A 514155-nucleotide genomic window follows, 5' to 3' on the forward strand; every position below is an offset into this window, starting at 1 on the left:
GTGTGAAGCCATATGAAAAAATACAAGTGGCCAATCTAAATTAAAAAATGCAAAAATAAAAATGCTGCCCAAAGCTGGCCATGGACTTTTATGGGTATTGTGGTATTATGTGATCAATTTTTATTAACAATATATATAACCCAAGCTAGGATATGCTTGCTTTTATTCTTGGTTTGAAGGATCAATCCCTTTTCTCTGACATTTATAAAAATTGGAGAAGATCTGCATTATCCAGGATTTCTGCATCAACAGCTTAATTGTCAGAATCTTGTGGAAAGCTCTGTAGAAGGACTTTTGGGTGCTACCTGTACATTTTCCTTTATGATTTAGAAAGGGGTTTGCACAATTCTTAATGTGTTGCCAGTCACTGAGTGATATTTAGTGATATTGATGTCAGTAGATAAACATTTTCTAAGCTGCAACTCTCTCAGATGCAGGGATAACAGGGGTTTGGCCATATTAGACAGATATTGGTGCTCCAGTGTAGAAACAGCAATTATCTTTCTTTTTTTATTCGTGTATAGTTATTTTACAGTGTTGTGTTAGTTTCTACTGTACAGTGAAGTGGAGTTCCCTGTGCTATACAGCAGATTCTTATTAGTTGTCTATTTTATACATATTAGTGTTTATATGTCAATCCCAATCTCCCAATTCATCCCACCCCCCGCTTTCCACGCTTTGTGTCCATACATTTGTTCTCTACATCTGTGTCTCTATTTCTGCCTTGCAAACCAGTTCATGTGTACCATTTTTCTAGATTCCACAAATATGTGTTAATACACGATATTTGTTTTTCTCTTTTTGACTTACTTTACTCTGTATGACAGTCTCTAGGTCCATCTACATCTCTACAAGTGACCCAATTTCGTTCCTTTTTATGGCTGAGTAATATTCCATTGTATATATGTACCACATCTTCTTTATCCATTCGTCTGTTGATGGACATTTAAGTTGCTTCCATGACCTGGCTATTGTAAATAGTGCTGCAGTGAACCTTGGGGTGCATGTGTCTTTTTGAATTATAGTTTTCTCTGGGTATATATGCCCAGTAGTGGGATTGCTGGGTCATATGGTAATTCTATTTTTCGTTTTTTAAAATAGAAAAAGGAACCTCCATACTGTTCTCCACAGTGGCTGTATCAATTTACATTCCCACCAACAGTGCAAGAGTGTTCCCTTTTCTCCACACTCTCTCCAGCATTTATTGTTTGTAGATTTTCTGATGATGCCCATTCTAACCAGTGTGAGGTGATACCTCATTGTAGTTTTGATTTGCATTTCTCTAATAATTAGTGATGTTGGGCATCTTTTCATGTGCTTCTTGGCCATCTGTATGTCTTCTTTAGAGAAATGTCTATTTAGGTCTTCTGCCCATTTTTTGATTGAGTTGTTTGTGTTTTTTTGATGTTGAGCTGCATGAGCTGTTTATATATTTTGGAGATTAATCCTTTGTCTGTTGATTCATTTGCAAATATTTTTTCCCATTCTAGCAATTCTCTCTTAACTGGTTGTTATCAGATAATTTTCAAGGCTTCAGTTATAGACCATCACCAAAAATAGTAATGCTATTCTGTTCCATTTGGGAAACATGTATGAGAATACTGTATTAATTGTGTAAGTCTTAAAAGATTTGGTGAAAAAACATAATGCTTTTATAGATACTAGAGAATGCTTCTAGTACCAATCACCTCTTTAACTTAAAGCATCAGAACATACTGTAAAACCAAAAACTTAATGGCAGTTAAAAAATTCATTGCATCAAAAGAGAATAGTTATAAAAAAATGAATAGGTAAGTGATGATTTTTAAAAAGTATATTTTCCAACATTGCATAAATTATGTAAAAAAGCAAAAAGAGTAGCATTAAAAAAAAGCCTCCTGGCTCATCTATTTGCATTATTGTGAAAATATGAAGTTTCAAAATTTACTTGGGAAAGAACTGCTCAGTAAGGTTCTAATTCATTTTTTAAAAATCTGGATCAACAAATAGGATTTCTTCAAATGTATGTAAAAGTTGTTCTTGGAGGAGATCTTGTTAAGATGTAGAATAGGAATAAATATCATATATTTCAAACTGACTTTTATCAGATCTGCAGTACAGACATTCTGAGATTCAAAATGTGAAGCTTCTTTCTACATAGGAGTGTGAAATATAAGCTATTTGTGTTTTGAAGTAATGTCTTGCTTCTATATTTATTTTGTATCCCTTATTACATCAGATACAGCATTTGCAAGTAAAAAAATTCCATCTTCTGCTGTCCATTCTCACCGCCACTTCTCTTGTTCTGAACCACATTAACATGAAAAAACTCCATTTTTTTTCCATATAATATACATACAGAAAAGTGTAAAATCATGAGTGTGAATCAAGAGTGAACATACTCATATAACCATCACTCAGATTGAAGAAATGGAATATTACCAACATTTTAGAAGCACATCGTTTTGCTCTCCCAGTCCTTACCCACCTCATTCTTCTCTAAATGTAACCACTATTCTGATATCTAGCAGAATAGATATTGACCTTTCTTTAAATGGAATCCAACAATATGTATTGTTTCGTAGCTTTTGGTGTGTTTTGACTCTTTTAGCTTCACTGTATGTTTGCGAGATTGACTTATGTTACATGTAACAGTAGTTTGTTCACTTTTATTGCTGAATATACAGCAATTTACTTTTACACCCTGTTGTTAGATATTTGGATTGTTTCTAGGTCTTAGTTATTATGAATAATGATACTATGATCATTCTTGGGTAATTCTTTCTTTTGTTCACATATGTGACACACTTCCTCCCATGCATACTATTAGGTTTTGTTTTTTTTGGCTGCTTTGGGTCTTCGTTGCTGAGCGTGGGCTTTCTCTAGTTGTGGTGAGTGGGGGCTACTCTTTGTTGCGGTGCACGGGCTTTTCATTGCAGTGGCTTCTCTTGTTGCAGAGCACGGGCTCTAGGTGCGTGGGCTTCAGTAGTTGTGGTGTGTGAGCTTTGGTAGTTGTGGCTCGCAAGCTCTAGAGCGCAGGCTCAGTAGTTGTGGCACACGGACTTAGTTGCTCTGCAGCATGTGGGATCTCCCCGGACCAGGGCTCAAACCCGTGTCCCCTGCATTGCCAGGCAGATTCTTAACCACTGCGCCACCCTTTAATCCATTCTGAGTTATTTTTGTATATGGTGTAAGGTAAGTGTTCAGCTTCATTCTTTTGCATGTGGATATACAGTTTTTCCACCACCGTTTGTTGAAGAGACTGTCTTTTCCCACTTTTGTGGTCTTGACACCTCTGTCAAAGATCATTTGGTTATATTCATGAGGGTTTATTCCTGGTCTCTCTGTTTTGTTTCATTTGTCTATGTGTTTGTTTTTATGCTTTACTTCACTGTTTTGATTACTATAGCTTTGCAATATGTTTTGAAATCAGGAAATGTGGGGCCTCTTTTTTTTTTTTCAAGATTATTTTGGCAATTAGTAGCCCCTTAAGATTCTATTGGAATTTTAGGATTTTTTTTTTCTATTTCTGCAAAGGATGCTATTGGGATTTTGATAGAAATTGCATGGAATCTGTAGATTCCTTTGGTAGTATGGACATTTAAACAATATTAGGTCTTCCAGTCCATGAACACAGGATGTCTCTCCATTTATTTGTGCCATGTTACATTTCTTTCAGCAATGTTTTGTAGTTTTCATTATATAGATCTTTTGCCTTCTTGGTTAAATTTACCTAGTTAAATGGGCTTGTTTTCTTAAGTTCATTTGCAGATTCTTCATTGTTAGTTGATTTTTATATGTTGATTTTGTATCCTGCAACTTTGCCGAATTCATCTATTAGTTCTAAAATTTGTTTGTTTATGGAATCTTTAGGGTTTTCTACGTGTAAGATTATATCATCTATGAACAGAGATAATTTTACTTCTTCCTTTCCAATTTGAATGCCTTTTATTTCTTTTTCTTGCCTCATTGCTCTGGCTAGGACCTAAAGTTCCATGTTGAATAGAAGTGGTAAGAGTGGGCGACCTTGCCTTGTTTTTGATCTTAAGGGAAAACTTTTAATTTTTCACCACTGAATATGATGTTAGTTGTGGGCTTTTCATATATAGACTTCATTATGTTGAGGTAGTTTCCTTCTGTTCCTAATTTGTTGAGTGTTTTTATCATGAAAAGGTGTTGAATTTTGTCAAATGCTTTTTCTGCATCACTTGAGATGATCATGTGGTTTTTGTCCTACATTCTGTTAATGTGTTTTATTACATTGAATAATTTTATATGATGAACCATGCTTGCATTCCAGGGTCATGGTGTATAATTCTTTTAATGTGCTGTTGAATTTAGTTTGCAAGTAATTTGTTGAGTATTTTTGCATCAATTGGTGTGTAGTTTTATTTTCTTCTAGTATCTTTGTCTGGCTTTGGTATAGGGGTAATGCTGGCCTCATAAAATGAGTTTGGAAGTGTTCTCTTCAATTTTTGAGAGGAGTTGGAGGAGGACTGCTGTTAGATCTTATTTAAATGTTTGTTAGAATTCTTTAGTGAAGTTTTTGTTTGTTGGGAGGTTTTTGATTGCCAGTTCAATCTCCTTACTAGTTATAGTTCTGTTCAGATTTTTTATTTCTTTGTGATTCAGTATTAGTAGGTTGTATGTTTCTAGGAATGTATCCATTTTTCTAGGTTATCCAATTTGTTGACATATAACTGTTTGTAGTAGTCTCTTATAATCTTTTTATTTCTGTTGCATCAGGTGTAGTGTCTCCTGTTTCATTTCTGATTTTTGTTATTTGAGTCTTCTTTTTTTCTTAGTCTATGTAAAGGTTTTTCAGTTTTGTTGATATTTTCAAAAATCCAGCTCTTAGTTGTGTTGAATTTTTCTGTTGTTTTTCTTTTCTCTGTTTCATTTATTTCTGATCTAATCTTTATTATTTCCTTCCTTCTTTGGGTTTAATTTGTTCATCTTTTTCTAGTTCCTTGAGATGTAAATTAGGGTTTTTTTTGTGTGTGTGGTATGCGGACCTCTCACTGCTGTGGCCTCTCCCGTTGTGGAGCACAGGCTCCGGACGTGCAGGCTCAGTGGCCATGGCTCACGGGCCCAGCTGCTCTGCGGCATGTGGGATCTTCCCAAACCGGGGCACAAACCCATGTCCCCTGCATTGGCAGGTGGACTCTCAACCACTGAGCCACCAGGGAAGCCCTTAAATTAGGTTTTTATCTGAAATATTTCTTCTTTTTAAATTTATTTATTACTACAAACTTCCCTCTTAGCATTGCTTTCACTACATCCCATGAGTTTTGGTATGTTGTATTTTCATTTTTGTTTGTCTTAAGATATTTTCTAATCTTCCTTGTGATTTGTCCTTTGACCCATTGCCATTCTTTTTAATTGTATCTATTCTTTTGAATGTGTAATGGTATCTTATTGTGTTTTTTTGTTTGTTTGTTTGTTTTTTTGCGGTACGTGGGCCTCTCACTGTTGTGGCCTCTCCTGTTGCGGAGCACAGGTTCCGGACGCGCAGGCTCAGCGGCCATGGCTCACGGGCCCAGCCGCTCCGCGGCATGTGGGATCTTCCCAGACTGGGGCACGAACCCGTGTCCCCTGCATCGGCAGGCGGACTCTCAACTACTGCGCCACCAGGGAAGCCCCTCTTACTGTGTTTTTAAACTTCCATTTCCCTGATGAATTTGTAGTGTTATATATCTTTTTCTGTGGTTATTGGCCATTAGTATATCTATTTTTGTAAAATATCTGTTCAGATTTTTTGCCCAATTTTTAATTGGGTTGCTTCCTTATTATTATTGAGATTTAAAAAATTCATGCTAGATACAAGTCCTTCATCAGGCATATGCATGAGAATGTTTTCTCCTAGTCTGTAGCTTGCCTTTTGATTTTTGATGGCATCTTTCAAAGAACAAGTTTTAAATTTGGTAAAGTCAGGTTTATCATGTATTTCTTTTATGATTCATGCTTTTTGTGTTATGTCTAGGAAATCTTTGTGTACTCAAAGACTGTGAATATTTTCTACTAGATGTTTTATAGTTCTAGATTTTACATCTGGTCCATGATCAACTTTGGGTTAACTTTTATGTATGGTGTGAGCTAAGGTTTAAGGTGCATTTTTTCCTTGTTTTTGGTATATCTAGTGCCTAATACAATGCTTGGCATGTAGTAGGTGCTGTACAAATATTTAGTGAGTTTTTGCAAAAGCTCTAGAAATAGATGGAAGAATATTTTCCAAAATGTTCAAATTTCATGCTAGTAAGAAATATTCCTCTGGCCTCTGAAATTTAGTCAAATAAGATACCCAATTTTTCATGTTGCAAGCAAATGAAAGGCAAGTATAACAGAGTATTATATGTCTTTTTTATTCCAACCACAGAGTGTAGTGCCTCAAGTGATCTGTTCTAGTCTCTCTTCCTCCTGTCTCATTTTGTGAAGTTGTTAACTAAATCTTTATTCTTCGTACAGCTTTATGAAACTCACGTTATCAGGAATAATGCAGAAGATTGTTAATGCTAACAAATAGACATTTTTACTGCTAATGAAAGTTATGGGATTACTGTGATAAGGAATTGTCTATTGTAAATGTTGAGGTTTCTGCATATTGTAGACTTTAATGTAATTAGCTGTGTCCTAGCAAGATTTTATATTATTCAAAAAGATAAAACTAATCTGAATATTAAGGATAAATTGGACCTACATTAGACTACTTCTGTTGTTACCATTTGGTAATTATTTTCTCTTTGTAATAATGGATCCTTCTATAAGAAAAATAGTTTTGAAAGGTTATTACATGTATCTGACATCACCTTTGAATTCTTCCTACTTTGTGAGCAAGCTTGATAAAGCCATATGGACATAATGATTAAAATAAATGACCTTAAAGGCACTGACAGTGGAATTCTAACAGCAGAACATGTGAATGGATGATATTAGACACATGTTGTAGATGCCAGACAGCTCATGGCAGTCTTTTAGGTTTAGGTGGTGATGGTTCCTTCCTGGAGACTTCTCTCACTTTTGCAGGCTCTCCAAAGGGTTAGCACATCAATTGAACAAATATTTATTCAATACATCCTATTTGTATTGTTTGGAAAGGTGTTAGAAGTAAGATATATTATTATTTTTCAGCTTTATCAAGATACTGAAAAATAAATTTCTAAGATATTTAAAGTACATGGTGGTGATTTGACATATGTATACATTGTGAAAGGATTCTCCCCACCTAGTTAATTAACATATCCATCACCTCACATATTTATTTATTTAGTTTTGGTGAGAACACTTAAGTTCTACTCTCTTAGCAAATTTTAATTATATAATACAGTGTTATTGACTGTAGTCAGTATGTTTTACATGAGCTCCTCAGACCTTATTCATCTTATAGCTGAAAATTTGCATGCATTGCTGAAAATGTCTTTATTTTACTCTCACAGGAGATGAATAGTTTGACTGGTTATGGTATTCTAGGTTGGGAATTATTTTCCCCTCTGAATTTTGAAGAAATTGATTTAGCCATTGTCCTCTTCTCTTTTTGATGTTGAGAATCCTGAGGCAATTTAAAACCTTTATCGTTTATATGGAAACTTTCTTAGTAAGTGTATAGAATCTTAATTGTTGTCTAGGAAGAATTGGTTTTCATCAACTGTGCAGGACACTTGATGGATAACTCCCAATCTAAAAACCCATGTACTTTAATTCTGGCAAATTTCCTTGAATGATTTTGTTAATGATTTCATTTTTATGGTTTTCTTTTTTTAACTACTTTTATTCAGATATCAAATCTCATTAGCTAATCTTCTGATATTTGTCTCTCTCATTTTCCATCTCTCTTGTTCCTTAATCTGTTTTCTGCAGTATTTCTTCAATTTTATCATCCAACCCTTCTGTTTAGTTTTTTCATTTCTATCTTATTTTTTATAAGACCTTTGTTCTCTGGTTAGTCTCTCTTTTCTTTTTAGCATCCATTCTTGTTTTTTAAATGTAATATTTTCTCATCTCTCAAAGGGTAGTTTTGAAACTTTCTCCCTCAGTTTGTTTCTTCCAAGTCATCACCACAGAGTGAGTGACTGGGCTGTTTCCCTGGGAGGAACTCATGATGTCAGTGTCTTTAGGTCTCTTATGTTGGGCTTGTGAGGTTCTATAGTGAAGACTATTTCAATTTCTGGCCCAAAGGGTATTTTTCTGCCTTCCAATGCTTTTGAAGTCAAGTAGGAGAAGGAGGTTAGAGAAGAATCTCAACATTCACCAAGTAAACTTTCAAGTAATTCTTATTTCATGCAGTATCCTACACCTAACTGTTCCTGGTGTCCTTTATATCAGAGACCCAAGTGTTTTAACCTCTCCAGAGGATAAATCTGTGCTATCTTCTGCTGGTATAGGGGGAGGAGTTATGACATAGTTTGAAAATAGGTATCTGGGTAGGGGAGTATCTAACTGCTTTTTAAACTTTTCACTGTGAATATTTCAAGCATATACAAGAAGAGAGAGAACAGTTCGCATGTATAGTTACTAACTCATGTCCAATCATTTTTTATCTGTTATTTTGAAGCAGTCCTAGACATCATTGTTTAATTCATAAATATTTCTATATATATCTCTAAAGGAAAAAGGCATTTTTAAAAACAAGGAGCATAATTACAATATCATCATCACACATAAATAATAAACAGTCATTTCTCTTTACAGATAGTTTAATCAGTGTTCAGATTTCCCTCATTGTTTCAGTAATGGTCCTATTTCCACCGCATAGTATGTTTGTTTGACTCATGATGTAAATTAATATCCATATATTGCTCTTAAGTCTCTTAATTTCTCTCTCTCTCACTTTCACTCTCTCTTTTTCTCTTGTATGTGCCCTTGCTCTCAATCACTCTGGCTCTCTTGCTCTCTTGTTTTCCCTTCCCCTGGCAAATACTTGTTGAAGAAACAGAGTCAATTGTCATATAGTTTTTCAATCTGGACTTTGCTGATTGTATCCCTGTGGTTATGGTGTCTCTTCTGTCTCCTAAAAACTGAGAGTTGGGGCTTCCCTGGTGGCGCAGTGGTTGAGAGTCAGCCTGCCAATGCAGGGGATGTGGGTTCGTGCCCTGGTCCGGGAGGATCCCACATGCCGCGGAGCGGCTGGGCCCATGGGCCATGACCGCTTAGCCTGCGTGTCAGGAGCCTGTGCTCCGCAACGGGAGAGGCCACAGCAGTGAGAGGCCCGCCTACTGCAAACAACAACAACAACAACAACAAAAACAAAAAAAAACCCCTGAGAGTTGGATTTAGATGCTTTGTCAGACTCTTTATTGCAATTTGGGGGGTGGGGAGACTACCTCAGAAGTGTTGTTGCATAAGTCTATCATGAGGCACTAATGCCTTGTTTTCTCTTTTTGTGTTAGCAGCCACTGATGATCATTGCCTAGATCCTTAAATGAATTTGGGGTTGCAGAATGAAGATACTCTAAATAATTTTATTCCATCTGCGTTTATTAGCTAGAAAACTTCTATAAAGCAGTCTTCCACTTATCAGTTATTTGGTTACCTGTGATGTGGTTCCTATAGAAAAGCAGGATGAATGTTTCTTTCTCTTTTTTTCCTATTTTCACAGTTATGAATTGGTTCCTTCATGTCCTCCAAAGGAGACTAGTGAATTTTTTTTCTTTTTTCAAGTATTATCATGGACCCTTGTACTTAAGTGGACTCAATGTGTGTCAGTCTGTTACCATTATTATCCTTGTCAGTGACCAATCTTTGGGCCTTGAAGCCTCTTCAAGTTGGCTTCTGAGTCCTTTGACATGACTCCAATGATCTTTGAAAGCTATCTTGTATTTTGGAATGACAAGATGTTTCGGGCACATTTTGTACATTTTCTGTCTCAGACCTGGAATCAGCCATTTCGCTAGGGAATTCTGTTCCTTTTTGGGGACATGATATTTAGAGACCACAGTCTATATTCCAGAGCTTCTTACACAGATTTTCAGCCAGTCCTTCCTTTTCCTTTTTTTTTTTTTCTTTTTTGGCCATGCTGCGCAGCTTGTGGGATCTTAGTTCCCCAGGCCCTTGGCAGTGAAAGCACGGAGTCCTAACCACTGGACCGCCAGGGAATTCCCCAGTCCTATTTTTAAACCAACTGCCACATCTTTTTTTTCAGAAGTACCTGGTGCTATTGCTTCCCAACCCTTTGGGAGATTCATTGTTGTAAATTGGTTATTTCTTAGCTTTCTCTACTGTTGGCTTAACTTTCTTGGATATGCTTAGTCTGTTACAACTAGTTCTTTGACTTTACAGCTTCCAAGTTATTGTTGCTCTGTTTTTCTTTCTGTTCCAGGTTGGTTCTTTTTTTTTTTTCCTTGTGGATTTATGACAAACTCTCTCATTTTAGTTTTACAGTCTTTTTTTTTTGCACTAACTACTTATATTTAATCTGTTAATTTAACTAGAAGCCACCCATTAACTTCACTTTTTTTTTTACAGCTTTATTGGAGTATAATTGCTTTACAATGGTGTGTTAGTTTCTGCTTTATAACAAAGTGAATTCATATGGGAACATATGAATACATATACATATGTTCCCATATCTCTTCCCTCTTGTGTCTCCCTCCCTCCCACCCTCCCTATCCCACCCCTCTAGGTGGTCACAAAGCACCGAGCTGATCTCCCTGTGCTATGCGGCTGCTTCCCACTAACTATCTATTTTACGTTTGGTAGTGTATATATGTCCATGCCACTCTCTCTTTTTGTCACAGCTTACCCTTCCCCTTCCCCATGTCCTCAAGTCCATTCTCTAGTAGGTCTGTGTCTTTATTCCTGTCTTACCCCTAGGTTCTTCATGACCTTTTTTCCCCTTATATTCCATATATATGTGTTAGCATACAGTATTTGTTTTTCTCTTTCTGACTTACTTCACTCTGTATGACAGACTTTAGATCCATCCACCTCATTACAAATAGCTCAATTTCGTTTCTTTTTATGGCTGAGTAATATTCCATTGTATATATGTGCCACATCTTCTTTATCCATTCATTCGATGATGGACACTTAGATTGTTTCCATCTCCTGGCTATTGTAAATTGAGCTTCAATGAACATTTTGGTACATGACTCTTTTTGAATTATGGTTTTCTCACGGTATATGCCCAGTAGTGGGATTGCTGGGTCATATGGTAGTTCTATTTGTAGTTTTTTAAGGAACCTCCATACTGTTTTCCATAGTGGCTGTGTCAATTTACATTCCCACCAACAGTGCAAGAGTGTTCCCTTTTCTCCACACCCTCTACAGCATTTATTGTTTCTAGATTTTTTGATCATGGCCATTCTGACTGGTATGAGATGATATCTCATTGTCATTTTGATTTGCATTTCTCTAACGATTAATGATGTTGAACATTCTTTCATGTGTTTGTTGGCAGTCTGTATATCTTCTTTGGAGAAATGTCTATTTAGGTCTTCTACCAGTTTTGGATTGGGTTGTTTGTTTTTTTGTTATTGAGCTGCATGAGCTGCTTGTAAAATTTGGAGATTAATCATTTGTCAGTTGCTTCATTTTCAAATATTTTCTCCCATTCTGAGGGTTGTCTTTTGGTCTTGTTTATGGTTTCCTTTGCTGTGCAAAAGCTTTGAAGTTTCATTAGGTCCCATTTGTTTATTTTAGTTTTTATTTCCATTTCTCTAGGAGGTGGGTCAAAAAGAATCTTGCTGTGATTTATGTCATAGAGTGTTCTGCCTATGTTTTCCTCTAAGAGTTTGATAGTTTCTGGCCTTACATTTAGGTCTTTAATCCATTTTGAGCTTATTTTTGTGTATGGTGTTAGGGAGTGTTCTAATCTCATACTTTTACATGTACCTGTCAGTCTTCCCACCACCACTTATTGAAGAGGCTGTCCTTTCTCCACTGTACATTCCTACCTCCTTTATCAAAGATAAGGTGACCATATATGCGTGGGTTTATCTCTGGGCTTTCTATCCTGTTCCATTGATCTATATTTCTGTTTTTGCCAGTACCATACTGTCTTGATTACTGTAGCTTTGTAGTATAGTCTGAAGTCAGGGAGCCTGATTCCTCCAGCTCCGTTTTTCGTTCTCAAGATTGCTTTGGCTATTCGGGGTCTTTTGTGTTTCCATACAAATTGTGAAAATTTTTGTTCTAGTTCTGTGAAAAATGCCAGTGGTAGTTTGATAGGGATTGCATTGAATCTGTAGATTGCTTTGGGTAGTAGAGTCATTTTCACAATGTTGATTCTTCCAATCCAAGAACATGGTATATCTCTGCATCTATTTGTACCATCTTTAATTTCTTTCATCAGTGTCTTATAATTTTCTGCATAGAGGTCTTTTGTCTCCTTAGGTAGGTTTATTCCTAGATATTTTATTCTTTTTGTTGCAGTGGTAAATGGGAGTGTTTTCTTCATTTCACTTTGAGATTTTTCATCATTAGTGTATAGGAATGCCAGAGATTTCTGTGCATTAATTTTGCATCCTGCTACTTAACCAAATTCATTGATTAGCTCTAGTAGTTATCTGGTAGCATCTTCAGGATTCTCTATGTGTATAGTATCATGTCATCTGCAGACAGTGACAGCTTTACTTCTTCTTTTCTGATTTGGATTCCTTTTATTTCCTTTTCTTCTCTGATTGCTGTGGCTAAAACTTCCAAAACTATGTTGAATAAGAGTGGTGAGAGTGGGCAACCTTGTCTTGTTCCTGATCGTAGTGGAAATGCTTTCAGTTTTTCACCTTTGAGGACGATGTTGGCTGTGGGTTTGTCATATATGGCCTTTATTATGTTGAGGAAAGTTCTCTCTATACCTACTTTCTGCAGGGTTTTTATCATAAATGGGTGTTGCATTTTGTCGAAAGCTTTCTCTGCATCTATTGAGATGACCATATGGTTTCTATCCTTCAATTTGTTAATATGGTGTATCACGTTGATTGATTTGCGTATATTGAAGAATCCTTGCATTCCTGGAATAAACCCCACTTGATCATTGTGTATGATCCTTTTAATGTGCTGTTGGATTCTGTTTGCTAGTATTTTGTTGAGGATCTTTGCATCTATGTTCATCAGTGATATTGGCCTGTAGTTTTCTTTCTTTGTGACATCCTTGTCTGGTTTTGGTATCAGGGTGATGGTGGTCTCGCAGAATGAGTTTGGGAGTGTTCCTCTGTCTGCTATATTCTGGAAGAGTTTGAGAAGGATAGGTGTTAGCTCTTCTCTAAATGTTTGATAGAATTCGCCTGTGAAGCCATCTGGTCCTGGGCTTTTGTTTGTTGGAAGATTTTTAATCACAGTTTCAATTTCAGTGCTTGTGATTGGTCTGTTCATATTTTCTATTTCTTCCTGATACAGTCTTGGCAGGTTGTGCATTTCTAAGAATTTGTCCATTTCTTCCAGGTTGTCCATTTTATTGGCATAGAGTTGCTTGTAGTAATCTCTCATGATCTTTTGTATTTCTGCAGTGTCAGTTGTTACTTCTCCTTTTTCATTTCTAATTCTATTGATTTGAGTCTTCTCCCTTTTTTTCTTGATGAGTCTGGCTAATGGTTTATCAATTTTGTTTATCTTCTCAAAGAACCAGCTTTTAGTTTTATTGATCTTTGCTATCGTTTCCTTCATTTCTTTTTCATTTATTTCTGATCTGATCTTTATGATTTCTTTCCTTCTGCTAACTTTGGGATTTTTTTGTTCTTCTTTCTTGAATTCCTTTAGGTACAAGGTTAGGTTGTTTATTCGAGATGTTTCCTGTTTCTTAAGGTAGGATTGTATTGCTATAAACTTCCCCCTTAGAACTGCTTTTGCTGCATCCCATAGGTTTTGGGTCGTCGTGTCTCCATTGTCATTTGTTTCTAGGTATTTTTTGGTTTCCTCTTTGATTTCTTGAGTGATCACTTCGTTATTAAGTAGTGTATTGTTTAGCCTCCATGTGTTTGTATTTTCTACAGATCTTTTCCTGTAATTGATATCTAGTCTCATAGCGTTGTGGTCAGAAAAGATACTTGATACGATTTCAATTTTCTTAAATTTACCAAGGCTTGATTTGTGACCCAAGATATGATCTATCATGGAGAATGTTCCATGAGCACTTGAGAAAAATGTGTATTCTGTTGTTTTTGGATGGAATGTCCTATAAATATCAATTAAGTCCATCTTGTTTAATGTATCATTTAAAGCTTGTGTTTCCTTATTTATTTTCATTTTGGATGAGCTGTCCATTGGTGAAAGTGGGGTGTTAAAGTCCCCTACTATGAGTGTGTTACTGTCAATTTCCCTTTTTATGGCTGTTAGTATTTGCCTTACGTATTGAGGTGCTCCTATGTTGGGTGCATAAATATTTACAATTGTTGTATCTTCTTCTTGGATCGATCTCTTGATCATTATGTAGTGTCCTTCTTTGTCTCTTCTAATAGTCTTTATTTTAAAGTCTATTTTGTCTGATATGAGAATTGCTACTCCAGCTTTCTTTTGGTTTCCATTTGCATGGAATATCTTTTTCCATCCCATTACTTTCAGTCTGTATGTGTCTCTAGGTCTGAAGTGGGTCTCTTGTAGACAGCATATATATGGGTCTTGTTTTTGTATCCATTCAGGCAGTCTATGTCTTTTGGTGGGAGCATTTAATCTATTTACATTTAAGGTAATTATCGATATGTATGTTACTATTCCCATTTTCTTAATTGTTTTGGGTTTGTTATTGTAGGTCTTTTCCTTCTCTTGTGTTTCTTGCCTGGAGAAGATCCTTTAGCATTTGTTGTGAAGCTAGTTTGGTGGTGCTGAACTCTCTCAGCTTTTGCTTGTCTGTAAAGGTTTTAATTTCTCCATCAAATCTGAATGAGATCCTTGCTGGGTAGGGTAATCTTGGTTGTAGGTTTTTCTCCTTCATCACTTTAAATATGTCCTGCCAGTCCCTTCTGGCTTGCAGAGTTTCTGCTGAAAGATCAGCTGTTAACCTTATGGGGATTCCCTTGTGTGTTATTTGTTGTTTTTCCCTTGCTGCTTTTAATATGTTTTCTTTGTATTTAATTTTTGACAGTTTGATTAATATGTGTCTTGGCATATTTCTCCTTGGATTTATCCTGTATGGGACTCTCTGTGCTTCCTGGACTTGATTAACTATTTCCTTTCCCATATTAGGGAAGTTTTCAACTATAATCTCTTCAAATATTTTCTCAGCCCCTTTCTTTTTCTCTTCTTCTTCTGGAACCCATATAATTCGAATATTAGTGCATTTAATGTTGTCCCAGAGGTCTCTGAGACTGTCCTCAGTTCTTTTCATTCTTTTTTCTTTATTCTGCTCTGCAGTAGTTATTTCCACTATTTTATCTTCCAGGTCACTTATCCGTTCTTCTGCCTCAGTTATTCTGCTATTGTTCCCATCTGGAGTATTTTTAATTTCATTTATTGTGTTGTTCATCATTGCTTGTTTCATCTTTAGTTATTCTAGGTCCTTGTTAAATGTTTCTTGCATTTTGTCTATTCTGTTTCCAAGATTTTGGATAATCTTTACTATCATTATTCTGAATTCTTTTTCAGGTAGACTGCCTATTTCCTCTTCATTTGTTAGGTCTGGTGGGTTTTTATCTTGCTTCTTCATCTGCTGTGTGTTTTTCTGTCTTCTCATTTTGCTTATCTTACTGTGTTTGCGGTCTCCTTTTTGCAGCCTGCAGGTTCGTAGTTCCCGTTGTTTTTGGTGTTTGTCCCCAGTGGCTAAAGTTGGTTCAATGGGTTGTGTAGGCTTCCTGGTGGAGGGGACTAGGGCCTGTGTTCTGGTGGATGAGGCTGGATCTTGTCTTTCTGGTGGGCAGGTCCACGTCTGGTGGTGTGTTTTGGGGTGTCTGTGGACTTACTATTATTTTAGGCAGCCTCTCTGCTAATGGGTGTGGTTGTGTTCCTGTCTTGTTAGTTGTTTGGCATAGGGTGTCCAGCACTGTAGCTTGCTGGTCATTGAGTGAAGCTGGGTGTTGTTGTTGAGATGGAGATCTCTGGGAGATTTTCGCCTTTTGATATTATGTGGAGCTGGGAGGTCTCTTGTGGACCAGTGTCCTGAAGTTGGCTCTCTCACCTCAGAGGCACAGTACTGACTCCTGGCTGCAGCACCAAGAGCCTTTCATCCACACGGCTCAGAATAAAAGGGAGATAAAGTAAAAAGCAAGAAAGAGGATAAAATAAAATAAAATAAAGTAAGGTAAAATAAAATAAAGTTATTAAAGTAAAAAAAAATTAAGAAAAAAAATTTTAATTAAAAATAAACAAAAACGGACGGATAGAACCCTAGGAGAAATGGTGAAAGCAAAGCTATACAGACAAAATCTCACACAGAAGCATACACATACACACTCACAAAAATAGGAAAAGGGGAAAAAATAATAAATCTTGCTCTCAAAGTCCACCTCCTCAATTTGGGATGATTCGTTGTCTATTCAGGTATTCCACAGATGCAGGGTTCATCAAGTTGATTGTGGAGATTTAATCCGATGCTCCTGAGGCTGCTGGGAGAGATTTCCCCTTCTCTTCTTTGTTCGCACAGCTCGTGGGGTTCAGCTTTGGATTTGGCCCCGCCGCTGCGTGTAGGTCGCTGGAGGGCGTCTGTTCTTTGCTCAGACAGGACGCGGTTAAAGGAGCCATGGATTTGGGGGCTCCGGCTCACTTAGGCTGGGGGGGAGGGAGGGGTACGGAGTGCAGGGCGAGCCTGCGGCGGCAGAGGCTGGCGTGACGTTGCACCAGCCTGAGGCGCGCAGTGCGTTCTCCCGGGGAAGTTGTCCCTGGATTCCGGGACCCTGGCAGTGGCGGGCTGCACAGGCTCCCCGGAAGGGAGGTGTGGAGAGTGTGACCTATGCTCCCACACAGGCTTCTTGGTGGCGGCAGCAGCAGCCTTAGCGTCTCATGCCCGTCTCTGGGGTCCGCGCTGTTAGCCGCGGCTCGCGCCCATCTGTGGAGCTCCTTTAAACACCGCTCTTAATCCCCTCTCCTAGAGTACCAGGAAACAAAGAGGGAAAAAAAAGTCTCTTGCCTCTTCGGCAGGTCCCGACTTTTTCCCGGACTCCCTCCTGGCTAGCCGTGGTGCACTAACCCCTTTAGTCTGTGTTCACACCGCCAGCCCTCTCCCTGCGCTCCAACCGAAGCCCAGGCCTCATCTCCCAGCCCCGCCCGCCCCGGCGGGTGAGCAGACAAGCCTCTCGGGCTGGTGAGTGCTGATCAGCACCGATCCTCTGTGCGGGAATCTCTCCGCTTTGCCCCCGGCACCACTGTTGCTGTGCTCTCCTCCGCGGCTTCGAAGCTCCCCCTCTCCGCCACACGCAGTCTCCGCCCGCGAAGGGGCTTCTAGTGTGTGGAAAGTTTTCCTCCTTCACAGCTCCCTCCCAGACGTGCAGGTTCCGTCCCTATTCTTTTGTCTCTGTTTATTCTTTTGCCCTACCCAGGTACATGGGGAGTTTCTTGCCTTTTGGGAGGTCCGAGGTCTTCTGCCAGCGTTCAGTAGGTGTTCTGTAGGAGCTGTTCCACATGTAGATGTATTTCTGATGTATCTGTGGGGAGGAAGGTGATCTCCGTGTCTTACTTTTCCGCCATCTTCCCCTAGATCCCATTAACTTCTTATGAGCAACAGTTTGGCTATCTTGACTTTACCCTCTTCAAACCATCTACATATTAGGATATTTTCTTAAACCAAGACAGTGCTCTCCTTAAGAGAAACTCTTAAAAATATCTTTTATCATTTACCTTCAATGAGGAGAAAAAGAGAGGCAAAGAGATAGGAGGGAGAGAAGCAAGGGGGCAGGAAGAAATGACAAGGCTGAGGATTTCAAAGATCATTCCTAAAGTTTAAAAGCTTGACAGTTTTATTGCCCATGTCTTTAAAAAAACCTTCTAGACTAAAAGGGGCTTAAACTACTATATGATTGACTTTTATGTTTTAGGCAAAAAGGCATTGCTAGTGATATCAGAGGAATTTCTTTTAAGTACACAGTATATAATGGTGATTTTTATTTGACTTCTGTCTATTGTGGTATGTCAACCATTTTCTTCTCTGATTAGAGAAACATTAAGTAAGAGGGGTAAATTACTTGGAAGAGTAGAGCCCCGGATAACTGCTGCATTTACTCAATTGATAAGGGAGCCTAGTGTCTTGAAACAGTGAACGCCTGAGGCTGTTGTCAAGCCCACACTTCTCTGAGACCACCTTGTAGTTCTCCACGGAAACCTAGCAGTGGAATTATTACATAAACTTTCAACTGCATTCAGTTCAGCATTTCTTTGTTTATATTGCTAATGGAGGTGAGTTGAAATAACTGTATGTGGTGTCCCTTAGTGCTGTTCAGTATTTCTGGTTCTCCTCATTCTAGGCACGCGGTAGGCTGGTACTTCCCTACCCCTTGAATTTAGGCATGGTCATATGACTTGCTCTGACCAAGTAAATGTCAAGGGATAGGCTCACAATTTGCCATGTGCCATGTTCTCTTCTATCTTGTGATCTGTCTTGTTCTACACGATAGAAGCTCTTGCAGCCTGTATTCCTGTGTGAGGACTAAAGAGCAGAGCAGTGGACCTGCAGGGAGGGCAGGAAAAAAACCTTCTTACTTAAAGCCTCAGTGATTTGGAGGTTGTGTTGCTGTGGTGTAACTTAGCCTTTCTTTACTAACCATACTGTAACGTAGACTTAATTACTCAAAAAAAAAAAAAAAAGGGCTGTTGTTTCCCTTGATCCCTGCTTAGACAGTTAAGAACAAAAAGATAGAGATGAATGTTTTTGTTTGTTTGTTTGTTTTTAATTTCATGGCTATTTTAAAAATCAAGCTTCAATTTATGAAGGATGAAATTTCAGGGTGAGATTTCAGTGCTTTCAAGGTGAGATTTTGGAGGAATATGTTCTTCAGATCCTTGATAGTTATGGTTGTGTCATAGGACACAAATAAAACATTTGAATTCTGACCTTGTGGAAAGGTAAATATCTTTTAATGTAGTGATAAAATATAGCTTTCTTTTATAAAAAACAATAATACACTGAAAGTTTAAATCTGTCATATTGTTTTTACTCTCACTCATGGTGGCTTATTTCCTTGAGTGGTTTAGTGATTTTTAAAAACAAATTCTTAGTGCATATTTGAACTTAATCTGTGAGAATCCTTAGGGCCTAAATTGGGGATTGTTTATTTCAGGGAGAATTTGCATTTATTTCTGTCTGAAGCTAAGGATTCTATAGATCTGGGACCATATAGATCTTTAGCAGCATTCAAGAGTCTGGGCTGAATTTTGAGGCAAGAGATTCTCATTCTGTTCATCCAAGTTTAGTTCCTCTGTGCCCCCTATTCTATTTCAGCTCCTTCTTCCTTTCTCCCCCTTAGAGCTTTCCCTTACTTGCTTGCAAACCCAGAAATATATTAAAATGTATTTTTTATAAGATATCCTGATCTATTTTTAGAATAGAGGAAGAGTCTTGTTTGCCATGGAAAAAAAAAGTCCTAGAAAATTAATTCCTACAAATATCAAGAGACAGCATATATACTTGAAATGTTCTTTCAGAACCTACTATGTTCGACTGATAGTAATGATATGTTACATTCATATAATCCAGGTTTACCAAGAGTTTTCACCTCCCATTGCATTTAATCTCCATAGCAACAAAGTACAAAACCTTAAAAAATAAAGCTAGGTATGTTTGTTATTAAAACGATCATTTCCAAGAATGAGGAATTGGCTTTATAAATCACAATCAGGAAGGATACTTTGATATTAGTTCTTATGACAAAGTATCTCATTTGTTGTATTCTACTTAAGTTTTTTCATGTAGCAACATAGAACATGCTTACAATGGATAAAGAAAGAATATAAAATTGTGTCTTTTATGATTATAATTATGTCAGTTTCATATTTATATGGACAAGCATTAGAAATGGAAGTGGCAAAAATAGAAACATTTAAGGTGTTGGGATTGTGGCAGTTTTATTTATTTCAGTGTTTTTCTTATGATTTTGTACAGTTAATAAAAGACACCCAGGGAATTCCCTGGCAGTCCAGTGGTTAGGACTCCGAGCTTCCACTGCACGGGACCTGGGTTCCATCCCTGGTTGGGGAACTAAGATCTCACAAGCTGTGCGGTATGGCCAGAAAAAAAAAAAAAAAGACATCCAAAACCTATTCAAAGGGTATTACTGTCTTAGTTTTTATTAAAACCTATATATACATTTATACAGAGAAAGAAGTCTAAGATGGGGGTATGTGTGTATGTTTAGAAGTCATAATCTTAATCACTATTATCTCTAGGTGAAAGGATTTCAAATGATCTCAAAAATTTATTCTTTCTGATATTTTTGTAATATCCAGTTTTTAAAAATCAGGATAATTTAGTAATTTTATAATGATAAAAATGATAAAGCTATTTTCATTTTGGAAAAAATGCCCCGTGTACTGTTAAATCTAGGCTTTGATTTAAAACTTTATCTTTTAGTGGGGCTGAGGAAAAAAAAGTTATGTCTAAAGGAAAAAGAAATTTACAACAAATCTTTCCATAAGTTTATACCTCTGTATGAAAGTATCAATACATAAAAATTGAAGACTAAATTTCTCAACTAAATGTCGAGTGAAAGTCATTTGGCTTCAGAAGATCACACAGTATACTCAAAACTTTGATCATTTAAAAGTATATCCCAATGTTTAAATAAATATTTGCCTGACTTGTGTACTTTATTGGAGGAATTGACATTTACTAAGGAAAGAGCTAGGTACTTTATGTATATGATATTTAAATCACAGCCATCTTTAATCTCACAGCATTCCTGCAGAACTGATGTATCCTTCATTTTGTACATTTGTGGAAATTGAGACTTGAGAGATTAAACAAATGACATAGTCGTTTAATTAGGAAGTGGAAGAGTCAGAATTTAAACCCAGTTCTAAGGGATTTGAAAGGCTTTGCTCTGTCCAGTTTGGCCTCCCATGAAGAGTATACCCTTCCTGCTGTTTATCTTATTTGGTTTTGCTCTGTTTTTATACCATTTCCATTTGGTACATGGTTATTTCATCAAAGGAAGATACTGAAAATTACACGTAAAAAAGTTGATTGGTCGTAATTCTCATGAGATTTGAAGGATTCTCCCTACCCCACTTTGGCAGTCTTCAAATGGTTAAACTTGATGAAGAATTATAGAGTTATTTGTTTGACTTTGCCACTTGGGACACTTGGCAAAATGAGACAATTCATCTCAGTGTGCAGCTAGTCTCATTTCTTAAAGAAAATTAATTAATGCAGTTTGTCTTCCTCCCATATCTCTGATTATAGTCCTTTTATTACACCTTCACTTTCCTGCTTTACTTTTCTTCCCTGGAAATATCTGTTTTTCCAAGGCTTCCTTGTTTCTTTCAACCTGATAAGTAAAAGCAATTTTCCTCAGTATTAGAGTGTATTTGTAATTTTAGTACACTTTAGACAAGACAAAGACATTTGTACAATATCCCATAGGAAGAAAATTCCATACTAAAGAATTTTGAAAGCATCAACCCCTCTTTTAAAGTGATTTAATCAATTTTCTTTTATACTTGTTTTTATTACTCTGTGTCTTTTTTTGGCAAGATGGGTTAGTATTGTGTATATCTTACCACAGTTGTCTTCCAGCATAACAGCTCACTACTTAAATTTATTAATAACATGATTTTGCTCTTAAAACCTTTACATTTTAAAACTAATAATACTTATGATTTTGGAGCCATATTTTAGTGCTTTTTGAAGAACAGGGAGTTGTTTTCTATAATTTTGATAGTTATAATCACAAATGTAATTTCTTTGCAGGAAATGGCTAGAGCAGTTTGTTACTCAGTCTCTTTGTATTTTTCTTTATTTTCACAGTGTGGACTTCTCATTTTAAAGATAAATGACTACATGCTCATTTTCTTTCTCTTTTGATATTCATCTGAAAAAGTAGGATTTCAGAAAAACTAGCTTTTAAATCACTTTTAACATTTTTACCACCCCACAGACCCAGCAAGGAATCAGTCTGAAAAAAATAAGATTGTTATCAATCATTTCCCATACCAATGTTGTATAAAAAATTTTTAATCATGCTGGTGAGACATGGAGAATTGGCACGAGTATATTTAAAGCTAACCAAACGAGAAAAGATATGGGAAAGAATGGATGGAAATGAAGTTAATTAAGAATTAAGCAGATACGTCATGTTAAGATAGCAGTTTGTATTTTAATATTAAAATTAAATAAAGGCAATATAAAAGTCCCTTGTATAGATTATTTTGGTTTTCAGATTATTTTATAATATATGTAGTATATTGACTTCCATATAACTAAAAATGAAATATAACAAAATGGCTTGATTCAGTCATGATACGATACTAGTTTAACAATGGAAGGATTTTATTTTTCCTAAGATTTGGTAGTCTTTTCTAATTTTCTCATCAGACTGGGTTTTAGAATTGTTTGATCATTTCATTCACTCACAACCTTTAAAAAAATGTTGACTCTATGTAGATTACAGAAATACTACTCCATTATTTGCTCCTGTGATAGCTGATATCTGGCAGTTGAAGGAATGGTAACCTTTAAAATGAAATAACCCTGTCATAATATCATGGCAGAAAACTGACAGGGTAGTAAAAATATACTGGACTTTGAGGAGCATTCTAGGGGGAGCAGTTTACAGATATTTTTATTAAGGAGATTTACAGATGTGATGCTATTCGGTGTACTTAGTGTCAAGCTGAGGAGACAGATCAGACACATAAATCATGTTTGAGGATTCTAAGATAACCCAGAAGAGTATTCAGATTTCTGAGAATAGTTGTGAGGTTTATCTGCTATTCTTTTCTCTTTACCTTTTGCTTACTTACTCTTCTTACTATATACTTTCATTGAATTATTTCGGTACAAATCTATATAATTTTGTCATTCGAGGTTCTTTTGGGCTTAGACTTATGGAGGGTTTTCCTCTCTGGCCCCAGTCTATCATGAGTTTAATATCCATAGGGTAGATCTTTGGTAGAGGACCTGGGGAGCCGGGGAAGAGAATAATCGTAGAGTCAGACATGAGGCGTGTGTATAGGGAACATTGCTGAGGTTGTCTACCCCTTAGGCTTCCAGGGAAGGATCGGAGGAGCTCCAGATATTAAAAATGACCAACTACGGGGTTTGCCTGTTTTTATGAAAAAGTTTGATATTCTCAAGTGCTAGAATCATAAAACTTTCAATAAAATTTTGGGGGTGATGCATAATGACTATAGCAGCTTTGGAAGAGCAAGGACAAAAGGATATTGCTTATCAGTCTTCACAAAGTTGAATTATATATTATGAAAAAACATAACCTTATACTAACTCATACTAACCTCATAACCTTCACAATTCCTGTTGTGAAGTAGTATATTTCATATCACTTTTTTATATTAGCCAAACATTTAAGAATTTTTTACACTTCTTCAGTATGCTGTTGAATTTCATACTGGATCATGTACTTAATAGTAAGCTATAAACCCAATTTCTTCCTCCAGTGATTATGAATTAAGTTTATGCTGTAGAGTTCTTTCATTGCTCAAAGATTCTTCTGGCATTGCTCTGGACCTCATAGCAGAGAAAACTATTCTGGAAGGTTACTCTGTTCTAATATCAAGTAATGATTATGTCACAACTATGACCTAAATAAACTTTTGGCTTACTTAAGTTTAGTAGAACCTCAAATTCTCTGAAGAGTCATGAGTTCAAACAGATAAAATGGCAAGCTTTTTCTGAGAATCCTCAATTAGCTGATACTAATATTTGTCTTGGGGAGGAATGTCTAGGTTCAGATTTCAGCTCTGCTACTTAGTAGTTGTGTTACATTGGGCAAGTTACTTAAGCTCTTTTTGTTTAGATCCTACATCTGTAAAATGTGAATAATGGTATTTCTTATCTCACAGAGTTGTTACGCATATCAAATCAAATGTGAATAATGGTATTTCTTATCTCACAGAGTTGGTAGGCGTTCATAAATCATTTAGAACAAGGCCTGGTATGTACTAAATGCTCAATAAATATCAATATAAGTATATATAATTAAGTATAAGTATATAATTAAGTATATTTAAACACTTTAGAACAAAGTTTCCTTCATTAATTTTAATCTTTTTTTGAGAACCTACAATAATACAAGGTGCTGTATAAGTTCTCTGGAAATGGAAAGATGAATTAGACATAGATTCTACCTTCAAGTTGATAGGGTAGTATAGCAATAATTTTGACTTGTAAAAAATATTGATACTATGTCTGTTGTGTCAATATTGTTCATTTATTCATTTCTTTATTAAATATTTATCAAGTGCATGCTATGCAATAGGGATTTTTTGTTTTTGAGGTACTTGGGATACAACAATAAGCAGAACAAACCAGATTTCTGCTCTCAAAGAACTTATAATTTTGTGGGAGGAAGCTAGATAAATACACTAGAAAAATAATCCTAGATAGTGATAATGCTCTAAAGAAATAAATTATTTGATGAGGTAGTGATTTGGTCTCACTGTGGAGGTAACATTTAAACTGAGACCTGAATAACAAGATGGAGTTAGCTTCATAAAGATTTGGGGACAAAGTTTCCTGATAGGGGAAAACCACAAATACAAAGACCCTGAGACAGAAATGAACTTGGTGTACTGGAGGTACAGAAAGAGCAGCATGCTGGAGCACAGAGACTGAAGAGTTACGATGGGAAATGATGTAAGGGAGTGTGGTAAGAGACCAGGTCATGAGGTTTTGTAGTAGGACATGGCAAGACATTTGGGTTTTACTGAAGTGCAGTAGAAAGCCATTGAAGAGTTTTAAGCCTGGCAGTGCCATCATCTGATCAGTGATTTGGAAAGATCACTGTGGCTACTGTGCGGATTATAGGGGGTCAGAAAGGGAGAACAGGTAGGAGGTGATTCTTGTTGCATAGTTTGAGTGAGTGATGGTGGTGAGTGATGGTGGTGACTTGTTGCGTAGTTTGAGTGAGTGATGGTGGTGAGCAGTAGAGAAGAAGAGACAAGGACAGATTCTACGGACTTCCCTGGTGGTCCAGTGGTTAAGATTCTGCGCTTCCACTGCAGGGGGCGTGGATTTGGTCCCTGGTCAGGGAACTAAGATCCCACATGACACGCAGTATGGCCAAAAAAAAAAGTAATAAAAAAGAGTGGATATATGTATATGTATAACAGATTCACTTCGCTATACACCTGAAATTAACACAACGTTGTAAATCATTTATACCCCAATAAAAATTTTTTTAAAAACCTTAAAAAGTGCTGATTAGTAAAAAAAAAAAAAATAGAGGACAGATTCTAAATATATTTTGGTGGTAGAGCTGATAGGGCTAGGTGATAGGATGGATATGGGGAGGAGGGAAAGTTAAGAATCAAGGATGAATCCTAAGTTTTAGCCTTGAGTGATCGGTTGGATAGAGGTGCTATTTATTGCAATAGGAAGATTAGAAAACGAACAGATATGGCAAGGAAAAGATAAAATTATGTCTTGTCTTTATTCAAGTTGAGATGCTCTGAAACATCTAACTGGAAACATTTTGGAGGCCATTGGATATGAGAGTCTGCACCTCAATGGAGAGGTTAAGGCTCAACATATAATTTGGGAGTCATAGCATGTAGATGATAGGACTGAATGAAATCACCTGGGGAGAGAGTGTAGGTAGAAAATATGTTATGGAGAATTTTGTTCTAAAAGATATGTTGTCTGTGAAAAAAAGAAAAGTCAATTAAGTAGTTGAAAGATAGTTTTGAATTTAGAATGTAGGAATAACGGAAGCAACTTTTAGATAAAGAAACTTAAGAAAGTTGATTTGATTTTAGCTAGGATTTTGGGTTTTGTTTACATCCTAGGTTTATTAATATAAATAAAATATTAAGAACTTAAGTGAAGAATGGTATCTTCAGTCATATTGTTAAGATCTTTCACTGTGATAGCGCACTTTGAGTCATTCAGTCCTGTCTGGATCAGAATCCCACTTTTTTTTTACTACGTCTGTCTGTGTGATCGTTAACATTTACTTGATCTAAGTCTTAGTTTCTCATGTGTAAAATGGGAGTGAGGATGCTTATGCATATTAGATATGTATTTCTATATATGTTCATATACATGTGTATGATGATATATATTATATATATTTTGCCTAACTATACCAGGCATGTACTAGGCATTCAGAAGACAGCTTTATGATAGTCTGTGCTGAATATAATTCTTTCTGTATAGTACTATACAGAAGCTTATAATTCTTTCTGTATATTACTTATAATTCTTTCTGTATATTACTACCCTTCAGTATATATTATGTTGATCCTAGAATTCCTTAGCAATTTGGACGGTGATCCTTGTTTTGGGCTGTAAACTTCTGATTTCTCAATTCATCTGTTTAAACTGGGGCTATTCTCTAGGTCCGATATGGATGGATAGCCATTTTTTCACTCAACTAAATTGACTAAAGACAGCCAAGGCACAGCTGTGTTTGCGATCCTTTAGCTCCCTCTTAGAGGCTTCCAGATATACTACTCAAATGTATTTCTTAAACTTTAGACTGGAAGGGACCTTAGACATCATCTCTTGTCCCCCCACTCCCACTGCACTTTTTGAAAATTGAGATACAGAGGAGGTAACTGACTTAGCCAAGGTAGTAAAGCAGGAAGTAGAACTGGGGTTCCTAATCCTTAGCGAAGTGTATTTTCCCCACATTTTGGATTTAGTACTTTATCTGAGTTATTCATAATTTGCTAGTTACATCCTTTTGGGAAATTAATGGTTTGAAATTACTATAGAGTTCTGACATTCCACAGCATTTTATTTGGTGATTACCTCTAACTGTGATGATATCAGAAATGTAGGTTTGTCACCGTAGGGCATACTGGTGATCAACAAAATTCACCAGGTGGGTTTTATTTTGTGTTGTACGAAATAAATAGCAAGAATCTTTACATAAATATACTAGTCTGAATTAACATTCAGAAAAAATTCACAAAGGGAAGGAACGTTATTCAAGCCAAAAAGAGGAAAGTATTACTTTGGAAAAATGTAATATAAGAAATAATGTTTCTTAAAAAATAAATAATGTTTCACTGACTATTGAGATATTCTAAAAATGCTTAATGATCTCATTTCATGTTGTTTACATCAGAGAGGCTTTTCCTGACCATCCTATATAAAACAGTACCCTCCCACAACTCTCTGTACCCTACTCTGCTTAATTTTTTCATATCACTTACCACCATCTGACATGACACTTATATGTATATATATTTACCTATATAATAAAATTAGTGATTAACTTGTTTATTTATTTTTTTCTTACTAGAATGTAAACTTCATGAGATCAGGGACTTTAATGCACAGTTGGTGCTCAGAAATGCTTGCTTGGCTGTGGGAAACAGTTTGGCAGTTTTTCAAAAAGTTAAACATAGAATTACCGTATGATCTTGCAATTTAATTCCTAGGTATATACCCAAAAGAATTTAAAACAAGCACTCAAATAAATACAGGTACACACATATTCATAGCACTATTCATATTAGCCAATAGGTGGAAGTGTCTGTCAATGAGTGAATGGATAAACACATTGTGGTATATATGTACAATAAAATATTATTCAATCATAAAAAGAAATGAATATGTGATACATACTGCAACATGGATGAACCTTAAAAGCATATGCTAAGTGAAAAAAGCTAGACACAAATGTCATATATTGCATGATTCCACTTAGTGAAACGTCCAGAACAGATAAATCCATAGAGACAGAATACAGATGGATGGTTTCCAGGGGCTGAAGGAGAGGGGGAAATGGGGAGAAACTGCTTAATGGGGATGGAGTTTTACTATGGAGTGATGGAAGTGTTTTGGAGCAGTGGTGGGGTTGCACAGCATTGTGAACGTACTAAATGCCACTGAATTATTCACTTTAAATGGTTAATTTTATGTTATGTGAATTTCACCTCAGTAGATTAATTTTTTTTTTTTTTTTTTTTGCGGTACGCGGGCCTCTCACTGTTGTGGCCTCTCCCATTGCGGAGCACAGGCTCCGGACGCGCAGGCCCAGCGGCCACGGCTCACGGGCCCAGCCGCTCCGCGGCACGTGGGATCCTCCCGGACCGGGGCACGAACCTGCGTCCCCTGCACCGGCAGGCGGACTCCCAACCACTGCGCCACCAGGGAAGCCCTCAGTAGATTAATTTTAAAAATGCTTGCTTGCTTGCTGAATAATGAAAGTGGTCAGTTTGTTTTGAGTGCCTGCTGTGTAGGGTATTGTGAATAAGACTGCCAATCACTAGCCCTGTGACGTGAGCAAAATGGGAGAGTGGGAACAAGCAACGATTAGGCTAAAAATCTACAGAAGTTTTTGGTTCATATGGGAGAAGGAAAATCCTTGGTTGACATGGAGCACACCTAGAAATAGTTCCTAAAACCTGATGTAATATAAGGGACAGAGCAGAATACTATTGCTGGTGCATATAGAGTCTCTGTGACTGTGACGTTCACTTGTCAAGTTCAGAAATGCTAATTCTTTGGCTCTTTCCTTCCCATGAGACTGACTGCCTGTGTGAAAGAGCTCATTTTACCTACTCTTCCTTACTTTACCGTTGTTGTGGATCCTATATTACAGCTGAAATCTTTCCAGCTTGGAGGTGCAACCCAAACCCATTCTTTAATTGGCTGGAAGTATCACTGTTGAGTGACATGATCTTTCGTCCTAGGGGAATGAAGGAGAACAGCACCAAGAAATTAATCCAAATTCTGTCTCAACATTTGAATTCAGTCATTTTACCCCAGCAGTGAGAAAATCTTGCCCTTCTTCAAAATAGAACAAATTTCCTATTCACATCTTTTCACCTGGTTTCATTCTGTAGCTTTGTTGGGGTCCAGAGTGATTGTCACATGTACATGTCTGCATTTTGCTAATCAGAATCTAGATTAATTTGGATTATTGTAAATTATAACCAAGTGTCCAGACTTGGTGTTTTCCATACTAAAGTATAGCCTTTTATGTATGTTCTATAATCATAAAGTGCTGTTTTTTCTTAATTTACTTGTGTTCTCTTTTTTGTTTCGTATTTCCATGTTTAATTATTAGCAATAGTTTCTCTATTATAGGCATCTCTCAAAATGGGGGACTATCCTAGCAATAAGCCCAGGATTATTATTAAATGTAGATTGTAACTGCATTTCTATGGAAATTAATAATGAACAACCAAAATTTCTGTGCATGTCACCTGTCATATAAGTGACAGAAATAAAATTAGAAACATTTCATTCTTGCAAAAGTACGTGTCTTGATATAGCTAGATTTTTATGTTGAGTAAATTTTACAGATGTAATGCAATATATAACAAAGAATAAAGTAAGAGTAGCATAGTGGTTAAGAGTATAGGATTTTAGAATCAGACCTGAACGTGCATCCCTCCTCTGCTATTTGCTGACTGTGTGACCTTGGAGAAACCATTTAACCTTAATAATACTCATTTTATCCATTTATAGAATGAGGATGATCAACCTATCTCTTTGGTATGTAAATCCCTTAAAAAAATAGGATCTGACATGTGGTCAGGGGTGATTATTCTTTTAAATTAGTTATTTTGAAAATACAATAAGAAAATTTGCAAGGTAACTTCTCTTTTTTGCAGCTGTGAACACTTGACTGCACTTTCTTGTTCTTGGTTTGCTTTCTTACTGTTGTCTGATTCGATAGGAAACAGTCTTAAAAGCATAAAAAAGCATTAAAGGATGCTAATCTATAAATGAAATGCCCTTTCCTCATCTAGAACCTCAGCTTTTGACTTGGCTCTTACGTATGTATGCAAATGCAACACTGAAGAACTGTAGAAAGGACCTAAATAAAACATTGGTTTACCAATCATCAGATTGTTAGTATTGTAGAGAAATGTGCCAGACTGCTTTTGATAGAACCAGAATGAAAGGCTTTTTAAACGGCATGCCAAATACTAATTAATTTTCTGAACATATCAAGATTCCTACTGAGTGTATATTTCTGTCTTTCTGTAGAGTCTGTGACCTGATATTATTGCCAGAAAGTTGATGGTGAGGTCACAAGTGTAAAACTAGTTTTATGGCAAGATTGCTGGCATAAAACTTTAGGATCTATGTATAGTTTAGTTACAAGAGAGACAAGTATCTGAAAAACAAGAGAAAGAAAATTGTTGGATATGTTTGCAAAAATTTCCCCAACTCATTAAACAAATGCTTTTAGAATGAATGCTTATAGCAGCACTCTTGTTTCTCATATGTAGCTTTTGTGAGATTGCTGTGGTAATCATTGTGACTGACAATTCACATCTGGAGACTTGTAAAATCTGCATATTGATAACCCCCATTTGGCTTTGCCTCATCTTCTGTAATGTGAGCTTGATGTTTGCCTTTTTCTCTCCCTCAGGAAGGAGATGCTCAGTCTGATAGGTAAAAATGATACCTTTTTATAGTTTTATTTTTCATTTCTTATATATTATTTAATAAATATTTTAAAAATGTGAATGAGTTCATTTTAATGGAAGCTTGGAGGGGAAGGGAAGAAAGAGGGGATAAGAAAGGGATTGAAATGGGTGTGGAGGAAAAAAGAAAGGGAATGAAAGAGATAAATTGAGAATGGATGGCAGAATGGCAAAGATGAAGAGACTGGGGTGTTGGATGTAGGGGTGGGGAGAATGGGGAGAGAGAACAAAGATGATTATTTTGTGGTTGGTGTCTGAGAATTTACACACTTCTCATTTTAAGCTTTGAGGTTCTGATTATCATCTGTTACCTATTGTCCTTTGAAAATGTTTATTTAATTATGATTAATCAGCTCTAATACTTAAGTCATTAGAGGTTTTATTCCAAATGGGTAAATCAGAGCAGCCCACTAGAATAGAAATTGTCTTAGGTGCAACAGCAGTGACTAGTGTAAGATCATATTAAGGTCAGATTTTTCATTGTCTTGTGATTAGATAAGTCTTTATGGTCCCAAAGAAAAATACTTATTACCTTTTGAATGAGAATTTATTTTGAGGATATATGTGCATACCACTGAAAGTTACTGTAATGGGGTTGTACTCACACCTGATGCAAACAGTGGAAATGCAAGGGTTGTTATGGAGAAACCAGCCTGCTAGTAGTTAACAACCTAAGCCAAAGTGGCTCTCCTCATTCTGACTATACCGTTCGTGTATTTTCAGGACAGACAGTTTGTTTGGGTCAGCTTGCCACTCTGCATTGAGTACCCCTTTTGGTTGTAGTTCTGTGAGGATATCTGAGAGGTGTTTCTTCTCCCTTGTACTTAGTCTATATTCATTGCCTTAACTTGTGCATTTGAAACTTGGTTCAGTCAGCTGTGGTTTGATTTCTTTCTTTAAGCACCTACAGTGAGCCAGCTGTGTTCTAGTGGCTGGGAAATCAGAACTGAGCAAGATAGGCCTTCCCATCCCACCTCACCTTCATATTATTTTGACATATTATTTTATCTAAGAATATTTCAGTGTGTGTATAAAATATAAGGACTCTTTTAAACAATATGGCCAGAATATTATTATCATAACTAGAAAAAAATTAACAGTGGTTCCTTAATATCATCAAATACCTAGTCAGTGTTGAACTTCCAGTTGTCTGAACATGCTTTATCAGTTTTCTCTTGTAACAATTATGCAGTATTCCAAACAACCACAAAACCTCAGAAGTTACAAGAGCAAACATGGAGTCTGTGGAACAGCTGAACAACAGCTGTTGTGCTAAGCTGGGCGTGGAGGGACTCACTCATGTACCTGTGGTTAGCTGTGGGTGATGTAGTTGATTTTGTTGATCTTGGTTGGGCTTTTTCACATATTTAGGGCCTGGACTGGACCATCTTGATTCTGCTCCACATGTTTTTTCCTCCAGTAAGCAATCTTGGGCATGTTTTCATGGTGAAAGCAGAGAAGTAAGAGCAAACCCCAATTGTGCAAGAGAGCAGGTGAGAATGAGTGAGTGCTTTTCAAGCTTCTGCTTGCCTCACCTTTGCTACCATTCCATTGGTCAAAGCAAGTCAGAGTGGGAGGGGACTACAAAGATTCAGGACAAAGTGGAGTGAATTCAGGAAAGCCATTCATCGAGTTTATTGATGCAATCAATCTAACGCAAATGCTGTAAATGATTTTCTCTTGCATTTTGTTTGAATTAGAATCCAAATAAAGTTCACACATTATGATTATTACTGTTTCTAGATTCTTCTTCCTTTACTTTTTTACCTTGTATTTTATTTTTTTAAAGAAATTTGGGAATTTCTAATAAATATTGAGAAGGCCAATGTGACTGGAATGTAGTAATGAGGGATTGAATGATAGGCAAGGTTTGGAGGGTATAGGCTAATTCATTCAGTGTCTTGGGCAGCCATGTTGGGTTTGGAGCTGGGGAATGACATGATCGATTTATGTTTTATTTTGTTTTTGGTAAGTCCAAGGTACATTTACATGCAGTAAAATACACAGATGAGTTTTGACAAATGTGTACACTCATATAACCACTACCCCAATCAAGGTATCAAACATTTCCATTACTGCAACAAGTGCCCTCTTGCAGCTTTGCTGTCGATCTCTTTTCCATTCTAGCGACCACTGATCTGATTTCTAGTATCATAGATTAGTTGTACCTGTTCCAGAACTTCATATCAATGGAATCATACTAATATCATATCTGTATTTGTATCTGTCTCCTTTCAGTCAGCGTAATGTCTGTACTGTGCAATCATCTATGTTGTTTCAAGCATTAGCAAATTCATTTATTTTTATTGCTATGTGATATGTAATGGTTTGACTATACCACAGTTTATTTATTTACCAGTTGATGGACATTTGGGTTGTTTCCAGCTTTCTGATTATTATGAATAAAGTTGCTATGAACATTTGTATACAAACAAGTCTTTTTGTGAACATGTTTTCATTTTTCTTGAACAAATACTTAAAAGTGGAATTGCTGAATCATATGGTTTAGTATATTTCAATTTTAAAAGAAACTGTCAAACTGCTTTTCAACATTGTACCACCTCATTACAATCAAGGAAATGCAAATTAAGACCACAGTGAGATACTATGTTCACCTACTAGATTTATAGAAGTGCCATTTAACACAGTTTTGCAGGGGATGATTATCATGAGGAACTGTTATAACTTGCTAGTGGGAATATTAACAGGTATAACTGATTTTTAAAACCATTTGGCAATATTTTGAAAGTTTAAACTTTATACTCTACAGCTCCTAGGTAGAGAAACTCTTATACAAGTGTACTAGGAGCTGTGCATTAGAATTTTGTGAGTAACACTGTTTACAATAGCAGAGAGACAGGAAACTACCCAAGTGTCCATTGACAGGATAAAGGATAAATTGTGCATAGTCACACATTACAGTATTATACATTAGGGAAAATGAATGAACTACAATTATATACATCATTGGTAAAGTTAATAAACAAGCAAAACTAAATAATATTTTGTTCAGGCATGATGTGATAAAACTGTGTCAAAAAAGGCAAGGAAATGATAAATACAGCAGTAAGATATTTCCTCAGGCAGGAGGGAGGTGGACGGAGGTAGATGGAATGGTGGAGGTAGGTGCAAATTATTGGCAATGTTCTGGTCTTGGATTGCTTTATAACTAAAATATAGCTCTTGGTATATCAAACATTTAAGTGATCATACAAATTAAACAAGTACTCTGGCTTTTGTGTAGTAGAATAGATTATAATGAGGCAAAGGAAGAACTGATTTCATTCAAATCAGAATTTGTTGCCAACTATTGCAGGAAAAAAACTAGTTCATACCTTTTACTTGGAAGGGGATACTGTATTTGACAGGAGTAGACAGGCTTGGCAACCAATCCTGAACACTATGGTTCTTGGGTTAGTGATTCCCCATTCATACTTCAGTGTGTAGGTCCAAATTTCCATTAAATCGGCATTTAGAAATGTGGAAACAGTTTATTTAAAATACATTTATAGCATTAATTCATAATTTATTAATTCATTTAGTGTCTGAGTGGCATCTCCTTAATTACAGCATTTATGTTATCACTTGGAATATAAATAAGAATAAACCTTTATTGATGGATTGATTAACTAAGCCTGATTCTACACATGTATAAGAGCTAACCCCCCAAAATAGTATTTTACTTTGCAATTTAAGCCCCTGTCTCCTGCTCTCTCCTCCCTTTCTTATTTTATCTCTGCTGCATAGCTGTTGTCAGAGGATTTCCGTTTATCATCATTTGGGGAATCTATTTGCTTCTTACCTTTTTGGATCTTCTTTTCCCTGGATCCCATCATCTTTTTTGGTTTATTCTCTCATTTTGGTAGAGAATGCTCTTCAGTACCTTCCTAAGAAAGAGAGCACAAGAGATATTTTACTCTCACAATTAATTTAGTTCTAGTTTAGAAATTATTTTCCCTCAGAATTCTTAAGGCATTGATTCTTTGCTATCTAGTTGTTGCAACTGCAAAGTCCAGTACTATTCTGATTCCTGATTCTTTGTTTGAAAGCTTTTTTTTTTTCCCCTCTCTCCTTAGAAGCTTGTAAGATCTTTTCTTTATCCCCAGCATTCTGCGATTTTACAACAAAATGCCTTAATGTGGATCTGTTTTCATTCTCTGTGTTCAGGTAAATTTTTACAGAACTTACAGACATATAGTTTGACAGTTTACCTCTTTCTAGTTTTTTCTATTCTCTCTTCCTAGAATTTCTGTTACTGGGATTTTGAAACCTCATGGGCCTGCCATTTAATTTTCTTACTTTTTTTTCCCTCCTAATTTCATTATTTTTTCATTTTGCTGTACTTTCTAGGACATCTCGTCTACCTTACCTTTCAAATCTTATATTGAGTATTTCATTTCTGTTATCATATTTTTAATTTCAAAAATTCATTTTTAAAAAATTGAGATATAATTCACATACCATAAAATCCACCATTAAAAAAAATGTATAATGCAGTGGTTTTTAGTTTACTCACTAGGTTGTGCAACCATTGTCACTTTCTAATTTCAGAACATTTTCATTATTCCAAAAGAATCCCCTACCCATGAGTCAGTCTCTATTCCCCTTACTCCCCAGCCCCTGGCAACCACTAATCTGCTTTCTGCTTCTATGGATTTGCCTATTCTGGACATTATCATGTAAGTGGAATCATATAACATGTGAATTTTTATTTCCCGTATTTTTCACTTAGCATAATCTTTTCAGGGTCAGTTCATGTTGTAGTGGGTATATATGTCCTTTTTCTCCTGAATGTTCTTTTTTTAGTACATCCTATTCTTGTTTCATTCAAGCAATATTTTCTCTTATTATCTTTAAGGGTATTAATGGTAACTTTTTGGAAATTTTATCTATGTGCATATTCTTTAATTTCTCCAAGTTACTTTCTGTTTGTTTTGGTGTCTGCTTTTTATATGAGATGATTTTCTCAAAAATGTCTACCATCCTTATTTTTCTGCTTAGATTTAAGCCTGAGGTACAATAAAACTTAATGGAAGCTCTCAAAGCAAGGGTGAGACTGACTGTGCTTTTCATCACATGGTGATCTGACTAGATAGAATTCCTTTGGGTCTTTTTCCCCCTTCTTGCGTGTAGTCAGATTCTCCAGCACTGGCTCTTCCATTTTTCTGTCTGAGGATTTATGTTTGACTGCCTGTCAGTGTTCTGAGAGCCAAACATATAAGCCTATAATTCAGCCATATATTTTTAGTATGGAACCCTCCAACCATGCCTGTTATCTCTCAGCCCAGAGATCTCTGTTTTCCTTTATCCAGGCTTCTGCCAGAAGAGAGAGGAACAGTCATCTGGAAATGTAACTGCTTCTTAAATAGACTTTCAACCTATCTTTCACTTTCTAGCTTGTCTTCATCTCAGCTTCCAGAGGTACATGGTTCTGCTACTTCCTGAGCCTGATAGAGATTCTGCAGTATAAATTGGCTTTTCTCAGTGGCTTAAGTTTCGGTTCTCTCCAGTCAGTTACCACTTGTCCATCTGCTTTCTAGCTTTTAAAACTTTGCTGTTTTTGCCTCATCTTCTGATCTTTTATTTCCATTGTGAGTTTATGCCATTTATAAAATCCTTTTAATGTCATTTTAGTGGAATTTTAGGAGAGAGGAGACCTAAATGCTTATGTTTAATCCACCATGTTTAACTAGTAGTAATTATTTTAGCAGAGTATTAGGAGTATTAGCTAGCTAGGGCTGCCATAACAAAGTATCATAGACTGAATGGCTTAAACAACAGAAATTTATTTTCTCACTGTTCTGGAGGTAGAAATCCAAGATCAAGGTGTCAGTAGGATTGATTTCTTCTGAGACCTCTCTCCTTGTCTTGTAAATGGCAGTCTTCTCCTTCTATCTTCACATGGCTTTTACTCTGTGGGTATCTGGTATCTGTGTTCTAATCTACTCTTATAAGAACACTAGTCATGGACTTCCCTGGTGGCAGTGGTTAAGAATCCAGCTGCCAATGCAGGGGACGTGGGTTCGAGCCCTGGTCCGGGAAGATCCCACATGCCGTGGAGCAACTAAGCCCGTGTGCCACAACTACTGAGCCTGCGCTCTAGAGCCCGCAAGCCGCAACTACTGAATCCTGTGTGCCTAGAGCCCATGCTCTGCAACAGGAGAAGCCACTGCAGTGAAAACCTTGCGCACTGGTCACTGCAGCTAGGGAAAGCCCGCATGCAGCAATGCAGACCCAACGCAAGCAAAAAATAAATAAATTAATTAATTAAAAAAAAGAACACTAGTCATTGGATTAGGGCCTACCCATATGACCTCATTTTACCTTAATTACCTCTTTAAAGATTCTGTCTCCAAATACAGTCACATTCTGAAACGTTGGGAGTTAGGACTTCAATATATGAATTCAGTCCATAGTAAGAATATATATATATATATTTTTTAGTAAGAATATTTTTGACATTTATTAAGTGAATTGATTTTAGTACTTTCAGCCTGTATTCCTTTTCATTAAAAAAAATTTTTATTTATTTGTTTGGCTGTGCCGGGTCTTAGTTGCAGCATGCGCCCTTAGTTGTGGCATGTGGGGTCTGGTTCCCTGATCAGGGATCGAACCTGGACCCCCTACATTGGGAGCACGGAGTCTTAGCCACTGGACCACCAGGGAAGTCCCACCTTTTCATTTTTATTTCATTATAATGTAAAGAAATGTTTTATGTTTATAGGAATAATTATGGGTCACTTTCTCTTTTTATTTTTTGATTATGCTTTCCCCAAGCACAATGAGATTAGTAATGTTTTAGCTAAGGCTCTTTTGCCATTCTTTTGCAGGGATTAGACACTCACCTAAGCTAGCTTAAATAGGGTGTTTCTGTTGAGAAGTCTAAAGCCATTCTGATTCTAAATCCTTTCTTCTTGACTCTTTAATATCTTCCTTTCTCTCAAAGCTTGTAAGATATTGAGTGTTCTGAAATTTCTGATGTGATGCCTTGATGTGAGTGTATTTTCATCCATTGCATTGGGTATTTGGTGGGCTTTGACAGTCTCCAAATGAATATCCTTTGTAATTTTCTTGAATCATTTCTTTGATGATTTCCTCCCCCTGTTTTCTTTACTCTCCTTTGCTGGAATGTTTGTTATGCAGATATTGGCACTTCTGGACTGGTAATTTTTTCCCTTATCTTTTCTCTCCTGCTTTCAAATTTTTTTCCTTTTCATTATACTTCTGGAGAGACTTTCCTAGGTTTTATCATATTACTGTCCTAGTGAGTCCTTAATTTTTATTATATATTTAATTTCTAAGAGTTCTTTTTGATCCTCTGTAGTGTGTGTGTGTCTTTTAAGTAACCTGTTCTTATTTCGTGGTTGCAGTTTCTCTTTTTATATATTTGGGGATACACACACACACATTTTCTTTTCGTTAAAATGTGGTAGTCTACAAACACAAAGTGTACAAAACAAGATGTATAATTTATCACCAAGCAAACACCTGTGAAACAACCACCCAAGATAAGTAATAGAATGCAGTTTTTCTATCCTCTTCTTTTGACCTCCTATCCCCTGTAAGAATTATTTCTTCACTGCTTGAGGCTCATAACCCCCACTGATAAAAGAATAAACTATACAAGTCAGTCTTTACCATTATTCTATATAAAGGGAATAGTAACCATTTAACCTAAGAAATGTCATTGCACTAAAAAAAAAAAGAGTGATAGGGACATCAGGAAGGAAATAATCCAGGGTAGAGAATTGGAACATGAATTGTAGATATGATGTTGATATAAATTAATAAAGGAATGATAGATATAAATGTTTCTTAGTTGGTTAGAGTATGGTATTGTATTTGGGGCTTTAATTATGTATATAGGAAAAGCAGAATCTTTGAAGAAAGGTTTTAGATATTAACTTGTGTTATTCATTTATCAAACATATCAATTATTAAGCACTGAAGACTCAAAGATGCTTTGAGCACAGTCACTGCCCTCCAGAGGCTCAAAGAGGCTCTCTGACTTCAAATGGACCTTTCTTTAAAAGGTAGATCCTAATAGAAATCAGAACACGAAGCATTAAGTTTTTACCCTAGCAAAAGAGTTGTATCTGAGACTAGCCTGGCAAGAGATTGGAATATTATGTTAATGTTCCCGGTGTGCTTTCTCAGAACACAGAAATCACACTTCACTGATTTGTAAGGTTCAGTGGATTAGAGGAAAATCTTAAACCCAGGAAGATTAATTCAAATCCTGTATTAACCTATTTGATCATTTCACAGTATTACTAGGTAATTTGTAATTAGTGACAAGCATTTAGAGTTCATGAATAATCCTGTTTGGGTGATTGCTCCCCTGTTCTGACCTTCCATGCTCCCTGTTGTTTCCAAGAGATAAATGAGCACGTTAGTTATCTGTTGTTCAGGAATTCTGCTTTTTCTTCACTAAATGATACAATATCTTCCAAATTTATGTTAAGCATGTATTTTCTCCCCCAGGTCTTTTCTTTTGTCAGCGACTCCTTTCTAGGTAAGTATATCTTTATTTCCCATGATTTTTAGCTGTAGCATTTCAACCTAGATTAGGTTTCTGTTATGTTAGGATTTTGTTTTTATGCATCAGTAATCAAACAGTTTCTAATGACATCTTTCTTTTCATGTGAATTGAAGATTTAATACTAGGAATTTCAGCACTACAAAGACCTATCCCATAAAGGTACTGCAAGGAAAGATAACACTTTTAGGAGAAAGAGCTATTCACACATACCATTAAAAAGGTAAATAACAGACTGATAGACTAATAATTATTCACAGAAGTACAACTTTCCAAGCTTTGAAAAATGAAAGGATTGTTTCTCATTGTTGAAAATGGAAAACTGCTTCTCTCATTCTACTGAAATGTAGTGATTCATGTTGGGATAGTATAATTTCTGTACTGAGCTTTTAAAATAGGTTTCATTTTTGAAGCACATTTTGGTTTCTCTGTTGATCTTCTAAATCTGTAGGCCTTAGAAGCTGAAATGTGGGGAAAATCTGCTCATATCGTCTCCAGGCTTTGCGTCTAACCTTCTCTAGGTACCCACTTCTCTTACACTGTTCTCTACTTGCTAAAACCTTTGTCATTGCTAGTGTGTAAGTTTTTCCGACACCAACAACCAGTTCTCTGATTATCCAGACACCAACTGAGGCTCCAACAATTTATTTCATTTCTGAACTAACTGCCTGGAGTTAGTGTAGACCCCACAAGGTTAAGGGCTCAGTTTCACAAAAGTCACCTCAGATACCACTTGCAAGTCCTGGTTTGCCGCCTGTACTTCTGACCAACTGACTATAAATAAGGGATTCCATGACCCTTCCTCAAGTTTGATAATTTGCTATAAAGCTCACACAACTTGGGCAAGATATGGTGGGAGGGGCACAGTGCTTCCCAGGGGCACTCTCTGGGTGTGCCACCCTTACAGTACCTCAGTGTATTCACCAACCCAGAAGCTCTCAGAAGCTTACCATTTAGGGTTTTTATGGAGGTTTCATTATGTAGGCATGATTGATTAAATCATCTGCCCCTCGTGATTAACTCAACCTCCAGTGCTTTTCCCCTCCCTAGAGGTCAGAGGGTGGGGCTGAAAGTTCTAACCCTCTAATCACACCTTGGTCTTTCTGAAGACCAGGGCCCAGCGAACAGTCATCTCATTAGCATACAAAAGACACTCTTTGGGAGGCATTGCAGGTTCATTGGTAGAATTTTTGCCTCCCAAAGACACTCTCACCACTGCAGAGATACCAAGGGTTTTAGGCACTTTGTGCCAGGGACCAAAGACAAAGACCAAATAAATATTTCTTATTGTATCACAGCCACCTTACTAAATTTTGCCTTTTTAGATGCTGTTTTATTTTCCAGCCTCTTACAAGTTCCTTCTTGCAAACGTAACTTTTCTTTGTCCTATTTCTTTACGGCCAAATATAAACTTCGTTACATTATTTTGTTGACAAATCCATGTTGATGTGTTCCGTTGATGCAATTATATTGGGGAATTCCACTTTCAGGTAAAAAGAGAGTTTCATTTTAAAGCAAGGCCTTTTGGAGATAGAGCTACAAGAGTGACTACTGGGGTGGAGATTTGGGACACTGTTTTCCACCTTGTGGCAAATACATTTTTATCTGGAAACCATGCATTATGGTTCTTTTCAAATTATACTGCATAGCTCCTTATACTTTATTGGCCCTCTTTACATCTTAACTAAGCCTCTGGTTGGCTTTAGCAAAATGTTGTTTCATTGTAGTGAAACACTGGTTTCATTGTAGTGGAACACTGGTTTCATTGTAGTGGAACACTGGTGTTTTGTGGAACCTAATGGCAAGATGTGCCAGCTAGGCCACTTGAAGGAATAAAATAGGAAGCAGTTAGAACTCAGGCATCCATTTTCCCAGACTCTCTGTCTAGGGCCACATGGTCTCTGTATTAATTTCCTGTGGCTGCTGTAACAAATTACCACACACTTAGTGGCTTAAGCAATAAATTTATTCTCTTAAGAGTGTGGGAGCTCAAAGGGAACCCTCTTGCACTGTTGGTGGGAATGTAAAATGATACAGCCACTATGGAGAACAGTATGGAGGTTCCTTAAAAAACTAAAAATAGAACTACCATATGACCCAGCGATCCCACTACTGGGCAGATACCCAGAGAAAACCATAATTCAGAAAGATACATGCACCCCAGTGTTCATTGCAGCACTATTTACAATAACCAGGTCATGGAAGCAACCTAAATGCCCATCGACAGACGAATGGATAAAGAAGATGTGGTACATATATACAATGGAATATTACTCAGCCATAAAAAGGAACAAAATTGGGTCATTTGTAGAGACGTAGATGGACCTAGAGACTGTCATACAGAGTGAAGTAAGTCAGAAAGAGGAAAACAAATATCATATATTAACGCATATTTGTGGAATCTAGAAAAATGGTACAGATGAACCAGTTTGCAAGGAGAAATAGAGACACAGATGTAGAGAACAAACATATGGACAACAAGGGGGGAAAGAGGGGGTGGGATGAATTGGGAGATTGGGATTTACATATATACACTAATATGTATAAAATAGATAACTAATAAGAACCTGCTGTAGGGCTTCCCTGGTGGTGCAGTGGTTGAGAGTCCGCCTGCTGATGCAGGGGACACGGGTTCGTGCCCCAGTCCGGGAAGATCCCACATGCCGCGGAGAGGCTGGGCCCGTGAGCCATGGCTGCTGAGCTTGCGCATCCGGAGCCTGTGCTCCACAACAGTGAGAGGCCCGCCTACAGCAAAAAAAAAAAAAAAAGAACCTGCTGTATAGCACAGGGAATGCTACTTCACTTCACTGTACAGTAGAAACTAACACAACATTGTAAACAACTATACCCAAACTAAAAAAAAAAAAAGTGTGGAGGCTCAGAAGTCCAAAAACACTTTCACTGGGCTCAAATCAAGGTGTTGTCAGGGCCGTGTTCCCTCTGGAGGCTTAGGGGAGAATCTGTTTCCTTGCCTTTTCCATCTTCTAGAGCTATATTCCTTTTTTTTTTTTTTTTTTTTTGCGGTGCGCGGGCCTCTCACTGTTGTGGCCTCTCCCGTTGCGGAGCACAGGCTCCAGACGCGCAGGCCCAGCAGCCATGGCCCACGGGTGCAGCCGTTCTGCGGCATGTGGGATCCTCCCAGACTGCGGCACGAACCTGCATCTCCTGCATCGGCAGGCGGACTCTCAACCACCGTGCCACCAGGGAAGCCCTAGAGCTATATTTCTTGTATTGCTGGCTCACATCCCTTTCCTCCATCTTCAAAACAGCATGACATCTTTCTTCAGTTGTCACATGGCCTTCTTCTTCTGTAGAAAAATCTCCCTCTGCCTCTGTCTTATAAGGGCACTTGTAATTATATTTAGGGCCTACCTGGATAAACCAGGGTACTCTCTCCCGCTCAAGATCCTTAACTTGATCACATCTGCAAAGTGCTTTTTGCCATATAACATAATTTTCACAAGTTCCATGGATTAGGCCCTGGATATCTTTGGGAGCTATTATTTAGTTTACCAGTCTCTAATCACTCCTGCTCTATCTGCAGCTGTTCATGCTGCTCTGTTTTTTCTGAAGACCACCTTTCTCTGTTTTGGCCTGCCAGATACCAAGCATATGTAACCCACAATGGCAGCCTTAGGTCCTGAGTTCACAGGAGAATCGTCCAGACTAATAGGATAGTAGGTAGTAGAATTGAGTATTGATTCCAGATTCCTACAAGGTAGTTTGAAACCCTAACTTGGTCAGATGTCCAACACTGGTCCAGCTTCCTATGGCCAGAGGGTGCAGAACAAACACAGCTTCAGACTCTCAATCCTATTGATCAGGTGCAGTTCTCAGAGAAAGAAGGATAAGTAGGGTACCTAAACTGAGGTTGTTAATTTAGTTATAACTAAAGACAGAATAATTGCATGTTCTTGAAAATCATAATTGGAGTGCTTTGTACCAAGAAGGATGAATTCTAACAAGAAATAATAGATTTCTTAGTGAGTTTTATCCCTTTGCTCTCAAAACCAAATGAGAGACAATCCTGCAATTGTGACCCTCAACATAGCATAAGAGGTAAACTCTTATATGTATAAAAGAAGTAGAGGAAGAAAGAAATGATAATCCAAAGTTGGAGGAGAGATAGGACCCACAGACAGAGATTTAGATAGTTGTGTGTCTTTACTATTTATATTTCTGTGAGATTGCTGATTTCAAATAGCTTTTCCCATTACTCAAATAGGTAGATCCTGTGGGTCTTGAGATTGCACCCTGGGCCTCTCCTTGTTTCATTGTGAACCTGAAGATACCCCCCTTAACTGCTCCCACCATTTGTAGAGCAGCTGCAGATTTGCCATGGGGATTCAGCTTCTTCTCTGAGAGGATTATGTCTGTTGCCCCCCACCCTGCCCCACCCCCCGATCATACTCACATCTTTGAGGATATTTTCCTTTTGGACACACCATCATATTTTCCTAACATTCTTACTTTGTACCTTATTTCTTTAAAATAAACAGGTCTTTTCTGAGCTCTTTCAGATTTCTTTCATTTTGGGATATAACGAAAATTCTAAGCTTGTGAATGCTTAAGGCGCATCTTTATTTTATATCCGCTTGTCATGTATAGTTCCTAACACGACAGTTCCATACTGAAAACTAATTGAGGATCCATTAATTGCTGGCACTTGAGGTATAAGAAAATGACCATATTCAACAGTATATTGTTAGTCTAGAAACAAATTGCTACCACAGCTGCCTTACTGAATAGGCTCACATGATGTGTCTGGTTGGAACTAGATGCCAACAGATCAATAAGTATAGAGTTATTATAATACTTGAAAATCAGTACTAGAATTTAACAAATAAAAGCCTTGGTTTTGTCATTTTTATTGAATTTTTGACAATATCAGATATTAGTGTGGATTTTTCTTTAAAAGATGGAATAGGATTTATACTAGTAAAATATGTAACTCTCATTTTTGGTAGGGGGTGTTAATTTTTCAGAAACAGAATAAAATGCCCATTTTCAAAATTGTCTTCCTAATGTGTTCTAAGTTAAAGTAATAGTTGCCTCTTCACATCCTCCTAATATGTTACTTAGCAAGGTTACAGCAGATGTTGGCATAGGTGGACATTGGATGTGAGAATGCTGATTATGGGAAGTGGGGAAAAATAAGCATAAAGGGGTTATGCTAGGAAACTAATGAAGGGTGAGGGGTGGGTCCTGCCAAAGCCTGGGCACCTGTAAAGTACAGAAGATGTGGGTGCTGACCCACGAGTATATGCAGAGTGCTAGTCTCTAAAACCATCTGGCTTAATGCATTTATATGAGCAAATTAGAGATGTAAATGTGGCCATGCAGGATTAATCACACACTGTGCTGCTCTTTGCTAGTCTTAGTGCCAAATCACATTTCACATTCTTGGTACTCTGTATGATTTCTTTAGATTTTTTACTTTTGTTTGGTGTGCCATCTTTTATATACCATTGATGCTTTACAGTGGAATTTTTTGATGTCTGTACCTGCAACATGGCGGAAAGATCTCAAGGGGAAAGAAGAAACAGAGAGCATCAAATCAGCATTGTTTTATTTCCTTCCATTGCTCAAATGCTATTTAAAGTCCTTGGGAAATTTACTGCTGTGTCTAAGTTAAGAATCTCTTGGCATTCTCAATATAACCCTGTACATTCTGGTATTTTTATTTCTTTTTTCCCCCCAGCTTTATTGAGGTATAATTGACATATAACATTGTGTAAACACATATACTGCAAAATGATTACCACCATAGGTCACATGATTACCGTTCTTTTTTCTTGTGATGAGAACATTTAAGATTTACTCTCTTAGCAACCTTCAATTATATAATACAGTATTATTAACTATAATCACCATGATGTACATTAGATCCCAGAACTTACTCATATTATAACTGAAAGTTTGTATGCTTTATATTTTTCTAGTTGATATTCTTCATGCCAAGAGTTGGGAGACTTTTTTTTTTTTTTTTTGGTGGTACGCGGGCCTCTCACTGTTGTGGCCTCTCCCGCTGCGGAGCACAGGCTCTGGACGCGCAGGCTCAGCGGCCATGGCTCACGGGCCCAGCCTTTCCGCGGCATGTGGGATCTTCCTGGACCAGGGCACGAACCCATGTCCCCTGCACTGGCAGGCGGACTCTCAACCACTGCGCCACCAGGGAAGCCCGTTGGGAGACTTTTGATTGAGAAAATGAAATTGACTTGCCTGAGGTCTTAAGTCCTGGTGCTCGGAAACAACAAAATGTGATCATCACTGAGGCAGAAATTGCTAGCTCTTCCCCAGTATTCACTTCCTTTTTTTTTTTTTCCGTTATTAAGTGGAATAAACTCTGCCGTTATTAACTGGACCTTTGGCCACCCAGAATAAAGACTACTCAACCTCATAGCTAGTGTGTATTCATGAAACTAAATTCTGGCCAGTGGGATGTAATCAGAAGTGTCTAGTACAATTGCTAGGAAATCTTTATAGGGAGAGATGTGCTTTTCTTGCTTTCTCCTTCCTGATGGCTGGGATGTAGATATGATGGCTGGTGCTTAAGCAGCTATTTGAACTGTAGTGAAAGCCATGTATTAAAGATTGGGGGAGGCAAGATAGGGGAATGGATTCTTGATGATAGTGGACATAATATATCAGCCTTGAACTTCTGATCTCTGGACTTTGTTTATATAGGAGAAGATTAAACTTCTCTCTTAGGTAAGCCACTGTTATTTTGAGTTATCTACTACGTGGAGCTAAATCTAACCCTGGCTAACATAATCATCCCAAGAGAACACTTATTTTGTGCCTATTATAAACTTGGATAATTGACCATTTCTAGAATTTAGATATATATTTTTGAAAATTAAAAGTTAGCTTCTGGTTTTCTTCTCATTATTTATCTCTGACCTGTTGTATTCCTGTAATTTTCCTACATGTAGAGTTCACCCTAATGATTGTGTTTCAGTAAGACAGCTGAAGAAAAATTTTTCTCCCAAATGAGAGAAACCAAAGTTTGTAAACCTAAGTGAGTAACCAGAAATGTAAATCTATGATGTTTTATGGTTCTGCTGATAATATATGATCATTGGACACAGAGGCACAGAGTAACAGTAAGAAATTTGGGGGAGTCTATAAAATGGAAAGCATCTGGTGTGAAGTCTATAAAATACTACAATATCAGGTCATTTCAAATTCTTTTGTGAGTTGAAATTTGGCTTAATATAAATGGCTTCCAAGTGGTATTGCTTCGTTCTGTTCTGGAAGAGGATATTAAAGCAGTGAAGAATGCTGTAGTTCAGTTACGTAGATGTAAAAATCCTGGGAGGGATCACCAGGTAAGTATCATCTCTTCCAGTGTTGAATATGAAGTGATAACAGGAGGAACTTAGAGATAGTAGAAAAAGTAGAGATAAAGAATAAGTCCTGATACTGAAAGAGAAAGAGGATGTTTCATCTTAAATTTTGTTCTAAGGAGTATACAAGCCTGAGGATTTTTTTCCCTTTTGAAGTGAGCAAATGAAGACCAATAAAATCTTATCATACACAAATTTAGTCTTTTTTCATAGATAGGAAAGATCTTTCCTAAAGAAAATTGAAAGGTTAGCATCATCAACAGATTATGAAAGATATGCACATAATCAGGAAAATAAAGGTGCTGATATGGTAAATTAGCATCTGGCTTATGGGGCTACAACCATGACATGGCTTTATTTTCCTATAATCACTTTCTTCATCCACGTCCTGTCAAATCCCCCTTTCTGGGCAGATTCCCAGTTCCATAACTTTCTGTGTACTTTGGGGTATTTTAAAAATTTCAATTTAAAACTCCAGTAGTATTTCCAGTTTAAAGTTCTTCCCTTCCCCTTTCTCCAGAGCCAGTGGCCCATCATGAAATTTTTTTCCCCATCTCTTCTGGATATCTAGCTCTTCCAGTGTATTAGAAGGAAGGAAATGGAAAGAGTTTAATGTCTCTCACTTTACTGGTGCACTTGTAGCTCACTCACTGTTGATTGTTGCAGTTTCTCTGGTCACCATTGGCAGGTGTACAAATGCTAGTTCTCTTATGGAAGCACATGTATGAGTATTTTGAAGGACACTTTAGGAACTTCTCCATCGCAGTATCTTAATATGAGAGACTAAGTTCCAGTTCTGTCTCTTCCAACCTCTCTCAATGTCTATCTCTAGAGATATAATCTAAAGCCTCCTGCTACCGGAATCCCCTCGCCTCCAGGCAGTCCTCTTGGGTAGGGTATCCCAAGATACCTAACATATCTTGGCAAGATATCCCAAGCCACCTTCTCTGATACCTAATTTTGGAAGTTCTTGCATCTTTGCCATGCCAAACAATGGAAGTTTAAGCTTTATATTTTTCTAGTTGATATTCTTCATGCCAAGAGTTGGGAGACTTTTTTTTTTTTTTTTTTGTGGTACGCGGGCCTCTCACTGTTGTGGCCTCTCCCGCTGCGGAGCACAGGCTCTGGACGCGCAGGCTCAGCGGCCATGGCTCACGGGCTCAGCTGCTCCGCGGCATGTGGGATCCTCCCGGACCGGGGCACGAACCCATGTCCCCTGCATCGGCAGGCGGACTCTCAACCACTGCGCCACCAGGGAAGCCCAGCCATTTTTCTTTGGATAAGTCAATGGTCATTCATTCATTCATTCAACAAAGTAAGTATTTAATATTACTGTGTACTAGGCACCATTACAGGTACTGGAGGTATAAAGTTGAAATGATAGAGATCCTATCTTTAACAAAGTTTTAGGCAGTTGGAAGGTAACTGTAGAAAATGAAATAATGACAATAGGCAAGGAGGCCACAATGAAGAACAAGCACGGTAGTGTGCCAGATACTCCTGGAAAGGCAGACCATAGATAAACATATCCTACCAATGGGTCAATTAAATTATTGTATTTTGAATATGATGTAGCCATTTTATTTTATTTATTTTTTTGGCCATGCCACATGGTATGTGGGATCTTAGTTCCCTGACCAGGGATTGAACCTGCACCCCCTGCATTGGAAGCACAGAGCCTTAACCACTGGACCGCCAGGGAAGTCCCTAATTGTAGCTATTTTAAATTAGTGGAGGTAGCTCATGAGATGTCATAGATATTCTTTTGGGTGGAAAAGCAAGCTGTAGGTCCATATGTAAAGTATTATCTCATGTGAGTTGGAAAAAATGTTTGTATATGCATACAAGAGTTCAGGGATGGGGAGGACGAGTTAAAATTTTTATTTTATACTCTTCTATCTGTTCACATTTTACCATAATATATTTTAACTTTATAACTACAACTAGTTAAACAAAAAAGTATCTCACCATAATCAACCTTTACCCATGACTTTATCTCTGGACTCAAACATCCTAATCCTAAAACCTTCATGTTGGGCTTTCCTGGTGGCGCAGTGGTTGAGAGTCCGCCTGCCGATGCAGGGGACACGGGTTCGTGCCCCAGTCCGGGAGGATCCCACATGCCGCGGAGCGGCTGGGCCCTTGGGCCATGGCCGCTGAACCTGCGCAACGGGAGAGGCCACAACAGTGAGAGGCCCGCGTACCGCAAAAAAATAAATAAATAAAATAAAACCTTCATGTTAACATACTTCAACTCTGACCTGGCTTCTTTCATTTATTCAACTTCTATCCTGATAATCCTAGTTGTATCTCCTTTTAGGGTCTCATCAAAGAGCTACTCTTTTCCTATATATTCTGAGGTTCACTTCTGTTATTTGTTTTGTTTTATTTTTGATTTTTTTTATTGTGGTAAAACATATGTAACATAAAATTTGTTGGTATTTAACCCTTTTTCTCAATGAACGTATTCTTCCACCTCCCTATACTTCCTCCACAGGACAAGAAACATTTCCTGAAAGGACAGCCTTGAAACTGATAGTTACAACCAAGTCTGGGCTATTTGAGAGCAGAGGACAATCCAAAATAGTAGATACATACAAAAGATCAGAGTCAGATAGTATATAAGTCAGGTATCAAGTTGTTCGTGAGAGCAAGAGCCAGGCTTTGGTTCAGGTTTCTGGGTATTTGGAGACAAGGAAGAAAAAACTTGGATAAGGAATAGGTACCAAGGCATCAGTTTAGGAGATTGAACACAAGATAATTGCCTCGTTAATATGGAACAACAGCAGTAACAAGAAAAAGAGCTTGCTAATATATACTTTTTTTGCAAAAAGCAGAAGCTTATCTTGGAGTATGGGTGGACCGACCTGACCTGGAAGAGGGAAGCAGGTGGCCCTTTGAGAGAAAGGTTGGAGGGCAAGGCAGTTTGTGTCAGGTTCCACTCACCTTCTTTAGCCTTTCTATTAGAAAAAAAAGAATAAGGTCTTCCGAGTAGGAATATAAAAACTCCCAAGCCATTCCTAGCTCATGCGCGCACACACACACACACAACACACACACACACACACAACACACACACACACATACACACACACACACGCTTACAGGTAGGAGATCTTTTTTACTGGAATGCATGATATGCTAATGATCTGGTAAAACAAGACTACACTTATTATTAGGGTAAATATTTCAATACTACCTTTCAGAAACTGACTTTTAAAAAAAGATTAAGCCTCTTGTTTAGGAACATATCTTTTGATGTTTCTGTCTTTACCAAATCCTGGTTTGTATTAGAACTTCTATTTTTGGGGAGATTATTGAGAAAGTTATTGAAAACCAGGCTTAGACACATCTGGAATTTTTCAAATTGTCTCACCCATTTCAGAGTGGTTTTTAGATATAAGTTTGAATGAAGTCCATACTACCTTCAAACTAAACTCTACTAGGTTTTGTATTTCTTTCTGGATGAATTTGTTACCTTTCTTCCCTCCCTCCCTCCCTCCCTCTCTTCCTTCCTTTCATCCTTCCTCTCTCTTTCTGTGTCTCAATCCTCAGACCCAGGTTCTTTATCCATTTAAATGCATTTTATTATTATTTTGAGTTGTACTCTAAGCTTTTTGAGGTAAAACGTTTAAACAGGGTTTCATATAAAATTAAGACAAAAATACTTACAGGAAACATATTTTATACCTAGAAAGTCCAAGTAAGTTGACTAAGATACAGAAAAAATGAGGGTTTAATAAAATAAATAGCATTACACTTAGCAGGTATGAAAATTGTGACTGTTACTTGTCATTACGATCTGACTGCTTCAGGAAGCAGAGGTTTTTGTTTTTGTTTTTTTTAAGATTTCTTTTTCTTAAGTTGGAACTGATTCTGACACAGAATAGTCACTGTGTTTTAGGATTGAAATTTAAAAATTTTATGTTTGAAATGGTGGTGCTAAAGTTGGTGAGAATTATAAGAAACAACCTTTCCACCTACTTTTTGGGGGCAGTTGAGAAAGGTTTGTGCAGTTTTTTTTTTTCTTTTTTAAGAGTTTGTAGTCATAGATGAACCATATTAGGCTAGAATATGTTGTTATAAAGATACAGATTAGGGCTTTCCTGGTGGCGCAGTGGTTGAGAGTCCGCCTGCTGATGCAGGGGACATGGGTTTGTGCCCCGGTCCAGGAAGATCCCACATGCCGCAGAGCGGCTGGGCCCGTGAGCCATGGCCGCTGAACCTGCGCGTCCGGAGCCTGTGCTCTGCAGCGGGAGAGGCCACAACAGTGAGAGGCCCGCGTACCGCAAAAAAAAAAAAAAAAAAAAAAGATACAGATTAGTTTCATCTTTATTTGGCCTTACTAGCTTTGTTCTGTTTCATTGGTTCTAATGTGTCTAAACCAGACACCATATAGAGCTATGGTGTTCTTAGTGGAATGCTATAAAATATTGACATTTTATTATATCTTTCAAATGCTCTATAGATGATAATTACAGAAAATGGTTTTGTGGTACATACTTAAAATAAATTAATATCATCAGCACATGTCCATGAATAAAATAATCCATTTAACCAAGAATGTTGTTGATCTGTTTTCTCAACTTTTCATACTGACATTAGTTTGCTAATTTTTAATTTTTGTTGTCTGGTGCTAGAAGGTGAGTGATAGCTCATGCCAAAGATTTAAAAATTTATGAGAGAAAAAGTTTTAAGTAGAGAGAATTATGTATTAACTTAATTTTTCTGTGAATTGGGGAAAGCTGATCACCTTTTAAAAAAATAACAGCTTTATTGTGATATTTTTCACATATAAAATTTACCCTGTTAAAGTGTCAATTCAGTGGTTTTTCATTTATTCACTAAATTGTGCAACCACTATCTAATTCCAAATCATTTTAATCTCTCGCCAAAGAAACCCTGTACCCATTAGCAGCCACTCTTCCTTTCTCCTACTGCCCAGACCCTGGCAACCACTCACTAATCGACTTTCTGTCTCTAATCAACTTTTTGCCGGTTCTGACATTTCATATAAATGGAATCATACAGTATGTGTCACTTTCTTTTTTAGCAGCAGAACATCTGAATCCAAGTTTGGAAACACCAGCATTCTTTTTTTTTTTAACGTTATTTTATTTATTTATACAGCAGGTTCTTATTAGTTATCCATTTTATACATATTAGTGTATATATGTCAATCCCAATCTCCCAGTTCATCCCACCACCACTCCCCCCACTCCCCGCCACTTTGAAACACCAACATTCTTAACAAAGCAAATTTGAGCAAAACTTCAGTAATATTGCTAGACTGGATTCCTCATCCCAGCAGGTGGGATGATACACGAAAGTGTTGATTTGATGATAGATTCATCACCCCAGTAAACAGAACATTTCAAGGAGATGCTCTTTTGTTTAGAATTATTAGTGTTGCAAGAGGGAGGAATACCTAGTGGAAATGTGAACATGAAAATCCTTTAAGATACTAAATCAAAAAGGAAAATAATTTAAAATAGTATTTGTATATTTTGGTTAAAGTAGTATTCGTATATTTTGGTAGTTATTTGCTATTCAACTTTTGTAATTTACAGTATATAGCTAACCCCAGCTATAGTCATCCTTTGCACCGTATTCTACGTGCAGAAGACTGCCAATAATTGTGTTAGATGGTATAATTTTTTTTTTAAAAGTGTCCACTGAACTTCAGATTTATTGAGTGTGAAGGATTGGCAATATATCATTTTTATTTATTTATTTATTTTTTTTGCAATACGTGGGCCTCTCACAGCTGTGGCCTCTCCCATTGCGGAGCACAGGCTCCGGACGCGCAGGCTCAGCGGCCGTGGCTCACGGGCCCAGCCGCTCCGTGGCATGTGGGATCTTCCCAGACCGGGGCACGAACCCGTGTCCCCTGCATCGGCAGGCGGACTCTCAACCAGTGCGCCACCAGGGAAACCCTAGATGGTATAATTGATAAAGAGTGTTTCTGTGGGGGTTGGATCTTCTGAATTACCTTCCATGCAAGTTAGTTTTTGTCTTATATGTGCATTCAGAATAAACAGAAAATTCTTTATGATCTTAATTGCTATTGCTTAATTTGTAATCAGAGTGTCCACTATATGACCCATTCATATACTTTTGAAATAGGAAGAAAAAGCCCTCTCTTGTTTTTATATGGATGGCCAGATAGACAGCACTTTAAAAATTAGCATATGAATGTTTTGACTATCTCACTTAAGACAGCCTGTCAGTTTGGCAGCTCTGAGCCTGTTATTTCTGTGTCTTCTCTTTTCTCATTTTCATGTTTTGACAAATGAGATTGTACTTTTGACAAGTGATTTGTACTTCATCTAAGGTTTTCAAAGTGTTTTTAATTTATTTATTAAACTATCTTAAAGATCATTTTATCTACCCATTTTTGGGTAATATAAGAGTCTCTTTAATACAAATGAAAATAGAAAGTGATAGCACTGGAGTTCTTAAATAAAAAACATTATTGGGCAATAATTATTTTTCAGAATAATTATTGCTTATTTTTCAGAAGGTTATATTTTTTTCTATTAAGCATGTTCAGACTGATTTAACGGGAAAAGCCCCTTCTGGCGTTACCTGGGAGAGTGTATCTTTTAGAACTGAATGTATTTACAAGTATCCTTTGGTAAATGAATAAATACCATGCTGAAAATTTTATTGCAAAAGGAAATTCTATGTATTCTTATCATATAACCAACATTAATTTCACTGATTCATTGAATGAATATTTAATGAGTACTTAATATGTGCTGGGACCTGTTCTAAATACTGGACTTACAGTGGTGAACAATACAGATACCACTCCCTAGACCTTACATTCTGTTGGGTGACATAGTGATCAAATGAGTAAATAATGCAATTTCAAATTGTAATATGTGGCTTGAAGAAAACAAAGCGAAGTAAGAGAGATGTAGTCAATTTGGGGAGGGTAGTTGATTTTGTTCAGGAGGATTTCCCTGAGGACTTATTATTTGAAAAGAGACTTGAATATTGAGAAGGAATATCTATTCTGGAAGAATAGATTTCCAGGCAGACATAACTGCAACTACCAAGGTCATAAAGGAAACATAAGAAGGCAGGTCTAGCCACAGCACAGTTAAGGAAAAGTATTGGGGGGGGTGGAAGGGGAAGCTGGGACAAAGTGAGAGAGTAGCATTGACATGTATACACTACCAAATGTAAAACAGATAGCTAGTGGGAAGCAGCTGCATAGCACAGGGAGATCAGCTCAGTGCTTTGTGACCACCTAGCGGGGTGGAATAGGGAGGGTGGGAGGGAGGCTTAAGAGGGAGGGGATATGGGGATATATGTATACATATAGCTGCTTCACTTTGTTATGCAGCAGAAATTAACACAACATTGTAAAGCAATTATACTCCAATAAAGATGTAAAAAAAAAAAGTATGGTAAGAGATGAGGGTGAAAGGTAGAGGCTAGATGATGTAGGGAGGGCCTTGTGGGACGTGGTAAAGGCTTCGTTTTTCTATTCTTTGTGCAAAGGGAAGCCTTAAGCAGGTTTCAGACAGGGAACTGCATGATCTGATTCACATTATTGAAAGATCATCCTGGCTACACAGAGAGACTGGATCACAGGAAGCAAATTGAAGCTACTGTAGTAGTCCAGTTGATATTAATGACAACTGTGGCTAAAGAAGAAGGGGTAGAGGTGATGTGAAATTGTAGGATATGAATTAGAATTTGTAGGTAGAGAGCTGAGGACTTGGTATTGGATTAGATGTTGAGGGCGAGGAAAGGAGCGGAATCAGAGGTAACTGTTTAAAGTTTTTGGCCTGAGCTGCTGGAGGAATAGAGATGCCATTAATTGAGATAAAATAAGACTGAAGAATGACCAGATTCTTGGGGGAAAATCAAGAATTTTGTTGAGATGTCTTAGTGAAGATGTTGAATAGGCAGTTATTTATACAAGTCTGGAGCTCAGAGAGGTAGGAATTTGAGGTATAAATATGGGTGTCATCAATTAAGAGATGGTATTTAGACGCTTGGGACTAGCTGAGATCTGAGGGAGTAATTATAGGCAGAAAAGAGAGCAGAAGACTGTGCCTTGGAGCTCTCCAGCATACATACATATCTGTTCATGCGTATATATTCATGCAAGAAGAACTTGTGTCCCAATATAAACAAAATCAAATGTGTCTGTGTGAGTCAGCCACGGTTCTTAGTTGCAAGTAACAGAAAACAACTGTGACTTCTAATCAAAAGGTACCTGGATTTCAGCCATAATGGGCCCACAGTAACTGCTGTATCCTGGTTGCCAGAGCTGGAACCACCACTGCGGCTGGATGTTGTATATGGTGATGAGCTCCATGGCACTGATGACCGTAGCAACCGGATGTTTCTGTGGGTCCTGCTAGAGTAAATTCTCTCTGTCATTATTCTTTGAGTCACTTGCTTCACTTTCAAACTTCTGGCAAAAAACTTTGCCAGAGGTATTATGTTTTTATCCCAGCTATCGGGTGGTGGATATCAAGTAATTATCTGACCTCTTTGGTTACTATCATGAGAGATATTTCCTACATTCCACCAAGACTCGGATAATGGGGAATTCCCCCAAAACAGAGGATGAGAGTTAAGATACCAGGCAGTTCAACAACCATAAACAGGTGTCTATTTGGTGAGTGTGATCCATTTGGTTGCTTATAAATTCATAGCAACAAGTCAGTATAGTGCCTCCAAATGGACCTCAAGAATAATATTTTTTTTCTACTGACTCTTTTCTCAAAGCCTGTTTCCTGCCATAGGATTGAAAAGAGATCTACTTTCCCTGTGTTCCTTTTAAGCATAGCCAGAGAAATATAGCCTCTTTTGGTTAAAAACACACAAGTAAATAAGCCCCCAGTTCAACCATCTTTATTAAGTAAACCTTAATGTATTAAAACACACATGTAATTACTACCCTTGCACATTCAGGATTCCTTTAAGAAGGTTCATAAACCCAAAGCTGTATATTCTGCCCCAAATATCTGACCACTGAATTTACTCCAGATAAATTCTCTAAATTTTAACTAAAGATAACATATGCTGAAGTTTCACCCAGATTGATAAATTATATAACAGAAAAATTACACATGCCCTATAGCTATGGCTACCTGGTAGAGAGAAGTAACAAGATTGTAGCCCAGAATATTATAGTCCATTGATCTGATCTATATGAGAAAATTGTAACACAGTCATAGTATTCTTAAGATGGAAGATTAGGACTTCCCTGGTGGTGCAGTGGTTAAGAATCTGCCTGCCAATGCAGGGGGCACGGGTTCGAGCCCTGGTCCGGGAAGATACCATATGCCACGGAGCAACTAAGCCTGTTTGCCACAACTACTGAGCCTGTGCTCTAGAGCCTGCGAGCCACAACTGCTGAGCCCATATGCTTAGAGCCTGAGCTCTGCAACAAGAGGAGCCACCGCAATGAGAAGCCTGCGCACTGCAACGAAGAGTAGCCCCTGCTTGCTGCAACTAGAGAAAGCCCACACGCAGCAATGAAGATGCAACACAGCCAAAATAAATAAATAAATACATAAAATAAAATTTAAGAAAAAAGATTAATTGCTTACCAAAGAGATAACAAAGTATTTCCAGGCTAGTGCCCATGTCCTTTAATAAGCTTCATTGGAAAATGACTGAATGCTGGACTTCTTCAGTGAGTGCTAGATTTTGTTGTCTTCCTTCAAAGAGTATTGAACTTTGTTCTGCCAGATAGTTAAGTTACTTGTAGATTAAATGTGCTTTTTTCAAGATTTGTTTTTAAGCTTTGTTAGGGTGAGTTTACAGTATATTTTAGTTAACCTCTTCTGTTAAGAAATGACTTTTCTGAGGTCTCTACTGAATGTCCCAGGTATTCCCTCCACTCTGGCTATTGGAACTTGAAAGACTTGCAGCCCTAGAGAGTTCTGATAGTTGTTGTGCTTACAGCTTCCCTTCACTTAGCCTTGTGGAGTTTTGCCCTACATTGGGCAACGTTGTATTCAACCAGAACTCAAGAAGCCCCTGTGTTGATCTCTGGAGCACCTGTCCACGTAGCCCCCTTAGAGTTCATTTTCTCCGTTTCTCTACCCGGAATGTTCCAGCTTCGTTGGCTTCCTCAAACTGAACTCTGTCTCCTCACGACCATTGTGCTCTGCTTGGGATCCCCTTCCTGCTCTGTGGTCCGGAAAGTGCCTCCAGGCAGAAATCCAGGGTGATCATAGGGGTTACCTCATTTGTTTTGCTTCTCTCAAGGTTTGTAGTACTGTGTGCATGTTGTTGTCTGAAACAGTACGAAAACAGTGTTTTTCCTGTATTTTATCCAGTTTTCTAGTTACGCCAGGAGAGTAAGCCTGGTCCCAGTTGCTCTGTTATGAACAGAAATCCCATTAGAAAAATGATTTTACCACTGAAACACATAAAGATTAGTTCTGGCAGCTTGTGGCCCTTAATATATAATCAACACAAAATCCATGGTATGATGAAGAAAGAGAAAAAAATTAGGGTTAGCATAGTAAAACAACCACAATAACAACAATGCTAAACATATAGCATTATATACAGGTTATATTATATATGTGTATAATTACATATATAGTTTCATACTCCCAACAACCATACTTAGATAGTTGCTATTATTATCTCCATTTTACAGAGTTGGAAATTGAGGTACAGAAAAATGAATTAATCCAGGGTCACACAGCTAGTATATGGTGGATCTAAGGTTTGAACCAGGCATTATTAGTCAAATAAAAATTGCTGCCTCAGGAAACTGGGTAGGTCTCCCACCCATCCCAACTGAGCAGTGAATTATGTTGTATTTTTTTCTTTTTACACCAAAGCTTTATACATGTCACCATTATGTGAATGACCCACAAATCTCTTTATAGCTATAGCTGTAGACATAGATATATATCCTTACCTCCAGACAATCCTTCCACCTACCTACTTTACATTCCTGTGTATCTCTTACCACTACCTCGGACCTATAAGTCTCAAACTAAATTTAGTACCTACCTGTTCTTTCTGTGATCCATATTTTAGTTAGTAGGGTATCTCTTTTTCTAAAAGATGACGAAAAATTTGGGGATCATCTTTAAATACTTCCTTCTCTGTCTCTTTCATGTAACAAGTTCTTAGGACCTGTTCTACTTGTGAAATGCCTCTCAAGAAGGGCCCTTTTCCGCTTATGCTGCCCTAATTCAAGACCTCTTCATCCCTTATTGATCTTTTGTAATAGAAACTTATTTGGCCTTCCTGTCTTTATTGTTCTCATATTCTTCCTGTCCTTCACAGTACTTCCAGAGTTAGCATAAAACTCAAATAGATTTGCTAATGCCTTGATTAAAACCCTGTGCTGCTCATCATTGTATTCTAAGTCAGGGATTAATAACAAGGCTTTGGAGTTTGACTCCAATTTCCTTTCTTCTAGCCATGATTCTTCGGGAATTTACTTAACCCTTTAGCCTTAATTTCCTCTCCTGTAAAATGGGCATAATGATAGTTCCTCCTCATAAAGGTGTTAGGAAGAATCAATGAATAAAAAAATATATATAAAAGACTTCAATGCTTAGCACATACTCAACAGATGATAGTTATTATTATTATTGTTAAGGTAATAGCATTCACAGCCCTCTAACCTTAAGTCCACTATGCCTTCCTTGCCTTGTGTTATATGTGTCAGATCTGTGAGATGACTTGCTAATGTGGCCCATTTTTTCATACGTCCATGTTTTGGCTCATGCTCTTTTCCTTCAGTCTGGCACATTCCTCCCCAAACATTGTCTCAGCTTGTTGAAAGGATACTATGCCACCTCTTCTGTAAAACCTGTCTCTGTTACCACAGTCAGAATTAATTACTCTTTAGGGCTCCCATAGTCTTTTTTTTTTTTTTGCGGTACGCGGGCCTCTCACTGTTGTGGCCTCTCCCGTTGCGGAGCACAGGCTCCGGACGCGCAGGCTCAGCGGCCATGGCTCACGGGCCCAGCCGCTCCGCGGCATGTGAGATCTTCCCGGACCGGGGCTCAAACCCGTGTCCCTTGCATCGGCAGGCGGACTCTCAACCACTGCGCCACCAGGGAAGCCCAATTATTTCATTCTTTTAGCACTTAGCTTGTGCTAAGAACTTGGGTTCTCAAAGTCAGATGAATGGCAAGATCAGTAGGGTTAGCTGCTATTGTTATTGTTATTTTTATTAGTTGTGTACCTGTCTTCTCCTTCAACCTCACAAGACTGCTCTGTCCTTAAGGGCAAAAATCATCTGATTTATTTTTGTCTCCTTTCACAGTACCTAGGAGAGTCCCTTGTATAGAATGAGTACTCAGTCAATATGTGTTGAATTTACAGGATTGGGCTTCAGCCTGTCTGACACTGTCTGATAGAGTGGAAGGAAGTGAGGTGGATAAAGTTAGAGGTGATTTTTCCTGGATGTTGTAGAACAGTTTACTTCCCAAGGAATGGGAGCATGGTTCTACATCTACTTTGCTGTGTGGCAGAATTCTTATGCAACAGGTTATTTTAGTTTTCTTTTTTTAGCAAAGCAAGACCTTTAATATTCTGAAAGCACCCAATTGTGTGAAATATCACTAATGAGGCCAAATTTTTTGGTCTCAAATATGCTTCCACTTTTGTCCCTTTATTTCCTAATATCTCTTTAAATACTTGAAAATAATTTAGAGGTCTTTGGGAAAATTAATGTATTTTCCAAATACTGTTTTACATTGAGTTTAATATTCTAAAACCCAATAAATGTAAATAACTATGAAACTAGCTTTTCTGGGCATTTACCCTGTGATCAATGTCAGACATATCACTCCTTAGGAAATCTTGAAGAAATTCACAACAATGAAAAAAGGTGTGTTTTCTCCATTCATTTCCTCTTTCTTGCTTTTGTTCAGATTTGAATAGACAAGAAGTTATTGAGGAAAATACTGCTTTAATAGACTGTTTTACAGTATCTCCCTTTAGGGAAGTGATTTGCAAAGTGCTATGTTTAAAAATGGAGTGGTACAAACGCCTTTTAGTAGCTGCATATCTGAGAAACTGTGTTCTTACTGTTGACATTGTATCTTTGAAACAATAAGCTAAATTACAGCATTTTGAGCTGTGTTAGCTTGGTGCCTCTATATAAATAATTTCTAAGGGAGAAAGTATACTGGTATAATAGTAATTCTATAAACATTTCAGATATAATTACCAAGTCAGTTTGGCATAAGCAAGATAAATAAACAAAGGCACAAAGAAAAAAGCAAGATGATTTAATATAGTATTCATATTTACAGGCTTCTAGGTAATGGTCTTCTTTCAAGTGGTACCTACTAAATGAAAGCTGAAACACTCACCAGTCAGCAGGGAAAGAAATGCCATATAAATAAGTGACCCAAAGGAAATATACCTAAAAAATTGAAAACCAGTTTAAAACTTCACTTTGAAGTCTTAGATTATGTCGAAACATAAATATATTTCCTCTGTTTCCTTTGTTACAGTCCACTGTTCTCAGAATCCCTCTCCCCCAATTTAAGTAACTTTGTCTTTTATTAAGTCCAACAACATCTGAGCATGGGAGATTGCTCTTCAGTCCACAGACCATGCGTGGTATGCATATGGATTCACAGATGCCCTCAAAAAACCACCCCATAGATTAGGAACCGTGTAGGTCTCTTAATTTACATATGGGAAAGTGAAGCCTTGAGTGGTTAAATCAACAGTCACAAATTATGACTTGCAGATGGAATTTAGACCTACAGGCATGTTTTGTTTGGCCTGTTAGGATGCTTTAAAACTTTTGAGCAAACAATTAAAATCAGGAAAATTTTAGCTTCTCATGAAAATTTAGAGGATCTGGCACCGTTGGACTGATATTCCTGTATGACATCAATTGACTAGCATTATGTAGCATGTAGCAATTCCCTCTTTTACATGATTTATCTTTCTCCAGATTTACAATCCTTACAATTCCCTTTTATCTTACACCTGACTCTGTTTCATTTATTCATGTCATCTGCCTTGCCCTTCTGATAATTTTTGTTGTATAGCAAGTTAGAGGCAGAGTAAAAAATAGAAACTTTTATCTTGACCTCTAAGCAATTGTAGGTTCCTGCCCCCATCACTCAGGCGTTGGTTTTTAAGCCTTGGGTTCTAGTCCTTCCATTACCATTGACTTGCTGGGTGGCATTGAAGGGGTCAGTTAACTCCTGTGAATTTCAGTTTTGATATCTATCATATCTGTCAAATTGTCATTATAAGCATTTTAATTATGCACATAATTTAAAAATCCAAAGGTTTATATACAAAACAGCCTCATAAAATCATGGTTAATATTTTGTTATATTAGATTGCTTAAAAATGCTGCTTCAGTCATGCCTCTTGACTACTCTTAGTACCTTTAATGCCCTGCATCCTACAGGATAAAGTCCAAATTTCTTTGCCTTACAGTGTTCCCTACCATTTGGTTCCAACATACCTTGCCAAAGTATCTTTTACTTTATATGGAATGGAATGGAATGGAATTTCCCTCATTCATCATTCAATCTCTACCCTCCCTTCATTCTTTTATCCCATAAATATTGAACACGTCTGCTGTGCCAGGCACTATGCTGGGCACTGAGGATTACAAAGCTGAACAAGACAGAGTTTCTGCCTCTAATGTTCTCATTCTTAAGCCTTATATTTTAGGCAGGTCAATATATTTTGTATCTTGAATACATCTTGTATGGGCTTGCCTCCTTTGCTCACACTATTCTCCCTTTTCTTTTTCTTTCATTATTTCACTCAACAAATATTTAATGATTGCTTATTGTATCAGGCACTGTTCACTGGGTGTTGATATTATACAGAGTAAAGTCCCTGCTCCCTTGGAATTTATATTAGATATAAATATATCTATATTTATATATGGGGATATAAGACATTAAATAAATAAGATATATGTCATAAAGGCTATGAAGTAAATGTAGCAGGGTAAGGAAGATAGAAGGTAACAGTCATAGTGCTATTATTTTAGAAGGAATGATGAGAGACAGCCTTTCTAATATGATATTTGAACTGAAGGAACTAAGGGAGGGATCCAAGAGGGTATCTGGAGGAAGGGTGATTCAGGCAGAGGGTGCAACACATATATGCTTGATATATTTAAGGGACAGTGAGGTGGCCAGTATGGCAGGGGCTGAGAAAGGGAGTGGAAGAGGGGTAAGAAATGAGTTCTGAGAGGTAGACGGGTCCAGATCCTGAAGAACGTTACTGCCTGTGGTAAGGACCTTGGCTTTTGGCTCTAGAATGAGTTGTATCTCCTCTGTATAGCTCAGTGGTAGAGCATTTGACTGAATTTCTACTTCAGATTCCTTTGTGACACCTTCCTTGACCATCCCTGTTTACAATGGTTTCTCCTTCCATCTCCTGGAATGCTACTTACCACGTAATTCATTTGTTCAACTGACCAACGCAACGTCTGATTGTCCTCTTATAGGTCTTCAGCTCTGTCCTAACTTCTTTGTAACTTCCTCTAGTGTAGGGACTTAGTTTTATACCTTTCTATCCTACATGATGTTTTGCACCTAGTTGGGACTTAATATATGTTTGTTTTGTGAGGCTCCAGCCTCAGATAGCAGCAGTAAGAATTTGAAAGCAATGTTTAAGAAAGAAGTGAAAGGACTTCGTGATAGATTAGACATAGGAATGATGTTAATTAAGGTTTTAGTTTGTGATCCTGGAAGAATGACAGTGCTATGGACAGATATAGGAAAGCTGGGAAGAGAAACTGATTTGGGGGTAGATTGATGAATTTAGTTTGGAATTTATTGAACTTCCATGTTAGTAGGATATCCAAGTTAAGCTGTGCAGAATGATTTGGATATGTTAGGACATATACAGAGTATTGGTGTTATTTGTGACTGCTGCCTGCAGTATGTAATTTCAAGAGCAGGGATAGCCTCTTACTCATATTTCTAGCATCTGGAACAGGGGCTGGCAAATAATAGGTGCTTGAATCAAAGGCACTTAATAGTTTTATTGAGCAGAGAGGTAAGGTTGGTGTGTAGCTATTATGCATATCATGGCTTAACTATATTTGTTAATATTATTATTTTTTAAAAGACAATGATTTCACCATTGAATTTCAGATTCTCAGTCTTAGAAAAAAATCTCAAAAGTAATTTGTTTTAGTTAACTGTTTTGGGTATTTTAATGACATTTACAATATATCTGATATAGTTAGTGTCCAATCTGCTTATAATCATCCACATCAGCCAGTCCTGCCAATGCATTATAGAACTCTGACATTAATAAGTTAAATATTGTTGAAACAATGGAGTGATGGTACATCAGTTGCTATTATTATGTTCATCAGTTAGTATTCTAGTAGCTTACACTACCCATCAATTCCCAGCTATCAAAGTAGCCTCATGGTGAGAGAAGAATTACTAAACATGTTGGATGACAAATAATAGAATTACATTGTATTTGGAGATGTGTCTCCTTAAATAGGATGGAATCATTTTTATAGAAGCTGAATGAAATTCAATCTTGATAGCAATATTTTTATAATAATAAAATTAGTGCTAAATTTAGAGAAGCAGAGTCTATTCTTGATTAAAATTTTTATTTTGTCAGATATCTTAAATCTTTTTCCTTCAAGTCACACTTTTAGATTATATAGCTTTTTGTCTAGAAACCTTTTCTATTCCTTTTTTCTCTCGATATAACTCACAAATCTAGATCTTTTGGAATGGTTTCCTTATTCCGTAGGTCTATTCTGGCTCTGATTCCTTGGGAGCTGTTAGGTGCCTCTGAAACTGTGTGCTTACTTTTTGGTTTGGAACAGATGTCGTGGCACTAAGACCCAGAAACCATTTGCTCTGTGTGGCTGGAGCTGGGCAGGCTGTGCTCACACTGAAGGGAAGGAAGTCATTAGTGCAGACTGAGCTGTGGAGTTGGGTTCTTGCAGGATTTCCTTCCAGCCTTTCCCCACTAAGGTTCTTGGGAATTAAAAAAAAAAAAAAAATCTAAACACACAAACTAAGTTTTCCTATTTACAGTGTTCAGGGAAGGTAGGCATTTCGGGAAGGGCAGATCCTTTCCCCAAGCTATCCAAGAAAGAAGAGAAAACAGCGTAAAGAAGCTCTGATTACAGATCTTTGGAATTTTCTTTGCTAAATTTTACAAACGAGAAATACACCCAGAATTTTGGGAATTGCTCCAGGCTGCGCGTGAGGGTTTGATTGCTTGTCTAATCTTTTTTTGAGAAGAGGAGAATTCGCCAAAAGGGGTTTGGATGGCAGGAGCCCGGCTGGGTTCGTGCAGCAGCTTGCGTTCTCCCTCTTTTCTCTGAGGGAGGGTCTTTGCAGCCGGCTTGGAGACCCCCTGCCGCAGGCTCTTTTTGCTGGCGCTGGCCTGAGGGGAAAATGCTCCGCTCTGGCAGGAGTACGCTGGTTGCTGCTGGGACTTCTTAGCCCCGTGGGAAGTGTGTTCGTGGTTTGGGGATACTTTTCATTGAACTGAAGGCGAAAAGACTGGACTCTCCTGGGCTCTTTCCCTTCGCAGTGAATATGGGAAAGAATTAGGGGGTGGGAGGGAGGCAGCATGACTTGCAGTCGCCGCTGCCCTGCATCTGTCCCCAGCCCCCAGCCAGCATCTTGATGTTCCACGTATCGGCTGTACAAATATGATGAAATGGCAGCCCCGGAAGAAGGTAAGTGTCCCGGAGTGGGGACGGGGCCCTGATGCCCGACCCAGGGAGGGGTGACAGGGGGCGGTTGCCCTCGGGTCCCTCCACTCCTTCCGTAGTTTGCTGGACGGGCAGGTCCAAGTAGCTCTGTCCCTGTAGGGACTTACACCAGTCCCTTAGGGACGGGTTACCAAGTCTGATCTGCATCCATTGCCCTCTTAAGTTTTTCCTTCTTGGTATGCCCAGACTCTTCAGGGGTGACAGCTCAGAAACATCCCTTTGCCTTAGAAGCCCGGTGGAGCCAGCCACACGATTAGCTTTGCAGGAGCCAGCCAAGAGCTGCCAGGGTCTAAGGACTCGGTGGCGCCTCGTCTACGGGGAGCCATTTGGGGTTGTATTCCCGACACATTCCAGTGTCCCCGCAGGTGGGTGTTGTAGCACCTACTTCCCCAAGGGGTTAATAGGCTCTGAGCCGCTGGCAGCCGCTTCCCCAGGGCCCCGCTGGGGGGCGAGCATCCCTAGCACAACCGCCCAGCAGCTGGTTCCTGGGCAGCGGGGGCCGCGGGGCCTCCAGCCTGAGCTCCTGGGGCCGGGCCGGCCGGGCCTTCTGCCCGCGGGGCTCCCGGGCGGCTGCGTGGGCCCGCGCGAGTGCACGCGCCGGCCATTGTCACGGGTGTGTGTCTGTGCGTGGCAGCGTGCACGGGCGTGTGTGCATCGATCGTGGGGAAGAGGGGGAGGGGGCACTTTGCTTTTTGCGAGATTATTTCCTAATATGGCTCCTTTGTTGAGAACTCAAGAAAAAAAAAATCCAGTGGTTCTATCAAAATAAATTGCTATTGGTCCCAGAAATAACGTTTCTAAATGTGGGACTGGTCGCTACCCCAGGACGTTCAGGGAGAAAGACAGCTTTCTTCAAGTTGTTGGCGGCTGTAGCTTTGGCTAGGGCTCCCTTTTGCTAACTTGTCTGACTGGCGCTGTTAGGTGAACCCAGTGGTTCACTGCGTAGCAGGACTTTTCCCCCCACTTCAAATACCTCATTTGGCCGTGTTTTTTATTGACATTCTTTTGAAGGAAAACAGCGAACTGAACGTGCTGTGCCTCTCCCCAGCCATGACCTGTCTCTGTCAGCAGCTGCCTGGTGTTTTACTTGAACTAGCTAAACTGACTCTTTCTTTGTGGCATGATGTGTGATACCATGTTTTACATCAGAGCTGAAATAGAAATCATGTGTGAAATGCATGAGAAGATATTGTGCATTTGTTTTATTGCTAGAAAATCTAACAAACCCTGCTTCAGTACAGCCTGGTGAATTGAAAGGTTTTCTTTGATATCTAATTTGCTATTTGAAACGAAGTCATTTCTACTGCATTCTGAAGTCAGAATCTCTCATATATTAGTTCTCATAGAGCTTCTTTCAGTGATATTGGTTTCATGTGTTTTAGTTAAGAGATCCATGCATCTCTCCCTACCACCCATAAAAATCAGAGTTAGGATGAGGAAAACCCATAGAAGAAACCATATAATTAAGAAATTTAAACAGATTCTGTGTATTCCTGGAGCCCTCCCCCCAATTTCTTCTATATTTGTAAATTGCATATTTGTGAGTACTTTTAAGATGTCTGCAAACTATACATTCATAAATGTCTGTTTTTTCTATTTTACCCAATATGCAGTAACTCATGTGGTTATGTCTGTGGAAACCCCTCTGGGTACTGGTATTGCTTGAACCACGGAAGTATTATTCTTGGCAGTCAGGTGGATTTCTGGACTCTGGAAGATTCTATTTCAAGTGTTAGGATTCACTCTGCAGTATTTACTCTGTGATGCTTAAATTGCTATACCAGAAGGTTGTGTTTATTCACTGCATTCATAATCCCAAATCATCATGTTATCAGATATAATTCTGCAAAGTTCATAGAAGATTAAAAATTAAGCTGAGCCATTAAGTACTGTGTGATTATTTGGTGGTGGCTTGAGAACAATTCTTCCTTCTACATTGGAAACGGAAGCTTCCTTGGAAGAATATTCAACTCCTGTAGGGCACCAATAAGTGTTTACAAAGATTAGGTTTATTTTTTTACTCTTGCAAGAATACTCACATGATCAGATCATTGCTGTGGTTTCTGGCTGGGTCTGCTAACACATTTGTAGTGGTACAGTCACATGCTATGTGTTTTGTCAAACTGTTTCATAAAAACCATTTATACCACAGATGAAAAGTGATACTACATTGATGTGATTTTAACAAAGCTAAGAAGATCATCCATAGAATGCTGCCCCAAGCAGCATTTGCTATAACTGGGCTTCATGGCTAGGATTGATGGTAACTTGCTATCATGGTGCCCTGTCAGCCACTACCAGTGCTGGCTTTTGTAAATTCTGGGCTCACTATGAGAGAATGACCATAGGTTCTAGGTTTCTTTGTTTCTAACTGAGCATGCAGCTGGGGTACATGATTGAAGGGGAGTCCTTTACTCTTCTTTCCTCTGCTTATTTGCTGGGTTTAACTAAATACTAAAATTCAAGATGTGGGCTCTGGAGTATTCAATTAGGGTCTGCTACCTTTTTCACAAAGAAACCACCAGAACACGATTAATCATGTTCCACTCTTAGGACCAGTGAGGAGCTTAGTTAGCCATAGCTTTGCTCCCTCATTTCTGGATACTACCACCAAGATGCTCTTCTTCCTTCCCCTTCCTGAAGAAACAGTGATTTTTTATCTACCTCTGAATTCCTGGAGCATTTAGAATCTATGCCCTTTTAGGCTGATTGTCCTTTACTGATAGTAAACTTTTTTAATCTTAGCCTCTCAATTATTCTTCAAGCTCCTTAAGTTCAGGAACCACGTTTCACACCTCTTTTTTGGTGGCAGGGATAATATAGTTACTCAGTAAATATTTATTTGATGTAAAAGTAAATAAGAACTATTGCTTTGTAAAACTTGTATTTATTTTTAGGGTGGTATGATCTTTAAATGTAAAAAGGTTCAGAATGTTTCAGTTGACTCATAGGTATTAGACTGTAGTGGATTATTAAAGAAAACCAGAATATTTTGGCACTCACTTCTAATCTTTTGTAGACAACTTCAGGGAGGGGACAGCTACACTTTCCACACAGGCTCCTGTGGCAGTCATTGTTAAGACACACTATCAGTCTCCGGATCCAGTATCATGATCCTTTTATTAACATAACCTTATTGGCCTGGCAAAATATACTTTCCCATGTTCTCACGTTAATAGGCTATCATGCAGCACGTTATTTTTATCTTGTATTTGCAGAAATGATAGTAATTAAAATGCTCATCTCAGGAACATGTTTGTTTACAATTCTGAAGTGATTTTTGCTCTTTAAAATCCACGGATTAGTATCAGATAACACTGTGTAAATAAGACTGTAGTAAAAACCTTCAGGAAAACTGCTGCTGATTGGATTTTTTCATTCCTTATCTAATGTTATTTTACTGTTCACACATAATAAAAGATCATTAATAGGAATATGTCATATAAGCTACATTAATTATGTCATTTGAGAATCATATGATGTATTTATCTTGTTCTACTTGTCACATTAATATAATGTGAATCTGGCTTCTTAAATGACTTCTCTGATAGAGCTTCATTTATTTCAAAGCTCACTAATAAGGATTGTGTCCTGTAAATTTGTGTCTCGGAATAGCTTATTGCTTTTACAAAAGAGTGTATTCAAATCCCTGAACTTTTTCTATGATAAAGCATTTTGTTTCTGGATTAGAAAGCTAAGTCTCAAATTTTAATACAGCTATACCAAATTACTTAGTTACCTGCCTAAATGCTGTGCTAGTTGATATTATTATATAATTCATTTTGGACCACAGTTTGTTTATAGTATAAAATTAGACTTAAAAATAAGCATTGTGGACAAAAGAAGTTTTAAAGAGAAGTCTTAGAAATTTCATGATAAAGGTCTTTCTGCAGATCCGTCTATATACCATTCCCAGATCAGTGCAATCTAGAGACCCAGGTTTTGGTTCTGGCAGTTCCCATGACTTGTGTCCTTGGGCATGTCATTTAATCTTTCACATCTGACTCCCCACTGTTATAGTTTAGCACCTCATTGTCATTTGCTGGATCTATTGCAAATGGCATCCTAATGATTTTTCTTTTTCTTGTCTCTTTTTTCCTCTAATTTTCCCTTCTTATTCCTTCTAGAGTAATTGTTTAAAGAAACACATGTATTTATTCACCTTCTTAAAACTCTGCCATGTCTCTCCATTGTCTAGTAGATGTCTCCAAAGTGGGGTGAACACACCTGGGACTAGGGAGTGTGCAAGAAAATGACTGGGTTATGGGGAAATATGAGGACTTCTGTTTTTGTGGTTTTTTTTTTTTTTTTTTGCAGTACGCGGGCCTCTCAGTGTTGTGGCCTCTCCTGTTGCAGAGCACAGGCTCCGGACGCACAGGCTCAGCGGCCGTGGCTCACGGGCCTAGCTGCTCCGTGGCATGTGGGATCTTCCCGGACCGGGGCACAAACCCATGTCCCCTGCATCGACAGGCGGACTCTCAACCACTGCGCCACCAGGGAAGCCCATATTTTTGTGTATTTTTTAATCTAAAAGAATAAGAAATAAATTAAGCTGTACTCTCAATACAGTTTGCCACTCTTCCCTTGTTTGTTTGGGAGCCACAAGGGGTTCTTAGTGGTGCCCTCTCATTGTTCATGCCAGTCATTCATTCACCTTCAGTGTGCTGTGGTGTACTTAGTTTCTATCATAAAAGATCTTGCCTTAAGTGATTAATTTTATTAAAGAGGAGAAGAAAACAGAAGAATGTAGTGTAGGTTATATAGTATAGTGATGAAGAGGATGGGCTCTGAAGCTAGACTGCCTGGGTTTGAATTCCAGTACAGCCTCTTAGTAGCTGCATAGCCAAGTTATTTAGCCTCTCTGTACTTCAGATGTCTCATCTGTTTAATACTAGTGGCCACCTAGCTCTTGGTGTGACTTTGAAGATATAATGTAAAATGCTTACAAGGAGTGTCTGGCACATAAAATGTGCTTACTACACTTTTCCTGTTAGTATGATGGTACCCTGTAATCTAGCTGGACACAGCTTACCGGGCTTCTGTGCATTTGTACATACTTCTTCCTTTGCATAGAATGTCTTCTTATACTCTTCTTAACTTGCTTCCTTTTGTCACTGGTCATACCTTAAGAACTAATTCAATCTTCTCCTCCTTAGTGAATCTTTCTACATAATGGCTGGGTATAGTTGGCCACACCCTCCTTTGACCATACTTGTATGAGCCATAGTCATAGCTCTGTACTGTAACTGTCAGTATGTCTGCCTCTATCAGTGTAAGGTTGAGGGCACAGGCACAGAGTAGGAACTGAAAGAGTGAATATTTGAAAAAATGCAACGTTTATGGAATATGATGGTCAGTGATCTTCAACCAGCTGGCAAGATTCTCTGACTTGCCAGTTATAGGAAATGCCTAACTTGCAAGTTTATCTCTTTTTCTTACCCTCTCAGAACACCATATTGACTATGAGTCAGGGTGATTCATTAAAGGGATAATCTTAACTCCTTACCTATTAAAAATAAAGTCCCAGTTATGAGGTGATGGCTGCACAACATTGTGTGTGTGCTGAATGCAACTGAATTGTACACTTCAAAATGGTTAATTTTATGTTATATGAACTTTACCTCAAATGAAAAAAAGGGGGGAAAAGTTACAGTTATTTGTGATACATCTCACAGCTGGATCACAAGATACAAGTGCAGCAATGCCATGGTTGTAAACCACTGGAGTAAATCTTTATTCCCTTCAGCCCGAAATATTTTGGATCTTGTAAAACTGGTAGGGAATGGTCATCTATAGAAAACTACTTCCAGGGACATTTGAGAAGCTGGGAATAGTTGATAGACTTGATACGAAGTGAAAGAAGTCAATGATGAGGAAATCTGATTTGGCACGTTTACTGTTCAGGAGCTAGCCAGTAAACATTGCCATTGTGAGAGGCTACAGAGTTGAACTGGCCCAACTTCAAGAAAAGGCGCCAGCAGCCACCTTCATTTTGCTGGTCAGTCACAGTGGTGACATGCTGTGGAAAACACAGCGGAAGCAAGAGAAAACCTGAAATCCCAGCCGGCCTTGTCAGCTTTAACTTCCACAGCGAATTCATTATATCATTAATAACAATGTATGTCTCAGCTTTAAGACTTTGCTTTTTATTGATGTGCTAAAACCATGCAGTTTCATTGAAAGCTATAAAAATTATATCATTCAACTGACATTTTTAGGATATATATGACGGTTTTGTCCTGTACTTTCTTGTTAGTGCCCCCTTTTAGATTTCTGTAGCTAAGAGGCGTATTCTCACATGATTGAGCCCTTTAACTATATTCCTTTTTTCAGCACACTTTGTTATTTATTCTGTTAGAGCGTTTTGTCTTCGTTATTTTGAGTATTCTATTCTTTTAGCATATATCGTAAGGAAAAACATAAAATTGTATCCTTTGGCTTACACCTTCTGTGTAATAAACAACATTTCTGGAAAAAGTACCTGAAATAAACTTGATGTCAGCTGTCAAAGCTGTACATAAGCTTTCTGCTGGTAGACGTCTCTCAGTTTGGACTATCAAAGGACTGAAATTTCTATAGCTTACGTCTGGTTATGTAAGCCAGTGTCCATTCATGAATGCACTTATATTTCCAGCATTATTTACTTTGTGGGAGGTAATATTTCGGATTTACATCAAGTTGGAAGACAGGCTCGTGGAAACACAGATTTTTGAGGTAGTTCTGAGTTAGAGAGCAGTTACCATTTGGAATAGGGACAAAGTGGAGTTGGGAGCCAGGAGCTTATTGCAGGAACTCATTGTGTTTGGATATATACTCTCCTAAACACACAATATTCGTAGACTTGAACCTAGAAAGATAATAGTGGGAGTAGAGAAAGAAGAAACCTTCAAGGAAACTTTGTTGTACATCCTGGGATAACTTATGTCCTATATTGACAAAACAACATTTATTATCAATAGATAAGAAATTGGGATTTTAAAATTGATAAATGATTCCTTATTTTGACATGTCCAATGTAGGCGTTCCTTGTTTTAAGGAAGATCAAAATACAATATTTGAATCTGAAAACAAACTGAATGCCAACTTGTTTTATATAACTAAAAACTTTGAATGTCCATTATATTTATCTGGTTCATTACGTAATTGCTCTGACAATTGTTAAGCGTATTTTATATTTTAAATATTTATAAATGAACATAATGGAAATGCACACACTCATTTTCAGGATTATGTTAAATTGTGGTTATCTGTGAAAAGCTGAAATGCTTAAGCCCAGATCTGTCAGATATTTTTGGAAACGTGTTTGCAGAGTTGAGATTCTCAGGCATAAATAAATAAGATTATTATGTTTCTGAGAAGTAGAAAGAAAATGTCATAGTGAGTGATGGTGGACCCATGATCATTTTGGTGGACTTTGGGTCTTTATTACTTAATAATTAGTTTTTTCCAACAGAGGGTGGGCTAGAGAAATAAAAGATAAATGCAAACTACTTTATTGTTAATAATTTTGGTATTAGGTTGAACCATGTGAAACTGCTGATGTTTCACCATCTTTTACCTACAAAACTAGAAATTTACTTTGGTTCAATTAGTATTGGGGGGTTAGGTTGAACCATGTGAAACTGCTGATGTTTCACCATCTTTTACCTACAAAACTAGAAATTTACTTTGGTTCAATTAGTATTGGGGGGTTAGGAATGGTGGTGATAAATATTGAAATTAAGACTAAAATGTATTTGAGGGATTAGTTATGAATTTTAATATTCTGTAGTCACCATGGTTTTTATGGAAAATCACTATGCTTATATTTATCTGTGGTGTTCTTGTGAATTTCTTGTTAACTCAAAATTCATTAACTGCCAGCCCTTGTTAAATTTCAACCATTTTTTAATGTGAAATTTTCTAAAATATATAACACATTTTCTATCTTCTTAAACAGAAGGCACTAAGCTTCTCCTGATTACTCAGGATTATTATCACAAACATGAATTACTCTACTTTGGCATAATGCAGCACTACTATAAGAGCTTTTAAGGAACGTAGAATTATTTGTTCCTATACTGACTGACCCCAGATTGTTCTTTTGTGTCTTTTAAAATATTTTTGGGACTTCCCTGGTGGTGCAGTGGTTAAGAATCCACCTGCCAGTGCAGGGGACATGGGTTTGATCCCTGGTCTGGGAAGATCCCACATGCCGCGGGGCAACTAAGCCCATGCGCCACAACTAAGCCCGTGCTCTAGAGCCTGCGAGCCACAACTACTGAGCCCGCACGCCTATTGGAGCCTGCGTGCCTAGGGCCCGTGCTCTGCAGTAAGAGAAGCCACCGCAATGAGAAGCCCACACACTGCAATAAAGACTAACCCCCGCTCACCGCAACTAGAGAAAGCTTGCGCACAGCAACAAAGAACCAATGCAGCCAAAAATAAATAAATAAATAACTTTATTTAAAAAGAAATACTTTTATGATGTCTTTGTGTGGTTTTTACCTTTCTTTCCATGTTGCCCAAAGTAATGCTGCTGTCATGTGCCTACTTCCTGCAATTCTGTTTTATGTATTTGTTTCCTATCTGTGGTGGGTGAGAAGTTCAGCTAACTGAGCCTTAGCTTGTGACTGAGATGAAAATAAGTAGACTCTGAATGAATGAGGGTTTCTCTTATGAGTGTATGAACTTTAGAGTATGAACTGTGACTTTCTATTTTGACTACTTAAAGGGTTTTTGTTATTTTTTTTAATACTTTCTGGTTTTAGGCTATGTTTTAGATGTTTAAGATGGTTAATAAATGACTTTAAAAAAATTATTTTGGAGGGCAGACAGCAGAAGCAAGAAGAACTACAATCCTGCAGCCTGTGGAACAAAAACCACATTCACAGGAAGACAAGATGAAAAGGCAGAGGGCTATGTACCAAATGAAGGAACAAGATAAAACCCCAGAAAAACAACTAAATGAAGTGGAATAGGCAACCTTCCAGAAAAAGAATTCAGAATAATGATAGTGAAGATGATCTAGGACCTCGGAGAAACAATGGAGGCAAAGATCGAGAAGATGAAAGAAATGTTTAACAAAGACCTAGAATAATTAAAGAACAAACAGCGATGAACAATACAATAACTGAAATGAAAACTACACTAGAAGGAATCAATAGCAGAATAACTGAGGCAGAAGAACGGATAAGTGACCTGGAAGACAGAGTGGTAGAATTCACTGCTGCAGAACAGAAAAAAGAAAAAAGAATGAAAAGAAATTAAGACAGCCTAAGAGACCTCTGGGACAACATTAAATGCAACAGCATTCGCATTGTAGGGGTCCCAGAAGGAGAAGAGAGAGAGAAAGGACCAGAGAAAATATTAGAAGAGATTATAGTCAAAAACTTCCCTAACGTGGGAAAGGAAATAGCCACCCAGATCCACGAAGCGCAGTGACTCCCATACAGGATAAACCCAAGGAGAAACACGCTGAGACACATAGTAATCAAATTGGCAAAAATTAAAGACAAAGAAAAATTATTGAAAGCAGCAAGGGAAAAACAACAAATAACATATAAGGGAACACCCATAAGGTTAACAGCTGATTTCTCAGCAGAAACTCTACAAGCCATAAGGGAGTGGCATGATATACTTAAAGTGATGAAAGGAAAGAACCTACAACCAAGATTACTCTACCTGGCAAGGATCTCATTCAGATTTGACAGAGAAATAAAAAGCTTTACAGACAAGCAAAAGGTAAGAGAATTTAGCACCACCAAACCAGCTCTACAACAAATGCTAAAGGAACTTCTCTAAGTGGGAAATGCAAGAGAAGAAAAGGACCTACAAAAACAAATGCAAAACAATTAAGAAAATGGTCATAAGAACATACATATCGATAATTACCTTAAACGTGAATGGATTAAATGCTCCAATGAAAAGACACAGGCTTGCTGAATGGATACAAAAACAAGACCCATGGGCTTCCCTGGTGGCGCAGTGGTTGAGAGTCCGCCTGCCGATGCAGGGGACATGGGTTTGTGCCCCAGTCCGGGAAGATCTCACATGCTGCGGAGCGGCTGGGCCTGTGAGCCATGGCCGCTGAGCCTGAGCGTCTGGAGCCTGTGCTCCGCAACGGGAGAGGCCACAACAGTAAGAGGCCTGCGTACTTCCAAAACAATAAAACCAAAAAAAAACCAAGACCCATATATATGCTGCCTACAAGAGACCTACTTCAGACCTAGGGACACATACAGACTGAAAGTGAGGGGATGGAAAAAGATATTCCATGCAAATGGAAATCAAAAGAAAGCTGGAGTAGCAATACTCATATCAGATAAAATAGACTTTAAAATAAAAATGTTACAAGAGATAAGGAAGGACACTACATAATGATCACGGGATCAATCCAAGAAGAAGATATAACAATTATAAATATATTTGCACCCAACATAGGAGCACCTCAATACATAAGGCAACTGCTAACAGCTATAAAAGAGGAAATAGACAGTAACACAATAATAGTGGGGGACTTTAACACCTCACTTACACCAATGGACAGATCATCCAAACAGAAAATTAGTAAGGAAACAGAAGCTTTAAATGACACAATAGACCAGATAGATTTAATTGATATTTATAGGACATCCCATTCAAAAACAGTAGATAACACTTTCTTCTCAAGTGCTCATGGAACATTCTCCAGGATAGATCACATCTTGGGTCACAAATCAAGCCTCAGTAAATTTAAGAAAATTGAAATCATATCAAGCAACTTTTCTGACCACAATGCTATGAGATTAGAAATGAATTACAGGGAAAAGAACGTAAAAAACACAAACACATGAGGGCTAAGCAATACGTTAGTAAATAACAAAGAGATCAGTGAAGAAATCAAAGAGGAAATCAAGAAACACCTAGAGGCAAATGACAACAAAAACACGAGAATCCAAAACCTATGGGATGCAGCAAAAGCAGTTAGCTATACAAGCCAACCTTAAGAAACAAGAAAAATCTCAAATAAACAATCTAACCTTACACCTAAAGGAACTAGAGAAGGAAGAACACACAAAACCCAAAGTTAGCAGAAGGAAAGAAACCATAATGATCAGAGCAGAAATAAATGAAATAGAAACAAAGAAAACAACAGCAAAGAATAATAAAACTAACAGCTGGTTCTTGGAGAAGATAAAGAAAATTGATAAACCATTAGCCAGACTCATCAAGAAAAAGAGGGAGAGGACTCAAATCAATAAAATTATAAATGAAAAAGGAGAAGTTACAACAGACACCGCAGAAATATAAAGCATCCTAAGAGACTACTACTAGCAACTCTATGCCAATAAAGTGGACAACCTGGAAGAAACAGACAAATTCTTAGAAAGGTATAACCTTCCAAGACTGAACCAGGAAGAAATAGAAAATATGAACAGACCAGTCAGCAGTAATGAAATTGAAATTGTGATTAAAAATCTTCCAACAAACAAAAGCCCAGGACCAGATGGCTTCACAGGTGAATTCTATCAAACATTTAGAGAAGAACTAACACCCATCCTTTTCAAACTCTTCCAAAAAATTGCAGAGGAAGGAACACTCCCAAACTCATTTTATGAGGCCACCATCACCCTGATACCAAAACCAGACAAAGATAATACAAAAAAAGAAAATTACAGACCAATATCACTGATTAATATAGATGCAAAAATCCTCAACAAAATACTAGCAAACAGAATCCAACAACACGTTAAAAGGATCATACACCATGATGAAGTGGGATTTATCCCAGGGATGCAAGGATTCTTCAATATACGCAAATCAATCAATGTGTTACACCATATTAACAAATTGAAAAAGAAAAACCATATGATCATCTCAATAGATGCAGAAAATGCTTTTGACAAAATTCAACACCCATTTATGATAAAAACTCCGGAAATTGGGCATAGAGGGAACCTACCTCAACATAATAAAGGCCATTTACGAGAAACCCACAGCAAAGATCATTCTCAATGGTGAAAAACTGAACGCATTTCCTGTAAGATCAGGAACAAGACAAGAATGTCCACTCTCGCCACTATTCAACATAGTTTTGGAAGTCCTAGCCACGGCAATCAGAGAAGAAAAAGAAATTAAAGGAATACAAATTGGAAAAGAAGAAGTAAAACTGTCACTGTTTGCAGATGACATGATACTATACATAGAGAATCCTAAAAATGCCACCAGAAAACTACTAGAGCTAATCAATGAATTTGGTAAAGTTGCAGGATACTAAATTAATGCACAGAAATCTCTTGCATTCCTATACACTAATGATGAAAAATCTGAAAGAGAAATTAAGGAAACACTCCCATTTACCATTGCAACAGAAAGAATAAAATACCTAGGAATAAACCTACCTAGGGAGACAAAAGACCTGTATGCAGAAAACTATAAGACACTGGTGAAAAAAATTAAAGATGATACCAACAGATGGAGAGATATACCATGTTCTTGGATTGGAAGGATCAATATTGTGAAAATGACTATACTACCCAAAGCAATCTACAGATTGAATGCAATCCCTATCAAATTACCAATGGCATTTTTTACAGAACTAGAACAAAAAATCTTAAAATTTGTTTGGAGACACAAAAGACCCCGAATAGCCAAAGCAGTCTTGAGGGAAAAAAATGGAGCTGGAGGAATCAGACTCCCTGGCTTCAGACTATACTACAAAGCTATAGTAATGAAGACAATATGGTACTGGCACAAAAACAGAAACATAGATCAATGGAACAAGATAGAAAACTCAGAGATAAACCCACACACCTGTGGTCAACTAATCTATGACAAAGGAAGCAAGGATATACAATGGAGAAAAGACAGTCTCTTCAGTAAGTGGTGCTGGGAAAACTGGACAACGACATGTAAAAGAATGAAATTAGAACACTCCCTAACACCATACACAAAGATAAACTCAAAATAAATTAGAGACCTAAATGTAAGACCACACACTATAAAACTCTTAGAGGAAAACATAGGCAGAACACTCTATGACATAAATCACAGCAAGATGTTTTTTGATCCACCTCCTAGAGTAATAGAAATAAATACAAAAATAAACAAATGGGACCTAATGAAACTTTAAAGCTTTTGCACAGCACAGGAAACCATAAATAAGACGAAAAGACAACCCTCAGAATGGGAGAAAATATTTGCAAACGAATCAACGGAGAAAGGATTAATCTCCAAAATATATAAACAGCTCATGCAGCTCAATATTAAAAAAGCAAACAACCCAATCCAAAAATGGGCCGAAGACCTAAATAGACATTTCTCCAAAGAAGACATACAGATGGCCAAGAAGCACATGAAAAGCTGCTCAACATCACTAATTATTAGAGAAATGCAGATCAAAACTACAATGAGGTATCACCTCACACCAGTCAGAATGGGCTTCATCAGAAAATCTACAAAGAACAAATGCTGGAGAGGGTGTGGAGAAAAGGGAACCCTCTTGCACTGTTGGTACGAATGTAAACCGATACAGCCACTATGGAGAACAGTATGGAGGTTCCTTAAAAAACTAAAAACAGAATTACCATGTGATCCAGTAATCCCACTACTGGGCATATACCAAGAGAAAACCACAATTCAAAAAGACACATGCACCCCAATGTTCATTGCAGCACTGTTTACAGTAGCCAGGTCATGGAAGCAACCTAAATGCCCATCGACAGACGAATGGATAAAGAAGATGTGGTACATATATACAATGGAGTATTACTCAGCCATAAAAAGGAATAAAATTGGGTCATTTGTTGGGCCATGGATGGTTCTAGAGACTGTCATACAGAGTGAAGTAAGTCAGAAAGAGAAAAACAAATATCGTATATTAACGCATATATGTGGAACCTAGAAAAATGGTACAGATGAACCGGTTTGCAGGGCAGAAATTGAGACACAGTTATAGAGAACAAATGTATGGACACCAAGGGGGGAAAGCAGCGGTGGGGTGGGGTGGTGGTGTGATGAATTGGGCGATTGGGATTGACATGTATACACTGATGTGTATAAAATTGATGACTAATAAGAACCTGCTGTATTAAAAAAATTATTTTATTTATTGATTTTTGGGTGCATTTGGTCTTCATTGCTGGGTGCAGGCTTTCTCTAGTTGTGGGGAGTGGGGGCTACTCTTCGTTGCAGTGCATGGGCTTCTAATTTCGGTGGCTTCTCTTTATGCAGAGGATGGGCTCTAGGCATGTGGGCTTCAGTAGTTGTGGCACCCGGGCTCAGTAGTTATGGCTAGTGGGTTCTAGAGTGCTGGCTCAGTAGTTGTGGCGCTTGGGCTCAGTTGCTCTGCGGCACGTGGGATCTTCCCGGACCAGGGCTTGAACGTGTGTCCCCTGCACTGGCAGGTGGATTCTTAAGCACTGCGCCACCAGAGAAGCCCAATAAATGACCTTTTGATAAGTGAGATATTTATTATGCTATTGATTACTGAATGTTAGTTACATTTGAGGGTGCTTGGTCACAGTGACTGAAAACGTTCTGAATGATTTGATAAATACCACTCCGGTTTTTCCTTGTCTGACTTTGCTTTAGTATGTGACTTGGCATTTTTTTTCAATAACTTGTTCAAATATATACACATAATAATCAACTATTGTAGAGGGAACTAGTATTAGTAGTTTATGTGAAGGGTAGATTTGTATATCTTAGGGATTATAACTGATTGCCTATGAGAAGAAATGACCAAGGAATGTGGGGTTTATTTAAATATTAATTAGTTATATATTGATTAACTAAAACATCTCTTCAGCTACATAAATATTAATTTTAAACAACCCTTTTTGTTTTAGCATAGGCTCTTGCTAGTCAACATTTATAATACTGAGACTAAAACATTTTTTAGAAATGAGAGGAACTTTAAGGAGCATTTAATTTTACAGATTAGGAAGTGGAGTACCAGTAGGGTAAGCTGGCTCCCTCAGAATCATGTAGCTATTCAGAGGCTGGTGATAGACCTGGGTACTCTAAGGAGAGGGCCATATCCACTGGGCTGTACTGCTTCTATCTTTTCTCTAGGAATTCAGAATCTAGGGTGGGGCTTGTTTTGTAAAAAAAAAAAAAAAAAAGTTATATAGATGATATATTCTGAAGACACAAGAAATCTATTTGCTTTCAGACACCTTTTCTGTGACTTATTTTCCTAAGATTCTTTCGTGCCAATGCTTTAAAAATCTGTAGTAAAATGCAAATATGACAGTAGCATTTGTTTGCTGTCTGTTAGCTTTGCTGCTCTGTCACCCAGCAAGACATTCAGAAACAGGATCCTTATAACCTTCTGATATAGCTGGTAGGGAGGGATTCATGAAACATCAGGTCCCTGGTCACTGAGAGGCCTAGTTTGAAGTGGAGGATGGGGTCACTTTGATGGGGACCCTGAGTAGAAAAGAAGTAACATTAATGGGTAGCATTTGGGGGGACAGGAGAAAAAGATAGCCGAGAATAGAAATAGAAGACATTGACCACAAACTCCATGTACTTTGTAATTTTAAGGTAAGACCAGCTCTAGGTGGGAGTAGGTGACACAAAAGGACCAAGAGTAAGGGAAGAAAAATTAATGATCACTATCAATAAAGACAGAATAACTTATCTGAAAAGCAAACAGTTTACGTAGGTTAATGCAAATATGAAATAGACCTCATTGATAATAAATTCATCAGAATATACTTGTCACGGTTCTAATTATTTCTGATGATTGCTGTGGTTCTCAGGAAATTTTAATGAACCATATAAATGCTATCCCATTTATAGTGTTCATGAAACAAACAATTTAGAAGAACTGGGCTATTATGGAACCAGTGTTTCTAGTATAACTATAACTGTGGGTAAATTGTATTAATTTGAACAGAACTCTCTGACTTAATTTTTAAAAGTGAATTCATAATATATTGTTGCCGTCCATCATTCTGGATTAAGAATGAATGAGAATGTAAAATCCCTAAAGCTAATTTTTAAATTATTATAAGTCTACACAATATACTGCTGACATTTAGAAGTTGATTAAAATAGGATAAAATGTGGAGAAAGTGAGTTGATTATCTTTTCGTTTAAAATTTAAATTAAAAATTCTAACTTTAAGAGATACCAGCTAAAGGAAGGACCTTAAATGATAGGTTATTGATAGGGGCAAGATGGGAATAAAGATGCAGACCTACTAGAGAATGGACTTGAGGATATGGGGAGGGGGAAGGGTAGGCTGGGACAAAGTGAGAGAGTGGCATGGACATATATACACTACCAAACGTAAAATAGATAGCTAGTGGGAAGCAGCCACATAGCACAGGGAGATCAGCTCAGTGCTTTGTGACCACCTAGAGGGGTGGGAGAGGGAGGGAGATGCAAGAGGGAAGAGATATGGGGACGTATGTATATGTATAACGGATTCACTTTGTTATAAAGCAGAAACTGACACACCATTGTAAAGCAATTATACTCTAATAAAGATGTTAAAAAAATTATAGGTTATTGACTATATGTAATTACATATGCAAATGTAATTAACATTTATACTGACCAAATAAACTAGGGAAGATTCATAGGCACAGAGGTTATAATATCACCATGGATGAGTTTTAAACACTAATATAAAAATGTATGATTTTTTATTAAATAGAACCAGATATTCAGAGTTTAAAAAATATATGATTTCTTAATGGACACTGTGGCCCTTTTAGAGGCTATTTCAATAATAATATTAAAAATCAAATTTCTTTTAAATGATAAAATTAATAAGCATTTATTAAAGCTGTTGGAGATGTAAATATGAATAAAATACATTTCCTCTAGAAGGGAGGTTAAGACAAGTGCACAAATGTCTGAAATGTGAGGTGACATATGTTAAGTATCACCAGAGAGAGTGACTAAAAGGAGAGGACACAGCTGAGTTGGTGGAAGAAAGGGAGGGTTTTGGAGTTTGGGGTAGGAATTAGTCGACCAAGAGAGTTTGCATGGTGGGGTGGCATTTCAGCTAGACTTGGTGGGCTTACTAGAGGGAGACGAGGAGACCATTCTAGGCAGTGAGAATAATGGAGGGAAAGGCAAGCTCTGAGCATGTTTTTACAACATGGTAAGGAATCCCAGTTTGGCTGGAGAATAAACTTCAAATGCCAGTTGAAATCCAGACAGTAATTGACCCCAAAGATGGTGAATTTGGTTTTCACATGCTTATTCTCCTCCTAATGCTTGGTGAGTAACTGGTCTTTCTCACAATTTCTTATTAAAGAGAAGTGAAGAACTGAGTAGGTTGTAAATGATGGGATTTTATTTGGCTCTGCAAGGACTTTTATAAATACTACAGCAGCTGTTTACATGTTTTTCATCATTGCCCTATGCATATCAGAATGATTCTCCTCATTGTTTCATGCATAAGTCACATTTGACTCAAGTTTATATCTGAATGTTTGCCATTCTCATGTTTGTAATCCTTTGGGTAGTGTTAGTTACCTGATGATAGGAATATCATAAATTTGGAATTTCAAGCCTTTCCAACTACAGAATGTCATCTCTTTACTACACATATTATGTAGAACTGTTAATCATTTTGAGGTCTGTAGCACAATTCACAAAGCAACAATCTCTCCTGTATTTCCAAATAAAGTATTTGAAAGGAATGATATTTGCAGAATGTGCTATAGTGGTAAATTTAGAGAGTACAAGATAATTACTTGTAATTATGGCAATTTCTGTAAGGGAAATCATCTTAATTTGTTCCTACCAAGGAATAAAATTGCTCTACTCATAGCATTTGAATCTTTTTAGGAGATTAATGCTGTGTGCCTTCGTTACTTTGAATGGACATTACAGCTTTTCACTACATCTGAAATTACCCCTTTAATTCACATTTCTGTTTGAATTTCTGTTAAATGCAGTCTTTACTTTTAAAAAATCACATTCCAGAGCCCTTGTTGGAGAGAACTTATATGTCCATCCTAAGCAAGTTGTTAAAGAATAGTACATCTCTACTAGGAGAATAAACTTCCGAAGAAGTCATAGTCTGTATGGTGAAAAGAGTCTTTAACTCATCCTTGGAGCATCGTCCTGTCATGCTTCTCCCTGAAGATTTTAAAATTTAGATGGCCTTTAGGCTGATGGGTAATTGCTGTAGCTTAAAAGAAATGCTGTATCTTTGGACATTTTTGTGAAGACAGAATTCTGACTACTTTTTTATTTTTAAGTATTTAATTATACCATCTGGGAAAGATAACGTGTATGTAGTTAAGACAGGGAGAATATTGGAGTGGGAAGAATGGGTTTACACTAGAATATAATTAATTGGAAAGAATATTGAAAAAGAAGTGACGGACATATGTCTACATAGGTGACAAAGGTGCTAAGTATGGGAAATTAACTCATTGTTAGGCTGTGATTGTCTACAAAAAAAGTGATTTCGGTCTTCAGAGCTGTTGGGGTGGCTTTAAAAATTCTGAGTTTTTCAATTAGCACCTATTTCTTTACCTTGTATAGAAATTTCTTTTGGCTGCAGGGAGTTGAGAATGGTGCCTTAGTGCTGAAATTTCTCTCTCCTATTGCCAGGTGCAGTACTCAGCAGCAGTCAGAAGCCAGGCTTGAGTATAGCAGCTTTTAGGAAGGATCAGGTAGAGCTAGTTCTGAGATGCAAAACTCATGAGCGATTAAAGAGTTGTTCTTAGATTTTGAACTATCCTGCCCCTCTACTAAGACCTAAACTTGTGGTCAAACTTGGGTTAATTGATTGAATGATTATTTCAATATGCATTTATTAAGGGCCTACTATGTGCCAGATGCTGGCTATTTATATCATGAGGAGGAAAAATGAGTAATGCTTAATGGTGACTCCATTATACCAACATTTTGGATATTCAGTTAGTCCTTATGAATGTTTGCTAAGTAAGTTAGTAATTACTGAATTTGAGAGAACCAATTAAGTTACTAACTATGAGCACTCTAATAATTTATGAAGTGTTAGATTCAGGTATAATATCCCCATTCTCAAGGAGCTTACAGTCTAGACAGGAAGTCAGATGAGAAAATTATTTCAATACAATATGTTAACAGTAGTACCACTTATAGGGTGTTATGGGAACATTGAAAAGCAGGAGAAAGAAGGAAGGTGAGGTGATGTGAGCTAAGCATTGAACTATGTTTGGAAGTTGTCTAGGTTAATAACCACCATGTATTTTCTGTAGTATAGATTGTCTCACCACTTATCCTGTCATTTTTATTACACTGATTTTTAAAAGTAACTAAAGTAAACTAATTTTAAAGGAGTTCCGCATTCCTATTTCATTTATTACTTCCATGATGTAATGTTGTTGTTCATAGCTTGATTTCCTCTTAAATACTTTTGGAAGATTAATGCATTTCCTACATATTCACCTCTAATCAGATTAGTTTTCACAGTTGGATCTTAATAAAATGAGTGCTACCTGTAGTCACCACCCCACCTTTTTTTATTGCCTTGTGGCATAATGTCCTCTTTTTTCCCCAAAACTTTAATATACACACCTTTTGAATGTATTATACCCATATTAAATTTTTTCCTTAATTTTTTTTTAATTTAGGAAAACTGTTCTTAAAGTACATTCTACTGGATTCACTGAGGATGAAAAAATTCTATGGTTAAATAAATTTAGAAGAGGTGTACATAGTATCTCCTTTGGCATATTGTGAGGGTTCTGAGTAGTCCTATAATTAAAAAAATAAGAATGGGGCTTCCCTGGTGGCGCAGTGGTTGAGAGTCTGCCTGCCGATGCAGGGTACACAGGTTCGTGCCCCGGTCTGGGAAGATCCCACATGCCACGGAGCGGCTGGGCCCGTGAGCCATGCCGCTGACTCTGCGCGTCCGGAGCCTGTGCACCGCAACGGGAGAGGCCACAGCAGTGAGAGGCCCGCATACCGGAAAAAAAAAAAAGAAAAGAATGGAGGGGAGAAGAGAGACTTCTTTACCTTTATTCAACCAAATATTTCCCAAATATGGCCTCTTTTTTAATAACATGAAAATATATGTGCTGGGAACTGCTTTCTTAACATATCTTTGTTTTGGATTAGGTGTAAGAATTCATATACATAGTCAATATGGAAATATTCTTTTCTTCTTATGGCTGAAATTAATTAGAAGGAAATAGAAGAAAAGGCAAGAGAAGGAAATAAAATGAGACGACTATAGGGATAGAGATGTGAGAAAAATACTCGTAGCAGCAGGAAGGTAAAAAGAAAACTTATCTTTTAAAAGTTAGAAAGTGTCATTAAAATGTGTTGTAGTAAAATCCACTTATCAAGTTCTTGGATTTAACATTTCCCCAGAGATAATGAACATATTGCTAAGTGCCAAACTATTTTTCTCACATTTAATTTTTTACAGTGCTTAAAACATTTCCCTACTTTTTTCTTGAAAAACATTATGAGGGTTTCACTTTATTATTAAAGGACTAAAAATTTTAACAATATAAAGTTAGATAAGAGGGTGTAGTTCCCTTGGTGAATTTAACAACTGGGAAAAAACATTTTCCCTTCCTGACTTTTTAAGGGCCAATAAGTTTGAGGTGGTAGGAAAAGAATCTCTGTGATGCTGCCTGTGATAGTGTGAACTGTAGTAGACTGTCTTTAAGTCATGAATGAAGGTATGAATTGTTCAATTGTTTGGTTACTTTTTTTGATGGAGTGCTATCATTCTTTTGGAGCTCTAATGGGATGAAAGGCCATTCCTGAACTTGGTTAAGGGGAGGTCAGGGAGAGTCATTGAGTCTGTTCACCTTAGTCTTCCCAGATAGCTTAGATAAGAACAGGAGTCTAGTGGGAGGAGTGTGCCCTAAGCCTTGTCAAAATATTCCAGTTAGCTCCTGCATGGTGCATCACCAAGTGGTCCCTTTACATCAAAGCAACCTTAGGAAGTAGGAAGTAAGAAACTTAGAAAGTTGCAGGGAACCTTTGGGGTTAGAATGTAGCTATTTTAGGAGTTAGAATGACCTGATCCAACTCCTGGGGCAAACCACCTAACTATATGAAGATAGATTTGGAAAGCTGACTGTGTAAGTCAGACTTCTTATTTAATTGAATTAGTTAGATAATTAATTAATGATATTCTCTGCTTAGTTTTTTTAACCTTGGCATTTTGAGTCTTTTTGAAAATGTCATCAGCTATAACTGAAGAGAATCAAAGGAAGGTTTTATTATTGTTTTTCTCTACTTCCACTAGTTGGGTCTTTCACTGAACAAATGTTTGCCAAGTGCCTGTTGAAGTTTGATGAGGGAAGCAACACATCTCTTGGTGTCAGTAAGATGGTGACAGCCACTATCAAAGTGAATGGACCCCAGGGGAAAGCGAGACGGAGATATTGTTAGGCTCTGTTGTTTTAGCGAGGAAGAGTTTCCCTTACTCTGTCCCCAGAGTACCCCACCTCATCTCAACTTGCCCAAATGGAACTCATTCTTCAAAACCTAATTCAAGCCTTCCTCTCCATGAGGCTCTCTGAGACCCACTAAGTTGGAATTAGTCCCTTTTTCTTTTCTTTCTTTCTTTCTTTTTTTTTTTTTACTGTTTTACCCTTATTAGAGCAGTTATTACAGTTTGATTGATTGATTAGTTTATTTGTTCAACATGTGTTTGTTGCACACCATATATCAGCCTTACAGCATATCAGGAAGGGACTGATGAGCTATCTTCAGTCATATCTTCAGTGAGCTAATTGTTCATTGCTATTAATAGCTTGTTTATATTGGTTTGTCCCACTAGATCTTAAACCCCTAAAGAGCAGTGATGGCTCTTACTCATCCTCTCCCATGTGCCCAGCATAGTGCTTGACTGTACAAGGCATTCAGCAAGTGCCTTTGAGTATACTGAATTTGTTTTTGTTTCTGACACAGAACTGAAGATTCATGGGTATTGCTTCATTATAGATGAACTGTGTATAATAGACTTATATTGGAGGAAACCAGCGTTCTGACAGCTTGATTTTTTATATAAGTTTATTTATTTTTATTTTTTAAATTATTTTTGGCTGTGTTGGGTCTTCATTGCTGCATGTGGGCTTTCTCTAGTTGCGGCGAGCGGGGGGCTACTCTTCGTTGTGGTGCGCCAGCTTCTCAATGCGGTGACTTCTCTTGTTGCGGATCATGGGCTCTAGGCGTTTGGGCTTCAGTAGTTGAGGCTCGCAGGCTCTAGAGCACAGGCTCAGTAGTTGTGGCGCATGGGCTTAGTTGCTCCGCAGCATGTGGGATCTTCCTTGGACCAGGGCTTGAACCCATGTTCCCTGCATGGGCAGGCGGATTCTTAAGCACTGCGCCACCAGGGAAGCCCTGACAGCTTATATTATGACACATCCAGCTGTATGTAGTCAGTCAGTAACACATGAATTCATATTCTGATACTTTTTATGTTAGTTTGCAAGCCACTGAACTATCGTGCCTTACTTTAGCTTATTTTAAATAAACCAAATAACTGAAGGAACTGTGTTTTAGAAATATAAATGGTAGTAGCAACAAAGGGTTGAATCTTTGTTTATATGCACAATGATTTAGTAAGCAATAGAGTCAGATGTCAAAAGGCTTTTAGGTCACTGGTTGAGTAGCATTGTGGTTTATTATTTACCTTTTGCCTACCACAAATGTTCTTCTAATCCAAGAACCCAGAGTAAATGTTTGCTAAGAGTCTTTGCAATGCCTAAACAATGAAATATTCACATGCTTTAGTGGTAGCAAAATTGAACGGCATACGGCTGCCAGCAGCCATTCCTTACTGATCTAATCCAGGAGGTTTGTGAAAGGGGAACATGTGGATAGGGGCTAACTGGAAATTAGCAAAGATATAAATGTTTGACTAAATGTGGTTATAGTTTGGTATGGTAAAGGCCAGAGGTGAGAAATCACCTCCTATCAAAGCCAAGTGGTAAGAAAGAACTTTACTAGAAACAGCTAAGACACAAACACAGAATTGGGTATGAGATGCTTTTACCTCGGACTATAATAAAAGGAAATTGCTATCAGACTTATACTATGGCTTGGGTAAAGCAATTATACTTCAAAACAGCCTAAAAGAGGCATGATCCTTGCCAGGGTGTAGTTGGGAGGCATGTATTAATATTCAATTATAATACATTGTTCTGAGTATTGTAATGGAAGTATGTACTACGGATCATGAGTTCACTGAGAAAGGAGTGTGAGGGAAATAGAGAAGGTTCCCCACACTTGAGGGAGGTGAGAGGGTTTTGTTTCAGGCAGGCCATCACCACAGGCAAAGGCAGGAAGATGTTGAACAGTAGGACACGTTTATTTATTTACTTATATGTTTATTGTGGGAATGTAAAGTGTGAGGTGCAAGTAATTACTTAGAACCTAATTTTCTTGTGAAAGGACAACCTTTCGTTGCATCTTTTTATGTGCAGTTATTTTATTAGGTATTTTTTCAAGTTATTTCATAAGGTTAATTACACATAAGTATGCCAAAGCACCTGGCATTTCCAGATGTATTAAGATTTAAGATTTAAATTGTTCTAGTGATCCCAGAGTAGAAATTTGTGATCTTGATAAAGCACACAGTGGCCCATGTGCCACCTGTGAGTTGCTTAGCTAGTGAGTGAGCATAGCTGGCTACCCAGCAACCTTGTATTCAGGCACTTTATAAATATACCCACATTTGGATTACTGCTAGTGTAAACTGACTTCTCCCTGCTATACAATATCCACTGCCATCCTTCTCTTTATCATGACGGCCTGTGTGCTATATAGTGGTATAGTAGCCATCATCAGCACTTGGAAGCACTACTCTGGTTTTGTACAGACAGGTAAGGTTAATGTAGCTACTGTAATGATGTAACTTAATGGACTTTAGTTTATTTGCATGGCAGAATTTATTTTAATGGTATCACAAATTACTTTAGTCCATTATTTATAGAACCATCAAGGGTCTGAAAAGGATCACCTAAAAATTTCAGTCATATTTTAGTGAATTTTGTGGGGGAAGGTATATGCTGTAGTATCTTTTGCAAATTTGGGGTGTTAGAATGATCCAGAGATCTTTAGGAATGTCAGGGACCTATAGTAGTTTTTAAGTTTGTGTGTGTGTGTGTGGTGCACGGGCCTCTCACTGTTGTGGCCTCCCTCGTTGCGGAGCACAGGCTCCGGACACGCAGGCTCAGCGGCCATGGCTCACGGGCCCAGCCGCTCCACGGCATGTGGGATCTTCCTGGACTGGGGCACTAACGCATGTCCCCTGCATTAGCAGACGGACTCTCAACCACTGCGCCACCAGGGAAGCCCAGTTTTTAAGTTCTTGACTATTAATCTGGAATCTTTTTCTTATCAGATACATGGTTTGTAATATCTGTATTTCTTCATGAAAAATACTTAACTATGCTTTCAGTATTTTGAGTGAAGAAGTAGGTGACTGGAAATAAGAAAATGGCAATTTGTATTCTCCATTGATAGGAATTGTTAATAATGTTATCAATACATTTAAAAAATATATAATTGATTTTTAAAATAAAAATTTGACTTTTAGTGTTTATGAAATAAGGGCTTTCTCTCTGACTTTTAAAATGCTTCTTACTGAGACCTGAATAAAATATAACTTATTTAATATTATTGAATGGCAAAAGGTGCAGACTACATAGAATTTAGGTATATTTAAGGTTTTAAATCACAAGTGAAAAGATGTGAGGATCAGTGGTTGTAGTGTGAGTTATGTGACTCCAAAAAAGGCTTTTGACCACTAACCTCTGAAACCCATCCATACGTTTGCCCTTTTATATATAGAACCCCTTATTGCTCATCAAAGTCATTTAGCAGGGACATCATTCAGGTATAAAGTGAGAGGTAGACAGCTTGCTCTTCATGTTTTTGAGCATTGCATTATTACTATTGCAGTGTTGAGTATAACATTTTCTGTTTTGCTCACTTAACAGATACTTATATTCATTTACTCCCTTCCTCTTAAAAATAATCATTGGAATTTTTAAGGAGAAATACAACTGAAGACCGTAAAATCCCCATCAAATCTGTTTAAAGCTTATATTAGACAACATTTCTTGCACTTTTTTTCCTTGACTAGGCATTTATTATAACTCATCTTGATTTGAAATAGTAACTGTAGGCATTTTGATAAATGCGTTAAACTATTATATAGTTTCATCATTTCTTGTGTGTTATTTCTTCTTTAAGTAGATAATCAGCCATAAATTAATAATAATTGCTAATATAGATGGAAAAAAACCATTCCTACCTCATTAGTCAATAGAGAAATATGATACAGGGTTATTATTATTTTTTTGCTCCTGTTTCTTTTGATGTTATGCTTATTTGTAATTTTCTTCAAAAAGTCAGTAAATTACCATGTAAAGTAGAATCAAAACAATTCTTTTTAAAGATCTCACTCTACTACTTATATTTTCCTAGACTGAGACAAATTAGTTTTCTAGGGTTGAAGTTTTATTTGTTTAATTTTGAAAGACAATGTATGTTAAGCATGCTTTTGGATGTGTGCATGTAAGGATGGAACAGGATAGGATATGCCAATTCCTTTTCTATAGTTAGTGGATATGGGACAAAAGGAAGGAAGAAAGTAAAAAGAAATACTTTGAAAATACATGGGAGCACAATTTGAGGCCATAGAGCATCTTTATAGATTGCTTTGTCAGGTAAACCAGAAATGTTGTGGGTCTTTCGTGAACATCTGGTTATTGGTTAGCAAAGCACTAGCCTCTACAGGTAACGTGCATCTCAGTAGCAGAGTAAGTCTCTGTACTTACACCATTTTAGTGGTAAAGAATTTTTTCATTAGGTCAGTCACAAATATGATACATAGTTTTTGGATAAAATGTGGCATTATAGATTTGAATATATATCAATTAATATAAAATATAGCAAAAAGAAGGAAGACATCTACTTTCTTTTCCAGGCGTATCTCAGCTAAAATTGTGTTTAAAATGTTGACTTTCTTGGTTTTGTGATTGTAGAAACAGAATTAAAGTTGCTTTCTTTCAGGTGCTTAGGGAGAAAAAAAGAAGTTCAGAGAGTTAAGGCATGTGCACGCTCTCCCTCTCAATCTTTCTATATTTTTACGTGTAATTTTGAGAATTATTGTAACTGCAGAGAAGAGAAACTACCAGGAAAGTACTTAACTTTCACCTGGTTGTTTCTATTTAGTAATTTCTAATTGGTATCAAAGTTAGAAGAAGAAACCTGTTTTTTCAAAGAGATACGCTTGAACTTTTATATTATATCCTTGCATTTTTTTTTTTTTTTTACTGCAGCCCTACTTGATTAGTTAGTAGTGAATTAAAAATAGATATTTAATATGGAGGGAGAGAAATAGGCAAGTTTATTACTCAAGATGAGCAGTTAGTCATCTGGCCAAAAGCTTTCATCTGTCTTCTTTTACAATTAAAACAAAATCTATTAGTCCTGTCAATCAGCAGTCATCTGGGGTGATGACAAGCGCTGTACAAACACCAGTAGCAGCTGCCAAAGAATCAAAGATGTAACTTTTTACAATCAAACTTGCCTAATACAAAATAAATCAGCCTTTCATGATAAGATTGGTAACTTGGTTACTTTACTTCTTATAAATCTTAAATTAATATCCTATAATTGGGATTTGGGGGTATTTCCTTTTACTTATAATCATCTGTAGCCCTTTTTTCTTGAAAATACACTGAGTCTTAGTCTCATTTAGAGCTGCAATTGGGAAAATAGCATTCTAAGCTGTCTGGATATTTCTAATACTTGAAAGAAGTGAAACAGAGAAAAGCTGTACAACCTTACATTTAGAGTATAACTTTGAGATTTTATTTAAAGTGAAATAAACAATTTCTTTGTCATGGTCAGTTTGCTTTTAATTGAGTGCTCTGGTTTAACCAGAATGCTGACATACCATGCCTAGAGGGTGGTGGTTTTCTTATTTAGACTGTTGATTTGCTGTTTAACATCATGTTTTCAACAAGAGTCCTGAATCAGCAGTGTTTCTTAATAATGCCCCCAGACAGAAAGAAAAGACAAGTTCTCTTCTAGTTTATAAGTTTAGTTCAATTAAACAAACATGTATGGAACATGCACTGAGCAAGGAATTAGATGCTGGAATAGATACAGAGATTCAGTAGGTGAGGTTCCATCTGTGAAAGATATTAACTTCTTGTTAGGGTGACCAATGTAAGCAACATATTGTAATGCAGGCAGAATATAAGAAACATATTGTAGGACTTCCCTGGTGGCGCAGTGGTTAAGAATCCGCCTGCCAATGCACGGGACACAGGTTTGAGCCCTGGTCCAGGAAGATCCCACATGCCATGGAGCAGCTAAGCCTGTGTGCCACAACTGCTGAGCCTGCGCTCTAGAGCCCGTGAGCCACAACTACTGAGCCCATGTGCCACAACTAATGAAGCCCGCACATCTGGAGTCCGTGCTCGGCAACAAGAGAAGCCACCGCAGTGAGAAGCCCGATGACCCTAATGAACAGTAGCACCTGCTTGCCGCAACTAGAGAAAGCCACGTGCAGCAACAAAGACCCAGTGCAGCCAAAAATAAATAAATAAATTTATATTAAAAAAAGAAACATATTATAAAGTGCTGTGAAACACAGGGGAGGGAACAATTCCTGCTGAGGGATCAGAGAAGAGTTATTGGAAGAAATTGCATTTTAATTTGTCATGAATAATCTGTAGAATTTCAACAAGTAGATATGGGAAAGTATTTTTTAAAAATATTTATTTTGTTTATTTAGGCTGCGCTGGGTCTTGGTTGTGGCGCATGGGATCTTTGTTGCAGCATGTGGAACCTTTTTTTCAGTTGTGGCATGCGGACTCTTAGTTGCGGCATGCACACTCACTTGTGGCATGCACATTCTTAGTTGCAGCATGCAGACTCTTAGTTGTGGAATGCATGTGGGATCTAGTTCTCCAACCAGGGATCGAACCCGGGCCCCCTACATTGGGAGCATGGAGTCTTACCCACTGGACCTCCAGGGAAGTCCCAGGAAAGTATTTTATTTATCTATCTATCTATCTATTTGTTTATTTATTTATTTATGGCTGCGTTGGGTCTTTGTTGCTGCATGCAGGCTTTCTCTAGTTGCTGCGAGCAGAGGCTACTCTTCGTTGTGGTGCGTGGGCTTCTTATTGTGCTGGCTTCCCTTGCTGCGGAGCACGGACTCCAGACATGTGGGCTTCAGTAGCTGTGGCATGTGCACTCACTAGTTGTGGCTCAAGGGCTAGAGCACAGGCTCAGTAGTTGTGGCGCACGGGCTTAGTTGCTCCGTGGCATGTGGGATCTTCCCGGACCAGGGCTCGAACCCGTGTCCCCTCCATTGGCAGGCGGATTTTTAACCACTGCACCAGCAGGGAAGTCCCCAGGAAAGTATTTTAAAACAATGATATTCTTTTTTTGTCAAGTAGTGAGTTTGAAAGAAGGAGATGGTGATACAATGAGAAATTATGGCTTCAGATAGTTCTATAGGATTCTTGGCTAGGATTCGTGTTTAATAGGGGTTATTTAGATTCTTAAGAGAGACACAGTATTCACTGGTGATTTCTAAACCTGGCCAATCATCATAATTATCTAGGCCTAGGAGTCTTAAAAACTATATGTTTCTGGACTGTGCTTCTAGAGTCTGTCTCAGTAAATGTTGCGTAGGGTTCAAAATTCTGATTTTAAGTTCTCTGTGATTCTGCCCTGCCAGGTTTGGAAGATAAGCTTCTTTATGAGCTTTCATTGCTCACAGAACATACAGCCTTCCTCCTCTCATTCCTGTGTTCCCAAATCAAAATAAAATAAATGGGCATGTTTCAGTCTATGCTTAGTTATTTGATCCTTGAAATTTCAATGTTCAAGTGGGGTTGAAGTTTATTGTTAGCTATAGGCAGTTTGGTGTTCAATAAATATTTGTTGAATATTTGTTGAATAGATGAATGTACTAAAAAATCTTAATGGAGAGTACTCCCAATAAATTCAAGAGACTCACCTTTTTTTTTTTTTTTTTTGGTCTGTTCTGTGTTTGACCACAGTGTATCATGCTCTTAGATTTTTGGAAAATCCCTACAGGTTCCTTGTGGCCCATGTTTTGAGCACCACTGATAGCTGTGTTCCTGTAACATTATGAAGGACAGCTAGATAAAGTGAGTCATATTGCTGAGGAGTTCTATAATTTTAAGCCTCTTTTGTAGCATGTATTTTTGCTTCTTAATCAAAAATCTGTTTTCTGGAGATTCTGAACAGGGAATGTATGCTGATGAGTATTTTGAAGTTCTAAGCAGTTCAACTGCTGTCATTGGGGGTTGAACTGTGCAGTATATTTGATTTGTTATAGCTTCTTTATTCTACTCACTCAGCATTTTCCTGGCAGTTAATTACACAGTGGCTTTAGGGTGCATTCCATAAGATGCTGAAGACACAGCTTTGCTGAAGTCTGACACAGTTTCCTCCTTGGTTACATAGCTAATGGCCACTCTGGGATAATTAGTGAGAAGAGACTCCAATGGCCCAATTACTGTCTTCTCAAGGTTTTCCCTTTTAATTCTACTTTGCTCAAGTCTTGAGAGATTGCCTCCACTGTAGATTATGCTTGTGTGCTGTTTAAAACTGAGTTTTCTTAGTCACAGTCAGACAAAATGTCTGTATAAAGATCTATCTGTATTTTAGTGTGTTGGGAGTACTGTAAGAAGTTGATCGTATTTTAGAGAAACCATGGCGTAGTACCACTCAGAGCAAGAGATAGCTAATATTTTCAAAGCCACAGTAATTCCTGGCTTAAGACTCATACCAACTGTCCACATCTATGTAGTGAGAGGGCTTGAGGTTTCAGGCTCAGAGCTACTAGGGTTTTCATAGCTTGGCCTGATATGTAGACTAGTAATCAAATGTAGTGCCATTTTTCTGTCAGGAAGCTTGACTTGGGGTATTGTAATTTACTAATGTAATGAAAATGCATGTGCATATGCCTCGGTAATAAAACTATGTGAACATGTCTACCACAGTGTTTGGTAGGTAGACAGAATCTAAATCTTGTAAACTCCTGAGTCATCTAAGTCGGCCATATGTTGTCTGCCTTTTTAGAATTTCTTTCCAACATAGAACACAGTGATTTCATTCTTTTTCCTAACGTCCATGTCAACATAAGGCAGTCCTTATTGGAACTGCACAAGTGTCTTTTTCTGAATTTTTTCCATACTGGGGAAAAACATGACTATGTTAAAAGAAACTCCTTTGAAAAATTGCTTTATGGAAAGTTATTAATATTATGCCTGTGCTATGGATGTGCCATTTTCTATGAATGTGTTCTTTATATAGAGAGAGGGTACTCAGTGAATATTTGTTGATTGAATGAATGTAATGAAGTTTTATCATAGGAGTTCTAAATCTTTCCTTTCACTGCAGTCTTCCTGTTTGGTTGAAGTGTCCCCAGCTCCTTTGCAGAGCATGTTACTATCTCTTTTGTTTCAGTGTTGTGTGCTGTGCTTTCCCAAATGGCTCGTGAGCAATGGTAGGGGTAACTTAAAACCTTGGAGTGATGAAACTTGAGCCAAGCCATTCTGGAGCTCACCCTAACTTGTCATGTTTATTGAAGCAGTAAGATTGATGGACATAAGAAAAGAATAGGAATATTACAACAACAACAGCAACAAGTTCCTTTTTACAGCCTGACAAATCTTCCTCTGGTTTGTCTCCAGCAAAGTAAAAGTTCTTTGGGTGTGGAGGTTGGGGGGAATTGTATTCAGTATGTAATGAACACATGATGTTCAAGTAATTTCCATCACTTCAGATTGATACCTGGAGGGGCAGCGCCTGTGAGACTGTTCAGAATTCTATACGGAATGGTGACTGCACCAGTAGGATATTTTCCTCTAGTATCCTCTCAATAAATACTTTTGCTAAGAGGAAATCTTTCAAAGTGCAGAGAAAAAACAACTAATCAATCCATAGAATATTGTGATCTAATACACTGAAATCAATGGAACCAGAGATGGAGAATATATTCTCTATAACCATTGATATTGGCTTCTCCAGTGTATTTTTTTGAGTTCTGTATACTTGCATAAAGAAAAATCAGGCAATTTTTATAGTCTTCTTTCATAGATAGGTAGATATTTAGGAAAATTCAAATTTTAATCTTGAAATGTTGGAACTCTTTAACATTCTTAAACTTTTTTGAAGGTTGCAAAATATAGAAAATATATGCATTTGGTGTTTAAATATTTTTTAAAAATTATTTTGGCCCTTTTAATAAGTTACATCATTATTTGGATTTTGCCCAGTTTAGAGGCTGAAGTGCCTGATAAAGCACTGAAGGAAGATTTACGACTATAGTAGCATAAGCTTTTCTTCCAGTGATGTGATCCCTTTCCTTTCATTGGAATAAAAGTCAGCAAATTGAGGTTTGCTGGCATTTCTTCTGTGTCCTAGCTGTATGATCATAGGCACATTTCATACCCATTCAGAGCCTCAGGCTGCTTATCTGTAAAATTGGATAAGGAACCTTGCCTGTCTCAGAGGGCTGTTATGAGGATCTCACAGCATAATATATGTGAAAGCATTTGGGAAACTGTAAAGCAATACATTATTATCATTTCTATAAAAGGGAGTTTCAAATCTTATTTACTTTTTGGTTGATATGGTCTATTATAAGAAAATCTTTATTTAAACTTCTTTTTATTAATTTCCAAATGTGATTTCACCATAGTTCTAGAGTCACATTGAACATATGTTTCAATTCTGATTCAGTAAAATGATAGATTTTTTCCCTTAATCTGTACCATATATTATTTTTTTCTAATAAAAATTATAATTGCTTATCTGCATGCCTCCAAAGAATAGCCTCCACTTTTCTGTAATTGTTTCTTCAATTAAAATTTCTCTTATTTACCTCAAGGGAATTTCATTTATCTGATATTATCTTATTTTTCTCTTGTCATTTAAGGAATGTGTTAATTAAACTCAGACCCAGTACTAACCCTGGCACATGCAGCAGACCCTCCTCCCGTTTGACATATTTTCCTTTATCATTTTTCTCCATCTCAGAGCCACTTTTCAATCCATCTGGTAGTGCTCATATTAGGCCAATTTTAATTAAGCTTGTGAATTAGACTCTGAGACCCTGTCTCAGATATTTTACTAGAATGCAGTTTTAGATCATTGGTTTTGCCATAATTCAACAAATTATGCAATTAAAATATTAAAAGTAAATTGGTCAAGTCTGTCCAACCTGATTACATGTTTTTTAAAAGTTGTAAGTATTGTATTGATTATTGCTTTTTACTCCATTTATTTCAAAGGAAAATGTTTCTTGAAGTTTCTATACAGAATTGGAAATTGAACTATACAGACTGTGAATTTACTGGACAATTAGCAGAATTTTGCTCCAGTTTTAGTGCTTAGATCATTGCATATTCACTTTCCCTCCCTCAGGGACTGACTTACATCCCCGTCCTGCCCATCCTTCTCTCTCTAATTCTTCCCCCTTCCCACCCACTAATATAAATATTTGGACAGACAATCTTCACTTTTGAGACACTTGTTCCTGTTCCATCCTGATTGTCTACATTGCCCTTGCATCTCTGAAGCACATGCCTCTGGGTGGTTTGTCTTCAGGGAGAATGCTTTTCCCACCATAGGCCAACTCTGCTGCAGTTTTCAACTCGGAACCGACTTCTCAATATCTTCAGATATCTTAGTCTGATAAGAGCCAGCTCCTAAGAACATAACGCATTGGGCTCTCCTCACATTCTCCATCACCTTACATTATTTTAGAGGGTTGCGCTTAGTATCCCAGATGTTTCAAATGTTCCTTCCTGCAGGCACTCCCCAGTGACAGTCTGATCAACTTCAGATTTACTGCTGCTCTCTAGAGAGCTATGCTGCATCTGTGCAGGGTGTTTGTTTCTGAAAGGTCATTTCCTGGTGTGAATTCTAACCACAGGAGATCAAGCCAGAGTACAGCCTTTTTTCTCTTGTGTACTTACTTTACGTGGAAGAGAAATTAAGTTTCCATTCAGATGTGCTGCACAGCAAACAAAATTAGAGGATGTGACATATTAATGATTGACAGACAGAAATAGGTAAAAATAAGAATATTTAAGATCATCTAAGCTTTGACATGTTTCTAGGTTTCATAGTGAGTTAGAGAATTGTTTCTGAGTTTGAATTAGTCAGCAGTTTATCTTTTTCCTCATTGTTTATAATATCCCCTTCAAAGCTTAAAGATAACATAGCTTTCCACCTCTCTGTTGGTTTTTATGTCATTTGGCTGTCATTGTACTTTGCTTTTGAACAACCCAAATCAAATAGTCCTCCTCCTTTTATTATGCTGTCAGTATCATCGTAAGAGATATAGACCACAGCTCATGGGAATGGTGGGGAGAAGCTGCCCAGTTTTTTTTGAACCCTCAATCTTAATTGAAAATTTCTAAAAACGTAGATTTGTTTCTTTAGGATTCTAAATAATTTTGACAAGGTATTTTGAAGTATAACGCACTCCTCCTGCCTTATACCTTTAAAATAAGTTTTCCTATAACAAAATTGATTCTTTTAACCCCTGTGGCTGCCTTCCAGGCTGCTTCTGGTATCAGTATAAGTACCAGAGTTCATTGTAGCATTTAAGCTTTTATCTTTCACTATTTCATGAAAATAAAATCCAATTCACATTGTTTTTCAGTAATACATCAGATGCCTAGAAATAGTCTGATCTTAAAGGAGTCGTTAAGCATGTTGGTTCCCAAATTCTTTATAGAAACCTACCTGAATGTGCTCCCAGGCGTTAGTGATCTAAATAATGCAGCAAGTGAGATGATTTTTTTAAAAGCTGACAACCAAGGGTTTAGATAAATATTTTAAATGGAGAAAGTTTGCCTGCAACTATTTTGCATTCCTGTCTGCTTGCAGCCCACCTGCCCTATTCCCTGCCCATTCTGTCACCAAGCATCACCATTCCCAAATACAGAGAAAGTGTTATAGAGAAACACGGTACGTGCTAAAACTGAAATGAACAGAAGAGCAGTAGAGTAAGAAACTTTAACTCTGAGAGCAGAGTTGGCACTAAAAATGGAGTAAAATTTTGTCAGGTGGCAGAAGGATGGGGGAAGGGTATTCTGGCACAGAATTGTGAAAACACCTGGCAAACCTGGTAGGTGGAGAAGATCACTGTGGCTGGTTCTTCATGAGTTTGGTGGAAAGTTATAAGGAAGCAAGGCAGGAAAGAGAGACTGGGTCATATTGTAAAGGCTTTGTATGCCAAGATGAGGAGCTTTGGTTTTGTTTAGGAGCCAGTGAAAATACAAGAAATGTTTTCCAAACTTTAGAGAACCATGATCACCTTTTCTCTCTCTGTCTCCTTATGGCTGCGTGGTAGAAGATGAACTGGAAAGAAGCAGCTGTGGAAAAGGGGTAGCAGGAAGACCTGCTAACTACTGAGGCACTAATATTTCTAATCAAGGGGTAACAAAGCTGGACTAAGATGTTGAATCTGCCCATCTGGCACAGCCTTCATTCATCTTCTACGTGACAGATCTTCAGATGTCTGAAAGACAGATCTTGTGTCCTTTATCAAGGCATGTATTTGGGGAAACTTTTGAAGTCCTAGCTTCCCTCTCCAGCTCTCCAGCTGGAACAGGGTATAAGGGTCAGTGACTTGTCAACCTGCTTGTAGAACTTGGCCTTACTACCCTCTTCTCATAATTTGTGTGATTGTACTATTCTTATTGCTTTGAAATTACAGTGCTTCAAAACATTTGATTATTTTGAAATAACATTGATGTGGGGTCTTTATTTTAGGAAACTCCAGCAGGGTCTAGAACTTTTGGAAAGCAGAATTCTGGAGACTTGTGTGTTATGATTCTGTTTGCCAGATCTCAGACCGGAAACTTTGGTTTTGGTTGTTTCTCATATCTCTTGTGAGGAAAACAAATGATTCAGGTGTTACATGTGTTTCTACTTGTATACTGCTACCTAGCTCTAGTTGTAGTAGTTGTAGTTCCTACAGTGCTTAGAACTATTCCATTTTTAAAGCACTACTTTCACTGCCTTTGGAACTGAGGAGATCATCAGTAGTGAAGGCCATTAAACTGACATTGTAACTGTTCTTGTGAAAGTAGTATTTTCTTGCAGGCATCACTTAATCCTGTGCTTTTTGGAGCGGTTGTAGTTCTCATTTAGTTGTCAAGGTACATGGTGCTATCTTATAGCACTGCTTTCTGATGAACTCTTGCAGGAAGGACACTGTATTTATTTTTTTTGCAGAACCACTTAAATTTTTTTAAATAATATATTTTATTTAATATTATCAAATATTATCATTTTAATATGTAATCAATACAAAATTTATTAACGTGATGTTTTTCCTTTTTTTTATATTGAGTTCAAAATCTGATGTGTATTTCACACTTAGAGCACATCTCTATTTCTGCCCCAGAACCACTTTTTGAGGTTCTCCAGATGGATAAGAATGATCTTTTGAACCAAAAATCTTTTCCAAAACTATATTTTTGTAATGGACTCTTGGAAGAAGCTTGCTTTTAGATGACTAAATATGATAAACATGGCTGAAATGTGGTGGAGGTGCCTTCTGTTAAGAGTTGAATAACTCTGCAGTTGCTTTTCCTGGCTCCACATAGCTAGGATCTGCAAGTGTGGCTGTCATTGACCCTGCAGCTGGACTTGAGAGAAATTTTTAAGGGTGACAAAACATCATAAAAATATAATACTTTTATCTAAAATCAGCTAGAAGGGTTTGAGCTGGAGTTTTGCTGAATCTGTTAAAAAAAAAAACACAATGTGTTCTGAACAGGTTTTCATTAGAGTTTTAAAAAATTTACCTGTAGACAAGAGAATTTAGTTGATCACTTTTTAAAATAACAAACTTGAAAATAAAGGAATTGAGTAAAAATGAAGTCTTATCCATAGCATACCCAAATTACTGTTTTAGAAACAGTTGTTTGGGTTGTCTTTGTGTTTTCTTTTAATTCCATCCAAGGTAAGGAAAACTGTTAATGAAAAAGTTGTATATTGAAGTTACATCATTAAAAATAGAATTATTTTCTTTTGAAAAGACTGAAAAACAAAGAATTCTACCCTATATATTCACTTTATTTGCTAGTTCACTAAATTACCATTTTTCTCTCTTTCTAGGCATCTTATCTTTTTATCTTCACAAATGTATCCTAAACTCTTCAGTTATGCTTTCTTGTTTGTATCTCAGTAAATACCAGTTGTGTTATCCTCATTCTGCTTTAGCCTCTTGTGGGCTCCTCCCAACCTACTAGACTACTCTCTTTTTCAGTGAACTCTTTCTTTCTGGATCCCAGACCTCATCTATTAATTACTAAGGTCTGGGCTTAGAAGTCACAATTGCCTCTTCTCTCACAGCAATACAATCAATCCATGTTCCTTCTCACAATGAAATGTTTTCTAGAGTTCTGTAATTTATTTTTATTCATTATTTAGCATGTTTATGATAAAGCAGATGTAATTTAAGATGAAGATAAACTGTAGTATGCTCAGTTTAGCCACCACAGACGAGACTGGATGACATTGTGGCTTTTCAGCGATTTCAGATGAGGAATGGTAGAAGGAAATGGATATCTTTAGTAGTAGGAAGGGGCATATAATATTGTCCTCAAGTATTTGAAGGATTATCATGTGGAAGAGGAATTAGCCATGTTCCACACTAGCCATGTTCCACATTCTCAGCTCCTTAATAATATAGGAGTCAGTAGACAATAGGCATGATTATGAGAGTGACCTCTTCTTTAGTTTTAAGTTTAGAACCATATTTTCTAACAATTGTTATTTTTCTTCCCATGATTATCACCAATTTTTCACAGCAGGAGAAGGGTGGAGTGAAACTCCCACATCTTGAAGGCGGATATTGTATAACATTGCAAGGAGGACAAGGAAGCAAGGATAAGAGTCATAAATTGCAGCTGGAAGCTTGGAACTGATTCCTTTACCCTGCGGTAGCTCAGAAAGGATTCGGCTCCAAGTTTAATGAATAATGAAACATGATCTGAAGAAATTCTATGCAAGAAATACTCTGTTGCTTGGTTCTTAAGTGACTAGTAACTGTATGTTCTGCTCTACATGAGCAGCAGTTCTCTTGTTCACCTTCTCTTTCAAGAGTTTGAGGTGATAGTTCAGGAGTCTCTTGCAAAGCTTATTTTAATTGCAGGTTAATTTCCAACACATGTTGGTGGCCTATGGTCATTGCCCGGCAGATGTAGAAAAGTACTGGCTTTAAAACTGAGCTTTTAAAATAAAAGTTGGGACTTTTTCCTCATAGTGTTTGATGATTGTATTCTGAAATGAAACATTATTTTGAGAGTCATGGAATCTTCTAGGTGGAAGGGACCTTAGAAGACACCTGATCCAATCTCCTTGTTCTTCCTGAGGAGCTAAAACAATTCAGTGGAACTGGAAAGTTGTGTGTTTGCCACATGCAATGGTGATATTTTAGAAACTTCCTTTATTTATTATTATTTTCTTCCATTCTTTCAACTTTTATTAAGTCTGCTTCCTAGTATCTTATTAAGTCTATCCTATAAAAATGTGTTTACAAAACAGGGAAAACAGAAACTATAGCTTAGTTTACAGTAATTCTTCCATAATGTAACCAAATTATAAGATAAATTATTAAAATATAAGTGAGATTACTAAGAATTCACAAACATCTTTTCTAGAATACTATTACTAAACAGAATCAGCTGTACCTCTACTTGTCATTTTAAGAGTTAATTGACACCCTATGGCCTTAACTTCTCTATCCAACTCACATCCCTTAGAGAGGATGTTGACTCTGTAGCATTCATTTCCTTGTGTACTTGGCAATGTGCCAGAGTCAAAAGACTGGCCCTTTGGTCATTAAGCACCAATGGAAGTGATTGGCTGTGTGAGAACTAGAAAAATAGAGGAGATAAGACATTTGTCACCAGGGTGATTCAGTCCTTGTATTCATTATATGTGCAAATCACAATGCATATTATACCACAAAAATACCTAGACTAAAAATGTTATTGTTCCTGGTAACAACTGTGAGTTTTTTCTTTCTTGTAAAATAAGATGAGAGCTCTGAAAAACTTAATCAGTGAAGCAGTTAAATGGATTATAAGCCACACCTACCTTGACCCTCAGCCTTATAATCAAAAGACCTTCTGTCTTGTCCAAATAGCAAAACCTTGTATAAAACACTGTGTGTGTGTGTGTGTGTGTGTGTGTGTGTGTGTGTGTGAGAGAGAGAGAGAGAGAGAGAGAGAGAGAGAGAGAGAACACACATAGCAATTCTTCCATATTCCCAGACCTTGGAGCCCAGGGAGCCTGGGCATGCCAGACAGAAAAACCTTCGTTCATCACACCCTTGGAGAAATACAAGGTACAGAGTACCATAAACCTTGGAAATAAGCATTATTATGCTTGTGTTTGCTTTCCTCCCTCTTGCTTTCTCCAGATGTATCTTTGTCCCAGGTCTAGAAAAAGACTAGACTGGCTGGAAGAGGACTCTATTACTTTTCTTCCTACTTAGACCAGAAAATAAGTTAAAGGAATTTAATATGCCATTTTTTGGCGTATTTGCTTTCAGTAGAAAGGCAGAGACTCACCTATGAAGAACCACAAAGGATAGTACTTATCCAACTGCTAAAGCATAAAATATATTCCTTTTTAGTTGTTGCTTTCTAACACATTTCCATCTTGCTTTAGGCAGGCCACATACATACCTCTTTAACATAGAATTTCTAGGGCATGTACCTCCTCAGAGGGTCCTGTATATATTTCTGTAAATTTTGCTAACAGCCTTTTCCAAGGTTTAAAGCATTTCCATGAATTAACAGTAAACTGAAAAGAACCTCATTTCCAACAGAATGTGAAGCATAGAATAGAACTCCATTACGAGTCCTGTTTCTTGTCTGAGGGAAGGGTCTAGTAGAGGTAGAGAGCACACTCATCCAGGTTAACCAGAAGGCTGGGCTTAGACCTTGGACTCCTGATGTTCTTATTAGGTGTTCTTAGACTGAAATTTAGAGACTTGTTTCTGAGATGAAGCATTTCTTCATTATTAGACGTTTGCTAGTACCAGTTTTGAACTTTTAATGTAGCAGATGTTACCAAAGTTTCTGATTGTCTTTCTGGGTGTCTCTAGGCTTGTTTTGCTGAATCCCAGTGGAAAATGCATTTCTAGGCCCACAAGGCTGTTCCTCTGCTACACAGCAGGGACAGGCTCTTCCCCATCTGTCTCAATCATAGATTTCCTTCTGAAATTCAGGAAAACGTTTGCCGTGTTAAGTCATTAACAACTGTTTCAAAACAGTCTGATTTATAACAGTTGGTGCATGTGGAGATAACTAATTAAAATAATTCCAGTGTCGTTAATAAGATAAGTGTGTTCTCTAGTTGCTATGGGATTATTGCTAACAAATACAAAGGGCATGAGGCTTAGCCGAGTGAATTATGTTTGTATTCCAGTCCCTTTACCAGTTTCATTGTAATTTAAGAGTTTAAATCCTTATCTTTTTCTCTTATATTTTCATTTCAATGAATGGAAGAGGTGACTTGGAGAAATGTTATAGATAGGAATACTAACAACAGACGTAATACCAAATCTTGGAGATTTTGCTACCCAGAGAAGTTCACAGAAATTGACATGCTAATATATGGTGAAAGAGCCTCTGTCTGAACTGTCGCACCACCACTGTCTTTTCCATGAGTCCGTTAACTGAAATTGATCACTTCCTTCTCTGAACTCCCGGAGTGCTTTATCTATATTCTTATGGTACTTTCTGCTATAGCTGTTTATATACACACGTTTTACAAATGCTTCTCTTTAAAGTCAGGCTCTATCTGATGACTCTCTTGTCTTCCACGGAGCCTACAGCAATGGCTTGCACATTGTGGTTTACTTGGTAACATTTGTTGAGTGAATGACCAGTAGAAAGAAATAACATTTTCCCATTGACTTTAATCTATTTTACATAATCATATTCCAGGTCTTGCGAAGGAACTTACAACCTGTTCTTAGGTACGTAAGGATGTTTTTATTTTTTTGAATTTAATTTAATTTTTATTTATTTATTTATTTTTCAGTACGCGGGCCTCTCACTGCTGTGGCCTCTCCCGTTGTGGAACACAGGCTCCGGACGCGCGGGCTCAGCGGCCATGGCTCACAGGCCCAGCCGCTCCGCGGCATGTGGGATCTTCCCGGACCGGGTCACGAACCCGTGTCCCCTGCATCAGCAGGCGGACCACTGCACCACCAGGGAAGCCCGGGTGTTTTTATTTTTAAATCTCAAAAACACTAATCAAAATAATTAAGAGGGGCTTCCCTGGTGGCGCAGTGGTCCGCCTGCTGATGCAGGGGACACGGGTTCGTGACCCGGTCCGGGAAGATCCCACATGCCGCGGAGCGGCTGGGCCTGTGAGCCATGGCCGCTGAGCCCGCGCGTCCGGAGCCTGTGTTCCACAACGGGAGAGGCCACAGCAGTGAGAGGCCTGCGTACCGCAAAAAAACAAAAAACAAACAAACAAAAAAAGTCAAGGCACAGTCACATGAAGATGGAAGCTTATTACTTCAGGTTTTGGGGCAGATGCTTCTTTACTTAAAAAAAATTTGTCTATCTCCCCAGCTCTGGTGGACCTCCTCAGACTTACAGTGTGAATGGCTGCAGAAATGGTTTTCATGACAAAATGGGACCCATCACTCTTTTGAACCACACAAAGCTGTTTACCTCTGATGGCAAGAAGCCAACCAAAACCTGTCTAAGGCTCTCCTATAGCCTCTCACAACCTTGTTATATGTGAAGCAGAAGAAATGGGGCCTTTGTGAGGTAGGATGCTATCTAGAGTCAAGAGACAGCTTTGATGGACTTTGATTTAATGCTTCTCCTGAAGCACTTGGGTATGGTAGCTGGAGGAAAGGCAAAATGGGCCTTCATGGAGCTTGCTGACTTGGGATAGTATCTGTACAAAGCGCCTAAAACAGGAGGTAATGTGAACAAATGTTAGTCAGGCTTTGACTTTAGACCCCAAGTCATATTTAACAGGGATCAGGGCAGTTGTCCACTTAATGAGTTGAATTGTGGAATCCATCTGCCCATTCACTTCCATGTCCCCTTTTAGACCTTAGTATCTCTAATATTATAGAGAGGTAACAGCTTTGTTCATAACCTAATAGCCTGTGGCTAAAACAAAATGTTTTGGGCCAGTTTTCTTCCATGTGTCAGCCTAGTAGTAGTCGTGTTGGGGATCTAATCCCAGTAGCAATAGGTGACTGCCGGTAGCAAAGAGCAGTGATTGTATTCCGTGTTGGGTTCCATAAGTTTGTCAAGAGCCTGTTGGTAAACTTCTGTGTATGTCTCTTGGTTTACTTAACGAACAGATTGATGTACAGTTAAAAGATATAAAAGCACAATATCTGTAACATTTGAGCTTGACTACCTCCATAGGTTAAATTTCCTTATGGAGACTGGGAGATTGTATAGATTGTATAGACTCTTACTAGTCTGTGAACACAGAATAATTAGACTTACAGTAAAAAGAAAATCTGAAAATCTTGGTTGTAAGAGCATGATGGAGGTAAAACTTTTGAAATTCTTTTCCAGTTTCTCAGATGGAGGTAAAGCAGAGGCATAGACAAACAGGAGAAAAGTTGTCAACGCTAATGCTAATAATAGCTACTATTTACTTCGAGCCTCCTGTGAGTTCGGCACTGTGCTGACATCATTGCCTCCTTACATCCTAGCAATACTGCAGGAGGGTTTTAGAATGACTGTTTTACAGGGAAGGAGACTGAGTCTAAAACTGGGTCAGTAACTTGCTGACGACCACGAAATTAGTAAGTAGTGATCTGGGATTTGAACCTGGATCTGTCTGACACAGGTGTGGTGCACAATTCCTGTAGTTGGGTGCTTTAAGATGAAAAAAAAAATTACAGACAGGCCTATGAAGAAGTAGTGCCAAAACTTCTAAGGCATTGAAGCCCAGAAAGCAGAGCTTTCAACATGTTTTCAAAGATCACAAGCTAACAACATGTGATGATCAGAATGAATTAGAGAGTGAGTTACTTAACTAACACTCTGTGGTAATTTCAGGTAAAGGAAAGTATTAATAGCTCTTATTTTTGCATGTGCCACCACAGGATTTTTAAGGAACGGATTTTCTGTGCTTTAAATATGACAATGTGGGGCTTCCCTGATGGAGCAGTGGTTAGGAATCTGCCTGCCAGTGCAGGGGACACAGGTTCTATCCCTGGTCTGGGAAGATCCCACATGCTGCAAAGTAACTAAGCCCGAGTGCCACAAGTACTGAGCCTGTGCTCTAGAGCCCGCAAGCCACAACTACTGAGCCTGTGTGCCACAACTACTGAAGCCCGCACACCTAGAGCCCATGCTCTGTAACAAGAGAAGCCACCACAATGAGAGGCCCACACACTGCAACGAAGAGTAGCCCCCGCTCGCCACAACTAGAGAAAGCCTGAGCGCAGCCACAAAGACCCAATACAGCCAAAAATTAAAAAAAAAAAGACAATGCTTGTGAGCCCTGTGTGTCCTGTCACTGCGTTAGGCATTATTCAATGCAGACACCAGGAACTTATTTTTCTCCTTCATCCGTCTACTGCTGCCACTGGAAACAGATGTTCCCCTAAGCCTGTCATGCCAGTGCTTCCTCTGACAAGCTTGCATAAAGTGGTGGTATTGTGTTTGCTGTTCTTACCATTTCAAGGGTTAGAAGACTTCAGTCTCCAGTGTACCAGCATTTATAGATAGATGTACTCTTTGGGAACCCATATATAAGTGTAATTAGTACTGAAATTAGACTTTAAATTTGGACTAAGGGTAGGGGAACTTAACCAGTAAGCAGATGGGTGGGAGATCCTGGCTTTTATCTAAAAAAAAGGGTCAATTAAAAAAATCCTGTGTCTGGAACATAGCAGCTGTGAGTTAAATGCACAGATCTTCTCCATCAAGTTGATATTTAGGTTTGGCATCATGGATCTCTAAATTAGTTGATTATGTCTATGTTCTGTTGTGAGTCTAATGGTTTAATTTGATAATGGATGACTTTGATCTTCATTAGGAGACTTTAGCCCATTGAGAATATTATTTGAGCTGGGTAAAGTGATAAGTTGTTGTCGGTGGTGGTTTGTCATCCTCTTCTTCCTGTTCTTCCTTTTGCTCCTCTTCCTTCTCCCCATCCCTCCACTCTCTCCCCCTCCCCACTCCTTTTCTTGTTCTTCTTCCTCTTAAGTACATTTTATGATTTAAAAATCCTATTGATATGCTGGTATAGAGACAACATTAATTTGGGAATAATTATCTTGACATTAGCGATGTGTGACATGTGCATGCTTATTGCTCAGCATAGTGCTTTCAACAAACAGTTGGGAATGAATGAGGAGTACCCATGTATTTCTGAATCTGACTTCTCTGAATTTCTTTTAAGCACATTTAAAAGCTTTGGTTTTTATTTTTATTTTGGTCTTGGATAATCACTTAGTGAGCAGTAACCCTGTTACTGCTAATCTGAGGAGATACCTGTAATGGAAAGGCCAGTTCAGCCATTGTATATTTGCTTCTCTCTCATTGGTTCCCTGACCGGCTATAATATGCCTTTGAATTTTCCCTTTCTTTCTGGCCCTCTAGCAATGTTTCTTTCTGCTTCATTTTTAGACTGTAAAGTATCCTGTGTTATCTTCTTATCATACTTCCCTGATCCCCCACTTTTCCTGCCCTTACTACTCCTATCTTCTTTCTCAACCCAAATATAAATGAGAATTAAAGAAGCTGAAACATTAATTTGAAATAAGAATTAAAACTTATGCCTTTTCAATGTTTGATGAGTATGTGTATTTTTAAAAATGTTTCAGAGTCTGAGTTGAAGAAACTAAATTGGATCTTGTTGGATTTCTTACGTACACATACTTGTTTAGAATATAGAAGGCTGAAAGAGTAATACTAGAAATATATTAATAAGTGGCCTGAGGAGTTGGCACTACTGCTGTTACCATCTGGTCTGTCCTAAGTATTTTAGCCAATATTTATGTATTAAGTCACAAATTCATTTAGATCTTCTTGATCAGTCTGGGTAATATGGTCTCTAACTGGAAGGTTCTGTTTTTTCCAGGTTGAGGATGAGCTGCTTACTAACTCAAAGGTTTTGCTTTGCATTAAGCTTTTTATGTATATGATAAGGAAATGTTTCCAGGTGAAAGGTGGTGATATTGTTTCTACTGCTGCTGCTGCTACTATTACTACTATATACAACTATACATGTAATGGGGCTTAGAGGAGGAGCACGTTTTGAGATATTGAACAGAAGGGCTTGAGCTGTGCAGATTTGCAAAGGGAAGAAGGCAGGTCATACCAGGCTTGGAAGAGATAGCTTAGAGTAAAAATTTGTTGAAGATGATTCTAGATTTGATACTAATTGAGACAAACCAGCTGGGGTCATCTGGGATATTTGAATTTGGTTTGGATATTAGATAAGATGAAAACTTATTGAAATGGAAAGGCAAAGGCTTTAAAAAGCAGGATGCAGAAGAATGTGTAGAATATAATGTTATTTTGATGAAAACATATATGAATATGTGTGTATGGGGCAAGGGGAAAGACCTAACAGGGTTTAGCTCAAGATGTTAAAAGGGCTGATCTCTGAATGATGGAAATGTGAGATGTTTATTTAGAAAATTTTTGCTCATCTTTATTTTCTAATTTCTGCAATGCATGTGCTTCTACTGTTATAATAGAAGATTGTCTTCAAAAGTGGCTATTGATGAGGAATATCTTGTAGCATCTCATTTTGGTAGTGGATGAAGATGACTATTGGTGTGGGCCCAGGCAAGGCAAGGCAAGGGTTTAAATCTAGTGACTTTGATAATACAAAACATCAGAATAACAAACTTATCTTTTAACTGATAGTATTTAAGATAAATTTATCAACTTGTGCGATTATGAGAAATTTACCTTCCTCATTATGTTTCACAGTGATAATAAAATTAGTTTCTATTCTCAGATTGTACACAGATTGTAGTGGAAAGAGCTCAGAAATGAGCTGGGTGGCTGGGGAAGCCAGCCTGGGATTTAAATTTTACAGAGATAATGCAGAGTTCATGGTATTAAGAGTTTGGCAGAAATCCCCAGGAGTTAAGAAATTTCAAACAAAGACTGACAGGAGACAGTTGGCTGGAAAATGAAAAAGTCTGGTAGAGTTGAAGTGCATCATATATTAGGATCATCAGCAATGCAATGAATTTTCATTGCCAAATCACTAAACTTAGAAATAATAAAAACTCTTTTGTTTTCTTTAGTCCATATTTAAGCTTAAAAGAATCACATTCTATTTGAACCAGTTATTGTAGTCCTATTTTTCTAGGTTGGAGTAGGAAGAAGGATATAGAAATAATAAACTGGAAATTAGAAGAAGGAATAATGGCAAAAAGCTGGGGATACGCAGGGGTAGGGAAGTCATGTTTGCCCTGAGAAAAATATTATGAAGCTACCTACCTACACCTTACTTGGGCAGCAGGTTCCAAGGTCAGTACCTAAAGTGAAAAATGGAATAATCAAAATTACCTTGAAAAATCTCTTTAAAAATTCCATGTTAGAAATTAGTAAGTTTAATACAGCAGATTTTTCCTCCAGTGTTAGAACAAAGCAACATTTCTTTGGTTGAGCTCCAACTCAGCTTGCGTTTATGGGCCATGATGTTTAGGGAAAAGTAATGCTCTACACACTAGAACCACCCTCAGCGTGGCCAAGGGTTCACACTATGAGAGGCTGACTGAAGGGGGAGCACATTTGTAACGTCCATCCCACACTTAAAGTTCTTGTCACCACATTTTCCTTCCCCCTCCCCCATATTTTCTCTCTCTTTGCCTCCTCTCACCATCTCTTCTGAGCACTCATGTGGGGCCAGTGTAACCACTGAACTCCACAGTCCTCAGGGTGACCCTTTTAGGGACTTACCAGATCCTCTTTGGTTTGGAATGGGTTGGGGGCTATTGTTCTGGCCTGACAAGGTTTACACTGCACCTGACAATACCCATGTTTCTGGAACGATTTAGTCTTGGGGCAGCTGGGTCTAAACTGGGCTCTCAGGGTGTCCAGTCTGGTCTAGGTGCCTTTAAGATGTTAAGGCCTGATATATCTGGACAAACCTATAATTAAAAATGTTACATGCATCCCTATGTTCATAGCAACGCTATTCACAATAGCCAAGACAGGGAAACAACCTTAATGTCCATCGACAGATGAATGGATAAAGATGTGGTACATATATACAGTGGAATACTACTCAGCCATAAGAAAGAATGAAATAATGCCATTTGCAGCAACATGGATGCAACTAGAGATTATCATACTAAGTGAAACAAGTCAGAGAAGAACAAATACCATATGAGATCACTTATATTTGGAATCTAAAATATGACGCAAGTGAACCTATCTACAAAACAGAAACAGACTCATAGACATAGAGAACAGACTGGTGGTTGCCAGGGGGGAAGGGGAGGCGGGGAGGGATGGACTGGAAGTTTGGGGTTGGTAGATGCAAACTATTACATTTAGAGTAGATAAACAGCAAGCTTCTACTATATAGCACGGGGAACTATATCCAGTCTCCTGGGATAAACCATAATGGAAAAGAATATAAAAAAGCATGTATATATGTATAACTGAGTCACTTTGCTGTACAGCAGAAATTAACACAACATTGTAAATCAACTGTACTGCAATTTTAAAAAAGATGTTAAGGCCTGGTTTACAAATTCTGAGGATGTGTGGGATCCTAGAGGCGAATTATGAGGCTGAGACTTGGGATGTATGCAGGGATCCTGGACTGAAAGCCTTCTGGATTATTAAAGGAGTCTTTTCCAAGGGGAAATTTGTGTGACCTGGACTTCCTTGGTACTGTCTGAAAATAGTGAAAAGAGCACTGAATGAGAGATCAAAAACTTGATGGTATAAAGTGTATAAACCACCACTTATCCCCTCTGTGTTCTTCGGTCAATGTTCCTCAGCTTTTTAAATTTGTGCAACGTTTTAAAAAAATTTATATATTTGTGACATATTTTTAAATGGCATTTTGTGATATAATTGAAGGGAATAAAATCTCAAAACAGCACTAAACAAATCAGTAGCAGTTCAGTAGAGTTAGAATTAGAGTACCACGTGGTCCTGGCACCTGTAAAAGCATCCTTGGTTGGTATACTACTTACGTCATCACTCTTCCAGTGCTGTTTTGCTGTTGGAGCTGTTCACTGCCAGCTCTCTCATATAATCATGATGCAACAGTATTTGTGGTTTCATTAAATATACTTTCTTTGGCACTAGCCTTGTGGTGTGTTATTCCTCTTGCCTTTTATTCATAGCAATTTTGTACTCTGAATTTGTGCTTTCATCTGTTAAGAGGAGTAGTTAGGACAGTCTTACGTACCTCAGGACTGTTGTAGGGATCAGTGAGCTATAAAGGATGCAAAAGTTTTATACAAACTTTTGTAAAGTTATGACGGGTTATAGAACTGTAAGGGATTTTTTTGTTAGATTTTTGTTTGCTCACTTGTCTCTTTGCCTTACTAGACAGTAAGATTATTGGAACCAGGGACTGGATATTTTTCCTTTACTTTGTTCCCAGCATATAACTCAATGTTTCAGATATTAAAGATAGTCAATAAATATTCATTAAACTGAAATTTAAAATTATTTTTATTCTTAATATTGGATTGGTTTGCTGCACAGCCAATATCCTTTGTGCAAAGTGGTATCAATAATGCAGAGACCCAGCTGCGTACTGGTAGATCTCATCCTGTGTACAGGAACAAGGTGAGTGTTTGGTGCTTCTGGTGGGTATGGATAGGGAGCAGGGACAAAAAGGCAATCAGATTTAGGTGCTTTCTTTTGAGAAGTATTCTACCTAAACATAGTCAGCTGGATTATCTCATGGCTGCTGTGTGCAAGTAGAATGCAGCATTTTTAGTCCGGTTTGAGATGTTCTAAGTGGTTTTTATTATGATAGTATGTCTATTGGAGGCTCTTCCACAGCCTTATAGATTTCATTTTCTTTAATTGGGATGGGGAGGGAGAGAGAGAACAGCATTTACTTGGCATTCTTGCCTTTTAGAGCTGTGGGTTATTGATTCAGGGGCCTAGAATAGTAATGCTTGGAAGTAAAGTTTCCCTTGGGAGCACTGATGTTAAAGGGCAAAGGGAAAATGATTAGAATTTAAATCTCCAGACTCCACTGAATTTGTGGCTTCATTAAAAAAGGGGGGGAGGAGGAAATGATCTGGGCGGCTGCTGTAGGCTTTGTTTAACACTTGCATCCTCAAACTGATAACTCAGAATTACAGCCCTACAAGTTGAGCTACGTGGCCAAGTGGGAACAGCCAGACAGTGGACTGCTTTTACTGTTGGGCCTCAGTTTGGGCCATGTTCAGTTAGGGACAATCAATACTAGCAAAATATCTCTTATTTTCTAAGGGAGAATGTAACCTTTGGCTTTCTTTGAACTAGTGAAATCTCTTCTGCCTGTTTGTGGAACATGTAATCACCAAATTACACACATACTTTTTCTTTGATGTGTAACTCTTTAGAAATTCTACTTCCCCAAAGTCAGATTTTCCTTTTAGACTATTTATCTGATACCTAGCATTGCTACTTTAAATAGTACATTCTCTAGCTTGTGTATTAGCATAGGAGGGCAATGAGGAATGATATTAGACTGTAATGACAAATAGGTTCTACCACCAAACAGCTGTGTGACCTTAGACAAATCACTTAACCTCTCTGAGTATCAGTTTCTTTGTGTTTAAAGTGAAAGAAATTTTATCATTCTATGAAATAATATAGTCTAGTTAATCTTTCAACTTTCAGCTAATCAAAAAAAAAATCTGTTTTCTTTTGAAATGTATGATTTCCTTTTAGAGAGGCCCTGTAAGTATAGTGGTTAAGAGCATGGGCTCAGAAGCTAGAACATCTGTTCTGCAGTTTACTAGTTGATAGTCAATCCTGGCTATTTTATCTCTGTGCTTCAGTTTCTTCATCTATAAAATGGTGATATTAGTAATGCCCACCTCCTAGGGCCGGTAAGGCTAAATTAGGTAATAAATGTAAAGCACTTATTATAGTGCCTGACACTTAAGTGCTTACTAAGTGTTACTATTAATTTGTTGTTTTCCCAATGAATTTGCCTCACTAGTGATTCTACTTCAATAAATATTTAATGTAGCATATATTTTCTGAGCACATCCCAACAGATGGAAAAGGCTGCCAAAATTGTTTGAAGTTGCAGAGGAATGTCATATTGGTGTTAACAGATACGGAACAATTTATAAGAAGAAAATAGAGAGTTAACCAAGTACATTTGCTGAATTAGCATATATATTTCAGAAGCTTGCCAAAGGTTTCTATCAATAATATTTTACCAGTGCTTCAATTTATTTCAAAATCTGTTTTAAAATCATTGTTTTCTGTGAGAAGAGGCATTATGGCACTCAAGAATCAGTGGACCTGGGATTCTAGCCTTGTGACTTTATACTGGTCACTTCCTTGCTATGAGATTTAATTTTCTCACGTGAAAATGAAGTGGTTGGAATATCTGATCTTTAAAGTACCTTCAAGTTGATATTTTAGAATTCCAGGATTTAGGGCCTAAAAGCGTAACTTGAAAGTGGTTTCTTGTTTGTCTGTATTAGCCATAGTTGTGAATATTTTTCAGATTCTGAGAAATATGAAATTTATTAGTGCCTTTCCTGATTTTGCCTGCTTTGATGAAAGATAAGCCACAGTTCATATCCAAATGGTGGTTAGGCCTTGGTTGCATGGTGTTTAAAAATGTTGCTTTTGTTTGAATATATTTTGTAATGTAAATAATATGGTTGAGCAGCATATGTCAGGGATGAAATAGCCCTACAAGGACATGGGGGTTGTTTACACAGTGTTTATATAAATACACAATAACAGTGAACATTGGGATTGTTGCTGTTTTATAAAGGAAAATGTTTTCTGGCACCACACCCGCCTCCCTCAAGAAGAAGAAGGAAAGGAGTGAAGGAAGGAAGGAAGGAAGGAGGGAAGATTGATTTCCTCTCTCTCTCTCTCTCTCTAAATTATGTATGGCAGATATTTGTGTGTGTTAAAAACAAATGACGTTACTGTATCCTTGAAGATATGCACATATATGTGCACATCTCTAAATTGGGTTAAAGGAGCGTCCTCAGGCCTGATTGGGAATATAGTACAATATACTTCTGATCTCCAAGTTTTTTAATTGAAACTCAAGTCTTAAAGATCAAAGTGTGGAGGCTTTCACTTAAAATGATATGTTGATTATTCATCTTGTTGACAATAAGTAGATCATTTAAGCTGGTTCAGTAGGAGTCATAGTTACTGTTACAGCTCCAATGTGTTTCTGACTATTCTGAGGAGGAGAGAGACAAAAAAATCAAGCAACTGGGGACAATATAATATCCTGAAGGCTGCACTATTGAAATGCTGTGTGTTCTACATGCTATCAGTTTTATAAAAACAAAGCAAGAGACCACCCTCATTATGGAGATTGGACAGTAGCCCAAGCAGCTGTGAAAGTGAATAGAAAACGGAGCCTGTTTGTCTCCGCTTTTCCATTCATTGTGTCCAGAAGTTTAGCATCACCAAGCAGAGAGGGCACATTGCTTATTGGGGTTTGAGAGTCATACTGATGGTGTTACAGGTTAGATCTTTTTATAACAATAAGTTGAGTCTTATATTAACAGAAGTGGTTTAATTTCAGTAGTGATTTTCGTGTGATGAATAGATACCTTAGCAGGGAAGGACTCCTTGTTGGGACTGGGGGTTTAGGAATCACAGAAAATGGATTTTAGATTTAAGATCATGTGAACAATGGCAAAATACAGTGTTTTTACTAGTTGTTTTCAGAATTAAATGCAATAACCTTTAAGTGTTATATTCAAGGTAATTGTGCTAATGACTTGGGATAATCATGCATTTTACTATAACATGATATATATGCAGTGTGTTTGTGTATATATATATAAAAATAATAGGGATTATGAGAAAAATAGGGCTAGATGTAGACTACTCAAAATGTATGCAACTTTGAACCATGGAACCAAAAAAACAGTAGCTTGGACAGCCCAGGCAGGTAGCTCAGCATGGGTGGAAGTTGCCATAGATATTAAAAATGCACTAAAAAAATGCTGACTTCCAGAAATGTGAGATAATGCATTTCAAAGTGGAGCCCTGAGCCAATGGGGTTGCCATTAAGGAGCACAGAAGGAAGTAAGACTTGCCCTGAGATGAGAACCAGAAATTATGCCTCTCTTAGCCTGTATACAGGCATTCACTTTTCATTTTCCTTAAGTAGAGCAAAGGGCCTTGTCTGTGTAGCAGACTCTCTGAAGCCATTTTACTTTTCCTTCTGAAGGTTATAATTCTATTCTACTATTCCACCTCTTCTTGCCTAAGAAAAAAATCACATATGAACCAATACGACTTCCATGCTCTATTGACATGAGCTAAGTGGTGTTGTGGAAATGTGTTGTAGCAGAACAGACTCTAAAAGTGCAAGATATGAACTTTACCTCCATGGAATTGATCATCTAGTTGAGAATATGAGAAATAAAGTTAAATGATGAAAGATTTAAAGATGACTCAAGGAAATACTGCAATAGTAACAAAATGCAGGATATGATTATCAGATGATTAATGTGAATATAATTGCTCTAGGAACTTAGAGATGGGAAAAGAGCTCTTCAGAGAGAGATGGTAAGGGACAGTTTATGACAAATTGATTTTAGTTTCTTATTCTAACTAACTTTCTGGCTGAAGCTAAATAAAAGCATTTAACTTCATGCTACTGAGGAGTTATACAATTCTTAAGATTCTATAGCTCTTAGATATTTAGTGTTCTCCTTCCTCGTACTTCTTCCCTTCTTCCTTTTTATTCCAAGGCATTTTAAAAAAAAGTTCTCAAAGTAGAATACTTCATGGAGTCATAGTATAGAAAGAATACTTATACCTGACTCAGTACTCATTCAAAGATAAATATTCTAGGGATGGATCTTTAGTTTTCTCCTCTGATGTTGAGTAACTTGTGATTTTGTAGTCAATATGTTCAATTGAATTCAACAGAGTTTTTCTGAATGCCAAGTATTGCACAGCACTGTGCTAATTGCTGAATAAAATGTGGTCCCTGCTTATCAAGAGAGAGTAGGAAAAGAGGCCTAAACAAAATAACATGAAAGTATAGGAGAAAGAGAAATAAATGCCAACTGGTAAAACTGTGGATGTCTTCTTATAAAAAATGGGATTTGAGCTGAGCTTAGAAGGATCTCAGGTTTTGGCAGACATACTGGAGGAGAAAAAAGTATTTTTGGCAGAGATGGGGCAAAGAACAGATGTAGGAAAATGCTGAATGTGATCAGAAGTAGCGAGTAGACTTGTGGGTGGAGTTAAATTTGCGTGGGGGGCTAGTGGATGGTGGTGTTTAGCAAAAGATAAAGCTGGAAGACTAGGTTGGAGCCAAGTTGTGGAAGTCTTTGGATACCAGACTGAAGAATTTGATTTATCTGTATATAGTGGTAAGCCAGTTAAAGTTTTGAGCCAGGGAATACATGATCAGAGTTTGGAAAGGAAAAAAAACCCTCATAATAGTTGAGTGCCTGCTATGTACATTGCTGCTAACATTGCATGCTTTATATTCTTATTTTATTTACTCCTCATAATAGTTCTGAAAAGTAGGTATTATGTATGGAGGGAGTATGTGGGAACTCTCTGTACCTTCTGCTCAATGTTGGTGTGAACCTAACTGTTTAAAAAAATAAAGTCTGTAAAATTTTTTTAAAGTAGATTTTATTATCTCCATTTACAAATAAGCAAACTGAAACCCTGAAAATTTCAAATGTTTTGTTCAAGGCCACATTGCTGGTAATTGACTGCTCAAGGAAAGTCTATACCTGTCTAATTTTTAAAGTCCGTAATCTTTCCACTTATGAAGTGCATTAGACAAGAGATTGGATGCAGAAAGAGCACTGGTAAGCCTGTTGCAGAAGATAGATGAAGGGGGCTGAACTAGCGTTGGTAGTGGAAATGGAGGGATGTGAAGAAGTGTAATGGACACAGATTTGAAAGAACTTAAAGACTAATGGGATGAGGGTAATAAGGGAGAGAAAGTATTGAAGATACCCATTTAACTGAGAGAATATATTCATATGGTCACCAAATATTTAATGCACATCTACCATATGCCTGATACTGATTTAGGCAGTGGGGATTCAGTACTGAACAAAACAAAGACCCTGCTTTCACAGAGTTTATATTCTAGAGGGAAACAATGCATAAATACGTGGGGATGGGATGCAGTTTTATCTTGAGTGGAATAGAAAGGCATTTCTTAAGAAGTGATGTATGAGCAAAGACTTGGAAGAAGTAAGGGGAAAGGCCATGTGGTTTCTGGGAATAAAAAAAGAGTAGTCCAAGCAGGGGGACCATCAAGGGTAAAGACCCACAGTAGGAAATGTGCTTGCTGTACTCACAGAATAGGAAGGAGAACAATTTGGCTGGAGGGAATGAATAGCATAATGGTAGAAGATGAGGTCAAAGAGGTTGTTGAGGGGAGAGCAGATCATGTAAGATTTGAAGGCCATGGTAAGGAGTCAGGATTTTATTCTAATGGGAGGAAATCAGAGGGTTTTGAGCAAAGTAATGACATGTTCAGACTAATGCTCAAAAGGGTTTTCCTAGGTGCTATGTGGAGAATAGGCTATGTGGGCTTAAGGGCCATGAGACCAATTGGGAGGTCTGGCCCAAGGTGGTAGTGGTAGAGTGGTACATAGTGGGCAGGTTCTGGATCTGTTTTGAAAGTAGAACTAACTGGACTTCCTGAAGGATTGGATCAGGCGTATGAGAGAAAGAATGGAGCAAAGTTATTTGGCTAGAGCCATTTACTGAGAAAGGGGAAGAATATAGATAAAGGAGGTTTGAGGGGAAGGGAGGTTGGAATTAAGATTTCAGTTTTTGACTCCTATTAGACATCTAAGTGGAGATTTGAGTACACGTTTGGAATTCAGTACAGTTATAAATTTGAGAGTTGTAGGTTTTAACTATGGTCAGTTACCCTAAAATCACAAACTGTAAATGGAGGTAGGTAAGGGGATGTGGACAGTTTAGGATAAACACATCACCAATGTGGGCAAAGGAAAGTGTCTCAAACTCAACAATGTCATTTTCATCAAAGGAAGTGCGTAAGTAAAGCAATAGACATAATAGAGAAGGAGGCAAAACCAAGTGCATATTGGGGACTAGAATATTTAGAAAAGAAGATAGAGTCAGAAACCAGGAAAGGAAACCATGAAGAAATGGCCAATGGATGAATGATTACAACTGCTCTTTCTGCATCCAATCTCTTGTCTAATGCATTTCCTAACTGGAAAGATGATAGATTTTAGAAGAATGGAGAGAGAATGGAGCCCTTGTGTCCAAAACAGAAAAATGTTTCAAGGGTGAGGAAGTGGTAGGTTAAGTAAGATAAAATGAGAATTGATCAATGGATTTGACAGCATGGAGATCACTGATCTTGCTTAGAGAAGTTTTGGTGGAGAGGATTCAAGAAAGTGGAAGATGAACTAGTGACAGAAAGAATAGATAGTTTCCTGTGTTTTGAAGTTCTGTTAATTAGGTGCATACACATTTATGATGATACAGTAATGTCTTTCTGCTGAATTTGCCCTTTTGTAATTATGAAATGTACTCTTTATCTCTTTGTTTTGAAGTCTGCTTTATCTGATATTAATGTAGCCATTTGCTATAGCCACTTGTATATCTATTTGGTGTTGTTTAATTCTCATATTACTTTGATTAAGGAATTAAGACTTTAAGTTGGAGGTATTTGCACAGTGATATGGGTTTGGTCTAACGTCATTTATTCTAGCTCTCCTGTTCATTTGCTCATTTACTTGTGTTGGATAGCTGATGAACTTAGGAACAGTTACCAAAGGTCAGGTCCATAGATAATCCTGTCAAAGAATCAAATCTACTCTGTTATCTATACTTTGAAGATGACACAAGGTGAATATCATTTGCTGCGCATCATTTATGTCAGAAACAGCCTTGGGGTTCAGGGAATGCTCAACTGATGATTAAAGCAGCTCAGAGCTCTTGCCAAGTCTAGTAGAGAGTAATAAAATGCCTTGGTGTAGTTGTCATAATTGCTACTCTGATACTGTGGATTAGGATATTCATATTTGTATCTTGAGGGAAATTGCAGAGAATTTACTTTAATCTGACATTTGGTTGATTTGGATGATGGTTTACTTTATTCCTTTTGATAGCTTGGATCGTACCAGCAATCATGTTGCTTCATGACTACTGTGCCCATCCCTTAATAAGGCTCATGTTGCTAGTTACAATAGAATAATTAAGTTCTTGTTGGGTCTGGGCTGCTTCTACAGTGCTTACCTTTTGGCTGTAAATCTGAATGTCAGGCTGGCTATCTACTGGTGTCCATTTTATTCTTTAGCCAAATAACAAATAGACCCTTTCTCTTCCAGTGCCTCCTGCCAGTACATATCAAATATATCTTAGAGTAGCATGGAGATCGAAGGGATACTTAGTTTTTAATCTAATCTGTTAAGGTATCAGAGAGGTGTATGTTTTGAAATATAAATATAATTTTTTAAAGGGAAAAGTAGTCCTTAAATCTTGCAGTTTTCTTTGGCAGAAGAACAGTATTAACATCTGTTACCAAACTGTGGTACCCTTAAGAAAATTGGAGGTGGTCCTATTTCCAATAAAATATTGGATTAAGTGACTTCACTTGAGTTATTATTATTTTTAAGTACATTTTTAAACCTCTGTTCTCTCTGTAATTTGCAGTTTGCATTTACTTGCAAGCAGTGATTTTAGTTTACATGATGAATCACACTCTATACCAACATTTGTAGGATACCACAAAAAAATATCATCACAGTGAAAATGCCAGGTTACTAAAATGCAGCAGACAGGAAGGCACCATCTACTAATAAGGCAGCTCCATCCTTGAATCCTTGTGTTGGAAGGGGGGGAACTGATATCATTGGGCACTGATCTTGTACCAGGAGCTTTACATATTTTATCTCTTTTAGGTTTACAATAAGCCTCTAAGGTAGGCTCATTCATTCCTCATAGCAATATGCTGAATCAGAAAGGTCAAATATTATAGTTTCTATTGCATTGGTTTGGAATCTTAGATAGAGAGAGGTTTGTGAGTTGCCTAAGACCACATAGCCAATCAGTGGTGGAGTTGGGACCAGATCCCAAATTCCTCATCCCGAGTCTATTCCTTCCTCTGATGCTTTTTCTTTGAAGAATGTGATGGCAGAGCTGTAGGAAACTCTAGTGGTTCATTTTTCTAGTTAGTTCAGTCTTCTCACCTAACATTCTTTCTTTCAGCAACTGCAAATCTTGTGCACGTATATGCCTAATACCAAGGTGAATACTGTCCCACCTTGTAGGAATTCAGAGTAGGAGAGGTAAGGCAGGCATGAAACAAATGCTAGCGGCGACATTTAACGGGTGTTGATCTCTGAGGGCCAAGAGAAGTTGTGATTCAAGGTAAACTTTCCCAGTGACATAGTAGAAAAGCCAGGGCTGGAGCACTTATCTGTAAAAATGGGGATAATAGTACATTTTTCTCAGGCTTGTTGTGAGGATTAAATGGATTATCAGGTAATCCATGTGTGAAGTATTTAGAACAGTACCTGGTACAGAGTAGCTGATCAATAAATACTAGTTTCAGTTTCATGCTGTTTCTACTCCGTAAAACTGCCTCTCCAGATTGAAGTGGGTAAGAAGGTTGAGAATTGATACGTGGATCTCATGGACAGGAACAGTTGGGGGAAGACATCTGTCTTCTTATGGAAATTTAACCAATAAATTATTATTCTTTAGCATAAGGGATTGATTATAAGTGATTGGATTTCATACAGCACACAGAATTACGCAAACCAATCCTAAAAGCCTCTTCCTTTCTCTTGGCTCCTCCTACATTTCTTATGAACCTAGATCCCCACATTTGTTGGGTTAATTTTGGAATTTGTTTTACTGTCCCAGGTATCACAACTTTGGTAAGGATGCATTTTTTATTGTTATATATAGACCATGATTTTTATGCTGTTCCAACAGTGTTCGTTGACCTTATTCTCCCCTATGCTCCTGTTTAAAAATAAACAGACAAAACAAAATTGCCTGTCTCTCCTCTAAGTTGATCTAAAATGTGCTCACTTTGGACTTTATTCACCTATATTAACAGGGGAACTTTTAACTCTTGTTGAAGATGGTATGCTAAGCATGTTTTCTTCTTCTTTTTAAAAAGTTTTTTATTTTAAAATAATTTTAGACTTACAGAAAAGTTGCAAAAACAGAAGAGAGAGTTCCTATATATACCCTTCCCATAGCTTTCTTTAATGTTAACATTTTGAATAAGCATAGCATAATTATCAAAACTAATAAATTAACATCGGTACAATACTATTAACTAAACTACAGCCCATACAGATTTTACCAGTTTTTCCCTAATGCCCTTGTTCTGCTCTAGGATATTATCCAGGATCCCACATTGCACTTAACTGTTGTATCTCCGTTAAGTGGCCTCTGATATGTGACTTGTCTTCCTTGTCTTTATCAGTCTTTCCTTTAGCATTTTTTTTTTTTTTTGGTAGTACAGGTCAGCTGCTGATGAATTTTTTCAGCTTAAAAAAACTTTTTATTTTATTATTTTTTATTGTGGTAAAAATACACATAACATAAAATTTACCATCTTAACCATTTTTAACTACAGTTCTGTAGTGTTAAGTGCATTCACATTGTCATGCAACCAATCACCAGCACTCTTTTCATCTTGCAAAAACTGAAACTCTATAGCCATTAAACAACTCTTCATTCCTGCTTTCCCCCCATTCCTTGCCAACTACTATCCTACTTTCTGTCTCTATAATTTGACTACTCTAGGTACCTCATATAAGTAGAATCATACTATATTTATCTTTTTGTGACAGGTTTATTTCACTTAGCAGAATGTCCTCAAGGTTTAACTTTTGTTGTAGCATGAACCTGTGTATTTGTGTATCAGAGTTTCTTCTTAAGGCAAATAATATTCCATTGTTCATATATATCATATTTTGTTTATCTATTCATCTCTTGGTAGAAACTTGGGTTGTTTATACCTTTTGACTATTGTGAATAATGCTGCTATGAACACTGATGTACAAATATCTATTTGAGTCCCTGTTTCAGTTTTTTTGGGTATATACCTAGAAGTGGAATTGCTAGATGCTATGGTAATTCTATTTTTAATTTTTTGAGGAACCACCATACTGTTTTCCATTTCAGCTTTTATATGTCTGAAAATGTTTGATTTTTGCTATGCTATTTGAAAGATATTTTTACTAAGTCTAGAGATTTCTTTCATAGATGTAAAGATGTTGCTTCACTTGTCTCTCCTGTACGATTTCCTGTGAGAAGTCCACTGTCATTCTTAGCTTTGTTCTTGTATAAAATCTTTATTTTCTCTGGATGCTTATAAGGTTTTTTTTCTTTATTAATATGCTTAAGAACATTGATTATGATGTGCCTTGTTGTAGTTTTTATTAAATAGTTTTTTTTTAAAAAAATGGTTTTTAATTAAACCTGGACATATTTTAGTTCTTATTTCCTTAAATAAGGAGATTTTTTCCCTGCCCTTTCCTCTTTCTCTTCTCCTTTAGAGACTCCCATTACACATACATTAGGCTGCTTGAAGTTGTACACAGCTCACTTATGTTCTGTTGAAACACTGTTTCATTTTTAGTTATTTCAGTTGGTATATCTTCAAATTTACTAATCTTTTCTTTAATTTCTAATTTGATGTTAGTCACACTCTCTGCATTTTTAAGTTTGAAACACTATGGTCTTATCTCTATACCTCTGATACATATCTTAAAAAATATATCTTCCAGGTCTCTACTTAACATGACCATGTTTTCCTCTGTTTCCTTGAACATATAGAACATTGTTATAATAACTCTTTTAATATCCTTGTCTACTTATCTGTGTCATTTCTGGTTTGGTTTCTATTGAATTATTCTTCTCCTCATTTTGGATTGTATTTTCCTGCTTATTTGCTTGCCTGATAATTTTTGATTGGATGTCAGACATGGTGAATTTTACTTTGTTGAATGCTAGGCACTCTTGTATTTACAGAATATTTTTGAACTTTGTTGTGGAGCTTTGTTGCTATCAAATTATTTTGGAAATGGTTTGATCTTTCTGAGCTCTCTTTTAACATTTGTTAAGTGGGACAGAGCAGCCTTATCTAGGCAAATTTTGCCCCACTATTGAGGCAGTGCCCTTTAGAATACTTCATGTCCTGTGTATTGTGAGGCTTTTTCACTCTGGCTCATGAGAAGGCTATTCCTGGCCCTGTGTGAGTTCTAAGAGTGTTCTACCTGCTTCTTTTCTGGTGTTTCTTCCCCCAGCCTTGGATAGTTTTCTCACATAGCTGCACTACCCAGTTCTCAGGTGAAGGCTTGGTGTGGGGGCCCCTCTTTTCTCTCTGTGTAGCTCTCTCCTCTCCAATATCCTGCCCTATGAATTCTACCCATCATAGCCTCCTTGAACTTCCCACTCTGTCGACTCAACTAAGGGAGACTTCTGTGCTTTTCTTGGGTTCCCCTTCCCAGAGCTGCAGCTTAAAACTCTCCATGCGGTGAGCTTGGGCACTCATAGGGTTTACCTCTTTTTTAGACCTTTTTCAGGGATCATTGTCCTTTGCTGCCTCTTGCCCAATGTCTGAAAACTGTTATTTCTTGTATATTTCTCCCCAGTTTTTTAGTTGTTTAAGTAATTAGATAAATAAGTCTTGTCCCTGTTACTCCATCTTGCCTCGAGGCCAAGTTATTCAGTCTCCTTATGTTCTAGTTTACTCATCTATAAAATGTAGATAATATTTATAGATTTGTGTGGATTGAATAGATAATACACATAAAGCTCTTATAACAGTTCCTGGCACATAGTAAATGCTCAGTAAATGTTAGTTGTTGTTATTATTGGCACCAAAAAAGGGAGAGAATGGCTTGTGCTAGTCTGGGAAACAAAGATTGCGAGCCAGTCCTTTTTATTCTGACTCACTTTCTCTGACATACAAGTCAGAGTGTTAAAAAGCAAAAGCTGGGACTTCCCTGGTGGCACAGTGGTTAAGAATCCACCTGCCACTACCATACTACCCAGCAATCCCAGTACTGGGCATATACCCTGAGAAAACCATAATTCAAAAAGAGTCATGTACCACAATGTTCATCACAGATCTATTTACAATAGCCAGGACATGGAAGCAACCTAAGTGTCTATCGACAGATGAATGGATAAAGGAGATGTGGCACATATATACAATGGAATATTGCTCAGCCATAAAAAAAACCAAAATTGAGTTATTTGTAGTGAGGTGGATGGACCTAGAGTCTGTCATGCAGAGTGAAGTAAGTCAGAGAAAAACAAATACCGAATGCTAACACATACATATGGAATCTAAAAAAAAAAAAAAGGTTCTGAAGAACCTAGAGACAGGACAGGAATAAAGACACAGACATAGAGAATGGACTTGAGGACACGGGGAGGGGGAAGGGTAAGCTGGGACTAAGTGAGAGAGTGGCATAGACTTATATATACTACCAAATGTAAAATAGGTAGCTAGTGGGAAGCAGCCGCATAGCACGGAGAGATCAGCTCGGTGCTTTGTGACCACCTAGAGGGGTGGGGTAGGGAGGGTGGGAGGGAGACGCAAGAGGGAGGACATATGGGGATATATGTATAGCTGATTTACTTTGTTATGAAGCAGAAACTGACACACGATTGTAAAGCAATTATACTCCAATAAAGATGTTAAAAAAACAAAACAAAACAAAGAATCTGCCTGCAAATGCAGGGGACATGGGTTTGAGCCCTGGTCCCCGAAGATCCCACATGCTGCAGAGCAACTAAGCCCGTGAGCCACAACTACTGAGCCTGTGCTCTAGAGCCTGTGAGCCACAACTACTGAAGTCTGCGTGCCTAGAGCCCGTGCTCCACAGCAGGAGAAGCCACTGCAATGAGAAGCCCGTGCACTGCAACGAAGAGTAGCCCCTGCTCGCTGCAGCTAGAGAAAGCCTGTGTGCAGCAACGAAGACCCAACGCAGCCAAAAATAAATAAATAAATAAATAAATAAATAAATAAATAAATAATGTTAAAGAAAAAAAGAAAGCAAGAGCTATAGTAAAAGTGGTTTTCTCCCTCCTCTTCCCCTGCCCTCCCCTCCTGTTCCCTCCTGTATTTATTTATTTTTACCAGGCCTAAAATATCATTCTTAATACTCTAATCATTATAGAAAGTAGTAACTTTCTCTGAAACCATTTTTTTTTCAAAGTCAGAATAGTATAGTGATTAGGAGCATAGTCTATAGCGTCAGACTTGAATTGAAATCCTTGCTTCTCTTTTTACTAATCTGCAGCAAAGTTATTCTGCCTGCCTGATCCTCAATTGCCTCATTTGTAAAATGGGGCAATATCACATATTTCATATGGTTGTTGGAAGAATTAAATAAGTTAATGTATATAAAGCCCTTTAGCACAGTGCCTGTCACAGAGTTAGGACTTAATAAATGGTGACTATAAACTTTACTAGTAGTAAAGTTCACACCAAAGATCTAAAACTGAAAAAACCCACCTAACTCCAACTTTCTAGGCCATGATTTATTTTTAGTGGCGTACTCTTTTTAATATACAGCTTACTTAATAATATTTGTGTATCACCTTATAGTTAATAGAATGTATTCATGTACATTATCTTATTTGATGCTTGAATCTTTGTCTCTGTTTTCCAAGGAAGAACCTGAGACTCAGAGAAGAAAAGCAGTGAACTTAAGGCCAAACATCTAGTAAATTACAGAACCACGACTATATCAGTGATGGGAGAACAACTGTTTAAGTATTTTTTGCACTATTCATGTCGCTTCCTAGGGAAACATTTTACTTGTGTCTAGATTTACATACTGTCTCATCAACAATGGAGTTTATATTCTTTCAGGGCAAGGATCCTGAGGAGTCTTACTCTTTTTATTTTGCTTAGTGACAGCTTTCAATCTATAGATATTATTTGCATGATATCTATGAAAAGGAAAACATAATTTTTTTACCCATTACTTCCTCAATATGAGAGTGACTATTGAGTAATTAATCCATATTTGTGACACTGTTAAATGGTAATTCTTTCTTTAAAACGTAGGTGTGTAACTGTACTCTTGAAAGATTTTAATTTTGAAGGCAAATATCTTCTATGTAGGTAAATTTATTGCATTTTCTTTTCAGAATCACATCAAATGGAGCTGCTATTTGCCAATTTCATGGAAGTTATGATAATTCCTTTAGTAGATTCCATTTATAGATCAAATGTCTATGACTAAATATAATTACTTACAGCTAAATCTGATCAAAGCAATAAGCTCAAAATAACCGACATGGAATTTAAAACAAAGAAAGGAGGCAGGATGTTTCAAATGATGGACATTTCCAAGTGTTTCTTTTGAAAAATAGTCCTTATTTTGAAAAATGTCTGTGTTCCTTCATGTTTGCTTTCAGAAACAAAACAAAACAAAAAGCACCTTTAACATTTATTTCATGGTTTTTGCCGATACTTTAGTATTCTTACAGGGAGACAGTTAAAATGACCTTGAATAAATAGAGTTAACTGTCGTAGCGCCTGAATTACCTGGGATAGTCTTAAAAATACAGATTCTGATTTAGTGGATCCTGGGACAAGACCTGAGTTCCTGCCTTCTAACCAATTCTCAGGCGGTGCTAAAGCTTCTGTGCCAAGGACAGCATTGTCTAACAAGGGTTTATAGTGTGGCTTCATTATCTCACTCTCCTCCTTTTCTCTGTCTTTCTTGATCTGCATGTTTCTGCATCTCTCTCTCTCTCTCTGCTTCTGTTTCTCACTGTTTCTGTTTTACCTTCTCTGTGTATCTCTGCCTTTCTGTCTCTTTCTCTGCTTCTCTCTGCTTTCTCCTCTGCTTTCCCCTTTTTTATCTCCTCTCTGTGACAGCCTGCTTCTCTGCTTATCTTCTCTTTTAACCTACCCTTTCTCTCACTCTCTTTCTATTTCTCTCTCTGTCACACACACACACACACACACACACACACACACACACACACACACACACACACACACACACACACACACAGGCACACATACCACTCAGAGAGTTATAATTTAGGGAACAGAGATTCTCAGTGAAGAATGTTGACCAGTATTTAATGATGTTGATGATGTATTTCCCACTTTGAGTCTAAGCCAAACCTTTCTCCCTGTTCTCAGAGATAAGGAACAATGCCAAGGGTGCATGAGGAGTCTGAATTTTTATTCAGCATCAAGACTCTGGACTCTGAGACATCCTTCTACGGGTGATCATCGTTCCCTTAAAAGTATTAGAAAATCACATAAATTCCCCAAGCTGGCTTGATCATTACAGAAAGCTTACACTGGTAATTCAGAATCCAGCAATCTTAGCTGATAAGCGGAATTTCTCCCCCTAATTTAAGCACTCCCCTTCAAGGAGTCATACTTCTTATAGCCATATATCTTCTTGCCCCCAAGTTCAAGTCCTGATAGGGTTCAGACCAACTAGTAATTTTGAACTAGTTACTTAAACTTTGGGCATTAAGTTCCTCATCTGTAAAATAAGAGTTTAACTGATGGTCTCCAAGCCTCCTTTTAGCTATTACATTCTGTGATTTTTAAAATCATTAGGTAAAGAACATTTCAAATATTGGCTGTTAGTTTGTTTAAATTCTTGATTGGATCACCTCCACATCATAATATAAATTTCTTTTTCTGTAGAATGGGGCTAGACTTGATATGTTCTGGGTTTAATTTGAAGATTAATCAATATATTGCATTCATCTCTCAATTATCTCTACTAATGTAGGTAAAGGGTAATATAAACCAAAAATCATTTTTATTTATTTTAGAACATATTATCTAATTACAATGGAAACCTACAAACAGTAGGTTTGCCTGGGCTAACATATTGGGTATAGTTTGTATTTTGGAGGTACCTGGAGCTATCAATATACAGATATAAAATTTAACACTAGTTAATCTAAAGTCAAAAAAGCCCAGCTGAGTGCCTTTTACTTTTCAGTGCTCTGGATACTCTGTACTTATTGTCACTGGGCAGAAGTAGAATTAATAACTATCTTAGAAGATACCATGGATTTTGGAAAGACCCATTGTATTTTCTTTTGGTTTTGATGGAGTAGAAATGATGATGTAAAGTAGAATGAGTAGGTCCCTGAAAAGCTGAGTTCCTTATGTATCTGAGCTTTTCTTCTATAAACAGTCTGTATACTTATTAGATGCAGCACTCATATACTAGCACTAGTTTGAATATTCCTCGGATTCAACATCTTACAGTTTCACAGATGATATGTTTTCTGTTAAATTATTTAATTACCAAGAAACCATAGATGATTATTTTCTGAGATAAGATATTTGATTTTTTCCCAGGAAACCTTTGGATAAATATATAATTATAAATGTGATAATGCAGATTGGTGTGTGCAGTCACTTGTATCACAATGAAGGTTCAGATAGGTGGGGAATATAAGATTGGCCAAGATGTAGCATAGTCTTTATGTAAAATGTTCATTTATCCCTCAAAACAGGACTGTCTTGCTTTAAAGACATGCAGTATGTAGAAAGTCAGGGGTTCACTGAAGAGAATTTAATGAGGACACTATTTACATAGGTTTGGGGAGGGTTAAGGAAACTGGCAAATGATAGTGAGATATCTGGGATTAGCACCCCTGGGAAGCTGTCACCACCTCCCCTAGTCCAGAAGTAGAAAAGGAAGGAACAGTGTTATTAAAGCCTGATGAGAGCTGCTATTGTTGAAGAAGAGCTATGAGGTAGAAGCTGTAGCTGCAGAGGGATGAAGCCACTGAAAACAACTGCACTGAGGCAGAGTGAGAAAGCTGAGGGGTTTTGGGAGAGGGGTCAGGAATAAATACTCTGATACCTCTCTTCTCTTGCGTTCTGATTTCTTGCCAGTGCCTCCCACTGGCTGAGCCCAACCCGAAGCCAAGGGGAGAGGGAGCCATAGTTTTCCGTAGAGGTTGGCCTCCTGGGGCAGAGGGACCAGACAAGGGCAGGTATGGTTAAGTGGTGGGGGTAGGAAGACAAACAGAATAATCAGCGCAGAAAGGATACATTTTGATTTACAAATAGAAGCGAGCTTTAATGTAAAATGAAGCACATCTATGATTTCTTTTCATGCTTACTGTATATTCCTGTTAATCTTAGGTATATATATATATATATATATATTAGCATCTATCCTTTAAACTTTTTACAAATAATAATTTTCACTATGCCTTATAAATACTTTAGGAAGAGGGAGTTCTATATAAATCCTAAAAGCCAAAATCAGCTTGTTCTGTAGATTTTGTTTATTTCCGCAAATCTTTATTACACTCAAGAAAAGGATATGTGCTAGTTGGTCAGGCTGACATTTTTTTTAAAGCTGATGAAAGATACTTTAAATTAAGCACGAATCTTTGAAGAGCCTGTATATGGACTGTATGAAGAAAGGATTCTATTTTAGTATTCAATCTTTTGAGTGGTTTGTTGCTAATCTAATTATAGTACTTGTTACAACTGATCACACAGTGGATAACCTTTTTCACATATTTTTGTAGTTGACATACCTTCATGATACACCTTGGATCTTCCTATAACCTATCTTTCTAAAGGTTTACAAGCCCAGTTTTATTTGTGGCCCATCAGAGTCCCATACGGTGCTGTGAGACCTTATCCCTCAAATGAGACAGTTTTGTGGTAAAAACAAAACAACAACAACAAAATCCAACAACTGTTTAATACATTTATAAGCAAGAGCTTCAGTCTGCTGCCCTTATTTGTAGCCCTTTCGTGTTCACAATATGAGAGTTCCCTAGCCTGGTGAGTCTCTCTTGCACTGTCCACTCAGAGAAAGCTACCCCTGAGAACTAATACCCCGGCCCTGATAATGGGGCCGGATATCTTGCCAGTCACCTTGGTTCATTTCTAGTCCCTGATCATCACACTCTATTTAGAGTATAGTACTACTCTCTTATTAGCTTTTCATATCTAAACTTTTGAGAAAAGAGCTGATGTTTTTTGTTTTTGTTTGTCTCAAAAGTGGTTTAAGACAGACAAAAAGCAGTGGATACTCTAACTAGTGACTCTTTGAAAAGCCAGACATCCTTTTAAGTCCTTGATTCAGATCTAAAGTACATTGGCTTACCATACTATTGTAGTTTGAGAAAGTAACTTCAAGTGTATGTACCTTAGCCAGGATATGACCTCATTCTGGACTGCTAGATTTCTTTCCCTTCTAGAATTGTTTAATGGTTATCTTTTTAAGAACTTTTTTTTTTAGGGCACGTAGAGGAAAAAGCCAAAGTATTGAAGGGTATTTATTTTGTTGGTATATTTTTATAAACTCTTGAAATAGATTTTAAAAACGTTTGTCTTCCCATTTTTTAAAATGTTTTTGCACGTTCTTTCAGTACCTACCACTGTTTTATCAGTTTAAACACTCATCTTACTAGACAGAACAGTTACATGTTTTAGTATACACATTCAAATGTGATTTCACAGTAATATTGAAGCCTCCTATTACCATGCCGGGTTGGAAACATTCTTTGTAGTTTTTCATCATTATAGTCAAAAAATTAAAAAATAAGACTATTGTGTATCACTAATTTTTTGCAGTCATGGGAAAAATAAGGAACTAAATAAATTGTTTGGGTAGTTTAAGGGAAATAAAATAAGGAAAAGCAGCTACTTTATAGATACCAGACTTCTTATGGAGGTGCCTAAAAAGTGTGGTCTCTACCAACTTGTGTATTCTATCCTTGTCTACCTTATTCACTTTATCATATGTAACTTTGTCACAAATATGGAAAACTACCAGAAAACGCAAACCTTAGGTAGTGCCTTTGTTGTACTGTCTCACATATTCAGTTCTCTTGCAAAGAAAGTATGAAAGCAGGGTAGAAATGAAATGATTGTTAATGTTTGAATATACTCAATACTTTTTAAAAACAGCTTTACTGAGATATTGACATTCAATAAACTACACATATATAAAGTGTACAATTTGATAGGGTTGACATGTGTATATGTCCATGAAACCATCATCACAATCAAGATAGTGAGCATATTCACCATGTTTGAAAGTTTCCTTCTGTGTGCCCTTTGTAGTTCCTCCTAGCAATGTCTTCCCCAGGCAACAACCAGTATGCTTTCTATAAATTACTTTTCATTTTCTAGATTTTTATATAAATGTAGTCATATAGTGTGTACTCTTTTGTGTCTAGCTTCTGTCACTCAGCATAAGTATTCATAATTATTTTGAATTTTATCCATGTTGTTGCTATATCAGTAGTTCATTACTTTTTATTGTGGAGTGGTATTCCATTGTACGGATATACCACAATGTATTTATTTATTCACATGTTAATGTGAATTTGGATTGTTTCCAGTTTCTGGCTGTTATACATAAGATTGCTATAAGAATTTGTATATAAATCTTTGTATGGATATATATTTTATTTCCTCTTGGGTCAATATCTAGGAGTGGAGTGGCTGAATCATATGGTAGGTGTATGCTTAACTTTTTAAGAAACTGCCAAACTGTTTTAAAAAATAGTTGTATCATTTTACATTCCCACTGTCAGTTTACGAGAATTCTAGTTTCTCCGCATCCTTACCAATACTTGGTATGTATGGTCAATCTTTTTAATTTAGTCATTTTAATAAGTGTGTAGTGGTATCTCATTATGGTTTTAATATGAATTTCTGTAATGACTAATGATGTTGAACATCTTTTCATGTGCTTATTTGCCATTCATATATCTTCTTTGGTCCGGTGTCTAAATCTTCTAGCATTTTTTTCCCATTGGGTTGTTTGTTTTCTTATTGTTGAATTTTGAGAGCTCTTCTTGCCCTGAACATAAGTCCTTTATCACATATATGCTTTGCAAAGATTTCCTCTCAGTCTCTGACTTACATTTTTACTCTCCTAATTGTCTTTTGAGGAGCAGCAGTTTTTAATTTTGATGAAGTGCACTTTTTTATTTTTTAAATTTTATTTTTTATTTTTGGTTGCATTGGGTCTTCGTTGCTGCACACGGGCTTTCTCTAGTTGTGGTGAGTGGGGGCTACTCTTCGTTGCAGTGCACAGGCTTCTCATTGTGGTGGCTTCTCTTGTGGAGCATGGGCTCTAGGCATGCAGGCTCAGCAGTTGTGGCACCCAGGCTTACTTAGTTGCTCCGCAGCATGTGGGATCTTCCCAGACCAGGCCTCGAACCCGTGTCTCCTGCATTGGCAGGTGGATTCTTAACCACTGTGCCACCAGGGAAGCCCTGAAATGCATTTTTAATTTTTTTTATTTTATAGATTGTGTATTTGGTGTCATATATAAGAAATCTTTAGGAGTACCCAAGTCATAAAGATTTCTCCTATGTTTTCTTCTAGATGTTTTTTAGTTTTAGATGTTATATTTTGGGCTATGATTGATTTTTTTTTTTTTTTTTTTTTTTTTTTTTGCTGTACGCGGGCCTCTCACTGCTGTGGCCTCTCCCGTTGCGGAGCACAGGCTCTGGACGCGCAGGCTCTGTGGCCATGGCTCACGGGCCCAGCCACTCCGCGGCATGTGGGATCTTCCCAGACCGGGGCACGAACCCGTGTCCCCTGCATCGGCAGGCGGACTCTAAACCACTGCGCCACCAGGGAAGCCCTATGATTGATTTTTAATTGATTGTTGTATACAGTGTGAGGTATGGATCCACATTCTTTTTTTTTTGCACATGTATATACAGTTGTTCTAGCACCCTCTTTTCTCTACTGCATTGCTTTTGTGCCTTTGTCTAAATCAGTGGATTGTTCCCTTCTGCTTTTCTGCTGTGTTGTTTAGCGCTATGAAAACAAAAGAACAGATAAAGACAAAACTCTTTGGAAAATAAACGAGACTTTTAATAATCATGCCCAATTTATGCTTGTTCATCTCCTGCCATAACTGGTGTCTTCCCATCTACCCCTGTTTTACTGTGTGAAATTGCTCCTTGACTGTGTCATTGGCTTTCTGGTCTCTGTGCTTTTTCACAAGCTCTTCCCTCTGCCTGAGTTATCCTTTCTCTAGTGAAGTATCAACTCCTTTGTTAAATCCATCCAAATGCCACCTCTGAGAAACCTCTTATTTCCTAAGTTAACTGCTCCTTCCTTTGTATCACCAAAGCAATGTAGATAGAGACCTCTACTGAGCAGTTATTACTTTCTATTGTGATTGTCTGCATGCATTTGTCTTTCCTAACAGACTGTGAGCTCCTAAGGAGACAGGGACCAGGATCATGACTAATTCACCTTTGTATCCCAGTGGGTAGAACTCACAAAGTAAGAAAATGTTAAAAAAATGGGTGAGGGCTTCCCTGGTGGCGCAGTGATTGAGAGTCCGCCTGCCGATGCAGCGGACACGGGTTCGTGTCCCGGTCCGGGAGGATCCCACATGCCGCGGAGCAGCTGGGCCCGTGAGCCATGGCCGCTGAGCCTGCGCGTCCGGAGCCTGTGCTCCGCAACGGGAGAGGCCACAACCGTGAGAGGCCCGCATACCGAAAAGAAAAAAAAAAAGAATGGGTGATTGAGCAAGGAGAGAGGAAATTAGGAGTAAATTTATTTTTTATTTTTTTATTTTTATTTATTATTATTATTTTTTTTTTTTGCGGTACGTGGGCCCCTCACTGTCGTGGCCTCTACCGCTGCAGAGCACAGGCTCTGGACACGCAGGCTTCACGGCCATGGCTCACAGGCCCAGCCGCTCCGCGGCATGTGGGATCTTCCCACACCGTGGCACGAACCCGCGTCCCCTGCATCAGCAGGCGGACTCTCAACCACTGCGCCACCAGGGAAGCCCAGGAGTAAATATTTTAAGAGAAAAATTCATTGAGAAGAAAATACATGGTGTTTAGATTTCATTTGCCTTTGTGGGCAGAATGTCAAGTGGGCTATAGGAAATCTTAGAACTGCATATTTTTCATGGGTTTCTTTATTAACAGATAGTTTCTTTATACAGTTAAACGCAGTTAGTAAGTGACAGAAGAAAATAACAGAAGATAAAAATCAGGAAAGGTATGTTGAGAATGGTATTTTCCACATATATATACATAAAGGGAGAGGAAAGAGTTGTTGAATCAGGAGCTGCTTGATTTGGGGCACATGCCTTTCCTTTTGGGTTCAGTTTTATATATTATTTAGCACTTAACCATGTGCAAATTGGTGTTTAATAAACATGATTGATATGTGCCGTGTTTTGTATTATTGCTTTACAGTCACTTGTGGTGAATGACTTTCAATACTACTACTTTTTACACAGTTTTTAAAAATTCTTAATCCTGATGAAAGGGATTTAATTAAAAATGTCCGTGGGATCTAATTTTGGTACTAATTTTACATTATATTACTCAGTAATGTTTGGCAGGATTTCTAATGACTAATAAATTCAAGTTAAAGGGAAAAATGATCAGTAGTAATACACAGACAAATATGCATGTGTACATATGTCGATTTCAACACATAGATTTCATTTTTTTCTTGTTTATGAGAATGGACTTCACCAGAGAGAACAAGATTTGTGTTCTAGCATCTGTAGAAAGAGCCTCTAAACAGAGGCCCTGAGCCCATTAGCACTAATGAAAAGTCACCCAAGGGAATAAGATGGATGTTTTGTGTTTGCACATGGTAATCTCATGTATGTCTTATGCTGAAGTTTCCCAAAGCTTGCTTCTGTGTTGTCAGGTTCATGTGCCTTTTCCTTGGTAGCTTTTAGGAATGACACTTATGTTTCATTACTATCAATCATCTCATGTCTTTATTTCCTAATTTTAAATATCACCTAAATAAATCTATCACATCAGATGGTTGTTCGTGTGTGCTGATGGTATTGAAAGAAAATTAATGTTTCTCAGTTTCAGATTTAATGTCGATGTCTTAAAAAAAAAAACCCAAACGCAAGAAAATAACTGCCACTCCAATGTATTTCAGTGTTTCAGAAAATATTAATTTTATGTAAAAATAACACAATCCTAATTAGTGTTTGAAACTAGCTTTATTGCAAGTTACTAAGGAAGAAGTTTGCCTGATCTCAGGCACATTATTCACAGGGTTCTGCCCAGGATCCCAGAGGAGGCTGCAGGCTCATTTAAGCAAGTAGGATTCTAGCACATACACTCTGTCTCCCTTCTCTGTCTGAATCTAACCAGGCCCTTTTTAATCTGTTTTGTACATTGGACTTCTGATTAAGATTTTGTTTGAAGATATTGGCTGCTTCAAGATGATGATGATAGGGAGAGGAAGGAGGAAGAGAGGAAAAGAGAGTGAGAGAGGGAGGAGGAGAAGGGAGGGAAGAAGAGAAAAGTTTTGGTCTAGGCATCAGATGTTTTAGAATCAGACCTTACTCTGTTATCTCTGTGTCATCTTGGGCAAATGACTTCTGGGCCTTACTTTTCATTTCTGTAAATGGAAGGAGAGAGGGTTTAAAGTAGATGATCTCCAGGTATACCATATAATATTCTGTGTATTGCTCAGAATAGGGGCAACCTGAGCACACACAGATCAGAGCTCTTTGCCCTGGCCTTGTCAGTCTCATACCCCCAGGCTAAATGATTTCATAAAGAGACATTGAAGCCTAACATTAGTAAGAGGGCACTCCAGTGTCTCAGAATTTCCCTCTGTGCTGAATGGTGCCCAGTAGGCTAGCCTATCCTGATCCATGAACAGAGCTTCTCTGATTACCAACGTGCATCTGCTTGACAGTTGGTAGGTGGCACATGGGCCTACCATGAACCAGGTTCTGTTTCTTGGGGTCTGCCCATACCTGTTACTTGACAGACAGGTGAATGCCACTGGGTCCAGAAAGGATTTCCCTCCCAAAAGTCTTAGCCACTACGAAAAACTGTAGCATACGCAGAAGCACTTATTCTCTAACTCCAATAAAATGTGTCTCATATGAGGTAAAATGGATTATTGGATTTTGGCTGGGTAGCTCTTTTACTACACCCAATCACTAAACCAGATTTGCCTCATCAATTCAAAATCTGATTTGAGAGCTACACAAAAGTTGTTTATTTTATTAAAAATTATTTATTTATTTATTTTTAATTCTTATTTATTTTTTGGCTGCATTGTGTCGTCATTGCTGTACGCGGGCTTTCTCTAGTTGTGGCGAGCGGGGGCTACTCTTGCTTGCGGCGCATGGGCTTCTCATGGTGGTGGCTTCTTTTGTGGCTCACGGGCTCTAGGCGTGTGGGCTTCAGTAGTTGTGGCACACAGGCTTAGCGGCTCCGCAGGGCATGTGGGATCTTCCCAGACCAGGACTCGAACCCGTGTCCCCTGCACTGACAGACAGATTCTTAACCACTACGCCACCAGGGAAGTCCACAAAGGTTGTTTAAATGGGTGAGGTACATGACTACAGTCAAACATTTTTTTTCCTGATATTATCCTGATATAACACCTAAGATAGCCACTAGGGATAATGGGAAAGATTTTAAGAAGTCTTTTAGATATATTTCCTTTACTTACTATTTAATTTTAGTCATTCCAATCCATATTCTAGAATTCAGTCCATAGGCTCAAACCTATTAGTAGTTAAAATTATGCCAAAGTGTTTTTACCCTTGAAGCGGGGTGTTCTTATTTATGAAATAATCTGATTGTTAGAGTTATCATTATTCCTCTCTTTGGAATTGATTTTGTTATATAGTTCAGTAGTTTTTCTAAAAGTTTAGAGGAAACAGGGTAATTCTTGGGTAAGATCCCATCCCATTTTACTTAGAGAGCTGAAGACAGGAGATGTGAAGGCCACATAGAAAAGGGCACAGCAGAATAGTAAAAAGGAGGGAGTTAAGAATAAGAACCCACTGGGAACTGAAAAGAAGCCACAAGTGAGAGGAGGGTCAGGAATCACAGTGGTCCTTACTTCCTGCAGCTCCTCCATTATAGGCCCATGGGAACATGTGTACATCAGGCTGGAGGCAGACAATTACTTCAAGATAATAAGTTCCTTGGGATGAAATGTTTCATCTATTGAGTAGTAGAATGAATTTTGTGATACATGAGGATATTATTGGCTTAGGACAAGGCTTTCTTTCCTAATTGGAGGTGCTTTGTGGGCTCACTATTAGCATACCAGCTGATCCCTCTTGTGTTGCACTGCAGATTGCTGATTAACTGCTTTTATGTATGCAGAACTGACAAGTTGCCTCATTTAGAAACAAACAGTAGTGCTCTAAGGAACTAGTCAGAAGTTCAAACTGACATTTAGAAATTGTAAACCCACAGACTTCATGACAAGTAATGCTGTCAGTTTAAATTATAGCTTTTCTACCTAGAGATAGGATAAAAAGAGCTAGTAATATAGCCTGTGACCAGTGTATTAGAGAGAGATTCTGCTCTGGTGAGCTGAGAGATTGTGCTATTTGTATCTAACATTCAGTTGCACTTGTTTTTCCTTGGATATTTTCTGGGTGATCAGCCAGTGTGAAGGGTCCGACAGTGCAAATGGTTGTAACAAATGCATATTAGTTCAACCACAAAAAATGCTCTCTTCTTGTTTTCAGGGGAGAATTTTGAGTAACTGAATTAGGAAATTGAGAGTTCAAGTCTCAAAATAAAGTATTATCCTTTACATTAACATGAGGAAGTTTAGCAACAGTTTCACTATCTGGAAAGATTGAATTATATAAAGTATGTGGAATGTGGGTAAGGAAGAGTCAGGTTGAAGAAACTAGCTCCCTCCTTGATATTGGTATCTCCTAGCTACATGCTTCCCCATTATCTCTGTTGTCACTGTCTGGCATTTTGATGAACTTTCTCCCAATGAAATCAAGGAATCAGCTCTCCTATAGTGAAAGTGTATTGTATCTCAGAGTGACGTGGTCTCAAGGTGCATATTGGATGGGGTACAAGCTAACTTTACACCTGTTGCTTTTACTTTTTTTTTTCTTTTTTAGACTAGATATTTATATAAAGCCATTGAACTCTATAGAATAAAAGATCAAGTTTTTAAAAATCTGACTGGAATTGACAGAAGTTTGGCAGAAATACTTTCCACCTAATGACTAAACCAGTGGCTCATGCACAGAAATGGTCAGTGTTCTAGTCCCTTCCCATCTGCCCTTTGCTTAGGAAGCACGTTGCACTAGAAAGAATCCTGGACTTGGAGTTAGGAGGCCGGTTTAACACCTGCTCTTCCGTGCCTTGGGCAGTGCATTTCACCTTTCTGAGTCACTTTTTCATCTGCCAAATGAGATACTTATCCGTTTCTATTTATAGGTTTATTGTGGGGTTAAAATTAAATTGAAACTATTTGTGGACTATGATGTTTTATGCAGATGTAAGGTGGTATTATTATGATTATTATGTGGTGTAGCCAGGATCAGGGTTTGCAATCATTGTAGTTACCTAAAATATCATGTTCAGAAGGGAGTCCTGTGCTTGGAATTTAATGCTGTGTGGTCATCATATTGACATTCTGCCTAGCTGTATCTTTGAAATTGTATTTTGTGAGTGAAGTCAGATGGGACAATGGCACCTATGCTGGGGGCATGGAGCTTCTACGATCTAGCGTTTTCATACTTCTTAATCACTTCCCTGGGACGAATTCTCAGCTGCCCACTTCCCCTCCCCTGCCCAGAGACTGATGCCACTCTCCACCCTTGGCAGGGCCTTGGGTATGGGCATAGGAGGAGTGGGATTTGGTGTGTATCCTACACACCAAGTTGTGGGTGTTGCCTGGGTGCCTATGAGAATCTGCATTGTCGTACAAACATCCTCATGCCCTAGGGAATACACTATTAAGTAGCAAATAAACATCATAACTTGTATATATAGAGACCACGGGGGGAAAAAAAGGAAAAAGCTCTTTTTCCTGCTTTTAAACAAGGGGTCCCGCATTTTCACTTTGTACTGGCCGCCACAAATTATGTAGCCTCCCTACAAAATGTGTAACCAGACCCAAGTATAGTAGTTTTCAAACTCTGCCCTTCAGAGTCCTTAGGGATTTCTCTGGGCACCTTCCAATCCCCATGGTGTAGGTAAGAGTGACTTTGACAGGAGCAGTTTAGTAGGTGTGGAGTAGGGAGTAGCCAGATAGGAGTGTATGGAGGAGTGAGTCAAAGGTGAGGGTGTTGATAGCAGCTGAAACAGAAACAAAGTTGTCCGAAAGACTGGCTTTGAAGAAAAGGGAAGAGAGTGGTAGCTGGGGTGGGAGATAAAATAGAGGGAAGTGTTCTTTGTTTGTTTTCTGTTTTTTAAGGAGAACTGAGAATATTTAAGTGTTAATAAGATGAAGTTAGTCCAGAGGGTAAAGTTAAATATAATCATTTCTAAAATATTTACTAAAAATTTATTGTATAGTTTTTGCTATATATATATATATATTTCATTTTATTTTTTTTTTTTTTTTTGCGGTACGCAGGCCTCTCACTGTTGTGGCCTCTCCCGTTGCAGAGCACAGGCTCCGGACGTGCAGGCTCAGTGGCCATGGCTCACAGGTCCAGCCGCTCCGCGGCATGTGGGATCCTCCTGGACTGGGGCATGAACCCGTGTCCCCTGCATCGGCAGGTGGACTCTCAACCACTGTGCCACCAGGGAAGCCCCTGCTATACATTTTTGACGTTCAAAACTTTTCATGTTCCAAAGCAACAGAAGGTGCCTTAGATTCTATTCTTTCTACCCAAGTAGGAGAGAGCAGTGTGAGCCCCCTTAATATGGCTCAGCGTCATCCATATTTGGCTGTCTTTTCTGCTGTTGGGCTGGTGCTGGAGCACCAGGCCACACAATCCGTTTTTCTTGACTCAGTAGTACGATAGGGTGATCTTCTGCCCTTGCACACTGTGTTTGGGTGTGAGATCTGTTGGGCTTTTGAATACTCAGTCATGCAGCATGCTAGGGGCAGCTGTCATATTGGCTTCTTCAGGTATCTGGGATAGCTTTTGGCAGTGACCACTATTCTTTGACTTCCTAGGGAACTGGAATTAATTGGCTTCTACTTGAATAAAATATTTATCAGAATTTGAAAGTAGTGAATAGAAGTATTTTGGATTACTATATTTTTGTTTCCTTACCTGTAAAATGGGAATAGTAATCCCTACATCACAAGTTGTTGAGAAGATTAAATGACATAAGATATGCTTAGTACATTGTCTGGCACATGATTTGATGCTTGACAAATATTAGTTTCCTTCCTCATCCCTCTTCATCTCACTGGGACGAAGTGAGAGAGTGACATTGACATATATACACTACCAAATGTAAAATAGCTAGCTAGTGGGAAGCAGCCACATAGCACAGGGAGATCAGCTTGGTGCTTTGTGACTGCCTAGAGGGGTAGGATAGGGAGGGTGAGAGGGAGACGCAAGGGAGAGGAGATATGGGGATATATGTATACATATAGCTGATTTACTTTGTTATACAACAGAAACTAACACAACATTGTAAAGCAATTATACTCCTATAAAGATGTTAAAAAATTATTGGTAAAATGTGCATGGATAAATATAGTAACACCTATATTTTAAAAGAAAATTTAAATAAGAAGAAAATTACTGGTTAAAAAAAGATAAGTGTTGTGTGGCTATACCTTTCTTGATGCAGTAGAGATGGTTGCATAAATTATGTGCAAAATTAATTAAGAATTTTTAGTTAAGTTGGATGAAATTTATGTTAAAAGAAGGTTTTCAGTGATAATTCCTTTTCCAAAGAGGGGGAAGTACTTTTGTAAAGAAAATAACTCCAGTTTATTTTTAAAAATATTTTTCTGTGTAATGGCAAATAGATTTTAGCCTCTGTGGCTCCCCCTTTTCTTATCTGTAAAGTCAGAATAATAATATACAATGTGATATATTATATATGTTGTTATGAAGTTCTTGCAAGAATGGTGGCTAGCACATTGTAAGTGCTCAATAAATATGAGCAATAATTATTATTTTCTTCAACTGCATATTATTTTGAGATTTGGAGATCCAGTATTTTTAAATACTTATACCCATATTTGTGATAGTAAAGGAGTATTCTTTATTCTTAAAGGTGTTTATGATATGTTAGTATATATCAGTAACATTAGGAGGAGGCATACTGTGAGTCACATGCCATTTCTCTTTATTTTTTTGTTGTGGTAAAATATACATATCATAAAATTTATCATTTTGACCATTTTTAAGTATACAATTCAGTGGCATTAAGAACATTCACAGTTGTACAAACAGCACCACTCTCCAGTTCCAGAACTTTTCATCACCCCAAACAGAAACTTAGTACCTGACTTAGTATGAAATACTAACCCCCCCATTCCTCTTAGGTTACCCCAGTCCCCAGTAACCTCTATGCTATTTTCTGTCTTTATGAATTTGCCTATTCCAGGTACATAATATAAGTGAAGTAAGTAAATAAAGTAATAAATTATTCTTTTGCATCTGGCTTATTTCATTCAGCATATTTTCATGGTTCAGCTATGATGTAGCATATATCAGAATTTTGTTCCTCTATGTGACTGAATAATATTCCATTGTATGTATATGCCACATTTTGTTTCTCCATTCATCTGTCGATGGATACTTGGTTACTTCTACCTGTTGAATATTGTGAATAATGCTGTTATGAACATTGACATAAAAGTATCTGTCTGAGTCCCTGCTTTCCAGTTTTTTTGGGTATATACTTAGAAGTGGAATTGGTTGATCATATGGGAATTCTACATTTAACTTTTTGAGGAACTGTGAAACTTCTTTCCACAGTGGCTGCACCATTTTATATTCCCACTTGCAATGCACCAGAGTTCCAATTTCTCCACATCTTTGCCAACATCTATTTTTTTTCTTTCCATTTTTTTAAAATAGCCTTCCTAATGGATATGAAGTGATATCTCATTGAAGTTTTGAGATAGCTCATTGAAGCATCTTCCCACATGCTTGTCAGTCACGTATATATTTTCTTTGAGGAAATGTCTATTCAAGTCCTTGGCCCATTTTTAATATATATTTTTAAATATATTTGTTGTTGCTATATATATATATATATATATATATATATTTGTTGTTGAATTATAGGACTTCTTTATATATTCTGGATATTAATCCCTTATCAGATATATGAATTGCAAATATTTTCTCCCATTCTGTGGGTTGTCTTTTCACTCTCTTGATAGTGTCCTTTGTTACATAAAAGTGTTTGGTTTCGATGAAGTCCCATTTGTCTATTTTTTTTCTTTTGTTGCCTGTGTTTTTAGTGTCATATCCAAGAAAACATTGTCAGATCCAGTGTCCTGAATCTCTTCCCTTACGTTTTCTTTTAAGAATTTTATACTTTAAAAAAACAATAAAGAAGTTTATACTTTTAGCTCTTACGTTTAGGTCTTTGATCCTGTTTGAGTTAATTTTTGTATATTGTATAAGATAAGGATCCAGCTTCATTCTTTTGAATGTGGATATCCAGTTTTCCCAGCACAATTTGTTGAAAAGACTGTCCTTTTCTTATTGAATGATTTTGGCACCCTTGTTGAAAATTAATTGACCATGTATGTGAAGCTTTATTTCTGGGCTTTTGTATTGTATTCCACTGGTCTGTGTTTGTCTTTATGCCAGTATGACACTGTTTTGATTACTGTAGCTTTGTAGTAAGTTTTGAAATCAGGTATGGGTCTTAGAACTTTGTTCTTTTTCAAAATTGTTTTGATTATTTGGGCTTCCTTGAGATTTCCTTATGAATTTTAGGATAGGTTTGTTTTTTAAAAATTAATAAAGTTATTTTAGTTTTGGCTGCATTGGGTCTTTGCTGTGCATGGGCTGTCTTTAGTTGCAGCGAGTGGGGGCTAATCTTCGTTGCGGTGCATGGGCTTCTCGTTGCTGTGGCTTCTCTTGTTGCGGAGCACAGGCTCTAGGTGCACAGGCTTCAGTAGTTGTGGTGTGTGGGCTTTGGTAGTTGTGGCACGCAGGCTCAGTGGCCGTGGCTCGCAGGCTCTAGAGCGCAAGCTCAGTAGTTGTGGTGCACAGGCTTAGTTGCTCTGTGGCATGTGGGATCTTCCTGGACTGGGGCTTGAACCCATGTACCCTGCCTTGGCAGGCGGATTCTTAACCACTGAGCCACCAGGGAAGCCCTAGGATAGGTTTTTGTTCTATCTGCTTTTAATATAGTCATTAATTTAAATGTTAAAAATTACAGATTGAAATAGTTTGTGAGTATTCCAAAAAATAAAATCCTTAAGGCTTCCCATAGTTGTCAACATATAAGGCAATACACAATATATTCAATTGATTCATAGTACAGTCGTCCCTTGGTATCTGGGGGGATTGGTTCTGGGACCCCTCACAGATTACCAGAATCTGAGGATGCTCAAGTCCTTTATATGAAATGGTATAGTATTTGCATATAACTTACACACATCCTCCCATATACTTTAAATCATCTCTAGATTACTTATAATCCTAAATACAATGGAAACGCTATATAAATAGTAGCCAGTGCATGACAAATTCAAATTTTGCTTTTTGGAACTTTCTGGAATTTAAAAAAATATATATTTTTCCCCTTGTAGTTGGTTGAATTTGTAGATAACAAAACCCATGGATATACAGGGCTGATTTTTTAAAGATCATATTCCAAGGGTACAGTGAGACCATGATATAATTAAATTGGTATTTGAATGTAAATTTTAGGGATGCCTTATTATTTTAAAGCTATATCACTATAGAAGCATTGTTATATGGTGATTAAGAGTATGCCTTTTGGGTATATGCACCCCAGTGTTCATAGCAGCACTATTTACAGTAGCCAAGACATGGAAGCAACCTAAATGTCCATCAACAGATGAATGGATAAAGAAGATGTGGTATCTATATACAATGGAATATTACTTAGCCATAAAAAAGAATGAAATAATGCCCTTTGCAGCAACATAGATGGACCTAGAGATTATATGTCAGACAGAGAAAGACAAATATCATATGATATCACTTATATGTGGAATCTAAAATATACAAACAGAAACAGACTCACAGACATAGAAAACAAATTTATGGTTACCAAAGGGGAAAGGGTGTGGGGGAGGGATAAATTAGGAGTTTGGGATTAGCAGATACAAAATACTATATATATAAAATAGATAAACAACAAGGTCCTACTGTATAGCACAGGGTGCTATGTTCAATATCCTGTGATAAACCATAATGGAAAAGAATATGAAAAATAATTTATGTGTATATAAAAATATACACACACACACACACACACGCGCATACACACATATATGTAACTGAATCACTTCTCTGTATACCAGAAACTAACCAACATTATAAATCAACTATACTTCAATTTTTTAAAAAAGTATACTTTTTGGAATCAGACACACATTTATTTGCATCCTGGGTCTGCCATTCACCACCTGTATGATTTGGGGCAAGTTACTCCTCTTTGAGCCTCAGTTTTCTTATCTGTAAAATGAAAATAATAATAGGGTTGTTTTGAAAAACAGTTGTAGTAACATACAAGGATTTTAGCACTGTGATATGCTTAAATACTCAAATAGTTTAATAACTAAAAGAAATTTCAGGCTGATGTATTTTTTTTTTAAATGAGGTTCTCTATTTGGAAAGATGTTTGATAACGAAAGAGTGATCAGCTAGTGATCTGTGGGCTGCCAGCTTTTCTTCTAACATGCTGTAGGATTGAAGACAATTCTGGGCTGTGATTTTCTCATTGCAAAATAAGGTCTGTTCTAGATACTGTTTTTCAATTATGTCTTTCATTTTTCTCTCTATTCTCTTCTGGGTTCCTTCTTAGATGTATTTTGAACTATCTTATTCTATCTTCTTTGTCTCAACCTCTTTTTCCTGTATTTATCTCCTTGTCTGTCCTGAATTTTAGGTTATTTCCTTGAGTTAATATTCCTAGTCTCTAATTATCAGCTGTGTACTGTTCAGACCACCTGTTGAGGTCCTACACCCCCTAAATCAGGTCTACCTCCTCTTTTATTTCTAGAGTTTCTATTTGATTCTTTTTCAGATCTGCCTGATCATTTTCTATACTGTCCTTTTTTAAAAAAACACAAAAACCTTATTACTTCTCTTCCTGTCTTTATCTCTTTTAACATTTTAAAAATAATTGTTTAAAAATTTTTTAGTCTGTTGAATTATGCCTAACTCTTGTGGTGCAGATGGTCCCATCTACATCACCATTCTGGGTGGTAGGTAGAGTTTTTTCCTAGTCTCTATTTCATGCATAGACCTTGGCGATTCTTGATTTTATTCAGGTAGTTCGTGTCCACCAAGCAGCATGCGTGAAGTTGCAACCTGGGCACCTCTCACTGAGGTGGCATCAGGGTGCCCCTCCAGTGGCTGATTCTATTACTTTTCCTGGGAGCTTTATTGGCTTCACCTCCTGCTCATTATTCTGTCTTTATTTCCTCTTTTCTTCTAGCAGTTGAGGGATTTCCTTTCCTTGGATATGAGCTCAGGCGTGTAGCCTAAAACTGTTTTAATATATTCTACCCATTGTGTGTTTTCAGATCAAGAGCTGTCTCTTTCTGCAGAGGCCTAGTACACCATTTTCACAATATTGACTGGAAGCCTCTGCAGATATCTAGACATGTACATGTATATTCCCCTGTTTAATAAATCTTTACAATATTTGGTTAAACATCTCATCTTTTTTTAGTCCTGGCATACTTTGTACAGAGATAGTTCTCAGTAACTAGGTATTGAATGAGTGAATGAATGAAATCTAAGGCATTGGTTTCCAGTTTTGAAGTTTAATAGCCCATTGGTGAAACTTTAAACTTCCCTGTTGCTTAATTTTTCAATTTTCTTCTGCCTTATTCTCTTTTTAAAAAAAGTGAACAGAATTAGAGGTGAGCCATAGAGGGGAGAATACCCAGAAACTAAAACACAGTAGAGAGTTCAAAATTGCATCAAGAATTAGTGATCCAAAGAGGAAGGTAAATATCAATAAGCCACTAAAACAGAATCAGTGAAAAGTCCCCAGGGACCCTTTTGAAAGGAGAGAGCGGTGTTATCAGCTCCCCCTGTTTCAACCATTTGTGTTTTTTCATGAAATTCAGCTCCTTATCTTTCTAAGCAGACTTTGATAAAAGATTGCCAACTAAGTAGTGTGTTTTTTCTTGACTTCCAAAGCTGCTTTAATTTTCTCATAAATACCAAGATAATCTCACTTAAACTAAGTGCCTCCTTCCATCTCAGAGCCTGTTTTCCTGCTTTTTCAGCTTGAGGAGGGTTAATATTGGCTCTGAATGAACATCTGCTGGCCCCATATTGACACAGGAATAAATTATTCAGCATGTAGTATTTGGGAATTTAAAAGCTCCATGATGAATTCTACAAAACTATATTATGTCTCTGACGTTCTAGGGTTTCATTATTTTGTCTTCAATTATTCACAAAGGCTTTTCACCTCTCAAAGCATATATGGAATTCTTCAGATCAAGTGAGCCCAAGGCTGAAACGATGGAAGACTATATTAAGACATGATGTTCTCCTTTCTGTTTTGGTAGTATTTTTCTTTTTAAGTGGACTAAACAATCCTTTCTCTACACATATAAAATGGAATCTGTTTGTTGTGAGAGTGAGCTCTTTTGTTTGCAGAACACAGGTTGTTAGGAGACACTCTCTTTGTGCAGTGTTGCCAGTCCTTTCCTGACACTTCTGGAGAAATATTTCTTGAGGATTTTAACAGTAATTCTCAACCTTTATGGACTATACAGAATTATCTGTTTCCTATATGTGCATAGAGTGGTGCATTAAGATTTAAAATTGAGCAAAGGGGTCTCCTAAATACTCCTTGAATCATTTTCTGTTTCTCCACTATCAGTGCATTAACTCCAGCCCTCTTTGTTTCTGACAGCATTGCTGTGATGGCTTCCCCCTAACTCAGAGATGTGTGTGTGTGTGTGTGTGTGTGTGTGTGTGTGTGTGTGTGTGTGTGTGTGTGTGTGTGTGTGTGTGTGTGTGTGTGTGTTGGATTGCCTTAGCATTCTGGTGGAGCCTGTGATAACAAGAAAGAATGATTGTAGAAATACAGTTCCATCCATGGAGTCCTGTACAGCTCAAAGTGTGAAGTATCTTCTAGTTTAACCTAATCCAGACCTCAAACAATATCCCATCAAAGCTAAAACTTTCCATTCTTGTGATTAACTCCAAAGAAAATTTTTGGAGAGTTTGAGCAAAACACATTAAGCATGGAAAAAAAAACCTCTTTTTTTTTTGATGAACAGATAACTAAAAACTATTAGTACTTTAAAAAGACTAGAAACTGAAATAAAGATTTCCTTACCAGCATTAATCATACACACAATACATTTGAGTCCTAAAATTGCTAGTAAATCTGCTAGATACACAAAATGTATAATAGAAAAATAAGTTGATATAGTTTTGAGAAAATTGTACTTTATCTGGAATGCAGATAATGTTTAAACTTGCCACTTTAGTACTGCTCTTATAGTCTTCTTTAGTTGCTATTTTATATACAAATGTGTGTAGGAAGGGACCAAGAAAGGTGAGAGATAATGGATCTGTTTTTCTCCAGTGCTTAATGTCAGTCTTTGCTAATGAATTAGATATGAAAAGCAATATATTTATTTACTCTTTCCCCTCCTAGGTACATACTAGACAGGTATGTCTGTGTTTTGTACATGAAGACTATTGTCCCATCTTCATTGTAACGTAATGTTGAGTTAATTTTTTTTAGAAGTGTTGAGCACTCTAAGGGGTTAATAGTAATGCACTGAGAATGTGTCATTCATCCACTTTTTTTTTTTTTTTAAACCAACTGGTTAGTGGAAAGTTAATTCAGATCTTTTCTGGGCTACAGTAAGTAATGATTTGTTTTCATATTTTGCCCCAAATACATAATGGCATAAGTTATAATGATTGTTTACATTTGTATCTAACTGTTTACAGAACATTTTTACTTATTTGATCTTATTTTATCCTCACAGTAACTTGTGACGTGAGTATGTCAGGGATTATTTTTCTCTGTTTCACAGACAAGGAAACTGAGGCCCAGGGAGGTTGTGACTGTGGCAGAGCTGAGACTGAACTCGGGCCTCTTGGCTCCTTTCCAGTGCTCTTTTCTGTAACTCCAGTCAGAGAGGGTTTGTTCTTTGGTTTCTCTGTATTATCTTTTTGTACTACTCAGGCAGATGGATGGGCTTTTGTTCAGTCATGGTAATGGACATGGCTTATGTCCCCACCTGCTTGGTATACAAGCAGAGACTATATAGAGCAGTGTCCATTTAAAATATTAAATTGCATCAAAACTTATGACATTTAAAGTACGTTTACAATTCAGTTAAGATAACAATTTCATCTGTTTCTATGTAATTACAGAGCTTTTCAGTCACTTTAATTTAGCAGGCTGGAAAAATATGACCTCTGGCTACATGGCCTTTTCATTTTATGTGCGCACACGTGCGTGTTTGTGTGTGTGTAACTGATGAACTTGGGGAGGTTTCATTACTTTCTGCTCTGCTTTTCCAAGGGCTCTAATTATCTCTACTGCAACCCCCAAGCTCCTCCTGTCTGCTGACAGCAGTCAGGATTTCCATGTGACATAGAGCAGCAGATTATTGATTTTGTTTTTTGTGTCAGTGCACTGTGTGTGTCACCTGAGGTGGTTGTGTGGGCATTTAGTTCATCAGTGATTATGAACAGGCCCCACTTTAGCTTGAGCGAGGAAGGAAATGTCAAACAGGAAAGGACTGGGACGATTCTTTTAAGAGTGAACATCAGGGAATTTATACTAGAAACACTGAGCTGTCACTTCTCCTTCAGCGTTTCACTTTGATTTCCAGTTGGCATGTTTAAAGAGGCTGACATTTCGTTTCTCCATGTTCACTTGAGCAGGGAGTATGGGATCAGAAGCCATTGATTGGTTAGAAGTAGTCTATAACTCTTAAGTAGCATTCGATCGTGAATGAAAGCTCCACATGTTTGGAAGTCAGCTCCCAAACAGCTGGGTATATCTACCGCCTGTGGAGGTCTGTCTGTTCTGATTCAAACATGGAGAAGTTGTTCTAGTTCTTCTAGGCTTCAGGGAAGGCTTACTTCCTCTCAGGTGAGAGCTAATTCCAAGGATTTTAGGAAATCTCTGTGTTCTATCTTGGGCTCAGGTAACCTCTGGAGGCCTGTGAGGCTAGGCCCACACCTGGTACCCTCTGGGAGCCCCAGGGAGTGCTGAATATCATCTCTTTCCCTTGACCCTTCAGCTACATTCCACCTTTCAAGGACAGGAGGCAGATGGGAGGATTTGAGGCCACTGTGCATGTGGGGAAGGGCTAGAGTTTTATCTACTGGTTTCACATTTTTTTTTGACAACCTGAGACCACATCTTTCTACAGTTGTTTCTAGTATCTAAGAGTGTAATGGTTATTTTCTTCCATAGATTTTACCCAAGGGTGAATCTTCTCCTATCACAGCCCTCAAACACTAGGTGGACTGTCTGAAATCAAGGTACAGGTTCTATCTATCTGACTTGGAATCGTGGAAAGGCATGTGTTTGGCTCTTTCCTGCTTGCTTCAGACTCTAGTGGCAAGCCTGCTTTTGGTTTAGATTGGTTGATGCCAATCTGATAGTTCTGAAGGGAGATGTCAAAACCCCGTTGCTTTAAGTCTCTCTCACAATGTGTGAGATTGCATAGGTGCTGTTCTTCCCACTGCCCTTCCTAGTGGGCCTCACCTGCTCCAAATAGGTTAGGAGTAAATTTGATGATCTGGGGCATTAGGTGTTCTATGCATGTATATTGTTGCTGAGTAATGTATTGATGATTGCTTCTCAAGCTGCCTGTGGTGAGACTCTATTACGAAACTCTAGGGATGAAATACGAAATCGAATGGAGTGCATGTAAATGAAGAAGAGTGGTAAGTAGAAGGAGCATGTACTGAGGAGAAAAGTGATTTTCAAGAGCTTTTCCTTTAAAATCTTTAGTTTGTTTCTACCCTGATCACGTCACTGAATGTTTTTTGAATTTTTTGCTTGCTTGTTTTTTGACTTTTAATTTTTTTGTTTTTATTTTTGTGTTTTTTTCCTTTTGATTTAAGTTGATTTCTTTCTTTCTGTGCTATGCAGTATGCTTGTCCAGTGCTCTCCCGCAGCTCCTACCCCATCCCCTGGAACAAGGGGATGGGCACTTATTTTTACCCTATCCTCTCCCTGCTCCCCTTCCTCTATACTATCTGCATTGTTTGTATGTAAAAAGTCCTGTATGTTACAGAGATTGTCGATCTGTGGAGTGTATACCAAGGATGGCTTTTAAGCAGTTTTCATGGATATTTATTTCAACAAGTCCCACTCCTTGTCACTCGCAAGGGCTACTGTCGGCCACCTGCCCTAGCAGGTGGTAGCTTTTGGATCTTTCCCCCATAGTCTGTGGCCCATTTTCAGCCAGCTTGGATCTCTTGTTCTCAAATTCTGTTGAGAGTTTGGAGTTGGTGTGGCCCTCCTGGCTTTTAGAAGTTTCCAATTATCATAAAGTGGACCCAGTGTTTCAAATAAGAGCTGTTGGCCAGCACATGTCTTCATCCCCAGCTATTCAAGTTGCTGTCCGTGATCCAGTCTGACACATTAGAGTGAAAGCAATGCACAACCACTTTGACGAGGTTGGTAATCTCTGGCATAAAGGATGATCAACTATGAACTGACAGGGGGATAGTTGGTTAGGCAAACCTGAGGTAATGTCCCAAATCTGCCACCTATTACCTTCTGGCCTTGGACATTTTATTTACCCTTCTGAACTTTAATATCTGCTAGTAAAATGAGCTAATAGTACCTATTTCACAGATTGTTGTGGAGATGAAATGATACCATATATGAAAGGTAGCCAGGGTAGTGCCTGACATTTAATGTTTGTTTTCCTTTCTTTCACACAAGCCATCCCTACCACCAACTCCCACCCCGAAGATTTAATAAGAACTCAGAAGTTTATAAGGGAAAATGAGTGTTTCACATTAGTTATATGAAATAATTTGCTTGTGAATGGTGACTTTTTTTTCTGAGAGAAGGTTTTAACATTGAATAAATTCCCTGTTATTTAAAATGCTTCAGTAAATTTTGTTTGAAGTAAAGATGATGGTCTGTGTAACTACTTAAGATCCCTTCAAGCCCTGTAATTTTGTAATTCATTGTTATCTTTGAAAAACCAATATAATATGCCTTTCTGGGTTTTAAGTTCTAATATTTATGCAGTAAAATTTTTTGAAAAAAAAAAGAGTGAGCTTCATAAGAAATTTTTCTTGTTTATGTACCCGGAGCATTAATGTTTTTGTGATGATGTTTTCTCTTAAAAATAAAAACAACTAAAATTTAGAGTTTCTTGCCTTGGGCTCTGTGAGCAAACTCAGGCAGGCAGATCCATAAAAGGTCATTGCAGGCACCTCAGCTAATTCAGTGACCGTAGCTCTCTGAGATGAGTGAGGCTGAGGGAAATGGGAGGGAAGGAGGGCTGGGAAAGGAGATGGTTCAGGACTTGAGGACTCAGTAGTCCCACGTGCTGTGTAAGGATCTTCAGAGGGTGATTATTAGCATTTTGGCAGCAGTTATTTTTTTTCCCTACCTGTGAGTTTTTTTTTCAGGGGTCTAGCTTTGGAAGTTCTGTTAAACCAGCACTTTATTGGCTATAATATGACATATCCCTTTGTGGTTCCAAATATTTGTGGTTGTTGTGTTTGTTTGTTTTAATTTCAGTTCCTGTGATATTAAGACCAGCTGATTAAAGTTATTTATTTCAATAGAGAAAGGTATTATGACTAAACTGTGCTGAATAAAACTTCAGTCAGGGCAGCAGCATACTTCCATGGAAAGAGCAGGGCCTTTGAAGTTAGATCTGAGTTTGAATCCCAACTGAATTGCTTGAGTGTGTGTGACATGGGGTAGCTGCTCAGCCTCTCAGAGGCTCCTCTCCCTCACTAGAAAAATGAATTGGTAATTCTTATGGGTTTAGGGTGGTTGAGAGCATTGATTTATGTCAAGTGTCCTATATGTAAGGGTATCCCCATGTTCTTCTACTTCCCCTTCCACTCCTTATTCATAAAAGAATTCAACCTCTGGTTTCACGTGGGGCCAGGGCCTTTCCAGCTCCTTTGGAGATGAAAGGAGAGAAAAAACCCTCCCTTTCTCCTCCTAATTAAGGTCAGAGAGACTCATTTTCTCACCCCTTTGGGAAACTTCCCTATCCCAATGGGCTATATCTTATTTCATGCAGATTATAGAATTAGGATGATTATAAAATAACTTTGAGAATAGGGCATAAGTGGAGTGCCTGTGTGGTTGTTAATTGTAATAATTCTCATCGCTAATAATACCAATCGGAAGAATGGATTTATTATTTTCAGTTATGTTTTCTTTAAACATTCCAAATCTTTAAACATGTTAGAGACTCAGTCCTACAATTTCCTTAACGCTTTCAGATTCTTCAGTTTGACAGGTGGTATCATGATTTAATACTAGCAACAAGGTATTTGTTGTATGTTAATTCTTAAGCCTATTTCAAAAAGACCTTAATATCTGATTATTTTAATCAGAAAGGAAAGCTGAAGAAATTTTGAGTTGAGATTATTTTAAAGGAAGCATGGTTGAATTTGCTGTTCTTTTCTTGGTAATGTTGCTTCAGGTAGTGAATGTTTCATTATTCTCTCTGGTCAGTGGCTGTTCTTTAAGACTCAGCTTGAAGGCACTTGTTTTAAATGTAGTCTAATTTCTGACTTGTGTTGCAAGACACCACACTAAATTTCTGGACCTGTGATGACAGGATTGGTGATGGTTAGCACACTTTTTCGTAGACATAGAGCAGAAGCCAAATGACTAGTAGAATGACTAAGGCTGTTTTAAAATAGTAAATGCTATTTGTTTGTATTGAATTTTATAATACTGCTAAAGGGTAATTGGGGATATATACATATGTGGTTATGTTCATGTATAAGCAATAGCATATACTTAATGTTGAAATAAAGAATTCTTTTCTTTGTCCTTTCTGTATGCTCCCAAGGAAATTAAAAATACCAGAACACTGGGTTAATCCACGTTTTTACTGTTCATGTAATTTTTTAAATAGGTAGAAGCTAGTTTTATATCGGCATTTGAAAGCTATAGAGCAGCTGTACTGGTGTGCAGAATACATAACTCAGTGAAAATGTTGCTGCATACAGACTCCAATAGATGTTTATAGATGGTTGCACATGTTCCAAATTAAATTATATTCATCTCCAGTGCCACGTTCTACAAGTCTCACAAAAAGGACTTACCTGTGCTCGATCAAAGTAATCCTTTGGAATTCTTGAATTAGGTTTAGGACAGTGTTACTCCTCTGTATCACAAACTTTTAAAGACGCATGTGACTTGCCCCATCCAGGATTTTCTGTCTAATCTCTATTGTATTTTAATCTATATTTAAACAACTTTGTGGATTATACATTTTGGAGATGGTTCTTACTATTAAGTAAATCTGTAATTTAATATGCATCATTCATAAGGTGTTGTACTTTTTCATTATGTTTACATGTGTATGTATGTTCCCTTTGCCACCAATTAGAAGTTGTCACAGTGAAAATATTTCTTTTGCTTAACTTTCTTTTTTTTGGTGAGAATTAGCCTGGTTCTCTAGTAGCAGAGGCTGATGTGAATTAAAAGGTTTTTGGAATTTCCTCTCATGGTCTAATAAAATTTGTAGTTTAGGTCTGAGTTTGTATATGTTAATTTCTCACATTCATTTGAAAAATACTTTATACTTTAAGCTATTCTAGTTTCTCTTATCTGGCTAGTTTCCATTATATAGTTATAATACGATCAACAGTTTGTTCTACAAATCAGACATGCTGCATGGATACATTTATCTGATAAAACTGTGGTATGCCTTCAGCTCTGATATACAAATTTGATTGGATCTGTATGAAAGATATGTTTTTAACACATGCTTTTACACATATATGCATGTACATATAATTTTACACATACTTTATTGCATGTATCATACATATATAAAATCTAAGTGTCTTATAAATTAATTTCATCTTGCTTTGTCCGCTTTTATCTGTGACGTTTATATAACCAAATGACTATTTTAAGTCAATTTAAACCAACATAAAAAATTAGAGAAATTCCAAATTTTGTAAAATAATATATGTTTGAATAGAAAAATATTGGCAGTATATAAGCTAAAATGAAAGTGATGATCTCTGGGTAATGAGATTAAAGGATGAGCTAAATTTTTGTTATGCTTTTTATTTTTCCTAAATTTTCTGGAATGAACATATATTCTTTAATTAGAATAATATAAATCATTTAAAAAATAATATTTATCTTTTTATTTTTGGCTGCATTGGGTCTTTGTAGCTGCACATGGGCTTTCTCTAGTTGTGGTAAGTGGGGACTACTCCGTTACGGTGGCTTCTCTTGTTGCGGAGCTCGGGCTCTGGGTGTGTGGGCTTCATTAGTTGTGGCACGTGGGCTCAGTAGTTGTGGCTCACGGACTCTAGAGCACAGGCTCAGTAGTTGTGGTACACAGGCTTAGTTGCTCCACGGCATGTGGGATCTTCACGGACCAGGGCTCGAACCCGTATCCCCTGCATTGGCAGGCGGATTCTTAACCACTGCGCCACCAGGGAAGTCCCTAAATCTTTAAAATAAGATAAATGTAGGGAATTCCCTGGCAGTCCAATGGTTAGGACTCTGCACATTCACTGCCAAGTACGCAGGTTCAGCCCCTGGTTGAGGAACTAAGATCCCACAAGCCCCCCGGTAAGGCCAAAAAACCCAACCAAACAAACAAACAAATAAGATAAATGTAGTTTAAATTTTTTTGAAAGAAACATTTGAAATTTATTCTACCTTTTAGTTGAGAAATGTGTTTTTACTTGATTACTAATGTGATAAATATATTAGCATAAAAATTTTGAGTTTAAATTATGAAATAAACTGTAAAATAATTTTTTAGTAATATTAAGTTTTTATTGCACCATCACATTAGCATGTTAATTATGCTCTGAGAACATAGTTCTCTAACCTAGTCCATATGTAGCAATTAGGGAATTTAACACAAGAAACAATTTTAACTTTTATAAAACAAAGATCAATAACTTTTTTTTTTTTTGGCTGCACCACGCGGCTTGCGGAATCTTAATGCCCCGACCAGGGATCGAACCCGTGTCCACTGCAGTGGAAGCACAGAGTCCTAACCACTGGACCACCAGGGAATTCCTCGGATCAGTAACTTTTTATTACAGAGTTTTGAAGTATGTTCAGAGTACAAATACATACCAAAATTGACTAACATTAAAACGTGTTTATGATATAATCTGAGCTAGTTCAAAATTGCAAAAGCCCCTAAGGAAAGAATTAGTAAGTCTGACAAATTCCAAAAGAAACATGAAATGTACTCATGTTGTTATGACTTTGCAATTAATTGAGCAGCTTTTTTTTCTTCCTCTGTTGTTTTGATGTATTGGTCTCCAAATGCCCACAATTTTTGTTTGCATTTATCTTCAATTCATCTTAATTAGGGAGCTGAACAAAGGCAGTACTCTTTTGACCTTAGAGTTAGATGCTTCTTGGGATCCTCAGGGCATTAGTCATCTTTAGGATTGTTTTAGCCTCTTGAAGATGCTACAGGTTGTACTCTTTGGAGACTTTAAAGTATTTTCTCTTCCTAGTCATCTAATTTAATTCAATATTTCAGGCTATATTTAACGCTGGGAAACGACATCTGGACAATAAAAAAAAAGCGATATTTTCAGAGCATTCATTAAACCTGTAAAATGTTATTTTCTCTACTCTGGTCACTTTATAGAGGACCTTAATTGTAGACCCTATTTATTAGAGACTCTTGAATGCATAAATCAATTTTGTCATTTTCTTTGGTCTAATGATAATGTGACTTGTTAATAATTACTCTAATAACTTCCAATTAATGAGAATTGTGACTTCATATTAGATTCCTTCTAATTAGTACTTTGTCATTTTACATCATCAGAAAATGGTGTTTACTGGTCTGGAAGTAAGGAAAGAGTTCCATTTGGCAGTAGGTGGTTCATTAACACATGGAAAGAAATAGACTGGCTCACACCCTTCTTGCCAATTGCAAGTGTTTTTGTTAAAAGGGAAAGCTTGCCCTGCCTTGGGGGAAGGATGGTGGTGGCAGATATCTTATCCAGGACTCTTATGTTAGGTTTTCTTTTTGGAAAAAAATGTTTGAAAAAGAGACATTGAAATGAAACCAAGTATGATCATCACAAGATTCCAAATGATAGTGAATGTGGAAGTATTAAGGAGAAATTTAGGATGCCTCAGCAGTTAACCACTCTATAAATAATTAAAGAAGATTACATTTCATAGAACAGGATTTTAGGATGTTACACAGTTCTAAAGACCCTTAAGAGATCATTTAACCCAACCCCTCACTTTAGAAATGATGGAATTGAGGCTGGGAGAGGGAAAGTAATTGAAATTCATATAACTGGTCATTTACAGGGCTAGTACCAGCCCAAGGTTTCTTTACTACCTGTCTAGTGTTCTAGTTCACTACCATATATTATCACTGTCTTAATTAGTGTGCGATCAGGAAGATTAGGCTAAATGTGATTATGATTGAACTAGAGGCTAGAAAATACAGTGATTTGTTTTCTTTAGGTTTGTCAGAAGTTTGGTATAAAATTAGGCCAAAGAACTTTAACTTCTTTCACCATAATTGACAAAGTAAGTGATGAATAAGTATAAGGATTTTTAAAAATTTGGCATGTAAATGCTTTTTAAGTTAAATGTCATAGGAATAAGGAGCCCAATTGTGTAATTTAAGAGATTTTCCTGTTAGGCATAAGTGTAGCTACTATAGAAGTGTGGATAGAGGCACAAAATGATCAGGTCAGAATTGAATGCTAGCAGAACAGTGAACATAACCTAGTTCATTTTCATATGGAAGACACCCCCTGGTATAGGACAGAGGGACATTCTTACTTCATCGCTTGAAATGATTTCTCTGCTGTTGCAGTGTGAGACAAACAGCTGAAAAGATCAGGTTTTGAGTGGATACTAATGTCTCCAAACTATTTTATTTCAAGTATACTGATATCTGTATACTGTTATATCTGTTTATGTTGAAATCTAGAAGCCTTCACTCTCAGGGGAGGATGAGTGAGACAGCAGGAAGAGATCAACTTTCTAAGCCTCCCTTTTTGTTTTTATTACAAGGTGTTTGTACAGTTGTTACTTTTGTCCAGTTAAAAAAAAATTATTCAGATTGTTTGAAATAAACAAAAGAAAATTTGAATGATTTTCAAACAGACTAAATTGACCTCTTGTAATTTAAAATCGTTTTATTTTTGTTTGCATTGGCTCTACTTATTGCACTTAAATATTTCTTCTGGAAGGACCTCTTCTGATCTGTGGTCTCACTGGCAAATGAAATCAGTGTAAGCACTTGAATTTCAAATGCATGTCTTTTACATTTAAATTGCTGTTCTCTGCTGTAGGAAGAGCTCATGAAAACCATCTATAGTTCGTAAGACTGGACTCTTGCAGTGAAATTAGAGGCCATTAGAACTATTGGTCTTATTTCCGACTGAATTAGTTAACTGCCTGTTAAGGTTCAGAGCTTATTGACCAATAGGCATTTATTACCCTGGCCATAAGGACACAATGATTTCTATTAAATTCCAGAGTTTATGGGAATAAAAAAGAGGTCTTGCAAAGAAAGTGGTTAGTGACTGCATTTAATTATTAGGATTAATTAGGCATTTAAATGTGGATATAAAGTATGTTTTAAAAACACGTATTTCTGTTTCATTGCTCTGAGCCAATTGCTGAAGGGAATGAAGATTTTGTTGTTCTTTCTTGAAAGTACTTCTGGTTCTCTTGTTTCACAGTGTATATACTGAAATTGCTGAGCCGTGTCATCAGAGAGAACTTATCAATAGTACAGGATATTTGGTAGTTTAACATTTGCCATTAATAATATTCAGGATAATTTTGAAAATAATCAACATGGTTGGTATAGGATATTAAATGTACTCTCTGGGAGCTTAAGAAAATGATTTGTCTTTTTTTTCAAGGACTTTTAACATGAGAACTTCAGAACCTTTATTTCTATCACTTCTATATTTTTATTTAATTATAGTCACAATTGTATAATTAATAAGGATTCTTTACATAAGATACCAATTAAATTAGGGGCTTTGTACATCATTTTTGAACTTGTAGTGGTTAAAAATGTATCTTAGAAGCTAGTTAAAATAACTTCTTAAAAAATTAATGTATCCTGAAAGAAGGTAGAGAGAATGACAGATTATGAAGTGGAACCTAGTTTTTAAGCCTTTGGGATTCTATCCATTTCATTAAATGTTGATGTGGGATCTGAATATTCATCTCTAAGACCATATGAAATGAAAAGCTGTGGAATCAGAGTTACTTCTCTGTAGAAGACTCATTTGCAAGTGTCAGCCAAGATTCCTTTCAAACAACTTGAAATGGGTTTCTTAATTTGCTTAAGAAGTGTACTTTCAGGAACTTGATGCAACTAAGTTCATTTGCATTTCCTCTGGACAAAATAAATCCACTTCATTGATACTGGTTTGGATAATTTCTCCCCAAGGGGCTGTGCATCTTTTTCAAACTCCGAGGTCCAAGAGCATTATGGGTAAAGCTTACTAGGTTAAATTCATATCTGTCCTGGCTAGGGAGCTTGCTGAGCCCGTAAGAGATGTAAATATAGATTTAGTCTTCTGGATTTCAATGTCTAAGGAAAGGAAGGAGGAGAGAACTGAGATTTTGAAAGACATTGAGTTCAAGGAATGAATTTGGAAGCAGTCAGGATTACAAATTTAGGAAAAGCAGAATGAGAGGTGTGCTAGCAGGATGGAATTCTTTACTAATATATTTATTGATGGGTAGATTATATGTCTATGGTAGGCTATATGTATTTAGATATGAATAAAATAAACCCTGCTTTTGAAGAACTCATTTTCTGTTAATTTGTTATTTGTTTGTTTGTTCACTCATTCATTCAGTAATCATTGGGTAACTACTCTGTGTGAAACACCACATTGGAGATACAAAGATGAAAAATCATTGTTTCTGCATTTCAGGAGCTTTCGGGTTGTGAAATGTATTTCTGACATTCCCATTTGGAACACGGAAAAAGTGTTCCCTTATAAATGCTGTTTTAAAGGGAAGCTGCATGTTGTAGGAATGGAGTCCTGGCTTCAGAGCCAGGCAGTTCTGGGTTTGAATCTGTTCTGTCATTTACAAGCTCTTCCCTTGGGCAAGTTATTTAACCTTTATCAGCCTCAGGGTCCTTATCTTTAAAGGAAGACATAATAATCTACCTTGCAGGATTATTCAGACTAAATAGGATTACTTGTGTGGAAGTGCTTGTCACATACTAATGAATATCAGTTCCATTTCTTTTCCTTTCTGTAATACTGCTAGTTTTGTAATCCAGTGGCATTTTCTATGAAGTAGGTCATTGTGAACTGGCTGGATAATATAACTACCCTTTACAGGATAATTTTTTTTTAATGGAAAGATGCTTAAAACATTCTGAACAACTGGCTTGAAAATGAACTTTTAGAAAACAATTCCTCTGTAAATTGGGGAGGATCCATATTCAATTTTATATGCACTTGTTTATATGTTACTTTGAAACAATTCTTTAATTATTTAATGTGCAGCTTTTACATATGTTCCCAAGTTGATTATATGCTTTCTGAAAGCTGAGATTAATTATCTCTTCTTATATATCTCTGTAGCACTGAATACGTGATACATGGTAGTTAGAGAATATGTTACTGATGAAAGGTTAAAGTTACAGAAAAATGCCAAAGATGAATTTAATTAAAAATATGAAATCATTTTGATTCTGCAGTTTAAAACTTGTTAACAAATAATACTAGAAAATAATGTTTCAATTTAAAAGTTTTATAGAAAGAGAGCTTAAAGGATAGAGGGTACGATGTTAGCAATTTGTGATCTTTGGAAGAGGTGCGAATCACACCATTGCTGCACCAAAGGTACCTGTCACATAGCACACCAGAATTATGTGCAAGAAGAATCTAACAGGTCAAAGAACAACATTAATCTGGAACTGTTTAGCCAGTCGAGGCATCAGTTGTCTGTGAATGTTATTCTTTGTGCATAATTACCAAGACATAGATTTATTAGTAGAGTTATGCAGTTGTATTCAGTTGTTGTGCTTGTTTTCACATGATTTTGTAAAATACAGATAATACCACTGAACAGGTAATTTTTTGCACATTGATATTACACCTCAATAAAATTTCTGAATATTTCTCAATCAAAATAATTTATTAAGTTTTCTAGTTATGTAAGAACTGCTGTGCTATTCTGATGACTCTTTTGAAAGATAATTCATTAACCCTATTTCTGCTGTTTCTGGTTTGGAATTGCTGCCATAATTTTATAGGAATGCCTCACCAATAGGACTGTTACACAGATGAATGAAAGCATCCTGTGCTTGTTGGCAGGCACTAAGTAGGCTCTAAGCAAACTGAAATTCGTTGAATCTTAGCAGGGCTATTAAGAAAATAAGTACAAATTGTCAGGAGAAGAGAAATTTTTTCCTTAACATCATCACTTGACTCTTGGGTAAGAAATGTTAGGCAAGAAAGAGACTGTTTCAATTTGTCATCCTCCTGAGACCTCAAGATGTTATCTGCAGTGCTGAAATAAACCATTCCTTTCTATAAGCAGAGAAAATAGAAAATGGTTTATGCCCAGATTGGTCCATTTAGTTAGGAGGACAGTCACATAAATAACTACCTAAGAAAACAAAAACAAAGAAGGAAAATGGGAAACCTGAATCCCTGGCATAGACCCTTTCAGGATTAAATCTCTGTAAATACTATGTGCAAAACAGAACTGCCGGTTTAGGGTAACTGTGATGTGCTAAGAGGAAGACATTATGAACTTTAACCTTTCTTTACCTTAGTTTTTCTATCTATAAAAATAAAAGCCATTTTCTTTTCATGTCTCATAGGGGAAAGCTAGATTAGCTCATGATTGAGAGAAAGCACTGGCATCAAGGGGTTACAGAGATGTAATGAGGATAATAACGTAATTACTGAACATGTGTCAGCAGTAGGATGTGACTATTTAGAAGTGCATAAGGTCCCAGGATGTACACAGACAGAGAAAGAGCATATATCAACTGTACTTGTTGACATCAAGTCCTATTTATTACATTTCTGTGACTTAGTTATTTTTCTTTAAGGTATATAAATATATCTACCTTAGTGAGACAGGAGAATCTTTGGGGGTGAGTCATAGGATAGCAGGAAGAAAGTGGGAGGCAGCATGATGTAAGTGAAAGAGTATGGATTTTGGCATCAATCCATCCTGATTGAATGTTTGCCCACGAGCTGTGCAACTTGAGCAAGTTTCTTTACTTCTCTGAACTCTTCAAGTTTTTCATTTTAAAAATAGAGTTGATAATGCCTACTTTCCAAAGTCATTATGGGAACTAAATGAGTCATCTCATGCCATTCTTTCCCACTGAGGTGGGGTTCTTTGAATTCCATGAACATACTACACTCTTTCTAGTCTCAGGCCTTTGCACCCCTTCCTGCAGTGCTCTTTCCTTGGTTGGCTTCTTACCATTCTTAACTCTCAGCTTAAATGGTACCTTTTCTGGGTATGTTTTAAAATAACGTATGTCTCCCCCACCAGTTATTCTTTATTACTCTACATGTTTTGTTTCTTTATTGTACTTTCACAACTTATTTTATTTTTTCACTGTGTATTTGTTTTCTCTTGCACTAGATATGAGCTTTAGAAGTGCAGAGACACTGTCTATCTTCTCTCCCTTGGGTTTCATTGGCACAGGACGTGGCATGGAGCTAATCATGCAAATATTTGTTTAAAGAATGAGTGAATGAATGTAAAGCACCTGGAAGAGTGTTGGTAAATTAGGAGGCACTTAATGAGTAGTAGCTATTATAGTTATTGTTAGTAATTGTACCACTACGCATAGGTGTAGGTATCCATTCTTTCTCTGCTTCCTGCCCTAGAGCTCCAGGAGAGAGCAAAGAACAGTAGAGCTCTTGCATATTTGCCACTTCACTGGGTGTCACAGCCAAGGGGAAAATGGTTTCCTTTCCTCGAATTAAAATTAACAATCAGTTCTGGTTATTCAAGGTGGTTATTATGTTCTGTTAGTTGAGCAAATACTGAGTGAGCAAATACTGAACCATTGCTCCTATGGGAAATACAGGGTTAGGTTCCTGCAAGTCTCTGGTCACAACATTTTTGTCAACTGATCAACATAAAACTTTGTTTTATGTGTGCTTCTGTTTAAATATACCTGAGTTAATATATATTGTTGATTCATTAACATTGAACTCATGGCCAGCAGCACTGTAAATCATTCCTGAGCAAAGCTTATCTAACACATGTGTTTTCTCTCTAAGGAACATAACAGGTTTGTACTTAGGAACACTCTAGCACTACACTTGGGGACCATTTAAAACTGAAAACACGGGCTTCCCTGGTGGCGCAGTGGTTGGGAGTCCGCCTGCCGATGCAGGGGACACGGGTTTGTGCCCCGGTCCGGGAGGATCCCACATGCCGCGGAGCGCCTGGGCCCGTGAGCCATGGCCGCTGAGCCTGCGCGTCCGGAGCCTGTGCTCCACAACGGGAGAGGCCACAACAGTGAGAGGCCCTCGTACCGCAAAAACAAAAAACAAAAACCAAAAACTGAAAACACCAGTGAAAAGGATACTTGTTTACTTATGACAACTGAAGTAAGAAGACAAAGTGTCAGCTTGTTTTAGGAATATGTGGATTGGGTGACTCAGATTTTTTCTGCTCTGCACTTGTCCTTGAATGAACATGAAAGCACCAGGAGTATTGATTTTAGGGTTACAAATAAGTTTTAGTAAGTAGTTGAATTCACAAATATAGAATCTGTGAATAATGAGATTAACTATACATATTACTATCCATTTTTTATATTTAATCTCATAACTTCATATTTTTGGCTTTACTTTAAATAATAATTTATATAAATATAATGTTTATATAAATAACTCTACTTCCATGGTAGTTTTGTTGTTTGTTTTATACAAAGTGCATTTCATTTTTAAGTATTCTTTTTGTTTCATTATAGGATTTGCAGTGTGTATTGTCTGTGTGTGTTTGTGCATGCTTCTCATTGAGATGCCCAAAGCATCATTTTACTTTTCAAAACACCTTTAAAATTTTTAAATCATTCACATGACTCACAACCCTGAATTGATCTTAATAGATTTATCCCTTGACTTTATTTGGGTTGTACTTTGACCCTGTCTGGAGTAGTTGGCAAATGGGCGAAATGCTAGTAATAAAAATCAGACCTGAAAAATAAAAGAGTTTTCTGTTCATCCGTTTGAAGGATATTTGGATTGTTCCCAGTTTGGGGAAATTATGAATAGAGCAGTGGTAAGCATTCATGTATAGGTTTTGTGTGAACATCTGTTATTTCTCTAGGATAAACACCTAGAAGTATGATTGCTGGATTATATAGTAAATCTGTATTTTACTTTATAAGAAACCGAAAAACTATTTTCCAGACATTTGCATTATACCAACAGTGTATGAGAATTCTAGTTGCTCTGTATCTTCACCAGCACTTGGTATTGTCTTTGTTTTGTTTGTCTGCTGTTCAAATAGGTATATAGTGGTTTACTTTGCATTTTCTTGACTAATGTTGGCTGATGGCTAATGATGTTGAACATCTTTTTCTTGTGCTTATTTGCTATCTGAATATCCTCTCTGCTGAAGTGTCTGTTCAAATCTGTTGCCCATTTTTTATTGGGTTCTTTGTTTTTTATTTTTAAAATTTATTTTTATTTATTTATTTTTGGCTGCATTGGATCTTCGTTACTGTGCACGGGCTTCTCATTGCAGTAGTTTGTCTTGTTGCAGAGCATTGGCTCTAGAACACGGGCTTCAGTGGTTGTGGCACGTGGGCTCAGCCTGGGCTCTATCAGCAGGCTCGGTAGTTGTGGTGCATGGGCTTAGTTGCTCTGCGGCATGTGGAATCTTCGTGGACCAGAGATTGAACCCGTGTCCCCTGCATTGGCAGGTGGATTCTTAACCACTGTGCCACCAGAGAAGCCCCTTTGTTTTTTAACTCTTAAGTTTTCATAGTTCTTTGTATTTCAGCATCATTCTTTTTTTTGCGGTACGCAGGCCTCTCACTGCTGTGGCCTCTCCCGTTGCGGAGCACAGGCTCCGGACGCGCAGGCTCAGTGGCCACGGCTCACGGGCCCAGCCGCTCCGCAGCATGTGGGATCTTCCTGGACCGGGGCACGAACCCATGTCCCCTGCATCAGCAGGCAGACTCTCAACCACTGCGCCACCAGGGAAGCCCTCAGCATCATTCTTGAAGGATGTTTTCCTGAAGTATAGAATTCTAGGTTTACATTTCTTTTCTTTTCAGCCCTTTAAAAAATGTCTTTCCGCTGCTGTTTCTGATGAGAAGTCTGCAGTCATTTGAAATGTTATTTCCCTGCAAATAATATGGTATTTTTCTCGGACTGCTTTCAAGATGTTTCTCTTTGTTTTTAGTTTTCAGTATTTTGATTATGATGCTTCTAGGCATGGATTTCTTTGGGTTAATCCTATTTGGGGTTTGCCGACTTTGAATCTGAAGGTTTGTGTCTCACATATTGTGGGAAATTTAAAATAATTTCTTCAAGTTTTTTTTTTTCCTGTTCCACATTTCTTATCGTCTCCTACTGGGATACCAATGACATGAATATTAAAGCTTTTGTTATTGCCCAACATATTCCTGAGGCTCTGAATATGTTTGGTTTTCAATTATTTTTCTCTCTGTTGTTCAGATTGGGTAATTTCTTTTGGTCTATCTTTAAATTCACTGATTCTTTTCTCTGTAATCAAAGTTGTGCTATTGAGCCCATTCCTAAATATTTCACTTTAGTTATTGTATTTTTACGTTTAAAAATTTTTATTTGGTTTTTCTTTGTATCTTTTATTTCTTTGCTGGGAATGTCTGTCTTTCCATTTTTCACAAGACTACTTGCCCTTCTTGCAGCATGGATATAATAGTTGCCTGATTATTTTAATTTCTGTGTCATTTCAGAGTTGGCATCTGTTTATTGCCTTATTTCCTTGTGAGTAGAGATTTTTTTGGTTCTTCATAGACCAAGTAATTTTGCTTATATCCTGAATGCTTTGGTATTATTCATTGCATCTTGTTTATATTTTAAGAAGAATATAGTTTGTTTTAACAGACAATTTACCTGGTTAGGTTCAGGCTATAAGTCTCAGCCCATATTTTGTGGACTTTGGTTCCAAAGTCTGTTAAGTTTTCAGAGTTTTTGTAGTTCTACTGGGACCTTTCTTTTGTATGCACCACCCAATGGCCAGTTTGAGAACCAGGTGGTAGTCTGTTCTGTAGTTTAGTTCTCAAAGCCTTGGTATGCTATTTAAGGTCAGATCCAAACACCTCTTTATGGGATCTCTCATAAGCTCCCTCCTATGTCTTTTCAAAAATTCCCCAACACTTTCCAGCTCTCTGGCTGCCCTCCTCCCTTCCCATCCTCTAGCCAAAACTAGGGGTTTAGTTTCCCTGCTCTGCCATGCATGTCCTATAACCATGTCTTTATGAGGCATCAAGTAGTGAGAGGGCAGAGAGAGAGAGAGAGAAAAAAAAGCATTAGGACTCATCCTGAGCTCTGGGGACCACAGCTCCTGTGATGAGGGTCCTCTTCCTCAGAATTTTATATGCCTGCCCAGCAGCCACTGCTGTTACTGTCCTTGGCACTGTTGGTTTGCCAGGGGAGTGGACTGGGAAAGAATGGAAAGAGGATTTTAAAAATGGGATTTCTCCACTCTTTCTGACCCTTGGGAGTTCTCTTTCTTGCTTCTCTGACCAGAAGAAGAGGACTTTACTTGGAGAGCTTTCTGTTTGCACCAATGAGTACTTCCTCATTTTAAGCTGCTTTTGAATCCAAGATGGGTGATACCAGATGGGAAGAATAAACAGACCAACAGAAAACCCATTGCTGATTTGGTACTGCTTTGAATTCTGGTCTCCTTCCTCAATTCATCTGCTGCCATTTACAGAGAGCTCTTCCATGAAGTCTTTCCAGGATGTGGTTGTATTCAGTGGGAGAGATCGGATGCTTACTCTACCTTGCCTAGAAATGGAACCCCTTCTCTTTTGAAAAGATATGAAGTGTATTGTTATGTTTTTGTGCTGGTAGGTATTGAGGGGCAGACGTTTTCCTTTTTCTTGTTTTTCATTTTGATGTGTGGCACCTTAACACATGTGCCAGTGTAGAAAGATTACCTAATATAGGACGGGGACAGAGGTAGACTGTGAAGTTTATTGTTTAGAAAAGCATGTGTGAAATATTTGTGTAAGTTTTTGGGGGCATATATTCTTGCCTTTCAGCCCTGCTCTTACCACTTGCTCATGTCACCCTGTCATGTCCCTCTCCCCAATACATATTCTTTTCTGGAGACTCTTTGTGTGAGCTAGCAATTGACAAAGGTAAAGGCTATCAGTGGTTTAGGCAGCACTTCTGAAACTTTGCTTTCCCAAATACCTAAAAAGTCAGAAGAGAGGTACTATTCCAAGGATTGGGGCTATAGATGGAACGGAGATGGGTATTTATTTATGTTTTTAAAAATTATGTGAACTCTTTTATTTTCTTCTATAATTTTCATATAAAAATAATTCTCCATTGATTATAAGAAAGTACCACTGTGGTGCAGGAAGTTATGCATGTGTCAGAACAGTGGTTATATGGGAGTTCTCTGTACTTTTCACTCAGTTTTGTGGTGAATCTAGAACTGCTCTAAAAACAAAGTTTATTAATTAAAAAGATTCTCTCCCAGAAACTTCAAATAGATTTGACGTTTCAGGAGATATGTTATGTTATTGTATGACTTTGACCTTCTGCATGGTTTGGGTAGAGTTACATTATGGTAGGTGAGATGCCAAGTGTTTTTTTCAATAGTTAGTGAATCCTTTAATTCCCACATTGTTGGCGTCAGTGTTTTTCGTAATTCTCTCTGCCCACCATTATTTTTTTTTTCCATTTTGCTTCTGGTTTTAGCACTTTCCCCAGGACCAGTCTATATGTGTGAAGGCACACATGCTCTGTGTTCTGGGGTAGAGGGAGAGTTGGTAGGGCATGGGCACAGAACTCATGCTGAAGCCAGGTGATGTCTTGGCCATTGTTCAGAAAATTCCCTGGTTTTCTTCTTGGCATGACTTTACACTCCTCCTATGCCACACCCATAGAGTGAAGGCACAAGATATGGGCAGTTCAGAACCATTACTCTAGGGGACTTCAAACTTCTTTCATTGTTTACTTTTAAAGTTTAAAAGGGAAACTCCAGATGATGGTAGACACATCTTATAATTTGACATAAACTTTAACACGGGGAATTCCTCCAGTGCTAGAAATTGACACCTACTTAGTTATTTAACTCCTGGTTGTCATTTTATCTTTAACTGCTTATCAGATTTCTGGTTTCTTTTCAAAATATGATTTTCCCATAAACTTGTTACTTTAACACTTTTGATATAATTAGTTTAAAACTAATTTTGGGAAAAAAAGTTGATATGATATGAAACAATTATGATTGAGAGCAGATTTCTTTTAGAAATTGATATTCAATGTACCAAAAGCCATGTTGAAGAGAAAAACAATTCACAGCTGCAGATTTGGTTAGAACATTATGTTTAGGCCATTTGAGCCTCTGACTCTGGGTTGCAAACTAAATAATGGTGTTTTCTAAAATAGCCTTCAATCTCTTGCATGTACTTTCAGCATATGATAAGACAGACTAGTAAAAAATAGAAGCATAGTTTTCTGGAGAGATAGGAATGATTACTCCCAGCTGAGCAGGTAAAACATTGCTACATGAAGAATGTGTTCTTTGCTGATTCTCAAGGTTTTATTTATTTTTATTTTTAATATAAAGTGTCAGCAAATAGAAGCAAAAGAAAATCCACTTGAAAATGTCAGAAAATAAATGAAGCATAGCAAATTGTATTGCAGGTAAAAATCCATTTTAACCAGCAAACAAACAAGTGTTGGGTGAGAAGCTTGCTGATGGCTCCTTTTGTTTCTTTTTGATTTAAAGCCTCATGCTTGTAATCTAATTAACATCGAACTGAGTTGCAAGTACAGTGGTCTGTTTAGTTCAATAATAATACATTTATATGAAAGGTTAATGAAATGAATTTTCCTTCCATTCAATTCATTAAAAATTGTTCTACAATCAACGGTTGCTAATGGAATAGAGATTAAATATTCATGTTCATAAATTTTCTGTGTCATTTCTGATTTTCCTTCATTTCTGCCTCCATAGGTTGGATTTTGCAAGTATAAGAATTCCCAAACAAAAAGCTTGATTTAGAGGTTAATTGCACACCATTAATTCTTTTATCAAAGAGGTAGTGTGGGATAGTGGAAAGGGTTTTTGGCAGCAGGGCCAAGTTTCATAACCACCTCTTTTGTGTAATAGTTGTCATAAGAACTTCTTGCAGAATATTGTGAGCGTTAGTGATAAACTATGGAAAAGAGTTAGTGATAAACTATGGAGAACAGTTAGTGATAAACTATGGAAAACAGTGATAAACTATGGAAAACAGCTAACAGAGTAGAGGTTCAACAAATGATAGCTAGAAAGGGTTTTGGAAAATAAAACATCTGTGCACTAAAAGTTATGATAATTTATAGTGGCAAGACTGATATGATAAGACTGGGCTCTTGTTAATTCTAAAATAGGTGTCAGGCTTGGGCCTCAGAACACCTTGTAGTAATTCTAATAATCAGTGATCAGGGTAAAGTCTCTGAGAGGAAGGACTTTTTCATGTTTCTACAGATAGATTTTTGGTCATCTATTTTTGCCACCTCTTTCTTCTTTTCCACCTAGGCCAAAGGACTTTATTTAACCTGCATATGATGTTTTTCCCAAATAACAAATTTACTAGATAATTGAAGCCTACCAATCAGCTGCCAAAAGTGTAAACATTTTTTTTAAAGATTTTTTTGATGTGGACCATTATTTAAAGTCTTTATTGTATTTGTTACAATATTGCTTCTGTTTTATGTTTTGGTTTTGTTGGCCCTGAGGCATGTGGGATCTTAGCTCCATGACCAGGGATCGAACCCGCACCCCCTGCATTGGAAGGTGAAGTCTTAACCACTGGACTGCCAGGGAAGCCCTCAGAAGTGTAAACATTTTTAAAAGCAATTTTGATGTAAAATTTCCCTTAAACGTATTACCTACTTTATAGGCTTTCGAAGTGGAAGTTGCCAAACATAAGTTAACTATTTCCTTAATGACTGAAGGTTATCATTAAAATCATTAATTTTTGTTTTATACCTAATTTTTGTCAGCCCCTCACCCACTTTACCAAAAGTAATTTCTATTCTGCAAGCTGGTAAAGCAGATGAGCCACCTGATTAAATAGCAAATGCCAAACTGAGAGTGAGTAGTGAGAAATTCACTTCAATTTTTAAAAATGTACCCACTCTTCATATATCATATGTGATATCAGTTAGCAATCATTGTTACAACCCTTTGAGGTCATCCTTATCATCCTCTCTGTAAGTGGAAATGGCACATGAATTTGGGTGAAGTTAAGTGCCTTGGCTAAAGGCACACAGCTAAAAAACAGCTGGGATAGGATTCTAATGTCAGCCTTATGAGTACTTTCTCTTCTGCAACAGCTGCCTTGGGAGTAAGTCACATAGCTTCAGTTCAAAGCTTTCGTAGTAGTTATTTTTATTTGTTTAGTATATACCCTTTCACTTTGTGTTTGGAAGTTTGTTAAAGGAATACCAAACTCTAGAGCTGCACTGTCCAATACAGTAGCTACTAGCCAGTTGTGGCTATTTAAATTTAATTAATTAAAATGAAAGGAAATTTAAAATTTAGTTTCTTAGTCACACTAGCCATATTTCAAGTGCTCAATGGCCACATGTGGCTGGCCAGAGGCTAATGTTATTAGTACAGAGAACAGCTCCATCATTGTAGAAAGTTCTATTAATTTCTCCCTGTTCTAAATGAACATATATAACAAAATATATTGCAAAAATAATTTGTGCTTATGTATCCATATAGGTGCCTATTTCATGCAAAACAATGGAAACCTACTGAGGACATGGGTTCTGTCCCTTCATTTTTATATGTCATATTTTAATGTGACATAATATATAATTTGTAATATGTTATAAATTTTATAGTGGGTAATATGTGTTTATTTACATTTTACTTGTACGATGGATATGTTTTAAGTATGTTTTAAGTATGTTTTAAGTATGTTTAAGTAATACAAGCGGTCTTATTTTCCTGTATAATGCATTCCTGAAAAAGTATATGAAAGTCAAATATGTGGAATATCAAATATACAAATCTTAAACAAGAGATTGACGTGTTCAGTGAGTGGGGAGCGTTAATTCCTAGAGAACTGAAAAATAAAATCTCAAATCATGTCTTTCCTTTTAAGAATCATTTTTTAATATATATGTTCTCTAATTTTATCTTTTCCATAAAAAATGAGCATAGTTAGCTGTTCTTTGTTCATCCAGTGATGTTAAAGCTTTTCTGCTTTTGGCACCTTGTAATCATTTTCATTTTTGACCCAGTTGTGGTTAAATTATAGATTAATGCTGCTGCTTTTTAAAAACTAGAATCAGCATTTCTATTTTCCCAATCTCTACTCATTTTTAAATAAAATAATAAAGGAAAAGTCAGTAAAATAGTTATGTAATTTACAAACATGGTTGACAAAGATGGTGATGATGTGGTAGCAGGTGCTATGATTGGATTGGCTAGCAGGTTATAGTTAGAGATATTTATTCTTCAGAAGATGTAAAAAATTTCAAATTCAAACAGTGAAAGACAGGTTAGGAACATTAAAGTATAACATTTAAAAGTACAGATTAAATCAAAGGCAGAATATTTGGGAGCACTTGAACTAAGTAATAGATTGTATTGTACATATAAGTAAACAATTTTTTGAAAAATTTATTTATTTTTGGCTGCTTTGGGTCTTTGTTGCTGTGCATGAGCTTTCTTTAGTTGTGGCGAGCGGGGGCTACTCTTTGTTGGGGTGCGCAGGCTTCTCATTGCGGTGGCTTCTCTTGTTGCGGAGCACGGGCTCTAGGCATGCAGGCTTCAGTAGTTGTGGCATGCAGGCTCAGTAGTTGTGGCGCACAGGCTTAGTTGCTCCACGGCATGTGGGATCTTCCTGGACCAGGGCTGGAACCCGTGTCCCCTGCATTGACAGACGGATTCTTAACCTCTGTGCCACCAAGGAAGTCTTTAATTTTATATATCATTACATATTATATACATTTGTTCTATATTTTATGTTATAAATATACATGTGTACCTATGAGCATAGGAATTTACCTCATTACTCATTTGAGCCATGGGAGAGTAGGAAGTTTAGGTTATTATTGGGTTCAGTGATGATTTAGAATTGTGAACCCAGTAATAAAATGTTGAAAGAAAAGACTTAAAGGTCCTTCATTGCTTCCAGGGGTACTTGAAGGGTGAATGGCTTACTGTTTCCCATGTTTAGTCTTTGAGTGTTTTTACTTTAACCGTGTCGTAGTCTGTTTGGACTGCAATAACAAAATACCATAGACTGGGTGGCTTAAATAACATTTATTTTTCACAGTTCTGGAGGCTGGGAAGTCCAAGATCAAGGTGATGGCAGACTTGGTGTCTGGTGAGGGCCCATTTCCTGGTTAATAGATGGCTGTCTTCTTGCTGTGCCTGTTCTCATGTGGTAGAAGGGAAGAGGGAGCTCTCTGGGGTCACTTTTATAAGGGCACTAATCCCACTCATGAGGGCTCCACTCTCATTACCTAATCATTTCCCAAAAGCCCTACCTCCAAATACCATCACACTGGGAATTAGGTTTCAACATATTAATTTTGTAGGGACACAGACATTTAGACTATAGCAAACTCTCTGAGATGAGAAGAATGTCCACTTATTAAAGTCGAAATACTAACAGTTTTAACAAAAGGGCATAAATACTTTGGTGATTAGTTACATTTTTATTCCTGCTAAAATGTTACAAACCCTATTAGTAAACAGTTACTGTAGGTAGCAGTCAAGACATTTATAGCTTTTTATGTTCTTCCCCTCTAGACTGTGAGCACTTGAGGGTACAAGCCCTGTGGTACACATCACAGTGACAGGTGCTGTAGATTTTTAGAGAATGTTAATTGAAGGCAGGATGGAAGGAATGAAAACTTATACTTGTAACCTACTTGTATTTCTGTTATTTGTGAGATTAAGTAGCATGTGTAGAATAATCACTGGAAGTTCTTTGTGGTGAACAACAAAAAATATATGAATGACTCTGCAACACTTTAAAATCCAGGCATTCCCCCTTTAGTCCAGTGTATTAACTAGCTCCTCATAAGTCTTTTTTTTTCCTTTGGCTGCCCTGCATGGCATGTGGCATCTTAGTTGCGTGGCATGTGGAATCTTAGTTCCCCAACCAGGGATCGAACCCGTGCCCCTTGCATTGGAAGCGCAGAGTCTTAACCCTAAGTCTTTCTTCTTGGCTAAAGCTTCAGGTTAAAACCATTGTTCTCAGGGTTTAGGTGCTCTCAATAGTCAGTCCATATTGCCTTCCCTTCTCCATCTGCTACATAACCAGTGACCAGAATGTGGGTATATGCGTGGGGAGTGCTTAGGCAGGGGGTATGTTATCTGAGGTTGGCTGGGCACCAAGTGTTCAACGTTTCTTCATAGGCCCCACTTTTCCTTGGTGTGCTGCACATATATTGCCTCTCCTCAGTCCTAAGTGACCCAAATTTGCCCCTTTCTCAGATGACGCTGCTTCCTATGAAACCTGTGATAGTAAGAGAAAAATTAGGTCACATCAATCTTCTTGAAGTTATAGTAAACAGCTGTGAAACTCAGCACTTCTTGACCTTTGCTTTGGAAGAGGCTGGTGGAGAATCCTCTGGGTGGCTGCTACATCTCCCACGACCTGTTAGTACCAATTTCTTTTAGTCAGGTGGTTCAGATTTTGTCTGGGAGCCTTACAGCTGTGAATTTCCCAGTTGCCAGCAGTCTTATATGGAGCAAGGGGGAGGAGTGAATAAAGCAGTGATAGGAATTGGATAATATTATATTAAATAATGAAATATTTTCAATATTTATTAGACTCGCCTTATATTCTCTTAGTCTATAATTATGTTTTCTTGTTATGATTATTTTCTCATTAACTAATAATCAAAATAGCTCACTTTATTAAGTATTTACTCTATGTCAGGCACTGTGCTGATTTATTCTATCACAGTAACCCATAATCTAGGTTTTATCATCATCAGCTTGAGCTCCATAGTGGCATATCTCTCACAGAAGTATAGATAACTAATTTTTATTCAACAGCTATTCATACATGCAATTAATATTGCATGAGAGTAAGTTGGGAGAGCCCCACTTTGTAAATTAGGTACAGGGATATGTCAGAGCTTGACTCATTATGCTATCTTGACAAGAATGCAACTCTAAGCTTTTAACTGAGAAAATCTTATAAAGTTGGGCTGGGGATTCTGGAAGGACATAAGGGAGGATCAAGGGAGACCTTGGAGCCTTCTCACCTATATCTCTTATCAAAATCTTCTGGAGAAAGGAAGCCGAGACTATGAGCAGCATGATCCAGTCATACCTTTTTTCATCTAATTTATGAGTGTCCTAAGAAAACAAAACCTGCATGCCCTTCTTTAACTCCTTTGTGTATTTGACACCATAACTTGCCATTAACGCTGAACTTTGCCTACCTACTAGGGAGTGGATACATGCATGGGGAGTGGATGTCATACTTTTCGGTGATTTCATTTGGCAGATAGGAAAATCAGTTATTTTCTCAGTGAAGTAATGAACAATAATGCTTTGCTTTAAACATGCAAGAAATTATCAAAATTCATTGAGACTAATTTAAATTTTTGTGTTTTTTCTAGTTTTATTGAGATTTAATTGACTTACAGCACTGTATTAGTTTCAGGTGTACAGCATAATGATTTGACTTACATACACTGTGAAATGATTAACACAGTAGATTTTTGTGTTTCTTAAAATATATACCTGAAATCATTACTACAGACACATTTTGTCTCTCTCCATAAATAATAGAGTTTACAGTTTACAGAGTATACACACACACACACACACATATATAAATACATTTTTTAAGTTTAGCTTTAATATAGAATTATGTAAACTATAGTTAATTTTAGTTGGAATGTGGTACATATTGCCTCTTGGATTATAGAAATCACCTAAAATGTGAAATGAAAAGGGTGGTAAAAAATGTGTATAAAGACATTAAAGATTAAAAAATGGCTGAGTCCAGTGAAAGGAAGTGATCTTATCAATTAGTAATGAAAGTGCATTTACAGGTTATTGTCTTACTGGAGTCTGAGTTTTAACAGCTGCTAGTAGTTTAAACTAATAGAAATCTGAATAGCTCATAATAATTTGAGTATTCATTCTGTTTATGGATTGTTTCTTAATAGAAATACTGAATAGTATTGCCTATCTTACGTTACCTCAAAGTTTAGATACAAAAATGAAATAAGTAAATATGTTTTATAAACATAAAAGGTGCTCTCTTTCACTGTATGTGTGCATAATATAAAATTATAAAATTATATATTAAATTAATTGAGTAGTTGTTTTAGGAGTTTTTTGAAACTTCATTTATATTCCATGAATACAATTTGTTACAATTGCAAAGTATACTGGACTGAAAAAGTTACATTTGTGTTACAAACATAGAGTATTGTAAAAGTATTTAAGCTAAATAGGTGGCCAAGTATTTTAGAAGCAGGTGTCGTATAAGCATGAATGCATTAATAATATGTCAGTTTTATGTGTTATTTAATCGGGTACAAGGTCCTTTGCTGGTTAAATACTGGTAACACATTGATCATTTACTTGTTTTTACTCTGTGTTCAAAAACAAACTACACATTCTTAAGATCATTCTGAAGTTTAAATATTTTATTAATTTTCTGGCCCTTTCTGCAATTAGCTGGAAGGAGGGTTGTTTCCTTATATTCACAGTTGATAATACTAGTTTTTTTAACCAATCCAATTAAACAATACAAAGGACAGCAATCTTATTCTGTTTCTAAGCAAAGCAAATGTATTTTTAATAACAGTTTTAAAATATTATGTCTGAAACACCACATAAAATGTAACCATGTTGTGTTACTCATTACAGTTATCTTAATACTAATCACATATTGATTTATCCCTTTAATTAATGAGGAGAAGTATAAAATAAGTGGAATTTGAATATCTCTCATTTGTCTTGCGCTATACCAGATACTTTGGTGACATGTAAAGAAATCTCCAAAACCCTGTCCTTGAGGAGCTTATGCTATTAAAGTTGGGATAAAAGATTTTAAAGATCATCAAAAAAAAAAAGTAAAAGTACTATGTGAATAAATACCAAAGAATGTGATAAAATCAATGTGTTCTAGAAGGGAAAAGAATGAAAGTTTTAAACGTAATTTGTCTGAAAGAAGTATGCTTACATTTTATGATGTTCAGAGAAGTCAGATTTGATTATAAACACTTTACTAGGTTTTTGAACCAGGACCACCTCAAGTTTAGTTCTGCCGACCTGTTGTTCTAATCAAGAATCCTCATCAGCCTTGGTGGAGCATTGTGTATAAGTAAAACATGCATTATCTTTTCTTTATTTCCAGGCATACTTCCGACAGGGTGTTGCCCTCCAGTACCTTGGACGTCATGCCGATGCCCTGGCAGCCTTTGCATCTGGGCTGGCTCAGGACCCCAAGAGTCTCCAGCTTCTGGTGGGGATGGTAGAAGCAGCCATGAAATCTCCCATGAGAGGTAAATATGATGAAAGTATTTGGTCCAACACTAATTTACATTAGAACATTTCTAGCCTTTGAAGACTTTAGACTCAGGCATTGAGAATGGATAGGTTATGAAATTAGCTAAGATTGGATATTTTAGACCAAGAAAGACAAGGAATCACTGTCAATAGGTGACATTAATGAAGAACAGTGGGATGGTGGTAAGGCCACTGGAAGTTTGTGGACCTAGATTATATTTTGAATTTTTTGTTAACTAACTGTATGACTGGGTAAATGAATCAAATTCTCTGGATTTTAGGGTTACATTAGGAATCCCTATGTTTTTTGTAGTTCTAAGATTTTGTACCTCTAAACCAAAACACCTCTACTAGTAAGTTGATCTGCTCAGTTGGACCAATATGCCATCTAGAAATAAACAGATAAGAGAAGACATTAAACATTTCATGAGAGGAAATATGGATCTAACTGTAGGCTATGTCTAACATTTTTCAGAGGAGCATTAAGAGATTATGTTGACTTGAAAGAGAGAGAAACATGGTAGATACATGGTTTTCTCCTATACTACTTCTGTAGTATACCAATTGGTATTCTGGGACAACAGTAGATTGAAAATAGTACTGTGGAGGTTGGAGGAGTTCTAAGGCTCAAATCAGATTGGCTTCCCTTTGAGAAACATTGATTTTTGAGGAAGGAGTTCTTGGGAAGATTGGGTTGAAAGTGTACACCAGTTGTCATCTTTGCAGAGTGATGGAGACACTAAGGCAGGTTGATGGCAAATAGTAGACAGCTAATGACATTCCACACTAATTAGGTACATCAAGCAGAACTCTATTTTTGTTTCTGAAATGGTACATTTTTGAATTAACCTAAAAATTTTGGTGGCAGTATCATTAGGTAATTTATTTAGTTTTGAAAATGTTTGCAGCATTAGATAATTTTAATATACAGGCTAGTATGGTACTTGGCTCAAAATATGTGCTAAGTAAAAGTTTGATTAACTAAATGGTACTCGTATGGCCTCTGAGCAATTCATAGCTATAAAAAAATACTTTCCTGGGCTTCCCTGGTGGCGCAGTGGTTAGGAGTCCGCCTGCTGATGCAGGGGACGCGGGTTCGTGCCCCGGTCCGGGAGGATCCCACATGCCGCGGAGCGGCTGGACCCGTGAGCCATGGCCGCTGGGCCTGCGCGTCCGGAGCCTGTGCTCCGCAACGGGAGAGGCCACAACGGTGAGAGGCCTGCGTACCGGAAAAAAAAAAAAAAAAAAAAAAAATCTTTCCTGAAGGCGAAGATTTCATGTTCTAGAAAAAAAGTGGAAAGGAAGCCTCTCTTCATGCGATTTTATAACCCCATACAAAGCTGAGTCTTTGCTGCAGGAACCTAATGGCTTTTCCCACTGGGGGACCTGCTGTTAATAAACTCTGACTTAAAGCAGATGTACTTTGGAGCTCCATGACTTGGGGGGGGGGGCGGAATGGACAACAAAAAAGATCAATCTGTCTCTCCTTTCCATTTTTCTAGTATTTTCTCATTCTCTCCCTATATCCCTCTGCAAGTAATTTACATGGAACATTTTTTATTTAGTTCGTGAAGATATCCCTTCTTTATTCTGAGGTGTTTCTGCCGCTGCCTTAGTATACTGGAGTGAATGTGTTGAGATCAGCAGAATCATACTTACCGTTTTGCCTTTGAAGCAATTTGTTTAGATAAATATAAGAAAATCTTCTCTACACTGCAAGAAAAAGCTCAGTGCTTCTTTCAGCCTTAGGGTTTTCTGTGCCATGTTCTTTCCCATCTTATACTGAGTGACCTAAGGGCGACCCTGGAAAAAGCTGCATCTTACAGGTGCCTGGAGTGCTTTAATATTTTCTTCTCTTTCCTTAAAGCAATTTAACTTACTTATTTTTGGTATTGCCTTTACCACTGTAGCTATTCCAGGTGGGCTTTTCTCATCAACATTTTATAGAAAGACTGTTGCTTTGCACAGCGTTGTTCTGTGCATCATTTAACATCTTAATGACCTCTCTTTTTGTCATATGGTTATAATTCACAAAATCTGTCATCATTTGCTGCCCATTTTTTACCCACTGTTTATTTTAGCCTCCTGCAGCGTTCTCAGTTTCTGCCATTGTTGCGTAACTCTGCAGTCCAGGACACTTTACATGTAGGTCTGATCTGTTGTGTCAGTTGTTTTTGTTTTGCAATTCTGAGACGCAATAGGGAAGCTCCCTCGTCCAGTGCTTCTGTAAGCAAACAAAGCTCCCACGATGTGCACAGCGTTCCTGTGGTTTGGCCTTTTGGGGACGTTTCAAGATTTTTTTAAAGATAGGGCTAATCTATAGTAATATACTCTTGTTCCCAAATAAATATATTAATCCACTTTGGAACTTACTTGATTTTTAAAATTTTGTTGTTGCCTATATTGCTAACTGCATTAAGTCTTTTTTACTTTACTTTTGTGGTTTCATTCATGCTCAACAACCAGATATCAGATAATCTACTTTTCCTGTAGATATATTTACATCACTATATGTAATGTATTTCCCTTAAATCATTTATGTAAATGTCCAAATAAGTATTAATATAAAATGAGACTCTTTAATGACCCTCAAATTATCCTTTTACTATTTTCCATTTCTCCTTTTTAGATAGTCTTTCAGCAATTTCAGTTCATTGTATCTATAAATGTTTATGTAAATTTGGATGGTGTAGCATAGTACTACTGCCAACGGCAGATTTAATAATGTAATTACAAAGTGAGACTGTGTTTACCTTTATTTGTTCCTCTAAAGACGCTAGGGCTGCTTCTTGCTGAGGGTTCTCTTGTGTATATTTTCTATCCTCTTGTTAATTTGGTAATCTAAAGACTATTACATTTATAGGCTATCACCTGTCGTGGTGTTTCTACCAGCTTCAGAAGATCCAGGAAGCTGATTTTATGAAGTACTGGTAGAAAATGGCTCGAATATATAAGCTTTTCTCTCAGAGTCAAATTGGGGCTCACGTTTTATTTACCTGATAGTCCACCCTTGGTAACTCTTTCCCTCTGATTCTCTTTTAAGTGGCAGTCACTTTGCACAGAGGGCCTGTTTCTGAAATGTTATGTTAAAAAAAACCTGACTTTTCCCCCAAAGGTTGGGCTCTAATTCCAGTACTGCCATTTGCTATCCCCTTGACTGAGCAAGGTTGCTTCCTTTCTCTGCACCTCAGTTCTTATCTGTAAAAGGGGTGTGATAATAAGTACCTCCTAATATTGTTTTTTAAAAATATTTATTTATTTATTTGGCTGCATTGGGTCTTGGTTGTGGCACACGGGATATTCATTGTGGCATGCAGGCTCTTCATTGCAGCATGCAGGCTCCTCTAGTTGTGGCGCGTGGGATTCTCTCTAGTTGTGGTACACGGTCTCCAGAGTGCCCAGGCTCAGTAGTTGTGGCGCATGGGCTTAGTTGCCCTGTGGCATGCGGGGATCTTAGTTCTCCAACCAGGGATTGGACCTGCGTCCCCTGCATTGGAAGGCGGATTCTTAACCACTGGACCACCAGGGAAGTCCCCTAATAATTGTTTTGAGAATCAAGCCTTGGCATGTAAAGGCAGGCCCCTTTAGGACAGTTTCCCTGTGCAGTGTGATGCCCTTCTTCTCTCTGTGGAAAGAAGTAGCAGCAGTGGTAAGCTTGCTCTTGTATTTGTGTTGTGGGTGTGGAACAAACACTGCACAGCACACATGGTCCTTTTGCTGAGCACTTGGTGCCTGGAAAAACTGCGTTTCTCCTGAGCATTGGTGTATTTTTATCTAAAAGGTTTGGGAATTATCTGAAGTGATCCTTTATTTTGCTTTGTCCTCTGTGAAGCGTTAGAGCTTAGTGTCCTGTCCACCTTTAGGAAGTGTGCCAGGGCTTATAGTCTCTAAGCTGAGTTTTCCTTACTTTATTTTCCACTCACTCTGACTTCTGTGTTTTCCACCTTATTTCTATAGAAGGCCTTTGAATCCTTTTGTAATGAAGTAGGATATAAATAAATTCACAAATGAACCCAGAAAAATATGAAGTGGCTTAGACAAAGAGCTAAACATGTCAGTTTTTATTTTCTTTTTTTGGGGGGAGGGTTAAGTTTTCCTTTTAGTGTGAACCAAAAGTTTTTTGTTTTTTTTTTTCCAGTTAAGGTAAAATGTACATAACATTTTTAGTTATGCAATTCAGTGGTATTAAGTATATTTACAGCGTTGTGCACCCATCACTGCCATCTGTCTCCAGAACTTTTTCATCTTCCCAAATTGACACTTTGTACACATGAAACAATAATTCCTCATCTTCCCCTACCGCCCCAGCTCCTGGCAACTACCAGGGTACCTCATATAAGTGGAGTCATACAATATTTGTCCTTTTGTGACAAGCCCAGTGGTTTTTAATTTAGTTTCCCCTCTAAGGAATTAGCCTAAGAAAAGGTAAAAATTAAAAATAATTAGATATTACGAACCTTACCTCTAAATTTTGGTTTTTGGGCTATACTTTACTCTCATTATACTTTGGTTACCTTCTTACCTTGTCAGTGGTTGCTGTTCTCTCTTTGGATCCCTGTTTTGGAGATTCATTCCAGAATTGTTTCTTCCAGTCTTCTGAGTTTGCAGTACAGTATTATATTATATCCAGTAATAATTGGTAGTGGTATCACCAGGTTTTTAGGAAAGTTGAAGCTTTTTAGTCATGTATGCTAATTAAATATTATAAGGATAACTTGGAAGGCTGCAGAATGTCTTCATAGTACCTGAGACAGATTGAAGTCTGTAAAAATTTTAGTTACCTTGAAGGTGATTCATAGGAGACAGTCAGTAGAGTATCATTACTTTGGAATAAGGCATTGTGCCTGTTAATGCATTTATTCCTCAAATTCTGTAAATTTTAAAATTCTAAATATGTCTGAAATTTATCCCTTGCTGTCCATCTGTTTTGTCATTGCAAATACAGGACTTTTTCTCTAACTGGTTTTCCTGGCTATTATCTCTTCCAAACCAGTCCATGCTTTGCTTCCCTTCCAGAATGAACTTTCTAAAGTGTAAGTTTGATCTGTCATTCTCTTATTCATAATTCTGAATTTTCCCCATTGTCTACAAGATAAAGGCCAACTACCTTAGTATAAAAGATCTTACTTCTCTTTTATTCTCATTACCAAGATATTCCCAGCTAAAACTACCTGCAGTTCCTGGAAAACACTAGTTTCTCATAGCTCCGATTTCTATTGAGATGTCATTACCTCTGGAAAGCATTCCTAGACCTACCTGAGTAGGGCTAGCACCTTTCTCCTCTGTGGTCCCATAGCACATCCTACCAATGCTGAGAAATCTGGATTGAAAGTTGTGTCATTATTTTATATATTACTAAGAAAAAATAAAATGCTGATAAGTAAATTTCTTTCTTATCACTTAACTTTTTATTTTATATAAACTGAAAGGATTCTTTTAGCCCCATTTAGACATAGAAATAACCAACCATTGTGAGGCACCATTGGGTTCATGGACATTAAATCTCAAATTCAGAAATGTTAAAATGTGAATGAATATGCAGAACTGATGAAATAAATATAGCATATCTTTTAGTTGAGTGTGATTATTTGTTTATTATTAGCTTCTACTACATTCTTACAAGGTTTTCAAGTGTCAGGAAATGTGACTTTGTTTATCTTAAATTCTTAAAGCCTTTACATTTTGAAAGCACATAACTGGTGTTCAATGATTGTTGCAAAGTGCCTTTACATTCTTATGAAGTTGTTTTGACATTGGATATTTTATATATTATGCATGATTTCTATAAAGGAAAACATCTTTACATCTACAGGCTGCCAAAACTCTGTTCCATCTAGCCTGAGAAAATCACACAATTAGTCCTTTTGCTAACAGCCAAAGTTTACTGTAGAATAGGAATTAGAATCATAGAATAGTATAGTTGGGAAGAATCTTATAGATCACCTAATCCAGCCTATACAGTTTTTTTTCTTTTTTTTTGAATTTTATTTTATTTATTTTTTATACAGCACAGTCTTATTAGTTATCCATTTTATACATATTAGTATATACATGTCAATCCCAATCTCCCAATTCATCACACCACCACCACCCCACCCCTGCCACTCTCCCTTCTCGGTGTCCGTACATTTGTGCTCAACATCTGTGTCTCTATTTCTGCCCTGCAAACCGGTTCATCTGTACCATTTTTCTAGGTTCCACATATATGCGTTAACATACGATATTTGTTTTTCTTTTTCTGACTTACTTCACTCTGCAGCCTATACAGTTTTTATACATTAAAAAAAAACTTATCTTACCACTTTTATTTATCAAATGAGTGTACAACTGCTAACCAGACCTTCTGATTAGTGAGTATGGACAAATGAGACGTAATTACAGCCCAAAGCAGAGAAGTTTGACATTAAAATTTTTTTAATTTACATCAAGTGAAATGGACTTTTTGTGTATATATCTTTACACATGCATAGATGCAAACATAGATACATTTACATGTATATACACATATGTATTTAATATTGACATATACTTATCTATAACGTGTATAGATTTATGTAACCATCACCACAATCATAATTGTGATACATTTGACAAAGTGAGGAAAGTAAGGTTATGTGGCTTTGAAATCCAGGTCTCTTTATCCTTAGCTCAGTATTTTCTGTGTTATTCCACATCAGCTTCCTTCCCCATAAATATTCTCTGGGCCATTCAAGCTGCCCTGTTCATCATTCCTTTTCATTCCATGTACCTATCTTTCATTCCATGCACCTTTGTTTAGGACAAACCTGCCTAAAATACCCTCTACTCACAGAAGAAAGTACAAAGACTTGTCTAAGTCCTACCCTTTCTTTAAGAAATCAGGTTCTGTTTTTATGAAGTTTTCTGATTACCCTTGATAATCATTCCCTTTTCCAAACTCTTATAACGTATACTGTATTTGAGCTTGCATTATAATTTATCTTTTTATATATGTATAGTCTGTTTCCTATATACCACAAATGGAAATTTGATCTTTTACCTCTTAATCCTTCCGTTTCATTTTTATTTAGTAAAAATTTGTACAAATGAAGATTTCCTTTTCTTTTGAAAATCTTCCAAGTATTTCCCTTGGTCCTCTAACTGTGGCAATGTTCTCTCTTCTTTCTACGATTGTGTAGTTTTAGAGGCTCTATTGGATGGCTCTTTTTTTGAACTTAGCCATGGTTGCAATGGTTAAAATAATCACCAGCTGAAAAGTAGAATCTTTGCTGGCCATCAGTCATTTCGTGCCATCTGTGTCTGAACACTCTTCCTGTGTTTTGGGAACTCCCTGTCTTTTACTTCTGCCTCCTTGCCTTCCACTATAAAAGTTGAAAACATCAGATCCTAATTTTCGCATCCTCCTTTCCACCTGGGACTCCACCTTTGAATTAGGAGCTAAAGGCTAAAAGAAGAAAGGATATACAGAATTTGTTCCAGTGGTGGCAGGTGGCAATAGTGACATCCGTTTTCCAAGGGCGGCATTTAGTAGTGGTGGAGGCAGAATTACAAGCTGCAATGTCCTGTGTTTACTTGCAGTGGTGATGTTGCCTTCACCAGGAACTTTTTCACAAAAGTTGACTGTGGGTCTGGAGGCCTGGTTTTCCACCCTTCCCAGTAGCCACTCAGTGCATTTCTTCCCTGCTTAAAATCAGCTGGAATTGACTTCTTGTGTGAACAAGAATTTTGCCCTGTATAGTATCAGAGAGCCTGGACTTAGAGCCCTGCAATAGGTTCTTGCCTTGGCTTTGTCCCAAGCTATCTGACCTTGCGTGAATACTCAATACTTAAATACTCAGATTCTTCATTTCTAAAATAATGGTGTTGGGCTTCCCTGGTGGCACAGTGGTTAAGAATACGCCTGCCAATGCAGGGGACACGGGTTCGAACCCTGGTCCGGGAAGATCCCACATGCTGCGGAGCAACTAAGCCCATGCGCTACAACTACCGAGCCTGCGCTCTAGAGCCCGTGAGCCACAACTACTGAGCCCACGCACCACAACTACTGAAGCCTGCACGCCTAGAGCCTGTGCTCCGCAACAAGAGAAGCCACCGCAGTGAGAAACCCTCACACCACAACAAAGAGTAGCCCCTACTCACCACAACTAGAGAAAGCCCACGCACAGCAACGAAGACCCAACACAGTCAAAAAAATAAATAAAAATAAATTTAGGGCTTCCCTGGTGGCGCAATGGTTGAGAGTCCGCCTGCCGATGCAGGGGACACGGGATCGTGCCCCGGTCCGGGAAGATCCCATATGCCGCGGAGCGGCTGGGCCCGTGAGCCATGGCCGCTGAGCCTACGCTCCGCAATGGGAGAGGCCACAACAGTGAGAGGCCCATGTACTGCAAAAATAAATAAATAAATAAATTTAATAAATAAAATAAGGGTGTTTTCAAGGTCTTTTCAGCTCTAAAATTCTGTTATTTTTGCTTCTGCTAATTGGCCATTGGGATGCTAATGTGTGATCATCACTGGCTGCCAAATCCATCAGTGGATACCACCAAAGTTCTGCTCACAGTTATTTCAGTGTGGCATTGTTCTTTTCCTGTTCTAGCAATTCCTGGGCTCTTGTGCCTGTATTTAACCCTATTGGTTAGCAAATGTTTACTGGTACTGTGTACTGCTTGCATCTTGATAGGTGTAAAAATGTTCTTTGTTCTCTGTTTAGTGATCTGATTGAAGGGAAAAATGCTTTAGGCACCAGTAGGTTTCGAGGTTTCCGTGGTAATGTTGATTCGGATGAGAGCTCCTTAGTGGCAAGTGGAGATTTGAAGTCATAAATTGTAAAAATTACATTTTAATGCAGTACTGTTGGCTGAGAGATTCAGTTTAAAGAGACCAACCTTTCAATAGTTTTTTTTTTTTTTTTCACATAGGCACAGTGGAACAACTAATGTGAAACAGTTTTTCAGGAAAGCTAACAACAAAAGTGTTACAAGTGCTACCTCACTGTAAGGTTATAGTCATTAGCTCTGCAACAGTCTTTTAAAAAAAAAAATAGGGCTTCCCTGGTGGCGCAGTGGTTGAGAGTCCGCCTGCCGATGCAGGGGACAAGGGTTCGTGCCCCGGTCCGGGAAGATCCCACATGCCACGGAGCGGCTGGGCCCGTGAGCCATGGCCGCTGAGCCTGCGCGTCCGGAGCCTGTGCTCCGCAACGGGAGAGGCCACAACAGTGAGAGGCCCGCGTACCACAAAAAAAAAAAAAAAAAAAAAAAAAAGAGGAGGAAGAAGGAGCTTAGAGGTCATCCACTTTGAAACCTAGCTTCAAATGGAAAGAATCTCCCTGTGGCTTCCTGACCCCTAATCTGTGTCCTTTCCACGACATGAAAATAAAATGAGATAAACATTAATTTTGTCTTTCATCTTACCTTAGTAAACTCAGACGATTTCTTTTTTCTTCTTGATATGCACAGAAACCAAAAATTTCATGTGATTTGCTTTATTGTGATATTTCCTCTGTTGCAGTGGTCTGGAAGTAGACCCACAGCATCTCTGAGGTCTGCCTGTATATAGTAGGGGTGGGACTTGAGTGATGTGCCTGTGATATTTTGAGAGGGCAGGAGGTCAGAGAAGGGAGAACCATTCAGGGAAAGTGGTGGGTCCTGATCAAAGAAAGACCAGAAGAGAGGACAAGTGTGGTGTATGCATGTGAAAGTGATGTAAGGAAATTACTGGAAAGACATTGGTGTTACCCAGTCGTATGAATGAGTGGACAGTAAGGGTGGTGCTAGATTGAAAGGTTGAAGAATTTGTACCTGAAACAGGCCATAAAAAGGTATGATAAACATTTGTTTCTAGAGCATATTGGAAAAGATTGTTTTGTGTATAAGCCTATATTCTCTTATTTTCTTTTGTTTTTCTTCAGACTCCCTCGAGCCCACTTATCAACAGCTTCAGAAAATGAAACTGGACAAGAGTCCCTTTGTGGTCGTGTCTGTGGTTGGGCAAGAACTCCTGACAGCTGGCCATCATGGGGCCTCTGTGGTTGTCTTAGAAGCCGCTCTGAAGATTGGCACCTGCAGCCTCAAACTGAGAGGTTCCGTTTTCTCTGCGCTGAGCAGTGCTTACTGGTCTCTCGGAAACACAGAGAAGAGCACTGGATACATGCAGCAGGACTTGGATGTAGCCAAGACCTTAGGTAGAGTTATGCTTTTCTCCTTTATTTCAGTACAGAAAGGAAATGAAGAAAGCTGATTAACCTGATGTGAATGGGAGTAGTATGTGCCATGAAAAGTGATTGTACCTCGGGAACATTCTCTGTTTTAGAGTACTTAGGTCTTTAGGGCTTTTCATTTAACAAGGTATCAAGCTCCCAAAAGGCCAAAAGATATGGATTAACATATTCATTGCCTCCTCAGAGATATGGGCTCACAGATTTAATATCTCAGATGATAGATTTGTGGGTGAATCTTTGACCTTAATTTTCATTTTTGCCTACAACAGAATGCACCATCATTTTGTTGGACGAAATAGTGCAGTGCAGTGGTTAAGAGTGTGGACTATGGAGCCAGACCGCTGAGTTTAGAATCCTGGCTCTGCCACTTAACTAGCTGTGTGACCTTTGGCAAGTTGCCTAATCTCTGTGCTGCTGTTTCCTCATTTTAAAAAAAAATGTGGTTTATGATAATCATCACAGTGATTATTCAAGGACTTGGAGGATTGCAGTAAGAGAAGAGATATGGTGAGTCTACCATCAGCATACTTGTAAAGAAGCAACATATTATGGTAGGTGTGGAGTAAAGTGACTGAACCAACAAGCTGATGGTTGTTCAGAAACAAAGCAATGACCTCTCATTTCCAGAACACTTATGTCCCTGACTGCAGTTGTATGTTATAACATCAATAACAGTTGTCCAGAGATTTAACTTCTAGGACCATAACTTCCTACATAGAGTCTTTTAGAAGAAGAAAAGAAGGCAAGTGAAATCTTAGCTAGTAAATCTGTGGCTGTTGTATTAGGATGGCCATTATATATTATAAATAATGCTGTAACTTAGATAAATTTTATCTTTTTTTTTTTAAACCCAATTCAGGTGACCAGACAGGAGAATGCCGAGCTCATGGGAATCTGGGCTCTGCATTCTTCTCCAAAGGAAATTACCGGGAGGCTCTCACTAACCACAGGCATCAGTTGGTGCTTGCCATGAAACTCAAGGATCGAGAGGTAGGAAGTTTACCTGCAGACCAAAACCAGTTTTTTTGAAACATGGGGTCTTTTTTGGCTGCTCAAAATGTTTTAGGTATCTTAAAATATTACTTTCAGGAGTTGATAATCATTGCTTCTAACTTTCATCAACAACGAGGTGTTGAACATCTATCACATACAGGACTTGGGGATATAGAGGTAAATGAGACATGGTCTCTGACCTCAGGATCTAGCAGCTTGGTCAGATACATTGTTCTTATTCTCTTCAAATGTGCTATGGATATATGTAAAATTAGCAAAAAGCTATATCATTATGATATATTCATTAAATTAAATAAGCACACATTATGCTTTATCTGAGATGGAGTATTATTGCTGTGAATCCTTCACATTGTTTCTTTGGTGGATTTTTAACTCTGGTGGTAGAAACATGTTAAGTCTCACTGAGAGACCTGAATCGTAATGATGGAGAAATATCATCCTAGTCTTTTCTAGATAAATGAAATGAAATATCCTCAGAAACTTGATATCCAGTAGATGCAACATGATGATGCCTGCAGAGTGGAAAGAGGGTGGGGTTTGGTAGGAGACAGACCCAGATTTGAATCCCTGCTTCAGTTATCCTGGCTCGGGGATTTTGGGGAAGTTATTATTTAACTTCTTTTTACCTCTTATTTCTTATTCAGAAAATGATGATTCTGTTTATTCTATACACAGTTGTGATAGGATTATAAATAATACATGTAAAGTACCTAGCATGGTACCTGGAATTCCATAAATGGTAGTAATAATATAATATTATAAATAAGAATGAAGTTAATAGCAGAGGCAACAATAAATTTATGAATTAATCTATGTGTTGGGAAATATGTTTAGTTACATTTACATCTCAGAATGTCACTGTAGGACGTTATGGAGATTAACTATATTATTTAAATGACCCAGCATCTTCATGTCTCTAGAACACAGTCAGGCACTAGAAAGGAATTGGGAAAGAAAAAAACCTTTACTTCAGTGGCATGCTGGAATCTCCCCTTGGGAAAGCTGGACTCCTAGAAAGTCTCTCTCATCCATAGGTATCAGAAAAAAAGCCTTTGAAAGCTCCAAGGGCAGTGAATTTTTGGCAATTTTATTCTCAAGAGAGTTGCCTAAACACTTTTTACCTATTTACTCTTAGTTTACAAACATTTCTTATAAGCCAGATTATCTGATTTCTTGATGTTAAGAGAATGAAAAGAAGTTCAGATTTCTAGAGGCAGATATACTGATGGCATTAAGAAGTGAGAGCCAGGTTTAAGAACTAAAACAGCATCAGTATCTAGATAGAGCCATTTAGTGCAGGGACAGATAGCTGAATTTATACCCCATTTTCCTAACCTTTGAGGTGTATATATTAGCTCGATTACTGGATAAGCTAGAAAGACTTTTAATTAGGGACATAGGGTTGTGATAGGTATTAAAAAGGAGAACACTCAATTGCTGCCAAGATTCTGGAATTCCAGAGGAAACAGAGACTGATATAGACCTGAGGAAGTTTGTGAAACAGGTAGAAATCAAGCTGGCCCCCAAGTGAGATGTAGAAATTGCCATATGAGGTTCTAAAACCTGGTCAGCAGGTAAGTCACGTTTTGCTGAGTGATAAGATAGTTTATTCCTTTAGCAAAGAACAGATATTTTCCACCATCCTATTATATATATTATATATATAGTCACAGATTCTTGGTTTTTTTTTAAATTGAGTTTTGAACTTTATTTATTTTTGCTGCATTGGGTCTTCGTTGCTGCACGCAGGCTTTCTGTAGCTGTGGCAAGTGGGAACTACTCTTCATTGCGGTGCTCAGGCTTCTCATTGCGGTGACTTCTCTTGTTGTGGAGCATGGGCTCTAGGAGCACAGGCTTCAGCATTTGTGGCACGTGGGCTCAGTAGTTGTGGTGCATGGGCCCAGTTGCCCTGCGGCATGTGGGATCTTCCGGGTCCAGGGCTCGAACCCGCGTCACCTGCATTGGCAGGCGGATTCTTAACCACTGTGCCACCAGGGAAGTCCCCATCGTTTTTTTAAAAGGTGATATTTATTAGTTTTATCTAATTACATAAGAAATACATGAAAATAACCAACTGTAAGCTTACCATCCTATTAATATTATTTTGGGTATAATCTTTTGATCATATATGCAGTTATAATTGTTCATATGTATTCACACAAGAATTGAAATCCTATTATATACTGTTTTAACTTGTTTTTTCATTAATATTTTCCACTTTTTTTTTAACATCTTTATTGGAGTATAATTACTTTACAGTGTTGTGTTAGTTTCTGCTGTATAAGAAAGTGAATCAGCTATATGCATATGTATATCCCCATATCCCCTCCCTCTTGCATCTTCCTCCACCCTCCTTATCCCACCCTTCTAGGTGGTCGCAAAGCACCAAGCTGATCTCCCTGTGCCATGCAGCTGCTTCCCACTAGCTATCTATTTTACATTTGGTAGTGTATGTATGTCAGTGCTACTCTCTCACTTCGTTGCAGCTTACCCTTCCCCCTCCCCGTGTCCTCAAGTCCATTCTCTACGTCTGTGTCTTTATTCCTGTCCTGCCCCTAGGTTCACCTTTTTTTTTTTTTAGATTCCATATGTATGTGTTAGCATATAGTATTTGTTTATCTCTTTCTGATTTACTTCACTCTGTATGACAGACTCTAGGTCCATCCACCGCACTAAAAATAACTCAATTTCGTTTCTTTTTATGGCTGAGTAATATTGCATTGTATATATGTGCCACATCTTCTTTATCCATTCATCTGTCGATGGACACTTAGGTTGCTTCCATGTCCTGGCTATTGTGAATAGTGTTGCAGTGAACATTGTGGGACATGACTCTTTTTGAATTATGGTTTTCTCAGGGCATATGCCCAGTAGTGGGATTGCTGGGTCATGTGGTAGTTCTATTTCTAGGTTTTTAAGGAACCTCCACACTATTCTCCATAGTGACTGTATCAATTTACATTCCCACCAACAGTGCAAGAGGGTTCCCTTTTCTCCACACCTTCTCCAGCATTTATTGTTTGTAGATTTTTTGATGATGGCCATTCTGACTGGTGTGAGATGATATCTCATTGTAGTTTTGATTTGCATTTCTCTAATGATTAATGATGTTGAGCATTCTTTCATGTGTTTGTTGGCAATCTGTATATCTTCTTTGGAGAAATGTCTATTTCGGTCATCTGCCCATTTTTGGACTGGGCTGTTTTTTTGATATTGAGCTGCATGAGTTGCTTGTATATTTGGAGATTAATCCTTTGTCAGTTGCTTCATTTGCAAATATTTTCTCCTATTCTGAGGGTTGTCTTTTGGTCTTGTTTATGGTTTCCTTTGCTGTACATAAGCTTTGAAGTTTCATTAGGTCCCATTTGTTTATTTTTGTTTTTGTTTCCATTTCTCTAGGAGGTGGGTCACAAAGGATCTTGCTGTGATTTATGTCATAGAGTGTTCTGCCTATGTTTTCCTCTAAGAGTTTTATAGTGTATGGCCTTACATTTAGGTCTTTAATCCATTTTGAGTTTATTTTTGTGTATGGTGTTAGGGAGTGTTCTAATTTCATTCTTTTACATGTCATTGTCCAGTTTTCCCAGCACCACTTACTGAAGAGGCTGTCTTTTCTCCATTGTATATTCTTGCCTCCTTTATCAAAGATAAGGTAACTATGTGTGCGTGGGTTTATCTCTGGGCTTTCTATCCTGTTCTCTTGATCTATATTTCTGTTTTTGTGCCAGTACCATACCATCTTGATTGTTGTAGCTTTGTAGTATAGTCTGAAGTCCGGGAGCCTGATTCCTCCAGCTCCATTTTTCTTTCTCAAGATTGTTTTGGCTATTCGGGGTCTCTTGTGTTTCCATACAAATTGTGCAATTTTTTGTTCTAGTTCTGTGAAAAATGCCAGTGGTAGTTTGATAGGGATTTCATTGAATCTGTAGATTGCTTTGGGTAGTATAGTCATTTTCACACTGTTGATTCTTGCAACCCAAGAACATAGTATATCTCTACATCTGTTTGTATCATCTTTAATTTCTTTCATCAGTGTCTTACACTTTTCTGCATACAGATCTTTTGTCTCCTTAGGTAGGTTTATTCCTAGATATTTTATTCATTTTGTTGCAATGGTAAATGGGAGTGTTTCCTTAATTTCTCTTTCAGATTTTTCATCATTAGTGTATAGGAATGCAAGAGATTTCTCTGCTTTAATTTTATATCTTGCTACTTTACCAAATTCATTAATTAGCTCTAGTAGTTTCCTGGTAGTATCTTTAGCATTCTGTATGTATAGTATCATGTCATCTGTAACAGTGACAGTTTTACTCCTTTTCTGATTTGTATTCCTTTTATTTCTTTTTTTTCTCTGATTTCTGCGGCTAAAACTTCCAAAACTATGTTGAATAATAGTGGTGAGAGTGGGCAACCTTGTCTTGTTCCTGCTCTTAGAGGAAATGGTTTCAGTTTTTCACCATTGAGAATGATGTTGGCTGTGGGTTTGTCATATATGGCCTTTATTATGTTAAGGTAAGTTCCCTTTATGCCTACTTTATGGAGAGTTTTTATCATAAATGGGTGTTGAATTTTGTCGAAAGCTTTTTCTGCATCTATTGAGATTATCATATGGTTTTTATCTTTCACTTTGTTAATATGGTGTTTCATATTGATTGGTTTGCATATATTGAAGAATCCTTGCATTCCTGGGATAAATCCCACTTGATCATGGTGTATGATCTTTTTAATGTGCTGTTGGATTCTGTTTGCTAGTATTTTGTTGAGGATTTTTGCATCTATGTTCATCAGTGATATTGGCCTGTAGTTTTGTTTTTTTGTGGCATCTTTATCTTCTTTTGGTATCAGAATGATGGTGGCCTTGTAGAATGATTTTGGGAGTATTCCTCCCTCTGCTATAGTTTGGAAGAGTTTGAGAAGGATAGGTGTTAGCTCTTCTCTAAATGTTTGATAGAAATCGCCTGTGAAGCCATCTGGTCCTGGGCTTTTGTTTGTTGGAAGATTTTTAATCACAGTTTCAATTTCAGTGCTTGTAATTGGTCTGTTTATATTTTCTATTTCTTCCTGGTTCAGTGTTGGAAGGTTGTGCTTTTCTAAGAATTTGTCCATTTCTTCCAGGTTGTCCATTTTATTGGCATGTATTTGCTTATAGTAATCTCTCATGATCCTTTGTATTGCTGCAGTGTCAGTTGTTACTTCTTTTTCATTTCTAATTCTATTGATTTGAATCTTCTCCCTTTTTTTCTTGAGGTGTGGGGCTAATGGTCTATCAATTTTGTTTATCTTCTCAAAGAACCAACTTTTAGTTTTATTGATCTTTGCTATTGTTTCCTTCATTTCTTTTTCATTTATTTCTGATCTGATCTTTATGATTTCTTTCCTTCTGCTAACTTTGGGGTTTTTTTGTTCTTCTTTCTCTAATTGCTTTAGGTGTAAGGTTAGGTAGTTTATTTGAGATTTTTCTTGTTTCTTGAGGTAGGATTGTGTTGCTATAAACTTCCCTCTTAGAACTGCTTTTGCTGCATCCCATAGGTTTTGGGCCGTCATGTTTTCATTGTTGTTTGTTTCTAGGTATTTTTTGATTTCCTCAGTGATCTCTTGGTTATTTAGTAGTGTATTGTTTAGCGTCCATGTGTTTGTATTTTTTACAGATTTTTTCCTGTAATTGATATTTAGTCTCATAGCATTGTGGTCAGAAAAGATCCCTGATATGATTTCAGTTTTCTAAAATTCACTAAGGCTTGATTTGTGACCCAAGATATGATCTATCCTGGAGAATGTTCCATGAGTACTGGAGAAGAAAGTGTATTCTGTTGTTTTTGGATGGAATGTCCTATAAATATCAATTAAATCCATCTTGTGGGCTTCCCTGGTGGCGCAGTGGTTGGGAGTCCACCTGCCAATGCAGGGGACACGGGTTCGTGCCCTGGTCCGGGAGGATCCCACATGCCGCAGAGCGGCTGGGCCTGTGGGCCATGGCCGCTGGGCCTGCGCGTCGGGAGCCTGTGCTCCGCAAGTGGAGAGACCACGATGGTGAGAGGACCAAGTACTGAAAAAAAAAATCCATCTTGTCTAATGTGTCATTTAAAGCTTGTGTTTCCTTATTTATTTTCATTTTGCATGATCTGTCCATTGGTGAAAGTGGGGTGTTAAAATCCCCTACTATTGTGTTACTGTCGATTTCCTCTTTTATGGCTGGTAGCATTTACCTTATGTATTGAGGTGCTCCTTTGTGGGGTGCATAAATATTTACAATTGTTTTATCTTCTTCTTGGATTGATCCCTTGATTTTTATGTAGTATCCTTCTTTATCTCTTGTAATAGTCTTTATTTTAAAGTCTATTTTGTCTGATATGAGAATTGCTACTCCAGCTTTCTTCTGGTTTCCATTTGCATGGAATATCTTTTTCCATCCCCTCCCTTTCAGTCTGTATGTGCCCCTAGGTCTGAAGTGTGTCCCTTGTAAATAGCATATATATGAGTCTTGTTTTTGTATCCCTTCAGCCAGTTTGTGTCTTTTGGTTGGAGCATTTAATCCATTTACATTTAAGGTAATTATTGATATGTATGTTCCTATTACCATTTTCTTAATTGTTTTGGGTTTGGTTTTGTAGGTCTTTTCCTTCTGTTGTGTTTCCTGAGTAGAAAAGTTCCTTTAGCATTTGTTGTAAAGCTGGTTTGGTGGTGCTGAATTCTCTTAACTTTTGCTTATCTGTAAAAGTTTTAATTTCTCCATTGAATCTGAATGAGATCCTTGCTGGGTAGAGTAATCTTGCTTGTAGGTTTTTCCCTTTCATCACTTTAAATATGTCCTGCCACTCCCTTCTGGCTTGCAGAGTTTCTGCTGAAGGATCAGCTGTTAACCTTATGGGGATTCCATTGTATGCTATTTGTTGTTTTTCCCTTGCTGCTTTTAATATTTTTTCTTTGTATTTAATTTTTGATAGTTTGATTAATATGTGTCTTGGCATGTTTCTCCTTGTATTTGTCCTGTATGGGACTCTCTGTGCTTTCTGGACTTGATTGACTAGTTCCTTTCCCATATTGGGGAAGTTTTCAACTGTAGTTTCTTCAGATATTTTCTCAGTCCCTTTCTTTTTCTCTTCTTCTTCTGGGACCCCTATAATTCGAATGTTGGTGCGTTTAGTGTTGTCCCAGAGGTCTCTGAGAGTCTCCTCAATTCTTTTCATTCTTTTTTCTTTATTCTGCTCCCTGGCAGTTATTTCCACCATTTTATCTTCCAGCTCGCTTATCTGTTCTTCTGCCTCAGTTATTCCATTATTGATTCCTTCTAGAGTATTTTTAGTTTCAGTAATTGTGTTGTTCATCACAGTTGGTTTGCTCTTTAGTTCCTCTAGATCCTTGTTAAATGATTCTTATATTTTCTCCATTCTGTTCCCGAGATTTTGGATCATCTTTACTGTAATTAGTCTGAATTCCTTTTCAGGTAGTTTGCCTATTTCATCTTCATTTATTTGATCTTGTAGGTTTTTACCTTGCTCCTTCTTCTGTAACATATTTTTTTGTCATTTCTTTTCTTTTCTTTTTGATGGGTGGTGCTGTATTCCTGTCTTACTGGTTGTTTGGCCTGAGACATCCATCACTGGAATTTGCAGGCAGTTGGATAGAGCTGGGTCTTGGTGCTGAGATGAGGACCTCCAAGAGGCCTCACTCTGATTGATATTCCCTGTGGTCTGAGGTTCTCTGTTAGTCCAGGGTTTTGGACTTGGAGCTCCCACTACAGGAGCTCAGGCCCAACCTTCAGCCTGGGAACCAAGATCCTGCAAGCTTTGTGGCACGGTAAAAAAAAAAAAAAAAAAGGAAGAAAGAAAGAAAAAAGGAGCAGTACAATATCAAAGAATAGAAAACAAAATAAAATTAGAAAGATAAAAAATATGTTAGGTAAAATAAAACTATAATTGAAACAATTGCAACAAGGTAAAAGAAAACCACAAAAAAAAAAAGAAAAAAGGGTGGGGGTGGGGGAAACAAGCCAGAAGGAGAGATCACTAACAAAGTATAAAGAATAAAATAAAATTAGAAAAATAAAAGATTAGGAGAAATGAAAATATAAAAGAATCAACAACAGTGAATCAACAAGGTAAAACAGAACCCCAATCTAAAAGAGGAAAAAAGAAAAAAAGCCTTGGCTATGGGGGTGGAGGTTAGGTGAGGGGTGGAACTTAGGCAGGGGTGGGGTTTAGGGTGGGACTGGGCCTAGGTGATGTTCAAGTGTGGGCAGGGCCTCTGCTTAGGACCTGCGCAGAAGGGGAGAGGCAGCATGTGGAAGGGAGGGCTTCTGGAGTGTGGAGTTCAGGAGTTTGGAAGTTGGTCCCTGAGTGAGGGTGTGTGGGTGGGATTTAGGCCCAGCTCATTGGAGGGCGTCTCCGAGTATGGAGGCGCGGGGACCTGGGTGGGGGTGTAGGTGCGGGGCTTGAGTTCTTTGAGGCAGGAGGGATGCTCCGAGGGCAGAGGATTAGGCCCAGGTGCTTCCCGGTGCCTAAGTGAACAGGGAAAGCACTGGCCCGTTCCCTTATGTTCTTTCTCACCCCTCCCTCACCGTCTCCCCCATCACCACTGAACCCCTAACCGTGGGTGGGTCCTGCTGGGTGTAGGGACTTCTTCCCTACCCCAGCCACCCCTCAGTCATGCCAGTCCTGGTCCAGCCTTTACTTTTGCTCCCCCTTCCCTCCTTCCCACTCCCTCAGGACCCATGCGGGCTGGAGGGGGCCTCAGTGGGCAGAGGATCAGGCCCGGGAACTCAGCAGGTTCCTAGGGGTCTAAGTGGGCAGGGGAAACCTGGTCATGGCTCCCTGTTGATCCTCTGCCCTCCCAATGGTTCCCAGTTTCCCCCTTCGGGGGTGGGATCCCTTCCCCTCCCCCAGCTGCCCCTCAGGGGCGCCAGTCCCTTCCCCTCTCCACTTCTCCTCCCGATTCACTCTCCCCACACCCCATGTCCTACCCAGTTGCTGGGGATTCCTCCCATCCCCTTAGGTGTCCGTGGTCCCCCACCAGTGCCCTAGTTGTGAGGAGACGCGAATTCCACGTCTTGATAGTACGCCATCTTGGCCTGTCTTCCAGTTATTTTTAAACATTTCTTCATTTTATTAAATGTTCTACTGAAGGTCTTTTGGCTTTATCATAATTTATTTAATCTTTCCCCCTACTGTTATACATTTAGTTTGTTACAAAATTTTTGGTATTATAAAATCTGGAAAAACATCTTTATGGATAAATCTTTGAACATATCTCTCATCATTTCTTTTGGTTAATGTATTAGAAGTGGGCTTGCTTAGAAAAAAACACATTAAGGCTTCTGATATTTATTGCTAAATTGCTCTCAGAAGGGCTGTATCTGTTTTTAGTTCTATGAGCAGTGTGTAAAAGCTTTCATTTCCTTGCACTAGCTAACACTAGGCATTACTGTTAAAACTAAAAAGTCAGTTTGATATTTAAAAAAATGATATCTTGGGCTTCCCTGGTGGCGCAGTGGTTGAGAGTCCGCCTGCCGATGCAGGGGATGCGGGTTCGTGCCCCGGTCTGGGAAGATCCCACATGCCGCGGAGTGGCTGGGCCCGTGAGCCATGGCCGCTGAGCCTGCGCGTCCGGAGCCTGTGCACCACAACGGGAGAGGCCACGATAGTGAGAGGCCCGTGTACAGCAAAAAAAAAAAGAAAAAAAGATATCTTCTTGTTTTAATTTGCATTTCTTTGGTCACTACTGGGTTTACTATTTTTAAAAATTTCTTTTATAAAGATCTTGAATACTCAAAATATGTTTTTCTATTGCAATATTGGTTATTTTATATTGATCTGATTCTGGGCATTGCTGTATCATTCTACTGAGCAGTTGGGCAATTTGTGTTCTAATGCATAGTTTTAATTATTGTTGCTCTATAATATATTTTACATCTGCTACAAGTCCCATATCATTATTATAATTTTTCATGTCTAGGATATCCTTGTCTCTCTGTCCCCCATCAAATGAATTTTTAAATCATTTTGCCCAATTTTGGAGACTCTCCCATTGTGGTATTTACTGGACGTGTATTAAATTTACTTGTTAATTATGGATAAATTGATGTCGTTTCAATAGTTGATCTTCTATTTAAGAGGCTTGTCTGTTCTTTCATTTACTCTTTATTCCCCTCGCTGATCTACACTTTTGGGGAGGTTTTTCCCTAGATATTTAATATATATTGTTGGAAATGGGATATTTTTTCCATTGTGTCTTTTCTGAAAATTAGTTATTGATGCCAAAGAGGGAAGGTGTTTACTTTGCACGTTTTGTAATTGACTATGTGAAAATTGTCATTATAGCTCAGTATTTTTTATTGATTCCCTTGGATTTTCTTGTAATGCAGACTTTCTGCAAATAATGATAATTTTGTGCATTTCTTTCCTTATGTTATACCCCTACTTTTTTTCTCTTAATTATTGCACTGGTTAGAACTTTGAGAACTCTCCCCCAAAGCAATCATACCCTTTGAGTATAAAAAGTTCAGAGGATGTACTTTTTAATGATTATTCTACTCTTACATTGTATCTGTGACCTCAAATTTTATCTTGGTTTTCCTTTTGCATTATTTTGATATTGAAATAAAATATAGGAAGCTGCCTTTTGAAGCAAAAATTAACCACTATGAATGCTATTATTGGTGAGAAAACCAAGCTGCATCTTTCTGCCTCTTACATCTTTGCTATAATACATTTTAAGATTTTCCCAAGTAGCAAGATAGCAGCCTGAAACCACTTTGGCCACTTACCTTAAAAAGCAAAATGTTTTTCTTTTGTACGATTATTCTCAGATACTTAATAGCAGAGGTGATACCTTCGCCACAGGATTTTTCATTCTAACTAACCTTCTGTCTGCTTTAACAGTTTCAAAATTAATTTCAGATGGCCACAGAGACCTTCCTGTGAGCTAATATTAATTGTCAGAAGAATACACTAATTATATTGTTTTAGAGATTTTATTCTCTATTCAGGGAATCTGATATGCACATATGCTGATGAATCTGAAGTTTTTTTTATCAGTCTGATTTCTCTCCTGAGCTTCATATTTCTTTATCCAGATGCCTCCTGGGCACCCGTCTTCAATTTAGTATGCCTGACTTAGCCCTCAATCTCTGCCTACTTCTGCATTCACCATTTGTCCTGTTGCCCAAGCCACCTCACTAGCATGTTTGATTTGTTACTGGGTTCTCTTCTTTCTATAAAAGAAATCCCTTTTCTGCCTCCTTCCTTCTGCCATATCATCTTTTGTCTGGACTGTTGCAGTAGCCTCCTCTCAGAACTTTCTATACTTTTTAACACTCTCCTGGATCTATGAGCATAGCCTGAAGCCACTGCCATAGGAATATAAATAATTTCTTTCAGGTGTAGGGTAGTGGCTGAGAGTGTGAATTTAGATATTAGACAGCCTTGGGCTTGCACTCTGGCTTGGCCATTTATTACTCTGACCCTGAAAATTACATAACTTTTTTAAGTGTGATGGATATGTGAGTTGTTTCTGATTTTTGGCTGTTATGAAAAAGCTGCTATAAACATATATATCTTTTGGTAAACATCAGCACTTATATCTGTTAAATGTTTGGTCATATATATGTTTAGATTCATTAGATTTTTACCAGTTTTCCAAAGTAGTTGTACCAAGTTTTATCATCAGCAATATAAGGGATTGTTAAGCCTTAATTAAAAAATAAATAAAAAGTAAAAAGGTATATAGAAATTCAAAATGTCTGAGTAAATAACTATATTGTAGTTAGATAGAAGTTACTCTAATAGTACCTTCTTGCTTATTGTTGTGAGAATTAAGTGAGTTAGTTTATATAAAGGGCTTGCTTTAAAGAATGCCTGAGACATAAAGATTCAGAAAAGCATTATTATTGGCATTATCATTGTCATCATCATTTAAATGATGAATGTTGCATATGCCTGTATAACATCAGTGCTTATTGTAGTGTAAAATTGTTTTCCCCCAGATATTCAAGTAAACTGGATACGCTTTGAAAAAGAGCTGTTTGTTAGGAGCTTTGCATACCTCTTGTCACGCTGGAGTATGTAAATATTCTAATTTGTGAAATCTGTCTTAACTCTGCCCTGATTCTAGTTTCTTATGTATCCAGTCCGTCAACTACAGAGCTTTTTGAGTTACCCTTCTAAACTTTAGTCCTGATCGTGTAATTTTCCTGCTTAAAAGCCTTTGACAAATTTTTGTTTCCTTTAAGATAAAGTCCAAACCCCTTCATAACCTTTTCCTATTACTTTTCTTCAGCTGCTTTGCGTGTCAAACACCTTATAATCTGTTCATACAAGTCTACTTGCCATACTTTGTTAAACGTGCCGTATACTTTATCCTCTGTATCTTTATTTATTATGGTCCCTCTGCATAGAAGACCTTATCTTAGACTCCTCAGCAGTGTTTTTCTTATCCAGGTTTGTTTGAATTGTCTCTGCTCACTAAAGCTCTCTTTCTAACGGACTTGAGGACATGGGGAGGGGTAAGGGTAAGCTGGGACGAAGTGGCATGGACATATATACACTACCAAATGTAAAATAGATAGCTAGTGGGAAGCAGCCACATAGCACAGGGAGATCAGCTGGGTGCTTTGTGACCACCTAGAGGGGTGGGGTAGGGAGGATGGGAGGGAGAAGCAAGTGGGAGGAGATATAGGGATATATGTATATGTATAGCTGATTCACTTTGTTATAAAGCAGAAACTAACACACCGTTGTAAGGCAATTATACTCCAATAAGGATGTTAAAAAAAAAAAAAGCTCTCTTTCTCAATTTCTATCTTTTCTACCCAATATCATACCAATGTTGGTGAAGGCCGGTTTACCATTCCTTTCTTTAATGGTTAGTGCCTTTCGTGTCCTGTTTAAGAAAATGTTTATGTATCCCAAGGTCATGAAGATATTTTTCTATGAGGCTCTATTGTTTACCTTTTGCATTTAGCTCTGCTGCCACCTGGAATTTACTTTTGTGTTTGGTTTGGGGCAGGTATCAAAGTTCAGTTTTTCCCTCATGTGAATACCCTGTTGACCCAGCACCATATATTCACAAGATTGCACTGTGTGCCACTTTTGTCAGAAACAAGGTGATGTGTGCTGTTGATCTGTTTGTCTATCTTTATGACAATAGCATATTGCTTAATTACTGTAGCTTTTTAATGACTCTAGAAATTATTGTAGCTTTGTTCTTCTTCAAAATTGTTTTGGCTATTCCAGGTTCTTTACATTCATGTATATGCAAGTATATATTTATATAAATATATAAAACATATATTGTCTTAGAATTAGCTTATAGTCCCCCCTCCCTTCACTCAGACATCCTGCTGGAATTTTGATTGGGATAGCTTTGAATCTATAAATATATTTGAATTTCATAGTCCATGAACATGGTATATTTCTCCATTTATTAGGCCTTGTAAACTCTCTTCCAGCAATGTTTTGTAGTTTTCAATGTAGAACTATTGCATATCTTCCTTTAGTTTTATCCTTAGGTTTTGTGTGTGTGTGTGTGTGTGTACATGTGTGCATGCGCACACATGGGTGTGTTATGGTAAATGATATTGTTAAATTTTATTTTTCCCTGGTCCCCCCTACTCTACCTAGATACTCAGTAACTCTTGGAATAGGTATATTTGCTCAGCCATCTATATTCCCATACTGCTTGGTTTTTTAGTGTTGTGTTTTTACCATTATGTAAGTAATACATGAGTTAGTTATTGATGTAAAAGATTAAACATAATCCTTTCCAGAAGTGACCACTGTTACCAGTTTGAAGTGTATCCTTCTAGACCTACACTGTCCACTTTGGTAGCCACTGCTACATGTGGCTGTTGAGCATTTAAAACATGTGTAGTTTTAATTGAGATGTGCCATAAATGTAAAATCCACACTGGACTTTGAAGACTTAGAATGAAAAAAAGAATGTAAAGTATTTCATTACTTAGTTTACATATTGATGACAACATAGTGATAATATTTTGGATACATTGAGTTAAATAAAATATGTTAATTTCACTTTTCTTTTACATTACTAGAAAGTTTAAATTATTATGTTTGTATTAGACAGCATGGCTCTAGCCCATTTTCTTTCTTTTTTTAAATAAATTTATTTATTTTATTTATTTATTATTTTTGGCGGTGTTGGGTCTTTGTTGCTGCACGTGGGCTTCCTCTAGTTGCGGCAAGTGGGGCCTACTCTTCCTTGTGGTGCATGGGCTTCTCATTGCAGTGGCTTCTCTTGTTGCGGAGCATGGGCTCTAGGCGCGTGGGCTTCAGTAGTTGTGGTGTGTGAGCTTCAGTAGTTGTGGCTTGCGTGCTCTTGAGCGCAGGCTCAGTAGTTGTGACGTGTGGGCTTGGTTGATCCACGGCATGTGGGATCTTCCCAGACCAATGCTTGAACCCGTGTCCCCTGCATTGGCAGGTGGATTCTTAACCACTGTGCCACCAGGGAAGCCCCCAGCCCATTTTCTATTATGGTTTTGTTTTTCATAGGTGGGAATATGGTACGTTTACCAAATGTTTTTTCACTTAATAGTGTTGAACCTCTTTTCATGTTAGCACGTACAGATCAACCATGTTCTTTTGAACTTCTGTGTAGTGATATGTATTATGGATGTACCCTTTGTCTGCTGATGGAATGTTCAGGGAGGTTTTTTTTTTTCCTTTTACAAACATGGTTGCAGGAAAAAAGACCTTTTACAAGTCTGTCTGTATACATTTAGGACGAGTGTAGTGTGTAACAAGTGGAATTGCTGGGTCAACAGGTGTTATGCATATTTTAAATTAAAAGTTTTTCCCAAATTGCTCACCACAAAGGCTGTTCTAAAGCCAGAAGCACTTCTTATTAATCTTTAGATTTTTTTCAAATTGTTTGGCAAATCACAGCCCTTAGGGATACCTCAGTTATGGTGCTTATTGATTATTTGTTTGTAATGGTGGTCTTCTCATTTTTAACTGGCAGCTTCTGGAGGGAAAGGAGAATAGCTTATTTATATTGATAATCTCATTCATTCATTCAACACATGCTTACTGGGCACTTACTTTGTGTCAGGTGCTATAATGCCTTTGGGTATACAGCTAAATATGCCATTGTTCATGCCCTCAAGGAGCTCAAATCTGGCAGGTCTCCTGCGGTGTGCCAGCCCAGTGCTGGTGAGTGCTTGTTGCCTGGAGGAAAAGCACTGAGGGTGTATAATAGGTAAAGAGTGATCTCTCCTTGGCTGTTGTGAAGGGTGGTCTTTGTTTTACTCAGATCTGGAGAGGAAGCGTTTTGAAGTCCAGTAGTAAATACCAACTAAGTTTACTCATTTTTTCTTTGCTTTGCTGTCAGTAACTAAAATCTGAAATTCACATTTAATAAGGATACTTTTTGTATTTTCATAATGCCTCCCACATTAAAGATCTTTTACAATGAAATTTCACTCTTTGTAATTTTGAAGATTTAAGGTAAATAATAATCATTATCAATTTACTACCTGTGGGTTCACAGGAACACTTAGTGTCCCCCCAGAAAGACTACTCGACTGTGAGAAAATTGAGCCTTCTGGATTTCCTTCAGGATGTGGTACAGGAAATTGATTAGTTGATTTTTTATGACATCATCCTGACCACGGCACTTTCTCCAAAAACAATGCTGTTTATCTTGGACCTTTTTGCAGACATTTTTCTACACCATGTATATTAGTATATTAGTAGTGCTAGTATGAAATCAACACAAAGGTTTGTGGGGGGTGTGTGTGTGAAAGACAGAGACAGAGACAGAGAGAAAGAATGTAGTGAGGTAATTATTTTACTTCCAGTAGTATAGGAGAGTGGTTAAAAGGTAAAATGCATTCCATTTTAGCAGAGAGCCGTATCCTCATAGGGAGTATTAAGTTCAGGAGGGGAATGCTTGGCAACCTTTCCAGTGGTGTGTGTCTTACAGGCTTTTGAGAAACAAATAAGTGTTAAGCTGTAACTCTTCAAGTCACTGAAGACTGTAGGACTTGGAAAGTGGACACTTGGTGAACAATGGAGGTAGGACATCAACTTCTTGATTGTGCTCTTTGTACTTTGTATAAATTGAGTCAGACCTTTTGGGCCTGTAATGAGTTATAAATGGCTCTTTTTCTCCTACTAACAAAACAGTTATTACCTTAAAAGAAATGAGCACACCCAGTGAATATGTGTGTATGTATGTGTAATGTATGATATGTTTGCAAATCATTCTGCTCTCAGCTGTTCCATTTTTTCCAGCTATATTTTTTCAAAGTTCTAATTTATCATCACTCACCTATTATATTTTCGGTTGTCCTGTTCCAGCCATAGTATTTTGCATTCTCTTCCTCTACAGAGTAGCAGGAGCTTCAGACTAGGAATTGGGAGATCTAAATTGGAATCCTGGTTTTGCCACTAGCAGCCATGTATCATGGGCAGGCCACTTCTGGAAACTCTTAGTTGCTGTTTCATCATCTGTAAACAGAAAGATCACATCAGATGATCTTTACAGTCATATTGCCCAATGCAGTAGCCATTAGCCTCATGTGGTTATTTTAAATTAATTAGAATTAAATAAAGTAAAAAAAAAATCAGTTCCCCAAACACAATAACCACATTTTAAGTGCCCAGTAGTCTGTGTGCCAAGTGGTTACCATATTGGATAACACAGAAAAAAATCTATTGTCTCAGTAAGTTCTACTGAATAGTGTTATTAGAGTCTCTTGTGGCTCCAGTCTTTAATCAGAAGACGAAAAGTACATCAGTGTGAATCATAGAACACCTTTTTTCCATAGTACTTGCTAATTATAGTAGAATCACCTGTATTCTTTGTAGATACACAGGGAAAGAAGGAAGTTTCAGTTTCTAATAATGGCAAAGTAGCTTATATCAGCTCAGCTACACATAACAATTATGAAGTCTAAGCAAACTGTAAAACAAACAATTATGTGAAGGTACTGGAGAGTGACCAAAAGTGGCAGAAATTGGAGAATATTAGAGATGACAGAGAAAGAGGCATGAGCTTGTAGACAGGTCAATAGAAATTATATAACCTGAAAATCAGAGAAAATAGGTTGAAAAGAATTAACTGAGCCTTAGTGTCTTGTGGGACATTATGTATAATTGTGTTGCAGAAAGACAAGATAAAGAAAATAATGGAAAAAAAGAATATTTGTAGAAATAGTGGCTAAAATCTCCCTAAATTTAGTAAAAATAAATAAATAAATTTTCAGATTCTAAAAATCCAGCTAAGCTCAAGGAAATAAATACAAAGGAAACCATACCTATGCACTTTATAGTCAAACTGCTGTTAAACCAATTATAAAGGGAAAATCTTGAAAGTAACTGGGATAACTGACATATTAGAAAGAGAAGGAGCAACAGTATAAATGATGGCTGATTTCTTATGAGAAGTAATGGAATGGAGAAGACAGTGGAACATAATTTTCAAAATGCTGAAAAAAAAAAAAAAACCTAAAACTGAAAACACTGTCTACCGGGGCTTCCCTGGTAGTGCAGTGGTTAAGAATCCGCCTGCCAATGCAGGGGACATGGGTTCGAGCCCTGGTCCGGGAAGATCCCACTTGCCACGGAGCAAGTAAGCCTGTGCGTCCCAACTACTGAGCCTGCGTTCTAGAGCCCACGAGCCACAACTACTGAGCCTGTGTGCTACAACTACTAAAGCCCATGCGCCTAGAGCCTGGGCTCCACAACAAGAGAAGCCCCCCGCAATGAGAAGCCCACGCACTGCAACGAAGAGTAGCGCCTGCTCACCTCAACTAGAGAAAGCCCGCGTGCAGCAACGAAGACCCAATGCAGCCAAAAATAAATAAATAAATAAAATTTAAAAAAAAAACACTATCTACCCAGAATTCCATAACCAGCAAAAATATGTTTTAAGAATGAAACTAAAATACGTTTTCAGATAAGTGAAAACTGAGAAAATTATCAACAGATCTGTACTATAAGAAATGCTTTGGGAAGATTTTCAGGCTGATGGAAAAATGATATCCAGTGGGAACTCAGATCTTCAGGAAAAGAGGAACAGCACCAGAAATAATACGTATGTTGAGAAGTATAAAAGACTACTTTTAAGTTTTTTCCTCATATGGTTGGCCCTCCTTATCTGTGTGGGTTCTGCATCTGCAGGTTCAACCATCCTGGATTGATTTATGTTTTATATAAGGGACTTGAGCATTGCAGATTTTGGTATCCACAGGCGTCCTGGAACCAATCCCTTGCAGATACCAAGGGATGACTCTATTTCTTTTCTATGTATATATCTATTTAAAGCAAAATTATAACGTTAAATTGTAGGATGCATGCATACATGGATGTATATGTTTGATTCTCACATGTTGTTGGAAATGTGAAACAGTACAACCACTTTAGAAAAATGTCTTGCAGTTTCTTTAGAATGGAAACATACACTGGCCCTGTGGTCCAGCAAGTCCACTCCTAGGAATTTACCTCAGAGAATTGAAAACATAAGTCCACAAAATGATGTGTGTAAGCATGTTTATAGCAGTTTTATTCATAATAGAAAAATCTTGAGAATAGCCCAGGTGTTCTTTCAGTGGAAGAATGGATATATAAACTGCTGTATAGTTGTAAAATACATACAACAAAATGAACGAATCTCAAAAACATAAGATTGTGTGAAAAAAGTCAAACACAGAAGGTATTGATACTTTATGATTCCATTAGCAACAAGCTTTAGGACAGCAAAACTAATCTGTGGTGAAAACAGATCAATGGTTGCCTTTGGGAGGATTGACTGGAAAGGGCTATGAACGGACTTTCTAGGATGATGGGAATGTTTTCTCTCTTAATGTATGTTTGGGTTACCTAGATGTACGCATTTGTCAGACTCATCAGATGGTAACACTTAAAAATTATGCATTTCACTATGTGTAAATTGTTTTTTCTTTTTTAAAGAGTAGCTGACCGTTGAAATTGGAACTCTTTTTAAATTTTTATTTATTTATGGCTGTGTTGGGTCTTCTTTTTTGTGCGAGGGCTTTCTCTAGCTGTGGCAAGCGGGGGCCACTCTTCATCGCGGTGCACGGGCCTCTCACTATCGCGGCCTCTCTTGTTGTGGAGCACAGGCTCCAAATGCGCAGGCTCAGTAGTTGTGGCTCACGGGCTTGGTTGCTCCGCGGCATGTGGGATCTTCCCGGACCAGGGCTTGAACCTGTGTCCCCTGCATTAGCAGGCAGATTCTCAACCACTGCGCCACCAGGGAAGCCCACTATGTGTAAATTTTTAATAGAAAAGTAAATATTGAACTCTAGTTAGTGACATACATGCTGTGGTATTGGGGGAAAGTGTACTAATATTTGAAACTTACTTTAGATTGTATCCAAAAATGGATTGATGAAAAGATGTATAGATACGTGATAAAGCACATTTAGCAAAGTCATATTTAATAAAATATTAGTAATTGCAGAATCCTAATGTGAATATGTAGCTATTCATTGTGTAACTCTTTCAAGTTTTCTGTGTCTTTGTAATTTTTTACCATAAAAATGTTAGAAAAAACAGGGGATTTGGGGATGAAAGAGGGATGAGCAGTAATTCCAGTGATCAGACCTCTTGGTAGGACATGACCCATGTGGAATAAATTTCACTGGATGCCCCTGTCTCTACCCACCCTACCCCCAACGCCAAGAAAAAAAGAATCACACCACACCTCCCCTTTCCTTCCTGGCTATACATGCACAGTGTGTCCTGGAATACCATCACAGCAAAATATTCATATATGAGTGAAACCAGTTTCAACTAAATGTCAGAAACCAATGAATTGCACATTAGCCTTCTAGGGCACTTTGGATGGTCTAAGCGGAAGGAGGGAGTGGCAATCTCATCATCTCTGCCTCAGTGAAGGTGGGAGTGCTCACCTTGATTGCATGGCCAGTGGCCTTTTCTTATAACACTGTCTGTGAGGAGCCACCTCTTCCTTGCAAAAAGCTGATAGGTTGGGGCAGGGAGTAAGATGTAGGTCCCATGGAAAAAGTACTTTATGCAATTTAATAAAAATCACCGGATCTAGCCCTCTCTTTTTATCCTAAGGAATAAGAAGCTTATAGAAATGAAGTGACTTGCCCCAAGATCAACAGTGAGTTCCTTAAAGTTGTTATATTTAGGAATAGTTTTTTTTTCTTGTCATTATGTGGCACTTTATTTCTAAAGATCCTAAATTTGTCAAGTATTTTCTCTATAATGATGCAATTTGTAGAATGTTAACAGAGTCCTAGTCATTTGAAATCATGATTATCAGTGATAACTAATTAATTATTATATGTATGTGGTTAATGTTTACCATTTACAAATACATTTCTTATTTTCTTATACATTACTTCATTGTCACAAAACCCCAGAGCATTTTTTTGGATTTCAAGAATGGATTTTTGTATCGTTTGATATAGTTCAGTAATTTCCCAGAGAGACAGGCTCCCTAGGCTATACAAAAAGCCTTTTGCTTGATTATGCATGTGCTCCCCATGTGAGGGACTGCGAACTGAACCAAGAGTTGAGAGATACGAGCATAAAGAGTCAAAATTAAAAGACTCAGAGACAGGTAGAATGTGACATGTTGGAGACTGCAGCATCATCCAAGGACGGAGAGGAGTGTGAGTGCTACTGTTCCTGAAGGTACTGATGACCATGTGTAAATGCTAAGACGCTGTCATTCCAGTATGATGGTGGTGAGCTGTCCTGACAGAATAGCTGCTGGATTATCTTGCACTTCCTTGATTTTTAACTTTGGATTTATCTATTCTAGGGACCATGGAAACTTCAGAAACTGAAGCAAATTAGTGATATTATTTCTGTTTTTTAGATGAGAAAATGAAGGCTTAAAGAGTATGGGTGCTTTTTCTTTAGGCCACACAGCTGGTAAGAGATAGAATCATGGCTTTGGAAGACAATATGAAATATGTTCTGCTAGCTATTTGGAATAAAATTTTGGTACAAATCATTAATCCTTGCTGAAATGAAATTTATCCTGTGTGTCCAGTTTTTAAAAAGATAATTTCCAAAACAAAAACAACAACAAAAACCATAATTTCCTACAGTCCATTTTAATTTTGTAAGGACATCAGTGAGATTTGTTTAATTTTATGTTATGGTGAGTTAGAACAATTAAAATCTGATGAAAGTAGATTGTAAGTACAATACCCTTCCCATCCATTGCTACAGATGATCCAAATTAGGAATCCTTTCTTATTTTTCAATTTTAGTTCACTGTTGGGGAAAAAAAAAGTTGGTTTTCAAAGCAGTAATCAGAATCTTTTATTCCCCCTGAATAAAAGCACTTTTCTTTAATTACCATAAAATACATATGAATCTCAAAGTTCTCCTTTTCTACAGAGAAATCACATGCCAAAGAAATCACCGTTGAATTGCTTATTGCTTTTATTCCTTAATCCACATTTTTCTGCAGACTAGCCAGGTGCCCACTGGTTTCTGGAGGTGTGTTACAGCACATCTTTGGGCCTTTCCTGGAAGATAGAGGTTGAGAGTGCTAAGAATCCTTTAAATTTTTTACCATTTTAGTCTCTGATAACACTTCACTAATTAGTTAAACTGTTTCTATTTAGAATTTGTAATTGGTTAAGCCTAAATTTTTACTTTTAACTATCTTTTAGGAGGTTTTCTAGGCAAACCAAGAGGTTAAAATATTACAGGATGAATAAATCTTGAAGATCAATAAGCATTCCCAAATTATCCAGAAATGTTAGGCATATAAGGAATTGATTATGCTGATTGGAATTTATGAGCAGAATGTGATTAAGATCAAATAGACTTTGGTTGAGTTCTCACTGACACTTATCTGGTTATGTGACCTTGAGTAAGTAACTTACATTTCTTTAAGCCTCAATCTCCTCATCCCTAAAATAGGGATAATAGGCAATAAAATGTTTAGCACAGTGTTTAGCATAAAGTGTGTGGTCAATTGGTAAGCCGCAGGAGTCGCTGCAACCATCCTCATCATCTTCATCTTCCTCCTCTAGCCGTGAAAGCTATTAGAGAAGTTCTAGTTACTATGTATACTTGACAGTATCATAACTCTACCTATTTATCTAATCAAATGTTATAGCTGGGACTTCCCTGGTGGTGCAGTGGTTAAGAATCCATCTGCCAATCCAGGGGACGTGGATTCGAGCCCTGGTCTGGGAAGATCCCACATGCCACGGAGCAACAAAGCCCGTGCACCACAGCTACTGAGCCTGCAGTCTAGAGCCCCCGAGCCACAACTACTGAGCCCATGTGCCACAACTACTGAAGCCCGCGCGCTCTGGGGCCCATGTACTGGAGCTACTGAGCCTGCATGCTGCAACTACTGAAGCCTGTGCACCTAGAGCCCGTGCTCCGCAACAAGAGAAGCCACCGCAATGAGAAGCCCGCACACCGCAACGAAGAGCAGCCCCTGCTCACTGCAACTAGAGAAAGCCTGCGCGCAGCAACAAAGACCCAACACAGCCAAAGAAAAAAAAAAGAACGACTTGGCCAGCATCTCTAAACCAAACCTACCAGCTCCCCGCTTATACTCCGTCTACTGATTTGATGTTTTCACCATCTCAGCATCATAAGAGAGTGGAGCGGTAGACAAGTTTGAAAAAAAATTTTTTTAAGCTTCCTCTTCTCCCACAATAGGTTAAAAACCTATTACTTTGCTCTACTGCAGAATACCTTTACTCCAGAAAAGCAGCTGGAGTGCTTTCTTTCATAAAAGAGAGGAAGAAAAGAGAATTTCCATGTAAGAACAATTACAAGGTCATGTATGAATATTTCTATCAGTGACCGTTTCCCAAGGTTTAGCAGAGTCTGATAAAGAGTTTCCTTTCTAAATTACTGGAGTGGAAGAATATTCAATACCTGTAAAAAAAAAAAAAAACCCCTGTACTGGGTTTCTGGTTCCTAACATTGTTCAGTTATAAAGCCACTTTTACTGCATATGAGATCCTGTAAGAAAATGACTAGAAAAAAAGAACTGCCAAATCAATAAGATTGCTTTATTAACAGTCTGTCTCACAAAACACATAATGATTTTATTGTTTTAGGCAAACTCATGGTGGTGGCAGGAATTTACTTTAAGGGCCCTCTCTTTGTTCCAAGTGAAATATGCATGAGGTGGGGAAGGGCTTTGCTAAAGCGTTTATACCAGATTGATGGATTTTCTGAAAGTTCCTCTAGAAATGTAGAATTTCTTATAAAACTTACGTAATACAACCTAAATAGTCTATCCTGTTTTAAAGTTCTTGTTCTTCTAGTGATTGATAAATGTTCAAATCTATCACAAATGGACCCCTTACTGTGAAGTTTAAGTTTCTGTATTTATTTTATTGAACCACCTTATCGTATTACTCATTTCCTAATGCTCCTTACTAGAATCTTTTCCTGCAATCCATTCCCTCTCTCTTTTTCTCTGTCTCTTTTGTTACTCTTAATAAACAATTCTTTTCCTCTTCTCTTAAATTCTTTTTGTTTGGCTTATCTTTAAAATTGGTTCCTCATAGAAACAGATGTCTTTTGCAATCAAGTTCCCAGCCTGGCCATTAATACCTTAATCAGTTCATAATCTCTAGATGGATTATAAGCTGAAGCTCCTATTTTTAAGACTGTCTCATTCCTGAGAGTCTTCTGAACCCAAAGAATGGGGTAGTTTGAAGATACATTAAGCAGTGAGTAAAAAGGAGGAAAGGAGGAAAGAAGTTGTATATGAATCATTTGTGAAAAGAATTTGCAATTCAAGGACTGCTGTTATACATTAATGTGTGTATTGTTTAAATAAACTTGTATTGAAGTATAGCATGCACACAGAAAAGTACACAAATCATTTTTTAAATGAATTTTCACAAAGTGAACATACCTATCTAACCTCTACCCAGATGAGGAACTAGAATGTTACCAGCAACCCAGTAGTCTGGTTCTTGTCTCCCACTCCAAAGGATAAGCACTATTCTGACTTATAATAGTGTGGGTTAGTTTTTCTTGTTTTTGAACTTTATACAAATGGATTCATAAAATATATCCTTTGTACTTGGCTTCTGCTGCTGAATATAATGTTTGTTAGATTCATTATTGTTCATACCTGTAGCAGTACTATTATGTATTCTCATTTTTATAGAGTATTCTATTATATGAATATATACACTTCATTTTGGTTATTTCCATTTTTTGTATTGAAAAGTCTGTCTCAGCATTACTGTTGATCCTTTGAAGATGTCTATTTTTCTCCCTCTTCTTACTTTTTCTTTTTGTCTTTGGTTTGTATCACTTTTACTATGAAGTTGCCTAGATGTGGTTTGCTTTGTATTTATCCTGTATGAAGTTTGCAGAGCTTCTTAAATTTGTGGCTTGTTGCTTTTATCAGTGTTGAATCATTCTCAGCTATCATCTCTTCAAGTATTGCTTCCACCCCATTTTTTTCTGTCCTCCTGCTAGGAGTCCAATTGCATGTAACTTACACCTTTTCATAATGTTCCATTTGTCTCTTATGCTTTATACTGTATTTTCCATCTTTGGGAAGTTTTTATCTCTGTGTGTTTCAGCCTAGATATTTTCTACTATGCTATATTCATAATATAGAGAAAATAAATATTTTCTCTTTAGCTATATCTGACTTGCTGTTAAGCCTGTATATTACATTTGTAATTTCAGTTATTTTTCTAGAATATCAATTTGATTATTTTTTATAGATTCCAGTTCTCTTGAAATTCTTCATCTTATCTTTTTCTTGAACATATAAAGCACAATTATTTTAAATTCCATGTCTAATCATTTGTGGGTTTGTTTCTCTTTTTCTGTTTTTTCTCTTGGTCCTATTTATACTGTGCCTGGCTCAGCTTTTTACTGACTGCTCACCATTGTGTATGAAAATATTGAGATCTCAATGTTGTTATGTTCCTCTAGGTAGAATTTTTCTTAATATCTTGTTGGCATCTAGAGCAGGAGTAGATCATTTTAATCTAGGCAAGAATGAGATATTTCCGAGCTGAGGTTTAATCAGATCAATTTCTGGTTCAATTTTCCTCCCAGGCTTTCGTCCTTCCACTGTCCCAACTTTAAGCCTGAGGTACTTACCAGGGCCCAGCTGTTGTGGGCTCCAAACTTCTATTTTTATCTTACCAGTACCATGGGAATGCCATTAACATGGTTTATTGCAATTACTTTTTACTTCTCTTGCTTTGGGGTGTGTGGTAGTTATAAAATAGTGACTATCTTAAGGATAAAGATGGCTCAGACTCTTGGGCTCGCTTTTCTGTAATATTGGCCATATCCTGACTTCCTTGGTAAGTCCTTAACTTTAGGTTTTATCTCCCTAGTCCCATGTGATTGCTGAAAGCTCTGCTACTTTTTTGTGCTTCATAGTGACCACTTTATGCTTGACCTCTCAACTTTCTGCCCATGACTCTTTCAAATTGGAAATTTTCTCCAGAGAATGTCATGTTCACTTCAGTGAGTCTCCTTTTGCCCTGGATTTTGGTCTCAAATCTTGAGTGCCTTGATACCACTCTAGTGCCCTTAAATGGATTTTTTTTTAAATCCATTTTTTTACTAATTGTTCTGGGCAAATGAATTCTTCTGCTACAAACTAGTCTGTCATGACTAGGAGTAGTTTATTATTTGCTTTTTACTAATGAATGTTTAGATTCCTGATGGTTATTTATTTAGAATCACAACTTTTGGATCAAACAAGAATCTTTTTTTTAAACATTTTTATTAGAGTATAATTGCTTTACAATGTGTGTTAGTTTCTGCTTTATAACAAAGTGAATCAGTTATACATATACATATATCCCCATATCTCTTCCCTCTTGCGTCTCCCTCCCTGCCACCCTCCCTATCCCACCCCTCTAGGTGGTCACAAAGCACCAAGCTAATCTCCCTGTGCTATGCGACTGCTTCCCACTAGCTATCATATGTCCATATATACACTACCACTCTCTCACTTTGTCCCAGCTTACCATTCCCCCTCCCCGTGTCCTCAAGTCCATTCTCTAGTAGGTCTGCATCTTTATTCCTATCTTGCCCCCAGGTTCTTCATGACCTTTTTTTTTTTTTTTTTTTTTTAGATTCCATATATATGTGTTAGCATACGGTATTTGTTTTTCTCTTTCTGACTTACTTCACTCTGTATGACAGACTCTAGGTCCATCCACCTCACTACAGATAACGCGATTTCGCTTCTTTTTATGGCTGAGTAATATTCTGTTGTATATATTTGCCACATCTTCTTTATCCATTCATCTGTCGATGGACACTTAGGTTGCTTCCATGTCCTGGCTATTGTAAATAGAGCTGCAGTGAACATTGTGGTACATGACTCTTTTTGAATTATGGTTTTCTCAGGGTGTATGCCCAGTAGTGGCATTGCTGAGTTGTATGGTAGTTCTATTTTTAGTTTCTTAAGGAACCTCCATACTGTTCTCCATAGTGGCTGTGTCAATTTACATTCCCACCAACAGTGTATGAGGGTTCCCTTTTCTCCACACCCTCTCCAGCATTTATTGTTTCTAGATTTTTTTGATGATGGCCATTCTGACTGGTGTGAGATGATATCTCATTGTAGTTTTGATTTGCATTTCTCTAATGATTAATGATGTTGAGCATTCTTTCATGTGTTTGTTGGCAATCTGTATATCTTCTTTGGAGAAATGTATATGTAGGTCTTCTGCCCATTTTTGGACAGGGTTGTTTGTTTTTTTGATATTGAGCTGTATGAGCTGCTTGTATATTTTGGAGATTAATCCTTTGTCAGTTGCTTCATTTGCAAATATTTTCTCCTATTCTGAGGGTTGTCTTTTCGTCTTGTTTATAGTTTCCCTTGCTGTGCAAAAGCTTTTAAGTTTCATTAGGTCTCATTTGTTTATTTTTGTTCTTATTTCCATTTCTCTAGGAGGTGGGTCACAAAGGATCTTGCTGTGATTTATGTCATAGAGTGTTCTGCCTATGTTTTCCTCTAAGAGTTTGATAGTTTCTGGCCTTACATTTAGGTCTTTAATCCATTTTGAGCTTATTTTTGTGTATGGTGTTAGGGAGTGTTCTAATTTCATTCTTTTACATGTAGCTGTCCAGTTTTCTCAGCATCAATTATTGAAGAGGCTGTCTTTTCTCCATTGTATATTCTTGCCTCCTTTATCAAAGATAAGGTGACTATGTGTGCATGGGTTTATCGCTGGGCTTTCTATCCTGTTCCATTGATCTATATTTCTGTTTTTGTGCCAGTACCATACTGTCTTGATTACTGTAGTTTTGTAGTATAGTCTGAAGTCCGGGAGCCTGATTCCTCCAGCTCCGTTTTTCTTTCTCAAGATTGTTTTGGCTTATCGGGGTCTTTTGTGTTTCCATACAAATTGTGCAATTTTTTGTTCTAGTTCTGTGAAAAATGCCATGGGTAGTTTGATAGGGATTGTACTGAATCTATAGATTGTTGAATAAGAGTGGTAAGAGTGGGCAGCCTTGTCTTGTTCCTGATCTTAGTGGAAATGGTTTCAGTTTTTCACCATTGAGGACAATGTTGGCTATGGGTTTGTCATATATGGCCTTTATTACGTTGAGGTAAGTTCCCTCTATGCCTACTTTCTGGAGGGTTTTTATCATAAATGGGTGTTGAATTTTGTCGAAAGCTTTCTCTGCATCTATTGAGATGATCCAAACAAGAATCTTAAAGAGTAACTTGTCCTCATTTTATAGCTGAGATAGTGAGGGCCCTGAGTCAGAGAGACCTAAGGACACACAGCCCATTAGTAGCTGTTCTCATTTCAAGGACTCCCAACTTCTAGTCCATTGAGTTTTACACTGCATCAATGGTAATATAGTATTTGTGTCTTGTACGCACTTACTGAGGTCATAAACCATGTCTAACCAGCATTCTGTAAAATCAACTCAACCTTGATCTGGTTGAGTGATGATAGTGCTCTGATGGACTTCATATTATGAGAAAAGAGCTTACATTTTGAAGTTGTGATAACATTGTCAAACTGCAGGCACATCCATGAAGCCCATCTGGGCTATTTAATACACTCACATTTAAGACTCTAAAGTTATCTTTTCCCCTTTTGTTAGACTCTACATGTAAAATGAATTGTTTTCCAATCTAGAATGGATAATTCATAAAGAACATTACCAGATTATGCCCATCTATCATGCTATAGAGGAGTATTTATTAACTACAATAGCTCAGCTCAGAGGTTATGCCAGAGAAGAATAAGGTATATATGACTATAGAATCATATAGAGTCAAAGGGTGCTAAACCAAAGAATATTGTTTTGGACTTTTGCAGTTTACTTTTAGAATGTTTGAATAATCTTAATCTTATTTATCAGTCAAGTTGCTAGCTTCTCTTACAAAGGATAAACTTGTAAGTTCGGAGGATACACTGTAGAATGAATGGAGTTGACTCTGGCTAGAGTTTGATCTAGTTTATGGATCCCACAGAGGAGCCATTGACAGTGGCTGTATGGCAACATAGCTTGATCACCCACTTTCTCATACTGTACAAGGATATATAAGGTAGCATCTGGGTTGCATATCTGTTTGCCTTTTAGTTTTTATGTTAGAGAAAGTGAAACACAGGTAATGGAAATAGGTAAATAGAAAAGGACATTATGGGGAATAAACTCTGCTTAGCGTTTGACCTCTGTACATATAAAAGCTACTTTAAAGTGTTTTGTTTTTAATGACAGAATGTAATCTGTACTTGATGACAGTCTGAAAAAGAATTCTAGTGTTGCTTTGGACTTTAAGCTTCTCCATATAAAGTACATTTGTTAGGCAATGTCTGATCCAGAGATTATTACTATTTAATAATATTGCCAGAGCCATACTTCTGTGTGCTTATGAGTTTTCTCATCTCTCTTTATTTTGTTTTGGAATAAATGTAACCCTGAAGAGTAACATTTCTAATATTTGCTCTTTTTTTAATGTAGTTTTATGATTCAGATGCTTCCTTAATGTGTCTCTTTTTGTCTTTTGCCTCTTGGTTTTTTTCACAAGAATTAAAGGAATAATGAAGATAGTTCAGGTAAGCAACAGGAAGTAAACCAGTGATTCATTTGTATCTAGGCCTGGGAGGGACCTGTTAGAATTCTAGATACATGGAAATTTATAGGTGGAAAGGACTTAGGGAGATAATCTGTAGCACTCTTCTCATTTTATAGATGAGAACCAAGGTGCATGGGTTGTCTATGGGTCTGATTAGAAGTAGATTTGGAACTAGTCTACAGCCCCTCTGACTCCCAACTCAGTGTTCTTATCATCGATCAGTCCCTGCTCTTCCACCTGTGTTTTCTTTCAACTGAAAGTCAGGGTGCTTTGGTATTTATAAACGTGCAGCTTGGGTTATATCTTGGGCTTTTTTTGATTAAAGAAATTGATTGGGATGATGCAGTTTGGGTTCAGGGCATTTGATAGTCAATTTCCTATGTGAGAGCTCTGCTTATCTCAGTTATTAAAAGTATGTCTCTAAGAAAAACACATGGTTCTCCCCCCCACTGTTTCATAAATATCTTCCTTTTTCCCAGTAAACCATCCTTGAAAACCACTCTACTTCTTCAAACTTTTTTTCTGATTAGCATAAATTCAGAGCCAGTCTTCCTGAAAGCTCGCATCCCAAAGTTACATGTAGAATGACATGAAGTAAATTTGGTATTTCTTCATGTAAGGTCTTGTTTACGTCATATGTTGTTTTGTTGTGTTACAGAAATCACTATTGGTACATTATGCAAAATGTCAAAAACTCATCCCTCAAGACACTGTTGTTAAAAGTAGCTAAATAGGTCTGGCTAGAATGAGCAATGTACAAAAATAACTTTAAAGAACAAAACTGGGAAGAGTGTTGAGAGACCACAAGGACTTGAAAGCAGAAATTAAAAGGAAAATGCAGAGAGCAAAGCAATGTGTTTCTCGTTGGGCAGAGTTCCCATGAGGGACCCTGTGTTCAAATACTCTTTGACATTGCATTTGAATCCTTAGCTTCCAAAGGCCACTGATACCACAGAGGCCTGTGTGTAATGGTTCCTTCATCTCTTGGGCCTCTAGCCGCCTCCTATTACAGCCCCACGTTTAAAAATAGCAGGGAAATGAGGGAAAATCATAAACTAGCTATAATAAAATTAGTGCTTGCGTGAAAGACTATTGCCAGAGAACAGCTTTTAGAAGGCCGAGCGCTGCCAGAAGGCTGCTGGGTGTTGGCAGTTTTCAAGCATTCACTGGCCAGCACGCTGAGACCTGTATTAGGCATTTTATTAAAGATAGCGTGTCTTTTCTTCATGATCATAAGTGTAAACGGTTTTTTTCTGTAAGTAATAGAAAATGGATCAGAAAAAAATAGATTGTCATAATAAATGTGTTACTCTTTTTTGCCAAAATAGAGAAGTAGAAATTAAATAACTTTGACTGAAGAAGTAATATTACTGCTTTTCTCAAAAAGACTGATTCAGTGAAGGGTATCTAAGAGCTAACATCTAAGAAACTAGATGTCTAGTTAAGGAACACCACCACCAACAACAAAAAACTAGCTCTTCATTAATTTGTAAAGGGGAAAAAAAGTAATCTGTAAAGGGGAATTAGACATAAAGGTATGGTGAGGATCATTGCATTTCCCATTAACTGCATATTTATAGAAGATCTGGAATTCTCATTACCACTTGAAAGGAAAACTGAGTCTCTCTTAGCATCACATATTTTCAAACTAGTTATGTCACAGAGCCTGCTCTGGTTCAATGGTTCTTGCTACTAAATATGCATTACCGTGGCAATTGGCTTTCGTTCCCACATATATCATTAACACAGATGAGTCTTGAAGTAAATCTGCCTTCAGAGATGTGTTTCAGTGACCTGGATGAAAAGATTTTCCCCTAACCTCATGAATCATTGTTTTAAAAGGATTTCTGTTGGCATATGCCCCACCCTGTCTCTGCTGTTGAACTTGTAGCACTCCTTTTCTGTACCCACTGCAGGCAGTAATCTGGGTCAGGTTTTTCTGCAATGTTCTTGTTTCTAGCAGCCTTGGAAAGAATAAGCTGGAGGATTTCAGTACTAATACTATTATGGGGGCCATTCGAGTGAGAACCTTTGTTAAATGTAAAAAGTTGGTTCTGCATCCAAAGCTTTCATCTTAAGTAAACTCTCCCCTGGGGCTGCAGGGACCAGACCATTAATCTGGTTCGTATACTCCATTTGCTTTTAAAGATTTTTTTCTTTTTTTATGTGGACCATTTTTTTTAAAGTCTTTATTAAATTTGTTACAGTGTTGCTTCTGTTTTATGTTTTGGTTTTTGGGCCTTGAGGCATGTGGGATCTTAGCTCCCCTACCAGGGATCGAACCCATACCCCCTGCATTGGAAGGCGAAGGCTTAACCACTGGACCTCCATGGAAGTCCCTCCATTTGCTTTTAATCTCTTGAGTGTATAGAGTATGCATCTCCAGTCTGAATGACCAAAAAAGAACCCGTTAGCTCATTCTTGATGGCACACTAGGCTTTGACATGCCCTTTAGGTTTAAATAGGATAAAATATCTGTTATTAAACTTTGAAAATGTCTGTAAAAGGATTTCACTGCAGCTGACCAGCTCTAGTCTCAAAGGACTTGATCTCTGTCCTGTACTATTACCTAGAAATGCGGGAAATGAATCATTTTAGAGAGATTCGAAAAACAGTTACTGAAATCTTGAGCAAAGACATTTGAATTTAGAAAAATTAATTCGTGTTATTGGTTTTATTATGTCAGAAGAATGCCCACTTCTGGTTAAGTTCTGCAGGTTTAACTCCTGTGTGGTCATCGAACAATAGGATTAATAGTACTAGGTTAATTACTATGATGATCTTCTCTGAAGAACTCAAAATATTTTATTTGTCTTAGCACATTCAGTATTATGACTCTCAGACATTCATGTTTTCTTCTTGTTCTACTTTATTTCTCTTGGTTACAGAAGGAATTGGACATAGGTGAAGGATCACAAGAAAGCAATGACTTGGGTCCTTCTCCTACCAAATTTTAGAAACAGATATTTTGGCTTGCTTTGTTCCCGTTTACTAAATGTGATTTGCCCTGGCACCTGGCTGTTTTAGTGTCCTGTGTGGCTATTAAAAGCAATGGATTTCCCAGCTTATAAAGTTTCTTCTAGATTGATATGCGAAGATAAGGCTCTTGAATACTGGAGGAGACTTTCCAGGAAATAGGAATAGAAATCCAGCTGCTTTTTCTTCCCACTAGCAACTAATGTTTCTGTATAGTTAGGCAACTGGGTTCTATCAAGGTATAAAATGAGAAATCACAGAAATTGGAAATAGGAAAGATACTGTAAGCATTTAGCCCAGGGTTTAGTACAGTAACCTGCTACTCCCCTACATGCACCTAGGAAGTCAATTATTAAACAAGATTTTTTTCAAATGGATATAATCTTAGCAACTCAGTATCATTGAAGCCTTCTGATTTTGAGTTTAAAAGTAGTATAATAGGAAAGGTCCCATGTTTGATGAAACTCTGTTAAAATCTAACGGTTTACAAACACCTGAAGAAAAGTGATTTCCCAGACCCTTGTTCAAACACACACAACACATGTCAGTTGAGATGCTGTTATGTAGTCATTCTGGTGGAGTCTGGGCTTTTATAGAGTTAGTGAGTAAACAATTTTCACATGATTAATAATCATGTATATCAGTTTTCTGTTGCTACAGAAATGCCTTATGACAAAACAACCACAAAACCTCAGTGGTTTAAAACAATACACATTTATTTTTGCTTATATATCTCTGATCAGAGCTGGGCTCAGCAGGGCTAACTTATATGTCTGCAATCAGCTGAAATCAGCAGGATGCTGGCAGGCAGCTTACCTGACCTTGCCCTGCCTTTCTCACATATCTGAGACATCCCCTGGGACCACCATATAGGGCAGGCTCTGTTCCATGTGTCTCATTCTCCAGAGGGTCACCCTGGGCATGCTTTTATGATAAAGACAGAGCAGCAAGTTCTTGTCAAGCTTCTGCTTGAATAACATTTGCACATTTTATTGGCCTAAGCAAGCGAACTTGACTGAGCCTTGAATGGTTACCACGACCTCAATGAGAGGAGTGAAGAATTGGGACTATCAGTGTAATCACTCTACCACAGTGTGGTGGCTTAATTATCTGAAAATGATATACCCAGGTTACAAATTCCTTAATATGTATTGTTTTCAATATGATTCCCGTTAACTTACTGTCCATGTCTTAAGAACAGGACAAAAGGTGAATAGAATCAGTTTATCCGGAACTTTCATATTTTTTTCCATTTAATCTGTACAAAAACCTACAAGAAGAACTCTTTTAATAATTCTAATAATTATTGCTATCCCTGAAATACTTGGGCTTTCTCACTCCTATCCGGGTGCTGTTGAAGGAGTGTTGATGAGATAACTTTTAAAGGCCGTTTTCTACTCTAAGATATTTATGATTCAGTGGTTACTGCATGGTTTTTCTGAGTCTTTGTGTCATTTACTATGTTATCTTGGCCAAATGACTTTCAATTTTCCAACATTACTCTCTCTAATATTTGTCTTGTCCCAAGAATTTTAAGTGTATAGGTAAGTTGGTATAGGTCACTCATCAGCAATCTGGCATAGGAGATGATTTTTGAGTAGTACTGCTGGTCATTTCGCAAATCTGTGACATAGTAACAACAGCTACCATTTACTAAGCCTTTCTTATGTCCCATGGGGTACATGCAGTATCTCTTCTAATCCTTACAATAAGCCACAAAATTACAGAATATTATCTTTGCTTTACATATGTGGAAACTGAGGTGCCTTATTTGAGGAAGTATTTCAGCAGGTGATCTGGTACCCACCTCTTCTCATTTCTTCCTTCCACAAAGACTGATTGGGAGGGAGTAAATTAGCTATGCATAGTTACTAGTTCTTCACATAAGCAGAAAAATCACAGGATGGATAACATGGTATGCATGACCCTACAAAACACATTTGCTTGAAATTACAGTTGAGCAATCCATCAGTCTTACAGTTCCATTAATTATGTTTTGTGCAAGTTGCTAATAATAATAATTTCTCAGAGTCACACTTAAACAAACAATGGGCACAGGATACATAGATGTATGTTAATTGCTTCATTTCTTCCAGACTATTTGTGAAACATCTATTACAGATTCTATTTTACAAATACTGTATATTCACATGTTGTCATATTTCCAAAGAGCTCATGGATGAAGTAGATTATCTTATTGAAATTGCCACTTTAGTAGATCAAAAAGAATACTGATAGTTTCATATGATTTAACCTAATATTCAGTACTGTCATCTGTGAAGGAAAATGAGGAATCACTCAGAAATCACTAGAATCACATCTTCATCCTAGACCTTGCTCTTAAGCTTCAAATCCATATTTCAGGCTTCATTCCATGTAACTCTACCAGCGTGTGTTACAGACACCTTCAGCGCAGCGGGTCTCAACCCAAGCTCTTCAGCTTCTCTCCCTCCCACGTGGTCTCTCTGATTCTCCTGGCTCCCCTGATGTCCAGTGCAGGAACCCGGCAGTCATACTAGCCTCTCATATTCTCCACAGCCAAGACAGTCCTCAGGCCCTGTCTAAACTCACACACACACGCCTGTGCGCACGCACGCACACACGTGTTCATATGTATCATATGTGATAAATGAGATATATATGTATCTCTTTTAAATATCTTTTCTTCTCCTTTCCAGGAAACCATCATGCAGACCCCCATTATCTTTCCCTTAATTTATGTTCCGTGTTGTTCCACAAATGATGGAAAGGACAACAATCTCTGAGTTGGTCTTTCTCTCTCCCTTCTCCCTCCTTTTGACCCATCCTCCCAAAGACTTCAGAGCAGAATTTCAAAGTGCAAATCTAAACATAGCATTTCCTTGTATCAAATCCACGAGTGACTCACCATAGGCCACAAATCAAAGTTTAAACTCCTTAACTCTGGCCCTTCCTGGTCCAGCTCCTACTTGCCTTTCCACTGTAATTTACTGCTACTCTGTGTGTAGCCTATCCTCTAGCCTGACTAGTCTCCTACTCTCTTTGTACTGGGATCAAGGCTCATCCTCTCTGGTTAGCCTTCCCTAAATGCTGCGTCAGTGTTATCTCTTGCCAGATAGACTCTGAGGAAGGTTTCATGAAAGAACATTATGCATCCCAGCTTCACTGATCTGTCAACAACACCCCATTAAGAATACACAGCACTACATTCCTTTGTCTGTTTTGCTTCACATGTATATCAGAATTGACATAGGAACCTATTAAATAGTGTAGATATAGGAAAGTAGAATGATTATATGAAATAAAAGGCAGACGGCATCTGTATGTTGTGAAATTGTCCCAATTCAGAACTGAATGTTTATTATTAAAGAAAAAAATAATGTACATATTGCTGATTTTTTTGGTTGCTATTCATTTTTGTGTCACTAGGCATGACATCCTTCTTTTGGACTGTTGTATATAATGTAATATGCAAAGCACAAATGTAATAGAGTTTTATAATTTAAAAAAATTTTATTGAGGTATAATTGACATATTAGTTTCAGGTGTGCAACATGATGATTTGCTAATTCTGTATATTGAGAAATGATCACCACAATAAGTCTAGTCACCATACATAGTTACAAATTTTTTTTCCTGTGATGATAACTTTTAAGACATTCTTTCAGCAATGTTCAAATATTCAATATGGTGTTATTAACTATAATTGCTATGCTGTGCATTACATCCCCATGACTTATTTATTGTATAACTGGAAGTTTGTACCATTTGCCCATCCGCCTGCCACCATCCCTGGCAACCACCAATCTGTTCTCTGTATCTATGAGCTTGGGTTTTTGTTTGTTTTGGTTTGGCTTTTATTTATTTATTTTTGGTTCCACATATAAGTGAGATAAAACGGTATATGCTTTTCATTTTTCTGACTTATTTCCCGTAGCATAATGCCCTCAAGGTCTATCCCTGTTGCAAATAGCAAGATTTCATTCCTTTTTTTTTTTAATCTTTATTGGAGTATAATTGCTTTACAATGGTGTGTTAGTTTCTGCTTTATAACAAAGTGAATCAGTTATACATATACATATGTTCCCATATCTCTTCCCTCCTGTGTCTCCCTCCCTCCCACCCTCCCTATCCCACCCCTCTAGGTGTTCACAAAGCACCAAGCTGACTTCCCTGTGCTATGCGGCTGCTTCCCACTAGCTATCTATTTTACGTTTGGTAGTGTATATATGTCCATGCCACTCTCTCGCTTTGTCACAGCTTACCCTTCCCCCTCCCCATATCCTCAAGTCCATTCTCTAGTAGGTCTGTGTCTTTATTCCTGTCTTACCCCTAGGTTCTTCATGACATTTTTTTTTCTTAAATTCCATATATATGTGTTAGCATATGGTATTTGTCTTTCTCTTTCTGACTTACTTCACTCTGTATGACAGACTCTAGGTCCATCCACCTCACTTACAATAGCTCAATTTCGTTTCCTTTTATGGCTGAGTAATATTCCATTGTATATATGTGCCACATCTTCTTTATCCATTCATCTATCGATGGACACTTAGGTGGTTTCCATCTCCAGGCTGTTGTAAATAGAGCTACAATGAACATTTTGCTACATGACTCTTTTTGAATTATGGTTTTCTCAGGGTATGTGCCCAGTAGTGGGATTCTGGGTCATATGGTGGTTCTACTTGTAGTTTTTTAAGGAACCTCCATACTGTTCTCCATAGTGGTTGTACCACTTCACATTCCCACCAGCAGTGCAAGAGTGTTCCCTTTTCTCCACACCCTCTCCAGCATTTATTGTTTGTAGATTTTTTGATGATGGCCATTCTGACCGGTGTGAGATGATATCTCATTGTAGTTTTGATTTGCATTTCTCTAATGATTAATGATGTTGAGCATTCTTTCATGTGTTTGTTGGCAATCTGTATATCTTCTTTGGAGAAATGTCTATTTAGGTCTTCTGCACATTTTTGGATTGGGTTTTTTGTTTTTTTGTTATTGAGCTGCATAAGCTGCTTATAACTTTTGGAGATTAATCCTTTGTCAGTTGCTTCATTTGCGAATATTTTCTCCCATTCTGAGGATTGTCTTTTGGTCTTGTTTATGGTTTGCTTTGCTGTGCAAAAGCTTTGAAGTTTCATTAGGTCTCATTTGTTTATTTTTGTTTTTATTTCCATTTCTCTAGGAGGTGGGTCACAAAGTATCTTGCTGTGATTTATGTCATAGAGTGTTCTGCCTATGTTTTCCTCTAAGAGTTTGATAGTTTCTGGTCTTACATTTAGGTCTTTAATCCATTTTGACCTTATTTTTGTGTATGGTGTTAGGGAGTGATCTAATCTCATACTTTTACATGTGCCTGTCCAGTTTTCCCAGCACCACTTATTGAAGAGGCTGTCCTTTCTCCACTGTACATTCCTGCCTCCTTTATCGAAGATAAGGTGACCATATGTGCGTGGGTTTATCGCTGGGATTTCTATCCTGTTCCATTGATCTATCTTTCTGTTTTTGTGCCAGTACCATACTGTCTTGATTACTGTAGCTTTGTAGTATAGTCTGAAGTCAGGGAGCCTGATTCCTCCACTCCGTTTTTCGTTCTCAAGATTGCTTTGGCTATTTGGGGTCTTTTGTATTTCCATATAAATTGTGAAATTTTTTGTTCTAGTTCTGTGAAAAATGCCAGTGGTAGTTTGATAGGGATTGCATTGAATCTGTAGATTGCTTTGGGTAGTAGAGTCATTTTCACAATGTTGATTCTTCCAATCCAAGAACATGGTATATCTCTGCATCTATTTGTACCATCTTTAATTTCTTTCATCAGTGTCTTATAATTTTCTGCATACAGGTCTTTTGTCTCCTTAGGTAGGTTTATTCGTAGATATTTTATTCTTTTTGTTGTAGTGGTAAATGGGAGTGTTTTCTTGATTTCACTTTGAGATTTTTCATCATTAGTGTATAGGAATGCCAGAGATTTCTGTGCATTAATTTTGTATCCTGCTACTTTACCAAATTCATTGATTTGCTCTAGTAGTTTTCCGGTAGCATCTTTAGGATTCTCTATGTATAGTATCATGTCATCTGCAAACAGTGACAGCTTTACTTCTTCTTTTCCGATTTGGATTCCTTTGCTTCTCGGATTGCTGTGGCTAAAACTTCCAAAACTATGTTGAATAAGAGTGGTGAGAGTGGGCAACCTTGTCTTGTTCCTGATCTTAGTGGAAATGGTTTCAGTTTTTCACCATTGAGGACGATGTTGGCTGTGGGTTTGTCATATATGGCCTTTATTATGTTGAGGAAAGTTCCCTCTATACCTACTTTCTGCAGGGTTTTTATCATAAATGGGTGTTGAATTTTGTCGAAAGCTTTCTCTGCATCTATTGAGATGATCATATGGTTTTTCTCCTTCAATTTGTTAATATGGTGTATCACGTTGATTGATTTGTGTATATTGAAGAATCCTTACATTCCTGGAATAAACCCCACTTGATCATGGTGTATGATCCGTTTAATGTGCTGTTGGATTCTGTTTGCTAGTATTTTGTTGAGGATTTTTGCATCTATGTTCATCAGTGATATTGGCCTGTAGTTTTCTTTCTTTGTGACATCCTTGTCTGGTTTTGGTATCAGGGTGATGGTGGCCTCATAGAATAAGTTTGGGAGTATTCCTCCCTCTGCTATATTTTGGAGGAGTTTGAGAAGGATAGGTATTAGCTCTTCTCTAAATGTTTGATAGAATTCGCCTGTGAAGCCTTCTGGTCCTGGGCTTTTGTTTGTTGGAAGATTTTTAATCACAGTTTCAAATTCAGTGCTTGTGATTGGTCTGTTCATATTTTCTATTTCTTCCTGATTCAGTCTTGGCAGGTTGTGCATTTCTAAGAATTTGTCCATTTCTTTCAGGTTGTCCATTTTATTGGCATAGAGTTGCTTGTAGTAACCTCTCATGGTCTTTTGTATTTCTGCAGTGTCAGTTGTTACCTCTCCTTTTTCATTTCTAATTCTATTGATTTGAGTCTTCTCCCTTTTTTTCTTGATGAGTCTGGCTAATGGTTTATCAATTTTGTTTATCTTCTCAAAGAACCAACTTTTAGTTTTATTGATCTTTGCTATCGTTTCCTTCATTTCTTTTTCATTTATTTCTGATCTGATCTTTATGATTTCTTTCCTTCTGCTAACTTTGGGGTTTTTTTTCTTCTTCTTTCTCGAATGCTTTAGGTGCAAGGTTAGGTTGTTTATTCGAGATGTTTCCTGTTTCTTAAGGTAGGATTGTATTGCTATAAACTTCCCTCTTAGAACTGCTTTTGCTGCATCCCATAGGTTTTGGGTCGTCGTGTCTCCATTGTCATTTGTTTCTAGGTATTTTTTGATTTCCTCTTTGATTTCTTCAGTGATCACTTCGTTAAGTAGTGTATTGTTTAGCCTCCATGTGTTTGTATTTTTTACAGATCTTTTCCTGTAATTGATATCTAGTCTCATAGCGTTGTGGTCGGAAAAGATACTTGATACAATTTCAATTTTCTTAAATTTACAAAGGCTTGATTTGTGACCCAGGATATGATCTATCCTGGAGAATATTCCATGAGCACTTGAGAAGAATGTGTATTCTGTTGTTTTTGCATGGAATATCCTATAAATATCAATTAAGTCCATGTTGTTTAATGTATCATTTAAAGCTTGTGTTTCCTTATTTATTTTCATTTTGGATGATCTGTCCATTGGTGAAAGTGGGGTGTTAAAGTCCCCTACTATAAATGTGTTACTGTCAATTTCCCCTTTTATGGCTGTTAGTATTTGCCTTATGTATTGAGGTGCTCCTATGTTGGGTGCATAAATATTTACAATTGTTATATCTTCTTCTTGGATCGATCCCTTGATCATTATGTAGTGTCCTTCTTTGTCTCTTCTAATAGTCTTTATTTTAAAGTCTATTTTGTCTGATATGAGAATTGCTACTCCAGCTTTCTTTTGGTTTCCATTTGCATGGAATATCTTTTTCCATCCCATTACTTTCAGTCTGTATGTGTCTCTAGGTCTGAAGTGGGTCTCTTGTAGACAGCATATATATGGGTCTTGTTTTTGTATCCATTCAGCCAATCTGTGTCTTTTGGTGGGAGCATTTAGTCCATTTATATTTAAGGTAATTATCGATATGTATGTTACTATTCCCATTTTCTTAATTGTTTTGGGTTCATTATTGTAGGTCTTTTCCTTCTCTTGTGTTTCTTGCCTAGAGAAGTTCCTTTAGCATTTGTTGTAAAGCTGGTTTGGTGGTGCTGAACTCTCTCAGCTTTTGCTTGTCTGTAAAGGTTTTAATTTCTCCATCAAATCTGAATGAGATCCTTGCTGGGTAAAGTAATCTTGGTTGCAGGTTTTTCTCCTTCATCACTTTAAATATGTCCTGCCAGTCCCTTCTGGCTTGCAGAGTTTCTGCTGAAAGATCAGCTGTTAACCTTATGGGGATTCCCTTGTGTGTTATTTGTTGTTTTTCCCTTGCTGCTTTTAATATGTTTTTTTTGTATTTAATTTTTGACAGTTTGATTAATATGTGTCTTGGCGTATTTCTCCTTGGATTTATCCTGTATGGGACTCTCTGTGCTTCCTGGACTTGATTAACTATTTCCTTTCCCATATTAGGGAAGTTTTCAACTATAATCTCTTCAAATATTTTCTCAGCCCCTTTCTTTTTCTCTTCTTCTTCTGGAACCCATATAATTCGAATATTAGTGCATTTAATGTTGTCCCAGAGGTCTCTGAGACTGTCCTCAGTTCTTTTTTCTTTATTCTGCTCTGCAGTAGTTATTTCCACTATTTTATCTTCCAGGTCACTTATCCGTTCTTCTGCCTCAGTTATTCTGCTATTGATCCCATCTAGAGTATTTTTAATTTCATTTATTGTGTTGCTCATCGTTGCTTGTTTCATCTTTAGTTCTTCTAGGTCCTTGTTAAATGTTTCCTGCATTTTGTCTATTCTGTTTCCAAGATTTTGGATAGTCTTTACTATCATTATTCTGAATTCTTTTTCAGGTAGACTGCCTATTTCCTCTTCATTTGTTAGGTCTGGTGGGTTTTTATCTTGCTTCTTCATCTGCTGTGTGTTTTTCTGTCTTCTCATTTTGCTTATCTTACTTTGTTTGGGGTCTCCTTTTTGCAGGCTGCAGGTTCGTAGTTAGCGTCATTTTTGGTGTCTGTCCCCAGTGACTAAAGTTGGTTCAGTGGGTTGTTTAGGCTTCCTGGTGGAGGGGACTAGTGCCTGTGTTCTGGTGGATGAGGCTGGATCTTGTCTTTCTGGTGGGCAGGTCCACGTCTGGTGGTGTGTTTTGGGGTGTCTGTGGACCTATCATGATTTTAGGCAGCCTCTCTACTAGTGGGTGTGGTTCTGTTCCTGTTTTGCTAGTTGTTTGGCATAGGGTGTCCAGCACTGTAGCTTGCTGGTCATTGAGTGAAGCTGGGTGCTGGTGTTGAGATGGATATCTCTGGGAGATTTTCACCTTTTGATATTATGTGGAGCTGGGAGGTCTCTTGTTGACCAGCGTCCTGAAGTTGGCTCTCCCACCTCAGAGGCACAGCACTGACTCCTGGCTGCAGCACCAAGAGCCTTTCATCCACACGGCTCAGAATAAAAGGGAGATAAAGTAGAAAGAAAGAAAGAGGATAAAAGAAAAGAAAATAAAGCAAGGTAAAATAAAATAAAGTTATTAAAATAAAAGAATAATTATTAAGAAAAAAAATTTTTTTAAGTAAAAATAAAACGGACAGATAGAACCCTAGAACAAATGGTGAAAGGAAAACTATGCAGACAAAATCTCACACAGAAGCATACACATACACACTCACGAAAAGAGGAAAAGGAGAAAAAATAATAAATCTTGCTCTCAAAGTCCACCTCCTCAATTTGGGATGATTCGTTGTCTATTCAGGTATTCCACAGATGCAGGGTACATCAAGTTGACTGTGGAGAGTTAATTCGCTGCTCCTGAGGCTGCTGGGAGAGATTTCCCCTTCTCTTCTTTGTTCGCACAGCTTTGGATTTGGCCTCGCCGCTGCATGTAGGTCGCTGGAGGGCATCTGTTCTTCGCTCAGACAGGATGGGGTTAAAGGAGCTGCTGATTCGGGGGCTCCGGCTCACTCAGGCCGGGTGGAGGGAGGGGTACGGAGTGCGGGGCAAGCCAGAGGCGGCAGAGGCCGGCGTGGCGTTGCACCAGCCTGAGGTGCGCTGTGCGTTCTCCCGGGGAAGTTGTTTCTGGATCCCGCGACCCTGGCAGTGGCGGGCTGCACAGGCTCCCTGGAAGGGAGGTGTGGAGAGTGTGACCTATGCTCCCACACAGGCTTCTTGGTGGCGGCAGCAGCAGCCTTAGCGTCTCATGCCCGTCTCTGGGGTCTGCGCCGTTAGCCGCGGCTCGTGCCCATCTGTGGAGCTCCTTTAAGCAGCGCTCTTAATCCCCTCTCCTAGCGCACCAGGAAACAAAGAGGGAAAAAAAAGTCTCTTGCCTCTTTGGCAGGTCCAGACTTTTTCCTGGACTCCCTCCCGGCTAGCTGTGGTGCACTAACCCCTTGAAGCTGTGTTCACGCCACCGCGAGTCTTGTCCCTGCGCTCCAACCGAAGCCTGAGCCTCAGCTCCCAGCGGGTAAGGAGACAAGCCTCTCGGGCTGGTGAGTGCCAGTCGGCATCGATGCTCTGTGCGGGAATCTCCCCGCTTTGCCCTCTGCACCCTGTGGCTGCGCTCTCCTCCGCGGCTCCGGAGCTTCCCCCCTCCGCCACCCGCAGTCTCCGCCTGCGAAGGGGCTTCCTAGTGTGTGGAAACCTTTCCTCCTTCACAGCTCCCTCCCACTGGTGCAGGTCCCGTCCCTATCCTTTTGTCTGTGTTTATTCTTTTTTCTTTTGCCCTACCCAGGTACGTGTGGACTTTCTTCCCTTTTAGGAGGTCTGAGGTCTTCTGCCAGCATTCAGTAGGTATTCTGTAGGAGTTGTTCCACGTGTAGATGTATTTCTGATGTATCTGTGGGGAGGAAGTTGATCTCCGTGTGTTACTCTTCTGCCATCTTCCTTAATTCCTTTTTAATGGCAGAATAATATTCTAGTGTGTGTGTGTATCACATATTCTTCATCCATTCATCTATTGATGACACTCAGGTTGCTTCCATGTCTTGACTATTGTAATTAATGCTGCAGTAAACATGAATTAGTGTTTTCATTTTCTTTGGATAAATATCCAGCAGTGGAATTGCTGGATCATAAGATCTATTTTTAATTTTTTGAGGAACTTCCATGCTGTTTTCCATAGTGACTGTACCAACTTACATTCCCACCAGTAGTGCACAAGGGTTCCCTTTTCTCCACATCCTCGCCAACACCTGTTGTTTCTTGTCTTTTAGATAACAGGTATTCTAACAGGTGTGAGGTGATATATCATTGAGGTTTCGACTTGTATTTACCTGATGATTAGAGACGTTGAGCATCTTTTCATGTACCTGTTGGCCATCTGTATGTCTTCTTTGGAAAAATGTCTATCTGCATAGACATTTCTGCACATTTTTGAATTAGATTGTTTGGTTTTCTTTGCTATTAAGTGGTATGAGTAGAGCCTTATTATCTTTAAAAAATTCGAGTTAGCTGCTCAACCACTCTCTAAACCTTTGTTTACTCATCTGTAGAATGGGGATAAAAACAGTAAATACTCCATGGGGCTATTAAAGAGATTAAATGCACATAACACATTAACGTCATGCATAGTACATAGTAAGGATGTAATAGATGTTAGCCATTATTATTGTTGTTTATCTCTTGATGCCAGAAACTGTCTGATTTATCTCTTATTCATCTTATTCAACACCCAACATAAAGCTTCGCCATGAAAACCTATCCTGCGGCTTCCTTAGAAACCACTTTGCATATCTTAACCCTTATTCTGGAATTCTTCCAGACCACCTTCTCTGCTTGTCTGCCCTCCTCTTCCTTGTCTTTGCCAGTCCTAATTCCTGACCCATCCTTGCCTCTCACCCCTTATTTAGGTTTTGTAACTTGGCTTGCACCCTGCATCTAATATGCTCACTTGTCAACCATATTGCACCTCTCTTGATCTCATGAGGGGCTGACTTCTGGTAGTCATTCTCAGGTCTTATGAACTACCCTTCACCATGAGAAAAGCCCTGGTTCTTCATTGCCACTGGGGCTTGTGGGATAACATACTTGTCATCTTTGCTTGCCCTTAGGAGAGAAAAGTTAGACCCCTTAGGCTAATATTTGGCTCTCTGCCTTAGAGCTTAACTGAGTTATCTGTGTATAATACGTTACTCCTTGGGATCCTTAGCAAGTAGAAGTCTTATGCCTAGATCTGTCAGTCTAGGTCCCTTCATTAAGACTGATTTTATATATATATAAAGCTCATAGTTAATTGTGTCAGATATGAAGCTATAGAGATAGGCTGTTAGTTTATATTAAGTTTTAGTGACTAAGTGATATTGTGGATATATGAGACGTTTGAGATACTATGATGTGAATAAGAGAAGATCAGAGAAATAAATTGCAAAATGAATGTATTGCTTTGAAAAATGTAACTTTAATTTAGCCTTGCTGCAGTGTGGAAAACTCTATTTTTCTAGTTTAGTGGCTCAGAACTATTGTTTGCATAAAGTCTAATTTACAAAGTCAGTAGTTGAGATAAACATTTGTGTCAGATATAAATGGCTTCAGGGTTGTGTTAGTTGTTAATAGTTCAAGCTGTAAAACTACGTTTATGTGACAGACGAGAGCCACTGAGGGGGTCTCTGCTTGAACTGATGACTTTAACTTTGATTTTGCCTGGTATCACAGTATGTTGAGGGAGATTTTAGCCCTGATTTTGCTTCCGAGTATTCATGATTCCCTTCTCTTTGTTATTATTTCACTGTAGCAAGAGAGAGAGAAAGAATAGACATCTAAAGCCCCAAGTTATTTCATCTGTTTTTCATAACCAATTTTCTTGACCCTGTGTAATATCAATTTAGTTCGGACACTTCATTAAAATATTTCTGATTAAAAAATCTTAGAATATTAGATCTCAAAGGACCTTAAAGATGATCTACCCCAGTATTTCCTGTATTCTTCACTGTATTCTGTAAGATATTTGAATAATCAAAGAATTGTATGGGCATAGTAGGTGTGTGATATACAAGGTTAAAAAGTAAGCTTAGTAGGAGTCTTTCTGTAGGAGCTCTCAGACCTTTAAATGTGCTAACGTACTTTGTTAATCATAAAGGGATTAATTAGAGAGGGTTTATTAAGTAGGGAGTGTGACTCAAATTTATTTGAATTCTTTTTAGTGGAACACCTACTAACAGACAGAGTTCATCTCTTTGATGCTCAAAACCATTGAAATAGGTTCCCATCTCACATGGAATTAAAGCCAGGATTCTTAGAGTGGCCTCCAAGACTCTTCAAGGCCTGATCTTCTGTTCTTCTCGAACCTCCTCTCTTGGCTCTCCCTGACCTGCTCCAGGCATGCTGAACCTCCTCAGGGAGGCCTGCTCAGGTCATCTGGTCCAACGCAGGTATTCCCTACCCACCCTTCCTTCTCTGTTTTTCTCCATAGCACATAATGTCTTCTACTATACTAACTACATCATTGCCTTATTTATTTTTTTATTATGTTTCCTTCTACTAGAACGTTGTTCTACAATGACAGAATTTTTTGTGTATTTTGTTCTCTGTTGTATCCCCAACATCTAAAATACTGCTTCACACAAGGTAGATACTCAATAATTATTTGTTGAATAATTATTTGTTGAAAAATAATTATTTGTTGAATGAGCTAATTGTCCTTGGAAGAAATCGAGCATCTAAATTAGGATGGTATTCCTGAGGCTAGGAAGAAACGTACAGATTTTTACCACCTCCATCCCAAGTGGGCTGAGCAGAGGCACAAGTGGAGCAGAAGGACCCCCTCTACAAAGTCCCTGTATAAGGAAATGAGTCATATTATGATGTTGTACCGTGAATGTGGTGACCATATCCTTCTCAGCACCAAGGATGAGAAGGGGGATAGGAGGAAATAGGAATGATGCTCCTGAAATAGGAGTGATGGTGCTCATCTTAGTATGCTAGGCTCTGCTGTAATTACAGCCAGTGTCACATGAAAGGACAGGCAGCCCTCTGGCGCAGCTTGACGGTGAGCCCTGAGTCTAGAGTGGTCCTGAGTCTGGAAAACACTGGCCTGTCATTCTTTAAGTACATATTTACAGGATGCCAAATCATGCCAAACAAGTTATAGAAAGAACAGATTCATTTGGGGGATACTGTTTTTCCAGTGACTGATTTTGTTGTTGTTGTTTTTGCAAAGCTTGTTCATTTGGTTTCTGGATTTTGATAATTTCACCTTTTTTCCCCAAATTCATATTAAAAATGAATTCCTTTTTGGTCTTTCAAAAAATAATAGAAGGCTAAATTGGGGATTTAGGACTATAATCATAATTCTAGTTCTTGCCCCCAAGAAATAGAACTTTTATTTTTTAGCTGTTGGGATTCCTTTCTGCTATCATATATTTATCAAAGAGATACAAATGAAAAACTTTTAACCTCACTGTTTTCCAGATGGGTAAAATATACCACTTCTGTTTCATTAGCTAAAAAGAATGAATACAATAGTGTCCTCGGGAGTTAGTTTAAAATTTGTCCCCTTTAATGCAACATGTTGTAGTACAAAATCACAACTACTAGTTTTCCAGTTCTTCCACTCCTGCTTCATAAAAGGAGAATTATTTAGAAGTATGTTTATGTCTCATGAGATTATGCTTTGGGACATGTGATTGCCCTGAACAAAGCACAAGCTCTGCTAATTCCTAATAAATTATTACGTCTTCCACATCTGTTCCTGTCTTTTCTCTGAAGCATTCATCCAAGAGAACACAGCATTACCTGAAAATACCAGAATTGTGGGAAGACATTTTTCTAATAAATGCATTGACAGTTGATTTGTTGTGATTGGAAGAAAACCTCAGGAGTAGAGGGTTTGGGGCTGGAAACTGACTTTCTGCCTCTACTACCAGACAGTTGTCTCCTTGTGCCCTTTTCCCCTCTCCTCATGATTTCTTCTGAGAGAAATCATGTGACCCTGTCACCACAGTTTTTGATGCCAAATATCTAAATGTCTTTAAAATGCAGCATAACCCTTTTAAAGGCAAATAGTGAAGTACTTTCATCTGACATTTCCATTATAGCTGCTCTTAGTAGATTCTAGACATCATACATAAAGGTGGCTAGCTGATTCTTTTTTTAAAAAAATCATAATGCAAACCCATTGAGCTGTCTTTTTATATTTGATGCTCCATCCATTGAACATGCAACACATTTTTTCTTAGAAATATGACTTGATCTGAGGATATCTGAAACAGCCTGGACTAGATTTTTCTAGCATTTGTCTTATATCCTAGAGATAGGGCCATTTCTCATAGTTTTGTGACATACCTAAGTATTTTTGAACTAACATCAATTACTTTGTTATCTGTGGTACTCTGAGTCCAAACTGGAAAAAAAAAAAAAAAACCCAAATGTTAAATCACCACCATTATTGCAGTTACTGTCACATTGTTGTTTTATGTAGAAGTGAAAATTGTATTCTGAGACATTGTATACACTGTTTGTTTTTGCATCTTAAAAGTTTTATTAAATCCATTTTTATTCATTCATTAAATATTTAATGAACACCTATTATAGGCTAGGAACAGTGTATGATGACTTCAATACAAAGATGAACAAAATTCAGTCCCTGCCTTTGAAGAGCTCATAGTCCAGAGAAAAAGACAGATAGCTAAACAGAAAAATTACAACAATTACAGCAGTAATAAATTGCTTCTAAAGAGCTATTGCCTATCTGTGATATGTGCACATCCACCACATTTTACCAATTGAGCCTCCCATAATGGACACCAGAATGTCTTCAGCTTCCCACCACCACAACAGTACTTTGAAGATCACCTTTGGATTTGTTCCCTTCTGGACCTGATGAGAATTTCTTTGGAATATATACTCAGTGGTGAAAGTGTGAGGTAGTAGAATATACATATACTAGATTTAACCAAAAACTGCCAGATTCTTCCCTGGAGTGGCTGTATCAGTATTTATCTCTACATATGTATTCCTGTGTCCTACATCTCCATTAGCACTTGGCATTCTTCAACATTCTAATTTTTGTTGGTCTAAAAACTGTAACATGCTTCTTCGTTGTTTTAATTTGCATTTCTTTCATTATTAGCCGATTCGAGCATCTGCTTACATTCTTGTTTGCCTTTAAGTTCCCTCTTCTGTAAGTTGTTAGACATTTTGCTGTCGGCGGTGGCGGTGTTGGGGTTGCTGCCCTGCTGTGCTCTAGAGCTCAGGTCACTTGCCAGTTTTAGACATTGCAAATGCTTTCTCCTATTGCCATCTTTGTTGTGCATGAGTTCGTGTAATTATTTGTATATTTTATTGCATATTGCCCTTATTTTATAAAAATTAGTGGGAAATTTAAATATAAAAGTGCTAATATTAACAAAAAGATATGTAGGTCTCATAAACTAATACAGTTGAGATAAAGATGGAAAACTATTGGCCCTGCTCAAAATAGTATATCTTTATCCTCAGTTTGACTTTCTTTGACGTGTCCTGGTAAAGGAAGGAAAAGATTAAGGCTAAAGAACATATATAAAATGCTGAAAATATAACTGTGAAGATCCTATCTAATAGGTTGGGTGTAATCGTAGAACCAGAACTTCCCTTATAACATCAAATTCCATTGTTTGACCTGTGCACAGTAAACCTTTGTTCATATTTTCAGCCTTTGTTCACATTTGGTGCAAATTATGCACCAAAAGTCTTGAGTTCTGTCTGAGAGACCGGTTACAAGGGCATTGCTAAGTAAAGTCCACCGCTTTAGGGCACTGACTAATTCCAACTATAGTGTGTTAATTTATAGTATGTTGGTTTCTGCTAAAGAAGGTGGAAAATGGGAGGACTAAAATAAGAGTATAGAGGGCAATTATTTTATTCTATGGGGAAAATTTGGGGGCTGAAAAAGTATAAAGAAAGGAAGTAGGATTTCTGTAAGGACAATGGTGGTAAAAAATCAGCTAAGACTTCCTGTAAGATTTGCTTAAAGAGCTTAGGTGAGGTGAATAAACGATATGTAGTTCTTCCTTTCTGTCTTTATCCCTTATGTTAACCTCTTTCTCTTCACCATTTGCCCTATGAATATCTTCAGGTCTCTCCTATCTTAAAAAAATTCCCTTGACCTTGTGTTCTTTTTTAGCTACTATGCTATTTTTTTACCACCAAGGTGAGCCACATTTCTCAAAAACATAATCTACACTTGGTACCAACGCTTCCTGACTTTTTAGTCATTCTTCCTTTTTATGCAACCCTCTTTGATCATGTTAAATTATTTATTTTATTAGCTTTTCTAAATTATTTTCATTTCAGACAGTACAGGCTAGGTTATCCTACAATAACAACCAACCAAAAAATCTCAGTGGTTTACAACAACTCAGGTGCATGTTTTGTTTATGCTGTATGTTCTTTGCAGGTCATTAGAGAGTCTCTGTTCATTATAGTCACTCAGAGACCCAGACTGAGAGATCAGCCACCATCTTGAGCATCTCCAGTTGTCATATCAGAGTGGAAAGAGGGTCTCACACTGGAAGTGACACGTTACTTGCAGGTTGGCCAAGAGGTGCAATCTTATATGTCCTGGAGGCAAAGGGCTGGAAATATTTGGTATCAGCACTAATGACAACCACAGTTATGTTATGTCACTTTTCAGGGGTGCTAATTCTCAGTTTATTGTGTCTTGTGACTCCCTCTTGGTAAATGGCTTTCTTGTGTGATCCGTGCTTTTCTCAAATTGCAAGATCATCTTTATTGGGAGTGATTGCGGAAGTGTTCCTACAGATTGGCTTTGCATTTGCTTCTGCTGAAGAAACTCTGGGGTTTCCCTGGTCTACGACTTGTTCTCAGTGTTGATTTCTTCTTTTGAGATTCTATACAATTTGTGAGATTTAAATTCATACTCCACAGTTGTGTATACCATGGGTCTGGGGTTTTAATTTCTTAGGTTGATACAGTGTTTCTGTATAGAAGACAGATGACTAGGTTCCTTATGTCTTCCAAGGATAGTTTTTTAGTCCCCTTTTCATCGAAGGGAGAAGGCCTTTTCAGAGTCCTTGCTTTATACAAGAGTGTCAGTTCTGGTTCTCTGCCTTCTGTGAACCGAAGACCAGGTTCCTCCAGCCCATTCGGTATTATTCCTCATCAGATGGACCCTGGGCCACCACTGTATTTGCTCCTATACTTGATATTTTGGTTTTGCATTTCCTCTGTTTCTTGCACCTGGGGGACTTTAACATATTATTATATCTGACATTTCTATGTGTTCTAATGGAAGGAGGGCTACACTAGGCTTCAGTCACTCTTCAACTATTCCAGTACATCTTTTCTTTCCCTTATATACTCAACCTTTTTTCAGTGGCTACCGATTGACTTCCATTTTATCAAATCTCAGGTTACTTTTCAGCCTCTTGTCTTACCAGACTTTTTCTGCACATTCAGTATTCCTGAATAAGCAGTCTTTTTGAAATGTTATTCTTCCTTGACTTTTCTGATTCTTTCGGTAGTTGTTGGTATTTCTTCACTTTCCTGGGCTTTTCCCACTCACCAAATGTTGATGTTCTTCAAGTTTATTTTTCACTGTGTTCTTCTCCACATTCTCACTTTGTATGATCCCATATATCTTTATGATAATAACTATTACCAAACTATATTTCCAACCTTACCCTATCCTTCCGTTGTATATTTAGAGGCTCACTGACATGTATTTAGGTGCCCCAAACTAAGCTTATCTAAACCTGGACTCATTACTTACCTCGCAGAACTCATTTTCTCCATGAATTCCTGATGTCACTTACTGACGTCCCCTTTTTCCTGGTCATTCAAACAGGAAATCAGGCCTCCTCTCCTTCAACCACTGTCTAGTTAGATACTAGGAATTGCTCTTATTGTTCCTAAATATTTTAAAAATCAGTATTCTCTCTATCCCTACTACCATACATGGTTAAGGTCCTCATTATTCATTCATTTGTTCATACAACAAGTATGTATTGGATACTTACTATGTGCCCAGTACTGTGTGCTACGTACTGAAGTCACAGTTGTGACTAAGACAGCAAAGTCCTTGTCCCATGGAGTTTTTATTCACATGTGAGAGATAGTGGACAAATAAATATATAACATATAATATGATGTTAGAGAGCAATAAGTCACTGCATTGCAATGACATTCTTTTGTTACTTATTGGTGATTTAGGTAATTTGCAGATTTAGTTTTTTGGAATGTGAATAAAATCTCTCTTGAAGATTCAATCCATAATGAAAATAAGTGCCAGAAAATGCCATACTCTAACTATTTCTCTGAGTTTTAGATATGCAAAACATAAATTTACCTAAAATTGTTTGGAAGTCTAAACAGTTGTTTCCTTTACATCATTGAAATGTATTCCTTTAAATAATCATTTGATTATATAGGTATGTTATTTTATGTGGTGGCCTTTGCTTTATATTTAGAAAATTTCCCAGAAATACATACTCTCTCTCAAGAGTACTTATAATTTTCTTGTAGTATTTTGTTTTTCAGTCCATTTTCTGAAATATGTAAACTTTCTGTAGGTGTCTTTAAAGTGGTGTGACTTTTTCAGAAAACAACAAACTATAGCCGTTGAGTGAGTGAGCACTGGAGTACTCAAATCCTGTCTCAGCATTTAACAAGAAGGGTGTATATTTGGGTATCTTTATGCCCACATTATGCTGTTCTTTGGCTTGCTACAGCTGGTAATGAATCAGTCAACGTGTTTCTAAAACCAGTAGCTGAACCATGTAACTAATAACTCCTGTTGGGGTAGGAGCAGAGGGGCAGAACATTGATCTAGGCTTGCCGGGTGGGTTAACTACCGTCACACCTGTCCCCACAGTCAGTCAGGTTCTGCCAGAGGATGGTGCCAGGTATTTTGTGACCTTTGAACACAAACCTGAGTCTTTCCGCTAATGTCCACACCTTTAAAGACTTCAGCAGTGCCAATGACAATGAACCTGGCAGTGTGAAATGAGAAAAAAAAGATCCGAGCATCCAGCTTATTGCAAATGAATAGTTTCTCTCTGGTTTCAGTTGTTTCAATTAGATAAATGCTGCTAGGAAGATGAGACAACATCATTTGCATTTATGGGCTTAGTCATGGCAGTTAGAGCTTAACTATCTGGCTTCAGTTTTGTAGAAATATATACCATCATCTGCCTCCACCCCTCCTTTTTTTGATCTTGCAGCCATTCTCAACTCAGTACATTTCAATAGTTGAACTACAGAATAGCAGGTGTGGCAGGTTAAAAATGATGATTGGGAGTCTTCATCTCATTTTTCACAGTGAATTCTGCAGTTCTGTTTTTGTAGGGAGTTGTAGCTGATGTTAGCCAATGACTGTCACTACTCCTGGATAATGGGACAGGAGTTGTTGAAAATCTGTTGGAATTGCCTGTCAAATGAGTTGGAGCAAAATACAGAAATGAAATTACTCCATACTGGCCCAGGGCTGTTCTGGAAAGAGAGATGTAGCATGTTACCATGTAGCCCTCTCATGTGCACAAATTATGATACTGAATCATTCTGTGGCTATTTCGGAATTGTGTCCTCACTGCATATAATCCAATTTAATTTCCTCTTCTGAAAAAAGATTAGTAACTGAGTGAAGAACAGCTAGCTGACATGGCTAATAACCAGTTGTGTTGGGGGTCTAGGATAAATGCTCGTGGTCTTGGTGTGTGTTTGTTTTGCTTTTAATCACATGGAATATGGAATACTGAGAGAAAGAAAGAGGGGAGAAATTAATTGATTCAGGTTCAGGATACTTTTTTTTCCATCTAAAAATTTATTTTAAAAACTTTCAATACTAAGGAAAATATACATTATTAAATACACAAAAAAGAAAAGTCAGTTGAACTCAGCTTTAAGTACTTTTCAAGAAGCTAAGCATTTCTTTTTTTAATTTTATTTTTTCATTAATTTTTATTGGAGTATAGTTGCTTTACAATATTGTGTTAGTTTCTGCTGTACAGCAAAGTGAATCAGCTGTACATATACATATATCCCCTCTCAAGATACTTTTTTAATGGATAGTGGAATGGGACTACCCTATTTCATAGCCCTTTTAGTGTTTCAAAGTCTGTATTTTCTCATGTTTTCTTATCATGGATTAGAGTAAATATTACTATTCCTTACATTAGGCTATGAAACACAGCTAAAAACAGGTTAAATAAATTGGTTAAGACTGCTCAATTAATTACTAATTATATGCCACCATATATTTGTGAATCACTTACATTTTATTAGTAATTCATACATATTGTACTTTTGTTTCTCCCAACAGTGTCAGAATTAGGTATGGAGTCCAGCTCTCTCATTTCCAGTTCTGTGGCTATTCCTCTAAACCTGGTGTTGGCAAACTTTTTTGGTAAAGGGCCAAATGGTAAATACTTCAGTTTTTGTTTTGTTTTTTTTTTTTCTCTTGGCCAGACCATTGCAATGCTACTGTGGCATGAAGACAGCCATAGAGAGTAAATAAATGGGTATGGCTATGTTCTGGTAAAACTTTATTTACAAAATTATGTGATAGGCAGGATTTTGCCAACCTTTTTTCTAAACCAGTAGCTGCCAAACTTCTCCGTACTAAAGGGTCTGATATGTTTTCCATCTGTGACTCCTTCTAGTCCCCCATATTTTATTTATTTATTTATTTTGCAGTACGCAGGCCTCTCACTGCTGTGGCCTCTCCCGTTGTGGAGCACAGGCTCCGGACGCGCAGGCCCAGCGGCCACGGCTCACGGGCCCAGCCGCTCCGCGGCACGTGGGATCTTCCCGGACCAGGGCACGAACCCGTGTCCCCTGCATCGGCAGGCGGACTTTCAACCACTGCGCCACCAGGGAAGCCCTAGTCCCCCATATTTTAAAAGTTGGACTTTCAAACAAACTCAATATTAAATAATAATGAGTTCACTCTCTCATTTTAAAATTAATGCCAATCAAAACCTGTCATGGCCATGTTTCTTAAAAGCTGTGACCATTGAGTCACATGTTGTCTTGTGATACCCAGAGTCCATTTTCCTGTCAAGGGCACAGCCACCTAGATGATGACTTGAAAATTAGATAATGATATAACTCAAGCCCTGAGCCCCCGGGGTAGATGACTGCCTCCCTCTTTAGCTTCTGTAACCTGTTATGTGCCAACTGCAAAAAGGGGCCCACCTTCCCATCAGGTTCTGAGAATAATTCCCTGATATCTGTGTCTGTAAACTTGCATCCCAGCCAGTGTCTCAGTTGCCATGCAGCCTTACCTTGCTAACTTAACACCTGAAATTGCTTCCAAAGATAACTCAGTTTTGTTCGTGATGGCATAATCATTTCCTTAGGTATAAGCATCTTTTCAGAATTATATACTGAAATATAGAGGTGATTCAAACCCAAGTATTAATATTTTTGTGTTAGGCAATATGTACTTTAAAGTTTAAGAGAATTTGGCCTATTAGATCAATGGGTCAGCCTTGTGTTCTTAATATATTTAAGTAATTGATTAGACTTATGATCTTGAGTTAGAACTCTAAGTTTATAAACTATATTGGAATATTTTAGAGAGCCCAAGAATTATCATATTTGAACATTTATTTATAAGAATTACCTATACTCTTTGAAAGGGCTTGTTTGTCAGTCAGGTAACTAGAGAACTTAAGAGAACTGAATACATTAAATTTATAAATGTAGTTTAATGCATTTAAGTGAGTATAAGCTAACATTATAAAAGTCTCTCTTTAAAAGTGATGTTATAGAAAACAAAAAAAAATTTTTAAGCGTTGATATAGAGAGAATAATAAGAAAAGTAAACTTGAAATCTTAAGAGTGAAGTAGAGTTTTGAATTTTGAAATATAGCAAAAGGATAAATAAACCAAAGGATGCCTGGAAGTGGTTTTCTGTTTATGTCCTCTAGGGCATTAAAAGGAAAAACCTCACACTGAAGTGATCAGTATGAGTAATATTGTGACTATACTGATGGTATTCCAGGCACAGCGAGGAAACATGACATTTTAGATTACAGTTTACAGTTTCCTAGAGGCTTTTGAAATATTGAAAATGGTTTATGAATTTGCACAACTGTCTTCCAGGACCTCGATTTGTCAGTTACTTACATTAGACACCTCTCTTATGTGTAGAATTAACTTCTTAGTTGAGTATTAATTGAAATGTTATATTTAAGTGGCTGAGAGTCTTTATTTTAATCACAACAAGAGGAGTGAAACCTCAGAGATGCTGCTCGGAGGCACAGTGAATTGGTCTCAACATGAAATAGCAAGTGAGTGGCTGGTCTTCAGGCCTGACCTCTGAGGTAATGTCTCAGAACTGAGTTTTCAATAAAATAGATAAAGAATTTTTATTAAGTTTCCTGAGCTGGAAACACATCCATCCTCTCATTTTGCTGGACAATGTGTTTACCATTAAGGGCCTGCCCGTCTCAGTGAGAGCTCAAGGCAGCCATGGAGGGCATGTAGCCCTGCCACAGGGGACGTGAAGCTTGGCTGAGTCCCAGTGACATTACAAGTCCTGGTGTAGGTGCTACCCTTTACCCTTGTCCTTGGGAAATTTGTCAGTTCCTAGAGCTACTAGAGATTGCAAGACATTATCTCATTCATCCCTCTGACTCCAAGTAGGAATTCACTTAAATTATCTCTGGCAAAGGAGAATGTCTTCATGTACTACTTACATAATTCAAAATTAATTTTAAAGCTGTACTTTAAAAAAAATTACCTGTGGGAGATTTTGTTCTACCTGCTCCTAAGATCTGCAGGGATGCTGAGTCACCTTGCTACCCTTTGAGAAGTAACGATGATAAAGATAATTAGAGCTTACATACATTGAGCATTTTCTGTGTGCCAGATATTGAAGTAAAAACGTTCTATACATTCACTTATTTAATCCTCACAGCTACCCAGTGGGGCAGGTACTGTTCTTGTCCTCATTTTACAAATGAGAAAACTCAGGGTTAGAACTCCCAAGTGGCAGACTTGGGATTTGAAACCTGGGTTTGTCTCACTTCAAAAACTGTACTCTCAACCTCTGTGTTATTCTGCCTTCACCAGTTATGGCACTTAGTTTGTCTTCTTACTGTGTTTTTTTTTTCTGGGAATAAATTATCAGGCTATATAAAGAATTATGTAACAGTGCAAATTGATGAATTTGGGGGATTAAAGAATTAATGTTATTTCTATGAGTCCTACCTATTATTAATTAACATGTTCATTATGGTTGGAAGGACATATTTACTCACGTGGTAAAGCTGGAATAAAAGGAAAAATTTTCGTAGTTCTGCATTTTCTCCCTTTGCTGAATGCCCCATACTGCTTTAAGTTTTAGTTTGTCTTATTATATGGAAAAGTTAGAAAAGCTAAACGAGTGAATAATTAAATTAAGCCCTCATGGAAACAGAAAACAAACCTGCAAGAAAATTTTGATTTGAAATCAGAGTGTGGACCTTTAATTCTTGGCGCCATGGAAGGCCCCTATAGGTTTATAGGGCACTTCAGGTAGCATCCTTTCAATCTTCCCAAGTAAACATCAGTGGAGAGCTAACTCTGGTGTGGCTTCAGTGGGTGTCTACTATGAAGGACAGAGCTGCAACCAGAAAAGTGGGATCATATTCCAAGTCTTTCCTCCTTTTTACTAACTATTGAACTGAAAACAACCCTCTTTATTTGGGTAGTGCATACAGTAGGGTATGTATTGGTTACCTTCACAATATTTTGATGGTTGAGTGTTGAGAACTGTGATCTGTCTTAAATTCTAATGTTCTCCTTAATTAAAGAGCACCTCTGGAATTAACTCTCATTTTTCCATGGCAAATAAGAACCTGAGAAAGTTGAAGAGATTAAAGTAAATTCCACCCCCAGCCTGGCCCCTGGTTTCCAGGCTGGCTACAATGAGAACTGTCAGGGAGATAGATGGGGGCTCTAAGGTTTCCTGGAGTTTTCAGCCATGTGTGGGCACCACATGTGGTGTGTTCAGTGAATACAAATACAAGAACACATGCTGTTTCCATTAGGGACACTTCAGACCCCTCTCTGTCCCCAGCCTTACTGCAGAGTTGAATGGGTCATTTATCATAGGCCACTTACTGATACTGACTGGCACTCAGGCCCTGCTACAAGTAAGCAACAAACAGTGTGACCTAGTTCTTTTAGAATGTTTATCATACAACGATATTATTTCTTAACAATTCACAGATTCATTTGTAAAGAAGCAGCGTTTTACTAGCTGCTTCTTGAGGAGAAGGTATTTAAAATACAAATCTGATTATGTGTCTACCTTGCTTAAATCTTCAGTGACTCATGATAGTCAAAGTCATTCAAGACTGGGCTCTGCCTTCTCTGCAGCCTCGTCCTCTTCCATTACCTCTAGGAGGCAGAATTCTGTTAGCTCTCCACATATATCATACAATTTTTGGCCTTCCCTTGACCTCTGCTTCTTTGTTCCTTTTGTTGAAAAAGTATTTCTCTGCCTTCTTTGTCAACATGAAGCATTCTCATTTTATAAGACTTAGGTCAGATATCACCTCCCCCAGCAAGCCTTCCCTATTTCTCTTCCCCCAGTCTGGGTTTGCACCTGCTCTGTGTGCTCAGAGAATGGTGGGATGCCATCTGTCATGGGTAGCTCTTATCTCACGGTATTGAAATAACGTTTTTGTCTCTGTCTCATGGTGTGGGCAGCCTGAAGTCTGGCTGGTGTTTGTTCTCTTGCCTGCCCGCAGGTGCCCAGCCTGGTGCCTTGAGCAGTGCAGAAGCAGCCACTAGTGATTCTTGAACTGACTTGAACTGCCTGGTAAGCGGCTCTGAGCGTCACTCAGGCAGTCACATATGATTCTCATTATGCTCCTTATCCCAGGGCCTTACACACCCACACGATGAGAAAGTTCACATTGAAGAACTGGCCGGCAGTGTGACTCCCTCAATTTTCCATGATTGAGGAGCCCAGATATACAAACGGTACAATCTTTTTCCTTCGTGGGTATTGTCACTAGAGACACTATTTACTGGGTGTTGTCTCTGGCGGTCCTAGCAGGCACCTAGCAGCCACATCACCTTGTTTACACTTAGGAGGAAAGTAGTATCTTAAAAAGAGTGCCTGGTATCCTGATGTTCTTGTTTCCCCATCGTATTTGGCATGGCTGCCCAGGTTGGAACAGATCTTGTCCTCAGCCAAGGGTCTAGTCGAGTTTCTCATTGCTTCCGTGTGTGCTTGCATGCTGTTTACTTTCAAGAAGTGCATCTTCTTCCTAGCCAGGTGCTGGCAGGTATGCACAACAGTTTAAAAATGGTTTTCACTGAAGGATAGTGCATCCCCACCTTTTATTGTCTTATATTTTTACTAGTTTGCTATATTTGGTCTTCCTTCTACTTGTCATTTTTTCAAGAGGCCACATAGCACAATGGGAATAACAGGAGTTTCAAAGTCCAAGACCTGGGGTGAAAGCAGAACTCCACCACTTACTAGATTGTGATTGGCCTGTGGCTTAACTTCTGTGAGCCTTAGTTTTCTCATTTGAAAGTGGAGATAGTTCCTATGTCATCGGGTTAGTGTGAGGATTCAGTGAGATAATGTATACACATAAAACGCCAAGTACTCGTTCACTGTGATCATTACCATATGCAGCTATGCTAGGGTCTGTGTGGGATATGAAATACTGTCACATGAAACAAGTAAGTAGCAATATAATGTATTATATATGAAGAGTGGCAAGATTAGCTCCTCACAGAATGTTAAAGACTGGAAGAGAGCCTTAGAGACTGTCTAGTCTAATTGCCCTCTAAAAACCAGAGTTTAAGTTTTGACTTTTTTACATTTATTAACTGTCACCTCAGATTCAGCTTCCTTATCTACAAAACAGGGAAAATCATTAATTGTACCCCTTTACTTTGCAAAAGTGGACTAAGGGTGAAATGGAGTCATTACCGTGTGCTAGCAAAAAATCGTATTGGTACTGCTGTTAATAATAGGAGCTACATAATCTTTCTACTGCATTTTGGTTTTGTATTAAATATAGCTGGAAGTCTTTGATTTTTTCCCATCATGAAGCATGGAAAACTGTTAAAATAGTTATTCAGTTCTCATGCTTCTGTTAAAGAAAATTTCTGCTTCTAAATGTTATCAAAACCCCAAAGGGAAGCTACTGTTCCCTGTCATTTGTGAATATAAGCATGACTTCTAAAAAACAGCTTTCCACAATATAAAAATGAAAGGTCTGGCTTGCTTCCTCTCTCTACGTTCTGTTCTAGTGAGCTCTAAGGGCATCTGAATGATAACTGCTTTCTCTCTTAATACATAATGTCTCCACTTGAACTTATCTTGCTTGTAGGCATGACACAAGCAACATCAAGGCTGGGTACTCTCAGTAGACCTCCTCCTAGGTGTATGTGGATGGCCAGCTAGATCACTTTCACTTCACTGAGCTGTGAAATTGACACCAAATTGTGCCATTAGCTTCTTTCTGAAGGGTATGTTGTGCTGGATGTTCTCTTCTTGCTTGCACGGTACATGAAAAAAGATGACAAGATAAAAATGTCCCATAAATGAACATGAGCGAGGAAATTTAGACATAATTTGTCATGAATTAAAAACATTGAATAATGTATCAAGAGCCCCTGGAAGCAGAGGTGTTGAGAATTCAGAGCATGTATTTAGTACTTGGGGAAAAGAAAATGTGGAGCTTTAGGTTTCTCTTTTGAAGCTTTCTCAGATTTTCATTTGCCTTCTTTATACCCTACTAGTAAGAGGACAATCTTGCAATCAGTTAAGTCATTCAGTAGCACTTATCTGTCTGTTCACTGATTTAGGTGTAGTGGTGTGTTTACATGAGCTTTATTCCTCTCTATAGCAAAATCATTCTTTGCCTACCTTTTGATTCGAAAATCAAGGTAAGCTGTTTCTCAGTAAAATCTTTCCCCAGTACTTGAAAGGAGGCAAAGGGTAACTGTAGACCCAGTGGTTGGAAGAGATTTATTTGAGTGGAACCCACATGGTCCCTGTGAAAGCATTCTGCCTGGTAAAGCTGGTCTCCATCTCGCCTCTGTGCTTTCCCTTTGCTCTTCTCCCAGGTACCCACTTAGCTCACTCTTTCACCTCCTCCAGGTTTTTACTCAAACCTATCCCAATCCTGCCTATCTACCTGCCCTGCTTTATTTTCCCCTCAGAACTTAGCACTATCTAACTTATTGCCATGTTTATTGCTTATATATTATATTTCACACTTTAACATCTCTGAAATCTCACCTCTAGAATATAAGCTCCATGAGGGCAAAGATTTCTGTTTATGTTGTACATTCTATATCTCCAGCACCTCTAGAAGTGCCTGTCACGTAATAGGTGCTCAATAAATATTTGTTGAATGAATTGAATAGTTCAAGGGATTTTGGGGAAAAGCTATTCTGCATTTACTCCTCTATCCTTGTCTCACCACCCACCTCCTTACTCCTGTTCACCTTTATCTTAGCTTGCTTGTCTTTTCTGTGCCAGAGGACACTCTCATTTTATCTGGCCCCCTCCCACCCCACAGAGCTTGTGAAGTCACTAAAGCAGTGAGCTGGGTGTACAGTGGATATCTGTTCCCCATTCCCTGTAACTTAAGCCTGAAACTCTTAAGAATTTCCCTGCTGGCTCAGATCTTTCCTTATCTAGCTCTGTAGTCTGCAGTTAGGAGCAAAAAAGCTTACACTGTATTAGGGCAGTACTTTTCAAACTCTCTGTGGGTAAGGATTAGTCTTAAATTTCTAACTTATCACAAATTGACACATTTGTAAAATACAACCCTCCTAAAAAAAAACAAAACAGAAAAATATGAAATAAAATTTTTATAAAAGATACAAGCCCCAATTTTTAAATTATTAGATTAAATAGGCATAATGTTACTCTGTCAAACTGATAAAAATATTTCTGAATACTGACTCTCAATTTCTGTACATGTGTCAGTGCACACCAGTAACAAACAGTTTGCAGATCAGGACTGATGTATAAACCACAGTTTGAGAAGCACTGTGTTAGGGCATGGTTGCTCAATCTGATGTTCGTTCAATTTTAGCATGTTATCTAAAATGAATCTGCTTATTATTACTTCTACCTTTTACAGGCTATTTGTCGTACATGGTAAATAAAGTTGAAACTTATTTACCTCAGTCAGTACCAGTAATTGATTGATTAACGTAAAAAGTCATTTAGAATAGAAATCATAACAAGGATACATATATATCCAGACATATTATTTCAACTAACAAACTTAAAAAGAAGTCTCAAAATAAATTGATCTGGGGCTTCCCTGGTGGCGCAGTGGTTGAGAGTACGCCTGCCGGTGCAGGGGACGCAGGTTCGTGCCCCAGTCTGGGAAGATCCCACATGCCGCGGAGCGGCTGGGCCCGTGAGCCATGGCCGCTGGGCCTGCGTGCCCAGAGCCTGTGCTCTGCAATGGGAAAGGCCACAACAGTGAGAGGCCCGCATACCGGAAAAAAAAAAAAAAATTGATCTGCAAATAAGTGATGCAGATGATGGAATTAACAGACTTTAAAACAGGTGTTGTAAATATTTTCAAGGATTTAAAAGAAAACTTTTGATATAATGAAGAGAAAAGACATCAGAAAGAACCAAATGAAACTTCTAAATTGGAAAAATACAATACTGAGAATGAAGAATTACTGGATGGGCTTAATAACAGATTAGACACAGCTGAAGAAAAGATAAAAAAAAAACTCTAAAGATGGAGCAGTAGAATCCATCCAAACTGAAGAAAAGGAAAAAAGTCTAAGGAAAATGAATAGAGCCTCAGTGGTGTATTGGACATGTCAAGTGGTCTATCATATGTGTAATTGAATTCCCAGAATAAGGCATACAAATATTGAAGAAATAAAGACTAAGGAATTTCCTAATAGTGTGAAAATTATACCAAGAAGCTCAATGAATCCCATCCATACAGGATAAACACAAAGTAAACCACACCAAGGCATACCATAATCAGACTGTTGAAAACAGATGATAAAGAGAGTGACTGAAGAGCAGCCAGAGAAAAAAGACATTACATACAGAGGAACAAAGATAAGAATGATTGCTGACTTTTCGTCAGAAACAATACAAGCCAAAAAAGCAATAGAATGACATCTCTGAAGTGTTAAAAGGAAAAAACAGTATGTAGCAATAATACACTTCAAAAATGAAGATGAAATAAAGACATCTTCAGACAAACAAAAGCTGAGAAAAATTGTTGCCAGCAGACTTGTACTAGAGGAGTGTTAAAGGAAGTTTTTCAGGTGGAAAGAAAATGATACCAGAGAGAAACTCAAATCTGCACAAAGGAAAGAAGAGAGCTTAACATGCAAATATGCAGATAAATAGAAATGACTTTTCCCCATCATTTTTTCATTTACTTAAAAGATAATTGTGTAAAGCAGAAATAATAGGAGTGTATTGTGGGGCTTATAACATGTTGAAGTAAAATGTATTATAATAATAGCTCAAAGGACAAGAAGGGGAAATGAAAGTGTACTCTTGTAGCATTCTCACATTATTCATGAAGCAGTGTAATATTTAAAGGTGGACCCTGATAAGTTAAAGATGTATAGTGTAGACCCAGCAGCCTTTCTCAACTGGAGTTCCTTGTCTCAACATCAGAACACAGAAAATTATTTGAGTGACTGTTACCTCAATTCTCCTAAGGATGAAATGTAGTTAGTACCATTCTACGATGCATAGGAGAAGAGTAAAATCATGACATACAGTGGATGCCTTAGGGCATCTGGGCTTAAATCTGCCGTAGAATCCCAGTCAAAGAGGGCTGTGAGAGCAGCCACTGAGAGAGAGAGAGAGAGAGAGAGAGAGAGAGAGAGAGAGAGAGAGAGAGAAAGGCGGGCGGGGAAGGGAAGGGAAGGGAAGAGGAGAGGAGGGGAGAAGAGGGGAAGGGAGGAGGAAAAAAGAAAGAGAGAAAGTAATAAGCCAATAGAAGAGATTAAATAAAATTCCAAAAACTGCTCACTTGACCCAGAAGAAGGCAAGATAAAAAGGGAAAAAAGGAACAAATGAGAGACGAAAATTTCAGAATTTAGTCTCAATCACATCCAAATTGCTAGACCCACTCCCAGTTGCTTGAGCTCAGTGAACTTCCATGAATAAATTTGTCCTGCGTTATATTCCTTTCATCTTAACACCCTTAGGATCATTTCTTACATGTAGTCCTCAGGTTTCTGTTGATAGGAATTGTAAAATCTTATAATTCTACTGTTGTTTGCTACCTCCACATGTCACACTTTTGTACCTGACCCCCTGGAGCTGCCAGGACTTGAGACGAGTTATTGGCATAGAACAGTTGTTCTCAACTGGGGGCAATTTTGGCCATGTCTGGAGACATTTTTGGTTGTCACAGCTGGGAGTGCGGGCTACTGGAATCTAGTGGATAGAAGCCAGGCATGCTGCTAAGCATCCCACAGTGCATAGGACATTCCTACCCAACAAATGTCAATAGTGCCACAACTGAGAAACCCTAGTCTAGAAGCAATGAGAGGTGATGGTGCTGGGGTCTGGTCTCAAGATTAGCATCTTCTTCAAGGCAATTGCTTCAGGGGAGGATGTTCGCTATAGGTTATCAGGCAAAGGAAGACTAACCCTTGCAATTTGAGGTCCTCAGTTTCATCAGAATTTGCCTATATGTCTTCATTCTATTTTTCAGGGTCGCATTCCTTCTCAGTCTATGTTGTAATTAGTTTTCAGAAATCTTAAACCTGGCTTTAGAAAATAAGGACAGTCATAGAAGCTTTCTGGATCCTTCCCCTGACTTTGGGCTGGAAATTTCAAGTGCTGAGCTCATAATTTTCTTCCTTCAAGTTCTCTACCATCCTTAGGAGCAACCAAACCTACAGTCTTTATACTCTTATTTCCACTAATATCTACCATGGCAGCAGCTTCTTGGTCACCCAAAGTCTTCCCCTTTATTGGCACTTGACATCAGGTGATTCCAGGTAATACTTTTATAATCTATTTTGCCTCTATATGCCATACACTCAGTATCCCATTCAAAACTGGCAAAAAGGTCCCTAATGCCTTTGAGGATAGTTAGATCAGAGAACTAATTCTAGATTCCCTTTCATTCTATTACCTTGGAATTCTACTTCTAAGACTGGTAGTTATATCAGTCATGCAAGCAAATCCACAGTGAGTGTTAGGGGATAAGGGAGTTAATACAGGAATTAGAACTATACAAATGTGGGAGTAGCTAAGGAAATGAAGGTCAAGAAGGGGGTTTGGAGGTTGAGTGGAAAAGTTACACTCTGTCCTCCTGAAGCACTGGCACAGGTGGACTAGTTGGAGCTTGTGGAAGAATCTAAGAAGCTGAGCGTGTCTGGCTACTGACGTTGGACTGTGAAGGGGGAATTCATGGAAGGGTCTGTGGGGAAGCTGTTGCCTCTGTCTACTGCCAGGCCTCTGGGGAAGGACCTGGGACTGCTGTTGGTCAGCAAGACTAGCAGTTAGGAAGAAAATCTGGGTATGGAGCAGAGGAGGAAGACAAGCTTGAACACACTAGGCGCCTCTCTGTTCACCGTCATGTCAGATCATGAAGACTCTCAGAGAGTAGTAGCTACTGCTCACTTTCACCCCCGCAAATTTCCCGTAAGTTCCTCTTTTGGCCTCCTCTAACCTGAAACCACATAAGGAACAGGAATCTAGGAAATATAGTTCCAGACCTAAGCAAGCTAACAATAGAACAATCACATGGTTGCAGTTTTTATATTATTTTTATCTATGATCCATTTTGAGTTTATTTTTGTCTGTGGTCAGAGGTATGGATCTCATTTTATCATTTCCCCAAGGCTATTCAGTTTTCCCCATCAACATTTATTAAAAGTCCATCTCTGTCTCACTGTCTTGAGATGCTACCATTATCCTGTTTCCTTATGTACTGCATTGGTTCTGGACTTTGTACTCTGTTCCATTGTTCATTCTGTTCGTTCAGGTACCAATACCACATTGTTTTATCCTAGAGACTTTTAGTATGTTTTCATATCTGATAGGGCTAGTCTTCCTTTATAAGTTTGAAAGCCCATATTTGAACACTACTCTTATCTTACTTTAGTTAAACTCTCACTTAGATCAGTGTTTCACCTTGAATATTAGGACTTGTTAATGGAAAGGAGAAATTTGAGATTTAGAGGCTGATTAACTTTGCCAGTGATTACTGTGGAGTTTCAGCTGGGGTGAAGCTTCTTTCCTATTCGGAGTTGAGCAAAGACCAGACGTCAAATGCTAGGCCAAATGTTACTTCCTTCCCTGGTCTCTTGGTCTTGCCTATTTTAGAACAGGGAAAAAACCCCACACAATCAAAAAACGAATGAGGATCTAATGAGAGTAACTGGAGAAGCAGTAAAGTCTGGATGAAGAGAAAGTAATATGGGGACTGGGAGTAGCTTTGACTCTGGGAAAGTTGTTTCATCTCTTTGGGCTTTGATTTCCCATCTGCTATATGAGTGGGCTAGATTAAACACTTCAAACAGTCTTTCCTTTTCTAATATTATATGACTAAACCTTATAATACTGTGTATCAAAAAAGCCTTAGAGAGGAAGCACTTGTAATACATAAGAGCACCTTCCTTGGAGATAATGTAAAAGATCACGACTCAAGTTGGGAGGTAATCATTGGCTGATTGTCTATCAGTGAGTATATTTTAAGGACTTATTACCTGTAAGTTCACAACCCCACAGGAAAAATTCAGCATTGCAGTTCTAATTTAGAAGTAAATTATGTATTTTTGGTGTTTTCTTAGCATGTCTCTTAGAGTTCAAGGGTTTTATTCACCCCCTTGTTTCACTATGTATGGATAAACACTTCAAGGGATCTCAGCCTCTAGTTCTATATAGTCTGTAGGTTAGAAGATGAGGCTAGCATAATAGAAAATGGAGTTTGAGATCCTAGTGAATTCCCTTTCCTTAACAATTTTAGCAAATTCTTCCATTGTCATTTAAGTGATGTATGAGGCTGTAGAATGCACATTAGTTATGGCTCCTTGTGCTCTTGTAACAAATAACACACATGGCTTTGAGTGGTGTGATGTATTGCTGGTGAATTTTTAATGTCTGAAGGATACTTGGAATATATACGTTCAACAAGGGAATTAACCCCTGGGTTGTTTTTTGTTATTTTATTTTCCGCTATTTTACTAGTTGTATAATGGGCAAATATTCATGTATTAAATAATATGGTAATATTTTCAAAGAGTGTATAAATAATGCATTAATAAAATGTGCATTTTGTGAGGTGTAGAGAAATCTTATAATGAAGGTAAATTAATTGAAATCTGAGCATAACTATGTGATATATATGTTGTAATTTAAAAGTCATAAAGTATGAGAAAAATTGTCTAAAATTCAAATATAAATTGATGAGGAGCACTTGCAACTGTTCTTTCTACCAGTGTACTTAATTTTCTCCAAAATTATCACTGAAAAAATCCAGAATTTAAATGCTCAAATAATATTGTATTAAATAAATATAAAGCAATGAAAGGAAATACAAATCAAAATGGAAATTTTAAGAAACTAAACAATGTAATGTCATGAAAGGAACCCTGAGTAAAAGAAAGAAAAAACAGCCATAAATTTGCAAAAGATATTAGTCAAATTATTTTATCTGTTTATGCTACTTTTCTGTCCTGAGCCACATACAGGAATCAGTCCTAGCTCTACCACTTAACCAATAATTTAATTACATTAAGTCTCAGTTTCTTCATTTGTAAAATGAAAACTGTACTCGGAATTTTTTCGTTTCAAGACGCAGAAATCTGTGAAAAACACATTAAGTGAAAGGGGATTTATTATGAGGATACATTTACCCTGGAACGGACACTCCAGTTAGGACCACCAGCTTTCTCTATCTGATGGGTCAATTAATGTCTTCTGTGTTCTCTCTAGATCTTTGCTGCTCTTTGAGAATCTGTCATCATTTGGCCTTGCCATGAGCACCCATGCCCCCAAGGCTGCCTCATGAGGCTTCTCTTTTTATGCATTCTCTCAGTTTTAGTTTCACTTTTAACTGCCTAATTCTCTTCATATTTATTAGTTTAATTTCCTGAAAGTGATTGATCTGATTGGTTGGTGCTCTTTTTTTCATTCCAGACCACAAAACAGGTCATTGGTCATCCAACTGATTGGCTGTCTTTCAGTCAGATTCCCACACCTGATTCAATCAGCTATGAGGGGTGGTTGAAATACTCTGGTACTCAACATGGCCAGCTATGGCTCTCAGCAGGGGCTGGGATGAAGAAGCAGTTTACCTTAGAAAGGACTTGTGGGCTGGCATGCCCGGTCATTGTCTTGTCTGATATAAGAAAACCAATATCTGACCTACATGGTTATAGGTTACTTTAAAAAATAATCCATGGCCCCTAATTCTCTGCTGGATACTTCCTCAGACATTATGCACCACTGTAGCCCCTAGGTGTGTAAGTCCGGAATAAGTATTTAAGCCTTATATCCAATCAGAAAGAAAATGTCCCTTACGTTTTCAAGCCATTGATTGATACTTTAAGTTTCATATAAATAAACCATTTTCCATTGTCTCTTTGCTATTATCAAGGCTGGAATTAATGTATGATTAAAGGGGTAAATGACCTGATGTTTGACTTCTTTGAATCCTTGGAATAACAAATATCTTCCTTCCAGACATTTGTTTTCATGGACTTTTCTCATGGCCAGGCCTGGGCTGTTAGAGCTGAGTTCCTGATGGCTCTTGCACAGCCTCTCCCCATCAGACATGTGTAAACTGCTAACATTCCATGACCCCCCATAGGACTTGTAAAACAAACAGAACCCGGAGCTCTTCCCAGCTGTGATCTGCAGACACCAGCCCCTCTTGTACTGGGTTTATCTTGTGATTCTAGGAGGAGTTAGAAGAGTTAGATACAAGCTGTGCATTTTGACTTCTGCAGGGATTTAGAATTAAAATTTAGAGATAGGACTCTAGGCTCATTCTCCTGTCTCCTGTTCAAAACCCAGCCTCAGGTGTTATGATCTTCTCTTTGAGTTTCCTTAGCTCCTGTATTAAAGTGCTTATCATATTATATAGCCATTTGTTTTATTGGGTTGGCCAAAAAGTTCATTTGGGTTTTCCATAAGATTTTAGGAAAACCCGAACGAACTTTTTGGCCAACCCAATATATATCTCCTTCTGTAGACTGTTGGTTCCTCAAGTGCAAAGACCAGGTTTAATTCATCTGCTCGTTCTCCTCCCTGCCCCTCACCCTCCTGCCTCTGTCTGTAGTGCAGTAATATATGTGCTAGGTCTGTAGACAGCATTTGTGGCATGAATAGGTTGTTGAAAGGAAAGCTAGAGATATTAACTTTAGAATATACCTAAATACATGCAAATAGAAGGATCACCAATGTTAATATTTATTATAATTCATACCTGTGAAATACTTGATACATTTGTACCAGTACACACTTCCCATGTAGGCACACATGTCTCTCTTACTTAAACATTTTTGCCTAAAACTCACACAAAGAATTGCATAATTCCACTTAGACTTCGCATTAGGTCATTCCTCTTGGCTAAGGAGGAGTAGAATCCTGGGATTGGAATGAATGAGAGCTCAGTAGTTTACAGTTATGGGAAGCTTCTCCTCCCATAAAGAAAAAATTTTTGTTCAACTCACACTTGACTTAATTTTCAGGCCCTTCCCAGCTGGCACACTATAGGGTATACTTCCAAGGGAAAATATCCTGTTTTCTCTGAACCCCTCCAAGCCTCTCTCTGTAATATAGTAAAAGCTTCCGGATGAATCTGTCATGGCATGTGAAGGAAATGCTGTGGAAGAATCTCCTTTGAAGAATCTCCTGTGGTGTCCAGGTATCACTTGAGAATAAGAGGGTTGTTTTCTTTTCTGGACAATGAAAAGACAAAAAACTTCCCCCTACTGTGAAGGTGCAGTCTTATGTTGCAGTCACCTGTGAATGGATAGTAATAAGTCTTGTCTGGATCTCTTGAGTTAGATTTAATAACCTGCAGAACACTTCAGCAGGATCAATAAGCCTTTTACAGCCAACAGAGCTCTATGAGTACTGCTGCCTATCCACATGAAATTTTGTCTCAGCTTAGCTAGAAGGGGCCTTTCCATGGCTACAGATATTTGCTTTCACTCTTTGACTCTTGTACATCATACTGCCACTTGGGCTGCTGTGGCCATTGCAAGCAGAAAAAGAGCCTGCATTTTTCTTTGTCAGGTTCTTTTACCTTTCACAGTAGAAGTGATGCCAGTCAGAATCTGCTGTTGCAGGATGCAGGCTACTGCCACAATGGCTTTTTCCATTCTTTCCTTTCCAACTGGTGTCTGTCAGCTGGTGACCAGGCTGGAGAGCAGGTTCCCACTATTTGAATATTCCGTCTGGAGCCCAGACACATTGTATGTGTGCATCCTTTTTATTACCATATCATGAGGCAGTCATTAGGAATAGAATTTTTCCTTTAGATTTTTCTTCAAGAAGAATTTAAGCATTTCAAAATGTTTTATGGAACTGTAATTTTCAAAATCCTCTCATTGAGCAGGGAAAACACTGTCATCTATATCTGGTAGAAGAGGACATTTTTGAGATGTTATGCTGTGTCTAACCCAGAGAACTCAGAATGAGGCTTCAGAGTTATTTCTGTCCACCCTGGATGATCAGTCTTAACTCCTGATTCATACGGTTGTAGAATTGAAGGGATTGGTGGCGAATAAACTTTTATGACTAGCAGCCCTTAGGAACCTGCTTATTGCCTAACCACCCTGCTAACCTATAACATTTTTCTGAGGACTGCTTGACTTTAATTATACAATCACAAATAAATGATTAGGGGAAAATGAAAATAGTGAAATTAGTTGAATCTGGAGTATTTAAATAAGCTAGTTGGTCCCATATTTTATATGTCTATATTAGAATAGGGCTACCAGGTTGAATTTAATAGTTTTGGAGTTGGCTTTTGCTGGGAACAGTTGATAATAGTTCTTTATGATAGCTGTTAAAAGTTTTATCTTCTTGATCCACATGGTCCCTCCTTTATTTTAGTTAGCCTGACTTAATTTTTTTGGTTTGTATTTTAAAGCCAAATGGAGAACTTATTTGTTCTTTGTGTGATTTTTAAAGGCAGTAGATATTCTATTCAAGAGATACAAGATTAGCTATGTTTTCCTTTGAAACTAACTTTATTATCTTATAGGGGGTTGTTTTTATTTTTAAACCATCTGGGAAATATTTATATTCCATTTATTGATTTAAATAAAAATTTTAAAATGTCTCCTACCAGTAGAGGGGATCTTCACTGTCTTAGAGTGACTCTCCTCAAATCTGGGGTGTAGTCTGAGCATGTGTACTTTTTAAAATGTATTTTTTATTGTGGTAAAGCATAACATAAAATTGACCAGTTTAACCATTTTTAAGTGTACAGTTCAGTGGCATTAAGTTTCTTCTCATTGTTGTGCAATGCAACCATCACCACCATCCATCTCCAGAACTTTTTCATCTTCTGAACTTAAACTCTGTGCCCTTAAAACACTAACTCCCCATTCCCTTCTCCATCACTCCTCCAGCCCCTGGTGACCATTATTATACTTTCTTTCTCTATGAATTTGGCTCCTCTAGATATCTATTTATAAGGGGATCGTATAATATGTGTCTTTTTGTGTCTAGCTTATTTCACACAGCATACGGTCATCAAGATTCATCTGTGTAGTAGCATGTATCAGAATTTCTGTCCTTTTTAAGTCTGAATAATTTTTCATTGTATGTGTATATATTGCATTTTGTTTATCCATTCATCTGTGATGAACACTTGGGTTGCTTCTGCCTTTTGGCTGTTGTAAATAATGCTGCTATGAACATGGCACAAATATCTGTTCAAGTCCCTGCTTCAGTTCTTTTGGGTATATACCTAGAAGTGGAATTGCTGGATCATATGGTAATTCTGTGTTTACTTTTTGAAGAACTGCCAGACTGGTTTCCACAGCTGCTGCACTATTACATTCCCACCAACAGTACACAAGGGTCCTAATTTCTCCACATCTTCACCAACACTTATTTCCTTCTCTCCTTCCTTCCTCCCTCCCTCCCTCCCTTTCTTACATGTAATAACATCCTAAAGAGTATGAAGTGGTATCTCATCATGATTTTGATTTGCACTTCCCTAATGGCTAGTGATGTTGAGCATCTTTCCATGTGCTTGTTGACCATTTGTATATTTTCTTTGAAGAAACGTCTGTTCAAGTCCTTTAGCTATTTTTGAATTGGGTTCTTTATTTTTTGTTGTTGAGTTAGTTATAGGAGTTCTTTATATCTTCTGATATCAATCCCTCATCAGGTATATGACTTGCAAATATTTTCTCCCATTCTGGGAATTGTCTTTTCACTCTCTTTTTTTTTTTTTTTTGCTGTACGCGGGCCTCTCACTGTTGTGGCCTCTCCCATTGCGGAGCACAGGCTCCGGACACGCAGGCTCAGCGGCCATGGCTCACGAGCCTAGCCGCTCCGCAGCATGTGGGATCTTCCTGGACCGGGGCATGAACCCGTGTCCCCTGCATCGGCAGGCGGACCCTCAACCACTGCGCCACCAGGGAAGCCCTTTTCACTCTCTTGATAGTGTTCTTTGCACAAAAGTTTTAAATTTTGATGAAGTTCAGTTTCTCTATTTTTTTCTTTTATTGCTTGTGCTTTTGGTGTTATACTTAAGAAACAACTGCCAAATCCAGGGTCATGAAGATTTCCCCCTATGTTTTCTTCTAAGAATTTTATAGTTTTAGTTCTTACATTTAGGTCTTTGATCCGTTTTGAGTGAATTTTTATATATGGTGTAACGTAAGGGTCCAAATCATTCTTTTGTGAATGAATTTTTATATATGGTGTAACGTAAGGGTCCAAATTCATTCTTTTTAGATATCCAGTTTCCCAGCACTATTTGTTGAAAAGACTGTCATTTCTCCCATTGAATGGTTTTGGCACTGTGATGGAAAATCAGTTGACCATATATGTGAGGATTTATTCTGGGGCTCTCTGTTGTATCCTATTGGTGTATATATCTGTCTTTATGCCAGTACCACAATATTTTGATTATTGTATCTTTCTAGTAAGTTTTGAAATTAGGAAGCGTTCATTCTCCAACTTTGTTTTTCTTTTTCAAGATTCTTTGGCTATTTAGGGTCCCTTGAGATTCCATATGAATTCTAGGATGAATTTTTCCCTTTCTGCAAAAATGTGCCATTGACGTTTTGATAGGAATTGCATTGAATCTGCAGATCATTTTGGGTGGTATTATCATCTTAACAATATTATGTCTTCCAACCCATGAACATGGGATGTCATTGCATTTATTTATGTCTTCTTTAATTTCCTTCAGTAATATTTTAAAGTTTTCAATGTTTGTGTCTTTTGTCTCTTGGTTAAATTTATTTATTCAATTTATATTTACTATTTTAAAAGTTATTTTTATTCTTTTGATGTTATTGTAAATGGAATTATTTTCTTGATTTCCTTTTTGTATTGTTCATTATTAATACATAGAAATGCAACTGGTTTGAGCATGTGTATTTTTGAAAAGCTTTAGGGAGTTCTAATGCATGTCTTTGGTTAGGTACCGTCCTCCTTGGCCTTTCCAAACTTCCCAGTAGTACTTGGGGCTAGAAAATGTTTAAATCTCACCTCCACCTCTTATCCATTTACCAGTTTATGACCTGGGACATTTCTTCAGAATTAAGATTGAAATTCTACTATTGATCATACAGGGTTGTTGTAAGGATTGAATATGTATATTATCTGGAATTTAGTACCCCTCAACAAATATTAGCATTCATTCTGTTTATTTGTTCATTTTTAAAATTTTTATTTCACTGTTATTCCTAGATAGGTAGTGATTGAAGTGAGTTTGGAAGCCAATTAGAAGTTAGGTAAAGGAAGAGTGTTACGGCAGAAATAGCCCACGTATGAAGATATGGAGGCATGAAAAGGTTTGCCATGTTGGGTAACTACATAGTGATTAAGGACATGGGCTTTGGAATTCGGTAGGTTTGGATTCAAATTCCAGCTGCTCTGCTTCTTCACTCCATGTCCCTGGGTCAGTCATTTATCCTTTCAGACACATGAATCATAAAAAAAACAAAAAGAATTCAAAATGGAAATTACCAAGCTTTTTGAACTGAATGAAAACACAACATATCAAAGTTTGTAGGATGCTGCTGAAGCAGCACTTTTGGGGGACATTCATGACATTAGTGGCTATATTATTAAAAGGAGGGGGTCTCAAATCAATGACTTTAGCTTTCACCTTAAGAAACTAGAAAAAGAAGAGCAAATTAAACTGAAAGTAAGCAGAAGAAAGGAAATAATAAAGATCAGAAATCAATGAAATAGAAAAAAGAAAAAACCCCAGAAAATCAATAAACCTCAAGGCTGGTACTTTGAGAAAATCAGTAAAATTGATACTCTAGCCAGACTAATTAGGGGGGAAAAAAGACACAAATAACTAGTATCAGGAATGAAAGGGTAGATATCACTACAAATATTAAAAAGTTAATAAGGGGATATTATGATTTATGCCAATTTATCCCAGTAATTCTGACAACTTAGATGGAATGGACAAATTTCTTGAAAGATAAAGACTACCAAAGCTCACTTAATAAATAGATGACCTGGATAGCCCTGTATTTACTAAAGAAATAGAATCTATAAATTGGACTTCATCAGAATAAAAACTTCTGCTCTTTGAAAGGCACTGTTGAGAGAATAAAAAGAAACAAATAGCAATTTAAAAATTGGCAAGAGTTGAACAGACACTTGATCAAATAATGGCAACAAATAGCAAAAACAACGTAAAAAGATGTTCAACATTAGTAGTTTTTAGGGAAATGCACATTAAAACCCTCCATACCTATTAGAATGGCTAAAATTTAAAAGTCTGACTATGCCAAGTTTTGATGAGGATGTGGAAGAACTGGAACTTGTATATGCTGCTGCTGAGAATTTAAAATTGTACCACCTCTTTCAAAAGCAGTTTGGCAGTTTCCTAAAAAGTTAAACACATACCTACCATACGACCCAACCATATAACTCTGAGGTATTTCCTCTAGAGAAAAGAAAAGCACATGTTCACACAAAGTCTTATACATGAATATTCATAGCAGCTTTATCTGTAATAGCCAAAAGAACTGGAAACAACCAAGTGTCCATTAACACGTGAATGGATAAACAAATTGTGGTTATATCCAAACAATGGAATGCTTCTCGCTAATAAAAAGCATGCAATAAAAAGCAATGCAACAACATGGATGAGTCTCAATAAGTATGTTGAATGAAAGAACCTCCCCCTATATGATTTCACCTGTATAAAACTCTGGAAATCTTTAGGCATAGAAAGCAAATCAGTAGTTGCCTAGGAATAGGGGCAAGTGCGGAGGGGCAAAAGAATAGGGATTACCAAGGGGCAGGAGGAGACTTTTGGGGATGATGGGATAAGTTCACTATATTGTCTGTGGTGATGGTTTCACAGGTGTTGATATCAAAGCTTATCAAGTTCTACTTCAAATATATGCTATTTATTTTGTCAATTACCTAAGTAAATAAATTGCATGTTATTTTGAATTATCTGTGCAATTCTACCCTTCCTCAGATCATTGTTATCCTTTTCCTTCATATTCGTGTTATTGCCTGTCCATGGCAGAAAAATTAGTTTATCTCAATTTGAAAAGTCAATTGGAGACATTCCTCCAGGTGGAAGCAAGAAGGAGTAACTTGGAATCATGGAATGAACATTTGAGTCACTCTTGTTTTGCTGTGAGATGTGGCATAGTTTCGCGTTTTATTATGGGATCATTAAAGGGCAGACTATGTAGTTTAAGGAGCTGGGGGTTTGGAGGCAAAGAACTTGTGCTTTGCCATTTACTGGTTCTTACTAACACTGGGTAAATTTGTTAACCTCTGAGCCATAGTTAACACTACAGCATTGAGGACAGTCATTGTGAACACACTTTAGTCAGGAATCAATTGTTTTAAGTGAAGACACCTCTTTAAATTAGTTTAAGCAAAAAAAAAGGAATATAATCACAGGATGTAGAGGTATCTAATGAATTCTGGGGCAGGAAGTTCAGCTGGAGCCTCAGGAGGGACTGGAACCAGGGTGAGGTCACTCATATTTGCCTCTCATCAGGCATTCCTTCACTGCCACCCTCCCTTCTTCTTCCTCTCCTGCCTTCCCTCCCTAGTTCAGAACCTTCTGTTTCTCTGTGCACATGGACCAGACACAAAGCCATCCTGAAACCTAGCTCTTCCTTAGTGTCTGGCTCCCAGAATTGATTGCTAGCTCCTAGCTTTCAGCAGAAACTCGCTAGAGTCCCTGAGGCCTGATAGCAAATTCCTAGGTCATCCGACTGCTCAGCTGGGTTCTGGGGTCCGTTGAGGTATAAGAACCACGGCTGGAAGGCTGGAGTCATGTAGCCCACTCACTATGGGCTTTGAGAGCAGGTTCTTGAGAAGGGCTGCATAGGATAGGCACACTGAATACTACATGTGATCTACAGAACCTTGATACTCCTTTGATCAGCCATCAGCATCACCTGGGAGCAGAGAGAAATGCAGAATCTCAGGGCCTGCCGTAGACACTGCATTTTGACATGACCTCAAGAGATACACGTGCACTTTAAAGCTCAGCACTGCTTAGAGCAGGATTTCTCCATCTCTGCATTGACATATGGGGCTGGATCATTATCTGCGGTGGGGGGCTTTCCTGTGCCTTGTGGGATGTTTATCAGCACCCTTGACCTCTGCCCACCCCTACTCCAGTTGTGACAACCAAACATGTTTCCAGACATTGCCAGATGTGCCCTGGGGTTGGGGGGAGCATCACCCTGGTTAAGAACCATTGCAATAGAGGCTTAAAAGAAATAACAGGTAAAGTGTTTTATAAACTATAAATATCTGCATAAACATTAGTTGGTCTGATGGGATTTGCCCTCCAAAAGCCAAAGGCCATGTAAAAGGGTAGGTTTAATATCAGGATTTGGGTGAATTTTTATTTCTTCATAATGTTAACCTTTGTGACATTCTTGTACACTTTACTGCATTAATTTAGAAAGCCATTTCTTTTCATTTTTCTGGTATAGTGGTAAAATGTTTATTCACATAGATATCATGTACACATAAAATCTTGAACTTAGCCACTTGTTTAATTGTATTTGTTTTCTATAAAATACCTCTTGTCATTTAACAGTGAGATCTTTTCAGAGAACTCTCTTTGGGAAGTTCAAGCTCTAATCATTCAGGAAGTTCCACTGCTGTGGCCAACTGTGGAGATGTAAAAACAGATCAAATCCAGTTCAAATAATTAAGTTCTAATGCACAGATGTTTGAAGCTCATGGAAATGGATTATAAAAGCCAGAATCATTTTAATAGCTTTCCTTAAACTTTTAACAATGAACAGTGGAAGTAAATATTTTTCCAATTTCGATTTCTTTTTTTGGAGAAGTAAGCCAAGTATGCTTTCCAAAGGGACTTTGTCACCTTCACCTTATGTGGTTTAAAACTTCCTTTATTACGTCTTTAATTTCTTACTTATGCTACTATATAAATTCTATTCTTGGAGGAAGGAATCTATCGTAGTAATAGCATTGAGCAAGCTTTCAATGAATATTTGTGGAATGGAAGGAAGGACTGAAGAGCAAGCAGACAAGCCACAGTGGTACATGAGATGCTGGCTGTAGCTGACACCCTGCATAGGATTCACCTACTGTGTTCAGTGTTATGCTGAGGGTATCTTGACAGAAGGGCCGTCCAGTTCCTGGACACATTCTCTCCACAAGGCCAACTCTAAGGACATATTAAGCAAATTAGTTCTTTTTTTCTCTGCATATCTAATGCTTGTCCCTCATTATGAATGAAGTTCTTTCATTGTCATAGGCCAAAGGGCCATTTTAAAACATGGATCTGTGCATATTTTAAAATAAAATGATCAGATGTGTGCATAATTTGTTCCCATTTCCAGGGTTTAATGTCTGTATTAAGAGGCCTAAAAGGCATCATGCAAATTAGCTGAGGCCTTGTTTCCAGCCACTCCCTGTTGGGGTCATCTTGAGCATTAACAATCAGATTTGAAAGATTCATTTCAACTTAAAATCTTTCAGCACAGAAAAGAATTGACTGATACTGTTCTGCATGTCTGATGATGATGAATAACCCTTTTCTCTGTTGCCCAGTAGAAGGCAGACAGCTTCTGAACATTATTTAGTGCCGAACTCAATAGCCAGCCTTAGAAATAGTCATGGCTCTGTCTGTGATCCAGCTTTGTGCTTGTACATTAGGTTTAGTCATTAAAGTCTCACATGCAAGGGCAGAAGGAAGCCATTCTCACATGCAGAATGAATTTTGAAGAGGAAATACTTTTACTGAGCTTCAGACACTAAAGATACCAAGTGCCAAGACTTATGTTTTTCTTGTCAGCAGAGGGAGAGGGACTTAGAATCACCTTCAGGTCATGTGGACTTTCTGGGTTGCCCACAGTGGCAGCCGTGAACTACACTTGGGATTTACTCTCTTTTGAAAACATGTGGGTGTTGTGTTCTGCTTTACCTCTCACATCTGGTGATCAGAGCTCAGGGTCAACAAGGGAAATGTCTGACTGTGCATGCAGATTTGCAGTTTGTCCATAAAAGATTTAGTGCTGTTTTTTCAGCCCTCTCTGTCAGGCTTCAACTGCATTAATGCTCATTAAAGAGCAGCAGTTATGTGAACCCAGACATACACAGAGCTCCCGTCAATACTGCAAGAAGTGGGTGTGTAGCAAAGGGATGAGAAGGGTGTCAATGAGGGTGGGGGAACAAAATTAGGCTCCTAAGGCAAGATCAATAAAGAGTGATTTAATTGCTTCCTGGATTTGTTGTTTCAATAATTTTTATTGAGTAACCATGCAAGCCCCACCACTATTCCAGGTGGGAAGGATACAAAGTTGAATGGTTAGATGTAACCTTTTCCCTCTCATACCCATAGCCTTGTAGGGTAAAGACACACTGAGTAAAGAATCAAACTGGGTAAGTGCTGCAAGAGTGGCCTGGACAGTGGTCACATTTCACGGAGAAAGTAACATTTGAACTAGGTCCTGAAAGGCAAGTAGGAATTTTCCAGATGGAGATGGAGGGGATAGGGCATTCCAGGCGGGGTAAACAGAGGATGCGTCTCAGAGGCATGCAGCTTCATGCCAGGTTCACAGCATGGCAGGCCAGTCCAGTAGTTTCAATCTAAGGAGTGTCAACATAGATGGGCAGACTGAGGCTGGATTATGGTGGTGTTCATACTATACTGTGGATTCAGACCCCACCCAGTGTCATAAGTGATGGAGAACCATCAAAGCCAATTCCTGTCTTCTCTTGCTAAGCTCCCAACACCAATACCTTAAACTTCAGCCTCCCTAGTCAGTCCCTAAGTCAGTCTCTGGAGCTAAGGTAGCTTTGGGTTATTAGCCAATGGGATCTACAATTAGTCTTGCTGCCCTAAACTGTGGTGTGCCCAGATGCTCTCTAGCTCCCTAGCTCCCTAGCTCCCTGAGCTCTGTAACTGGAACCACACTGTATTCTTGTTCACCAGGTCCTTGTGACTGGGCTTTTGTTTGGTTTCTTACTCAGCTCTCTGATTCCCAGAGCTAGAGCTTGCTTCACAAGCCTTTGCCTCCTCAACTAGAGCCCAGACACTGCATCTGTCTTAGCAGTCATCCTTCTCAAGCCTAGATTCTTCTTTCCATATTCCCAGATTTCCAACTGACACTTTCCCAGAGCCACACCATTGTCACTTGCTTATTGTGAGCGCCTGTTACTCTTACAGTGGTATCCAACTCACCAACTCAGACCTTCTTGTATATTAGTATTATCTCAGCTCTTGTCTGGATTTGTTGCATCTCTATGGACGTAAATTTATATTGGTAATAAGCCTGTACCCCTCCTTTTCCATAACTGTCAAGCTCGTTAAACTCATTGGTTCTTCTCACCCTAATCTTGGCTCTTCTCAACTTCTTATTCCCCTCTAGCCACATGGTATGCTGCAATATGTCTATGGTAAAAACACTCTTAAGGTGGTCCCCATGATCCCCCTGACCCCTGCTTCCTGATATTCATGCCCTTGTAAGATCCCCACCCCTTGAATGTGGGCGGGGCCTGTGACTTCCTTCTACAATAGAATATTTCAACGGTGCCAGAATATACATGATCATGTGTACATGGTTATGTTATACAAGATTGTAGCATCTGTCATGCTGGAGTCTCTTCCTTGCTGGCTATGTGGAAGCAAATAGCCATGTTGGAGAACTCCATGTGGTAAAGAACTGCAGGTGGCTTGAGGAGCTGAAGGCAGTCTGCACTCCCTACAACCACATGAGGAGAGGGGAAGCAGATTCTTCCCTACCTGAGCCTCCAAATGAGAACCCAGGCCTGGTTGACACCCTTGCAGAAGACCCAGCTAAGCAGTGCCTGGGACTCCTGACTCAAAGAACCATGAAATAATAAATGTGTGTTATTTTTAAGCTACTAAGTCTGTGGTAATTTTGTTACACAGCAATAGATAACTAATACAATGTCTCAGTGGAGCAAAACAAGATACAGCCAATAGAATGTCTGTTCTAGTTAAATACTTGATATCTGGTAATTAGATGTGTAATTGTGCTTTATTAAACATTTTTCTCTCTCCTACTAATGTTCCTAAGGAAATGGGAAATTTTTATTTTCTGCAAGGAAATGGTTCATCACCTTAATTGTCTCATTCCTGAAGCAGGTGTCCTAGATAAAGGACACCAGATGGGATCCAGTAGCTGGGGTAGGAAAACTATAAAATGATGGAGATTATATTGAGTGTAACCTTGTGTGTAGCAGAGAACAAAGAACAAACTGAATTCTTAAAAGATTTTCTTGAGAGTGTTGGGGAAGGTGTCAGTAGTGTCTGAAGCAGTAATAAGTGGTTCAGGGTGAGTACCGTCGCTTGAAATTGAGGCAGTTCACAAATGCTTACTAATAGAAAATATAAACATTTGTCCAAGGCATTTAAAAATCAGTTTCATAACAGTATTAGATTGATCTGTTATTCATGCATCATTCTCATAGTAATTTTTCCATTTATTTTAGTTCTTCTGATCTTCAATCATTTAACCTCCTGGCTTTTGAATATATTTGAAAATAGGCTAATCTCCATTTCATGTAGGGGAAAGAGAATTAAAAAAGAATATTTTGTAGACACCTACTGAGTACTTTGCTACTTGTTTCACATCTCATATGATCTTCACAGGAGGTCTATAAAATGAGGGGTTTTTTTCTTTTTTCTTTTCAATCTTCATTTTGTTAAGTAAGCAAACTAAGGCCAGATAAGTTATGTGCCCAAGAGCACACAGCTAATAAGTCTGAGAGACAGAACTTTAATCCTCGTGCCTTCAGAGCTGTCTTTCCTATACACCAGCAGTTTTCGAAGTTTGGTACATGGACTCCTGGGGTCCCTGAAATCTTTTCAGGGACTTCATGAGGTCAAAATTAGTTTCATATTAATACTAAAATGTTATTTTTGAGTTATTTTATTTTTAAACCATTTTGATGTTTTTTGCACCAGTGGTACAAAAGCAATGGTGGAAAAACTGCTGGCATCTTAGCATGAATCTGGGCAGTAGCACCAAACTACTAGATGTCATTATATTCTTCACTGCCATAAATTTGCAGTTAAAAGGAAAAAAAGCCAGTTTCACTTAAGAATATCCTCAGTGAAGCAATAAAAAACATTAATTTTATTGAGTCTCAACCCTTGAGTACATGTCTTTTTAATATTCTGTGTGACCAAATAGGTGGTATTTTTAAATCAACTCTGCTGCATACCAACCAAAATACTGTGGCTGTCTCAAAGAAAAGTACGTGTGCAGTTGTTTGATTTGTGGGCTGAGTGGCTGTTTGTTTTCATGGAGCACATTTTTTACTTAAAAGAATAACTGACAAAAAAACTGTGGTCACCCAGACTTGAATATATGGAGGGGTTTTATCAAAAATGAATGAGTGGAAAAAAAAAAACTGAATGAGCCTATTGCCTCAAGGAAAACAGTATTTATTTTCAATTCAAGGCTTCAAGGAAAAGTTAGAATTTTGGAAAACTTATATTCACCACTGTAACTGTGAGCGTGACAATTTCCCAATACTTAAAGATTTTTCTGATGAGATTGGTGGTGAGTGTTCAATATTATATAATGAAATGTGTCAACATTTGGAAGATCTGAAGACTGAATGAACAATATTTGCAAATAACCAATGCATGATGGTACAAAGTCATGAGTAGGTGAAAGGTCCATTCAAAGTGCAAGATACACCAATGTATTTTAACAGAACAGAGTACAAAAACTTTGTTGATATAGTCTCAGATTCCACATTGTAGCTAACGTTTAAAAAATATCACTTGTCAAGTTTTGGTACTTTGTCAAGTTTTGGTATTAAAGAGTAATATCTGCAATTATCCCTTTTCCAATTACATATATGTGTGAGGCTGGATTTTATTCAAATATTTCAATCCAAACAACATATTGCCACAGATTAAATACAGAAACAAATATGAAAATCCAGCTGTCTTCCATTAAGCATGTATTAAAGATTTTAAAAAAAATACAGTGATGCCACTCTTTTCATTATTTTGTTGTTGTTTTAGAGGATCTAGTTAGTTTTCATAAAAATGTGTTATTTATATTAAACCTGTAATGGGTTTATACTTATGGTTAGTAAATATTTAAATTTTTTCATAGTTTTAATTTCTCATATAATAAATATTGAAATGTTAAATCCACACACACAAAAGCTCTTTAGTGTTGTACTTGTCAAGAGTACAAAGGGGTCCTGAGACCAAAACGTGTTTTTTTAGAACTGTTGCTTTATACTCTGTTTCCTGTACCTACATGTCTATTCTGAAACTAAAGTGAAATGTTATAGGCACTTTAAAGATGCATAGTCTTGGGCTTCCCTGGTGGCGCAGTGGTTGAGAGTCCGCCTGCCGATGCAGGGGACACGGGTTCGTGCCCCGGTCCGGGAAGATCCCACATGCCGCGGAGCGGCTGTGCCCGTGAGCCATAGCCGCTGAGCCTGCGCATCCAGAGCCTGTGCTCCGCATCGGGAGAGGCCAGAACAGTGAGAGGCTCGCGTACCGGTAAAAAAAAAAAAAAGATGCATAATCCTGTCACTAATGATGTTGAACCTGTTTCACCTTTATTCAAACTATTCACCTTGATAGATTATATACAATTACCACTTTCCTCCATCACCACAATTCCTTTTAATTGAATGGAATTCATAAATTAGACATGACTTGGCTGAACTGATATAAATAGGTATGTGGTAAAACTCGTTTTATACTCATGTGTGAATTTATTGTTAGGTCATTTGTAGATTTTTCTGGCAAGTTACACTCAATTTTAATGGTGCAAAACTGTAGACTGTTTTACTGACCAGTTTATGTAGTTGCATATCAAACTTGCCATTGAAATAATTCCTTAGCCTGGCAATCTTGAAAGTAATATAAATTGGGGTTGTTAATTCCTCCCCTTCCATCTTTCCTGTATCGTAGAGTGATTCTTGGGACCACAGCTTCAGGATGATGTATATCTTGTGTAGTCATTAACATTCAGCTATTAGGAGCAATGAGTTCTCCGACCTGGACCATTTAATGACACCTAATGAATATGCTAGAACTGACTACAGCAAATCTCTTGCCTGTATCTGAGGGTATTTAATATTTTCTCCAAACTTGAATTTTCATCACATGAAGTTTATTCTTGAAAATAATATTTGCTGTCATTAACATCTTTAGTGGACCTCAGGATCAGTAACAACTGTGGTCTTGCTGGACCTTGGTAGAAGCTGCCAATATCTTTTCTTCCTCGGTAACTACCTCTTGCCTTGTTTTTTTTAACTTGTAAACGAGACCATGTAAGGCATATAAATTCAGCACCGTAGGATTACACATAGCAAAGATGATATAAAGACATCTATTCCTTACTGTACCCCACTTCACAACACACAACTTACGTGTTACCACATGTCTCACTCCAAACACCTTGTGGTTAAAGGACAGTTACACTTACGAGTGAGTTTGTATACTGAACGCTCAGTCCAAGCTCACCTCCTCTCCTGAGGCTTTTCTGACTTTCTCTCTACCCCACCCCCACTCAGAGAACCCAGTCCAGCTTGACTGATCACTCCCGCCTTCATGCCCGGACGATGTGAACTTCTCTCTCATCAGCTATGATAATTACTGCTCTTGTTATGTGCCCAGTGTCCAGACTGCACTCTCATCTCTTCAGCAGCTCCTTCACTCTGCCAACGTCGAGTGCCTCTCTCTGTCTCCGTTGCTGCGCTGGGTGCTGAGGATGCAGCAGTGACCCAGGCGTGTGGTTCTCAGCCCACAGGGTCTGCTGTATAGTAAGGGCTAAACAAAGATTGTCTATTGTATGATGCTTTTCATTCACAGTGTTCTCTGGTATTTAACTTTGTAGCCAGTTACAATTTAACAAGCCTGTACTCTGTGCAAGTCTGGCTTTTTTCTCTCTGATTTCAAGGTACCTGTTGTATGTAAGAGTAAGAAAAGTTGATAAAAACATGCCTCATGCTTGCACTATGCCTAACAAATCTTTTTCTGTACTTCTTTCATTTGATTCTTATAGTATCGCTAAGATAAGTGGAGAAGATGGTTTCATCCTCCTTTTGCACATGATCACTAGCGTCCTAGTCTTCTGACCCAACCCCAACATACCCACACCCACAGACCTATCCTCACACAGGTGTGCATGCTTCAAAATCACTTTAGAGATTTGTCAGCTTGAGATGGCCTTGCTTTTATTTCCTTAGAGATAAATTCCAGAGTGAGGCCGCTATTGTGGGGAAGAAAATTAACTGCCAAATTAGGAGACAAGGAACAAAAAGGGCAGGGGAGGCATTATTTTTCACAGTAAAGCCCAATTACTGTGATCCGTCACTGGACCCTCTACCTTCCTTTTGTAGTGTGGAAAATGGTAGCACAGCGGTGGCCCTCATGAGTGAACCAAGTACTGGATTGCAGTGTTAGAAGGCACCACATGACTATCTGATCCAGTCTCCTTTTTTATAGCTAAGGGGACTGAAGTACAGAGAAGTCTCATCTCTAGATCACTTGGTGTGAAAATATGAAACTGTGAGAGCCGTGGTCTCTTGGTGTATATACTAAGCCTGCTTTACAAGGCTGTGTGTCTGAGAAACCTTTTAATTCAACTGATCTGTTTTGAGTCAGTGGCTACAAAGCACGTAATTGTCCTTGGCAGGTCCCAGATGATTCTAATGAGCAATTGCTCTTCTGAATGATTGGAGATTGACCCTCTAGTATGTAGAGGATAAGTATCTTCAGTCTCAAATCTGAGCACACAATTTTCCAACAGACCTTTTCTCAGAGGCTGAAATTGGTTTCAGGTCTGTCAGTTCTTTGAGTTAATTCCAGGTGTTGACTGCAGCCTTTTTGCATCTTTCAAAGTTTGAAATGTATATATTTGGTTAGAGGTCAAAATACCATATTTTAGAAGACCATGGATTGTTGTAACTTGAATTCATAGGATATTAGTTTATGTAGAAAAAGACAAGTTACCTTTGTGTAAGTGTGGACAATAACTGTGCCTGGTAAACTAGGGGAGGTCATAAAGGTCATATGTGGGTGTGTGGCTATTTTTATTCATAGATTTCCAGAATCTTTGAATTCCGTTGTTTTCTGGCTGTGGCACAAAAGCGTTAGAGACTGTTCTGATTAAGCTGAGACTTGAAATTGGTTCTTCTGATTCCTCTAGTGTGGTGCCCTTTTCACTGACCCACCCTGGAAGTGTATGGCAATTCCAGCATCTCTGCCATTTCTTTGTTTTAGTCACATTATTATGTGGATGAAGAACCAAATGTAGTATGGAGTTTTGTGGCCAGGGCTGGTGAAGGAGAATACTTCGAACCACAGAAAAGCACCATTAGGCTTGACTAATGCTAAGTTACTTGGCCTTCACTTACTAAGAAGTTAGGATTCGTGGATATCGGTGGGCGCTTCTTAGGAAGTCCATGTGTCCTTTATTTATTTAAGCACTTGCAGCATTTTAGGCAGGTTACAGAATGAAGGGAAGAGACTCCACATACACACAGCCACATACCTACTGCAAATTCTAGATTTACTGTGTCATGTGTCTAGGACTCGTGAGAGCAAGTAGCTATGCAGAGTAGTCATAGGTGCATCGTAGGGTTCTTGTTGCCCATTGGTTGTCTACAGGGCACACAGCTTCCTAAGACAATCCCTGTGCAAGTCAAGTTCTGCCAGGTTGAGTACCTCCTACTCTACAATCTTTTTTTTTTTTTTTTTTTTTGCGGTATGTGGGCCTCTCACTGTTGTGGCCTCGCCCGTTGCGGAGCACAGGCTCCGGACGCGCAGGCCCGGCAGCCATGGCTCACGGGACCAGCTGCTTCGCGTGGTATGTGGGATCTTCCCAGACCAGGGCACGAACCCGTGTCCCCTGCATCGGCAGGCGGACTCTCAACCACTGCACCACCAGGGAAGCCCCTACAATCTTTTTTTTGAAATATCATATTTTATGTATTTATTTTAAACCACTTTATTAAGGCATGATTGACATACACAAAACTCTACATATTTAATGTATACAACTTGATGACTCACATCTTTTTATTTTGAGGGTTTCATCACTGTTCCAGAAGAGCTTACATGTAGAGTATATGTACTTTAAGTACATATTTACAAAGGTAGTGTTCTCCTGGATCCTCCATCAGGCTTAGTGTAAGCAAGGCCAACTCATTCTTGATGGAGAGAAAATAGAGAACATTCCTATGCGTCCCTGAATCATGTCTCTGCGTTCAGCTTTCCAGTGTCTCTGAAGCCCATACTTTGATGTTGATATTTATGGTTCTAATGCTGAGCTTAGAAAAATCTTTCTCTTCTGGACACCTACTGTGTTCTAGGTGCTCTGCTAGGAGTTTACATTGTCAAGAATCTACAAGGGCAGGTATTATTGACCTTATAGCCTGAATAAACTGAGATCCAGAGGTATAAATAACTTACTGAAGGTCATACATATAAGCAGTAGAGTCTAGATTCATTTCCACATCTATCTGATTGCAAAGGTGTGGCCTTTTGCCCTTTTCAGTGTACCATGTAGTCAAGGATAGTGTTTCAGGGTCAGTGTTTTTGTGTTCCTCTAGTGGAATGCTACAGTGATTTTCAGGATGAATTAACCCATAGTGATTGTACTATGTCACAGCAGTAAACAATTACTTATTGAAGGCCCATATACTGTGCCCCTTTTACAGCTACTTGGCCTCCACAAAATCAAGTGGCATCCTCTTCAAAGGGCTTAGTGACTTGTTATTTGCACTCAGAATTTTCCTCCTAAGGGTACTATATTCAACTTGTAGATAACGTACAGTAATAGATAATCCCAACTTCCCGCCCCCCAGAGTGGAGACTTTCCCCCATTATCTGTAACAACGGGAGTCAGTTGCACTTAAATTACTTTTGAGTGCCTGTTTCTTGCAATAGTGCTGAGTAAAGTACTAATGAGGATGGCAACTAGAATGTAGTGTGGCTCCCAGGGTAGAAATGTGTCAGTTTTCTTTTTTCTGGCTTCCCTGTAGCCAGCATTCAATGATTTTTCAAACCCCTGGTAAGAGGACCCATCTCTTTTGTTTATGAAGCCCTAGTGCTATTTAAGGCAAAATGCAGCTCTCAGGTCTTAAATGATTTAACAGAGAAAATACTAATCAGAGCTTATCTACTGCAAGGGACATGTTAACCAGATTTGTGCTTCAGCAGAGTCGGCTAGATTTTCCCTTTTGGCCTAACCTCTGAGCAATGATAGAATAGGTTGTCTTTACTAGCTCTGGACACTTAACTGCTGCTTGGGCTAGCACAAACACTGTAATTAGCATCTAATGTTATTAACGTTGAAAGATGATTAGAAAATGGACACATTTTGTTAATTCTCCAAAGAATTAAACAACAAAAGATCTGGAGGTGCTGTATGACTATAACTTGAGTCAGAGCCCACAGTGAGCCAATAGTTTATACAAAGAAACGCGAGGGGGCTAGAGCATTTATTAACCAAAATCTTCTTAGGTTTCTCCCATCTTTTGTAAATGCATGCATTTACCGTCACTTACCAGTCCGTGATCATGGGCTTTTGTATTTTAATTAGCAGTTACTGCAGAGTATTCACAGCTGACCCAATGCATAATTAGAAAAATCGGGGGTAGATTTTGCAAGCTGGCTTCCAAGGGACTTAGGTGGAATTTTAAATGTTTTGCTTCAGATCCTTGGACTCTAACCTCTCCCTTTCCCAATTTCTAGTAATGTTCCCCTCTTTTTTGACATCCCATGGCTATTTAGAGGTTTGTGCAGACAGTCTATAGTAACCCTCTTCTACTCATCAGATACTTAAACCTCAGCATGCATCAGTGTGTTGTGGGGTGGGAGGTGGGGTGGAAATAAATCAGTGTTATTTCATGAAAATCAAGGTGCTCCTTCTTCCAAGGGGTTATGTCCATTTAAGCCTGATCTCTAATGGTGAAATAAATGATTTTGTGGCTTGTTAAAGGAATTCATGCATGGGGAAAGGAAGAAGATTTGGGCTTATGTGGGCTCCTTCCCTGATGTAGGAAATCATACCTTCATTTCAGATGTTCTCAAATGTTTAATTTGAATATATTTATCCCACCAAATGTTTTATTCTGTTACTCATTTAACATCTTCATCATTGAAAATTCTCATTTAATTCATATCAGTCAAATAGGTGAATCATTCATCTGTCTGATATTTTCCTATGTTAATCTCATTTCCCTCAGTCCTTAGAAAACCACTAGATGGAAGTTTCATTTTATTAAAATTTAATATCAACTTGACCCTGAAGTGTGGGGCAGCTGGGCAGAATTATCATCAGGTGTAAATTCTAGTCTGGGTTTCAAGGTGCACATGATCTTTTTTGGTCTTGTCACATGTTTTAATTACTGTGCTATACCACCTTGAACAGAAGTTCTGAGAAAAAAATGAGTCTTGAAATTTGAGGATATTTATAAGGAAAAAATATCCAGAGCTACCATGGAGAAATAAATTAGGTTGAATAGAGTCTTTCTCTCTCTCTGTCTCTGTGTGTGTGTGTGGGGGGGTGATTTTAGCATTAACGTAAAAAAGCATCTTTTCATCTTCACTGTATTCATATAAAAGGTTTAAGCCCTTCTTTTCCCTGTTTCAGTCTAAGAAGGAGCAAAGAAACATGAAAACACTGTAGGTAGTATTTTACAAGGACCCTTATGATGGAGATAAGGCTGATAGTTGGTGGTATGCTCTCCACTAAGATCGTGTTTTACTGGAACACATTTTATTTTTTGGCCTTTCATCTGAAATCCAAGAGAATAAATAATATACAGTTTTAAGAGAAGGGTAGGGAAAATGCAAGTAATAAAGTAGTGTTTACTGCTACCAGGAGTCCTCATCATTTAGACACTTAATTTTCTTCAAATAAGAGTGACGATATATAGCAGTGTTTTTCTAGTGGTCCCTGTAGTGTCTAGCATTTATGACTATTTAATAATTTTTTATCATAATTAATATCTTGAATGGATATTGGGATTTTCTCTGGGGGATGGAAGGACCAGAGGCTTAGGAATCTTGGGAAAGATTGTGTTTTTTATGAGTTACTGTTTGGCTGTGTCTGAGGGCTGACTTATTCATTGTTTTCCTTGCCTCAAGCTCAGTTACGTGTGGCAGGGTAGCCGGTTTGCAGAGCCATGAGAGTCAGACTAGTGTTTATAATGTTGGACACTCGAAGTGGGAAGAACATGGGCTTCAGAGTTAGACAGACCTGGATTTCAATTATAGTTCACTGCAGTCTGGAAAATGGGGACAATTCCACTTCTCTTACAGGATTAATATAAGAATAGAATTGATGGGCTTCCCTGGTGGCGCAGTGGTTGAGAGTCCGCCTGCTGATGCAGGGCACATGGGTTCGTGTCCCGGTCCGGGAAGATCCCACATGCCGCGGAGGGGCAGGGCCCGTGAGCCATGGCCGCTGAGCCTGCGCGTCCAGAGCCTGTGCTCCGCAACGGGAGAGGCCACAACAGTGAGAGGCCCGCGTACCGCAAAAAAAAAAAAAAAGAAGAATAGAATTGATGCATATAAAAGACCAGGCATGGCAGAGGTTCCTGATTTTAGCTATTACTAATAACCTTTAGGCAGAGAGATTGAATCCATGTGGACATCAGAATCAGCGGGTTGGCCTGCACTCAGTGGTGGTTATCGTTTGCATATTGGCTGCTGTCCCACCACAGTGTACCAAGTCCTAATAGTTATTGAGTTCCAGTCAGTACCTTCTTAACAAGGTCTTCTAACTCCTGTGAGAGAAGTAGGATGTCTTTCCCTGGAGAAGCTTGCAGTTTAATCAGTGCTACATAGGGCTAAGTACGTGCTGAGCTCTGTGCAACAGGCGCAGGCTCTGGATTCAGAAGAGAGAGAGAGAGATTACCCCTTTGGGGCAGGTGGGGAGTCAGGATGGATTTTGTGAAGGAGTTGGTAGTTGAGAGGAATCATGAAGAATGGGTGAAGTTTTGACCAGCAGAGATTAAGCATAAGTCAGACTGAGATACTAAAAATAAGGCAATGCATAAACGTATTTTTCTTTTTTCTTTAAAAATGGAGCAATAACATAATCAGAAGAGCTTTTGAAGGCACAATATCAATCTCCTTGTGACAGGTGAAGCCGAGATTATATAAGCACCACCATGCTTCTGCTGGTGTCAGTCCTGAGCCCATGTTTAGCATCTTTATTGAAAACACAGATGAATGCTCGTTAAGTTTATGGATAACACAGAATTGTAGTGGGATGGGTTTGTCCACGGGAGAGGTGAAGGGGCTGGGGCTGGGGGGCAGGATTAGGCTTTAAAAGACTTCTGCAAGTTATACACAGTCATATGGAATGGCATTTGGTAGAGATCAAAGAATTAGCAGTTTAATTCTACCATTAAAATAAACAAGCCAAGCCCAGCTGGATAGGGGACTATGTAAAAATTCACAGAGACTTGACCTGGAAATTATCACACCTCCTGTTACACGAGCACAGTCAGACACTGGGGACCTTGGGGCCATTCAAGGCTTAGGATTCTCGAACAAATATAAAGAACTTCTACAGGTTACAATAAAAATAGCTCCTATTTATTGAGTGTATACTATTTTATTGTGGCAAATAATGGCTAACATTTATTGAATATCTGCTTAGTGCCAGGCCTAAAGATAGGTATTATCTTATACCTCCCAATAGCCTTGCAAGGTAGCTCTTTATCTCTGTTTTACAAATCAAGAAGCTGGAGCTCTGGAAGGTTCAGTAACTTCCCTGAGGGCTTAAGTGAAAAAGCCATAGTGTCTACCTGGCTCTCCCAGAGTCCGTGCTTGCCTCACTTTACCATGTTGACTTCTACCAAAAAATACAAATAATGCAAATACATGTAGATAATAAAATCTACAGAATGATGTATGCAGTATGTTACCATTTCTATAAAATTTGAAAACATACAAAAATGCTAACAATTGTTGTGGATTCATAGGACACAGTAATAATATCAAATATGCATGGGAGTGGTAAACACCAGACTCAGGATAATGGTTACTCTGGAAAGGGAAGAAAGGGGTAAACTGCATCTGTAATATTTATTTTCCATAAAAAAGAAAAGAAAAAAACCTGAGGCAAATATGGGAGACCATTAAGATTTATTAAAGTTGAATCATAGGTATTTATGATATTACTTTTCTCTGTTTGAAAATTTCAAAAAAACTAAAAACAGAAAGAAAACCAGTCCTAAATTATGACACAAAGCTTTGGTGGCCCTTGCATTGGAAGGACAGAAGAGCTAGACAATGCAGGCACCTTGGAAGCCCCTCTAGGACAGCTATAAAACTCTATAGTCCTCTGATGACAAAGGTCCCTGCTAGTTTGACATGTTTATAGCTTCATAAATCTAAGGTACAGAATGATGATGCAAAGAAATTTCTTTTTCCTATCCTTGTTTCTTTTGTTTTTAAACTATTGAATAAAAGCAGAAGTTTAAAGTTTCTGAATCTATTCAGATGCAGTATGGTATTTTGTAGAGCTGGGGCTTTATGAAGTCAGACTGACTAAGGTCTGAATTCCAGCCCTGCCACTTGTCAACCATGAGACTGAGGACAAGTTATGAAATCTGTCTGAGCCTCTGCCTCTTCTGTGAATTGAGGAAAACACTACCTCATAGGATTGTCATGGGCTAGAGAGGACATGTTTGAAGAGTTGAACACATAATGTGCACTCAGAGAAGGTTATTTCATTTGGCCTCTGAAGCTCTATACAAATACTAATTCCGTTAAGTTCTATGTTCTGAGTGTTCCTCATGTCTGCTCACTTCTCTAATCCCAGGGCCATCACCCCTGTTCTGACTACATTCATCTCTCATCTGGACTCTATGAACAGCCACTTAACTGATAATTCTATGTCCATGCTGGCTCCCTTCCAAGTTTTTGCTTCCTTATAGTCACATCTTTCAGAAACCCAAATTGGGCCTTGCTTACTTTAGCCTGTTGGGTGCTCCCGGCTGTCCCTGTCATCCTGTCTCATCTTCTTTCTCACAACTCTCAGTCGCACTGCATGACTCAACCATACTGAGTTTTCTTCAGTAACTTGAAAGCTTCATGCTCTCTTTTTGCCTCTTGCTTGTTGTCCTTCTCCCTCTGCACCTTGCCCCACCTCATCTTTCTAATTCTCACACGTCTTTCAGGCTTCTTTTTTTTCCTCCCTTTTAAAAATCAAGGTATAATTGACATATATAACAAATACGTGAATTTCACGTGTACAACATGATGATTTGATATTTTTATACCGTGTGAAATGATCATCACAATAAGTCTAGTTCAGATCTGTCACCATACATAGAAAAATTTTTTTCTAGTGATGCGAACTTTTAAGATCAGTCTTAGCAAACTTCCAAATATGCAATACAGTATTATTAACTACAGTCACCATGCTGTACGTTACATCCCTATGACTTATTCATATTATAACTAGAAGTTTGTACCTTTTGACCCCCCCCTTCACTGTTTTTGTCCCCATCCCTACGCCTACCCCTGCTTCTGGCAACTGCCAGTCTGTTCTCTGTATCTGTGAGCTTGGTTGTGTTTTGTTTTTGTTTTTGTTTTGTTTTAGATTCCATGTGTAACTGAGATCACTTATTTCACTTAGCATAATGCCCCTCAAGGTCCATCCATGTTGTTCCAGATGGCAAGGTTTCATTCTTGTTTATGGCTGAGATATATATGAGTATCTATGTCTATTTCTATATCTATTTCTATATCTATCTTCTTTATTCAGTCATCCATCAGTGGACACTTAGATTGCTTCCATGTCTTGGCCATGTGCTGCAGTGAACATGGCGGGTGTGTATCTTTTCGAGTTAGTGTTTTAATTTTCTTCAGATAAATACTCAGAAGTAGAATTGCTGGATCACATGGTAGTTCTCTTTTTAATTTTTTGAGAAATCTCTATACTGTTTTCCATAGTGGCTGCACCAAATTACATTTCTACCAACAATGCACCAGGTTTCCCTTTTCTCTACATCCTTGACAACACTTGTTGTTTCTTGTCATTTTGATAAAAGCCATTCTAGCAGGTGTGGGTGATATTTCACTGTGGTTTTGAATTATGTTTCCCTAATGATTAGTGATGTTGAGTACTTTTTCATATACCTGTTGGCCCAGGCTTCATTTTAAATCTGCTCCTCTGGGAGGCCTCCGCTGATCACTGCCCGAGGTTGAGTTCTGCTGTTTCACCTCATCTCCTACACTTCCCCAGTCTTCGTCAAACACTGTGTTGTAATTTCTTGTGTGAAGTCTGTGCTGTACACTAGCCTCACACTCTTCATGAAAGCAGAGTTTATCACAGTCATTGTTGTATCCCCGGCCTAGCTAGCAGGTAATAGGTGCTCAAAAATATTGCTTTGGTCGTTTGAATGAATTAATTTTGAGATTGATCAAGGGCTGCTCCTGTACTTTACTCACTGTGTGCTCTTGGTTAAATGACCTGACTGATCCTAAATTTTCCAACCTTTGAAGTGAGATAACACCATCCAACCCTAGTGTGTTGAGTTTCAAGTAAGCCAACATGTGTCAGCTGCCTGGCACATAGTGGATGCTGAGTTAGTACCATTTTTTATTCATAAATAGATAAGTCAGAAGATAGAGATTTTCCAAGAAATATAATTGTGCTTTTTTAAAAATAAAAACAACCAAAAATTATTTGCATAGTAACATACAATATGACTTTATACTTGTAAATCAAGTAGAACAAGTCTCTGAGAACGTATTATCAGCTGCTTATCTCAGCAGAGTTTGCAGTCTTTTTCCTACCAGGCCATTTCCAGCCTTCTAACTAGTCTCTGTTTATATTGCTCCTTAGTTGCTAGCTGGAGATGGCATGTTCGAGACTGCATCACACCCGTTTGTTTGTTCCCCATTCAGGGCCCTAAATGCCTTCCCGTTGTTCTTAAGCTCTCAGAGGAGCTATCTTCCTAGCCTTGCAGTTCTAAACCCAGTTCTAAACCGTTCTTTCCCAACCCTGGTGTCTGATCTTGGAGGCCAGGATTTTGAACAGCCTTGTAAAGAGGAGCCATATACCACACTATCTTTGACCCCATTTGGTCCTAATTTATTCTTTTGGTTTTTTTTTTTTTTTTTTTTTTTTTGCGGTACGCGGGCCTCTCACTGTTGTGGCCTCTCCCGTTGCGGAGCACAGGCTCCGGACGCGCAGGCTCAGCGGCCATGGCTCACGGGCCCAGCCGCTCTGCGGCATATGGGATCTTTCCGGACCGGGGCACAAACCCATGTCCCCTGCATCGGCAGGCGGACTCTCAACCACTGCGCCACCAGGGAAGCCCTAATTTATTCTTTTGGTACTGTTCTTTTTAACTCAGAGCTAATAAGACTAGGATTTTTATTTTATTTATTTATTTTTTGACTCATTTCTTTATTAATGTAGAAAAGGAGCCCAAGGCAGCTGGACCAGTACTACAAAGAACCAGGAGTTAATACTATTCTGGTGAAACGGTTGGCTTTACAAAAGTGAAGGAGTAGGCAAGAGCTGCCCTGGTTCTGGGGCCAGGCCCAGCCTACTAAACAGAACCTCAGAGCAGCACTCTCTCCCCCTGGGAGAAAGTGACAGGTAGGGCAGGGGCAGATGAGCTGGAGGTGGCAGGGATGGAGGCCCAGGCAGTGAGAACCATCCTGTGGCTGATGAGGACAGCGAACTGCTGTCTGGAGGCTCCCCTCTGGACCCTGGGCACAGAGGCTCACATGAGCCTCAGCTCAGGGGGCAGGTAGAAAAATTCTGCAGACAGTAGAGAGGATGGGGATCCAGATGTGGCTCGGGATTGAAGGGGCCTTTCCCTTCACTCCACCAGGGGCCATCTTTCTCAATATTATGGGTGGGGCTTCAGGGCCCAAGGAACAAAGGGAGGCCCAGAGGCCTCCCAGTGGGAGGAAGAGGGGAAAGGAAGGAAGCACTTGAGTGTCCCGGGCTTAGGCAGCCAGGATTGAGACACAGGGCAGGAAAACAGCACCCCCATACAATGAGGCTGGAATATGGGGCTGGGTCGGGCTTATCCTCTGCCAGGACCAGCCCCATGGCATTGGGGACTGCCTCAAACCTTAGCAAACAGAGTCTGCCATGAGCACTGGCTCTCAGCAGACCTGGATGCTAGCCTTAGCTCTCCTGGAACAGAGCTAAGACTAGGATTTTTAAAAAGCAAAACTGTTTTGAATTGTAAATTAGTGCATGCTGTGGTAGAAAATTTAGAAAGCAGTGGTCAAAAAGGCAAACAAAAATGGCATGTCATCTCTTTTCCCATCTGAAAGCACTATTAACATTTTTATATCTTTTTCAGTCTTTGTTCTTTTCTTCAAAAATACGGTTAATGTTATTTAAAAATTTTTTCAATCAGTATTTTTAGATAAATTATACAGAAACAACAAATGTCATCCAGTTTCATGACTCAAAGATAATTACTGTTAATATGTTTGTATATTTTATTTCTGAAATTAAAAAGAAATAAAAGTATATAAATGTACATGGGTAAAAGACCCAGAATAGCAAAAGCAGTCTTGAGGGAAAAAAACAGAGCTGGAGGAATCAGACTCCCTGACTTCAGACTATACTACGAAGCTACAGTAATCAAGACAATATGGTACTGTCACAAAAACAGAAATATAGATCAATGGAACAAGATAGAAAGCTCAGAGATAAACCCACGCACCTATGGTCAACTAATCTATGACAAAGGAGGCAAGGATATACAATGGAGAAAAGACAGTCTCTTCAATAAGTGGTGCTGGGAAAACTGGACAGCTACATGTAAAAGAATAAAATTAGAACACTCCCTGACACCATACACAAAAATAAGCTCAAAATGGATTAGAGACCTAAATGTAAGACCGCACACTATAAAACTCTTACAGGAAAACATAGGAGGAACACTCTTTGACATAAACCACAGCAAGATCCTTTTTGATCCATCTCCTAGAGTAATGGAAATAAAAACAAAAATAAACAAATGGGACCTAATAAAACTTCAAAGCTTTTGCACAGCAGAGGAAGCCATAAACAAGACAAAAGGACAACCCTCAGAATGGGAGAAAATATTTGCAAACGAATCAACAGACAGAGGATTAATCTCCAAAATATATAAACAGCTCATGCAGCTCAATATTAAAAAAACAAACAACCCAATCCAAAAATGGGCAGAAGACCTAGATAGACATTTCTTCAGAGAAGACACACAGGTGGCCAAGAAGCACATGAAAAGCTGCTCAGCATCCTAATTATTAGAGAAATGCAAATCAAAACTACAATGAGGTATCACCAGTTAGAATGGGCATCATCAGAAAATCTACAAAGAACAAATGCTGGAGAGGGTGTGGAGAAAAGGGAACCCTCTTGCACTGTTGGTGGGAATGTAAACTGATAACAGCCATTATGGAGAACAGTATGGAGGTTCCTTAAAAAACTAAAAATAGAATTACCATATGACCCAGCAATCCCACTACTGGGCATATATCCAGAGAAAACCGTAATTCAAAAAGACACATGCACCCCAATGTTCATTGCAGCACTATTTACAATAGCCAGGTCATGGAAGCAACCTAAATGCCCATCAACAGACGAATGGATAAAGAAGATGTGGTACATATATACAATGGAATATTACTCAGCCATAAAAAGGAATGAAATTGGGTCATTTGTAGAGATGTGGATGGATCTAGAGAGTGCTATACAGAGTGAAGTTAAGTCAGAAAGAGAAAAACAAATATCGTATATTAACACATATGTGTGGAACCTAGAAAAATGGTACAGATGAACTGGTTTGCAGGGCAGAAATTGAGACACAGGTGTAGAGAACAAACATATGGACACCAAGCGGGGAAAGCGGCAGCAGGGGTAGTGGTGGTGGTGGTGTGATGAATTAGGCGATTGGTATTGACATGTATACACTGATGTGTATAAAATTGATGACTAATAAGAACCTGCTGTATAAAAAAATAAGAAAATTAAAAAATTTTAAAAAGCAAGTAGACACACAAAAAATATACATGGGTAGATTCTCATAGTAAATTTAAAAAATATTACAGGTAAAATGAATGTACTTTTTATTCCTCCCCCTTTTTCTTCTAAAGTAATACTTTTGTCCAATTGCTGTGTATCCTTCCTAAAGAGTGGAGTGAGAGAGAGTTGTTACGAGTTATCTAATGGGTGGAGGTCCCAGATGCTGCTAAACATCCTCCAGTACACAGGACAGACCCCCACAGCAAAGAATTATGCAGCCCCAAATATCAATAGTGCCAAAGTTGAAAATTCCTGGTCTTGAGTCTGGAAGAAAAATTATTGTGTCAAAGAACATTTTTAGGGCTTTTGATTTGTTCTGTCAGGTTGCTTTTCAGAAAGGCTTCACCAGTTTATATTCCTACAACAGTGCCCTAAAGTACCCGCCTCACTCCATTTTCACCAATACAGTGAGTTTTTTTAAATTATGTTTTTACTCTTTGCTTTTTGAAAATTGAATCTTTTCTTTTGTGTTCCCTTAATTACTAATGAAGATGAATTTTTCATGTTTGATTTTTTTCCACATTCTTTTGGTAAATTGTATGTTCTTTCATCCCTTATTTGTGACATATTTTTTTCAGGATTTTTTTTGCCATTTAATTTCCTTTATGATGTTTGTGACATAAATAAATTTTAAATTTTTATTCAGTCATATCTTTTGATTTTATTCTTTGGGATTTCTATTGTTTCTAGGCTTAGAAAGCCCTTCCCATTCAGAGATTAAGTAATCGCCTATATCTTCTAGTTTTTTGTGTTTTATTTTTTATGTTTAACCTTTTTTAATCTATCTGATTTTTAAAAATTGTATATTTTAACCAATTGTTCCATCTCCATTTACTTGATAATCCTTTATTTCTCCATTGATCTTATAAACCAGGAGTTTTAAAGAAGCCTCTAGCATAATTTGAAAAAATAAACTTGCGCTTAAATATTTCTTATCATTAAAAATTTAACACAAATATGGACCATGGGCTAGAAGCAGGAAATGAGGTGGATGTTTAGAGAGCAACAAATATGCCAGGAGGTCTGGATTGTTAGGAGGGAGATAATAGTAAAAAAGAAGGTTGGCATCATAATTGTGAAAATCATTACTTGCCAACCGTAGGGGTTGGATTAGTAGGCATTGGGAAGTCATCAAAGGTTTTTAAGCAAAGGATGGCATAATCAGAGCTACACTTTAGGGAAATTAATGGAGTAGTAGGTGGAGGGGGTAGAGGCTGGATGACCTGTAAAGAGGCTGTTAAAGCAATACAGGTGTGAGATAAAGAGGCCCAGGGTGCAAAAGGTCTGACGTAAGAACAGGGGTCTCAAAAGGCAGATGCCCAAGGGAGCCAGGCAGTACTGCAAATGAATGCAGTGTGTTTGATGTGGGGAGTGGTGGAATCTATGGAGAACTTGAAAACGCATCCATGCAGTATTTGACAGGGACAGCCATTATTCAGTTAGGTGGTTTTTCCTGTGTGAGAGAGAATATGAGTTGGTGTTGTCAGATCTGGGTTTGTTTTTTTTTTCCCTAGGGAAGTTGAAAACCTGGATTTTTGTATGAGATTTCCTAATTAAAAGAGAAACAAAAAAACACTGCGTGAACCAAATAAAGCATGTTTGCTGGCCACCAGGCCACCATGTGCTACATTAGACATACATACCTCAGTAAGATTTGCCCATCGTTGCCCATTACTGGATCTAGGGAAAGAAGGAGATTTAGAGGAATCAAGGTAACTTCAGAGGTGATATGGTCCAATGGTACAGGAGGCAGCACCCTATAGTGCAGCTCATTCTTAATAAGCTGGAGTGACTGGGCTTGAATCCTAGCACTTACTAATTAGATGGCCTTTGGCAGATCACTTTATCTCTCACCTGTGAAATGGGGATGATACTAGTATCTATCTCATAAGATTGTTCTGAAGATTAAATGTGTTAACACATGTAAAATATTTAGCCCAGTGCCTGACACAGAGTACTCAGGAGGTGATAATTATTATATTAAGTAGTTATTAGAATGAAGCCTGCAGTTAATTATTATATTAAGTAGTTATTAGAATGAACCCTGCAGTTAAGAGACTAGATTGTGGGGGACAGCTGGCTTGGGTTTGAATCCTTTGACACTTTTCAGCTGGGTGACCATGGGTGCATTACTTCACCTCTCCAGGCCTCATTAGTAAAATGGGGAATAACAGTACCTACCTAATCCTCTTGCTTATGAAGGGCCAGCACAGTGGTCTAGTAGTAGCTAGATTTGTTGAGTCCTCCTGAAACTACTTAGGCATCTTAATGAGAAAAGCAATGCTTAGTATTCCACCCAGTTAATTAACTGATTATGATGATGCTCCCTGTTTTTTTTTTTCCTTTTAAAATTCTCTTTTTGCCTTAGCTGTTCATCAGCAAGACTGTGTGGTTAAGGTTACAGATTGAACTTGCATCAGAAGTTACCCTACTAGCTCTCCATTCCCTTAAATTGGCCTCACCTTTATCCCTACTACTGTTGCTCTGGTTCAAGCCCTGTAACTTCTTCCACACTTTGTCACTCAACTCCTAACCTATCTCCCCTGCCTCCAGTCCTGCCCCTGCCACAGTCCATTCTTCACACTGCCCAGTGATCTTTCCCTATTGCAAAATCAGAATTAATTACTACTTTAGTTTTTGTTGTTGCTGTGGTTTTGCTTGCTTTTCTGTGTGCCAGTCACTAACATAAGACTTCCCAACTAAACTAGAAAACTCCTTTCTAGAGTGCCAAACATATCAGATAATCTAAACCTTTTATTTTTTCTGGAGAAATCCTTCTTGCAGGCCTTTCTGTACTGCTCCAAACTTAACCCGTTGCTCTGTAGGCCCCTGCACAGCTGCCCTCCCCTGTGATTCTGAGAATTCCCTTTGCCTCTTTCCTGTCTTGTAGCCTTTGTTTTCTAGATTGCATCTTCTTTTTCGGTTTATACCCATATGTTACTGGAGCACACCCTCATTAGTTCCCTGAGAAAAGATGCATGATAGGTAAAGTTTTTGAGACTTTAAATGTCTGAAAATTCTTTAATTCTGCTCTCAACCTTGACTGATAGTTTGGCTAGGAGTAGAATTCTAGATTAGAATGATATTCTCCCAGAATTTTGACAGTATTTGATCCATTGTCTTTTAGCTTTTAATTGCTGTTGAGAAGCCCAGTGCTACTCTGATTCCTAATTATTTGTTTATTAGCAGATTTTTTTTCTCTGGAATATTTCCTGTTCATAGTGGGCTTTTTTCCTTCCTTTTCATTGTCTAGGCCTCATGTGTAAAATTTCTGGGAAATTTTCTTTCTTTCTTTCTTTTTTAATATTTGTTTGGTTGCACTGAGTCTTAGTTGTGGCAGGAGGGCTCCTTAGTTGCGGCTCATGGGCTCCTTAGTTGCAGCATGCGTGTGGGGTCTAGTTCTTACCCACTGCACCACCAGGGAAGTCCCCTGGGAAATTTTCTTAAAAATTTTGTTTTGACTGTTTATTCCTGTCCTTTTTCTTTGTTCTCCACGGCTAGAGCTTTATTAGTCAGATGTTAGGCTTCTTGGGTTGATTCTCTAATCGGATTATCTCTCCTTCTCCCTCTTTTCTGTTTCTTTGTTATTGTTTCAAATTCTACTTCCTGTGATGTAATATTCTTCTGCAGTTTGTTCTAATTCATACACTTATTTTCTGCTGTCATTTAAAATTTTGAAGCCTTTTCTCTGAATGTTCCTCTGTGTGGTACTTTGTGTTCATGGCTGCAGTATGCTATATCCCTGAAGATATTATTTTGAAAGGTTTTTTTTTCATCCTCTAATTGTATCTCTTCACTCTTAATTTGTTTCTTTGTTTTGGTTGTTGTCTTTCATGTCAGAGATTTCCTCAAGTGTCTGGTAATCTTTGGCCAGCTGCGCACATTAGGAGTGAGGCACTAAGAACTGATGAGAGCCTCCGTATGGTTGGGTGGGTCTTCAATGCAAGTTGAAAAGACAGAGAATTTTTTTTTTAATTTGGGGAATCCCCTCATGTTAGTATGTGCACATCTTTTCTTTGGACCAATTTCCCCAGAAACTTCTAGTCCGCTGCCAGAAGATATACATGTAGCTGCCAGCTTAGCAGAAACTGAGCAGAGCAAAGGGACTTGTAATGTGGAGAGGGGTGCTGGGTGAGGAGAATCTCTCCATTCAGAATGCAGATTTTTACTGATCTCCCCGATTTTTAGTATAGCGTTTCACTTCTATCTTCATCTCTAAACATCTGCAGAAAGTAGGCTTCCATCTTTTGCCAGATTGGGAGAGCAGATTTAGGCTCTCATTGCTTCTTATATAAATTTATATCCCATCCTCTGTTTCAACCCTGCATCCCTTCCCCTGAACTTCAGAAGCCTCTGTGCGCAACTCCTGCTTCTTTCCAGCCTTCTGCAGCTGGACTTGGCGCTCCTCCTTGTAGGCAGTTTAGTTTCTGTTTTCCCTGTCCTACTAAATCAGTTACCACTCATCCATCTGCTTTCCATCCTCCAGAATTTGGTGGATATCTGTCTTCTGCTGGCATCTTTCTCAATTTTTTTGTTTTTATGGGTTTGCAGGGTTTTTTATTCTTTCACTCTTGTTTTACTGAGATTTCTGACAGAAGCTGAGAAACTTGGGGATTTCTATGTGTCCTAGTCACCCAGAGGTCTATTGCATCTACTTTTTCCAGTCTGTTTCCCAGACTGGGAGTGACTTTGCAGCAGATGCCTTGTCTCATTTGTCTTTATCTTCCCAGGGCCTAGGACATAGTAGGCTCTCAAATGTTTGTTGAATGAATGAGTGAATAAATAAATTTTAACTCTTCTTTGTTAATTTTTCAAAACATTCATTTTCTTGATGTCTCTGGAAGCAAAGTGCCTACAATGCCATTCTAGATTCTGCCGTTGGATGAGGCCAGTCTCCTTTGAATGCAGCTGGTATTCACAGTATGCTCAAGTTACTTAGAATTCCTAGCAGGCATTGTTATATGGAGGATTTTATTAAGTATCCAATGATGAATATATCTCCCAGACTCTTATTACCAACCCCCTGAAGCACATCCTTGATGCCCCCAGCTGACTTAATCACCACATTGCTCTCAAGTACCCAACACATGTTTAAAGCACTATTCTGTTTTTTGCCTCTGATGGCACCCATGAGAAGTGTGAAGACCACTATTTATCTTGTTAGAAGATGTTAGAGGAAGCATCCTGGGGGAAATGTAACTCACTTGGGCACATCTGGATGCTGCTGTAAAAGACGGGTAAATCCCTGACTGGAGCCTAGAGTGGTTGTGGATAGTGGCCTTTGCCTTTTATCACCGGTTCAGCAAGTTTAATTTTGTTACACTAAAAATTAGGTTAAAAAAATCCAAGTTCGGTCTTTTTGACAACTCACTGAATGCAAATCAAGGCTTTGTGTTTCTTTTAAATTAAATTCAAGTTGTCGCACTTTCACATTTATGAAAAACTATTTCTGGTAGATTAATGTTTTAGTACTGGCATTTTCCCACTTCTTTCCAATCTTTATTTTGCATCCCTTCTATACACAAGAGGTTAATCTTAACCCTTACTCTCACTTAACGACTCCCTCTATTCCACATTTCTATCTAGTTTTCTTAGATTCCAGGCACATAAGTAAGCACAGAATGAAGTGACTACCAGTAGAGTAACCTTAGAACCTGGAAAGCAAAATTTTATTTATCCTCCTGTTTTCTCCTTCATTTCCTCTTCTTCTGAACTATAAAAATTAGGTAAAATAAGCTTTACGTGTAATAAAATATGATACAACATGTGCTTTATTTTGGGGAAAATGTGCTGCTACTTTCTTGGGCAGAAGCCAGAGCAGGAAAAGGCTGTATTCCACCCCCATCTGGAAGGGGGCATCGACAGAAGTGTCATCACTCACCACTTCATCTTTTCCTTCCCACTGCTTTTTCTCTTTAACGGTGACCGAATCATCACCTCCCCTTTCACCATTTACTATGAGCAAGGTAAACCAATCCATTCTAATCCCAGATTTTTTCAGAAAGATGCTTCTGAGGTTTCCATAAAACTATACAACTTACGGCGGTTTCTATTTAATACCATAATACTTTGAATGGAACCTTCTGGAAATAGACCCTGCCATTCGAAAAGTTGGGCTAATTCTTTTTTCCTGTTCTTTCTTTCTCCCAGCACACATACATTATTACTAAGGCACATTTAAACGGTCCTGCCTGAACTCATAGCCCAATATCACTGTTGAAAACCATCTCTGTCCCTAAATGGAATAAACTTAAACCTGAATCATAACACATCTTTCGAATGCCTGTAATTGCAGACATTTGGGAGCAGCTTTCTGGGATTTTTCAGGCATGCCAGACACATTAACCAGTCCTAGACTTGGCACATTCCTAAACTTTTCATTTCGTATCTCAGCATTTATATATAATCCTGAGGATAATATTAATCAAATAAAATACATCTCTTTTGAGACTCAAAGGTTGGTTGGCAAACTTGAAGCCATCCAGAGGTAGTTTTTATATCTAGGAGGTAGAGAGTAAAACATTATTTTACTCAGAAAACAACAATGTAGGGTAATTGTTGCAGGTTATTTTTTCCTTTGGTTCTGGAAAAATTCTGAGTCTGTATCCAGTTGTGATAGAATTTGACAATAGCCATTTTTATTAAATATTGCAAATTAGAAACACCTGCCTGCTAAGCTGTTCTAAGCACCTAATTGTGAACAGCAATAATAACTAGTCCCTTTCAGAACAAGTGCTCTTGCTGTTTTCCTCATTTATTGTCTGAGATTTCTGGAGGAGGAGGTGCCGTATGATGGAAATATTCAGATTTGCAGTCAGGTAGGCCTACGTTTAAAACCCAACCTTGTCATTTTATTAGTTACCTTGACTTTGGAGCAATTGCTTAATGTGGTCTGTTTCCTCATCTGCAAAATAAAGGTAAAAATTCCTACCTCTGAGAGGTCTTGTGGGGATTTGGGATGATGTAAATAAGGCACCTGATATATCATAATTTATTGACTCTGAAATACACATTTTTTCGTGTTTTAGCATCTCTGAAATCAGGATGATTTAAAAAAATTTTTCTTAAATTTTATTGTGGTATGGTTGATTTACGTTGTTAATTTCTGCTGTATAGCAAAGTGACTCAGTTATACGTATATATATTCTTTTTCATATTCTTTTCCATTATGGTTTATCATAGGATATTGAATATAGTTCCCTGTGCTATACAGTAGGACCTTGTTGTTTATTCATCCTATATATAATAGTTTGCATCTGCTAATCCCAAACTCCCAATCCTTCCCTTCCCCACTCTCCTTGGCAACCACAAGTCTGTTCTCTATCTGTGAGTCTGTTTCTGTTCTGTAGATATGTTCATTTGTGTTGTATTTTAGATTCCACATATAAGTGATATCATGTGGTATTTTTCTTTCTCTTTCTGACTTACTTCGCTTAGTATGATAATCTCTAGGATGATTTTACAATCAATAAGAAAGCGTTCTCTCATTGTTTAATTGTAACGTTTTGGTCCCTTTATTTGTGGTACATATTGTAAAGTGCTTCTTAAATTGATGGCAACTTTGATTTGATGAAATGTGGGATGGCTGGCTCTCAATGAATAATAATCATACTTATTATTGTGATATATTTTTTCTAAGAAATATTTCAATGGCTTCCAGATTAAATTCCTAGACTCCAATTGGGGGTACCATTATAATCATTCTTAGGAAAAATAGTATTATAATAAAAATAATAGTTGCTCCTGTTTAATCATTTCATGTCTCATGTGAACAATTTAAAGGTAAAAGGGAGAAGATTTCATAAGACTTAGCATGAATGTGACTGATTAGATGAGCAGCAGCAGGTAGAAGAACAAGGACAGAGATGAAGGACTGTGAGTTCTAGGTATACAGACACCAAAGTGGCAGCTGAGAAACACCTGTGTCTATGGACCTCCTATTCTTAGAGCTGTAGGAAAGTTTTAGTGCATCAGAATTTTGCTTAAATAGAACTAGAGGTTAAGGTATTGGTACCACTCATTCATTCTGGCATTCTTACCTTGGAGGATGGAGTTTTCTTCTTTTATATCCTTGTGCAGACTGAAAGTCCCATGACTGTCAGTTTGGTTTGTTCTTCAAGTGTTTGCTGTGTGTCTGCTATGTGCCAGGCATTATGATAGACTCTGAAGTTTCAGAGATGAATAAGACAACTCCTGGCTTCAAGAAGGCCCAGTCTGACCTACTGCATGCTGTGTTCCTCTTCCCTTCACCCATATCCTGTATCTTTTCTTATTGCTTTAAATAGAAAATATATGAATCATGTCTTTTTGCTTTAGAACATAGTTCCTTTAACACTTTAGTACATTTTCTGATATTCACTTTTATCCAAACAAGCATACCACTGAAAAACAAATTTAATAACTAATAGGATGAAGAATTTGGTCACAGTTGTAATTAAAAATTTTATCTATCAGTGTAACCTGTATTTAATCCAAACCTATCAGTTTGGATATTTTTATAATAAGCTAGTATTTTAAAATGTAATTTAGGATCTTAATTAAAATTTTAGTTTTTCTTCAGTGAGCTTATTGTGTTCCTTTTTTAGATCTTGGTGTGATGTCTTCTTTCTTTGGGGATTCCCAAAAAGGAATGTTTATGTGCTTGCATGCCCAAATAATTTCTGTGCCAAAGGAACAGTGACAAATGTCACACAAGGGAAATGACATTTTCAGGTTTTTAAATTAATATAATGAGAGAGAGGAAGGCAGGCACTAATTTAGTACATTTAAATTTTAAATAAATGTGCAAAACAGGTTAAATTAATGTAAATATATGACTTTAAAATTAATTTACTCAATTTTATTGGTATTTAGCATCTATAATAACAGCTAGCAGTAATTAAATACTTGTAATGTGCCAGGCACAATTCTAAGCTCTTTAAGTATATGCTTAAAACCATCCCAAGAGATAGATATCATTACCTCTACTTTATAGATAAGGAAACAAGGACAAAGAGTCAGGAAGATGTCCAGCAGAGACAGAATTTAAACCTAGACAGTTCTAGTCGCTGTGTTACCCTGGAATTACTAAGTTCATTATTATTCAGGAGACAGAATCAGTAGCTGTTAGAAAAGTTACTAAAGTTTTACTGAAGTTATTAAAGTTTGCCACTGAATTTGTCACTAAATAGCTGGCTTGGATTTTAGAGGGAAGAGCAGTATGTATTTAAAATATATTACAAACCTCATCTGTTAACATCGTCACATAACTTTAAAGATAATATTTATTATTTAAAATAACACTGTCAGAAATTAATTCTAAGTGGTTCTCTTATATAAATAATTGGCATTAAAGTGAAGATTATTAAATAAAAACTAGTAAAATTATAATTTCACAAGTCTAATAAAGCTGGTCTTGGGTGGCTGCTGAATATGAGGGCCAAAAGGAAGGAAAAAGTCAGTGCTAACACTGAGCTTTTAACTAGTTGTTGGAAGAAGTAGTGATAACGTTCACTTCTTTCCTTAATCATGGAAATCACAAGGCAGACTTAGGAAAGGCAGTGAGGGCTTGAGTTTGAGGTGACTGTGAGATGGTGTGATGGAATGCAGGCAAAGCACAGTGAGGAGGGTAACAGCTGGGGGCCTGAAGATTTGGGCTCTAGTCCTGCCTTTGCTGGTCATTAGCAGGTTGACCTGCTGCCAAAGTACTTGACATCTCTTGGTCTTAGTTTCTATATCTAAAGACATTGGGAAGTAACATTGGTAAGTGGTTTTCAAACCTGCAGGGTGCCATAGATTCTCCCAAGGGTGCTGGGGAGAAAAGTGCATCCTAGTCTAAGTAACCTAAACAACAACACTTTTAATCACGTAAATCACATGTATTTTTAATATATTTTTAAAAATAAATTAATTTTTAAAATTTTTGGCTGTGTTGGGTCTTTGTTGCTGCCCGCAGGCTTTTCTCTAGTTGCCTTGAGTGGAGGCTACTCTTTGTTTTGGTGCGCGGGCTTCTCATTGGGTGGCTTCTCTTGTGGCAGAGCATGGGCTGTAGGCGCCTGGGTTTCAGTAGTTATGGCGCACGGGCTTAGTTGCTCCTCGGCATGTGGGATCTTCCTGGACCAGGGCTCGAACCTGTGTCCCCTGCATTGGCAGGTGGATTCTTAACCACTGCACCACCAGGGAAGCCCTGTATTTTTAATTTGATTTAAACAAAGTTTGAAAACCAATGAAATTAGGTGATCTATAAGGCCTCTTCCAGCTCTAAAATCCTCTGTCTCTTATTCTGAAATCTGAGTTTGGAATCATCCAACAGGGATAGAAGTTGAATCTGCCAGGCTGAGCGAAAGTACAGAGAGCTGAGATTGCGGACCATTTATTCCTGAACAGTTAGAAGCCATGAATTTCAGAAACCCTCAGCCTGCATTAGGGCCTGTTCTTTAAAGTGGGAGGGCCATAATGATATTCCTTCATGGATGGTAGCAGAAGTTCTCAGTTGTTTCTTAATTTGCTAACATCTTTCCAGGATCCTTGAGGACTCCTTTCCATCCAATTAAAAGATTTCTTGTTTAAATTGTTATCTGCTTGTCCTAGCAAATAAGCTGTCCTTTTCTTGGGTTTTCTTCCTTCCAAGAAATGTCTCTTCTGCCTCTTGTATTTGTACTTGAACACATATGTGTTTTCCATCTTTCTTTCTCTCCACATTTCTCCATTATATCCTGCTCAGCCAAAGCCAGATTTTATGATTTGATCTTCAAAGGGTGATTGACTACATTCCAACTCCCTACAAAACGATGTTTTATAGTCTACTAAAATTCAGGTTGGCTGGCAAGTGTGGAATGGAATAGTTTTGACTGGACTAAAACAGCACTATGGTAGAATGTCTCTTAACCCAGGTCAAATTATTACATAAGAAACTTGAGTGAGTTATGTCGTAAAAAACTAATTTGAAACTAAGTTATCTGCCTGTCACTCCCCCAAATAAAACTGAAGATGTAGGTGAAACTGAGAGTGGGAAATAACTTTCCAAAAATCATCTTAATTGATTATTTCAAGTGAGTGAGAGAATTTATCCCCAATCACACTCAACTCCCTAATAGGACTACCAAGACTCTAAGATTATTACTTGGTCATCATCTTGTGGCCAAAGAGCTATGTAGAATGGAATTCTTTATAAAAATCTCTCTAAAGGGATAGCATATGGCTGCAGTGGAAGGTGTTAAGTTGTAAAGGAGGGAGGAGAATCCTTAAGTAACCTGGAAGAGATGTTAGGGAGGAACATCTTCTTTCCTCTGTCGTTCAGCATCAACCTCATCATTTGCAGTTCTTCATGAGGAAGTAGCACACACTCTTGCATTGGCTGCAACTTGGCAGTTACAGCACATAGCACAGATGCCTGTTGTATTGAATCAAGTTTACATGGAGCATCAAGTTAAAAAAAATGAATTCATTATAAATTCTGGCAGTTTTTATGGTATAATTAAAATGTCTAACAGGATACCTTTGGGAAACTAAATGCAGTTTTACTATTTATAGAGCCAGCAGAGGTAGTGTTTCTTGCCAACTTTCATATCTTATGACCTATAAATTGCTCTTAATAGCTAATCTGTCATCCCAGCTTCTCAAACAAGAAAGGCTTGTTTCCTTATTAATCTGTTAATTTGCATCTGCAAAGGACATTTACAAATACTTGGTTTGAAAACGTTGCTATGTTAATGCTGGGCATTATAAGTAATTTATCACCTGTGATAGCAACTCTTAGGTCTAGGTAATAGATCTTTCTGACATTGTATTATTCTTCCAACCCTAATATAGTTCTGATAAAAATAATTATTGTGAAAGCTCCTCTGGCCCCACAGTATTAGGAAAAGCTGACAGGTTACCTATGGAGAAGCTATAACTGTCACTAACTTCTCTCTAAGCTCATAGTAATAGATTCATACCAACTATTCCAACTATGGTATAGTAATATGGTAGAAAGAATTCAGATGTACACAAATCACTGTCTTACTTTTTAGTAACAACTGCAGAATATTCCTCCAACGCTAAGTTTAGGAATTGGGACAAACTGGTTGGACTGATTATCATAAACCCAACAGCAGTTATTGAGCATGTACAGCATGAAATGATTGAAGACTACTAAAGGCCATGTAATTAAAAATTTCCCTGTTTATGTGGTATTTAAATCTCTTCTTCAGGCTGTGGCTGTGAGTTCACAATTCTTAGAGATCCCATTTCAGGAGCTTTCTCCCTACCAAGAGCCTTAACATTTAACTGTTTTTTGTTTTTGTTTTGCTGATTTGTTTTTTCTCTATTGTAATCCAAGAAGGATTTGTGGGAGCAGGAAACAAAACAGCAAAGGGAAGAAATCAGAGTAATGAGAGGATTAGGATCATATCATATGCTGAAGCCAGGGTAGAGTTTGAACATATTATGGGATTCTATCTGGCTGTTAAAAGGAGGCTCTGTATTAAATCATAAGCTTTCTGGTGACTCAAACAAAAAGGTAAACATGACCGCTTATATGATTCACATTTTTCTTAAGATAAAACCATAGCAGCTGCATTGAAATCTGAAAGAAATTTTTCCACTGGTCCTTATAAAGATGACATCAGGTGGAATCATGGACAACGTCCTCAACATTATAGATTATACATTTTTTGATTATTTTTGTACAGTTGTTTTTGTGTGGCTATTGAGTAAGCAACTCTAGACATTCATGACTATCACTTAACTTTTTATACAGAATTACTTTATCAACTCAGTTGCTGACTAAGGGTAGATTTTTCAGGCTATAGTACACTCATTAGATAGGGAATGAATGTTATTTAAGACTGTAGGAAGTGTATAGACCGCACAGAACATGATTCAGTCTTCTGTTTCTACAGGTTTGTGTTTGGGTGGCTATTGATTCCTGCTAAATAGATCTGCAATGTGGGTAAATTACTACCAGGTAGACCCTTGTATCTGGGTTAATACAGATTTTTAAAGATTAGCAAAGTTTCTGGTTTTAGTACCTAACTCTCCTCAAATTTAGTTTTTCTATAAAAATAAAACTTCATCACCCGGAAACCTATGGTAATTCAAATAATTGAACCACTAGATAGTGTTAACTATAACTATAGTGACTGGAACATGAAAATTTATGCTCAGTATTGTACTGGTCAGGCTAGGCCAGGTTATGCTGCAATAATAGTAAATTCCCAAATCTTAGTGGCTTATTTCTTGTGCCTGCTGTGTATTTATTACAGGTCAGCCAGAGCCCACATTGCTGATTGTCACTTAAATTTCAATTTTGATGGAGCAGTGTGTAGCAAAGAGAAGAGAAAATGTGGTGAAGTATGCACTGGTTCTTAAAGCCTTACATGGATGTGATCACATTTATTGGCCAAAGAAGGTCACGTAGCCACTCACACCTGACTTCATGCAGTCAGTGATGTGCAGTCTTACCTGCTTCGAAACAGAGATGCCAGCATGTTTGTGAATATCCCTAAAGCCTACCCTAATATCATTAGTGCTTAACATTGATCTTACTGTATTCTAATTAGTTGTTATTTTAGTTAAGCATTTTGTTGTTGTCGTTACTACCAATCTCCCTCCTTTTCAGCTACTTCATGGATATACATGAAAGTATAAATCAGATCTTGTCAGTCCCCTGCTTAAACCTGTGGCTGTTATTGCTCCCTGGGTGGATTGTAAATTCTTCAATAGAGGATAAACTGTATGTAGTTAAATGAGCACGAGAGCTAGAGTCTGATGTCTGTGGACCTGAACCCTGCCTTTGCTATCAGTGCTATCAATTGTGTATTCTTAGGCATGTCATTTTATCTCTTTGAGTCTAATGTTATCTCACAAATGGCTTTAATAATAACACACAATTAAAAGGATTGTTATTAATGATTAAATGAAACAACATACATGGAAAATGCATTAGATTTTACAAATTGATGGACAGACAGAATTCATCCAAACCCACCTTTCCAGACTCCCCTCCAACCACTATCCCCACTCCCAGGTCTAACCAGCTTCTTGGTCTCTAATCATTACACACTCTGTCATACTTCATGCCTTTGCTTGTGCTGTTTCCATTTCCTAGAATTACCCACTCCCCCAACGAGGAAAAGTCCAATTTATTTATTAATTTTTAACTAACAGACTTCATTTTTAGAGCAGTTTTAGATTTACAGAAAATTGAGCAGCTAGTACAGAGTTCCCACATTTCCTTTCTCTTCCCCATTCAGTTTCCCCTCTTAGTAACATCTTGTATCAGTGTGGTACATTTGTTACAATTGAGAAACCAATATTGATATAATATTGTTAACTAAAGTTCATAGTTTACACTAGGGTTCACTGTTCGTGTTGTACAGCCTATGGGTTTTGACAAATGTATGATGCCCTATATCCATGATTATAGTGTCATGCAGAATAGTTTCACTGCCCTAAAAATCCCCTGTGATCCATCCTTTTCGCCTGCTGAAACCACTGATCTTTTTGCTTTCTCTATAGTTTTGCCTTTTCCAGAGTGTCATGTAGTTGAGATCATACAGTGTGTAGTCTTTTTTTTTTTTTTTTTTTTTGTGATCTCTTCCGTTGCGGAGCACAGGCTCCGGATGCGCAGGCTCAGCGGCCATGGCTCACGGGCCCAGCCGCTCCGCGGCACGTGGGATCTTCCCAGACCGGGGCACGAACCTGTGTCCCTTGCATCGGCAGGCGGACTCTCAACCACTGCGCCACCAGGGAAGCCCTTAAGACTGGATTCTTTCATTAAAGAATATACATTTAAGGTTTCCTTCATATCTCTTTGAGCCTTGGTAGATCATTTCCTTTTAGTGCTGAATAATATTCTATTGTAAGGATGTATCAAATTTTATTTATCCATTCACCTATTGAAAGACATCTTGGTTGCTTCCAGTTTTTAACAATTGTGATAAAGGTGTTACAAACATTCACGTGCAGGTTTTTGTGTGGATGTAAGTGTTCATTTCATTAAGGTAAATAATGCAGGAGCATGATTGCTGGATCATATGGTATAAGTAGGTTTGTAGGAAACTACCCAACCACCTTCCAAAGTGGCTGTCCCATTTTGCATTCCCATTAGCAATGAATGAGAGTTCCTATTGCGCCACATCTTCACCAGGATTTGATATTGTCAGTTGTCTTAGATTTTCACCATTCTGATAGATGTGTAGTGGTATCTCATTGTTGTTTTAACTTGCAATTCCCTGATGACATATCATGTGGAGCATCTTTTCATATGCTTCTTTGCCACCTATATACAGTTGGCCCTCCATATTTATGGGTTCTGCATCCACAGATTCAACAAACCACATATCAAAAATATTTGAAAAAATTCCAGAAAGTTCCAAAAAGCAAAATTTGAATTTGCCATATACCAACAACTACTTACATTGTATTTACATTGCATTAGGCATTATAAGTCATCTAGAGATGATTTAAAGAATATGGGATGATGTGCATAGGTTATATGCAAATACCATGCCATTTTACATAAGGGACTTGAGCATTTGCAGATTTTGGTATCCATGGGGGTTCCTGGAACCAATCCCTTGCAGATACTGAGGGAAAACTGTATCTTCTTTGGTGAGGTATCTGTTCAGGTCTTTTGTCCATTTTAAAGTTGGGTTGTTTTCTTGTTGAGTTTTAATTTTTTTTGTTTTTTGTTTTTGTATATTTTGGATACAAGTCCTTTGTCAGATAGGTATTTTGCAAATATCTTCTCCCAGTCTGTAGCTTGTCTTTTCATTCTGTTCATGGTATCTCTTACAGGGCACAGTTTTTAATTTTAATGAAGTCCAACGTAGCAATTCTTTCTTTCATGGGTCATGCCTTTGGTGTTTTATCTAAAAATTCATTTCCAAACCCTAGGTCCCCTAGAATTTCTCTTATCTTCTAGGAGTTTTATAGTTTTGCATTTTACATTTAGGTCTATGATCCATTTTGAGTCAATTTGTATGAAAAGTGTAAAGTCTGTGTCTAGATTCACTTTCTTTGCATGTGGATGTCCAGTTGTTCTAGCACCATTTTTTGAAAAGGTTGTCCTTTCTCCACTGAATTACCTTTGTTCCTTTGTCAAAAATTAGTTGACTCTGTGTCTAGAGAATTTTCTTGAGTACATGAATGAATGAACAAATGAACCAACCAACAGACCCCAAAACACTCTAATATCTGTGTAAGCTTTGACCACTTACAGTGCTTTTACCAACACTAAGTGTTGGATATACCAATGATTCCAAAATGCCCCGGAGTAAAGGGTGAATTTTCTTATGTCTACACTTGCAGAAGAGTAATACGAGTAATATGCTTTAGCGTATGAAAATAATGACCCTTCCTGCCATCAGTGGGGCACACTTCTTGTGTCGTGTTTTTAGTTGTGGTGACATATAACATCATGTTCTATTTTCTGGTCATCTTCTACCACATCTTTGAAATGAATAAAGCTAAGTTAGGGTAGGAAGAGAAATGAAAATCTAAAATTTTTGAGCATCTTCTGTGAGCCTTGAAATGGGCTCTTTACAAGTTCTATCTTATTTAGTACTCATCAGAGCACTGTGAGATATTAATATTTCCATTTACAGATGAGGAAACTGAGGCTCAGAGATGTTGCAGAACTTGTGTAGTATCACACAGTTTGTCCTTTGGACCCATGCATGCCTGATTCCAGAGTCTGCCCCTATTTTTCTATATCCCTCTGCCTCTTGGGTTGCAGGTGGTTAACCCAGTACCTTGGGTTCGTGGGCACTGAACTGGCAAGGAATACAAGGTGCATGTGGATTTGGACAGTGAAGATGAAAAACTGTATTTCTGGTACTAGCTGTGGGTGCATTTCCCCTTTTCTTAAAACTACATGCAATTAGTCAATGAGCAGTTATATCAGATATTCTCTATATATGCGTTTAGTCATCCCACAAAATATAACTCTTATAAAATACATACAATAAAGGGAAAAACATGCTAGTTGTGAGGAACACGTTTAATTTTGCAAAATAATGTTTAATGGTAGTATCATCAATGTGGTTTTTTGGGTAGTTTAAACTTTCTCTATTTCATGTCTCAAACTGAAAGTCCTTAAAGGTGGTTTGAAAAAATATGAGCAAATTTCCTTCTCTAGCTCCATGTCCCACGAAACTGACTCATCAGGTGCAGTTCTTCCGCAAATATTTGGGGCACAGAGCAAGGGGTAATGACTCCTGTGTGCTAAGTCTGCAGCTGGAAATCATGCTTTGGCAAGAACATGAGTAATTTATATCTTGTAAAAAGAGAAAAGTATTGTCTTATTCCAACCAGAGAGTTTGTTAGCATAACTGTTTGTGTGCATTTTGGTATTCAAATACAGATGTTCCAAAATGTTTCCACTGTGGGAAGCAGCTGCTGCTATTCCAGCACAAAAATCTCAAAGAGATTAATATACAAAGGCAGTGTGAACCTTAGTGGCAAGTGCAGCATCTGCTTGAGGTGGGGCCTGTGTTTCCTTGTAGATAGTGGGTCTTCAGATTCTCCTTAACAGCCTGAAACCATGTTTCAGATCTAAGCTTATTCCACAGGAACAGGAACAAAGACAAATGATTAATTTGTAATTCACTTAGCTGATAAATATGATCACATGTTATTTGCCCAGCAGCTGTAAAACACTGGACTTCATGTCCTGTGGCAACTGATAGAGGAATATAGATGTTTGGTTGTAATGACTGATGTTTTTGGTGCCGTTACTAGCTTCTGCTTGGTAACAGAGCTCAGCCCAGACGGCCTGCAGTCATAAAACATCCATCCACACCTTAGTGATGCATTTACAGAGAACTTTACAGTTTACTCAGGACACTCACTTGCACTGCTTCATATGATCCCATCCTAACCTTGGAAAGTACATATGCTGTCATTATCAGAACGGTTTACATATAAAGAAAATACAGGTGAAGAAGTGACATGACTTATCAGGGTTACACAGCCAGGGCCTCTGACTAAATTCTATTCCATTCTTATACTACATCAAGCTGCCTTTCTAATTTCAGAGGCTATGATGTGTGCTTCATAAACTATATTGACCTTTCTAGAGTTGCCGGTTTCCAGGACACCTGCGTGAAGAGTCCCAGCCTGATAGCGCTGCCTGTAACTGGAAGGTGCCAGGGAAGAGCTAATGCAGTAGTCCTTCCCTCTTTCCTCACAGCCCTAAAGGGGAAATGCCCCAATACTCTCTTTCCTTATGTTTGGGAGAGCTTCAGCAAATGAGCTCCTATGTCTCCCTGGCATTTACAGAAATGAAGAACCAGAAGCAGAAGATCCCTGGGCTGTCATTTGGAGTTGCCACATACCACAAGTTTCTAAGAACAGTGATGCTTGGGATGCTGTGCCTGCCCCAGGCCTTATTAATCTATTCCCTACAGTGTTCAAGGGCTCATTGCCTCCAACCAGATCTACTATTTGGAATTATCTAGTGAATTATTTATGGTTTACACATTTGACAGAGGCTCATGGCTAAGTTTGAAAACACTCAGTTCCTGGGACCTAGAAACCTCTGTCTGGAAAACCAAGGCTCAGAGAAGTTAAGTTTCTGAAGGTCCCAGGGCTAGTAAACATCAGTGCAGTTTTGAACCAAGGGTGTCTGATTCTAAGTCACACTAGCTCCATAGTGAAAGAGCCATGTGTTCTACTTTGAGGGCAGCAAAGATTTGCAGGTGGGAGGGTTTGTGGACTGTGTCCTGCTCTCTAGCCTGGCTTGGGCACAGAAGGACCTCAGAGAGTAAGGAGGGGAGGGCCAATTACAGAAGGAAAGGAAAGAGACTGAGTCCCCCGTCCTGTAACAAAGGAGGAAAGGAGATTGTCGGGTGTGGGGAGGGGAGTTGTGAGCAGTAGAAAGGCCTGTGTGCACTGTGCCAACAAGAAGTCTTAACTTCTGATCCTGAAGAGGTTCCCGAAGTAGGAACCTGAGGCCAGTACACATCCAAGTGGCATGCTCTTGGGTGACATCATTGCTGCATCTGCCAGAATCACATTGCTACAGGATTGTGATTTTCATGGAATTGTTTCTGCTCTCCACCACTCAGAAAAAAAAGACAAACCCCAAAAGTACATTTCTAAGTGTTTATTTCCTCTCTATTTTCCTCAAGCTTTTTGTTGGAACATCTGTGAAATGATAAAAGCAACTGAAAACTATATGGAACCTTTTGCAGATACACAGTTTGCAAGCATTGTAAAGATGGTCAGTCTCAGTCATTTTGATCAAAACTGCTATTTCGCAGGCAAAGAAATAAGGTAGCAAATCACTCAACTATGAAATATTAATAAAAGTGTTCTGAAGTGCATATAGAACACATCTGATAAAGAAATACCCTTACTCCAGGTGGGATGGCCTTCCCTTGTTGTTATTCCCTAGCCTGGAGGCCCTGAAGATCACTTGCCTACTTGTGACAGAGTTTACCCTTTGTTCTGCCAGGATCACGTATTCATGGTACGAAGAGGGAGCATCATGAAGAAAGGGAGCTACGTGGCTCTAGCTGTAGGCACTGTGTGAAGGAAGGGAAGGATAGGCAAGTTGTTGAATGAAAAGAAGCGCAGGAGAGCTCGGTGTAACTTCCCTTTTATGTCTCTGCAAAGGAGTTAGAAACTAAAGACGAGAATCTAAGACTATCTGCACTTGGTAAAATTCTAGAACCCGTGTAACATCTCCTTTGTTATTTTTGTTTCCCTTTGGTTCACTATGCCAATATAGAGTCATTTTCATTAAAACCTTTAAGACAAAAAGGGCTCATGTTCTTTTCTTTAGACAAGAACTATTTGAGTGGCGAGCAGTGTGAGGGGACTAGGAAGATAGCATCTTTCTGCACAGAGGCTGGGGTCAGAAGAGAGAGCCTCTAGGCAAGAAAAGCAAAGCTCGAAGAGCAATGTGAGCCTAAAAAGGGGTGGTGAGGCCCCGTGGGGACTACCACATTCAGAGATGTAGTTGTAACTCCCGTTATTTTCCTCTGCGGCTCATCTAATCTAAGCCTTCCACAGTAACCAGCACTGATGAAGTCACATTGAGTTAACAAAGATAAGAGAACAGGACCCTCCATTGGTCCTGGGTCACAAAATTATCAGTCATCAATCTAAAGATCTCCCTTGCCGTTAATGTATCCATTTGCTTTGGGAGAAGACAAGAATTGAGAAATGCAATTTGAGTGCACTCTTTGAGTGCAAAGAGCCTAGCATGGATTTCTCCTATGAATTTCCTATGCTATATTACATGTAATAATTAATTTTGATTTTCTTCAACATTTTCTTATGCTGCAGAGGTTAATAGCTATTAACAGAGATATAATATCACAATATTAGAAATGTCAAGTCTTTAAGATGAAGGTTATATGGCACACAACCTGTTTCTATGAGATTCGGTATTGAATGTTACTGATTAAATTGCCATTGTCTTTTATTAGGAACTTGCTGTTTGGATGTGCTCTTTTTCAGTTCTGCATAGGTCTGCAGACCAGTGATAGAAACACCATTAGAAATAGGTTTGGATGGTTATGGGCAAACTCTCTAACATTTTATCAGCTGAAACAAACCAAAGCCATTTTCTGATGTGCTTTCTTTTCTCTGCCTTATCCTTTCTCTCCAGGCAGCTTCATCAGCCCTGAGCAGTCTGGGCCACGTGTACACAGCCATTGGAGACTACCCCAATGCACTGGCCAGTCACAAACAGTGTGTTCTTCTCGCCAAGCAATCCAAAGATGAGCTTTCTGAAGCCCGAGAACTCGGTAACATGGGAGCTGTGTATATTGCCATGGGTGATTTTGAGAATGCTGTGCAGTGCCATGAGCAGCATCTGAAGATAGCCAAGGACCTGGGCAACAAGCGAGAAGAGGCCCGCGCCTACAGCAATCTGGGCAGTGCCTACCACTACAGGAGGAACTTTGACAAGGCCATGTCTTACCACAACTACGTGCTGGAGCTGGCTCAGGAGTTGATGGAGAAGGCCATTGAGATGCGGGCCTATGCTGGCCTGGGCCATGCTGCCAGGTGCATGCAGGATTTGGAGAGAGCTAAACAGTACCATGAGCAGCAGCTGGGCATCGCTGAGGATCTCAAGGACCGGGCTGCAGAGGGGCGAGCATCCTCCAATCTGGGTAAGGACAGGATTGCTTGTGGGACCCAGGGTCAGGGCCAAGGGCTAGAAATAGCTGGAGTAACCCACTATCTTTTACAGGAATCTGTGTGTTTATATTCAAAAGTATCTCCTCATTGTGTGTGTTTTATATTTCCTTCAGATATATGTCCTTGGAGCCTGCCTGCTCTAAATCACAGGATCTTTTCTGTCATCACAGTGCTCTGAGGATTAGAACTCTGAAATACTGGAAAAACAAAACACCCCAACCTTTTAATCTGTCTAGAGAGAAGAACGACCAGATTTATCTAATTAGAGAGAAGGGGGATGAAGTGAAGAGACAAAGCTATGTTTGGTTTAAATGAAAGGGAAGCTTGCTAGGAAGTCATCAATGGAAGGGAATTTGAGAGGATTTTTGTTTAGAGGGAGTTCTTTACTTGGTGACTTTAACCCCAAAGGGAATGTATTATTTCCCCTCAATGTATGTGTATTCACAAATGATGTTGATAGTTATAGTATAAATGTAAAATTATTTTTTGAAAAATTTAAATAAGATTTGCAGTCTGTGGTTTGATAGGACTTGGTTACAGTTAAGACATTTATAGATTTGGGGGAATTTATATGGAATGGTAAGAGGTGATAAGTATTAGTAACTGGCTACTTTTTAGAAGATATTGTTATCTTTTCTTGGTACCCAAACAGATGTTGGTACATAATGAATGAAAGGAACAGATGTGTTCAGAAGTATAAGCGGAACTCATCCTTGTGCCTGGAGCCCATGGTTTGTTATGTCCACAGGGACTCAGGGTGGGGAGAGGACAAGAAGATGGTGACCTTATTCGTATTAGTGTATGCTTAGCGGATATTAGTGGCAATGCACTGTAAAAGTCAGTCCCCTTTTCTTTTGTGACCTACAAAACCCTATTTCTCTTTATATAATTTTAGCACTACTTCTCCCTCCCCTCTACCTCCGCTTATTGTAACCATATGTTTCGTGAATATGGTTGTTTGAAAAAGTCTGGCAAATCCCTGGAGGTGATGCTGAAGATGGTATTGAGATCAGAATGAGAATCTAGAGAGCCTGATAAAAACCATAGAAATAAGTTCTTGGTATGATATATTCATTCAACAGATTTCAAGTATTTATTGAATCATACTATGTGCTGAATCCTGGAATAATTGCCTTACGTGATAGAGAAGTTTGAAAAAAAAAATCCTTGCCCTCAAAGAGCTTATAATTTAGTTGGGAAAATAAGATTAATACATAGGACAACAGTGTTAATGATGTTGTGTAGCCATGAAATTCCCAGAAGGGAGGCCCTGAGGGCTGGGAATAGTCTGGAAAGCTTCTTGGAGGAGATGACGCCCAGGTGGACCTTGAAGAATAGCTGAGATTTGGTCAGAAATGGGATGGCATTGATGGCAAGGAGTATGTGAAAGAAGAATTTGATGCAATAGGTTGGCATATCTGAGGGATAGTGGCATGATTAGCCTTCAGGAATGTGCTAGAGGATGGTAGAAGATTATTATGAAAACTAGGCAAGGAATTGTTAGTGAACAGGAACTCCTGAAGGTTTTGAAATGTAGAAGTGAGAACATTGACTAGATATTTAAGGAAGACAAGTCTAGCGGTGGCACATAGGATAGGTTGGAGGGCTTGAAACCTGGAATGTAGAAGGCTGTGCATATTGGACAATTCATATTTCTCTATCATTTTGTGTCAGAAATCTATCATTTTGATTAGTTGTATTTATTTTCCAAAGACTTCATTCATTTCATCTAAATTGTTGAATTTATTGGCATAAAGTTGTTTATAATACTTACTTATTTTCCTTTTAATGCTTGTAAGATATATAGTGATATGTCCTCTTTCATTTCTGTTATTGGTAGTTTGTGTTTTGTACCTGTACTAACCCCCTCCCCCTTTTCTGGGTCATTCTAGCTAGAGATTTATCAAGATGTGATAAATAAAAGATGTGAAATATCTTTTTCCTAAATTAATTCTGGCGATGCAGAGTTTGGGATTCCCCAAGACTACTCTCACTTCTGACATCAACAACAAGCAAGGGTCACCCTCAGGTTCAGTAACTAGGAGGACTCACAGAATTCACTGAAAGTTATTGTTATACTCATGGTTATGGTTTATTACAGTGAAAGCATACAGATTTAAATCAGCCAAGGGAAGAGGCACATGGGTTAGAGTTCAGGAGAATTGTAAGCACAAAGCTTCCAGTTGTGTCATGGATGGTGCTAACTCTTCCAAGCAGCAATATGTGACAGTATGCACAGAGACTCCCTTGAGCTTTCTTTTCCAAAGTTTTTATTGGATCTTGGTCACAGAGATATGGCTGACCACCTGCATGAGTGACCTTAGTTTCCTGCCCCTCTGGAGGTTGAGCTGAGAGCCCCCACTGTAAATCATACTGTTAGCATCGACTCTCTGGCATGGTCAACACCCTCAAAGACTCTTAGGCTGGGCATTCTGAGGGCTTCAAAATTATCTCCCAGAGCCAGGGACAAAGGCTGGACCTCTCTGGGCAAGGTTAATTCTTTACTGCATTGGTGCATTTTAAAATTTAGATATATATTATATTTTTAGCTCTAAAATTTCCATTTGGTTCTTTTAATTAACATTTCAGCTTTCCTGCTAAGATTTATGTGTTTATTCATTACATGTATATTTTCTTTCACATAACTGGCCCTAGTTATTACAAAAGCTTATAAAACCTTGTCTGCTAATTCCATGTGGGTCATCTCAGAGTTAGACCCTATTGATTGCCTGTTGTTGATGTTGTTATTTTTTTAACAGCTTGATTGAGATATAATTCACATAGTATACTATTTATACATTTAAGGTGTGTAATTCAGTGGTTTGTAGTATAGTCACAGAGTTGTGCATTGATTGCCTTTTGTTTTGAGTTGTTAGTCACATTTTAATGTACTCTTTGAAAAGGGATTATATCCAACATTGTCAGTGATACTTTATAGAGACTCTGGATTCTGATATATTTCTCTTAATAGTATTGATTTTTGTTGTAGTTGTTTTACCAGTTAACTTGACTTAATTCAAGCTCCAAATTCTGTCTTCCCTGTGTTGGGTAGCAGCTAAAATCTCTGTTCAGGTCTTTCAGCTTGCTTAGATTTGGCCTTGCGTATGCATATTTCATGAGTTAAACAGAGATCTGTGTAGAATTACAAATCCAAGGCTCTCCACTATGGCTCTCTCTGGGATTTTTCCTTTGGTTCTTCAAGCCAGAAAGACAGTGTGTTTCTACCTGAGTTTTAGCCTCACCACACGGCACTAATGGGGTTTGCCCTCTGGTCCCTGCCCCTGCAAAATGTCCTCTGGCATTTCAAAAATGGGAAACTTACCCAATGCCTTTCCCTTCTGCAAAGAGTCAACTCCAACCTCCCTACAGTTTCTCACTGCTTTTGGTTGCACTCCAGTGTTTTTAGATAAATTCCTCCCCCTGCTTCCTCCATGCTGGCCTCCTGCCCCCTCCATGCCAGCCCTCCTGCCCTGTCCCTTGTCAGACTTTATAGTTGTTATCTATAGGAGGGTGGCTCTGAAAGGAGACACTCCTCCATTACTGGAAGTAGAACTCCTCCTATCCTTGTTTAACCCATTGCAATTTGATTTGCACCTTTTGTCCCCTGAAAAAGATCAGCAGTGATCTCCAGATGGCTCAGTTGAGAGATCTCTTGACAGTTCTAAATTTCCCTAATCAGTATGCAACATTTGGCAGCCTTTACTAAGTTTTCCTTGAAATTCTCTCCTCCTCTAGTTTCTGTGAAGCACCACTGTCCTGATTTTCTTCTTGGCTGCTCTTTCTGTACCATCTTCATTGGCTTTTCTTATCCTTCTTTTTAAAAAATGAACAATTTTAAAAGTTACAAAAACAGTACTTACTTTGGTAAAAAATTCTTATGGTATGAAAGTGTATAAAGCAGAAAAAGGAGGTCCACCCCGGTCCACCCCCTTGCATACCTTCCCATGTCCCACTTTTCAGAGTTAAGTACTGTTAACAACTTGGTTAGACTCTTTCCAGACCTTTTTACTATGCACATAAACACATGGTAGTATAATCATATATGTAAATATACACATGTGTGTACAGATTGTTCCTTTTTTAAAAACTTGGATCATAACATATGTGCTTTTCTGCCACCTGCTTTTTTTATTCCGCCTTCCATCTTAGGCTTCCCTCTGTGTCATTATTCAGTTTCCCTACATTATTTTTAATGGCTCTTTTCCATTGTACTGCCACTTGTTAAATGTGGGAGTTCTTGTATTTTGTTCCTTGATTCTTTCCCGTTCTTTCTTTGTATCTCTCTATCATTTTTACCACCAAATCTTCAACTACTGCTTCAATGTCCATTGTTTCTAAATCTATATTCACCAGCTCTGACCTCCTGCCTGAGATCATTTTCATATGCCTAGTAGATGCTTCTTCTGATTTTCATGCTGATCAGTCCAAGTTTGTGAGTTCAAATGTGAAATATCTTTTTCCTAAATTAACTACTTCTCCTAGCTTTCCTTATTCTGTTGATGACGGGCCCATTCTTGTAGTTTTCTCTGTTAATTCACTATTGCTGCTGTAACAAATTGCCATGAACTTAGTGGCTTCAAATAACACAAATGTTTTCTCTTACAGTTCTGGAGATCAGGAGTCTGAAATCAATTTCACCAGGCTAAGGTCAATGTCAACAAGCCTGGTTTCTTGGCTCTAGGGGAGAATCAGCTTCTAATGGCTGCGTGTATTCCTTGGCTTGTGGCTTCTTCCTGCAATTCCAGAGTGCATCACTCCAATCTCTGCTTCTGAGTCATCACATTGCCTTCTCTTCTGTCCTAACTCCTCTTGTATCCCTCTTTAAAAAAAAAAAAAAGAGTGTTGTGATTACATCAAGCCCACTTGAGTAATCCAGAATAATCTTCCCAAGATCCACAGTTTAATCACACCTCCAAAATCCCTTTTGTCGTGTAAAGTAACATTCACAGGTTCCTGGGATTAGAGTGCAGAGACTGGGGACCGGGGAGCGGGAGGATCATTCAGCCCATTATACAGTCCTGACTTAGAAATCTAAAGTCATCATTGATTTCTTACCCCATCCCCCTTTTTTTCAGTTGACACTCAATCTAACAGTTGTCAAGTAAGTATTCTCATTAAGGTTTTTTCTTTCCCTTGCTCCTTCCTTGTTGCCCAGTCTGTTGCAATAACCAACTAGTTGGGTTTTCCTTGCTACCATTCCCTCCCTCCCATGTCTCCTCCATCCCACGCACCAATAGTAGACTGACCTTCCTAAACTGTACCTTAAAATGGGGACTATCACAATTTCCATTCTTTAATTCTACTACTCCTCTGTACATACTCTTTACCTAAAACTGTGTTTTTCCATCTTCCCTAATTTAGCCACACTGGCTATACTTCTTGCTTTAATGTATTTTCTCAAGCTATTTCTTCTACTTAGAAGAACTTCTCTGTCCCTATCTTGCTTATCTAAAGTTTACCCATCTTTTTAGGATTATCCCAAGTACTATTCAATTTTTTTTTTTTAACTATTCACTTCTTGAAGCCTCTCTTGATAACAAGTTCTTTACCTTGTCTGAGTCCTGTGTCCACTTTTTAAATTTCTCTTATTCTGTTTCTATTCAATCATAAAATATGGTTATTGGTGTACTTGTATAGTTACCTCCACTGGATTAAAACTCAGTAGAAGTATAAACACTATTCTACTCCACAGTCTCTGTATCTCTGAGTATAACCCCTTAGACACAGTGAGTACTCAGTGTTTATATGGTTAGATTGAATGAGTCAAAGCTTATGCCAAGATGTTGTGCCCCAGTGATTGGAAGAACAGTGGTGCCTTTGGAAAGAAACAGGAAAGCTGAGAGGAGGAACTTCCCCAAAGTAGTTCTTTATCAAACTTGGTAAGTTTGTTTTGTACATGCCCAGTATGTATTTCTCTCAATGTAACACAAGCAAATAGAATTGGAAACAAGTATTAAGATGGCATCATCCTATGACATCTATGAGATAAGGGAGGAAAGCCAGTCAGGGAGACTGAGTCAGGATCACAGAGGGTGGAGGTGACCCAGGTAGAGTTCAGGGAGAAGAGAGCTTCAGGATGTGGAGGGCTTAGAGAAGCCAGGGAGAATGAGATTTGAGTCACTAAGAAGGTTTTTTGACATTAGAAGCTTTCTGTGCACATCTGAGGGGTAGTGGATAGAACTTATGGAGATGGAGAAAAAGAGAAGGTAGAGATGATGAGAAATCTTTATCCTTTGGTGGTCAGCATATACTAATATTTACTATCCACCTTTTAGATGCTTTAAAATAAAACAAGTAGGAATGATTTAGACTCTTTAGATTTCTTATGAACAACAAAGAATAGCCTAGACGTTTTCTAAGTATGTCTTACTTGTGAAAATAATGCTAATGTAAATTTTGGCTTGGAAAATGTCCATCTTTTCTTTTATGCTCAAAACAGCTGTAGTTGCATGACAGTGTTTCTGTAGCCTCTGTTTTTTTTGTAGCCTTCTTTATGGTTCTAATTTAGGCAGTTTGGAGTCAAATCTCAGTTAGGCTGCAAAGTAGGTCACTAGAGTAAAGCCTCAGTTAAAGTGCTCTCGCTCTGATCATCCCAGATCTTCTCATTCACTGGGGAGGCAGGCAGAAATGCTTCTCATTTTACTTTGAGATAAACTACAATTAGGAAAATGAGACGGGAGATAATTAGAAGGATAGCTGCTTCCTTCCTTCCTCCCTCCTTCCCTTCCTTCCTCCCTTCCTTCCCCCCTTCCTTCCCTCCCTCTCTCCCTCCTTCTTTATTTCCTACTTGCTCTCTTGCACTCTCTCTCACTTTCTTTCTCCCTTTCTTTCCCTTTCTTCCTCCCTCCCTCCTTCCCTTCCTTTTCTTTCTTTCTCTTTCTGGATGATGGTGACCACTTAGCTTGCCACCATGCCCCTAGAATACATACAAAACTGAACACATTGTAGGAGCCACTTCCCATGTACAGCAGTGTAAGAACTGTTCTGTTTCTAGTATTGGGTCAAACATGAGAGATGGAAAGTGCTTCCCACCAAGGCCTAGGGTGAAATATCTAATAATCTATCTATGGAAAATAATTCACAATTTTAAAATATCTGTACCTTTTTAGTCAAAAAGACATTTGCTGTCTACAAAGTAGCTTTTTTGGGAAAGAAAGGGAAATGGGACTAGTGTTTTTTCAAATTATTTTATTTTATATTGGAGTATAGTTGATTAACAATGTTGTGTTAGTTTCAGGTGTACAGCAAAGAGATTCAGTTATACATATTCATGTATCTATTCTTTTTCAAGTTCTTTTCCCATTTAGGTTATTACAAAATATTTAGCAGAGTTCCCTGTTCTATACAGTAGGTCCTTGTTGGTTATGTATTTTAAATATATCAGTGTGGGACTAGTGTTCATTAATTCATTTGTTCACTTAATCATTCATTTGCTCAACAAATATTTATTGAACATTAGTTATGTGATAGGCACTGTGCTATATTTTATGAATAAAACTGACATAGTTCCCATCCCCATGGAGCTTATGGTTTTTCATTTAACAAGCATATATTGAGACCTGCTCTGTGTCACATATTTATATTCATTTTCATATTTAATCATCTCCACGAACCTATGAGGTCAAGAGTATTAATTAATTTTAAATATGAGAAAATCACAGCCCAGGTAGGTTAAAAAAAATCTTGACCCATTTAATTTCAAGAGACCTGTAGCATAAAACATGTATTAAGATCTCATAAAATGATGCTTGGCTTTTTCTTTTCCATGTTTTCAAACCAACCTGGTAGTCATGTGCTGAAGTAAACGTTCGGTAGCAACTCTGGTGGGTTTACATCATTCCTCTTATTTATAGTGCAGCAAAATGATAGTCACCAGAAATGGTGACTCTCAGCTGTTCTAATTCTAGGATTTAAGAAATATCACCTAAGTAACTTTTATAAAAATTATATTTAAAAATTAAATTCTGGCAATCTAAATCAGAAAAATTTGAATTCCCAAGGAAAGGTGGAACAATATTACATGTTGTATACATAACAAACACACATTGCACCTTAATTATATAGTATTCCTGATTACATTTTATGAATTAAATATTCAATAAATACTGTGAACACATGTAAAACACAGTATCCTGAAAAAATCTTACAATAAATTTCTTTTGTAAGAGAAAAATATTCTATAATATGGCAGTCACTCTCTTTTACCTGTTTTTCACATTTCAATTTTTATATGTTGGGTTTTCTTTAGGTGGAGAAGAGGTCTAGCTTTACGAGTAAAATGTTAATAATAATTGTAGGTAGTATTTAATTTACACTAATTAGGTGTTTTTCTTTGAAAATCCACAGTATGATTATGGAACCATATTCAGAATAACCATTCAAGATGTTGAAGAGTCCATGAGGCCTCACATAGAAATTCTTGCTTCAGCAATGCAGTTCCATTATATTTGTGTCTTACAGTACTTGTTTGCCTTTCTTAATCGCAAACAAGTATGCTATGAGTTAAATTATTATTATTCCTTTTCACTGACGAGGATCCAGAGATTAATGAATGTCTGTAACTCACCCAGGGTTGTAGAGGCAGAGTTGAGGCTAGACTTCAGGTCTCTGATTCCATGTCCACAGATCCTGCCACGAGGAAACATTTCCACTAGAATGGTAGATTCCAGTGGGAGCCGTGCTGAGATCACTCAGCCTAGGGCTAAAAGCCAAAGATGTTTCTTCTGCACCCACCCCCACCCTCCATATACAGGAAAGATGAGAAAGAAGAAACACCACTGGAAGGGCTCTAGGCCACCTTGCAACAGCAGTCCCTGCTTGTGCCCACGTACAAGACAGCCAGTGCTCCCAGAAAAGTACAGGCCCTGTCACCTTGGAACAGCCCTTTCTCTTCTTCTCCTAGAGAATCTATTTTCTGTTGATTACTTGCACTGAGCTAGATACTGTGCATACATTATTTCATTTCATCCCCATTACAAACCTATGTGGTAGGCACAGAAGTAAAGGTACTGGCCCAGAATCATACAGTTTATAAGCAGCGGAGGCAAGATCCAAACCCTGGTCTGTGTGCTGTCTTCTACGACAGCCCACAGGCCCCCTCTGAACCCCACACATTTATTGAACTGTTAGTTCTTCTGCTTGAGAAGCATAGACGAGACTACACAGATTGTCAAAGTCTAATAATGTCCACAATACAGAAAGCCAAACCACACACCTCTGCTTTTCTTTCAAAGCAGTTCCTGTTCGGGTCATGAAAAGGGGAAAAATGTGTCCCAGAGCTTGAAACAGATTTTTCTAGACATCTAAAAGAAAGTAACAAGAATGTACTTTCCCTGTTTGAAAGGAGAAATGAAAAATGGAGAGCATCAACAAAAGCAGGAGATTTTTCTGATCAAGCACTAGAGGACTCACAGAAAATGATTCAGACCCTCATTACGGTTGTGACATGCACATCCTGTGCTGTGCCCCACACCTATCAGTACCTAATAAATATTAATAATATTTATTCTCTCCTTTAGGTCAAGATTTGTCACCCTGCTTGTCTAGACATTGCTATTTAAAAGGAGCTGTGATTTGCTTACAGATACAGCACGTCTGTAAACATGTGAGCAGCGGCAGACGGAGCAGTAAATCTTGGTCAGAGCTGCACTTTGGATGGTTGCAGGAGAGGCTGCAAAACTGTTGTTGGAATAATGAAGTGGATGCTTACTGCCAGGTCCCAGAGTTCTGTCTCCAGCAGGCAGAGTCTAGCAGTAAATTAGCTTATGTTTCAGCTTGGCAGTTGGCACTTGGTTCATTTGTAGATGCTAATTGTAATCTGATGTTATCAGCAGCAGGTAATTGAAATGGGCTTGATGAATTACTTAATTTCTTTTAATAGCTGAGTCTTCAAGAACTGAATAAAGAAGATAAGGTGATCAGGAGGAAAATACAACAGCTCTGTCTTTCTAATTAGTGCTTGGAGGTTTTTTCTTCTTTACACAAATGATTATGAACATGTGAGGCTGAATAGGTGTATGAGTCAAAAGGCCCCCATGGGGGCATTTCCCATTAGGCAGCCCAGTCCTGAGCATTGATAACACTTCTGTTAGGACTTCAGAAGGGAACATTTGAGGGATCACTTTGGAGAATGTTGATTTCTGAACACCATTCTGTTTTCCCAGACTTAGGTGGGCCTTCTGGGGGTATTGCCACTTTGGCATTCACTCTACCTTCAGCCCTTCTTGTGTGGCTGTTTCTTGTGAGCAGTGCTGCCTGGCACCATGCAGTGAGCAGGGGAGCCTCGCAATGATGTTAGTCTTTGGCTCCTGCCACCCATACCTGGCACTGGCACTTCCCACACCTGCCCGTCCCTAAGTCTTTCCATCTGTAGCAGCTCCTGTGTAGCCATTTGCTTTGCCAACAATGGTGGGTGCAGATGTGACCCTGGGTCCTGCCATCTGTGTTGGACACTTCATATTGGACCTATGCCACGTGACTGCAGTGAGCTTTGGGGGGGTCTTTCTTCTGGAATCATTTGGCTGTGCTTTTAGTCTCATGTTCATTCTTTAAGGAAACCATCTGTTTTGAGGTGACTCTGGAGGAATTTACTTTTGACTAATTTTTTGAGAAAATCAAATAACAGTGGAAAAAGTAGAACATTAGAACCAGGTCTCTTAGACATTCAGATCACCTCTGTTGTTGTTCTTCATGGTGAGTTCTGTTTAAAGACAGCTTATTGTTACAGGTGATGATTCCAGGTTTCTAAGCCACCAATACAGTATTGGCAGTAAATGCCTCTGATGGTAAATTCATTGCAGGGATTCTGATAATGTTCTACTTCTTGATCTGGGTGGTAGTTACATGGCTGTGCTCACTTTTGAAAATTTGTTGAATTGTATGCTTAAAATTTTATACCTTTCTGACTATATATTATACTTTAATTAAAGATTTACTTTTTTTTTTTTTTTTTTTTGCGGTATGCGGGCGTCTCACTGTTGTAGCCTCTCCCATTGTGGAGCACAAGCTCCGGACGCGCAGGCTCAGTGGCCGTGGCTCACGGGCCCAGCCGCTCCGCAGCATGTGGGATTTTCCCAGACCGGGGCACGAACCCGTGTCCCCTGCATCGGCAGGCACTCTCAACCACTGCGCCACCAGGGAAGCCCCTAAAGGTTTACTTTTAAAAACACATTGCATCCTGGGGGCGGAGTAGAATTGGAATGGTATGCCTTTCTTGATCCTATCCATGCCCATGGCTTTCACCACCATACACCAATTCCCCAAACCCAGACCTTACTTCCGTCTCTGATGTCTTTCTATTCCTGCTTCCTAGACAGCTCCATCTGCTCCAAATAGGCCTCTCTCTAAGTCTGTGATTTCATGTTGTGTATTCCCTATTTCTGAGAATGGCAGCACAAACTCAGTGCCCCACCTAGAAATCTCAAAGTTAGCCTGGGACCCCTGCCTCCTTCCCTCGTAGCCCAGATCTAGTTGGTCAAAAGTCCTGAGAATTCTGCCTCTCCAAACAAGTTCTGTTGTATCTGCCCAGCTGTGTTTTCAGCCTTCCATCAACTCTTGCCTGGATCATTGCAACAGATCCCGCCAAGCTGGTCTCCCAGCTTCTCCTTCAGTTCATTTTCCACATGGCTTTCAAGGTAACCTTCTCAAAACCCCAAGTGCCCAATCTTATCTATACTCAATCATTTATATGCTTAAAACCCTGCATTGGTTCCCCATTACCTTCAGGATGAAGTCCAAAATCCTTGGCCTGGTGTGAGACAATAGAAAATATGTATATTGGTCTCTGCCCCCAGTTCCTGGCACAGAGTGCCTAAAACCCTTGTAATTTCCTAAGGGATAAGAGCACTAAGAGCATCTTTTGTTCTAATGAGGCAACTCTCTGTGGGCTCCTATGTGGGAGCAGAAAGACCAAGCCATGATTAGAAGCTTGGAATTTTCAGTCCTGCCCTCCCCATCCTCCAGAGATAGGAGAGGGGCTGAAAATGGAGTTAATAATTGATCATGCCTCCATGAAGAAGCCTATAAAATCCCAATAGTAGGGAGTTCAAAGAGCTTTCAGGTTGGGGAACACATCCACACCAGAAGCGTGATGCACCCCAATGCCACAGAGACTCCTATGGAAAAGCTCCTGCACTCAGGATCTCCCAAGCCTCTCCCTATGTATCTCTTCATCTGGCTGTTCATCTATATCCTTTATCATGTCCTTTAATACACTGGTATTTGTAAGTAACTGTTTCCCTGAGTTCTGTGAGCTGCTCTAGCAAGTTAATCAAACCTGAGGAGGAGATTGTGGGAACCTCCAATCTATGGCCAGTTGGTCAGAAGCACAGAGCTTGGGACTGGCATCTGAAGTAGGGGTGGGGGGCTGGTCTTATGAGACTGAGCCCGTACCTGTGGGATCTGATGCCAGCTCTGGGTAGACAGGGTCAGAATTGAGTCGAATTGTAGGACGTCTAGCTGGTGTCTGAGACTCTCTTGTTGTTCTGGGGAAACCCCCTCTCCCATCATACTTGGTAACCAGAAGTGTTGGAAGTGAAGTGTTCTGTGTGAGTAGTAAAGGAGTCTCAGAGTGGGGGACACAGTAGGGAGGAACCGGGTTTTTCCCTACACAGGATGGAAAAAACTGAGGTTTTCCATTTACACCTGGCATATATATTTTTCATCAACGATGAACATTCAAAAAGTATTTATTGAGCGCCTACTATGTGCCAAAAACTATTGCCAGTGGCTGTGTGGAAGACAAATTTAAGTGCTTAAAGGAGAAGAAGTACTTAGTGATTTCAGAAATTATTACATTGGGTGTAATTTTAATTGAGGTGGGGGTGTCAGAAAACTTCTCTAAGGAACTGGTCCCAATTTATGTTACTAACGCCGTTTTCTGCCCCCTCACCCCTCACCCCTCACTCTCACTGTTCTCCAAACCTTTGCGCTCTGTCACTCCTCCGTGCCTTTCCTCATGCCATTTCTTCTGCTCTGAGTAATCTTTCTCCTTCTGTGAAGACTTTGAAATCTTGCTTATTTGTCCATACTTCAGTCAAATGTCACATTACTCTTAAGCTTCTCAGGCTCTTCTAGGAAACTTAGTGTTCATCTGTGTTCCCTAACATTTTGTGTATGGCACTTATTAAGTATCATAATTGTTTACCAACTAGATCATAAATGCCAAGAATGGACAGGGTATATTTCTTTGCTTTTTTGTGGCCTTATTTCCTAGTGGCTGATAAGTGGCCACGCCATACATGTATCTTGAATAGACAAAGGGCGACAAGAGCCAAGCCCTGTGGGAAATGCCAGGAACTAACAACTGGAGTTTCATGGAAAAACGATGTATATGGAAGCTGGAATGTGAGTCCTAAAGGCTTTTAAATGAACCAGAAATGTAATCAGCTTGAGAAATAGTTAAACCAGCAGGTGGTGATTAGGTATTATGACACCATTTTAATTTTACTCCTTACAGCTAGTAGGGATACTGAATTGAGCAGATAGTTCTCTTTCTTTTACATAGTTCTTTGCCCTATAGCTAAATGAGGCAGTCTGAGTAGCAGGCAAACTAAATAATATATTAACCTTTTTGGATCTTTATCTAAGAAGTTTACAAAGCGTGGCTAAAATGGGGCCTTTTGTGCAGGTTTGAAGAACCGTAATATTTATTATTTCTGGACAAGAAAATCACTAAGATATCACACTCTCTTCTTTTAAGTGCATAAACTTAGCAGTTTATTGTCCTCTGCATTTATCATCTAGTCTTAGGAAACTGATACTAGTTTCACTTTTTACGTATTCAAATTACAGTTTCCCTAGAGAATATTGAAAGGCCTTTGTGATCTCTCCAACACACCTTTGAAGTGGCATAAAAGTCATGATAATAATAAAAGTCATTTCACTTTTTGGAATGCCTCCAGTGTGCTAACACTATACTTGGGGTAGCTTCCTCTGCAGTTTCATTGTTTCATTTAAAAATTCAGAAAGATTGAGCTTATTATTCCCATTTAGAAATAACCTAAAGAACAGAGAGGTTAACTTGTCAAAGGTCCCACAGCAAGTGTGTGGGGTTTGAGCCCAGAGCTCTCTGGATCTAAAGTCTGTGTTCTTATACTATGTCATGCTGCCTGCCTCTCTAAAGAGAGTGGCTACAATTATTTAGGAAAGAGCTGAAGCTCTTGCATTTTGAAGTGGCTAGGACAGTTTGACATTGTAACTGGAAAAAAACTGGAAATGAGCATTTTTTACAGCTTCTTTTTTTTAATTAATTTATTTATGGCTGCATTGGGTCTTCATTGCTGTACGCAGGCCTTCTCTAGTTGTGGCGAGCAGGGGCTACTCTTTGTTGCGGGGTGCAGGCTTCTCGTTGCGGTGCGCAGGCTTCTTGTTGCGGTGGCTTCTCTTGTTGTGGAGCATGGGCTCTAGGCGCACGGGCTTCAGTAGTTGTGGTGCACGGGCTCCTTAGTTGTGGCTCGTGGGCTCTAGAGCGCAGGCTCAGTAGTTGTGGCGCACAGGCTTAGTTGCTCCACGGCATGTGGGATCTTCCTGGACCAGGGCTCGAACTTGTGTCCCCTGCATTGGCAGGCGGATTCTTAACTACTGCGCCACCAGGAAAGTCCACTCACAGCTTCATTTCATACTCATTCACTCATCCCCACTTCATGCTGGGCACACACAGGCACACCTTCAGACTGATGCCAGGCAGACATGTGGCTTCTCATAGACCACAACCTGAACTCACCCCTCTTTCCCAGCATGAAATACACAAGAGGCTCAAATGTTTAAGACTCTCTTCAGCATAATTAGTAATTTCATGGTGCCTTCAAAAAGTAGCTTTCATCGAGAACAATTTTCAGCATGTTGTTCCAGAAATTCTTCTTAAGGCTGTCTCTGACACAGCAGAAAATGCATTTGTTGAATTGGATTAAAGCCGAAATGCGACTTTTTAGTTGGTATTGCTGACTCAGCCTGTCCCCACTTGACTTTCAAACAGCTTTGTTAGCTCCTGAGTACAGACAGGCTCTCAGTTTTCAAGGGATTTCAAAAAGTGGTCTTTTCTGCCCTCCTTTGAAGAGTTAAGTTACTCTGGGAAGCAAACACTTTCATTTTCAAGTAAAAATTGCATTGGTGCCATTTAGAATGTTTCCAAGAGCAATTAAAAAGTGAAGTAAATGCTTTGTTGTTATGTGTCCAAGCCCTCATCAGAACAGCCCCAGTGGCAAAAAAGTAACAGATTTGTGTTCTTGAGCCAGAATGTCAGAGTTGGCCACTTACTTGAAACAACAGCAATTCTGTAATTGAGTTTCCCTGATTCAAAAGGAAGGTCCTATCAAATCTGTTATTTAATATCGAATAAAACAAAGACAGCTTATAACATGGCCCAGCTGTTGGAGTGCTCTGGAGGGAGATATAATATGCTCTGTGACTCAGTAAGCAGAAGGTAATGGACTAAAAGTTATCAAGCCCTTCACAACAAGGAGATCTGGAGTTTAACCAGAAATTTCTGACTGTCAACCTTAACAAAACAGATGGTATTTTCCAGTTTGTGGCACCATCCGGTGAGCTGGCATGTCTGCCTTGACAACTCCTGGTACTTCTTAAATGCCTGATGGAGAAAGACATTCTCTTTGTCAGCAGTGAAGAACTCATACTACTTTGTGTGTGACAAAGTGAATAAGAAGCACCTATGCACTAAATCTTTCGGTGAACACTTTTATAATCTTTCTCCTCTACTCCCCTTCTGTCCTTCAGGGCTATGGCGTTCTGCATAAGAATCCTGTTGAACTGTTCTTTTTCTTTATCCTGGTGACATATAAACCACTCAGCTCATAAGCTGATTTCTCTCCATTTTGATCACTAAGAAGCCCCACTCACAAATGGCTCCCCTTCACTGCCAGTATTATGGCTTTTACAGTGTTGTATAGCTAGGGTGACTATAGAATTTATCACTGGGACAGTCCCAAGCACCAGCAGGATATAGGATATAGAGTCACCCTGTATCTGGTGTACTTGTAAAGAGCCTTACTGCTGAAATCAGATGGCCTGGCTTGAGATGCCAGCTATGCCACTTACTGGCTTTGTGACCTTGGACGAGGTGTTTAGTTGCTCTCTGCCTCAGTTTCTTCATCTGTGAAATGGGCATAATTATAGCACCAGTCTCCCAAGATGGCTGTGAGGATTGAGTGAGTTAATATGTGTAAAACCCTTAGAACAATGACTGACACATAGTAAACACTCAAAAATGTTTTCATCTTTTTCATCATCATAGTTTATATCATGTGTGGGAAGATGCTAAGAGAAAGGTGAAAATGCTACTGAAATATGTAGCATTTCTTACCCTTCAGAATATTCTCATCTATTGAAAGTTGAAGGTGGTTATCTGGGGCCAGCAATACATGTTGTTATTTGATCTCTTCATCTCTTTTTTCCCCCAGCTTTATTGAGATATAACTGATATTTAACATTGTGTAGGTTTAAGATGTACAGTGTGATTATTTGATACACATATATATTGCAAAATGTTTTACCCCAGTAAGATTAGTTAACACACCTTCCACCTCACGTAATCACTGTTTTGTTGTTGTTGTAATGAGATCATTAAAGCCCTACTCTCATAGCAATTTTCAAGTATACAATACAGTATTTAACTTTAGTCATCATGCTATGCATTAGATCCCCTGAACTTATTCATCTTATAACTTAAAGTTATGTATGCTTTGACCAACCTCTCCCCATGGCCCCCACTCTTCTGCCACTGGTAGCCATCAGTATGCTGTTTCTGTGAGTCTCAAGTGTTTAGACTGTACCTGTTAGTGAGATTATATAGTATTTGTCTTTTTCTGTACGACATTTCACTTGGCATAATGCCCTCCTGGTCCATCCATGTTGTCACAATGGCAGGATTTCCTTCTTTTTTTAATAGCTGAGTAACATTCCATTGTATGTATGTAAAACACATTTTAAAACTCCATTTATCCACTGGTGGACACTTAGGTTGTTTTCATGTCTTGGCTATTGTAATGCTGCAATGAACATGGGAGCAGATACCTCTCTGAGATAGTGATTTCATCTTCAGATAAATACCCAGAAGTGGGATTGCTGCATTATATGGTAGTTCTACTTCTAATTTTTGAGGAACCTCCATATGTTTTCCATAGTACCTGCACCAATTTGCCTTCCTACCACAGTGCACCAGGGTTCACTTTTCTCCTCATCCTCACCAACACTTGTTACCTCTCTTTTTTTTTTTTTTTTTTTTTGCGGTACGCGGGCCTCTCACTGTTGTGGCCTCTCCCATTGCGGAGCACAGGCTCCGGACGCGCAGGCTCAGTGGCCATGGCTCATGGGCCCAGCCACTCCGTGGCATGTGGGATCTTCCTGGACCAGGGCACGAACCCGTGTCCCCTGCATCGGCAGGCGGACTCTCAACCACTGCGCCACCAGGGAAGCCCCTCATTGTGGTTTTGATTTGCATTTACCTGATGATTAGTGATGTTGAACACCTTTTCATGTACTTGTTGGCCATTTAATTGTCATCTTTGGAAAAATGTCCATTCAGACCCTCTTGATGATTATTATTTTTTTATAAGTTTATTTTATTTATTTTTGGCTGTGTTGGGTGTTCGTTGCTGCTCATGGGCCCTCTCCAGCTGCGGTGAGCGGGGGCCACTCCTTGCCGCGGTGTGTGGACCTCTCACCACATTGGCCTCCCCTGTTGCGGAGCACCAGTGCCAGGCGTGCAGGCTTCAGCAATTGTAGCATGCGGGCTCAGCAGCTGCGGCTCATGGGCTCCAGAGTGCAGGCTCAGCAGCCGTGGTGCACAGGCCCAGCTGCTCGTGGCATGTGGGATCCTCCCGGACCAGGGCTTGAACCCGTGACCCCTGCATTGGCAGGCGGGCCCTCAACCACTGCGCCACCAGGGAAGCCCTCTTGATTATTTTTTAATCAGATTGTTTCTTTGCTATTGAATTATGTGAGTTACTTATACGTTGTGGATATTAACCTCTTGTCAGATATCTGGTTTGCAGATATTTTCTCTCATTCCTTAGGTTGCCTTTTCATTTTGTTGATTATTTCATTTGCTGTGTATAAGCTTTTCAGGTTGAGGTAGTACCACTTGTTGGCTTTTGCTTTTCTTGTTTATGCTTTTGGTGTCATATCCAAGAAATCATTGCCAAGACTGATGTCAAGGAGCTTTTTCTCTATGTTTTCTTCTAGGAGTTTTATGATTTTAGCTCTTATGTTTAAATCCTTAATCCATTTCCACTTAATTTGTTGTGAATAGTGTAAGATAGCAGTCCAATTTTATTCTTCTATGTGCAGATATCCAGTTTTCCCAGCACCATTTATTGAAGAGACTGTCATTATTTCCCCATTGAGTTTTCTTGGTTTCCTTGTCAAATATTAGTTGACCATATATGTGTGGATTTAATTTGTGGCTCTTGATTTTGTTCTGTTGGTGTATATGTCTGCTTTTTATGCCAGTACCATACTGTTTTGATTACTATAGCTTTGTAATATAGTTTGCACTCAGACCATGTGGTGCCTCCAGCTTTGTTCTTTCTCAAAATTTCTTTGCTATTTGGGTTTTTTGGTGTGTGTGTGGTTCCATATGAATTTTAGTGTTGTTTTTTCTATTTCTGTGAAGAATGCCATTTGAATTTTGATAGGGATTACATTGACTCTATAGATGGCTTTGGGTAGTATGGACATTTTAACAATATTAATTCTTCCAACCCATGAGCATGTGATATCTTTCCATTTATTTGTGTTTTCTTCGATTTATTTCATCAGTGTCTCATGGTATTTGTTCATAGTAACTGCTTAAAGTCCTTTGTATTTCTGTCATATCAGTTAGGATGTCTCCTTTTTATTTACAGTTTTATTTATCTGGATCTGCTTCCTTTTTTTTTCCTTGATAAATCTAGCTAAAAGTTTGTCAATTTTCTTTATATTTTTAGAAAACCAACTATTAGTTTCACTGATCTTTTCTGTTGTTTTTCTGTTGTCTATTTATTTTTACTCTGATCTTTGCTATCTCCTTCCTTCTTCATGTTGAGCTTAATTTGTTCTTGTTGTTCTAGTTCCTTAAGGTGTAAAGTTAGCTTGTTTATTTGAGATCTTCCTTTTTTCTTAATGTGGGTGCTTATCACTATAAAGTGATAAGCTATCACTATCACTTCCCTCTTAGAACTGCTTTTGCCATGTTCTATAGGTTTTGGTATATTGTGTTTGCATTTTCATTTGTTTCAATATATTTTTTGATTTCCCTTTTAGTTTCCTCTTTGACCAATTGGTTGGTCAGGAGTGTGTTTTTTAATTTCTACATATTTGTGTATTTTCTAGTTTTCCTCCTGTTATTGATTTCTAGTTTCTTACTGTTGTGGTCAGAAAAGGTTCTTGGTATAATTTCAGTCTTTTAAAATTTGCTGAGACTTTTTTTTTGTGACCTAACACATGATCTATTGTGAAGAATGTTCCATGTGTGCTTGAAAAGAGTGTGTTTTCTGCTGCTATTGGGTGGAATGTTCTATATATGTCTGTTAAGTTCATTTGATCTAAAGTGTTATTTAAGTCCAGTGTTTCCTTATTGATTTCTAGTCTAGATGACCTATCCATTGTTGACAGTGGGGTATTAAGTCTATTACTTTTATTGTATTGTCTTCAGATCTGTTAGTATGTGCTAAATATATTTAGGTGTTCCTATGTTCAGTGCATATATATTTACAATTGTTACATCCTCTTGATGAAGTGACCCCTTTATCATTAAATAATGATCTTCTTTGTCTCTTGTTACAGTTTTTCATGTAAAGTCTGTTTTGTCTAATATAAGCTACCATTTCTCTCTTTTGGTTTCCATTTGCATGGAATATCTTTTTGATTCCTTCACTTTAAGCCTATATGTGTCCTTAAAGCTAAAGTGAGTCTCTTGCAGGCAGCATAGAGTTGGTCTTGTTTTCTCACCCATTCAACCAGTCTGTGCCTTTTGATTGGAAACTTTAATCCATTTACAATTTGGCATGTTCTCTCATGGCTGCACAGTCCTCCCTCTGGTTGTGTGCACAACAGTAGAGGCCGGGGCTGAGGGTTGGGTTGGGGCTGTGCAGATGGATGGCTGGAGGGGCTAGCCCTGAGCATGTGCACGGTGGTGGGTGTCAGCTTCAGGGGTCTAGGCTGGCTTCTTGCACTAGCACAGCTGCAGAGGCCGGGGCTGGCTTCCTGTGCAGTTCCCGGGCTCTGATGAAGAAGTAGAGAGGCACTCAGGTGGCTGGCATCAGCAAACACGAATACCTGTGGGATGACATCCAGTGAAATCCACAGGTGGTCCATGGCAGCTGCGCTGGTCATTGGTCTCTTCAGTGGTAAAAGTGCTGGGGTTGTCTACAGAGCAGGTCACTAGGAAGCGCAGATGCTCCTGCTGCATGGTGGATACTGGTAGCCCCTGCTCTTCTTCCTTGTTTCTAGTCTTCTCTGTACATCGAAGCTTTTGCTGGTCTCTGGGTGGAGTGAAATGGAAACAGATCCTTCATGTGGTGCTGGTGAAGCTAGATGCTCACTCCACTCTTCCTTTCTCAACAAAAGGAACTCTTGCTAGCTGGAGGGTTCCCTTTTGGTACTGAGCAATGCTGGCTTCGGGAATGGGATGATGCAGGCAAGTCGAAGCTGTTCTTCCTTCACTTTTTGTGTGATTATTCTGAAATTTTTTTGTTCCAGTATGTTGCTGAAATTTCTTAAGTGGACTCCAGAGCTCCCCCAGAGCTGTTTCTGTTCATGGATAGCTCTCTATTGATCTTTGTGAGGGACAGAGGCTGGGGTTTCCTACTCTGCCATCTTGGTGACATCACTCCTACTTCTCATCTTTTCATCTCTTGCTGACAAACTCTCCGATATCCCTGCCTGACGTTTTTCTGATAAGAAACATTTCAAATGAAAGAGACCCATTAAAAAAACATCCAAACCAAAACATTGACTACAGAGACCTGACCCCAGATTCTAAATCTGCCACACTGTTCATTGATCTTTGGAGTAAGGCAAGCAGTTTGAGATACCAAGAAAGGAAAAACTCAAGCAGGTATGATAAGCTAAGGTTCTGTGGATTGGAGATTTGCTGGACTGGGAGCTAGACATTCAAGGGCCCCAGACTGAGCTCTGAACCTTAACTTGTGCAAGTTGCTTCCCCTTCCTGGGCCTCAGTTTTCTCACATGCAAAGAAGAGCACCATATAATATCTTTGTTCTTTACAAGATGGTTATTAGGCTCAAAATGTAAATGTGAACATGAAAATGCTTTGATGACTGTTAGGTACTAAATAAGAGTCATGTCAATATGACTCTACTGAGAACCTAGAAGTTAGTGTAGGTTTTTGTTTAGTGTTTGCCCTGTAAGACAAAGGTAATCCTGTGACAGAAGCTTTAAGGAGCATATTTTCCTGCGAGGCCACAGCAGGTGATGCGAAGAGCAAGGCTCTGAAGTGAGGTGAACCTGAGCACAGACCACCTCAGAGCTGTGCCCCTTTGCATTACTTAAACTTTCTGACCCTCAGGTTCCATCCTGAGGTGTTGTGAGGAGACCCTGCCTCTAAGGAGGCTTCCAGGATCCATATGGGTGCTCTTTGGCACCCTTGCAGTGCTCCGTGACTGACAAGCAGGGGGCGCACTTCTCTGCGTGGTTGGCTTCCTGCAAGCTGCGGGCCCCTGGAGAAGCTGCAGGCTCCCCCTCTGATGCATTTGTATTCCTAGGGCTTAGTGCTCTACTTGTTAGTCTTTGATGCTGCATGAATTGATGAGCAATGCTTAGCACATAGCAAGCACTCAGTAAATGATTCTGCTGTTTTTATGCTCCAAAGAGATTTGTCTCTTTTAAAATCAGCTTACAGGTGTCTCCACTCATCTCAATTAGCTGGATGTTAAAATACAGACTTGGGTAAGGAATGACCATAGCACAGCAATTTTTGGCTTTCCAGAAGGTTTTTACCAAAGAAAGACAACAACTGCCAGTTGTTTTGTAATGGTAAACCCGGATTTTTGAAACTCTGACCAGCAATCTCAGATCATAGTCTTGAAAGAACTTGAAGGTGTACCTGGTAGATTTCCAAACCATGTATTAAGCCTGGTAAAGCCATGGCTTTCTGGGATTCTCAGAGGGGAGGGAGACTGTGGCAGCCAGGAGACAGAAAAACCTGAGCCTTGGTGTCAGACCGGACTGGGTTTGAATCATAGCTCTGCCATTTATGAACTGTGTGGCTTTGGGAAAGTTATATAAGCTCTTCAGACTTCAATTTCTTCATCTGAAACATGGAGTTAAGAGTAGATTCTCCAGGGTGGGGGTGGGGGTAGAGTTCTTGTGAAGATTAAATGAGACGATGTATGTGAGCGCTTTGTACTGTGCCTGGCACACAGTACAGGCTCAGAAATCGTGTCTGGTATTGCGCTGAGACTTCCCACGCCTCAGGGCACTAATGGCACCACTAGGCTGTTTTCCTTCTTTCTTCTGTACTCCTTTTCCCTCCTCCTCTGAGTGATGTTAAGGCTCTGGGGAAATTTAAAGCAGTTCTTCTTTGTAGAAAACTTGAAGATTCCTAACCTAGACAGATGATTGGAGCTAGTTTCTTTTGTGCTCTGGGATTTGCTAGAAGAAAAATTTCCTCCTATCCTGGTGAAAAAACAACTTTCTTCCCTTATATGGTTTTAACTTGTACTGAGCCCCCTTTTCCTGTTTTAACATTTTAGACCTTCTATCTTGAAAAGCATTTTGTTTTCTTCTAAATATGTTTGTAATAATTGCAGAAGCAGTACTGTGCTCAAAAAGTACATGCCTGACTTTTCATCCATCTGTGCTGGGACCTTTCCCCCTTCACCTACTCTGTTCTCCCTCGTTTATGGTGCACCTTGAAGAAGGGAGTCATACTAAATATTGCCCAATAATAGCAGTCCTGCTTAAGAAACGTGTTTGCCTATGTTTGTTCTCATGCTCATTACTCCTTTTGGAGTATACACACATATACATACATACGTATGCATACATACATATGTCAGTGCTCTCAAGTTATACTTGAAAAGAAAGAATTCTTGGAGTCACATTGTGAACGGTTGCTAAGCATGATCCAACTGGCTTTTCAGTTCTTTATTTTATTTCTAAAGTATTTCAACGGTATGTTCTCTTTGACATTGACCCATAGAGGATGGTTTTTTATTTCATTCATTCGTCCATTTACCCATCTATTCACCCATTCTTTCATCCACCTGCCCGTCAAATAATTTTTGAACACCTACCATGCTTAAGGCATCATTCTGCAAGATGAAACTCAGTGGGTTGGGAGTCAAGAGATGGGGTTTTAGTTCTGGCTCTGCCGTTACCTCAGTTTCCACAGAGAGGAGAAATGACCTGGCGATTCAGAGCTCTTTCCCTCTGACATTTTATAATATATCTCAACAGAAAATTCGACCATTGCCTGGGTGCTGTGATTGAAGGACATTTCACACCTCTTGAGAATCATGAAAAATGTACAGATGGCTCTGTTGTACGTTTAAGCACTTTAATTTATGTCAATATTCAAGCTTTCTTCACAAAGCTCACTTTATTCTGGGGAATCTCATAGTGGTGGTGGTGTTTATAAATGACAGTATGCCCATCATATCATTTTTGGCTTGTCTGATGGTTTCCCGAATGTTACATTTTCATTTTGTGAAAGCATTAACAATGGCGGACAAGAAATGTCAGAAAAGTCCAACCCTGATTTTTCTTCTTTGCCTTTCTTTTGTTCTGTTTTTATGGCTCCAGTAACAGGAATTTTATTACAGCAGTTTGTGTCCTCAGCTCTTTTGCTGAGGCTCTGCATAATTTATGATCTAGATTCCAAAATGTTAGTGAATTGCTCCACCAGAAATAATGGAATGTGACAGCAATGGATTCCACATTCTTGGCCCAAATATTTGTGTCTGTGGTTTACAAGTCATTTCAGAGCACGATTGCTACATTGCTCAAGCTGTTACTGAGAATGAATTTTGACAAAAGAAGAGAATTTGGGTAATTATAAAAACACCAAATGTGTCTGCTCAGCAGTGTTCTGCTTACAGGTATCAGGAAGAAGAGCATATCTCCCTCCCCCCATGGTTCACCCCTTGATTCTAGGCCACATTGCTGAATATTGGGTATGTGATTTAGATCTCAGGGTATCTCTTATGTGAAAGGTATACATGATTGGTGAATCAACATTTATTGGACACTCATTTTGCCTGAATAAAGTAGGTATGTGCCCTAATGATGTTCCCTTGGAAGCATCACTTCCTTTTTAAAGTCTTACCTTCCCAGGGTGATGACCCAAGAGCTCCATAATCTGCTTAATTCCTTTTTGTTGAAATGTATTTTTATTAGGTATATCTTCCAACTATTTCAAAAAGATCTAGAAATAGAGCCTACATTAAATGCAAAATTATTTAAATGACCAAAAATTGCAGTTACTTCAGAAGTTCTGAAGAGACTGTTTTGGTGTAGTAAATGAATCCCTTGCTCCCATGTTGATGTGGCTTTTGTTGGTGAGTCAGAATAAGTTTAGTGGTTGTGGAATTAACTGTATGAAGGATCTGGGAGGTGTGTTTGGTGTTAAATTGTTCTTCGTATGGAAAAATAAGATAAAAATCATCTTACCAAATTTTTGGACTCTTCATGAAAAGAGTACTGTATATTAATTCTTGTAACAAAGGACATAAATGTAGTGTGGGCAAGAACGTGCTGCTACAGATGTAAGGGTGTCCTCCAACTTCTAGGACACAGCTGCTCTTTTCTCTTGGTAAAAAGATTGATGAGTTTTCTCCACAACCAATTTGAACCTTTACTCTGTGACCATACCACCCAGATCATGGACAGAATTATGAAGTAGAATGTATATGTATGTATGTATGTACATGTCTGCTTTCTTACTATACCCTCCAGTGAGATGTGATGAAAAACACATGCACTTAGGGTACTTTATTCTTTTGTTTATTTAATATTTAGTGAGCACCATGTCTCCAGCACTGTTCTAGGCACTGGAGATAAAGCAGTGAATACAACAAAAAAATCCCTGCTTAGCTTACGTTCCAGTACAGGAGACATATTTTACATAAGTACTGTGCAGGAAAATAAAGCTGGGGAAGGAGGACAGAAAAGGACAGCGAATGGATGGAGAGGAAGGAGGGAATCAGGGTGCTCGCTGGGATATTTTAGGTGGTGAATGAAGCAGAGTGAACTTGAATGAATGAAGCAGAGTGAGCCAAACTTGGGTTTGAATTCCATTATTATAACTTACTCACTGTCGGACCTCTCTGAGTTAGTTTCATCTTCTTGCTTGCATGAATGTATTTGGTGTTTGTTGATATTCTTTATCCTCCTCCTCCTTCTCCTCCTCTTCTTTTGTAGTTAAAAATTGAATACAGCTTTATATTCTCTGACCATGCAGGTTAACCCAGAGCTTACAATATCTACAGTAATCATATTTTCCAAGTAAAAATTCAAGACTCAAGAATCTGATCTGAAAAAATATTTAAATCTGATTTATGAATTTATTTATATGAATAAATATCCAAAGGAGTTAGAAAAATTAATTATACTTAGTTATACATGTAATTAATCTTTGCCTTTATTGAGAAGAAGATTGCATGAAATTGGCCATTTCTGGAAAGTCCAGGCCCATGGGTACTTTAACTACATTAAATGTGCACAGTCCCATAAAATTCATCTGGGGGAATCCAGAAGTCAGTTTTAACAGGATAGAGATCTTAACTTCTTAGAACTCTACATGGTACAGTGGGTGGCATGAATGTTGACCCAAGTGGGAAGTGACAGAAAAGTTCTATAGTTAGAGTTATAATGTGGTATGTTCTGGAGACTATGATAATGGGATTGATGTGGACAGCATTACTGTCAGTTCACAGTAACATTAAAAGCTTCTTTAGAGAAAGAATCCGCTGGGACCTTATTAGTTCTAGAGCCACTAGCTGCTCTGGGGAGAGATTCAGAGGCACATCAGCCTCAAGGCTGTGTCTGTTTTCCATCAGGTTTCCTCTCAGGGAGCAATAAAGCACACAGTTCTGTCCTGGCAAGACTTCCGGCTGGAGGAGCCCCTGAATTCAGAGCATTCAGTCATCATGGTCATCATTGCTTTATGAATCACTTCATTTTGTCCCCATTAACAACCCCCATTAACAGCCCTGCAGAGAGTCAGGGCAGACCCTCTTGCCCTGGTGGGTGGGGAATTCACACGTCCAAGATCACCCAGAAGCCAGGACTACACCCAGATTCAAGCTTATGAGAAAGCTTCCCCTGGGTCACCGTGCAGGGAAGGACGACCCTCCTTAGCATGGGAGCTGCTGCCATGCGGCAGATCCTTCTAAGATTACGGCTGGTGGGAGGTTACGGCTGGTGCTATGATCCTGGTCGTGTGTGGGAGGTAAGTCAGGAGAGGAGAGAAAGGAGGTTCGGCTCAAGGCCTGAAGCCAGTGAGAACCTTGCAGGGGAGATGGCACCTGAGAGGGGAAAGAGGCTTTCCTTGGAACACTAGGATCCCAGATTTTAGAGCTAGAGAGGGGCTGTAGTGATTGTATAGTCCAATCCCCTTAATGTTAGGAAAGCAAAACAAAACCACAGCTCAGAGGAGTTGAGGGATTTACATCACAGAGCTGGTTTGAGGCCAAGCAGTGTGAGTCTGGTGCTTTTAATGCCTGGGCAAACAGGTTTCTGTAGTATTTTCCTTCCTCATACCAGGCTTACTTGCCTTAATCTCCTTCCTGCAACAGAAAGCCCTTTAATTTTTGACAGTTTCATATTTTAAAATTGTTCATCTGGTGCTCATGGTTCCTAAAAGAAGTCCTGGTTAAAATGTCTCTAATTGGAACAAGAGCACTGATTAAGGGCATCCTATCCTTGTTATTGTGGGTTTATTCTCCTTACCATCTCCTCGATTTGTGAATGTACCACAGAAACGGAGCTGGCTGGGGCCTGGAGGCAGTTGCTCATTTCACAGAACCATGTTTTGTTTTCTGGTGTTTCTTGTATTACGGCGTGGTGTTCTTATTTCTTTCCATGTCTGTCCTCCCATGTAGGCTATGAACTCCTTGAAGGCCTGGCACCAGGCCTTTTGAGCCTGTAGATTGTATATATGTGACCCTCAGAAGGCATTCATTAAATGTGCTTGTTTTATTTTTATTTTATTTTATTTTGAACATCTTTATTGGAGTATAATTGCTTTACAATGGTGTGTTAATTTCTGCTTTATAACAAAGTGAATCAGTTATACATATACATATGTTCCCATATCTCTTCCCTCTTGCGTCTCCCACCTTCCCACCCTTCCTATCCCACCCCTCTAGGTGGTCACAAACCACCTAGCTGATCTCCCTGTGCTATGTGGCTACTTCCCATTAGCTATCTGTTTTACGTTTGGTAGTGTATATATGTCCATGCCACTCTCTCACTTTGTGACAGCTTACCCTTCCTCCGCTATTTACAATAGCCAGGACATGGAAGCAACCTAAGTGTCCATCAACAGATGAATGGATAAAGAAGATGTGGCACATATATATGATGGAATATTACTCAGCCATAAAAAGAAACGAAACTGAGTTATTTTTAGTGAGGTGGATGGACCTAGAGTCTGTCATACAGAGTGAAGTTAAGTCAGAAAGAGAAAAACAAATACCGTATGCTAACACATATATATGGAATCTAAGAAAAAAATAAAAATGTGCTTGTTTTAGTAGCAGGTTAACACTGCATCTCCCTCAGTGCCCTCAACTCCACCCCATCCCCTTTGCACCCCACCCCACCCCCCAAACTCAGGACGAAAGCAGTTGTTCTATAGTCCTAATAGTTAACAGACAGGAAACATCGCAGCCTCATGATTCATGCTCATGTTTGTCTTTTTAAGTATCTGTATTTTGAGAAGTAGTGGTCATTGTTATTCTTTGTTCATTTGAACTATTCTCTATTTTTGTTCGTATCTTTGAGTTCAGTTCAACGATATTGATTTCCTTTTAATGGAATAGAAGCCAGCTCAGATCTTTCCTGAATATTGAGTTATGTTTTGGTGTTTAGGAGAGACAATGCCGCCTAGTGATTAAGAGTTCAGGCTGTAGAGTCAGAGGGCCATAGGGTTGCTCATATCCTGTTTGTGGGGTTATCTCTGGGCAAGTTGTTAGGCCTTGATAAGCCTCAGGATTTATCCAGACTATTAAAGCCAGAACTGCTTTGACAAAATCAGTGTCATTACAGTTCTAAATAGCAATGTGTTCCTGGGTTGTTTTCTTCTTTGATCACCCATGCAGATGGAGAGATGGGCTTCTGCCGGAGTAGGCATCTTGATGGTGGTACTAGATAGGAAAGATACAGGATATCATACCTTCAACTCTTTTATTAGTTATTAAAGCTTCCCTTGTGCAAATACTTTATAAACATTTGTTCAGTGTTTTTAAAAATGTGCAGAAAGAGATTTATTGGAGCATTTGAAGTTTTGGATCTCATTTCCTAAGAGTCTAGCAGTACATCCCTCTCCACCTTATTTATAAAAGCAAAGAGTTCTAACAGCTTTTGACAGTATCTTGAGATTGTAATGATTTCTGTGTCAGACATTTGTTTGATTCAGACTCTGGCTGGTTTATACTATAGTTCATTCCACAGACTGAGTTGGAAAGTTTTTAAGGAGAGTGTGGTTTAAAATATGTCCACAAATTCATTAACACTTCTGCATTCAAAAAGTAGAACCTAATTTGCCTTCCCTTGAATGTGGGCCAGACTTAATAACTCCCTTCTAAATAATAGAATATGACAGAAGTGATGCTATAGGACTTCTGAGGCAAAGTTATAAAAAGGATACAACTTCTGCTTGACTCTGTCCCTCTTGGACCACTCACTCTGGGGGAAGTCAGCTGCCATATTGTGAGGATGCTCAAACGTAACCTCCCAGTGGACAGTATTTACCCTCCAAACCAAGAAGGGGCCTCCAAGAAAACTACTCACAGTGCTTGAGGTACATGCAGAAATGGGAGTCACATTCTGCAGACACATGTCTGACTACATAATGAACTTGCTGGTCTGCTCTCTGTACCTTACTGAAAGGGAGAGGAGAAAGATGAAGAGAGGGGCCAGTAGCGGAGAACTGCATTCCCATGTTTGGCAGGTCAAGCACACACTAGTTTCCCATGGACCAAGGAGTAAAGAAGTTGGTTTGAGACAGTTCTCCAGAATCCCTCCCAAGAGGGCTACCTCTGGATGAGCAGACCCTAGCAGCACAAAGCTCTGGAGTGTAACTCTGTGGATGGGATCCAAAAGAGGGTTCCCACATCAGGGAATTGCGCAGTGGGTAGATCTCCCCACAGAGCTCCAGAGAACTTGTACAAGACCCTTACAAATGAGGGCAGCATTTCGATGCCTTCATAAAGGCAGCATCAGTAGCTAGTCTTGGGCAAAAAGCCAGCATAATCAAGAGAATACTGGTTAAGTAAGAGTCACCGTCCCTTTCCAAATCTCTTTGCCCAGTACATTGGAGGAATGAGAGGAAGAGAGAAGTAGTTCTCCACCAGTTGATTTACAGTAGAACTTCAACAGACCTTCCTCTGTGTTGCTTATGGTTAAAGCGGTGTGCTGAAGTTTCCCAGCTTCCTTGACATACGGGTGTTACTACTTCTAGCCAATAAAATGTGAGGCTGTGGAAAGCACACATGGAGTTCTTCAGTGTCTGTTTTTCTGCCGCAGCCACTGGGGTGGTGGGTGTGCAGAATAGAGCCTCCTGCTGACTCACCTTGGATATGCAGAGTGAGCAAGAAACACATGTGGTAAACCTCTGAGACCAGAATGTTCTTTGTGACAGCATAGCCTAGCCTACCCTGATTAACACAAGCAGGGGCACAGAAATGGAATGCCCTCATGTTAGACATTTCCCTGGACATCTGGAGCTTGGCTGAGATGTCAGGTTTTGAATTTGAGGTCTGTGAAGCCTGAGTCCAGCTTTAGAGAGCAGCACTGCTGTAAGCTGAGCCAGTGCCAGTCCGTGAACTATCTATTCCCTGTCCACAAGAAGATAAGGAAAGAAAGCAAGGGTAAGCGTTTTGAAACCTTTATAGCAATTGGACATTGCTGTGATATTTTGTTGCATTTTATAATAGTATTAGTTTGCAATAGATTGTAAAAAGCAAAGAATCCCCAAACTGGCCCTTCACCAAGATAGTTTTAGAATAAGTACTACTTAATAGTCTATTCAGATCAGTCTTTGATATAGTTAAAAGAGTAATCAATTTTGGAATTATTTCTTCTTTGTATTTGTTCCATATGTCCATTCTGTTTTAAGTCTTCTTGATCTTTCTTTGGAAATGACTCTAATATAGTAACAATTACAGTAGTGATATCAGGATGTAAATGTCCGTAGTTCCTCCCCTTCACTTTCAGACTTGGCTTTATCTCTTTATTCCTCTTCCTCTCGGGTTCTTCTTCCTCAACTCCCACTTACTTCTCAACACCCTAAATCTGGCTTCTTCCCCTACCACTGTTTTAAATTTCTTTTGCTAAAGTCTCAGTGATCTTCTAAATGTCAGATCTGTCCACCTTGCCTTGTACTTTGTTTACTTGAGCTCCCCTCCCTGTCTGCACCCCTGACACCCTTTCCCAGATTGCGCTTTCACTTGGCTTCCAGAGCTCCTCTTAGCCCTGGGGTTTTACTTCTCAACAACTCGGCTTAGCAAAAACTGGACATAAACCATTGGGAGGGTAAAATTTTTTGAAATTTAGTTCATTAATGGATTTAATAAACCACTCTGCTTACTTCATAAAGAGTACTTTTATAATGTGAATAAGCATTGTCTTAGTTTTAAATGGTAAGTTTTTTAAAAATTATAGGTTTCTTTTGTTTGGAAATCAAACACACACACATGACCTGATTCACTCTTAGTTTCTCTTCACTCCAAAGCATGAATGAAACTGTGTCTTCATTTTAAGACATTTCAATTTCATTTGAATTACTTTAATCATCGTTTACTGAGTCCTTTCCATTGGTTAAGCACTGGCACATTAATTCCTTATTAGCGAGGTGAAATGACTCACTCAAGATTGCATCACCAACTTCTGCTTTTAAGGGAATGGAGTAGACATACTTTCCCTATTTCTCCTTCTATGTACAACTAAAAACTCTAAACATTATATATAAAACAAACATAAGACTCAGAAAGGTAGAGAGAAAAAAGCAGATGAGCTAGGGAACCTCAGGACGCAAGAAACAACATAATGGTGAGTTCCCTGTCTCATGTTTTGCTTCATATACCCCAGACTGGACATTGGAGAAGCCAGCAACCTGGAACTGCCATGAATGCATTAAAAAATAAGCCCCAAGAAAAGCTTCTCTAGCTGAAGGATCAGTCTACCAAGTTAGAAAACTTTTAGACAATCTGCTCTACTCCAGTAAAACACCATAGAAAGAATTGAGGCTCCTCCCCCACCAGGAAAGGCTGACTGGAGAGCCTAAATTTTCACCCTTGCCAGGCTGTAACAAGGCATCTCAACGCATCTGCTGGGGTAGTGCCAGAGAAGGCCAAGTGAGGAGCCAGAACTTTCATCCCTGCCAGGTGAAACTTTAATCTCCCCCACCTCCCAGCTCTGTAGCAGGAGAAACCATGTGGGGAGCCTAGACCTCCACCTCCACCTGGTAGTAACAATGCACTCCTCCCTCTCCTTCTTGAGGTGGGGTCTGAGGAGACATAGTGGAGAGTCAAGATTTTCATCATCAATCAGTAGTAATAAGGCCACTAACCCCCCACTCCTACTCCATGTCAGTGAGGAACACATGATGAGCCTGGGCTTCTACCAGCAGTAATGAGGTACCTCTCTCATCTCCTCTGTGAAGGCTTATTGGAGAGTCAGGACTTCCACCATCTCTCAGTAGTAACAAGGCCACCCCCTCCATGGTGTCAGTGGGAGGCCATGTGGGGAGCAATAATGAGATGACCCTACCCCTCCCAGCCAGGGTGATATAGGTAGAGGCCTGAACTTTCATCCCATCCTGTAAACAAGAAATGCCTCCTCCATCCCCTCAAGTACAACTAAAAAATCCTGAACCTTATATGTAAAACAAACATAAGAACGCTCAGAAAGGTAGAGAGAAGGTAGACCAGCTAGGGACCTCAGGGTGCAAAGAATGACAAGGTAATAAGTTACCTGGTAGTGAGTTTCCTCAGAAGGCTAAGTGGAGAAAACTGGACTTCTTCCCCCACCTCGTAGTGATAAGGTGGTACCGCCCCCTTCACCCACCAGAGTGATGTCAGAGCGCTAAAACACAAGATTAAAATAAGGGCCAGAATCTTATAATATCTAAAAATACCAGGTTTCAGTTGGAACTCACTCATCATATCAAGAACCAGGAAGATCTCAAACTTAATGAGAAAGGATAATAGACAGTAACATCATGATGGCACAGATGTTAGAATTATCTAACAAAGATTTTTAAAGCAAACATCACAAAAGTGCTTCAGTGAGCAATTATGAACAGTTCTGAAACAAATGGAAAAAATGAAAAGCCTCAGCAAGGAAATAGAAGGTATAAAGAAGAACCAAATAGAAATTTAGAACTGAAAAATACAGTAACTGAAATAAAAATCTCAACAGATGGGCTCAGTAGCAGAATGGAGAGGACAAAGGAAAAAATCAATGAACTTGAAGAGAGAACAATAGAAATGATCCAATCTGAGCAACAGAGAGAAAAGAGACTGGAAAAAAAAAATGAACAGAACCTTGGAGACATGTGGAACTGTAACAAAAGATCCAACATTTATGTCATTTGAGTCCTGGAAAGAGGGGAGAGGGGCTAAAATTGAATATGAAGAAATAATGGCTGAAAATTTCTTGAAACTGACAAGAAATATAAACCTCAGAAGCTGAGCAAACTGTATAGGAAAAACCCAAAGAAATCTACATCAAGACACATCCTAGTCGAACTTTGGAAAACGAAAGACCAAGAAAAAAATCTTGAAAGCAACCAGACCATATGTATCCTGGGCCATAAAACAAACCTCAGCAAATGTAAAACAGTTGATATCACAGTATATTCTCTGACCATAATAGAATCAAACTAGAAATCAATAACAGAAAGATAAGTAGAAGATCTTCAAGCACTTGGAAACTAAACACACTTTTAAATGATAAATGGGTTAAAGAGAAAGTCTTAAGGAAAATGAAAAAGTACATTAAACTGAATGAAAACGAAAATGCAACATATAATTTGTTGGAATCAACTAAAGTAGTGCTGAGAGGGAAATTTATAGCACTAAATATTTATGTTAGACAAGAGGAAAAATCTCAAATCAATAATCTAAGCTCCCCCCTGAAGAAACTGGAAAAAGAAAGGCAAAATAAACCTAAAGCAAGCCAAAGGAAGGAAATAATAAATGTAAGAGCAGAAATCAGTGAAATTGAAAACAGAAAAAACAATAGAGAAATCAATAAAACTAAGCTGGTTCTTTGAAAAGATCAGTAAAATTGGAAAACCTGTAGCAACACTGACAGAGAAAAATAGAAGACACAGATTACTATTATTGGGCATAAAACAGGGAATATCATAATAGATCCTGCAAATATCAAAAGGATAAGGAAATACTATGAGCAACTCCACACCCATAATTTGACAACTTACATAAAATGGACTAATTCCTTCAAAAGTACAAACCAGCACAGCTTACCCAATGTGTACTAGATAATTTGAATAGTCTAACTACTAAGTCCTAACTACTAAGGAAATTGAATTCTTCATTGAAAACCTCCTCTCAAAGAAATCTCCAAGCCTAGATGGTTTCACTGGAGAACTCTACCAAAAATTTAAAGAAGCATTAACATGAATTCTGCAATCTCTTCCAGAAAATGGAAGAGGAGGAAACACTTCCTAACTCATTCTGTGAAGCCAGTATTATCCTGATACCAAAACCAGGCAAAGACATTTAAAAGAATTATATACATATATACATACATGTATAGGTAATTAATACAGATGAAAAATTCTTAACAAAATATCAGCCATTAGAATTCAGCAACATACTAAAAGAATTATATACCATGACAATAGGAGTTTACACGGAGAATGCAAAACTTGCTCAATAGTTGAAAATCAGTCAGTGTAAGCCATCACATTAACAGGCTCAAGAAGAAAAACCACATGATTATATCAATCAATGGAGAATGGGGAAAGTGTAATTATTTCAAAGTAAAAGCTATTAAAAAAAAAAGATCACAGAGTCATTTAAGGTTAGAGCCAGGATTGAGAACAAAGTCTTTTTGCTCTTCTCAAAAGCTTGATTATCGAGAAATTTAACTGAGTTTTGCTTCTGCAATTTCAAAATGCCGAGTCTGGATGCCAGAACTGGTGAACTCTTCTAGTTCTTCAGCCTCCTTGACTTCCAGAAGCACTTGGAGCCATTTTCAAGAGCCACTGGTATATTCTATAGTCTATTGCACTTGTATTTGCTGAAGAGTTTGAGGCATCCTTTGCCCTTGGTGCACTTGGCTTGTGACCTGAATAAAGCTGTCAGTGGGGTGCTGCCAAACATTGTCAGAGTAATGTTAGAAAATCAGAATATTGGTTTATCCTACCATTAAAAGCATCTTAGAACTATGGGATTTTAGAACTGGAAAGGCTTTTTATAAAATATTATTCAGTCTAATTCCTTCACTTTATAAGAAAGTGAATATTTTTCACTGATAAGAGGACTTATGTTTGGGGAGATTTATTGACTAACCTGAGATCACACAACAGATTCATGGCTAAGCCAAGAGAAAACAAGCAAAAAACAAAACCCCAATACCCAGAATCCATAGGGCTGGAGGAACCACTGTAGAGGTGATCACTAATTGAGGTGATTTAATCCACTTATGTGAAAAAATCGAAATCCAGATTTTCCAAAAGACAAAGTAGACTTTCAAGGGTGGTTTTCAGAATGATCTTTCATAGAAACCTTAAATAGCCAGCTACTTTTCTACATCTAAAATATGGTTTGATTCACCTAGAAGTTTCTCATGCTCAATTTTTTGAGGACATATTTATATGTAAAGCTGGATACATATGTATAGAACAAAAATTCCATTATCATTCAGATAGAGCACATGCAGGACTAAGATTATTATGCTCAAATGAAACTGTTGACATTGTGAAATACCACCATCATTATGATAAAGCTAGAGAAGTTTCTGAAACATCAAAGAGTTTATTGTTATTTTACCAAAGTGGTAGAAGAAGCCCAAAGCACCTTGGAGGTTGTAATGAATATTCTGACGCTTCAGGAGCAAGCAAAGGAAGAAATAGGAGGGTAAGTATGTTTTTCACACTTGTGATTCAAATGTGTGTTTAAGTTCAATCAGATGGTGACTAATGGAGGGAATAGAACCATAAGGTGAAAAACAATGAGCTTAAACCTTCAAGTTTTTCATATAGGATCTCTAAGTATACTGGTTCCTTTATAGGCATTAAACTTGCTATAAAGTCTCTCAAAATAAAAACATTTGAAGATTGAAGAGAGTAGGTAATATAGTGATACTTCCCAAAGGTAAGTTAAGGAAGTACTATTAGCGCTCTACTTCAGTGAAGAGCTTTACCATTTATAGTCCAGGTACTCAAACTGTGGCCCATGAATGAGTAGCGTCTCATCTCCTGGGACTTATTAGAAATGAGGACTCTCAGCCCCACCTCAGACATAGGAAATAAGCTTCTGTATGGTAACAAGGTCCCCAGTGATTCTTATGCACATTAAGGTTTGAGAAACCTTGGTCTGCAAAGTACTTTTATGTGCATCATCTCCCCTGCCAGCGTAGCATGAACACAGGAGAAAGTGATACTGACCTGACCACACACAGGAATCATTTCCCTTGAGGTGAGGGAATAATGACAGTGATCGCAACTGTGGTTCCTTAAGCCCCCAGTGCACACCAGTCACTCTGCACAGGTGATCATGTTCATTTCATCCTCATCACACCCACGAGGGAGGTATTATTAGCTCCATTTGACAGCTGAAGAAAATGAAGCTCCTGAGGGTAAGTAAATAACTCTCCCAAGATCACACAGCCAGGGCTTCCCTGGTGGCGCAGTGGTTAGGAATCTGCCTGCCAATTCAGGGGATATGGGTTTGAGCCCTGGTCTGGGAAGATCCCACATGCCGTGGAGGAACTAAGCCCATGCACCACAACTACTGAGGCTGTGCTGTAGAGCCCATGAGCCACAACTACTGAGCCCATGCACCACAATTACTGAGGCCCGTGTGCCTAGAGCCTGTGCTCTGCAACAAGAGAAGCCACTGCAGTAAGCCTGCACAACGCAAGGAAGAGTAGCCCCCCTCCCCGTTCGCTGCAACTAGAGAAAGCCCACGCAGCAATGAAGACCCAATGCAGCCAAAAATAATAAACAAATAAAATAAATAAATAAGTAAAAATAAAACTTAAAAACAAAGAAAGAAAAAAAATCACACAGCCAGGAAATGCTAGAGCCCCCTGATCTCAGAGCCTCTGCCTTTTCCTCATTTAAGAACATGCTAGAATGAGAAAGAGATTATCACAGTGGACTTCAGCCTTGGCTGGTTTTAGAATTGCCCGGGGAGCATCACAAAGTGCTGATGCCCACTGTCTTAGTGTGTTCGGGCTGCTGTAACAAAATACCACAGACTGCATGGCTTATAGACAGCACAAATTTATTGCTCACAGTTCTGGAGTCGGGAAGTCTGAGGTGAGGGTGCCAGCATGCTTGGGTGAGGTTGGGTGACCCTCTTCTGGGTCATGGCAGAAGAGGTTAGGAATCCCTCTGGAGCTTCTTTTAAAAGGGCACTAATCTCATTCATGAGGGTTTCACTTGCATGACCTAATCACCTCCCAAAGGCTCCACCTACCAGTACCATCACCTTTGGGAGTTAGGATTTCAACATAGGAATTTTGTGGGGTTAGAAACATGCAGACCATAGCAACCCCACCTTAGAGATTCTGATTTAATTGGTCTGGGGTCTGGGCTTGACATTGGGATTTTTAAAAGCTCCCTCTAAGAGTCTAACGTGTTCCCCAAAGTTGAGACCCACTAGTTTACAGACTGGCTAAATGTCTCTCTATGTGGCACTGTTGACAGGACCTCCACTGGGAATAGCTCACCTGCCTTGGTTCACTTGTTGCCTGGGTAGACTTTTAGATTGCCAGCACCAAGAATACTGGAGTGGTGGTATAAATACCTAAAGCATTTGATGCATTGTCACGTGCAATAACCTCATTGTGTTCAGGGAGAGAGAGGTTGATTAGGGCCATCTAGATCTTGCTAAATGTCTAAAGGCAGAGTAAGCATCTTTTCCAATCTTTGTGATGATTGCAAAGTTCCCCTTTCTTACTCCTCACACAGCCTGGCCCTCATCTCCGACCACCACTTACTTAAAATCGTGTTTAGGTCTGCAAGTGGATCTCATTATTAGCCACAGAAGTGTTAAATATAGATACCAGAATTCGAATCCAGCTCCATGGTTTGGCAACAGAGGTTGGCTGTTTGCTTTACATAAGTATTTCATTGAATCCTCACCTTACCCTGTTTCTCAGGTGAGCAAACTGAGGTTCAGAGAAAGTAAGCTATTTGCTGGAGCTGCAATTCGAGTTAGTTCAACAAAGACTTTTGGAGTCTCTGATGTGAGCCAAACATTGAGCTAAGTCCCAGGGCTCCAGAAATGAAGAAGGTAGAGTCATTTGCTTCACGGAGCTCACTGTCTTGAAGGGTAGACAAATGGGTCAGGGCAGCACTGTCCACTAGAAAGATAATGTGAGCCACATATGTAATTTAAATTTTTCTAGTGGCCACATTTTAAAAGGTAAAAAAGGTGAAAATAAATTTATTAACATATTTTGCTTAACTCACTACATAAAACATACTATCATTTAACATATAATCAATATGAAAATTAATGACATTAATCAATATGAAAATTGAAATCCTGGGTGTGTTTTACATTACAGCACATCTCAATTTGGACTACCACGTTTCAAGTGCTCAGTAGCCACATGTGGCCACTGTATTGGACAGTGTGCAACTAGAGAAACGTCGAGGAAACATCTTTGTTGTTTTGGGGGGAGCAGGGGTTGGGGAAGTTGGTGGTTTATTGCTACCATTTTCCTACTTTAAAAGGTACCTAAAAGCCCCACCTCGGGCTAATAAGTATAATGCTATATTCCTTATGCTGTATCTTTGCATGCAGTGAAATAATGCAGTATGCATTAGAGACCCTCAGTTGTAAATGCTCTCATATATCAAAATTTTAGCAAAATGCTGATTTCAACCCTTGACAGAGAGTGTTTCCCAAGCTAGCCTAGAGAAGAGTTACCTGTGTCTCCCAGGCCTGGTGACCCACTGGTTCCTCCTGTTGGTAACTAATGTTTTTAATCGGGCTTAACTTTGTAATGATTACAGTTTTATCAAACCTTTTAAGAATCAATCTAAGCAATAGTGTTTCACTTTATTAGAATATTTTAAAAATTGGCAAGATCACAAACTGTTCTATAGAACCTCTCTTCCAGGAGATGTAGATAAGGCTGTCTTTCTGTAATCAAATAATTTGGGATACTAGATCTCTCTCCAGGAAATGTATCCTGCATGTTAGCATATGAAAAGCTTTGAGAAGTCCTGTATGTTTCACACTCACTTGACCACAGAAGACACATGAGTCTCATGACATCTTTTAGTGTCTCATGGGACACAGCTGTTCCCAAAGCAAGGTTCAGAAAACACAAAATTACTCTTGATTACTTTTGTTACTTTGCCATGACCCTATATTTACATAATGGCAGCCTTTCCCACTAGAAGGGTAAGGCATAGAACCTTTCCTTTTTCAGTCTAAATTTACACAGTGTAGACTAGTGAGTGACTCTTGAGGCCAACAGACCTACTTAGTCAATCTGATTGCTGGAGTCACCTGTTTAGGTGAACTGCTGTAGAGTCTGGGACTTGAAGAGGAACGTGGGACATGGATTGACCTCAAATGCCATGAGAGACTGGAAGTGCTGCCCAAAATGGGCTAGAAACAGTGGAAACCCATAGTTCTCCATGTTCAAGCCCAACTATGGTTACATTTGTGATTTTGATGAATCTGAATGGTATGTCCAGGGTCCAGCCCAATAATTAAACAATATCATGATTAGATTGTTTCATTATATTAAAGAAATGCCAGTTCTCTTTTTGGGGAGCCATGCTTGTCCTTCACTGGCAACCTCTGGCACTATGTAGTTAGGAACTGTTATCAGGATGGGATGTTCATTACTTCAGACTGAACGGAGGAACCGCTCCGTGCTGCACTCAGTCACTCCACACCTGCTCGGACAGGGAGCCAAACTCATTCTCTCTCTCCACTCCTCTCCAATCCTCTCTAGGACCAAAGTATTCTCTCTTGTTTCGTCTGTTGCTTTTTACCTCTGGGGTACAATGTCTTTCAGTGATAAAGAATATAGTGACTTTGCTGCTTTCTAATTTCCATTTCCTCAGTTCCTCTAAGGATTGTAGATGGGTATGTGCAGTCTCTAAGCTCCCAGTGTGGCTTTTTTTTTCACCTAATTTATGCAGATGCCTCATAATAGAAAACTTATCCTTTTGTCTCTTACCCAGTTTTTTGTAATGAGCTGTGCAACATTTTTGTAATTTAATGGATGGGTATGTTTAAAGCATGTGTGAATTAATTATGTACATATTTTTATGCTGAATAAATTTCATTAATCATTTTTTTAAAGTCATTGTTAAGCAAATTAACCTGTTTTATTAATGATTGGTGATAATCCTTTTTTTCAAACAGACCTTTAGGAACTATTACAGATAAACACATCATAAAAAGAAATATGAGTCCTCTTGCTGTAAAGCCTACACAGTATTGATCTGTACTGTTTTCTGTTACCAGAGTTCAAGGTGTAAAAGCATTCTTTATTCTCTTTTTCCCCCATGTAGCAGAGCCTTTGGCGGCATCAGTGGTCGTTTGAGCAAGCACCTAGTGGCTAGGGGGCTTTGTGTGTTGTTTGCGGTGCCTCCGTTCCTACACCTGTTACCCCATATTGTGATCGTGCCTCCCCCACCAGGTCCTGAGCAGGAACCCGTGATCATTGTCTCTCATCCCCAATGCCCACTATGGCATTGAGGTAAATGTTTGCTGAACGAGTGATAATGGCATTTTAGCAAATTATGTCCCAGCCAACAGAGATGAATAAATTATTTTTTACTCTGGAGGCCTCACAGGACCTCATCCTAAGGAGATGAGATAGGAACCAGGTTCATACTAACAGTAACCAGCTGTCTGACTTTGGGTAGGTTGCTCCCCTTTGTATTTCAATTTCTCCATCTGGAAAATGAATGGTTAATAACTTTGCATCCCCCCACCCCGAGTAATGCTATAAAGATAAAGGGGAGAGAGAGATGAGAGCACGGTGAGCTTTTTGGAGGCGATATCTGTGTGACACTCAGTCACCGTAATTGCCACTGTTATTATTTCTCTCGGGTGTGCAGTGTATTCAGTTTACTCCTTTGCAGAGCACAGAAGAGAGCTAGCTGGAGTGGAGGGTTCAGACTGGTGAGACATGGAAGATGAGGTTGGTTAAGCAGTTTAGAATTCACCCAGTTTAGAATCCATTTTTTCAATACTGGAGAACCTATGGGACGTTGTCCTAAAGAGTTACCCCCCCACACACTTCCATCCCAAGGTGATGAAGTGAAAGCCTCAGGTAAGTGATCTAGAGATGATTTAAAAGTCACCAGGCATAGATAGTACCTCCCCAAATCCCACCTTCTCTACCTGTATCTTGCTCACAGAAGCCTTGGTTTATTGCCCAGATGCCATTAAATGCTATCAAATATACTGGCTAAGAGCTTGAACTCCAGAATCAGGCTGCCTGGGTTCAAATCCCAGGTTGCTACTTTCTAGTCATATGACCTTGGGCAAGTTCCTTAGCCTCTCTGTGACTCGTCTGGAACGTGAGGATAATTATAGTACTTAAATCATATGCTCTTGTGAGAATCACACTGACACATGTAAAATGTCTAAAATAGTGCCTGGCACATAGTAAGTCCTCAATAATTTTCACTATTAAAATGGATATTATTATACACTGGGAAATGAGCGAGGCATTATGTACATCATCATTCTGTCATCTAATGATAGATCTGGGACCGGGATTTGGCTAGAGCCCAAGCACATGGAGGATGAGGCCAAATCCCACTGGAGCACAAACTCTGTACTTTATTTATGAGTAAGTATTAGATACAGCTTGCTTCGTTTGAAGGTTAAACAGGAAAAAATAGAGATAAATGAAAAATTGCTACAAAATAAGGGAGAGGCAACAGTCATTCTCAGAAGGTAAGCGGACATTTAAATATTGTTTACCATAGGAACTAGGAGAAAAGTTTACATGAGTTTGGCATCCTTGGTAGATGCAAAAAGACATGAGACGGGAGTAGAAAACTAGAAGAAAGCAGGTTAATATGGAAAAAAGGATCAGGTGAAAAAGAAGATGGGTGATAGAAGGAAGAAGCGCAGGGAACCTAAAAATGTAAAATCTGCAAATAAAAGTAGAACTGTGTGGTGGGAAGCTGAATCAGTGGAGTAGAGCGTGAGCTCTATCAGGATATAGAAGAGAAGAACCAAGAAACAAAGACAAGAATTAGGAAGTGTTAGTATAGGGCTCTGTGTACGGCCCCGGGCGTCCCCGGGAGTCCCGACCATCAGGACAAATCCTTGTGAGTCCGAGGAGGAACCTGTGGGGGTTGAAAAAAGGGGGAAGGGCAGGAGACGCGAAAGAATGGAGGCAAGACAGAATCCTGATCAAGCCTCAAACTTTTATTGCTGCGGTAGCTGTATTTATACACTGCAGAGAAAGGGAGGCGGGATTCAGAATGAGGGAAGTACTTGGCTAATCATCATTGGTGCTGCGTGCGCGGGCTTTCATTTTAGGCGCGAACTTCTATCTCATAAATCAGGAAGAGAAGCAGGGTGTCGGCCATCTTCTAATGGCGAAAACTTCTTGGCTCCCAACAGGGCTCTGAGGGGTCTTTTTCTCATCTTGCTCCCACATTTCAGTTGACTGGTGTATTGTGAGGTGGCTTCTGTTGCCAAGAGAAGTTTGAACTTGCCATGTACCTGCCAACTGCCCTTTGGCTCCTGACCAACACCAGAAAATTTGTTTCTTTTGCCACATCCTTTACCCACCATTTCAAATGAAACCTCTTGTCCAGTGTGATACCCCCGAAAGCTATAAGTGATGTAGTTCTGTCCCAGCACTTCCTAAAAATGGCTTATTTTTGCATTGTTAAAACACTATCAGAAGAGTTACCGAACTTAAGAACAGTTTTTATTCTACAAAGCAGAGCTGTAGAGAGCAACATAATAACTATTTTCATTACCAAGAAACTTGAGAAATGGTTGTCTTACATCCTTTAAACCCATATTAAATGACCTAATTTAGAGCATAGACCTAATGGCAGATATCATCATCAAAATTCTTTTATTATTATTTTCCTTTAAGAAGCTGGTTTAGTTTTAATTATGTTTAAAAATCAGTATATATAGTATGATCTCAATAATATAAATGAAACAATCTATACCAACACAAAAACAGATTATCAGAAACTATACTAAAATGTTAGCAATGATTATCTCAGACAGTCATGAAGTGAGATAGATAGGTAGGTAGATAGATACATACATAAATAAATAGTTTTTCTGTTTCATATTTTCTACATTGAATATAGTAACAATAATCCATTGGCTAAAAAAGAGGAAATATGATTTACAGTGGCTTAAACAAATGAGGACTTATTCTTCTCATAAAACAGCAAGTGTGAGGCACCTGATGTTGGTGCAGAGGCTAAGGGTAACAGGGACTGTTACTCTGCAATTCTCACACTAGTCTCTTATGCCTCATGGTTACACGGTGGCTACTAAAGCTCCAAGCCTCATGACCTGTTCAAATCAGGAGAAGCAAAGGATGCCGAGCCAGCTGCTTCTGTACCCGTTTATCAGAAAAGCAAAAACTTCCTCTAAAATGCCAGCAGACTTCTGCTTTTGTCTACTGACCACAGTAGTGTCACTTAACCAACCCTGACTGCAAAGAAGGCTGGCAAAGTGAATATTTAGCTTTCCAGCTCCATATTCAGAGGTAGCAAGGGAGGAGGAAGAAGTGAAAAATGAATGTTGGGTGAGCCAAACTTTGTGGTCTGCTAGAAACATTTTTTTAATATGTATTATTTTTATAATTGAAAAATATTTTTGAGATTATTATGTTCAATTTTGATTATAGAATCTAAATAATGTAAAAATATGCCAAAAGGACAAAAAGAAAGCCATAAAAGCATTAAAGTTGTCTGCTCTGGGTCTCGACAGCAGTAGTATTCTGCATTAGTGTTTCTGTGTGTGATAGAGGGGGAGAGATTGAGTGGTTCCTCTATTTATATGTACATGGAAGAAGTGTTTGGCTGGAGATAGGAGTGTAGACGGACAGGGGACTGGTCTGGCAGGATAGACAGACAAGGACCCACCCCTTCCTGATGTAGCAGGGTTGAGGTGTGTCAAGAACGAACAGATGTTTTGGGAAGCCCAAGTTTAGGTGATTTCTACAGATTTCTCTGATCCTGTGAGTTTACACCTTGAATAAAGGAGGTAAATGGGGTTTTCCATTTAAAGCAGTTCACAAGAGGAATACACGTTTAAATCTTCTGTGATGTGCATGAGTGAGCCAGCCTCAGGAGCCTCTAATTTCCTAAGTAAATTCCTCTCAATTAAACAGAAAGAGGAAAAAAACTGAAAGCAGTAAACGGATTCACAATTTCAATCCCATTCCATGTTTTTGAAATTGCCCTAACCAAAAGCCCATATTCTAATAGAAAAATGAGCAGAATATATGAATCACTTGTTTTGATAGCATTATGCTTAATCTAGCTAGAACACTTCACACAATCATAGAGTTTGAGTTTTCTACCCAGTGTGAATTTTTAAAATGAAGCTTTTCAGACCCGATTGCCTTGGGAAAGCAGATTTCATAATTTGCTCTCCAGCCTTGCTGGAAAATCCATCTGTCTTTGCAATTGAATTTGCAAAGTGAAGTCATTTTGAAGAGCTGTTCTTTTGGCCAGCTCTTCTGCTCCTCCTCCCTTTCCCTGTTCATTTCCAGGGCTTCCTGTTGGTCTGGGCAGACCATGCCATCCTCTCGTCCTCTCTGGGCTGACAGAATGATGTGGCCTCAGGAGAAGGGCTTTGTCCTCACTGCAGACTGTACAGTTGAATTCTGTAGCAGTTGCTGCCTCAGACTTTCAGAGGAACGAAGTAATCCAGGGGAAAAGTGCTGGGTTGGGAGGCTGTGGGCCTGAGCTCAGGTCCTAGCTGTATAACTTAGTGACCACGTGGCCTTTGTGAGTGTCTTCAAAAGCAGGCCCAGCTACCCTGCCTTTGTCCTGGAGTCAAATAAGATAATGGAGGCCTGAAGACTTTGCAAACTGACAAGTGCCGTAAAATGTTAGATTTAATTCTGTCCAATAATTCAGTGAACATTTTTGGAAACAGTGAGTTTTAGGGTATCTGAAGTATATCCATTAGGCAGTTAGATTTATGAGACTAACGTTTAGGAGAGAACTCTAAGCTGGAAGTGCATATTTGGGAGTCACGTAATCGGTTCTTGTTGTCATAGTATTGAATGAGATCACCAAGGAGAATTTTGTATATTATTGTCATTATTACTGCTACTACTATTTTCATTATTTAGGGAAAGGGTCCCCTCTTCCTTGTTAATTATCATAATGAAATTGGGAGGAAGCCCATATATGGTGTCTTTTGATTTATATTCTCAGTGAATTATATTTCACAGGTAAGAAACTGGTAGAGGGAATCAGTCAGTACACCAGATTTTTTTTTTTTTTTTTTTTGCGGTACACGGGCCTCTCACTGTTGTGGGCTCTCCCGTTGCGGAGCACAGGCTCCGGACGCGCAGGCTCAGCGGTCATGGCTCACGGGCCCAGCCGCTCTGCGGCATGTGGGATCTTCCCGGACCGGGGCACGAACCTGTGTCCCCTGCATCGGCAGGCAGATTCTCAACCACTGTGCCACCAGGGAAGCCCAGTACACCAGATTTTAAAATTAGGGTTTCCAGTTTCTTAGTCTTTTGCTTAGATTATTGGATACCAGCCAAAAGACTTCCTAATTTATTATTTTGCTGATTTATTTTAACAGCTTCAACTATATGACAGTACAGAAGTGAAGTTGTTTTTTTTCAGATTATTAATGAGTGCCAGGGTATGAAATCACCTCAGCATCCAGTGTTTCTCAATGTAGTCTCTTGGCATTTGGGGATGCAGTGGTTCTTCATTGTGCAGGACTTACCCACATGGTGCAGGCTGTTTGGTACCCCTGGCCTCACCCACAGCCTGCCATGGTGGGCCCCCAGATATTCTGACAACCCAAATTGCCCCTCTACATTTCTAGATGCCCTTGGGGGGCCTCCTCTCCCACATGCACACACTGAGACCCTTAAGGAAATGGGCTCCATTTCTCTCATCACATGCAGAGCTTGGCTCTAATATTCTCAGAGCCCTTGATTTTGCACTCTCCTTAGATGGTATGACCTGGTGTCAAGTTCCCTTTGGTGTACTCGCTTTGGAAATATGACGGCATCTTAAGGTAAAGTGAATTATATTCTATAGTAAAATAATTTTAGAGGGAGTGGCATATTTTGATTTTGTTATTTATAATATGAAGCGCTATGGTAATTGAGCTGTTTGGAATAATACTGATACCCTAGAAAATGGAGTATCACACCTTGGTATTCACTGGTTTATTTGATCTTCACAATAGCCATCTGAGATAGATGAAAACTTGAGGCCAGGAGAAGTAGTAACTTTCCTAAGAGCATGAAACAGTGAAGTGGTAGAACCAAGAATAGGGAACTTCTAATTCTGGTCGCAGTGTCTTTCCATCATAAAGTACTGTCTCTAAGTAACTGGCATTTCGGGGTTATTAAAGCTGGTAGAACAAGACCAATGAAACAAATTGCAGCAAAGTCAAGAAGTGACAGGCTAGGGGGGTAGGCAGATTACTGAGGTAAAGTCAGCTGAGCATACAGCAGATGTGGAAGAGGTTTTTGATTGCTTCCTTGTTTATAACTTGTTTCATTCCATAAAGGATTTTACTTAACTTATCGAATGATGATACACTAGAAATAGAAAATCAAGAAAATACAAATAAAAGTAGGAAACCAAGATTAAAGAAAAGAGCCTAAACATGCAGCCCATAAAGGCTAAAATATTTAGTTGTTAAACTGTTTCATATTCGAGTCAGAGCTTCCTGGTGACCAAAAGCAAAAACAGAAACACATAATTCTCCTTACCCAAAAGATAGGAGCATAGAATTCCTCAGAGGAAGGAAAACAGAATTCTGGAAGAAGTCTCTCAAGAGAGGTTTTATATAAGGGAATTTGGTAACAAAATTTATACCTGTCAAAAAATTTTAACAGCAAAGATTATAATAGATTTCAGTACGCTTTTTCTACTGTCAAACTTGAATCAAAAACAAATCAACTAATTAGGGCATTAAGATTAAACCTCAATTCACTTAAGCCTATTCTGTGTGAGTCGAAGGTAATTTGGTTCAAGTTTATAGATTTTAGTGGTCTCACTTGATCCAGGGCTAGAATTTAGAACATCCAGAGGTGTGGATGACCCCAAAACCACTCATGAAATAAATGTCTATTAATAGGTATCTCTCTTCTGACACAGAGTTTTTAGGACAGTTTGAAATTGTATGGTTTGACAAGGCTTGGAGTATTGATATTGGAAGGCACATCCATCAGGATGTGTTAGGGTCTGGTGCAGTAACAACAGCCCACAAGTCTTAGTGGCCCAGAACAACAAAGTGGTGTGTTCATGCACAGCCTACCACAGGTTCGTGTAGCCCTCTGGGGCAACTCAGTAATCCAGGCCTGCCATGGCTCCATCTCCCTACAGCAGTGCCATCTGGAACACACAGCTTCCACAGTCAGTGGGGCAGGGGAGGGGAGTGTGGAATATTGTATTCCAGCCCTTCAGTGCTCTGTCTGGAAGTAACATATCACTTCTGCTCACATTTCATGGGGCAAAGCAAGACACTTGGCCATGCCTAACTTCTAATGAGTGGGAAAATAGATACCTGGATGTAGAAGAGAACCAGAGAACAGTGATCATTAGTAAAGTCCATCTCAGAATGGGGAGAAAGGCAGGCCAAGCCAAGTGAGTGGGACGAGAAAGTCAGGCATCCAAGGCAGCGTGGGAGTGAGCAGCAGGGCAAGGGGGCTGCTTCGTGGCTGGCACAGCGCGGGGAGCACGGGGCAGGGATGGCTGGGCTGGACCTGGATCCGGAAAGCTCATAAATGCTGTTTTAATTGGCTTGTTCTTTACACTACAGGCCAGAGGAACCCTCAGAAGGTGCTCCAGGGAGGTGGGACCTGTCCAGTGTCTAGAGGCTCAGCTCAAGGGAGGAGCAGAAGCAGCTATCTCTGCATTTCAGTGATTCTACCCCAGGGCTTGAAACAAAAGAAATGTTTGTTTCATATTGAAACTAACTCCCTGTAACATTCTCAGCATTGTTAACTTATGAGGGTGCCTCCCACCTCTTATTGTGAACCAGAATGAAAACCAGGCATACTTTGCCTTTTCCAAACAGTGACTAATGGCCAGGCTTGGCCAGGCGGGCCCAGCATATTTTTCACTCTGCTCTGGGCTTTGCACCAAGTTCCCTCACAGTGGCCTGGTCACAGCCGTTAAGGATGACTGTGCCTAGCACTTCCTACCTCATCATCCATCTCCAGAGCCCCCTCTGCAGCCACCTTCTTTTTAATAGGTTTAATTATTACTTCCCCTACTTCATGGCACAATTAATCTTCCCCACTGCCTCAGGATTTACAGCCGTACAGGCCCAGGGAATCACTGAGCTGTTCACCTGCAGTCTTGGTTTTTAACTATCCGAGGGAAGGTAGGAAGTGGGGCCATGTATGAAGGCAGTGAAGTATTTGTGAGCTCCAGTGGCTCCAGGCTGGCTTCTTGTCGCCTTCACTCAGCCCAGGCCTTTGGGGCGGTGGCAGGAGGGGACTACAGAGGAGCTGCCTCTGTCTCTGTTCACCCTAAGGGAAGCCTTGAGGGCTGGGGATAGAGTAGCTAGTGCCTCTCTCTTTCTCATTCGACTGCATTTTATTAAGTTTGGTTATAAGATGAATAAGTTCTAGGGATCGAATGTACAGCATGGTGACTATTGTTAATAATGTTGTATTGTAAGAGAGTAGATCTTAAGCATTCTCACCACAAAAAGGTGATGGATGTGTTAATTGACTTGATTGTGGTAATCATTTCACAATGTATATGCATATCAAGTCACATTGTACACATTAAATGTGTATAATTTTATTTGTCAATTATACCTCAGTAAAGCTGGGGGGTGGTAGGACAGGTAGTTTCCAGTGAAATGTGTTTGTGGGAGGGAGAGGTGGCACGTGCAAGGATTTCCTCGGCTTTATTATAGCCACCTCCTCAGGATTGAGACAGAAGGGAAGGGCAGTTGGGATCTGGGACAGAAGTGCCACTGTACTCTCAATGTCACTGAAGACATCCTAAATTGCTGTTGAAGCAAAAGAAGATTACAGGCTCTTAACTTCACTTACCCTTTGGAGGAACAGGAAGAGCCTGGTGGGTTTGGTAGAAAAAGTAGACAGATGTAATTAAGATAAATGAGGGCAGAATAGGCAGATGATGGCCCAAGAGTTCTCTGGAGGTGATGCCCACACCGGCAGTTACATCTGCTTCCTCCCCCTACATTCCAGAGTCTCTTAGGGTTTTCTGGTCTCTAATGTATACCTCTCTGCTCTAGAAAATTTAGCCAGCCCATCGGTCTGTTTTTACATAGCTGCCAGAGGGTTGGTTTGCCATGACAGTATACTAATGTTAATAAAGAAGAAGTAGGTATAAAATCATGGCCACCTTTCACTAGGAGGCATGCCAGCTTCATTACAGAAGGGGAGCAAGTGAAATAGCATGGACTCCTGAGTCAGAAGAACCAGGCTCCTGTATCAGTCCTGCCACTTTGAGCCATATGGGCCTGATTAAGTTCTTGAACCCTATATTGACCTCGCAAGATTGTTTTGAGGAGTGAATGAGATCATCAAGTAGAGAGCCAGGCACAGGTTCTCCGGAAAAGCTTACCTACCAGGAAAATGCTTGTAGCTGAAATCATATGATAAGCAATTTTGGAATGATCTGACATTTAAAAATATCTATACCTTTGCTGTCTTCCACTGGCAAAAATAATGGAGACTCGTCTCCGGGAACATAAATAGTCACCTGAAAATGAGTTAGTTAAGACATCCGGTTGGTTGTATTTATAACAGAGCACTATGCTCTTGTGCCTTTGTAGACATTTGTTTACTAACCAGATCTGTCCCCTCCTCCCCACCCCAAGCTTTGAGATATTTTAAGTACACTGTAGAGAACTCTTATGTGGAAACTTGAGAGGGAGAGAGAGGGTCCAGGGAACCTAGAGATGTCCGGACTTGGAATAATGGGTCCCCAGGAGAAACTGGGGCCCCTTCTGGGGAGGGGGAGGATTGGGAGAAGCAGCTGAGAATATGCAGTGCTGCAGAATATTCTGTGGAGCAGGTTTTCTCAGCTGTTTTTACCATCCCTTCCCACTCTGCCTCTTTGATAGACAAAGTATCACCCTATCTTTTTTTTTTGCGGTACGTGGGCCTCTCACTGTTGTGGCCTCTCCCGTTGCGGAGCACAGGCTCCGGACGCGCAGGCTCAGCGGCCATGGCTCACGGGCCCAGCCGCTGCACGGCATGTGGGATCTTCCCGGACTGGGGCATGAACCCGTGTCCCCTGCATCGGCAGGTGGACTCTCAACCACTGTGCCACCAGGGAAGCCCAATATCACCCTATCTTTAAGATGATTTGAAATTAAAGACAAAACTAAATATCATGACAGTAAACAAATCAGGGCAAAGGGACAAAGCGCTGTGTTGTTCTGTCTACACATGTCCTCCTCCCAGCCTGGAGAAGGATACGTATGGAGTCTGGTATAGCTGTAGAGGCTGGTGACCAGCTGGTTTCTTTTTTTCTACTAAGGTCCCGAAGACGAAAAGTAAACTTAAACGTCCATATTGGGACTTACTTATGAGGGAGTTTCCTGATCCAAAAGGAGCTACAGACCTCTCTGCCTATCTCAATTATTTGATTTAACTTTTTATTATGGAAATTTTCAGACACGTACATATACACACAGAGAAAATAGTATAATGAATCCCCATATGACAACAATCCCCAATTATCAACATTTTGCTAAAATCATTTCATCTATTTTCATAAACACAAACATATACTTACTTTTCCCCTCTGCTGGAGTACTTTTAAAGCAAATAGTAGACACTGTGTTGTTTCATCTGTAAGTAATTCCATAAGTATTCCTAGCAGATGAGAAGTTTTTAAAGTATAGCTACTGTCCTGTGTCACACCTAGTGAGACTAAATACAGTTCCTTTATGTCTTCTGCTTATCTTGAAAGCAGGTGGGCTGGTACAGCTGAAGGTCTGTGGGTCGAGAGTCCTTCTCTCTGCTCTGTCGCTAACTCACTTCCTCTCACTGGGCCAGGGTCATGTCATTTACAAAGTTAGGAGGACTCTTCCAGTTCCCAAAACTTGATATTTCCTTTGAGAATAGCTAGTGATTTGGCTAGAATGTAGCCAAACTCAACCGGTTTAAAAGCAGTGGGAAAGAATAGATGAGCTCTTAAAGCCCCATTTGGATCGTGTACTATTAATAATCAAAATAATAATATTTTAAGTAAATGAGAAGAATGCACGCATCCTTTGTAGAAGTACAAGGAGGCCCTACTTTTAGAGAATTTGCAAGAGAAAAGGCTGCCAGAATTCACTGCTAAGATGCTAACTATTCTAGTTTCAGTAGAGTTCTGTTAGGCTTGTCCTGTTCACACCTGCCTTGATCTTTGCTGGTAATGGTTAACAATAGAGGCAAAATGTATTGAGCACTTACTATGTCCCAGGCACTTGTGCTAGCCTCTCATAAGCATGACTCCTTGGCCCTCACAACAGGTCTTTGCAGTAGCTCTTATTATTCCTATGGCAGTGACCATTCCTGATGCATAGGTGGAGGTTTACTGTGGGGATGGATGTATAAATCCATAAGCATGTGTCATTTCTCTACATGCCCTGTGAGAACTGGGCTTTGTGAGGATCTTCTGCCCCACTAATCTTCATTTAATTCCCCTCCCTGCAGCACGTTGTCACCTAGCATGCCCTCTGACAGGCCCTCTGTAAGTCTTCATCTGAGTGACAGCCCTGGAAAACCAAGCTGTGGTCTCGAAAGGGAAGGAGGATCTGCAGATTATCTCCTCAGCATGTGCAGTCACTCTCCTGGCAGCTCTCAGGGCTGCTTTTATGTTGCTTCAACAAAGAGAAGAGCTGCCAAGAGTGTGTAATGTTCCGTTCAGAATTCTCCAGGCTGGCAGCGGCTGGGACAGAGCAGACACAAGGGCAGAAGAAAAAATTCCCACCTCAGCCGGCCCATCTCCTCTACCCTTGCCTGTGTCTGGAAGTCTTTGTTTTGAGAATCTTCCTATGCTTTAGAGACCCTTGGAAGTGTCAGCTGAGGGGGAAGGTGGGGGCGAAAGGGAGTGTGTGGGCAAACTGGCTGGGGGTCAGATCATTTTGCTGTAACCAGCAGGCAGTTTCTTTCACAAATCATTGAACCCTGGGTAGCCATTATCATCCCAACTGCTCCCTATTAACTAGCCAGACTCTTGAGGCCCTGAGAGCAAGAGAAATGGAATTACTTTTCCTTTGAACGCTCACTCTCTGAATACCGTTCACACTGTGTTTAGGAAGCATGCAATAGTTAGCAAAGCCTATTGATGTACACTACTGTGTTTCTCATACCATTTCTTTGAGATGATTATAACCTGGCCTTATTAATAAGAAAACCAAAAACACCAAAAAGTTTTCAATTAAAAAAGAAAAGAAAACAAAGGCTCTGAGACAGAAACTTAGGGTCTCAAAGATACTCAGCTGAATGAGGTGGGAGCCAGGCTTGTAAAACGGGACTTCTGCCTTAAAGTTCTGTGCCTTTTCCATTATAGTGTGCCTTCCAGATACTTAGCCAGCTTCCTATAGGATGGGGTACAAGTGGGGAGGATGGGGTGCTAGCCAGGTGACCTGTTTCTTTAGCAGTAGGGTGCATACAAAAAACCTGAGCTTCCTCAGTTTCCTTCTCTGAAGGTCCCACACTGCTTGCTTCCTCTTAACACCACCTTAGCAACCAATCAGTGATCATATTGGCTTAAAAATCATTGCAGTGAAATCCGAAAGCTGTGGGAAAAAAAATCAATGTAAAGGCATTGCTAGGGGGGAAAGTGCTCAGAGGGATGTGTGGGCACTCATGCTGCCCTCCCCAGCTCTGGCTCTGTTCATGACTCTGCACTCATGGCGGGTCAGGTATTTTGCCCCTTATTTCTCCTTATGCAGAAGCTGAGGAGAGAGGGAATAAATGATTCATTTCCTCTAAGGATACTTGGAAATTTGAAACCTACAAGTTTTTTCTTTAGATAAAAGCCATTTAGGGATACAGGCCGCATTCAGGTCTTCAGAACTGAAATGTTTCTGTCACTAAGAGGGCTTCCTTCAGGTGATGCTAAGGTAGTGCCTTTTGGCAGCTTAGAGTTTCTAACCTTGAGACAGGCTCTGAAAACCTGACCTTTCCAGCTAGGACGCCAGTGACATCTCCAGTCCTCAGGAATGTTGCTCTAATTAGAGCAGAGTTTCAAAAATTTGAGTAATATTTAACCAGGTGTTGTGCATTCATCATAGAAAAACCATTTAAAACACAGATAAGCAAAATTTCACCGCTCAAAGATCACTACTGTTACCTTTGTAAAAAATGTATGCTGTATGTATAAGTATAAACATGTATGTATATACATACATCCTATTAATGTTTTTATTAAGTGTACTGTTTGTGCCCATATAACCCCTTAATATATGATAATTTTTCCCATGTCAGTATATAAACGTCTATTTCATCGTTTTTTTTTTTACTTCACCATTTTTAATGGCACCATGTTATTCCGTAATATAGAGTACCATGATTTACTTATTTTAAACTATGAAATATTTTACTCATAAAAGAAAATACACAGAAGAATTACCATAGTTTGTTTAATCTCTACCACCTCGAGAATTCCCTTCCCTAGAAGCATATAGTAATTTCAGTAACTAATATTTGAATTTCACGTTATAGTTTACAATGCACTTGCACATACATTATTTCATTTGATCCTCATTACTATCCTCTAAGGTTGGTATCAAGATTATTATTTTCCTCAATTTATAGATGAACTAAAAAAAGCTCAAAGAGGCTAAATGATTTATCCAGTGCCCTAAATCCAGTTAATGTCATACAGATGACCGGACCCAGAGCTCAGCACGACTCCTGGGGCAGGGCAGACCTCCACTGCAGGCAGGGGAGGAAGTCAGGACCGGAGGAGTGGCCCTGGCATGCTCCTCTCTCTCCCACGCCCCGCTCACTTCAGCTTTTATTATGTGTATTGACATTATTTGTTTCATGACCGTCTCCCTTATGACCCTGTGTGCTTTCTGAGGGCAGACACGTGTCTTCATTTCTCTCCCTGTGTGCTGCCCTCCACAAGGCTTAGTACACAATAAATATTCAGTTAATATTTGTTGGGTCAGTGTGTAAGTAAATGAAGGAAGGAAGGAAGGAAGGAAAGGTGTAGAGATAAGCAAATTGCAGAGGCTGGATTTCGATAGCTTGCTTTCTCAGTGCCTCTATTTTCAGTTCAGACATTTTAGCAACCCATCTTGGTGTTTTTGAGTTCTTATACTTCTGCAGGTTTTGGTCACCAGTGCAAAGTTCACACGTTGATGCACAGAAAAGCATGTTCAAAACCAAGGGCGAAGAGAAACCTGTTTGCATACTAGATCCCTCCGCCTTTTCTGTGCCTCCCCATCCCAGCCCCAACTGAAATGAACCAGGCTGTCCTTAAAGGCGCTTCCCAAGTTACTTTTATTATATCCCTCGTTTGGAACTACTTTATATTTATGATATTTATGATATATCCATTTTGAACTGCTTGTAAAAACAACAGCTTAGCTTAGCAGCTATAGCATAGTTTATGAGGGCTGTTTGAAGTGCTGTTATTGTTGCCTGTAAAAGCTAGATAGCAGAATTACAAGAAATTCTGGAACAAAAACCATTCAAATCCTATCACCTAACAAGGCAACTGTTTTTATTTTTGCATAATACCCTCGAGGTCTTGTCCATGTGCACAGATTCATTTTCCTAGTCATTGTGAGGGAGCTTGCAGCATTGTTTTCTGCTTTTTCCACTTAACATTATTGCAAGAACTCTTTTTTCCCCATTTTTCTGCATAGACTTCGTAATTATCTTTTTAATGACTGCATAATCCCCTGATGAGTTGATATACCAAAATGTACTTATAAAATCCCCAAGTTGTTTGCCATTGAAGATTTTCTGATTTTCCACTAATCTATAATGGTGCAGTGAAGATTGTTATGCATACAGCTTTTGCATTTGTTGTATGATTGCCTTAGAAGACATTCCCCTGAGCAGGATTGCAGGGTCTGAGCAGCACGGTGTGTGGTTCTTGCCATGCTGCTCCTCCAAAGGCTGTTCCCGTTTGTGTCCAGCAGTTGATGTGTTTACCAGCTTCAGGGCCACCTCATCAGTATAGGGTATTGTTTAAATTTTTTGTTTGCTAATTTAGTAGAAGTAAAATGGTACTTCAGGGTTGCTTTATTTTGCATTTCTTTGATTATTAAAAGAAATTAACATTTTCCCCTGTGGTTACTCTGTATTTCCTTGGATGTGAGTTGTCTGCTCACTTTTACTATTTTTGCCTATTTCAGTAAATTGGGGTCTTGATTTTTTTTTAATGAAACAAATGAAATCTTTATACACAATAGCTATTGAATTTTTTTGTATAATTCATATATTTTCCAGTATTGTGTTTGCCTTTTAATTTTAGATATATATTTATAGTATAAAACTTATTATTTTTGTAACCAAATCTGTCAGTTTTTTTTTTTATTCCTGTTGCTTTGAAGCTTAGAAAGCTATCCCCCCTCTGGAGAGCTGATAAATATTTAATTCTACCTTCTGTTATTTTAAATTCTTTAATTCATCTGGATTGTATTTGAGTATAAATCGAGTTGCAAATTACATTTTTCTATATTGCTAATCAGTCATTTCAACCCTTTTCTATTGTTTTATTCTCTTTCTCAGGAATCATACACCAGATGAAAGGTGATTATGATACTGCACTGAAACTCCACAAGACCCACCTGTGCATCGCCCAGGAGCTGAGTGATTACGCCGCCCAGGGCCGTGCCTACGGGAATATGGGCAATGCCTACAATGCTCTGGGCATGTACGACCAGGCTGTCAAGTACCACCGGCAGGAGCTGCAGATCTCCATGGAAGTGAATGACCGTGCCTCACAGGCATCCACACACGGGAACCTTGCCGTGGCCTACCAGGCCCTGGGTGCCCACGACCGGGCCCTGCAGCACTATCAGAACCACCTGAACATCGCTCGGGAGCTGCGTGACATCCAGAGCGAGGCCCGGGCCCTCAGCAACCTGGGCAACTTCCACTGCTCTCGAGGGGAGTACGTCCAGGCCGCCCCCTATTATGAACAGTACCTCCGGCTTGCTCCCGAGCTTCAAGACATGGAAGGAGAAGGGAAGGTCTGCCACAATCTTGGCTACGCCCATTACTGCCTTGGAAATTACCAGGAGGCGGTGAAGTACTATGAGCAGGATCTGGCCCTGGCCAAAGACCTTCATGACAAATTGAGCCAAGCAAAAGCCTACTGCAACTTGGGCTTAGCATTCAAGGCTCTGCTGAATTTTAACAAAGCCGAAGAGTGTCAGAAGTACTTACTGTCCCTAGCCCAGTCCCTGAATAACTCCCAGGCTAAATTTCGAGCCCTGGGGAACCTGGGCGATATATTCATCTGTAAAAAAGATATCAGTGGTGCAATAAAATTCTATGAGCAGCAGCTGGGCTTGGCTCACCATGTAAAGGACAGAAGACTGGAGGCCAGTGCATATGCAGCCCTGGGCACCGCATACCGAATGATCCAGAAACACGACAAGGCCTTGGGTTATCACACACAGGAACTGGAGGTATATCAGGAGCTGAGCGACTTGCCGGGAGAGTGCAGAGCTCATGGGCACCTGGCAGCCGTCTACATGGCCCTTGGGAAATACACGATGGCATTCAAGTGTTATGAAGAGCAGCTGGATCTAGGGCAGAAGCTGAAAGATCCGAGTCTAGAAGCTCAGGTCTATGGCAACATGGGCATCACAAAGATGAACATGAATGTGATGGAAGAAGCCATCGGCTACTTCGAGCAGCAGCTGGCCATGCTGCAGCAGCTGAGTGGAAATGAGTCTGTGCTCGACAGGGGCCGGGCCTATGGCAACCTGGGGGATTGCTACGAGGCCCTGGGTGACTATGAGGAAGCTATAAAATACTATGAACAATATTTATCTGTTGCCCAGAGTCTAAATCGCATGCAAGACCAAGCCAAGGCTTACCGGGGCCTGGGAAATGGACACAGGTAAAAATGACAGAGGACAAATGTGGTTGATAAACCTGCGCAAAGAGCAGTTGTGAAAGTAATGGCCACTTAATGTCTGCATGGCAGCTTATTGACTACAAATCATTTCCATGCATACCTCATTTCGTTCCTCCAATAATTCTGTGAAATTAGCAGGGTTTATTTTTACCCTTATGTTATATAGGAAGAAACTAAGGCCCAGAGTTTATGTCCAAGATTACACAGCTTAAAAGGGACAGCTGAGGTTAAACCCAGGGCTCTCTGACTCCAAATGTACTACCTTTTTGACTACATCATAATGAGCAGAATAAAAGAGATAATAGGAATGGGAAAGATGAATGAATAGATCTAACTTATATTTTCTGAACGCCCGTCACATTATATGGATGTGTTCATTAATATAACACCTATACCCACCAATTACCTGGACCCCATTTTGTTGCTTTTAGGGAAAGCCACCTCATAATAGTGGGAGTGAATAAACATATACTGTCATGCTAGCCACCTTGCATAGATATCTTGCTTAATATTTATAGCAATCCCGTATTAGTCTACATTTATTATCATCTGCTATGGGATGTGGGATTTATTAGCATCCAGAAACTGAAGCTCAGGAAAAGGAATTCATGTGTCCTACACAATTGGCTTGGTCTGCCGCCAGAATCCCTGCTCTTCTCACTCTTATCGTGTCATCTCTTAGCAGCACAAAAAGATACACTGTTGGCCAAGGTGGCGCTTTCCTTCTGAACGTGGGCAACCCAAGAAGGTGTCTGTGTCTGCAGAATATACGGCCTCTCCAGATAGGCAGGGGATTAGGGCTCCTGGAGTGGAGGAAGGGCAAGGGTCAGACTAAATCATCACCCACAGAGTGCTCTGAGAAGCTAAGGGTGAAAGATTTATAGCCATTGTAAAGTGATTTCAAAAACATAGTCTAAGCAGTAGTGGAAATTGGGAGGCCCAAAGAACCAAACAGTTCACTTGCTATCATTGTGCCTATTAATATATTTTATGTTTCCTCTGGGGTATATATCCCATTGAATCTCAAGCTCTTGGGAAGGTCACTAAGGGATGACTTTTGAATTGCTTTCCAGATTATGAAATTCCCCTGCATCTCACTCTAAGGGCACATGATAGATTTTAGCTAGAAGAGAAGTTAAGAGCTTCTATAGTAAGTGACAGTGACAAATGCTTTTCATTTTCTCAGGGGCTTTAGCATGTCTGCACCTGCACAAAATAATATCATTGCTTTTCTGTCTACATCCCCCACAGGGCAATGGGGAGCTTGCAGCAAGCCCTTGTGTGCTTTGAAAAGAGGCTCGTGGTTGCCCATGAGCTCGGGGAGGCCTTTAATAAAGCCCAGGCCTATGGAGAGCTGGGAAGTCTGCACAGTCAATTAGGGAATTACGAACAAGCCATTTCCTGCCTTGAACGCCAGCTGAACATTGCTAGAGAGATGAAAGACCGAGCTCTGGAAAGTGATGCTGCCTGTGGCCTGGGGGGCGTTTACCAGCAGATGGGGGAATACGATACAGCCCTGCAGTACCACCAGCTGGATCTGCAGATAGCAGAGGAAACCAACAACCCCACGTGCCAGGGACGGGCCTATGGGAACCTGGGCCTGACCTACGAGTCCCTGGGCACCTTTGAGAGGGCCGTGGTCTATCAAGAACAGCACTTGAGCATCGCTGCACAGATGAACGACTTGGTGGCCAAGACGGTGTCTTATAGTAGCCTTGGAAGGACCCATCATGCTTTGCAGAACTATTCCCAGGCAGTCATGTACTTGCAGGAAGGTAAGTGAAAAGGTCTGTCACGGCTTCTCGGTCTACCCTGAGACGGAGCTCACAGTCTGCTCAGAAGGAGGTGTGCACGGTGTGAGTGGCCACCTCTGCATGGAGTGAGGATCTCAGAGACCACATCATCAGTTCAACTCCAAAACCATGGTGTCCCCCACTGGGTGTTCCTTAGTAGTACAAAGGCTTTCCACTGTCCAGGATGCATTACCCAGCTTGTCTCGCTCTGCTTGCCAGCTGTCCAAGGAGCTGACACCCTCCTTGCTTTTCAGAGCCCTCTACTGAGTAAAAAACACATTCTACACAAGGTCAAGTTAGATCTAATAGTGTACAAGTTAAGGGCCTGAATCAGAGGAAAAATGCGCAGCTGTTCCGGGCCCATTGTCCCTTTAGAAAATAAGCTGTATCAAAGCTGTGTAGAAGTCCATTTCAATGTGGCAGCCGGGGTCTAATCCAGAAGCACCTGTCTGAGGGTCTCTCAAGCCATCAGCCAGGTTTCCTGGTGCTGGTTACCCACCGTGCTGGGCTGGTGCCACGGTAGGCTTATTTCAGGCAGGCCCAGAAAGTGACTGCTTCCCTCCCTCCCCTCTTTTTCACCCCCTCCCCCCACCCCCTCTCCTATCCGGCAGGCTCCATGCAGTTACCTGCGCACAGTCAGGCCTTGGATGCTTCCTTCCTCACCAAGCAGGAGCCCCACAGCAGTGTGTTTGCCCTCCACCCCTTTGGAACCCTCCTCTGGAAAGCACTTCCTCTCACACGGGCACATGGCATCCTGTCATCCTGGGACGGAAAAACAGCAGATACGGTGTTCTTGGCTCACTAGTAAAAGGAAATGGTTGCTGATTTCAAGCAAAAACTGTCATTTATAGTTTCCAAAATTTTTTGGCATACGTAGTTTATCTAATTGGATTTCATTCTCATAGTAACCATGAGAGTTGTATCTTTTTATTCCCATTGGCAGCTAAGTGACCTGAGGCTCAGAGACTCCAGTGGCTTGATCCTGACCATGCAGTCAGTCAGTGTTGGCATGGGGCTCAGCCCAGGTTTCCTGACCTCAGGAACCACACAAGACCTTGTATGCAGTTCTTTCAACCTCCCAAGAACAGAGCAGGGCTGGGGCAGTCATGTCCACGATTACTTCTGATCCCCAGCTGGAAGCTGGGAGAGAGGGAAGCAGCACATGAAGTGGAGAATGGGCCAGGGGCTGATGGTCGCTGTGGTCCTCTGCACAGACCAGGCTTGCTCTGGCCTGCAGGCTGAGAGATTACTGAGAGGCTAGAAGCCACTTCCCAGACATGATTTGGCTCCCACTCAGTGGGAGCTCTGCCTCAATGCATTAAATATGAGAGGTGGCTTTTGGTTTCCTGAAACTAGACTGGTAAAATTCTAACAGACTGGGGGCAATTTTCAATTGAATATGTGAAAACTATTAAATTCAGACCCAGTGTATGACAACCTTTCAACTGTGTTCTTTGGTACTTCCTGAAATGTTATTTTCATGAAGCAGCTGCTTTGCCTGAGATACTGTAACATAATTCTATACTTATGGAAAACTCTATTTTTACTGTTGTAATTTTAAGTCTTGCAGAGATCTAAATTCTTATCGTGCCATCTCCACAGTGTCTTTTTCGTGGATGTGCTCTACCAGAGAGTCTGGTGTACCTCGTGGACCTGACCAGATGCCTCTTCGCATAAGTTGTTTCAGGTGCAGGACACCTGGGAGGCCCTTTCTGAGTGCTCTGAGTTGGGTCTGCAGCCTCTTGAAGTGAGGGGACAGTTCAGTTGGAAACCACTTCGGTACTCTGTCTCCCTCCTGGCTTTCAGACAGGCCTGTGTACTAGCATCCCCCTGCCCACATGCAGTAGAATCTCACAGGCAGGCCTGGTCAGAGCCTTTGGAACAAGCTCTCTACGTGATTTGTATGGTTACCCGTGATAAAAACCACTGGTCTCATCCAGCTTCTTTTCTTTTTGCAACTGAAGAAAGGGAGGCTGGAGCAATTTGGTGACTTACCTGGAGTCATGTAACTAGTTTCTGGCAAACTAGGCTCCAGGAGGGCTGGATAGGTGGGTCAGATTCCTAAGAGGCAGAAGCAGGTAGAAACTGGGGAAGGACAGATACCATGTCTGTCCAGTGGGCTTTTAGCTCTTCATTGTTGAACTTTTGATTATGGGCCAGGGAGTGTCCTACACGCCGGGGATCTAGCAGGGAGCAAAGTCAAGTCCCGCCTTGCACAGAACATACCTTCTGGAGGAGCTGCCTCAATGACTTTGACTTCCAACTCAGAGGCCCAGGCCTAGCAGGGAGAGCTATATTGCTGAATGAATATGGTTAGCTTGTTGAAGGTTAAAACAACTGGTCTCCTCCTGGTTTTCACCCAAGAACCATTTCTTTTATTTCTGTTCCTACTCTATGAAGTATTTTAAAATGTAAATAATTTGCAAATACATATTGTTTTTGTTACCCTGTGACATGATTTAAATTTAAACTGCTGTTTCTAAGTTTTCTGAGTTATGTGCATTTTGAGATGCATGATATTTTATGAGTTTGAACCCGAGTATCACTTTTATTAGCCTCTCAACTGACTCAGTTCCTTTTCGAAAGTCTGAAATTGTGTGGGCCCAGCATGCTCAGAGACAGGTTCCCATGCACCCTGAATTAGATTAGAAAGAAGAAGTCCTTCCTTGGTGTGTGCAGTTGTAGTGTGGGAGCTTTCCTGCTGTCTCTGCACGAGCTAACTCCTATGTACAGAGAGCAGGATAATGAGGGCAAAGTGATGCCGAGAACTGCTTAGTGGCCAATACAATAAATGGTTGCCTTCAGATTTGACTCCCACAAAGCTCTGGAGGTTGCTGATGTCCTGAAATCCAGAAGCTTCCTGTGAGTAAGTGACCCAAACTGCAGGTGCCTATCTGAAGGCCATTAGAATGAGAACAATCTCATTTAAAGCTTTCAACTCATAATAGCTCTTGCTCTGCAACCCCACTGAGGCACATCAAAGGCTCAGCCTTAAAGGAAAGGCAGATTGGATGCGAAATGCCTCAGCGGCCTCAGTAACAGAAGGCAGGGTCAGGCGGTGTGAGCATTCTGCTTCCAGGAGGACATCTGATGTGTCTCTCGTCAACACTGATTGGATGCTGTGCACATGTGATAGGAAAGAGTAGTAGCTGGGCTTCTGTACTTGACTATGGAACTTTCAAGAAAGACTTTTGCCAGCCAGAGAATTGGGTTAGGTAAACTTATAGGCCAGGAGTTTTCATTTGCAAAGCTAGGGATTTCACAGCTGGGAGGGCTGCCAGTTAGGTTCCATTTGTTTCAGTGTTTCTGCCTGCCCTGCAAACCTGTCTCCTGCTGATAGCCATCACCTGAGCTCTTGCTGGGGCAACTTGGAGTGACCTGGAAAGGTCACTACCAACACAGAATTTGAAAAAAATGCTTACTCTGCCCTGGCTGATTCTGCTTTTGTCCTGCATTTTAACTAGCTGCGTTGCTAACACTCTTCATATACACCTGAGCCAGAGTTATGCTCCAGAACTCCTTGGCAGGATGGAATTGTCTTTTATGTGTCCTCAAAATTTCTCTGTCTGAATTCAGGTTTAAGGTTAGCAGAGCAGCTGGGCCGAAGAGAAGATGAAGCCAAAATTCGCCATGGTCTTGGCCTCTCCCTTTGGGCGAGTGGGAACCTGGAGGAAGCCCAACATCAGGTGAGCAGGAGAACCCTGTCCTGAGTGGATTTTGTTTCTAGAAGCATGGAAGACCTTGGGATTACTATCCTAGTAGTGATGACGTTTGCTAGAGGGTGTTGACCTGTGCTCTTGGGTTTGACATACAAGATTTCCAGCCTGTATCAGCCCAGAAGTGTTGAACCATAGTAAAGACTCTTACTCACTTGTATGACAGATTTCTCAATAATTTCTTTGGAATTCTTGTATTATGGGCTATTGTTCCTCATTAAACCTTAATATGAAATTATATACATTTTATGACAGAAGTAAATAATCCAAGAATTCATAATTATTGGATTTATTGTCTTTGTGGGTTTCTAGTTATATCACTAGTTGCTTCTCTCCCCTCTTCCTCTCCCTCCCTTCTCTCTCTCTCTCTCTCTCTCTCTCTCTCTCTCTCTCTCTCTCTCTCTCACACACACACACACACACACACACACACACACAAAGTTCATGTTTCTGCGTGCACACAAATAGTTGAAGAGAAACCTGCTCTGTGCCGGCTCTGCAAATTAGAAAGATCCCTGGAATTATGGGTTCCTCTGTCAGGTTGGAGGAATTGTGAGATGGCATCTAAAATCACACTCTCAACTGCTTAGGCAGCGCTTGCTGTGGAGGGTGCTGTGCTAGCAAAGGGGGCCAGGGATTGGTGAGCCCAGGCTCCCGTCGTAGGTGCTCACAGGGAGTGAGGACATGATATGCTTGAACTTGTGCCACAGCATCCTGGGATGTTATGACGTTTTACAATTTAAAGAATTAATTCTCTAGTTTTCTGGTTTCAAAAATTAAAGTTTGTACTGATATAGTGCTTTATAGTTTTCAAAGTACTTTCACTGACTGGATTTATTCCTTAATAACCCTGTGAGGTAGAGTGATAACCATCCCTTTACAGAGAAAAACTGAGGTTCCGAATCTTACCAAAAGTCACCCAGCAAATTAGTGGCAGGGTTGGGAATACATTCCTCTCTCCTAGTCTAAGTCCCTTAGCCTTAGAATTCTATTCTTTAAATTTGCATGAATTAAAAATTTGATACTGTTTCCACATATAAATATCAGAGAAAGGCCTTGTCCCATTGACCTTGTGGTCCCCTTAGAGCAGCAGGACAGTGTCTCCTTAGGAGTGTCGTGTGTCTGGTCCCAGGGTGTGCCTGTGAGTGGATGTGGCTCCCTGCAGCACTGCTGTGCAGAGCAGCATCTGGTTCAGCTGAACTGCCTGCAAGAAGCCTTCCTCCTGAGAGCGCGGCTGCCGTCAGGGTTTCCCCCCAGCCTCAGGCGTCTCCTGCCTGGCTCCCCCTCACCTGCTCCAGTTCCAGCCCTTCTGTACTGTGAGGCGTTGGGGTGGTGAATTACTTGATGACAAGAGGAGAGGCTTTTCGTTTGTTTTAATCAAAATCAGCACTTGATCGCGTTCATAGCTGATTTTTTTCCACAAGTTTCAGACTATGAGTCTATAACCCCTGTCTTTTAGATCCCCTTGTCTGTCAAAAATTGATTACACAAACTATAATTTACTGAGTAGGATCTAATTGATGCCTTTTCAGGTCCACAAAGACCTACCTGGAAAAAAAGATTCATCCTTTCAAATCTCTTAAAACAATTTTTCTGTTGTGTACCAAGATGTGAGCAAAAATTGTCCCTAGTCGGTGAACGGCTAGACAGTGGTTTCTGGAAAACAGATAACGTTCTTTTCCCCTCCTTGCAGCTCTATAGAGCATCAGCCTTGTTTGAAACGATCCGACACGAGGTGCAGCTGAGCACGGACTACAAGCTCTCCCTCTTTGACCTGCAGACATCCTCCTACCAGGCCTTGCAGCGAGTACTCGTCAGCCTCGGTGAGAGCAGCAGGGGTTCCCACCTTGTGTGCGTGCACCCCTGTGTCTGAGTCGTTTAGTGAGTGCTGTGATGAAATATGATTTGTTGTCACAGCAGACTGAAGCCACAACCACAGCGCAGCCATTGAACATTCGTTCATTCAAGCAACGAATATTTGTGTGTGCCTAGTGCCAGTCAAGAAGTCCCAGTTCCTGACCTCTAGAAGCTCTTAGCCTATCAGGAGACAGAAGTCGGGAGCCCAGGAGGGTGTGATTGGCACTAGAGTAAAAGGGACTCGGGTGCTGTGGGAACGAAGTGGCTTGGCAGACAGACCAGGAGCCAGAGAAGGTGTCCTGGAGACAGGGATGCTTGAAGCAGGTGCTCCCACCAGGTTCCCTCTGAGAACCTGAGAAGACACTGGTCTCTTCCTGTTTTACTGCCACACATCTTTTAATGTTGCTGTCTAATAAATGTTTGTACTGTCTGCCGCCAAGGCTGTGACATAGTCAGTGACAACGCTCCCAGGCCTGTGGGCTGCATTGCACTGGGACAGTATCCACCTTCCCTTACCCGGGCCTTAACTGTTTCAGCCACCCTATTCCAGCAACCCCGTCCTCTCCCTCTCCTCAAGCCTGTCCATCTCTGCAGACCATTTTCCCCAACCCAGAACTTGGGTTAAGGAGGTATTCATTGGAATTAACAATGTCTTTGAAGTTGGATGTTGAGGCCTTATCAATAAACTGTCCTTTGCTTTATGGGTATGAATACTCAAATTTCCCCTTGAAAAATGTATCTATTAACTGTGCTCATTGCCTGCGATTACAGTTTATTATCTACTATAATCACAGTGTTAAGTCTGTCTAGCACTTTGGGGCCAATTTTCCAATGTGTACAGAAATCGTCCCTGCTGTTCCAGTTAATAACTTAATAGGGTAAAAGAAGACATTTGCACATACATACAAATCCCCGCTTTCTACTGATACTCAGACTGTAGGAAGCAGGGCATCCTTGAAGGGCTTTGGGGCTGCAGCATCTGGTCTCCTGCCTCTGCCTGCCCTCTCTTTGGACCTTAGTTCTAGCAACTCTTCCATTTGTATATTTATGATGTAAGCAGATCCTTTGCATTGTGTTCCTTCTAATAATCCTAACTTGAAAGGATGTTGCTTTATCTTTTGTGCTCTCATATTTGAGCATTAGCTTTTAAACTAGATTACAGACTAGTTTCTTAGATGAAGTGGGATTGGAGGTTGGATCCAAAGACTGAGGAAAAGCTTGAAAGAGAGAAGCAGTTTCATAGGATTAGAGACCTCAGAGGTTTGAACCCTTTGCCCATGGGAATGAGAAGAGACGAGAAGCAAGTGTGTGGGAGCCCAGAATGGAATGAGGTATCAGCTCTAGTGATTATAATGTCACTTGTTATATATACTGTGCTTTGAATAATGCCTACCACCCACCTCCACATATAGGGCCTCGTTTAGTCTTTGAGGTAGGCGAGACAGCTATTGGGATTCCTTGTTTTCAGTAAACAGGGGAAAGGCACACTGAGCAGATGGACCAGCATGTGTGAGGGCACAGAGGTATAATTTGGTGGAAAAGTGGAAACAGGGCTGGGCAATGTGATGCACAGAGGGGCTGCATCGAGGAGAAATAGAAAGGTGGTCAAGAGCCATGTCCTAGAGGGCTCATCTGCCAAGGCCAAATCAGAATCCAAGCTGAGCAAGGAAGTGAGAGGGTAACCAGAGCGCAGAACATCAGGTCCAAAGAGCCAAGTGAATGGGGTCAGAAGCCAGGAGGCCGGGGAGTAACTCAGGATGTGGGGGGAGGGTGGGCAGGGCTGAGGATGGCTGCTCTGAACAGTCAGCTTTCCTGTGGTGTGGCTGCCAGACAGGGAAGCCTGGTGGCTTACGGTGGGGTGGAATCTGAAAATGTGGGGTTTGAGTAGAGTGGTCACTGCACCTGTCATCTGAGGCAGGGGGTTGAATTTGAAACAGTCTCATTGAGAGTCTGCCACACGTTGGCGTGGAGAGGCAGTGGGGTTTCTGCCTGCCCGGGGTCTCTGTACCTGATAACCCTCTCTGATAATCATACTCCCCGTGGACTCCCAGCCTATCCCTTTGTCTCCTAGGCCATCATGATGAAGCCCTGGCCGTGGCAGAAAGAGGACGGACAAGGGCGTTTGCAGATCTCCTGGTAGAACGGCAGACAGGACAGCAGGACTCCGACCCCTACTCCCCAGTCACTATTGATCAGATCTTAGAGATGGTTAATGGCCAGAGGGGACTAGTGCTTTACTATTCCCTGGCTGCAGGCTACCTGTACAGCTGGCTGCTTGCTCCTGGGGCAGGTAAGATCTCTTTCTGTGGGAACAGGGCAATTAAGACACTAGGTTGTGAAAGTCTAGTGAATAGAGGTGGGAGAGGTGCATTACCATAGATCAGATCAAGGAGCTAATGTCGGCTTTCAGCAAATCTTCCGCCACGGTGGTAGTCCGTGGTGGGGCATTCAATTAATAAGACAGCCCAGCTTTCTCATTCCCCCAAGAAATCACGGCTCCTCGCTGGTGAATGTGGAAGCATTTATCAAGGACGACTAAGAGCAGGAGGATTAATTTCACCAGCAGCCCTATTTTTAGGCAGCTGTTGTTCATTAGCTAATAAAGTAATAAGTCCGAATGAGTTCTTTCTAGATATGATTTAATAATTGTGACCCTTTGTCATGGTACAGTTAAAGAGACTAAAATGATAATGGCAACTCTGTCACAGTATATAAATGAAGTCTTATGCTTGAAATTTCTGAGTTTAGCAAAACCCATTTTTAACCAGTTCATTTGTAAATCTATTTCAGAAGTAAAAATCCCCTTTGATTAAATCAGGATTAAATGTTCAGGCTTTAACAGTTTCACTAAGTACAGAACCACTAATTAGCTGTTAGGGCCATATTTTTTGCATAACAAAATGCTGATGGTTTTACCATGCTGGAGACACAGCAGATCCAATTAGAGTTTATTGACTGGGGAAGTGGATCTTATAATTGGGAATCTTGAAGAATGGGCTTCTTGAATATGTGTAAGCCAATTTCAAAAAGTTCAACTGCCAAGGAGAACTGACAAGATTTTCTTGATTACGTTTCTGTCCCTTTGATTTAAAAAGAAAATGATGGCTGGATGACAGATCTGAGATGCTTCCTGGGTTCTGATTACATTCTGAGAATGCCTGTATGGTCTATGCTTCAGCCTCACTTTTTTTTTTTTTTTTGTGGTACGCGGGCCTCTCACTGCTGTGGCTTCTCCCGTTGCGGAGCACAGGCTCCGGATGCACAGGCTCAGCGGCCATGGCTCACGGGCCCAGCCGCTCCGCGGCATGTGGGATCCTCCCGGACCAGGGCACGAACCTGTGTCCCCTGCATCAGCAGGCGGACTCTCAACCACTGTGCCACCAGGGAAGCCCCAGCCTCACTTTTTATAATTTTACCCTTAATTCCATGTTTTTTATGGGCTTTCCATAAAGAACATTCTTGCCTCTGACCTTTTTATGCTAAAGGTTTTAAGTTGTGGTGTTCATGATGACTTGGTGAGCGTCGTGCACTGTGGGATGAATCCCTGTGTATCCCAGCCCCCCGGAGGGCCCTGACGCTCAGGAGGACACAGCTGATGATGGAGGCATTGAGCTCTTTCTCTTGGTGGTTGTTATGTTTTGGGAACATGATTTGACAGGTGGTATATCCAAATCCCTGTAACAATGAGCCATGTATAATGAGGTTTCTATTGTTTCTCTTTCCATTTCTCTTTGCTCTTAATGAGACTCTGAAGCTTTCACCAGGGCTTTAATCCAATCAGAGAGGACCAGCATTTTCCAGGGCTGACATACCTCATCACCATTTGAGAATATGTCCTGTGTTTATTGCTAGAAAACCACTACAGATTGCCTCAGTTTCATACAGCTATCATTTTTTGCTCCTTTAATCCATTAATGACCATTGACCAGTTGGTCTTATTTAAAGATGGTTTAAAATTTTTTTATCTGACCTTTACACTACATATTTATTTTGATTTGCTTTTGTGAAACGAAAGGTCTTTGAGTAACACAGTTTCCATTTGGCTAGCTATATTTTTTGTCAGGAGTTCAGTTTCTGAGGAGAATGCACCATGGCATGCTCGTGCACTATTCCTGAAAGGAAACTTTCCCTGTTTGGTGCTTCTGAGAAGCATCTATTTTGAAATACGTGAACTGATGTGAACTAATCATCATTCCAGGAGCTTCTGAATATATGTCGTCAAAATCAAAAGCCCTGTCTTGAATTCCCTGTTTTCAAGCACCAAACCTTCTGGTGAAAGCTGTAAAAAGCGTAGTGACCAGGCTTCTGAAAGCCCTCTTGACACCTTGGATTTCAGGATTTCTTCACATGGTTTGGAGGACAGCATGCTTGTCAAAGAGGTCACATAGCATCGACCTTGCTGCCCACTGTCCTCCGCCTTCCCTTCCCCCACCCCAATCATGTATAATGTTGGCTGTGCCTGTGCCTGTCTTGTTTCAGGGATTCTGAAGTTTCACGAACACTACCTGGGAGACAACACGGTGGAAAACTCCAGTGACTTCCAGGCTGGCAGCAGCACAGCCCTTCCAACAGCCACCAGCTCGGCCCTAGAGCAGCACATCGCCAGCGTCCGGGAGGCCCTGGGTGTGGAATCTTACTACTCAAGGCAAGTAGTGCGGTGCTCCCAATCCCACCTTCAGATATAATCTCAGGGCTTTTCGTTTGTTTTCTCTTTTGTAAACGTCCTACTTGAGCTAATGGAAGAAATCTTCTAGAATTCACACATTGTGCTCAGTCTATTCACAGTTGCTGCAGCAGAAACAAATACATGTCTCTGGAGTGCAAACCCCTCAGCAGGATGTCTGTATTATTTTTGGTAATTTCCTTTCAGACAAGGAAGGGCCTTATCAGACATGCCCATTTTCTAAGATGGGTTTGTAGAATGTTTAAACATAAACACGACTTCGAATTTAACATATTAGCTAATTAAAATTGAGATGCTTTTTTGGTTATAAACAGATTCATGATGAGTTTGTTTGTACTATAGCTGAACGCCTGTTTGAGAATGTATTACCAGTGACAGGAGCTGTGCGTTGAGGGGCTGAGGTGAAGGAAGTTGAACTCCCAATATCGAGGATGGGGAGGAAAATTGCTTTTTTGCAAATATTTTAAAAGTTATATACTCATGGAAATGTCTTATCGTGATTGGCTATTTTATATATAGAAAATAATTTACACAAGGACCCTGCTTCTGGGAAAATGGAAAGAAGAGAGTCCCTTAGAGCTGGGTCATAGCCAGATTTCCCAGGCATCTCAGTCCCCCATCCTGTGATTAACAAATGTTGAGAAGATTCGTGTCAGAAAATCTGCTGTGTGAACTGGTGTCAGGTCCCAAGGACATCTGCTTTTCTCTTGAATGATTTCTTTTGTAATCATGAAAATCCTAAGATATCGCTGTGATTTCTTTAGAGATGCTTAACTCAGACTCCCCGAGTGTGTGGTAGTCATTGCCAGCAGCTGGATTGATCTTTGGGTGTTTATGAAGTCTAAGATAAGCTCTTAGATGAAAAGTAACCATTTGATAATGGAATGTCAAGGCAGGAAGGGGCTCTGGTGGTCATCTAGGCCAACTCCTTATTCGGCACCGAAATGGGACTTGCCGACAGTGAGTGTCAGAGCTGGGATCAAAACAATCTAGATCTCACCCAGACTCCCGGGCCGGTGCTTGTTCTGCTTTTAATTATCAAAATTAATATCATACTTGAGACAATAGCCAAAGCATGTAAGAATGTCATCTCTAGCTTCTGTTTTTATGAAGCATGAACAGGCGTCAGCCACATGCACACACTGTTGTCCTATTTCTCCCACGGCTGCCGTGCGTCCTGGAGCATCCCTATCCTTAACACTGGGTAATGGTGTGGTGTTCACAGGGGCTTCACAGTGTGGGAACCCCACGAACTTGGAAAGTAAGGCTACTCCCTGAGATTTAATTATAAATGACCATAAAATAGGTTAGGCCAGGGGTACACAGAACTGCTTCAGCAGACAGAAAGGCGCTTAGGCTAGTCTGACTAATCTGTAACCCGATCAAAGGTATTGCATATCCAAAGCGAGTGTTAGAGGGGAGGGGATGGCCAGCAGTAGAAACACAAAAAAAGGGAGCAAAAGCAGGGCAGACTGTAGCAGTGCCCATTTCTGACACTGTGAAAAGGGGGAGAGAATCTTGGCTAAGGGACTCCAAGTCCCATTGGAAGGCTGTTCTTGTGGTGGACTTTGCTGTCATTATGCTCTCATCCTTCCTGCCTTCCCTCCCTTATACAAATATTTGAGTGTCTGCTATATGCTGTGTCTACTAGAGATGGGGGAAAGAGTGATGAATGAGGCAGGAATAGCTCCTGCTCTCAGGGAACTGAAAGAAAGTAGACACAGAGCATATACAGTCTTGTAATGAAAATCATTGTAAGTATTTAAATGAAAATGCAGGGCGTAGTGAAAATGTATAAGCAGGGGTGGGGAAACCTATACTGGAAGTTGGGGAGGCTTCCTTGAGGAGGGGGTTTTTGAGCTGAGCTCAGAAGGATGATGAGAAATAAAGTAAATGACGGCCACCCCAGGCAGGATGTGCAAGGTCTGCAGGAGGAGACCTCTCAGGCTATCCCCCTCCCTTCCCTTGTTCAGGCCTCTGCTTTCTGGTTATCATTTGGTTTCTCATGACATATACTTGCAGATATAAAATGTACCTAACAAACTGGCATTCTGGTTTGTACCACTCTGCGACCTTGGTTAATGAAAATGAGCTCCCAAGAGGCAAAGCCTCTTTGAGCACATTAACAACAGCAGGTTTTCAAGCTTGTAAGGCCACAGTCCAGAGCTTGAACTGAGATGACATTGTGAAGGGACCCGGGTGCGCGATACCTGCCATCTGAAACCCTGCCCGTGTAGAGGTGCGCTTCTCCCTTACTGCAGCGTGGTGGCCACAGCCAGGGCATTGCAGTCCACACAAACCACTGCGAGGGCTCAGTCTGTGTGAAAATACAGATTTCTCTTGATCCCAATTTTCATGTACCTAGGTTAAAATTCATCATGAGAAGGAAGGGGGTTACCCTTTGACTCTTCCCAGCACACCTCCTGTTGGACACCATGGTTTAACTCCAAACACTTGTGCCTCAGCAGTTCTTTTTTTTTTGTGGTACGCGGGCCTCTCACTGTCGCAGCCTCTCCCATTGCGGAGCACAGGCTCCGGACGCACAGGCTCAACGACCATGGCTCACGGGCCCAGCCGCTCCGCGGCATGTGGAATCCTCCCGGACCGGGGCACGAACCCGTGTCCCCTGCATCGGCAGGCGGACTCCCAACCACTGGGCCACCAGGGAAGCCCTCAGCAGTTCTTTTATATGATACTGGAGGTTGACTAAGTTTGCTTCCTGGTGCCTTCTGAATTAAAAAATGACTTTTGGGTTATAGTTCAGCTCTTCTTCAATGGCAGGGAGAGAGGAAGCACTGTAACTTGCTTCTGTTTAATCTTTTCCCCTCTACCTTGTACAGAAAGCTCACAAGTTGGGATGAGTCCTCAGAGGTCTCTAGGATGTTGAGTGACTTGATGCTCAGGATGAATTTGGAGGGCTGCCCTCAGTAGCTTCGATCCCCAGTTTGAAAGGCAGAAGTGAGGTCTTTTCTGTTGCTTTGGACTAGTCTTATTAGAAATTGGTTCATCTTTTGTGAACTTAAACTCAAGTTCTTGATTATGATATTAAAACTGAATACTTCAGTGGCATGGTTTGAATTCACTAAAGTGGAGTTTTTTGTGAGACTGGCTTCTGCCTCAGTTTCAAGAAAACATTTCAATGACAGCTAAATTATTTTTCATCTATAAAATTAGTAAATATTTTTAAAGTGTGGATGTAGTGAACAGTTTCATACTCTAGGGATATAAATTGGTTTAGCCTTTCTAAAAATAATTTGCCAATAGTATGAGAAATCTTAAAAATGGGCCTTTTGACCCCAAAATTCTCATTTTAGAAATGGAGTAAAGATGTATACATAGGAATATTTATAATAGTTCTATATATTATAGAAGAAAACAACTGAAATATCCATAATTATTGAATGTCAAATTATTTTATATCAATATAATATTTATATCAATATAATATTATGTTGCAATTAAAAACATGTTTACAGAGAATTTTTAAGCACATAGTCAAATATTTGTGACAAAATAGTAAGTGAAAAAATAAGATTAGAATTATTGTATATAGTAGAATTCAAATTTTGTAATATATACAAAATACTGATATGAAAAGTAAGAAAAAGTCCTTGGAAGGAAATAGCCCATAGTGTTAGGGGCAATTACAGGTGGATGATGGAATTATAGATGCTCGGTATTTTATTCTTTGTACTTTTCCTTATTTTCAGTTTTTTAACAATGAACATGTATTATTTTTAAAGTCAAAAATAAATAGCCTTGTATAAACAACTCTGCAGTTCAAAGAGAAAAAAAGAAGCCTTTCTGTAATTTCAATTTACAGAGAATAAAATCCAAGTTTTGGAGCCTGACACCACGATCTAGTTGTAGGAGGGCAATCTGGGTTTCTTTTCTGTTCTTGCCTCTTCGTGAGCGCCATGCTCCAGCTACCACACCTTCCTCTCTGTTCTCTAAATGTACCCTGTGACTCCCCCCTCCACTCTAGCTCAGGCATGTTTAACCTCTGGATCTGTAGCTGCAGCTGCCCACTAACCAAAGCTGTCTCGGTATCTTCCAGGTATCTCTAGTCTAATATATCTAAAGGCCAACTATTTCTCCCCCAAATCAGTCACTCTAATGCACCACATTAGCAGATCTTGAGTTCTCCTTAGACAGTTTGGACCATGTGTCTTTCTCAAATGCAAACCTCCTGCCCCTGGCTGTGGGGTGACACCACCCTCCATGGCCATACAGCATCTGGCCCCTTCGAACCTCTCCAGCCTGTTTCTAGGGGTTTTGGGGTCAAAGTTCTCCCTGAACCACTGCTGCTACCTCCCCTCTGCCCTTTCTGCTCCCTCTCACGGCCTTCCAGTCCCCTTCAGTCAGAGTGACCTTTCATAGATGTATTGGGACTGTGTTTCCTTTTTTTCCCACCCATCCCAGAGCTCCCCCATCACACTTTATCCCTTCAAAGGTTCTGATGGTCTTCAGACTCCAGCTCACATTCCTCACACTGGCCTGTAAGCCCATGTGACCTGGCTTCTGTCTGCCCCTTGAATGACACCTCTAGTTCTTCAGTTTGGCATCTCCCTGTGGCTGCCCCAGCCTCCATTCACTGCCTAGGGTAAATCAAGGGCTTTCCCATCTTAAAGTTTTGCACATGCCCTTCCTTCTCTCTGTAAAGTTCTGCCCACGGCTCTTGGTATGACTGGTTCCTTCTCATCCTTCAAGTTCCTACTTAAATGATAGCTCCTCAAAAAGGACTTTCAGAAGCTTCACTGTCACGTTTATTCACCTCTTCATACCCAGGCCCTCAGGCAGTCCTGCAACATAGTAGATGTTTATTAAAAGTTTGTGTGAACAGCCAACTGATTCTGTGAATGAAGTACTTCTCCCTTCTCCCAGAACTGTCCTTCTACTTTTCCTGTAGACAGTCTAATCTCCCTTTAGATCCCTGTTCAAATCTCACACTGTTTCTATCAGGACCACCCAATCCCTGTAAGTCTAAATCAGTCTTTGCTGTTCTCTGTGGTCGCTACCAATAGCAATTATTTCATTCTTCCTTGTTTCATAATCACCTGATTTGTGTGTCTTCCCAAGCAGATGATGATGCCATGGAGAGCAGGTGCAGTGTCCTTCTCTCTGAATTCTCACTGTCTAACACAGTGCCTGGCCCACAGTGAGACATCAGTGAATTTGAAATTTAGTCACCAGAAGGTGTGCTGTGAGCAGACTCTGTGCTTATGCTGGGCTGGCTCACTGATTCTCTTTTTCTTGTGGATGTAAAGTACACAGTGTGCCCCTAGAAGTTGAGTCTTGGTGCCTGGGGGAACACCTTCATTCAATTACCCACAGTCTGGCCGTGATATCCTTGTTATTCTGCAGACCATTTTTGCTGTCCTTAACGGCATCTTGCTGCTAAAAGGAAGTACAGTGCTACAAAGGAGTTTCTGAAAATGGATTTAAAATAAAAGAACTGCTTTTATTAAGTGTTTAATAAGAACCTCCAGTCCCTTCTTCCCAGATCAAAAGAGGCATAGATTGAAACCACCGTATAGAATACGAAACTCCCATAAGAGAGATGTTATGAATTTCAGAGCACATCTTCAACTTTTAATTCTGATATTTAGCCAGAGTCTTGCTGCTTCCTGGCCACCTGGGATGGCGCAGTGGCACTTTGGGGAAGCTAAGCTGACTGGTTAGAACACTAGCAGGGCCGTGTTCAGTGGTAGGTCTGGTCTGAAAGGTGTGCTTCCTCGGGGGTTCTAAATAAATTGCAATTGTAGACTGCCCTGATAATAGGGTAAATATTCCTTCATTGTAAATGAATATGAAACCTTGATAAACTATAGCTGTTAACGATTTTTTTCTTTTGGTGCTTTTCTATATTGCTAAATTTTCTACAGTGAAAGTTATTTTTATAATCAAATGTATTTTCTTATTTCAAATCACGTATTAATTTAGATTGCACCAATTCATAAATGCTGATGACTCCAGTTGGTTCTAGCCTGATAACACAGGGCAACTGTTAACAAGTCTGACAATCCCAAGTGTTGGAGGAGATGTGGGTCCACAGGGTATATTATATGTGGCTGGGAAGAAAGTAAATCGGCATGATGCATTGGAAGATGGTTTGGCATCACCTTCTGAGCTGCGTATTTGCATACCCTTTGACCCAGGTACACACCTGAGGTGTAATATCCAAGAGAGGATCTTGTACATGAGCAAGAATTTTCAGAGCTTCACTGTAAACGATAGCAAAGTCCTGGAAACCCCCACATGCCATCAGTGAGAGAATGGATGAGCAGTTAGTCCCCAAATGGAATATTAGGCAGCAGACAAAAGAGATGAGTCATAGTGAACCCCAAAATGTGCCTAAATCTTAGAAGTATAATGTTAAGTGAAAAAGTAGGTCCCAAAATACTACCTATAGGATGAGATCCTTTTGATAGAGTTAAATAAAATAAAAATATACTTTTAGGAATATAGCTAGATGCAATAAAACTTGTGTGGAAAGGACAGGTAGGGAATGATGGCCATGGGATTTGGGATGGCAGTAGCCTTAGTCTGGGAAGGGGAGGATGGGCTCTGGGGGAGGCAACAAATGATTAGATGTCAGTTATTCTCTGTTTTTTGTTTTGGCTGGTGGGTTTGTGAGTACTTATTACATTATTAAAAATTACTCAATAAATACATGAAAACAGGCTGTTCATTGATCAATGATGAACCAAAGATTATGATTAATTCAGTTCCAAAGAGATTTCCCACCCGCCATCTCCACTAAAAGAGGAAAAAAAAAACCGTTTTTTTTTTAAACAAATGAATTGCAAAAGCAAGATTGCAACTAGGACACATTTAGTGGATATAAATGGATACTTGATAAACTGACTTAAATTATTTGTATCTGTTCTTTTAAGCAAGTACCCAAGCACTGGTCATTGCTACATCGTTGGTTTATTTTAAATTACAGTGCGCCTTTGAAAGTTTAAAACTATATTTACGGGACTTCCCTGGTGGCGCAGTGGTTAAGAATCCGCCTGCCAATGCAGGGGACACGGGTTTGAGCCCTGGTCCGGGAAAATCCCACATGCCGTGGAGCAACTAAGTCTGTGCGCCACAACTACTGAGCCTGCGCTTTAGAGCCTGTGAACCAGAACTACTGAAGCCTGCACGTGCTAGAGCCCGTGCTCCGCAACAAGAGAAGCCACTGCAATGAGAAGGAGCCTGTGCACCGCAACAAAGAGTAGCCCCTGCTCGCCGCAACTAGAGAAAGCTCATGTGCAGCAACGAAGACCCAATGCAGCAAAAATAAGTTCATTAAAAAAGAACCCCACTATATTTACAATATTTTCTAATTCTGGCAAATTGCTAATCAAGGCTGACCTCCCAATTAATCCAAACTAGTAAGGTTTTATTTTACAAATCAAATATTTTTACCCCAAGTTTTTTTTCAGAATTCTGTGGAATAAAAGTGGATATAATATTTTGGGGCATTTATTTTGTCCTTCAAAACGAAGAGTTTCCAATTGCATTCTAAATTAGGGCAGTGCCATTCTGAAAATATATTATGAGCATGTGGTCAGTCTGTGCCAGAGCTGGTCCTGAGCCTGGAAATATATGCATGAATAATGGCAGGAATTCTTGGCCTTACAGTAGCTCACAGTGTGGAACATGCAACAGATGTGTAAATTATCAATCCACCATGTGCGAAATGCTATGGTAAAGGTCTAAAAAAGAAGGCCATGCCTCGATCTGCCTATCTGGGGGCAAAGCAGTAGTTCAAGAGGTTTCCTGGGAGGTGACATTTGAGCTGGGCCCTGAAGAGTGAGAGGAGCCATCACAGGCAGAGGCAGTTCCTCACCCAGCAAGGGCACGGAGGAAGGAAAGGGCCAAGGCGTTCAGGTGATGAGTGGTTGTTACAAGAGGAGGGCTCCCATCATTTGCTGCAGGAATTGTAGTCTCTACGTCACAGCTGCTCAGCTGCTGCCTCCAGAGGCCCACCTTTTTCTTGTAAGATACCAAGTCCGGCTCCCTTTCTGATAGGGTGGGTTTGCCTGGCTGAATCTCTTATGTCCTGTCTTCTTGTGACACGGCTCAGTTCCAAGGGGCAGGCCTTATCTCTGAGGTGACTCACTCAGGCTCAGCTCTATCTGTTTGAGGGGAAAAAAAAGATGATGCCAGGTTAGGGATTAGAGCACTTGAAGAGACACAGCTGCAGAAATGAGTGGAATGCTCTGTAGACTCTGGTCTTATGCCCCTGATTCCTGAATTTGGATTCCTTCCAAAGAGCTGAGTACAAAATGAGTATAGAAGGCTCTGGTAAGCTTCTTAGTGTAATTCAGCAGCTTAGCGAGAAGGATAAGTGTAGCTGGTCTTTCTGTATGACCTCTGAAATAGCCTAAGTTGAATCCCCTTTTGTATTTCTCATGCACTTTTTAAAAGCAGAGTTCTTGAAATTGCTAGATATGAGTTTTCCCATTATTCATGGGAGGGATAATCTGGTGAATGGTAGAATCAGCCTGAAGACAAAAAGCAGACAGTGGTGATACAGGGAAAACCGTTTGTGCCTGTCATTGAGCAAGTGTGGGGCCCCCGGGCCTGGAACTGTGAATGGCCTGGGCTTCCCTGGGCCAGGGGCTGACACTTCGGCAACCTGGGCCACAGGGCAGGGGCCCCTCTGGTGGGTGTCATGGAGCCCTGGCAAGGGCACTATTGGACACCAGACACTTTTATGTCTTGCCCCAGATCCTTTGTTCATGGTCCCAAAGCTTGGAACAACATTTCTGTTAGAACAAGGGCTGGGGGAGAAGGGGTGGGGTGAATCCACTGACCAATCCAGTCACTGCTTCCCCTCAGGTCCACATCAACCTTGGCTGGCTGTTGCCGTAACCAATTTTATAAAAATTCTTTGAACTAATCAAATCTCAATATCTCTGACTTTGTACATCCTGCCCTTTGCCCCAGTGAAATTCCCTGGCCTTTTCTTTCTGATTGATTCTGTGTAGCTTTAGCTAACAATCAATATTTAAGACATTTAATATATAACTCTTGACTTATCTTGCTTTGGGAAAATAGCCTCAGTATAGCCACCACGTTCCTCTTTGAACTGGCTAAAATAGGTATTGTTTTCATCCCTTTGTACTTTTATCATTTGAGCACAGTGGTAAGGAGGCCCTGGAGAGGTGCCGTCCTTAAAGGAGCACATTTTACCGTGTCAGACCCACAACTCACACTGTGCTGGTGAGGTTTTCCTCTAGTAATGCCATGTAGCACCTCAAAATTTCAGAGACTTATACCACAAACATGTATTCCTTGCTCTGGGTCTGCAGGTCAGCTGGGGTGGTTCTGCTTTAGGCAGCCTGTTGGGCTTAGGTCCCTGTGTCTCGTCTTTCTGTGACTGGTGGTGACCAGACAACACTCAGAGCAGAAGTCAGGATCACAAGAGACCAAGCAAAACAATCAGGCACATTTAAAGCCCTGCTCACCGCTCACTCCTGTTCCATTGGCTAAAGCAAGTCACGTACCAAGCTGGACAGCGATGGGATGGGAGTCTCTCCCGACGTGACTGTGTGCTGAACAGTGGCCCAGCCCCCCACTCCTACCGCCCCTGGAGACTGGGGAGAGACGGGGATGATGTTCTCTCAGGCTTCATGCTCCTGTTCCCTGCAGCTTCTGATGTGGACCACTTTCTGCTTCTCTCTCTCCCTTCTGAACACAGCGCACACCCAGGTGTGCAAGTGCTCCTCCGTCTCCTCTGATGGCTTCTCATCTTCCTCTTGCTCTGACACTGTGGGCATTTCCCCTCGCTCACACTTGGTTATTGGGCTTTCCCTTGGAAATGTAGTCTTCCTCACGGACACAGATGTGCATGCCTGGCCCAGTGTCTCACTTGATTTCTAGGCTTGACCTTCCCCCTGTATACAAGCAGGTCCCCTGGAAATCACCTCAGGCTCAGCACATCCAAAGTCATACCTTTTCTTAGGTAGCACCCCAATCTGCTTCACCTTTATTTCCAGTTCTTCCTATTTATTTTAAAGTCTCCATCTTTTCCCCCCAAATTCCTTAATTTTGAGGCCTTTGAATCATGTGTCCTTAAATTTCCCTCCCCTTCATTGCTGTTTATGTAATCTGTCACTAGCTCTGATCTTACCCATTTGCTTCTAGAATCCCCCTTTCTTCTCTTCTGCTCTGGGCCAGGCTCTTATAAGAACATGTCCACGCTACCAGCCTGGCTGTCTGCCTCCTGCCTCCGCCTCCTCCTCCTTCAGTTCTCCTGGCCCTCTGCTGATTGAGAAGTTTTCCAAAAGCTCCACTGTCATCTGACTGCTCCTGCACACATCATAGCCTACAGGGAATGCTGGTGGCCAAGGAGTCCCTGAGATGAGTTGGTCATCAGGCCCCATTGTTCCATACGGCTCATCCCACTCCAGCTCCTGGAGTCAACCCTCTGTTCCCACAGGGGCCACGTTTGTCCCCCACCACCTCCACACCATGCACATTCCCCTGAATTTGCAATTACTGTCTTCTTCTGCCAGTGTGGGATCCCCTGGAGTTCTGTCTCCCGGGGCATCGCTTTTCCTGGAGGTCTTAAGCACACATTAAAGGCAGGATTTGCTTGCACAGGTGGGTAGAAGCCAAAGTGGGGGAAAGTATTAAGGGAGAGGACAAGGTAGGGGATACGTGCTGGGGCTTTCCCCTTGTCTCTACTCTCAACCAGGATTTAGAAAAGTCTGGGCACGTAGTACATAGAACTCTGATGTATACTAGTTGGGTAACTAGAATTAAATAGGACAAATGGGTTCAGTCCCAATGGTGATGTCCCTGAATAGTGATCGTGTCTAGTGATCGTGTCTTATCTCTACACTCCAGCTCTTAACAGTGCCTGGTACCTAAGAGGCCCTCAATGAATGTTCCCTGGATGAGTGAATGAGTAAAGGAGGGAGAGAACAAACTGCTGGGGGCTGGGAGGACTGCTTCCCCTGAGCACATGGTCAGTATAGCATCCTTAATGTAAGGTCAGTGTGGCATCATCAATGTAGCAAAGCATGACACAAGTGAGAGCATGTTTCATAGTTACTTCTCATGTTGCTGTAGCCCTTTTCTTCCCACTTCTACCCATGTGAAAGTACAATATTACCCTCAACACTCAAAGAGGTGGACTTACCCAGATCAGATAATTAGTGCAGACTTTGAACTAACATCCACATTACAAAACTTGGCCCCTAGGCCAGCACATGAAACTCATGTGAGTCTCAGTAACACATTAAACTAGTTAAGGCTTCAAAAGTAATGAGATGTTCTTTGCTGGCTTTTGATAGACTTATGCTAATGCAGTGAGGAGTCACCGTTAATAAACAGGGAGTGGCAGAATTGATTTAAGGACCTGCCACTTCCAAAAACATACTGTCTGATGGAGACAAATTTATCATCGTAAACTAGTCTTTTCCTTTATTCCTGTGTGTGCTGCTCATCCCCCTGCTAATTAGAGACATCAGGAAATAACACTTCATTTTCTGGCAGCTCTCATAGAAGCTTCCTGCTTTTCAGAGGGACTGGGTCCCTTCTCATCTCCGGAGTCGGCCCGTAGCTGTCCTGCCCTCGTCCCCTCCCTGCCTCCGCTCCAGGGCCTCCTGCGAGCCTGTCGCTGATATGGGCTTCAGTTCATTTTCTGTGTCCTCATCTCCAGCCTCACAGGTGGATCAAGCAACAGTGGATGCTTCCACCTAAAACTAGAAGTTGGATTGACACATCCCATCCAAGAAATGATAGAGCCATGGAATAACTTTAAGATCTCACTATAAGTTAATATATACATTTACTAATTTAGACTGATGAGGTTGACACTGTGTGTGTCTTGTATTGATTATCACCTCAAGGTTGGAGACGGCCTTTCTTGAGAAGATTAAATGGAAAGACCGAGTGATATACAACATTGATTTCCTAGCCATTGATTTAGCTAGCCACTCCAGACTTGGGTGCCACATCCCTGTAGAGAACTAAGACAGCTTTTTGGGGTTTCCAAAAAAGCTATTTGTTAGGTCTGTGTAGTTTTAGTGTTGTGGGTTTCTACTGTTTCCTTCTATCTCAGCACCTTGTAGGTTTCATTCTTGGCTGCCCTAATCACAGTATTATTTGTTGTATGGAGTTCATTTTGTAATGTCTCTCTCTCTCACCAGACTAGAAGTCCATTGAGTGGAGGGATTGGGTTGTCTGATCCACCATCAGTACAGTACCTGGAACGTGGTCAGCTCTCAGGAAATAGTCATTGAATGACTAAATGAAATGGACCTACCTTTTTTTTCTCCCATATAAACACTGTCAATTCATAGTTATGTTAATGCTGAAGTTAGGAAAGTTTCCCATCAATGCTGGAATTGATCTGGCTACACACGAGAAAAAAAAATTTCCAAAGAAGGACACAGATTGAGCAAACTGGACTTAATACTAGAGTGAAATGAGAAAAAAAAAAAAAGGCAGGGGGGGACTGTATGTGTGTGTGTGTGTGTGTGTGTATACAACCTTTCTTTCAATCAAGCATAAGGGAATTTATTATTATTTATTATTATTTTTTATTATTATTTTATTATTATTTATAAATATATATATTATTTATATATATATTTATATATATTTATATATTATTTATATTATTTTATTTATTATTATTTATTAATATATTAATATTAATATATTAATTAATATAATAATATTAATTAATATAATTAATATATTAATATATTAATAATATTTTATATTTATATATATATAAATATTATAATAATATTTATATTATTTTATATTTATTTATATATATATTATTATATATATAATATATATATAAATATATATATAATAATATATATATTATTATATTATATTATATATTATATAAATATATAATAATATTTATATTATATTATAATAATATTTTATATTTATATATATATATATATTATAATAATATTTATAATAATATTTTAATAAATATAATTATATAATATAATTAATATAATATAATATATAATATAATATAATAATATATTAATATAATTAATATAATTAATTAATATAATAATATTAATATATATTATTTTATTTATTATTATTATTTATTAATATTTATTATTATTATTTTATTATTATTTATTATATTATTTTATTATTATTATTTTTCTTCTTGTCTGCTTCCTCCTCCTTTAGTCCAATGTTGACTTTTAAGTCCTGGAGAGAAAAACTCTACAGAGTTTATAGTGAGTAAGGACTTTGGATTACAGTGTTTTTGAATGTTGGAAATGGCTAAGTTTAGAAGGATAGAGAATTATAGTTGGAAGACATTTACAAGGAGAAAAAAGCTGTTTGTCTAACTTATCTTTGAAAATTAGTCAAATAGGCAAGAGAATCCAGGTTCTGTAAAATACGAATTGTTTCAGTTTCCCATGGCAGGTAGGATTTTTCAGTATATGCATGCAACTTTGATTTCATCTTACACTGCTAAATAATATTGACAAGCCAGGATGCATACAACGCCTTGCTGAGTGCTCTGTTATGCCAAGTTAATGCTCATGTTTTAACTCTGACTCCCTGTTAGAACCACTCAGCTTGCTTCTTTTGGGAAAGAAGAGAGAAATGGCCTCTGTGGCTGATAGCAGCCATGTGCCAGACACAGGCATACATACTTTGCTAGATGTTTGCGACATCCTCTGAGGTGGTGATTGTGGTCCCATTTTACATAGCAGAAAGCCTAAAGAAACTCAGAGCCATTCAAGGAATTGTCGCGGGTTCACAGCTAGTTAAATGGTAGAACTGGAACTCAGATATGGGCCTTAGAAAGGGTTTCTCAGAATCAGAGTGCTATACCTCCTGGGGCTCTAGAATTGCGTTTTCAAATGATTTTGTTTGAGGATGAGAAAAAGACAGACAGAAAATGACCCATTCACTGCCTTTCCAGACTTTTGCTGTCCCTTTGGAGATTTTGGTACACTTGTCTCCTCCCCTTTTGGAAACTTCCATTGAGTCTCCAAGTACTGGGTATTCTCCAGTCTCATTGGTCTCAGCAGTAAAATGGAGCAGAGAGAAATGTAGAAAAATATACAAGATGAAAAAGTAGAGAAATATTCTGTCACAGTGCAATCCAACACAGCATTTAAACAATCTTACTAAGGTGAATTTGAAAGCAAGGAGAATGGTTTCTCGCTGAGAAATAAAAGTCCTTTGGCTTAAAGAATATTTTCAAAAAATAAATCCTTCATTACCCAAGGTATTTCTTAAAATGAAAAGAGTACATATCAAGCCATATCATGAAAGAAGTAATTCAGCAGTCCTTGAGAATTTACCTAGTTTCCATTCAAACATTAAAGTGATTGTTTAATCTTACATACAATTCCCTGAACTCTCCCTAAATAATTGCTTTGGTGATTTTAGCTCAACCTTGAAACAGACTTGCATCTGTTGTATATTTGACTTCATTTGAAAGAAAGAAACAGCTATAAGGAAATAGAGACTTCAGAGGTTTAAACCCTTTGTCCACAGGGACTAGAGGAGAGGAGAGAAGTAAGTGTGTACAAGCCCAGAATGGAATGAGGTATCAGCTCTAACAATAATAATACCACCTGTTCTGTAGGTGGACTTTATATAACATCTACCAGGCATCTTCACATATATTCTTCAGATAATCTTTACAGTAGCCCTTGGAGATAGGAAGGACAGCTATTAGGATACCTCTTTTTGGGACAAGGAAGTTGAGCCTCAAAGACTGACTTATCCAAGGTCACAAAGCTAAAGCATAAAGTCAGAACTTGAACCCAGGCCTCCAGGTTCCAGTCTATTGCTCTTTCCAGCAGAGCCATTTGTCTCTCTCAAGAGGCAAGTATTTACCGTGGATAAGCTTTTGTTAGATTTGCCAAGGTTCATGCAAAGTCTCTGATTGTAATAGAAGTTTTCCTATGTTTGAGACAGATGGGCATTGCCTGGGATTTGTAACAGTATTTATAGAGATGGAATTTGAGCTGTAATAATGAAGTTCTGAATTATTTTCTGTGTAACACTAAGCTTTCAGATGAGCTAAATTTAAGTCAATAGTATATGAATAAACTGATCTACTTAACTTCTACATGGCTTGGGCATGTGGGTTCCAGGATAAATCTGAAGCCGCTTAAATCAAAGTGGGATAAGAGGGACTTCCCTGGCAGTCCAGTGGTTAAGACTCTGTGCTTCCAATGCAGGGGGCGTGGGTTCGTTCCCTGGTTGGGGAACTAAGATCCCACATGCCGTGAGGTGTGGCCAAAACAACAACAACAACAAAAACCAAACAAACAGAAAACAAAGTGGGATAAGAAGCAGGCAGCAGGGAATTCCCCGGCTGTCCAGTGGTTAGGACTCTGTGCTTCCACTGCCGGGGACATGGGTTTGATGCCTGGTCAGAGAACTAAGATACTGCAATCTGCGTGGCATGGCCGGGAGGAAGGGAGGGAGGGAGGGAGGGAAGAAGGAAGGAAGGAAGGAGATGTCACTTAGTGTGATGCAACTCTAGTTAAAAGAACAGCTCTGAAGGGTTTGCAATTAATATAGTGTGGACAGTTTTAGAAGCATTTTTTCTGAGTAATTTAGCCTTTCAAATAGAGTTTGAAATTTTGTATCCGTTTATTTGTTCAACAGCTATTTGCTTAGTATCCCCATAATGCCAGTTACTATATCGGGCCCCAAGAATTCAGAGAAAAGACACGTTTCCTGTCCTTAGGAGTTCACAGGCCAGTAGGTTTGTGGGTGTCATGAATAGAGACACTCGAAAGCACAGATGAAAGTTTCACAAAGGTCATTCATCTTCTGGTGGACACCAAGTTTACCTGCCCCCCAATTTTCAAGTCTTTTATTTTCTTGAAGTTGGAATTTTCAGTATTTCTTATTACAAGAGATAATGCAGTCACTCTAATTTGTGAGAAATCCAATTATTGAGACATTCATTCATTCAGCAAACATTTGTCAAATGTATACTATGTGTCTGGTTGTCTGCTGTGTATTGGGGTTGCAGAGATGAAACCAATAGATTTCCTGCAGTAAGGAGCTCTCAATCTAAAAGGAGAGAGACGATAAGCAAATATGCCCTGTTTGGATTCTGCCACTTATAGTTGCATGATCTTTGGCAAGCAATTTAATCTCATGGAGTTTTTGTAACAATAAAATGAGAATGCCTGAAAAACAGCAGGAGAGAGCTGGGCACATAAGAAGCCTTCATGTAGTTGCCACTGTCACTTATGAGAGAAGTGGGAGAGGCACACAGAGGTCACAGGAGCCACTTGTGTCTCCAGGAGGGCTTAGTCAGGAGAGGCTTCCTGGAGGAGGTGTTGCTTGAGCTGCATTGGCGACGCAGTGAGTTTTTGCCAGGCCGGCAAGGCAGTGTGAAACCCAGGTGGAGTGTGCAGCACAAGCTGAGGTTTGGGATGTGGGACAGCTGCCACATGCAGGGAGAAGCAAGGAGGGCAGCACAGTTGGAATATCAAGTACAGGGAGAACTTTGACCCAAACACCCCTAGAAACAGGCTGGAGAGGTGTGAAGGGGCCAGATGCTGTGTGGCCATGGAGGGTGGTGTCACTCCAAAGCCAGGGCAGGAGGTTTGCGTTTGAGAAAGGCACATGGTCCAAATTGTCCAAGGAGAACTCAAGATCATTTTGCCCTGTTCTCTCTGAGGCTCTTGGGTTAAATATTCTACATGGTCTGTTATTTTAGGGGAAAAGAGAACCATTTGAAAACCTCCTGGACAGTTAAAAGTCATGTTGAGCATCTGCCTTCAAACTATTGTACATACAAGGGAGAAGCCCCACTTTCTAGTTCTAGAGAAAACCAGAAAATTAATATTCTGATTTGGTCCAGCAAATGCCGTAAGAGTAAGTCAAGTATAAAATATGTACATTTCCTGGTAATGTCTTTGATTGTGTTGGCAGAAAATAGCCTATCTTGGGTAAATGTTCAGGGGACAAGCAAGGTTTTAGCTGTGCATAGTCCAAACCAAAATCCCTTCTCTTTAAACCCAGGGCCAGGGCCTGACTCCATGACAGCCTGCAATATGAAATGGTATCAAATGCTCTTTTTACCCTATTCGCTATTAGAATTAAAATTGAATACTTTTGCCATGGTGTCAGTAAAAATAAAAAAAGAAGACAGTAGGAAGAAATGGTCTCCATTTTCTGAAGGGCAGACGAGGCTGTGAGGCTTGAGCTGTCTTTAAACACTGCAGCAGCACAGCTGTCAAAGGAGCTCATTCGTCCTCAGTTTAACCATAGAAAACATGTTTTCTTAAATTATTTTGGCCTTATAGGGTGTTTCTTAAATGAAAAATGATCACAGTTAGCATGCCTGACCCTTGTTGGCCCGATAATTTTATGAAGAATAATAATGTTATATGGCAGAGCAGTCTGGAAAGAATGTCAGCTCGCCTCGGTCACAGATTCTCAGTGACCTCGGAGCATATGCTAAGTCAGTGGAGGGCTAAGTATGTAGACTGTGTACTGCGACAGAGGAACCAGTACTTTCTTCGGCATCCACGGGTTTTCACTTCCTTCTTTGGAAGAATCTCATCTTGGTGGGAAGTATAATTACCCTCGCATATGCCACTTTGGGAAGAGAACGTGTGTCCATAATCACTGAAAGGAAATACCCAGTGTGGTCAGAGTCCGTCCTGGCTGGCCTCGTGAGGTTTAGCAGCTGCTGCCAAGACGCCGTGCAAGGGGGGTGGCCTGGTTGGAATACCAGAGGCGTTGTTGGTTTCTGGATACGATAGGGAAGGCCACACATTCTTGTGTGTAATGTATCAAAATGATGCACTGATGCATTGATAGCTCTCTTAAATGTATCCCCTATTCACCATTTACATTTTTATTTTAGTTTTTGAATAACTAGTACTTGGTACAAAATTCTAGGGTTCAAAAGAGAAAATGGTGAACAGTCTCCCTCCCATCTCTTTTTCTCACGACCTAAGTCTCCTCCTCAGAGTTGCCAGTGTTCCAGTTTCCCGGGTACCTTCCCAGAGAAAATCTCACCCATTTACTTTTGATACGTCTGTCTCTTGCTGTTTCTTTTTTTTCCCTTTAAGCATGAATTAGTTTTATTTATTTATTTATTTTAAATATTTATTTATTTATTTGGCTGCGCCAGGTCTTAGTTGTGGCATGCAGACTCTTAGTTGTGGCATGCATGTGGGCTCTAGTTTCCTGACCAGGGATCGAACCCGGGCCCCTGCATTGGGAACGTTGAGTCTTAACCACTGGACCACAAGGGAAGTCCCTGTCTCTTGCTTCTTGAGGGCAGTGATAGTGTTTGACCATAGGTGTGGTAAAACTACTTTGCCACCTTCATTCTGAACATATAGCTGATACTGAAAGTATATGAAGTTATTTGGGGGAGGGGTGTAATTAGGCCTGTTTAACAATAAAATATTAATTTTACATGACATTTTATAGCAGTGAAATATTTTTATTCCATGTCTCATTTTACCCTTATTACAATCTAGAAAATAGATAAGAGCAGGTATTATTATTCCCATTTTACAGTTCACAAAACTTAGGTGAAGAGAAAGTAAGGGCTTTCATTGTGTCTTATAGCTGATCGGTGGCAGAATTAGATTAGAGATGATTCCCCTTGTGTTCATACTTCTGTCCAGTGTTGCAAGCCTGATTTTAGGGGCATGGTTTCTCCATTACTGTATATTTTGAGTTGTAATGGAATCTGTTGTGATTTTAGAAATACTTTGTCTCTTGCTTTCAATAAAATATTCGAACAAGCAATATTGTGAAGGGTTATTAAAGACCTATACTAAGAAAACTATTTCATTGTAACTAGTCTCTGAGCCCTCCTCTCTTTTAGCGTTATGCTGGGTGCCTTATGTATGCCATTTATTGCCATATATTTAATGCCTGGTATTCACCCATTTTACAGTTGAGGAGACTGAGACACAGAGAGATGAAGTAAACTGCCAGTGGTTATACAACTTGAAAGTGGTAGAACTGGAATTCAAATCCAGTTTGTGTCTATTTCTGCCATGAAGTGCTGCATCCCCAGATTGGGTGGCCAGAGCAGAAATGATTATTATCTCCATAATACAGATTTTTATTTATTTATTTTTTAATTTTTAATTTATTTTATTTTTGGCTGCATTGGGTCTTCGTTGCTGCACGTGGGCTTTCTCTAGTTGCGGCGAGCGGGGGTTACTCTTCGTTGCGGTGCGCGGGCTCTAGGCGTGCGGGCTTCAGTAGTTGTGGTGCGTGGGCTTCAGTAGTTGTGGCTCGCGGGCTCTAGAGCACAGGCTCAGCAGTTGTGGCACACGGGCTTAGTTGCTCTGGGACATGTGGGATCTTCCTGGACCAGAGCTCCAACCCGTGTCCCCTGAATTGGCAGTCAGATTCTTAACCACTGTACTGCCAGGGAAGCCCCAGATATTTTATTTATTTAAAGATCCAGCAAATGAACATGGGTCTTGATTATTAGCAGTTATTAAAAGATGATAAAAATTCAAGTGTCAAGCTCTAGCTTAAAATACCATAGAATATTAAAGAAGTAAAAGCTTGCTTCCTGCTTTCAGGATGTTACCATCAAGTTGAAGGCATAGAAGTAACACAAATGAGCTTCAGAACATAACATGATCATAAAACCACACTCGGAAACATGGAATCAGAGAGGTTTGAAGTTAGAGGGGCCCGGGAGGTTATTTAGAGACTCCATCCAAGACTGAAGTCATCCCTTTCCCTCTGATTTGTGTGTCAGTGATACCATGAGCCTCCCAAGACACCAAACCCGCAGACATGGAGTTCTAGTACATTCCTTCCACTCCTTCATCTCCAGTCTTCTGAGAAGCAGCCTTGCAAACTAAATTTAAAGCGGCCGTCGCTACTATACCCCTCCCTTGTCCACAGGAAGAGTAATAAGCCCATGTCTGTCCTTTCACCTCCATGTCCAACCCTGCCAACCATGCTTCTCCTGGTTCATATCCTGTCAAATGTGTGCGGAAAAAAGGACACCAAAAAATTGCACCCAGTCTCTGTGCAATCCGGGACAACAAACTCTCTGTGGGCACAAGAGCCCTCCTGAACCATGGCTATCCTGCTGCTCCCCTGGTGGAGGCTGCAGAGACCCATTCCTGCATGGGTCCCCACTCCAGCTCTTACTCAGCCTCCTCTCAGCTGTGCTATTCTTGTCTCTTCCTCCTCACGTACCAGATTCACATCCAGGATGTGAAGGTATCTCCGTCCAGATGCCTTCCCACCACAGAGACATATGGGAGAAAGGGCCCTGGACTGTGTTGTTTGTGTTGATGGGGAGTTGGAGTCAGCCTGAGCATCCATCACTGTAGAGGGTTGGGCAAGTGCAGTGGGAGTGCGCCGTGGCATTGAGCGCAGCAGTGGATACTGCAGTTGCAGTGGTTCCACTTCCAGTATGGTAAAATAAGCTCCTCCCACAAATGGCAACCAAAATTGTGGGGAAGAAAAATACCAAGTACCTGAAGGTACTGAGAGTGAACAGAGGCATACGGATTCTGGAGAGGAGTCATAACTTGGAAGAAAGGGATGGCACAGAGGCCCATGTGTATGGCTTTTAGCATAAGGTCAGACCACAGTCAGCAGCCACATTTGGCATTTAGAACTCCAGTAAAACATGACACCCTTCTGGTCTGAAGAACTGGATGACAGTACCCAGGGCAACTACAGCCTGTGTATAAACTCTGCCCCATCTCTGGCTGACCCCTGAACTGCAAATGCACAGGACAGATTTTGTCTAAAGATAGAAGAACTGAACTGAGATTTGAACTGCCACTCAGGAGACAGAATTTTTAATTTGAATCCAATCAGGTGAATTGCCTGCTTAAAAAAAAATAAAATCAACACTCTTTAGAGGAATGTAACAGAATTCACAACATAGCTTTCACAATACCCTGGATACACTGAAAACAATTTTGACATACAAAGAACCAGGAAAATATAACTCAGTTTTAAGAGAAAAGATAGTCAACTGATGTCAACCCTGAGCTGACTCAGACGTTGGAATTAGCAAAGTTTTCAAAGCATTTATAATGTTAAATAAACTATGCTTACAGTGAATGAAAATATAAGAATAATATTATATTTAAGTATGTAAAATATATAAAAATATATTATCAAGTATATTTCAAATATACATATAAAGCAAAATATATAAAACAAAATATAGAAATATAATTTAGCAGAGTGATAAACTTTTTAAAAGAATACAATGGAAATTCTAAAACTGAAAAATATAATATCTAAACTTTAAAACTCACTGGATGGGCTTAACAGATTGGAGTTGACAAAGGAAAGATTGAACTTGGAGATAGATCAATAGAAAGTATCTAATCCTAAGAAAAGAGAGATAAAATAGATTGGAGAAAAAAAAGAATAGAGCCTCACAGATCTGTGGAATAATACCAAAAGATCTAACATGCCTGTAATTAGGGTCCAAGAAAAAAAGGAGAGAGAGAGAATGAGGTAGAAAAAATATTTGAAGAAAAACATTCCCAAATTTGGTGAAAGACATACATTTAAAAATTCAAGAATCTCAGAGAACCCCAAGCAAAATAAATAAGATATTTACTTTTGTAAATAAGATAGAGAAAATTCTGAAAGTAGCTAGAGCAAGTCAACACGCTGCATGGAAGGGAACAGTGATTTGAGTGATGTGGATTTCTCATCCAAAAGGATGGAGGGCAGAAGACATTGGAATGACATCTTTAAAATGCTGAAGGAAGAAATCATTGATCCAGAATGTTAGGAACAGCAAAAGAAATATTTCAAGAACTAAGGCAAAATAAATATGTTTTCAGATTTTTTTTTTAAAGTTGAATATTGATAATCAGAAGACCTGTACTATAGGAAGTACTAAAAGAAGCTCTTCCAGTTGAAAGGTTAGTGTTAGGTGGAAACTTGAATCTTCAGGAAGAAAGAAGAACGTCAAAAATGGAAAATAAATGGGTAAAAACAAGACCTAGTTTTCCCTTATTTTTAAAAAAGTGCATAAGACTATATAAAATAAACAAAAAATCATATTGTCCTATGGTGTGCATAATGAATATAGCTGCTATACATATCACAATTATACAGTGAAAGTGGGAGATGGCGTTCAATGGACCAGTTGTGTGATACTTTGAAAAGTTAAGGATACATGTTCTAATCCCCACACAACCACTGTACACGACAAATGATGTCAGAGTAAAAAGCCAATATAGATTAAAATGGAATTCTAGAAAACATTCAGGTAATCCTAAAGGAGGTAGGAAAGGAGAAAAGGCAGAAAAAAACCCACAGGGAACAAACAGAAAATAATAAAATGCTAGGTTTAAATCCAACATATTAGTACTTTCATTAAATATTAAGGAATTAAATGCGCCAATTAAAGGACAGACATTGTCAAATAGCTTTTTAAAAAAGCAGAACTGAAATATCTGCTATTTATAAATAGATTGAAAGTAAATGCATGGAAAAAGATATACCATGCAAAAAGTAAGCATAAAGAAGGATGAAGTGCCTTCAGTCAGATAAAATAGACTTCAGGACAGAGTATGACCAAAGATAAAGAGGGATATTTCTTAATTATAAAAGGATCAATTGACCCAAAACACATAAAAATCATAAATGTAATCATAATGACAAAGTTTCAAATTACATGAAGCAAAATTTAACAGAATTAAAGGGAGAAACAGACATTTCTGCAATTGTATTTGGCAATTTTAACACCCCTTTTTATTGCTAGAACAATTAGAAAAAAACAAAAACCAAAAAAACCATAGGTGATACAAAAACACCAATCATCTTGACTTAATTATATGTGTAGAACACTACATCCCCAAACTGAAGAATATAGGCAAGCCTTATTTTATTGCATTTTGCTTTATTGCACTTCACAGATATTGTATTTTTTACAAACTGAAGGTTTGTGGCAACCCTGCGTTGAGCACGTCTATTGGCGTCATTTTTCCAACAGCATTTGCTCACTTTGTGTCTCTATGTCACATTTTGGTAATTCTCAGCAATATTTCACACTTTTTCATTACTGTTTGTTGTGGTAATCTGTGATCAGTGATCTTTGATGTCACTATTATAATTGTTTTGAAGCATTGTCTTATTTTAAGTAGTTGCCACGGCCACCCCAACTTTCAATAACCACCACCCTGATCAGTCAGCAGCCATCAATGTCTAGGCAAGACCCTCCACCAGCAAAAAGATTACCACTCACTGAAGGCTCAGACAATGGTTGGTATTTTTTAGCAATAAAGTATTTTTTAACTAAGGTATGGACATTGTTTAGATATAATGCTATTGCACACTTAACAGACTACAGTGTAGTGTAAACATAACTTTTATATGCACTGGGAAACCAAAACATTTATGTGAGTCACTTTATTGAGATACTTGCTTTATTGCGGTGGTCTGGAACTGAACCTGCAATATCTCCAAGGTCTGCCTGTACATATTCTTTTCAAGTGCCTATGGCACATTCAACGAGGTAGACCATAAAACAAATCTCAGCAAATTAAAAGATGATTGAAATATTATATAGAGTATGTGTTCTGACCTCAGATATTTGGAAATTAAACATATTTCTGAATAATTTATAGGTCAGAGAAGAAAACAAAAAGGAAATTTAAAAATATTTCTAATAAATAATAATGAAAATAAATATATCAAAATTTACAATATGTAGCTAAACATACATGGAGGGAAATTTATAGTTTTAAATGCTTATATTAGAAAAAGAGAAATGTAAAATCAGTGACCTATGTTTACACCTAAAGAAGCTAGAAAAAGAAGAGCACAGTAGAAAGAAGGAAATAACAAGGATAAAAGCAGAATCAGTGAAAGCAGAAAGCATAAGAATGACATAGAAAGGTTCACAAAACTAAAACTTGCTTCTTTGAGAAGAGCAAACAGTGCAGAAACCTCTGGTGAGACTGGCTAAGAAGAGAGAGAACATGGATTATGGATGTAAGAGCTGAAAGAAGCATTGTTGCTGCAGATCTTATGGACAATAAAAGAAGATTAGGAACAACTTCATACCAATTAATTCTGCAACTAAGATGAAATGGAAGAATTCATTGAAAAATGCATTTTGTGAAAACCAACAGTAGGTGAAACAAAATATGAATAGACCTACATCTATTAGTGAAATTTAATTCAATAAAAAACCGTTTAACGACAACAACAAACTCACTTAAAGCTTGGATGGTTTCACTGATTAATTCTATTAAATACTTAAGAAAAACCCTACAATTTTACACACAAAAAGTTATATGAATGGCAGTGTGCACATTAAAAAAAATTTTTTTTAACATCATTAGTTTTTGAGGAAATGTAGTTTAAATCACAAGAAGATACCACTACATTCCCACCAAAATGGATAAAATTTAAAAGACTGACAACACAAATGTTGGTGAGGATATAGAGCAACAGGAACACTCATGTATTATTGGAGCTACTGTAACTATATAATCACTCTGGAAAAAGTTCTAACAGTTTTTACGAAACTAAACATATACCTATCCTATGAGCCAGCAATTTCACTCCTAGATATTTACCCAAGAGAAATGAAAATATATGTTCACAAAGAGAATTCTTCGTGAATATTATCAGCAGCTTTATTTATAATATCTCCAAACTAGAAACAGTTTCAGTGTCTGTCAATAGGAGAACGATTAAACAAACTGTGCTGTAGTCATACAATGGAATGGTACCCAGCAATAAAAAGTAACAAACTGCAAGTACAAATAACAGCATGGATGAATCTCAGAAATACTCTAAGTGAAAGGAGCCTTATACAGAAGAGTGTATATGTGTGTATGTATATATATATATATATATATATATATATATATCTCGAGTATGTATATTATTCTATTTATATGAAGTTGTAGAACAGGTTTAATTAACCTATGGTGGAAAAAAATCAGAACAGCAGCTGCCTCTGGGGTGGGGAGGGCAAAGATTGACTAGGAAGAATCATGAAGGAAATTTCTAGGGTGAAAGTAGTGTTCTGTATCTTGATCGGGTTTTTGAACACAAGTGCATGCCTTTGTCAGAACTCACTGAATCCATAATGAAGATCTGTGTAGTTCATTTCATGTAATTGTTTTTATTCCTTTACTATATATAAATTTCACATTAAAAACTGTAAACAAATAATTGTACTCTAGCTAATAATATGCCTTCTGAAGTATTGAGGGGAACTTTAATTGAAGTCTGTAAATTTATTTTGAATTGCATCCAAAATACAAAATGAATTGATGAATGGAAAGAGAGAAAAATCATTGAATAGATATGTGATCAAGAAATTTTACTAAAATGTTAATGACAGAATCATCTAGGCAGTAAGTATTTGGGTATTCACTATAAAATTCTTTCAACTTTTCTATATGTTTAATTCTTTCATAATGAAATTTTGGGAAAATACAGAAGTGAAGCATGGACATATGGATCTTAAAAATAGAGTGGAAAAATGAGAAAGAGGAGGAAGTATATAATACAATATTATTAACATGATTAAAATACCTACATCCAGATTTGGGGGAAGAAATTCAGGCAAAATGATATACAACAGGGCTTCCCTGGTGGCGCAGTGGTTGAGAGTCCGCCTGCCGATGCAGCGCACACGGGTTCGTGCCCCGGTCTGGGAAGATCCCACATGCTGCGGAGCGGCTGGGCCCGTGAGCCATGGCCGCTGAGCCTGCGCGTCCGGCGCCTGTGCTCCGCAACGGGAGAGGCCACAGCAGTGAGAGGCCCGCGTACCGCTAAAAAAAAAAAAAAAAAAAAAAAAAAAATGATATACAACAAACACATTAGAACAGTTGCCAATGGGAAAAGGAATGTGAGTGGGGTCTAGGGATGACGGGATAAGTGACAGATGGGTGTTGGATAGGCAGGATTTGCATGGGTAAATGGTGATGATGGGGAAAGAGGGAGAGAGGGTGGATGGGTAGATGGAAAAGCATTAAACTTAGTCAAATCTTGGCCTCACTGCTTACTAACTATGTCATTTTAGACAAGTTGTTTAACATTCTTTAGACTCACTTTTCACATCTGTAAAATGGGGATTATGATCTCTGCTTCACAGAGTTGTTGTGAGCCTTAAAATGAGAGTGTCCAGGAAGTTCCTAGCACAGCCCCTAATCTATGGTAGACACGCAACAAAGGTCTATCATCCTTTGCTTTTCTTTCCTCTCATCTAAATCCTCGGTGTCCTTCAAGGGGCTTACCTTCTCTAAGTCTACAGCACCATGCCTCTTTTTCCTGTTTTCCAAAGACCACTGGCACTTGCAGACCATTTCTTTCAATCCCATTTTGTCTCACACGTGTAGAGTTGCTCTCTGTATATCTATCTTATCTCTTCACTAATCATTCCATAGCTTCTTGAGGACTCAGAGTGTAGTTTTGAGTGTCCCTCTGTGCAGTTGTTACCCAGGACTGTTGTTGTGTAGTCACTTATGTGTCTCTCCCTGACTAGAAAGGCAGGGACAGTGTCTGTATTACTCCCTATTTTGTCTCCACATGGAAGGGGCTCAGCAAATGTTTGTTGAATGTATGAAAGAATAGACATTACCTTTTTTTCACTGCTCTTTTAACTCAGCACTGTCTGGTAAGCACATTGATTTATCATTGCTTTTACGCACCGTCAGACTTGCTGAACGTCTCCAAACACACTGATGCAATTGTATGAGCCCAGCCCAGATCTGCTGCAGGATAGCACTCCAGAAACCCCACTGGACTCAAAGACAGGGACCCTCTCTTTACTATGGTAAAAGAGCACTATGGCTGTTTTTTCAGCTATTCTGTTAAACTATGGATAACATTTTAGAGCTGCAAGTGATCTTAGATTTTATGTAATCAAACGCTTGAATACTAAATTTAGATGAAAGGGTCTAAAGCCAATTGGGATTAGTCAGTGGGAGTGCCTTCATGGAGGAGGTAAATATTAAGCAGAGTTTGTCGGTGGGGAGAGATGTAAGTTGTCTAAAGAGAGGGAGGAACATTCCAAGGGTGTAGAGTGACCTGAGCTGGGGATTGGTGATGGCAGCAGATGTGTGCTGGAGGGGAGCCCACAGTGGGGTGCCGGCTGCTCACCAGGATTATCCCATGACTTAAAAGGGTCAAGACGGCTAGTGGACTGGATGGAAGCCATTACCCTCTCAGCTCTGTCCTTTGTAACAGCCTTATTGCATCCTTGATTTGGTTCTGACCTTCTCCTCCTTTTATTTGGGCCAAAGACAGGCTCAAACCCTGATTTTTAAATGAAATCCAAATAACCCATTTGGAACCCTATATTTCAGCCTGGAAGTATTGGTTTTGCATTGTGTTTGGTGTAGATGGAAGCCAGCTGAAATGGCCCAAAACCCAGGAGGGACCTTTAACACAGCCTCAGCCTGATGTTTCCTTGTCTTCAAATCAATCCAAGCTACTCATTAGGAGGCCTTGTTTCAGCAAGTGCTCTGCTGCGTGTGGGCCCATCCTGGGATCACCAGAGCCTTCACTTTGGTCCATCTCATCATTCCTTCTCCATTCCTGCCTTTGCCACGTTTCTGGATCCTGGAAGACAGCTGAGGAAACTAGCCTCCTTACTTTCTCTCTGGGAGGGCCAGATACCCAGCATATGTGCCCCCTTCTTCTCCTAAAGGGGTCCATATGCTATTTTCCTAACTCAGATCATCCCCTTTAACTGGGGTTTCTATAAGCCTTCCTCTGGCTAACAAGCATCAGATTATATTTACATTTAAAAGAATTGTTTAATGTATTCTAAAAACCTTAAAAGCAAAACTGTCCACCAAGAGGCATTACTTTTTTCTCCAAAAGGTACCAATGAGGACTTTCTTCAGGTAAAAACTGTCTCTCCAGAAGAGTTTGCCTCTTTTTGTCCTAGGGATTTTTTTGCCTATCCTTCCTTTTCTTTTCTCATCACTAAAAAATAAAAAAGAAACGTAGCTACCCCAGTAACTGCTTTCCTGGATTCCAGGGCCCCTTGGAGTATGTACCGTCGAGAGCAGGTGATCTGTGAAACACTTCAGGGTTAAGCAGGGAGAGACCATAGTTCACGGTCTTAGGGATTCTGCTCAGTGGGCAACAGCATTTCTCCATTTAGCATTGCTTCACAATTTATGCAATAAAAATAGCTCTGGAGAAATCTAAGCTGTTATTATCCTTGGTCTTTGAATTTGGAGTTTCCAGTATTCCACCCTCAGTCTTAATGATGGAGATTATTGCAGTTCGTCACTTTTCATGATACACGTAGTAAATCCTGGATTCAGAGGTGGCAGTTCTCAACCCTATCCTATCTTGAATGGAAACGACTTTTCTTATTTGGTTTCTCAGCAGCCACTATCGAGTTATGCTTCTTTAAGTTAAAAAAAAAAAGAAGAAAAGCAGACCACCAGCAGAATAATTGGGATCCATGTAGATTCTGCGCAGACGCCCCATGGGAGAAGATAGGCTACCCTCATCCAGAGAGGCGGTGGATAAAGCCTCTGCCTCCCACGGCTCACTAAGGCCTGGCTCTCATGCCTGACACAGCAGAAGCCGTTTCATTCTTTGCGTTTCTTTGTGACCGACGTGCCTATACATCCACCAAGCTCTGTGGATAGTCTCTCTAGCACCACCAGCTTTTACTCCTGCTCCTACCCTGTTGTAAACCTGGAAACAAATATTTAGCTAGCTGTGGAGTGCCATCTACATGAGTGCTCTCCCTCTGGGGGTCTGCCGCACACACAGCGTGCCTGCCTGGTCCTTTCACGTCGCACAGGACATGTAATATATTTACGTCTCGTGTAACCATAGAAACCTGTTGTGTCAGAGAAGACTTTATGATTTCACTGCTCTCCGGAAAGAGAAGAATAAAACCACAGGGCAGCATGCCACCTCTTGTTTAGTTACTTTGTAATCGTTTAGCAATTAAGACTGCAGAACATATTTACTATAATTTTCACATCTGTAGACAGTTTATAGAGTATTGAATATACATAATGAAATAAAACCACTTGAGACCTGATTTTAGAAGCCCCATAGCCAACTCAGTTCTTTTTTTTTTTTTTCATATTACTTATACAGTTTGTACTTCATTAATTCTAAAAATGGCTGGTCCTTTTTTTCTTTTTCTGTGATAGGTTTTCCTTTAGAGAATTCCTGGCATGAGGAATTCATACATTTTGTTATGGTGGCTATACAAGAGGGCTGTAGAAAGAACACCAGTTTGGGAGTTGGGAAGAGTTGGATGTAAAGCCCAGTTTGAATCTGGGCTCTTCTACTTACTGGCTGGACTTCCTGGGGCAAGTGACCGAATCTCACAGAGCTTTCAGGGGCTTTTGACAAAAGCCTATGAAATGGCCATAATAATAATATCTTCCTTGATAGATCATCATGACGAAAGCAATAACATAGGGAAGATACCTGGCACGTGATAAAGGGTCACTATATGGCACTGTTATCATTTCTCTTATTCTTAACTTTTATGTCTTTTGATCTAATATGGAATGTACCACAGGTATATTCTGATGCTCACAAAAGCTTGTTTTGTTTAGCTCATATATGGTACTTCATATTTGTCAAAGGCTTTACAAATATTTATTAATTACAAAACCCCCAAGGTTGCTAAGGAATACAAATTTCATCTCTTTTCCAATTAATTCTGCACCTTTCCATTTGGCAAATACATGTGTTTCAGGGCTTTTAATAGAGCAAGGAACCCCCTTGGCTCTTTTGTCTATGCTTTGGATTGTTTAAAGGAATTATCCACGGTGTCATGGAAGCTTGAGTTAGCTGTTAAATGGCTTGGGCGACCCCTGCTGGCTGGCTGCAAAATCAGGAGGTCCAGCCAGCCAAAGCTGCACCCTCACCCCCAGGCCCTTTGTGAATTAGCCATGGACTGTGGGTGGTAGGGTATAATCATGGCTGCGAAGGCATGGAGTTTACTCTTATTGTTATTATTTATTTATTATTGTTATTTAAATAGAGGTATTAGAATGCAGGAGACCGTTTCCCACCAGCTAATAACCATTTAAGTTGCATTTGGGGGCTTTCCCGACTTGACAACAGCTTTTCAAAGTCTCGAGCTGTTAAACCCCCTACCGGGTTAATGTGGCAGAAAAAGACAAGAACACCACCAGCCAGTGGCTTTTTGTACAGTGCTGTACTGCAAGCATCTGGAATAGAGGAGGGGAAACGGATCCTTTTAGAAAATCCAATTAGAGAGAGAAGGAAATATGCTTTGCTGAGAGAGAGAGAGCAGGAACAAGTTCTCCCCCCACCCCCAGGCCAAAGACTTTGATATTAACAAAGGAAAATCCTTAACAAAGGAAAATCCTGTATCACTTTGACTTGTTTCAGAAAACCAGTGTTTCTCCTCGGGAAACAAACACTGCAAGTGAACAGGGAACTGTTTCCACCCAAAGTTCAGTTTAGCAATAACAAACCTAACTATGACTATTCAGAAATCATCACAGAAGTCTGGGAAATCAGAGACCTTTCACCATTCCTCCTAGAAGCATAGGAGTCACATTCCCCCTCAACTCGTTTCTCTGTTTTAATTAAACATCTTAACAAAAGATCTCAGGAATAGGGAGTGATTTTAGAAATGATTCTAGAAGCTTTAAGGGACTGTGCCCCACATGAAAAAGAACTCCCCTCCCACGGTCTTTGCCCAGTGCTTAGCCACGCCTTGACCTTCTCTGTCCACTGGTCTCTTTACCCAGACCTATTAAACAGACTCGGTTTGGTAGTTCTTGGTGACATAATTTGTATATAAATTTCAAATGCATGCAATTTACCTAGATTTAGAGGATTATAAATAAAACTACCATGCAGCCCCTCCTGTTTTCCTCATTAAGGAGACTGTGTTGCATTGGAATATGCATTTCCATTATGACATATTAGGGCTGGTTGCATTCGTCACAACTCTGAGGGGCTTTCTTACAGCATCACATGCAGGTCTAGCTGCAGGGCTCCCATTACAAGCAGACACAGTAGGAGCTTTGCTATAATATTCTCATTATCCTAAACCCTCATCTCTTTTTCATTTGTTAAAGGGCTCATTTGGCTTTTTAATATAATTTGTATTAGTGCAGTTGTAGGAGACAAAAATCTTTAAAGACCAACTTGGGCAGGTCTCTCATTAACAGCTGGTAAAGGAACACCCACACTCCACACTTCAGCTTCCGGCCGTCAGTCCCTCCACGTATACATGATCCTAGATAATATGTAGGGTGTTTGTCATGGATGCAAATGTTCCTCCCACAGACCTTCTTGGCTCTTAGTGGACAAGGGAAATGGACCTCATGGTAATCTTCGAAAACCGTTTTCAGTTATAATAGTCTGTGTTTTCCGCAAGAACATAGGATCAAATGAAATTAAAAGGCACGCGGGGCATATGGGAAGGGCTGGTGCTGAGAGGGCTGAGGTAATGGAACCACCTCTGTGGACTTTGAGCTCCACAGTCCCCAGTTGCCTTGGATGTTCCTTGGGTCAGTCAGCTTCCAAGCCCGTGGAGGCAGGGATGGTGGCATGGGAAGACATAGGCCTGAATTCGCACCCCCCTGGCTCCTGGGTCCAGTGCTGCTGCTTATTCCTGATGGGGCCTAGGACAGGTGCCTGCACTCCTCTGAGTCTCCCTCTCAACATCAGGGCCCTAGGGCTCAGTTACTGCCTTCTGCTGTTACTAAGAACATGTCCTAGCTCTGTTGCCCTTTGGACTGGGAATTGGGGGGCTCTATGGATGAGAATGGGTACCTTATTTCAGATGCCTGGGGAAGGGCCTAGAGCCACTCCCCTGATAGAATGCTTTGTCTGCACACACCCTCACCTACCCTCACAACACACACCCCTCACATGTACAGCTATCACATGACACGCTCACTTCTCACAGTGACACACACACTCATCTCGTGCCCTCACCACCACACGCTGTGGACACCCTCACATGCTCCGTGACGAAGTGAAGCAGGGCCATCGTGAGCCCTTAGTCTCCAACCAGGGTGGGAAAAGAATAGCCACGCCCCGTTATAGAAAGTGCCGGGGATTTGGGACCAGCCTCCAAGGGCACAGGGTCCTCTGGCGCTCCAGGATTCTGGCCCCAAACCCAACCATGCTTTAAAAACAATCCTTTCTGTAGCAATTCCGCCTTTCTTTGGTCACCTCACATAAAGAACGTTCAAGATTCAAGGAAGGAAGTGGAAGAAAGGCACTTTACAGTTGCTGTAGGCACTGTTTACTTAAAGGTGCACGTTTTGCTTTTCCAGTGACTGGTGCGGTTCTCTTGGGAGGGGACTGAGGCTAACCTGTGGGTGGCTTTTGCAGTGAAGCATTTCTCCGCGGTGTTGGAGGTGCAGTGCTGGTGCTGAGATGTGTCTCCCAGGAGCTGAGCTCTGCCCTGTGCTAGGCCTTGTGAGGGCCGGAGACATGTGAGAAAGGGCCGCACCTCCACCCCTGTCTGTCCAGCGCGGGGTGAAGATGAGCCGGCTGCAAGGCTCCTTTGTCTGCACCTTAGGAGTTGTCCACCTAGAAATATGCAGGGGATGGAGAGGTGTTCAGGGAAGCTTTCTAGAGGAGAAGGCCTCTGAGCTGGCTCTGAGAGAAAGGTGTGGTCTCCACGTGTGGAGGCAGGGTGGGGTTGGTGTGGAGGGGGGTCCAGGCTGAGGGCACGGCTGCAGCAAAGCCGAGAAGTGGCATGCTGCTCGGTGTGGGCGTGACTGGAGCGCTCCCTGGTCTGGATGGAGCAGGCTTGTCTCAGGCGGTGGTGGGAGGAGAGACCTGAAAGGTGGACATGCGCCAGATGACAGTGACCTTGAACAGCCTGCGTCTGCACCCCGTCTCCTGGGACAGCATCTGTGGCACTCACACACTTAATGCTGAATCAGGGTGCTGGTTTTAGGAAGGTTAGTCTGACAATAGTTATGCATTTTTCCTTAATGCCATTTTTATCCTTTTACTTTAGCTGTGTCCTCCCCGCCAGATACTCCACTCTGTCATCCCCACCTGCCCCAGCTCTGGATCTTTCCTCCGTGCGTCTCAAGTGCCGCTACCTCTGAGGGGACGGAAAGGATCTTCCTTGACTACTCCCCCGCCCTGCAGCCCCCAGTCCCCCTGCCCTGGAGACTTCGCAGCTCCTGGCTTGTGGTAGAGTCAAGTCTGTCTGCGTTTCGGCTCCCCGCCCCCAGGCTGGGGGGTCCTGAGGCCACAGACTCTTACACTTAGTGGGGATCTTTTGGCATCTTGCACCGTGCAGGCCTTCAGAATATCTGGGAGAATGAGCGCACCCTGTCCGGGACTATGTGTTTTTGACACTTTAGCTCCCTTACTTCACTGCTCAGAGAGCAGGAACCCATTCGTTTGTGGATTTTCCTGGCAGAAAACATCTCGAGCCTAGATAGAGTGGCTGCCGCCCCGAGGCTTGTTGCACAGGATGGGCTCTGAGTGCCCGGCCCCACCGTGATGAGTGGGAAGGAGCAGGGCAGTTCTCTCCTCAATTTTGAGCAAAAGCTTGACTTTAGGAAAGAATCCAGGGAGAGGATAAGGATGCTTTCCTTACTCCATGGCTAAGGGCAAGATGGTTTCCTGGGCCAGAAGAGAAGAAAGCCCAGGATACACTCTTGTTATCAAGTAAATTAGGAGCCCGTTTAAATTCCACTGGCCACTAACCTGAATGCGGTCATCTGTAGCAGCCAGGGTTGGTCCCACTGTGGCCTAGGAGACACTCGCCTGGGCCTGCTTTGGGCTGGAAGGCTGCTGAGGGTGAGGGACAGGCCTCCATCCACCGTTACTGCTGTCGCAAGGGGTGGCGGGAGGGCAGGTAAGGAGACTGTTCCTGCTCGGTAGGAGGCTTTGGGAGTGTTGCGTTTGACGCATGGTTAAAGTGGAGTATTGCTCTTTGTGGGCCCTTTGAAGGCTCTTTGGAGTTGCCCTGCAGCTTGCTGGACCCATGTGATGCATCTCTAGTCCTCCGTCTTTCTCATGCATGCTCCCTGAGATACCTTCTCAGCCCTTGGCAGCCGGTGCTGCACTTCCTCGGGTCTCTCCAGGTGGCCTTGTTGGACAGAAGCTGAGATGAGTCATGTCCGCTGTCCCCTCCCTGTGGACCACAAGTGGGCCCAACCCCAGCAAACTCTAGCAGTGCCGGCTGGTCCCTCCCCAGCCGGGCAGGGGCAAGAGTGGGACAGTGAGACCCTCCCTCCCCCAGCAAGAGTTGGGCTCCTGTTCCTCCAGTCTCTTTCCCAGCTTCAAGGTGCACATTTCCAGGCTCTGTGAGTGGTACCCCCTGAAAACACCCCCACCAGGCTTGAGGTGGGAGAGGCACCTTTCACTCCTTGCCCAAGAGGGTGTGATGGGGACTCACTGTGTGGGGGGAGCTCTCACCAAAGAATCTGTTCACGAGTCTCCTTACCCCCTACTCTCTGGGCTCTCTTTGACCCTTGATCTTGCTGGGTACCCAAGAGACCTAGAGTCCTAGGACAGGTTCTCAGAGCCATTTCCTGTGGGCATCCGCACATGGGGAGCTGAGGCAGAGCGCCTGCCCCTCAGTGGTGATGTTAACTAGCACCTCAGTTAAAAAGGTCTCTTTCTGACCTTCTGTTCCCTACACACACACGCATGCACATGCGCGCGTGCGGCTTTCCTACAGGCTTCTCTGCCCACACGATGGGAGCAGTGTTCACTTGGTGGGGGGACAGAGGGGCTTTTTCATCCTCACTTTGTTTCCTTTTAAACCAATTTAAATATTTACCTCAAGTATGTTTTACTTAGAGTTAAAAGAAAGTAAACGAGATTGCCACAATACTATTTTTTCCCTAGCTTTTGGCGTTTTCAACAAGGAAAGCACATACTGATGTGGCTAAAAATCCTATTAAGTGCTTGTAGTACAACACAGTGATAACTTTTAACTGTACAGTCTGCCTTTTACAAAGGGCTTCACCTATGCTCTCTTTTGGTGCTCAAAGCAATTCTGTGTGGTCAGGATGACTTTCTTTCCTGGATGTCCCTGGGCTTGTGAATGTGTGTCTCCTTCTCATGCAGTGCACACATGTATTGGCAGAATTGGAAGGAGAAAAGCGTCCATTGCCTGCTGGTTCCATCATTTCAGCAGTCCCATCATTATCCCCACTTTAGAAGAGAGGCTTGCTTACCCTGAGTTACAGGTGGTGACCAGGAGAGGGGGAGTCAAGCCTGAGTCTCCCCAGTGCTGGGCCTGGGCTCTTTCCACTACAGCACACAGTGTCTTTGTTGGCTGAAAGGGTCTTTACTGATGTGATGAAGCCAAATTGACAGTGGAGAGGGTTCTGGAGTTGCATTGTCAGGTGAGCTCTCTATTGCCAACACTTTCTCAGCAGAGATTTCAAAAATGAGAGACCAAGTAATGGGACCTTCCAATTGATTACAGTCTTTCCATCCTGCTGCACAGAGGCTATTGAGCTAGTAGTGGAAGTGAAACCTTCTCATTTGTTTGATCACTGTGTTTACTGAAGGAAGAAAAGCTAGGGAAAAAAACCCATGTTCCTCCTCTTAAGTGCAGACTAGATAATTCCAGGCCGTGATATACTCAGGGTATTCACAAAGTGCTTCTGAGTTAGAACTGTTCTGGATCCCAAAGGCAGGAGGCTCTTTTGTTTTTAATTCAAATGATCACTTTAAGAAGGCATTTCGGAAGAGGACTTTTAATATCACTTTAACAACCATAGCACATATCAGAACTCACTGATTGTGTGTGTGTGTGTGTGTGTGTGTGTGTGTGTGTGTGTGTGTGTGTGTAGATTCCTGGAAGGTGAATATAATCATTTGTCTTCAGACCAACAGAAGGTTTGTTCTGTAAATACTGTTAGATAATACTGTGGATTACCATTTTGAGACGATGCAAAGAAAAGTAATTTCTAGAGTCAAGTAGAGGAGCAAGGAACTAAATCTAGTTTCATCCTAATATAAGCATTTCCAGCAAGATGAGTAGGTGACAGTGACTTTGACTTTCTGATAAGAAACAGCAATACCCCTGGGCAGTGCTGACAGTGAATGCTGTGGTGGGGTGGGGGGAGGCGGGGGGGGGGGCAGGGGACACCAGTAGTGTGGACTTGAACCAGTGGATTTAACCTCAGAGTCTGCTCTTGCTGTACGAAATCCCTCTGGTTGTGAAGTCTGGTGCATGATATGAGTGGCCCCACTGGGAGGGGTTTTCTGAGAATAGCCTTCACCTTGCTCCTGCCCTCCCGGGTGATGCCGGCACATCTTTCCCTGGTGTGCAGCTCACACTCTTCCCACCCACTGAACTCTTGCCGGCCTATCTTCTGTGTACCCCACAGTGTGGAATGATGCCAGGGCAACTTGGGCAGCTGTGGCACCGGCTTTCTGCAGTAAGGCCACAGAGGTCTCCAAGGACACCTCTCAATCCTCCTCTTCCTGTCCCCCAACAACAATCCTGTCAAAAGTTTGCTTAAACCAAAAAGGGGGATTTATAATAAGGTTATGGGGACGAGGAGTCCCGTGAAACCCAAGGGCAAGCTTAGGATAGGAAAGGAAAGCTGTGGGGAGCCCTGGGCTGCACGGGGCAGCTTGGTTCCCATCACTGCTCAACCACTTCCTTGTGCACCCCCTGCTGCAGACCCTCCGGTTTGCTCCTTGCTTCTAGTCCCAGAGTGGGAAAAGGGCCACCCTAAGCAGCTGCTGTGCTCACAGCCACAGGAAGTCACCCTCAGCTTTCCCTGAATTCCAACACATGAATTCTCGGGAAAGGAATCCGATTGGCTCACTTAGAGCAAGTGTCCATCTCTGGTCCAGTCAGCAGTGGGCATCATCAGGTATAAACTTGGTGCTAGGAACTCTCCTCTGTGGCCCTATGGATCAGGGAGGCAATTTCTAGAAGTAGAATCATTATGACCAGGGCAGATGCCCCGAAGTTGTCTACTACGCCACGACCTCCTCCCGTCCTGAAGTTATAGCCTGTTCTCCTGCTTTAAAGCCTCACATCCGCATCCCTGTTTCTTTGGTTCTTCTATATGAGACACCACGGAGGAGAACGCTCCTTCTCCAGCTCCTCCTTTCCTTGCTGTCCCTAAAAGTAAGCCCCAGGCTCTTTTCATCTTAAGTTTCACTTATAATCACTACGAAAAAACAGACAGGGAGTAGCAAGTAATTCACATGGGAGAATTTCAAAGGTCGCAGAAATCTTGAGTTCCCAAAGTCGCATGTCTTTAGTTTCTGAGACTCTTGCTAAGTGGCTTCTGGGATTTTCAGCTTCTGGTCTTTTCAGCTGTTGGCTGACTGGCTGTGCAAAGCCCAGTAAATGCCCACGGTACCTGTCTTCTGTGCATCTTTTCATATCTCCAAGACATTCCCTGCCATCTAGCTCTGGACTCCTGCAACGCAGGGTGCTGGCACAGTCGGACCTGGCCTCGTTATCAGGAAGCCCAAAATGATTATACACAGTGGCAGCAAATGAACTAACTCTTGCCTCCTCAAGTTTTTTCAGTTATAAAGAGGTCTTTGTGGGGCTTCCCTGGTGGCGCAGTGGTTGAGCGTCCGCCTGCTGATGCAGGGGACACGGGTTCGTGCCCCGGTCCGGGAAGATCCCACATGCCGCGGAGCGGCTGGGCCCGTGAGCCATGGCCATTGAGCCTGCGCGTCCGGAGCCTGTGCTCCGCAACGGGAGAGGCCACAACGGTGAGAGGCCCGCGTACCGCAAAAAAAAAAAAAAAAAAAAAGAGGTCTTTGTTTTGAAAGAAGGGGCATTTCCTGCCCTTGAGCTGCTTCCATTAGACATAGGACTAGTGACACAGGAGCTGCCTCACTGACCTGTGCACCCGAAACTGAAGATGGGGCTTCTCACCCATTGTTCTAGCTTCAGGGTTGCAAGTGGTTGGTCTTTGGCAAGTAACTGTTTACCAGTGCAAAAGTAGTCTAGGGTGGGAGGGCGAAGAAGGAATGAGTTAGCAAAGGGTTGTTGAAACATAAATTAAAGTGTACTTGTGTAGAGCTTCAGTCACAGCTGTCAGAGGGATGACAGAGAGCGTGTACTTGGAGAGATCAGGAGGCCATGCTTACAAATGAAAATCCTCTCTGGAGCCTCTAGCCAAGCCCTGTCCCTGAGAATAGGACAGCTCTGGCATGGCTCTGTGGCAGCATGATTTATATTCCCCAGAGCAGGGGGCGCTGGTCTTCTCACAGGGTCCCAGGAGCAGATGCTGGCAGGGCAGGTGGGCACCATGGAGAAGCCACTGCCCACCTGCTGTACTCTCCAGCTCCCTTCTCAGCCCCTCACCAGGACCCGTGCCACCGTCCTGCACCTAGGACAGCTTGTCCTGACTTTAACCTTTGCCCTCACTGTTCTCCATGACCAAAATGATCTAAACCTCAACCTCCCGCCCGTCCCCATGCAGGGAGCTGGGGCGAGGTCCAGCCAGGACTCTGGCTGCTGGGCAAATGTTAAGTCAGGGGCCTGGAGCAAGAACAGAGAACTCTACCTCCGTCGAGCATCCAGGAAAGGGCCAGGGAGGCGAGTCTGAGCCAGAATCCTTCGGCCTAGGGAGCCACAGGGGTGGGGAGATAGTATCAGGCCCAGGGAGCAGGACAGGCAGGCAGGCCAAGGGTCCAGAGCTGGGCAACAGGACTGGAATGTGGGCAGAACAGGGAGAAAGGCGTTCAGTGCAGCCCCAACTTCCCAGTGCTGTGCAGCCTCCCATCTCCTCTTCTCCCACCTTGCCACCCAGCCCACATCTTTTCTCTCCTTCCAGACCTCTGGTCTCCCCTTTGCTGAACTGTGACCACCCACCAGTTTTGTCTGCAAAGCCGGTGCTTCTCTGCCTTTCCTTCTGTTTCAGATCATGGCCATCAGAAGGGTGACCAAAACCAGGCCATGTGTCCAAGTGCTCCAGGGACTTTCTCTGCACAACCACTGGCTGCTTATCCGTTCATATTCTCATATTTGGCCCCTCTCTCTTTCTCTCTCTCTCTCTCTCTCTCTCTCTCTCTCTCTTATCCCCTGCTGATACTTCATTTAATCTATCTCTATACACATACACGGTGCTATGTAATAATTTATTTTTTGTGTTGCAGAGATTAGTTTGTCAAGTTAGAGGCTGTCTTCATTTGGAGTGATCCCAGCCCCAGCTAAGGGCCTGGCACACACTGGTTGCACAATGAATGGTTTTGAGGGTTGGTTGACCTGATGGCCAGATGGATGAATGAGTGGCACCAAAGTTTATCTTGCTTTTCTGAATTCCTCTCAGAATTTAGTAATAGCAGGATTTAGTATATGTTTTTTAATTAACATATGGTATGTATCAGTCAGGATCAAAGTAAGAACAAGAAACCACCCAGTAATTTGAACATGGATAGATAGATACTCTAACAGAGATTAGAATGAAAAGGGATTAGATAGTAAAAGTATTCTAAAGAATACAGGAATAGCAGGTGTAAGGAGCAGTCACTACCCCTGAGATTGAGTACCCGCGGAGGAAGACCCCAGCCCAACCCACCCCCATCAAGGGCTGAGGACCTTGTTGGAGAGGCACTGCCATGGCCCACTCAGTGGCAGAGAAGTTGCTGTGGTGCCACACTAGTGGAATTTGCTGGAAATCCAGCCTCAGAATTTGCTGGAAATATGCTGTCTAGGGTGCTATGGGAAGCTGTTCACAGGGAGGTGTCTCAGTCCACTACAGAACCGCCCTAGGGGTAGTCACCAGGGCAAGTTGATGGCCACTGGAGGCTGCCGGACACTGGAGAAGGCACCTGCCCAGCAGGAGCCTGCCGAACAAGCACAGCAGAAGCAGGAGGGCAGAACCCCTTCCTCCTGCCTGTCTCTCCAGAGCTGCCTACCGACAATGCTCAGAACTCTGTCCACTGGCAGAGGAAAAAATATTTAAAGGGCTGTGGTCCATTATCTCAGAGCAGGCAACGCAGGGTGAATTTGGAGCACAGAGGCAATAAATGGATAATTGGCACACAGTAAATTTTATTCTTCTGGTGTCAGTTCTATGAGTTTTAATACATGTATAGATTTGTGTGACCACCACCACAATCAGGATACAGAAAAGTTCCATAACCCAAATAACTCTGTCTTTTTATAGTCTTTTTATAGTTATATCCTATACCTCCCTCTACCCCTAACCCCTGGCGACCATTTTATGGAGGTACCACAGTTTGCTTATCCATTCACTTGCTGAAGGAACTTTGGGTTGGTTCTAGTTTGGGGTAGTTATGACTAGAACTGCTATAAATATTCATTGACAGGTTTTTATGTAACATAAGTTTCCATTTCTTTAGGGTAAATAGGGTAAATGAATTCATTTCTTCAGGAGTGGAATTGCTGGGTCATATGGTAAATATGTATTTCATTTTATAAGAAACTGAAAAGTATTTTTGAGAATGACTATACCATTTTGCATCCCCACCAGCAGTATATGAGGGTTCCAGTTATCTGTCTCACCAGCACCTGATATTGTCAGCATTTTAAAATATGAGCCATTCAAATAGATGTGTAGTGACATCTTTTAATTTGCATTTCTCTAATGGCAAAATAATATTGAACATTTCTTCATGTGCTTATTTGCCATCCTTATATTTTCTTTGGCAAAGTGACTGTTCAAGTCTTTTGCCCATTTTTCAAATTGAGCTGTATGTTTTCTTGTTGAGTTTAAAAGTTCTTTATATATTCTAGATATTTTATATATTCTAGATATAAGTCCTCTGACAGATACGTGGTTTACAAATATTTTCTCTCAGTCCATAGCTTGTCTTTTTCTTCTCTTAACAGCGTATTTCACAGAGCAAAAGTTCTTAATTTTTATGACATCAGTTTTATCAATTTTTTCTTTCTGGATCATGCTTTTGGTGAAATGAATCTAAGAAATATGTCACTAACCCCAGGTCACAAAAATTTTCTCCTATATTTTCTTCTAAGAGTTTTATAGTTTTACATTGTTATATTTAGATCTGTGATTCATTTTGACTTAGTTTTTGTATAGTGTGTAAGATTTAGTCTGAGGTTCATTTTTAGAAGGTTCATTTTTTTGTATGTGGATGTCCAGTTGTTCCCAAACCATTTATTGAAAGGACTTCCTCTGCTAAGCTGTCTTTGCACCTTTGTCTAAAGTTAATTGTCCATATTCAGATGGGTCTATTTTTGGACGCTATTCTGTTTCATTGATCTATATTTCTATCCTTTTACCAATACCACACTATCTTTGTTACTGTAGCTTTATAGCAAGTCTTAAAATCTGGCAGTGTCATCCCTCCAACTTTATTCTACTTCTTCAAAATTGCTTTCCCTGCTCTAGTTCATTTGCCTTTTCATATAAATTTTCGAATCAGCTTCTCTACAACAACATAAATGGCTTGATATTTTGACTGGAATTACGTTAAACTTATAGATCAATTTGGGAAAAATTGCTGTCATTATTATGTTGAGTCTTAAAATCCATGAACATGGTATGTCTCTTCATTTATTTAAATCTTTTTTTGATTTCTTTCATCACATTTTGTAGTTTTCAGCATACATACCATACATGTTTTGTTAGATTTACACCTAAGTATTTTATTTTTGGAGCTATTATAAATGGAACCATTTAAAATTTTCATTTTGTAATTGTTTGTTGCTAGTATATAGAAATGCTGAGTTTTTTGTGTTGATATTGTATCCCACGACCTTGTGAAACTCAGTGGTTTTAGGAGTCTTTTTGCATAGAGTCTTTTCTACATAGACAGTAATGTCTTCTGTAAGTAGATTATTTTCTTCCTTTCCAATCTGTTTACTCTTTTATTTCCTTCTGTTGCCTTTTTGCACTGGCTAAGACTGCCAGGACTGTGTTGAATATGAATGGTGTGAGCTGACATCCTTACCTTGTTCCCAAGGTAAGCATTCAGTCTTTCATCATAAAGGATGGTATCAGCTGTAGGCTTGTTGTAGCTGCTCTGTATCAGGTTGATGAAGTTCTCTTTTATTCTTAGTTTGTAAGTTTTCATTATGAATTGGTGTTAGATTTTGTCAAATGCTTTTCTGCGTCAAATGATTTAAACATGTATTTTTTTCTTTAGTCTGTTAATATGGTGGATTATATTGATTGATTTTTCAAATATTGAACAAACTTTACATTCCTGGAATAACCATACTCCCCTTTGACTGTGGTGTATAATACTTTTTGTTTGTTATGTCTGTTTGCATTTGATCTGTGGAATATTGGTCTGCAGGGGTTTTTTCCCCATATTATCTTTGTCTGCCTTTGGTATCAGGGTAATTAATATAAGCCTCATAAAATGAGTTGGGAAGTGTTCTTTCTTCAGGTTCCTGGAAGAGATTGTGTAGAATTGGCATTATTTCTTCTTTAAATGTTTGGTAGAATTTGCCATTGAAACCACCTGGACCTGGAGATTTCTAGTTTGGATGGTTTTCAACTATGAATATAATTCTTCAGTAGTTATAGGACTATTCAGGTTATCTATTTCATTTTGGATGCATTTTAGTACTTTGTGGTTTGTGAGTAATTGATCCATTTCATCTAAGTTGTTGAATCCATATGTGTAGAGTTGTTTGTAGTATTCCTTTTTTATCCCTTTAATTTCTGTGGGGTCAATAGTTACATTTCCTCTTTCATTCCCAGTATTGATAAATTTTGCCTTTTCTCTTCTTGGTCTGCCTGGATAGAGATTTTATTGATTTTTAAAATTTTTTTCATGGAACCAACTTCTTGCTTTATCATTTTTTATAAAAGATATTGTTTTAATTTCATTGATTTTTTCAATTTCGTTGATCCCTGCTCTATTATTTTACTGCCTCTGTTTATTTTGGTTTATTTTGCTTTATTTTTTCTAGCTTATTAAAGTGGAAGCTTAGTTATTAATATCAGCCCTTTTTTTCTTTTTTTTAAATTGAAGTATTGTTGATTTACAATGTTGTGTTAGTTTCAAGAGTGTAGCAAAGTGGTTCATTTATATGTATATCCTTCTGCAGATTCTTTTCCATTATAGTTATTACAAACTATTGAATATAGTTTCCTGTGCTATACAGTAGGTCCTCGCTGTTCATTTTATATACAGTAGTGTGTATCTTTTAATCCCATCTCCTAATTTATCCCTTCCCCCTTTCCCCTTTGGTAACCATAAGTTTGTTTTCTATGTCTGTGAGACTGTTTCTGTTTTGTAAATAAGTCCATTTATATCATTTTTTTAGATGCCATATACAAGTGATATCATATGATATTTGTCTTTCTCTGTCTGACTTAATTCACTTAGTATGATAATGTCTAGGTTCATCCATGTTGCTGCAAATGGCATTATTTCATTCTTATTTATGGCTGAGTAATATTCCTTTGTATGTGTGTATATATGTGTGTTTGTATGTATATATATACACATATGTATACACACACACACACACACACACACACACACACACACACCCCACATCTTCTTTATCCATCCCTCTGTCAATGGACATTTAGGTACTTCCATGTCTTGGCTATTGTAAATAGTGCTGCTATGAATATTGAGATGCATGTTTCTTTTTGAATTAGAGTTTTTGTCTTTTCTGGATATATGCCCAGGAGTGGGATTGTTGGATCATATGGTAACTCTATTTTTAGTTTTTTAAGGAACTTCCATACCATTCTCCATAGTGGCTGCACCAATTTACATTCCCACCAACAGTGTAGGAGTGTGCCCTTTTCTCCAAATCCTTTCCAGGATTTTTTTTAAAAAATTAATTTATTTATTTTTGGCTGCGTTGGGTCTTTGTTGCTGCATGCGGGCTTTCTTTTTTCTAGTTGTGGTGAGCGGGGGCTACTCTTCCATGCAGTGCGCAGGCCTCTCATTGCAGTGGCTTCTCTTGTTGCGGAGCACGGACTCTAGGCACACGGGCTTCATTAGTTGTGGCATGTGGGTTCAGTAGTTGTGGCTCTCGGACTCTAGAGCGCAGGCTCAGTAGTTGTGGTGCACGGGCTTAGTTGCTCTGCGGCATGTGGGATCTTCCCGGACCAGGGCTCGAACCCGTGTCCCCTGCATTGGCAGGCGGATTCTTAACCACTGCACCACCAGGGAAGCCCCAGGATTTATTCCTTGTAGACTTTTTTTTTTTTTTTTTTGCCGTACGCGGGCCTCTCACTGTTGTGGCGTCTCCCGTTGTGGAGCACAGGCTCCGGACGCGCAGGCTCAGCGGCCATGGCCCACAGGCCCAGCCGCTCCGCGGCATGTGGGATCCTCCCGGACCGGGGCACAAACCCATGTCCCCTGCATCGGCAGGTGGACTCTCAACCAATGTGCCACCAGGGAAGCCCTCTTTGTAGACTTTTTGATGAAGGTTGTGCTGACCAGTGTAAGGTGATTCCTCATTGTAGTTGTGGTTTGCATTTCTCTAATAATTAGTGATGTTGAGTGTCTTTTCTTGTGCCTCTTGCCCATCTGTATGTCTTCTTTGGAGAAATGTCTGTTTAGGTCTTCTGCTCATTTTTTGATTGGTTGTTTTTTTGTTTTGATATTGAGCTGTATGAGCTGTTTATATATTTTGGAAATTAAGCCCTTGTTGGTCACATCGTTTGCAAATATTTTCTCCCAGTTCGTAGGTTGTCTTTTCCTTTTGTTTGTGGTTTCCTTTTCTGTGCAAAAGCTTATAAGTTTTATTAGGTCCCATTTGTTTATTTTTATTTCTTTTGCCTTGGGAGACTGACCTAAGAAAACATTAGTACAATTTATGTCAGAGAAGGTTTTGCTTATGTTCTCTTCTAGGAGTTTTATGATGTCATGTCTTTAAGTCTTTAAGCCATTTTGAGTTTATTTTTGTGTATGGTGTGAGGGAGAGTTCTAACTTCATTGATTTACATGCAGCTGTCCAGCTTTCCTAACACCACTTGCTAAAGAAACTATCTTTTCTCCATTGTATATGTTTACCTTCTTTGTTGAAAATCAACTGACCATGTGTGGTCTATTCTCTTCCATTGATCTATATGTCTGTTTTTGTTCCAGTACCACACTGTTTTGATTACTGTAGCTTTGTAGTAGTATTGTCTGAAGTCTGGGAGGGTTATGCCTCCAGCTTTGTTCTTTTTCCTCAGAATTCCTTTGGCAATTCTGGGTCTTTAGTTGTTCCATATAAATTTTAGGATTGTTTGTTCTAGTTCTGTGAAAAATTCCATGGGATAATTTGATAGGGATCACATTAAATCTTAAATTGCTTTGGGTAGTATGGCCATTTTAACAATATTAATTCTTCCACTTCAAGATCGTGGGATGTCTTTGCATTTCTTTGAATCATCTTCAGTTTCCTTTATCAATGTTTTATAGTTCTCAGCATATAAATCTTTTACCTCCTTGGTCAGGTTTATTCCCAGGTTTTTGGGGTTTTTTTTTTGCGGAACGCAGGCCTCTCACTGTTGTGGCCTCTCCCGTTGTGGAGCACAGGCTCCGGATGCGCAGGCTCTGCAGCCATGGCTCACGGGCCCAGCCGCTCTGCGGCATGTGGGATCTTCCCGGACCGGGGCACGAACCCGTGTCCCCTGCATCGGCAGGCAGACTCTCAACCACTGCGCCACCAGGGAAGCCCTCCCAGGTATTTTTTTAACGGGCTTTTAAAAGGGATTTTTTTTTTTTACTTTCTATTTCTGATATTTCATTATTAGTGTAGAGAAATGCAATAGATTTCTGTATGTTAATCTGGTATCCTTCTACCTTGCTGAATTCATTTATCAGTTTTAATAGTTTTTGTGTGGAGTCTTTAGGGTTTTCTATCTAGAGTATCATGTCATCTGCATATAATGACAATTTTACCTCTTCCCTTCCAATTTGGATGCCTTTTATTTCTTTTTCTTGTCTGATTGCTGTAGCTAGGACTTCCAAAATACTATGTTGAATAGAAGTGGTGATAGTGGGCATCCTTGTCTTGTTCCAGATTTTAGTGGGAAGGCTTTCAGCTTTTCACCATTGAGTGTTATGTTGGCTCTGGGTTTGTCATAAATAGCTTTTATTATATTGAGATAAGCTCCCTCTATACCCGCTTTGGTGAGAGTTTTTATCATGAATGGATGAAGCATTTTATAAAATGCTTTTTCTGCATCTATTGAGATAATCATGTGGTTTTTGTCTTTTGCTATTATGGTGTATCACATTCATTTGCATATGTTGAACCTTCCTGTGACCTTGGAATGAATCCACCTTGATCATGGTTATGATCCTTTTTGTGTGTTGTTGGATTTGGTTTGCTAATATTTTATTGTGGATTTTTGCATCTATACATCAAAGATACTGGCCTATAACTTTCTTTTTTGGTAGTGTCTTTGTCTGGTTTTTGGTATCAGGGTGATTGTTGGCTTCATAGAATGACTTTGGGAATGTTCCCTCCTCTTCAGTCTTTTGGAAGAGTTTGTGAAGGATTGGTATAAGTTCTTTGTATGTTTGGCAGAATTCCCCAGTGAAGCCATCTGGTCCTGAACTTTTGTTTGCAGGGAAGGTTTTTTTTTGTTTTTTATTACAGATTCTATTTCACTTCTAGTGATTGGTCAGTTCAAAGTATCTATTTCTTCTTGATTCACTTTTGGTGGGCTGTATGTTTCTAGAAACTTGTCCATTTCTTATAGATTGTCCAAATTGTTGGCATATAATTGTTTTTATGCTTCTTTGTATTTCTGTGGTATTGGTTATTTATCCTTTTTCATTTCTTATTTTGTTTATTTGGGTCCTCTCTCTTTTCTTCTTGGTGAGCCTGGCCAGAGGTTTGTCAATTTTGTCTGTCCTTTCAAAAAACCAGATCTTGGTGTTATTGATTTTTCTATAGTTATTTTAATCTCTATTTTATTTATTTCCTCTCTTTATTATTTCTTTCCTTCTGCTGACGTTAGGTTTTGTTTCTTCTTTTTCTAATTCTTTTAGGTGGTAGGTTAGGTTATTTGAGATTTTTATCTTTTTTTGAGGAAGGCCTGTATTGCTATGGACGTCCCTCTAGGACGTTTTTGCTGCATCCCATAGATTTTGTATGGTTGTGTGTTTTTTGTCTTGAGGCATTTTTAAAATTTCCTCTTTGATTTCATCCTTCACCCATTGGTTTTTTAGTAGCATGTTTTTTAGTCTCCATGTAATCATTTTTTTCTTGTTTTTCTCTCTGTGGTTGATCTCTAGTTTCATGCCATTGTGGTCACAAAAGATGCTTGAAATAATTTCTATCCTCTTAAATTTGTTGAGGCTTGTTTTGTGTTCTAGTATGTGGTGTACCCTAGAGAATGTTCCGTGTACGCTTGAAAAGAATGTATATTCTGTGCCTTTGGTTGTAATGTCCTGAAAATATTAATTAAGTCTAACTGTTCTATTGTGTCATTTAGGATCTCTGTTGCCTTATTGATCTTCTGTCTGAAAGATCTGTCCATTGATGTCAGTGGGGTGTTGAAGTCTCCTACTGTTATTGTATTCCCATCAGCTTCTCCCTTTATGTCTGTTAGTATTCATTTTATGTATTTAGGTGCTCCTATATTGGGTGCCTTTATGTTAATGAGTGTAATATCCCTTCTTGTATTGATCCTTTTGTCATTATATAGTGTCTTTCTTTATCTTTCTTTATGGCTTTTGTTTTAAAGTCTGTTTTGTCTGATATGAGTACGGCTACCCCCACCTTCTTGTCATTTCAGCCCTTTCTTTTTTAATATAAGCATTTAATGCTATTTACTTATCTCTAAGGCTTTATCTATGTCCCACAAATTTATGTTGTATTTTCAGTTTTGTTCAGTTCAAAATATTTTCCTAGTTTCTCTTAAGGCTTCTTCTTTGACAGTTATTTAGAAGTGTGTTATTTAGTTTCCAAGGGTTGGGAGATTTTCCTGTTAACTTTTGTTTTTTTGCTTTCAAATCTAATTCCATGGTGGGCAGAGGGCATATTTTGCATTATTTAAAATTTGTTAAGGTTGTTTTATGACCCAAGGTATGGTCTATTCCAAGGAATATTCTCCATGCATTTGACAAGAATATGTGTTGTACTTTTGTTGGGTAGAGTTTTCTCTAAATTTCAATTATATTCAGTTGGTTGATGGTATTGTTCAGTTCTTCTGTATCTTGTTGATTTTCTGTCTACCAGTTCTGTCAACTACTAAGAAAGGAGTATTAAAATCCCTGTCAATTTATCCACCTCTCTTTTCAGTTCTGTCAGTTTTTATATCATGTATTTTGAAGCTCTGCTGATAGGTGAATACACATTGAGAACCATTTTCTGTTCCTGGTGAATTGGCCCTTTTATCATTGTGTAATGTCCCTCTTTATCCCTGGTAATTTTCTTTGCTTTTAAGTCTACTTTGATATTAACGTAACCATCCAGCTTTTTTTGAATACTATTTGCATGATAAATCTTTTTGTATCCTTTTACTTTAAACCTTCCTGTATCATATTTGAAGAGAATTTCTTGTAAAAGCATTTAATTAGATTATGTTTTTAATTCCATTCTGTCAGTCTCTGTATTTAGACCATTTACTTTTAATGTAATTATTGATATGTGTGGATTTATGTATGTCATATTAATATTTTTCGTTTGAGTCTCTGTTTTTCATTCCTCTGTTTTCCCTTTCTTGCCTTATTTTGGATTATTTGAACTTTTTTTTTGAAGTCCCTTAATTTATCTCATGTGTCTTTGACTATGTTTCTTTTTGTAGCTTTTAAAATAGTTGTTCTAGAGATTATAATATATATATACTTTTTATATTCTGCAGTTTACTTACTATTGATACTTTATGAATTCAAGAGAAATATAAAAGTCTTATCACCATATGGGAACCTTTACCAGCACCCCTCCCCATCTTGTATTTGTCTTACATACTACATCTACCTACATTAAAACTCCAGGGATTTCCCTGGTGGCACAGTGGTTAAGAATCTGCCTGCCAATGCGGGGGACATAGGTTTGATCCCTGGTCTGGGAAGACCCCACATGCCGCGGAGCAGCTAAGTCCGTGTGCCACAACTACTGAGCCTGCTCTCTAGAGCCTGCAAGCCACAACTACTGAAGCCCGCATGCCACAACTACTGAAGCCCATGTGCCTAGAGCCCTTGCTCCACAACAAGAGAAAACACCGCAATGAAAAGCCCATGCACCGCAATGAAGAGCAGTCCCTGCTCACCACAACTAGAGAGAGCCCGTGCACGGCAACGAAGACCCAACACAGCCAAAAATAAATAAATAAAAAATAAAACTAAATTTATAAAAAAATATAAATAAAAAAAATAAATAAAACTCCAGCAGACAGTGTTAGGAAAAGAATAGTCTATTATATCTACTCAGATGTTTGATATTTCTGTTACTCTCCCTTCTTTCCTGATGTTCCTAGTTCTTTCTGGTGTCATTTCCCTTCTATCTGAATGACTTCCATTAGCAATTATTTTAGAGTAGGTCAACTGACAGGATTTGTTTGTGGCCTGGAACATGAGAACAGAAATGAAAGAATAAGAAAAATGGGAGATTTTCTGTAGAGTCTCTGAGCCAGAAACAGAGGGCGTCTCCTGGAGGTCTCTGTTCACACTGATTCCTGCTTCTTCATCTGGGGGTTTCAGAGAGACCTGTCTGATGGATTTCACAGGGACAAAGAGTGTGAAGCTCAGTACTGATTTGGTGGCACTTTGAATTCTGGGCTTCCTCCCTCATTTGCCTGTTATTGTTTACTTTTCACATTCCTCAGATATCCTGTTCTGTGCAGCCCATCAAGAATTTATAGTTGTATTCAGTCGGAAAGGTGGGGTGGAATGTGTTTTTACTCCATTTTACCTAGAACCAGAACGTGGTATAGCAGGATATTTATAACAAATTCTTAATAACATTTATTAAGTGAATAAATGAATGGGATATCAAACAGTTGGTCCCAACCTCTCTCTTCAGCACCAGACTTGGATTTCTAATAGTCTCCAGCCCTTCTGGAAGGAAGACCATCTAAATAATTGAATCAGTATCTCCATACTTGGCATCACCAACTCAGTGTCCTGTCTGCACTTTCAGCATGTCCAAACTGAACCCCTTCCTCTTCCACTAAGACTAGCTTCTACTTTCAGTTTCTCTGTCTGCCATAAATTAACTGCTAGTTGTCTTTTACCCTTTCCCTTCAATGAGTTTCAGGAAGATAAGTTCTCTGTATGGTAATGTTTCTCCTGTTAGTTCTCACTTCCTCACTCTCAGCCTTGCCACCCTAGTTCACAGGTCCAGACTAATGAGATAGCCGGCCCAACCACAGGACAAGCAGAACCATTGTTGGTGATAATAGAGAGCAAAGGATGAGGAGGAACCAGGAAGGTGGGTTTACAGCCAGCCTTGTCCATTTGTAGGGAGACAGGGGATGGGAGCTCGGGCCAGAGGAGGGAACCACTACCCAGATCTCAGAGCCCGAGGGCTTGTGGAAAGCTTGCCTCACCTGGCGTGTTGAGACCCAGGATACATTAATGTATTAACACAATAGTAACTCCTGAGAATGGGGTTTCTAGTAGGTGTGAGGGGCAAACAGCCCCCACTGGGCTCGACCCCGGGCCTTCAGGGCTGCTTCTGAGTAGGTGCTGGTAATAGCCACCTGACTTTCTCCTTCCCACGTAATTGGCATTCGCCAGTCTGGGCCAGTTGACTGTCTCTCAGACAGCAGCCCTGAGCCCACTACGCCCTGCTTAGAGGCCTGGACTGACAGCTCTCTACTGCCTTCCAAGTTCAAGGCCTTCCACCACTCTCTCCTTCCTCTCTGCCACTCTTTCCCTCTCCTCCAGCTCACCTGGGCTATTCCCTGGGCCCCAGAGAGTCCCCACACTGTCTTATCTCCACACCTCCTCATACTGTTCCATCCCTCCACTCCCAGCCACCATCCCAGCCTCTACCTGTCAAAGTTGTATCCTTCAGATGCCGCTCAGATGCAGCTAATTCCAGGAAAGCTCTTTGCCCTCCCTCTCTTGGCTATAGGCTGATACCCTCCTGCCTCCTTCTTAACCCACCTTAGCCAGTAGTCACTAGTCATACAGGTTGGTATGTGCCTTGAAGGCAGGCGTAGTGAGACTCTCTTGTTTGGCCTTTGTGGTTCTTGCACGTAGGTCCCACTCAGTAATCCTTGCTGGATCAAAGTGAATGGCATCAGACTAGCTGATATGCCATCTCCAGAAAGTCTCTCAGAGAAATGAGGGGCCTGTGATTGTGATATGGCGACCGTTGATGGCAAGACGCTCGGGATCCCTGCTGTATAGATGAGTCTTGCTTTGTAAATGGGAGATTCCCTTATCTTTGACATCGCCTGTTTGTTTTTCCCTTCAGTGTTAATACTCTGAAGGGTCAGGAAATAGGAAACAACCCCATTAAGTATGAGATTCTGAGGGCTCAGTCCGCAGCTGACAGCACGAGCGGAGCTGCAAGATAATGGAGGCCGATACCGGTTCCAGCCAATTCTTCTCGCCTTTGCAAAGCACCGAATGACAGGCAGATTTCTCAGCTCCAAGCAGGCCGTCGCGTTCAGATGATAAATGTGTCCCTGGACAGAAGAGCTTGTTGAGTGATATTTACCAGGGTCTCTGTGAAGGGCCCTCAGCTCCCAAGGGAGCATTTTAAGCCTTCAGCTGCTCACCCTGTCAACTGACGCCCGTGGGGTGGCAAGAGGAATAAAACCTTGCTCCTGCTCTCCAACAGGTTGGAAGCCATGGTGATTTGTTTAGGTGCTCGGAAGTTTCCTGTATTCAATCCCTTCCTTCCCCTAGTCAAACCCCACACTTAGAGCCTTAGAGGGGGAGGGGCGGGGAGGTCAGGTCTGGCTCTACCACTTAGTGCTCCTTGGCCAAGTTCCTCACCTTTTCCAGACCTCAGTCTCCTCAGAAATAAAGTGGAGATGACGAGAACTGCCTCACAGGCTTGTTGGACAGATAGGATTAAATCTGTGTAAAAATATTTTGCATGTTGTAAAATGCTCTCCAGTATAGGCATTCGTTCAGCAGTTCCTCTTTGCGTACCTGCTGTATGCTGGGCACTGTGCTGGGTTTGAAGGGTCATGTCCGGATTGTGTGGCTGGGAAGAAAGGCAAGCTAATGCCTTTACCAGCCATCGGTGTGGTTCTGGGACGAAGGACAGCAGCTGGCTCCGAAATCATACCTCTCTGCTGCCCTTGAAGACTGCCCCAGTCCTGACGCTTCTCTGGGGCTCCGGCTCCTGAGATCCTCTCCCAGTGATGGGACGTTTGCGTGACCTTCTGCAAGGAGCACGGCTGAGTCGGAATCTGGTGCCTGATGCCAGGTTCTCCAGAGGAACAGATAGGGCACGTGCGTGCACACACACACAGACACATGCATGGAAGTTTATTGTGAGGAATTGGCTCACACCGTTATGAGGTCTGAGAAGTCCCAGATCTGTCGTGGGCGAGCTGGACACGCAGGAGAGCTGGTAATGTAAGTTCCAATCTGTCCACATCTGAAGGGGAAGGAGACCCGTGTCCCAGCTCGAAGGCAGGTAGGCAGGCAGGGAGCGCTCTCTTACTCCTCCTTTTTGTTCTGTTCAGGCCCTCAGTGGATTGAATGGGGCCCACCCTCATGGGGAGGGCAGTTTGCTTTCCTCAGTCTACTGGTTCCAATGTTAATCTCTCAGAAACACCCTCACAGCCACACCTAGGATGTTTCATCAAATGTCTGGGCACCCCAGGGCCCAGTCAAGTTGACACATAAAATGGGCATCTCACCAGGGTTGACGTTCACTTAGAGCCTGCAGGTTTACTGAGCAGCTTCACACGCTGCGTCTCATTTGTCTCTGTGACGACCCGGTGAGGGGGTCATTCCTCTTCTCTCTCCTGTAATCCTGATGCCACGGGCTCACCAGCCTAGCCATTTGAAGCAGGCCATGCTCACCTGGGCCAAACCCAAATCTCAAGGCGCCAAGCCTTTTCCCCCTGGGCAGCAGGAAGTCTGTTCCTTTCCAGATCCCACTTCTCCAGCATGTGCGTGGCTTACGTGGCTGGTCTGTGCGTCTGTCCTCTGCCTCCAGTGCCTGGCACTCTCCACTCTTCCCCTCTGCTCCTTAGGCAGCAGGAGACTTTAAACAAAGTTGCCACGTGGGTTGGGTGTCATCTGTGGGCCAGACATCACTCAGCATTTCCACAGAGTCTGCATGTAATCAGGATGCTGAAGGAAGACGGGGCTCCACATAGAGGTCTGCCCTCGCTGAGCCTCAGCCTCGGTGGACTGGGACACGGTGAGGACCGGCGGAGGCCAGCGCCCCCTCGGACACCTTTGTGACCATGTCATCACGTCTGTCTTGGCCTCGCAGGGCCACAGGGCACAGCTTTTACGTTTAATATACCCTTTGTTATTTTAATCATACTGATGAATCAGGGCACTTCTGGGTACTTCTGTTTATTTAAAATCCATTGTGAGATGTTCTTTTACAGTCTGTCACGGGGGAAATATGAATTTATTAATTCAAAAATTATAACACCCTCATGCTGAGCTTGGAAATGGGCTCCAGTCAGCAACGTTTCTCAAGCCTACATTTCAAAGTCCCCCTCTGCCTGGCACTGCAGCCACTCGTGTGCATGTTTGTCTCATCTGGAAGAATGCCTTTGGGGGCTGTGTGTGCCCCCACCTGGCATGGTGCCTGGCACAGGTAGGTGCTTAATTACTGGTTCTGGGCTGGAATGGACTGGGGCTCCTGCCACTCAGCACACTCACCCAAGCTCTGCACTGGCGGAGCTCCCGGCTGGCAGTCAGGACACAACAAATGATGGCTGAGCACCCGGTCTGTGTCGGGCACACGCTGGATGCATGGAGTGCAGCCTGGGTGCCGGCCCAGCCCATTCCTGCAGCGGGTTCACAGGGGATGCAGCCAGCGGAGTGCGACACGAGTGGGCAGGGCGTAGGCTGAGGGGAGCAGGAAGGGACTCAGGAGGTGCCGTGCGGGGCTGCGCTGGGTGCTGAACTGACGGGGCCTCGGAGCAGGCTTGCAGCAGTGCTCAGCGCCCTTTCTCTGCCATTTCCCCACAGGGCCTGTGCCAGCAGTGAGACAGAGAGTGAAGCCGGAGACATCATGGACCAGCAGTTTGAGGAGATGAACAACAGGCTCAACTCGGTCACCGACCCCACTGGCTTTCTTCGGATGGTTCGCCGCAACAACCTCTTTAACAGGTATGTGTGGCCCTGCCTCCTGGGCTGGTGCCAGGCAGGGCGGCCCGGCAGTGTGAGTAGCGTGCTTTCGGGGGATGCTCCTTCTGGCTACTTGGGCTTCTGGCTGGGATGTGAGTCTGCAGGAGCGAGCGTGGTACTCCTGGGCCCCCGCTCCCCGGGGCCTGGGCGTCACAGCAGCCCCTCCGGGTGAGGGGAGGAAGCGGTAGCAGGCTTGATGTGACAGTCCGCCTTGGCTGGGACGGGAGGCCCAGGGGACAGTCGGCCGCTTCTTCCCGTGACCTCGGAGCTGATTTCCCAGACACCAGGCAGAAGCCACACAGAGTGGCTTCACATACTTCTTCGCCAGCTTTTGCCAGTAACTCACGGCCAGGCCCCTGTGTTGACCTTCCTGGCCTGAGACTGAGGGAGGCCCGGAAGAGTGGATGCCAGCATTGCTGGAGGGAGAGCCCGTCCAGACCCAGGCTCCATCTCCCCGTTACTTGACCAGATAGACCTCAGTGGCTCCGAGATGGGTCAGGGTTGAAATTGCCACCCAGCACACCCCTGCGCCTTTTCACCAGGGGTGACAGCCGAGCTGCGTCCAGATAAACAGGGGCAGGTGGTTGGGGTTGAGGGGCACCTGTCCCGCTGTCATTTGGTTGCCTGGCAACAACCTGGGAGTCACATTTGGAGAGACGTTTCTAGAAAGACATCCCAGACTCTCTGAGGTCCCTGCCTTTGAAGGGCAGCAGGTTGAGCCGGGCACCCAGGAGGGAGTGACTGTGCTCTGGGTGGAGGTGGCCTCTGCCGGGCTGCCCTGTGTGGGGGGCATTGTGTGTCCCGTCTGCTCCTACTCCAGGCCCTGGTTTCCTCTCATTATTGTGCTGTCACGGTGACAAACGTGTGTTTACTTCCCAGGGGCGATCCGAATGGGACGGGAGCCAGGAGCTGGGGCTGTAGGAAGTGGCAACTTGGTTGAAAGGATGCCAGAACCTCAGTCTGGTTCACCCCCAGCTTCCTCTTCGGCCCTGCCCCCTTTGCAGGTGTCCCTCGTGGCTTTCATTTTGTGGAGGGACAGGACCAGGTGCGGGGAGGCGGGTCGGGCCTGGTTCCGCCCTCTGCCGCTGCTCCTCGGCCTCTGAGGCCGGTGATTCTGGACTCTGCCTGGTGCTGTGATCCATGGTTGTGAACTAGGGCGCGAAGAGCCTGGGGCTCAGGTCTGGCCTTGCCGCGTGCCAGCTGTGGGACCCTAGGCAGGTGCTTCACCACTGTCAGCCTGTTTCCTCGTTGCTGAAGTGGGAACAAGCTTCCTACTTTTCAGGGTTCCCTTAACATGGGAATTGAGGAGTTAATGTATGAACAACACATGACAGGCTTCCTAACGCACATGTACTCGTGCTGACTTTCTACTTTTAGGTGTGAAGGACAGTGCTAAACTTGGATTCTTATGATAATGGGGGTGGATAAACTTTAGAAGGGATGAAATTTGTATGTACCTGTGGAACAGGTGTTGACCACCGTGGGTTGCAGCCTCACCCGCCCTTTCTTTTCCTGTCCCACCTCATGTCCTTTGCTCGCAAGAGAGAGAGAGCCAGCGGCAGGCTGTCAGGCATCCATGGTCAGCCTGATCACAGGCGTGCCTGCGGCCAGGAGCCCCTCCTCCAGGGCCTCGGGTGCTAAGGCAAGAAAGGGGTCAAACCAGGTGTACCCGGGATCCTAGCTTATCACCCCTGGATGGTAGGTGGTGTGAATTTTGGATCATGGAGTTGCTTGCTTTGGGAAAATGTTTGTTGTCTTTCTGAGCAGCTCTGGGGTAGGTCCAGTGAGCACAATACCATGGATTAGTTCATTGGTTCATTTAAACAATGCGGTCTGTGCCCAGGGCCAGGCTGAGGACTGGGCCAGCCCTGAGGCTGGGAGGGGGCAGCAAGGCCTGCAGCACGGGAGCCTGGGCCTCGCTGCCTGGCTGCTCTGTGCCCAGCTCCCTCATCAGGGCCTGACCTGCTCGAAGCCTCATGCCTGCCCTCAGGAAAACAAAGGGGTTAGAAGTGGTCTCTGCACACCTTTCCAATCCTGACCTTCTAGAGACTTCTGAGAGCAGATCAGATGAGGGGAAACAGGCTGCATTCTTTCATCTTCAGTGCAGGGAGCCAAAGGCCTAGGACAGTTCCCATGCTGTGTGCTCTCTGCTGTTTCCCGACAAGCCCAGGAAGAGAGGCCTCTGGCCTCCATCCTTCCAAGTGACCCACATAGGCCAGGGTATCCTTGTCGGTTAGGATGGTGTGGGCCCTTGCAAACTTCCAGCCCATCCTCGAGTCTCGCAGCTGAGGGGCACGCACAGGCTTGGGTGGGTGGAGACCTGCCCCCGCAGCAGGTGCAAAGCTGTGTTTCAGGTCCCACCTCCCAGCTGCCCTGCCGGCCTGTGTGCTGCCCTGCCCTGCATGGGGTCCCAGGCAGGCCTTTCTTGCTGCCCCTTCGTGACCAGGAGGTGGGCTGGTTTGTCACTGGCTGGGACGGCAGAGCGCTTGTCCCTGGAGCCCACAGAGGTGAAGTGGAAGCAGCCGTGTGCGTAGCAGCACCAGCTCCCCTCTGCAGGGCCCTCCAGCCCCGTGATTCATGGGCTGCTTGGCTCTTTTGTTCCAGGCAGTTTGCTGGACTGGTTTGGCAATGAGGCTGCTGCAGCAGAGGCAAGTCAAGTGAGACTTGGCCTTAGAATTCTCTTTCTCCCCCTCTTCCTCTCTCTTTCTCTCCCCACACTGCACAGCTAGCTTGGTCTTTGTTCTTGAGGTCTCCACAGCCACTATTTTTCTTCTTGCCTGTGCACTTTGGCAGAAAACACAGTTGCATGTCGAGCCCAGGGCAGGCACTGCTAGTGAGGAAATGAGCAGTCTTCTCTCGTTTAGCACCTGACCCTGGGGGCCCCCACTGGGCAAAGCAGCAGCCCCCAGAGAGGGCTCTAGCCCTCATCCTGCAGAATGTTTGGGAAGTTATGCTGAGGGCTGGAAGGCCAGTGCATGCGTGCGTGCGTGCATGCGTGCGTGTGTGTGTGTGTGTGTGTGTGTGTGTGTCTGAACCTGGGGGCAGTCAGCAGATCACATTTGCTGCAGAAAAGAGGAAGAGGAGCAGGACAGGCTTTCAGCTGCACCTGGATTCTGGGTCCTAGGGCTGTGCCTTGGCATTGCAGGTGCGCCCAGCCAGGATCAATTAGGACCAGAATCCCAGAGAAATGTTCTGACTTCTGTTGCTACCACTGGTGCAACATGCGTGCTAGGTCTTTACTTTTTCACTTTATGGCAGTATGTGTGATATGGTGCAGACAGGGGCTTTCCTGTTGCCCAGATATCAGTGGCTACAGCCAAAGCGGAGGGCAACGAAGTGTCAGGGCTCCCCATTCTAGAGAGGGGGCCAGAGCCCTCCCTCAGCTTTGCAGCTTCCAGCTAGCACCCCAGCCACACACACCTCCAAAAGAAGACCAGGTGGGCGAATCGGCAAGTGAGCCTCCTTGGCCTGGTCGGGGTCCTCCAAGAGAGTCAGTGACCAAGACTGGGGGTCCTGCAGGGAGAGAAGGAGGCACCACCATCCTGTGGGACCAAAGAGAGGGGCCGCCATGGTGTGGTCTGGGTGCCCACGCCTAGTGTGGCACAGAGGCGTGCCTTCCCAATGGGCGAGTCACATGGGCTCAGCGACAGAGCTAGCATTAGGATCTGTGTCTGGCCATGTCCCAAGACAGTGCTCTAGCTCCCAGATCCCCGCCCATCTAATGCTCCTGCCAGGTGATCACTCAGCCTTTGCTTGCACTCCTCCAGTGAGAGGGAGCTCACCACCTCCCGAGGCGGTGCATTCTGTCTTTGGACAACACTGACTAATACAGCCCTGGGGTTCTTTATAAACGAGTGAGACTCCACAGGTTTGTGGGGGGACATGCTTGGACCCACAAATCACCCATGGGTGCAAGGCCCTTTGGAAAGGGGGTTTCTGCGTTAGCATCAGCTGGGCAGGCCACCACACACAGGGTCCTCTTCTCTCCATCCCTGAGCACATAATAAGCCCCTCCCCCCATGACTGCCCGGCTTGGGCCCTGAATGGGGTCAGCAGGCAAAGCCTGTGCAAGGCTGGCCTGGGCATCAGGCTTTTCCAAGGCAACCATCCCCAGGCTTGGCCATGGAGCCTCATGCACATTGCAGCAAAGAGCAGAGTGGGCAGCGGCTGTGGTTTCTGCAGGAGGGCAGTCCCAGGCCCCTTGGTGGTACGTGTGGCACAGCCCTTGACCACCATTCCCAGGAGAGCCCAAGAGCAAGAGAAGAGAAGCCTCGTGCAGCCCAGATTCATCCCTGGGCTTGAGAGGAGTTGGCATCACTGGAAGAGCAGGGGTCTCTGCCTGAGCCCACCTCCCGAGGAGGGACCAGAGCAGTGAACCAGGTGCTTGGTGATTAGGTAGGTGAGCAAGCACAAAGCACCGACAGCTTATTGAATAAGTACTTAAAATGCAGTACTTAACAGCCTTCATCTCCCCGAGGAGACAGCCCTTCATGTGAGGATGTTCATGGCAGAGTCACTGAATGCTATCAGAGTCCTTTTTTTTTAATTGAATCGAGGCATCTCTGGCTGCTTGAATATAATGGACTTGCCAATTAATCTTTCCACTGGTACCTTAAAACCCAGGTACTTGTTCAAATCTCAGGCCGGCCAGCCCCTGTGCCCTCAGAAGATGCAGTTCAGAGCCCCGGAGGGGATTTTGGAGCATCCAGGTCAGGGCTGGGGGTGGGAAGGAAGGAACCCAAGTGGTTTCACAGGCAGCAGGTGCCCATGGAACAGGAGCTCGGCTCTGTCTGCCAGGGCCGCTCCCAGCTCCTTGGCTGTGAGGCAGGAGGCCCCCCTGAGAAAGGTGGGGGGCTCTCGAGGAGTGGAGGCAGGATCCCCCCCAGGCCCGGGACCCTGCTGCTGTGAGCACAGAGAGGAAGCCTCCTGAACTGGCCACTGGAAAGTGAAAACATGTGATAAAGGCCTCAGAGAAGGTGAGGAGCCAGGTGCCTGGGCAAAGCGGCCGCACTTAGAACGAGCTCAGCGCTGTGGCGGGAGGCCTCCTCTTTCTCCTGGCCCTGCGCAGCCTGACCTGGGTGCGCCCCGCGCGCAGACGGCCTGGAGTAAAGCGCTCAGTGCAGCGTCTGCCATCCTGGGTGACGGGGCACTCCAGACGAGGGTTCAGGGCCTGAGGCTGTGGCAGCACTGGGCCTTGGACTCCCCAGCCCCCTGCTGCCTGACTGCATTGCCAGCAGGGCCCTGCCCATGACCTGGGTCTTAGGTGAGATGCTTAACCTGGAGTCTCTGTTTACTGAGCTGTGACAGTGGAGGTGTGGGGGGTGCGGGTGAGACCTGCCTGGTGGGAAGATTCCAGTGATGGCCACGGGTCAGCCTGGCCTGGCCCACCCCAGAAGAGGCCCCCTGTCCCATGGTTCTCTCCTGTCCTCTCCCTCCAGTTGCCCTAAAGATGCCAGACGTGCCCCGGTGAGTGCTCCTGGCTCAGCTCACTCTGCAGCCCTGTCAGATGGGAAGGACCCCAGTGCCTGGCAGGGAATTGAGCACAGAGGGGAGGACACGGGAAAGGTGGGAAAGGAGAAGACCCTCCAAGGCACAGGAGGGAAACCTGCGAGGCAGGCATCCCCGCTTCGCAGCACCTGGAAGAGCAAAGCGGGCTCCTCGGTCAGCTCGCCTGTCATGCTTTCATGAAACGCCCCTTTCCTCTCTGCTCCCCTGTATTCTGCCTGGTCGCTGCCCCTCCTCAGACAAGGGAGGCCTGTTCGCAGTCCTGCCTCTGGGTGGAAGTGTGTGCGGAGCCCTGGGAAGTCCTTGCGAATCTCTGGGATGCACCAAGCTTAGGTTTGGGCTCCTCCCTCTGTGCCGAGAGACAGGCGGGACGGGCGGGATCTCTGGGCCAGGCTGGCTGCCACCATCCCTGGGGTCTTCAGCCTGGGTGGGGCCCCTCCCTTAGTCTCACCTGAGGGGGGCTGAACCCCTGCTCCCCCATGTCTGCTGCTCTCCTCGCTCTCCATCTTTGACTGTGAAAGCTGAGAAACCAGTGTGTGTGTTGGGGTGGGTCCCCCCCGTGGACCCCCCCCGTGGACCCCCCCCCCCGATACACCGACTCTGCACGTGACCTCACTCCCCTCCTCAGCAGACAGGGCAACCAGCTTGTGCTGAGTGCGGCAGTTCAGGCTGAGACTTCCAAGCACACATCCCCCAGGTGTCCCACGGCCTCCCCGGACGCCCGGTAGGCACACGCCTGCCCCAGACAGGGGCCTCGGCGTGGGGCGCATCAGCGTGTGAGCCCGAGCGAGTCCCAGCGCACAGGGTCTTCTGCAGGCCCAGGCAGTTATAAATCCCCCTGCCTGGGGAATAGATCTCTTCATCCCTGCAGGGAGATTCATGAGCCGAAAGTGCTACCCAGACCACCTGGCTTTTGTCATCATTCCGGAGACATAAACTACCCCGATGCCTCTGCCCTGCCCGGGAGCGCTCCACATATCACCTCGTAGCTCTGCGTCCTGCTGGTGCAGAGACCAGGCGGCTCCCCCCTTGCCTGCCTGCCTCCGGTCTCCCTGGATGCGTGCTTAGTCCCTCCGTTTCCCATTACCACACAGATGGCCGAGCCGCAGAGAAAACGAATATTTCTCCAGAAGTAGATTAATAAACATCATCTGAGGAATGAGCTGGTAAAGACCACGATGTGGTGTGAGAAAATCCTCTCTGCTGAGAGCTGGACTGTCAATTAGCCCGATGGGATCCCTGGCAATAAATGGAGGCCTCAAGGAAAGCGAGCCAGCGACCCCTGCTGGAGCCACGTGGCGGAGCAGCTGGGAGTCCCGGGAGCCCGGCCCTCCTTCCTGCTCCCACGAAATCTGGGAGAGGCCGTCCGCTGTCAACGTCACGTTTGTGGACCCAGCAGCAGGGAGGGCAGGGATCGGAGGCAAGTGCAGGTTGCTCAGTGTGTCCTGAATGCTGGGAGGACACAATAAAACCCCTCCCTCCCCGGCAGGTGGGAGGCTTGACCCTGCCCTGGCCAGCAACCTCGTCCAGGCTCTTGGCCTCTCTGATCTGTAGAAGAGGAACCTCCCCACCTCCTAGGGTCCTGAGAGCGATATGTGGGTGTGGCAGGCTTGGCAGGAGCCTGAGTAGGGGCGCAGCCCCTCCTGCGGCTCACCCTCTTGCCACAGGGAAACGTTTCCACCCTGTCAAAGCACCATCCTCTCATCTGCGTCCAGATTGCCCAGGCAGAGAGAAGTCAGCCAGGCTGAAAGGGTCCGCAGAAGTCAGAGCAGTGCCATCGCCGAGGCCCCACCCCGTGGCCGTGCTTCCGCAGTGTGAAGGATGCACTGGGCCGTGGCGACAACGCCACGAAGGAGGACAGCAGGGAGCGGACCCTCCCACACGTCCGCTCACACCTGTCACCCACTCGGGCCCGGGGTTCAGAGCCCAGGGGGCCGTGGCCGCTGGGCTGTGACTCTGAATCCCGACCACGGGGACGTGCATTGGCGACGCCGACTTTCCAGACAGATCGCAGCGCCGGAGGGCTGTGCTCACGCCCTGCCGCCGACACGGGCAAGCTCAGGGAGGGCTCTAGGGCTGTGGCCAGCAGAGCAGTTAAAAGAGCCACCGCAGTTTTGATGGCTTCCTAGAGTGAGTAGATTTTTAATTTTTTAAAACTAGAAGAGACCTGCAAGGCATTTAGTGTACCCCTTTCGCTTTACAAGCAAGGAAAAGTGGGGAGCACGGAAGTGACATGCCTTGGCAGAGTCACACGGCGGCAGCTGTGTTGTCCGGGAACGTCCCCCCGGCTCAGGGAAGGAGCTTAACCGCTCGGCTCCTCTGAAATATGGCACACCTTTGTGCAGCTCTCCGGGCAGGCGCACCCCTATGAGAGCCGCTGTAGGTCACTGTGAATGTTGTAGCAAAAGCAGAAGCAACACACACAGGGAGCTTGTTGATTGCAGTCTGTCCAAGGCAGCTCTGTGGAGGTGAGGAAACCACTGCTCGCTACTGTGACCCTGGTGGGTCCTAGCCTGGGACCCAGCCCACCCCCCAGCCCCCGGAAGCGTACAGATGCCCAGAGAGAGTGTCCCTGGAAACTTCCACCAAGCAACACGTGCAGCGACCGGCCGTGTGTTTACCAGCCCTGACCAAAGGACATCGACTGGCTTCCCACCTGAACTGGCCGGGGGTGAGGGCACTGAGTCCCAGCCTGGTCCCAGCCCTGGAGACCAGCAGGAGGCCTTCCTCTGATGAGCCCTGCAAGGAATCGGCCTGGGGGAGGAGCTTCCTGTTCAGGCAGGCCTGGTGCTGAAGGGGGTGGGCCAGCCGCCCTGCCGCCTCACCTCTCCAGCTCTCCAGCCCGCAGCCCCACCCTCCATACCTTTGCCCCCAACACTCTGCCCCAAGCACCCCAGTGCTCCATTCCCAACACTGGTGCCTCCCTCTGCGCTGTTCCCTGGGCTTGGAACAGCCTTCCCCCTCCTTGTCCACAGGCAGTCTAACTCCAGATCGTCCCCTGTGCCCACAGCAAATGGTCCTCTCCCAGAAAGCCCTCCCTCGGCTCTGCCTGACCAGCAGCTAGTCAGGGTCTTATGCCCCGGACCTCTGCTGGCGCTCTTCCCTTCCCTACCTACAGCCCAGTGCCGGGACCCATGGGTCAGCCCCTCTGTGGACCCCCGTGCGGGGTAGTGATGCGTGTGGAGTGGGTTAGCATTGTTGGGCCCCTTTAGATGCCTCTGGCACTTCGTGGGTTCAATAAAAAGGCACCCCAGCCCACTCCCACCCTCCTGCCCAGGGCTTCTCACTCATCGTCCCATCAGCTGAGACTCCCAACACCTTTCAAGTTCTGGATGCTTTGCAGCCATCCTCCCCTATCTGACACTCTCTGCAGCATTTTCCCTTTTTTGCAGATGCAAAAAGTGAGGCCCAGAGGGCGAGAGACTTGCCCCAGGCTGGGACCCATGCCCACAGGTCTGTCCATCGCACAGCTCCCCACCCCCTCCTGCCTTCCCTGTGCAGCTTGGTCATGCTGGTCTCCTTGTACCAGGGGAGCTCGGGATGTGGAGCTGGGTCTCTGTCTCCAGTAGGAACTATTTCGTTTAGGGCTTTGGGGTTTGTGGAGCGCCCCATCGGTCACTGTTAGGACTTGTGGCCACACCGTTGTCTGGGAACATGGCACTCCCTGGATGTCTGTGGCCAGATTAATCAGACTCAGGTGCCTCAAGTGGGGTAACAAGCCCACAATCCAGGAGACACATGTCTGAGGAGTGAAGTGTGTGGGGCAGGGTGCTGCAGTCCTGCCACGCACCGCCCCCCCCCCCCCCCGTGCTGTTCTGGTGGCAGCCCGGGCTCCCCAGGCTGCAAGCACACACAGGCCGTGTGTAGGAGCACGCGGTGCCATGACAGACACTGCGCGTCACTCCAGCACATCTCTGGAGGGCCGTTTGGTGCTCTCTCCTTCAGGGGAGCAATGCTCTTTGCCGTGTATTCCAGGGAATTAAGTGAGCCTCTGAGTGTCACTGCAGGGTTATCTGTGCTTCACTGGCTCTGATGGCAAAGACATGCCGCAGCCCCAGTCGCTTGTAATTACATGCTTTCTGAGTGAGGGTGATGTAGGAGCGGCCATGAGCGGGCTCGCAGGCCCTCCGGGCCCCCTCCTCTTTCTTCTCTTGCAGGAGCAGGGTAGGGGCTGAGGGTGCTCACAGCCTGGCTTGGCACGACCCTAGGATTTAGAAGTGGGACATTGCTGAAAACACTGCAAAGGACGGGGGAAGGCCAGGGACAGAAGCCATGCCTCAAAAACGCAAACGCATCTTTCAGATCATTTCTGTAGATGGTCATGGATCCTGGCCTGGCCCAGGAGGGAAAGCCACGTTCTGCTTTTCCTTAGGTAACAACCACAGAGCTGCCACTGCCCAGAGTACTTACTTGGCCATGTGTCTGGTGTGAGACCTGGTCTCTGCCTTAAGATCCTTGAGTGCATAGCAGAAACTCCAGAACTGTGCACAGTGTCTGGATCAAGCTTGAGAGACCACTGACTATCCGATAGTCACGTGGAGACCATCACCAGAGGCTGTGCCGAGGCCACACTAGCCACGCCGAAGGGCTGGTTCAGAAAGACTCCTGGGGGCAGCCTGGTCCTTGCAGTGGAGATGGGTTTGTTTCCCAACCTGCCATCTCTTCTGCTCGCCTGTGCCGTTTGTCCTCTGTGGGTCCCCAGGGCCTGCGTCAGTGCCTGGCAGGTAGCCAGCGCTCAGGAAACATTTCCTCAATGCATCAGTGACTCAGTTGATGTTGTTGGCCTGTGTTGGGAGTGTGAAACTTGGGGTCCTTGGGGTTGAAAATACCACCTGTACTAACAAAATTTTGCTTGGAAACTTTGGAACATAAATTAAAAAGGAAAACAAAACCCTGCTGCTGCTCCTGAGCTGACCACCCCCCCATGCGGGGCCTCGGGCTGCGCTGGGGCTCCGGTGGGGGCCGGAGGCTGACCTGAGCCCAGGCTGGGGCCAACAGGATCCTCGTTGGCCCCAACAAGGCCAACGCCCTGGACGTTAGTTGGTCTTGGGCACCGTCTTCCGAGCAGTTTGGTGGCTGCCCCGATTCTCATGGTCCTCATGTCTGCCTGCCCAGTCGCTCCATGCAAGGATGTAATTAAATCCTTTGAAGAGCACTTCCGGACATTTGATTATGCAGAAAAACTCCACAGCCATGTAAGCTGCTATGTGCAGCTGGTCCGCCCTGTGGTGTCTGTCAGTGCTCACTGTGCTGTGAACAGTACCTGAGGGGGAGGGGGCGAGGCCAGAGGGAGGGAGGCCCGCGCGTCCTGCTGGGTGGCCTCCCAGCTCCCTTCTCCAGGAACAGGAACAGAGCCTGTGCCCGACGTCACCCCTGTCCTTCTCTCCCCAGGAGCTGCCAGAGCATGACCAGCCTGGTCGGCAATGCCACGTCGCCCGTCAAGGACGGGACCTCCTCTCTTCCCAGGAGGCAGAGCTCGTTCGCCAGGCCGCCGCTCCGCGCTCTGTACGACCTGCTCGTGGCACCCATGGAAGGGGTAAGTGCCCGGCCCAGGGCTCCTTGGCGTCAGGACGCATCACTTCCCGCTCAGCACCCCCACACCCCCCAGACAAAAAACAGGCTCCTGAGACAGAAGAGGTTTTCCAGACATGGGGCTTCTCTGTCCAACTTCTCGGTCAGCATCCAGAAGCCCAAGTGGACGTGTGTTCTGGGTTGGCTGCTGGTTAGTGGATGGGCCCTGAGCTCCAAGTGGGCAGGCAGATCCGGGTTCAGGTCCCAGCCCGGCTCCTTACTGGCCGGCCGGTCAGTTTGGCCTCTGTGACCTCAGGTGCAAATGAGATGCTGCTTCTTCCCACCTTGCTCGTCAGACTTGGGGAGGCCTGGTGGCGCAGGGCTGCCCGCATCTCCCCCATCTCCTCAGCAGTCGGCGCTCCCCACCCACTGCTCATCTGAGGGTCTCGCCTGAGCAGCTTCAAGCCCAGAGCCGCTTCCTGTTGAGAACAGACCCTTGGCCTCTGCCCTTGTCAGGACTCACTCCACCACAGGGTCCAGTGGCAGAGACACCCTTGCACTTGTGATTTCTCGAGAAGGTTGAGCATGGCTACTGACAGGTTTCTGTGGCCCTAGTCTTTGCACATCACTTTTCAATCCAGACGTGGGTCTGTAACTGGTGGGAGGGTGTTGGGGGAGGGCTGCCAAAGGGCTCAGGGATCTTGTGAATCTGAATGGTGAGCCCATCAGATGCTTTTGTATGCGACTGGGTATTAGTCAGCTCTGGCTGCTGTAACAAAATGCTGCCGACTGGGGCTTAAACAACCGACATTTATTTCTCACAGTTCTGGAGGCTGGAAATCCCAGATTCTTGGTGGGAGACCTCTTCCTGGCTTGAAAACAGCTACTTTCGCACGTGTCCTCACGTGATGGAGAGAAAGACAGAGACAGAGAGACAGGGAGAGTGAGCACACTCAGGTCTCTTCCTCTTCTTCTAAGGACACTAATCCCATCATGGAGGTCCTGCCCTCATGACCTCATCTAAACTGAATTATCTCCCCAAGGTCCTACCTCCAAATACCATCACACTGGGGGCCTAGGGCATGAACATATAAATTTGGGGGGGACACAAGCATCCAGTTCATAACAGGCCCCTGCAGCAAGTGGAGGCTGTGCTCCTGGGGGCCCCAGCTCTCAGCTGGGAAGGGTGGGGATTGATGGGCCCTCAGGGAGCCAGCCTGTGTGTCCCTCCTATCAGCTCCCCACAGCCAGGTGGGAGATTCGTCTCACAGGCGTTGGAGTGGCCCATCAGCAGCTCTCTTGCACTTTAGCCGACTGACAGGGGTGAGGTGCATCCTCAAGGTGTCCTCACCTTGACAGTGATCCCTTCACCCTCAGGAAATGCCAGTGCATCTCCTGGCCTGGCCTTCCCAGGATGTGTGTCAACTTGCCTAATATTTTTCAGGAGGCTGCACTGCCTGGTGGTGCCCTCTGGACTTCCCTCGCTCAGGGACACGGGGGTGGAGGGAAGCATAGAGCCTCTAGGAGCTGGAAGCCTGGACTCATGTCTAGCACTGCCTTTTCCTGGCTAGGTGACCTTGGCCAAGCTGGTACCCCTCCTTGAGTACCTGTGTCCTCATTAGAAATTGAGGACGATGCCACCGAGCAGAGCCATCTCTGTGTCCTTAGCAGCTGTTACGGGGCCTGGTGCATGTTGGCACTCGGGAAAATTTATAGATGGTACGTGGTCCAAAGCTGCATTTGTTTTTTGGGTCTAGTCTGGATACAAAACAGAAGACCCAAGGCAGAAGTCAGCTAATGGGTTTTCTGTGGCCGCTCTTTTGTGGCAGCTGGGAGCTTTCCAAGAGGTTATCAAGCAGAAGGAAGGGGCTGGGCCTGCCCTGGAGGCGCTTTGAGTCTGTGAGCCCCCAACCCTGTCAACCAGCCCGGTGCTGGTTCCGGCTTACTTCTGGGTAGATCCCAAGTCCAGCGAAGTGCCTGCAGGGGACCCACGCCTGAGCGTTGTTTGTTTCGCTGGCTGACACCCGCCCCTTTTGGCCAGGGAAGGGGCTCTTCCCTTGTATCAAAGACAGAAATCCTCGGGGTGGAGAGCAGCTGGAAGAGGCTGGGGGCGGAGAGAGGCAACTCCTCCCTCCCTCCATTGCAGCGTTTCCACCCAGGAGAGAGGCTGCTACAGCCACGAGTCATCCTTGAAGGGGTCCCATGAGTTCATAAACTCTGCCCTGTGTTTCTTAGACAGTTTTTCTCTCTGAGGACTTTCCCCTATGACTTAAAGAACATAAACATGCCAGTGGGATTAGTGATTGCTTGTGTCTGGACATCTGTGCTCCTCCAGGGGTGCCGGGAGGGGGAAGATTTATGGACTCGAGCCCCAAACGAGTTAGAACTGTGATCGAAGTCATGTCTTTATACAGTTGACTAAGGAAGGAAACCCCGGCCCCCCGACGTGTGTGCCGGCGTCCTGAGGCTGCGGCGGCCCCTCTGTGCTTGGGAACTGCATGTGTGAACGGGTGTGACCCTCAGGGGTGCGTCTCGTCTTGAAGTGAGACATTTAGTTTGAAAGCATTTAGTTCCTGATATTTAGTCCTTTTGTGACTGAGGAGTTTGAACACAGTGAAGGAGTTAGGCTGCCTCACGAGAGATGTGGAGTAAAACCTTTCAGAGGTCGTTAAAGTAAATGATCAGGGCAAGAGCTTTCCCTTGGCTGACTAATGGGACTCACTGCGGTTCAGTAAAACCACTTCACCGAAGAGCTGGGATCTAATCAGGAGTTCCTTCCCCATTCACGTGTTTATTGACACGTGCCAGGCACAGCCTGGCGCACACCGGGCACAGAGGAGACTGGGGGCGGGGGAGGTTTGCCGGGTATGATGCTCATGGACTGTGCTCCCGCTCAGCGCACTGCCTGGCGGAGGACTACCACTACTGCTTCCCGCCCTGCTCCGGAGGCCACTAGAGGGCGACACGGCACCGTCCGCCACTCCCGCTGCTGTGAGCTGCCAGACAGAGCCAGGCCTTCTTCACATTTTCAGTGAAAATACAAATCAAAAACAAAAGTCCAAGATTATGAATTAATGACACTTCAAGACTAAAACGATTAGCCTCTTCACATGGGACGTATAATTATTTGAACAACTGCCTTTGTTTAGCCTCAGTCCTGTTGCTAAGGGACTAGGTCAGACGGTATGAAAAGTGGAACAGAATAATATTTTACCGCAGGCTTGCACCAGGACTTGATTTAATTTAGCTGAAGGGAAACACTGCCTTGGCTCTTTCCTTGAAGCACGCTGTCCTTTGCTGTCAGGACGGGTGAGCATGTCCAGTTATCATTGAGGAGGCCCCGTTCCATCTGCCATGAGCCATCATCAAACATTAAGTCAAATCCTGTCTCAGACCCAAAGGAGAAAATGTCACCAAAGTGGCACGTGCTAGTGTGAGAGGGACCGGGACCCGGTTTGTGTCCGTGGCATTCGTTCTTCGTCACCGTGGAGTGAAGGGTAGTAACTCGTGCCCAAGCCTGGACTCGCCACAGGGACACGCAGAACCACGCACCCCCAGGGCTGCTCCACGTGAAGCGCAGGCCCCGAATTACCCCTCAGTGTGCAGACGGGGCTTCATCCAAAGCCAGAAGCTGCTAGCATTAAGGACCCAGGTGTAGAGTCTAAGATTCCCTAGGATTTGGTCAAATCACTCTTAAATGTGATTTAACAAGTCCCTGGGCTTGTTCTAGTTATAGTCTCTGTCATCCTTCTAATTGTTTCCATTTATTTAAATTCCCTGTTTGCTAAGTTTACAGTCGTCAAAGCCAAGATGATAGGACAGGTAGGAGGAGTGAACGACTCTGGTCAGAAGGAACAGTCCCCCTCGTCCCCCTCTGCTCTTGACTAAAGAAGCCTCCAGGCTAAGTGGAGTTATTTGGTTCAGGACCCCAGAAACTGACTTAAAACTTGCCGTTCACATCGGTTAGGTTGGTAAACTGCCTTCCTAGACACCAGATCTCCAGGATGGCCCAGGACCCCTCCTCTGAAAACTCGAGGTAGGGCTCTGGCTCTGCCAGGGGCTTGACCAGGAGGAGAGCTTGGCTTTGGCAGGTCGTGACTGTGATGTCTGCTCTGGGGGAAAGGGACTCTTGTAAAGCGCTGTGATAACCTAGCTTATCCTTACCCGGTAGATGAGACCGACTGGTCAGGTGCCTGGTTTGTAAGTAGACTGGAGGCTTTGGAGGTCATCTTCGAAGGCTTGTCACACAACAGTCCGACCTTGACTCCAGAGTGTGGAGGGGGGACAAGGCCCGCGAGATGGGCACCTCCAGGCTGTCTGATTTCTGTTTGGGACTTTGTGGTAACATTCACATGGATAGGACAGACGTCACCCAAGGACCACAAGTGTCACCACAGCTGATTAGGAGAAGGAAAAACGGAGGCAACGACTCACAAGCTGTCTGGACTGCTGAAGCAGTGGTGAGAGCGCCAGACCAATCAGCGAGCTCCTGCCAGGCAAGCGGTGTTCTCATCTGGGTCAGGGCCCCTTGGGTCGATTCGAGCTGATGTTCAGCTGCCCCCGTCTCAGCCTGACCCCAGTAGGTTCTGGGGGAGCCAAAGCACGCCTTCCACTGAGGGCGTGTGGGCTCGTTTTCACCATTTCGGCTACAGAGAGGCCTCTTTGAGACTGGACGCTGGGTGGCCGGCAGGCCCCTCTGGCTCTGGTTGGCCACTGGTCATGCATCTCCTGTAGCCAGATTCCTCTGGTTTGCCCCTTCTCAGAATCTCCAGGCAAACCAGTGGTTTGTTTTTTGTTGTTCAGAGAGGACAGTTGAGTGGGTCGATTTGGACTCTGCGTTTCTGGTTGGAATACAGTGTCTACAATCCTGGTAGCTTTTAGTCATGGTTTCAGGTTTTTTTTCTGAACAGCTTTGATATTTACTGACACTGATACAACCATCCATGACACCAATATTTCTCAGAAGCGTCACATAAAAGGTTTCTCTACCTTAAAAAGTTCTGTTTGATCAATTCACTCAATCAAAAATATAAGTCAAGAAAAAAATCCTAAGCCCTGTACAGGGTTCTGGGGTATCCAGATTCCCAGCAGTCAGCTCTTTGCTTCTGGAATCCTTGTTGTACATAGTGAAGTCCATTTCATCCCAGATCTAAACTGCTGGAAAGTTTATGGACCCAGGAGTTTTCTTGCCCTCCCCCGTGGTGACCAGGGCTGTTCATTCTCTGGCCTGTGATGCTGCAAGGCTCTGAGAGGCCTCCTGTCCTTCCGTGAAGACGGAACTCCCCGCATATGGGGGCTGCAGGCTGCTCCTCTGGACCCTGGTGCTGTGCACAGAGCACGTAGTGCTTAAGCCAAAGTTGGGACACGTGCAACATCATGTTTGATATTGGTGCTTTCCAAATGGTTCAGCACCCCCCAGGTCACCATGAGTGTATACGGGAGATCCCATTAACCAAAATGGTGATCGAATCAGAGTTCACCACCCAGGCAAACACTTGGGACCCGTGGGGGTTGCCTGGGGGAACTGCCAACTCGGAAATTGGATGTCAGGGTAACTGCTCGGCGGTGGGTTTCACAGGTGTCAGGTGTGGTGGATACTCAGTGAAGAGCTGTGGATGATGGTGGTGGAGACGTGCAGGTGAGGAGGACCGTGGTGATGGCGGTATCCCTGAGTCCCTGGGTTCCATGTGGAGCTGGTTGCTCCAAAGAGGCCATTTACGTGTTTTGGCCATGTTTACAAACACAGGAGGGAAAGGGAATGAGTTGTACTAGAAAAATGATCGAGACCCAGCAGGAAAGAATAGTATGAATAATAGGACCTGTGTTCCTCTTACTTAAAGCACCTGGAGGCATTTGAGAATTCACGTTTGACGTGTATGTGCTGAGGGCCCGCCTAGAGCCCCACACGCTGCCTGTGAGGTCGCGGCGTCAGTGCTGTCCCGTGGGTTCGGGAACTGAGGGGCAGGGAGGTGAGAGTCTTGTCGATGTTCTCAGAACCCCCTCCACCTCTCCCCTAACCACACACCCCATCATCTAGCAGTTCCGGGTCCCCCAGAGCTCCCGACCCAGCACACGGGCCCAGACCCCGTGGCGAAGGCCTCTCCCGGAATGTGCCTTCCCTTCCTGGTCACTGGGCAAGGCTTTCCAACCTTCCAAACCCCGCTCAACCGAGGGTCTGGGTCCGGTCCGGAGCTAGAAAGCACAGGTAGGTTAACTAGGGGAGATCAGTATCAAGACTGTTCCCTGTGGTGAAGGGGTAACTGTGAGATACGGGAGACTGTGTGGTTCTCCTGGGCTGAGGGAGCGAAACCCAGGAAGGACGGACACTGATGAGGTGTGGTTTCCCCCTCCACCCACTCCCCGGGAGCGGGCTGTTCCCTGGTCAGCCGGGCCACCCCCGAGTGCGGCTGGGAGGAGGCCAGGAGCCACCGACGGCGGGGCCACGGCGGGGCTGCGTTTAGTACGCGTGCGCGCGCACGCACACGCACGCGCGCGCGCGCACGCACACACGCCTCAGGGCAGCACGTGTCGCTCGCTCGGGAGAACCGGCTGCAGGAAGCAGCGTGTGAAGAGCAGGTGAGGACAGGGCGTTGGGAGCTGAGGTGGGAGCTGATAACAGCCGCCTGGAGCCCCCTGTGGAGAGGAGCCCTCTCTCCTCTGCAAAGCCTGGGCTTCGCCCGTTTTCGTCCTCTCGCTGCCCGCCTCCCCTCCAGCCCGGCCGGCCTGGCGCCGCGAGCCCTCCAGCCGTGTTTGCTGCGAGAGGCAGGGTCACGCTTCCTGGGGGAATAAACAGATTTTAGGGCACTTGGCCCGGTGTTTTCTATTTCAGAAGACACCTTTCTGGAAACTGTAGGGGTCAGAGAGTCGGGGTCCTTGCTGGCATTTGTTGGACTGTACTCGTGGCGGGTGTGGGGGCGATGCGGAGCCCTTTTGTCCTTCAAACCCAGGGCTTCAGAAGCCAGCGAGCCCTTCCCAGACTGGCAGACGGAGGCGCAGAATAGCGCTTCCTTGAATTCTCTCTCCTTCTCCGTCTAACAGACGAGGTGTAGCTTGCATAAAGACATGACTGCTCTCTGTGTTTAAGTTCACGTTGGATTATGGCTGATCCTTCCGTGCCAGGGTGACGCTCGTGTGTCCTGGAGGCAGGATGCAGAGGACCGCTTTCAGGGCCCCTGTTCCAACACGTTCGGTCAGTGTTCCCGCTGCCTTTAACCAGAGATGCCCGTCTGCCATGCAGCCCGTCTGCCACCACCCACCTCCTTCCCCTCTGCTGGACAAGGGTCCCGTTTGGAGCCCTCACCCAGAGCTGTGCGTGCCAGGCCAGAACCTGCGGCGAGGTGCTGTCCCGGGAGGATCTGGACCTATGAATTCGGGTACACGGTTCAGAGACAGGCTCGCAAGCTCCCAGGCTAGAGTTTCAGAGGCGTTTCCCTCTCCTCGCTGCTAAGGCCACTCTTCACCAAGTCCTGGCAATCCTGCCCCCTTCTCTCCGCTGCGTTTCCTCGTCTGAATTACCCTGAGCAGCCCGTCTCGCTGGTGCAGGCTGCCTTTCAAGGCTTCATCAGAGGTTCTGCAGCAGAGGATGCAGGTCCCCACAGCCTGCGAGAGCCACACTCCCGCTCAGCCTCAGGCCTCCACCATCTGGCTCCCGAGTCCCTCTCCAGCCTTGCCCTCCGTGTGCCCCATGGGCCTCGTCTAACCAGGTGGGGCCTCCCCACCCTCACATGCAGAGCAGCAGCTGGGGGGGGGGCGGGCCCAGCATCGTGTCCCACCCTCTGGGGCTGGCGTTTTACACTTCCGTGGTCTCACTCAGTAGTGGTTTCTTGTGCACGCTTTATTTTCTGAGACATTGCATCATCGTGAGCTCTCGAGCAGGGACTGAGTCCTGAACTGACGTGGCTCCCCATCGCCCAGTCCCCCACCTTAGACACTAGTGGCTGATGGAGAGATCAGAAATCAGTCGTCGCAGAAGACACCTGAGCTCTTCCCAGGACGTGACATCACCCTCTTAAGGCTTGTGCCTCAGACAAGACAGTCTTGTGGGCGGAGTTAGCAGAGTCCCTTCAAAGGCACGCTGCCTGTGGACCTTTTCTCTAAGCGGCGTCCAGCCTCTTACCTGGCCCAGCACCCCTCAACTACCTTCACTTCATGTGACAGGTGCTGTCGTGACTGGGGACTTGTCTGAGAGTGCTGTGTCCCCGTGAAGCCCGTGACCTCTGGAATGACACCTGACAGAGACTTATCAGGGTTGGCGCCCTGGCAGGTGGAGTCCAGGGAAGATCTGCAGGGGTAGGGCTGCCACCCCGTCCAGTGATGCCTGGTGACTCCGGATCAGGCGAGGATGGGTCTGGTTCTGCCCATGGCAGGTGGCCTGAGCCCCCCCATTGCCCACGTGCCGGGCAGCAGTGCTCTGGCTGGGCAGCGAGCAGTTGTCACTGTCACAGCTGCTGACCCATCCCTGAGGTCAGGGTACCATCAGCCCAGCTGCTCCGGCCCGGCCCCCAGGGCCTCTGGGTGCACTGCAGCAGCCAGCAGTCTGCCCTCCAGAGGGCCTTCCAGGGCCTCCTCCCTGTGCCAGGCCAGGCAGGGGTCTCAGTGTGGCCCACGGTGGGGACACGGAGCCCAGGAGTTGACCCCTGGAGTGGTCACTGTGCACACCCTACTTCTTCCTTCCTGGGTTGTACAGCGATACTTTTACCTTTACTTGGAAAGTAGCTCTTAAAGAAAAAAAGAAACAGTTGGCCCAGTAATTTTTACTTCTGCTTTCTTTAGATGCATCTAGAATTTTAAAAAAAGAAAGAAAGCCACAGGGGGTTTGTACAGACAGAATGTCCCGCCAGGCACGTGTCCCAGGGTTAGCTGAATGCCCTCTGCACCCTCAGCCCAGTGCCCACAGCAGCGCGGCTGTGGACACTCGCTCCTCCAGAGCGCAGTGGCTTGGGCAACAGAGGGATGTGGGGGGGGACCCAGCTGTGACCCTCCCCCGAGCCAGCACCCCAGGGCTCAGGGCCGCCCAGCACCTGGCACCTGGTGCCCGCGGTCTGTGGGCCCTGCACATTCTCCCCGCAGGCTCCTGTGGCCGCTTCATCTCTTTATTCACACTTAGCCTATGTCTAGTCTGGTTTTCGCAGTCATTGCCACTTGCGTTATCCGGATTCCTCCGGCCTTAGTCTCCATGAGCAATTCTGTTGGAGCGTGAGGGGTGTCTGTCTGCTCTGGGTCCGCATGCACTCACCCTTCCCTCAGGTCCCCGCCTGGGCCTTTCAGGAGTGATGGGGGTCCCATCAGTGTCAGATTCCCTGCCAGCACCGGGGGAGCGAGTGGGGACAGCCCCTGCAGAGCCTGGGGCCATGGGGCCATCCTGTCCTCAGGGGAGGGACACAGAGGCCTGAGGTGACTTGAGGTCCTGGAATCCGGAACCCTTCTCCTCCGGGGATGTCATCCTGGTTCCCAAAGCTTCTGTCTGCACACCAGTTCTCTTGCCTCCTGTCCACTGAAATGGACAGCACGTCCCACTTTGGTTGAGACCTCACTGCCTGTGTGACAGGGTCATTCCTACACTGCCCGTAGGGTCCCTGTGCCAACGCAGCATCTCCTGCCCTGGTCCATCGGGTGCACCATGACTCAGTGCTTTCTGGGACAGCTGCCCTTTGCATGAATCCCCTGCCATCTGTAGAAACATCTGGATGACCCGGGCTGATCCTTGTCTTTGTGGGACACCCTTCGTGACGGGTGACAGCAGTCTCCTTCCTGGCCCTGCTCCTCTACCCTCCTCCTCGGGTGGCGCCTGTGAGGCAGGTGGGAGGGAGCCCCGCCCATCGCCCCCACTCCCTCAGCGGCCCCCCTGGGGGCGGGGGTGCCTGGTCCTCCCCAGGCGTCCCCCCCACTGGGTGTGTCAGCCGCTCCACTCACCCCACAGGGCCTGATGCACTCCAGCGGCCCTGTGGGCCGGCACCGGCAACTGGTCCTGGTTCTCGAGGGGGAGCTCTACCTCATCCCGTTCGCCCTCCTGAAGGGAAGCTCCTCCAATGAGTACCTGTACGAGCGCTTCGCCCTCATCGCCGTCCCTTCCATCCGCTCCCTCGGTCCTCAGGCCAAGGTAAGTCAGGCCCGCCTGGGTGTTTGGGGCGCCGTCCCTCTGGCTGGGCTGGCATCCGCAGGAGGAGGTGTGGACTCCCTAGTTTGCGGCTGGTGGGGTGACTTTGGAGCAGATCCGTCCGAAGGCAGGGCGACAGCCTCCCGAACCCTTTGCCACCCCAGGAGGCCACCATGTGTGTCATTTCTCTCTGCGTTGCTTCGCTGTGACACCAGGGTTGGGAGCTACTCCCAGCACTGAGTCAGGCTGGAGGCCATGCCGCCTGTCTGAGGAAGTGGGTCACGCCCTGGGGGCCGCGCTCACCCGCCAAGCTGACCGCTGAGTGGGCGCCGAGTGTGCCCAGCAGAGGGGCCGCAGGCATGGAGGGCAGACAGATGGGATTAGTGTCAAGTGGGCAGGGGCCCCACAGGCTGACAAAGAACCGAAAACAAATGAGTGGCTTTCAGGACTTGGGTCTCATTCAGCAAAAATCAGTGTGGGATGAACTCTGTGGACTCAAGGGGGTGACAGTGGCCCGCCGCAGGTCAGGGCTTAGCCCACAGCCACCCCTGGCGCTGCCCACCTACCTAGAGGGCCTTCAGAGCCAGCCCTGAGCCCTCTTCCCTTCTCTAAACTCGCCCAGATACCCTGAGACCCGGGCTCCCTCCTTCCCCGACACTCCTGCCCCAGGCCTGGGCGTGGGCGGCCCCCACAGGACCTGCCTTGGCCTCCGTTGACCTTGGTCATTGGCATGGTTCCAGCCAGGTCGGTTTCTGCCTCACGGGTTTTGGAGATCTTAGTTATGACTGTTTTTGTTGCTGAATTGTACTTCTCATGGGACAGAATCAGTTCAAGGTGAAAGAAATGATTTTCTCCAAGTTTTCCTCATGTCCATGGTTGACTGTGAATCCCATCCATGAGCCCGCTGTGTGCCGTCCGGCACGGAGGGTCGACTCACCTCTCCTGCTGCCAGGGCACCCTGGGAGGCGCAGATGAACCAGAGAGTGGAAGAGTCCCGTCTCCCGACAGGCACCCGAGAGGCATTTCTCTTTCCCAGTTTAAGGCATCACCAGGTGGAAACACCAAAAAATTATTTTGAAATAATTTGATACGTGATGTTTTCCCCAAAAAACATCAGAAGGCATCGTAGGGGAAAATCAGAACTTTGTTGGGCTTCTTTATGCTGATTTTATAATTCAGTGATGTTATTCATCTTTCCAGTTGTAGTGCCTCTAAAGGACTTAATTTGGCCCTGTCTCCCCTGCGACTTGCTTTTTGCAAGTTTAAACAAAATCACCCCTCAGAGCCCCTGTTGCATCAGGAGTAGGTTCCCCCTGATTGAGGGGCTCACAGGGGAGCCTGTGGGAGGGAGATGTAGGGCAGGATCACCTGCCCTGCACACCCTCACCTCCTACATGCCCTGTCCCACCCTCCTCCGGCTTGACAGACGTCAAGGGGTCTTCCTGCCATCTATCTGGTCTCATTGTTTTCAAGAGCTTGTCACCAGCAGGTGTGATTCTCAGTCAGACATGCACCTGTGTCAAAAAGGTCTTGAAAAGTAGAGTGAACAAAGTTATCAGGAGATCGGGTGGAGCCACGCTAGGTGCAGCCCTGCTGGAGAGCTGGCATCTGCCTGCCCCACAGAAGCCCTAATGGGTGGCCCGCTGTCTTCCCTCCCCTCCAGTCTCACCTGCGGAAGAACCCTCCCGCCTACTCCAGCTCCACGTCCATGGCGGCTGTAGTCGGCAACCCCAAGCTCCCATCGGCGGTGATGGACAGGTGGCTGTGGGGCCCGATGCCGTCAGCTGAGGAGGAGGCCTACATGGTGTCCGAGCTGCTGGGCTGCCAGCCGCTGGTGGGCAGCGTGGCCACCAAAGAGCGGGTCATGAGCGCCCTGACCCAGGCCGAGTGCGTCCACTTTGCCACCCACATCTCTTGGAAACTGTCGGCCTTGGTCCTCACGCCCAGTGTGGAAGGCACCCCCGCTGGCAGCAAGAGCTCCTTCGGCCACCCCTACACCATCCCTGAGTCCCTGCGGGTGCAGGATGACACCAGCGATGGCGAGAGCATCTCGGACTGCCCGCCGCTGCAGGAGCTGCTGCTCACAGCCGCCGACGTCCTGGACCTGCGGCTGCCTGTGAAGCTAGTGGTTCTCGGCTCCTCTCAGGAGTCCAACAGCAAGGTCACAGCCGACGGGGTCATTGCGCTGACGCGGGCCTTCCTGGCGGCCGGCGCACAGTGTGTCCTCGTGTCTCTGTGGCCTGTGCCCGTGGCTGCTTCCAAGATGTTCCTGCACGCCTTGTACTCGTCCCTGCTGAATGGCCTGAAGGCCAGCGCGGCCCTGGGTGAGGCCATGAAGGTGGTGCAGAGCAGCAAGGCCTTCTCACACCCCTCCAACTGGGCAGGTAGGGGCTTGGGCACCTGTCAGAGGGCCTGTGGGCGCAGTCAGGGGCGGTGGGGTGTGAGGACGGGGGCGGGGGGGGGTGCTGGGGAAAGACAGTGCGGAGAGGCTCAGGGAGGGGGCCTCGCTGGCGGAGCCAAGTCAGCCTCTCCTCACTGTGGCATTAAAGTGGCCTTGTGAGCAGGAGCATCAGAAGAGTTTGCCATCAGAGCACATGTCAGGCCCCTCCTGATGTTGTGTATACTGGGTGACCCATTTTACGGCCCTCATATGAAATCCCAGACTGTAGGAAAGAGCAGTCAGTGTGTTCAGAAAGACCTGAGATTTGGTCATTGGAGGACTTGGGTTTGGTCCAGCTCCACATCAGGCTGTGTGGCCTGAGACAGGTTCCTTACCCTCCCTGAAGCTCAGTGTCCTCAGTGGTACCAAGGGGATGACGGTGGTGGTGCTGGCATCTCCCTGTCCACATTTGAGACAGTCTGAGGAGTGGGTTGAACGTCTTGTGATGCATGAGGGGCCAGCGGCGTGTGTGCCCGGTGGTCCCACCGCAGGGCCCTGTGAGGGGCATGAGGGCCTGGGGGTGGAGGGAGCATGTTCCCTGTGACATCTGGTCTGCCGCTCAGCTCTGTGCGATGACCTGCGACCCGCTGTGGACCCTCCCATGCGGGAGACCCTCCCCGACAGGCTGAGACCCAGGCCTCTCCTGCGGCAGGGCCGCTTTGCTGACACACTTCATGATCCTTCAGTTTGTGGTGGTCTCTCTGAATTGGCCCCTACACCTCCCCAGGACCTCCAGAGCAGAAGACAATCCCACCAATGCCACAATAAGTGTCTTAAACCTTGAGAAGCAGAGGAACACCAAAAATACTATTTTCAAACATTTACATTTTATTGTTTTAATGGCAAAAAAATATACCATTCATTTATATGTTTAAAAGTTGGGAACAAAATGACTTTCACTTTACTCTTCCCCTCAAAGTAAATCCAGTTGACGTGAGCTGAGGTTGCCGGTGTCGTTCCCCAAAGGCGGGTGAACCCTGAAGCGGGGCCGTGGCATCCCGGGCCCAGTGGCCAGCAAACAGGAGCCCGCGGGGGCCACCCTGGGCGTGGCGCTGAAGTTGCCCACGGCCAAGGGCTGGTGCCGGGTGGGTGAGCCATGTTGTTGAGGAGTGGAACGTGTCTACTTCACAAACACCTCATAGCTGTGGTCTTGTTCAAAAAGGTATTCAAAATTCAAAGCAGAATCTATCCTGTTTCCTCACGTGGCTGAAGAGAAACATTTCAGTTGGTCCAGCAGGCCTCCTCTCTGGCAGCCCTCAGCTCATGACTGGGCCCTCCATCTGCGAGGCACGGGGCAGGCAGGCCCTGCGGGTTTGGGCCTGGCCATGTTGCCAGACTTCTTCTGCCAGGAGATGGTGGAAATCAGAGGCGATCATGCCCGTGGTTTCCATGATTGTTCTCAGCACATGGTGTCTGTTTATATCTGTTCTCAGCAGTCAGAAGGGGCTCTGAGCACCATGTGGTCCCGCAGAATGTACTGCAGGGTTTGTGGGGACCCAGCCCCTGTGCTTGGCCATTTATTCTTGACAGGGCCTCCCAACCCCACCCCGCATCTTCCCATCTTACGGACGTGGTATTTTTTGTCATTGTTTAGTTTCAGTGACAGACAATAGATAGAAAAGTCAACTCTGTTCTGTGGGAAATGGTGTTGAATGATGCTGCCCTGTTACCCTTAAAAACAGGCTTGGCACATTCATTCTCAGAAAACCCTTCCCCTCCATTACTTGGGGAAGGTTGGTCCTAAAGTTGCTGGGGGAGGCTGCTCCGCTGTGTACCTCCCCCAGGCCCTGCTTATGGAAGTGGGTGCTGGCGAAGAGGAAGGGGGACAGGATCCAGGCAGACGTGTGGCTCCTTCCTCCCCAGCCTAGGCTCCGTTTGCTCATCTTACAAGTGGGAAATACCTCCTCCTGTCCCCTCGTCTGGTGGCCCCGAGGAGTCAGGCACACCCGCCCCTCCATCCCCGGGCACATTCCAGACCGACACAGATTAATTTCAGGGAAAACAAGGCAGATCATTTCTCGGGATGGTGGCCAAGCCAGGGAGGCCCCTGGGGGCCACACAGCCTTTTCCTGCCTTGCTCACTGCGCAGTTACCTCAGCAGCTTTCCTGAGCAGCTCACCCAGCAAAAGAGTATCAAACTGCCCCAGTGAGTTAGCCGTCCCGGTCCAGCCCGTGGAGCAGCTGTCCTTGGCACGCCTCTCTCTCTCTGTGGCACAGATGAGCTGTAGAGACCAGCTGGGCTGGGTGAGGGCGACTCTGAGGTGCTTTCTGGGCTCCCCACAGGGTTCTTGCTCATCGGGAGCGATGTGAAGCTCAACAGTCCCTCCTCGCTCATCGGCCAGGCCCTCACCGAGATCCTCCAGCACCCAGAGCGGGCGCGGGATGCCCTGCGAGTGCTGCTGCACCTGGTAAGGGGCACAGGGCCCTTGCGGGAGGCGGCCGGAGATGCACAAGGAGCAGGGCGAAGCTGGAGGGATCCCACAGCACCGGGGGGCGTGAGCAGGTGGAGGGGACGTTGTCCCCAGATGTCTGTGTGGTGGGCACAGTGTGCAGTGTCACACCGATGGCTGCAGCCATCCTCGCCCAGACCCTGTGGGGGGTGGCCAAGGGGGGCCCTGGAGCAGGGCCTGACCACAGGTGCTTCCACCCCATGGCTTTGGGCAAGTGACCTTGCTCTCCGAGCCTCAACTTCCTCGAGTAGAAGGGGGGATAAAACTTTACCTTTTCAAGGTTCTCGTGAGGGTTAGAGAAAAGGTGAGTACCTGGCACACAATAGGGCCCCAGTAACTGAGAACTGGTATTTTATAATCAAAGGACACTGGCCTTTCCCTAAACTCAGTTGGAAGAGTCCAAGCCCAGCCCTACTCTTGGTGGGGCCCTGGTGAGAACACAGAGGCCCCAGGCCATTTTCTACAGAATTGAAAGGTTATAAATAAATCAGGCCAGGAAACAGTGCCATAAAACTTGTTCCACCCTTCCACCTTGATAACCTGGAAGGCAGTTTCAGATAATTTAGAATTCTTAGCTTCCTTGGAGTTCTGTGCCAGAAAGACCAGTGCAGCCCCAGCCCAGACCCCGTGAGGCAGGGGGAGGTAGGGGACAGCCCACGCCACAGCCGAGCTCTTTCCAAACCCAAGGCAAACAGCCACCCCATAGCTTAGAGGTGCACACACGGCTCTGCCTGTGCTCAGGAGGGAAGGGCCCAGTGAAGGCTTCTCCACAGGTCCTGGCAGTGGGCTGGGGCCGGCTTCTGGGTGGGCACGTTCCCTTGGCCAGGGGAACGCTGTGGCCCATGAGGCTGGGCATCAGCTCTGTGTGGACTCCAGTGAGGGATCAGTCACGGACAATTCTTAAGCTCAGGTCTGCCTGAAGGAGGTTTTTTCAGGCCTGACAGAAATCAGTGTGTGAACAAGAATGCTGGAGCCTGAAACCTCTGACAGCTCTTGGGCCAGACGCAAGGCACCCACGCTGCCTGCCACTGGGTGGACGTGCTCTTGTGCTTTGAGAATTTTGGGGGAAGACTTTCTCAACTGATTTTAACCTGGCCTGGAAGCTGCACGGAGCCTTTATGTTGCTCAGCACTAGGACCCTTGTCAGGGCCCTCTCTCCCCGAGAGGTGCCCTTCTTCCTTGCTGTAGCCCATCTGCTTTCTCCTCCCAGGCCAGGCCGTGGAGCAAGAGCCAGGCCTCTTCGCTCCCATTCGGCCTTGAGGCCCCTTGAGTACATCTAAGGGTTTTCTCTTTCTTCTTGGCTTCATCTTCTGGGGTGAGTGTAGGGGCCATGGGTCAAGTTCACCAGTCTTTTCCTCCTTCTAACTATCCACTGGACAGTGTCTCTAGAGCCCTTCTAGCCCAGGGGACAGCCAGCTGGCTGCCTGTCTGTCCTGCCCGGGAACGTGCGTTTCCTCCAGCCTCTGAAGTCAGCCCCCAGCATCCCAGGGTTTTACTCTAAGAAAAGTCTCAAGTGACATCCTGGACAACTCTCCTTCCCCTCCAGTGACGGCACATGTGCCCCAGAGCAGGTGACATCTCAGAGGGACCGAGGTTTCCCTTAGAAAAACCGCCGAGGGAAGGCCTGCGGCTGTTGCAGGTGCTGTGGACGCTCCCTGGGAGAGTTAAGGTGGCAGTTACCTGGCAGCACTGATTTAGGCCCTGGAAGGTGGAAGGGGCCCGTGTGCAGGTGGACACAGGACACAGAGGTCAGCGCTACAGGATGAAGGAGGAGTCGGAGGCCTGGGGGACGAAGGCCCCACGGTGGGCACTACTTGGTGTGTGTGAGGTGCATGAGCAGTGAGGGGGTCCTGAAGGCCTGAGGGTTCATCCTAGTGACGAGGCACAGCCATTGCAGGGTTTGGGGCAGGTCCCTGGCCGGAGACTGGTTTTCAGACAAGTCACTTCAGTGTCTGTGGAAGACAGCCTGGAGCTGGGTTAAGGAAGGGACAGGACTCTTCTGAGCCTCCAGCCCTCGGCTCTGATGGTAGCAGCCCCTCCCTTGCAAGACACTGGCTGATGCTGCAGAGTGTCGTCCTCAGGCCTGGGTGCCTGGTGGCAGCTGCCAGCCCTGCAGAGCTTCCCACACGGGCTTTGTGTTCCCCCAAAGCCACTTGGAGAGAAAAGAGGGTACCCCCCGCCCCCCGCCCACCCCGTGCAGAGTGGCACGTCACTCCCCTCTCCCCTGCAGGTGGAGAAGTCCCTGCAGCGCATTCAGAACGGGCAGCGCAACGCCATGTACACATCCCAGCAGAGCGTGGAGAACAAAGTGGGCGGCATCCCTGGCTGGCAGGCCCTCCTCACCGCTGTGGGCTTCCGGCTGGACCCCCCGGCCAGTGGCCTGCCAGCAGCCGTCTTCTTCCCAACCTCCGACCCGGGCGACCGGCTCCAGCAGTGCAGCAGCACCATCCAGTCCCTGCTGGGTGAGCCTTGGCTGACAGCTTGAGCAGGGCAGTGGGTGGCCACGGTCCCTGCTGGGTCTCAGGTGGGGAGGAGCGAGGGTCTCCTGAGAAGTGCTGAGGAGTCCCAGACACAGACTCCTCCTGATCTGGGGGAAAGGAGTGCTCCTGACCTAGTGTTTCCATCTGATGGCAACATATCCTCTGCCCCTTCCTGGGGTGACGTGAGGTCTTGCTGGGCAAACAGTAGCTGCTATTAACATTTATTCAGCAGCTTTGGATCTGACAGAGCTGTGTGGCTGACCCCAGGGTGACACGGGGCACAGATGCTCAGGGCTGCCCTTTGTGTTTCACTCGAAGCGGGTGATGCTGCCTAAGCGACTAGTTGGGGTCCTGGCATGTGACCGTATGCCTGGAGGACACAGCAGGGTCAGGACTGGCCCTGCCTCCATCTGCCCTTCTCAGAGACAAGCCAGACACGGATACACACGTCTGGCTGTCCCGAGCTTCTGAAAATGCCACCAAAGCTGAGCGTTTGGGGTGCGTTCCCCTCGGAAGGTGCAGGATTGTGGGTGCAGAGGCCCCTCCGGATAACGCCTGCCTCCTCCTTGCTTTAGGTCTGCCCAACCCTGCCCTCCAAGCCCTCTGCAAGCTCATCACTGCCTCGGAGACGGGCGAGCAGCTCATCAGCCGGGTGAGTTGAGCCAGGACAGCTGAGCCCAGGTCTGAGGACTGTGCTGGGTTGGAAAGACAGTGATTTGGCCCCAAATAGGAACCTGCACGTGATGCCTCACTGCTTTTTTTCAGCTTTTGTAATGAGAAGGAAGGGCTGGGAGTAGAACTGCCCTCTCCAGCAGGTGCAGGCACAGAGGAGCAAGTTCTCCCAGTGTCCTCCCTGGGCACTGAGTCCCAAGGGCCTCAGAGGATGCTTAAGGGGCCCCAGTCACCTGTAATCTCAGGGCATTTCCTGAACTCTCCATTCAGTGGTCTCCTGCACCTTATCATCCCTAACCACCAACTGTTTCTGCTGATTGACAAGTGTGGCAGCCACCTTACCCAAGCCAGCAGGTGTAGGGCCATCCCGTCAGGGTGGCTACAGGTGCTCCAATACTTATTCTTAGATCAAAGTATGACCCCTGCCTGAAACAAAACCACCATTGAGGCACAGCGGTGAACACAAAGTCAAGTCTCATGAAAGATACTGCTTAGCAGCTTTTCAAAAAGTGCTTTCTTTTAGGAGAATGTAGATCTAATTCAGAGAATTGGAGGATTCTAACCCTTAGCATCATGTAGGCCCTTCCCAACTTGGCCTAAGAGCTTCTGATCTTCCTGCTGGCCAGTGAGGGTCTGGAACAAGCACTGGGGTGACAGTGTAGCAACCCCTAAAGAGCACAGAGCAGTTTTCTCTGGTCACCTTACAGTGTAATAATTTGAAAAATACACGTTATTAGATATCAGCAGATTTCATTTGAGCAGAACTGTTTCTATGTGGAAATAGAGCTGCTCCATCTAGGGTTAACCTCTGCAAATCTGATTGGTTGGTTCCTGGAGCCTCCCCCTACCTGGGGTGGTTTCCAGCTTGGATTTGGAACATAGCTCACTCATCTGGCCCCTTCACTGAGTTTCTGCTACTTTGTAGTGTGTTAGACCTGCTTGTTGAATAGAATCAGGAAGACACTTAAACATCCTGAACCCAGGAGGGCTGCAAGCCTGTGCTCTACAAAAAGAGAAAGCTAGAGTTACATTTACAGGGCCAGGGTGAGCATCCAAACAGCCAATAGCTTAATTTCTAGCTTTTGGTGGCAGCACAGGGACCTCCACAGGGAAGCGTCCTGGGCCGCCCCCAGTGGCTGGGGGATGGTAGGCATTTCCGAGTCACTCTGGAACCAGAGTGGACTTTGCTCTACAGAGTGGCCTATCCGCGCCCACTGTGCCCCTCCCCCTCTCCTGGCGAGGAAGGGCAGGGCCTGGCCGACCCTGGCCCCACCCCCACCCCCAGCTCGTGTCTGGCCTGGGCGTGGCTGTGCGTTCTCCTGTGTGTCCCTGCTGACTCTCACTCCTCTCCCCTCCGGGTCAGAGCCGCGGGCCCGGTGTGGTGCTTCCTACAGCAGTGATCAGCTTGTGTTGCGTGACTACCTGTGCTTAAGTCTAAATTCTCTTCTTTCTCTCTTTTTCTTTCTTCTTCTTATAATCTGCTGGCCGAAGGCTGTTAAAAATATGGTTGGAATGGTGAGTACCACTCTGAGTAGCACTGTTGTCAGGTGAGCCCCTCAACCCGCCCACCCCGAGGTCCCCCTGGCACTGCTGTCTCGCCAACACGCGCTCAGGCTGGGGGGGCAGTGCCGCTGGCTCAGGTGGTCTGCCCCGTCTCCGCTCTGGCTCCCCTTTCCTGCTCCACCCTTCTTGTGCTCTTGATTTGACCTTTCAAATTCCCTCAGAACAGCAGGGGCAGGAGCAACACACTGTGAACCCACACGAGGCCCCGGGTGGAGTTCACACATTCAGCAGGTTGTGTCTGGGAGACCCCACCCCTCCTCTAGGCCCCGAGTCCCCTCCTGCACTCATAGCCCCGTGGCCAGTGTGCGAGGGAAGAGGCTGGAAGCAGAAACCCTGCCTGGGGCCTGGGCCTCGAGCTCCCACAGAGAGGACAGCAGGACAGTAGGCATGGAGGCACCGTAAAGAGAATTTCAGATGCTACCCACGTGTAAGGTCATTAGTGATGATAATGACAGGTGACACAAGAGAAACTTGGGGACAAACCCCTGGGGGCCAGATGCAGCGGACGCTGACGCTCTCCCCGCTCAGCTCCACCAGGTGCTGGTCCAGCTGCAGGCCGGCGAGAAGGAGCAGGACTTCGCATCAGCCCCCATTCAGGTCTCCATCAGCGTCCAGCTGTGGCGGCTCCCGGGATGTCACGAATTCCTGGCGGCTCTAGGTAGGATGGCGCATCCTTGACTTCATTGGCTTCTTTCATTCTATTTTTTAAAAAACCTATTTTTCTCATTTTTATTGGGTAAAGTTGATAGACTCAAGGGTCTTAGTGTTTTCTTAGTTTATTACTTAAAAATAGCTAATGCAGACTCTAGTGCTTTAGCACAATTTCCAAATGGCCTTCCAGCTTTGTCCCACTCTCCCTACATTATGATTTCCTCTCCCATTTGTAGTCATTGCGTTAAGATTAATCTGTTAGATTCAAGTATTGTTAGGAGTCAGGCCATGATTAAAGAAAATAGTCAAGTCATAAAATAATGATTTCAATATTGGTCCCTATCACTGGCTACTGGAACTTGGCAGAAAAAAATACAATTGAAACCACCTTTGACTGACCATGGGGACCTAGAACTGCTTATTTCAGGATCCTCTTTCAATCCAGAACACTCTTCCTTTTTCAGCATTGTAACCCAACTGAGGCAGCTCCCAACAATATCGCTCTTTTCTTACCACAGGTGCCTTACCACAGGTGCGTTTGTTGATAAAACATCTTAAGAGGCTAAGCTGCTCTCCTCCTGCCCCACTTAAGTGCCTGTGAGACCTGCCGGAGAGCCATTCACTCCACACATTTTTTGTTTTTGTTTTTCAACACCTGTTCTATGTCGGGCAACGTTCTAGGCACTGGGGATCAGCAGTGAGCAAAGGACAAAAAGCCCTGCCCTCTTACCAGTGTTTTCATGCTAGAGGGGAAGACAGACAGACATAGAAAGACCTAATCTAAGGGGAGCACCTCAGGTGAGGAAGCACCATGACAGACAAAAGCATCAGGGTCACAGTGATGTGCTAGAGGGGTGGAGGCAGGGAGGCTGGCAGGCCCAGAGCCTGTGGATGAAAGATCCAGGCCGAGGGAAGAGTGTCTGTGAGCTTGGGCAAGGTGCAGGGGACACGGGGGCAAATGAGACAGAGGATGGGGTAGATCCTGGGGCTGTGAGGCCAGTGGAAGTCCCTTGGTTTTTAACCTGATGGAGTGGGGCGTCTTTGGAGGTTGACATGGCCTGGATTCACTGGTACAGGGACCAGCCGTCAAACATGGCAGGGCAGATTCCTTTTTAAGGAACTTCTCTTCTGCTTGGGAGGCCTGGATATTCAGTATTGGACCATCTTTGCTAGTCCATTTGTAGATGACCTTTCCCAGCCCAACTCAGCTTAGGGCAGGCTCCATTTGTTTTTGAAGGTAAAGGGGGAAAGCCACACAGCCCTGCAGGGGCTCCAAATCCCCTGTGAGTAGATGCTTTGATGTCCTTTATGATTTGTACTATTTGCTTGTTTTCTGTGGACTTACTTAAAACATAGGCTTCTTGGTGTAAACATAGTAAATTTATATCTGAATAGGTAAGTCAGGAGCAGATGGAGCAAGGGTGAGAAAGATCAGGTCCACACCCAGGTTGGGTCTCTTCACCTTTGTGACGGGCTGCAGGGTGAGGCAAGAACGAAGCCAAGGCCCTTCTGTATAAAAGAAAAGCTCTTGTCCTCAAGCAGGGCCTCAGCCCCCCTTCGAGTGCGGGTGTGACAGAGCCAGCCCTCCTCCCCTGTGGACAGGCTGTTTCTGATGCCCCTTTGCCAGGTGTGTCACTGGCTCTCTCTGGTGTTGGGATCCTAGGTGACTTTTGTTGATGCTCCTCTACATCTCTGTACTTTGCAAATCCCAATGATACTCAAGGGGTGAGTTGGGTGTACATATTTGTGATTTTTAAGTCCTCTGGACTGAGACTGGGGAGAAGCGCCCGCTCCAGCCCTTGGCACCATCACACCCATCACAGAGCTGTGGTTTATTTAGAGGACTCAGTTCTATTAGAGCAACCAGTTCAAATTACTTTGATAGAGTTTTCTAACTAAAAATGTTACATTTATATTATTAGATATTCGTTTTCAAAGTGCTGAGTTCCCTGAGCCCTTCCTGTTGTTTTCAGGGACTGTTTATTTTTGAGTTCAGAGAGGAAAATGTCCCATAGCAACCTGAATGCTGAGTGGCTACTCTACTGAATCTAATTCCCAAAGGAATGGTAGTGTCAGAACCAATATCAGAGTTACAAGAATAAAAAAGGCAGAGACAGATTTCTCCTTTGGCGGATGCTCTCCGTCATCCATCAAGTGTCATGGGTCCCTATTGTGGGAACACTGTGAGGTCAGAGGAGGGGAAGGGCCTGGGATCACAGGGCCTGCCCCCTGGCTGCCGGCACCGAGCATCTGCACTGTTTCAGGCAGAGCTCAGTGATCCGCTGAGGAGGTGAGTGAAGACGTTCCATGCTGAGGCTCCCAGGCCCTAACTCCTTGCTCGTGGCACCGCCTATGGACGCAGCACTGGCTGTGGTGTCTGTTTGGCTTCTTCCTCCTACATTCTTCCCGGGAGACGTGCTGGCTGCCTCTGTAATGGCCCCTGATGGGTCTAAGTGCCGTGGCAACAGCTCGTTAGGCAGCCTCCTGCTCAGGAGGCTCCTGCCCTTGGCTGTGCCAGCTCCGTGCCTCATTAGAACTGTTAGGCTCAGGAGCAGCCCCTTAGGCCCTGGCAGGGAGGAGCGGGTGCCTGCAGGGCAGTTCAGCCCACAGCAGATTCTGCAGCATCAGAGAGAGCTCATCTCAGAGCCCTTGTGGCAGACACTGACCACACATGGAGACACTGTCCTTGCCCTTGAGAAGCTTCCACCTTCCCCTGCACTAGCTTTAAATATTGGACCTAATGCCGAACGGAGTGGCCATTGTCTGTCCTGGACAGTATTCTTTAAGTGGACTGTTCTTCTGCAAAAGAATGGAGACAAGTGTTAATGAGCCTTACTAATTCCCACCCTCTCCTCTGGAGAATGCAGTTCAGCACTCTACGAAGGGACAGAGGTCCACACACAGCAAGGGGGAGCCACGCTGAGCAGGTGTGATGGTCGCAGAGCTGGCCCCCGTTGGTTCACGTGACTTGACGTTCACATGATTGACGTGCAGGTGGGGGGCCCAGGCGGGGCTTTCTGAGGGGTCTGCAGGGGTTCCCCTGGGACTGTATGAGGAGCCCTAATCCTTTTTAGGACATGGAATCTTCCCTAAGGAAGCAGGTGTTTATATTCTTTGTTTCTATAGGTTTTGATCTCTGTGAGGTTGGTCAGGAGGAAGTAATCCTGAAAACTGGGAAACAAGCCAATCGACGGACCATGCACTTTGCGCTCCAAGCCCTGCTCGCACTCTTCGGTAAGAGCTCCACGTGGCGCCACCCCAAGTGGCCCCCAGGAGCCACGGGCATGACCCTGATTATGGTTTGGGAAGAGGAAGAATTAAGTGAATGAACCTTTTTTGTGTGTTACGGAATGTTCAAGTAAACGAACTCCCTGCTCTCGTGGAACTCAACTTACGATGAGCATACATGTAGTATATGTTAGATGAGGTGCCACCATGTGCTCTGCAGAAAATGTGCCGATTAAGGGACTAAGGAAGTGAGGGTGGCATCGCAGCAGAGATGATGAGGGAGCAGTGGTGCCCAGAGCCGGGCCCGCGAGGCACTTTTCGGACCCTGGGGCAAGCCTGCCTGCCATTCTCAAGAGGCCAAGTGAGGCTAAATGCTGGCTCGGATGGTGGCCAAGGCTTGAAGGCGACCAGCAGGGCCTGCTGATAAATGTGCTCAGAGAGAGAGGGCCAAAGGTGATATCCTGTTCTTTGGAACAGCTGCCAGAATGGGGCTGCCTTTGCTGAGACCTTGAAAGTGGCAGAAGGAATGGGAGGGGTCTGAGTTTCCTCTTGGACACCTTCATAGGCAGCTTGTTAGACGAGTCCAGTGTGGAGACATAAATGTGCACATAGGTCCGAGGGGAAGAGGACTGTGTCCTGTGGGCGCTCCTGGGGTCAGAGGTCACAGAGATAAGGAGGGGCCCGGGAAGGATCAGTCCATGAGGGCCAGGTGTGATTGACTGTGCAGAATACCAGATTTGGTGGCCACTGTTAACCTTTAAATGAACTGGGGAGGACGAAAGCCTGACTGGAGTGGGTTAAGAGCAGCTGGGAGGAGAGGCCGTGCGGAGAGGAGGTTGCTGGGGTGTGGAGCGATGGGGCCGGAGCTGGAAGGGATGGCGCATGAGGGTTTAGGACGGGGGGCATCACAGATCGCCCCATTCAGAGCAGGAGGCTGCCATGGGGTCCCGTGAGATAGGGAGCAGAGTGGAGATGGGCACATGGCGGGGTCTGCAGCGCACGGGGCTGTGCGCACTCTCGGGGTGTTTTTGTCCCCAGTGTAAGCTTTACTTTTTCCAACAGGACTGTGTGTTTCAGGCTTATAAGATGAATTCAAGTTGTGTATAAGTAACACTTGCATAATGCTTTGCTAGCTTCTATGCATATAAAGATGCTTGTGAAAGAAAAATAAGAACCATACAGAATTCTAACTGTCCTCTGGGCGCCTATGTTTTGTCTTAGATTCCACTGAGCTGCCCAAGCGCCTCAGCCTTGACAGCTCGTCCTCCCTGGAGTCTCTGGCCTCAGCCCAGTCTGTCTCCAATGCTCTGCCCTTGGGCTACCAGCACCCTCCTTTCTCTCCCACCGGTGCAGAGAGCATAGCCTCAGATGCCATCTCTGTGTACAGTCTGAGCTCCATCGCCTCCTCAATGAGCTTTGTCTCCAAGCCTGAGGGTGGGTCAGAGGGCGGAGGTCCTCGAGGAAGGCAGGACTATGACCGGTCCAAGAACGCCTTCCCACAGCGATCCACCCTGCCTCGGAGCCAGCTGTCCCCCCCGACCCGCCCTGCAGACAGCAAAGACGAAGAAGAATATGAAGGGTTTTCCATCATCAGCACTGAGCCTTTGGCGGCCTACCAAGAAAACAGACAGACTCGCTTCTCACCAGATCACAAACAGTCCCGCGTCGGGACAGCTGGCGGTGTGAAAGTTTCGGTAAGCTCCAAGGGGAGCATAAGCACTCCAAACTCTCCAGTTAAAATGACTCTGATTCCCAGCCCAAACTCACCCTTCCAGAAGGTTGGAAAACTAGCAAGTTCAGATACGGGAGAATCAGACCAGTCTAGTACAGAAACAGATAGTACCGTGAAATCCCAAGAAGAGAGCAACCCAAAGCTCGATCCACAAGAGTTGGCCCAGAAGATTCTAGAGGAGACACAAAGCCATCTCATTGCGGTGGAACGTCTTCAGAGGGGTAGTGGTCAAGGTAAGGGCACTAATCCTGAAGATGGCATTTCCGTGCCCAACAGCGCAGCTGTCTTCAGAGCATCAGAAACAAGTGCGTTCAGCAGGCCTGCCCTCTCCCACCAGAAGAGCCAGCCGTCGCCAGTTACTATCAAACCAAAGCCCCCAGCCAGAAGCTCTTCACTACCCAAGGTGAGTTCAGGATACAGCAGCCCCACCGCCTCAGAGGCGTCCATCAAAGACAGCCCGAGCCAGCACAGTGGCCGGCCGTCGCCCGGCTCTGACTCCCAGACCTCCCTGACCGACCAGCCTCTCTTTAAGCTGAAGTATCCCAGCTCTCCTTACAGTGCTCACATTTCCAAATCACCAAGGAACATGTCCCCGAGCTCAGGCCACCAGTCTCCTGCTGGAAGTGCACCGTCCCCAGCTCTCTCCTACTCCTCAGCTGGCTCCGCTCGCTCGAGTCCAGCTGACGCTCCCGACATAGACAAGCTGAAGATGGCAGCCATCGACGAGAAGGTGCAGGCTGTACACAACCTGAAGATGTTTTGGCAGAGCACACCCCAGCATTCCACGGGACCAATGAAAATATTCCGGGGGACCCCTGGGACGATGACTTCCAAGAGAGATGTCCTCAGTCTATTAAACTTGTCACCTCGGCACAGCAAGAAGGAGGAAGGAGCAGACAAGCTGGAACTTAAGGAGCTGTCTTTGCAGCAATGTGGGGAAACGCCCCCAAAAGCCCCTCCCAACGGACATTGGCATACGGAGACCACCTCGCTGAGCACGCTGCCGCTGCCCGCCGGCCCTCCTGCCGCAGTGCCCACACGCCCTTTGAGACTTCCTTCTGGAAACGGCTACAAGTTTCTGTCCCCAGGAAGATTTTTTCCTTCCTCTAAATGCTAAAACATCTTTTATACCCACCAACACCGGCTTGGAGCACAGCGGCCCACAGCCCAGCTCTCCGCACTCACTTGGCCTGCTCCTGAACGTGGCCGCCCCAGCATGGGTGCTCTTGGGGCGCGGGCGCCACCACTCCCAGATGCCACGCACACACACTGGTAGCCCCTCTGGGACTCTGGGCCAGATTCACCAAAAGCCAGGACTTCTGTGGGGTTGGTACAGGAGGCTCATGGAATTTTCTACACATCACCAAATGTTTACCTTGGAACTCCCTGCTTCTCATCTTTGATGCGATTCTTCAACAGGATTTTTGTACAAAAATGGTCATGGTTCTGGGGTGGGGAGAGAAAGGGAGCACATATTTTGCTAAGAGGTATATATGCAGTACCTTTTATACATAGAAATACAAACAGAGCTTTTTTAAGGCTTTCAGGTGCTGGTTGGGGGTAGGGTATATAAAAATCTCTCTAAGTTGAGTTCTACATGAAAGTGTTATAGTAGCCAAAAAACAGGATACTGGTTTTAAAAATGCCAATGATTTATAATTAAATTGTAGCAGTTTTGGTCTCATGATATTGTAACATCAGAGTAACAAGGCAATAATTTACTTCCTGAACTCTGCTCTTTGAGGGCTACAAATGTCCCTGGGGCCCCACTGTCAACCAAACTTGAATTTTCTTAAAAAAATTTATGTAACTCTTACCCAGGCATTTTAGAACTATGCAATTGTGATTTAAAAATGCAACTTTGTGCTTTTAAAACATTACTGACCTTTTTTGTACGTGGATAAACAAATTGGTTTTATTATCAACAGTACTTTGCATTTATAGCTGTTATTTTTAAAAGCTCAAAAAGTTTTTTAAAATGTCAAATTTTGAATAGTCTTCAATAAGCAATTATCAAGTTTGGAGGGGGGAGTTTGAAATTATTCAGTTTCCTTATAAGCAAAAAAAAAAAAAAAACCAAAAAACAAACAAAAAAACAAAAGAAAAATCCCATGGCTAACTAGATTTAACCAGAATCTAGCCTTCCAGCTCTTATTCCCTTTATTACCTGCTTAATTTTATTATCTTTTCCCAATGCCAGGTTTCTAAAACCCCTTCTGTCCAAATCTGTCACCAGGTTCCCACAATCCCAGCACCTCACATCTGTGAGCTGCATTTGGACCCTCATCTTAATGTGACCAGTGCCCCTTGCTCCTGTGGTCCGAAGGACAAATCCCCTCCCCCTCACACAGAAGACTTTAATGTCCACAGCCTCAGAAGCAGGGGGCCTTCTGCTGGGATATACATCTGAATTACTGCTGAACAGGGAAAGAGATATTCCTAAAAGTGTTGGCATAGAAAAAAAAAAAAAAAGAGGGACTTTTCCTATAGCTGTATCAGTTCACTGATACTGTTGCCAGCTGGGACAAGACAAAAGAACAGTCTAGGTGGGGGTAACCATTAACATATTTAAATAAAGAAAAGAAGTGCTGAAAATCATGTTAGTCCTAAGTTTAGTTGGAGAATTTACATAAGCCTCTTTTAGGTAATTCTAAAATTGAAATCCTACCATCCTCACTTTGAGGGCCCATCATACAAAGGTGGGCAGCCTCTTGTCCCAGGACACGAGCCACACAGGGAGTGGACAGGAGGGGCCTGGCAGGAGGGACACTAACATCAAGACCTCCAGGGAGTTTTTAACCCTGGATAGGATCTCACTTTATAAACATACACTGACCAGTTAGTTGCCCTGTTCCTCACTGTACTCTGAAAAGAGGAAGAGATAATATTTATTCAATTTGTCTTACTCTCCTGAGCTATGTCATAGAAGCTTTTTGTGTTTAACCCAACAGCCATGTTGACAAAAGCAAAAGTATGTCCCATTCTAACCCTGATCCCAACACTGGAAGAAAAATACTTTATAAAGAAGCAAGCAACTATGAGGTTGTCTTTATGTCTTTTATAAATGGTAATAAAAGTACCAGTGTAGCAAATAAAAGCCAAGTTTATAGCACTGTGCATTTAGATAGAAAAATCAGGTCGTCAACAACAAGAAATAAACCTCAAAGTAAATTTCTGAATCCACATATAGATAGTTGGGCTGTTCCTTTCTCAGCAACTCTCAGCCTCTTTCCCAAGTGCCAAGTAGCCCTGGAGGAAAGGCCGGGTCTCTGCTCCATCCCTGAGGACGAGGGCAAAACCCTGTAGGCCTCCCTCTAGCGCACATCCTCCACCACCCAGACGGCTTCCCCGTGGTTACCAAGCCAGTGAGGAGGACTCGTGGACCCTAACCTGGTTTTAGTCCTAAATACATTTGTTGTTGTAGGTTTCATGTTGAAAAGCCAAATGGAATATATGATTTTTTTTTGGTCCTAGATATAAGTTTCAAGGAAGAAAAGCAAAGATGATGAAATAATAGGACCAATCTAAAAATCACTGTAGAGTCGCCGCTTCTTTATGTTTACTGTCAGTCTTGGTGTTTTCTATACAAGTGAAATGGATGTAAAATCAAGGTGAATTTTTCAGGCTACCTTGAAAACAGTATGCACTTAAAAATTATGTGAGATTGTATAATTTGCAAATTCTTTGTACAGATCAGAGGTTGGCAAATGATGACCCACAGGCTAAATCTGGTCAGAGGCCCAGATTTTTACAGCCATGAGCTAGGAATGGATTTTACATTTTAAAATATTTATATAAATAAATACCTACATAATATTTTTGATTTTACCTCTTGGTCCACAAAAACGAAGATATCTAGCCTTTTAAGAAAAAGTTTGCTGACTCCTGGTATAGATGACAGAAAACAATTAGCATAATGTTTTGTTTCTACAATCTAGGGAAAGTGAGTGTCAGGCTGTGGATAAAACTGATAGGAATGCGTGGGAACCTGAGCCATGTGGATGGAAGCGAATGACCCCTGCATAGTCCTCGGCTCTTTGCCCCACTTGGAAGGAGTCGATGGGTGTGGGTGAAATTTACAAAAATATTTTTCCTCACTGTATGCAGACAGCATTGGATATTATTTCTTTTTCAGCTCAGGAAACTGGAACCCCTGCCCCTACTCTACTCCATCAGATGCAAATACACCAAATACAAGCAATAAAATCTCCCTCTCCTAGAAACCTTGGTATGACCACAAAGCAAGGTAGTCGAATCTGTCTTACTTCTCACCAGTGAACCATGCAACTACTTCAGTGATCTTTAACTAAGTCAATATACCAAGACGAAATTAGCTACTCAAGCTTACATTTTGATGCGTTTTGGTATTGGTGTGTAGTAAAATGAAGAAGTTCTCACCTCCATCCACTTGAAACGGTCCCTGGTCCACGCGCTGCTGCACACGCTGTCCTCGCTGTGCTTGTCTGTCCCGGTGAATCCCGGTAGGCGGTCACCTCGGCAAGTCCCCAGCTCAGTGCCTGTCCTGCCACCACCCCCACCACAAGGAGAACAGTCACTTCGTTAGTTTCAGTTCAGGCTGGAAAAAATGCCACACAATAATTTGGTTTGCATTTAGTAAGTAGGCAGAATGTGAAAAATGTATAATTTTCATCACATATTTTGTTGTTTTACCTAAAAGAACTGTCCATGTGCTTTGTGAACTGGGCCCTTGTCTGTGCCAGACCCTTCAAAGATGTTCCATGTAAGGACACACGTGGTCACATCTCCCTTCCTCAGACGCCTTCCCCACTTGGCACTCATGCCCCTTGTACGCAGTGTTAGCCATCTTTGGCCTATGTGGACTTTTTTTTTGTAAATTACAGTTTTCCAGATGGCATTAAACTTTTTATATTATGAAATTTACCATGTAAAAAGAACTTCATATTTTTATTGAGATTGCTAAGGCACTTGGCCTTCCTTTGTGATTTCAGTGTCTATTAAAGCATGAGTTCCTTTGGTTTTAAGTACGGTATCTGAATCACTTTCTATGCATTTTTTGCACTTCCTAGGTTTCTTTGCAGTACACAAAGTGGTCATGTGTCATTAATGAGCATGTATTTCTGTCTGGAGTTTATCCTTATAAACACACTGTAGCCTCACGTTTGCCAGGAGCAGAGCCAGAGAAAGCGCACAGCAGAGCCGACCTGCACACAGCTCATCTGGCCCCGAGGCCTGGGTACCGGTTGGTGGTAGTGGTTTAGATGGCTAAATGCTTCTGATCTTCTGTGTTGCGGGACAGAAAATTCTATGGTTGTAGACAAACAGAGTTCATTACCACTAGATCCCTGTATCTAAAAGAAACTTCCAAAGGAAGTACAGCTGACCCTCAAACAACAAGGTTTTAAGTGCGCAGGTCCACATATATGTGGAATTTTTTCAGTAGTAAATACTACAATATTAAACGATCCACTGTTGGCTGAATGTGCAGATGTGGAGCCACGGATATGGAGGAGCCGTGAGGAACCACATATGAGAAGCGCAGACTATGTGTTATATGCAGATTTTTACTGTGCAAAGGTTTGGTGCCCCAGCCCAGACGTTGTTCAAAGGACAACTGGATTTCAGAAAGGAAAACAGTCCTACTTGTGAAAGTCTGAGATGCAAGAAGAAATAATGAACACAGAATTAGGTGAATGTGAAAAAAAATCAAAACAAGTATTGATTATATAAAAAGAGTAATGTCTCATTTGGGTAGCAATAAAAAATTAAAACAAGGAAGTTAAAGTGTTATTTGTTTGGGAAGAGAAAAGTAGATTTTTAGAGACAGTATGTTAAGTATGCGTAACCACACACAAAAAATAGAAATAGAGGATTATACCAAACTAATTAGTGGAGGAGAAATAAATTTTAAAAAACTTAGTTGACTTAAAAGAAAAAAGAGGGAACAACAACAAAAACTATTTTAAAAGGAGGAGAAAAGAAAGATGAAATAAATTTTAAAAATCAGTGATAATCAGTAATCATTAAAAATGTAAGTGAACTAAACTTAATTAAAAAGGAGCCTGACAGATGATGGCAACATGCCACATGTTCTTAAAAAAAAAAAAATGCTGTTTGAAAAGAAAAAACCCAACTACCAAAGCACAAGGGCCCCAAATGACTGACAGTAAAGAATCAGTAAAATAGATGTTAAAGTAAAAGGCACTAATAAAAACAAAGATCCATTTGCTAATGTTAAAAAAAAACTTACTAGAAAGGCAAAATTCTAAATTTGTATGCAGCTAACATTATAGCCTTAAAATTCATAAAGTAAAAATTGGCAGAACTACAAGTTTGGAAAACTACACTACTATAATGGGAGATATTACTCTTTACTCTCAGTACCTGATGGGTTAATTAGACAAATATTTAGAAAGTATATATGGTGGGTTTAAACAATCAGCAAACAGGCTTATGACTTGGAGAGAACCTAGTTTCTGATAGTGAATCAACATTTTTCATAAGCACACACAATATATTTCATGAAAAATAGACCATGTTCTGGCCTCTAGCAATCAATATCATTGCCACCAACCTAATGAGAATACAATTCAGTTAGGCATCAATAACAAGAAGATAATCGAAAAGTTGCCAACCACTTAGATATTTTAAAATGCACTAAATAACATATGAACCATAGAGGAATTCATAATAGAAATGAGAAAATATTATGTACCTAAACAGATAGATGCCTCCAGTGCCACCTTGGGAGTTTCTGGGGTTTACTTTTACTAATGACAGAGGTATTTCTTATTTGTTCTACTCAAGACCAGAAGTTTGCACAATAGACTACAAACAATCTCATTTTCACCTGATAAAGTAAAATATATATACTTATTTTTATTTCTGCTTACATGCCACTTTCAGGAAATATATAAATTATATAATAGCTTAAGAATAAAATTAACTTAAAATTTCATAAAAATTAGTGGGATGCAGTTAACGTGGCATTTTAAAGAAAAAAATTATAGCCCCAAATGTTTATTTTCAAGGTTAATTTTAAACATGTAACTGTTTAAGCCCCAACCAATGAGGAGGGATGCCATCCTAAATAGCCAGTGCTGTGGTACAAGTCCATAAAGAATGATGCCACTGAGCTAGGTGACTGATCCAAGAAGTTAGCAAAGGAATAACAAGAGAAACCCAGAGAGAAGGAAAAACCCAGAGAGAAAAGAAGGGAGGGAATAACAAGAGTCAGAAATTAATTTAAAAAAAGATAGTACAGAAGATCAAGAAGGGTAAAGTCTGCCAAAAAGAAAAAATACACCAATTCCTGGGAAGGCTGACTGTGTGCATGCATGCACACGTGTGTATTTGAGACAGAGCAAAGGATAAACGGTTACAGCTAAAGATGCAGCAAAAATTAATAAGAAAATACTATGAATACATTTATGCCAATATATGTGAAAATGCAAAATAATACCTAGTATGTTTTAGGCATAGATATGTAGTTGAGGAATCCAAAAATGCAGGGAACGATGGACCTCAGATGCAGGAGTGGTGCCACCTTTGGGGAGGGAAGCAATGGAACTAGAATCAGGAGTGATAAGCAAGTGACTTCAACTGCAAAGAACTGTAACATACATCTCCTTGTTCACACATACAAACTATTTCATAAGGAATTTAAGAATGAGTGAAAAATGTTATTAGCAACTATATAACAATAAATTAGATTACATAAACTTTTAGAAAAACTATTAAAAGCTCTAGTGCAAGAAGGAAAAGAAAACTTAAAAAAACCAGAGCCCATAAAATTAAAATGGTAATCCTAACTCCTTGTCCTTTATCCAACTCTCCAAAATATACAGGCCCAGATGGTTTTACATGTATTTCACCAAACTTTCAGGGACCAGTGATACTCTGTATTTTCAAATTGTTTAAGAAAATATAAAAATAAAATATTAAAATCACTCCATGATGGTATTCTTAATTCTAAGGTCAATAGATAGTATAAGAAAAGGATAGGCCCGTTTCATTTATGAATCTAGACATAAAAATCCGAAATAAAATACTGGCCATTAAATCCTTGTGTTTTTAAAACTAGGAAAACATAGATTGAAAGCGGATCTATTAGTCACTGGTGCTTATCTTTACTGATGAACACGCACATGGTATTCTTAAGGGCCAGAGCTCCGGCCCTAAGGAGCATCTATAAACACATTCATATAAGTAAAACCAATCAGCATGAAACTACAGAGCACATTACCATCCTGAGAACTGGAGTGCTGAATTCTACAGTTTACATTGTAATTAGACAAGAAGCAAATTTATTACACTCCTAGTATAAGAACAATGAAATATGTATGCAAATGTAAGGGAAATTCCAAGCAGTTCTATCATTTCTTAAGAAACAACGTGAGAACTATACCCTATTAATGTTAAAGTAGAAATTGACTTTAGTACAATAATCTGTAGCGTAGATCTAAGGACGCAAGGTTAACACAGCACCATGCAAAGATTTTTTAGCACAATCGTGTGGTGTTTATTACCTTAGGAAATATAATTTATATTATCTGTTAATGTTCGAGAATTTGCATGTTCAGTTATGGAATACATGCTTTGTTAGATGCTTCCCTGAAGGAGAGACTGGCCCTTAGTGAAGATCTAGTTATGTGCTGGGGACCTTGACTGACAGCTAATATGAAAGACAGGTACTACCAAGACTGTTCTTAGCTACTGTGGTGCTTTTTTTTTTTTTTTTTTGCGGTACGCGGGCCTCTCACTGCCGTGGCCTCTCCCGCTGCGGAGCACAGGCTCCGGACGCGCAGGCCCAGCGGCCATGGCCCATGGGCCCAGCCGCTCTGCGGCACGTGGGATCCTCCTGGACTGGAGCACAAACCCGCGTCCCCTGCATCGGCAGGGGGACTCCCAACCACTGCGCCACCAGGGAAGCCCTGTGGTGCTTTTTAATATTAGTATTCTAATGCTTTATTTATAGTCACTTTGTTTTGTTGTTTTTAACCTCAGGATGTCTGGACAAAGACCACAGCTTGGTACCTTTTTCAATTTAAAGCCTTTCTTCAACTTTCCCAATGAGTATGCATGCTTAACAGCCTCTAATACTAAATAATGGCAAACAGGGAACTGACAGTCTAATGCTGCATCCACTCCAGCAAATAAGGCCGAAACATCTGGATCCAAATACATTAAAGGGACATGTTGGCATTGAGGAAACATTTTGCCTCCCAAATGAATTTGCATCCAATCTCAAGATATTTATTAGATTTGTAGCAATTGTGCATTTGGGCTTAAGGGAACAAATGTTCTTAAATGTATAAATATTCTCAATATATTTATATTAATAAGAAGTTCTAAAATTCTAAAATAACTTTAAGTCCCAATAGTAGGGCTCAAAGTCTACCCTTTTAGTTAATTCGGACAGGTAAATGAGTTTGAATTCTGATCTGTCTGGCAGCATTCTGCCAAAAGTCTGACTTTTTTTCCATATACAGAGCTTTCTTTTTCTTTTTTTAAAATAAATTTATTTTATTTATTTATCTTTGGCTGCGTTGGGTCTTCGTTGCTGTGCGCGGGCCTTCTCTGGTTGCGTCGAGCAGGGGCTACTCTTTTTTTTTTTTTTTTTAGGGGCTACTCTTTGTTGCGGTCCGCGGGCTTCTCATTGCGGTGGCTTCTCTTGTTACAGAGCACGGGTTCTAGGTGCGCAGCCTTCAGTAGTTGTGGCATGTGGGCTCAGTTGTGGCTTGTGGGCTGTAGAGCAGAGACTCAGTAGTTGTGGCGCACGGGCTTAGTTGCTCCGCGGCATGTGGGATCTTCCGGGACCAGGGCTCAAACCCATGTCCGCTGCACTGCCAGGCAGATTCTAAACCACTGCGCCACCAGGGAAGTCCCCAGATCTTTCTGAAGTTGTAGCCATTTTCTTTTTGAACCAAAAATGCAAATATAAAATAAAATTGCAATGTAATTAAGAAAAAAAAGGCAGTTCTTACCTAACATTTCGAAAGTCATTCATTCTACAAATATTTGCTGAGGGTTTGTTGTGATAAATAGAATGTAGCCAATAAAAAATAAACAAGCAGAAAGTTAAAATAGATGTTAAAAAGTCCATCAAATAAACTTTGTACACTTCACTTAATTAGATTCTGTTCTCTCCTGTATTACAAATAGTCCAAACAACTTGATGAATGAAAATGCCAATCACTGTGCCTCCCCACCCAGTGCCCTGGCTAAGAAGTGCCTTGGCTCAGCCTGAGGGATGAGACAGCATATGGAGGCAGAGGTGTTCTATGTGGAAGCACTCTACTCTCCTGCTGCAGCTGATGAGTCCTGAGCAGGGCCACCAATCCTGTGGGAGGTCAGAACCTTAGGAAAAACCCCTGCGACCAGATTCCTTTTCTCATGATTTCAGTCCAGGTCTAGATCAGGTCTCTGCAGCTGAAGCCAAAGTCAAAGGTAGGGATGTAAACTGAGGTCAGTGGCCAGCATGGCCATGTGCAGGCCAGAGGTGCAAAGGTGCAAAAACTGAGTGAGCAGAGGAAGCCAGCAGTGGAGAAAGGAGAAAAGAGCAGATGCAAAGGTGCCTTGAGGGAGACAAAGTCCCTGAAGTAGCTAAGTTCCAGGCTGCTCTCCACTTCAATGTTCAGTTACTTCCCACTTGGGTTAACTTAAATGGGACTTTTTTTTCCTTTCGATTTAATGGCCTGAGCTGTGGATGTTTGAACATATGGTATAAAAGGAGCAAGTCAGAAGTAGAGCAGGAAGGAAGGCTGTAGAGGAGGCAAACTGAAGACGGAAACGACAGCAAAGGAATAAGAAACACACGTGAAATGGAAGAACACATTAAGTCTAAGGCCATCCAGTGAGGGGCCTCTATGATCTTGGATGCTTGGATGTAAAAAAAAAAAGCAATAGAATCAATCAGAAGAGAAGCCCCACATCCCTCCCTGTGGCTTATGCTCAGCCTGCCCCTCCATCACTGTAGGTGGAGACATCTGGGCCCCTCTCCAGGGCCTACACCTCCACGTGCTTAGACCCGCTCTTGGTTGCCCGCTGAAGGACAGCGTGTCAATAATCCTCCCTCTCTCTCTGATTTTTCCTCTCAGGTGAATCATTCCTATCAGCATATTAACATGCTGTGATCTCTCCCGTGTGGCCCCATATCCCCGTCCTGCAAACATGACATTTCTCCGCTTTTTTCAGAACAAAGCGACTGCTCTATACTCAGTGTCACCGCTTCCACTGTTCCTCTTCTCTCTTAAACCACCACCTCAAATCACGCTTTTGTCCCCAACACAAGATCAGGAGCTACATCCAAAATGTTGCAAAAGCTAGTGGTCAATTCTTAGTTCTCTGTAATGCAGTACAAACCACATAGCATCACATATGAGGTAGACCTGAAATAAAAGTGTAATCTGCATTTAATTAAGCTTTTAAATATAGGTATGTAACTTTCAATTTACTGTAAATACAGAGATTGTCAGAACGGGTTATACAATACCATGAGTAAACAGTGAGGTAACTCCCAAGGTGGGGCCACCCCATCACTCCACACAGTGCTTTTGGATACAACTTTCTGCAATGATGAAGAGCTGGGCTGTCCAATCCAGCAGCCACTAGGCACATGTGGCTACTGAGCAGCCACAACACAGTCAGTGTGACCAAGGATATGAATTTTTATTCTAATTTATTTGTACATATAGTGGTCTGGACTGGTCTCTTAAGCCAATAATATAGAGAAAAAGGAGGCTATGAACTCTTCAAGAATAAAGAATTTTAAGTGACATCACAACCAAATGTAAATACAATTGTATTTCTATATACTAGCAACAAACACTAGAAAACAAAATTAAAACCCATTCTGTTTACCATTAGGTCAATAAACATAAATTGATTAAAACACATTGATCTCTACAGTCAAGATGGTTACAGTTCATAATATGTAGACTACACCTCAATAAAGTTGATTAAAAAAATACTTAGGGATAAATTTAACAAAGGGCAAGTAAGATTTCTGTATTAAAAATGAGAAAACACTGCTGACAAAAATTAAAGAAGCCATAAGCTGAGATAGACGTTGATGAATGGAACACTGAATATTGTTAAGATGTCAATTCTCCCAAGACTTATCTATAGAGGCAACACAATTGCAATGAAAATATTAACAGGAAAAAGTCTTAGCAGACTTTTTATTAGAAACTGACAAGTTAAATTTAAAATTTATTTGGAAATGCAAAGAATCTAGAAGAGTCAAAACAAACTTGAAAAAGAAGTTGCCTTCAAAATTTACTTTGAAGTTTCAGTAAATAAGATTATGTAGTTTTGGCATATAAACAAATAGTAGACAGAGGAGAGTCCAGAAATATATATAGAGAGAAAAGGGCCCAGATGTAGATGGCTAACTGATTTTCAATAAAGGGTGCCAAGGTAATTTAGTAGGGGAAAGAACAGTATTTTCAACATATGGCATTAAAACTACATTTCATTTAGAAAAATAAAACCTCAATGACTACCTCAAACCATACTCAAAAAGTAATTCAAAATGGATCATAAACCTAGACATAAAAGGTGAAGTTATAAAGCTTCATTCATAGGAAAATACCTCTTTGACCCTAAGTCAGGCAAAGATTTCTTATGACACAAAAAGCACCAACTAACTACAAAAGAAAAATTAATTGTAATCTATCAAAATTAAAACCTTTTGCTCTTCATAAGATATCACTAAGAAATGAAAAGGCAAGCAGAGCCTAGAAGAAAATATTCATGATAATTTTTCATGGTAACTTTACCTGACAGAAGACTTGTATCTGGAATGAATATCTATATCACCGGCAACCAACAATAAAACATCAAACAATAAAGATGAAAGATTTGAACAGAAACTTCATGAAGGAAGATATACAAATGATCAATAAGCACATGAAAATGTGCTCAGAATCATTAGTCATCTGGGAATGCAAATTAAAATCACAATGAAAAAAATACTTCCCACCTTTAGAATGGCTAGAGACTGACCACACCAAGTGTTGGTGCATATACAGAACCACTAGAACTCTCATACCTTGTTAGTAGGAGTGTAAAATGATACAACCATTTTGGAAAACTGTTCAGCAATTTCTCATAAAACTTAATATACAGCCACCCAATCCTATGTCTCAGTATTTGCCTGTGAGAAATGAAAACAGATGCCCACAAAGAGACTCATACAAGAATGTTCATAGTTGCTTTATTCATAGGAGCCCCCAAATGGGGAAGCCCTAATGGCTGTCAGCAGGTGGCTGGATAAGGAACTGTGGTATCGTCATACAATGGGCACTGTGCTACAGTAAGAAGGAATGAAGGATACAGGCAGCAACGGGAGCCAATATCAGAAACAATGAGTTGAGCAAAAGACGTCAAACACAAAAGAATTCAGACTTTATGATCCCATTTATATAAAGTCCGAGAACAATCAAAATGAATTTATGGTGATAGAAATCAAGAGAGGTTGCCTCTGGGAAGAAAAGGGGATTTACTGGAAAGAAACATGATGGAACTTCCTAGGGTGATGGAACTGGTCCTATATCTTGACTGGTGTTGATTATGTGAGTGTATACATTTGACAAAACTCATCGAATTGTACCCTTAAAATTTACACATTTTATTATGTGTAAACTACATAAAAGCTTCAGAAGGGTTTTTTGAAGGGGGGTGGGTAGAAATAAGCTGATTCTAAATTTTATATGGAAATGCAAAGGAGCCAAGAATATCCAAGGGAGTCTAGAAAAAGAACAAAGTTTGAGAAGTTCCACTGCCAGAAATTAAGCTCTATTATAAAGCTACAATAAAGACAGAATGGGATTGGTGCAAGGTTAGACAAACAGATGAATCAAACACAATAGAAAGTCTAGAAACACACACACACCTGATTTATGACAAAGATGACACTACAGTACAGTGGAGAAAGAATAAATTTCAATAAATGGAGCTGGTTCGATTGGATATACATATTTTAAAAAATCAGTCTTGACCTCTACATACCATACACAAAAATCAAGTTTGGTGGACTATACAAAACTGAAAGGCAGAAAATCTAGGGAAAATATTTAGAATAAAACACAAGACTTTACCTCCATAACCTTAAGGTAGGCAAATGTTTCTTACACAGGATATAAAAAGTTGACAAACTGGACTATAGAACGAATAAATTGATGATGGTGTATCAGACAATGGAAAACTCTATGGCAACCATGTATTAACAGCATGAATATTTCAAATAGAAGGTTGAGCAAAATAAGCCAGACAGAATATATACCATATGTTTCCATTTATATAAAGTTCAAAAACTAGCAAAACGAATTGATGCTGTTAAAAGTTAGGATATTGTTTACTCTGTGGTGGAAGACTGGGACTTGCTTACCTGGATGGGTTCACTTGGTAAAAACCCATCATGCTGTACAAGTACAATCTGTGTACTCTTCTGTGAGTTATACATCAATATCTATAAAGTTAAAAAACCACCAACCTAATTTTTCTCCCCAGTCTTCTTCCCTCTGAAGTCTTTCACATCTCAGTAGAATGGCAATTCTATCCAGCTGTTCAGGACAATACCAGGGAAGCCATGCTCACCTTCCTCCTTTCTCTCAAGCGCCTCATATAATCCATCGCAAACTTGTTGGCTCTCTCACCTCTGCCACCTGCTGACTGGCCCGTCAGGTCTCCTCCCTGGTCTCTCCTGCTCCCACCCTTCTTCCCTTCAGTCTGTTCTCCATATGGCAGCCACAGCAACCATTTTATAACATACATCGGCTCACCTTACATGTATGCACCAAAGCCTTCAAAGCTAAAGCTCTTCTAATGCCCGTGAAGCCCTCCGTAATCTGACCCCACCACTGTGCTCCCTGCTCACTCCAGCCACAGAGGCCTTCTTGTTGCTTCTTGGATGTGCCAAACATGCTTGTGCCTCAGGCTTTGACACATGCTGCTCTCTCTGATACCATTCTTCATTAAAAGGAACCAGGGCTCTTTGGAAAATGCCTGATTCCAGGGCTGGAACATTTTGTGCATCTGAAAGTTAAAAAGCTCTCAAAAAATGTTTGGGACATGTCAAAAGCACACAGATGACAACCTGAATGGGCTCCCACTGGCCAAGTCAGGTTCAACTTGAATATCAAAATAAATAGTACTAGTAACAATGTATAATCCATTGAATAAAATAGGAAACCAAGAGTCCAAACTGATATAAATGAATAAATTGAAAATTTGATGAGACATGAGATAGTTTCCATCCGTAGATTTTTTTTTTTTTTTTTAAAGATTTTCCACGTCACTCTGCATCATGCTCTCCTCTACCTTCTGGGATATATGATGTACACTCGTAAGTACTGTTTTAAATGTCCATGTTTCTTTAATTCCACCACCGGTGCCATTTCTTGTCAGTTTTTGAATGCATTTTCTCCTCATTAAGGGTCATATTTTCCTACTTTGCATCCCCTAATTATTGGTTCGATGCTGAAACATTTACATTGTTGGGTGCTGGATTTTTTTGGTGGGGGGGTGGTATTCCTTTAAAATGTTTTACACTTTGTTCTGGGACATGGTTAAGTTACTTGGAAACAGTTTGATCCTTTGGGGCTTGCTTTTGAGCTTCGTTAGGTTAGGACCAGAGCAGCCTGTAGTCCAAGGCTAATTCAAATTCAGTTCCATCACTGAGGTGATCACCTTCTGAGAACAATCCAATGCCATGTATTATGAGATTTCTCCATCCTGGCTGTTGGGAACATGAACTCCAGTAGCCCTCCCTTATCTGAGGGGGATACATTCCAAGACCCCCAGTGGATGCCTGAAACCAAGGAAAGTACCGAACCCTACATACACTATGTTTTTTCCTAGGTCTCCTGTCAATAATTTCTTTAAAGGTCAATAGGGCCATTACTAAGTAAAATAGGGGTTACCTGAACACAAGCACTGCAATACTGCGATAGTCGATCTAATAACCAAGAGGGGCTTCTAAGTGACTAATAGGCAGGTAGCATATACAGTGTGGATATGCCAAAGGGATGATTCACGTCCTGGGCAGGATGGAGTGAGATTCATCACGCTACTCAGAAGAGCAAGGCAATTTAAAACTTATTATTTCTAGAATTTCCATTTCATATTTTCAGACTACAGTTAACTGTGGGTAAATGAAATCACAGAAAGCAAAACTGCGGATAAGGGGGGACTACTGTATTCCCAACCCTGTGAGCTCCACAAACTGTCCTTTCTGTTCATTATGGTGGTTCTATCCCCAGCCTCACAAAGGTGCTGAAGACTCGAGTAGAATCCTTTGCAGATCTCCAGAGCTCTCTCCCTGCTGCTCTCTGCTCTCTGACACTCTGTCCTGTGAATTCCAGCCATGTCGACCTCCCCAAATCCTCAGCCTCACTTACCGAGACCTCTGAGCTTATATAAATTCCCCTTCCCTGTGATAAGGCCTGGAAACTCTCTCCGGGCACCAAGCTAGGCAGTCATGGGGCTCACCTCATCTGAGAGACCAACATCCACATGGCCTAGGATCCAAGGTTAAGAAACTACTGTTTCCCATATTCTGTCAGATTTTTTGTTATTAAGCTGTAGTGGTAAGTCTGGATGCAGTTATTCCATCATGGCTTGAGGTGGATGTGGAGAACGGAATGTTTTACATTGTTTCAAAATACTTTTCCATAAAATATTTACCATTTACAAAGAGAAAAAGAATGACTTTACATAAAGAAGCTTAGCAGACATCATTTTAATGGAGTGAACAAAATAAACATCATCAGAAATGGGACAATTTGGAATCATGTGCCATTTTATAAAGGTCCTCATTGGATGTACAGCATTACTTCTGTGATACTCCTCCCAAAGATGTACAGCCTGAATCTAATCATGAGGAAACATCAGAGAAATTCAAACTGAAAGACATTCTACAACTGGCTTGTAAATTGCATAAACATTTTAGAAAGTAACTTGATAACTATGAAAGGTATTTCTACTCTATGACTCAGTAGTTGAACTCCTAAATACCTATTCTAGAGAAACTCATACATGTGTACAAGAATAGACCTATGGGAAGGTCCATCAGGGTGTTATTATAGTAAAATGTTAAAAGCAACTTAAATACCCACCAAGAAGAAAATGATGAAGTAGAGCAATGAAAAAGAATGAACTAGGACTTCCCTGATGGCACAGTGGTTAAGAATATGCCTGCCAATGCAGGGGACACAGGTTTGAGCCCTGGTCCAGGAAGATCTGACACGCTGCGGGGCAACAAGCCCGTGCGCCACAACTACTGAGCCTGCACTCTAGAGCCTGCGACCCACAACTACTGAGCCCGTGTGCCACAACTACTGAAGTCCACGCACCTAGAGCCTATGCTCTCCAACAAGAGAAGCCACCTCAAGGAGCCTGCACAACGCAATGAAGAGTAGCCCCGGCTCTCCACAACTAGAGAAAAGCCCGCACGGTAATGGAGACCCAACGCAGCCAAAAAAAAAAAAAAAAAAAAAAAAAATATATATATATATATATATATAAAGAATGAACTAGGGCTACACACACCAACACAGATAAAACCCATCAACAATAATGAGTAAAATTAATCTATTACAGATATGCATGGGAATTATAACGGAGACAATATAATCTGGGAGGAATATACCAGCAGTTTCAATTTTATTTATAATGTTTTATTTCCTAGGATAGATGGTAGGCACATGGGTTTTCATTGTTATTCTATTTACCATTCTTTAAACCTGAAACTTTTATATTAAAAAAATTTACTAATTTAAGTAGAAAAATTTTCATCCAAAGTGGTTAAAATAAAAACCAAAATATGTTTTATTTTAGCATACCACCAGTTATCTGAAAAACGTACTCATAAAGAAGTTCTGTGCAGGTGATATCAGATGATAATTTAGCTATTCTGACAGTGTAGCAAGGTCATCAACTTCATCTAGAACCTGACCAAGTTGTTAATTAGTCCAGATTTGAGTAACTGATAAAGCTCTAATACATCTTGAAAGACTGAGTGGGATGGTCATCCAGAACTGACTAGTAAGACAGCTGTATATATTCAACTTCATAAAAAAAATTAGCCTACCAACCAAGAATTGTATTTTTACTCAGGAGTCATGCACACACATCAGATGAGTATAAAAGATAAGAGAACATTTTGGCATCTAAAGTTTTCTATCAGAGGTTACAGGGTAGAGCTGTTTTTTTCCTAGTCTTTGGGTAAAAACAACTGCTGGAGAAGTGAAAAATTCCTTTAGGTTGGCTATGGAGGCCAAAGAATGGTTACTTTGATTTTATTTTTTTTTTAAATCAGTAAAAGTGGTTCTGTGTACAGGATTCTAAAGATGCCAGTGACTTCACAACTGACTGAGTAGATGCCAGATTGCTTTCTGCGATCATCCCAATTCCCAGCTCTCTGTCCCCTATTCTTACCCAGATCCTGACATATACAGAATTGTGTATGTGACTTTTCAAACTTTTAGAATTCACAGAAGGATGCTGAGGTTTCTACAGAAGGATATGTTTTTGATATATCTTCCTGGCCACAAAAGAGCATCTGGCATTTAGAATATTCTTTTTGAAGAATAAGTTGCAAATAATGACATTTTTTCTTTGAAAATCTGTAATCAAAGAATTCTTTTGAAAGAAAACCCACATGCAATATAATTTGCATAATGCTTTCCATAAATCATGAAGAACCTGTTTTTATGTATATCAGTTTGTATATTTTTATTACAACCATGTGTTAAGAAATACATACATATTCTTCAACTTCCAAAAAGGTTTTGAGAAGCTCAAAAGCACAGAATCCATAAAAGCAAAAATAAGTGTCAAGTAATGAGGAGGTCAGAGGAAGGAAATAAGTGAATTACACACACACGAGGGTTTTGTTGTCTGTGATCATTCACACAGCCTCCTCCCAAGGTTTCCTCCAAGCAGGGATGGTACAGAGCAGCAAGCATTGCATGGTACTTTTTTTTTTTTAATTGTAGTTGATTTACAATGTTGTGTTAATTTCTGTTGTGCAGCAAAGTGATTCAGTTACACACATATATATTTTTTCATATTCTTTTCCATTAATGGTTTATCACAGGATATTGACTATGGTTCCCTGTGCTGTACAGTAGGACCTTGTTTTTTATCCATTCTCTATATACTAGTTTGCATCTGCTAATCCCAAACTCCCAATCTAACCCTCCCCCACACCCTCTCCCCCTTGGCAACCACAATTCTGTTCTCTGTGAGTCTGTTTCATAGATATGTTCATTTGTGTCGTATTTTAGATTCCACATATAAATGATATCATATAGTATTTGCCTTTCTCCTTCTGACTTACTCGCTTAGTATGATAATCTCTAGGTCCATCCATGTTGCTGCAATGGCACTCTTCTCTTTGAATCTATGTTAGCAACAAGTGGCATCCAATCTCTGTGCTCAGAGACTGGGCCTGAGTCCCACACTGTGTTCCTTCTTGAGGCTTCCACTAGCTGCCCAGGCACCTAGGAACGATCAAGTGACTCCTTCCACACAAAGGGCCAAAGCCCTTAATGATGCTGTTGCTTGCTTTCGTCTTTTTTTTTGAATGACTAAAAAGGCTTTGAGACGCCTTCCAGAAAACATATCTGGGGAATCCCTGAATCTTTAAGACCACAGATGAGTTACTAAGCCACTGAGAAGGAGTCTCACCACAGCCAAATTCTGCTGGTCCCAGCAGTGCACTAAAGCACTGGACATCTCGTCATGAGCTTGAGGATCATAAGGTTACTGAACATTTCCTACTTACTACTTTCTGGATTTTCTGTTTTGGCTTTTTCCTCTTTCCCTTGCTGTGCTCTGAACTCCAGGCAGAGGATTTTATGTTTATTGTAGAATGAACTGATAAAGGGAAATGGTGGAACTGACAGGGCTTTCTGTTAACGTGACTCATAAACTTTAACGGTTTATTTCCCTGAAAGACATCCAATTACCACAGCTCTAATATCTTGCTAATCTTGTATTAAAAAGTTTTTTTAAAGGGCAAAATGTCAGTGAATAGTATCTCCACTTCTCATTTTCTGAAAATTAAGCTGAACCTTTAAACAATATCATGAAAGTAAACATTTTAATTAATCAGGATTAGAATATGGTTAACAGATAAACATTTCCCGACTTTTATTTTCCAAATAAGCTTAGAATTCTCTTCTCAGAGCATTATATCATAGAATAATTTGCCAACAAGAACATTCAGTATGACTTACGGAAACATCCTGGATATTCTAAATTTCTTAACTTGCGAAGCACTCTGGATTCACTGGCCTAGTTTCCATAGTTCACATGAAGCAGCAAAGTGGCTGCACCATTTTACATTCCCAGCAGCAGTATATAAGCTTTCCAATTTCTCCACATCTTCACCACCACTTGCTATTATCTATCACTTTGATTATGGCCATCCTAGTGGGTATGAAGTGGGTGTGGCTTTGATTTGCATTTCCCCGATGGCTGATGATGTGGAGCATATTTTCATATGCTTATTGACATTTGTGTATCCCTTGGAAAAATGTCTATTGGGATCCTCTGCCCATTTTTTATGTGGGTTGTCTTTTTATTACTGAGTTGTAGGAATGCTTTATATATTCTAGATAGAAACCTGTTTTCAAATATAATTTACAAATACAGGTATACCTTGGAGATATTGCAGGTTCAGGTCCAGACCACCAAAGTAAAGCAAGCATTGCAAGAAAGCAAGTCACACAAATGTTATGGTTTCCTGGGGCAGATGAAAGTTATGTTTACTGTAGTCTGTTAAGTGTGCTATAGCATTATGTCTTTAAAAACAATGTTCATACCCTAGTTAAAAAATACTTCATTGCTAAAAAATGCCAACCATCATCTGAGCCTTCAGTGTGTAATAATCTTTTGGCAATAGTAACATCAAACATCACAGATCGTCATAACAAATATAATGATGAAGAAGTCTGAAATATTTCAAGAATTACAAAATGTGACACAGAGAACTGAAGGGAGCAAATGCTATTGGCAAAATGGTGCCGACAGACTTGCTTGACAGGGTTGCAACAAACCCTCAATTTTAAAAAATGCAGTACCTGTGAAGCTCAATAAAGCAACGTGCAATGAAATGAGGTCTGCCTGTAGTTTCTCCAATTCTGTAGGTTGCTGTTCACTTTCTTGACAGTGTCTTTGGAAGCACCTGCTGTATTCGTTTTTTCTTTTGTTACCTGTGCTTCTGGTACCATATCTTAAGAAACTATTGCTTAATCCAAGGTCACAATGATTTTATGCCTATGTTTTCTTCTAAGAGTTTTATAGTTTTAGCTAATATTTAGGTCTTTAATCCATTTTCAGTTAATTTTTGTATATAATAGGGGGTCCAAATCTATTCTTTTGCATCCTTGTTTTCGCAACCTTGTCAAAAAACAGTTGACCACATATGTGTGAGTTTATTTCCGGACTCTCAATCATATTCCATTGGTTTATATAGTGGAAAATCTCAGTTTTTTCCTTCCTATGTAGGGAAAAACTCAGTTCTTCCCTACTGTGTTTCTCTCCTGTGAGTCTCCTTTACTATTCACACAGAACACTTCACTTCTGATACTTCTGGTCACCAAAAGTGTGGGGTTTTTTCTCCACAACAACAAGCAAATCTCCAACACCAGCTGGGTATTCCACAAATTAATTCAGTTCTGACATTATCTACCCATAGACAGCATCAGATCCCACAGGTAAGGGCTCCAGGCTGCACCTCCCACCCCAACTTCAGACACCAGTCTCAAGCTCAGGTTATCACCTGGATGGGAGGTTCCAACAATCCCCTCCTCAGGTTCAATTAATTCCTTAGATTGGCTCACAGAATTCAGGGAAACACTTACTCATGTTTACCAGTTCATTAAACAACATGGTAAAGAGTACAGATGATATGGATGAACAGCCAGATGAAGAGATACATAGGGCCAGGTATGAGAGGGTCCCGAGTGTAGGAGCTTCTGTCTCTGTGGAGTTGGGGTGCATCACCCTTCTGGATGGTTGTGTTCCACAACCTGGAAGCTCTCTGAACCCCATACTATTGGGATTTTATGGGAGCTTCGTCATGTAGGCATTAAATCCATTTTTAGCCTTTCTCCCTTCTCAAGAGAATGGTGGATGGAGCTGAAAATTCCAAGCTTCTAATCATGGCTTGGTCTCTCTGGCAACCAGCTCTCATCCAGGAGCGCACCCAGAGTTGCCTCATTAGAACAAAAGACACTCCTATCAACCAAGAGTTTCAGGAGCCCTTTGTCAGGAACTGGGGTCAAAGACCAAATATTAGAACAAAAGATGTTCCTAGGCTCTTATAAAGAAAATTACAAGGATTTTAGGAGCTCTGTGCCAGGAACTGGGGGCAGGAACCAATATATATATACATCTCACAGTCAACATGCCTACCCTTTTGCCAGTAATACACTGCTTGATTACTATAGCTTTGCAGTAAGTTTCGAAGTCAGGATATGAGTCTCCTCAACACTGTTCTTTTTCAAGATTGTTTTGGCTATTTTGGGTCCCTTGTACTTCCATATGAATTTTGGACCAGTCTGTCAATCTTTGTGTAGAAGCCAGTTGAGATTTTGATAAGGATTGACTGAATTTGTACATCAATTTACGTAGTATTACCATCTCAAAAATACTAAGTCTTCTGACCCATGAACATGGAATGTCTTTCCATATATCTAAGTCTTCCTTAACTTCTATGTTTTGTACTTTCAGAGTGTTAAGTGTTATGGGTTGAATTGTGTCCCCTGCAAAGGATGTTGAAATCCTACCCCCCAGTACCTGGAAATACGATCTTATTTGGAAATGGAGATGAGTTAAGATGAGATCATTAGGGTGGACACTAATTCAGTATGACTGGTATCTTTATAAAAAAAGAAAATTTGGACACAGAGACAGAACACACTCACAGGGAGAACACCATGAGATCAGGGTGCTGCAGCAGAAGTCAGGAAGGCCAAAGGTTACTAGCAAACCACCACAAGTTAGGAGAGTGGCATGGAATACATTCTCCATCACAGCCCTGAGAAGGAACCAACCCTGCTGAAACCCTGATTTTGGACTTCTAGCCACCAGAACTATAAGACCATAAATTTTGTTTTTTAATCCACCCAGTTTGTGGTACTTTGTTACACTACTCCTAGCAGGTTAATACAATATAATTTGCACTTTTTTGGTTAAATTTATTCCTAGCTGCGGAGCAACTAAGCCCGTGCACCACAACTACTGAGCCTGTACTCTAGAGCCTGTGAGCTACAACTACTGAAGCCCACGCGCCACAACTACTAAAGCCTGCGCGCCTAGTCTGTGCTGTGCAACAAGAAGCCACTGCAATGAGAAGCCTGCTCGCCGCAACTAGAGAAAGCCCACACGCGGCAACAAAGACCCAACGCAGCCAAAAATAAATAAAATAAAAAAAAATCATTCCTTAGTATTTTACTCTTTTCAATGCTACTATAAATGGAATTATGTTAACTTCATTTTTGGTTTGTTCATTGCAAGTGAATAGAAATACAAATGATTTCTGAATACTGGTCTTGTATCCTGTAGTCTTGTTGAACTTGATTATTAAGTTCTAATAGTTTTTTAGTATATTCCTTAGGATTTTCTATATTCAAGACCATGACATCTGCAAATAGAGATGGTTTTCTCCTTCGTGTCCAGTCTGGATGTCTTTTATTTCCTTCTCTTGCTAACTGTCCTGGCTACAACCTCCAGTACAGTATTGAACAGAAGTGGGGAGAACAGACATTCTTGTCTTGCTCATGATCTTAGGGAGAAATCATTCAGTCTCTCTCTCATTAAGTATGATGATAGTTTTTCTAAAATGTCCTTTACCACAGAGGAAGTTCCCTTCTATTCCTAGTTTGTTGGAGTGATTTTTTATCATCAAGTTATGCTGACTTTTGTCAAATGCCTTTTCTGCATCTACTGAAGTGATCATGTGTTATTGTCCTGTATTCTATTAATATGGAGCACTATAAGAATTGATTTTGGGATGTTAAAACCAACCTTGCATTCCTGCAATAAATCTCACTTGTTTTTGGTGTTTAATACTTTATATATATTGCAGGCTTTGGTTTGCTAGCATTTTGTTGAGGATTTTTGCATTTGTATTTGAGATGTTGGTCTATAGTTTTCTTTTTCGGTAATGTATGTCTGTTTTTGGTATTAGGGTAGCAATGGCCTCAAAGAATAAATTGTGAAGTGTCCCCTTCTAGTTTTGGGGAAAAGTTTGTGAAGAATTGGTATTAATTCTTCTCTAAGTGTTTGGTAGAATTCATCAGTAATGTCATCTGAACTGGAGCTTTTCTTTGCTGAAAGATATTTAAGTACTAATTCAATTTCTTAAATATATATATTTTCAGAGTTACTATTTCTTCTTAGTTACGGTAATTTGTGTTTTCCTAAGAATTTGTCTATTTCATCTAAGTTGTCTTTTCTGATATCTAAGTTATCTAATGTCTATTATGAACTTAAATAAGTTCATAATATTCCAATTCTTTTAATTTATGTGGGTTTATAATCATGTCCCCTTTTCAGTCTCAATTTTGGTAATTTGTATCTTCTTTTTTCTTGGTTAGTATAGCAAAAGACAATATTTAGAATCTTTTCAGAGAACTGTTATTTGGTTTCATTGATTTGCTTTTATTTTTTAAAAATATTTATTTTTTGGCTGCATCGGGTCTTAGTTGCAGCACGCAGGATCTTTCATTGTGGCACATGGGCTCTTCACTTCATCGTGGTGCATGTGCAGGCTTCTCTCTAGTTGTGGCACATGGGCTCCAGAGCACGTGGACTCTGTAGTTGCGGCACATGGGCTCTCTGGTTGTGCACACGGGCTTAGTTGCCCCACGGCATGTGGGATCTTAGTTCCCAGACAAGGGATGGAACTGGCGCCCCCTGCATTGCAAGGTGGATTCTTAACCACTGGACCACCAGGGAAATCCCTTCTTTTGATTCTGTTTTGTTTCACTTACTTTTGTTCTGAATTATTTCCTTCCTTACATGAGCTTTATTTAATCCGCTGTTCCTAACTTCAGGTGGAAGCTTAGGTTATTACTTTTGGATCTTTTTTACCAAGGTATTTAAAGCGATAACTTTCTAAGCACTATTTTTGCTGCATCCATACATTTTTAATGTTGTATATTCATTTTAACTCAGTTCAAGTAATCTATAACATTCCTTGTTATTTCTTCTTTGACTCATGGATCACTTAAAAGTATATTGAGGGCTTCCCTGGTGGCGCAGTGGTTGAGAATCTGCCTGCCCATGCAGGGGACACGGGTTCGAGCCCTGGTCTGGGAAGATCCCACATGCCGTGGAGCAACTGGGCCCGTGAGCCACAACTACTGAGCCTGCGCGTCTGGAGCCTGTGCTCCGCAACAAGAGTGGCCACGATAGTGAGAGGCCCGCGCACCGCGATGGAGAGTGGCCTCCGCTTGCCGCAACTGAAGAAAGCCCTCACACAGAAACGAAGACCCAACACAGCCAAAACTAAATAAATAAATAATAATTAAAAATGAATATCTGCTAACAAAAAAAGTATATTGATATTCAAGTATTAAGGGATTCCCCAAGTTTCCTTCTACTGTTAATTCTGTTGTGATCGAAAATAATAATTTGTTGATTTCAAATATAATTCTCTTGCACTAAAGTACATAATTTGAGTAATTTCAATCCTGAAAAATTTGTTAATGATAGTGCTCCATATGCACTATATAAGAATGTGTATTCTACCATTGTTGGGTAGAGATCTATTTCAGTTAGATCAAGTTAGTTGATAATGCTGCTCAAGTTTTCTGCATCCTTGATGACACTGTCTAGTTTCCCTACCAATTACTAAGAGTATTTCTTTTTTACATCTTTATTGGAGTATAATTGCTTTACAATGGTGTGTTGGTTTCTGCTTTATAACAAAGTGAATCAGTTATACATATATATATGTTCCCATATCTCTTCCCTCTTGCGTCTCCCTCCCTCCCACCCTCCCTATCCCACCCCTCCAGGCGGACACAAAGCACGGAGCTGATCTCCCTGTGCTATGTGGCTGCTTCCCACTAGCTATCTACCTTACGTTTGGTAGTGTATATATGTCCATGCCACTCTCTTGCTTTGTCACAGCTTACCCTTCCCCCTCCCCATATCCTCAAGTCCATTCTCTAGTAGGTCTGTGTCTTTATTCCTGTCTTACCCCAAGGTTCATGACATTTTTTTTCTTAGATTCCATATATATGTGTTAGCATATGGTATTTGTCTTTCTCTGACTTACTTCACTCTGTATGACAGACTCTATGTCCATCCACCTCATTACAAATAGCTCAATTTCGTTTCTTTTTATGGCTGAGTAATATTCCATTGTATACATGTGCCACATCTTCTTTATCTATTCATCCGATGATGGACACTTAGGTTGCTTCCATCTCCTGGCTATTGTAAATAGAGCTGCAATGAACATTGTGGTACATGACTCTTTTTGAATTATGGTTTTCTCAGGGTATATGCCCAGTAGTGGGATTGCTGGGTCATATGGTAGTTCTATTTGTAGTTTTTTAAGGAACCTCCATACTGTTCTCCATAGTGGCTGTACCAATTCACATTCCCACCAGCAGTGCAAGAGTGTTCCCTTTTCTCCACACCCTCTTCAGCATTTATTCTTTCTGGATTTTTTGATGATGGCCATTCTGACTGGTGTGAGATGGTATCTCATTGTAGCTTTGATTTGCATTTCTCTAATGATTAATGATGTTGAGCATTCTTTCATGTGTTTGTTGGCAGCCTGTATATCTTCCTTGGAGAAATGTCTATTTAGGTCTTCTGCCCATTTTTGGATTGGGTTGTTTTTTTGTTATTGAGCTGTATGAGCTGCTTATAAATTTTGAAGATTAATCCTTTGTCAGTTGCTTCATTTGCAAATATTTTCTCCCATTCTGAGGGTTGTCTTTTGGTCTTGTTTATGGTTTCCTTTGCTGTGCAAAAGCTTTGAAGTTTCATTAGGTCCCATTTGGTTTTTTTTGTTTTTATTTCCATTTCTAAGAGAAGAGTATTGAACGCTACAACTCTGTTGAATTATCTCTTTTTCCTTTGAATTTTATGTTTTTGCTTCATATATTTCAGGACTCTGTTGTTAGGTGTATTTATACTTTTTAAATCTTTCTGAATTTTTGGCTCTTCTATCATTATGAAATGTTACTCTTTTCTAGTAGTATTTTAAAAAGTCCATTTTGCTTGATATTAATACAATTCCTCCAGCTCTTTTACAGTTGTTTGCATTGTGTATCCTTTCTATCCTTTTGTATTCAACATATTTGTGTTTTTGAATTTAAAGCCTCTTGTAGATAGCATATATTTTGCATCTTGCAGTTTAACAAACCTTGTCTGAGGTTGGAATATTTACTCCATTCACATTTATTTATTTTTTAAAAAGTTTTGGCCATGCCACACAGCAAGTGGGATCTTAGTTCCCCAACCAGGGATCAAACCTGCACCCCCTGCACTGGAAGCGCAGGGTATTAACCACTGGACCACCAGGGAAGTCCCTCCATTCATATTTAATGTAATTACACATGGCTGGATTTACATCTGCCAATTTTCTGTTTTTTTTCTATGACTCACCGTTATCATTATTAATGGATTCATAGACACTACAGTATACCTTACCATAATTAACTTTATCAGTTCCCTATTTTATATTTGGATTTCCAATTTTCACTCATAACTAGTGCTTAGAAAACCTAGTATATCTGTTTCTTTGAAATAAATTTAAGTGAGATTACTAGGTCAAAGGTTTTATATATTTTATATGTAGATATATGTAACCAAACTGCTATTCAAAGAAGCTGAATTCATTCATACTCTTACAAACAACACTTGAGGCTGCTTGGTTCCCCATCTTGTGACCAGATTGGGTTTTGTCGATGTTTTGAATGTTAACCTTTGGCAATCTGATTGCATTTTATTAACTTCCATTTTTTTATTAATATAGCTGGTTTTTTCCTTTAAAATTTTAAATTTTATGATATGCTTACAAGGGTAGACCCAATTCCAAAATTATAAACGTGCAAGCCACATTTTCTTGAACTCTGGTTAATAATATACAGCTGACCCTTGAACAACACAGGTTTGAAGTGTGCAGGTCCACTTACATGTGGATTTCTCACAATGATAAATACAGTACTACACAATCCATGGTTGGTTGAATCTGCAGATAAGGAACCAAGGAGGGCAGGCTATAAAAGTTATATGTGGACTTTGGACCACCTGGAGGGTCTGCACCCTTAACCCTCAAGTTGTTCAAGGGTCAACTGTACATGTTGAAATATTTAGGTGGAATACTGATATCTGAAGTTTACTTTGAAATGAATAAAAAAAATAGATTGATTGAGGGATGAATAGATGGATATGTATGTGACACAGCAAAAACACTAAAAATCTAAGTGCTGAGTATATAAGTGTTTGCTTTAAAAATCTTCCAACTTTTCTGAATTTTGAAATTTTTCATAATAAAATGGTTGGAAAACCCCCCCATTTGCTTCTGGTACTTTAGTGGTTTCTTCTTTTTTAAAAAATCCAATCTGTTTCTGCCAGATATTCGCACTATTTAAAGTACTGCAGCTCTATAGTGCATTCTAATATTTACAGAGAAAATCTTTCTCATGCTTCTTCAAAATTTTCCATGCTCTCTTCTTCTAGATGAACTTTAAAATAAACTTATTAAAGTAAAAAATCCTGTTTTATTCTTAAAATAAACTCTTCAACTTCCAAATGATTCTGTTGTCATTTTTGTTGGAATTGCATTAAGTATAAATATTAGTTAGGAAAGTGTTACAATACTGTTTTCCCATTCAAGTATGTTTTTCCATCTATTCAAATGTTTTTCATTTTCTTTATTAAAATTTTACAATTTTCTTCAAATAGATCTCTGCATATTTCTTGTTAAACTTATTAATCTTAGATAGTTTATAGTTCTGTTGCTACTGCAAATGAGGTCTTTCTCCCATTATAGTTTCTAAACTGTTAGTTCTGATATAACATACAGAAAAAACTACTAAGTTTTAAAAAATTTGCTTATATCTGGCTATGTTTCTGTGTTTTTTTGAGTTGACTCTTTTGGATTTTCAAAATACCTATAAACTGTGTTTTAATGGACGCAGTTTGATCTAAGTAAGTGGTATGATAAGGGATAGAGGAACACAATAGGAATAGGAGATTAAAAGTTGTTATCATAGCATCAAGCCAATACTTAAGGATGTTTATGACAAGAAACTTTGCTTCATGAGAACACATGCAGGCTACTCAGAGAAGTAAACAGTTATACTCAAGGAGGGAGACATTGCTAATTGCTAAAAGCAACTTAGTGAATATAATTGTGAATGCTTTTATAGATGCTGTGAGACACTACTATGATACAGTAGCAATTTATTATAGCTACTGCTGCTTTATTTAATGTTATTTTGAGTATTTTAATCCTTCAAATGTAAAGCCAAAAATTCCAGTATTCAAAGTGTATGGTATGCTATGTGTTGTTTAGGTAGAAAATATATCTAAAAAAATAAGCTTCTGGGGCTTCCCTGGTGGCGCAGTGGTTGGGAGTCCGCCTGCCGATGCAGGGGGCGCGGGTTCGTGCCCCGGTCCGGGGGGATCCCGCGTGCCGCGGAGCGGCTGGGCCCGTGGGCCATGGCTGCTGGGCCTGCGCGTCTGGAGCCTGTGCTCCGCAACGGGAGAGGCCGCGGCGGTGAGAGGCCCGCGTACCGCAAAAAAAAAAAAAAAAAAAAAGCTTCTGGTTAGTACTGAGTTTTGTTTTGGAGAGCTCTGTTGCTGTTCAACTAGATAGGATGACTTTAAAGTTCATTTGGAAATATAAAAGGTAGTAAAACTCTGAGGGAGGAAAAATGTGTATATATATATATATATATATAATTTTTTAAAAAACAAATCAGTGAATAACAGGACAAGCCATATAAAATAGTAAAAGCCTCAAGAAGTGTGGTTCTAGCATGTAACAGGAAGGCCAATGAAGCAAAATAGAAAGAACAGAAATAGATTAATACTTGAAAAGCGAATACATGGTAAAGGTGATATCTCAAATCACTAGGAGGAAAATAGGTTGTTCAATAAACTGTTAATATAACTCACTATTTAAAAAAACAAGAACACTATTCACCAGAATATATTCCATATGAATCAAATAGTAAAATGTAAAGTTATTTAATAACTTTAGACTGAGAAGGGCCTTTTTAACTGAACTCAAAATCCACAAACTGACAAAAATAAATGGAAAGATATCCTGTGTTCATGGATTGGAAGAATTAATATTCTTAAATGTCCATACTACCCAAAGCTGTCTAGATTCAATCCAATCACTATCAAGATTGCAATGGCATTTTTTAAAGTAGAAAAAGCAATCCTAAAATCTATATGAAACCACAAAAGACCCCCAAAGAGCCAAAGCAATCCTGAGAAAGAAGAAAAAAACAGGAGGCATCACAATTCCTGATTTTAAGCTATGTTATAAAGCTATAGTAGTCAAAACGGTACACTACTGACATAAAAACAGACATATAGACCAGTGGAGCAGAATCGAGAGACTAGAAAGAAACCCATGCATATATAGCCAGCTAACATTAGACAAGGGAGCCAAGACAACTCAATGGAGAAAAGAGTGTCTCTTCACTAAATAGGGCTGGGAAAAATGGACATTTACATGTAAAAGAATGAAACTAAACCCCTATCTGACACCACTCACAAAAATAATTCAAAATGGATGAAAGACTTAATTAAATGTGAGACCTGAAACCATAAAACTCCTAGAAGAAATCATAGGAAAAAAGCTCCTTGATGTGCGTCTGAGCAACAATATTTTAGATATGATACCTAAAGCACAAGGAACAAAATAAAAAATAAATACGTGGGACTAAAAAGCTTCTGCACAGCAAAAGAAATGATGAATAAAATGAAGACAACCTACGGAATGGGAGAAAATATTTGCAAACCATGTATCTGATAAGGGGTTAATATCCAAAATATATAAAGAATTTATACAACTTAATAACAGAAAAACAAATAATCTGATTTTTTAAATGGGCAAATGATTTTTCTTTTTCTGGCCATGCTGCATGGCTTGTGGGATCTTAGTTCCCTGACCAGGGATCGAACCCAGGCCCTGGCAGTTAGTCCTAACCACTGGACCGCCAGGGAATCCCCAGGGGCAAAGGACTTGAATAGACATTTTCGCAAAGATGATGTTCAAATGTCCAACAGGTACATGAAAAGGTGCTCAACATCACTAATCATTAGGGAAATACAAGTCAAAACCACAATGAGGTTTCACAGCTGTTAGAATGACTATCATCAAAAAGATGAGAGATAACAAGTCCTGGTGAGAATATAGGAAAAAGGAACCCTTGTGTACTGCTGGTGGGAATGTAAATTGGTGCAGCCACTACGGAAAACAGTATAGAGATTCCTCAAAAAATTAAAACTAGAACTGCCACATGATCCAGCAATTCCACTTCTGGGTATATATCCAAAGGAAATGAAATCACTATGTTGAAGAGATGTCTGCACCTCCATGTTCACTGCAGCATTATTTACAATAGCCAAGACATGGAAACAAACTAAGCGTCCATCTACAGATGAATGGATAAAGAAAATGTGGTACAGACATATACAATGAATTATTTTTCAGCCATAAAAATAGGGAAATCCTGCCAATTTTGACAACATGGATGGACCTCAAGGGCATTAAGCTAAGTGAAACAAGTCAGAGAAAGACAAACACTGTATGATCTCACTTATGTATAGAACCTAAAAAACAAAACAAACTCCCAAAAACCCAGAACAAAAAAGCCAAACCCATAGAAAAAGAGATCAGATTTGTGGTTACCAGAAGTGAAGGGTAGGGGTAGCGGTAGGGGTACTGGATGAAGGTGGTCAAAAGGTACAAACTTCCAGTTATAAGATAACTAACTACTGGGGATGTAAAGTATTACATGATGATATAATTAACATTGCCATATGATGTATTTGCAAGTTACTAAAAGAGAAGATCCTAAAAGTTTGCATTACAAGAAAAAAAATTTTTTTTCTTCTATTTTTGGTATCTATACAAGATGATGGAAGTTAGCTAAACTTACTGTGGTCATCACTTTACAATATATGTAAGTCATTATGCTGTAAAGTTATACAGTACTGTATGTCAATTATAACTCAATAAAACCAAAAGGAAAAAATAAATCAAACTAGAAATAAATTTAATTACCCAATTTCCCCTCCTTAAAAAATAAAAAAAGCATGTGGCCTCAAAAAAAATTAAAAATCCACAAACTATGAAAGAAATTTAACGTCATAAAAATAAGAAACTTCTATATATGTAAAAAAAAAAAGCCCACCAAAAGCAAAGTCAAAGCTCAACTGACAAAGTGGGGAAAATATCTGTAACTCATATCACAAAAGATTTAATCTCTCTAATGTATAAGGTTGGCAACTTAATAGAAAACCACCCAAAGGGTAAAACTAAAATACAATAAATCCAAAGACTTGGGAGCAAACTCTGCTGGCATGGCTGAGGGGAAATAGTCATTCTCATACATCAGTGGTAACAGTGAAAATTGGTATGATCCCTACTGATGGCAATTTGTTAATACTCTTCAAAATTAAACATGTACCTTTCATTTTACCTAGCAATTCTAATTCTTGGAATTTATCCTACAAATATATTGCAAACATGTGAAATGGTTTTGCCTTGCAGCATTGTAATATCAAGACAGTATTAAAAAAAAAAAAAAGACACCTCGGAGGCTTCCCTGGTGGCGCAGTGGTTGAGAATCCGCCTGCCAATGCAGGGGACACGGGTTCGTGCCCCGGTCCGGGAAGATCCCACATGCCGCAAAGCGGCTGGGCCCGTGAGCCATGGCCGCTGAGCCTGCGCGTCCGGAGCCTGTGCTCCGCAACGGGAGAGGCCACAACAGTGAGAGGCCTGGGTACTGCAAAAAAAAAAAAAAAAAAAAAAAAAAGACACCTTAATGCCCATCAGAAGAAGAGTAGTTACATAATAAATTACATACCCAATGGAATATATTCTGAAGCTGTTAATACTTTTTTTAAAACAAAACTCCCAAACCCTACAAATAGGCTCCCCTTTATGTACTAATATATAAAGATCTCTGAGATGTCTTAAGTGAAGAAAATAAAGTATGGAACAGTGTGTAAATGAGGCAGAAATCTGTGTGAAAGGGGGAAAATGTTAATGTCTACTTGCATATACATGCATTAAATAAAATCTCCATAGCATACACAAGCAACTAACAACAGCAGTCTCTTATCGTTTGATGAGATAGGACCTATGCAGCAAGAAAGTAGACTCCTGGAAATGGAACCGCCAGGCCAATGGATAAATGCACATGTGATTTTGTTAGATGTTACCAACTCCCCTACATAAAGGTGGTACCATTTTGCACTACCACCAGCTAGGCATGAGAATGTTTCTCCACAGCATCTCCAACCGTAAAACTTTTAGATTTTTTTAATAAACTGGTAAGAAATGATACCATAGTGTGTTTTTTATTTGATTGTTTTTAAATTCAGGTATAACTTACACAAAATAACACCCACCTTTTTTGGGTTACAGTCTGATGAGTTTTGATGAACATATATTCGTGTAACACTACAGCCAAAGTATAAGACATTTTCATCACTCTGAACTGTTCCCTCATGTCCCATTCCACCACCCCTACCCCCCTGACCACTACATATCTCATTTCTGTCCCTACAGTTTTGCCTTTTCCAGAATGTCATATAAATGAAATCACTGTATGAAGCCTCTGTGTCTGGCATCTTTCACATAGCATAATTTTGGTATCAACAGTTTGTTCCTTTTTATTGCTGAGTAGTACTTCACTGTATCACATCATAGTGATTTTAATTTGAACTTCACTTATTATGAGTGGGTTTGAGCATCTTTAAATATGTTCAAATGCCATCAGACATTCTTTCCTATGAACTGGAATGTTCAAGTTTCTGCCTAGTGTTGTATTGGGTTTCTGATCTCATTTTTTGAGAGCTCCTAGTATATTGAGATTAGCCCCTTGTGACAGAGTCTGCAAATACTATTTCTCAGTTTGCCATTGATTTGATAGTATTTTTGGTATGCAAATGCTATTTTTATGTAGTCATCAAGTCAGAGTTTGAAAGGCTTTTGACACTACCAAGTTATAAAGGAATTCATCCATTTTTTTCTTCTAGCTCTTGTATGGTTTCATTTCTTACATTACAGTTGACCCTTGAACATGGCGCGGGGGGTGGGGGGCAGTGAGGAGGGGGTTAAGGGTGCAGACCCTCTCTGCAGTCGAAAACCTGCATGTAACTTTACAAATGGCCTTCCCTATTGGCAGTTCCCCATCTATGGATTCAACCAACTGCAATTCAAACCAATGCTGTTCAAGGGTCAACTGTTTTATCTCTGACCCACCTGAATGTATTTTGGTGTGCAGTATGAGGTTTAGATCCAATATTATTTTTTTCCAAAGTGCTATCCAATGATCGCAACACTACTTATTAAAAAGTTCATCTTTTCCATAGTGATTTGAGATGGTGATATCCATACACCAAATCTCCTTAAGTATGAAAGTTTAGTTTGGAGTTTCTATCCTGTTCCATTGATTTGTCTATGGTATTACCACACCACTGTCTTCTAATTTTAGAGGCTTTATAGTTATAGTATGTTTCAATATTTGGTGGGGCTAGCTACACGCAACTTATTGCTCTTCTCTTTCAGGGATTTCCTGACTATGCCTGTTTGTTTATTTTTCCATATAGATTTTATAATTAATCTTTCTGTGTCCTGACGAAAACAACTTGAGTTTTTTATTGGAATTGTGTTTATTTTTTAACATGGGGAGAAAGTGACAACTTTGTGATACTGAAACATCCTTTTCAATAATACAGAATATCTTTCAATTTGTTCAAGTCCACATTTGTATATTTTAGGACTATCTTAAAGTTATCTTCATATAGCTTTTAAACCTTTGCATTAACTTCATTCTTAAGTGTTTCTTTTTGTTGCTACTGAAAATGAGAATTTCTATTCCAGTGTATCTTCTAGGTGGTTACTGTACATACATAAAGGTTACAGATTTTTGTGTATTAACCTGAAGAAAACACTTTCAACTGTACAACGTAGTAATTTGATTTCAAACTAGATCAAAAATTGTTGGATTCAAAAGCATGTTACATTTGAGTTCAAAGTAGGTTTAGAGTCTTGGTCTTGTTCTCTGTAGCAAGTATTCACATCACAAAATTCATCCACACTAACAGCACATTCTATTGATAATCCTAGAAAGAAGTAAAGGACAAAATAAACCTAAAAGATAAAACTAGACATCTTTTCTTCAAGATGGTCTTTTTAGGTTAAAATTAATGCAAACAGAGGAGAATGCTCATATCAGTATCTGTTTGGAGAAAGAACTTCAGAAGTGAGCATGTTACTATGGTCACTTTTTAAAAACATGAAATGTACTTAAAATGAGTGGAGAGAAAGAAGCACTCTCTGTTTCGCCTATATGACAGAGATGCTAATAAAGACATATGAATTAAGATCTGTCTTCAGGTAACCTGATACAGGAATGCTTGAGGGTTATACTACCGTTTAATCTAAAAACATTTTCATCTATTAAACTATACTCATGATAGACCAGTAACAGAAGTGAAGACTTAGAATTCCAATGGAAAAAATCATAACACGTGAAACAAAGACATGTCATACACGAAGTTCACTGTTCATATACACGACAGCAACAACTTTACTATGTACCCATTTTTATAAGGTAGAACATGTTTCCATTGTCCATGATTGTATTACTATCAACAATAAAAAGACTATATAGATTTTTTTCCTTTCTTTTCTTCTTCCCCCCACCCTGTTTTGTTTTGAACTTTATAGGTGTGCTACCAAGGTACTCTAGTACTTCAATACAGACTCAATGATTATTTACTGATTGCTTCCTAACCACTTTAATTCAATAACAAATCTTTTAAAATTTGACACTTTCAAAATAGTATATATTCTGGAATCTCTCCCCTGACACCAGCTAAACCTTATGAGAAGTGAATTGTAAGAAAAATTAGAGAAAACAGAAAACTTTATTTATTACAAATGGCAAGGAAAGGAGAACTCCAAAGTCACTGTACTACTTGGGCTTAACAGAATATTCCCTCTATCACCAAGTCTTATCTCTAACAGAAAACATGTGAGAAGATTCCACATGAGTGAAAACAGAAAATGCAATTACATTTTATTGTTAAGAAATCTGGGAAAGTATTTTTAACAAAGTTAGTTATTCAAAAAGTGTTACCTTAGGCTGTCTCTTAATAGCTCCTTTTCACAAGTGTGAAATTTAATGAAGGCAACAGCATTTACAAGCAAGACCAAAATGGTATCTTAATTACTAGCTGCATTTTCTTAGGCAACAAGAGGTTAAATGGAAAGAGAAATTAGTTTTAGAAATGGCATCATACATCTTTATGTTACACTCCCCCTCCATCAAGCCACAGATGGTTATGTTTCTTGAACTTACTAATATTGTAGGTAATTTTCTTTTCCTTGGGCACACTCCAATCCATCACAATTCTATATTATATATTATTTTTGGATCATTTATAAGGACTGAAGCTGTTTATCAGAGTGATTTAACAGTTACTGACCAGATGAAATGGGCTTTTGCCTTACTGCACTCTATATGAATATGAAATTGGACGCTTGTTGAAACTACTTGCCCTATAAGTTTGCAGTGCTCTCAATACATACAGTTTGGAGGAATACTTTGACCTGACCTAACAACCTGATCTAACTAACTCTAATAAAGGGTTCCTGGTTCAGTTACTACTGCCAAATCTAACAGGCAAACTCTGGAGTAAAGTCACGGCTAATGTTATGTCTGCCTGTCATGTAACTCATCTCTTAAAATAGGTACTCATGAAGGCCTACTGCTCTCCTCACATGAGCATCTATAAAGCTCATGCATTACAAAGAGCCCAGAGATTTTGCTTCTAATCATGACTGAGTAACTCTTATTGGAATAATAATTCTACATATAACAACTATAAGATCTGGACAGAAACAAAACAAAACACCAACAACTCCCTAAAAGCACTGGAGAGCAATCAGAAGCAGAAAGATTCTGTAGTGGAGGTTGAGCTTTCCATTTTCTAGCTGGGCAGGACCCAATCCATGCCATGCCAAGAGGCTCAGATAAAAAACTTGACAGTCTTACTTTCCTGTCTCAGAGGAAAGATTTCAGGGCAAATGGAAAATGCCGTTTCCTAAGGAGGAAAATGCTACAAAGGTGGGAGCAAAAAATAAGTATCCCCAAAGTGTTTATTAACAGTGCCCACATCTCTAGCTAATCCCTGAAGCACATATATGAAAAGCAGACTCCAAGTGGCCCTAAAAGGTTAAAAGAACTAAAGAAAAATTTCACCTGCTGCCCACTGTGGAGGAGATGAGTTTCCAGTTTCAGTTCAGCCAACCTAATGGTCTGGTTTTTTAAAAAGAAAAAATCAGTACTCTTAGGAACATAACAGAATCCAAAGTCGTTACAATATATCATTCACAATGTCTAGGATGCAATCCAAATGTACTCCACATAAACAGAAACAGGAAAATGTGAACCATATTCAGAGATATTCAATGGAGACTGACCCTGAGAGGACCCCCATACGTTGAACTTTACATACAAGGAATTTAAAGCAGCTATGACAGCTATGTTTAAGGACATCAAGGGGAATATGCTTGTAAGGAATGGAAAGATAAAAACTCAGCAGAGGGGCTTCCCTGGTGGCGCAGTGGTTGGGGGTCTGCCTGCCGATGCGGCGGGCGCGAGTTCGTGCCCTGGTCCGTGGGGCGGGGGGGGGGTGTTCCGCGTGCGGCGGAGCGGCTGGGCCCGTGGGCCGTGGCTGCTGGGCCTGCGTGTCCGGAGCCTGTGCTCGGCGATGGGAGGGGCCGCAGCAGTGAGGGGCCCGCATACCGCAAAGGAAAAAAAAAAAAAAAAAAAAACTCAGCAGAGTAGAAACTATATAAAAGGAATAAATTAGACATTTTAGATTTGAAAATTACAATATCTGAACAGAAAACTTCACTGGATGAGCTAACAGCAGATGAAGATAACAGGAGGATATATGAAACTTGAAGAGACATCAACAGAGATCAGACAATATTTAGAGAGAAAAAATATTTTAAAAAACCCAGAGCCTCACGGACCTACGGGACAACATGAAAAAGTATAACATGTATGTAACTGGATTCCTAGAAGGAGAGAAAATACAAAAGAAAAAATACCTGAAGGAATGAATAATGGCCAAAAACTGACTAAATATGCAAGATATAAACTTGCAAGCTCAGCAAACCCCAACAAACACAAAGAAAAATATGCCTAGGCACAGCCATAATCAAAATGATGAGAATCAAAATTAACGAGAATAATCTTGAAGCAGCCAAACGAAAAAAACACATTACATGCAAGGAATAATGAATGATTCAAAATGTCTGCTTACTTCTCATCAGAAACAATAAAGCCCAGAAGAAACAATGGATCAACATCTTTAAAGTTCCAAAAGAATAAAAAATAATAAATCCAGAATTCTATATCCAGTAAAAATATCTCAAGGTGAGGGACTTCCCTGGTGGCGCAGTGGTTAAGAATCCACCTGCCAATGCAGGGGACATGGGTTCAAGCGCTGGTCCGGGAAGATCCCACATGCCGTGAAGCAACTACCGTAAGCCACAACTACTGAGCCCACGCACCTAGAGACCCTGCTCCGCAACAAAGAAAAGCCATCGTAATGAGAAGCCCGTGCACCGCAATGAAGAGTAGCCCCCACTCGCCACAACTAGAGAAAGTCCTCGCGCAGCAAAGACCCAAGGCAACCAAAAAAAACAGTTAAGGTGAAATAGAGAATTTTAGATAAAAGAAAACTAAGAAAATTCATTGTCAGCAGATCTGCATTATAAGAAATGCTAAAGGAAGTCATTAGGCAGAAGGTAAAGGATACCAGATGGAAACAGACCTTTACAAAGAAATGGATTAAATGAACCTATCTGGCTGATTCTTATATTTTATATGCTGTGGTACATAAATTTTAACTCTAAGTAAATTATAAAAAAAAGTTTATATATTTTAATTCCTAGAGTAACCACTTTTAAAAATACAAAGGGGAATAGTTAAAAAGCAGAAACAGAAGAACAAAAAATAAAGGAAATAAACAACGATATCAAAAATTACATTAATTTTTAGTGGATTAAACATTCCAAAAGGCAGAGGTTGTCAAAATGGATAAAAAAGACTCAGCTAGATGCTGTCTGTGAGGGATACACTTTAAATAAAAGACACAAATATGCAGAATGTAAATCAAAGAAAAGACATACCATTAAAAAATTAAAGTGTGGGGTTTCCCTGGTGGCACAGTGGTTGAGAGTCCGCCTGCCGATGCAGGGGACACGGGTTCGTGCCCCGGTCTGGGAAGATCCCACATGCCGCGGAGTGGCTGGGCCCGTGAGCCATGGCCGCTGAGCCTGCGCATCCGGAGCCTGTGCTCCGCAATGGGAGAGGCCACAACAGTGACAAGCCCACGTATCGCCAAAAAAAAAAAAAAAAAAAATGATGAATGTAAACCCTTACTCAACCGTTACTTCACACCACAGACAAAAATTTATTTGAAAAGGATGGAAGACCAAACCTTCTAAGAAGAAATGTAAGAGAAAAATCTTTGCAACTTTGGGGTAGGAAAAGACTTAAGATAGGACTCTAAAAGCATGAACTCTAACATTTAAAAACTGATAAACTGAATTTAAAACTTAAAATTTTGCTCCTTAAAAAGACCCCACCATTTAGTAAACAATACATTAAGTAAATTATCCATATATCAAAGAACCCATATCCAGGATATATTTTTAAAAAACAACTCTCAATTCAAGACAAAAATAATCCAATTTAAAAAATGGGTAAAATAATGGATTAAAACTTGAACATAAGACCTGAAACCTTAAAACTCCTGGAAGAAAAACACAGGCAGTAAAAGCTCCTTGACATGAGTCTTGGCAATGATTTTTTTTGGATTTGACACCAAAAGCAAAGGCATCAAGAACAAAAATAAACAAGGGGGACTACATCAAACTTAATAGCTTCTGCACAGCAATGGAAACCATGAACAAATTGAAAAGGCAATGTACTAAATGGGAGAAAATATTTGCAAATCATACATCTGATAAGGGGTTAATATCCAAAATATATGAAGAACTCATGTAACTCAACAGCAAAAAAACATAAGCAATCCAGTTAAAAAATGGGCAGAGGATCTGAATAGACATTTTTCCAAAGAAGATATACAGATGGCCAACATACCATGAAAAGGTGCTCAATATCACTAGTCATCAGGGAAATGCAAATCAAAAGCACGAGAGATCACCTCACACCTGTTAGAATGGCTGCCATCAAAAAGACAAGAAATAGCAAGTGTTGGCAAGGATGTGAAGAAAAGGGAACTCTTGTGCACTGCTGATGGGAATATAAATTGGTGCAGCCGCTGTAGAAAACAGTATAGAAGTCCCTCAAAAAATTAAAAATAGAATTACCATATCATCCAGCCATTCCACTTCTGGGTACTTGTCTGAAGAAAATGAAAACACTAATTTGAAAAGATATATACACCCGCATGTTCACTGCAGCATTGTTTAGACTAACAGCCAAGACACGGAAGCAACCTAAGTGTCCATCAATGGATGAATGGATAAAGAAAATGCCATACACATATTTAAATTTTTAAAAATGGAATAACATTCAGCCATAAAAAGAAATCTGGCCACGTGGGACAACATGGATGGACCTTGAGGGCATTATGCTAAGTAAAATAAGTCAGAGAAAGCCAAATACAGCATAATCTCACTTATATGTAGAATCTTAAATAAACAAACAAACAGAGCTCATAAATACAGAGAAGAGTTTGGTGATCGCCAGAGGCAGGGGTTGGGGGGTAGGGGGTGTTAGGGTTGCACAAGACGGGTGAAGGGGGTCAAAAGGTACAAACTTCCAGTTATAAAATAAATAAGTCCTGGGGATATAATGTACAGCATGGGGACCATAGTTGATAATACTATATTGCATATTTGGAAGTTGGTAAGAGAGTAAATCTTAAAAGTTCTCATCACAAGAAAAAAATTTGTAACTACGGTGATGGATGTTAGCTAGACTTATTGTGGTGATCATTTTGCAATATATACATATATCGAGTCATTATTTTACACCCAAAACTAATTTAATGTTATATGTCAATTACATCTCAATTAAAAACTGGGTAAAAGATTTGAACAGATATTTCACAAATGAAGATATATAAATGGCCAACAAGCACATCAGTCATCAAAGAAATTCAAATTAAAGCCACAAGATTGAGAACACCAAAGCTGATGAGTTTATGGCACAATCAGAACCTTCATATATTTCTGGTGGGAGCATAAAATGACATAACCACTTTTGAAAACTATTAGGCAGTTTCCTACTACAAGCAATTTCACATCTAAGTATATAGACAATAGAAGTTAGTATAAATGTCACTAAAAGATTAGTGTCACTATTCATAACAGTCAACAACTGGAAACAGCTCAAATGACTAGTAACAGTAACATGGAATATTCTATGAGAATGAACCAAACTGTTGTGGAAGAATTTCACATAGTGCTGAGCAAAAGCAGCCAGACACAAAAGAAAGCCTATTATTCCATTTATGTAAAAGTTCAAAATAAGAAAAAACTAACCTATCATGATATAAGGTGAGACAGTGATCATTTTTAGATAGTAAATACTGGAACGGGCTACAAAGGGAGACCTCTGTGGTTCTGGTAATGCTATCTTTATATTTCTGCATGTGGTTTTGTGAGTGTTTTTATTATTGAAAATCCACCAAGCAATATATTTATGATTTTTTTCACTTTTCTGTATGTATGTTATATTTCAATAAACCTTTTCTTAAAAAGCTAGAAAGGAAAGATGTATCACCTACAAAGGACCAGGAATTAGATGACTAATTTCTTTACTTCAACAATGAAAGCTAGAAGACAGGGCAACAGTATCTCAAATATGCCAAGAAAAAACATATCTCAGCCAAGAATTCTCTATCAAAGTGTTTTTTATGAATGAAGACAAAATATAGACATTTTCAGACAAAGAAAATATCATTTGCCACTGATAGACCCTTATTAAGGTAAATTTTAGAAGACAAATTTCAGGCAAAAGTAAAATTATCTAAGATGGAAGGGCTGAGATGTGAAAGGGAATGATGAGCAGATATACTGATTAAAATATGGGCAAATCTAAATAAAATACTGATTGTATAAAATGGTACAAAAAAATGTTTGATTTGTAAGAGAAAAACAGAATGGGACCAATATAAAATCCAGTGTATTGTTCAAACTTGTATTCAAAGTTAGACTATTCTAAACTCCTTGTATTATTAATGAGAGTAAAAATACTGCTTATTTTTATACTTTACATGTATATTATAAAAGCTAGAATAATAATTGAAATAGACAAAAGCATATAAGTTCCCCAAAAATAGACGAACAAAATGGAGAAAAGGGGGGCTTCCCTGGTGGCGCAGTGTTTGAGGGTCCGCCTGCCGATGCAGGGGACACGGGTTCGTGCCCCGGTCCGGGAACATCCCACGTGCCGCGGAGCGGCTGGGCCCGTGAGCCGTGGCCGCTGAGCCTGCGCGTCCAGAGCCTGTGCTCGGCAATGGGAGAGGCCACAACAGTGAGAGGCCCGCATACCGCAAAAAAAAAAAATTCCCTCCAAAGAAATAAACTGGGGAGGGAGAGTAGATGAAACAGGAACGCCAAATTGATAATTGGTGAAGACAGGTGATGGACACACAGGAATTCATTACATGCTTCCAACTTTGCATATGATATAATTGCTTTTGTAATAATAAACAAGTTTAAAAAGACAAAACGATATCCCAGGAGAGTACTAACCCAAAGTAACTTGGTACAGCTAAATGAATATCAGATAAAAGGTAAAAGCATTGCTAGAAGGACATTACATATGAGTATCAATTCACCTGAAAGAAAAAAATAACTTCTCAATCTACTGTTTTAAGTATCATTTGCTCCTCTTTGTAAAGTACTATCTGAATCTCATGATACTACTAGTTATCTTGTTAAGCCACATTCTGCTATAAAGTGTGAAATGGGGGAAATCAAACATCCATTTCAACAATCACAAATACTTCTTTCAGTAAATGATGCTAAGATTGTTAACCACGTGAGAAAAAAAAAGAAAAAAGATGTGAAAACTTGACAAAGAAAATCCTAGTTAGAAGGTAGAGGAAGTGGGAGTAGTTAACATCTCTTCAGATATGGAGCCTAGGAAAATGAGCAGAAAACCAGTCTTTGTACAGTTCCTATTATGTATGCTTTAAAAAAAACTTCAACTTAATCTTATGAAATCCTTTAAATCATATATTATTACTGTATCACAAATAGGATTCAGATACCATAAATGGTGAGCCAGAGTTTTTCTGGCTCCAAAGCCAATATTCTTTCCATGGTAACATGCTGGCATTAACAGAAGTGATCCAGAGGGGAAGGTAACACACGTGCATATATGCAGGTGATCATCAAATAGCTTTTAAAAGATGTTTGCACACAACAAAAATTATACGGTCTTTAAATACAGCAGGGTCACTGCCTCACCTGACAGAACCAAAAATTCACAGGATTATGGAAGTTATTCAACCCAGCACAGTTGTGCAGAAATAAAAATAAAAACTTCTCAAACTACTGTTTTAAGTATCATTTGCCCCTCTTTGTAAAGCACTATCTGAATCTCATGATACTACTGGCTACCTTGTTAAGCCACATTCTGCTATAAAGTACGAAATGGGGAAAATCAAACATCCACTTCAACAATAACAAACATTTCTTTCAATAAATGATTCTAAGATTATTTGTTATCCATGTGGCGGGGGGGAACAGGATCTCAACACCTCACACCATACACAAAAACTAAGCCCGGGTAGATTAAAGCCTCAAATGTAAAATGTGAAACTTTAAAACTTTAGAATATCTTTATCACCTCTAGGACTTTCATAGCTTGAGAGCAGAAGTCAATGCCTGACTTTAAAGCTTCAAAAGACAGGCTGACTCCCTTGTTATGGGCTAACACGACTGGTGACTTGACGTTGAAGGCAATGCTCATTTATCCTTCCATAAATCCTAGGACCCTTAAAAATTATGCTAAATCAACTCTGACTGTGCTCTATAAACTGAGCAACAAAGTCTGGATGACAGCACATGTTACAACATGGTTTACTGAGACCTACTGCTCAGAAAAGATTCCTTTCAAAATATTACTGACATTGACAATGCACCTGGTCACCCAGGAGCTCTGATGGAGATATACAATGAGATTAACGTTGCGATCATGCCTGCTAACACAACATCCACTCTGCAGCCCATGGATCAAGGAGTCATTTCAATTTTCAAGTCTTACTATCTAAGAAATACATTTCTTAAGGCTATACCTGCCATAGATAGTGATTCTTCTGATGGATCTGGGCAAAGTCAACTGAAAACCTCTGGAAAAGATTCAGCATTCTAGATGCCACTACGAATATTTGTGATTCGGAGGAAGAGGTCAATATATCAGTATTAACAGGGGTTTGGAAGAAGTTGATTCTAAACTTCATGGATGATTTTTGAGGGGTTCAAGACTTCACTGGAGGAAGTAATTACAGATGTGGTAGAAATAGCAAGAGAAATAGAAGTGGAGCCTGAAGATGTGACTGAATTGCTGCAATCTCATGATACAACTTTAATGAATGAGGAGCTGCTTCTTATGGATGAGCAAAGAAAGTGGTTTCTTGAGCCAGAATCTACACCTGGCAAAGATGCTATGAAGATTATTGAAATGACAGCAAAGGATTTAGTGTGAACTTAGTTGATAAAGCAGCAGCAGGGTTTGAGAAGATGACTGCAATTTTAAAAGAAGTTCTAACATGGGTAAAATGCTAGCAAACAGCATTGCCTGCTACAGACAAATCATTTGTGAAAGGAAGAGTCAATTGTTGCACCAAACTTCACTGTCGTTTTATTTTAAGAAATCGCCACTGCCAGCCCAGGCTTCAGCAACCCTTCAGCACCCTCATCAGTCAGCAGCCGTCAACATCGAGGCAAGACCCTCCACCAGCAAAAAGATTAAAACTCAAGGTTCAGGTGATGGTTAGCATTTTTTATCAATAAAGTATTTTTAAATTAAGGTGTGTACATGTTTTTAGGCATAATGTTATTGTACACTTAATAGACTATAGTATAGTGTATAACTTTTAAATCCACTGGGAAACCAAAAAATTCATTTGGCTTGATTTATTGTGATATTCGCTTTATACTGCAGTGGCTGGGAACCAAACCTGCATTATCTCAGAGGTATGCCTGTATTCTCAATAGCCAAAAGGTGAAAGCAACCCACATGTCCATCAATGAATGAATAAGGAAAACGTGTATGTACATATAATGGAATATCATTCAGCCTTAAAACGGAAGAAAATTCTGACACATGCTACAATATGAACCTTCAGGATATTATGCTAAGTGAAATAAGAAGCCAGTTACAAAAAGATAAGACTTAAAGAGTCCACTTATGTAATATTTACAGCAGTCAAAATCATATAGACAGAAAGTAGAATGGTGGTTGCCACGGGCTGGGGAGAGGGGGAATGGAGAGTTATTGTTTAATGGGCAGAGAGTTTCAGTTTTACAAGGTGAAAGGAGCTATGGAGATGGATTCACAACATTATGAAATTAAAAATTAAAGATGGTTAAGATGATAAATTATGTATATTTTACAATTAAAAAAAGAGGAAAAGAAACTTATTTGAAATAGAATGCAGACCTAAATGTAAAAGGTAAAACTTTAAAACTTCTAGAAGAAACCATTATAAAATAAGATTTTTGTGACTTTGAGGTAGGCAGAGATTTCTAGGTAGGACACAAAAAGCATGAATCATAAAAGAAAAAATAACTTAGACTTCCTAGAATTTAAAACTTCTGCTATTTGAAATATACCATCAAGAAAGTGAAAAGGTAAGCTGCTGAGAGAGAATATTCACAACAGATACCTCTGAGAAAGAACTTATATCTAGAATATATAAAGAACTGTTATGACTCATTAAAAAGAAAACCAATTTTAAAATGGTCAAAAGATTTGAACAGACACTTCACAAATGATGCACAAATGACCAATAAGCAAATGAAAAAGTGCTTAACATCATTAGTCTTCAGGAGAATGCAAATTAAACTGCAGTGAGATATTACAACATATCCACTAGAATGGCTAAAATGTTTTGAAGGGGATGTGAAGCAACTGGACTCTCATACATTGCTGGTGGGAATGTAAAATGGCACAACCACTTTGGAAATCTACTTGGCAGTTTCTCCTAGAGTTAAATGTCTACTTCCCTCATAATTCAACAGAAATTTTCCCAAGAGAAATGAAAACATATCTACAGAAAGACTTCCACACAAACATTCATAGTAGCTTTACTTATACTGGCCAAATGCTGGGAAGAACTCAAAAGTCTATCACCAAGTAAACGGATAAACAAAATCTGATATATCCATACAAAGGAGAATCACTCAGCAACAAAAAGGACTGAACTACACACAACATTAATGAATCTCAAAAACACGCTGAGTGTAAGAAGCCAGAAACAAAAAAGGACATGGTACAGTCATTTCTCAGTAACCACGGGGAACTGGTTCCAGGACTGGCTGCGAATAACAAAATCTGAGGCTGCTCAAGTCCCACAGTTGGCATATCTGAATTTCCACATCTGTGTATTCAACCAACCAGGATCATACCATATTTACTATTGAAAGAAATCTGTGTATAAATGGCCCCGCGCAGATCAAACTTGCATTGTTCAAGGGTCAATTGTATATCATTCAATGATATGAAACTCTAGAAAAGGCAAGTCTAATTTAGAGTCATGGAAAGCAGTTATGCGCATGCCTGGGGCTGGGAGTGTGGGGGAACCGAATGGAAAGGGGCACAAGGAAACCTTTTATTTTATCTTAATTTTTAATTTTTTGCTGCGTCGGGTCTTAGTTTTGGCACACAGGATCTTTTGTTACGGCCCACAGGCTCTTCATTGTAGTGCATGGGCTTCTCTCTAGTTGTGGTGTGCAGGTTTTCTCTCTCTAGTTGAGGCACGCGAGCTCAGTAGTTGTGGCGTGCGGGCTTAGTTGCCCCACGGCATGTGGGATCTTACTTCCCTGACCAGGGATCAAACCCAAGTCCCCTGCATTGGATGGCGGATTCTTTACCACTGGACCACCAGGGAAGTCCCTAAGGAAACCTTTTAGAACAATGGAAATGTCACATATCTTGTTTTTGGTAGGGATCACCAGAAGTATAAATATTTGACAAAACACTTCAAGCTGTACACTTAAAATGGATACATTTTATTGTCTGTAAATTATAGCTCAGTAAAGTTGATTAACATCTCCTCTACATTAGAAGACATAAGCAAGATTTCTCCTTTGTAAAACAGGGATAATAATAGTACCTATTTTCTATGTGCTGTGATTAGTAAATGGGCTAAGGTTAGCATTAGGTCATATGAAACACTTAGGACTTGCCGTATAATATAAACCCAAAAAATGTTAGTGGAATAAAGTTTTCTTAAAGATAAATAACTCTGCACAAGAGTCACTATAAACCAGTGGTTCTCAACCAGGGGCAATTTTGCTCCCAGGGACAATGGGCAATGTCTGGAGACATTTTGGATCATCATGACTGGAGTGGTGCTACTGGCATCTAGTGGATAGAGGTCAGGGATGCTGCTGAACATTCTACAATGTACACAACAATCTTCACAACCAAGAATTATCTGACCCAAAATGTCAATACTGCAGAGGTTGAGAAATCTTGCTGTAAACAAAGTGACACAACAATCCACATATGGAAAGAAAATATATAAAGTGCACATAATCAACATGAAATTTCGAGTCCAAAGTGACTATAGTATATATCTTCTACACATCAAAAAGAAAAATCAAAACCAACAGGAAAATGAGCAAAGATTAAGAACATGGCCAGTAAACATGAAAAGATCCTCTCCCTGTAGAAAAATACAAAGTGAGACAGCATTTTTAAACCAATTAAGTGGTAAAAACGAAAAACTGTGACAATACCAAATGTTGGTGCAATAGAGAAGAACAGAAATCTACACTATACACTGCAGGTGAAAGAGTAAATTACAGCCATATATCAATACATATATGAATGTATGTACATATATCAATATATGCATTCCTATTCATACATTAGTTACCCCTAGGGATGGAGAGGGGAGGAACTTAATTATATCTTAATTTAAATTACAGTTCTGCTCTCTGAAAGCTGTAAGTTTTAAAATGACACCCATTCACCGAACACCTAATACATTATCAGGTAATGTGTAAGAGACACTTCATAGTGGTTCACAAATTCCCTGGGAACACATACAAAAAGGCCTTTGGATCCAGGTTAAGAACGTCTCCTTAGGGGGGAAAAAACAGGCCATATTCACTTATAGTATTTGAAGGACCATCCAAATTTCTTTGACCAGAGTTGTACTTTATCAACTAGTGCATAAATGTTCCAAACATTGCTTGTGTTCATTGGTTTGCCTCAGTAAAATCTACCATCATCCTTACTGTAACGAGCTCTGTTCCAAATTGTATACGAGAAGTAATGAGACTGGTGGTTCTATGAGGCTTGTAGAATTAAATTCAATTAGACATCTTGTGTGTAAAGGTTACCTTTGCTGAAGGATGAAAGTTAGAACAAGGGACAACAGGTATCAGGCTTAAAAAAGAGGGTGGATCTTTTCCACAACCGGAAACAATTACTAATAAGTTATATCCCATCGTATGTCCGTATTTGCAAAAATGCGTAAGATTCAACATCTTTAGTTTTAAAACAAGAAAATGCCACACAATCCATTAGCTTATATTTTTTCATGTGTCATAATCTTTTGCTTTATATTTCCTTCTTTGTCATTTTGGGGTGATGGTTCGTCTTTCCTACTCTCTAGTCTTCTTCAATATTCCCTCATTCTGCCTTTTTTATCTCTTAAGCAGATGTACAGGTATTTAGGTATACAGATTTCATATTTTCTATCAACCTAGTTAATTCTGAATTAGTATCTTTTGTTGCCCACAAATACATACACCTAAACTGGCTAATTTATCTTTTTTTTTTAAATTAATTTATTTATTTTGGGCTGCACCGGGTCTTTGTTGCTGCGCATGAGCTTTCTCTAGTTGCGGCGAGTGGAGGCTACTCTTCGCTGCGGTTCCTGGGCTTCACATTGCAGTGGTTTCTCTTGTTGTGGAGCACATGCTCTAGGCGTGCGCTTCAGTAGTTGTGGCTCGTGGGCTCTAGAGCACAGGCTCAGTAGCTGCGGTGCTCGGGCTTAGCTGCTCCGCGGCATGTGGGATCTTCCCGGACCAGTGCTCGAACCCCTGTCCCTTGCATCGGCAGGCGGATTCTTAACCACTGCACCACCAAGGAAGTCTGTATCTTGTGGTTTTCAATTGACTGTTTTACTATGCATCTTTACATGGGGAATGGAGACAATGTCCATGCTGTACACTAGTTCAGACTTATGCTCCACCCAGCACACTATCTCTTCATTTACTTTACAAACATATGAGTGTTACTATGAGCAGCACCTGTACTATGCAGAGAATGGAATTAGTGAACACTTGTGGGAAGACTTCAGAAGTTACAGAAATGTTCTGAAACGTTCTAATTTTTCTTAATGACTAATTAAGCACATCAACCACAACTTTATTCACATTTTTAAAGCTATTTATATCTTCCGCCTGCATAACATCTGGGGAGAAACTACTTAACTAATATTACCTCCTTGGGCCTT

The 514155-nt window shown here is 40.4% G+C and overlaps 1 protein-coding gene across 1 annotated transcript; it reads left to right on the top strand.

Annotated features, from left to right (window-relative positions):
- Nucleotides 1-63778: 63778 nt before the first annotated feature.
- TTC28 (tetratricopeptide repeat domain 28) lies at nucleotides 63779-469181 on the top strand. Its single transcript, XM_060121992.1, has 22 exons — nucleotides 63779-63961; nucleotides 175805-175952; nucleotides 185843-186115; nucleotides 187011-187141; nucleotides 304528-305035; nucleotides 360366-361707; nucleotides 362977-363500; nucleotides 367095-367204; nucleotides 368928-369057; nucleotides 371163-371381; nucleotides 373571-373736; nucleotides 427692-427832; nucleotides 438747-438891; nucleotides 448786-448965; nucleotides 450626-451346; nucleotides 453686-453810; nucleotides 456083-456314; nucleotides 456908-456984; nucleotides 458496-458519; nucleotides 459096-459225; nucleotides 462345-462452; nucleotides 463668-469181. Exons 1-22 carry the CDS (start codon nucleotides 63935-63937, stop codon nucleotides 465293-465295), a joined length of 7089 nt encoding a protein of 2362 aa, XP_059977975.1. The 5' UTR covers nucleotides 63779-63934; the 3' UTR covers nucleotides 465296-469181.
- Nucleotides 469182-514155: the final 44974 nt, after the last annotated feature.

Source organism: Lagenorhynchus albirostris, chromosome 14 (genome assembly GCF_949774975.1).
Source record: "Lagenorhynchus albirostris chromosome 14, mLagAlb1.1, whole genome shotgun sequence".
Classification (NCBI taxonomy): domain Eukaryota; kingdom Metazoa; phylum Chordata; class Mammalia; order Artiodactyla; family Delphinidae; genus Lagenorhynchus; species Lagenorhynchus albirostris.

Excerpts from the sequence above, each read along its gene's own strand:
- TTC28 (XM_060121992.1), top strand. The coding sequence starts at position 63,935 with ATGATGAAATGGCAGCCCCGGAAGAAG. Across the intron at positions 427,833-438,746 it reads CGCAACAACCTCTTTAACAG|GAGCTGCCAGAGCATGACCA; the intron begins GTATGTGTGGCC and ends TTCTCTCCCCAG. Across the intron at positions 448,966-450,625 it reads CCCTCGGTCCTCAGGCCAAG|TCTCACCTGCGGAAGAACCC; the intron begins GTAAGTCAGGCC and ends CCTCCCCTCCAG.